General features: G+C 41.6%; 3 protein-coding genes across 5 annotated transcripts; 1 reads left to right on the top strand and 2 right to left on the bottom strand.

The window, feature by feature from the left end:
• Positions 1-8,495: 8,495 nt before the first annotated feature.
• FEZF2 (FEZ family zinc finger 2) lies at positions 8,496-10,889 on the top strand (the record flags this gene model as incomplete). The annotated part of the gene is made up of 4 exons (XM_083869850.1): positions 8,496-9,763; positions 9,852-9,986; positions 10,078-10,210; positions 10,633-10,889. The coding sequence occupies exons 1-4, from the start codon at positions 8,978-8,980 to the stop codon at positions 10,887-10,889; spliced, it is 1,311 nt and encodes a 436-aa protein (XP_083725976.1). The 5' UTR covers positions 8,496-8,977.
• A 7,401-nt stretch (positions 10,890-18,290) lies between these two features.
• On the bottom strand, positions 18,291-32,000 carry CEP15 (centrosomal protein 15). 3 transcript variants are annotated; one of them, XM_083869256.1, is made up of 5 exons: positions 31,908-32,000; positions 30,498-30,578; positions 29,653-29,776; positions 24,828-24,902; positions 18,291-22,344 (listed from the first exon to the last, which is right to left on the bottom strand). In XM_083869256.1, the coding sequence occupies exons 2-5, from the start codon at positions 30,548-30,550 to the stop codon at positions 22,201-22,203; spliced, it is 396 nt and encodes a 131-aa protein (XP_083725382.1). In that variant the 5' UTR covers positions 30,551-30,578; positions 31,908-32,000; the 3' UTR covers positions 18,291-22,200. The 3 variants fall into 3 exon arrangements, with proteins under 3 accessions (XP_083725382.1, XP_083725383.1, XP_083725384.1); XM_083869257.1 differs by lacking the exon at positions 31,908-32,000 and adding an exon at positions 31,465-31,747; XM_083869258.1 differs by lacking the exon at positions 31,908-32,000 and adding an exon at positions 31,364-31,470.
• Positions 32,001-50,765: 18,765 nt separating this feature from the next.
• Positions 50,766-446,036, bottom strand: PTPRG (protein tyrosine phosphatase receptor type G). The gene is made up of 29 exons (XM_083869612.1): positions 445,409-446,036; positions 358,554-358,658; positions 237,061-237,240; positions 231,495-231,643; positions 188,397-188,492; positions 163,328-163,394; positions 151,957-152,114; positions 147,613-147,805; positions 134,069-134,253; positions 132,046-132,154; positions 130,240-130,289; positions 127,115-127,910; positions 120,310-120,442; positions 94,825-94,916; positions 82,738-82,829; positions 72,868-72,964; positions 71,163-71,245; positions 70,801-70,935; positions 70,436-70,570; positions 68,684-68,856; positions 67,391-67,526; positions 66,912-67,058; positions 64,990-65,083; positions 63,660-63,736; positions 63,115-63,243; positions 60,724-60,870; positions 59,869-60,011; positions 56,660-56,795; positions 50,766-55,958 (listed from the first exon to the last, which is right to left on the bottom strand). Exons 1-29 carry the CDS (start codon positions 445,491-445,493, stop codon positions 55,812-55,814), a joined length of 4,269 nt encoding a protein of 1,422 aa, XP_083725738.1. The 5' UTR covers positions 445,494-446,036; the 3' UTR covers positions 50,766-55,811.
• Between the last annotated feature and the right edge of the window lie 4,698 nt (positions 446,037-450,734).

The following is a 450,734-nucleotide window of genomic DNA, read 5'->3' as shown; positions in this document are numbered from 1 at the left end:
TCCAAAATGGTTTGGTTTTGCCTAAAAAATATCAGTCTGAGTTCAAATCCCTACTGGCCGCAGAGTACAGTCTGGACAGGGCTCAGCTCCTGCAGAGCAAAGCTACACCTTGGGCAGCACCTATAAGGGCTGGTGGATAGATGAGAGCACTGGCAAAGGTGGCTGAGGAATGCAAAGATCTGCTGCTGGTTCACTTCAGCCCATTGCTGTGATGGAACAAGCTCCAACAGTCAAAGGACTTTCTGCCAGTACAACTGCACCTAGATGAAGAATCTGCCTGTACAGTTATGTCAATCAGTTTTGGGAAAAGAGGAAAATTTCATTCTTCTGCCAACAAAATTTTAAATGATAGATCAGGCCAAAACTTCTCTCATATTTACAGGGAAGTCCAGCGAAAATATCCTCTTTTTGACAGACTTACTTAAAGCATGTGGCATGGAGACTGAAAATGCTATCAACTATTTGACTGACAAGTGTCAGCAGCTGTTCATCCAATTTGTTTTATATTTCACCAACTAACAGATTCTTTCCCCTCTGCTGTAATGCATGTCTTCTGGCCCATAGGCATCTTAGAAATTGCTTTTCTGCCTTTCTAGTGACCAAAACGTCAAAAATATTAGAAGACAATTTGTGTGCAGAAGCATAAACAGGCACGCAACAAAGCAAAGATGATTTTGCCAATATTCAGGCTGTGTTATTTTTTAAAAAGTCACAGCAAACCTAAGGCAAAAATTATTTCTCTATGCTTTAAAAGAAAAAGCCAATGCAAACAAAGCACATGATAAATCAGGACAGGTTAAAGCATCAGCTACCAAGGGGAAAAGCTGCTGTCTGATGGCCAACCAAAATGCAGCTGAGCTGTATGTCAGCCTCTGCACTTTGCCTCTGAAGTTCTCAACTCTGCACTTCCATCACCAATATTTGTTCAAAACCCTGCTCCGTGTTGCCAGGATTCAACAAAGCCACTGTTGTATCAAACCAAGCTCGGCTAGGAGAGTCCTTTGAGCCATTCACAAAACCCAGCCCTCTTCATCTTAGGTCTAGCACTGCTTTCAGAACTCTTCAATCCTGACTGCATATAATATAATGTAATTATTGCAGCTTTCACCCATCATGAACTTGCAGGTCTAAAAAAAGTCTGTGTGACACCTCTCTGTGGTGAGCTGTATTCCATGATATTTCCTTTAATCAAACACGTTTAGGCTTTCAAGCTAAACCTGAAGTGATATTTTTCTCAGCCTTTCTAAAAGATACATATTCCATTTCAAGTCGTAAATCCGCATTTGTTGTAACTATGCAAAATATGGGAGAAAAAAAGTGCAGAGATTATATGCAATCTGCCAGCAGAGTTGTGTGCCATGAGGAAAATGCCTCACAGGTCAAAACAAAGAAAAACACTGAGCAACAAATTAGTTGCAGGCAGTAGCTAATATGGAGATCAAAAGATTAAAATCAACATACAACGATGAAATCACTGGAATAATAGGAGCACTTAAGAAGATTAAGTCAATAACAGAGTCCAGTGCTACGAAAATAAGGTTTTGATTATACTGTAAAATTTTATATTGGGAGAGCAAAAGCAATTACAACCATGACATGCTTCACTATCCCCGCCTTAGACCATCTTGGCTCATTTCTTATGCAAGGAATACAGTTGTTGAAATAAACAGAAATGTTATGACTCAAGTGCTCGATTCAAAAACAAACCAGGTGGTCAGATCAGATTGGGGACTGTCAAGATGGGGTCTGTAAAATCAGGACTTGTTGCAGATCCTGGAGGATATGACAGCTGGGGGGAGCAAAGGCCACACCGTTTAGGACTGGCTTTCTGCACAGAGAGCTCCACAAGCAGCTGATGTCAGGGCTGTCCCAGGCTGTCAGCTGGAGAGGAGAAGCATGCACTGGAAGGGAGGTAGGAGGAGATAAATTGCTCAAAGACTGGTAGTGAACGTGGTGATGAACTCTGATAACAGGGAATGTATTTTTCTATCCAGCTGAACAGGCAAAGATTGCGGGTTTGGTTTTACATCAGGGGCAAAGCATGTGGTGCCTCCAAGCCCATCCAGACCCTCAGGTCAAGGGCAGGAACATCTCCCATAGCCATGTTCAGCAGTTCTGGGAGTCAACCAGTGGCACAGCCCAATGGGGATGGGCAGGATGACCCAGCAGGGGCAGCTAATGCTCACCATGACAGATCTACCCTTGATAAGTGCTGGGTGTATAAGCAGGAATTGATGAGCCAGTCTCTCCAGCACAAACTCCCATCCATGGACTGTGGGACTAAAGGCCTAGAGTTCCCCATGGAGAAACACCCTGGTGAGGTCCTCCACACCCAAGAAGTCTCAGAGCTCTTGGTGGGTTCTGCAGTGCTCTGTGTTTTATGAGGAAGAGCTGAAGCAGCTCCTCTGTGCCCCAGGGCTGATGACTTGCCTGGCTTTTCTCACAACTGTTTTTTCAATAACGCTATCTCCAGCCCCACCCCCACCCCAAAACCACAATCTAGGCTCATAATTAAATAAATAAATTATCATCTATTTTTTACATAATTTGTGGGTGTTCTTGAACATTCAGGAAATACTTGGGTTGTGCATTGAAGTTTCTTCCTCCAGTAACAAAGTCTGGATTTTTAGTTTGGGCTCTCATTGTCGGAGGGGGTGGAATTGTGGTTTTTCTAGACCATGTCTTCTGGGATGAAATGAATCCATTTCTTGTGCCCAAGCAGCACAGCAGCACTTTCACTTGTCAGTCTGGGAGTCTTGCCAGGCTCTCTCTGACTTAGCCACTATGAGGGACAGGGATGCTGCAGTCCAGCAGGTCCCACACACCCCAGAGGAAGGGCACAAGGTGCTGCCATCCACCTCCACACCACGCAGCCCATGGAGTCCAGCTCTGCAGAAATGGGGACACCAGTGACAACAGCTCATACAGTGGCAAACACAAATCTCAAACAATCTAGTGTGTCATAGCCAGAAAGACTGGACAACACTGAGTGAGGAGTGAGTGGCAAAATGACAGTGGAAAGATTGGTTTTGGAAAGATTCTTTCTCTGTTTGGTTTTCTTCATTGAAAAAGCAAGTAATTTCAAAAATGAGATGTTTTTCTACCTCATTAAGGGAAGAATAATTCAAAACACGTGGAGTTTGTCCCACTTACTTTTTTGGCCTTCCTTCTTTCAAGCAAAAAAAAAAAAAAAAGGAATAGGAACATGAAACTGAAGTGGGCTTCTACCCATTTTCACTGTTTTTTGTTCCTTTTCCTGAAACGTTTCAGTAGGAAAGTGAGAACAAGGCCATCCCCCCATTATATTCTCCTTCTCTACTTCCTCCCACCTTTTCTCCTAAATAGAAAATAAGGGGAAAAAACCCCTACAAACCCAGAAAAACTTAAAAGCTCCCACTCTTTAAACAAAAAAACAAAAAACAAGTACAACGTTTCAAAACATTAGGAAGGAACATCTATCTTTCAGTTTCAGTGTTCAGAAATGAAAGGCAGCATTGCTCCATTACTGCAATGCGAAGGGTGGCTATTTCTGACAATGAAGATGGAGAATAGCAGCTCAGCCTTCCAACAATTTTTTCCTTGCATTACTGGACAGGTTGGCTTTGGACGTGGTGTGGATTCCAACGACTCCTCACCTGCCTCCTGGGCTAGACCAGTCTGGCGCCAGGAACAAGATTTCCCTCAGGATGTCTCTCTCTGCTCCTCACAGGCAGGCAGGCAGCGTTTTTGGGGCAGAAAGCCTGGCTGGGATCGAGCCGTTAGTTACCATTCCTGTTGACAGGCAAACTAGAATAGGCTCTGGCTCACTTTCTCCGAGCTGCGGAAGGAGGAATGAGCCGGGAAAAGAGTTCATTCAATTGCTTCTGTTTGGCAGCTCTGCAGGACTCTCCGCACAGACAGAAAGAGATGTGGCAAGTAAGGAGTTGCCATTTTTAGAATTACATAAGCCCATTTGATTGCCATCGAGGCACTCTGTGCAGCTCCTGCCACGGTGCCCTGCCGCTTGCTTTGCAGCGGGACTAGATTTCAAACAGTTTTAGAAGCAGGTCAGATACCAGCTTTTAAAATTGGATTCAGGTTGAAAATGTCGATGATACTCCTGCCATCATTGACAATATAGACCAGTACAGCCATGCAAGGACCCTGAGCCAGTTTGCTTCCAAAATCCCACTAACCACACTTCTTCTGAGACCTGTACAATGCTCCAAAAACTTCGCTCCCCAATTAAAAAATAATATATATATATATATATAATAAAATTATCTGTCTATAGATAGGCAGTAATGTACATAACTCAATAAAAGGGATGAAAAAAAATACTCTGGAGGGTCTCAAAGCCACTGCTCCACCCAAGGCGGCCTTGCCAGGCACCACCCCCGCCCCAGTGTGGCAGTGTCCATTGGGTGACAGGGCAGCAGGGTCACCCCCCAGTGCTGGGGGCCCTGCAGGAGGAGATGGACAGCCCGTGGGGACTGAGGCACCCAGCCCTGCAGGGGTACTGCTCCCGTTGGACAAAGTATTGCCATAGGAATAGCTGGAGAAATTCCCATGGGTAACGACCCTCGCTTCACCTCTAACGCCCCAAACTTTGCTATCCTGACTTCTCTGTTCGTTGCTCATTAATTTGTCCAAACAGTGTCTGCCTCGGACCGCTGCAAATTGACTTGTGGCCAAACACCTTGAGAGCATCCCTGGGCTGACCCTTCGAGGTCGAAATTGCTGCCTTGCACGGAGACAGACCCAAACCCAGCTCGGTGAGAGCAGGGCCGGGCAGCACCGCAGCCCAACCCGGGCCCCTCCAGCGCACCTTTGCACAAAGCTGCAGAGCCATAGAAAAAGCTGCTCCCCCAGCCTGGCTCACAAAGACAGCCCCATCCTGATTGCCTAGGCCGGTGGCTCACCCGGCAGTCCATCACCTTCTAATAAAAAATAATAGGAAAAAAAGAATTGCGGGGAAAAAAAGTATTTATAAAAACACCTATAAAAAGCAAAGCAGCACGGAAATCAAAGCCACCATTTCGGGGGAGATTGAAGCATAATGCTAATAACTTTCGGCAGCTTCCACTGCGGAGTTTAAGCAGCTGCCAAGTTAAATAACTAGGAGGATCCTAAGTTATCTTGCAGCGGAGCAGAAATGCCCAGTGCCCGGGCGGGGGCGGCCCGAGGGGCGCGGGGAGCGGGGCCGAGCCCGGGGGTCCCTGAGTTCCTGCCCGCCCGGCTCCCCCCCGGGACGCGGCCCCGGGAGCCCCGCACCGAGCTGGTCTGGCTGCCGAGAGGGGAAAGGGGATGCCCCGCCGGGTTTCGATGTCAGCGGCCGGGGAGCCTTTGGGGCAGGGGCTGCCGGGCGCCTGCGGGACCCCCGAGGGCAGCGGGCGCTGGAGAAGCCCCGGGTGACCCGGCCCGGCCCGCCCGGGCACCGCACTCGTTTTCCTGGGGAGGCGGCGGCGTAAAAATAACCCTGGAAGCGATCGCGTCCGCAATGGGAACGTCTTTGCGGCGTGCTCCTTCTTGGGAAAAATCCGCAAACCATTTCTCCCTCCAGAAGTCGGGGGTGAAGGATTAACACCCCACGGGAGAGGCGGAACGCGGGGCCGAGCCCGGAGCTCCCTGCGCGCCCGACGTGCAGACTCTGCTGCCTCCCCAAGCCGGGCTGGGCCCCCCAGAGCCTCCCCATCCCCTCCCCATCCCCTCCCCATCCCCTCCCCTCCCGCTGGAGCTCCGGGAGCACCGAGGGGCTCGGGGCTGGGTGGGCAGGCGGCAGGGCTGGGGCAGCTGTCTCAAAGTCACTCAGTTGTAATATGCTCGCCGGAACAGCACAAGTCGAATCGATAGAGACGGCCTCCAGCTGTGCCTAAACCTGCGATTTCAATTAAAATACTGAGCTCCGATGGCCGGCTCTTAGCTGGGATCTCAACGCCCCGATGCGTAGGGCGCGCTGTAGCCGGGTTGGAGCCGGCCGGGAGGCAGCGGCACGGCCCGAGCCGCTCCCCGGCCTGGGGATGCTCGGGAGACTCTCCGGGCTGCTGGAAAGAGGGCTCCGCAAGGGTCCCCCCGCCTCTCCTCGCCCCCAGGAGCCCCGAGGCCTGCGGGACCCGCTGCCCGGGCAGGCGGGGGGTGCCCAGCAGCGGGCGGGCAGCCGGCCCTCGGCCGGGGAGGGAGGGGAACGGGGAGAGACCCGGCTCAGCGAACACCCCGGCAAGGACCAGGGCGGCTCGGGGAAGCTGGCAGCGAGCTCCCGGTCCCGGCTCCACAGCCCTTCTTTTATCCTGCCCGAAATCATCTCGTTTACAGAAAATATTTGTTTGCACTATTAGTTGGTACTGGAGTTAATTACTCAACGTGTGAGCGGGGAGTAATATGGATAAAAGCAGCCCCAGTGTTTATTGTGTGGGTGAGCTGTTTGAGCGGTGCTTGAATAAACTGCAATTAGGGTTAGATAGAGATTAATTAACATGTGAGTGGCAAGGTGTAAAATAGTTCCCAACCCTCCACTCAGTATAATCTGCAGGCGAGGAAAAGAAGTTTGTGGAGGCTAATTAAATACTTCGCCAAAGCCGGCGAGCCCCGGCAGTGAGCGGAGCCCAGCCCAGCCCGGGCTGGGCGGGCAGCGCGGTTCAAGCGCCTCCCCGGGGCTCAGCCGGGCTCTCCCGCAGACAGACACCGGGCACGGCTTCTCTGGTTCTCTGCAGTCCCATCCCAGCCTCTCCCCCAGCAGCGGGACGGTTCTGGCGCTCCCTGGCCCGCTGACCCGTCGGATCCGGGCGGGCAGGGCAGGGCAGGGCAGGGCAGGGCAGGGCAGGGCTGGGCTGGGCTGGGCTGGGCGCACGCCAACACCTGATGCTCCAGGCGGGGTGTCCCCCCGGGCTGGGCTCTCCCCTCTCCCCTCCGCCCGCGGGCAGCCCGGGACGGCCGCCGCTTTTAAAGTTTGTTTCTGGAGCGTGTTGTGGTTCGCAGGTGAAAAAGCCTGTCTGCAAACAGCCGCCGGCGAGCTGTCCCGGCGGGGAGAGGAGGCGCGGCTTTGTCAGCGCCGCACAAAACCCCCGAATTCCTCTAAACTTTCTTAGACGCGCGAGGGAGGGGGAAATATATATATATATATATATATATATATAGGGGCCTTTTCATTGCTTGCTTTACCTCTGGCCAGGCTCAATCTAAACCCTTCGCTCCCCCCGCCTCTCCCCCGGATAATCCTCCCCTTTATTTTAGAAACACACAAAACCAGGTTCCACGCAGCGCTATAGTGGCTACAAGTGAAAGAGAATTGAGCGCCCTGAATCGCCGGGGGAAAATTGGTTGGGCTGAATAGCCCCGGCGAGGGACGGGGCGGCTAATCAGAGCCCGGGGGGTGCTGCCCTGCAGCCGGGCCCCCCCAAAACAGGTGGACGCGGGACTCTCTCAATTACCGCGTCCTCGCATCTGAGGGTTCTGCAAATCCTCCCCTCCCGCATCACGGCGTTTTAATTGGAGAGAGGAAGGAAAGAAACCCCGGCATCCAGGCGCTATAATGTAGCGGCGCCTGTTTTGGTGGGTGGGGGGGGAGCGGGGGGGGAAAGGGGAAAGAAGAAAGTGCTGGAGAGAGTTGGGGGGGGCGAGGGGGGAGGCGGTGCAGGACAAGGGCTGCAAGGGCAAGGGAGAGTCGCCGGGTGCCCCCCGGGGCAAGCGGGCACCTTTAGGGGTAACAACTTGCAGAACTTCCCCTCGCTGAACACGGGTATTTTTTATTTTTTAATTATTTTTTTTTCAGCAGCGAAATCGAGTCCTGGACACGACTCCATCCGCACTTATTTAAGGCTAATCACCAGCTACCCTGAGAGGGGAGAGGGCTGGAATTAAACTTAGTTTAATTAACATTAATACACTGTCCTAATTAATGGGTTGGCTATTAATTTATACATGCTGGAGAGGCTCGCAGATAAGTGACAATTTATTAATTATCTTCCAGCTCGGTTGCAACGGAGCTGATTGCAGATGGGTTGCCAAAATAACTCGAGCATGGTTGCGTGGTAGTTGCTTTAGAAAAAAAAAAAAATCATTCTCCCCCTTCTTCAAAAAAAAAAAAAAAAAAAAAAAAAAAAAAAAAAAAGGAAGAAGAAGAAGAAAAAAAAATCCTCACGCTCATTCGGAGTGGCTCTTCTAACCCCAGCAAGAACTGGAGCACTCTTTTCCACCCAACTTGTGAATCGCACTTGCCTTCTAATTTGCCACATGCAAAACGATTCCTCTGCTTTGCAAGTTGCTTTTTAAGAAGGGAGAGAGAGAGGAAAAACCCAGCTCGCACACGAGCGATTTGTGCGTCTTAAACTGGAAGGAAATTGTGCGTGGAGAGGGGGGGCTCGTCTTCCTCTCTCAGCCCCAACCCACCGCGCTCCAGCCCGGCGCCTCGGCTTGGGGAAGATCCATGGTGGCATCCCCATGTCATTCTGCTCGAAGTGACTTCATATGATGTCAGCTTTAAATGTTCGAGACCGTGATCTGACGCTCAGGAAGTTGTTTGCTATCAAAATGTGACTGTGGCCACACGGCGCTGCTTGGATGAGTCTCGCCGGCGCTGGGCAAAGGTAAGTGGTCCCAAGGCGAGCCCCGCCGCCCCTCGCCTTGCCCCCCGCCCCTGGCTCCCGCATTTCCCGGACCGTGGCCATCGGTGGGGCTCGGCTGGGTGGCATCGGGCTGGGGGAGGTTTTTTTTTTCTTTCCTTTTTTTTTTTTTTTTTTTTTTTTTTTTAATACTAACAAGGTCTAGCCTGCGTGTTACTTTAGCGTGTTCCGCTTAATGAGCAGTAATCTGGTACCCTACGTGCCATTGTTCTTGAATATGTTCATTTGAATGTAAATAGGGAGGGGGTGCCGGTGGGGGGTGGGGTGGGGGGAGAACAAGGTGCTTATTAAATTGATTTGTCTCCTGGCTTTTCTGGAATGCAGAGCCGAGCGCGGGAGCGAGTCGCTGCTCACACCAAGTTCCCGCACGGCGGAGCGACATGGCGAGCCCGGGGTCGCTGGAGACGGTCATGCCTTCCTCCTGCCCCCGGCACGACGGCAGAGCCGCCACCGCTAACCCCTCCAAGACCCTGGCCTTCTCCATCGAGCGGATCATGGCAAAGACGTCGGAGCCCAAGCCGGCCTTCGAGGAGCGGCACGGCGGGCCGGGGCCGGAGCCAGGCAAGAAGCCGCTGAGCCTGTGCTCGCCCCTGCCCTGCGTGATCCCCATCCCGCCGCTGGGCTACGAGCTGCCCTCCAAGACTCTCAACTACTCGGAGCTGTGGAAGAGCAGCCTGCGGGGCGGCGCGGGGCTCTGCAAAGCCAACTGCGGCGTGTGCTGCAAGGCAGAGCTCGCCCTGGGCCAGCCCAGCGGCCGCCTCATCAAGCCGCAGGTCATCCACCAGGCGGGGGCCGTTCCTGCCGCCCCCCGCTCCCTCTACTACTTCAACTACCTGGACGCCGCGTACCACCCGGCCGACCTCCTGCACGGACAGCTCTTCCCGGCCGGCCTGCTGGGCGCCCCGCCGCCCGGGGGGCTCTCGGCCCACCAGAAGCTTTTCCTGCTGGAGAACGCCAAGCTGGCGGGGCTGGCGGCCGAGAAGCTGCCGCCGCCGCCTCCCTTCGCCCACAAGGAGCGGCTGCCGGGACACCTGGACCAGGTGATGAAGGAGGCGGCGGCGGCGGAGCGCGGCGGCCCCCCCAAGGGCCACGCCAAGATGGGGGGCGGCGGCGGCGGCCCGGCGGAGGGCAAGCCCAAAAACTTCACCTGCGAGGTCTGCGGCAAGGTAAGGGGGACGCCGGCACCGGGCGGGGGGAGCCGGGGGCGGCGGCGGGGCCGTGCCTGACCTCGCCTTCCCGGCGCTTCCCCCGCAGGTGTTCAACGCGCACTACAACCTCACCCGCCACATGCCGGTGCACACGGGGGCCCGGCCTTTCGTCTGCAAGGTCTGCGGGAAGGGCTTCCGCCAGGCCAGCACCCTGTGCCGGCACAAAATCATCCACACGCAGGTAGGTGGGGGGCGGCCGGGTGGCGGGGGGCGGTGGCCGCCCCTGCTCCCCGCGCAGCCCCCGCTGACCGGCCTCTCGCACCCCGGTGCAGGAGAAACCCCACAAGTGCAACCAGTGCGGAAAGGCGTTCAACAGGAGCTCCACGCTCAACACCCACATCCGCATCCACGCCGGCTACAAGCCCTTCGTCTGCGAGTTCTGCGGCAAGGGCTTCCACCAGAAAGGTGAGCCGAGCGGGGCGCGCCGGGGCCCTGGCCCATCATTAGCGGGGATTAAACGTGCCGGCCCTGCCCGGCCGGGGGAAGCGAGGGGCGCGGGCAGATCCGCCGCCGCTCCCAATTACTTTCCCTCTAAGCTGGGCCGCATCGCCGGGCAGCGCTGACGGTTCCCCCTAAATGCTTTTTAAATGAAAGGTGCCGGGCCTCGGTCCTAATCCAGAGCCCTCCGTTTGCCGCGGGTCAGCGGGCTGACCCTGCTCTCATTTGTGCCGAGCCAGTTGCGCGCTCTCCGCGCTGACGAGCACCGAGTTTGACAAGGGGGACGGGGGTGCGGGTGGAGACACTTCCTAAGGCCCCCCTTACCTGTGCACCGTGCGGCCCCAGCACCCTCCGCTGACCCCCTTTCCCGTCTCCTTCCTCCCCGGCAGGCAACTACAAGAACCACAAGCTGACCCACAGCGGGGAGAAGCAGTACAAGTGCACCATTTGCAACAAAGCCTTCCACCAGATCTATAACTTGACTTTCCACATGCACACCCACAACGACAAGAAGCCCTTTACGTGTGTCACTTGCGGGAAAGGATTTTGCAGAAACTTTGATTTAAAGAAGCACGTCCGAAAGTTGCACGACAGCGTCTCCAGCGCTGCTCCGCCGCGGGACCCTGGGCGCAGCGGGCAGAGCTAAGGGCCCGGCGCCGCCACACTCGGACCTGCCCCACCAGGCCAGCACTATTTATCCGAACCAGCCTTCGCTTCTCTGTCCTTTTCCCAGCGAGCTCAGCCGCCGGTAGCAAGCGACCCCGAGGCGCAGTTGTACATAAGAGGAATCTTATTTAACGGAGCGGGCCAGGACGGGCCGGGCTGGGCTGGCCGCCCCCCGCCAGGACAGCGCTCTTTATACGTGTCTGTAAATCTCCATTTTAAATGTACGCTCCAATAAGTGAGGAATATATCTATATCTATATCTATCACGGGACAATAAACCGGCCCTTCGCAGGTGTCTCATTTCCCAGCTGGGCCCCGGCCCGAGCAGGGCCCGGGCTGTCCCCGCTGTCACCGAGCGCGGCTGGCGGGAGCCGGGCCCGGCGCTTTCCCCGGCCCGCCGAGCGCCGCGAGCAGCGGAGGAGCAAAACCAGGGCGGGAGGGAGAGCCGGGCGGCTTCGGAGGGCTGTGCCGCCCCCCGGATCGGGGTCAGAGCCCTGGCAGGACCCCCGGCGGGGCTGAGCGGCCCCGAGCGGCAGCGCCAAGGGGCGGCTCGGAGTTTCCCAGCGCCGCTTTTCGGGGTCGGTTCGTTACGGCGCGTTTAAACCGCTCCTGAATGACTATCTTTCCTTGCATGCAGATAAAATGATCTCACGCTTGCTTTCCGAGTAATGACCCAAATTAAGAGAGAAAACACAGACCCTTCAAACCGCATTACATTAATCTAATCACTCCCAGCAGGCCTCAGAAACTCTTTGTGATCAGAATATGGATAATCAAGCACTTGGATTACACTAAATATTCCCTTCTCATCTCCCCCCCCTCCCTCACTTTTAATACGCGAGTGTCTATTCCGGCCACGTCGTTAGGAACAATATTATTCTAGCGGAGAAAGGAGATTGGGGAGGCCGGGCGTGTGCGTGCTGCTCGGGCCGGGCTCGCCAATGAACGGGGCAACGAGAGAGGCACCGAAATGCCTGGGGACGGCCTAATGGGGAGCTCACCTTTCTCCGCTTAATTGAGTGGTTAAACAGAGGGAGGCGAGGACGAGCACAGCTCGCCGCCGAGCGCAGGAACGGGAGCCGACCCCTCGCTCCGGGTTTCTGGATTCATGATTAAATAGCCCGCGATGCTCCGCGTTCTCCAAGGAGCGGGCTGGGGGCTGGGGCCGCTCTAGGGACGGGCCGATTCTAGAGTTTCTCGGGGTTTGCATTTACTAATGTCTGAAATAGCGTTTTGACGGTTTGAGGAGCGAAAAAGGATGTCCAGTGATCCTGGCAGCGGGGAAAGATCGTGGACGAATTTGTTAAAAAAAATTGGGAGAGTTTTATGTTAAAAGGGAATTTTTAAAAAGGAAAAAAAAAAAAATGCAAACCCCGTCACCGGTAAGTCAGCGGTCCGGAAACCCTGACAGGGGAAACGGTCCCGCGAGGGAAGGGGCTGCGGCTGAACCCCCGGGGGAACCGAGCCCGGCTCTGCCGCCGCCGCCACAGACGGGGCGGGACAACCCCCGGGCCGGGGACACGGCAGGGACCCCTCTCTCCGTGGGGACACCGTGCCGGGGGAGGCAGCGGGGCGGGGGCATCCCGAGGGGCGCCCACGGAGCCGGTCCCGCTGCCAGGAACGGGGGAAGCGCCGCTCTCTCCGCACCTCGGGCGCCGGGAGAGCTCTGGGCTGCCAGCCGGGAGCCCAAAGCGGAGGCAGGCGCGGCTGCGGGCCCCACAGACAGCGCGCAGGCTGCTCCCTCAGCTCTCCCGATGGGCGAGAGCAGCGCGAAACACACTCCCGGGAAGGGAATTAAGGAAGCGCGTTCTTATCGCATTTTTATAAAAAGCGGGGTTGTTTACAGAGCCGTCTGGGGGGGAGGGCGGCATCCCCGTCACTGCTAAGGGCATCTCCGGGGCACCTGGAGTGCCGTGTCCGCCACCGCCGGTGGCCTCGGTCACCTGGCCCGTCCTGGGGGGCGGTGGGGAGCCCTCCCCGGGCCGGCCGCTCCTCCGGCTCCCCCCGGTCCCGGACGCACCGGGAAGGGGCCGCGGCAGCGCTGGGGCCACCGGCCGGCCCCGGCCCCCCCGGCCCCCGCCCGGATCCGGCACACACAGATCGCGGGGGAGGGGTGGCTCTGTCAGACACACACACGCCAGAGACTCCAATTATCTTCTCCCTCACAAGATGTTTCTGCTGTCCACGACTGCTCACACTTCGGCACTCTTGCCAGCAAGCCTCAATAACACAAAACCCGCACAAAAAAAAAAAAAAAAAAAAAAAAAAAAAACAACCCTTTTCCCGGCGCCGCAGCCGCGCACACAACAGATTGAGCGGTGCCGGTGCCTCGGGGGGAGGGTTAGAGGTGCCTCTGAGCAGAGAACGACGTGCCAGAGCCGCCGTGCTTCCCCCTCGGCCCGCCCGGCCCGGCCCAGCCTTCCCCCGGCCCCGGGCGGCTCCAGGTGTGTCCCGGCACCGGGAAGGGACCGACCCGCGGGCAGCTGCGTTGCCCTTTTCCCTGCACTCCGCTCTCCAAACGTCTGAGCAACCGGTTTGCTGCTAGAAACATGTTAATTGCCAACGGAGCTCATTAAGGCATGCACATGCAAAACACAGCGAGGGAGATTAAATGGACAAAAGCGCAATAATGAACTGTCAAAAATCGGACCCATCTACACGACCAGGAGCACTCAAGAATGAGGCATTTAGAGGCAACAAAGGATTGTCTGGGACAGGAAGAAAGGACGACCTAGACTTTTGTTTAGTCAACACAATTGATTACAAATGAGAGATTAACAGGATAGCTTCAGAGTTTTTTTGAAGGAGGCAGAAGAGAAAAGTCCAATTAAGTGCACCGAATGTTAACTACATTGATTTCCACGGCCAGCGCTGGAGAAATTCTCATTAAACCATCCCTGGCGATCCCTTTTGGAAAGTAATTTGTCTCCCTGATGGAGCAGAGAAAGGGAGCCATGTAAAGAGAAAGAAGCGCTAGTTCTTGGCACAATGAGCTTAGGAGACACACTGGAAAGAGCCAAAGGGGGAGTTAATGAGCATCTGACAAGCCGCTTGGACCCGGGCCTGGAGAGCAGCGATGAAAAGATGGAATTGGCCAACAACTATTCTTTATATCAAACATAAAAAGGCCAATCTGAAACAGCGCTGCTCAAAGCTGGTGGGGAATAAAAGAAAGGCCCCCAGTGAGGGGTGGAGTGGAGGGCTCAACTGCCCCTTTGGGACAGGGGAAGAAATGCACTGGCATGTCCCGCTCGGAGCGAGCGGAGCCGGCCCCCGGCACTATCCGGGTACGGCACAGGGGACCCGGCCCGGAGGCGCTCGCACAGACCCGAATGGCCCCGGGGCAGCCGAGATGGGGACAGTTTATGAAGTTATCCCGCGGAGAGAGATGACCGGCCAGCGCAAATCACGGCGGGCCGGCTCTCCCCGGAACCCGCAGCATTCCTCCTCCCCGGAACCCGCAGCATTCCTCCTCCCCGGGGCTGCACTGCCCGTCCCTCCCGCTGCCCCCCGGGCCGCGCACCGCGGAGCGCAGCGCAAGGCAACGCGCGTCCTGCAGACACGGCTCTTAAATCAGATTAGAGCTCGTTAATAACAATTTTGGCTTAAGTCTGTATTGACTTAGGTTTAGGAATGGCTTAGCACTTTCGCTTAAGTCAACACCAGGGCTAAATTGACGCATGCCTTTCCCAAACCGCCGTGTCCCCCAGGCCGCCCGGGTGCCCGCAGGACTTGTCCTTCTGCCGCTTTAAGCCGTTTGACGGAAGTGTTTGCATGATTTTTAAGTAAACCTGCTGGACCTCGACTGTGCCAGCCCATCCCTGCGTGTCATCACGGGGGTCCCCTCCAGGGACGGGTTCCGCGGGCCTCGCCCTCCCGGGGCTGCGATCAGGGCACTCCTGGTGTTCCAGGCTCTCGCTGCCAGCCCTTGCCGTCCTTCCCCGGCCCTCACAGTGCGGCTCCTGCCCACCCTCCTAACGCCTCCTGCCTCTCTCCTCAGGTCCCCTCTAGCCCCTTCAGTCTGTACCCCGGATACCCGCAGAGAGCCGGCGCTGCATTGCCATCCTCGGCCGAGTCCTGTGGGGAGACTGAGGCCCAGAGCAGCTGCCCCTGCCCCCGAGGGAACAGACGGCACGGCGGGGCCCAGCGGAGCCATTCCCCTCATCCGGCACCGACAGCGGCCACAGCGAGGGCCACCGGCTCCTGCCCGGCTGCTTTAGACCCACTGGGAGCCACAGGGGAGCAGATGGGAGGGCAAGGGACAGGTAGAGCCCGGGGCTGTGCAGGCTGAGGGGGCAGGAAAGGCACCCACCCCTTGGGCCGCGCTCCGGGGCGGGGGTTATTGCCTGGTGGTGGTCACCCCATGGCCCTCCTCTCCTGAAGATTCCGCACACACAGACCTCACACCACGGCCAGCTTTGCCCTAACCAGCCGCCCTCGCACCTCTCCCCTGCTGCCATCCTTCCCCCTCTCACCAGCCGCCTCACGGGTCCGGGGCTGTTCTGACCAACATCATCCCCACGGGGCCTCAGAGAACGGGGAGGGGGAAATGCTCTTCCCAACTGGTTCTACCACACATCCCGATTCTCCAGGTGACGCTGTCCCAACTTTTCGCTCCATTCCAAGCCTACTCCCATTGCTAACCCTGCCTAGCCCAAAGCCGTAGCCAGCCTCGTGTTATTTGTATTTACCTCATTGATTTACTGCAATTGCTTAATTGATTGAATGGCGGGCAACACGTGCCCTCAATTAAAAATTAAAAAAAAAAAAAAAAAAAGAAAAAGAAAAAAAAAAGAAAAAAAGAGAAAAGGGTACATTTAGATTCCTGTGCTCTCTGTTTTACGGGCCGTCTGTCCTGGGAAGGTGTCGAAGGTGCAGCTGGGCCCTGTGCTCAGCCCTCAGGGAGCACAAACAGCCCTTCAGTGTGGGCTCTTCAGGTCACCCGTGATCCTAAACTGCTCTAAAGTGACTCCGGGAAGAGCACGTTTAGTCGCCGAAGCACATTTTTGTCCCCAAAGGGGACAAAATGCTGTCAGACCACAGAAAAGGTCCGCTCCCAGAAATCTGGGTGTGTAATCCCGAAACAACACAAAACTTGACTTCTACAAATATTTACATCTTTGCCGTCTTCTGCGTTGGCAGAAGAAGCAGGCCGATGACATAACTTTTAAAAAGATCTGATCCGGGGGCAGAAGTACTCCCGGGCGATGGGACAAGGAGTGGGGACCTGGCTGGAGCCGCTCCGCCTCTCCCGGCTCCTGGCCGAGCCCCTCGGAGCATCCCCGGCCCCTCCGGGCCGCCCCAGCCCGCGGGCAATGCGCACAGGCGGGGCACAGCAGCGCTGGGGGGGCAGCGGTACCCCCGGCCCAGCCCCGCGGGGCGGCTCTGCCAGAGGCGGCCGGGACCCCAAACACAGCGGGGATGGGACTTTGAACCACTTGGGAGACCGAGGCCACGGGAGGCAGGTATTTCCCCTCATCAGCGCCGCTGCGATGGACACGATTGTCCCGGGAAGGGCTCGGGCGCTCACACGGCACAGAGAGAGCAGAGAAATGCACCTGGGACCGCCCGCAGCCGCCTTCCCCAGGTCCCGTTCACTGTCTGATACTCCTTCCACCGTCTTCCTTCACTGCTGCCAGTTGCCAAGATATCTCACATAAATAGAAGCTTTCTGATTTATTATCAGCCTCTTCCTTCTGATTCATTATGGTAATGAATTGAGATATTACCAACACTGGATTATCCTATCTATCAATGAATCCAGCAGAAGTAAGCTAATTATAGAGGAAAAAGCCAAGTGTACCCGGAAACTTAATACAAAGAAACGTCCGAGAAATAGAGCAAAGAGGCTGCAGTAGTTTAAGCACCCTCTAAACACAGCTCCCAGTTGTCTGGGGACACTTTGGGTCACACAGACAAACCCTTTTCCTAGGGATTTACAGATACGGTTTTTACCGTTAACATCACTGTTACGAGCGTTTCCAAGGAATCAAACCCGCTGCCCAGAGCTTTCCTGGGAATCTCGGCGCCGCGGAGCGAGGGAGGACACACACACAATGCGCTCCCCGTTCCTCTCCCAGCGCACCGCTCCCGGGGACGCGCAATCCCCGCGCACCGCTCCCGGGGACGCGCAATCCCCGCGCCCCGACCGCGACCGGCCGGACCCGCCTGTCCTCCCCCGCGCCCCGGCGGGCTCATTTCACACCGGGCAACCACCGAGAACGGGGTTTGGTTTGGGGTTTTTTTTCGTCCCCTCCTTTCTCCCTCTCCCACAGCCGCTGGTCTCGGCGTTTCCCCGGGTGGAAGCAGCGCTGCCCCTCGGGCAGAGCCCGCTCCGGGGGCGCGGGGCGAGGTTCCCCGGCGCTGAACAAAGCTGCCGGCAGGAGCTTCACTTGGAGCGCATTACCCTCCGCAAGCTTTTACTGAGCAACACTCACAGCTCCGTGAATGAAGCTACTGGAACTAAATGGGTAAAGAAAGGCAAGTCTGGTTACCAAAATTGCATTTCTCATTTCCCATTCAGCGCAGTGAGGCAGGTAGTTATTTACTGCGGCTTCAAGCTACGGTAATTAGTAAAGGAGACTGTAATTTACCTAAAGGAAGGCAATTTTTTCCTTTTATTAATTCACAATAGATTTGTAAAATAATCTTACAGCAGCTGGCTCTGCTTGAATCTGTTTCAAAAGTGTGATGTAAATACTGTCTCACACTATTTTGTTGCTTATTAGGCTTTCTGGTAGGTGATACGACTGAGAGTGAGGGGAAAGAACACCACACATTTATTTTTAAGATCATCATCACAGCGATAAAACTTACGAGAAGAAGTGAGCTTACTTTCTATCTGTTTGCGTTAAAAACAGACCTGCTCAAAGTAAGTCAAATGTAAAAGCTACAACTGGAAGGCTACAAACACAGCGGGTACAGCTTAGCGCGTTTTCAAGAGCTGTTTTAACTGTGTTTAAAAGGAGTAGCAAATTCCCAAATTAAATCACCCTATTTATAGCAAAGACAAAGAGTTTCACACAGCAGGAGGATGTACTAAAGAACTGTTTTCCCCCACCTGTTTCCTTAGCAAGGGTTTAAGTATCTATATCTACATCATGCTAGTAATTGTATATCTGAAGTAATTTAGCTTACACATTACGAAACAATAGGGAGAGTGCAAATAATCGATCCGGGATTCATTACATTTGGATTTTTCATCGGTAAACTTCTGAGATTTTAATCTTCACCCAGCAGATTAATATTTCATATCAGATTCAGAGGAAAATAAACACCATACCTAAGCAAAGCATTTATCACTGGCCTATTTGCTGTTCACACTTGGCTGCAGCAGGCACCAACTTACATCCAACTCATACATACAACACAACACTGAGATCCAAGAGGATCAAAGCTTTATTTCAGCTATAACACAGTATATCCATGGATTATAATCCTTCAGCAAACAGAATATCACAGTAATGAAGACCTTAGCATTACAAATATGTTAAAACAGCTTGCATTTGGGGTGATATTTAAGGTCAAGTTGTATCTGAACACAACTATTAAAATATTATGAAAATTACCATTATGGAGTAAATAATGTTTTCTTTCAGATATAACCTCTAAAAGTACATTCAATTTTAAATTTGGTTTTCTTATTTTTCAGTACCAACAAGCTCAAACTGAGCATCCCCAACCTGCTCTATGAGAATAAAAAAGACAGAAATAAAAACCTATAAACTCAGCCTAAAAATTAGCTCCCAACTTCTATGAAAACGTGACCCTGAATAAATACAATCAAGAGGTCATAGTGTCAGATATGCATCTAAACCAACTATTTCAAACATACCCTCAAATTGAATTAATAGGCTTGTGAAAGATTCTGCAGAGTAAGAAATTTCTTATGCTAGGGAAAAGTAACATGCCTTGCCTTCTGCTTCTGCCCCCACAGCCAGAATTACTGAGAAAATAAAAAGCTTGGGAATGTGATGGTAGAGGTGACAAGATGGGCGAACAGGCTGTGCTCCTGGGGTAGTATTGGGGTTACTCATCTGTGCATTAACCTAGAAAAGTATGAGTAATTAATTCTTCTTGCAAGATAACTCCAAGATTAACTTTCAATCAGGAAAAACCTTTGGGTTTTCCCACTGCTTTTTACTCAATTGCTGTCTCCCACCTTTCAGAAAAGCACAAGAAGCAACAGCCCCATAGGACCACTGCACCTTATGTATACATAAATTGTAACACAAAAGGGCAAGCAACAAGTCAAAACTATAGAGTAAGAAGTTTGAGGTGGTTTTTTGTTGTTGTTGTTTGTGCTTGGTTTTTTGTTGTGGGTTTTTTTTTTTTTTTTTTTTTTTTTTCCTTTGGTTTTTTTGGGGGGTGTGGTGAAGTTTTTGAGAAAAAAATTACAATGAGTAGAAAATTACAGAAAATATATATGATGTAATTTCTATATTTTATATTTATATATATAAGCTTGGGATAAGATGAGGTATAACTACATAGAATCAATGTGTTTGAGGTGAATGCCTTGACTTGGTGAAGAATACCCATTCAAGATCTCATAGAAGACCAATATTAAATCATATCAGTATAAATCACTTTGAGAGATTCTTAAATTTTTTTTAAAGCACACTAAAATTTGCTTTCTCAAATCTGTCTATAAAAAGGCAAGTATCAAGCTAGCCCAGCCATTGTAAAGTAAACTCAACAAATCTAAGCAGAACAGGAGATACCATATAATTATAGTCCCTGCCACTGCATGCCCCAACTCAGCAGACACTTGCTCCTGTACCTTAGTGGCCCTGCTCTGTTGCCCCTGCCTCTATTACTGTGCTATTTTAAAGTCACAGGCAATTGCATTTATTTGCTCCATACCACAGGCCAACACGAAGGCCCTTGCCTCTGAGAACAGTCACCTACACACATTCCTGCTTTAAATGTTTCTCTTCATTCAGTTTTTCCTTTTCTGGACATGTTCCTACATAGTTTTCCTTGAACTAGTTGTCCTATTGCTTCTAAAGTTATGCTGCAGGAAATAAAATTATATTCCCTCCTTGAAGATAATTTCATTTTACCATCAGGCATGCTACGTGAGCACCTAACTGCAGCACAGTAACTACTCCAAGCCTGCTTGCAGGTTGCCAAATTCTCACCCATCCAGCTGCCATGCAGTGTCCACACACCTAGATCTCCTTCCAGGGGAAATCACCAGGGCAAGGAGATAGTGAGCATCTGCATTGTGTCCCGGTGGTGAGGCGGAGTCGGAAGAGATAAGGACCCAGATTATTTGCATGCATAAAGTACTTAGGGGCCCAGATTTTTGTTGAAGTGATTTCCCTTTGGATGCAAAGAACAGAATGAATCTCATTCTTTGTTAGTAACTAACTGCTCATCCATCCCTTCGTTCTGAGCATCATGTAATAGGTTTTCCCTTCTTGTGTGCTCAACCGGTTCCAATTATTTGCTTTTTAAATGTAGCTCTACAACTGTAAGATCCATATACATTCCCACTAAATCAGATTGAAAATCACATTGTGAGTTTACAGAAGAAAATATTACCAAGTTGTCTTTGTGACAGAACACTGAGTAGGTATAAAATTGCAATGGTCTCTATGCCAAGTTTTTTTTAAGCTCTCAGCTTGTAAGATGAAAGCCTAATTTGATATTTTTGTAGTTATATAACAGTTCTAATATTTTGTGACATTTTGTATTGTGACACTATAGATGAAATTGTCATCGGACTGACACCCTTTACTGTTTATTCCTTAATTACAACTGTTAACAACACTGCAGAGAAGCGTGCTAATCTGCCATCACATATTATGAAAACAACGTTATTGTTACAAACACCAACACCCACTCAACAGGATAATTCTAAGATGGCAGTTTCTGCAAAAAGTTATCAGTTTAATGGACACTTCAATAGAAAAAGTTTAAAATGAACTCTTAATATTTCTGTGGAAAATATATAACAATTTTATACTGCACCTCAAGTTTTGATTTTATCGTGTCAGTCATTCTTCATGATGCATAGGGATATGTTTTTTGAATAGTGGAGTCTCTCTATAGGATGAAGACGCATAGCAGAGATAACTATTAGCCTAGTAATATTTGCAATCATTACATTTTCATACCCTCAGACACTGGCAGAGGTACTTTTTTTTTTTTTCTCCTTACTACTTCCAGGTTGAGGGTGGAATGATGTTGTTGCAGGAGAAAACATTTTAAAAAGTATATTCACTCAATTCCAGGTTCTTAATAATAAAAGAAATTAATATTTTCTAGGCTTCTTTTGCTTAGGGAAGATTAATTTTCTGCAAGCCATGTCACACACCAGGAAGGATCTTCTACTGAACTGGCACTTTTAGAAGTTCTGTACCAGTGCATTTTTCATACCTAGTTAGCTCAGTACAATTAAAACTCACTGATACTGCACCTCTGTAGGAGGAAGCTGAGAAGCTGTTCAATGCTGAAAATTTAAATATTATATCCTCAACTTCTGTACATGCTTTGTTCTTGGACAGCCACTGCCAGTTACCTTTCAGTTTGCCTCTTTCAAACTTTTCATGCCTCAGAAAAAGTTCACTTGTAGATTATATCAGCAGAAAGAAAATAGCATGAAGAGCAGCCTAGAAGTAGCAAAAAGCCCTAGAGATTTGTTTGCCCACCCGTTAGACAAGAAATACAATGTAGGCAGAAGGAGGTTGGGAAAAGCTGCCTGGAGTGAGGTGTATGAGTGATGAAAGTGGCAATGACAAAAAAATCAGGGAAAACAAGACGGAGAAATTCAAGTTTGTTCCTTCTACAACTGCTCTCGTGAAGGTTCTTGCACAGATTCCTGGTGCTAAACCAAGGCTACTCTGATGCACAGTCTGCCTTTTCTGCTAACAGTAAATTCTTCCTTTTCCCTCATCCACGAGCAGGCATGCAGCACAGATGACTAAAGTGAAGAAAGATAATGCAAGAATCTGTCTTTACTTATCGCACTTATATGTAGAAGCAGAGCATTAAAAATAACATAAAACTCTTCTCACAATGAAAACCCAATTGCCTTGGTGGAAATCTATAGACCAATGTTGCTCATTCTTTATCCTAAAAGCCCGTTTGAGGATTGCTTCCCTAGTACAGGATAAAAATAAGGATTTGTACACAGTGCAACAATGGAATGAAATTATTCTATATAATTGATTTTAATTTAAATTATTTACATTGCAGTTTAATGGCATGATATTCTGTTGCCCAATCTGGATGATCTTCTCTGCTTAAGTGATAAATCACAAACCAAAATGAAACTAAAATGTTTATTTTTGTGAATCTTCTTCAGGGTAGTTTATGCTCTGCTTTGTAGCTTTCGTTTTCTTAAAGCCAATAGGAACTTCTGCTCTTCCTAAAAGAAACTCTTCCCACTTGGGAAGAGATTCTTTTATTGATGCCCAATAGAGAGTCTGAGAAAGATATAAGAAAAAATAAACAATTTCAAAATATGTGTCAGCCAGTTTAGTCAATATAGAAATCCAATGCATTATTAACTCTTACTTTAAAAGTAAAGCAATTCAGAAAAGAACAACGTACTTAACATATGAAATTTTTAATCTCTTGTATGATACAAAATATCAGCTTGGAAATATTTCATTCTGCAGGACAAACTGTGAAGTGACTGAATGTGCCCTCTTGTGGTAAGCAACACATCAGTTTAGACCTTACAGTACCTTTAAAAAACTATTTTCCATGATTATATACTTTTCCAAGAGCAGCTTTTATGTTTAAGTACGTTACTGGAATTTCACTTTGCAGTGGAAAAAAATATTAGGGATGAAAGCTGCACATTTACCAATGTATGTTTACAGTTCTATACAGAACTATAGCTCAAAATATTTGAGTAAAATTTTAGACTTGAGAACTCACTGATGAAGTAATCATCTCCAGTATTTGGATCACAAATTAAAATAATAATAAAAAGGTGATGTATATTTAGTGTGTGGTCTAGGACAATCATTGTGGATCATCTAATCCTTCCTCTTGCTTTACACTGTGCCTCTGAGTAATAAATTTAACACATTATTCATCTGGTTATTTTGATCATTTATCCTTTTTGTGTTGGTATCCTAAGGATAACTTGTTTGTAGGATTTTGAGGAAAATTTTAAGTGCCAGGTATCATTTTTCCCCACAAAATAACATGAAATAGGAACTGTGCTAAGACAACACCATAATCCATCCACATATGTAAATATTTATTGCCATTGATGTCCATTCAGAAAAATGTAATTCTGCAGTAGAAAACAGTTATGATACATATGTAGTGAGCCTTTTTCTTTTACTTAAGTATATAATGAAGGAGAAGTGCAGCATAAAACTGAAGATCTCCCTGCAAAGTATTAGATTCCTGGCTAATCATTTTGATCCTTACATGTAACTCAGATATAACTATGGCTCTTGCAGGTTTACAAAAATATTTTCTTCAACAGATTTACTCAAAGAATCTTTTCTGACAAGCATATGTGCTGTCACACAAAACTACTCCGACTCAGCAAGCTGGGGATCCATTATAGCCATAACTTTCAGAGTATATTAATACAGACACATATATGGCTGAGTGAAATATGCTCAGAAGTGTTTTGGAACAAAGCATGCACAAGAATTTTGTACCATGAAAGAAAGTTTTCTTTTCCCACTATTTATAGCACACTTCTCTAGAAGCATAAAAAAAAAAAAAGCTGAAATAGGATCTTCTCCTTCAAATAGTAACTCTGTTCTCTCCAAAATTCCACCACTGCTGCAGAGTGCAGACATTCTGCAGCCACCAGCAATCGCTCTGCAGCCTCCAATTTGTGCAGCTTCACACCTACCACGGGACTAACTGACCCAAACAACTCTAGTGCTGTCTCCAAAGCCACTGAAGAGTCTAAAACTTCTAAAACTACAGCCAAAATAGGTTGAATGTTTAATATTAGAAGGTTGGCATCTTCCCTAGCATCATTCAAAACGTACAGGTATGCAGGAAAGAATGTACCCTTTTGCCTGAAAATGTCTAAAAATCCTGAAAAAGCCACTGAAGGGGCACACCCAGCGTGCACCCTGTCACAGTCACAGTCGGCTATTTACAAGATGCAATGACAGATGAAAACTTTGAACAGTAACCAGAACAAGAAGTGATGCCTCTCCTTTAAGTAATAGCCTAAGCATGCCAACACATGCCCAGCAGGTGTGAAGCTGAGGTACAGTGCACCTCTCTTCACAGCTGACAGCGCTGACACCTGGCCCTGTGCCCTGCTCTGACAGAGCCCGGCGCCCAAACCAGCATGGGACACTCTGCTCCTGTGCCTTTGGGAGCCAAGTCACCACAAACCACTGGGGCAAGAAACAGATGGGAGTCTGCTCAAAATTTTTATCTTGAAGTAATGCTGTAGGGACTGCAGGTTGAGAAGGAAAAAAAAAAAAGAACTGAATGTTCCTGCTGCAGTACTTTTCATAAGCTTCCATACAACTCTAAAATAATTGATGTGAAATTTTCTCTGTTCGTGCTGATAAACTGTTGACCCTGAAATGTAAAGATGACAGTCTGTGGTAAACTGAGAATGGGATAACCATATAAAACAAACTAAATAGCTCTGACATAGTAAACACAGTAATTTTCTGCTATTCACAATATTAATTTTTTATATTTGACTTTATTTTTAAATAGAATTTGTATAGATCTGAAAGCTGATAAATGTTTCCACCAGAATGCTCCAGAATCTAGGGACCTTGTCCCAGAGTTTAGGTTCAGCTTGCTACACAGTACACAGGCCTTTGGCTATACCAGTCACTGGATTTTAAAATCAATTATTTTCACTTTAAGAGCATGCTTCAGGGGAAAAAAAAAAAAGCGCAAAATTTGGTAAACAGCAAATGAAAACAAATGAAAAGACAAGAGTTCGAGGACTTACTTCTAACTTAACAGTATCAGGATGTGGAAGTAAACACATTCTTTCTTGCAGCCTTTTTTCTGCTGCTTCTATATCCTAAAACACAAGCAAAGTACATTTTAAAAACAAGCACTTAGAATTTTAAAAGGAAAATACACATATAAAGACATTTAAAATAACTAAATAAACCCATTACAGCTAAACAGCATTTAAAAATTAACACTGAAGTTCAAATATAAGTTTAGTCATTCTGAAATACAACTTGTACTACTTAGACTAATACCCTACAGCTGCAAAATATGTTTGCTGCACCTTTTTCATACATTTCACAACCAAATAAGACTTCTGCTGTAAACACTGCTATTCTCTCTGGACACCAGGGTAAATTAGCTACATTCTGTGGTATAAAATTTAAGGAAATAGAGGGGAATTGAACATCTTTTCCTGGGCTGCATAAGACTGAAGTATGTATTCTAGCTACTGTAACTGTAAAGTAACTAGGCAAATTATGTGCAAGATCTTTACTTCTCAAGACAAAGATGACTTGCTAATATGCATGCATAACATGTGCACATAAATGTAGAGCTGCAGCAAGCTGTTCACCAGACAAGCTTGGATGACAATGCACCTCACATAGTTTTCTTACAAAAAAAAAATCAGTATTTGGGTTTCTGCTGGTCCAGTGGATGCATGCTGGATTCACAGAGGCCCAAATAAATCTTTTAAAAAAGAAACAATCAAAAAAAAAAAAAAATCAACAGCAACAAACAAGTCAAAGCATGCCCCCAAACTAACCACCCTCCCCCTTTAAAGTTCTGACCTGTTCTTGTGGGCTTAGTTCCATACCCAAACATTGAGGAGATTGAGTGGTGGGCAGATGAAGAGAGACAGAAAGGGACGTGGGAGTGGGGTGTGAAGAAGCCAAAGCTGAACAGAGTGGAGGGGGAAAGAAAGTATAGCAGATGGCAGAGTTGGGAGCAGAGAGCGGGTGTGAAGAGTACAACAGAAAAACTAAATGAGAGAGGAAATTCCCCAAAGGGACTTCCCAAATATTCACCACCACTGCTGCTGAAAAGAAGAGTGAGATTCTGGAGGAGCATATCCACAAGAGAGACCAAACATGATTACTTGTATTGAATAATAGCCAGTCTGAATACATCAATAAGTAAACAGTGTTCAACTCAAGTTTAGTTCAGTAGAGTATGATTAATAAAAGCAAAAAACCAGCCTTGCTGAAGTTCAACTTAGTGACACGCATACAGTCAGATTGTTCAATTTAGTGCTCATTTTAATTTCATTATTTCCTTTTACAATGTTCTCTTGTATATAATTACAAACCTAATCCAAGCAAAATTGTTCCTCCCTTTTCTACAGCAAAATCCATACCACTGCAGGAAGCTAAAGGAGTCTGAGAAAGAGTAAACTAATTTTCAGATTTATCCAAATTCTCAAATGGCTGCCTCTTCTCAGGTAAGAAAAAACTGATGGGATAAACATATAGAGGAAACAGGAAAAGGGACATAGGCCATTTGAAATCACAGTGCCAAAATAACAGAGGCCAACACAGATTTAAGTGACTTAAGCAAGGAATTTCTTTGAGATACACACAAACAGCACCAAAAGAAGCTTGCACCAGCATGGTTCAGGCCAGGTCTGGAGAAGTTACCACCATAACAAACCATACTGAATAAAGGATCATTCAGTAATGTTCACCTCTTATTCTTCCATTGGATTCTCCTCCTTTCTGATTCCTTCTTCCTAATTACTGTAGGAATTTTAACAGGAAGGAAGAAGAATATCAATCATTATTTCTTTATGGACTCAGCCAAGTAACTGGAATGTTTATGGTGATAGGAAATGAATGTCTTTCAGGCAAGAAAGGAGACAGCAGTTGTGCATATATGCTTAGTAGAGAAGGTCACTTTGGCATAGCCTAGATATTGGATGTGTCTTTTCATTGCTCACTCCAGTTTGTGTTGTGCAGTCTATTGTCATTCAGAATACTGATTTAATGACAGACAGTGAAGGAAATTTTTGCTGGAAGGTGTAGTATGCTTTAGAAAATAACTGTAACTACAAAAAGATTAGATGGCACTTCTTGTGTGTCTCCACAACTGGTTAGCTTTGTAGGAAAAATAAATCCCTGTCATCAATATAAAAATAAATACATCAGCACTATAAAATTCCTTGGAAAAAAACCAGCTAATCTAATATGTCACAGTACTGAAAAAAAAGAGAGCATCTTACAGTACTTCCCCTAAAACCACAAGGACTGGAACAAAAACAATTCAAGACCCTTCCCCAGAGGTAAAATGGAATGCATGACACATGCATTGCTTTTAGGGGACCAAATTCAGCTGTCACTTATATTGATATCAGTCTGGCACAATCACACTTAAATAATTCTGGAATTGCATGCCCGGGAAGGAAAGCAAATTTGTTTTAAATTACCTTTCCAGTACTAATTACTATATAGCATACTCTTTCTTTTCTATTTCATGTTACAAGCTGTTGCACAGTAATACATATTTCTAAACACGAGAAATATCACTGAGAAACAAATGTCATAAATTAGATTACAAATACTAGTCTAATTTCTGCTTTTATTACGACAACATTATATAAGCACCAAATGATACAGATTTCCCTAATCTGCAGTCTCCCTCTAAAGACATTGAGGGAAATACTCTGATAATTATGCTAAAATGCTGAACAAATGCTTGTAATGTCAAAATTTCAATTAAAGAACAAAAAAAAGAAGGTTAGTTCCTTGCTTCCTACTGATTAGAATTTAAATTAATTTTGAAATCTTTCCTGTGCATAAATTCCAACTTTAGCACAGAGAAAGAAAAATGGCTTTTGCTATGATCTATTACTGAAAACAACTGATTTTGCTTACATGCAGAAAAACAGAAATGCAAATAAAAAAATAACACTTCGTCATGTCCATGTATTTTTGAGTAGGCCAAATCAACAACTCTCCACATGGTAACTGTGAAATGTACAGTGCCTGGTATCAGGAACAATATTCTGAAGCTGGCACATTAATCAGTCTTGTTTTCAAGCTTCTCATATATTATGCTGCATAGATTTTTTTTTTCCTGTTTTCTTCTGTTATCAAAAAGCATCTGCAGGAGTGCATGCTTGTTAAAACTAGGGTAAAATTAATAGATTTAAATTGATTTATGCTATTTTATCCTGCAACAGAATTTGTTTTGGTACATATGTTTTTGCTTTTTTTCTGTACAAACACCAACATTTTTGACACTTGAAAGGAACAATTTTGAGGATGTGACAGAAGATAGCAAATATCTGTTTAACTGCAGAAATATTTACACTCTGTATATGTCTGAGCTATTGTTACCATTTCCAATATAATAAAGCTTTCAGGATGGAGAAATATACTCCGCAATTATTTTTGTTTGCCTGCGTATGTAACCTGAGAATGCATTCATAAACATGTAATTTATAAAACCCTATATTTACAAAGTAAAAATCTAACCTAAAATGCCTGTGGAAATTGGGAGTCATAATGGCTGAAACTGCTAAACCAACAGAGTAAGAGCTATGGAAAAAACATCCAAACCATCTATTTGTCCTCAGCCTCTCACTGAAGCATCTACACTTATACCAAATAAAAAGGAGCTTGATTGCCCCTGTCCAGAATGCACCAGTTCACCAGCCCAAGTTGAAAAATCTGAAAAATCTTCTTTGTCACAGAATAGTTAAGAAGGCATTCCTGGCTAACTGTTCCCCTTGTCTGCCCCTCTCTAAAATAAACCTCCCGTTTAAATACAAACTCTAACGCAACAGAATTATACCCACTCAAAATGTGAAATGTCAAATTTAAAATGTTCACATTTTAAATCTGAACCAGGCTCTGCCAGAGAAAAAAAAAAAAAAACCCAAAGAAATTCTGGTGACACAAATTCATCTTGTAATTTTCTAGAGTAAAACTTACTTTTTCAAGAAACACAATACAAGCATTATTAGCCCTTAATAACTAGGAGCTTAAAGAAAAGGCACAGGAGGTTCAGTTTTCTTAAAGGAAAGGCAGAGGAGGTTCAGTTTTCAGCCTCCTGAAAAACCTACACACATTTTTCAAATGCATCATGTCAGTGGTCAAGTGCATTTATTCAAACTCAGATGCCTGAACCAGGGGTTCCAGAGGAGCCTTTCCAGACCCTGCCATCAAACTTAGATCTTTTTAATTGCCTAGGAAACAAATCTTCCTTAAATATGACAACAGGTATGTAGAACAGCTATGAGCATTATTAATGGTGTCACCCCTGTGAAGAGCCAGAAACACCAAACACTGCTTTTACAGACTTGCATGTAAAATGCCTGAAGTCACTCTACACCTCTTCAGAGAAAAATATTAAACTGAGAACCTCTTCCACAACTTAACACAACCACAGCAGGAGAAGTTCCTACCCTTGGCCCAAAGCACTCTAGCCTGGTCAGCCCATTTCCAAACATACACCCATGTCTTGAATCAAAGCATAGAGGGCTGTGAGTCCTGACAGACCCCTGAGTTCTCTCAGGCAGACATGTACTAGCATGTGTTACATCTCTCCGTGTGCTTAAAAAAAAAATAAAAATACATAGTAGCAGCTGCCACCTCGAGGTTTTTATAAGAAGGGCACGGGAAATAGGTAGTGATGCCATCGGATAATAAAGACTTGTCATTTAATACTTTTTGGGCAAGTTCCAGGAAAGGGAACCATACAGAAGAGAATTCAAATGACAACTATAGAGCAAACACTTTTTTTTTTTTTTTTTTTAATTATCTAAGCTACATAACCGTGACATTTTGATGTGGTTCCTGGTAGTTGCAGAAACTTACATTTAAAAGTGCTGCATTCCTTTTACGAGCTGCATCAGCTGCTTGAGTTTGCCATGTCTTTTTAGTCTTTTTGTCTCTTAGATAAGTCTCCATCTGCTGTAGCAGCTCTGATCTCTGAGACAGTCTACAAAGGAAAACATTTTGCTAAGTGGGTAGAACATTTTGCTCAGGAGCTAGAAAATAACCTTTTTACCTTACCCAGTTTTCTCAAAACTATGGGGCTAATTAAGCCGGCTGCGGGGTGGGTGTGCTGGGGGAGAGAAAAGGTACAAGGCAGGCATCACCTGCTGTGCTTGTACCAAGCTATAATGTTGCAACCAGCACTCCTCAAATGCTGAGGTGTTTAGAAACACTGAATCTCCCACAAGAAGTAAAGACAGGGTGGGTTGGGGTGACTCGATCATTACTACACTTGCTCATTGGCACCTACTGTTGTTACAAGAAAAGCAAGTTTTCCTGAATCACTACTGTACTTGCCTCACAATTTGAGTTTAGAGGGCAACAAAGAAGCAATTCTATAATTGAGGCATTGAGTGAGAGAATCCAATTACCTTCCCCAAATTGGACTTAAACGGTGACAGGTTAACAATGGAGATCTTAAACCAGTACCACACCATTGGAAGTCAAAAACCTCATCAACCTAAATACCCTTTAACGGCAGGCAAGGATGCTAATTCCCATGGTTCCTGAAGGAAGAGTGCCACCTCCTGGAACTCCAGCCCATTGCTAGAACAGCACTGTGCTGAGCAGAGCTCAGATTCACCGGCACCGAGGGTCGTGGGCAGGGAGGGAGAATATCACAAGACCCAACACAAACTGCTGCGAGGCAGAGCACAAATACTCACATCTCCTCATGTCTTCTAGCAAGGTGAACCTCCTGAGCCAAACAGGATGACATCTTCAGTTGTTTGCCCCCATTTTGTACTCTATAAAAGGAAAACCAAGTGAAATTAAAATCTTCTGAAGATGTACATTAACATACACTTTCCAGTATAAAACAATTCTGGTTAAAAAGCTGCCCACGTTATATCTATATGTCAGCTATCTACACAAAACTTGTCACAAGGCATTGCTACAATATGCTTCGAATACATTCACACTACTAATGTTCACAATATGTTTTAGAAGAATGCTACTGTATTCTAATAATTTATGAAAACCAAATATTTTTCAGTTCCAGATTCAGCACTGAGTTTTCTCGAGTTTCAGATGCTCACAAACACACTCTGTGCTTACATAAATTGTCTATTACTGTTTACATTACTGATTTCTGGCTTTTATCACGTTACACTGAACACAGTTACCCTTGTAAACTACTTCTTACAGATACAGTGACCTGCTCATAGGAAACTATGTTTATATTATCTAAAACTTACTAGTTTCTTTTCTGAGCTATTAAGGACATCAAGTGCCCACTGATGCAAATAAAGATCCTATAGCACTTCTCAGAAGACTGAAAATGTTTTGGCTATTTTTTTTTTCACTTCAGAGGTGACTGCATTATCGTTCATGTTCATGTCTAAGGGTGGGAGAACTAAAAAAACTCATCGAGATAACATTAGTTAAGGCCTCCTCACTACCACATGTCACACCTATCTCTGAAAGCAGCGATTTACACGTGGTCTCTGCTGACGCTGGGGGAAATCTTCTAGGGATGTATGTTCTACTACACTCTGAAAACACTTCTGTCCACCTGTTGCTAATGCTTCACCTTGTTTAACACGGAGCACACCGCAATGGGCTCCTTCCTTCCGTCGGGGCACCTCGTGCTCTTTGTGACACACCTTTACCAGGAGAAGCCAGAGCACGTACCTCCTGTCTTTAAGGGCGCCTATAGCTTACAACCGGAGCAATAAACCAGCACCACAGTGAGTGACAAACCGGCACCAGCCTGAGCATCCTCCGCCCGCTGCACCGCAGGGCAACCGCTGCCCTGGGGGGACGCCAAGGCCTAAGGCAGCCCGGGATGAACCTCCGCGGGCAGTCCCCGGATCTGTACCGCCTCAGAGAAGCCCCTCGGGGCGAGGACAGTATCCCCACTCCAGGACTCGCGGCCGCCCCGCCTCAGGCCGCGGCCCGAACAGCGCGGGAACGCCGCGGCCGCAGCGGGGCCGCGCACCGCCTGCGCCCTACCATTGGGAAAGAGAGGGGGAAGGGATGGATTTACGATCTCGTTGAAAGGTACCATCCCGCATGTTTACGGGAGAATAAGTCAGGAAATAACAATAAAATACCAAATACACTAGCTAGTTTACCTTTAGCCTCTCCGGCTTCGAAAAGGAAAGCAACCACCCGCACCGGTCTCCGGGACGTCTTAAAACACCCCCCGCCCCCGCTGCCATGGAGACGGCCGGAAAGGTGGAGCCGAGCCGTCGCTTCGGTGGGCGGGATCAGGCGGGGGCGGGAACGGGCTCCGCCCTGGGATTGGAGGAGCGAGAGGGCGCGGGGCCAATCAGAACCCGGGGCGGGAGCGCGGGAGCGCTGAGGGACGGGCGCGGGGAGAGGCGACAGGGGTTAGTGGGCGGTGCGTGCCCGCGCTCACCCTCAGAGCTCCCAGCCCGGAGACCTGGGAGCTCCTGTCAGGGTCTGCGTTTAAAATAAGTGTTCCTCCCTCCATGTCCGAGCGGCAGAGCGCCCGGCAGCACCAGCCCGGTTCTCCACATGGCTTCCAAACCTGGTGTGATCCTGCCCGTGTGTCAGAGCTGTGTTCCTTCCCGGCCTCAGAGCTGAGGAGTTGCTGAGGCGAATCCAGTCCTTTAAACGCAAACTTACATCAAAATATACTCTAAATAAAAAAGCACAATTAACCTACTTTTTTTTTTTTTTTTTTTTTTTTTTGTAAATGTTTTGTCTTTCACAGAAAACACCAAAAAATTCCAAGCTAGATAAAGCTGAAAAATATTTCTTTTATCAATTTCATTCGTGCCAATAGATTTATGCACATGTGCAGCTGCAGTTCTCTAAAAGCTGCTCTGAAAGTGCTTGTCTTTCTCTCTAAGCATTATTTCATCCTGGTTTAAGACGCCTCATCACAAGCCTTTCTTACTGCTGATCAGAAGTTTTCTTGTGTTTTTTCATCTCTTTATATTTTCTAATTTTTTCCTATTTTATATTTCTGCAACAAATTTGCATTAATTCGCTTCATGACATGAGTAGAAATTCTTTAATGTAGTTGTCAACTTACCCTTGCTTACTGTAGCAGTCAGGATAAACTGTACTTTAAAAGTTATTTTAATTTCTTTTTATCGTTGTTATTTAAAGATAAGACTTTCCAATAAAGGCCATGGAAGGGTAGGAGTCAGTCTTCATTTCTAACGGTGTGAAAAGAATTGTTATGGTCACACTAAATGTAACAGAAAGCCCAAGTGTTTTGCGTATTTTACTTTGAGCTCTGCCTGCTCTCTGTAATGCAATCTTTCTTTCTTTCTTCGTAGCATTTAATGAATTTCAGGAAGAAAAGAGACAAACTGAAGTTTGGTTTACATAGACCTTTATAGATGCCATTTGTGAGGAGAATGCCAAGAGCATTTCAGTTAAGTTACAGATACCATCACTTGTTCAGTGTTGTGGAAACAGAGACAGGATGGAAGCCGTAATTTTCTAATGGCTGGCTGGTGTGACAGTGGGTGAAGTTCATAGCTACTGAGCTATAAACTCTTATTTTAACCTAGATTGGGTCTGAAGTTGCCAAGAATATAAGATTTAAACTTATTGGGAAAAAAAATAAATTGTGCTGGCAATATCCAGAAGTCCCCATGTGCTGGTTTGGGCTGGGGTGGGATTAATTTTCTTCACAGTATCTGATCTTGGGGCTGTGTTTGGAATTTGTGCTGGAAACAGAGCTGATAACTCAGGGATGTTTTTATTTCTGCTGGTCAGGGTTTATACAGAGTCAAGGCCTTTTCTGCTTCTACCCCATCTTGTGGGATGATGGGAGGTGATGGGAGTGGTACAGCCAGGACAGCTGATCCCAGCCGATCCAGGTGACATTCCAGACTGATCCAGGTGACATTCCAGACCGGATGGTGTCATAGTCAGCGAATAGAGCTGGGGGAGGAAGTCGTGTATGTGGGAAAAGGCTTTCTCCTGTGTATCTGATTGCACTGGCACCTCACTGTGGTGTGTCCTACATGTGTGTTATGTCATGTGTGCCCCTGCCTGAGCTTCCAGTTATGTTATGGATTTTTCAGGAAAAAAACACCATTAATAATTTTTATAAAAAGCCTTTTTTTTCCCACCCAGATTCTGTCTCCATTAGATACTTCTATCTTTATGTGAGTTTACTGTTGGATCACTGCTATAAAAATTTGAAAAACTAGGTATCTGCCAGTGGGATCCTGAGATCTGTATTTACTGTCCATATGGATTAAGGACTTAATGTTAGCACTGAAATGGGAACATTGTGACCTTTACTCTTTTTTAATCCTGCAACTTGATTTTGCGCTGAAAACTTTGAGGGTTTTCTGAGTGAAATTGGTGGATAGGGACACTAGGTGGCACTTAAATACAGCGAACGGAGATTTTTGTCTCTCAACACACAAAAACAGTCTAACACATCCTGTTCTAACATGCAGTTAATTATATCCTCAAAATGATGTCTTGGATTGATATTACTAAACAAACATATAAAAAATGTAATTACAGACAACTGAAAAAAAATATTGTGGGCTTATAATTGCAAGATATGTTTTTTGCTTGTAATATGCCACACACCTGTGCGTAGTTTATATAGATAGTATTTTATTTTGTCATTTTTACTAACATTTAGGATGGCATGATTTAGCTTTATGTGCGTTTATTTACTGCAACCAATTTTTGCCATATGTCAGTTTTTAAAAAAGGAAATGTTTTTATATATTGGGATTGCAAGACACCAGTATTTCAAAGGGAAAACTGTAAGAAAGGAGTTTTCTTATATGAAACCATTTCAAAACTTTTTAAAAGAAATGAAGAATATTTTAGAGGTTTTTTTTCCTTTGCTTTCCACTTCTTCCTTTCCTTACCTTTTGGAGGTACTGAATATCCACTTTGAGATCTATCTGCTCATAAACATTTGTTGAGTGATATCATTGGTAAAATGCAGCAGGCCTACGGGACATTCTGAGAGCTGTGAAATCGCATCAGAGAGAGCAGCTTGTGGCCATCACCTTGGCTTATGGCAGTTTTCCTATCAGCTGCAGGGGCTGTCGGCAGCATTTCAATCAACTGCACCAGTCCTCTGCAAAGCTGCTTTAAGTTACTACAGGCTAAAAGGCAAAGGCTTGCAAAGAAATGCCCTCCCAGAGCAGGAGTGAGTTAATAAAATGTCAAACTTAGGAGGGTAAAAAATAGGCTTCTAATTCCTCTTTCACATTCCAATATTTAGAGACTAGCTCTCAATCTTTCTGTTGGCAGGTCCCCTACTCTTCTCTGTCCTGTGTTACAGATTGTTGTCTTCTCTGCAGTAGTGATATTAGGGCTGAGATGAAGCTCATAAATGATAGGACAACTCAGCAACTCATTCCTGTATTTCTGTTTTGGGTTTTTTTGGTAGCTAAAGGTGTGTGTTTGGTGTGGGAAACACTGGTGCACATGTGGAAGTCACGTGTTGTTGAAAAAAAATGCCCAACACGTTACTCTATGCTTAGACAAACTAATGTCATATGTGTATGTTGTTGGACCTGTTTAAGGTAAACCAGAACCCAAACAGCACACCAGGATGGGCTCAGCAACCATCAGCTGGTGTAAAAATAGTCCAATCTAGAGACGACTGGGCCAAATTTAGAAGAGTTGGAAGACCTGTGTGAAGAGGAAGAACCAAGAGCTGTGTGTGTATGAGGGCACAGAAGCGGTGGAACTCCAGCTGCCTTGTGTGCCTGTCAAAATGTGGTATAAAACCGTGCATCAGGCCAGGCCAGACTCTGTCCAGTGTCAAAGAAAAAAATACTGTTCTTGATAAAAAGACGTTAACAAGACAATATTTTCTCCATGCTTCAAGAAGGGATAGAAACCTGATAAATAGAACAAATATAAGAAAATCAGTATTCAGCTGCAAAATTTTTTTTTTTCCTTTTTCTTTTTTTTTTTTTTCTTTTGAGGAAAGTCCTTTAAGGTTCTGTAAATATGAACTAGACTAGACAATTCTTCAGACAGTTTGCTGATACACCCACTCAGTCTTGTCAAGGGGATACATGCCCCTACAGGTGCTCTCTATCAGCAGTGTCTATGGTATAGCTACTTCTTTTTGAAGAGTTAATAAAAATAGTTTGACCCTTAAGTTATAACATTAAGCCTTCTCTTAAAAAAATAAAAAAGTACAGGTCTCGACTGACTTTAACAGATGTACAGGTAGTTGAGTGTTTACAGGGAGTTATAATAACTATTTACAGTAATTAACTTGAATCTAATTGCTACTCAGCATGTTAGGATAGTAAATTAAAACTTTATTTCAAACAACTCCTGTTGTCTCTTTTCCCTAAACAGCTCAAAGGAAATACAATAAAAAAATCCTCTTGGAGAACCACCATTCTCTGTTTAGAGTACTTTGAATGGAGGTGATTAGCTTTGATCTTACAACCAGCACTTCACTTACCTCTGTAGACTGGATATTTCTTCCCCAGCATGGAGAGCTAGCTCCTCTTGAGAGCAAAAAAGGTGCATGTGAACAAGAGGGACAGAAATACACTTTTTGGCTCCTTAGTGAGAGTCATGTCAGATGGTTTATACAAGGGAAGGCTGATTTTCCCTGGCTCCCTCCCTAATCAGTGCAGAGAGCTCAGCTCTCCTTGGCCACAGTGTAGACCTGAGACTGAGCATTTGGAGCTGCTCTGAGGGACCAGAGGTATCGTTCTTTACAGGCTGTGTAGGGAGTTTGAGAAACTGCTTTCCTCAGATTGGTGCCTGTAATTATGTACCTGATCAGTGTCTGACCATCTGCTTCAAAACCATTCACAGCTTATGTCTTTCACACCCTAGTGGAGGTTCATTGGAGTTCCTCAAGACTGACATTGCCTGCTGCACAGACAGAAAGTCTGTCAGCTTTGGCCTGCTTTGAGATTCCCGTTTGAAACCATAGCAAGTTTACTGAGGGGCAGGTCAGTGCCTGCTAATTTCATGTGAATTCAATCACATGCAGGTACTGCTGGTTATTTAAACACTTTTCCAACTGCATTCACACAATGCTCCAAACAAACTGGACTATTCAGCTTTGTGCTCTGGGATGATGATGGACACCATCTTCAGTTTCAGGCCATTTACATTGGGTGTACAAGTCACCCTACAGCTTTTAGCCACTCTAAGTAATGCTGTTGCCATCTGGTCGTACATTAAAATTGTCTTATTCTGTAATGATGATACATCTACAGCAGCAAAAAGTACTTTGAATTTTAATACATGCATTTATACGACTGTCAAGATGCCTGATATTAATAGCTTGACTTTTACTGTAAGCAGAGGTAGAAGAAATAACACCACCTTCACAGTTCTGGCACAGTTTCCTTATGAGCTGAATTCTCAGCCCATTGTTTCTGGATTTTGCCATACAAATCTGAGCAGCAGTGTTCTATTTTTTTAATTTCAGTTTAGATTTTGACTGCTTTTATTATAAATTTCTTTGGTTCCAGAGAGAAATTAGAGAGGCAACAGTGCTTCTCTTACTGCATAACACCAACATTTACTGACAATAAAAATAACTGAACTTGCACCAGAAGCCAGTTTCTAATAAATCCTTTTACTGGGTTGTTGTTATGAAGCTTGAGCTTTTCATTTTTGACAAAAAAGCCCTACTTTTTAAAGAAAGGTCAGTCAATCTTTTTAGAAAGATTTAATAAATGACTTTTCCCACCTTACAGAATTTAGTTCTTTGTTGAATTGTTTCTGTTCCTATTAAAGCCTCACAAAAACGTACCTTCTATTATATTTCTTCTAATAGGTTTCTCAGCCTTATAACTATAATAAATTTGTCAGTCTAGATTTGCTGAACACTGGAGTTGGAAATCCTACCACAACAGATTAGAAATATAACCATTTCTAAACCCTTTCAAGAAGTTTTACCCGTTCTTTCAACACATTTTATGTACTCAGAATTCAATGAAAATAACCTTTCAGAGTCATCCTTTAAAGTCTCTTTCTTGGTGATAGCACAGTCAAGCCATTTGATCAATCAGTCAAAAAACCCGAGTTCTGTTCCCATCTCTGCCAGAGTGGATTCATAGTCTGAACCAACTTGCTGAAAGCCAACATTTTCTTAAGTGTTCATTCAGAGGAAATGACCAACTTGACCTCCACAGGACCTGATTTTTTAGAGCAGCTGAGTGCTCAGACCTGCAATTTCAATAATTTTGAGCAGTACCCTTAGCACTGCTAAAATGGTTAAAAAAAAGTCTAATAGTATCTTGTTTGAAAGCCTCAGAAGAAGCTTTTATAGCAGATTTTAAAAGATATTCAATTTTCTTTTTGGCCTAATCTCTTTCCTCTGTTTTCTTTCTATGAAATTTGGTTGTTGGTTATGGTTTTCTTTTTTTCTTTTAGGAGAGAAGTTACATTTCTGACAAACACAAAATACTGGTTTGATAAACAATTCTCTCCAGGAAATGTCTTAAAGTGTGAGAGAATGTAACAAAACCTTTAGAATATTAACAACCATCCTAAAAGCAGAGAAGCAAAATCACAGATCACATAAATCTGAGAAAAGCAAACAGAATCTATGTAGCTCAAGCCTCGTGTTATAAAAAGAATCAACTTTGCTTTATAACAGTGTGTGAAGTATAAATATCAATGTATCATATTTCCTTTGTATGAATGTATTTGAAGGAGAGAGAGGCAAGACATATCTAAGTAATATAAAAGCATAATGAATGAATACTTCCAAGGGACACAAATTGCAGCTCATATTCTACTCTTCAATTTAACCCCCCTCCCCTCAGTCTTACCTATAATCAGGAAATGGAGGAAAAGATGTATTGTCTTACCCTTATTTACTTTTAAGAGAATTGTCCAGCTGAGCCCCTTGGAAGCCTTATGGATCATTCTACTTATTTGACCAGCTGTGATGGTTCTGGTGTGTTTTTGGTCACCTGAGTTCAAGAGAAAGGAGAAGGTGTAGAAGAAGCTTTCAGGATGAGCAAGAGAGTGAAGCAAACTTGTTTTGTGAGAAAAGATTAAAAAATTGGCTTATTTATCAACACAGAAGCAGGAAGAGTATCTGGTTGTTTTCTACTAACTATAGAATGATTATATCAATATTGGTGAAAAAGAGCTTTTAAAACAAAATTATAGTGCCACCAGAAGAAAAAAAAATGGGTGTGATCCATTTGTGTCTCTGCCCATGGCCAGAAGGGTGGAACTAGATGATCTTTGAGGTTCCTTCCAACACAAATCCCTCTAAGATTCTGTAATGAATAAACCTTCTATTGAACAGAGAAGTTTGAGGGAAGTGCTTAAGCATCAGATAGGTGAACTTCTAGACAGAATAGAGACAGAGGGAGAGTGGGGTCATTTTAATATGGACATTCTTCACCCATCTGTGACTGGGAGTCTGAGCCGGCACTTTCTGGTGACCTTCAGAGGGAAGCCTGACTTGCAGAGCCTTTCCAATGGCAAGTTTTTCACAGCAGACCTGTTCAGATGAGCCATGCTGGTGAAATACCAGAATCTTGTAATCAGCTGCTGGTCTTCACTGAGAGAAAACTTGGAAATTTAAGCTCTGAGCCACCTGCTGCTCTGTGCCTCTGGCTAAGGATGGTATTGCTGAGGGAAAACCACACAATGCCCAACTGGTGCAGTTGGCTTGGCTCTGCCTGCCAAGCCAGGCTGCTTTTGTTGATACCAGTGTATGTAGGTGTGTAGGGCATTGCTACTCCATTCAGGCTTTGGGAGAAGAATGTTTTGAACACAGCATCTCTGTTGTGAAGATCCTGTATGCATAGGTTTCCTCATGTAACCTTCTATTTGCTGTGATCTCCCTATGAGCTTTACATTACAAAGTCCTACATGACATTATTTGTGGTTGGCTGTTTGTCTGAACTGATTTCATAGCCTAAGGCACAGAAAGGCAGGTGAATTTAAATTTTAGCTTTCAAGTTGGTTTTCAAATGCTGTCAGTTTAAAATATTTAAATAACAGCAAGTTCAAACAGCATTCACAGATTTTCTTGCACAGTTGACTGTCTTTGGCCTTACTGAACCAGACTCTATTTATGATGTGAGTTATGGACAGCACTGTGGAGTCCAGGCTTTGAATCGCTGGGTAAAAATGTCAGTGCTGCCATTGACATGAAAAGGGTCAATGCTTGCTTTTCTGTCATTTATGTTTCAGCTTAGCAATAATGTAGTAAAGGAGGCTTTTTTTGGAAAGATGAAGCAGAAAGAGATATAAGAGGGAAAAAATACATTCCAAAGAATGAGAAAATTACTTTTCTTATGGAGTACCATCTATTTTCTTCATTAAACTTTATCAAAGAATTATATCAGTTGATAGTTGGTGGTTTAGTTTCTGAAAATGGATATGATGGGCAAAAGCTGTAGTTACAGCAGTTTATATCAATTTCTTAAAGGGTATGATTTTCTATTTAAATGCAGCCTATGTGTTTATACTCCGTGTGTGTGAGTGTATGTGGCTGTGCACATCTGCATGCAGATGTTTCTCTTTCCAGTAATTTTTGAAGCTAACCACTTGCAGCCAAATTTAATACCAAGTTAAATACTTTACTAGTCCCAAAAGACATCAAAGTTCTAAAAGTTTTTCTGAAGATAGATGGCTATAAAGCAAAAAAAGAAACGTAGTAAGGAGAGTTTAAATTTCATAAAATGTTGACGGTTCATATAGGTTTTTTTCCTACCAACTCAAATCTCTAGAAAACCAGGCTTCTTGGTTTTGTTGTTCATAGAGCTGCGGGTCTACTTAGTATTTTTCTGTATTTAAAGCAAGTGGAACAAAACCAGTTCATATAAGCAATCAAATGATCTGTTGCTAAAATATGACTGGTGTATTAATCAAGCCATTACTGAGATGCTCTAAATTTCCTCTTTGGAAATGTCTTTCTGTAATTGGGTAATCTCTCAAAATAATTTGTGATACCTTTTTACACATTGTGCCAACTGGAATAATCAAATAGAGATGATTAAAATTATGCTTTCCAAGTTATATTTGAAAAACATGCTGTGTAAGTTTTATATACTTTGAATTGTCTTAGACTGTTACAGATTCTGAGGAGGACTATTGTCTCTGCACTAAAAGACATGTAAGCAAGTGTAGAAATGGTTATTAATGTCTGTTCATGTCTGTCTATTAATGTCTGTGTGAGAAAATGTGAGTGTTGCTTGTAGGAAAGATCATGAAGGCATGATGGATCCATGGCTAAATCCCACAAAGTATGCTGAAGGTAACAAGGTACATCACCACAAGATAGGAAAGGATCATTTCCAATTATTTGCTCGTGTTTAGAATAGAGTGGAAAAGAAATACATATCTAAGGAAAAGGGGGCTTTTTTCCCCCCTTATAGTTTGTTCAGAGTTTTTCTTTCTTTGTGTTGTCTCACAGCATATGCTTGCAGGACTATAAGGAAATACAACTCTGGCAAGGCTGGAAAGTTATGATTACATATGTCTTCTTCTCATAATCTACCTGGTGTAGTCTATGTTTAGATTTCATTCACTTTAAATTTCATTCATGGCTCATAGAAAAGCAACTGGATTAGTTTTAGAGAATGACTCAGCATGATATGGGGGTGAGGAGGAAGATAGACAGTGAAAGATCTCACAGCCTACAAGACTGAGATTTATTGTAAATATGGCTTAGGAAAATTGTTTACTTTGAGTAAGATTTTTAAAAGGCAGTTACATTACTGGCTACTTTATGGGCCAATATATATATATAGAAAATCAGATTAATCTCGGTGGAAACACTAAGTTAGAAATGGCATCGTTCACTGTGAACTGTAAAAATGTTCTGCAAAGCCCCATTTATGGAAAAACAAGGCAACATAATAGGAGTTCTTCAGAAAGAATCATCCATTTACTGTCCCCGTGCAGGATTGTGATCTGTTTGCCACTACACCAGTGATGTTCCAGACAGATTTTCCCAACATAATACAGGCTAAAAAATTCCTATTACTGAGAGTATAGGAAAATTCAGACTGTGTCTTGTTTTTAAGAAGGGACAATAGAGGATACCCAGGGAGGGTGACAAAGAGCAGCAGACATCAATTCTTACCAGGCTTTGGCAGTCTGTAGACCAGGCACATCCTGAACCAGAGATTCTATCCTATCAAACACCTTTGTGTTTAACATCCCCAGTTTAAACTTCTTATGTCAATGTCTGAGGATAAGGTAAAGAGCGCCATACATAAATAAAGATCCAAACTGTCTCTTTATTATGCATCCACACACTGCTGTTGTGGATGCACGTGGGTCCACAGCTAAGGTCCCAGGGTACTACTACAACATAATAATTACTGTTCATCATGAATATCTTTGTCAGAAGACTGAAATAGGTTTGCCTAAAATTGCTCAGAAAAATATGCAGTAATGTTGAAAGCCAAGAAATGTAGTGATAAGGTGACAGCAAAGTCTTGGCTCTGCTGAAGTCAAAATGAACTTTCCCCTTGGCTTCAGTAAAGCCCAGATTTTTGCCTTGAGAGTCTGCCCAGACCAGCTGCTCTTCCTGGATGTCCTGAGAGTGTTTCTTGCCCAAAGGGGCTCCAAGAAAAGGTGTGCTGTCATGTATTCAGAACAATGGATTTTAACAAGCATGTGTGCACTGTGGATGACTGTACTGTTCTTTTTGTGAAGAACCCACTCTTCCCAGCTTAGCTATTAATTTTCACAAAGCCAAATACTGCAGCTGAGCACTTGTGGCTGTCAGTGTTCTCATGCCACTTTGTGAGGGAGGACTGGCAGAAAACATTCAAGTGCAGAGGATTTTGTAAAAAAAGAGGTTGACTTGCTATTTAGATAGCACTGGAAAGTGACTGTTGTGAAAAATTGAAGACTTGAGCATATACCACTTTTTTTTTTTTTTTCTCTAAGCTTTTCCCTCTTCTGTACACACAAATCAGGAAAAGAACCACTCCCTGTCCTTTGAGAAATTCTTCATCCATTTTACAGCAAGTGCTTCTGCTTGTAGGTTTAGTACTTAGTGAGATAAATCTATGAAGAGCATGGCCCAGAAGGGAAGCACAGTTTAGTGCACTGGTGAAGCTGTATCCTCAGACACTAGACAGGTCTCTTGTGAAGGGAAGATTGAAGGCAACAACCCAGGGATGGGCACTTCCATGGCCTCACTGCTGCACTCAGACCCATGAGCCTGTGTAGAGCTCTGCTCACTCTGAGGATTGTTAGTGAACTCTTGGTCCTGTTCCCAAACCTGTCTGTACCAACACAATGGCAAGAGCTCAGCTTCTGCTGAAGGCATCAATTGCCATGTGGGAAAATGCAGCCCACAGATTATTGATAACCACACCCTAGGAAGAAATGGACCTCCCCAGAATATCAAGAGTTTACGATAAAATTCAATGCGGAACCTGTAATGAAGGCAGGATTAGCTGCACAGAGAAACTTTTTAGTGCCTGAGTCCTGCCTGGTTTTTGCTGTAATCTGTTGCAGTTGATACTGCAGCCTCATAATGAGGTTAGTTTATAAATTATTAATAGATAACATGAACATCTAGCAGATAAGGATAACATGGGTTACAAGCTCATCAGCAGATAATGCTCTATTGAAATAATAATCAAACTGCAGAACTCTGCAATTGCCTATAACATTTGAGACCTATTTGTGAAAATATCTATTAATTCCTATTAAATATAAAAGGAAGTTTAATACAAAACAGGGTCATAATGGGTATATGTATAATATGAGATCCCTTTTTCAATAGTTTTTTGTCTTTAGGCACTTGCTTATGCCCACCAAGATCCTTCTGTAAGTAGGAAATGTGTACACTAGAACTCACCTGTGAGGAGAGGGAGATGTGTTTCTCCTCCACTGCTGCATTATTGGGAAGCTCAGGTTTTGAACTGGGCAGAGGCAATGATGGTTTCAGAAATGATTTGGTACAACAGAGCATGGAACAGCTGTGAAAGCCAGATAAGTGATGTGAAGTGATGTCCTCTGAAGTCACCCCTGGCAGCAGCTATTCCATGTCAGTCAAGTACAGAGCTGGACATCTAAGGGGGACAATGTCCTCCTGTGCCAGCTTGGTCACTAAGTACCTCGTACCCACCTTGGGTTTCATGTTCATGTGGTGTCTGAAAAAGACTTTAAAGTTTGTGTTCTTAACACAAATGTCATAATTGCAGGAAGGCTAAAATTCCATTCTCCTGAATCTTGTTACTTTTTAAAATGCCTCAAGTCTGGGACTCAAAACATGCTTTTGGGCCACAGTGTGAGCTGTAATAGTTGTAATTACATGTTGTGAAACCAATCCACATCCTGCTTTACACAAGGTGAAAAGAACTTTTAAAAATCCAGTAACTAGTTAAGAGTGAAAATAAAAGATCTGAGGATCCTTTATTTGGAGGTCTGATGTCATTCAGGTCAGGAAGACTGTGATGTCCCCAGTGCTGCAGAGCGGCCACCCTAGAGGGGATGTGAATTTAGAGACACAATTTTCCAAATCTAGCGTGGAAGACCTGACTATATATATATATATATATTCCTCTCCTATGAGAAGCTGAACTACAAACATACTTCCTGCTCTCTACCATGGCTGGGACAGACCCTTAGTTGTGTGGATGCAGCCTACTTGGAATAATGGTAGATCTTTCTCCATATTGCTTTGCAAAAGTACCTGTATCCTTCTCAGGAAACTGAAGTCAACAAAGCAATGGATAGGAAGGATTTTAGTGATTGGCTTATCTTCTGATATTATAGCAGTAAATAAAATGAAACAAATCCCCAAACCCACAAGACCCAGAACAAACCCATTCCCCAAATGATAGCTTATTCAGTCATTAAGTGGGAATAACATGCACCAATAGGATAATGATGCCTGCAAATGCACCATACTAAAATAGAATTAGTTTAATAGGCAGGGACAATATCATCATCAGGTAGCTTTCTTGCAGAGTGGAAAATAGCTTTAATAACTTCATTGTTGGAACTAGTATAAAAATATAAAAGCTCTCCTCCCCCCCAGTACAGCAGTGATTGTGTTAAAAGCATGACCTCTGGGTCTTGAGGGCTCTTTTGGTGTCCCCAGCCTATGAAAAATGAGGGCTATGGCACACAGCTAGAAATCAGCAATGCAGAGTGTTGAAATCTCATTTAGAGGTGGGTGTATTTCAGAGTACAGAACCAAATGGGAAAATTCATTATATGGGAAGTTAATGCATCATGCTGCCTAGGAAGGATGCTGAGAGGTGGCAAAGGAAAATCAATAAAAATTGAAGTGCAGAAAAAATGTGGAATAAGAGCTCCAAAAGGCAAAGTTAGTATTAACCTTTTTGGGACATGTTTTTTTGACTTACTTAGAAGGAAGTGACATAATGGGACTTTATTCTGTATTTTGGGTAGGGACTACTGTATAGTCTGGGGAAGGAGAGTGAGACATGATTCAAGCAGAAAATTTGGGCAGGAATAGCTGTGTGCTAGAAGTCACCAGCCCTGCTCAGGGCTGTTCATTCTGAGGTTCTCATTAAATACCTGGCAATTACAAATATCTGCTCAAAGCACCCAAAGTGGTGAGTTCTAAACCATTTGTGAGAGAATGAACTCTTCTGATCTGGCTCAAAGTCTATGGGGATGCAGCTGCCCCAAAACAATTCTGTGAACATACTGGAAACCACCAAGAAAGCACTGGACTGGGTCAGCATTTTGTGCCATGTGTCTGTGACTTTGTGGTTGTTTGCAAAATTGGCTTTATCATCTTTTGCATTGTTTTTTTCACGCAGCTACGTGCACTGACAGGGGCATAAAACGAGAAAGAAATAAGGGCATAAAAAGTGGGGGTGTAATAGTATTCCTTGTTTAAGAACTTTGATGTAATTTGAGCTACTTTATGCAATTTATATTAAATTACCATGTTCTTTTTGCTTGTAATTTTGGAGCTTGTTATATTTCTTTTTGTCTTATCTTTTATGTGACAAAATTCCAGCTTAATATCTTTTTTTGGCAGTTACATACCTTATCTTCATGGTAGATACCAGCACAAGGTGTTTCAGAAACTATTGAGGCTGATGAATCAAAGACCAGTCATTGATCTTCAGTGGGGACTGGAAGCTGCTGAGTCCTGGCTGATCAGGGAGGAGAAACTGGAGGAGAATTTTGACAAATAGAGAAAACTCTTTTCATCTGACCATATTAGCTTGAATCAGTTATTCTTCCTAATTCACACTGCTAGGAGGTCAATAGTGCTTCTGAGGTCCACATAGGATCTATAGCCTGAGAGTAAACAAGCCACCTGTATCTTTTTTATTTCAGAAAACAGAGGAGGGGAAAAAAAGGTGCAAAATTTACTTATGGCCAATTTCACAGGCTGCAATCAATTTACAGGTCACTGGGAAACTTTCAGGCAAAGGCATAACATATGTCTAAGAGGCTCAAAGTAAGAGGCTATCTAGAAAATTGGATTTAAGTTATAAGGAGGCTTATTTAAAGCACTAAAATTCAAGAGGCAGAACCTTTCATAACCTAAGGGACTGAACCTTTAGGAGTTTTTACGATTCCACCCCAGTCCAATAATGGTGTTTTTCAGCTTGAAGTTTAGCATTAAGCAACACTAAGGGCTTTCCTTGCTAGTTGCAAAGTGTGATAACCTTTCTATACCTAGATAAATAAAGTGTCACCTTTTATTCTGTGTCACCATTTTTATACAGCTACATATATTACAACTGCAAGCCAACAGTACCTTTTGGTCACACTCACACTGTATTCAGATTCATGATGAAATGATATTTAATTTAAATTACATTAAATGATACTTTAAATTAAAATATCCATCTGATAATTGGACTCAGAGTTTGTCTAACAGTTCTGACACTGGGCCAATACCATTGAAGGTAATGGTTTGAACCTGTTGGAAGAATGAAGCTGTGTGGTTCTGATGGTCTCATCAGGCTGCATGTAATGAAGGCCTCAATTTATTGTTTTTCTATGGTTTTCTGTTCTTCTTGATTGTGTGCTGATGAAACACGATAAGCACCTTGTTACAGAAAAATTCTCATTTATGTAGTACATGCAGAACTCTTCCATTCCATCCCTCTTGTGCATCCCATAGCAACCCCACAGAAAAAACAGCCGGATTTTCCTTAAGAGATCGTAATTTCCCTCCCATGCATTGACTGAGAGAAGAACAAAGATCTCATTCTATCCTGCAATCAAGCTCATCAGCTCTCCCTTTGCTTTTCCTTCTCAGCAAGGAACTGGAAAGGATCACAGCCTTCCCTCTCATGGAAGGGACCTGCAGCATCTCAGCACTCTGGACTGACTGACAGAACCTCCCATTAGGAGACTCTAGGGGTCTTTGGCTGAGAAGCCACTTGTCACTAGACAGACACAAAATGAAGGACACTCACACACTCAGTTGTCAGAGCAAATAGAGAGGGCAGTTTATTTTAGACTTTGATACATATATATTCTGGACAATGACTCTGGATTGGACAAACAAGGTTGACACCTCTCCAACTATACTGGTTACACTAGAAGTCCATCAAGAGGGGAATGATAAACAATCACTTTGTTTATGTTACAATCCGTGAGAAACTCCACTACAAAAATGCAAACATTAGAAGGCTGAAAAAGATCAGGGCGACAGCCACTGTTCCTCTGTTATTATGTAAAATATTTTTAAAGAGTCTGTACTAGATTTATTATTTGGGCTTTATTTGGAGGTTCCCACTGTTGCCTCAGTGTCTCATTCCCTGCCTGAGCAGTCAGAGCCTGCTGCTCTCATCTTGCAGACAGGGCATCATTTTAGAACAAAACCCCAGTGAAACAGATGATGGGGGGCTGTGCCATGTTCCATATATTGAGCCTTGGGCCTACAGCCAGTAATGCCTCCTCCCAAGACAGAAGACACATACTTTCTGCCTCTCTTCTGATGTTGACCCAAAAATTCTCTCTTTCAGCAACTCCTTAGACAAAGGAACAAAGTATTTATGATTAGTGCAAGGATATCCTTTGATATGGGACACAGGACCAACAGGGTTTGAATTGAGGAGTGACAGAAATGATGAGCTGTGCAGAAAGAATGGCTCACAGACACAGAGAAAGGGAAATGTGAAGTATTTGAAACAGCTCCCGTAAGAGACATGGAACTGAAATGCAAAATCGTTTCAAAATTCAAAACCATAGCGTAAAACACAAATGGAGCAGGCATTGACTCCTAAACAAGGATTTCAAGCCATAAGGAAGATAACAACTTTAGAAAAGAAAAGCAAGCCCAGTGACTGTCAGATTGATTGAACACAGTGTCAGGAAAGATTGCTTTGTGAGTGTTGCTTCTTAAAGCATTACAAAGTCAGAAAGACATCAAAAACATTGACTGGCAGCAAAGGGGAACAGAAATCACCAGTGATCAATAAGGTGGCTGCCAGCAGGTGGGGATGACATGTCAGTGCAGGAAGTACTTAGTGGGGCTTCAAGTGGCTAAGTAATAGGACTGGGACAAAGCCATTGATCAAAATTATTTTTATGTTGTAAAAGGTCTTGAAAATAAACCTTCTGGCATTTGAATCCATTTAATAAAAATGCTGCTATTATTTGTGCCTGCTTAAGAAGACTCCCAGCAGCCTCTAGAAGCCTTAAAGGCTAAACTTGTTAGCTATTTATTACAGAAGATGTTGAGATCTCCTGATACCACCAATTAATTCAGGCTTATAGTTAGTAGTGGGAAGTGCTGGTAAATCATATCTCTGTTGCCAAAGTATTAATGAAGTACTTACTACATCTTTCCACCTGGTACAGGTCTCAGCCAGGCCTCTTCCCTGAGGATTCCCAAGCATGGAATACAAGTGCTTTCTCCAAGGCTTTGCCTTTTCTCTTGTCCTCCCTTCCTGCCTGTGTTGCTCACCAGGATGTCTCAGGAGGAGCAAGGGCCTCCTGGAGCAAATGCTGGATTACCTTGGCAGTGCAGGGACCTCTGCTCCCTTTGTTGTCTGTGCAACAGTGACCTGGCTGGCAGCAGCTGGGGGCTCACCTCAGAGGTGCTGCTGTCCAGTCAAAATGTTGTTTTTTTCATTTAAGGAGATGCTTTGGAGTGTTCTGATTTCTGTAGCTGTTACAGAGCTGTTTTTCTTTTTCCATGACTGCCCCAGGTCATGTTCCCACTGCCTGACCCCTACCTTCCTTGTGGCTTGTCAAACTCCAGTTTTTGTCATATCTATCAAAGATGTAGGAACAGTTATACCCTTTCTTCAGGAGTGGTAATTTAGGTACCAGGAGACAAACCCCATAGCCTCTCTGCTCCTGCCTCTTCCAGGTCTTCTCTCTCCACATTTCACTAGGCAATGCCCCACTTCATCCTGTCTTTGCTCAGAATATTTCCTGCTCACTGACCAGTCCTGTTACTCTCCTTTTGTCTGTCTTCAGTGGGGCTACATTTTTGTTTGTGTGGTTCTCCCTTCCCAAAATGAGATGCTGTGAGCAGACTGGGAGGTGTCCTTACCTGGTCCCAGTGTAGACCTGCCAGACCTGCATGTGTCTGCTTTGCAGCCAGTGGGGTTGGCTCATGTTCAGCTTGCCATCCTCTGCATCCTTCAGGCACTTCCCAGGATTTACAGAACTTTTCCCCATATTGTGCTGTGAAGTGTCGTGTACCACCTACCTGTACATCCAGGGGCTGCCATCTCCTCTGTGGAGGTGAGGCAGCCAAGCTGGGCAGAGAAACCTTCCCCTGGGTGCCTGCTTCTGGCCTGGAAAAGTTATAGAGGACACTGGAGGTGCTGGAGCATCCCCTAGAGCAGATGTGGCAGGCTGGGGAGCAGCTCCCTGCTGCTCATCCATGAGGTAGCAGGACCTGTTGGTGGGCTGGTGTCAGGCTGCTCCTGGGGTGCAACATGAGGCAGCACCATGGAGCAGGGGCTGGAGGGAGCACCCTGGGAGGTCGGGGGCTTGGCAAGAGTCATCAGGCTGCTGTGCAGTGTCCCAGTGATCACAGCCCCCATCCAGTGCTCCAGGATCCCTCTTCCTCCCAGTCAACCAGAACACAGACCTTACAGGTGAGAATGCAGCAACACAAAAGGCAGCAGATGTATTGATTTTAATCAGCAATTTTACACCACCAAGCAGTTTGAGTTATTGATGGTTTTGTCCCTGTGCAGGTGCTGCTCTGGAGGCTGAGTGCTGCTGTGTTTCTGAAGGCACTGCCAGCCTGGGCAGCTGCTGTGCCAGCAGCACACTGCAACAAAAATCTGTCCACAAACCCGAGTGGCTTCCCCCCAAGAACAACAAAATAGGTAACACAGCCCTGAGCACAGAACCAGAATGAGAAGATGGGGTGTGCAGCTGCCAAGGTTTTGTTGCAAAGCACTGAGAGCATCGATGGCACCACATGTGCCCACCTCAGTGACAGCTCCTGGCTGGAGCAGCAAGGAGCTGTGACTACTAACACACTCCATGGGGGATATTTGCTGCATTGTCTCTAGGATTTGGAACATCTGTACCCCCCAGTCTGTCTGAGGTGGGAATGAGTACTTTTGCTTTTCCTGCCCACAGTGCTGGGGTTAGTGAGCAATGCCATCCATCACAGTAAATTGGGTGATGGTGCCTTGGTGGAAGCCCCTGCTCCTCCAGGCTGGAGAGACAGAAATAGATTGAAGGAAGGGGATGTCAAAGGAGCTGGCAAGAAAGCTCAGAATCTGAAGTCCTATTCAGAATGGAGACAGTTCCCCTTCCAAAAGGGATTTTGATGGGTCACAACTGTCTGGGGAGGAGCCTTGGTGGAAAGGGATGGGGTTATTTACTGGCAGCTCTCTAATAGCTGGAGACAATTAGGAAGGGAACAGTGAACTCCACTGTCACTGGCAGTTCCCAGCTGAGTACTGCTTGGAAATTTGAGATCTAATTAAAGCAGGCCTTGGATCTCATAATTCTTCCTGCATGCCTTGGACAATGAAATACTGACTCCTGCATCTGTTCCTTATGTGTACCCAATGCAAATAAATAAGAAGTCTGTAAATACATCAAAAACCATACTTTATTTTATGTATAGCAATACAATTTACATATTAAATAACACTATAATAGAATGATTTGATATAGTTTAACATAACAAAAAGAAGATTCTTCAAGTTACAAAAAACCCCCAAACAAAAACCAAAAATGAACAAAAAGTCTCCCTCAAAATACTCCCTCCCACCCTCTCCCCAAACCAAACACCACATTTTTATTTTTCTTCTGAATGGATCAATGAGACAAACGTATCTAGTGACTGGCTAAGTCTAAATCCTGTTGCACACACTGACAATGGAATAAAAAAAAAAATAATTCCAACTTTCACAATCACTGCCCCAAAGAAATGACATTGTGGAAATTATTTTTGGAGTGTGATGATGGCATCTCACTACCTTGAAACACAGAAGGTTTGTATTCACATAACCACCACAGAACTAGGAAGGAGGTGAAACTAGAAAAAAATTAGCTTTATATGAAAATATAAAATTCTATGATTATATACCATAGATACAAAGTTCCCAGAAGATGCTTATCTAAGCAACAAAATATTTACAGTTTTAATGACTTTGCTATTTTAAAAATGAAGGAAAAGAAAATAGGAGTACACATGAATGCTTCGGTCTTTAGAAACAATGGCTGCGTGCTAGTCTCAAGTGTTCTAACAAAACAAAAAAGTCACTACCCCAAATGTTGGAGAGTTGTGACATTGTATAAAATTGACTATCTCCTCTTTTGGAGACGTTTATTCTTAAAACTCAAGACATTTTTCTTGAAATTAATTATCCTCTGTAGAAAATGCTTCCCTTTGCAAATAGTTAACAAAAACACTAAAAACAGTTTAACAGCTAAGACAAAGTAGAGGCCAAATCTCTTTATTACAGTTCCTCTCTTTCCTTATTTTTGCATTCCTTCTCCTTTGATAAGTGAAGCCAATGTAGTTCACATTGTTAGAATGGCAACAAGGAGAAGAAGAGCAAAGGGGTAACAGTGAATTACATCTGAAAAAAAAAAAAAAAAGAGAAAAAGAAAAAGAAGAAAAGCAATGCAGTAGATTAACAAATAGGCATTTTCCCTTCATATAAAAATTCACTGGCACCATTTGAACATAAACTTTGGAACAAAAGATCTGATGTCAAAAGACATGAATTTGAGAAAGACTGCTAAATTTTCAAGACAACTACATTTTTTTTTAAATTAAGTTGGTTTTGTTTTGCTGAGAATTAGTAGCATGTATCTTTGGTAGAATCCCTATCTATACTTTTTAGCTTTTAAATAAAATACATCGGCTTTAAAACAGATTAATGAGAAGGCAGTTGTGCTGTATCATAAAGATTCTTCTCCTAATGTACTAATGTATCTCTCTGTGTTCAAGCAATTTGAGCAGTCAGAAACTGGAAAAACAACTGAAATTTTGCAGATCCTGTAAATGACTCCACTAACCTAGAGTAGACCCACAGTACAGAAACAGTCACTTACAAGGACAAGTTTAAGGGGTTTGGAGTTTTCTCTTTCCCTGTTAGTGTTTGGAAACAGACACTGAAATACTGACAGATGCTGTTTAAAATGAATTCTTAAAAAAAAATGAATTATTTAAAATTCTTTAGACATTGATCCTGCAGAAGACTTGGTGCTTACTCTGCACAGCTGAGCAGTCCCACCAACTCCCCCAGACCTTCCTGCCAAAGCCAAGTTCTCACACAGGAGTTTGGAGGGTGGGTTATTCTGAGCCTGTCACCTATTTCAGATGTTCAGACCACACAGAAACTTTCCAAGCATTCCCACTTGGAAAGCTTGGCTGCTTTTATGGTCTCAAGACACAGTTCACATCTTTCACATGGTCTGTGGGCACAGGACACGTGCAAGACATGGAGAAATGGTATTTTCTAAATGTAGACACATGTGTGCTTCAGTCCTTCTGTTCCTTATTTCTCAGGGCTCACACTCTGCAGTGATATAGGAATGTTCTCAGGTTCTCTTAATTTGCAGACCTACACATTGCTTGGGAACTTTTGATTCTTGAAAGACATCCTGACTGAATGGCAGGAGCTGGGTACAGCAGAGGGGTTGGGGTCCCAAAGCAAGGTGGTGATTTGCAGAGCAGGACTTTGGCTGGACACTTGTGGGAGCATCAGGAGTTTTTCAGTGCCCATCTCTGAGCAGACATTACTCCTTCTGCCACTCACTCAGTCCCAAGGAAAGGGTGCAAACCTGTGTAATGGGCAGAACTGCAGCTGCTTACAGGAGGATAGATTTGGCTCTTCTGTGTGCTTAATCCTGACCTTCACAAGCAATTTCTAGCTTCACCCCTTCAAGCCTCATGCATCACTACCATCTATTGGCTACCTGGCTGTCAGCACAGCACTTAACATACAGCAGGAGCTCTCTTACAAAACAATCCATGGAGAACTCAGAGAACATCAGAGAACTCAGTGAACATTACTTCACCATGGCTTAAACCCCAAGAAAGTATTTCAGGTGTTGGAAAATGCCAATGCATATATTTCCAAAGCATCCACCGAAGTTCAACCCCCGCAGCCTTCATTCATTGATGTTTAAAACTTGTGAAAAGGTAAGGGATTAAACTAGGGGTATTCAGGCAGTGTGTCACAAACCACAGTTATCTTCCATCATGCCAGTGAAATGAAAAGTAATCACCTGAAAGTACTGAACAAATCCAACCTCTTGATGCCTGCAGTAATCTTTGTGTCACTTAGTTGTCAAGGTTTGAATTTCTAACTTCTCCCTACATCTCCCCGGGAACTTAAAATACTTCTGAATTGAAGTGATCCAACTCATGAGTCCCTTTGTGCTACCAGCTGGTATTGGCTGGGTCCAGGTTCAGACTGGGGGCACAGGGGGGCTCAGCAGCCTCTGAGGCTGATGCAGGCTGGTCAGAAAACCACTCAGCAAGACCTTCCAACCCTTGCAGGGAACAGCACTTGAGAACTTACTTAAACCATTCTGTTACTGGGGTGAAGTGACTGGAGGGCCAGCCCTAACTCCTACTGACTCCCGTCTCCATGCAGTGCAAAGGGGATGCAAACTACAATATTTTGAAACATTCTGCATATATTTTATTTGGATTAGCTATTGCTGAAGAGCTTATTAAATTGTGATTTCCTTACTGAAACCATGGGCTTATTCAATTGTTCTGTTTTAGCAATTATTGGGACCGCTTGGATGGAGGGATTCAACAAACTGAGAAGTAAAAGGTGACTGTGTAAAAGGTTGCTGATGAATCCTTGAATACTTTGAATTGTTCTCTTACTAAGATAAAAGGTCAGATGTTAGCACATCCCAGTTTGCACAGCCCCTCTGCTCTCAGTGAGGCCGTATCAGTTTGCAACTTACATGGTTCTGAACCAACATCTCTCCTCTCAATATCCTTTTAAGCAGTTTGCATTCAGCTTCCTTGTGAGTGAAAATATACAGAACCTTGCCAAATGTCTGTATTTCAGCAAGACTAGACTGGCAGAAATTAATAGGTTTGCATTTAAATAATAATAATAAAAAAGCTGTAATATTTTGACAAGTCCTGAAAAAATCACAATGAATGCTTTCTGTAGTTCAGAAGTGAAGGAATTCATGCCACATATAAGGGATAGTGCCTTTAACTGTACACCAAGGGTCAGGATGGCTGAAATCACATATTTCCTTTTCCAGGCAGATTCAATAACCCCTCCCTACTCAGTCAAGCTATGAAGGGCACAACTAATTTTAATTTTCAGGAGAATTAAGCATGTGCTTACTTATTTTGTTAAACAGGGACTGACCTTGTTGAATTGCAAACAAATACAAAGGAAGAGGGAGCCAGTGAGGATGTAAACTTAAATGCTCCAAACAATAATTATTTATATAATCTAGGGGAAACCATTCTATTGCTGTGGGAGGGAAAACACAATAAGCTAGGTTTGTGCTAAAGAATTAGTCTGGCAAAAAAAAAAGAGGGAGAATGTAACTTTATAGGTAGTTTTTTTATTAGTTTGCTTCACCAGTAAATATGGATCAGTACTTTATGTTTTAGCACTAAAGTATGAAAATTACACACCTGTAAAAATGGCATCTAACAGTTATGAAATTAAGAAACGCCTGTCATCATGTAACATACCATTAGGTGTGAGGTCATGTTCAAGAAATAGTAAGGAAATTAGATGTGTTTAAAATATTGAATAGCTTAGTAATGTAAAATATTGCTACCTTTAATATATCTGAAAACTGGTCTGATTTTGGGTCGTCATAGATTTCTCACTGTATTGGCTCTGATGAAAATAAAACCAAAATACTTTCCCGTCACAGGGCTGGTTAAAAACAAAAATCAACATTTTCCTGAATACATGGGGAAACTTTGAAATTGTAAATTCAAAACTTATCACTGCATCCCACATATGAATTGCATCTAATTTATAATTAATGTAGGTAATTTATATATTCCATGTGAAGCAAGTCTCGGGCCTGTAAGTGTACAACGCAGCAATTTGAAACAATACAGAAATAATTGTTTCAGCTCCACAGGGCTGTTAGACCTTCACTGTAGCTAATAATCACCTGCCACATTTTGTCAAGAAAGGATGAGCACTGCTCAGCCACTCCACTGGAATGCAGAACACCGTTACCAAAACTTTGACAAGATCACTAAATAATAAATATGGTACGAAGGGGTACAGTATCTGTTGTAGAAAGAATCCATCTGGCCTAAGCATTCAAGATTTAAGATTTGAGGGTCACTGTAGTTAGCAAAACTTCACTGCATTTAAACAAAACAGAAAAAGCGTATGTTTGTTGTCATGGAATGTCACATCAGGGCTTGTCTTGTATTAGGATATTATAGGCAGTAACACTGATCATATAGTGCAAACTAGATAAAATTGCGTTTCACTGTGTGAAATAAACAGAGGTGCAAATGCTCAGTAGGATACCATTAAGACATAAAATGGCAAAAAATAAATATCAAAACTTTTATCAGTGTAAAAAAGTAATTGGGTTATTGTATAACCTAGAGTCTGGCAAAAAAGGCCTCAAAAAAGTTCAGTCTTCAGAAGTTCTACAAATTAAGTGCCTTTTCAGGTTTCCAATTAGACAAGAGACTCCATGCTTTCTGCGGGATCAGATTCATCACTGGCCATCACAGCACCGTTTTTGTCCAGTGTCATGGGACCATTTCCATTCTCCTTAGTGCTGACCAAGCTTAGCATCGCCTTATAAAGAAACTGGTACTGTTCCTGGAAAATAAAGAACAAGTTGTTTCAATCCTTTAAGTGTACATAAATGATTGGCACTTTAATTTGGCATTTTCAGGGAAGGTCATGGGTATTCATTACCAGCAGTGTACATATAGCAAAGAAATAGAGCATCTGTTCATCCAGTTTAACCTTGTCAACCCAAACTCCAGTTTTGGGTAGATTATATTATTTCTGATATATTACTAAACACTTCAGGAGGGCAGGACAAAATCTGAGGCCACAGCTCAGCCCCAGGTCATTCCCTGGGTGGCAGAACCTTGTACCACACACACTGAGGCAAGGGGGCTGCTCTTGCTGGACACTCAGGGAAGAGCCTCACCTCCCTGCACCTTCATCTGCCCTGAGCATCCCTTCAGACCATAATGTGCCAGATTTAAAGAGCACAGCTTAGCTCAAAGGGCTGGCAAGCAGATGGTGACAAGCTGAAAGGTCCTTCTCTGCTAGGACTTGCCTGTATGATGCTCCCCTCCAAAGTATGAGAAATAAGTTTAAGGGAAATCAGAGACTTACAGTGTGGAGGTTAAGAAAAAATGACAACTACACAAAAAAAAGTTCAAATTCTGCTTGGTAGCAGATGCTGCAGGGCTTGATAACATACACAGTGCATGTTTTGGTTCATGCTTTTGGTCTCAGATGAAAACCTTGAAAACCATCTATTTATAGCCCATGTAAAGACTTACAATGTCTGTAAATACTCCAGGCCGCATAAGATTTATCATCTTTGCCACCTGGAAAACATCGACAGCATTTTCATTCTCCAGCTGCTGAGACAGAGTGGTAAGGGCACATAGAGTTCCTGCTGACACAGCTCCATACCTGGAAAACCACACCAACATGAAGAGTTAGTCAGAAACACAACCCGGGCACTGACACAGAGTCATGAAAGTGTTGTTATAGTCTTATCTGATTACTGTAATTCCTCTTTTATCTACCAAATGCTTGTTCTATAGTTGCTAATGTTTTGTAATTTTAATTTATAGAAGAAATCTGATGGTACACCAGTCATCTCAGATTATCTGCACTATTCAACACAAAGAACTGTATCAGCAGCAGAACATGAACCATTCCAAAATACCCAGCCTGGAGACTGTAACACTGAAATGAGTTCTCCCACACCACAGGAGAGAGCATCTGCATTACAGCGGAGTGTATTTTAAATTCATTAGTGGGAACTCAAGCAAAACATGAGTGATTAGAAAGAAATGAGACTTTGCCTCTTCCTCCACATTTGACAATTGCAGAAAACTAACACGGCTCTGTGGTGCTCACAAGTAAATGAGGCACATCTCAAATCTTGCCTAGGTCTGATTCATCGGTAAAGGCAACATCCCTGAGCCAGGCACCCAGGAGACATCACAGATTTTGAAGACTTGAGCTGTGTTGTCATGTAATAAAACCCCAAGCAGCAGTTATTCATCAGGAGCATGACTCAGTCCCTGAGATATCCTTGAGATACTGGTCAGGTAGAAACCTCACTGCTGCAAGCTGGGGGTGTGCTTAGGATATAGGTGCAGGTGTGAGGCACACCATGAAGGATCCTACACAACAGCTTTGGAGGAGCCTCCACTCTCCTCTGCTCTCCTGGTACTCAGGAGACTGGAATTCTGTCCTGGCTCTGCTCTGTGACTTTGAGAAAGTCTGTGTTTAAATGTTCCCACTGGTAAATGGGGTCATCAGTGATGACCTCCTCCCTAAGCCACTTGGAGAGCTTTATATGAAAACTGAAATAATCAGCAAGTGCTGCAATACCATCTTGTATTGCGAGATTACCACTAGGATTTGTACAGCATTGCCATGGAAATCCAGACATATGCTGACTTAATTTTACATGACTTTTGCAAACTCAAACTCAGTTTACCTAGAAATGGGAAACAGAACTCAGATCACAATAGATGTGCTCTATTGGATGTGAGGTCTAAAGGAGAAGCAGCAGCACCATACAGATGGCTGTGACTCATCTACAAGGGCAGTGGACAAAGTATGTACTTGACAGGACACAACTAAATCCTCCTGAGGGTGTAATGGCATAATTTTCATTTGGGCTGGTAATTTCCAGTTCCCAACAATCTGAAGATTTTTCTTGCAGAAAATTATGCAGCACATCTTTATGTAGTTGCCCACACTTGGGCAGTTACATTTAAAAATCTTGACAACTGTCTCAAGTTAAAATTTCTGAACTTTTAAAAATGTTATCAAGTTCATCCCACCATGTACTTCCTAAATACCACATGAATTTAGTTATCTGCAAATTCATATATTTGGAATTAATCTGCGGTTGTAATTATTAGTGGATTATGTGATATAGTTGCTGCATGTAGCAAAGGGAAATTTTCATTTTCAGCTACATTTCCTTAGACTCCAATGAAAAGCAGAATCCACATTATGTATTAGGCATAAAGATAAAATCATTGAATATGACAAATAAACCAAAAAAGCAATGTACAGAAAGAATGACTCAGCATTGCTTGGAATGCAATTTTGATTTTCTTTTTTTTTTTTTTTTTCATCTAGCAATGAAATGCCCAAATCAATAATGTTTCTAATTTTGTAAAACATAATCTTAAATACTGCAAGAGCAGCAAAACTTCACTTCAGACTACCCAAAGCATGAATATTAAAACCAGCCTGGAATTAATCAGTGCTGGTGAAAGGCAACAGAGCTTAAACTCTGCATGAGCAAGGCAGGAGGAGGTGGTGGGAGAAAAACTACTTGCTGCAAGCCCAAGGCACCATTTGCAGGAGTCAGTTGGGAAAAACCTGTTGCAGCAGCAACACATGGATGTGCAGGGAAAGCTCTGTGGATATGAATGGTGGATATGAATGTCCTCCTGGGACACCAGCACAGTGTCTGCTCTGAACCACTGACACACCAGAGCGTGGTAATGGGGCTTTTGCAAAGATTCACAGACCTTCCCAGTGATTCTGTTTTGTGGCAGTGACAAAGTCTAACAGGCTGCAGTGCAGGGGGGCTGCAGGTAGGGCAGGCACTTGTGCTGGCTCAGTGCTCACTCTTGGGACATAAGCACTGTCGGAAGCTGGGCCTCCTTGGGATTTTATGCACAGAATGGTCCCAGGAAGTGCTCTGCCCACCAAGAAATAGTCCCTCCAAGGAAATCAGGTCACATCCAGCCTCACTATAATGGTATTTTGGAGCTCCATAGTGTGTGCAAGTAATAATATGCAATGCGGTATTTAGCACCCTTTACAACTGGGTGTTCAAGCATAGCTGGTGGGACAATGCTCACCACTGTGCTAGAAACGAGGCAAGTGTTGGGGCATGCTTGTTAGTGGCCCCCTCCCTCCCACTAGTATGGGCCCCTTGGAATGGTTTTTGGGAAACAAAAGGAGGAAGAATAAACCTGCTTTTAGAAGACCTGAGCCCTTTGTCACAAGATACTTCTGCTGCTCATTGTGAGACACAGCTGAGCCAAGCTTGTTCTGTCTTACACGAAACCTGAGCAGTTGGACAGGAGCTTGGGCTGGTTTTGGAACTTGTTTCCATCAGCCTGTATTAGGCTGCCTAGAGCCTTATCTAAACCAAAGCTCTGCTGGGTTTTGAAACAGGTTGTAGGATTTGCTTGGGATACTTCCAGGAGCAGAAGAACCCAAAATGCTTCCAAAGCAAACAGCCTCACCTCCTGAGTCCACCTAAGGTTATAACAAACACAAAAACTACACGAAGCAAAATGTATTTGGCCTCAGATGCCAACTGAAAACTCATCCTTGGAAGTCTATATATTCTTAATCTGTCCCCTGGACTACTAAACCCCACCTACTCCTGGACTATTAAACCCCACCTACTCCATGCAGGAATGGACATCAGTCCTAACAAGTGTCTTTCAGCTGAGTGTACAATCTGCACATAAATGAGAGAAAAGTGATAACATACTCATCATGAACTATGGTGGGGCCATCCCTTGTTAAGGCCTCTTCCTTGATTACATTGATAAGTTCAAAGGTACTGCTTATGGGAGCGTCAGGGTTTGGCCATTTGGGACACTGAAAGTGGCGGACTTCCAGAACGTAGTCATCCTGCAAAGACAAACCAGCCTGGCATTAGCTCCCTCCACTTCACAGGCATTACTCCAGGGACAGAGAAGAGCCTCACTGCAAAATGAAGGGAAACTTTCTTCTTCCCGACAGTTTACATAGAAAGAAGACACAGTTTCAGCATGTCTGTAACACTGAACACCCTAAAATAACGCAAGTTTGACAAAAATGTTAATCAATGAAAGATTTTGTATTTGAATTCAGGACTCATATCAAACCTCCTTACAGCTCGAAAGTCAAACAAGAGCAACCAAGTCAAATTTAAATGGGCTTACAAACTAATGTCTTGCAGCAAAGTCCAGATAGCAAACTAGAAACAGGTTAATAGTTCAAAAGGATCATGCTTACATTTTTATGATTAGTTAAGACCCCAAACAATACAACTATAAATGCTGAATTTTGTAAGCAGAAATAAGACAATACACCTTGGTAAAATCACATATCTTCATTTTCCAGTGAGACAGACAGTTAATACTGGCCTTACTAGCTAGAGGAATCACCTGGAAGTAGAAGATGTGAGAGGGAGGAGGAGCCAATGAGAATACCTTTCCCCTGAGAGCAACATGCATCCACATGCATTTACAAGTAAATCCTTTCCAAAATTTTTCTGAACTCTTTTTCTTCTTCTGTATTTAAATGGCATCAACATAATTTTGGTGAAAAGCAAAGACCCACATTTGAAGATTTACTTTACCTGGGTAGCTTCAAGGATAAAGTCATGGATGATAATTTGCTCTTCGTTAGAGAGGCACAGTCTGTCTTTGCTGATAAGGGTCACAGTAAAGGCCTCACAGTTCATGGATTCCTCACGACTTGGCCAGTACACAAACTCATCTTCTGCCTGGAGAAATGAAAGAACACACTACTGCAGCCTTTCAGATATCTTGTGTGCAACAGAAAAATCCAGTGGATCAAAAAATTGCTTTGATAAATAGAGATGATCAGGAATTGACCTTTAAAAACACTTCTGTCTAAAACAAATTTACTATTACAGTAGTCAGTAAACCTGCCAGATCCTCCCTTTGTGTGTTCAAACAGGTAACATCTGCTTTTTAATTGGTTTCACAGGGAAATGGTTCTCTTAGCTCACTCACATTTAACCTTTGTATTATATCCCAGACTTTATGACCTTGTGCTACAGGTCTGTTTGAAAGTCAGATATTTGTTTAGAAAAAACTCATTGACCTTTAAAATTAATGACTTGTTGTTTTTAATTTGTGTTTATCATGGTCTAATCCAAAACTCAAGGTCTGTGGATCAGGCCTAGGTAGAAGATTGATGGATACTTCTGTAGGGTTTTTTTTTAGGCTGAATTTTTAGGAGTGAGTGAAATAGTGAAGAGGAAGAGAAAAACCCAAATATTCTTAGCCTTGAAAAAAACACTAATGGCTAAACTTAATGCAAGTTCTCCAACAAAATACCTCTGCCAAAGGGATACTGTAAAACCTCTGTGAGACTGGGAAGGCTGGAAGAAGTTCAGTGCTGATATAGCCTGACTGGCAGGGTGTAAGTCAAAGCTGTTCATTAAAACATAACTCAGAATTCCTAATTTGCTACAGAGAAAGGAAATTATGGTCTGTCACTACACACATGCAAAGTCCATTTCTTCTCCTGGCTTCAGAGATCTATGTCCCTGCAGCATGAGCAAAGAAGTTGCCCTGGCCACATACACAGAGCAAATCTGTGTCTCTGGACATCCCATCTTTCACTCATAAGCAAACATAAACTATCAGATGATGTCATCTTGCTGTGGCCATGCACATCCCTCTAAAACCAGGTGTACTTCTGTGGGTCTGCAGCTCTGATACTGTTGAGATTTGTGCTGTCAAGTGTTCATTCTGAAAATGTGACTTGTGGTTTTAAGTCCTTACAATTCTGCCCTAAATAAGCAGAAGCACTGGGAAGCAGAGTAATATTGCTGAGTGCCAGGCAAGGAACCTGTCCTTCCACCTGACAGATCCTCATGCAGCAGGTACCTTGCATTACTGTCTTGCCCTTTGCATTGCACATCCAGCACCTTGGTGCTGCCTGAATCCTGTGCCACCCCTTCTTGCCAGCCAACACATCCCACACTGACACTGAGCTGAGGCAGGATGCCACTGCCTTCCTGGCCAGAAGGTGAAACCACTATGGCTGAGACCAGCATTCCTCCTTTACCCTTTGATCACTCTGGTTCTGCAGAGCTATTTCATGTACATTTACAAGATCAGCCTCTTCGTTTCCACCTCATATACTTTCATTTCTTAAGCACTTTCTGATCCTATCGAATGTCTCTGAGCACTCCTTGCAGTGCTGCACTCCCTTTCATGCCCACACACAAGCAGCATATTGACTGCTGCCTCTTTAGTAGCCCCTCATCACTGCTATTTTCCTGCTGTAATGAAGGTGGTTTCTCTTCCACTTTCAGCTACAATTGTCTGTTCACCTCAGTGATGCGTGCACGAAAAAACGAACCGATTAGTTCCTAATCCTTTTCAACACGCCCTCTTGAGGCATGCTGGTAAATCTGGAAGTAGTGATTAGCACTTCACCTGTGTCTCCTTATTCTCTCTCTCTGTCTGACTCATTATTTCCACTTAAATTAACATACTTGTTTGCTTTTTACTTTCATTAAAATGGCATGTGCAGCTTTGCACAGTCACAATCTTGCATGGCCTGAGGCTTAAGCTCAGGGGCCAACAAGCAATTATCCTTCTGTCCCTATCTTGCATTTCTGCTCCTCTCAAAGTCCTTACCCATAACTCCAGCCTCTCCATACCCTCAGTGCTTGCATCCTGCCAGGCAGCCCTCAGGAGCCTTGCAGCTGTTGACAGCAGTGATGTGCTGTGCTGTCTGTGAGCACTGTGGACCCTCCAGCCCTGGATGTCCAGGGGTGACTGCAGAAGGTGACAGCAAAAGAACAGCCCCTACATCATGGAACTTCTTCTTTTTGTAACCAGCTTATGGCAAAGTTTGACTATGTGGCTCAAAAATTGGCTTTGCTTTCAGCCAGCAAATAGCCCCAGCAGGCAACTGAGTGACCCTGTGCTGTGCCCAGCTGGGCTGTGACAGTGGCACTGTGCAGGGAGGGACACAAGTGACTCACCAGGCTCTGGTTGTCCGGCAGCATGACAATGATCTGTGCATTGTGATCCCAGATCATTCTCCAGAAATCTTTAGTTGTATGTGGCAGTGGATGTTGGGTTATGATGAACTCGTTACTCCTGTAGTAGCCCTTTTGCAGCAAAACAAACACACAGTTACTTATTGCCTCCCATACTTTTAGAATATTAATTTAATTTCTGGGGACACATAATGACCCTATTTAATTTTACTCCACAATATTTTCACACAGGCTACTCCATTTCAATTCTACAGAGTGCCTACTGCATTAATTTATTTTAAATCCCAGTATCTATTTGACTGTATCTCACAGAAATACACATTCCATCTAAATGCATCTTGTAATTAATTTTTTTAGGCAAGAATCTTTAATAAAACACGGTTAATAGCTTTACATTATGGGGAAGGTGTTAAAATCTCATCTGTTAATACACAGCCATTACATACGGAATTAAGACAATTATAGGCATCTGGTATTTAGCACCTTAGAATTGATTTTACTTTGTAATTAGGTGTTGGCTTCCTCACCATGATATAAGAGGCATTAATATAATCTGTTCCCTTCATTCCAGGCAGTGGTGCCAAGCCCACTCTAGCACGCTCAGCTATAACATTAAGGAAAAAAAACACAGAGAAAAAAAAAGATCAAAGTCTGATCATGGCACAATGCAGAAAGTAAGAATTTCTCAGCTGTTAACAAAGCAAACAGTGTGCAGCTCCCATCTCCCACAGGAGCAGGCCAGCACTTTAACTGCGTTAAAGCACTGCCTGCTAACACAGGATATAAAAGAGAATGTTGCACAATATTCCCACAAGGACAAAGTAATTTCAGGAATCAAATTTTACTATAGCAAAGATTTTCACAGCAGGCTGAATTACCAAATAACAGTATATGCAGTGATAACAGGGGATTTCGAGTAATTCTTGTGTGTAGTGTTCCATTTGTCTCCAGCAGCACACAAACCCAGCTGATTTATTTTGTTTTCCCTACCACTCTATAGCACTGCCATCTCTCACAGGGTGAGACAACCTCCAGAGACAAACATCTCCCCTAATGGGGAACCTCCCAGAAGTGTGTGCTCTTCTGCATATCCACGCTTCTCTGTGTTTGAGGGCTGGGTTCAACATCATCCTCAGACCCTCTGACAGCCCCAAGACAAACTGAAATCTGTGCAGCTGCATGACACAAAGGGCCAAATCAAACAGCCTATTTCTAGCCTGTTCCCATCTGTTTTTAAGATGTATTCGGATAACTTCCCTTTTTATTAACAAACTTCATGATGGACTGTATCTATGCCACCATTTCTCTGTGCTAGCTTGGCTATCATCTGTCCTCTGTGTCCTGTTCTCTGGGTTATGTGATGGGGATGACATTGTGCTTGGTCTGGTGTAAGTTCATATTGCTTGACAGCCATGCACAGATTCCATTTTAATGACAGTGAAACTGTGTCCTCGGGCACTAAATACCCTGAAATCTGGGGCGGCTCACACAGAGGAACAGAGTGCAGCAGCTGAATTACAAACAACTGGTGCCAATCACTCTGGGAGATCTCACCAGAGCTAGGAGCTGGTATCAAAGTAATCTCTCAATATTCCATAGATTTATCCTGTACCTAATTATTCAAATTCTTAAGCACTTCAAATTAACATTTCACTTGGACAGTATATCTGGCTGACACTGCAACTATTTTCTTTTGTTCAGTTTCATCAGGGTAACACTGAAAGACAAGACAGCTTGGGCTGAACAAAAGATTACATTTCCCCTTCCTAGTGGCTATGTCTTTTCATGCCTAACACCGGGAGAATTAGGTACAAAAAGTTATGCTAGGCAGGAATCAAACCAAAGATATGATCTTACATGGCACAACTGATGAGTTCCTGTTCTTCTCTTTGTTGCAGTCTTTCTGAGCACTGAAGCATTCCACATATTTTGCATTACACTGCGTAACCAGCTGAAAGAGAATAAAGTAGTAAGTCAGCCCTCAGAGCGCTCTAAATGAAGAGAGAAGGTTTCTTTGCCAACTCCTGCAAAGATGCATTAGTAGGAGAATAAACTGCATTGTTAAACTTGTTTAAAGTACTCAAATTTCCAATGGAAATCATCCTTTTCATACATGTTTAATAGATAAAAAGATCTGTGCACCTCTCAGCTTTGAAACCTCCTGCATATGAACTTCCATCAAAATGTATTTTCATGGAACACGTTTTATTATCTTTGAGAATATATTTCACAAAATTTCAGATTTGTTTAATCAGAGGCAGTTCTCAAGGAATAAAAGCTAGCAAAATAGAACAACAAAACTTTAAGGTGGTTGTTTTTTTGTTTTGTTTTGTTTTGTTTTTAATTAATAGCCAGGTCATTCCTGCAGAATGTCTTTTTCTGCCAGACCTTTGGGGAATCCACCACACTGGCATCTGAAATCTGAGGCCATGGGCTACATTCTCTGGTCTGCCGTATTCATTCTGGGCTGCCTAGAGGCACAAAGAAAGGCAGATTTGTATTTGAACACTCTCCCAGTACATGGGGAAACTCTGCCAGAGCAAAGGTGGCTTTCACATCTCCTGCACTCACACCTCGTTACTCAGCGTCATTTCACTCTAAGGTGGTTGAATGTAAATTGCTGTACTGGGGCATGAGCACAAATTATTTTCTGCCAGCTCTGTGCCAGCAGCAGAAACAAGAGAAAGATCTAATAATTGTTGCTGGTCACATCCCAGTTTGAAATGCACTCTAAACAAGATAGCACTCAACTCATCTATGCACTGGCATAAGCCCCATTAGAAGTTATAGGGTTTCTAAGTAACTGTCCAATGTTGTCAGAGAAAGTAATTTCTGAAAATGGCACTCAGGGTTTTTAAACTTTGGCACGAGTCATCAGAAAACATATAATTTATACATATAATTTAGAACTGTTTATAAAAGTGCAACACTTTTTAAAATAACAAATCTTTGCCTCTTACTGCATTTTGTGTGGGTGTGCATGCACTTGCACTTGTTTCTTTAATTTAGTAATTAAGCATCTGGAATGTCTTGAGTGATGGAAAATACTGAGATTCCTACAAGTGAATTCAGATTAATTTTTTGAATAGCTTGGCACCTGGTGTAATTTAACAGCTTCAGTTCCTTGGGTAGTTCTTAACTGAGTTTAGCTGTGAAAACAGATGTCATGTATCTCCTTGTGATACAAACTCTCACAAAATATTTTACAATGTATTCAAATAAAGTGCAATCAGAAAAATCTTAGGTTTCAAATAAGAGATCTGGGAAAAAGAAATTACTTTGGCCAGGAAGGAAGCAGCTATGACATAGCAGAAAATGCAGCAAAACTCATGGTTTGCAATGAGAAAGGCATATTGTGTTTCCTGGCCCTAAAACATTTGTATTTCCTTATCTACACTGATGAAATAGTAGGTAGTGCAAACCTCATCTCTTGTCTTTCCCCATATCTATATGCATGAGAGCCAGAGTTTGGAGGAAGATTTCCAGCCAAGCTAACCACAGACTTGGGAACATCCAAGCCCCCTTGGGAACAGGGAGACCAGCAGCACAGTCCAAACCAGTGTCCATGTCCCTCTTCTCACCTCTCACTGAAGAGCATGAGCACTGATTTCCAGCAGTGAAGCTAACACTGTATAGGACTGAACTTCCCAAGATGTTGTGCTGTGCTGATCAAGTTTTCTGGTTTGGCTCCTTAGCCATGACAATAGATAGTGAAGACAGGCCATACAAAAGAGGGTAGAAGAACTAGGTCCCTCTGGATGGCAGTGATTAAGACTTACCTTGAACTGTTTTTCTAGCCGTGTCTTCCCCCCTATGCCAGGAATGAGGATGCTGTTAACATAACTATGCAGCTGGTTTGCAGACACTTCAGTCTCCTTCCCAAGGATGGCTTCCAACAAGGCATCATGAATAAAAATGTACTGCTCCTAGAGAAACAGCAGCATGTCAGGTAGACATTAGAAATATCCTAATTTCTGGCTTTGTCTGAGGAGCAGTGCACAGTAAAGGAAAGGGTGTGCAAAACAAGCCACTCATGCAAATACTGCCAAATTCAGAAAAAAATATTTATAAATGTAGCACATACAACTCTGAACAAGTCAAAACCAAAATCTGAAGTTTCTAGTCTAGAAAAAGAGAGATATTCTAGTGCAGAAAAATATCAGTTTTTACAGAAATGTAATTGGGAAAATCTATTCTCTTTATGATTATAAAGCAAAGATGAATAAGGCTTTAAATTCAACCCCACTGCAATTTTTACCTCTGTCTGGACGAGGTAGTTGCGCTGTGTCCTGATATGTTTCAGGAAACCCAGGACATTAACTGTGCTTTTGTCTTTTATCTGCTGCAGCATACTGTCTATCACAATGTAGGTACCAGTTCTGCCAACACCAGCACTACAGAGAACATAAGAGAAACCCATGAAATACAGCCAGATGAAAGCAAATGCAGAAGAAGTTTTTATTTGCAGAACTATGCAAATATTCACATATTCCAGTTCATGGGCTTTCATTTTCCTCCTAGCTTCAACCATTAAAGTTTCCCAGCAAAATAATTTGGGTTTCTGGAAATATTAACACATAATTCCTCTCTTCTGTGGGTATTTCTGTGCTTCAAGATGAGGCTGAAGACAATACAAGCCATCACACCTGTGCCAGCAGCATGAGGATGCAGCATGAGGATGAGGCTCCTGGGGTCCTGGACCTCACACTCTGGCTGATCACATTTGGCTCTGGTTTCCACTGCTGCAGTTAGTGGTGTTGGCTGGATGAAGCCATACAGAGGTCCACCCTTTGCCAAGCTGCTGCTATGTAATTGCCAAGGTCACTCCAGGCTGTGAGACTGCTCTGGCTGGCTCCAGCCTTGAGGTAAACTTAAGCTGCACAGTGGAGCTGGAAATGAAAGTGGTACCAGCACCATGGGAAGGTATAAAAAGGGGCTAATACTGTGGAGCCAGAACTCCTTACAGTGAATGGGTGCAATCCTGGGCCCAAGAGAGAAGGCAGTTCTTCAGAGATTCTCAGTTTCTGCTGAGGAAGAAGTTGTAACCCCCATCATCCTCTCCTCTTTGATATAGTGCTGTGCAGCCCCCTCATACACAGTGATGAAGACCACATCCCTGAACTAGTATACTGACTGATCTACTGCTGTGACTGCAAGTGCTGGTGAGTGTGAGCATGTTTCAGTGGCAATTGCATTCCCAGCTGTCCCCATATCCACACTTTTGGCTCCCAGCAGAGGTGATCCTGCTCTGTCCATACACTGACCTGGCAGGCTACAAACAAGCTTTGACCAAGGAGCTTCTCAACTACATTAGTGCAATGTTCAGCAGCTCAGTATCTGGCAATAGCAAAACCCTGAATCAGCAGGGAAACTTTTGCATTGGAGCTGTTTTAAGATGTTGGCAAAGTAGAGCTTGTGTCTACCTTTACTGCATGGGGCTGACACACTCCTCCCGTGTTAATAACCTACAGTGTTTGTCTGAGGTGGCACAAAGAGCCCACACTGTGCTCTGGCTGTGCTTGCCATGGGTGTTTTGTCCCAGCCATTGTACCTGCAGTGCACCACCACTGGTCCCATGTCCGGGGTTCTGGCTGCTGAGGATCTCCTGACGAAGGTGAGCACGGGCAGGGCGTACTCGGGCACGCCCATGTCCGGCCACTGCGTGTAGTGGTACTGGATGACCGTCCTCTCGTTCTGCCGCCCCTTGGGGTTCCCCTTCTGGCCCTGGGGATGAACAGTGCACAGAGACAAGAGAGAGAGGAGGGAAAAGAAGCATAAAAATATCGTCAGTTCTTCTGGCTTGCTCAGCTGAGAAAGTGCTGAACTCTGACAGAAGAAACCGGCAGCTCTGCCTCCTGATGGGTGGAGACAGAGTTTGAGGAAAAATACAGGTGGGAACAGCAATTACAAGGACACCAAAGCAGCAGTGCACTTGAGAAAAAGAAATACAGGCTAAACCTCAGCAACAGGTTCCTTGTAATCCTGTCTTTACTTACTTATTTCCCACCCACCCCCCTCTCCAGGTTGCCTGTGCAAACACTGAGTTTTGCTCTTCTGTAGGGATGCATTTCTTGCACTGAGCAAGTGTTTCTATATTAGGGAACAAGTTTCAGCTTACCTAAACATATAAAGAAAACAAACTAAAAAGTTCTGTGCCTTTTTCATTTGTATTGGCTCAGTGCCAACACAGAAGACCTGATTGGGTTTTAGAAGTGTAATTCAAAGCCTGTTGCCAATTTTACTGGGCAAGGTGCCAAACAGCCCACCTAAAACATTAAGTACTTAAGAAAAGGCACAAAGAACTCAAGGGCTTTTTAGGGTGTCTTAGCAGGGTGTCAGGGGCTTCTTTGACACCTGTACCCAGGTTTCTCTTTTGTTTCTTATAATATATTATATATATAGTATATATATATATATATAATATATATATACACAATTATAATGATGTTTATTATTTTTCATTTATTGAACCTTTTACTTTTGCAAAACACACCAGATTCTTGCTAATTACTTTAAGCCAATCTGAAAGCGCAGGACATCCTCAGAGACTGATACATTTTCAAGAGGCTCACAACACTCTGGCCACATGTTAAATTCTATCACTCTCGTGTCCTATACAAGCCAGAAGTCACTGGGGTGGGGGCAGAGAAGGCCTGACTCACTGTAGAAGCATCCGTGGATGGCAGGGAGAAAGAACTCTGCAGACCTGAGATATTCTAGAAACACGTGGTTTTATTGCAAGGGTCGTGTGTAAAAAGGGCTTTGCCTTCAGCCACCAGCCTTGGCTGAAGGGAAGCCCCAAAAGAGAGAAAAGGGAGAGAGAGAGTATGAGGTAAGGGAGGTAAAAAAAGCTAAGAGGGGTAAAAGGAGTAAGAGAGGTAAGAGCAAGAGAGCAGTAAGAGAGCGAAGACCTTGCTACAATACATTATATCTCCTTTTGTGTTGAATATTCTAATTTACAGTGACCAACTGGCACGAGATACAAAACCTACAAACTTTACATGCAGCCTATGAGAACTACTATATTACCATATCATCCTATATTCTAAACTCTAAAGACTACTTTTCTTACCTACCTTTTCCCTGATGCCTTGGTAGGATGGAGAGGGGCTACATCCTTGGGTCCTTTTGTTTTCTGTCCTTCAACCTAACTCCAGCTAATCACCATCTTCCTGCCTGCCATGATCACATCTCAAAGCTGCCCTTCATTTCTATTTCACTCAGAAGTTTTACACCTCCAGTATTTCTTACCAGGCAATCATATTTGCAAGCCCTTCCTGTCCCATCTTTCCCAACAGCTCACCTTTTTCATCTTGGTGTTCCTGATGGTGAAGCGGCGCACGGTGTAGCAGGCGTGGACGTTTGTGCTCTTGAGCGTGACAATGATGTTGCCGTACTCCTCGCTGTTCTCTGTTGGCCAGTACTGGTCACATTTCCTCTGCACACAGACACAGTTGGGTCAGTTGGGCAAGGGCCTGAGCTGCTGCTTTGTGTTTGTGTCTAGAGCTCTTTAAAAAAAGTCATGGCTTGGTATGTATCCCTCTGTTCTGTTGGTTATGTATTATGCATCGATACATATCACCCATGGAGCCATTTAAAACAAATTCTGCCCAGGTGATTTGGGGAAGTGTTAAGAAGCAACTGCCAACAAACAAGAAAATCTCTTACTCTTCCTTTTTCAACAAGGTTCGTGATCATGACAATGATTCCTGTGTTTTGTTCCCAAATCATCCTCCAGAAATCTTCAAAGGTAGACTTTAAAGGTCCCTGGGTGGCAATGTAGGCTTTTGCTTTGTTGTAACCCTTCAAAGAAAACCATAATGCCAAGTGAGATGAAAGCAGTATCATGGCAGAAAAATTAATATTTTAGAGGTAACAAGAAAGGTGCTTTTCTCATTCAGAATAGTGAGGAATTTGTACCAAAATTATCAGACGAAGTTGGAAAATACAATCACATCACAAGTGACAATACTTCCTCCTTGTGGAAGGATTCAAAGGTAGAGCAGACAAAAAACATTAAAACAACTTACATCAACATAATTAGCATTAATGTAGTCACTGTGCTTGGAATCTTTCCCCGGTAAAGGCCTTAGCTTCACCCTGCTGTGATCATCTGCAGGATAAAAAACAGAGCAGAGAAACATTAGGGAAAAGCAGTGCAGAACTGCAAACATCCCATTTCCTGGCTATCAGGGCTGCTCTTACTAATACACAGAAGAGATTGGCCTTGGACTGGAGTCAAGAGGGAGATGGGAGTATCTGTTCTTGGTCATCTGCTCATGTGCAGGTTGTCAGTCTTCACATCCCTTAAAGTACGTGGCTCATGCTGAGACAGCTTCTCTTTAAAGGGCACTAGAGCCTCAGGAGCGCAGTTTCTAGATTCATCTACATCACTTGGGGTAGTGAGATTCAAAGAGTCAGGGCACCCCACAGGGCTGTGAAATGCTGCCTGTGCTTGGCTCAGCTCATTATCCTTCCCCCAGTGCTGGGCTCAGACAACTCTGCTGGCTCTGGGAGCTGAGTGAATATCCTCACTCCTTCCCTACCACCATCACACTGTGAGGACAGACTTGAGGCTGTGATCTTTAGCTCCTGTTTTTGTTTCACCCAAATGCTTGACTCCACCTTAAATCAGGAAGAAATCAGTCCTGCTTCTAGGCAGAAGCACTAGGCTGAGTGGTGCTTCCAACTCATGTAGAGATGAGGTATGTGAACCAACTTTAAGCATAAAGACTGGTTTCATTTGCCTTCCTTGAGGACCAATGGAAAGAAAGTTTCCTCCAGTGATAACCTGGAGGACTAAAGTGCCTGCTTCAATCCTCCTTCAATGTCACATCTCTGTAACTAGAGACACCAGACATCTATGTCTAAAATCACAGCTGGGACAAGCTCAATGAAAGCCTTTGCCCAAGGCCACACTGCAAGTCTTTCATAGGTCTGGGAATTGGTCCTCAGTCAGTAGCTCAATTACTTCTGAAAATCTGTTAGAAACATGCATTTCCTTCCCATGCCATCAAAAGCATTCAAGATTTATTGGAATGTTTATGAACATTGAGAACTTTTTACCATGGACTCTTCATGGCTGTCCCTAAACCACAATGACTGTTGCATCTGTCATCCATTCCACATAAGAGAACAGCAGGGAAAAAGTTCCTGCAGATCCATCCCAGACAATTTGCATTCTAGAGCAGAGTCCAGATTTGCAGTTCTCAGAGGGATACAGGCAAAGCCTGCTCTGTGCTACAAAGATCACTATTTGTCCAAATCCTACACAGAGCTAAAGCAGCTTGAAATACAGCAGATACACTCTGTAAGATTTAGCACCTTTGGGATTGTAGGGTAATCCCAGGAATCATCAGTAAAACTCTTTGCTCCTCCATGCACTTCCCTTAGGCCAGTTTTCAGGCATTAGCAGGCAGGAGAGCTCTGATCATCAGTTTATCTCAGTTATTCCTCTGCAAAATTTCATACCAAACTTTCACTTCTAAAACTATGCTTGGACTGTCAAACTGTGAAACATTTCAAAACAAAAGCTGGAGTGAAATCCTGGCCCTGGAGAAGTCAAAACATTCACTGCCTTTAATGAGGAAAGGATATCCCAGCCACACTTTTACATGTTTATTACATCCTGTGTAATAATGTAACCTGGGGCCACCAGTCACACACACACACACACTGCAAGAGGAGAGCGCTTTTTTGGGTTGATTCATTGTGCTCAGGCCAGTGCTTACTTACAGGCCAGGATGTTGATGTATCTGTTCTTGTGCTTGTTGTCGGGATGGTTGGAATGCTCTGCAGTGATGTTCATGTCAGCCGTACAGCGCTGCACTTCCTAGGCAGAAAGATTATTCAAATGGAAGATCTGTCAGTCCGAAAAAACACCTGAGTTTTCTCTGCTTTTACAACAGCTCATGGAAACCATGTTCAGAGTATCAGGATTTTAACTGCTGGGTTAAACACAGAGTCTTTCAGTGTTGTCCTGTATGTTGTGGTCTCTCACCCCGAGCTGTGTCAGCTCTCCCTGCAGCATGGTCACGCTCCTCTCCGCAAGCTTGGGGACAGATGAGCACCAACTGTTCAACTGTCCCCTCTGACCACCAGTCCATCACCTTCTGCACTGCACCTCCTGCCGTGCCCCACTCTGTCCCTTCTTGGGCAGCTAAGATAGGGTCCCTCAGATGCAAGAGTGGCCAGTGCAGTGTAACAAACTAAGCACAAAAAACATTTCAACAGAAGACTTTTGACCACTGGACAACTTATCTGCCTATAACCTCTCAAAATGGGGTTTCTGACATTTAAGTTTGGCACTGACCTTTTGCTAGTTCTCTGCAGAGAGATGCCTTTTGTAAAATAAAAATAAAATAGATCTCTGAAGATAACAGAGAGAATTCTAAATACCACTGCTGGGATGCTGATTAACAGCCCTGATGCTGTGAAGAGAATGTTGCATCTGTGTATTTGCAAAGCAGAGAGAGACCAAGGGTCTGATGAAGCCAGAGATGCAGATGTCTATCTAGCTGGGGCTGTAAGGTTAGATACCTAATTCCCTTGGAATTTTTAAGTTCTTAACCCACCCCTTACTCTGTTCAACAACAGAATACAGAGCTATTGAAATGGAAGGTCTTTTTTTTGACTCTGAAGAGAAGGAGCCATTCCCCGAGAGAGTTACACCCTTCAGAGACTGCCCTACAAACTGCATCACTCAGGAGTTTTTCCATCTCCAAGATACACCTTTTTAGTATCTGTTTAACCATAATCTTCATGAAAATGAGAGCCCTCTTTTTATCACATTAATATTCTTCATTTAAGGACATATTTTTGTAAAAAACAGATTAAAATTTGGAGTTTACAAAGCTGTGGAAGAAATGATATTTATTCAAATCTTTTGTGACTCCCAGAAATTGCACCAAAGAGAACCAATTTCCCCCCAGGATATGTGAGGAAGTGCCAAATTACTTTGTACTTCAGACTTTAAAAATAACAGTATAGAACCTAAGAGGCAAAGTCATTAGGAGCTCACAGCTGCTACAAAGATCATGAGCTAAGTGACAGAGAAAAATTATCACAAGAAATGCTATACAAACAGCAGATGTAGGAGTTCAGCATTATGCAGACATTTCACCAAGGACTTGCATAGCAATTTTGATATCTTCCCCAACATTTACATTTTAAAAGTGCAAAGTATACTAAAACCTTGTACATTTTATAGCTTTTATATCCATGTGACACTCTCAAATAACAATTGCTTTTCTCTCCCTTCCCAGCCCTCCACTGGGAGAAACATACTGTGCTCGAGGAGATGAGCTGAGCAAAGACAAAGACGAATCAAGCAAAACTCTCAGCTGGCCCTAATGGAATTTTCATAGTTCCACTTCTATCAAATAAAAAAGCCCATATTAAAGTGCGCTCTTCCCTTAATTCTGCCTGTCAGCTCCAGTAAGCAAGGGATTTCAGATTACACAATAGGCAGGATCAGTTCAGCCTAAGTCATGGTTGGAAAATATTTACATGCAATATTTACAATGTTAGGTTGATTTAATATAATTTTGTTTTACCTATTTTTGCATTTAGAAATCATACAACATCACTGATGTACTGTTACAGGCCACTCCCAAAAAATACCCTGCCGCTTTCTGAAAAGCCTCACAACAAACTCTTCATCCCTGCATCACTATAAAATTCTTTTTAGAAGATAGTGGCATTGAAAAATTTATGCCAAATGCTGTAGAATTTAATACAGATTAATCCAATAAGGTTCTGTGGAGAATACTCTGAGAAGTTATACAATTTACTAGGGAATTACCTCCCTGCTAAGGAATTTTCTCTGACAGTTTAAATACTACATAGTAAATGTATCATTTTCTATTAAATTCCATAGGATTTTTCCATAAGGGAATTGTTGGTGAGGTTAATCATTTTAATTAACCTTTTTATGTTGATGGTGACTGTTTCCTCAACTGTACATGTTCCCAGCTGGCCAATATAAAGTTAATAGAAGAGGAAGATTAAGCTGAGATGGTGAAAAACACAGCAATGGAAAAGGAGGTCTGATGCTGTGAGAGCTGATGATCTGAAAATGGCTTTTCTTAACACATAAGATTCCAAATGGTTTTTTAATACTCTGGAAAGCTGTTGTAATGGTGGATTACTATATCTGCACAAAGCAAAAGCACAGCAAAAGGAGACTCTTACAGAAAAACTTCCCCCTTGCCAATATGCTTCAGCTATTTTTGTCTTTTTAAAGTCTCCAGCCCTCCCCTCCAGTCCAGGACACAGGTAAGGCTTTGGGACACTGAAGCTGTCAATGAGAAGGGGACTGAGGACACCCTCCAGCTCTGCCCCAACCTGGGTTTGGCTGTGCCAAAACCCAGATGGGGTTGAGAGCAGAGGGTGGGTATCCATGGTCTCCAAACCTCATCTCTCCAAATTCTAACAGCAAATTACTAAACCACAGACTCCCCCCACCAGCCAGGAAGGCATAAATTAACATTTCTCTGTTATTAAAGCCAAGGTGGTTGCCCTTCATCCATGCACAAATGGCTTCAAGGAGACAAGACTAGTTGTAGTCTGTTATCTGTGTCTCTGTTCAGAGTATTATTTGCCCCTTGGCAGAAGAGGTCACCTTGGAGTTAATAAATAACACCCTGGAGAAAGTCCCCTAAAGTCCCCATCTTAATTATCCTATTTTACCACATTTATGTATATCACATATTTACTTTCCCAGCATTTTCTGTTGCTTATGCAATGAACACTTGGAATTTCTAAACCTTATTGGCTACCAAGTATTTTGGTTGCACTTAAAACATCACCATGATTGCATTACTGTTACAACCTACGTTAGCAGGCAGGTCAGCAGGTCAGGGCTGGCCCCAGGCTGGTCACTGCAGCTCAGCCTAAACAAAGTCCTCTCCCTGCAGGCACAAAACTGTTACTGGCACCTTGGAGTAGGACAGACACTGTTTGCATCACCACGTTCGTAATTCATCCATAAACTTTTCATCTCTAGAATATTTCCTTTGGCTTTCCTTAATCCTGTTTAGTCTCCTCCACTGATTTTAATGATGGCTGGCTTGCACACTGCTGCTCCTCATGTTTAACTTCCCAGAACACATTACCATCCCAGGATGAATGGATACAGGCTTTATTCTGTCCTTTCAACTTAATCATTGACAACCCCAGAAACCAAAGTACATGGTTTCAATTGACTGTTAGTTACTGTAAGAAGTGTTCTAGTCTATGCTATTATGGCTAATTTACCTTTTAATTATATTGTCCATGCTAATGCTAATTGGAATTTGATACACCCAGGTTTAACGACCCATTTTAATTGCGTTTCTGAAACAAGTTACAGATTAGTTTCTTCTAAACTTCAAAGAATTTCCATTTAAGTGTAAAATCAAACTGCTCCAGTGTCTTGCTGGCAGTATAAGGTTCTGAGCAAGAATTTTTGCTACAGTGGCTGAGCAGGAACTCGGTCTCTTGATTTGGCCTAACAAAGTGCTGCTGCTGTTGTTTGCCATTACTTCAGGCTGATGTCCTGGCAGGGGCTGAACTGTGAAACCCTATGAATAGCAATGAGGAGTCACAACAAAGAAAGGATCCTAATCTGAGTGACTAAACCTGAGAAGATCCATAGCTGTGTTTTGATATTAAGGTTGATATTTTTCAGGGTGGAAGCAGGTAGTTCATCCATCCCCAATATCAGTTTTGATCTATTATTTTAATCCCAAATTACAAGAATTCTGTGGTAATGCTCTTGCTGTTTGTTTTATCACAGCAAACATGAAGACAGCATACCGACAGAGACTGCAGATAGCATTTGAAGATATCCCCCAGGAACAGTGTAGATTTCTGTAATGATTTAGCACTGGTATAAACTCTCCAACAGCACTCGAGAGAGAGGTGAGTTGGGGACAGCCTAGAAAGAGGTGAAAATAAACAAACCAAAAGGACTCAACACAGGAAAAACATCAATAGACAGCTAAAAGCTCCTGTAAAATGCATGAGAGAGGAAAGGATGGTGGGGCGGAGGTATCAGTCTGAACCAAACCTTGCATTGCCCAGCCAATGGCTCATCCAAGTGGGGCTTCCAGGCACAAACCTTGGGAATGGCTGTGGTCCTGTGGTTAGTAACAGAAACCCCAGATATCTGAACTTCTTTTACTGCTTCTCTTCATCTCTTAATTCAAAACATGTTTCTCAAGGTAGGTGAAGCACTGAGATAAGAACTGAGAACTCCAGGAAGGCCCTGTTCTGCAGCAATCCTTCCTCCTCCAGCTTCCCAGTGCTGCTTTCCCCTCTGGTTTCAGTACAGCAATGCATAGGCTGAGAACACCTCTAATTAAGGCAATTTTGGGCCAGGGCTATAAAACATTCCCAATGCAGCACTGCCTGCTAGCAGCATGCTTTTGAAATGGCATCTTTCTGCTGCCAAATTCCTTGGTGTAGATGCAGCTAAAAGCATGTGTCTGGAACAAGCTGTGTCTAATCAGTAAGGGATGTCAGTATATCTACACCGGGTTTTTAGTATCTCAAGAAGTGTGCAAAGTACAGCATTATCTGTTTTCAATGCAACCCTTTGCTAGAAAATAACATTCTGAGGTCCCCAGTTGAAAAGAGCCAGTGACCCCTGCCCTGAGCAGCAGCAACCATGAGAATAACATTAGCAAATCCCTGCCACATCGCTGGAAATATAGATTTATGTTATTTTCTTACATTTCAGGACATTTAGAAAAAGGTGCCACTGGAGTATAAAGATATTTTCAATTGATGTGATGAGGGAGCTAGACAGCCAGCCTCTGAGTTCAGCGAGCCTGTTCAGACTCCAAATTGGCAATGAATCATTACACTCACACGGCCACAGGCAGGAGAGGTCTGCAGAGATTGCATTTCCCTTCTCCAACTGCTCCTGCAGCAGCACTGACCAGCCCACTCCAGAATTACAGAGGAGGGAAATAAAACTCCCTGATCTCAAAAATCCAAACGCAGCATTAAACTGTAAAAATTCACAGATAGCTTTGGGGATGGAAGGTGATTTCTTGGCTTAGTGTTCCTTTCTTAGAGCAAAAGGACACGATTACTCAAAAAAACTTACTGTGTTATTCCAGTAACTGGCCAGGGGGAGGGAGTGAAAAGCTCTGCTGTGGGAGGTGGCACTTCACACTCTTTTTGATACAGGAATTTGGAGGGCACATGTCCTATATAGTCAGGCTATCAGGGGAATAGAGGATGACAAATATGACATCAGTTTTTAAATTGAGATTCAGAAGGGGTTTTAGGCACTGCAGCCCACTATATCTGACTTCTCTGTGGGGCTAACTGCAACACTCTGCAATAGAGGAGCAGAGCTAGTGAATGCCTTGAACACACTGGAGAAAGGTCCCTGAAGAAATCTACAGGCTGCCCAGAAGAGAGCAGCATATCAGTTTTCAAGATGTGTGAAATGGCCCCTCATAAAATATTACTAAAAAAACCTGTTCTGGTTTTGGAGCAAAAAGAAACCTTGTCTTGTGCACTACCAGATTAGAGGAGGGACTCACTGCCCAGAATTGTCAGTGTTCAACTTTCACTGGTGAGACCTTACAGAGACCTAACCTATTCATAAATGGACTGCAGAGGAGACAAAGTGTGTTTACAATACGAAATTGTTCAGGATAATTAGAACCAAAGCTATTTGTGAAGGGAAGCTGAACAATCTCACAGCACTGAGTGACCGAGTGACAAAATGGCAAATGAAATTCAATGTTGATAAATGCAAAGTGATGTACTTAGGGGAAAAACAACCCTAACTATACATATATACTGACAGGTTCCCAATTTGCTATTGCCATGCAGTGATAAGACCTTGGGGTCACACTCAATAGTTTTCTGGAGGTGTCAGATGAGTGCTCAGTAGTTGTTAAAAACCAAATACTCTGTTAGGAAGGAGGAAAGTAATAGAAAACTGAAAACATCATTGAACTCTGCAGTAAAACAACCTGCCATATACTGTGCACAGCTGTGGTCTTCCATCTTGACAAAGTTATGGTAAATGAAAAAAAAAGGTACAGAGGGGACAACTCATCGCAAGTCTGGAGTGGCTTTCTCCAAAAGATGAGGTGAATAATTTAGATTTCTTTGGATTTGAAAATGGATTATTAAGGGGGAATATAAAGGCAGATAGAATCATGTGAGTAAACAGGGATGCACTTTGTAATGCAGAAAGTGGAAGACACCAAGAGAAGTTATTCAATATGAAATAAAAGCAAAAGGAAGTCTGTTCTTGTGGAACAAATTGTAGAATTCATTGCCATGGGATGCTTTGGACACCAGAAGCATAAAAGGGTTCAATAGACAATTAGGAATTTATGGAAGAAAGGTCTATTAAAGACTGTTAAATGTAATGATGTCAAGAAAATCTCTGGCTAGACAAGGAATAGATATAATCTCTGGCTCAGGAAGCCTTTCAATCTCTGTTCAGTCTTGCCCTCAAACCCTGCCCCAGTGCCCTCATAAAAGTGTGCTACCTCATCCTGTACACCACAGCAAGACAGTGCTGGAGCTGCCTCAGAGCAAGCCAAAAACCTTCCCTGAACTTTCCTTAGTCTACTACTGACCAAACTCCAGGGCTGAATACAAAGAGTTATGTCAGAGACCAGCACTACTGATGCAGGTTCTTTATTTTAAAAAGCTATTTGTTGTTCAGTATTAAATTGGGTTCTGTATTTCCAATTTATATCAAAAATTGAAAATTCACAGGACTCAAAGGAAATCTTTAAAATTCTGTATATACAAGATAGCCCAGCTATCACCAGACAATAAAGCTGGCTACTAGCACTATGATTACCCAAAGGGAATAAGGATTCATTTTAGATGTACTTTCCAAGGGAAGATTTGTGAGTTCAAAGTCCTTTTTTCCTCAGCACATAAAATGCTTCCTAAGCACATTCACAAAATATTTAGCTGTAATTACAGCTCAATTTAAGAGGAGGAGGGAGTATTCACACAATTCACTTTTAAAGGAATCTTCCTGTAAAAAACAACTCAACACAGTCCTAAATATGCTGCCAAAACCACAGGAAGTGACACCAAAATTTAGCAACAAACAAATGGGGGAGGTTCACCTTCCACATTGGGCAGTGGATGTTTGTGCTTAGCTTAGTCTTTCCTCTTGCAGCTTCTACCTTAAATCACCTGCTACAGAAATTTCTGAAGAGATTTTTGATCCATTTTTTTAAAACAAAATCTCGTGCACTGGCTACCTTTGGGAGGATTTACTTATTCTGCAGTATTGATCATTGTTTCAGCACCTCCTTGCCATCCTCTTTTCTTCCCTCTTTAGATGTAAAAAGGTGTATTTTTTTGTATGACTACAGAATCCATTACCTCTTTTGAAAAGTTCCACAGGCATGAAGGCACGATATGGCTGTGGTACTTTCCACCCAAGGCTAGCAGCCCTGGATTTTCTGTTTTAGCTGGAATCCTATTATTTCTCCATAAAGCATTGGCTAAGTCTTCCGCATAGGTGGCAGATGCAACTCCAGCACATGGACCACGGCAGGATCTGGCTGGATGTGAGAAGCTGCACTGCAGCCACTCCAACAGCCACTGTATAAATGTAACCTCGGGTTCCACTATCCCCCTCAGCCACCCTCCAAACTGGGGCTCTGACCTTGGGCACTTGAGAAACATTTTACCTATGGCCTCTGTGAAAAATCCTGGGTTTCAAATCAGGCCCACGAGGCCTCAGCAGGGCAGAGCACCAGCAATGAAGGGGAGCTGGCCGGTTTATCCCAGACAGAGATCACCTTGTTCCTCTTCCTGCTCCGTACTCTAGCAGGAGATTTCATTTACATTTAGGAGGCTGAGACCTTAGCTATGGAGAAATACAACTGGAGTAGCTATCCTGACTTCAAAGCAGATGCTCCAAGTTTTAAGGCAGCGCAGAGAATAGAATTTGGTGCACGCAGTGCAGTCGGAGGAGTTTAACTTCTCTTTGGAGAGGACCCTGTGCTCCCTAGAATGGGACTAATTGGCCAAAGCTCTCTCCAACTAGCTGCCACAGCACAGCTCTCACAGCAGGGAACTCCAGGAGGAAGGGAAAAAAAAATAAGGCTATTAGAGCAGTGTTTTTCTTTGCTAAAACACAGGCGGAAGGTGTCCAACATTTCTTAATAGCACTGATTTAGTGACAACTGAAGCAAAGCCTGCTTAAAGCCAGACCAAGTTTACAGATGTGTTGTTGATTATTTTGAATAATTAAATGGTGTAAAACCCAGCTGTGATGAATAGCACTGGGGTCGCAATTCATAAATAATTGAGAAGAGTGAGTCGCATTTGATCATCCTGATCAAATTCTACTCTCTGGAGAATAAATGTTTGTCCTGAATACCATCAACATTGTTAAATGCCTCAATATTCCTGCTCAGCCATCCAGCCAGCAGTCAATTGAACTAAATCACTTTAACACCTTACACATTTGCCTTCCTCATGAATACAAAATGTTTCTAACTTACACAACCGCTTTTGGGCATCAGACAAAGCAGACACTCTTTATAGACAGTAACCAAACAGCAACAATAAACGTTTTAAATGATCCCATTAAAAACAATTCCTGCATACAATCTTGTCTTTACAGTGCAGTAAGCAAAGAAGCTGTAGATATAAGGCTACCTATTTTGGTTCAGTGCCTTGTTTGTAAGCAGAGCTGCTGCTCTGACTCACAGGCAGCAGGAAAACACTTTCTTTTGCTCTTGGGGAAGCCAGAAGTGATTTCCTGGGGCTTCTCCTGTTTCTCAGTACTTCCAAAAGTTCAGCAGGGACTGTGATTTGACTGAATGGAGGAAAAGCCTGACTCTGCTGTCTTATGCTGTATTATGTTTACCATGCTTACATAATATGGGTTTGGTAACCCAGAGGTAGAAAACTACTTTCACTCCATTGGAATTATCTCCAGATGACAGCACATTTATAGGCCAGAATCTGTTCTACACAGGTAACAAGATGCAAATTTAAAAATAGTCACATTAGGTAAATACCACCAACTAAACCTCAAATCCTTTCTTCTTGGTTTTACTTGAACAAAATAAATCTATGACTTCAATAGCAACCTCTCCTGCTGAATAGGGCATGACAAAGGACTCGAGGAACTAACTCACAGTTTGGGTTTTCATCAAAGACCAAATGTGCTTTTACTCATTGCAAGCACTATTTCACTACTTTTGCACTACTCAGGGGATATGGGGCTTTTCAGATGACTAAGAGGAGAAAATTCCAGAGCAAGAAGAGTAAAATAATTGTAAGAAAATCCTCTAGTTAAAAACTATTGTTTTTATCTTCATGTTGTTCCTGGGGGCTTGCAGGCAGCTTTTCCTTTTTAATAAAAACCTAGGAGAGTTCCCCCTTAAAGACACCAAATCTGTGGTGGTTAGAAAGCATCTGTAAATGTCCAGTCCCACATTGCTCATAGCTGGTAGCAAATTGATATCATCCTGTTTCTTCTGATACATTTGAGCACTGCATTTACCTGACACGACAGCCTCACACAGATGTCACATGGTCCCCAATTATTGATACACAATTAACTTTAGGAAAACAACATTTTATTGGTGGGTCATTAAATCGTACCTCAAAGTCTTCTGAGAACCCATGCTGGTTATTAGAATACAGCTCACTGATGTGTTTAACAAACTGCTTGACTGGAATTGCTTCCATATCATCTGTAGGAAAAAAAGAAAAAAGATACTCAGAGTTGCTCTTTGTTTCATACATAAAACTTGAGGAGAGGAAGCCTTCACTTGATACCATTTAGGTCTGAGTTCCCAGGGGCAGAGCTAGTTCAATATGCAGTAATAAGAAATCTTGGTAAATCTGGCCAGTTTTGAGGTAAACATTTTATTGTATTTCCAATTCCAAGCACTACAATTATAAATACTGAGAGCCTGTTCCCTGGGATGCTGGTTTACAAAATCCAGTTTCAGCTCAAGGATAAACAGCTATTGCTCAGTTTGAAGATGGTTGTGGATGGGCTGAAGAAGCCTCCTCTCCTTTCATTATATAAAAAGAACATAAAAGACTCCAAATGTGAAAATACAGTTGGCAATTACTCACAGTACCTTTTACCAGACTGAGCAGACACACAGGCCTTTCTTATTAAAGTTATTAACTTTTTCACTTTCACACAATGATGTAGAATCCAAATGGACTTATGAAACTGCTTCTGATCAAAAGAGCAAGCAAACACAACAGCCACACTAATTTGAGTTCTCTCTCATGCCAGACATTATTCATAACATTGAATATTATAGAGTATTCCACTGGACCATTTGCTCTTGCACAGCACAGTGCAAGTGCCACCAAATATATAAATAAATCACTCTTATATGTCTTCTTACAGGAAAAAAATTAAAGAGTCAAACTGAAGACAAACACGACAGTTTTGAGTACCTGGGGCTCCAGGAAGATTCTAATAAAGCTGGGCTGTAGGATGGCTGCCTTATTCCTCTATTTAGCTCTCAAAAAAGGCCTGGATATTGTTATGACCATCACTGCAGTTGGTAGAAAAACTGTGCTTGCCAAGATTCACCAGATAATATTTTCAGTCTGGCATTTAGAAAATGCAAATTGCTATACAACTGTGATTACTTTCAGCATGTGAAAAAATCTATTGCCTGATGGCTACTATTGTCTGATTGCATGATTTTATGGCAATACCCTGTATTTATATAATCCATTTAATATTCTTCTGAAGATAGTATCTAGGTTATGTTTACTCCCAGTAATTCAGTGGTGTATTTTTGCTCCCATTTAGCAGACATATGGTTTGGTGCTACAGCTGCATTATAATCTGGATTCTTTTCCTTTTAAACATCTACATTATGATAGAAAAAATCCAAATATTTCTACAGATACTTAGCAAAATTTAACGATAAATAAATAGATGTGACATTTACTGTATTCAGAGTGAAAGATCTTTGGCAGCTAAAACCTCTAAGCTGTCACATACGCTTTTCTTAGCAAAGGGTATGAAGATCTGTATGTGTAAATGAGGTTCTACTTTGGCAAGAATTTTATAGATCCCTGACAATCTGATTTCTTTCCAGCTGATGGCAGTTAATATTGACCATGTCATTACTTCTCTCCTTTTATTTTATAAGGTAATGCTCTAAGGTGGCTTTTTGCATCTATTGACATTTTCAGATCTCAATCAGCTCCCTTCTATTTTATTTACAAGGGCCAATTGTTAAAGATATGTTTGCAATCTGGTCACCTCACAGTATAGTAATGCTACTTTAATTAACCACATGCTCATTTACTGAATAATACAGAATTCAAAACATTTGACAAGTGTATGCTCTTCTTAGCAAAAAGCTGCAGCCTGCAGGAATGCTGGCATTTAAAAATATTTAAGTGATAACATTTATTCTATATAATATTGGGAATATCAACATCTCATAAGAACATTTATTTCAATATCTTCAGCCAAGACATTTGAATGGAATGATTTATAGAAACAGCAAGAACTTGTACAACAGTATTTCCTCTTCTGAAAAGTAACCCATACATCCTAAATTTCCTTGAAAATAGCTTCTGCTATGGTAGCAATTGCATATAATCCCACAAGAGAAGTTCCACAGTTACAATTTGGGTTTTTTCCTTGCATAGTTTTAGCACAACTGAGACCAACCAAGATGAAGTATTGGCTGCAGCAGACCAGTGTGTCCAAGCTAATTTTGTAGAAGGCAGAATTTAACTTTAATTGTGATCTGTGAGCCAGAAAATACATTAGAGATAACATGCTCTCCAGTCCATTGAATTCCCACCAATTTCAAGGATGGGTCTGCACCAGAAATCCACGGCAAAGCGTGGATAGTTTTCTTTTTATCATCATCACTGCATGGTGGCAGTATGTCTCCACCTTTATAGCCACTGCTACTTCACTTCTCTCTTGCTAACTGTTCTTTAGTGTTTCTCCTCCCTTTTTCCTCTTCTGCATTTTCATTCTAACTCCCTCCAGAAGCCTTAGCCCAATGCAGTTTCTTACCATATTTGATGACATGGGTAACAACTACACATTAAATAATTAAATAGGAAGTATTGTTGACATATGAGCTCACTGGGTCAGAGGGAAATTAAGTTGCCCATCAACTCAGGAAAACCATGCTGGAGTAAATATAATTATTACAGATCAGAAAGACTAAAATCAGAACCATGAACATTAGAAATTTTAAAACCAGTTTAAGGTTTCCAGCTCTCAAACTGGTGGGATAACATGGTCCAGCATGGTCTGTGACTGGGACAGGCACAGCCCTGAGGGGATGGGCAACCTACAGTGTGATAGGATGTGGCTGGTCCTCCCTGCACACCCACCTTGCCCCAGCTGATGGCCACAGGAAAGCAGCTGCACAGGAGATGGAGCCTATCACATTAACCAGTGAAACAGGGCAGTAATCTGGGCTGGAATTTTTTTATTCATAACCTCCAACTCTGAACTCCCACCCAGGAACACAAATTACTTTAGCTGGATACAGGCAGGCTGAGCCATGGGCAGCTTGCCAGGCCTCTGGTAGAGTGTGTGCTCACATGCTCAGCACTCTGGAATGCTCTGTGCTGACGTTATCTGGAGATGGCTGTGACCTTCTCCAGGAAAACCAAGAGATGTAGCTAGATGCACAGCATCTGATTTTCCTTTAGCTATCGTCAGCCCAAAGGCTTTGGTTAAGCCTTCTTTCCATCTTAAAGCAAACAGACTTAAATGACTGTAATTCTTTTAGTCGATTGAAGAGATTAATAGAATCCTATAATGGCTAATTAGCAGCTCTCCATCATTCTGTGCATATTCACTTTTGCACTATATACTTTTTCCCATCAAGAAGCTGGAGTGACATTTGATATTGTCAGTGCGATCCTTACATTTTGTAAGACCTACACATTATTCAAAGAGAAGAGGGAGGTGTTTTAATAACATACCTTCACCTCTAACACTGCAGATATAATTACATTTCTGTCTAGCTTGGGTTTAGCCATCTGTTTTATCAGTGTCAATAAAGTGATTCTGGATTTACTTCACTGTGAAATATGAGCTGAATCTGGCACCATAATAACGTACTAACCCTTTGTGTTACACAGAGAAAGAAATATATTTAGATGGACAATATTTTAGTAATATTTTTTATAATCTACCAAAGCTGACACATGGCAGGGTAGGTTTAATTTCTGTTCTAAATATTTAACATACTGGTGGAGTTCCCATCTTGTCTTGCTGGCCCAAGCTAAGCATCTAAGAGGAATATCAAATAAACCCAAAGGGAAGCACAAGGCAGCTCATTTCCTGCCATATGGAGACAATGCCAAGAAGAAAATCATGTTTGTTTAAAAAAATGACTGTAGAGGAAAACCTTCACTAACACCTCCTTTTTAAAGAAATGCAATTGCAAATGTAGAATACTTAACACATTCCTTCATAAGACAGACACCTTCAAAAGAAGCCCAAAGCGTATAGAAGCAATAAAGTTCAAACAGGGTTACATTTTAAGTTCGGATAATTAGTAATCCTACCAGGAAGGATTTTCCCACAGCTCCCACTTAATAAGCTGCCTTTGTAATGTTAAAGCAATAGGGGCCAATTTCCAAAGAAAAATAGGATATCCTATCAGAAATGACATTTCCACATAATAGGGTCTCAGATTCATTTTGATTCATTTATAGTCTGAGAGCTCACCGGATAGTTTAGTGGCATTGTATTGGAATAGATGGGTTTGGGTCAGGAATTAATGAAGAAGGTCAAAACCAAAGTGCTTCCTCATATTACCTTTACTTAGATGGAGTTTTGGTGTTTCTGAAGACCAGATGTTTGACACATGAAACAGTCTTAGTAAGAAAATTCTCCATATCTTTTGCTCCTTCTGTAGAGCTTTCTGTTTTTCAGCTATTACCTTACTCAGCCTCCTAAATCCTATCTACTCCCTGCATCTTATGCCTTATTCTTAATGTGAAAGCTTATTTGGTTGGTTTGTGAGTTCCTGCACTTGAGTCTCTCATTTACTGAGCCACCTGGATTCATGTGCCATGGCTGTCACGTGCTGTGGCCCATCTGCTCTGTGCCATCCCTGCATGTCGGGAGCACCTCCATCAATTCTCAGAGTGCTTTTCACAGCTGGCTTCAGCCAAAGAATGAAGGGATTCTCCCACTGAGCAGTGACCTGAATCCTGCTGATCTAGCTGATGACTGTAAGAAAGGATTGATTGATCTGTGGAGAGGGGGAAGGGGAAGTTATTAGTGGGGTAGATGGGTTGATCCTACTTGTTAGGCTGATGAATAGTGAAGTGACAGGGAAACTTCTCTTTCTGAAGGCAGCACAAACCTAACTTGGCTTATGATGACCATTAAACCAGTGACATGGTCAGGGACATTGATGCTTAAGAATTCACTTTCGACAGTGTATCCTTGCAGTTCTCATTTTCTGCAAAAGTCTTCCCAAAATATGTAACTGTAGGATTGTAACAGGACTGGATTTGACCTCTCAACTCACTGAAAAATAAGATATATGAAAAATGCTTTCCCATATCCATAGCAAACAAGCACCTTTCTGTTCCCAGCAACACTCAACCCTGGGATGTCATTTCATCTTTCACTCTCTTATTCCTAGGAAGAGCATTGAATGCAATCACAGGATTTTTAAAAAGATATTTATTTATTGTTAATCACTTTCAGTGAAGTTTCATGGGTTTTTTACTTTTTATAAGGAGGGATGGAAAAATTCTGCAAGCAGCTGCAATACCTAACATCAATATTTAGGATGCATTTCACTTAAAATGGAATCTAACAGCCATTGCATAAGCTACAATACATACCAGAGTGAAGGCTGCCATGGCTATGGCAGCAGGAGTAACCACGCGGAGTGTGATATTCTATCTCTACAAGGCTGAGCATACACAATACTGCAAGGATGAACAGCACACCCTTGGGCAAAATTCTGCCCCAGCAGAGATGATTAAAAATTCCCATCAATTCAATTGTCCATCTCTAGAGAAAAGCTTAGACAAAACTAAACCTAAAGACTGAGCATCCACTCCAAAGTGCACATACTTAAAAGGGCTCAAAACTTCACATGCTGCTCAGATTTTGGCACACACTGAATTTGAAATGTCTGAGCAGACAGAAATAGCCAGCCCTTGCCCTAAGTCACACAAATACTGGACTCTACGAGTCATTCCACACGTTAAACAGGGCGGTGCCCGGCTTTCTTCAAACCATTTGAGATTTAATGCAGTTGAATTATACACATTTATATTGTCAGAGCCTTTAATTCTGCAGTACACTGGCTTTCCTTGCATAACTATTTAAAATAAGAATGCAATTGAAGCCGTTGTATTTCAACTGAAATAATTAATCTTTCTGACTGATTGCATTTCCTTGCTGTATTAAAAAATGCCAGAAATATAATAACTGTTTTATTTGTATAACATTAGTATCAATTAATTTATGATAAAACAAAGTCATTAAAAAGTCTTAGTATTGAGAGGATGTCTGCCTTCTGTGGAGATCACATCTCCATAAATACTATAAAGACTATCCAAAAGTTTTAATTCTAGGACATTGAAATACCTGAAGATGAAGATCTCTTAAGGGTGGCATCCTCCTGAAGTCACTGACCTCAGTAATTAAGACAAATTACAAATTAAAATGAATTAAGATGAGTGAGAAATCATTAAGAGTTGATTACTGGGGACACGATTCCTCATTAATGCTCATTTTTTTGTAACCATGTGTTTATGAAGTATTATTTTTAATAAAAACCAGCTTTCAAAGTGAAAAGGCACAGAAAACACTTTGAACACATTTAAAAGTCCTGGAAAGATGGGCATGCTGAAAGAAAAACAGAAGTCCTTTCAGGAAAATAATTGCTATCTATTTGTTATAATCAAATCAAATGAACACAAGGGCAGGTTTCTGATAAAGGGAAGACATATGAAAAAGCATAATATGAAAAAACACCTGTGTAATTCTGCTACATTCATCTCTCTTGCTTCAAGACTTAATCTACTACAATGCTATTAGCCATGTGTCAGTCAGGAATATAAAGATGTTAATGATAAAATTTTATATGTGTCAAAATAAGAGCTCACTTTAAATCTGCTTGTACAAAGATTAGGTTATCATTAATTATAAATGTAATAGCAATACACTTCTTCCCTTTAAGCAAAAAGCCAATTTCAGTCCAAGAGAATGAAATAATGTGAATTTTCCTTTACCCCAGACATTAAACGTGATCTTATTTGGTATTGCCATCTAAGGAGCATAATTTTAATCTCACACATTTCCATCCTCAGGTCCCAGTCCTGCCATCAATTACACACAAGCCTTACATTCTAGCACATGAAGATCCAACTCCAGGGCTCTGCCTCCCAGTGTAATAGCTCTCAGAAAAGGATCTATCTGCATTTCACAGGGCCACCATAAAAACACATTCTTTTGTGTGGTAGCCAACCCCTGAAGCCTCCACTAGAAGAACCACAACTAGATATGATACCATAAATTCTACAGTGTACTACTGCAAGGGCAGGGTTGGTACCAGAGTAAAAGCAAAGTGGATGTTCCCTAAAATACCTTGATATTTTCTTGGCTTCAGAGGACGGCTGTGTTTGCCATATTGTGTTCATGAATTTAATTGAAGCTGAAGATAGGTACAATTCACAATATGGTGCTGGAACATAAATCCACAGGGAGCAGAGAGCAGAAATAAAGTCTTAAACAGCTGAAGAGCACCACCTCTGTGCTCAGTGAAGAGCTTCATGCCCTTGAGAAAGAAGCCCTCGGCTGCAGTTAGTGCAGTTCCTGTACCTCACAAGGCTCACTGTGCTCACTGCACTGTCACTGTCACAGCCACAGACATATCCTGGGCTCTGCTCTTTAGCTCTGGGAATGCAACTTGAGACAGACACACCTTAGCAGAAAACAGTAAGATACCAAGTCTGTGCTGGGAACCTGCAGTTTCCTTGTCAAATGAGATATCATTACTGTCTCTTAATAGAAATCGTTTGTCAAAGGGTGGATGCTGCCCAAACACAGCAGCTGAGCCTGTAAAAAACACATCAAGTCTGACCACTGACATTTGTCAGGAAAGGTTCAAGGCAATATTCAAATTATTGAAGAACTAAGAATTAATAAGATGGACTCATGATGGGAGTCCTTGTAACCATGAAGAGACAGAGGGAAATCAAAGAGGGTCATGGGTGCCCTGGCCTTCACACCCTGGGGGGTGTGAGGTGGTCAAAGCACCTTTTTATTGCTATTCCTAAATTTCCTGGCCTTGCACACCCATACTGAGACGTTCTTGAAGAACCATGAGTGTTTCTCCATCAGATTCTGCCACTAGTTTTTTAAAATACATTATTAATAAAGTCCATGATTAGTTAAAAATTAATTTACTGTCATTTAAACCTAAAACTGAACATACTGTGATCTAAAAACTGTTTCTTAAGTCTTTTCATCTAGACACAGCTGAAATGATTGGCATCACCTCTGAGAAATTTTACTTACACTGAAAATATAAGATATTAAATGCTTCTGGAAAATATGGTAAACGAATCAGCTGCATTGGCCAGCTGTTTTGTTCTTTATGATCTCTGCTTCTCTGGACTGTGGTCAAAACTATACAGAGTTCTGAGCTTTCCATCAGGTCAAGCCTCAAGCACCTCTGTACTGATCTCACCTCAAGTCCTGCCATCAGTGCCACAGCATCCATTGTGCCCATCAGCTGAGCAAGGAACCAACAAAGTCACAGCAAGATCCACAGCAAGAACAATGCTCCACCCAAAAGCAGGAAAACTCCGACACAACAGAGAGGAGGAGGTTAGAAGTGGAATTTTTATGCATTTCACTGTTTGATATCATCTAACAGAACTGCACAGAACTGCACTTCTGCACTGCTGTCAGGGAGCAGCTCTGGCTAGGAGAAGAAAGGAGAACTGCTTAAGGGATGCATTTTGGCTTCATGGTTGCAAAATGCACAGGTCTGCAGCTGTGATGCTGCTGTTATTGTTAACTTTCCCAGCCTACTGAAGAGGATCAAGTCCAGAAAGATCCAGAAAGTCAGTCAGTTACTGACCCAGCAATAGAGAAGACCAAACAAACAGAAGCAGGAGCAGCTTTGCTGAGTGAGATGCTGCCAAGAGCAAATTGAGAAGAGATCCAGGCAAAGATGGTGTATATGTGGCTAAAATTACCTGAGCATGGAGACAAAGAGAGAAGATACAGAGAAATAATTTTGTTGGGTGGAATGGCAGGGAAGTTTTCAGAAATCTGCCACTGACTACAGATGTATAACTGTTAGGTGCAAGGCTTATGTGAGTTGAGATTCATACCTCAGCCATAATATCCAGTGGGTGACTCAGATAATGATAACTCCTTTGTCCTGTGTTCCTCTAGATCAAGCAGTGCAGATAATTATGAACAATGATAATGATTTGGATCTCAGAGAGAATTTGCACATAGGCACGCACCTATGGGTGATGTGGCTTCCTGCACAATAATTAAGGATGTAGCCAAGGGAAGTGAAATAGAAAATGGATAAAATAATTCCTCTGGAAGAAGATATTTTAGATTTCACACCTGAAAAGTTCCACTGTGTGCCTATAGCAGGTAGCTGGCAGTCTGATTTAGAGCTTGTAGACCTGAGAAAACAGAGGGTTTGCATAAACAAGAGCAGGACATTGAGCAGAAATAAACACAAAGGCTACCTCTGATGGTGCCAACACATCACGGAGCAGAGCAGTGGCACAGAGAAACACCAGTGCTCTTCTGAAACCTCAAGCTGTGTCAGGACCTCGCTGTGCCTGGCTCCCTGGCACGTGGCAGAGCCACCCTGTACCTGGGCCAGGACCAGCCAACCCAGACCCATTCAGTTCCCTGTGCCCAGAAGCTCACTGTGTGCTGAGATGGGTCTTGGCAAACCTGCTGAACATCTTCAGCCACTCTGCTGCTCTGAACTGCCATCAGTGTGGCTGCTTCCACCAAGAGTGGGAGTTGGTCCACTGAACTGTAGGAGGTAGAGGCACAGTCTCACAGGGACATAGTCAAATTCCTCCTGTAAGGATGGAGTTTCACAGTCTAACAAGGTTACTTTAAAAAACTTGTTTCTGTGAAAATGCCACTTGTATTTTGCTTCTAGTATCAACATAGCAAGTAAGACTTTCTCACACCCTGCGGCAGCTTCCAGAGGAAAAGTTCAGAGACTTATCATTTCATCAGTTACCATCAATTTAAAGGAGAATTTTGTCATTTCATGTTCTTAAGGCATTTCAGTGGGCTGCCTATGTGGGAGCAGCAGCTGACGTCAGGGAAGACTGTCATCTAGCGACAGGTATATGGGGGAAAACAGCCTACTTCTACATCTCCAAACAAGGAAAATACCTCGGAGAGCTTCAAGATCTTTCAAGGCAGTATCTCCATATTTGGAAAAAGCCAACATAGCTGGAATTTTTCTCTACTAACTTGAGCCTCATGGCTGAAAGTATCCATGTGTTAACTGTTATACCTGTACAGGTAAGAGATAATACACACAGAGTGAGGTCCTTACAGAGGGTGATTTAGCTTTTGGTGGCTTTAATGCCAGTGTCAAGATCTTCAAATTCACCAGTTTATTCTCTTTTATGATTTTTCTGGGCATGATTCAGCTTCAGATTAAGGCCCCTCCATTTGGATGTCTGCATTTTTAACTACAAAGCTGCTCAAGGTGTCCTGAAGCATTTGCTCAGGGGATGCCTTAATCTGCAGTGCCCCCTTATCAGGGGCGAGCAGCTCTTAGCAGTACTGAGTCTGAGCACACCACAGGGAGCACTGCAGTGACAGTAGCATCCTGTTCCTCACAAAGCTGCTGTGGTATCACAGTCTGGCTTACTCTAGTCATGGGAAACGTCCCCAAAAGACAGTGTTCTGTTCCCAGTCACTTTCTGCTATGTGCCAGAATGGCTGCTGGAGAAGCACTGGTGCACATGCTGCCCTGACAGTACCTGCTGCCTGCAGGGTTTTAATGGAACTTCTTCAGCCTACACTATATTTCATATAAATGCACTCCAGTCTTAATGGATTGACCATCAAAACATCTCTGTGCAACAGGGAAGAACCACTGTCTCAACAGCACACAGTGCAGCGTGGAAGATGGAGCTTTCTGCTGGTTTCTTTTATCTGAGAAAAAAAATTGTCTCAATTACAATAAAAATACTACACATTGGCCAAAGAGGTTTCTGTCTGAAGGGAGAATTTGTCTCCCCCCAGTGCCTTGTAGACATAATCCTCTGGGTTTATGCTGTGTCAGAGTCAGCTTAGCCCAGCCTCCCCTTCCCCACAAGGAGGTACCACAGCAGGCATGGTGGGACCATTGAACTGACTGCCACAAGCAGTCCCAACGGGCATTTGTTCCTCTTGGTTTCAGAGTAGGAAGAATGGAGTTCAGCTATTTAAGTATTTCTGTGAAAACTAATCACTGGTAGTCTAAGATTAAAATCTGTCACCTCCTTTACCCTAAAGGAGAAGGATGACTTTTTGCTGAGGAAGTGAGGTGACCAGGACATGCATTTTAGTCTCTAACAGAAGGGACAGGAGACAATAGCACGTTTTCTTTATTTTCAGTGGTACAGCATCAGACTGCAAGGCAAACTGCCTAATGCTTTCTGCAGGAATGTAATAGCTGACCTTTTCTACTAGTTCCCATGGGTACTTTGAAAGACTCTTTCTAGAAATAAGTCACACATGTCTACTGAATAAAATCAAGGAAAATATAACTGGAAGCACTTTTTCCTAGCACTTCACTTTGCTAGGAAGCAAGTTTCTTCAGTGTCTCAGAAAAGGCTCTGAATGTTCTTTTTGTAAAATGAACCTAATTAGGTACAAGATTGAATCCCAGACCAAAGATGCAGATACAGAATATGAGAAGGAAACTTAAAACACCTTCAAGAAACAAGTACAAGCCTTTGACAGGCTGAGGTCAATATAACATTTTTGGTATCTTAATCCTGCCTGTGAGACTGACCATCATCAAACAAGGCAGCGGCTGCAAAGGCCACAGCAACACCAAGCTGCTCTCTGTCATCACAGCTTCAAGGCAGCTGCATCCTGCACTTAATAATTCCCAGAGGAAAATGCCTCATGAAGAGAGAATAGCACTGTACTCTGCTTCCAGCATTAGTCTCAGTATAGCTGAAAAATTTGACCTTTGGTAACTTTATTAATACCAAATTAACAGATGGCTTTGGACTTTACTTTGAGATTGTTTGCTTATCACTGTGTCTCACTGTCCTTTCTGAAAACCCCAGATTTCACCTCTACACACAATGAAAGTGGGAGCAAGGCCCCCAGTCTCGAGAGAGCAGTGGAGCTGAATATCCCTCCTCTGCAACCTGCCCTGATGGAGCAGCTGGTTTCACCCTGGATGCAATGTCTCAGTGTTTTCAAGACTTGTTACTCATGTTTTTGACATTTTGCAAAGGTTATTCTGAAATTTCTATTAAAACAAAGTGGGAGAGGTGCCTACGGAAAAATACAGCATTGGCACTTGGAGCCCCATTACAAAGCACATTAAATTAAATGAAGCAGCACCATACAACAAATTTCTACCAAAACCCCATGATTTATCACAAGCACAACCTTCTCTTCTTTATGGAATTAAACTAGACTCCAAGTAGTACAAACACAGGAGATTAAGCCCTTCTTACCTGGAATAGGTATAATGGGAATACTTTCATTGGGGACCACACGGGGGGAGCTGCTGTCCTCCACATAGAAATGAGCAGTCTGAAAACACTTTCTGTTAAAGAAAAAAAATAAGATAGATTCAGGGTGTGAAAAACTGCTCTCTGAAAAAAACTTTTGCACATGTTCTGTTTCTCCATTTCTGTTCCATACTTTCAGATGTTATAATTTTAAAACATTGATACACAAAAACATATGTTTGTTTTCTACAATTACCATCCTAATTTCAGATTCTGGTGTGCTCTAATTCACTAACATCTGACATCCACCCATCATAAATGCCTATATACATTATTGCTAAAGTACTATTGAATATGAAATTATAATCATAAAAGTTAGTGGCTGCAAAACAGGTTTCAAATACGAAAGAAACTCAGCACACAAGAAACATTCAGCATACAATTCAAGTCCAAATCCACCTAAGACACTCAATTTGCAGGGAAAATACACTTACTGTAAAAGTTTCTGCTGTGTAACAACCAGCAGTAATACAGCATCTGTACCTGCTGCATATCATGATGTTCTTCTATGAAAGTTATCCTTCAAACATTAAGGTCTTTTGTTTGCTTGCTTTTTAACACTAATGCCATATAACCTTCATCCCATCCTCCTCCTGCAAACTTGTATTACATATGCTGGTACACAAAAATCCAATAGACACTTCCCTTGGGCCCCAGGACTCCTCTCTGAAAAGGCCTACAATGAAGAGCACAACTTAAATCCACCTGACTCTTTTTTACCTGTATTTAATGCAAAGCAGAGAGCACAAGCTGGTCATCACAGAAAAGGTACTGAGCAGAATAACATCAAGAGATCCAGGGAGACTCTGCATGGTGATGTTAACTGAGGCAGGGTTTTCCAACGCCAGCGTCACTGCTCATTGCTGACTTAATGAGCTGCTTGAGGCTGGAACTGAATATTTAATGAGTCTTGCTTGGTGTGAGCAGCTATTGTGGCAGGAGAAGGGTCTGGTCTCATCTGTCGAGGCGCTAAACAATAGCTCCCCAGTGCAGAAAGATCCCCCTCGCTGTCACCCTTCAACTGCTCCTCAACACCTGGGCAAAGTTTGTGGGGGCCTGGTGAACTGTGACTTTGCCAAGTTGCAGGATCCCTTGCTCAAACATATTTGCACATGTGGCATCCAAGCTGCTGCCCTGCAGTTCCTGCAGTTTGCTGCTCTGCAACTCGGGCTTTGTGCTCTCCGTGCAGAGCAAAGTCATTTGTGCTCGCTTTGTTTCCAACATCCATACATGCCAGGGAGAAAAAAAGTCCCTGAAAACCAAACCACTGTCTGAGGTGAAACCAGGATTGAAAATTATCACAGGTGCTTGCTTTCCATGTACTTTCTAGTGCACAGGCACAGTGCTTTGTAACACAAACACAAGCTATGTACAAGTACAACTTAAGACAATCCAGAAGCAGGAGAGAGTGGATTTCACAGCATGGAGTCACTGTCTGGGAGCAGCTTTCTATTTTCAGGCATGATGGCTTGCATTCTGCTGAAGTCATATATTTAGTGAGTATGCTTTTGTTAAGAAACACCATAAGGTGAATTCACACATGAGGATGCAAGATGTGCAATAGTCTCACAGCATTTAAAGACATGGGCTGAACTCCCCCCGCCTCATCACTTGCTCCCTGTTCTCATTTTTTTTTGGCAGCCTTTATTTTGGACAATGCACACCCTGGGGGCACACAGCAGAATAAATCAGTCACACATAAAGAAGAAACTATGAATATGAAACAGGCAAAATGTTCCTGATTTTGATGTATTTGGGGCTCTTTCCCCTGAGTCAATACTACAGAAATCCTTGAATGGCTTCTCCTAGTAATGAAGGCCTTAAAAATGTGTTTGATAAAACCCCAGACCTTTAATGCAGGGATTTACAGGATTTTTTAAAGCTGATGATATTGAAGAAAAGCAATTTTTTTTTGTTAATTTGTTATTTTATACTCTCAGAGGCTCTGAAAGGCTGGCATTATGGTTTTTATACACAGTCATAAGATGGCTTTTTCTTGATAGCCTCAAAACATGTAAATGCGTCAGATAATCTCACTGTGGCAATATTTTAAGGCCCATGATGGCAATAGTTGAATACCCAGTCCAGTGCAACTCTGCTGAGCACAATGTTGGATTAACAATGTATTAAATTAATATTTCACATAGTAACATTTGCTACAATCATTAATGTAATTAGAATTTCTGCATTGTAGTCCTGGAAGACATTCTGCAGCTGTTTTGCAAAGGCAGACACCTCAGACTTTGACTAAAGGTTTTCTCAAGTCACAAACATCATACTCTTGTCTATTGTACATATGTAATGCAGCACTTTGATTACTTTACAATAATGGATACTGGCATGTTACGTGAAGACATGTCTCTCAAACTCTTTTTTTTCCTACTTGTTTATAATAGCTGTAAATATTCTAAGTGCAGCCTCTACAGCTGAACTTAGTGCACATAGGTCATTGCATCCCTGTCTCATCACCTTCTGTGCCCTCAGATCTTTAAAAGGTCTTTTATGGATTTAATGAATTTGCAGGATGAATTCTCCAGGAAATTCTGCTTCCTGGGTCTATTTCCCACTCTGGCATCTTTCCTCTGTGCAGCTCCAGGAGGGAACACATCTCAGGGTGCCAAGCAGACAACTCCAGTTTGGATAATGTCCATTCTTCCTGAGTAAGGAAACACCTGGCCCCAAGCAGAGCCTCCTGGAAACTCAAGTCTGGTTTGTAGTAATAAATACTGATAGCTGCCATCAAGGCTACTGAGAGGCATTTCAGACAATTCAGTATCTGCCTCCTCCTCCAGTTTAGGATGCTCCTTTCTATCCCTTGGCATTTCCCCTCCCCATTACCTTTTCCTCCAGATACAAACCTTAAGTGGCAGCAGTTGCTAAGGCTACAAGAGGCTGCAGTAAATCTGAGTGTGTGTATGGGGAGGGCTGGATAAAGGAAAAGGATGAGAGCAGGAAATTGCTTGTTTTGAGCCACCGGAGAGGGGAGTGAATGCAGGGCTAGACAAGGTTCAAATCTACACTTATTTTCACATGAGCACTTCAGTCTGTAACTTTTAACCCCAGTGTGTATACATGGGCAGGTGCTTGCATATCTGTGCCCATTTACTCAGGAAACCACCACTATCAGCAGGAAAAAGTAACAGGCCTTTTTCCCTAATAGAAACAGTCCATAGTGAATGCACAACTGGGATTTGTCTTGGCATAAATGATTATTAAAATCTTAACAACTGAAACACTAATTTTAGAATAATTGTATTTTTTTTATGCAGCAGTGGTTGAGAAAAACAAATCACAACCTTGATTCACTTCTAAAAGATTTTGGAGTGCTGTATCTTTTCTGTGAAATACCAAAGAGTCTGTTGTCTCTGAAATATGCCCGTGAGCAGTGAAGCACACCATTTTCTCTAGCCCCATATGTTTTTGTGGCTCTCTTTCCCTGGGGTACAATAACTGTGTGAGATTGTGGTGATCAGACACACAGTTGTCACATATGGACCCAAATGCAGAAGTAAAACATTGCAAGATTAGCATCTCCCCAGAGAAGCAGCACGGGCAGGGTCTGGAATGCAAAGACAATGTGAGGGAGAACATCCCCCTGCCCAGAATCTTTTTGCAGAAATACTGTCTATGAGTTACTAAAGCAAACTAACAGGATGCAAAGTCCAGAGCAGCAGAACTTTATTACTAAGATAAAAACATAAAAATATGCCAAAAGATGGTCCTGATTAGCTGGGTTAAATGCTTGTTCCACCTCTGTGGAGCAAAATACTACATTAACTTCTGTATAAGAGATGCCTTGTGAGATTTTGACACTCCAAACAGGTTTCCTTGGTTATTAGTTACTAAAGCTCAAGCAGCTTCTCCTTCACACTCCTCTAAAAGCAAGAGGGAAAACCAGCTCATGTAAAGGCCTGAAAGTATGGATGCATTTTATTTTCATGTAGAAGGTAGAGCCTCAGTGTTAATCCTGCCTCTAATGCAAACACAGCTCAGCTGCAGACAATGGGAGTGCTGGGAATTGCTTCGAGGGCACTGCCTGCCCTTTACTCCTCTGTACTGGGTCTAGCACAGGCAGCATCCCCTGATCTGTGATGACAGGCAGGATCTGTGTGCTCTGGAGCAGCCAAGACAGGGAGAGGAGGAGCCAGGATTATGGTGAGGGACAAGTGATTTCCTCTGCACTGGCTGGCTGGAACCAGAGCAATGGCTGAACACAGGAAAAACCAAAGGGGAATGTTTCACGTTCTGGGGACACCCAAGAGCCATGCCCTGCCTCATGCTGAAGCAACCAGCACATTCATTGCTCCTTGTTCTCTTGTCCTTCTTCCAGGTGTTGATGTTGGCTGGAGCAGGGTGTATTCCCTCTCCAAGGCCAGCCAGATTTATATTACTTTATTTCTGTACCAGCATCTAGGAGCTCTAGGCTCTCTTCCTGGGTCATTACCTGCTAAAGAATGACCAATTCATGGGCAGATGGCTTGAAAGGGTCCTGCAGGTCTGTTCACTACTGTCAGAGCAGGGCAAATCTTGTCCTTCAGGCACCCTTCCTCCAGAAACAGCCTCCCACAGACAGAACCTCTGCAGAATGTATATTTGTTAACCAAGAGGCCAATAGTCCCTGTAGCCATTCTACTTTTACACACAGTTTTTAGCTGGTGGGAAGAACAGGAAAGATGGAATAAGAGTCAGATTAGGATCTGTATGGGACCTCTAAACCAGACTGCACAGGACATGGCTTAGTCTTTACCAAATGCAACCTGGATACAGGCATTCATTCCCCATGCTCCTCCATCATGGGGGTGTCTGCAACTAACTCCTAAACAAGGATGTAAAGACAGGAAACAATCCCCTTTCACTACCTCTGTACATTCATCCTCACTTTCAATAGAAGAAAAGCTGCTTCAGATTCCCATTGAACTGTTTTGCATGTTTTTCAGGAGACACAATTAAGATTGGTTTCTGCTGGCACCAAAACCAGAGTATGTATGCAGTCAAGTGTACTAGTAACACATGGCTCTGCACTTTAAACTAGCTTCACTATTCCTTGGCAAGCATTTGTCACTGTCAGAATTGGCAATGACTCCTCAGAAAAGAGCACAGACTTCAGAACAACAGAAGTGCTGCAAATCATGACCATGTCACCAGCAGAGCAGTGGATGGGAGCCTGGACAACAGCTGTCTGCAGTCTGCACTGCTCTAGCTGGGGTCATCAGTCACTGATTTTTATGAGCAATAAAACTGACTCAAGCGTTAAGAAGAAAAAGAGGAGAGAAAACCACATGAAAAAAGCTGATCTTATGAATATGAATAAGTGACCAGCATGGAGCAGTGATATTACATTCATTTTATCAGGGAGGCATCTGCATTTGCTATTTTTGGCCAGAAAATGGCTTATATTACCCTAATTTTCTACAGTTATTTTCCATCACAGGTCTTAATGACCAGAATTCAAAAGCCAAGTTATAATAGAACCTGTGCCATGCTGGAGCAGTAAGGCACTGAATGCTGACCGAACTGGAGCTGCTGGAGGATGTACAAAGCAGGAATGCATAAAACCAGGAGAATAAAGGAAAGCTGATAAAGGAGGAAAATTTCCCTACAGTAATGCTGATTTTCCAGCAGATCCCTCCTGAAGACCATTTGCCTTTTCCCCACAAAGCAGTTTCTGCCTGAAATATTCTTTAGTTCTTCATAGCAGTGTTAAGCATCACACAGATCTGGTACCTGGACAGGTCTGCATGGTAATGGGTAATTTCAGAAGTGTATGGCATGCCAAGCCCTTGGCATGTTATCCTAGACAGAACAATGAAAAGTAGACTGTCTCTTTCAGAGGACTTCCTCTGGGCAAGGAGAAGTACTTTTTCACATTAGGGAGTTGACCCACACAGATCCACAGAAGACTCCAAATGCTGATCACCTGTCCATCCACAATATTCTCTAGTATCACAGGGAAATAAATAAAGGAAAAAGGCTGGGAAATGGCAGATGGACAGTAAAAAAAGAAGGTGGACAAGACTTCAAGACAGTATTTGTGCTGAAGAATGCATCACTAGTAAAATTGTCCAGTTGAAAAACTAATTTGTGAACAAGACTAGGGATTTCTGACACGAAATGACAGCTCATTTAATATTTATGGCCTAAATTTGCCAGCTGACTACACAGCTCTCCACAAAATTAAAAATCCTCTTCTCCCAATCCTCTCCTGCACCAGGGCCCAGCACCCATTTATATCCCATACAGTATTGAACTCAGGCCTTACGTGAGACATCATGATTTTCAGAAGGGTATTCAAATAATTAAACAGTTAAGAGATGACAACACCCCCAGATGGGCTTGCCTTCATGTCCTCCCCCTTCATCAGCTCTGCAACCAGAGAGCACCCAGGTGGCCAGTGCAGAAATGCACTTAGAAAGCTCTTTAATTGCAAATCATGTGGATAAGTCTTAGTTTAACTCAGCACAAACGTTTTCCACGCTTCCTTGTCCCATCACCCTGGTGTCCCTGGAGAACAGTGAAGGCAATGGTGAAACCTTATTTGTGATGACACTTGGCCCTGTGACACTTGGTAGCTAATTACTCTCCTGGTGACCTCTGACAGGGCCAGAGGCATCAAACCTTCCGCTCCTGCTTTAATCAATACTCACAACAGCTGCCTTGGATACACTCAGCAATTTTACAGATGACTGGATGGGTTTACTCATCAGTATTTTCTACTGCAGGAGAACAAGCTCCTTGGTTATATGTAGTACCACTCAGAACTTTAATGTCTTCAGGCAAAAATAGAGTAGACATACCTCTAGGTGGTATCTTAAAATGGTTTAAAATTATGCACAGCTTTAAAAACCAAAGGAAAGCCTGACCATATTCATTTTCTTCTCCCTGAGCCAACTATTTATGTAATGCAACATTCATAACAAAGACTAGAAAATTACAGAGGAAAACAAAGACATGACTTTTCCAATCAAATAATACCTCAGGCACTTCCTATAAAATGTGTGCTTCCAATGCCCAAAACATCATGTAATATTAAAAAGGAGACCTAAAACTTTTTCACAAAAGAAAGCTGGATTTAAGCAAGTGAAGAGCTGTTCCATAATCACAAGAGCCACAGCAATCAATGAAGATTGTCTCTTACTAGAGAGGAGTTTTCAGCACCTCCAAGAACTCAAAATTTGGTATATTTGATATTATCATTGCAGAACATGAATTCCTTTTGGGATGACGAATCTTAGGTAAAAAAATGAATACAACCAAGGTAACACAGTGGGAAGTTGAAATGCAGGTAATTTTAAACACAAAGTGTAATTCCTCTGGATTGGACACAGTGTTATAAGAAAACTAAAATGTAGATGATCCAACCTAGGAGAAGACAACAGAAACAGAGAGACATCAGTCTCTCTTTCGAATATTCTCATAAATGCCCCTAATTACTCCCACCTAATTACTCTCAGAACAGGAGAGCTCTGCTATTTCCTTTACAAAAAATCTTCTTCCTCCAAATGGGACATCACGACATTCAACTGACAGATATTTTAGGTATCCCAAGGCTGGAATCCAACATAAAAGTCTCGCAAAAATTTAAGCACAGCTTGTTCCTCAGTTTTGACGTCCCTGCCCATCTTCAGGCAGAAATGCCAGTTTGTTAAATACAATGAAATACTCAGTGGGAAGCTTCATCTTTCCAACACATGTGTCCATGTGCACCTGGACTAAAGCTGCATGGGAGAACTAGGAAGAATTCCCAACACTGCTGGACGTAATTCATGTTTAGCTTATCTGGGGCCAAGATAAATATTAAAAGAGTGATTATTTTCTTTCTGTCTTAATCACTGAGTATTTGGAGAGTGGGCTTTTTTCACTGGCCACTTCAGCAAGAAATAGCTACTTAAAAAATGTCATGGTCTCTCTGTTAACTCTGTTTAAAACACAATCAGAAATGGCATTACACCTTTGGAAGCACAGCACAAAGGAGAAGAAAAGAGCAGCTGGCACAAAGAGCAGAGGAGCAAATTATTTAGTACCTGGTAGATAATAGGAACACTGAAAATACACTACTTAGTGCTGGTGCTTTAACAGGGCTACGTCCATCACCTCATCATGCTAATATAGACAGACTGGGTGGCAGCCAGCTGGTCCTTCCTCCCCACCCATCTCGCTGAAAGCAAAGATTTGTAAGCCTCCCAATAATAAACCTGGACAGAAATCTTGAGGATCATTAATCTCGCTATCAATCAACCCATTTGGAGATTTGCTTCTTGCAGTCGCTGATGCTAATCAGGGCCTGAGTCGAGAGCTCTGGGGAAGCCTGGAGTGTGTGTCTCAGGAATTGCTTTAATGAGTTTCTTGCATTCAAAGGTTAACAAATGTGACAAGGAAACACAAATATCAGGGCAATACACTGCCAACCACTGAGCCAGACCACTGAGAGCTGCCATGCTGTGTATTGTGCTGCAGTATGAGGAATACATCCCCACCTCACTCTGGAGAGACACCCGAGTGAGACCCAGGGACCTGTCTCTGATGCCAGGGAGACACACAGGTACCGAACGCTTGGACTGCTCCAGCACTCCCTGTCTGCTGGGTTTCCTACCTTGGGCACAGCTCTGCACTAACAAAGCTGTGCTGCACAATAGCATTTGCTGAAGTGGTTTCTGGTTAAATCAGGCAGCCAGCATGGTGTGAACATCCCCACTGGGCTCCCTTCACTAGCCACTGCAGACCCACATCAATTAACATATCACAATTAAAAGTCCTCCCATCAGCAGGACCCCTCCAGTAGCATCTGCCTTGAACTACTGTATTTTCTGTGAGAATGTTTCTACAAAATAAATAGCATCATCAACAACAATAACATTAACAAATCCCAAGATAATTAAACTACAAGAAAAATCTCATTAACATCAAAAAATCAGACAGCAGCATTAAGCATTGTCTTAGGTTACAATATAAGATGTAATCAAAAGTATATATTCTATCACCATCTCCATAAGCTGCTAAAACCAGGTGGGGCAGTGTTCTTTATCTCTTCCATGACTCATCCCTGACAACCCCCTCCAAGGGATATCTTCTATTAATGGGCCATCGAGACCTTACTGAATGACTCAAAAAATTTACATCATCCTGTTGTGAGATGCTCTGCCCAGGCGGAGGAACCAAGCATTCCTACCTGGATACAATCTGGGATTTGGAACAGCATGAGCAGGACAACCTACTGGACTCCCAAAGGATAAAAGCTAAATAACCACCACTGGACTAGAGGAAGAGCAGGGCCTTCTACAGGATCACCACTTCAACAGAACCACACCTATCACTCCAATAGGACTGCAGCCACCATTTAATCAGACTGCCACCACCACCCTGACCAACAGGGTGTCAGCTTGCATCCTGATTCTGTCAGTTTAAGCCAGTGCTTTCTGCCTTTATTTTAATTTTCCTATGAAATTGTAGTTCTGACTTGGAAGCTCTCACTGGTTTGTTTTCAAACAAGTATAACTATACACAGGCATAATAAAGATGCACAGGAAACAAAAATAATGGATGTTTTAAACTACCATTTCCACAGACCAAATAAGCCGTAAGAAAAATTCTAGAAATATTATAAGCAAGTAACAGAGGTAGAATCCACTACACCATGAGGCAGAGGGGACTGGAGGCAAGATCCTGGCAGTGCATGAAATAAAGAGAGGAAGAGTTCCCTTTTCTAAATGTTTATTAAGAAAAGGACATCTTGGAAATTTCTAAAACTCATTCAAAGCTTCTTGAATTTCAGTACCAAGGACATACACATTGATTACACAAAAAGGATTCAAAGTATGAGGCATATCAGAAAAGTTACCACAATCTCTATTAGCAGGCTTCTAATTACACAGAAGAACCAAGAATTGAAAAATCACAAAGTAACAAGATGTAGAAGTGATTTTCCATTTAAAAAAAATGGAAAAAGGTTGAAATTATTTTGAAAATTAGAAACAGAGAAGTAGAAACTGGTTTCATCCTTATGACAAACTCTTTTGCACTAAGCACACACTCAGGCAAATTAAACATTGTTCTCCTGTTGTCTTGATCACTGTCTAGAAACAGCTGCTAATCACAGGAGCAGAACATTATGATTCAAGAGGAAAGTTCATTGCAGATAAGCAAAACAGGAGAAATTCAGTCAACCTGTGTTAATTATTAGAGCCCTTAACACCAGATACAATTTAATATATTTTCTATTTATGGACTGTTCTCTTTATTTGCACTACTTCTAAAGCTTAAACCTATCTTTTATTAAGTTCTTGGTAACCTTTCAGTGTTGTTAAATGTGGGACTGGGGAAAAGAAGAAAAAAAGTCCACAAGAAATGCAGTTCACATCTCAGGGAAAATCTGTTCCTTAACGTATGAAGAAATGTGCCTGGATGCACGAGGCACTTGCTCAGAAGCAGACATGTAATTAAACACATTTAAACTGCATTTCCTTTTCTTGAAGCTCATGAAGGGCCGTGGCTGCTCTGGCAGTGTCCTGAGGGAATGTAGTAGATGTCTGCTCCCAGGTGAGCTGTTCAGCCCTGATACCTCTAGCAATCCACATTCATTTTCCTCCTGCTGTATTCATGCATTTCATTTCCATGTTCTGATGTGATCCTTGGTGGTGCTTTGGCTGCCATCAGACTGTGAGCTTGGGAGAAGAAAAGACAGGAGCCATCACCATGGCCAGCCAGACACACCCAGGTGTGCAGCAAAGGGAGATTCCAGTGGGGACTGAGGTCCTGCTGTTAGACCCACCCCAAATATTTTCATCTCTGCTCATGTATTGGAAACGTAGTAACAAGTTCCTGCTTTATTCTAGTGCTTTAATTCAAGGACTTTTGTGAGCTAAAAATGTAATGCAGACTAAACAGCAGAATATTTTGCCACTATTTCTGGTAGTTTTGTCCCAGACATTTGGTTTCAGATCTGTGATTTCCTGTCGAGAACACACAAGTGTGAAATACTTGTTGATCCGTTTATTCATTTGCCTCCTGGCTGATCGTAGCCATTTTGACAGAATGGATAAATTGACTTGCTCCTTGTTGTTTTTTTTTTTTTTTTTATCCACACGCTTCTCTATCAGCCTGGGAGCACTGCCCTGGCTATCACTCCTACACCCTCACTTTACATTCTGCACCCTCCTTTTAGAGGCTTGCTAAGCCAATTTCACACAATACCCAGGTTGTCTGAAATGCCACAAATGCACTCTTGCTATAGCAGCTTCTGCAACTCCATCTGCCAGATGAAAACAATACATAATATTTAGAGAAATTATTTTTGAGCAATTCAAACTCAATGAATACATCACTCTTTATCACACAAGATGTATCTGAGAACTGCACTTGGTTTCTTGAGGCAGGACTTAGCCATTTGTCTACAACACATCTCAGCAAAACTATTTTTGCAAATCACGAACAAAGCCTGTAATTTGTAAAGGGGACAACTCTTGATCGTCCTCAGTGAGGAAATGACAAAGGTAACAGCTTCAAGTGATCAGGCAAAAGCCTGTAACATCAGCAGAAGATTTTCAGTACAGAGTAATTTCAGCAGGCTAACAAATGAGTGGCTTTTCTCTGACAGACGTGTAGCAGGACAGTGCATTAACTGATGTGTCCTTTATTGCAAAACATACTGTCTCCCTCCAGAGAGGGAGGGCTGGAGCAATGGGATGCAGCATTGTCAGGAAAAAGCAGAATAATGTGAACTTGGCACCACATAGTAGCTAAATGTTGATTCATGGAAATTATGAGTCCAGGTCCCAGGCTCCAAATTACGCTTCACTCTTGCATTGCCTCTGTGTGATTATAGCAAGTTTGCACAGAATTTGCTGCTCCCTCTTCTAATTGGATTCCTGGAAATGGCATTTTGCTGTGCCACGAGCTTGTCACTTTATATCCTGCTTTAACTCCAAACCCTTCAATTAATATTAAATTCCATTTATTATAAAAGCATTAGTTTTTACCCACACAATGCTATCAGCAGCCATCTCATTAATATTTATTTCCCAAAATAAATGGGAATGTTGATGTTAAGATCTCAGACACAGCTAGTAACTTTAAAAGGGGAAAATATGTGAAGCCAAGAAGGTCAAGACAGAACATGAGTTGTAATAGAAAGCATTCAACCCATACGTATTTAACTCATTCTTTGCAGAAAGCTCAGTAAAATACAATAATGCTGGTGGAGAGCAACCACAATATTAATGTTCATCCAGTCACCAGAACAAAATAATGAGTGAAGTTGCCAATATATCTCTCTCTGGGATGGGAAGTTGCTGTATTTGGCACAACAAGAGAGAAAATTCTGGAAAGAGGATGAAAGGGGAATGCTTATCCCCTGCCTCATTTCCCCAAAGAGATGAGCTCCCTGCTTTCCAGGTTTATAAAGACAAACAAAATCCAAACCAGAAAATTGAGAACTGTGGATAATCTTAAACCCTGGGCTAAGGTTAAAGTCCCTTTTCCTCAGAATCCTCTTCTGTGCTCATCACACAGGAAATTAACACAGCCTGTCCCAGCTTTACAGTGCAGAAGCCCCACTGGACTCAAGAGTCATTGTCCAGGGAGTGAACGAGGAGAGGGCTGAGTGAGTTGAAATGTTTCAAAAATGCTGGTGTAATGCTCAGGGACTCCCTTGCACAGTGTCAGCACCAGGAAATATTGGAAAAGAAAGAGAGGATCCAAGTGCAAGCTCAGACCCTACAGACAGCACTACAACTCACTAACACACAGATTTTTCATTGCCCCATGGGCCCAGCTGCAGCTTGGGTCATCCCAAAGGCTGGTGAAAGGGGATCATTTCTCCTGTGCTCAGTGGTGCCCAGCTGCTCCTCACAGAAAGATCCTGAGGGTGAGATTACACAGCCACACACAGGGAGATGAAGAATGTGTTTCAAATGCAGTGATCTCTTCTGCTCTCTTATTCTCTGCACTTCGAATAAAACTAAGCTGCAGGGACAACAGGTCTCTTTCTAGTAGTCTCCACCTGTACCTTTAAGCTATACAACAGGGAACTTGTTCTCTGTAGCTCTGTGGCTAACAAAACCACATGTTGAACTCTCAGCTTCTGCTATCAGAAAGACCTCAATTAATTCCCTGCAGCACATAAGCATTGCTTTTGAAAAGGTCCAAGCTCTGCAAAACACCAGATGGAAACTATACTTAAGGGCTTTTAAAGATGCCAAAGATTTCCTCACAGAGATGCCAATATATTTCTTTCTTCTTCCCACCAATTTTTTTATTAATCAGAGCACACATGGCAAATCCCTGTGTGGCACCACTAAGGGCTCACCCCATCAGCATAAAACCTTCCAAAATTATCACCTTGGGTTTGCCACTGGGATAACAATGCTTTTATTCCTAAAATTAAAGAGATGAATTGACACAGCCTTGGTGAATCAATATGCAACAGCAGACACCTAACTCAAATACTATTTCACTGTCCCTTTTCTTCCCACAGATTCTTCCCACATTCACAACAGGGTATGGCTCAGTAACCCAGATAATGGAGAAAGGACTCCTGTTGTACTGCTGTCACCTTTGTGCTTTGCTTTCAGGGCTCTCTTCTTGCAGATTTTGAAGTACAAGCATGTTTTGGAAGTACAGCAAAGCCAAAGCTGCAGGCTCCAGCTGTGACAGCCACATACACTTCAGACAGTACAGAGCCCATCTAGGTCAGGTCTCCCCATCCTGGTCTCCACCATCACATTATATGAAATGGGATATATAGAACAGAAAATTCCACACCACCCATTTTCTTGAGGCCGTTTGTGTAAGGACCTGAGTCAAATCATTCCCTCAAAGAACTGAGCTGGCATTTTTACCATCAAGACTGTGGAGCAGTTGTGAAGAGCCCAACCATTTCTGAAGAGCCACTGGGGACCTGGTGCCAGCTCCTTATCCACAGATGACAATCATCACCATAAGCAGAAGAAAAAGGCTTCTGCCCTCCTGACTGCAGCCAAGTGCTCCACAGGAGTTGGCTTTGCAGTGATAAATGTCACGTTTACAATGGGTTTTGCAACATGAAAGTCCATAATTTGCTTTCCAGGGACCTGTGCTTGATTATCAGGAGAGTCAGAAGCATCCACTGAAGTCTAATGAATAGAATTAACACATCATTTAAACAGGGAGTAATATGTATGCAAATGAGAAAAAGTTAAAAATAAGAGTTCAAGCCATAATTTCAGAAAACGTAGACTGCATCCTTATGAAATATGGATGTTTCAATTCACCTCATATCTTTACATCTATGTTAACTGCTTTGCATGTGAACAATAGGGTGCATCAAGCCCATTTTGATTTTTATATTTTAACTTGGACTTATAAAATGGATTATATTGAAACATGAATAATATATATGCTAATTAAAGACTGCATTTAATGATATAAATAAAAGACAAAGACCAACACAGGCTAATTTCCATTTGCAAATTTCCTAATTACTGTATTTTCCTTTAGAAAGCAGAAACTCTACTTCCATACTTTCAGGAAAAAGAAGACAATCTTTTCTTTGCTCAAATTATTAAAAAAAATTCCTTTCATCTCTTCTATTCTTTAGGATTGATCTCCACAGAGATACAATTGCTTTGCCTAGATGGATTCAGTATTAAATAGCACCCAAGTCAAACTATGGTGATTTGTGCATGCAAATGGTGTGCTTTAATTATTATTTTTTTTTCTAATAAGGAATTGCTGCTAATAAATATAAAGTTTATAAACCTCTCTATACCATAAATATGTTCAGAATAACTTTGGCAGATATAAACCAAGTAAATGTCCTTGGTGTGTGATAAGCTGTTCCTCATTCTCTCTCTTCCCCTCCAGGTCCCCAAAATTAGAACAAGGACAAAGGGCAATTGTACAGTTGTAGAGAGACAAGGTATAAGCAAAAAACATGACTTCAGCTTCTGTCATGTGAGACCTACCAAAAAGCTTGCTGAAAAATGAACAGGTTGCAAGAAAAGCCCTTTTAAGTTAAGTCTTGTCTCTACCTAAAAGCAAGGAAAGTGGTGAAAACTAGTTCATTCATGTGAGTATGAAGCCTGCAGTAATAGCTAGGCCAGGAGATTTTTTTTTTTTTTTGCTGTTGAATAAATGATGGTTCTGTGGATAAAGTCTAGATTCAGCCTTGACTGACTAAACCAGAATTTGCAATTTGCTCTTCTGAGCCTGCAAAGCAAACCCATTTATTCCCTGATTGAAACAGCACACTGAATGCTTAAAAAAATAAGGAGCTGCATGAGTGGGCAGAGACTTACCATTTTGGTACAATTATGTCCCAAGTTTTTATTAAAAAGGCAAAACAAAACCCAATAAAACAAATTGAAATAGTAAGGCAGGTATGAGGACTGCCTCTTCCCAGCTTTCACTTCATGTCTGCACTGCCAGTCGCTGTTACTGATGAACACTGAAATTTAGGAAACTTTTAAGACTCTGGAGAGTAAATGATCATCATTTTGAATGATGATGTGGTTCCTACAAAATGTGAGGAATTTTACCAGCATTCACTGGAAACTTTCTGATGGTGGTTAAAAAATGGCTCTGGAGAGTGAATCACTGTGCAGAAATTCATCCATTTAACTGATAATTTGATCAGAACCATAAAACAATTTTGAACTCTCAGGGAATAGAACATTTGCCATTAATAAGAACTGATTTGGCTTTTATTTATTTTTTTAACATTATTTTTACAATTCAAATTTGGCTTATTTCTACTACCTTATAAATGTCAATTTGTAGGGCATTTCAAAAAGGTTTTGTTCTTTCTTGGAAAAGACAAGGTTTCCAAAACATGAAACAACCCACCAATCAAGACCCAGGCACGCTGCCTACGCCTGTTTCAGCTTAAAAGTTTGAACTCAATTGAATTTTAACCTGTAAGTCAATAGAGTAAAACACATGCTGTTTATAGCAATAGAGGAACTGTTTTCTTTTAAACCAACCAACTCAGCATTCTACAATAACCTGAATGAATTTGTGTACTTGCAACATTCGTAATAGCAGCACAATGTGTTGTGCATTCCAAGGCCTTGTTTTTCCCCAAATTGCACAGGTTTTAAGAACAGTAAAATGAAGTTCACCCCTGCTTGTTATTGTTTTACTAGTTTGCTGATTCCCAGTATTTATCCAAGCAGCTAAGGCTGCTGAATTGATTTAATATTCTTACCCTATAATTTTACACTCAGACTACATCCTGCTGTGAAATAGCTGGTGCTAATGTTAGTCCAAATGCTGCCATGGGACTTAGGACAGGATAGGGCCTTTCAATAGCTATATTTTATGGTTACAAGGAGAGAGAAAAAATATAATTTATCTGGTTGCTGTGGTTAATTCACAGTTTCACAGCAGAGGTATACTGTTCCCTCAGGGTACATCTAGCTGTATTACAGGATATTTCATTCACAGTATGTCTGAGACATTGCTCTGGCTCTGAACCTACCAGTTTATGAGAGTGAATCTACTCCAGAGATACCTGTACACACTTTAACTCATACTCTTACCTACTAAGAATATTATAGAAAAGAAATTAACTAGCAACAGACTAATTGACAATGAGTATGCGAATTGGTTATTTGAGGTGGGAAGGAGAATTGAAAAATAGTGCATCAATTTCTTCATAGAGACTTCTTTTCATAAAGTAATATAATTTCACAAAATGCATTTGTGAAATTGGCTCCTCTTTTAAAATATCTCACAGCTTTAAAAGTCAGAGTTCAAAAAATTTAAAGCTGTATAAGAGTTTTCTCTACAGTAACTTACAACAGACCCAGCAGATGAGTAGGAGATGTCAGTGGTACCTGGCATCCTCTGCCACTGTAGTTAGGAGAAAACCCACACTCCTCATGGCATATTATTTCTGTGCCCTCAAAAACCTGTTCCTAATAGAGATTAATAAGAATATTTTGATATTTAAAAATATTTGTTCAAACTTATGCATTGCAAACTATTAAGCCAGTAACTGCACAGATAAAATCTTGCTCTTTTTTTCCCCAGACCTCACTGTTACAACAGCACTGGGGAAAGCATTTCCAGAGAAAAAAATATGTCTGCAATTAATCCATTTAATTAGTTCCATGGAGACAAAACTGTGAGATTGACTGCAGCTGTGCAGATCCCTTCTTGCCTGACCTCGGTTGCCCTTGCCCATTTTCCTTTGCTCCCTCTGCAGAAGAAGGTATTTTTGGAAATGTTGGGAAATTCTGCTACACATCTAAACAAAGAACTGAGGAGGGGTGTCAACAGCAGTTTTCCAACTTGCTGCCAAGCTTTTTGCATAAGCTTCAACCCCCTCAGGATGACCTGGGGGCAAAGTACAGCATCAATGTCTCAGCTCTTATGGGGCACATTATATAGCAAATTAAAAATAAAAATTGTACTTTTTGCGTTTGGGTGTTTTCAAGGTCACCAACGTGATATTTTGAATTCTAGTCTTCCACACCCGAAGCACATATTGTCCTGTTGTGTGACTCATGATTGCATGCTTGACATTATCTTTCAAAGTAAAGGTGATGCACATCTAGGCTCCCACTGAGTTCAGTGGCCACCTCCATAAAAGTGCCTGCAGAAAGATGCTCACGCAACTGACCCACATGCTACAGTGTAAGAGTGACAGGCAGGCCTCTAGCCTGTGACTTACACAATTTATCACACTGTACCATCCCTCCTCTTTTCTCATGCCTTCACGTGTGCTTTAAAGCTGGCAGTGCAGAACTGGAGAACAGGCCTGGAAGGTTCCTGTGAAGGATCAGACTCCTGTGGTGCTCCTCACTGGAGCTGCTTAACCTTGTCTGAAACCTAGAAATGATGGAAATTCTATAGACCACCACTTTATTGTCTGTCCTATCATGAGGTTGTTTCTAATGTCCAACCGAAATTTCCCTCTTGCTGTAATTTAAGCCAATCTCTCACATCCACAGCACAATGGGGGCAGAAGATCACAGATTCCTTGCAGACCCCTTTTCATGTAGTCAAGCATTTGCTTCCCCTGTCTGCTCTGCCTGTCCTACCTAATGCAACAATCTTCCTTTCAGAAGAGGTGAATCACATCAAAACCCCAGAGTCCTCTCTTATTTACACCTGGAGATACATCAGCCTGCTATAAATCTGTATTTGCTTTTTATTTACAGGACAGCTGAGAGCAGAACACTGATTCATGAAATTGAGATGAAGGTTGGCCGTGTGGGGCACAGGAAGAAGCTGGCTTCAAATACTGGGCAAGAAGAAATTTGATGCTGCAATTACATCACTGCTGAGAACCCATTTAAGATGATACAGGTTCCTCAGTGATGTGGACTCAAATTTACAATGGCAAAGTCTGCTGTAGCTGGTAGAAGTTATTCAGAAATCACTCTGTTAACACCAGTGGGATGGCTCAGGTCTCAACCTGAGGCAAAATCTAGACAGTTCTATTTCCTTGAAATGAGACATTCCTGGGTTGGAATGTACTTATTGATTTTGGTCCTGATGCTCTATAATTAGAATTAAAAGTAGTATTTTCTGAGCTTTGTCAATATCCTGATAGCTCTGGAAATCACCACTGATCTGCATTTAAGCTTAGCAAATACCTGTTTCCTTTCTCAAGACAAAATATGTTGGTTTGTAAAGCAGCAGGTCACTATTGGCCTCACCAGAAAGGAAATGGGATCTTGTAGAATTCTGTTTCGTGACAAAAAAATTAAACCTAGTGTTAATTAAAGAAGAGTAAAAGTAACAGGCATATAATGAGAGACCATGCCCCTTTTCCACAGTCAAGCTCTTAACAGATCATCCAGCATGCTTAAAAAGCAACTTTCCATCTGCAAATCTGTCTCTCTCTCTTTTTTGTCTAATGAGCCTGAGTTAGTCTGTTCAAAAGCCCAAATGGGCATCTCGGGGCCAATTCAACAGCAGGGGGTCTGTTACTATAACAACTGACAACTCCCAGGATTTCTGAAAAGCCTCAAAGCAGCCATGTGGGGAATGGGTATGGAACAAGAAGCTGGGTAGGGATGGTTGCAGGTGCAGCTCCTGGGCTCCTCAGCCTCAGCCCTTCCCACACGGAGCCAGCCCTGTGTCCCACCAGCCTTGGGACCAGCTGGGCTCAGCTCCCCTGCAGGAGGAGATGATAAAACCCCCTGAGCCAACACTGTGAAGGGCAGCAGCGGCACCAAACTCTGGTTTGGTCTTGGGCTCTACCTGTGGGCTCTGCCCCTTGCACCAGGCTGTGTGTCCTGCTGGATGAATAAGCAGAGATGCTGCCAGAGGATTTTAGATATTGATTTTCCTCATAAAGGAAGAATGATGAGCACTGAAAGTATGGTACCAACAGCCAGAACAAGCAACCAGAGGCTGCCCTGAACATCTGGCTTGAAAGTGAGGGCCTGATGTTGGCAGAGAGGACAAGGTCGGTCCTAGAGTGGGAGAAGAGGGAGATGATCACAGGCCATTCAACCAAGCCATTCTGAGATACTGAAAACAGAAGGGCCTAAGATTCAGTACCTTTACCTCTGGCATTGGCAAAATCACACACAACCTGGATCTTCTGCAATATAAGAGCTGAAGTGCTTTTCCTGCATTGCCTGGATTGAGGGCAGGAGATCAGAGGACTCTAAATCAGGCTTGGCTGCATCCCATTTACCAGGCAGTGATCTGCCCCGTCCCCATCTCTCATCATATGAGACTAGATGTGGCCATTCCCAGAGGAAAACAAAGGCATGCCTTGTTCAGTATGAGCACAGCACAGCTGGGCACTAAAAAAGGAGATGGAACTACAAGAAGTTTCAGGTATGCCACACTCACCTCCACGTTTTCCCTTGTCTCCCTGGGGAGTTGGCTGTCTCCAGTGAGAAGGGAAGTCTCTTGCCCTTGTCAATTCTCCTCAGTGCCTGAGGTGACACAAGCTCTGGGGCACTGCCATCCCCAAGATGAGCACAAGCACCTGGATGTGGTCCTCAGGCATCACTGAGGACACTGTTGGAGTGACCATCCCCATCCATCCTTTTCATTCCTGCCCCATGCTGCTCCTTCAGTTACACTGGAACAGCTCTGTCCTGTTACTACATGAACGAAACTAAGAGCTAATCTGGTTTAAATCAGGACATGAAAACTCCTCTCATTTTTTTTAAGTTTTTTTTTTTTTTTTTTTTTTTTAAACATGGATTATTTTGCAACCCATCTCCTCACATGGTTGTACAAACATTTGCAATGGGATCATAGAGGGCAGAACAAGGGCAGGAACAGAGGACCCTGCCTGAACTGCTGTGCTGAAATAAATACTCATGCAACTGCATCTGAGGCATCCTTAAAATTAACACCCAGGGTCTCAGAAAGTGTTACCACTCAACATCCTCCATGGGTGAGAAAATGAGAAGAATCACAAACATTTTAGAGTAAGCTGAAAGAAGCTTTTATCATTGTAAGCAAACAATTTTACAATGGTCTGTAAATTTGCAATGTTCCTTTTTCAATCAGTACAGTAGATGAACAACACATTGTGTACTCATAAAATAAAACCTAGAAATAGGTTCAGATAACAATTTCAGCACTTTTTACAACCTGGTACAGACAGAAATTATTTTTTTCTCCTCCCAATTAAGTTTTAATGCTCTCTTAGCTAAGCAGCTGTGCACGCTTCCCTGGAATTTAACACCAAAAGTAGTTTTCTGAGGCATGATTATTAGACATGGTAAATATGAGGTTTCTTTATGTTTCAGCTTTTGTTGCTATAATACAAGTTGATATACAAATACAGCTGACCAACCTTCTTCAGTGCTATTTCACCAGTGTCAGAACTCAGATGCTGAAATATTGAACACCTGAGCTTGCTCCCAGTGAGATCTTTGCCACTGAGTTCAACAACAATACTCTCAACCCGTAAGTGACTTGGCCTGAGGTCCCACAGAAATCAATGACCGAGTCAGAAAAAAAAGAACACATCTCCTGGTGTTCAGTGTAATTTCTCCTGTACAGAAAGGCACTGCCAGAGAAGGATAAGGCTCTGTCACAGGACTTATCCCAATGATTCTGTTCAATTTGATAGGATACTTAACAAAAACCTAAGAAAACTCTCTCTACTAAATTCTATAGGGTTTTGCCTAAGGAAAATTAAAGACATCTTTTTCCCAAGCTGTCTCATATACACACACAGCTATAAAACAAGCAAGGCAAGCTTGCTTGCTCTTTGAAAGGCAGCAGCTGCGTTGTTCCAAAAATCCCCCCTGAAAGTAAACATATTAGCACTGTATAAACAGCTTGATTTAATAAGAAATGCAGTACAATATTCCCACTTTGTCTTTGGGATCACGATGTTGTTGGTGGCAATAATTCAAGGTGAATTATGGTATCTGTTCAAAAGAAAGAAAAAGAAAACTCTCCAGCTATACTCGTGAATGAATTTCTTCCTCTTAGCTGAAAATGAGAAATGGCTATAATTTAGTTCTCATTTAAAAGTTGCTGTTGGCTAAACTCTAAAATCTTAATTGCTTCTTAATATTCTCTGCTTATTTTTTCCCTTTGAAATCACAGTCTATAGGACTGTAGTGTTTAGATTAAAAATCAGAATGAAAAACAAACAGTGGAAGGTTACCACACTCTCCTGAAATATGTTATTTTCCCCTCAAATGACAGAACTTACTGTGTATGAAAATATTTCAGTTGATTTCCTGACTCTGGTCACCCTCCTGCACCTGTGTGAAGATGAAAGTGACACTGACCCCAGGGTTTACCCCTAACTGTCAATACTCAGGACTAGTTCAATTTGCTACAGAATATAGTGGAAGTTCTAGAAAAGACATGTTTCAAGCCATATTACAGCTCAGCATACTATAGGAACTCATCTTGTTGCAAAAAAACTGAAGTCACACTCAATCCCTAAATAGTTTGGAGGTCACTACCAAACACACCCTGCAGCTCTCGGAGCTCGTGGCAAAGGCTGTGAGAGTAACAGTGGCAAAGACTGCAGACAATCCAAGTCAGATTTTAAACTGACCTTGAAGATCTGCAGATGGATCTCATGATACTAAGTCTGGGTATAAAATCACAGATGCAAAACAAATGCCCAGAAATGCAAAAATAATGTGTTTGGGAAACAGCACCTCACAACACCCACGTTTTAATGGGCTCTAGACGAGCTAGCAGTGCTCCAGTGAAGGTCCTAAAATCCCAGTGTGCAGTTTTCAGAAATACTCAGTTGTTGTCCCCACAGCACACAATTTCAGGAACCAGTATGAAAGAAAAGAAAGCAGAAAAAGTCACACCATTGTGCCACTGCCAAAGTGAATGGTGAATCCATATGGTGAGTAAAACAAGGATCTGGTCTCCTCACCTTTTCTGTCTGCTAAGACTCAAATTCTCAACTTGATGCTAAAAGAAATCAATTTAAGCACCGGAGGTCCTGGGAGCAACAGTCCCCTTCATCATGCCCATGACAGCTCAAGGATCAGCCAGGCCAGCTTTTCCCCAAGAGGAATCAAAGATGCTCAGAAGCAAACTGAAACTACAGTATCATTGTCCCTCCTGCCCAGGGAGCCCAACTACCAACAGGTCCCAGCGGATGTCGTGGCTCGTGGTCACCCTGTGATTGTGCTCTCCTCATTTTTCTGGGATAAAAGGCAGCACAATTTTTGCAGCTTCATTATGCTGACCTAGTTTATCTTCCACTCTATCAATGTAAAATCACACAGGCCTCTTTGTGCAGCAGTGCCATTTAAAGTACTGAATCCAGGAAACTTTAGTAGAAAGGTAATTCAGAGCTCTGCCTGCCTGCAAGTTCCCATCCCTTTTCATTACTGAGATGGCCACCACACAAAAAAGGTGGAAGTGACCCTTTCTCTTCAATATTAGTCATATTCTTTCACCATTTGTCCAGGATCCACATGAAAAAGGAACTGAGAACAGCAAATTACCTCTGCAAATAAGCGAGTCTTGTTCAGAAATGGCACAGATCATTTCCAAATATATTCAGTTACGAGGAGTCTCTAAAACACAGTATGGAAGCTCAACAGATGGAAAAAGGAAATCTTCATCAAACAATGACAGTCTCCTTTTCAAATAAAGGGAACAGAAAATGAAGCTTCCTTACAACAAGTCTTCTTCACAAAACTTATTGCTTTGCTGGATTGTGGAATGAGCCACAAGGTGACCAAACAAAGTTAATGCTTTGCCAAACCTTCCCAAGCAACTTCCCTAACTCCTTATTTTGGTCCCTGGATAATAGGGCACCGATGAGATGGAAACAAGCAGAAGGCTTCTCTCTGCTTCATTGTTCCACTTATGTCACCTCCAGTCTCAAATCATCTAATTCCACAATGCTCAAAATTGCAAAAGCAAAAATAAAATTTGTTTTATACTGGATTGCCAAGGGCAACTATGCCTCTTCTGCTTCCTCTAGTTATCTGGGTTTTGTTTTATAATTTTTTTTTTCTAACATCAAAACGAAGTACTTCTGTGCAAGGAAAGTCCTCTTGGTCCAGCACGCGTGTCCCCTTGAGGGTTATCCTTTCATCACAAGTGTTTCTCTGCTGTGCACTTCAATACCATGTTTCCTCTTCTGAAATATCCGTCTCAAACTTGTTTTCATGCCATTTGCTTTGATGGTGTTACTCAGTAAATTATTCCATATGTTGCCCATTACATCTTAAGCTAAGTATTTTTTCCTGAAAATCCACATTACTGCTCCTTTCAAACTTCTGAATTAGAGTCTGCAGTGCTTCAGAATCTCTTTTTTCCTTACTTGAAAACACTCACAGAGATAAACATTTTATTTTTTCCCTGAGGAAAGGCAAACACGCTGCAAATGAAATGCTGTGCTGCTACTTCAGTGACATGGTCTGCACAATGTGAAATGTTACTGGGATGATTTTTGTTCTAGTTGCTTGTTGATTTGTCCTAAAGCACATGTGTATTTTTAATACACTCTCTGCAATTGTTAAAAATCCTCAGAACTAGACACAGATTATCTGAAGGTAGTACATATGTCGTCTCAAGTTTGTTCCTTTATTTCTTGCTTCATATTTATTAAAAAACTTTGACTGTTATATGACATGATTTCCATGTCTATATTAATTTTTAATCTCCACCAATATTTTTAGTATCTTTTCATGGATGGTATTGTTACTCTTTGAGCAAATTAAACACAAATTTTATAATTTTTCTCTCACTCCACTAGTAAAATTGCAAAGAAATGGAAATGTTTTGCAAACAATGATAGGTACCAACATTCTTCTAGATAATAGCTGTTAGCATTGTATTTTAAAACCTTTCTGCCTTAGAAGAGCATTTTGTATCAACAGTAGATAAATACTACTAATCCTTCATCCCAGTGTTTTTAGATATACCATATCTTTCCAGGACTTGCCTGAATATGACCAAGTTTAGTAGTTCAAATAAAGACAATATATATTGAAAAACAGGACAACACAATGGGATCTTTAGAACATTTCCTAGTCCAGCTTTTGTGCATATATCACTGCAATTTCGTTCACCATCTGACTGCAATGATGTTAATTATTTACAAATGTTAATAGAAATTCTTTTTGCAAGACTATTGCCATCTACTTGCTAATTCTTTCTAATGTTCTCAGCCTCCACAATTGGGCCAACTAATTGTTAGCAAAATGGGTGTACTGAAAAATAGCTTGGTACTGCAAATATAATGATCAATGGGCTGATATTTCTCATCAAAGCTACTTTCTTCTATCTCATCTAATCAGATTTTTAAATAATTCCTAAATACCTTGTATGTGGCTTATCCCTGGTTAATGTTAACTTCCAAACAGAAGGTGCCTCTGACATAAGGAGGTGCTGCAGGCTTTAGTTTACTCTAAATCAAATGGAGAGGGGTTTGCTGATGATAATCCTGGTCTGCCACCACTGAACCAATATCTGCTGGTGTGAATGACAGTGTCTCTTTGTAAGAGGCAAATGTTCACTTTCAAGACCTTGCAGGCTGCACTTCTGAACTCTTCACCAATGCTAAAGAGCATTGCTGTGGAATGTGAAAGAAGCTTATCCCACTTTCTTAAAGTACAGTCAAGGAAGGAAAGAACTGCATAAGATTACACAGGAGGTTTGTGGCAAAGACACCCATGAAACCAAGGCCAGTCCAGCTGGGATTTTCTCTCACAACCACCTTTCCTGAAGGGCAAGACAAAGAGAATTTTTTATAGCTACTTCAGAGGGACTAATTGTGAAAATATTTGTCACCATTACAGCTGGCTCTACCATTGGTAGACCTCTACCAAGCTCATTTTCATGACACAAAAAACAGTATTTAAGACAGCTGAATAGTTAACCAACAAAGCTGTTCTAGCACCCAGAGAACTATCTAATGCATCTATCATTGTAACTCCTATTAAAATAAAAAAACACAGGACCTAAAACCACTACCTGAAATATGTTTCAAATCCTAATTAGTTTCCACTGATAAGGAAACAGGCTCACCTCCAGTAGACAAGCACAGCGATGAGAAGAATGAGGCACACGAAGGTCAGTGCTGAGACCACAATGAGTGGGATGATCCATTCCATTTTACCAGGAGAGGGTCTCGTGGCCATGCTGGAGCTGTTCTTGCCAGCTGTGTGTTAAACACATAACAAAACCAATCACTGCATGGAAAAAAGAATTACTGTATGGAAAAATGTGTAAACAAAACAAATAGCTCATCCCTTTTACATGCTATGAGTAAACAGAGCAGAGATCCTCTAACTGCAGGGTGGGACTCCATTTGTCTTCAGTCTGAGACATGAGAGCACAGAAGTATGGTGTTTATTGCCACATATGGCTAGGATTTTACTACTGCCTGTAATTACGGTCTCAGAGACACTTTTAGGACTCTTTCCTGCAAGCACCTATTATCAGATGTGGAGTACCCCACTGAGCCAGTGCTGTGCTCCATCATCAGTGTTTGCAGATAAATGTACTCTGTTTCTCAACAGTGCAGGACAGGCCTGTTTGCAAAGCTCCGTGTAATACTTTGCTTTAGAAATAAATTTCTTGGTAACTATCTTAAAATAAAAAAAATCCTCAACATGTTGGGTGCCATGTCACATCATTTGCAGAATTGTCACAATCTGGTGGGTTACTGCATACGAAAGCACTTTTTAGCATATGGATTGTCAAGATGGGTGGATGAATGAATGGATAGGATGTGTTGTAACTGACAGAAGAAATCATTATGCCACAGCTTTTGAACAAAATTAAAGTTCGTCAATACCCTGAGATCTGGCTGAGTTAACTCCACTTCACTTTTTGCATGACATCTCACTAAAATTATTGTATCATATTTAAGATGAATATCTAGAAGTTCTGCAAGTACTGAAGCCAATGAGCATAGACATTGCACCAATGTGTTTCAAAAGAAATCTAATTTGTGATTAGAAACTCATGTGGACTTGATGAATAAATTTGCTTAGACAGAATGATAAAAGAAAAATGCAGAAGCAGATTCCATATCTTATTCATGTTTCCTAACAAACAGGCAGTGGTTGATCAATACCTGTCAACAGGACATAATGGGAGAGGATTAGTACAAACAGTTTCAGATTTCAAGGATTGAAACATGCACACTTGACTTCTACTTTTAAGCCTGTTTGAGTCTTTCCTTACCAACATGCTTCCTTGCCCTCATTCAGTATTGTATTATCGTATCTTCGGAAACTGCTGCAAATCCTACCAGAAGAACATAATTGCCTTTTCACCATAGGCAGGCAAAACACAGATAATTGGAAGTCACCAGATGTCACATAATATGAAGTCATACTCTATTTTAATAGCATGTAGATTATACTCCTCTGTAGGCAGGAGTAAAATTCAACTAACGTGGAAGTAAAGGTTAATTGTAAATGCTTTTGCCTGACTGCTGAAAACAGAGCAAGGCTGCAGGCTGCTGCAAGCCCAGCAAGAAATCTTCCTAGTTTTGAGAACTAGGCTGATAGAGGTAATGCCCTTTAGCTAGCAGCCTAAATGACATGCTAATCAGAAGGATGTTTGGGGAAAGTGAATGTGCACTTTGATTGAACATCTTTGAATTCCTTGACTAGCAAAGAATAAGGAAAAGAGCAACCTTCAAATTAGAGCAAAGGCTTATTCTCTGTATTTGCCAAACTTATGAAATGTTAAGTCCTGAGGCATCAGTTATTATCAGTGCATTTCAAATCATTTAAGAGCATGAAAAAAGTAAGCCTGAGAGGTGTTACTAATCAGAATAGTAAAAGCAAAAACACTATGTGATGTAATAAAACTTTGTAGGAGAGCCAAATAGTCCCACCACCTTATATCCATTAGGGTGTTGCTTCAGTTCTCTCCAATGACAGTATTCTGTTTAGTTTCACCTCCACATCTTTCAACACAAAACCCTATGTTTCTGTTTGTATGGGAAGAAAATTCAATTCCATTGTAACCACAGCATGGGCTGGAGTCCCAATGCAAACTACTAAATTCTGCAGTGCTCACGATGCTCCTCTTAGTCAGTCTAGTGTGGAGAACACACTTATCTGCCCCTGCCAACTCCCTGTGCCACAGGCTGAGGACAAGAAAGTGCTCAGTATGCTGAGTGCCAGAATAGCAATTGCAATTCCCTAATACTGATGGCTGGCCCTGAAATTCCAGTTGGGAATGCTCAAGCAGTGATGTGCTTCAGAAGAAAAGACATAGCTCCTGTGCTGGCTTTGAAGAAAAAGTCTGAGGTTTTTTCCACTGTTTAAGTAACGTGTTGTGAGAGCTTAAATAAACCAGTGCCAATAAATATTGTACAAGAATAGCAGCTGGAGCCAGAGGTAGATCAGTGCAATTGGAGAGTCCGTCTTGAGTGCCATGGCAGAACAGCCTAAGAAAAGCCAGATAACTGTACTGGATAACTTGGAAAAAGATGAAATAAAAACACACACATAGAAAGACAGGTCTGGGCCTCTACAGTTTCCTGTTCTCCCATATAACAAAATAGTATGAAATAAAAATAGTCACCATTTCATTCTTTTCCAAAGCAAGAATGTCAAGCCCTGGTAGTGCCAACAGCATATCCTTGTAACAGTGCCCACCATAAGCTGTACTTGGCAGGGGATGGGGGAAGCTTAAAAAACGGACTAGGAAACTCCATTTTTGCTAAGAAATGTAAACAGTTTCCAGTGGCATATGCCTTCGTTGAATTAATTCAGTTTGCCTTTTACTGGCTTGGAATTCATCCCAGTAGGAAGGAATAAAAATTATTACAGCATATCTGTTTCAGGAGGTCCCACATGATACAAGCCCTGGCACTACTAAATCTACTCCTGTGTCTGGAAAAGTCCCTAACTTCTGTGAACCACCCATTCAGCAGTTCCACCCAGGCACTGGATGGATGAGCCCTGGCACAGGGAGTATTGGATGGCATCAGGCAGCCAGGGAGGCTCTGGCAGTGCAGTTCTTGTGCAAAGGTCAAGGTAAGAAAGAGGCATTCTACAGTTTGTGAAACGTGCTTTTTTTCCTGTGTATTCTTGGAAATTGGTTCCTGAGAAAAGAAACATGTTTATTTCCCTTAAGTAACACTGCTTGCTATAATAAGCAACCATAGCTGTACTATATAACCTATCTACTTTTATCATTCCTTGCCATTGCACAAACTGCCAGGACAAAGTTCTGTTTGTTGTACCATTTCAGATGCCATTAACCAAAGACAAGCCCTGCTGCTGAACTGCCTCAGACCACATGGTCTCCTAAGAGAAAGTCAGCTTGCTCATCTTTCCCTTGAGTAAATAAATTAATGAACTTACACAAAGGTATTAATTATCTCTGGACAATAATATTGGCCATATTATTAAATGACAAAAAGGCAAACCCATTTTTCTTAAAGAAGTATTACCTTTGATTCAGGCTTGTATCATGGTGCAGCTGTTACTCCCTATTTCTTCAAGGCACTTCTGCAGTAGTCACAGGCTGTGCACTACTAAGCATGACTTTTCACTGCTTTGTAACAGATGCCAATCATATTTAATCCTATATCTGAAATTCATAGTTTGCAGGCATTAAATAATTCAATTCTTTTCTTTTCAAGCCATTCTGCTGTTTGCTCCTGTAAGGTGCCACATACATCTCTGAAGATATTTAAAAGCTCTCTGGACAAAAGCCTGATTAAAGGGCTATAGGGAACCCTTCTAGAGGAAGGAGACTGGACTCGCTGACTCCAGTGGTCCTTCCCAACTTTATACACTCAGTGATTCTGTGTGAAAATGGCTGAAGTGCCACACGAAAACGCAGCTTAATAATCCTTGCTGCAGATGGAGAAGTATTACACAGATGTTTAATTATGCTAATGAGGTTATCCCTAAAAGGTTTTTGTAACCTCAAACCTGGCAAAGACTGCTCTAAAATCCAATATTCAGTCTTTGTTAAATGCATATATCAGGCTTGAAATTTAACCCTGCACATCATGATCTCTCTGTGTCTACAAAGCCCTCTCATGGGAGGAACTCAGCAGAGGTGGGTGAACACTGAGGGATGGGAGGACCTTGCTGAAATCTGGATGAGTTGTCAAACCCTCCTCAGTCCCAGCTGACCACTCAGGCTTCTGCCCCAACCCCACAGCTATTACTTTGCTACAACAGCCCAGTTGTTAACTCCAGTAAAAAACAAAGGATCTGTTTAATTGTCTGGCACAATCAACCAAAATTCTGTGGGATAGTATCTGCTTTGGCCTGATTAAACTGAATCGTCCTGGGTTTCATCTTTTTCCCTTGCTTCTTTTATTTTTTTTCCTCCCTCTTCTGTGAGAGTATAATTTTAATTGCTGTTTTTCTGATTTTCAGGTTTCAGTGTCACAGACAATGCTGAGCAGCTGTGTGTGTTAACAGTTGCAGATCAAAAGTACAATTAGTCTAATGTGGGCACCAAAACAGAGAAAAGGATGATCAGGAAAATGAAAGAGGAGAATGCAAGCAAGCACTCAGTGACAGAAGACAATCATTAGCATTGGCCAATACCAAAGGCAAAAAGAGGCCAATGCCATTTGGAAAGTAATGACATGGCCTCAGGAGAGGTGTGTGTGTGTGTACATGAGAAATAAGCACTAAAAGAAAATGAGCCTTGCTGTACTAATTGGCCTCGCACTTTCCCTGTAATTTCTCATGAGTTCCCTGCTCTCCTGTAATCATGCACACTCATGAGTACTTCCCCATTCAGTTATCTCCTTACAACTGCTAATTCGATGCTACATAATTAATTTTACAAATGCACATTGTTATGAAACAATTTTCTACTCTTTAAAATGACTAAACTTTCTACTCACAAAAACATTTTTGAAACCTTGACAGCTTTTCAAAACCTGCTTTTAAAAGATACAGAAGAGAAAAGATGCCAGGAGAAAAGATGCATCCAAAAATTTTTCTGCCCTGACATTGGGACAGAGTAAACTGCAGAGATGCTTTCTGCTCACTTTGGAAGTGGCCTTAACAATCTTAGCTGCCCTGATGCTCAGGAATCCTTTCAGACACTTCTGGGAATGCCCTCTTGGCTTTACTTGTCTTGATTTCAGGCTTACCTTGTTAAGGAAAACCTTTAAGGCCCTTTCTCACAGGAAGAGGTCTTGCTATGGCTGGAGTTTCACTGAACTCAACTCCTGGCATGACTTAGGTCAGGTCTGTCTGTATGAATTGCAAATTTCCGTGTTATTGGGGGAAACAATGAAGCTGAAGCAAGTAGTCTCAGGCTTTGTGCTAGTCTAATTCACCAGCCTGTGTCTTTAGTAACTTAGATCCAGCCTGGAGAAAAGCTCCTTCTGCATTCCCAAGTGTCTTCTCACAGGGGTAGCTGTCCCAAGAGGCCTCCTTCCTAAAACAAAGGTGTTTAGGGCAAGTGGAATGTTGAAAGCTGCCTGAGAGGCACCTCAGAACACATTCAGTGGGAGCACTGGCCTTTGAGCATTTCCAGCTGGGGAGTAAGAAAAACAGCAGTGTATTTAAAAAAAAAAAAAAAATCAGCACAACCTGTTGCAAGTTTCTCAGCTTCTGCATTGTTAATCTGATCTCTAACACAACAGTTATGATTCACAGTATTACAGACTGGTCAGCACTTCTGTAACAAATGTTATTAAAGATTGGATTTAGCTTTGTTTTTTAAATTGGTTCTGAGCTATAACTGAATGCACAATATCTGCATTTTTGTGTTTATCAATGTAGGGAAAAAATATGTAAGGCTTTTTCACATTACTCTAGAGCAGCATTGATGGAAAAAGAAAATTATAAAACACTCTACAGATTAGCAAAACAAACAACAGTAGTAAAAAACCCCCAAAAACAACAAACAAAAAAAGTGCACTATCTCATAAATGCTGTGGTAATACACATAATCACTCAAATAATCTTGTCTAATAAATCAACCAATCTAAAGCTAAATAAATAAAGCCTAAAATAAATCCACATGCATGTACTCCATTTGATTCCTGCAGTTTTCCTCACCAGTGCCTGGAGCTCCCCAAGCAGGAACAGGTGTGGACATTCCTCATTGGGAGCACCATGAGGGACCAGCGTGCAGAGGCCAGAGCAGCAAACCCTGACGACACCAGCCTTGCTGCACAGGCACATCACCTGGGCAGGCTTCCAGGAGCTTGCATTTGCTGTGCACACACTGTGGAGCTCGTGCACACATGCAGAGTTGGAGTGTACAGAAGCACTGGCAATTTGCACCAGGACAAATAGAAAATATGTTAACTCTGCCTGGTTAAGGTTTGTTTTTTTTTTTTTTTCCCACAGAAAAACCAGAAGGTAATCCCAGTGCAGAAGGTGCCTTGTTTTTGGAAGATCAGAGCATGTAGGTTTTGTGTTGAGAAATAAACCAGCAATTATCCTTGATTCAAGAGACTATCTCAAAGCCCAGTCAGGGAGAATCCTGCAGATAAACTAAATTAGCTAGAAGCACATATACCAAGCTTCCTATGAAATGCCAGTTCAGCACAGCAGCCGCTCTTCCAAATTAATTTCACAGCTATAGTTCATTGAATTCTCCTCCCTTTTTCTTTTCAACAAAGTCCTTGATGTAACATGTTGGGAGTTCAAATTTTTCCAGATTTTCTCTTCCAATAAGCTACAAGGATCATGAATCTGTCCCAATAAAAGGCTATTCCTTTCCATGCTGCTCTCCCCAGCAACAACAACCTGCCAATGAGATGTAGCCAGACACCACAAAATGCTGTATCTACTGGAAATCAGTAAAGGAGTTTGGACTGTGCGGTTTTCCAACACTTATTCTGGTAAAATTGGTTTCCCTGCAGATCACTCACCTGGGTTAATGGTGATGAATTTGTTATCTGAGGGATGTTCCTCTGGAAACCTGTCCACCTTTGGAGGAGGTTTTCTTGTTGTCTCTGGTCGTCTTGGGATCTTGCCCAGGTACAGTTCGTCGGTGAACGCTGGTGGCACTTGGGTGGAAGGGAGCAGCTGGGGCTGAGTATCGGCTTCGGCAAAGCTCTCTTCCTCGGCTCCTCCAGCCGTGGGGGCAACGTTTTGGTTTGGCACTTCTCCCGATAGGGTTTGATTTCCTTCTTCCTCAGCAGTCCTGTTGGGGGAAGCCACGGCCACGCCAGGCTCTGTGCTATTGCGTGCCTCTGAGGCTGCCGTCGCCCTGCTCTTCTCCTTCTTCTCAGCATCCTTTTCTTCCTCTTCCTCGTGCTCCCGCTCCCCGTCCTCGCTTTCGCTCTTCTCATCCTTGTCCCCCTCCTCGGCTCCCTCGCCATCCTTGGTCAGCGCCGAGTCCCGCTCGGGCCCCGGGGAGGCGGCAGCGGCCTCGGTGGTGGCCACCACGGCCCGTCCAGCCTGTTTGCTGGGGGCAGCGGCCGCGGGCAGCCGCGTGGGCCACACGCTGCTGGGGAAGGAGGAGATGCCCCCGCCGCTGAAGCCCAGCCCTGCCAGCAAGGTGCTGGTCACCACGGAGGCCACGGTGGCCTGGCTGCCGCTGGAGGAAGGGCCCATGCCTGTGGCCATGGACACGAAGGAGAAGGGGAGCCCCGAGGAGGTCCAGGTGGAGGAGCCGGAGCTGATGGGAGCCATGTCTGCTGAGGAGGCAGGAGATGCTGTGGGCTTGAGGAGATCACCGGCAGCAGAGGGGAAGAAAACACAGCAGAGAGCATCAGCAGGGGCCCAGCATACCACATCTTACTTTTCCCTCCCTGTTCACACACATGCTATTCTCCTAAAACCAGAGACTCAACAGCAGCTGGATGAAAGGCTGAGCCAGGACAGAACATGCCACAGAGTCACCAGCAAACCACAAGGAGAGGAAACCTCCCTGCCTTCATCATACCATCATTAAAACCCTCTTTATCCTTATCTTTATTTTACATCGGGACCTTCTCCACCCACATCACTACTGACTTGTGAGTAACGTTTCCTCTTGGGGTGAGAAGAATGTAAAGGAGTTTAATGAATTCAGCTGCATTACTCACAGTGCTTTCATCCTCAGAATACAGGAGTTTAAAAATACAGTGTTACATAAGGGCTGTCCCAAAATAATGTCTGCCAACGTGAGCATCCCTGGCTGGTGGGTCTGCTCTGACAAGGAACTCTGGCTCTTCCCACGCACACTGTGAGGGCCACAAAGGATGCTATTTTTATTTCCTTAATTTATCCATCAGGATTATTCTCCTAAGAACTGGTGTTGCTATGAGGCATTGCTCTTGTTACAAAAGAACTACAGCATGGCCAGCTGGACACTCCTGAAGGACTTTGAGAGCATCAGGAGCCCTTCAGCAAGCCACCACCACGTCTGCCAGGACCTCCAGGCTGTGACACCTATGTATATTGGTTTTCCACATCCACAGGACTCTCCCTGGCCACCACCAGCAAATGAAAGGCAGGACTGGCACCTGCCTGCTTCACTGAGAGAATGAGGTAATGAACTATGGACTTTGCATCCCCTGCACCCTGCCAATATTATTCTAATGTCAACCCACTGCACACATGCGGGTCTCTGCACACGTGTGTGTGCTCTGCTGTAAATAAAACCCCTCAGTACACACATAAAGAACTAAACCTTGGTCTGTTCATAAAGAACTAGTCCTGAATTACACGTGAAAAAGAGACTGAAGTGAATTGTCTAAAGACAAGGAACAATTTTGTGGAAGAGCAGAGTCAGTGGTTCCTCTGGACAACCTGACCATTTTCCCTCTCTGAATTACTGAAAAATGTCTCACATTGCTGAATTCATCAGCATGAGGACCATTAGCTGGAAAGGTATGCACCAGATAAGAAAAAAAAAAAGGGTTAAATAGGTGCTGCTGAACATTGGAAAAAATGAAAAATGTTTATTTTGCAAACTGAAATTTATAATTTAACAGAATTTCTGCATCTCTGCAGTTCCTGGGTTCAGTCAAGCCGTGTGGTTGAAATGCTGCAGCAAACCAAGAAAGGCTGCTTTCTCACGTTATTTTTGACCAGCTGCAATCACAGAGAACCTGAGATCTCAGATGAAAACGTGTGCTTTAAAGATTTTGAGCCAAAACTTTAAATAAGCATCTAAACTTTCAGATACTTATCAATCTGAATCCCTAAGGCACTGTGAGATTTGCTCTTTGCTGGCATGAACAGTCTCAAAGCTGGACTGAGTATTAAAATTTGACAGCAGATTTCATATATCTAGAATACATCTATACATCATTAAATAAACATTAATCACTCAAATGCATGCTTTGTATATGTTATTTGCTTACTAGAGAATATATCAAACTGGATCAGAATAAAACCAGAAGCAATGTACTTAGAGTAAATTCAATAGAATGAATCCAGCCCATAAATTTGACTCTACAACACAATACACTGGGTGCCAAGAAATTTAGGTTATGGATTGTTAATATTAAATAAACGAATAAAATGCTTTCAAAACTGAAACAGTGTATTCCACTTTTGCTGTAAATGTACCAACATTTCTGATTCTGGAATAAAAAAGTTGGCTTCAGTGACTTGTTACAGTCTCACCTGAATTAAAATAAAACAGACATTGTTCAGACTTTGTTCACACAGTAACAGGTATCCTTAAAGCACTGGATAAGCAAAGATGCTGTGTATGAGGCCTTATTTCTGTTGCATGTACTTCTTCTCATACAGTTAATAAAAGAAATTAAAATTTATTTCCACAGTCATCATTACGATTTTACAAATCCCCTCTAAATAGATTGAATACAGATTGACAAAAACTTTTTAACATTTGATTCTCCAGTGGTCAAAGCCTCTCTGAGCATGAAGCTAGAAAACCATTTGATACTGGAACTGTATTTTATGCTATAAACCCTTCTGTGACAGGTCTGGACACCCCTTCCCCAGGAAAGCTGGGTCCTGGTGCAGATTTCCAACATCGTGCTGCCACCTGGTGGGAAATGTCCCCAAATCCCTGCTCCCTAAATCCATGACTTACCACTCCTGTCTTCACAATTCGGGTCCCCTCGAAAATTCGAGTGGTGTTAGCTGGGGAGGGAAGAAGAGCAGCACGTCAGGGCAGGGCAGGAGGCAGAGGAACAACTGCTAAACTACTGCTCAACATGTGCCTACAGAATACAGGTACAGGTCTCAGTCTGGAGCATTCAACTCAGCTCTTGGGGCGTTACTTGCCTCACTCTGCATTTGAGTCTGAACAGACTTGCTTGTCTTTAATAACTCAGGCCTGGCAATGATGGCTTGCTGACATAAAAAAAAACTCTCCCCTTCAACTCCAAGCTGGATGTAACATTCTGACAGGAAGCTTGATGATTATAGTTTCTTTTTGTCCTTATAATATTTTTGCCATATATTTATTATTGCTATTATTTATAATAGCAATTTATAAATTATTTATTGCTATATATCTCAACTACAACCACAATCAACCACTGAATAATGGTTTGAAAGCTAAAGTGGATTAATTTTCTAGGTTAGATGTTGGGAACAGCCAGAGATTAGAACAGCAGCTCCTTTTTGGGGACATGTGAAAGGAATCACATCATCTACTCCCACTGCAGATGTATCACTTCCACTGCATTGAATACTGGGCTAGAACTGGGCTAGAGTACCCAAAGGATCTCCCACAGAGCTGTCAGTAATGATTTACTCCTAACTGTGATTTAACAGTTATTGTAGTCAAACTTCAAAGAATTTTCCATTCCATCATCTAGTAAAAGAGGTCATAATAAGCAATACACCAGTTTCTAACTTCTGCCCGGCACTTAGAAGTGAAGTATAAACCACTGTGCTGAGGTACCAAGAACAGAGCTACACATGAGTTGTGACTTAGACAGGACACTTGTCTGATCCCTGCTCTCTCTGCAATGCTGCCAACACTGTGGCATGACACCACAACAGAATAAACCAGCTCTGTAGCTTGACATCCCTCAGACAATAAGTGCTGGCAAAGCAGGATCAAAACCCCTATACTTTCTGAAAATGACACTGAAAAATGCCCCTATTATTTTGTCCCATACACAGCATCAGATCCAAGTAACAACTCTTTGCTTCATCCTAAAGGATTTAAACTTTTAACTTTCTGCTTGTTTTATTCTTCCATTGCCCTTTTTGAGGTTTATGCATCTATAAGCTGGAGTGGGAGGGAATGCTCTCGTCAGAGGCAAAATTTGTCCTACTTAATAAAAAATGTCATAATGAATTCCCAGGAAGGAGCAAAACTTTAGCACTTAAAAAACCTCTAAAATCATTAAGTTCTTCTACCAAATCTCAGCTTTACTAGATTTCTCCAATAAACTTAAAAGAAAATCCATGACAAAGGACAGCTTATCATCTAGTTATTTTGATTTTCTTTAAATATGTATGTTTTGGAAATCACTGAGGTTGCGTGCATGGTAAAACCTGAATGTCTCCACATGTGGTTGTCAAGGTAGGACTGATCTCCTTTCCTCTTTACATAAAACAGACACCGATCAGACTCACATTCTGTTATAGCTGTGCCTCTGCTGCATAAGCAGTCTCTGATGAATTTGTTTCAGAAAACTAGTACCAAGAAAACCCCTAAATTCTCCTAAAACCTGACAAACCCTGACAGTGAGAGGGGTAGGCAATCCCTCCTTACTGGAAATGAGATTCAGATCAAGTCTGGCCACAATATGAAATTAGCATTGTCTACATGCATTCAAATATCTTCTGAAATAACTTCACACCATATTGCACTCTGCAAAGAAAATATTAAACAAACAAAGAATAGTTCAATGTAAAAATATGTACGTGGCTTTTTTACCTTGAAAGAGCATAGTCTGGCTAAAGTCACTACGCATTTCATTTCGGCAAACTGCTTGAACTCTGAACAGATAAAGGATGTCAGGTGAGACATGGCTAATGATGGCCTTCTGTTTAAAAAAAATAGATATTATTCAGTTTTTTACCCCCACAGTACTGTCCAAGATCAATTTGAAATATATAAAGCATTGTGCTAACAAAGAACATTTATGCCATGTAAGACAAGCTATATTTCTACACAGAAATATTCAGCGGTTCCCTGGAGAGAGCAAGGCTGAAGGTTGAAGGGATGCACCCAGACACTGCTGACTCTGCCCATGAGAAAGAAATTGACACGTCTCACATCTGTTCTCATGACAGTCTCCATGCCTCAATGTCTCTGCTGTCCTCAGAAAAACTTAAATTTAAGTCATTTGCCTTTACAGCAATTATAGTAAGATTTTTTAGGTAGAGATCCATATCTCAAACACAGGAGAAGCCCAGAAAAGTTACTGCATATTCAAACTGACTATTTTGCAACAAACTGGCTAAGGCAATTTGACTATGCAACATGATGGCTGAGCATCCTGGGCTGGGATATCCCTGCTTACTCCTGGACCTGAGAGTTGCCTTAGTCCACAATCACATCAGGTCACAGGAGTAGCTATATGAGTCACTTGAAATATTTATGATCTCCATAGCAAAACACTGTTTAGCTCTGATTCAAGATGGGACAGCCCAACTGTATCTGCCAGAGCACTGAAAACAATCTGCACTTTCCAATGAAAATGGGTTTCCTTCTTTTCTTGCCCTAAAATAGACTAAGATGTCATTGCTGTCTTAACCCAAAGCTCTGCTGAACAGCACAAGGTCTCACTGCAATTTATTTCCAAGCTATCCCCTGCACTTGTAATTATTTCTTTTACAAAACCAGGATGCTTTCATGGTGCCCACCTCATTTTTGCTGATTAAGGCTCTCCTCCTCATACCTGATTAAAAAAAATCTCCCTTAAGAGTGCGACATTATGACAAGAGAGAGGTTACAATACATCATAACCTTGGGTGCCTTTCAATGGATTCCTTTCTGATTTCATGAGGCAGATCATTCCCTAATGTGACCCAGATAACAATGTCTAGTGGGGAAATTGGAAATATAAATGGAAATGAAGTAAAAGAAGCTTCATCTAAGGGAATAAGAGAAGTATTATTGTATAACTGATTGAATGGGCCCAGAGGATTGTGTATTTGAAAAAAAATATGGTAACAGTCATTAGGAATAACACTGTGCTGCTGCATTTTTCATGTGCATATACAATTACTGATTTCATTATTCTAGAGGCTTTCTTTGATTAACAATAAATGGAGGCCTTTCAAACCTGAATATGTCACTCTGGTTTTATATGCAGAGAATGTTAAGGACCAGTACAATACTTGCTTCCACTTAGACAAGAATGACAAGCAGATGAAATCCTAAATGGAGGAGATAGAGCAGTGTTTCCATCTGTGCTGGAACAGTCTTGCTCTTCTCTCTTTTTCTCACACTGCCAGATGTAGGCAGTGCTTGTACAGGGCCACTCCAAAATAATCTTCAAGCCCTGACTATGCAACTCCTGCCTCTGGCAGCACTTACTGCCAGAAACTGCTCCAAAGTCTGCAAGGGGCTATGCACAGTGAAAAGCCTGAGCCCAGAAACAGATTTGGGGGATCGGACTTTTAATGTGAAAATCTGTAAGTTGAACACAAGCCAAAAGGTATTCAGAGCCTCACCATTTCCCGAGCCAGCTGCTTCTCAGCAACACTACATGAAAAAGTGTCTGCAGATTCAGTCCTTTATGCACTCACATAACTATAAATTCACACTCCAGTGTTTGGGTAGCCTGTTAGGCAACGTTCAACTAATGCTGAACATTTAAATAGCAATTCACTGTGGGCCAAACATCAGCCTGCCTATAAGGTAACAACTGCTTTCCTCCCCTACCCCCTCCTACCAAAAAAACATAAGGATAGCTTGATACATATGTCTGGGGTTGATGCTGTGCTTTTACCAGGTCCTTGTCACTGTCCTTGGTGAAAGTCTTCTCCTTTTCATCTTCATTTTTAGTCCAGCTATATGAGATCATGTAGTTCATGATTGGAGGGTGGTAAATGGTTTCTGGTTGGTTCCAGGTTACCAGTAGCGCTGTCCTGTTCACAGGCTGCACTTTCATGTTCACTGGAGGAGTGCTACAAGCTGAAAAACAGAAGGGGAAAAGATGAAGCTCTTCTAAACAACTGAGAGAAAACAAACAGGAAGAACAGTGTCTCACTCTAAGAACCAGGTTTTTTTCTTTAATGCCCTGGCCTACAGTAACAGCTTAGACTGCAATCCACTGAGACCAATGGGATTTAATACCACCTGCAGCTGCTTTCTGCTCTTCTGAGTAAAGTGAATGAGAGAATCCATTCTCTGCAGGCAGGTTGCTTAGTCCTTGACTTAATTCTCAGTCCTGACATTTGCACCTACATTTTAACTTGGTGACTTAAGAGCTCTGCACTGGAGCATTAAGTAATACAGTGCACCTGATCCACAGCTTCCCTCATCCCCACCCTCCTGCTGTTAAGGGGTAAACACCCCAAAGTGCTCTGCTGGCCCTGGAAAGAGTTGAAACCTCCGAAAATGTGGCATTATTGGGTCAGTAAATGTTCTCCTGTTAACTTAGTACATTTTTACAGTTATTTTATACTCCCCTTTCTATATATCTTTCTTTAAAGATGCTCAACAGTTTTTCAGTAATGTATCACAGCACAGGGAAGAGTGGCTGGGAAGAGTGGCTCTTTGAGGGCCTTGGCCATCTCCTCTGAGCAGAGGAACCCCCAGGCAGCCCTGCCTTTCTAACCCTGCCTGCAGCGTGGAGGCACAAGTCACTTCTCAGCCATGGTAAGTCAGTGGGGACATCACTGTAGGGACAGCTTAACCTCTGGGAAAAACACAGCTTCTGCTTCCAGCAGTACCAAACCCAAAATTCTGCAGGGCAGATGGAGCCCAGGCACAAATGCAGCCTGGCCCCTGGAGGAGTGGGGTGTGCACAGTCCCCTCGCAGCACTGAAGAAACACTTTTCAAGGAGTTGCCATGGAAAGGTCCGAGTGGGGATGCACAACACTAGATGGCACTCACATGCTGTGGGAAAGCTGCATCATCCCCTTCCCAGCTATAAAGAGTTTAGATTTTTTTACCAAGCTTTAAAAATCATGTTTAAAATACCCAATTCAGGGCAGATTCGCACATTCTCTTTCTCAGTATAAACCCTGAACCAAGGAAAATCACTTGCAATGATACCTAAACACATGTGCTGTGGCAAAGGAGCTGGTCTCCTCTGCCAGGGAAAGGCAAAGTGTCACCCAGCCCATCAGGCTGACACTGTTTGCAGAATTACTTTTCCCAGTACGACTTTTCCTTTTAAAGCCAACACACTGAGCTTGTTTGCACTCTGCAGGTATGTGACTGCGTGTGTATTTGGCCATTATTTCACTTCTAAAGAGTCCTAGCAGCACTGAAAGGGAAATATGTCTATTCCTATGCCTGGACTTCCAGGTTAGCCATGCAGCACTGCTGTTACATCACTGAAATAGCTACAGTTCTTAAATAAAAATGATTAAATGCTTTAAACACCAGTATTACCAGTACAATAGAAAAATACCTGTCAAGTGCATTTGTGCAGTTATAACTCACATTTTGTAGTTAGCAGAACAAGACAACATGAATTGCAGAAATATGCTTGGGCAGGAAAGATCTTTGATGTTTGCTCTTGCCATGAGGGGTAACAATCCTGCAGTTTTGCAGTAGACCCTTCTACTCATCTCAGAAGGATGATCCAGCAAAACAAACAAACCCTACAGTACTCAAAAGCAATGGATAAATGTATGTGAGTTTCTATTTACACTGAGCTGAAGGAATCAAAACAGCATTCTGCTGTCAGTGCCACAAAGGCAGAAGTCACACCATGGCTTTCCTCTGGCTCCCCCCTGGTCCCCCAAAGCACAGCATGAAGGTGGCCAGGACCTGGACAAGATGAGATAGTTGAAAACCATCTCTGTTATCACTATTTACAGAGCTTCCCGATCCTTGGTATGCCTCTCCATGCTCACCTCTTTCCGCTGAGATGGTCAGATCAATTCTCCCTGACATCACTGTTTATTGATAACTGCACCAATAAATCATAACTGCCCTCTTTGACGCCCTTTGTCATCACAGAATTACACTTCAAAATGCCAGGCCAGCCTTTATCGCTCCACCTAATCAAATCCCATCAGAGACAGGAGCCCAGGGTGAAGCACTACCCAGACCTAAAACTCTTACCCAGTCCTTGTCCTCCAGGAGGACATGCAGAGGTTTATGTATTTAAAGTAATCATGCATCAAATTGTTTTAGAAATAATTCAAGCAGGTAACCTTCCTGAGAGACAGAGAGATCTACCTTAATTGCACCAGCCCTCTGAACGGTGTCTGCCCAGCTGCTTTTCACACAGGGACTCCAAGTCACCCCAGGGAGAGGGGCCTGCCATGTCCCCATTCTGTGGCACTCTCTGTAGCCAGCCTGGATGCCATTAGGAACAGCTCATGCCAGCCAGAGAAGTGGGGATTTCCCAAGGATAAACAGGAGATTCACAGGCTCAGAGTCAGGAGACCTTCCCCACACCCTGGTTCAAGAAGGTCATGAGCACTTCTTATCATCTGAGTGCTCCAGTGAATTCACTGAGGACAAGCCTCATTAACAGCAGCTAAAATGAGGCTGAATTTACAATACTGTGATTTCTCAGTAAATATTACAATATTTTCATGAGTTAGTGTGACTTGGTTCAATTTACTCCAAGGCACAGAGCAGTATCTGAAAAACCTGAAGTAATTTAGTATTAACCAACCTCTTCTGCTCAATCACAATTTTTAAAAAAACATCTTATGAATGAGCAAAAAAGAATTTATTTTTTTTTTATAAAATGAAACATATGGTTTTATTAATTTAACTAAACCTGCTTAGGACACAATGGAATAAAGAAACATTTGATCCAATAATTCAATTTGATGATTTAATTAAAGTGATACATAATAACATTGTGAATGTCTGAAAGGCAAGGAAAAAGAGTGCAATGATTTGACCATCTATAAAACAACTGGCATTTCACAGAGATCTAATTTTTCTTTCAATACTCTCTGTGCCTTGGATTTTTCAAAGAAGATTAAAAGAATCACAGGCTAAAGGACCTCTACTGATTTTGCAAAATGTGCAGCTGAAGAAGAGATAGAAATTCAGGAAGAGGCTGGGACAGGGAAGGGAAGTATAATCAGGACATACTAAAGAGAACCACAAGCTTTTATTTTTCTTTTTTTTTTTTTTTTTTTTAAACAAAATCAGGCTTAATAAGAAAAAAAAAAAAAATAAAAAATCCAGTGAATTCATGATTTCTTGAGAAAAAAAAGACCCAAAACCAACAACCAGCATTATTCTACACTGAAATAGCATCTCGGCTAATTTTAGAAGAAACTATTACTAATGCTCTGTTTAAAATTCAGATCCTGAGGGATATTAAAATATTGTGGGGGCTTTCAGGGTGTCTTTCTGTGGTGTGTGCAATCCTGAGCAGGTACCTGCACAGGTCTGGCAGGACACCAAAGCCACTGTGTCCTGGGCTAGCAGGGCCATGCCAACACTTGTGGAGACAGAAACCCCCAGCTGGGGCAACAAGGGCACATCTCAGAGACACTGAACAGGCAAGAGCCTTTGCAGTACCATGGCCATGCTCCACTGCAGGCAAAGACATGCCCTGGACTTCTTGGAGGGAAAAAACACCCTCACCTCCCTGTCAGGGGTGACCTGAATTGGGAGAACCTGGCAAACAAGCCAGCTCCTGCCTTCTGGAAAAGTCCTGCAGAGGCAGAAGCATTGTGCAGGTGCATCTGGAGGATGCCCCTCTGACCCAACTCAGGCAGCCTCAGTGGCTCTCCCAGCTGCTGGCCATGTGTGGGGCTTGATCCAGGCTTTTCTCTGCAGATTAGACCACTGGGGAAGGCAGGGGGAATCCAGCATCTTGGCCAGCCTCATCTTCCAGGGCTCACTCAAGCCTGGACAAAACCTGTTTGCCACTGGCAGACGAATGCAGCATGCTGATACAATCATAAGCACTGGGCAGGCCAGCCACACAGCAGAGAATTATTTTCTTCATGTTAAAAACATTCCAGTGGGCTGGAACAAACAAAATTAATTTAACAACTCTGCATTCATCTCTCCCTTAATTTGATTTGTATGTTGTATTTGGCTACGTAACCTCCACGAGGCTTTCCTAACTGAAAGCCTGATAAAGCTTAATCCAAAAGCTCCTGGCAGCTCCATTTCAGCAAGCTGAAAGACAAAAAAAGGGGTTTGTTGCTTTGCAAAAAATAATTGCTGATATTAAGACACACCCATGAATGCAGAAATGGCATGTAATAGAATATTGCAGCTTTTAAAATTAATGTTGTTCCTTAAAATTGTTCCTCTGTATTTCTCTTCTAAAGACAGAAATGCAACACCAGCCAGACTTTCTGGGTTTCATCATGCTTATTGCATATGCTACCTGTGGTTATGAAAAGACCTATTTAGGGAAACTTTGTGAGAGTGCAAGAACTGTATATTCAGTTATGGCTTGTATACTTTCTCCCTGTAAAACAGGTCTTCATATGATGAATCTAGTTGCACTGGGCTCAGCGGGATTTATAAAATCCTCTAAAAATGTTCTAAGTTAGCTTGTCCATGCATAAAAATGTCACCACTTTAAAGGCAGTTATTTCTAGCTGTGCTATGCCCTCCTTTGAAAAATCCCACTCTCTACCTCCTGCTGAATGTCTCAGCAATGCAAAACTGCTGTTCCTCTCCTTGGTGCCGTGGGATACACGTTGTGTGCTGAAGCCTCGACAATTTTCAGCACAGAAAAGCAACGTGACAGTGAGTTCCTGAATCCCTCATGGTGACATGGGCAGAGATCTTCTAAGGCAATTTGTACATGGAAGGGGAAACATCAGCATCAGGATGTGCCCACAGTACGTTACTGGCTTGGAGCTGCTCAGTGGTAATTGAAAGACAGGGACAAGGGTCTTGTCTTGCTCTAGGAGGCAGCTCCTGGCTGTAAAGTGAGGGAGGCCTCACTTCTTTTTCTTACTAGTCTGGATATGCAGGATGATTCATTCAACAGGACGAGTGGCAGGGAACAGTGTCTCTTCCATAGAAAGCAGGAGCACATAGGAAGGTAGCTGGGGCATTTCTTCCCCCATGCTCAGTAGAAGAGAAACTGAGAGGTCAGTATGGGGGATTCATGTCTTTCTTTGCCAAAGGGGCAAAGAAGTTGGTGGCCAAGTTCTTGGGAAGAGAGGGTGTTTCCTTCCCCTTTGCCCCAGCCCTGGGAAGGAGCTGGAAGGGCCAGTCCTGCAGAACAGATGCACCACTTGCTGCTGTAGTGACACCCAACTCAGCCACAGTCATTCGAGATGATTTCAGAGATCCTGAAAGCTGTGATCAGTGCCTGTGCTATTGCCAAAACACTGCACTGAGCTAATTCAGCCCTGTCACCCCCAGGAACCTGACTGCAGACAAGAGAAAAGCAGTGCCACCAACAGAAAAGGCAAGAAAAATACCTTCATCTACATCCATACTTATACACATATATATTCCTTCTCATTATTAGATCCTCAAAACTTCAAATAAACCCTGAAATGCAAAAATATGGGTTATGCTTCAAATAAACCCTGAAATGCAAAAATATGGGTTATTCTGCAATGAGAAAACTCGCACTTGCTTTCAGTGCCATGGTAAGGGAAGTGATTCAGGGGCAGGTTCAGCTACATTGAACTGGTGTGACTCAGTGGAGGTGCTCAGGAAGAGACTCTGATCCATAATAAACAAGAGCATGCTTTGGGCTGTCAGATTCAATCCCAGAGTTCAGCAAGGGCTGCGCTCCCAAAGGATAACAAATAAACTACAAAGATCATATGCAGAGACAACACAGGCTTTAATATATCAGAAAGTGCTAAGAGGCATACTTGAAACATTTTCCCCCTCCTTTTACTAATGTTTGCAGTTTTTTGGCTTTGCTTTAGTGTACATTGTTGACTTCTCAGAGCGCTTATAAATGACATTATTAATACATAAGGATAATTGCTTTAAAGAGTAGCACACATTTTTCCTTTACCTTTGCCTGCACTTTGCCAGCAGGCATTGGCAGGCTCCGGAGCATGCTGTACACACAAATATTTGTGTTGATCTACTTCAATCCACAGGCAGAATGTAGCTAGGAGACAGACTATTTATCTTCCTTCCTCTTACCTTCCACTGTGCTTCAAACAGACAGGCTTGTTTCTTGAGGTGTGAGGGACAGACCCCACACTTGTTTCATGAGCCCTGTGAAATAACTGCAGGAGCAAATGGGCACATGGGTCCCTCTGACAGAGGATGTCTGGACAAACTGGGGTCTGCCCCTCTGCTGCTGACCCATTCCCCAAAGTGTACACACAACCAACATTTGGATTAATACCTGCATGGCTTTGTAGCACCTAAATTTCCATGGCATCACAGATCCTGTTTTACTGAAAGGCACGGACTGAGTGTTTGCACCAAAGTATTTCACATAATTCCACAAATCCTGTTTCTACAGCTGTGCTCTGAGTCATCAGCAGTGCAGGTCAGCCTGGCACCATCAGATGCCATGCTGGGCTAAACTGATGTCTGACAAGGATCTGCCCTGCAAGTTTTGTGTTTGTATTGCACACATCCACGTGTGCACACAGAGGGTGACTTGTGTTTCAAATGTACACCTGTGCCCTTATTTACACAGTGTGTTTGTGCCACATGTGTGATCACATTCAGTGATCACAAATAGTATCAATGGGGAGAAAGAAGGATTTCCTGCCAGAAGGACACATATTTGCTATGTTAAGCCAAGCTGACATTTCTAGTGTTCTGGTGAGGGCTGTTTGGCCTGGGGAGCATAGGAAGGATAGGCCAGTAGGGCTGGTAGAGCCTCCCAACACATGCCTGTGGGATGCCCAAAATCGGATTAGGAAAGCAGCTTTCCTTTCTTAGTTTCTGGAGGCTTTTTCCAACACAAAGGATGAGCTGCAGGCACTCATGGTTCAAACTAAAATTAGTACTTCTGTGGGCTGAACAGCTGGGCCAGCAGGTAGGCAGTGCAGAAAGGAATTCCCTCCAGGTGTAAATGGAATAAATCATCAGGCTCAGCTCTTCCAGCTTTAGAGGCAGCTGTGAACCCAAACCATACCTACACTTTCACACTGACTTCCTCTTGCCCTGTTGGTTTGGACCCTTTATAATCTCTGAAGAAGTGTAAGCAGTGACTTAGTGCTTATTAAAAGATCTACTGATGAGTTGTTTACTACATTCAGGCACAGACTCATGCACTCCTCACATTACAACCACACAGAAGTTACTACAGGTGTAAAACAGAACCCCACAGAACAGACCCACTGCAAGGGGAGCATGAGCTCTGTGTCAGGTATAAGTATCACATCTTTTTGCATCTGATTCCCCCTTAAAATGGGTCAGGTTTTTTAATGAAAAGCTTTGTGTTCCATCTGACCTGAAACCCTCTGGAAGGCAGAACCCTGTCCTTTCTTGCTTTTGCAGGACACTCTCCAAGACAACTGCACACAGGAGGAACCAGCCAGTGCTGCAGAGCAAGACAGGGCTGGGGTGGAAGGGATGGAATATGCAGAGGGAAGACGCTGATTTCTGCCTAAAATGTGCATTCAGCAGCCACTTGAGGCTCAAAAAGAGACTCCTGCAGCTGCAGGTGAATGTCTTGAAGCACAAAGGCAGTGGCAGACGGGCAGGTCTGTAGTGCAAAGATGCAGGGCAAGCAATGGCAGGACAGAGTCACCACCCTCAAGTGTGACCTCTTGCTCCAAGCCAGGCTGCAACACCAACTGAAGTCCTAATGATGAGACATGAATTCATTTGCACCACACCTCATAGGGTGCTGACCTGATTAAAGAGGAATAGAATGGGGAAATTATAACTTCCTTAACAAAATTAAATCAAAAAACAAATAGGAAAAGCTCAGTTGTCCAAGGAAATGAGGAAGTTGTTAATCCATACAGAAATCTTCCAAGATTCTTCCAAAAGACAAAACCAATCAATGCTAATGGTAAACATACTGTAAATTAACTTTAAAAGGTTCTTGTTTATTTCCATTTCCCCTGAGATATTTAAAGAAAATAAATAGCTAAATTTTGTTTTAGCCATACTGAGTTAAATTTTCAATAATGAATCATTTTAAATTTACCTTCACTTCGTTGTTGTTTTGGATATGTTCCATATTACTATGGAGTATTTTTACTAATTTAGGTTTGACTAAAACATAAAAATTACATTCTGCAAGAGTAGAACTTCTCTGCCTGAGACTCCTTCTGGACCCCCAGAGAAAACCTGAAGGCACGAAGAGACTGCGAAGTTGTTTTGAGGCAGTTTTCATAAAACACGGGCATTTAGAAAGCAAAACCAAATTACTGGGAGTAATAACAGAGGCTATAAACGAGACAAATAACTTGTTCTCATTCAGAAACACTGCTGCCAAAGCTCTAGACTATCTGCCTCCAAGTGTTGATGTCAGTGCACTGAATGTCTGGACCTTTGGATGCTCCTGCATGGGAGGTGCACTCCAATGCTGTGCAGAAAGGCAACCCCTTTACAGAAGGCTGTAGGCTCATTTCTGACATCAGAAGCCATGAAATGGTGAAGAACTAAACTGCTCTGTTTGAGCAGTGCAGTACTTTTGGCTGGAGGCCTCTGGCCTGAGCCATGCCTCCAGCACAAGGCATGCAGGGAGGAAAATTCAAGTATTTTTTATCCATGTTTTAGTGGTATTAAGTCAAAAGGACTTCCAAACTCTGAATTACCACCACATAACAAAAAGCAGTAAGGAAAATGATCATCTGTATAGTACCAGAGAAATGTCCCAGCTGCTAATTTAGAGTCCAAAGCTAAGTTTTACTGGAGTGAATTTATGACTGCTTATTATTTAACTTAGTGTAGGATCATAATTACAGATGGTACTCTGAGGCGAAATCCCACTGATGGGAAACAGCATCATTTGAGACTCCAGCAAAGAGTAATCAGACACCTTTGGGAAAGTAATCAGGCATCTGTGAAAGAAAACTCTGATGTCAAGAGCCCCTCACATGGGATGCTTGTTTAAGTGTTGTAAGGCATGCAGCACATTTAATGAGATAGAAAGGTTAAAGGGTTTTTCTGAGTGTTAAAAAAAAATAAAGAAACAACATTTGATGTAATCAGCAGCAAAATAAAATGGGCAAGTATTGCTGCACATGGGGTACCTCCTGAAACAAGGAAATGAAACACCTTTTCCTCCTGAGTTTCCATGCCTACACCTTTACTAAAGCAGGTAATGTTTTGTAAATACAGCTCTGCTTGATGGGACAACATGTGAAAGTAGTAAGGATCCCCTGCAGACCCAGATCCTTGAACTGTATGGACTTTTATTTAAGAATTCTGTTTGGCCCTGAAGAGCAATGTACACTATTAAAGCAATAAATAATTAGCAATCCCTCTACCAGAGTTGCTTGAAAGCAGCCCAGGAGCTGCAGGAGCACAATATATGACATGACAGAGCAACACAGTCCTGAGCCACAAAGGACAGCCCAGAGAAGAAAGGAGGCAATTTTGTCTTGTCCAAAAAGTCAGACACTGCCACAGTCACTGATAATTACAGTATCTGACTAATGCTTTACAAATGCATTCTTGGCTTAGAATGTCTGTACATTCTAGAGAACCTCTAACTTTTCAAAACTATACATAAATTAGTATTGCAACATGGGTGAGTCCTCTTGTTAAATGATGATCTGCCTGATTTAACAGTATGATCCACTGTATAGCTTGGATCTCTGAGTTTCATCTTAAAAAAGTATCACTGTACAAGGGTTTATTATCAACCCACCAGTTGCTACAATTACATAGCTGAACAATATTTAACCTGGATAGTGCATTTCAGAAATAAGATCTTTAAACATCATCTGTATGGTTTTTTGAAATAGCTCCAGGGTCAACTTAAAAATTAAGCTCAGCTCATGGGCTCTGATTCAGCAAAGGTCTTATGCATATGCTTTATTCCAGGCATCAAGCAGTCCTCAAGAGAACTGTTTTAAATCAGCTTTTGCCAATAGGAGGAAGCAATGAGATAATGGAATAAAGGAAAACTCTTCTTGTTAAACACTGACACAAAAGAAAATCTGGAGTTTTCACTTGTAAGTGAAAAATTAGTCCTATGTCAAATTAGCTGAAGTATTTCACCATCTTGTATTCTGATGATTGAAAACAATGCCCCTCTCTTCATTGCCTCTTTCAAATAAAAACAAGAGAAGGGAGAGGAGAGTAACTGCAAAGCAAAAGGCTGGTAACATTCACACTGGTTAACAAACTGGATCCAAATGCACTGACCTAAAACAGCCTTTCCCAGAAGACGTTTTGTTTACCAAATGCCAGCACTTTTGGGGCTTTGCTAAGGAAATACTCAGAGGACTGGTATAGAGTGAGAAAGTTTTCCTCCAGTGTATGTGCAGGTTATGCTACTAGTCACAGTTCTGTGACCTGAGATAGCTTTGATAACTGAGAGAAAAGACATTCCTCTCTGGTCCCAAACTGTTCAGGATGGCACATTTGCCAATGGACCACTTTGTGTTGATCTGAAATTCCCTATTCACCAGGGAATTCTGAAAATTATTCTGAACATTATGCAAATTGTTCTGGGCACATTTTCCTCCAAAATAAGAAAGGCTTACATAATGAATGCTACACTGTTTTCCAGATTAGCAATACTGCCCACAGACTTAATAGAGTGTGACAGAAGAAACAAATTGCAAAAATTCACACCGACAAACATACCCAAACTTACCCTGCAGAGCTGAAGACCATCACAAACCATATCACCTTGCAGCAAGTAAAAGACACATTTTCGTGACCATGCCTTTTTCTACAACACACAAATCAGGAATAGGGAGGGCACACAAGAGTCAACATGTGACAGCCATTGGTCACACTGCCTAATGCAATGTGGAAAGCACTGAGGTGCAACCAGGAGGTATGCAGAAGAATCTGCATAAAAGAAATTTGTTATGCTAACCTTGCACTCTTCTATACTTGTATGCAAGACTGTCTGGCTGGAAAGCACTCCATGCACTTGGTTCCTCAGTACTTTTGCATGAATGACACTATATGAAGTGGTACTATATTTACTAGCTGAATAAACAACAGGTTTTGCTTTCACTCAAGTATTATGACTTCAACTCATTTTATTTATATGTCAGTAGTTCAGAACGTGCAGTGGACCAGGCACATCATCACTGTTCACCTTTGTCAAAAAAGGGGCCAGAAACATCCATGTTGTTATATTTCTGGGACAGTTATATGTCATCCCTGTAACCTTTGGAGGATATACTACAATCCATTTTGTGTTAGCAACACTGCACCAACCTATTTATCTTAAGTTCATGGAAAAAAAAAGCACCTATTTTCATTGTCCCTTGGTGTGCACACAACCCAGAAAGTGACAAGCTAACAGAGCTGGTACAAAACCACCAGCTGCTCAGCCATTAGCCTCCTACAGCAAAAACTGAGGGGAGGAAGAAATCATCAAGTCCAGCCTCACCCCTGTCATTAGATGGCACACTGAATATTGTCAGACCATGGGAAATGCATGTCCTCTACCTGAGCATCTCTCTTATCACAAATTCAAATTCCCAGACACCACAAACACAGAGAATTACAGTACCTGACCATGATGGCAGAGGACCCATAGAGAACCTGCTCAGAAAACCAGTCCCCTACAACCAAATCACATAAACGTGGACTAATGGTTGTGCTGGTCCCTTGCTCCTGAAGACTGGCTCACCTCAAGATAACTAAGCCACATGTGTTTGGTTCTTAAAGATCAAAGTCATGGTGAATCTTTCTGGTTATTCAAGGTGCTCCTTTGGTCTCAACAGTTCCAAATTCAGGATCAGCCCATTAACTACAGACCTCAGTGTTTGTAATGCTCTGACAAAATTGTGGGTTTCAGTTATTTACTGTGCTGGTGAAAATCAACCCAAGATTCTTTATAATCTTAAAAACAATCCAGCAAGGTGAGGAATATGCAGGCGTGTGGCCAAAACAGTTAAATCTCCTTGAATGTTATATCAGAGGTACCTTGGCTGCACTCAAAATAAAAACTAGTCAGTTTTGTCACTTTTAACATTATGTAAATCATTAACTTTCATCGCTGTTCTGGGTAAATAATATGTACAGAGGATATAACTGAAGAAATTACTGACACATGTTGCTGTTGCAACACTGATTGAAAACTACGGGCCAGAGCATCCGAGCGTAGCAGGTTTCTTCATTCCCAAGATCTCCTTCTCACTTCTGATGTAAATTCTCTGTCCCGAGGCTGCCTTGTACATGAAGTTTGTGTACGTGTATATTATATATATATAAATAAGCACGCTCAGAGAATAATGAGCCCCGAGAAATACACTCTCCAAGCACTCTCTTGGGAAGGTGAGGTTGCTGAACGCAGCTGTTTTCATGATTCACATTCTCTAAAATCTGCACTTTCTGTGCCTGGCCAGGTGAAAATGCCAGGTAAAAAAGGGAAGCTTGTAAATCTGCTTAGCTGTTTCCTTCTGGCAAACTGCCCCCCCTCTTCTTTACCTCTACTGGTTAAGCACCAAGCACTTCGCAAGACTGAAGACTGGAAAGTACATGTGATTTCTTCTACCTATAAATAACACCAGCCAATAAAATGAAGGCAAATAAAAGTAGTAAATGATATTTATTTCTAGTCTTATTTTATCCAGAACACATTTCTCTCAGAATTTCTGATGTGCTCCTCTAGCCAGAGCTGCCTGTGCCAGTGCAACTGGAACCTCCCTCCACCCCCCTCCCTCCAGCTCATTATCCGGTGTCTGACAGAAGCAAGTGCCAGCTGCTCTACAAAAAGGCACATGAAACACTTCAGCAAGACACTAGAAAATCACCTGCCTAAAAGGAAGAGATTATTTTCCTCCTGTCACCATTACCAACAGACTGATACAAACGTTGAATTAAAAGGTCGACAGTTCTTCAGAAGTCTTGTTACCGGAGAAATGAAACCCATAACCACATGTGGATACTCTATTTCCATTCAAACACCCAATGCCTCAGTGCTAATGGGGATGAATTTTTACCTCTGACCTTGGCCCTTCGGTTTTTCCTTTTTGTCTGGCATCTCCACAGCCCTATGGCCAGTGGGCAGAAACGGGGACACTGCCAGTTTGAGATTCATATTTTGTGCCTTTGAGACCCACATATTCTAAGGCTGTATTGTCATAGCATCTTGTGACTGTGAGTTCTACAGGTATTTGCAGCATAAGCAGAATTACTTAATTTATTGACATGTACCAACAAGGAATGCCTGCACAACCTGCATTATTTCTTTGGTAGCTCACAGCTGTTCTTGACACAATTTGATGACAAAGTAGACAGGAAAAAAAATCTCCTATTAGTCAAGTGTAAAATTCTGAAGTGTTATCTACCTTTGGAAGCTTCTGTCCCAAGTGGATTTTCCAAGATGTCTGTCATATCTTGGTTCCAAGCATCCTTCACAGCAGACTTGGATACCTTCCTGTTGTTCAGTCTTTGCTGTGGTCGGAAGTTATTCCTCAGGTACTCCACAGACTTGACGTGGTCTTGCTGCTCAGTGGTGAAGATGGAGTAAAATGCCTCCAGCTGATGGTAGCCATCATGGCAAGGGGAGAGAAGGGACATTAATTAGAAAAACAATGTGGTGAAATCCGGGTGGCTGATAAGACAGCAAAATGGAAGGAAGTAAAACGTTGATGCCAAGACTGATAAAACCACAGGGGAAGTCAGACTGCCCACTGAAATTACTGCCAACCACCTTATCTCGGCACAGGGCTTATCCTGCCCAACATGGGAGAAGGCCTTCTAGAACCTGTGGACATCTGTCATTGGCAAAGAAACATTTGCCCTTAAGATCCCTTTTGTGTGTGATACAGCCTTGCCAATCCCTCCTCACCGCTGGCACCGTTTTGTTTCACGGTATTGCGTCAAAAAGTGCTTCCAGGTCACTCCACACCAAGAGCTTTCTCCTGGATAAGGCAATACTTCCTTATCTCTGAATACCTTACGAAGTTTAGCTGCCAGGCTAAGCTTCACAGACAGCTCGTGCAGCACTTTTAGGCACAGCTAGCATATACTCCTCTGGGAGTAAGTTTCTGCTGTTGGATTCTGATGTGAGCTATTTATAAGAAAACGTATTAACCTGTAAGAAAGAACTGTAATTGGAAAACTTTTCTGTTACTTCGTATCTTAGTGTTTCTTAGAAAAAAAAAATTCTAGCAAGCTAAGGTGAAAATATTTTCAGCTAATGTTTTTCTCCCAGCTATCAAGGTAGGTACAGCATTTACTGTTACCTTGTTATCATTCAGGACAAAAACTAGAATTATTTATGTTGCTGCTGGAAAGACTGACCAAGACAGAGCAGAGAAGAAATCAGTCCTGATATTGTTTGCATCACATCAGTTATACATATTGATAGTATGGATTTTGGGAGCACAAAACCTGGCCCAGAACTTCAAAAAGGGACTTGAGTAACATTCATAGCTTAATGACAGGTCTCTGGAACTTACACACTTTCCATTAAGTGTATCTGCTCTAAATGCTCTGGAGAAGCATGTGAGGCCCAAACCTTAAAACTGGAAGAATTACCATGGAGCCTCAACTGATAAAGCTGATAAATATAACCAAAGAAGTGTGCAACAGAGCAGTTAAGCACCCTCCACTGATTCATGAGGCACCCACCACCATTATTTAATTTCCCTTCAAACCAGTAACCTGAGCAGGGGATGAGCTGGGAGGGGTGAACACCAATGACCAGTTCTCACTGCAGGCAGGGAGCTCAGGTGGCACTTCCAGAGTTCAGGCACTGCTTCCAAGCTTGCAGGTGTGGATGCTGGGATCTGAATTGTACTTTTTTTCCTGCATCTTATATGAATGCCTTATTCCCAGGTTTTCAACACTAATCTGTTTCTTTCAAAGAAACATCTTGAAAAATTATAAAAAATGTTTCCTAATTATTAGCAGGATGCCCTCAAAAGCACAGGAGGATGGATTAAAAAAGAGGCAAAAGGACTTACACTTTTGTCTTAAAAAATCCTCCCACAACAGATGATCCTGCTACACCCTTCTATAAAAGCACGGATCAAAACTCTTGTGCTTATTTACACACCTTCTGCACTTCATGCACTGGAAGCAGTTTTGATGAAGCCAGCTAACAGGGCTTAAGGTGATTTTATAAAAGCACAAGAACTTGGGTACTAACTCCTCCTCTGAAGTCAAGTCTCTAGGCTTAGACATTTGTGACATTAATTGAATTTTTAAACTTTCAGAGAGAACTTTTAAAATATTTTCTTCTGCCATGCTACCTTGGGGAGGTATAATTGCATTTTAACAACTGCCAATTCAAACATGATTTTTAACCTTCCACTTTTCATGTGTTGAAGTATATATAAGCCATTTCAACCTCACTTTCACTATAAAAATATCATCTACGACAAATGAGAAATTAATTTATCTACAGCAGCCAGAAAAAAATAATATTCTAAGATCTGTAGTCAAGGAGCTACATTCATGCTCTTCAAGGAGTACAAGAGCTCCTGTTCAGAAGAAAAAATTAAAAGCTCTTGTAAGACTATTGTAGATACAGGGAAACCTGATCTAAAACTCTGAGTCATGCAATTACAAACCATTAAAGCCTGATGTGTAGTTTTCTAAGGGTTGGCTATACAAATGGCAATTAAAAATACTGAAACTGTTACAAGCACAATGAGCTACTCTGAGGTATGCATTACGAGAGATAATGCCATGCTCTGGGTCATTGAATGCACTTAGCTTTACAATGCATCCGCAGGGTGACACAGCTTGTCCTGGTTTGTTGTCTAATTATCAGGGAAGATGATGATGATGGAGGACTGCAAATAAAATAGAGAAGCCTCCACAAATGGACCACTTCACTACTGTCCTTTTTCCAGCAAGGTATTTTGCACAAAAGCAAGAATTTAATTGAAGCAGCAACACAGCCTAAACAATATCACTGTCGTCCCCTGGGATTACAGGCTGCTTCATGAGGTTTGTGATAAAGAAGGTTAAACTATGGCAATGGATTATATTACACTGTTTCTGTTAGAGGAACAAATAATAATCATAGCAGTGGCAGGGTGGCAGGCTCTTGAAACACACACATCTAGAGCTACCAGGGAGGGGGGAATACTATTATTTATTCCACATGTGTTGTAGTATCAATGAAAGTCTGTCTACACACAGAATTCCCAGCCCTTCAACCACACAGACATGCACAGAGCAGCACAATGCCAAATTTGAAAGGCTTGTTTTGGAACAGTTACTTCTGTGCAACACAGAAAACGAGATATGCCAGGATAAAGCACCTTTATACCAATAGCTGAAATTGATATTTACCGTTTTATTTGCATTTGTTAAACAAGAAAAAAGAAGTCGTGACGCACCTGATGTGCACACAGGGTATAAAACTGAGCATGGGCCAGGCCTTGCAGCCACCAAATAATAAACAGTAAACTTATTGATGTAGTGAAAAGCTACAAGGGATTGCAAGTATCCTGCAGGCAAGGACAGAATTCAAAATGATCTTGACAATCCGAGAAATAGCCTGAAAAAAACAAGGGGTCTGATTCAAACGGGACCATGTGCACAGTCCCAGGCTCCAGCCAGAACCGGGAGCTGCCTGGGGGCACAATGTGCTCAGCACTGCCAGAGGGCTCCAGGGAAAGCCTCCAGCAAAAGGGTTCCTGCTGACCAGGAGCTGAACACAGCCAGTGCCGTCACACTTCTGTGAAACAGGCAAAATAACACCAGGAATGGTGGCTGGAGACATGATTCCTGCCATGTCCCTCAGCCTCTGGAGGGTCTCAGCTGAAACATTGCAACTGACTTTGAACACAGACTGTCAAAAAAAGATGAAAGAATCTGTGGGAGAAACAATGAGATCTAGAAAACAGGAAAAAAAGCCTGGAGCAGGGGTATGGGAAGTTATATTACCATGGTATCCCTTTACATACTTCTGAAACCTTTGAGCACAACATCTGTCAGTCAGGATCACCCAGTGAAGTGCTCACATGCACTTTACAGAATTAGTAATGTATAAAGTTTGTTTTCAGTGGCTTATGACAGATGAATAGGAGGCAAGACTAAGTCCAGCAGGTTGGCTTTCTAAAGACCACAGTTTTACAATGTCAAAATATACTGAACTGGCAAACATTTGACTTCATCTAGACATTGCTTTATCAGGATAATTCTTTAAACTCCAGACATTGTGTCTATTTGCATTAAAAGCTGCGATGTGCTAATTTTAAAGATTTGTGCACCAGCTCGCTGAGCACATAATGGCAGCTTCACTGTATTATAAAAACAGTTAAGCATGGAGAATTAATGGAAAGATGTCTTTTCTAATGTAATTAGTTCAAATTACTAAATCTGAGCAGAACTGAAATCACTCACTTTACTTTGAAAAGAAAGTTTCAATTAAAAAGAATAAAAGGGAACTCTATGTAACTATTTACACCAAAGCTTAATTTAATCTTAACAAAAACAATAAGAAATAAATCACTGAAAGGAAACTGGGTCTCATGTTGTACTGTCTTCTCAAGACTGATGGCTCCGGTTCAGAAACAATGTTACTTAGGAGAATAATAAAAAAATCACCGACGCTTCCTTTTTTGTCAACAGAAATGTTTGTGTTCTCCAAATTAAACAGGCAGGTTTTGAAAACACTGTCTTGAGGAGGGCAAATTAAGAGATGGGCTTCACTGACCAAACAAACACACCTGATGGTAAGAAATGGGCACAGGCTTCCGAAAAACGATCCACTCCACGATCTCGCTGCAGGGAGGAGTAGTCAGGGAACCTGTGTAGCGGTAGTAGCTCCCCAGAGATGTTGGCAGAAGTTCCCTCAGCACAAAAGGATCCAGAAAGGTCTCCTTCTCTGCGGGGAAGATTGACAAGCAGGATTACACTTTTTTTTTAACGTGTCTTTAAAACAGACAGCACATTGCTAGGCAGCCTAACAAGGTGTAATGGCAACAACATATCATATATGTAATGAAGAATGGAAACCCTCTGTTAGAGCTGACGTGGTTTCTTAAAAGAGCAGCCAAAATGCTAGTCAGCTCCATCCCAAACACACACCCTCTTAATCTGAACATGTGCAGGTGTGAAATGCACTTGCTACCCCACTGGTTTATGTCAGTACAGAAATAGTCAATGTTCAGCACTCTGTACATGAAGTCAATGGTGCCAGCACTCAGTACATGGCTCTCCAGCTCGATGGCAGCAAGACAGAACCCAGTGGGTCACAGCCAAGGCACAGTGGTCCTGTTTGCTGCTGCCTGACCAAAGAACATCAGGCAGTGTATCTGTCCCATCTCTGCCAGGGGCGGAAAGGGATGCAGGAGCAGAGTCAAACCATCAGTGGATTGCTGAGATGGAGGAGGGAGAGCCATGCTGCTCAGCCAAACTTCTCTGGGAGCTGCCAGGCAGCTGGGATGAGGAGCAGGGACACAGGACACTGCTGAAGCTCAGTGTGGTGCTCAAAGCAACATCCAAGCAGTGCTCGCTCAGGCCTGCACCCATCCATGGTGGCACTGCCAGACACAGCCAGCACTGACCACAAATAGGTTTCACAGGTAAAACTGCTGCCCCTTCTCCCAAATCCAAGAAAGTCCTTCCCAGGGTCCAACAGTCTGTGGACAAACCTTTTTTTTCTCTGACAATCTCCTTAGCCTGAAATGCAGACCTAAGCTCTGGAAGCATTCACCCACAAGTAACAGTGACAAGCTGGTAATATTTAACACCATGAAGAAAAAATAAATAAACAAAAGGAAGGAACAGCTGCAGGCAAGGCAATTTCCCTGCCATCCCTGAGCATTTATCCTGTGCAATTCATGTTGACTCAGAGGCTGAAGTGCCCTCTCAGCCTGTGCAGAGGTGCTCACTGCCTCGGGCAGGCTGACACATGGGGCTCTCCCAAACATCTCTATTCCTCACTTTCAATATCCTACATGCCTCATACAGGAGTCCACACTTGGGCAGAGGGACCTCATTCTTCTGTCTCACCAGAGCTGCTCAGCAAACCCATCACCACCCCCTCCCCACCCCAACAAAAGGGAGAAGCAGGTGGGCTGGTGATTGACACGCATCTTCCAAATAGGATGAAGCCTGCAGAATTCACTTCCACAGCATCCCACAGTCTTCTAGAAGCCTTGATCAAATCAGGAGTTGTCTAAACCTCTTAGCAGCAGTCTGATAATCAGGGGATTTTTTTTTAACTCCATTGCTGCTGCACGATGCCAATGATATATACACTTCAGGTATCTTCTATTTTCTGCGCAACATCAACAGGTCTGTGATGTTTTCATAGCTTTTAGCATTACAAAATATGAGTACTTCTATTAAAGTCAAGGCAATACTGCAACCACTTGGTGAACAATTCCTTTCCTTCTAATCCAAGTAGATTTTGACCACATCTGCATCTCCAAAAAGGAAATAAACAAATATTAATCCACTTTTTTTTCCTCTTCATACCATACCTGTGATAAAAAGTGTGCTTACATAATAAATATTGAAATATATGTGATTGGCCAAAGTTCAAAGAGATTCTAATCAAGAAGTCATAATCACAGCAAAAGGTCGCATTTAATTTGATTGGCTCATTTTTATGCAGAAAAACTTGGTTAGAAAAACTAGAAACTCAGTCACAGGACTTGATTTCCAAATGCAGTACACAAACCTTGACACTGGGTTTCTATTTCAGAGCTGTCTCTCTCTATCAGCACTCAGCACACTGTGGGCCACAATGAATCCCAAAGAGTGTTTCAATACACCAACATCCCCTGCATCAACAGCCAATGACTACACATGAAGGAGCTGGGAGGCAGAGGCACATTTTGAAAAGTGCTTTCCTCTCGAATTTAAGAAAAAATGTTGCAGTTAAAATTAAATATTTAACTATTTCTAACTTTTGTAACCTTTTAGTTACAACAATGGAATCACTTTAGATGCTGGGTGGTAAAGGCTCAGTGCAAAACCACAAATACGGTATCCCTTTATCAAAGGATGGCAGGAGAAGGAAGCTCATTTTACACTTTCAAGGATTTTTGTGCCATATGCTGACAATATTATATTTTAATAATTAATTGTTCATCAAAGGAAAAGATGAAGAACAGGGATGCTAAATTCAAAGTTATTCAAATTGCAAAAATGAATAATGCATAACTTTTATATTAAATACACACTGTATTAAGTAGTCTACATTTCATCCAACTCTGTCTTTCATTTTTAAACATTTTGAACTACAATATGAATAATCAAGTAAAGGAAGCTTATTTAGACAGAGAAATACCTTATTTGAATGCAAACTGGAAATATCCGACTGTGATTAATTTTTGGTTATCAATTAGGGAGGGTTTTTTCCTAAGCACTTGGGAAGTCATAGTCAGCTGTGAAAAAGAGTATTTCTCAAAGAAAAAGTAGCTTTGCTAATACACAGTTTAAGTAGGGCAGGGTGTACTCGATCTAATTTTTCATGGCTACAAGCAACGCTCTAAGTTTTCATTAATGAATGCCAAAGATTAAAATGAAAAAATACATATAATTGGATTAAAATGACTACTAAAATAGATGATAATCAATTGATTATGCTTTAATAATGCAACACTTTTGAAAACATATCATTCTTTTGTATCGCTTGCCATCTAGATGCATGGTGCAGAGGTTTAGAAATCGGAGTCACAAAGATCTTCACATGAAGCTTAAAGAAAAAGGGACTTTGAAACTCCAGTGCCTGCCTGCCATATCCTTCAAGAACATATTGAAACAGTAAATGCCATGAAATTAAAGTTCCTAAGAGCTCGAGACAGTTTTGAAAATGGCATTTTGAAGTCATATAATTTTAAAGATTTCAACGTTAAGTCAGTTATTATTGTTGGCAAAACTGTAAGGAGAATAATTTCCAGGCTAAGCAAGAGCATTCACTGATTATCATAGAAATATTTTTTTATATATACATATATATACACACATGCTTGTGCTTCTATATAGTTCCTACTAAATGAAAAAGAACAAGGTTGGAAATAATAACAAACCTTTCTTCACTGCCTTTTATTACCAGCTCCTGTTTCCCATTTACAGTGCCTGGGATGGGCACAAACTGTCCAGGAGACTGGGAACAGACTGAGTGGAGTGAGGAGTTTCTAGGAGGAAGAAAGTGGAAAAGGCTGGAAACTACATGATTGATGAGACAGTGTTTGCTGACAGGTACTAGGAAATAACTGGCAGACAAAACCAATAAAATACAGCAAAGCAAATGTCTTCACCTGCAAACACCCGTGAATCACTGCAATCAATGCTGCAAAACTGACCCGTGAGCCACCTACTCGCTCTCACACATAAACCAGAGCCCTGCAATGCTCACTTCTGCTGCTCCTTGTCCTCCTCCCATCTCAGCACCTGAACACCCAAATAGAAATATAAACAACCAGGAAAGCAGAGCCCCGGAGATCCTGCCCCTGAAGACAGAAATACAGAGCATTCCCCTGGGAAAGAACAAAAACCTGCTGCTGCCACCAGTGCTCCCAGGTGATGCAGCAAAGAGCAGGATCAAAACATTGCCCCACTAATGCAGTTGATGCACAGGTAACAAACAGCAATGCTTTCATTACAGCACCAAGGCTTGCAAAAATATATTCACTCTAACACCTCAAAGGTAAAAATAGCAAGCACCACAGATTCATTGTTGACCATTAAGACAATGAATGTGGCATTTAAAATACTAAGTGTTCCACGGTATGAAAGGACAATATTGTATTTCAGCTCTTACATTCACAAAAAACAATTAACTGAGCCAGCTGGTAACATATTTGACCTTCTGATACAACATTCACATCTGCCTCTTGGTCTGTGTCTCACAACACAAACATGAAAAGTCACACCCAGCATATTCTTTGTTTGGGCTGAGAAATCTCCCCAGCATTTTGCATGGGACAAAGGGCCATTTTCTGTACAACCTGACCCAAAGGCAGAGCAACTGCAGACATGCTTTTAAAGCCTGACCTATTTCCACTCTTTGTAAAGTCATCACCACTAGGTCTAAACTAATACTAAATTGTGCACAATAGTTTATTGAGTAGAGGAAAAAAATCATATGTTAAACCAGACAACAGGAGTGGGTCTCCACCAACTACTGCAGTTTTCACAACCTGGTGCCAACAAATATTGTATTGAAACAGTCATCAGTTGAACATTTTGCCTTCAAGGACTGACTTGCTAAAATACAGTCTGTAAATCACTGGATAAACCTGAATTTTAACCAAATCACTAGAGCAAGAGGCTTCTTGAGATATGCAGGTAAACAACACACAACTATCTGTGATCAAAACTCTTTTAAATCTAACAGGAGCTTGGACTGGACATCACAAGAAAATAACTATATGCCAAGTCCATTTATATCTCATGGAATGCTTTGGGACTTTCATCATGATTTTCTGTAAGAAAACAGGAACTTGGCTGCATTGAAAACAGTATCTTAAAATGAGCTTATCTCCATAATTAACGTATGTGCAGTGCCTGATAGGTACCCAGCTACACTTTGAATAACTGAAGTCTGCAATACCAATACGAAGAGCTTTGAAAGACTCCCAAATTTCTTAAACAATGTTATTGCCAATTTCATTTTCACAATGAGCCAAGACAGTCTAAAGCTTCTGCATTCAAACTTATAAAAAGCAAACACACAAAAATAATCAAAAGGACATCATGTTGCACACTCACTGAGCCAGAACTTCCCAGATAAAGCAGGCAGCAAAGCACAGCCAAGGACCAGACTCAGGGGGGTGATTTTAAAGATGAGATTACAAATGTTATATATTACTTTAAGTGAAAGGATCATCAGATGAGTGCTTGCTGTGTAAATCCTGCAGGAAGAGCAGTATTTGACAGTCCTCTGTACTCAGGGTAATTCTTGTCATTTATTGTGCAATTATTTTTCTCACTTTTATTTAGGATTTTTTTTTTTTTTTAAGAGCCTCTGCTGAGCAATGTAAGGAGCTGTAAGGACACAGAAAGCACAGCATGGCAGAGAGGAGGGGAGTGAGATAATAACACAGTCCTGCAGACTAATTTAATCTCAGACAATCAGTGAGGGGTACAAAAAAAAAACAGGAGGAAGGAATAAAAAAGGCAAGTCTCTTATTCACAAAAAACCATTTCCATGCCATGTGTTGGTCTCAGGCTTAATTTTTCTCACTCCCTTTCTTAAAACAGCTTAGGAGGAAAAGGTTTAGCTGCAGAGAAGAGGTCTTAACTCTTTAAAGAAGAAAAATGTTATTCTGAACCTGTCAGGCTTAAGCATTGCTGATGCAGAGCAGCAGTTGGCATTCTGGACTGGGATGAGACTTCTCCAGGTTTAACAAAACCTAACCTGAGGCAGAGGTACATGAGGCTGGACAGGCGAGGAAATGAAGAAATACAGAATAAGCACCAGCAACAGGAGGAAAAAGAAACTATGACAAAGCTCAGAGGAGAGGAGGATCCCTGGAAAAAGCTAGACCCTGGCAGATGCTAAAGTGAAGCAAAAGTGCCCAGGGGAGCATGGATTGCTCACATCTGCTGCAGCACAGCCAGAGAAAACCCACATGTTCTCAGACTTCTCTACCCCTTATTTCACAGTGAACATCCCCAAAACCCACCAGCATAGTACCCAACTCCTACTCCCTGCAGATGATTTTCTCACATTCAGCATCAGCTTTAATTCTTAACTTTTATAAGTGCAACCTTTTTTGTTAGTTTGAATTAGTTCTTCTGTGCAATCTATTAATTCTCTGTCAGCTTGCTGGTCTTTTCTCAGCCGTGACCAGCACTGCTTTCTGCAGAGCAGACAGGTGAAGGACCAGAGATTTCCAACACTTCCACCATCTATTCCCTTAAATGATGCAGACCCCTGCAGCTATGCACAGAGCTGCCCTATATAAAGGTGTGAACTTATCACCTCTGCTCTCATCTTCATTTCCCACTTCCCTCCTCTTCCCCTTTGCTCCACAGCAATCGTGTCCTGGCCCCTTTCACAGACCTACTCTGACTGTGAACACAAGAACAGATCAGAAAACAAAAGAATATATCCAGCCCATCCCTGAGGAAAAAGAAATGCTCCTCCACGTTTCCCTCTCAGCTCAGTGTATGGTGCTGTTCTCCCTTTGATGGCCCTTCTTTGTTCCAAATTGAGCTGCTGCTTTCTTCAAAGTTTTACCTTCAAAGATGAGGTCCCAGGGTATCACATCTCACCCTCACCCCTCTCCCCCAGCCTTCTCTATAACCCCACGATATTTGGTGCAGGATGCAAACAGCTTGTCAGGCGGTGTTGTGGTTGAAGTTCAAAACAAAAGAAAAAACGTGTCATGGTGCTAATGGTGTTTTCTTGTTATTGTGCCTTCTGGTGTGATAGATCCACAGGGTAACTAACACCACCTAGATTGCTTCTTTTTAGTGCTGATTTATTTTAACAGGTTATTCACTGATTTTTCACCTAGGACAACTGGAGAGATGTGCAACATATTTATTCTCTATCCTTTTTCATTATTAAAACAGTTGTTTCCACTGTATTTTGGTAAGTTCTTCCCCAGAAAGACCAGAAATTTTAGTAATCACTTGCCTGACCACTTCTGGCCCATCTCAAGGGAGATCCAAGACTAAAGTTGGCTCCATGCTGGGTTCCAATTACAGCTTTTTAAGACTTTTTTCCAACCTCCCTTTTAAATAAACAAAGGTTCCTTTCCTCCCCTCACCCCACCTCATGTTCACAAACAAGCAACAGATGCCATTGATTCACTTTGTACCTAAGCTTTTGATCTGGTAGCACTTTGATTTTCAGAGCTCTCTTTTGACAAGGAAGGGAATAAGAGTCCCATTTTTGTGACATTGAGATTTTTCTGCTGTGGTAATTTATTTGTGCTCTAATAATTTTCTGCTGATCAGTGTAGATTCTTGATGACAGCCACAAAGAACAGGACAGAGGGACAAAAACATGGTTTCCATCACCCTGAAATCTTTTCCAGGGGCCTGGGGTAGTGTGGGCTGCTGTCCACTCTGACAAGACTTTGTCTGCACAGTAAAACAGGACTGTGGTCCTGTGCAGAGCACCCGTGCCAGGCTGGGGAAAGGTGAATGTCACACAGCCTCCAGCACTGGGTGCTGCCTCAGGACTGACATCAGGGAAAAAGGCTCATTTTAATGCTTTCCAAGCAGCTGGTGAAAACAAAGAAAAGGCTTCTCTAAGATGCTTACATACAGAACAGTACCAAAAAGGGCAAACCAAAGACAGCAAAGGTGGGAAAAGCAATGTTCCTGTGCAATAGCTCTATCCTGCCAGGTGCCCCTCTGAGACCTTGCTGGAACGTGTGGCAGGCAAAAGCTTTCATAGCTATTTTAATGCAAATCAACTGTATAACACATAACCTGGTATTTCAGTCCCCTATTGCCACAAGGGCACAATCATACTCTCTGAGGCCTCACCAGCCTCCTCAGCCCTTTCACAAGAGCAGCTCCTTCCTGCCCTGAGATCCTCAGCATCATGAAGGAGGATGAATAGCAGAGAGGGGCTCAGGGCAGGGCACCCAGCTGAGCACATCAGCAGCAAAACAGGCAGAAGAGTCAGATGTGCAGCACTAGGACTGCCCCAGGTGTGGTGCAATCACAGCCAGGCACCAGTGACTTTTCTACCTCTGATCCAAGTTCAATGAACAACAGGTATCATCTGTCCTGCCAGGACCAGCATTGCTGAAAGACCCTTCCCACCAGCTTTCATGATGAGAAGAGCATTTTTAGAGGAGAAGACCCCCAGCGACCAGAGCTGAACAACACTGGCATGTCAGCACCAGAAAATCCAAATCCCACCTGCTTGTACCCCATCCCTTCTCCAGGAGGTGCCCACTCCCAGCTGTCAGTCCTGGCTGGGCTCCGTGGCAGACATGCTCCCCATGTGCCCTGGGGCAGGGAAAGCAGGAGTGAAAAGAGCAGGCACCTGGCTGCCAGGAGGTGTGACAAATCTTTGGCAGAGCACAAAACCAAAAGCAATTTTAAAATCAGCATCAAGCATTTGACAGCTCCTGTAAGAGCCTCCTCGGTGTTCCTGTGCTGCTCTTTAGGGCAGATTCAGGAGAAGGGGAGAGGTGTGGGAACATCCTGTTCAGCAGGAAGAACATGGGACAAACCCCAAAGCATTATCATAGATTCAGACATCACTTGGCAATTTGGTAAACTATGGCTTCCCCTCCAGCTAAGAAACTTTATATGGTTGCTCATGTAAAATTAAGTTTAATGTGGCCATTAAGATGCTACAAAATTATGCCTGGAGATGAGGAAACAAAATCAACTAAGTAGCAACTAAGCCTGTATTGATTTTTATGTGTATGTTTCTCTATCATTGTTACTAAGCTGGTGACACTGTGAAGGGCACAATTATTTATGTTCCATCAAATTAGTAAGTAATTCAAATCCCTGATGAAATATCAAGCAAAAATTGCTTTCGCTTCTATAGAAAGTACTTCTGACTTTGGAAATGTTTGCATACCCCTGGAAGGGCAATACAAGAATATAAGAACTTCACAGGAAAAAAAGCAAAAGCATACAAAAAAGATTTTAAAAGCCTCAGCTCATCATTCATGAGTACCATCTCATGATCCACCTGAGTGTTACCACATCTGTCACCACTATAGGGCCAGGCCAGTGTGGGAGCCCTGTACAGTGTGAGGCAGAGTGGAGGCCCCACACAGGACTAGGCCTTCCAGTAAATGACCAAATGAGGATTATGAGGGTTCGTGTGGCTGTGCCATTCCCATGCTGAATGAGTGCTCTGCCAGATGGAGGGAGAGGGACAAGAAAATCTCAACATTTACATGTATTCTTAATTTTTACTTTATATGTATGTGCCTTTGTATTGCGACAACCACCTAAAACCAACATGGTAATGGAAATGTTATAAATGCAAAGAAACTTAAGGTTTCAATTTTGCCTTCTTTTGTTGGATTCCCGCTTATCCAACCACTTTATTCAAAAGCCACAAGAGTTTTCCACTGTATTTGAGCCAAAAAGTCCATGTTGCCTTAGGGTCCCAGTTGAATGCAGACAAATGGAAGGCAGGAAGAAGCTTTTCAGATAAATTCATGAAACTGTGCTCATGTAAGATGTAAGTAAATCACATCAAGAAAAGAAATGCGAGAATCTGGAATAAAACCCTCACATCTTTACTATTATTCTATATAATAACATTAAAAGAGAGATATGATATGAGAATTCTTCACTGAAGCGTTCTATCAATATTTAAGTTAAAGAGAATGATCTCTTTCAACAACTGCTTTGCAGAAGGAAATTCCTTTACTCTAACCACCAAAAGAGCCTTAGAAAAGGCCTTTAATCAGGGCCTTTGAAACAGGAAGGAAAGCATGATTTTCCTCTTTTTCTTCCTTAATGTTTTGAAAAGGAAACAAGCTATTGAAATATATCAAGCGATTTCCTTTACTTGAAACACTAGCAGACTTCTGTGCATTGTGTGCAAAACAAAAATAAACGCCTTTTATCCACCCAGATTTTGCCGTGGGTAAGACAGCACAGAGATGGAGTGATCATTATGTGGTCAGGGAATCACAGCCTCGGGACCAGTCACATCCTACCCAAACAATTAATTTTGGGAACGGAATAATCCTCTTAGGAGACACTGGTGTGATTATCCATGAGTGGCTGTTTTGTCTGTGAGGAGCAAGACAAGGAGCAGAAAAACCCGATGAGGTGGCTAAAACACACCAAGTGTGTGCTTGCAGGGGGTTGGGAGTCTTGGAATAGAAAGCAGGTAAAGAGAAAAACTAAAAAGAGATCACAGTCCAGTTCAATGGCAGCTTGGCTGCAGTGTCAAATTACACAGACATTGAGAAAAACCTCACAGCCTAACGCATCCCAGCTTTGCTTTTGCTGGCCTGTTTTGTTACCCAGCAGCAGCGAGGTAATAACTTCTATTTTTGTGGAAAACCACACCAGTTTTTCAGCTCAGTGTGTTGTTTTTATTTCATGGCAGAATGCTGCAATTTATAAGCAGCAAAACCGATGGAAAATTCTCTAAATGAAGGACTTTATGGCATGTTATCATTTAACCCGTTTTTCACTGTGGTTGGATTTATTTGCCTTCCCAGTTGCAAAGTTAAATGATTCTGAAAGGAGAACAATTAATCCAAAATCCTATTTGTTTTAATCTAACACTGTCAACTAGTTTTAGGTTTGCAGTCAAGAGAAAAAAAGTGTCTGCTAAGCTCTACGGCACTGGCTAATGTCTAAAGACAATCCTCAGAAAAGGTGCAAAGATGTTTTATCACAGCACTATAGATGGAACAGAGATTTATTATTGCACTGAGCACCATTCCAGCAGATGCCTTTTGAATTACAATGAGATTATTAAAACTTTACAAATCATTATTTTAAAACCTGACAAGAGTACTTTGGGAACCGGAGCATCTTGATGTCATTGCTGATGATGCATTACCTATGGTAAGGCTTCAGGAAAATTCCCAAGTAAAAGATTAGTTATAAAAGTATAAAATATATTAATATTTATTTTAGTATCTGCTGTAAGTTCAAGGATAATAGGTATATGCATCAGAACAGCTGAATGATCGTATTTATGCCAGCACTAGAAAGATGTTCATCTGCTGCAAAGTTTAATTAATTTTCATAGATAGTTAATTTTCTGTTTCATTATCAGTTCCCTAAATTTGAAAGACAAATAATTTATTAACAAATAGAAACTTCAGAGAGGTGTATTTTTAGAGCAAACAGAAGATAAATAACAGAGTGAAGTATCCAGGCTGCCTTCGAAGTTCTAATACAAATGATAGATTGCAGCAGGTTGTGATTGATAACTTATGCATTCTGGAGCACTGACTGAAAAGAAACAAATTGTTTACTGTTCACCCCAAACCATTCTCAAGTAACAAATGACTCTGATCTTTACCAATCAAATAATGGCTGTGATGACCTTAAACATCGGTGAATGAGGAATGTGTAGGTTCACTGTGTCCTTCCAGGGGTGACCTGATCCCTTAAGGACAATATTTCTGCCCCTCTCCCCTTCCCAACAAGTAGAAAGTTTAAGCAGCTACTTACCATGATGTACAACGCCCTTCAACCCATGGATAATGGGATCCAGTGCTGAATTGTCCCTCTGACTGACCTACATGCAAAGGATACAGGATTGGTTACATCTCCTCTGGCATTAGGCAGAACAGTTTCAGTTTACTCTTCTAACGAGAAAAAAAAAGATGTTACCTAACAACCTGCTTAGTTCTCACATTTACAATGAATCTTCATCAAATGCCAAAGGTACGTGATGTCACAAAATAAAGCGAGGAAGGTTAAATTTAAAAAAAAGGTGTCCTCTGCATTCTTTAAAACATTAACCACATTATCAGCACTGCAAAGCCTAAGAGCACAGAGCTGATTTTTCTCCATCTACTCCTCCTTTCATAGAGGAGAACTGCTGTGATAAACAGAAGCCATCTCAGACCAGTTCATTCCTTACCAACACGGCCATAAATCTGATGCTGCCAATGCAGTCAGTGAAGTTGGACCCCTTTCAGCCCTAATGGAGTTGGGCCTTGGCATCTCATTGCTATTCATATTTTTAAGTTTATTTAATTTAGTGTCAGTTGGTCAAAGGAAAGGCAAAAAACTCTGTAAGAAGATCTAGAAAAAAATCATCAATTTTTGACAGTGTAATTGCCTGCACTGCCAGACCAAAACCTGCAACATTCCTTCTATTGCTCAGAAATTACCCATGTCCTCCACAACAGTGAGATCCAGCACCAGAGAGAGGGAGGAAAGGCAGCAGGAAGGATTAACCCGGTTGAGCTCCACAACTTCCAAATTAAACCCATCATTTCAGTCATTTACTTGCACACAGACAAGGAATCTACAACCAATAATGTAATTTTTTTTAACCTTTTGCCTCTTCAGAGTTATTGTAAGAATAACTCACAATTTCTGTGAACATGTTCCATTATTTAAGATACTTGCCAATTTACTTTTGGGATATAAATACTGACATATATCTTATTCATGGGGTACATTCTTCCTTTTTTTCCTCACCAGTCAGCTTCAGAACCTGAGCGGTGTTGATAATTTCTGGATGGAGAGCTCCTAATGGGAAACACATCAGATGCAAAAGAGCTGCTCTGTATTTTACTGCCTGCTGATGACCTCAATGTCATGAGGAAAAACAGAGTTTAATCACATTATGGCTGTGTATTAATGTATTTGGAAAGGAGTGGAGACAAAAGAAGAAAATCCTGAGAAAGGACCTTGTGCCCAGCAGGGAACACACTGATCTATGAAGGGCAGAACCAACTTGGAGCTGTTCCTAGGAGGAGGACATCATTGACCACAGCACATCCAAAAAATGTGCTGTAAAAATATCACAAATTTTCATAGCCTGACAAGAAAATTGGAATCCACTGCCCGTTTCACAAGCACAAGCACCTCTCCTCCTGTCCTTCCTCCCCATAACTAATTAAGAATCTTAAAAACCTCATTATCTTCTCAGCCAACTGCATTCAGATAAACCACAACAAACCATTTTTCTGTTTTCCGTTTATTTGCCCTATGAACTGCTCTGCTGTGTTCAGGACACATTCTCATGCACTTCTCTAGAGACAAAATGGTTTAGTGCTGTAAATGGAAATTGAAAATCCTCTCCTCATCACAGTACTCCAGAACTTGCAATGATCATCTAGGGCAAGAAATGCAATAAAATTATCAAAGCAGCAAAAGCAGCTTTGAAATATATACAGCTCAGATGTTACTGGACATAACACCATTACCCTGAAGGCTGCAAGCTCTTTGAAGCGTGAACTTTTATATGCCCAAAGGGGTGCTCTGTACACTTTGAATCCTGTATAAATAATAATCACAGGACAGTGGACCCAATTACCCACTTTGTAGGTTCTGTCTGACATCTTACAAATCAAAAAGAAACACTAAAAATACAGAGCCTATTGTGAGACACATTCCTGCATCTTTTCCATTTGTCCAGGTTTCTCCAACCATAGGCACCATTGAAAAAAAAATCATTAAAATGCTACCAGCATTTAAGTACAAGAACATAAGAAAATCTTGCTCTGGACTTAAACAATGTTTTATTTATTGCTGCCTAACCATAAGTGGTAAAGAGTTTTATTTTGTTTACTTTGGTTTTATTTCTTGTGACAGCTGCAATCAGTTTGAAGAAAGCAAATAGACAGAAAGGATCATAAAGGTTAGAACTCTTCCTTTTGGGATTTTGTGTCAAAGTAGATCAATCCTTAACCTCAGCCCTGGCAGCGCCCCTTTAATCTGAGGTGGTGTGGCTGTATAGATCCAGCCATGCAGCCTCTTTGATAGTACATTCTGCAGATGTGCTGTGCTCTCCAACAGCACAAAACCAACAGGCACAGGATTTCTATGGAGGCTGGAAGACAAATGCTCCATGCATCTGAAATCTTGTTTTCTCCAGGGGTATGGGGAGAGGGATCTCATGTTTCTTTAAAAATCATATTCAAACAAGTTTCACTTGCAGAGATGTGAGTTCAGACCTGCATGGGATGTAGCTTTTTTCCCCTTCCAGATGCTTTCCTTCTTCTTACCTTACATTCACACACAGTTCTCTCACACTTCAGTACAACTGTTTCAGATCTTGGCAAGACCATTAGAAAAGTGACCAAAAGTTTTCTCATTTTGTGGAGGGGTTCACACTTCAGAACAAAAGTTTTCTTACATCTTTTTTTTCTTCAAATTCTTAAACAACCCAAAAACCCACCTTGAATTTCATCTCTCTCTCTTTTTTTCCCCCACTTCTTTGTATCCTTTTTCTGCCTGTGTTCACAGAGGAAATCAAGTTTCTGAAATCCAAAATGTCAAGTTCTATCCCCATTGCTGCACATCTCTGGTTTAACTGGCCTGCAGCTACCACGCTGGTTGAGATCAGAGATTCACCCATACAAGAATCCTGTCTCTGATAACAGCTGATACTTAAAAGAAAGGAAGGGAGGGGGGGAAAAAAAGGCAGAAGGAAAAAAAATCTCTAGAATAAGAAGTGTCCTTCTGACCTGCTTTATGATTCCATGTCATGAAGCTTGAGCTTATATCCTCCTGCAAACTGTTTTTAACTTTCTTTGTTATATGTGTTCCAACCATATATTTTTTTAATATCTTATGAACAAATCCTGAAGGAAAACAGAAATGAATTATTCAGATTGACCTTACATTCCACATTTCTGCTGATACCTTGGAGAATGAGAGAAAGATCTCATATCTTATAACTGGGTCTGGGCACTTTGGTTTCACCCACCACACATCTGCCTAAGTTAGGGAAAAGTTTTTCTTTCCCTGTGAGTGAACAGTCATGAGTTTCCCCCCTACTCCTTCAAGACCATATCAAAAGAAACACCAAGAATGACAAATTTCTTAAGCCATAGGGATTCCAGGCACAAACACAAGCCTACAGTGCTGCAGAGTGGGTATTAAGACAGATGGAAAAGCATCCTGAAATTGCCCTAAAATATCCACAGTACCACTACTACAAATGTTGTTTCCTGTACAAGATGTTTTTGCTCAAAACTGACTAACACTCTATAGGTCTGCCATAAACAGATTAAATAATGCTTGTGTGCATCATTTATAATTGAAAAATGCCTGTAATCCTCTTCAGCAGAAATAAATAGGTAACTATCATGCTAAGCACAATGGAAAAACAAATACAGAGATATCATTAGGCAGTTTCCTGTGCTAACAGAGCTCTCACCACAGGGTAAATATGGGATGAACATGACATAAAGAAGCAAAATCTCTTGTTTATTGTACCCCTTGAGTGACTTCAATACCTGGTGCACATGCCATTCTGAATAGAAAGAATGGCTTGATGTTAATGCAATGAAACAAGACAAATATTTGCAATATGGGAAAAGGCAAGGCACAAGTGACCCCACTCTACAGTCATAAACCAGATATGTACTTCACATGAAGTCATGGTGGAAATCATACTCTAGACAGGATTGATTTACTTACAGCTCCTGAATCTGATGCAGGACTGAGAAATTATTCCTTCTTCAGTGAACAAGGCTGACCAACCATGAGCTCTATTGACAGCAGTGTTAATGCCTCTCTGCAGCACAATGTGCTGTCCCTTTGCCTGAAAGTGGTGTTTCTCCTGCTGTACCCTTGGAGGTAGGCCAGGGAGCTCAGCCCCTTCTCAGGATGACATCCATACTCCAAAGAGAACAGTTTCAGTGACTGAGCAGAGCAGGAATGTGACCAGAGGACAGATCAGAGCACCTCAGCCAGGCTGACCATGCTGTCCAGCCACCAAGCCACAGCACATAAAAACAGACTCTGCTGGGCAAGCACCAGCCCTGTGTGGCAGCTGTACTGAGCTCAGCATGTTAAAAAACACCAACCCACTCTCATTCTCCATCACTCATTGTAGAGCAGCCAAAACTCTCTGTTCTTTGGATTATTTTATAGGACAAACTCAGAACCTCCTGAAGACCCTGATTTATCAAAACTCAGAAGACTCATAAAATGTTAAAATTTATACCACATGCTGTATAATTAAAGCCATATGCTAAAGCCATGTAAGAAATCCATGACCTGTCTTTCTGCTGGAAACAGTCGTATAAAGCTGAAAAAAAGATCTCAGACAAAAATACTGATCTTACAATGCTTATTTTAGAAACAGTAACAAATAAAAACAGGGAAACTCCCAAATACACACTGAGGCAGTTAGAGAGGCCACACGGCAGCATCAGACCTTAACTCTAAGACCCCTGTCCAAAGGACCAGACACTCCCCATTGCCCCAGACACTCCCCATTGCTCAAAGCTCCAGACAGCCTCTCTGAAACCCAGATTATCCCCTCACCAATCAAGGAGGTCTGGAGGGAGCACCACAAAGCTCTCTAATGATCACTGGTACCAGCTACCTTGTGAGAAATAGGTGCATATTAATCATTTGAATAGATCAGGAGTAAGGAATGCACTTTCCTTTTAAAAATATGTTTAAATAGATGTTGTGTGGAACAAAAGGGTGTGGGGAAAAAAAGAACTGAAGAGAACTCATCTATTTGGGTTGATACAAAATATAAATTTCTCTTTCATTTCCACCTTAAAAAATATCTGGCATTTAGACATTAAACTGTCATAAATTTGCAGCAACTGCTTTCAAGCTCATTAAATGGGCTCACAGACAGTATTGCAAAGCATCTCAAAGTGAAGGAGAATGCCACAGTCGGCTATATTGAAAGGTGAAATGACATGCATTTTTGTGAAAGGCAGAGGAAAATGAATGGCAACAATTTTGTGATACAGTACCTGAGCCTTTCCCCTCTGAATAGTGATATAATTTACTTTTCTCTCCCACTGCAACATTTGGCCCTTGACTTGGAAACTAAATCTTCAATCTATCAAGCCTTACCCATCTGCTAAGTAAAATGGCCAAGAAAATCTGCATGCCTTGAATTCGATATAGCCAGCTGCTCCCAGAGTGCTGAGCATTAACATCCAGAGACCATCCTCTCATGCTGCAAAGGACGGTGTCTGCCAAGGATGAATGACTACATACTTAACCGTGGCAGCTGAAGCCAGTGACAATGGCTGACACAGAAAGATGCCAATGTGTCAAACTCTACTTTCAATTACAACAGTGAAAGTCAGGGGTAATATTCCCCCAACCGTGTGCCTTCAGCTCCCATACAGCCTGCAGTTAAGATACACAACTCGCCAGCCAAAAAACGAAGCTCCAAGCACTCTGCACAAACAACTAAGATGAAAAAGAAAACTATTATGAATTAACTAGGTTGCAGGGATTAAATTGCCCTGTAGGGTTTCAGGACAATCAACATCGTTAAACAATTTATTCTTCTAGCAGCTCAGTGATGTTGGACAGGTGCCAGTCCCCAATCTCTATGGGAAAAGACCTGATTTTCAGTGGTTTAGAACAGAAATTAGAAGAATCCCATTAATGTGAACACTGTGCCACACAACATGTATTTTAACATCACAGCAACAGGATTGAAAGAATCCAAGATAATCACCATCAAAAGAAACATTATTTTCTCACTAAAGAGAAAGCACTATGGATATTGCTTTTGAAACTCTTCAAACCCATGTCTTCAGGGCCAAATAATTTCAGGGCTAGCTATCAGCTTGGGCAGGCCCTGCTCCTAATCCTTCTAAACAATGATGCTTCAACCTGCATCAGTCTGCAGCACTTGGAAAGGATTCTGGCTTTGTGGTCCACACCCTTCTGCTCTGTACTAATTCCATTGTCCCACCTCTTCTCACCCTTTTGAAGTCCACATTGTAAAATCTGATTGTGGATAAATATCTAGCTTCTTAAACATTACTGAATAAAAGGAAGCGAAATATTTCAGCCGGATCCGGAATGTGGATGAACAGATATGAAAAGTTTACATGTGCTTTGCTTTGAAATAAAATAGGAAATATTTATCTAGAGCTCTCCAGGAGAACTGACGGGTGAGAAGGGATACTGGTTGACACAATAGCACACTGAGCTATCTGTGAAGCCAAGAAAATGCCTACAGAGCTCCCGACATAATGATAAGCTAGATTTGGTGCTCTAAGTTTTTCACCTTCACAAGCACTAAATGATCCAAGAATGATATATTCCTGCTCCTCCACAGATGATATTTTCTTCCATCTCCCCCATATAAGCTATAATTGCACATCTCCCATATGAGCTGATGCAAAAGGACAAATCTGGCCAAAAGCCTGCAGCCTGACAGAGGTGAGCAGGGAGGCAGAAGGCATTTGCTGTGTAATGAATGGACTGCCCAAAGTAAGTATCCTGCAGGATATAAGGGAAAACAAGAAATGGAAACAGCCGCCTTAATACTTCAATTTTCTACTCATGTGTAAAATCAGAGCGAATAACAGGTACCCAGGCAAGATGTGACACTAAACCTTATGGTGGCACATGCACTATTTCACACAGATACTACCATGACCTTTGATTTTTTTTAAACAAATGTGCATTAGAGCTGATTTAGTCTTTGCCTACAGCAACTGGTTTCAGGTTTAGGGATTTGAAGGCAAGCTCTGTTGAGCTAAATTTGGGTTTTGGCCTTCAGGTATTAATAATCCTGCTATGAATGATAATATACTGAAGTCATAGATATGGTGGAGGAGGGGGTGTTCCTAAATGTCTCATTCACTATTTAATTTTAAGAGAAGAGAAAAAAAAATTAGTGAGTCTTCCAATGATTATTTTAAACAGAGTAATGGGTGTGCATTGATCCTTCTAGCTAATTCCACTTTGAATAACACATCATTCTGACTGAAAGCTTGCTAGTGATGTATGAACTTCATATTTCACTACAGCTTTGGAGGGTATCTACTAGCAGGGTATATTAACTAGCTGTGCCAAAGAGGAAGCTGCACTTTTTTTTCCTTTACTTTTTTGAAGTCCACAATGGTTTTAAAAGCTATTGAACTGACTTTGAGATCAGCTGTTCTGGCTGTCCCTCATCTTTGGTTAAGTGCAATGAAGCTGTTTGCAACCACTGCCCCTCACAGCCTTTAACTCAGCCTCTGCATCATTTTGTACCTGCTGCCTCTGCACCTGAGTTAGTTGCAGATATGCTGGGACTAGGATGGGACTAAGTAAGTTATAGATCAGCAGCTTCCCCTTTCATTATGTCCAGTAGGGATGCTTGAAAACATGAGGAGCATAAATAGTCACTTTTACACCACAGGTTGGCTGAAATACCAGTGTCATAAAAACAGCAAAGCACTGGCTAGCACAGGGCATTGAGCAGAATCTGTGTGTTGGTGCAATGTCCTGACACAAGAGACTGTACTGAGAAAAAGAAGCAAGACCATGAAACTCCGAGGTAGAGTTAAGTCTGCTTAATAACTCAGCTCAGAGTGCTCTGTTTGTGCACGAGTTCCTTTGTTAGCAGAGGGGAACATTGATCGTGCATTGGAACCTGCTGGCAATGGCTGATTGGAGCACAAGGCTGAGGAAGACTCTGCAGCTCCCCCTCCACAGCATCTCCTCCATTCACTACCACAAGATTTGCAACCAGCAGCACAGTAAGAAACAACAGACAATTTATTTTCCTTTCTTTTTGTAAGGCAATCTTTTGCCCAAACTTTGACTGACTCCATTGCTAAATTAATTAATTTCCCCAAAGCATTCTTGAACAAATGCAGCTAATTTACTGCAAGTGAATAGCACATTTAATTAACAAATCACTGGAAGATCTTAATACATATATATCTAAGGAAAAACAGAAGATATGTTCACATATCTATCACAACAGAAGATGTGTTCACAAAAGCACAATCTGATTAGAGCAATAGAGTATCTCAGATACAAAGTTCTGGAAAAGACAAAAATATAATTGCAACACAGAGGAGAGGCAGCTTCAGTGGCAGCTTCTCAAAGCTGGGAAAGCTTGATTGATAGACTTTACCATCTGCAGCTGCGCAAAAAAGGGCTACAGTAGCTGCAAGTTTATTTAAAGCAATTTCAGTACACTGAGCCTACTTGTTCTCCTTTGAGAAAATAATATGATTTCTTCATAGAGCATGTAGTCTATTTATTTAAGCAGCAGTGTGCAAGATCTCTCAATCCTACCAGCAGTTCAGCTGGAAAAATGACACACCAGGGGGTAACATTTTATCAGGATGGAGGCTATTTTATAAAAACTGCCATCAGGTGTAAACGGTTCTCATCCTCCGAGTTAAAAAAAAAAAAAAAAAGAGTTTGGCCTCTTTTAGTTTTCTCAATTTGCTCAATTTACAGTTTTTAGGTAAAAATAACCATTTTGACCTAAGTAGGGAGGAAAATGAAACGGTGTAATGAAAAAATGTAACAAGCATTACAGCCAGATCATCCTACAACACCCACTCCTTGATGTACAGCTTCACACATTTGGGGAGGCTAAACTCAAAACTGCGAAACCACAAATGGAAGTTAGCTCTCATTTTTTTTCTGCTCCTGGCTTGAATTTGGTACAGAATAGTGCAAGTGAGAAAAAAATATCTCCAGCCTTTTTTTTTTTTTTTTTTTTTTTTTTTTTAAATGAAAATAAAGCAATGATATCTGATGGCTAAACAGGAAAATTTCTTGGGGAAAATGAAAAGGCTGAAAAGGAACAGCTCAGACGGACATTTGGAACTCCAGCATTTTGCAGGGGTTTAATTTAATTGCTCCAGCTAAGCTTGCCTAGGATGCAGCAGAGATTTCCAGCCTTTTCCTCTTTTCTAGCCAACACAAAGTATTCTGGTGAGAGAGGTCACATCAATCTCTCCCTTAGAATAAAAAAAAGGAATCGTCTCAGCTTCCCAACATCTTTCATTCATTCTACAAGAAAAGTCCTGTCTTTTTCTCTCCCAGCACAGCCTTGGGCTCCCTCCAGCCAGGCAGCACAGATGACTCAAGCCAGCATCTATGAGTCACAAACACAGAGGATGCAGAAATGTCAATTAAGTTACACAGTCACTTCCCTAATGACAACCACACCTCAGTTCACAATTAAATTAGAATTCCAGTGAAAACAAATTCTTGTAGGGCAGATTCCTTTTTCTTCTTAATCTTACCCTTTGAAAAATCAAATTCCAACACAGTTTGTTTGCCATTCCTTTTACCTCATTTCTAAGGAAACTAGTGTAAACTGGCCTCCCAAATCTGCAGCAGGAATTTTTGCTACACCAAATTCCCCATTTCTGAGGCAGCAGCCATGGGCTTGGAGGGCTTTCGAGCTTTTAGGCATCTTTGTGGTACAAGGACCCGATGTTAAAACAGAGCTTTTCATTAACACCTTCCAGCACAAAAGGACAACTGCAATACAGTCTTGTATTTGTAATTTTCTTAAGAGCAAGTTCTTCCATCTTTACTTACCTTTCTGTAAATTTTCAGTGTCATATAGTTCTTGCAGGTGGTGTGTGCAGCTTTGCAAAATGCTATGAACTTGCACAGTTTGGTGCTGATAGTACCTAAGGCAGAAAGCACCTACTAATCCTCAGTTTCCTCACTTCTGTCTCCACTTTCATGTCTGAGTCGCCTCCCTGTTCCCTCACACACCTGCCATATCCTCCTCACCGCCTCTTTCCACCCAGTGAGATGTTTCTGTCTCCTCAAATGTTACAGCATCTACCCTTCCCAAATTGTTCCACACATCCCCTTGCATCCTTCCACAACCCTCCCACCTTTTCCTCTCCACCTCCTGCCTCTCCAAGGAAGCTCCTTTGCTCTTCCAGCCCCTGAGATGTTCTTCACGGAGAGAGGAGAAAGAAGTAGTTTTGGCTGCTGAGGATGGTGAGTGGGTTTGTCCAGGGGCAGCCTGGATCCCAGCAGACAGGGTGCCAAGGGTACCAGCTGCAGGACTGCCAGGGCTCCAGAGCCAGTGGGAATCAAGTGTGGGTGCATCAAGAGCCAGGCACAGGGCTGTCCCTGGGCAGTCACAGCAGTAGAACTCCAAGAAGTAGGTGAGAGAAATGAGGCAATCCATCCCTATCTTCTTCAAGCCACTGAATTAAGAGTGGCAGGATGTGGCCTGCATTGTTTTTTTCTCAGCTGCTTCCAAACTGCTCAAGTTCCTGCAGCAACACAAAAACAGCTCAACCCCCCTGTCTCACCTGGTGTAACACTAGACAAAAACAGTGAGGATCATGTGTCAAGATGTTTATTTTTCTACTGGTTAGCATGACCCAACAACTCACTCAGTTCCTTAAAAAAATATTTCAACAAGTATCAGGGTTCATGTTTAGAACAAATAGGGAAATTTTGTGCAGAAAAACAGCACTTAGAACACAAGTGCATTAAAAGCCTGGCAAACATTCAGTTTGTGGCAGCAGTTTCTTCCTCTTGAAATACAAAGAAATACAAAAACTAACATGACATGTGTGCTCGTTTCAAGATGTTCTACATTTCTGCAGTGGCAAAGTGATTGCTATTCAATCAGTAGGTGATAGCCTTAAAGCCACAGAACTCCTCAGGATTCTCTAGCCTTCATGCCTCTGCTCCATGGGCTTCTTACAGCTTTCCTGTGCTCCTGTGGAGCATGACCCATCTATGGAGGGCATTTTCAAGCTCTGTCTCTGGTCAGGGAGCCCTCCTCCTACACAGGGTATAACTTCAAAATTGCCAAAATCTAAAAATCTCAGAGAAAGTTCTGAGAGAAGAAGTAAAATATAACTGAACAAGATTTAAAACAAAACTTGAAACAGGGTTAGAACAAAAGGTGCTCTTTGAACAAGTCTAGCCTGACCCAGAAGAGTGAAGATGCTTCCTGCAGACCAATGTACACAGGAATGCTCTCAGGAAGATTCTTCCATCTCGTCTCCTCCTCTGTGAATCTGCCTACCAGAAAACCTGGCTATTAATTTGAGATATTTCCTTATTATTTTTTTCTTTTTTCTTGCAGCCAGCACCGTAACCCCTGGGTGTCCCACAGCTCATGAACAGTGGTTGTGATCCCATCACCAACACTGTGGCAGGTCAGCTGGACCATCCAGGCTCCTGGCACATGCTTTGCCACAGCCCCAGTCTTGGTGTCAACCGGTAGAAAAGTCTCTTATCTCTCTTCTTAAAACCTGCCAGGCTGCATGGTCTGTTAATGTCACCACCCTCATACAAACAACCACCTGCAACTGACACCACAACCAGCACTAGGCTTTTCCCTGCCAAAAGCATGATTGTTATGGAGGGAGCTGAAAAGCCAGGGCTCTGTGAAGGCAATCCACAGAGGGCTGGCACCGAGGGCCATCTCCACTGCCAGGCTGCACAGGCAATTGTGCCCAAAGTGCCTGAGACCCAACACAGTTGGACTTCCAGCCCAGCTGTAACAAGCACATGAGGAGCACTGCACTGCTGGGAGGATGAGAGGCTTTCCAGAGAAGCACCACAGCCCAAAAGCTTCATGCTGGAGCATCCCAGGTTCCCTGGAGTCTGCTCTGTGCCCCCAGCACACTGGTAGGATGCACCTGCACTTGCAGCTCTCTTTACACTCAGATTTTAAGGGGGAGAGCAAATACATATGGCGTGACAATGAAGGCATAAAAATATCTCCTATTTTTAGGGGCAAGACACTATATGTCTCAGTTATATGTCTCAGATGCAATGCTAGCAGTAATGAAGGAAGGAAGAGGGCACTTTCTAAAAGGCAGACATAGGCTGGGCACTTAGGACACAAATGCAGCATTTAAAAAAATTGCTTCTGACACAAGAACAGCTGACAGAGATAATCTCCACAGCTCAGCATGAATTCATACAGTCTTTCAACAACTCTATTAGACAGGTGTGGTAGCAGCCAGCTGTACCGCATGCACAGACCAAGTTTCTCTAAAAGCTGAGTGCCCATATGGCCCTGCAGCACACTCAGGTGGTGCCACCCGCCCAGGCATCACCCTACTCTTCCACCACCATCTGTCCACAGAGAGGGATCAGCACCAGCCTGAGGGGCAGTGCAGAGCTGGTCTAGATAATGAGTGAGTTCAGACTCCAAAATGATGGATGTTCCCATCCACAACACAGGGACCCCCAAACAGCTCTACCCAGACAGGTTTAAAAGCCAGCTTCACTTCTGGCCTTTAATTCTCTGCTGAAGTTATGAGCAGAGACAAGTCAAGCCATAAGGCAGGGTGGGCTGCATGCTATTAGGAAGGTAAGCTTATTAGCTGAAATGTAATAAATCTCTGTAAATATCTGGAATAGCAGAAGGCAATAGTTTGCTTTGCCATATCACTAGTAATGAGTTGGCAAGAGGAGAGCATTCCAAAACGTTAACCTAAAGCTTAATTTGACTGGTATGCACTTTGGGAGAGTACTTAATAAGACTGGTTCACCCAAGATGGGGAACTATCTGTCTGTTCATGCCTCCCATGAAATGCAGGAGGATATAAAAGAGTGTGATTTTAGCAGTTGAGAATACAAAATGATGAGGAAAAAAAAATTTGAAAAGTGATTGATGCAGTCTAATCATGTTTCACACAAGAGTATTTCAAATTATGTTAAGATATTTTTATGGGATCTATATATGATAAAGTAGGTTTGCAAGGTAGCAAGGTAGGCAGGAGGGAGGAAGGAGTAAAAAAATAATAAAATTATTTTCTTACTTTTTACACAGGTGTATGGATAATGCCAAACAAACCACAGATAAAATGCACCAAAAAAATTGCTAGCTTAGCTGTTAAGGTTATGGAGCTTTGCTTTCTAATCAACACTTACCCATAAAGCTGTTTTTAAATATTGATCTGATAACATGATCCCAAGGGAAAATAAATATCAAAAGGGGTGATTTAATTCAATCTTCCTGGTTCCTGCATAACCATGATCCTATTTCTTCAAAAACCCAGAAAGCAGTTACTTAAGTGAAGCTTACAGATCAGCTAATATATTTACAGCCTTAAAATAACATGAGACACACTATAAAATACACTGAGATCCAAAGTTAATCTCTTTTAGCAATATTCTTGCAGCAAGTAAAGATGAATTTTACGGTGAAAAAATCCATTTTATCAGGAACAAGACTGAGCTTTCTAATAACCAAGCTCCTTTCTAATGTGGTACATCATTTGACTTTATTCATAAAGAACACTTTGCCAAATCTCCAGCTAGGCTTCATTTGATACAGCAGAGATGTTGCAAAACCAATACCCTCTTTCAGAAAGTCTCTTTAGACTTGATAATGACCACGTTTCAATGCATTTTTGATGCACAGGAATGGTACAGTTACAATCAGCAGTTAAATACTGTTCTGATGGTGTCAGCCAGACAGCTTTTCCTTGGCTCCTCAGAGCTGTGAAACAGTTGCAAACACCATAAGCTCATAGGAAAAAATCCTGCTCTGTGAAAACTCACTATTCAGAGGTGCTGAACAGATTTAAGCAATCTTTATTTAACAAGTTTCATTTTTCTGCATAGAATAAGATGGTGATTGGCATTCTTGACTCTCACCTATCTCCAGCAGAGCATAAGAGCACAACCCAGCTTCTGTGCTGGTTCTGTTCTGGAAACTCTGATACCAGCACACCTGAACTTCAAACAAAGGGAGGTTTAAATTACTCGAACTGGGACCTCTGAGCTCATTTGGAACTCATCACCTCAGTCAAATTAGTGTGCTTTTCAGTGAATCCCAGATGTAGAAGATACATCTGAAAGCTACAATAAAATTACGCTGTAAAAGGGTTCCCAGGTTTACACACCCTCAACTCCACCCCATAAACCTGAAGATTTCTGATTTACATTCATAGAAGGTAAAACATCAGGTACCAGAATTGCTCTGGGCAAGCTGCCATCTTGCTGCAGTATTATTTTGGGGGTGATCTGCCATCAGCATTATCAGCTAACCATCAGTTATACGTATAAATGTCTACATCTGTACAAAGACATCAAGAAGAGACCAGACTAGATTATGATTTACTTTCATTGCCTTTTTTCTTTGACCTCTGGAATGAAAACCATGGGCTCGGAATGCCCTCAATAATCATCTCTCCCACAGTCATTCTGCAGCACAGAAACTACAGATGACAAAACCCAGCAACAACTCAATCCTCTGGCACTAAGCTGTAACACTGGATTTCTAGTAATTTAGGACAGATGATAAATAAATTACTGAGGGATATTTTCCTGCATGCTTGCTCTGAATCACATGTAACGTTTAGGAATTGCACAAGAAACCACATATATCTTTGGTGCTTACATGGACATGTCAACCTGACACCAATTTGGGTGACCCTGAAAGCTCCCAACTATCCTCTCCTCTCCCTTGCATGCCTTCATGCTTTCCCATCACTTCTGATCTGGGAAAAAACTGACATTTCAGCCAGGCCTGCACTGTGACTTGACTAAGGGCTGAACAGCGTGGGCAGCACAAAGACACAGTCAGGATGACTGTGTAACCACCTCACTGACTGTACGAAAAAAATGACACGTTCCATTTATTTGTACAAAGAGAGCCCTAAGTGATTCTTACATCTCACGGCAACCTATTAACAAAAGGAGACTTTGTGAATGGAGTATCCGGGTAAACACTTCAAACAAATACATCAATTATGCATAGTCCGTATACTTTTTCCACCTTAGGGATCAAATTGGAACGAGACTAAAGAATTATGTTTTATTTGTATTAAAAATGTATCAGCTGCTGTCCGAGAAGGTTTTCCAGAACATTTGGTATGCTACCCAGGAAATTCTGTCTGAAGCTTGTATTGTTTATTCTTGCCAATACAAGGAGAAACGTGCCACTGTTATAGCTGAGAACTAAAGTAATAATTCTTCAGGCAGAACAGCTTGTATTTAATAACTTTTTCATCTGAGCCAGAAGATCTAAAGGGAAAGGAAGCCCAATTTTACCTATCTATTTTATATATTCAGACTTTACAACCAATCTTTCTTTTATGGCACAAAGTGAAACTCGGCAATCATTTATGAATAGATCCTGTGCTCACCTTGGCTTAAAATGTGCCATAACACTCACCGGTAACCAGAGACATGGGAAGACTTTGCAGTTTCATGGAAGATACAGAGAGCAAAAACACGTGTGACTTTTCTAAGGGTTACACAAATCCTGTTCAAAATCCTGCTACATGTGCACTGGAGAACTGGAGTTTCCTGGTTGAAATGTTAGATTTCTCCATCTATGTCCCATGAATGTAAACCACATGTAATACATTTGATTAAACCTCTGAGAGACAAATGCGTCAGAGAGCTAGATGAATACAGAGCCTGTTTAAAAAAATAAATAAAAACAAATAAAATTAAATTTTAAAATGAGATGGGCAGACAGGCATAAAAAACCATCTCCCTGGAATCCAGGCTAGATGTCTAAAAACTGGGAGAAAACAGGGACTTCTCAGAGTTCTGTTTAGGAGAGAGGAGAGGAAAGGAGATGAATACATATCTTTATATCTCCTGTGATTCTGTAACTAAGATTAATTTTAGCAAAACTCTCCAAAAACTTAGACAGCAAAAAATAGATTCTTTATTTACAGCCTCTCTCTCTCTCTTTCTTAAAGAAAAGGTCAAGTCAAAATGCACCAGATTTAGAACATGTAAGAAGGACAGGGATGAAGCAACCATTGCTATCACAAATTACAAACAAGCCACATTTGACACTTGTCAATGCTCAGAGACACAAAGAGGGGCTGTTGTCCCTTTCCTAAAGCAGAGATGGAGCCTGCAGGAAGCCTGGAGGTCCCTCCACACTGCCCAAGCTCTGGGTTTGCTTTGTGATGTTTGACAAAGTGACCAAGGGATCCATCAACAATGCACAACAGAGACCAAAATGCAAAAACTACTACTACAGTTAGGGAACTAGTTTGTTTTTTAGTCTAATGATTATAATCAGTAGACTCCCTGAGTCTCAATCTTCCTGAACCACAGAAGGGGTGAGATTATAGGCTGACAACTGTAATTTTTACATATTACATATCTAAGTGTCATTTTCAGGAACCTAGTAATGAAAACGCCACAAGACATTTTTTATAAATTTAATAATTTTTTTAGCATGGCTACAAAATGTTTTGTTTTGTTGTTTTTGGTTTGTTTTTTGTTTTTTTTTTTTTTTTTAAACAGGATATTTTCGAATCACAGAAAAGTAAATTACTGTGTTTAAGAAGCTGACATTAGACACTATAAATATTCCTAAAGTGATTTCAGTTCTGAACATCAAGGTGAGAGAAAGCAAAGAGAAGAAAAGAATACTCAAATGCATGCTGATAAGTTCTTGAGGCAAGTAATTGAAATAAAAACACTAAAATGTAAGGGGACAGTTATGAGAATTGATGCTAAAAGGTTGGTATGTAATTTAATGAAGCAAGTTAATAATGGCATCCTGCTTGGGATTAATTTCAATACATTAATCAATTAAGAATCATTCAGAAAGCAAAAAACTGCAAGTCAAAAGCATTTACAATGCTGTAAACTGAAAGACGGTGACCCTAACATTCAAATGAACATTAAACCAGAAGAGCACAGAGATCTACTCCCATGCAATGCATCCAACCAGCTCTCATTAGTGGTTATGACTGACAACTCAAGACATTGAGGACAGACCCCATTAAATGTGTAGAATGTTTTTTCCTATTTGCAGCATTTCAGAACTTTGGAGTCCAAAGCTCCTTAACAACAAGAAAGTTTGCAGTTCCCTCCTAACATCAATAATTGTGATTTTTCTGTTAAATAAATTGGAGTAAAGGACTGTGATTTATCACAAAAAGCAGAAATCACTTGGTAACCCATCCCCACTGTTATCCTCCCTCCTTGCTGCTGCATCCAAATCTGAGACAGCACAAGTTTTGCCTTGTGGTCTCAAACATCACAGTTAATAAAGCATTGACAGAGCATTTGGGAAAAAAAGGGATCTAATTCTAATTTTTACCTGCAATTAGATTTTTTTAGATGCTTTGGAAATTCATCTCCCTAGATATGTCTGAGATTAAAAACAAAATAAAAGCCAAAGACTCTCTATGCATTCTGCTACTTTGCTCTGTACTGTAAAAAGAACTGCATGGCACTGCTCTCAGTACAGCCCATATCTTTTAAAAGTCAATCTAACAAAAATGCTTTAATTGAAAGTATTGCATTTTGGAGGTCATCTGACTTTTTGCCTTAGTGGAAAATACCATGAGCAAGTTCATAGAGTGAAGAGAAGAAGGGAAAGGAAGATGATTGCTTGGGCACTGAAGAAGATAAGTGCACATAAGGTAAATTACCCTTCTACACTGCACAGTCAGCCTGTGGATAGAAAAGTTTCAACACAGCAGGTTGCAGCCATCATGATCTAGAGACTGCAAATGCCTCTTGGCAGAACACAGGCAAGCAGAAGTGGAACGATGTGTTTGCTTCCAAGAACGATCTGTTTCAGCCGCCCTGTCAGTCTGTGCCTCCAAATCCAGCCCCCCTTTCGCTCACACATTTGTACCTCGTTCCTCCAAGCAGCCTTGCTCAGGATGTTCAGGCTGCTATGTGAACACCTCTGCTCTTCACAGGCACAGATTTAGCCACATGAGCTCCTTCTCATGACAAGCCATGACGAGTGTGCAGCCATGTGAGGAGAGCCCACAGCTCCCTGCACGCAGACAGAGACTCTGCTCGTGTTTGCAGGGGATGTGGTGACATGAGGGAATCCCAGCAGCCTGGGCTCTGCTGCTAACCCAGCAGCAAAGGTGTGTCCCAGTGCTGCTGCCAATGCACTGCAAGTTTGGAGAACTGAAGCATATCTGGTACAAAAACCCCCCACAGGTGAAAGGGCCACTGTTTCTTCAGTGCAATTCAGTTCACTGATAAAGCGAGTTTCTTGAGTCCAGCAGCATTGAGTGATGAGCACTGCTGGGCTCACAGATCCCTTCTGAGCTCCCTGTGCTCCCCAAATTGCTCACAGAAAGGTCCCAGGGCTCACCCCTGCAGTCTGCCCCTTCCTTACCCTCTCATCTGCCCTCCTTTTTGAGAAACGGATGCAACTCTGCCCTTCCCACAACTGCATTGACCCCACAACTAAAAACCTTTTGGAGCTTCTCTACTAAACTCAAGAGTTCATCACGGATTGTTTGCCTAGTGCTCTCAGGATTAGCCTGCTCATTAATGTACCAAAATAAAGGATGAAGAATATTACAAGAAACCTTAATTAAAACAAACAAACAAACCCAAACTGTCTTAAACAGTAGTTTTACTACTAAACATCACTTGAAACATGACTAATCTGGGCAGAGGTATGGACCAGAATAAAGTTCAAGTCTTATTGTTAAGCACTGGAAATTTAATAAGCACTAAAATTGGATATATATATATATATTACTCTCAGAGTTATTCTCCATCTGTTCTCCCTTTTCTTTCTTATTTTACATAAAATATTCAGAAAATATTCATATTTCCCTAAGAAACTTTCAACATAAGTTGAAATAAAAATCAGAATTTTGGGCTTAGTTTAAAAACATATTTTTGTTTTCTTTAATGGAAAGGGTAGAATAGATTTTTTTAGAAACAGTTTCCACAAATTTTTTATCTTCTACCCAAACCCTCCTCCAATCAAAAAAGTTTCAGAGGAAGTTGTTTGATCAGCATGAGCACTTGTTATTAGGCAGCCAAACTTGCATGCTTTGGCTTAAAAAAACCTCTCTGGAGCTTTTTGTGTCATTGACAAACTGAACTCTACTCAAATGTATCAGACCTTAAGAAACTTAAAAAATTTTGTATTTAAATTCTCCATGCCACAAAATCACTTTTGACAATTTTATCTCCACTTATTTGCTGGAAAATTAGAAGAATCTTTTTCATCTCCAGAGATGCTTCACATGTCACTATCCCCCATGGCATGTGTTGTACAAGATGTTCCTCAGAAAAATCTACTCTGGGTGCTGTAGTGGCCACATCTGCCTACTCTGGCTGTGCCTTTATGTGTCAGGGGAGCTACTTTGTACCTCTATACTATTTTTCAACCATTTAAAGGCTCTAGTATTGCTTTTATTAGTAACAACTAATGTTTTCAAACAACTGCAACATTTCAAAACACTGCAAAACTGGACTTAGTAAAGAAGAATTCATTTCAAATAGTTTTGTTCGTCTTCACTTACATGGAGTGTTATTGGTATACAGCTACTGAATAAGGAGATGTACATACCTTCATAGCATGAAGATAATAAAAATATACCTGTACTGATACTAAATAACACTGCTAATCAATAATAACAGTTTAATTATTCATGAGCTACTATTAATAAAACCCCATGGGTTCTAATGTAACTATTAAAAGAATTAATACTGTAATTCAATTTTAAGTTCTTTACATCTATCTGAAGTCTATTACAATAAATGAAAAGTCTCTCAATGACTCAGGATGATGCTCTGCATGTTAATGACACCATGTGTTATTTTCACTATTGCAAATCACCTTTAAGATATTGCCTAAACACTGGAGTAGTGATTATGCCTCATGTAGGTGGATATAATGTTCCAAGAGAAGTGCACACCTCTCTCTCCATTCTCATTGTCAAAATCAACCTAGTTTTGCTCAGACTTTCAAAAAGCATCAGAATAAGGGAGAGGCAGAATCAGGGAATTTCCAGGAACTGAGATGGGGACGTGGGACCCTGTCTCCTACTGGATGTGGTTTTCCCAACAGTCACTGTATTTAAATCACTTATTCACTGAATCTATTTTGTTATGGTGGCAAACACATGAAACAGTTAATGAAAGGGAAGAACCAGGAAGAAAAAGGCTGCCAAGGGAAGTTAAAAGCTGAATTCTGTTATTTGAGAAATATACATTTAAAAAGCATATTTTTTGAAAATATTGAATAGCTTTAAAGGTGTTCCAACAATTTATTCTGTGTTCAGCTCATTTAGGTCCCTGTGAAAAGTGAGTGATTGATCATATTGATGAAGCAAACCAAGAACTACTATCAAAAAAATCTCAAAAAAAGGAAGGCTACAAACATGCATTTTACTGAAGAACAAATCTCTGGTTACATGACTAACTAGTCAATATAAAGACATTTATATGCAAAAAATACACACATAGCTCTGAAACTTAAAAGGGCCAGAGATTAGTTTTTTCAATAAATTTACAAAGACACGTCAGCATTGGAAGGCAACTCAGCTTAAGACATGTAAACCCCTTGATTTTTATCCCATGTACTTTTAAAAGTATTGCGAGTTGCACATTTGCTGCCAAGTACCTAATTACCTTTAAAAATCTAGCTCTGCACTGCTGAAGCTCTTGAGTGATCGAGGTATCAACATCACTCATCATTATGGAGCTAATTTTAATGATGAAAGCATTGCTAAAAGTTATTTTAAAATTCATTTTTACTTAATTTCTTTAGAGATGATTTGTTTGAGTACCTGAGACACAGTAACTAATCACTGACGGTTTTCTCTGCAAATATAAAATAGATTTATATGCCCTCCCGGTAGGAACAAGAATTCCATCACCTCCTCCTGAATTTCTGAGCTATCGAATATTTGATGAGTGCTTAGGGAATCAGTATTGTGCCTTTTCACAGCAGTAATCAAGGAATGAAGTATTCTCTGCCATAATGAATCTACTGCAGGACTAAAAGATGAATATTTCAAATGCAAAAGCAATATGTTTGTTTTGAACACTTTCAAGTTTGGCTTTAATAAAGCAAGTAGTGAAGTATGCAATGAATTATATTGTTAGATGGTTAAAATAGAGCGGTGCAATATGTCTGAATGCATTTAATCCAAATAACTACTCATTTTAAATGTGACTTATAAATATGTATTACATGTATGATGAACGGATGACTCAGGAACCATGAGAGACCTGGGCCTTGTCTGGTTTGCTTCAAAGCTCAGCCTGACAATTAACCAAGGCCCAGAGCCAGAGCATCATTAACTACAAGCTGAATCTTACGTGGGCTGAAATTAAACCTGCGCACAAACTATTCAAGTTGGGATCATTTAAATCAAGCCTGAGGTGCCCGGCTGGACTGGGACCTGCTACATGTGTTCCAGCAGCTGCTGGGTCCCAGAGTGCAGCCAGAGGCTCATTTAGGATTCCCACAAAACAGAGCACCTCAGCAGGGTCCATCTCTACCCTTCCTGTAGTTCCAGAAGCCTTTCCTGCCAGCCAAGAGGGGGCTGTCAGCAGGAGGTGATGGGCTCGTCAAATTGAACATCTCCCACCAGTAGCAGCTTCACCCTGAGAAACACCAAATCACTGCAACATCGAAAGGAATGGACATCATGTGTTCCCCTGAAAAACCTGTCAGAAGGCAAGGTCTCATTTGTCATGGCATTATCTCCTTTGTATCCAGGGGATTTTGATTTTTGCTAAAATAACAAGTGAGTTCTCTTTAACAACAAAAAAAAATCCAGCTAGAGATTTCAGGCCAGCTCGTCTCATTTGCAAATTGACAATACTTGCTATAGAGTCCCCAGTACAAAATAGTGCTATTTTGTGTGAGACCCTCTCAGTGTCTATCCACAATGAGGTACAGAGATGAGCAGTTACAGCAGTTTGTATTTGCAAGAACTGTTTCTTAGTTTAGTAATTTTTTTGTCAGATCAACTAACTGCAGCACACAAACAGAAATAGCATTTATCAACAGAGCTCAAAATGAAAGTAATGAGAAAAACACAGCTTTAATTACAACAAAATTCCAAGTGCTTCAATTATCCAAGTTCAGAACCAATGTACTTTACCTGGAAATTGCCTCTGAAATAATGAATTCAATAAGGAAAATTCTTGTATAGTCCAAGTTAAATTATTTAAAAAGGAAGAAAGAGGGTACTTAATTATTTAATGTTTCACCAATAATTATATAGTTCAGTATAATGTTCACTCACTGGAGAATCTGATTTTCAAAGGAACATTTATGAACATCAGTCAAACAAAAAAACACCTGCCAGACTATAAACTCAGCCAGTGTTGTGCACATTCAATCCAACACAACATTACCACATTAGCAAAATTCCAAGTCTTAATGGAAAAAGTATCCAATAATTTATGTTAAAATATTTACATAGAAAAGCATGCATGACACAGTTTTCTAATGCATTTGTAAAAAACAGTATGACCTCTCTTGCTACAATTTTTAAAAGCTGTATTCTAGGTAAATGAGTTCAAGATGGGACCAAAGCTCTGGAAAATAGAAAGCTGTAGTACTTAAACAACCTATGCTGCCAATCAAAATGTGACCATGGACATCCTAGGGACATTTCATTCAAAAGTTACTAGGAATCAATTTTAAAAGACAGCTTTAAATTAGCTGCATGAAAGCCATGGCAAGTTTATCTGCATGGAGTCCTGGGGAGCAAGGCTCAGGGAATACTAAGTACTTCTCAAGAAAAAGGTTTTCCCAAGTCACAGATCAACAAGCCCAGTACATCATTCTCAGCTGAGGGGGCTGAAACATCACCTTGGTCAAACACAGTAGGGATCTGCAAAGGATTACCATCATCCATTAATTACCCTATGTTAACCCTATGTACAACAATTCAAGCCCTATGGGACTAGTTCTGGAAAATCCTCATGATGACCAAAAGAGCAGCTGTCACTCTGGTGCCCCTAAAGTTTATTTACAGGTGCCAGAATTCAACATGTGCCCTTTTAGATTGGGAACTCTGGGCTATACAAATCTTCCTCACTTGTTCTCTGTCTTGGAGCAAAGCTTTCCAGAAGGAAAACCTGATACAAGTTTAACAACTCAGCACTGATATTTCAAACCAAAGGAAAAGGAAAATATGCCAAAACCCCCTCAAACATTTCCTTGCAACTGCAGAAAAGGTCATAGCTGGGTCACTTTGCCAAAGAATTACCTTGACCCCACTCTCTGGAAAAGATCAGAGTGTTCATCAGAAATGGCCTCATATTTCACAGCTCCTAGAGCAGAGGAGCCCAACTGCACCATCATCCAGACTTTACAGCCTCATGTCCTGCAGCTGGCAGGACTGGAAACAATGAAAAGTGTAGATTTCTGCTTCCCTGAGGGGACTACGATACTCAGTTGGGGTCTTGAAAAGCCTGAGGTCTCTGACAATCAAGATGGGGTTTTTAACAGCATAACACACTATTTTAAGTTATTTTAATGGCCTTGGAATCGTGCAAAGAGAGACTCACAGTAAGTGCAGCACTTGGCTTTGCAGGTGGGGAGTACCGAACACAGTCCTACCACAATTTTAAGATCCTGTAAAAAACCAAGGATTTAGGGAATACATGTCACATACAGACTAGGAAGTGATGTGACATGGGACAGTGCTTCACATGGCTGATGTGAAGCACACCAGGGTAATTTAGCAGTTAAATTCCAGGCAGATGATGCCACAACATGTGGTGCACGCCATGGCACAAACCCACGCTCCAACACAGCACACACACCAAATCCACAATGTTGTACTGTGGTATAAACAAGCCTTTGGTTGTTCTGCTCCTAAACTTCCCTCTTGTATGGCCAAATTCAACTTGCCCAAAGCTTTCCACAGCATGCTGAGATTAAGAAGCCTGGAGAATCATCATCATGCCATGCCACTGTAGATTATCACAACTCCACCATCTTTGCCCTAATATGAAATGCCACAGAAGTGCTCAGAACCCAACAGTGATGAATTTAACATGCCTCCTTCCACTATCCTGATGTCAGCAGAGTTACAGCAATTTATGCAATACAAGGATCTGTCCTTTTCTCCTTATCAAAGCATTTGATCAAAATCAGTGACATGCAAAAAGACAACCTTACTTAATTTGAGCAGCAGAGTCAGGCATGTCACTCTAACATCATAAGAAAAAGGGAGGTATTTACATATGGGTACTTGCATATTCCTTTTAATCTGGCTTCACAAAGATAACAGCAAGATCGCTTTCTTCCTCAGTAAAAACTAGTGTGAAACCTCACAAAGGATCAGCATTTCCCCTTGCTCTTCCCTCCCTCTTTTCCTCTCTTATGAAAAGCAAGACCTCAAGACATTTCAAATCTTCATTAGCTACTTCTCTGCCCGTGACAGCCTGGTGGTGTGGAGCAGCTCCAGCTCCCTCTCTTCGATTCACCCTCGAGTCAGAAAGGTAAGACTGTCTCTGATGTGAGGTGACAAGGAGGTCACACTGCTGAATGCCACTGCCACAGGTGACACTCCCATCATCAGTGGTGGTCCCTGCCCCATGCCCAGATTTGGAGCGTGGGGAACCACAAATGAGCTCACCCAGCAGCCCCAGATCTGCACCCCTCAGGATGCATTTCAAACAAGTGGATGCATAAATTCACTCATTCCAAAACCTGGTATGTTCAAGAACTTGTTACTATGACAATTTAGAAGAAGCTGCTACAGATAAGATTGATGAAATGTATTGATTAATTTTCTCTCAAGCTACATTTGAATTTTAAGTTTTCCCTAAACAAAACCAGTTGGTGTTGGTTTGTTAGTATTCCAGGGACTGCAGCAATGTGCTTCAGCAGCAAAGGAAGTTCCATGATAAATGTGTTCTCCAATCTGCATCTGTAAAGTAGCTATAAAGTCAGAACAATCCAGGCAAAATTTTTCATTATGTTTTTAAATATACTTATTTACATTTTAAATCACACATAGACAATATGAAATATCTTTCACTTAGACAGGTGGGAACAAGAAAACAGATGCATCCATTAAGCTTGAAACAATTCAATGAATTAAATAGTACTTGGTAAACACTTTGGTTTATGGATATAGTCTTTGTTTTAACTTACTTGAAAAAACACGGCCATGGCTCCTACCACCCTGTTTTCTAGAACTGCTGTTCCAAAACTGTCAAAGTCATCAGGATTGTAGAAGTAAATCTGCATCTGCAAAAATTAAAAACAACAACAGAATCACATTAGTGTTGATTCATACAGCTTTCACATGATGTAATGCATGCACATTGTATGTAAACCCAGCGTTATGAACCTGAGAAAAAGGAATTCTGCTGAACAATATTGTTTAACCAGCATCTTGATTAATAGCATGACTGCCCTGCTGGGACAGTAAGCAGGGAAGAGAGTTGATGCAATGCATTTTAATACCAAATCCAAGGGTAAACAGTATGGCCAGTCTGTTCAGATGTTAAACTTTGTGCTTTCTGCCAGCATCTCTTCATTTCTTTGCACATTGAAGGCTCATCTCCCGCTCTGTTAAATGTGCTAAACATATTTATCTCAAAATCCATAGAGAATTTTGAAAAGGATTTCAATGTTTAGAGTTATTCCTTTACTCCTAAAGTAATTTGTAAGATAAAAGTCTGTCTCCATAGCAATGCATTTTTATGAGCCTGATATGCAGGTCTATCAGTTAAGGTCACACTTCTCCCTGTCTTCAGTTAAATTTCATGACTTTTATTTCCAAAGCGTTAGTACTCTGCCAAAAGTATGAGACCAAACCAGATATATTGATGTAATTTTTTAATGAATAATAAATATTAATAATCACACAAACCCCAAGTAAGAGCAGGTGAGAACAACGATTACCCCAAACTAACAAGTGTTGGAGTTACACAAATAGAAGAGGACCAAGAACAGAATCCTCTATACACTCTGCTGGTCAACAGCCCCACTGCACTACACACTTGCCATGAATAAGGGCAGCCTACAGAGGCTGTGGGTGCTCGTGCTCTTAGTTTCCTGTATGGTTCTTGTTCCACATCCCACAGTAGCTGAGCTCCCACTTTCTGCCAGCTGTCTGAACACACTGTTGCTTCTCCAGTAGTTGTTCAACCCCTCCATCCCAAAGAAGGCCCCAGTGTTAGTCCATCTCCATCAGTCGTGATTTGCTCTGAAGGATCTGGTTTAAAGCGTGCAATGCTCCCTTCTCAACACCACACCATACAGGTGTGTACATGGCCACAGAATAAACCCAGTGTTGCCAACATTTGTTGTATGTTTACCCTACACAACACAAATTAAAACCACGTGCCTGAGGGTGACAGTCAAGCACAAGGACTGGACTTCACAGCAGCTGCTCCTGCGGCCATTCAGGGAACCTTCCAGATAGATTTTACAACCCAAACCAGCACTGGCTGGCTGATATCTATCCTCACATGTGCTCATTAACACCAGAACAACAACAACAACAAAATCTATTCCTGGCTATGAAATGGGAATGGACCCCTTGGCTTCTCTGCCAGTAGCCTCCTGCTGAACCTGTGCCTTCACTCTGCTGCCCCATCACCAGCATCTGCCCTTTTCACAGCATTACAATGATGGTAAGAGACAGGCACACAGCTCATAGTTTGAGGGAGAAATAAAGTCTGGCTGAGACTGTCCACGCCTCCCAACACACTGCTGGTCTGACCATGGCTCCCTCCAGCAAGTCTGTCTGCAGGACCCAAACACTTGTTTGGGTTTTGCCAAAATAGTGCTGCACGACACATCTTGCTGTATTCACAAATGCATTATTTTCCCCATATTTTGTATATGCCAAGAGAGATTATATCCTTTTATCTTGCACAGATACATTTCGACACACATTTCCTGATTCCCAGGCTTCTGACTGTATATACTGGCTGTAGTGGATAGGTGCTTTGCCAGTATTATACAGTTTAAAACAATCACTGCACAGGGAAAAGGCCAACATGAAGACCAGAGCATTCAGAGGTAGAGGTACTTTTTTCAGCAGAAGGAAGACCACACTCCAAATAGGCCACAAAGAAATTAAAAAAATTGGCACTCACACTAGCTTCATAAAATTTGAAAGCAATTTTCTTCCCCTTCTTTGGCCTTCCTATTCCCAGTATACTCAGAGCACACACACAGATGTGACAATATCGCACAGAGGTGGCAGTGCCTCCAGATTCTGACAACTCGTGCATTGGACAAATGCAGAGCAAGGTACAGCCATTCATTGATGCAGAAATTAGAAACAGTTTGTTTCAGGTAGAATTGCTTAAACCTCAGTTAAGTCAGCACAGATCAAACCTGGGAAAACATTCACAAATTATATTTTGCTCCTCTGTAAAATAAAGTCTAAAATTATCTATACCTTACATAAAACATTTCACAATATATTCCTCATAGGAGTTTATGAAGAAAAGCATCACTGAGTGAGTTCAGCATATGCCAGAATCATTTTGGATCAATTTTGCTTACAGCGTTTTAAGGAAATTAATTTTCACAATGTACTCCTGTGTACCAGTGCAAAGGGCTTTGGTAAAAGAGATTTTCTCTCAGATCCCTCATCTTCGCAGTGCAATCTCATAGCCTAATCAAGAACCACACTCTGCCTTGATTACCATACACATTGGAGCATTTTACCACTGCTCCCTGGTGTTTTTCCAGAGAGTGTGGTTGCTCCCTCTGCATCCATCACGTCAAGGGGAACTGTCCTGTATGAAAAATTATTGTCATCTGTCATACAGTAGCTTCCTTATGTGCTCATACAGCTAGAATGAACATTTTAGGAACACAATATCAGAGGAATTGCTATTATATAATTTACAGATGCATACCCTGCAAAAACAATGTTAAAAAGACAGTAAAGTTCTACCCTCAAAGCCTCATGGTTCAGGCTGCTCATAAAACCACACCTGGACACCGCTGAGCATTAGTATCATGGCAATTTTGTAATTATGTGATCACATATTGTTCTCTTCCATAATACAGCCTCATCAGTTTTCCCCAATTTACAATAAAATGCAAATGTATCCAATGTATTTTTGTTCTTTTATTCATAATATACATAATATTGAATGCATTTATCAGTAGATAGTTAATTTAATATTTTCTATGGGTGGGATAAGGTTCTTTATGTACAAAGTGGGAATAAGACAGTTAACTGTAAAATTAATTTCACCGCATACTTAAGTGGCCTAAACATGCTAGAAAATTTTCATTATTACTCCTTATTATATAATTAGTATATACAATATATGGGGCACTTTGCATATAAATGACTTCTACTGTCTCTGCCCGGGATGCAAAAAGCAGCAGCACAGAATGCAGCAAAGAGGCTTTTAAGCTAAAGAAAAATTGGATCTTATTATAATACTCTATTTGTGAAATGCAGAATGGAGAATCACATATCCAACCTAAACTGTGACACTGACTGATTTCAGCCCCATACAACAGCATTTCTGTACATTTTTGCATGTGATTCCACGACAGCTTCTATTTTCCAAAATTAAAACATTTAAAGGCTGAGAATCCTGCAGCAAAGCCTGCAATGCCCTGTGTAGTGTGGCAATAGCTGCATGCAGTCAGGATGCTCTGTTCCACACATCCCTGCTGACTGTGCTCCAAAGAGCCTTTCTAATGGCACAGGTCCAGGAGGGCATCAGTGTCCTGTTCTCTATGGCACAATATATGAGATTTACAAGGCTTTCACATCTAGCCCCATTACAACTAACAAGGCTGGGAAAGGCTTACATGGCCTTCCTTAATCTCAGACGTGCAACACGACAGTGAACTGCCATTTACCTTGGAAAGAGGTATCATAAAAGTCACATGTGTCCAAGCAACTTGAAATTTTCAGTATTTTGTAAAGCCAAGCTGAGACAAACCATCCCTAGTGAAACAAAGGTACTTTTCCTGCAGGAAGAACTCTCTATCCTAAAATGCTTCCACTACTACTGCTACAGCTACAGAGCTTTACCAAAGCAGGGAGAGGGCAAAAGTTTGATTTTAATGGGAAAACTTCATGCTTTGACACTCTTCATGCTGTAAAAGAATTGTTTTTAAACTTGAGAGAGATTTTCTGAACAGCACAGATTTAAGCCTGAAAAAATATCAATGTGGGCAAAATCTTCAGACTGTTACAAGTGCCTTAAAACAGAGGATTAGGCAGAAAGCCCTCACTCTGCCATAACCCAGGAGATAATCACCAGTCACCCTGAGAAAATGTCATGTTTTCTAGTCTCTGCTGTCCAGGAAAATCCAGTGTCCAACCATTACAGTTTCCAAGCAATCCAGGTCTGTCTATTCCCAGCCTACAACACTTAGACAAGTGAATAGACCATGTACATCCAACGTGTGGGTGATTCTCCAGCCTGGAGAGGCTTTGCCTCCAAGCTCCTACCCCTCCACCATGCCCTGGGGGCAGGAAATCACCTCCTCAGGACAACCTACTCTCTGCAGAAACACCTTTCTTCAACCATCTTCTTCCGACCTCTGCAGAAATCTGGTGTTACCCAGACCTGCCAAAATGTCAGGCCCTGCTCTGTGCTTAGATTTTGATGCCAAACTGGGCTGCTACCATGCTGATGTTGTAAGGACAGGCCGTCCAAAATGTGTGTATTACTGAGAAATACTGCCCACCAGAGACCAGTTCTGATTTTATTAAGTGCAATTGCCTCTGAATGACTAAACCCTCATTATGAAATGTCATTGGCTTGCAAGAACTGAGCTCGCTTCCAATGAATGGCTTCTCCTCGCCACCCATCCACAAAAAAAAAGGCTCTGTCTCTCTGTTTGGCATGTCAGGCACCCAGACAGAAATCACCATTCCCATGCATGACATCTCTTCACTGTCATTACCCCACTGCTAAGACAGAAAGTTTACATCCAATACAGACTGTCATGGCCAAACTCATTCAGCACTTACAAGAGAAAAGCCACAACGAGCCATTTGATAGATCCCAGAAGATGTGAGTGAGTTCAAAGCAATTCTAAGAGACTGGAAACTAAGCAAGTACATTTTCCATAGACAGATGCCAAGCATTTTAAAAATAAATAATTGAGACTTTTAAATTGGGCTGCTATCACCCTGTGCAACCTCCTACAGCAGATTTCTCTTTAGATTAAAAAATGAACAAAGGCTCATTGTGCTGTCACAGATGCAGAGTACAGAATATTCAATAGAATCAGGAATTCTGGTGCAAGGGAAAAGATCATCAGAATTATCTTTCTGCTCATTTCCTTCCAGTAATCCAAGGACTATCATGCAATTTAAAGCATGGTAAAAAAGCATTAAAAAATAAAAGGTCTTATAGACCAGCCCATTTTTTATGAATTAGGCAGCAAGACGCAGAGGGAGCAGTGATGTGGATTATTATGTACTGCTTTAGAGACTGAGAGTATTTTCAGAAGTGCATAGCACTGAGGCAGTGCAGGTAGATTGCAACTCTTTGCAGAGTGGTGAAACAAAAATTTTGAAATGTTTGCTTTAGATGATGGAGTCAAGCACTGAATATACTAATTCTTAATTAGTGTCTTTACTGCTTACATTGTAAGAATAAATTATTCTCAGTGACTTTTACAACTGGATTTAAAACCTTTTGCACAAAAATAAATTCTCTGCTAAGATTATGAATCATACATGATTTTTCTTAATTGAAAGCTCACATGTAACTTACTTTTGCTTTAAATATGTGCATAGATTTCCAGTGAACTGGATGATGTGATCCATTTGGCTGGAATAAAAATTTTCTACAGACATAATGTAATCTTCACTGCAGCACTAAAAATTCAGAATAACTGTCCTGCAGTCTGTGTGTTTACTGGAGTGTGAGATGTACACTGGGGCAATAAAGTCTAATGTTTGACTTCTCGTTATATTCTCTTTAAAAAATCCATGAAACTTATCATTTATAACATATTCAAAATCTGCTTAGGAAAGGCAGGGGGAAGAGTGAATCGTGATGTTTTCCAGTTCTCCTACCAGAGCTTGATGTAATAACACAGAGTATATTGCATTCTTTTGAAAAGATAAAGTTGAACAGGAGCAGATAATGGCATGTTTTTCCTGCCTAGTCTATTATTCATCAGTGAATTTTTAACTATAGTTAGGCAGGTAGAGAGATGTATTTTGAATGGCATAACTTGGTACTCGACAGTGCCTAAAAGTGTGCTGGGTAAAACTGCAAAACAAAGAGTCAGACAGGGACTTTGTCCTCATGTAATTGCAACTTGATAATGAATACAATGCTAGGCAGAAAAAAATGAAAGGAGCTGAAACAACAGGAAGAGCAAGATCATGCAAGTGAAATACCAGAATTCAACTCAATTTAGACGTTCGTATCCCTCAGAAGTAAGGTAAATTTCCCTTTCATCTTCTTTAACAGTAAGCATGAATTCTTGCTTTGTTGTCTCCAAACAACGCAGTAGGTGTACCTATGCAATAAATTGAGACAAAGCAATTTCAAAGTCTTTTTCAACCTGAAGGGTGGTAGCTGTTGCACCTTCTGCCCATAAGTCTGAACAGCATTTAAAGCTGTGAGTGGTCCAGTGACAGTTCAGTAGAACAGGGAGGAAACCCAGCACTCATGGGTTCTCCCTGTGCTCCCATACATTGTTGGACCACGGCCCCATCACTCTGTATCTTGAGCATTAAGTCCTGAACGTTAAGAGAAAAGGACCTTGCCAAGCCAGAAACTCCTCTGATTTCTACTGCCAGAAATAAATACCCCTTGGGCCTGCTCCCATCCCTAACATGCAAATCCATCTCGTGTGTACGCAGTCATTACACCAGGAAGGCCCATTTGATGCTAAAAAGCTGCATGTTGCATTCATTTGTATTACCGTAATATGAAAATAACGGTGTCAGTGTTTATGCTTTACGTAACGTGAAACTTTCTTGCAATTGCTTTGTACTCCGAGTAACAGCCATATGATTCACCATGAAATGAAGTCTGGAAAATCGTTTTGGATAAATGGAACTATAAATTCAATAGAATTTCCATGACAACATAGATTGCAACACTCCACCACAAGTGAAATGTTATAAATCATTCAAAACCAACAAAAAATCAGCAGTAAGTCTTCTCTTTCACAATGCACAAGACCCTTGAATTATAGAGCTGTGGTTATTACCTCCCAGTGCAATGCCTCTTGTTTCTGATCCTCCTTCCTCTGTGTTACAAGTGTTGTTTCATATTTGACCTCCTTCCAAACACAGGAGATTATAATACTAACACTTTAATACTAAGACATAAGCAAGAACTGAAGCATAACGAGCAGGAGGCGTTTTTGAACCTTTCCCTCTCATCTCCCAAAAATGTTTAAAATATCTTCATCCTGTGGTAATTATACCTGTGTATCCAGATACGTCGCAGCATCTTGTTAGACACACAAATTTAGGAGGCTCTTTTTCTGGAAATGTGGGTGGCAACTGGTGCAAAAGGGTGCTCAGTCAGCTTGTGAAAGGGATGCGAACCACATGTCCAAGGGATGGAACAGATCCAAGTAGAGGAAGTAAAAATAAAAAAAAGGCTAAAAAACTGCCCCACACAGTATTGCTCATTTGTACCCTTCCATCAGAGGATTCCTGACAAACTTCAAGTCCAAAGAACCAGAATTATGTGATTCCAGGAGAACCTTCACTGCAATTTTAAAATCACTGTGGCTCTTGACTTCATGCCTGGAAGAAAAACCTTGAAAATGCAAACCTTGAAAATGAAAATATTAAGAAGCCCAAAAACAAAGGAGAGAGGAATAGTTCAGTATTCTGGTTTTTTTTGTGTAATAGTAGGAGCATTTCTTAAATATCAAGTCCTTTGGTAACATGACAAGTGCCAACCTATTACTCCTTGGACTGCAAAGGCTACTAGAGCTTTCTGCTATCTTGCATTGATCACTGCCCATTTCTGGGCCTCAGCTCCTCATGTGGTCATTGCCTATCCCTTCTTTGAGCAGAAGTTTTATGAAAAAACATTTGAAAAAATTGAAATTAATGGGAAGAATGACACACAGTTGAAAACCATGTGAAATTTAGTACCATATGGAGTGGTGTTGGAGGAAAAAAAGTTTGAGGTTGCTTCATTTGCTTGATATTGCAATAAGGAAGAGCCACGCAGGTACCTCACAGAGAGAGTCTATTGCTTCCTTAATACTGGTACCAACTTCAACCAGCTCATAACTGACAGGAGAAGATGTCATGAGATGTTTGTGCTCCATCCCTGAGGTGTTCAAGGCCAGGCTGATCTAGTGGAAGGTGTCCCTGCCCATGGCAGGGAGTTGGTATCAGGTGATATTTAAGGTTCCTTCCAACCCAAACTGTTCCGTGCCATGTGGTTCACATCCCTTTTATGAGAAGATGTCACAGAAATTCAGTGCACACAACTGCTGCAGGGCAGTGACCCAAATACCCAAGGGCAGCTTCCCAGGCTCTGGGAGGCCAAACTGGTGCCTTTCATTGGGCTTTACCCCCTCTACCAGAGACCTTTTCGTGTATTTATTGAGTAGTTCTGAGTCTCACTCACAGAGGCTTTGTCTAATGGTGGCATATTCCAAGTAAGACAGCAGGAACACACAACACTGGGGTAAATGTGGCTTCCTAAAAATGTACAAATGGAAAACTTGGAGGCAATAAATACTTAGCTGCTGTCATGGCTGAAAAAACTGAAACAGATGATTTAGAAAGTGGCTAAGCACCAAATGACACAGCAACTAAAAACAAACTGGATGGACTAACTGCACAAACAGAATAGCTCTGAACTCCACCCAAAAGTGGCTGTTTTAGATCTCTTCTTCATCTGCTTCCCATGGCCCTCCTAAAAGAAAAAACAACCCTACTGAAGAGTTTTAAACTTCAAGATACCTGAACTGTCCATACTTCAGCTCATCTTTCAGGAATCCATTTATTTTCTTAAACACCAAGAAATGCTGCCAGAATGGAGTGAACTGGGATTTCCTTCCAAAAATACTCCAGTACTCTTCAGGAAAAACAAAGAAACTGCATTTGAAGAACAAACCCCATAAAAAATACTTTTCCTAGCATGTGTGATTAATACAATTTCATATCCCATTCACTTTAAAGATGCACTAGCAGAAGTATTCATTCCTCTGAAAGCACATATCTTAGCCCAAATTCCTCTTTTTGCACTGTGGAATTCAAAATGTCCTCTCTGTGTGTGGTCTTTTTTCTTGTCTTCTTTTCTTCTTTTTTCTTTTTTCCAGCGGAAGAAGGCAAGGTCTTCCAAGAGGTTTAATGAACTTCCAAATGCCTCAGAACAAATTTTGAGGTATTTATAGTTTCACTCTGGATTCAAAGCTATGCAGCAGATGGGGCACGTTTTCAGCAGCATTTTGCTGGGCGAAAGGCCATTCCTATCTCTGAGGGGATGTGAAATCCTCCAGGCTGTACACTTGCAGAGTTATTTTTATTTATGAACTGTGAAGTAGATGGACAGTTACAGCAGAACCAGGCCAGGACAAGAGCTTACTTGGAGGGTAAAAATAATAATGAGTTTTCTCATATTTTGCAGAATACACCTCTATCTAGATGCTCATCATAATGCCAAAGGCAGAGCAAACAGAGTGCTCAGCACTGTTCTCAGTAGCTACTTGCAGATTACTGGAGGGACGTGTGACAGCCTGTGCTGCAAGGACAGCACCAGTTCTGTCACAGCTGTCCCATTGGAACATGGGGGATTTTTCCAATGGAGCTGCTTAATGTGGGTGTTTTACTTCAAGATTCTCAAAAGGGTTTAATATGCAAGGAGTGAATACACTATATCCTTTCTAAAACTCAGGATCTCCTAAAAATACCTTAAATTGAAATCCTTCCCCACTATGGGCTGCCTATCCAAATTCCCCAGTGTTGGAAAATCTTACATGTAATATCTCTGTAGTCTGTCTCTAATTTTCTAGGTTTCTCTACCCTTACCCTCTGACTGTTTTACTAAGCAGAACGTGAAGTCTACACACATCTGGAATGTAGTATTAAGAATTTGTAAGTGTACAGACACACACACACAGAGTAACTGAGTACACCATCTTAATGGAGCCAGTGTGTTATGACATGATTCTGGATTTACACTAACAAATAAAAAAGAACAATACTTCAGCACAGCAAGAAGCAAAATACTGACAGAAGAGAAAAGTGCTGGAAATTGTGTAACCTTTTAAAGTTAAACCCTTGTCCACTGTCACAGCTGCAAACCCATTTGCAAACACAATCTGTAATGGTCCTTTGCTAAATGTCAAAGTTATTCTTCCATGCCTATGAAACAGAAACACAGCTCCAATTCTCACCCCCTCCCTTGCTCATACCTGTCTGCAGACGACATGTTGAGACTCCCCTGGTGCATCTGACGCTGCTACTCACTTATAAAATGTGACTAAAACAACCTCTCAGCTTTAACACTTCCAATTTCTTACAGGCCCATTGCTGTTGAAAGAATGTGGAGCTTCTTTGGAGTCCCAAAGAACACAACAGCACCACCAGACTGGCATTTGAGTTCAAATTTCACAGGCTTTGGTTCAGTACAGCCTTCAGAACACACTCCTGGTGGGAGATGTGCCCAACTGCATCCCTGTTCAACCAGGATTTGTGCCAGTTGCATCCCTTCCCTCGACTGTATTTTAATCATAGAAATGATTTGCATGCCCAAGACTCACATTTCCAGTCTGACTTACACCTGTGTATTTCTGAAAGCATCTCTTCTGCCTCAGCATCTCACACTCAAACAATTCATCTGTGTAATGGACACCAGAGAAGTTCTGGTTCTCAGTGTGACAGCTGCTGGCTTCTCTCCAGACTCTTGGTGTCTCTGGCTCTAGAGGTGCCCAACCAACTTAATTCTTGCTCATGCCATTCCTCTCACCACCACACCAGATATTTGGATGGCACTGGCAAACACAAATGGGAACTGGGAATATTCCAAAGTGGTGCACCCTTTCCCATCACACAGCAGTGAGAGTTGCCCCAAGCTGCCCAGGGCCAGGGCAGGACAGATACCACCTGCCACATAAATCCCCACCAGTGTGTGCTACTGGTGTATTCACATCTCCTGGTGGTGTTCTGCCACAGCACAAATACCTCAGCGGAACTTCTGAAATATGGGAGTTGCACAAGTAAAGTCTTTATCATAAATCTCATAATTAACCTGCACAACTGATTTCCCTCCTGGCAGCAGGCAGGTTGGAATAAATTGTCTATTCAATACCTACTGAAGGAAGACTTCTATATTTCATGTTTACTTTAGACAAGTACAAAAACCTTTGGACAAAGGGCCTCAAAGAGTCAAATTCCTTGCAGTTTCAACAGAGCGCCCTGAATAATACATAAAGCAGCTATGCTCTTATCCCTAAAACCACAGGTGTGAACCAGATGTCATGCTTATCTTCTCTAGAGATTACAGCAATCGCACACCCTCAGAATATAAAGTAAGCTTTGGATCAAGGAACCTGAAATATATTAAAAGTGTGACACTGAAGTTAAAAATTCAAATATTAACCTAGAAATAACTGTTTCATTGAAGAGTCTGTTTATAGTCGATGTTCTGTAAAAGTTGTATTTCTTTTACTTAACCTTTTTATAACAAGATGTATTATGAGTCACAAATCTGAGATAAAACTATTTGCATAAATCTCAGTATTGGTAGGCAAGATCTTGCCAAACAGATCTTTCAAATATACCACCATCAATTAAACATGCATCATGGCTCAAGAAACAGAATTAAAGTTAAAACCCTAATTTAAAATTTAAACTTTCCTGTTATTGTAGTGAAGGTTTAGAAAACGGTGAGCATATGCAGCACTCAAATATTGAAAGGAGATTCGATCCAGAAAGGTATCTCAAAGAGAATTTTAAAGTTAACAATACACAGTAACAAGAAATGTTACAGGGTGCAATGTGCAACTGTGCTCTCACCATACAGCCTTGATGATAATCAGTCACCTAAGAGTGCATAGCCAGAGAATTATTCAAAAATATTCAGTTTTAAGAAAAATAACCATTTCCTCACTCAACAAGCGAACATCACTAATATGTGTGTTTGTTACTGGGGGCGTTTCAGGGAAAGAACTACATGGTCCTCCTCACCAGAAGCACAAAACATCTTGTCCCAGCAGATTTTAAAGGCCATACTCCCACTGCAGTATTTCTTCTCTTAAACCAGGTCCAGGCACCACCTCCTGACTCCTGTGTCAATGCCTCAGGGGCAGCAGTGACTGCTGCAAGGGTGAGGGTCTGCTGTCCCTGAGAGAGGGTTCATGTCCTAGTTCAGTTTTTGCTCAGCTTTCCTCCTCCACCTCGGCTAGCTTCATTCTTTAATCCAACATTCTCGTTTCCTTCCACAGCATCCCCTGTCAAACACACACACACACTCCAAAGGCTGTCAGCAGCTAATGCTAACACTTCACTAGGAGAAGTCTGCTAGGTCAACTTTTGACAGAAATATTGCAGGTTTGTAATTAAAGCCCTACATAAGAAAGCCTGTGTTTACTCAATAATCCCCACATTCACTTAACTGATGCATGCATCTCCTCTCTAGCTGTAGAGAAAAGGTGGTGAATGTGACCTGAATCCAGGAGCTGTCATGTCACCTGCTTGATCTTGAGAGAGTTGAACTACCTTGTTCACCAACCAGAATTCACCAGTGACCCAGAGCCTCAGCCTGCCCTCCAGCAGCAGGGCCTGTGACTCTTGAGGAAAAAGCACCCAACATGTTGGCTCATTCGTGTCAATAAAAGAGAGTATGAAGAGTCGTAGGTTAAGGTGTTAACATGACCCTGTCTGTAAGGCTGAACAGTCAAACTTGGTTTGAGTTGAGAGCACAGACCCGGCTGCTCAGCTCCATGGCAACACTAATGATTTAAACATCTTTATAACTTCTAATTGAAGATATAGGAGAAAAGTTGAGAACAGTAAAGAAAAAAAAGAAGAATTTCAAATATAAACAATTGAGTCTTCTAGTGTCACCTATGCCTTATCCCCATCCCTGTTAGCAAATGGGTTTTTCTTACAAGACAATCCATGGATGATATTAAATGCAGTGAAAAACATTCTCCTTCAGAAAAACAGGTGAGATAAGCTACATTTAGTTCTGAAGTCCAGTCCTAATTTCTGCAGAAGAAAAAACATGTAACAGCAAAAAGAAAAGAAGTGCACAGCCAGATAACTCAGCTCCTGCAACTGATACTTGCAACTTCATTACTGTGGAAAGCAGGCAATAAAAATGGCTGTTATCAGCCACTTCAACACCTGGTAACTCCTGCCAGGTGGCACAGGACGCACCTTTTTCCTGCCTTGCCAGGCATGGGATCACAGGCAGTGCTGTGAAAGGGAGTGTGTCTGGGCTCACTGTGCTAGCCCAGTATTGAACAGACGGAGGAAAGAGATAGGAAGGAGAACAACAGGGATGGCGGAAAGAAAAGCACAAAGAAAGAAAAGACAGCATCCCTATCTCTCACACTAAAGGACTGCTAAGACTGCTGAAATTGGTGGCAGCTCTGGTAGCTTCTGGTAGCCCTGCTACTCTGAGCAGTTCAAAACACCATTCAGGATCATGACTGGCTTCCTTGAACACCCAGTGGTTGCTGGGTTGGCATTACAGGGTCCTGACAGTCCAGGAGACTGTAAAATTCAAGTATTTCAGTTGATCCCCCTCCCTTCACCAATTATCATCTGGCCCTTTCACCCTCCCATCACTGCCTGCCAGCCAAGGGCTACAGGGTTAGGGCATATAGCGTATCTATCAATTATCTGCACGAATCTTTTACACAACACCAGCCTGATCTGCTTATTTCTAGCTCCATTCCCTTCTCATTTAAGCACATAGCTTGGAAGGTATTTTGATGGGTTTTAGATTATTTCAAGCTGCCCTCTTTCTGTTGAGTTTCTTAACAACGCTCCCCACGGATCTTGCGTAGAGCAGTGTGGCCATGGATATTGTCTAATACTCCAGGCTGCAGCAATATAGCTCTGGAGAGCCCTCATAAAACACTTGATTATGGCTACAGGTGCATCAGGCTCTGTATCCTGTCTCAGGCACCAGGCACTAATGGAAAGTAAATCAACACATGGACAAAGAACAACTGTTCCCTCTTCTATATCCCCGCAGCTTCCAGCAAGTCTCAGAGGCCTTTCTGACCTGGAAGCTGCACAAGGACCATCCTTGACTGGTGTGCCTCTTTCCAACCTGTATTTACTGCTGACCACTAGAAATTCATCACCCAAGGGGTTCCACAATCCATGCACTTCCATACACTGCTGGAAAAGTGTTCCTTTCTGCGGAATGTGCAACTTCTGTCTCTCTGGACTCAGAACCTTTGCTATACTGGGAAGCATAACAAGTAACATTTATTTAACTTTGTTGAAATTTCACAGTCCTGTGTAATCACGCACCCAGAGTCACCTTATCCAATCCGAGATGTCACAACAACTATTTATCTTTTTTTCTTGTCACTGAAGATCCTCTATTTCTTTGGACATACCCAGCATTTTTTAGGATGAGCAGTCAGAACCACTCAAATTTATATGTACCATGGAGTAAAGATTTTTCCATGCACTAATTTCCTAATAATTTCAAAACTTCTTCTTTGTCTTTTTGCTACTGCTGAGCACTGAGCTCCCATGCTCAGACAGCTCTCTGTAAGGACTTCAGGAACACTTCCTTGAGTGGCAATAACTAATTTAATGTTCATTACTCTATGTGCAAAAGTCAGAGTCTTCTAACCTAGTTACATTAGAAAATGAGATTTATATGATCCTGCTTTGTGTGTGTGTCTGCAAGTGACATCAGACGTTCATAATAATTTTAGAGCGCATTGACCAGGTTGATCAAAACCCAACTGCTCACTTGGGTTCTCAAAGACACACATTCAAGTGCCTTTGCAGTTAAGTAGTAAAATTAAAGAGAGACAGAATTAGTTTCACAAGTATGGATCAAATATTGAAGACACTGAAGACACTCCCTGTCCTCCTTCACAAAGCACTTCATCATCATGCCCAGCATGGGCAGCAGACACTTCAGTGGCTGTCACGTCCCCTCCAAACTCAGCAATGCTGCACAAAGATAACCTGGAGCTTTTCTGACTTGAGAGCACTCATTTCTGCACTTGGGGATGTTATAGGTCAGATAATGTACCCACTTTCTTTTGCTCAGTGGGAATGCTATCAGTAGGTGTAGATTCCCCTGAGTCAGGGAGGGAACATCAGCATTTTAATCTAAGCACACATAATATTAATAGAAATCCACCACTCTGTTAAATATTGTAATATGGTAACTTTAATCATAAAGCCTCTCAGTATTTAAATACTGCAGGCACTGTAGACATTTATACAACTAGCAGTAGATGAATTTTCAAATAGATACTTCTGAGTAATTATCCTCTTGAGACAGCACCAATTGCTAAATAATGCCTCAGTTTAATAGCACGTAGCTATTATTCTGGGCACTATTAAATATCTCAGAAACGAAACAAAGATGGTGATAAATATCTGACACTCCATTTCAGTCTTCATGTGGATGAGGAATAGGACATTTTTTTCTCACCTGTTAGTTGGACTTCAAAGAGAATTCCTTAGAAAATTAGGAGGTAGCCCCTCCTGCTTGCTCTAATAAAGCAGGGTATGCAAATTTGTTCTAGACATCAGCAAAGACTCCTTATGAGCAAAATTAGCTCTCAGACTAACAAGGAAAGCTGTCTTAGCAAAACATATCAGAGGAAGAATAGCTGGATTGGATAGCTGAGTGGGAACTCCTAAGAATGCCAAAATCCTTACAGATCAGCTGGCAAGAAACAATTGTTCTGTACCCCCAGAACATCCCTCTGTCATTCCAAGGAAGAAATGTTGAGCAAAAAACCCAGAGAGAATAGAAAGAGTATTCACTCCAAACTTCAGTGAATCAAGGCATTGACTACAGAGAGTTTTCAGACGAACCTGCTTTTATAAAACACATAAAGCTCTAGAATATCAGGAAAAAGCAGGCCTCATGTTCATAAAAAACACTGGCCTTTATTCATGCTCCCTTAAGATGCTTTTCCTAAAACTCCTCCCACTTACATATTACTTACCACTAATAAAAGAGCCTGAGGAAAGAAATTTGCATTCTCTGGTCACCAGAGGTCTATGAATAGGGCGACTCAGCATGCTGCTCCATAGAAAAGGTTGTCTTTTCATTGTAAAAACATGGAAGAAAAGTGCACAAAAACACTTGTATCCTCATCCTGACATCCTTTCATGTCTCAGGGGGGTTCCAAAGCCATAGAGATGATGAGCTCTCCAAAGCAAACCATGTCAGGTTGTGTTTACCTTTATGCTAGTGCACAACATCTTGATTTAATTTCAAAAGCAGCCATCAACAATAGAGGCCACCTCCTTAAACACAGAAAGCAAAAGTTAAAATTACTGCAATAAAGTGAATTTGTAGCTACCAACTATCAAGTAATTTCATCATCATTTATCAGTGTGTCATGAAATGCTCCTTTTCTTAAATCCACTTTGAATAATGACTGAAAACAAGATGAAAGATTTGATAACTTGCTGGCAAAAAAATTTCAGTGCATGTGTGCAATAACCCACAGGATTTTAACACATACACACACACACATATATATACATCTATATCTATCTATATCTATGTCACTTTGGGTTCAGTATCTGATAAATTTCCATTAGTATCTCACTGACAATTGAAGCACAGCTGAATACTAAATAAAGCCACAAAAGTTCTGCTAAACCCTTTTGCAAAAAAGAAGGAAAACCCATAATTTGGGAAAAAAAAGCATATGTGTGAGGTCCAATCACAAACATTTTTGTGGCCACTACAGGGAGAGAATTGGAAGGATGTGGTCACTTCAGAGCACATGGTCACCACATGATGGAATCATGTGTCCTGGACCTGATCGTGGCCACCACCTTGACCTGTGAAAGGTCTACCTCCGAACTGCTTTATTACACCTTGTTTCAGTTTCTGTGGGTCAGTAAGTCATAAAGAGAAACAGAAGCAGCAACTTCCTCAAACTAATTGAGATTTAATAAATGCATGAGATAATTTTCAGAATCTTACATGCAAGAGGCATCTAGACCTGCTGGGACAGAGCTCTGGTATATTCTGCTGTGAGTTTATACAGATGAAGCCCTCCTTTGATGCTATCTCAGGATTCAGTTAGTGATGGTTCAGTGAGAGAGGATATGAAGGAAGTCCAGGTCCTTAATAAATATATTGACTTTATTATTCTGAATTCAGGACCCCTTGAGAAGTTTCAGATCCAGGATTTCTGTATCTACACATCATTCCTCAAGAAGGCATGCTCCTATCTGTAGATGTTCAAAAACTGGTAACACTAATGGTCTCCAGACCAAAAAAAATCAGGAAATCTGTAATCTTCTAGACAAATTCAGGAGTATTCATGGACACATACACTGAATTCTGTCTCTATTAAATTACTTTTTCAGAACGTAAAGCATTTGACCAGTGAACCTGACAAGTGTCAGATGAGTTACAAGCAGAGCAACACAGCCCAATCAGGAAGTTTAGGTACATGTTCTTAATTGTATCAGGTAGATACTCCTTTTTACCCCCCCCCGCCCCCCCCCCTCCCCCCACACACACACAGACAAAACAAGTAAAAACAGGGGAAAATCTCAGAAGGGGGATGCTGAGAATAAAATCAAAGGCCAGTGAGAGGGAGGGCTTGCTGCAGGAGGCTCACTTTGAAGCCACCATGTGTACACTGCTCAGACCTGGAGCAGCCTCTTGCTCAGTGTTTGTACAGGATCCAACCTGACAAACATCAAGCCTGGTTCAAAAGATGCTACAATCACAGAAGCCAGCAAACCACAGGACTTCTGCGCAGTATTTTGAGCTCAAAGAACCTTAACAAAGAGGCAAGAGTTCCTTGGATTGTCTCTGGCCTATCTAAGCATGCAAACGTTTCTGGGGGAAGCTGGTTTAAAGATCTAACTTTAAACCATAGTTTAAAGTTAAAAACTTTAAACCATATAGCATAACATAAACATACTGGAGCCAAGTTAGGGGAGATTTCCTTCTCCTTTCTTCCATATCACAGTCTGATTACAGTCACATACAAATCTGAGTTTGTAATCGCTATTATCTTACTCTTTTCCATGTTAACAGCAGCAAGGCATAAATAAGGATGAACTTGTCTCCATGGCAATAATGTCAGGCATTTTACAAAATCCATAATATAAAGAAATTTCCTCCATTGTTAGATGGCCTTTATCACATGCACATCACATCTCACCAGAAACAGTTATATGCACATGTTTTAAAAAGATGCAAGGCTTCCACATAAATAAACACACACATACACCCACAAGCTTAGGGAAGCAAAAGATTCATTTTCAGCAGGATGCTGCAAAAACCAAAGTTTATTTCCCCTAAAATGCATAAAATTGCACTAACTGATTGTCAGAGCACTACAGTCTACTTACAAAACTCTAAGAAATTTTAGCTGTTCACAAACTAGTCTTGAATGACTTCCAAAGACCTCTGTTAATGCCTGTCCCCAGAGAGGATGAAGATTATGCAGGAATCCCACCTGCCACAAGAAAAAAAATCAGTATTTTAACATTCTTACTTAGTGTTAGTTAGTTAGTGATAGTGTTGATCCAGACCTCACAAGGAGCTACCAGGAAAGTCAGCCACAGCATTTTCTGTAATTTTGAACTCATCACACCCCCAGATAAAGCTCTATACCTGTATTTTCCTAGCATATTTCACAGATTGGCCTCCTTGTCTGTCTAGGCTTTTAAAAGAGCAGTGATTTGTTTGACGAGACCTTAACTCCCCGGGTTCCACAATTTGGCTTTCCTAGGAGTTATAATTATTGAGGGCAAGGACTGAAATGAAGTTGTCAAGTGACAGTAATGGGCTCTCTTTCTCCCTGCCCCAAGACTGATGCTATTCATTTGGAGCAGGTCTATACACAAGCCCTTCTAATCTGATCTGCAGAAACCTTGGTGAGACCTGGCTGTACCTCAACTGGAAAACAGTTCTAAAATTAATAATAAGCTGACCTTTCAGTTTAATGCCTTGGCTATCACAGCTATCTATTGGTGCACTTTGCCCACGTCTCACACGGACTCTGGCAGCAGGACAGGAACAAAGACAAGAATTACAGCAAATTCTTCACTGCCACACAAATACAACCACTTTAAATGCAGAGTTACAGACCAAGCATACAATTTTATTTCATAATATATTCTTTTCCTGTAAGGCTTGATCTCAATCTTTGCTTATTCAAGAAAAGTCTTAACACAATTGTGTGGGAGCAAAGGCTTCTCCTCTGTTCTAGGTATACAGATTAAAATGGGCTGAGGCTTGTCCAGTAACTGCAACACTGAAGTGATAGGGGACTACTGAATGCCATTGTTTCCTACCCAGTAGGAAGAAAAACATGAATATAATATCTTAATTTCTTAAATTTCAATTAATTATAATTCAATTTGGCAAGGCCTAACATAGGAAAATATCTTTACTTTCCCATCTTGTACATTTTTAAATGAATTTGAGACTATATGATTGATGGAAGCTTTCAAGCTTTTAAGCAGTGGATACTATATATAAGCTTTCCTTAGATAAATGATTTCCCCAATGTGAAAACGTTAGTTTTAATGAAATGAAATAGCCTTAATTGGTTGTGATGGGAAGTAAACCCTGAGATAAACATTGCATAAATAATTCACATCCTTCCATCTGGGGAACTTTTTCCTGAACTGCAAAGTGTCTCCAATCTGAAATGCAATACACATTATTTTAGCAGCAACCAAAAAAATGCAGACTTCTTCCCATACACTGCATCTGGAGCGTAGAGCATCTGCTATTCCGGAGCTGAGTGCATATTTTAAGACACAGTTTCAGAAAGATTTTTGATTCTGGACGAGAACACTTTCTCCTAACACATGGTCCTCCACAGAACTGGTGTCCGCTGTAACCGGATCCAACTTTCACTGGATCTGTGGAAATTCACAGTTACTATGATGAAGCAACTGGAATATGTAAAACCTTCTCCACTATTTTCATTTATAACATACTGTGGCCAAGGCAGCACCAAAAAGATATTTGGAGATAGAGCTGTAGCATGTTTCATACTGGTTTATGTTATATGACCCTAATGTTCCTTTTCTGAAATTATTTGTCCTGCTTATTTATTTTAAGAGTTGGTCTCCTGTTCAAGAACAACCTTTCCCCTAAGGACTTGCTACCAACACTTACTGCTGGCAAACAGTAGAGGTGAGTCCCCTTGTTACAACAGAAAATACAGCTGATCACAAATTCTCTGCAGAATTTATAGCAATTACTGCACTCTGTGCAAAAATCAGGGGGAGAATATGGAATACGTGAAACCACAAAACCTACATTTACACTATTTGATGTGATCCTGTACAATTCACCATGGAAAACGTAAGCAACCATAGCTTTTATGTGCTGGTCTTTTGGGTGTTGTGCAAATGAAACTTAATAGCACATCACAAATTATTCTCTTCTGATCACATCTCTTGTTCAGCACAGCCACTGACTTTTCCTGGGTGCCTGAAGGAAACTCAGAGAAGTAAAGGTACTTTTCAATGGTATTATTCAGAAAATATCACAACCTTTGATGAAAATAATGTCTATTTAAAACACGAATACATAAAACAAAAGCCTCTGAAGTAAAAATGCACTCTCTACATACAGCTTTTAAAAAGTTTCAATCAACAATAATGTTGATTCAAAATGTTGTTCAAAATGTTTCAATCAACAATAATATTCCTAAAAAGGGCAACTGCTAGTGACATACTTATTTTTCTGCCTATTACACAAAATAAATATAGAAGCATAATGAAAGAATATATTATGCTTGCTTATGCTCATTGTCACGATTTTTATAGGATCAAATCAAACAGACAATGGAAATGAGTTTTGCAGTTTCACTATGCCTTCTGGTTATCAAGTGATAAGTTCCTGGCTGTTGACCGTTTTTATTCCCTTTCAATGCAGACTCCAAAATAAACAATTCCAACACACAGAATGAAACTTTCAGGAGCAATTTCCTTCTCTCTCTGCAAAAGCTTACAGAAGTCCTCACAGAACAGGGCTGGATATAATTTTTCAGAGGATTCAGTCAGAGCATTTCCTTTTTTTTCCAGCAAAGCACAAGGCACCCTGGGACTGGACTCAAATGACACAGCCTACTGAGGCTGCCTCTACTCACTCTGAAGTTTGCTACGCTTAAAAGGTTTCTCCTGGCTTGGGTAGCTCTTAAATACGGGGAAGTGCTACTGGATGAGTCACAAATCATTTAACAGGATTCTGCTCTGCTTCCAGAGAGGCACGAGCAGTGCTTGCAGCTTTTTATACCTATCAAAGAGCATCAGAAAGGTGCTGAGATTTTCCACCCATGCAAAAACTAAGAAAGGAAACAGGGATTTGACAGTCCAGGATTTTTGTTGCTTCCTCTTGCTAGAAAAAAGCATCTAAAAAATCCTGAACCTTTCATATGTCACTCCATGTAATTAGCAGCTTGAATTAACTGGTTTTCTCTATTTTTTTCACGCAACATGGGAAAGGGGGAAAGACAGGGGAAAAATGAGATTTTCAAACCACAACAGCGAGTCAGGGTGACTCAGAACAGGTACCAATTAGGAACGGAGAGTAAATGTTTTGAAACTGCCTCGATTCCACTTGGTGACATCTGCGTTAGAACAGCTTGCTCAGAGAGGATGTGCACAAAGCCTCCTTTAAGTTTCTTCATTCTCAAAATCTAGATCTTTAACACTCAGAGCAGTTCAACAGTTTCAAAATATAAGAAAAAAGAAAAGGGAAAAAAAATAGGAAGCCTTATGCTCAGAGTAGTTTTGCAGAAAATCCCCAAACCACAGAAAAACAATTGCTTAGAACTTACATTTAATATCGAGGGCTATTCAGGAAATACAAAATGGTTCTTTTAAATGTTTAAACATATAAACAGTGACTGAGAAAGCATTTCTTATTAAGTATTTTTACGGTTACAGCTACTTTGCTGCTGAAAAAGCAACTACTTATAAAAATAAAGCTAATATTTATGGGCACTATAGCTCAGGAAGGGACCTCTTTTATAAGACATTTACTGCAGCAGCCATCACAGCTGAATCATGTTATTGCACAAAAATGAGGGTTTTTTAAAACTCAGGCTAGCATTTAACAACTTTAAGTAAATGATAGCATATGAAATTAACTTTCAACAGTAGTAAAAAACAGAATAGCAAAGACCAAATCTGTGAGTTGTTGATCATTCTCCCACCATGTAGGCGCCTGCAATGGGCCAAGAAATGGGGAACACTGTGACCACCACAAAATAAGATGATTTACAGAGCTGTGCAGGCAATTAACCAAGTACTGTGCACAGACCACCTCTTCCTGAGTGGCTGCAACCCCTGAAAGTTCAAAACTCCCCTCTGCATTACTCTCCCCCAGCATCAAGAGCTGGATCCAACACATCGTCTTTGACAGTGCAGGGAAAAAACACCCCACCATCCCTGTTCTCTAGGAGTTATATCCCGATGTTTTTCTCCTCTCCTTGGTAACTGCTGGCAGCCTCATTTGTGAAAACTTCTGTTCTACAGCACCCATTACCAAAAGACCTAATTACAGCAGTAGAGAGTTCCCCTTACAGACCTGGATGGCATGACCTTTAAAGTACAAGCTCAAGGTCATACTTCCATTCACCCAAAGTCCCCAAGACTATTATTTTACAATGTATGCAATAATCAAAGCCATGCTTTAGGGTTTGGCAGACAAGCTGTTCTGTCTATCAGAATAACTCACAGATGGTATGTATGTGACACAACATATTCATCATGTTATATTCTTAGTATATGCAATTTTCCTCCTTGCTAAATTTTCCAGCATTCAGCAAGGGCTCTAAGAAACTGCTGGTGCCTTGGAAGAGATACCCTTCCAGCCTTGTTGTCTTTAAATTAACTGAATAAAGAAAGAATCTAAAGGTTGAAGAAACTCATTCTCCTGTGTAATTGTAAAACATATTGAATTTGATTTTTTTTTACCTTAGGTACTATTTTTTAACTTCTATTTTGTAGCTCATGTTTATTTTCTGCACTTCACATATTGTACTTTCCTTTTACTTGATGTGTGCCATATTGTTTTAGATTTTGCTCTTACTTCTGCTTATTTATGATCCTTTTTTGACCAGAATCTCAGTAAGATTTGCTTTAGGGGCATTTTTTTATCTTTTTTTCCAGGTAGTTGCATGCATAAGTGAACCATTAAAATTGAATCAGTTCAGTGAATCAAACTGAATGACAACAAACTAAAATGAGCAGAAACATACCTAAAGCAACAATCAGATTACTTATTTTACTTATTTGTAATGCTGTTTTTTTCCTCTCCTTGAGTTCCTTTGGTGAAAAAAACCCTTACTTTAAAAAAAAAAATGCTGGATGAGTTTCCCCATCCTGAATACCACGTAGTTTTAATGAAGGAAAATGTACAGAGGGAAAATGCACCCACACAAGGTCAAGTTTCGGATGCTGGCCCAGCAGCCTATTTTAAAGCTCATCATTTGGAGGAGTGAGCCACCAGGCACAGCCAAGAGTTCATGAAAATAAACTTCCTGCTCCCAGTTTCTCTTGCTACTGTTACATCTGTCTGTCATTTACTCCCACTTTGCTGATGTTTTAGAGCCCTCAAGAACACAGTCACCTCTACCACTGATCTTTGCTTTGCACAGTGTGCTGGCTTGGGTTAGTCCTTGTGAAATGAGGACAGAGAGGAAAAAAACTGAAAATTGGGTTCTCTGCTCTGGAAAGAACAAACCAACACAGCCAGCAAATAACCCACCATGTTTTTTGTTATAGAATGATAAATTGCCATGATCAGAATTTTACAGTGGTTTTCAGAGTTTTAGGTTTTATGCTGAAAGCCAAAACATTAATAAAGCAATTGGAGTAGTAGGCATGTAACTCCACGAGTGTCAGTAGCAAGGCTTCATGTATGTCGCTGTGCAGTAATAAATAACTTCATATATCGTGCTAGCACTGGATGTTACTATTTTTATTTTTTTATATGAGGAACTAAGGACAGGAATCAAGCAAATGGAGGAGAAAAACGAAGGCGATTCCAATTAATCATTTCCCCTAGTGACATTTTAATGCATTATTACAATTATTCTAGAATGTCCTCAAAGGATCATCACACCAGCTTTTTCAGACTTCATTTTTCACCAAGTAAAAATTTAACAAGCAATCTTTTTGAAAAGTTGGGATCTCTGAAGGGGCAATACCTGTTCATCTCGATGACTTTGTGGAAACAAGGCTACTACACACACTGCCATATCAGGTGTGCTATGTTACAAGGGCCTCTTTTAATTTACTTGTACCTTCACTGGTTTGAGCTTTTCCCTGCTTTAGTTTCTTTCTTATTCCCTCCCCAATGACCTTCAATTCTGCATTTTTTGAAACTGACTGAAAATATGCCAAGAAAAAAAACATAACAGCCAGGCTGTGGTGGGGGGGATGAAGGAGAAGTGCTGGGTTGTTTTTTTTAAGCTATAAAGTTACTTTAATATTTTTTCCATTTTACAGCATATGAGTAAAATAACCTCTTCTGTCTAAGCATAATTAGTTCCCCAGTCCTGGCATGCCTAAAAGCCTCGTGTTGTTTGGGGTGCTGTTTGCCAGGGAACACTTAATATTCTCATCTATCACATGAATCAATAAAATGCAACCCTGTTTTTCACAAGGTGGCAGTGTATTAGGAAGAGTCATATGGGCTGAGTTAATTTAAAAGTAATAGACTGAAATTGTCCACATTACTTTTATTGAACTGACAGAGCAGGTCCACTGCTGCTAAGAAATTAATCCCATTTCATGGAATCACAGAGCAAGGCCACAAAAGTTACTGGTTTATCTTAAAAAAATAGTAAAAAAAATTATTAAGCTCTGGATTTTACTTCCAGAATATGGAGATTTTTAAAAGACATTACTCAGGAAATGAATAGGAGAATTAGAGCTCTGCCAGACTGATCATATGGCCATTGGGCTAAGTTTATGTTCGTCAGGGAATAAGCATCTCTCTTCTGATTGCCAAAAGGTCAAAGCCTGAAAATAAACTTCAAGCACCTCTGACACGTATGAAAGTGAGGAGTGGAGTAACACCATTAATTCCCTTCATTATTTGAGTGGAAGGGCAGGGTCCCTTCAGAGGGCAAATGATCCCAAGAGTTTGGTGATCCTCGGGATGCTGCAAACCATTACTGAACAGAGTGGAAAACCATGGTGCAGAGTCCAAAGCAGGTACATCAAGCCTTGGTACATCAAACCAAGCCAGTCCTAAGGGGATAAAATCCCAGCAATGAATTCCCCCCAAACTGAGAGCAGGCAGGATGTTCAATGCTGGATTGTGCTGGGGGCTTTTTCCCTGCAACACTAACTCAGTCCTGCACCCCGGCTATGTTTGGGGTTGTTAACACCTTGTACTTTAAAATGTTATAGTGTTTTGTCCTGGGCAGGACAGGAGACAGGGCAGGCACAGTGCCAGAGAGAAGCATAGTGAGCATGGCAGGACAGGAGCATTAGCAGGATCTGTGTCAGCAAAGCAGATTTCACCTTCCATAATACCTGTTTTATCATTACTGGACCCACTACAGGAAGTTACCAGGCAGGAAACCTTCACTGCAGGAGACAGTGATGAACTTGTCATGGCATCCCCACACCATGTCTGGAAATTCTGACCTTTGTTTTCCTAGAAGTTTCATCCTCAAACGGATAAATTTCCTCAGACGTGAAATTAAAATCTTCAACACCAAAAATATATTTACATCCAAGGATACGTGTCATTTCTCATATTCTGCTATTTAAATCATTTGACTTTGAGTGAGATATGGGAGAAATTTAAGTTTCAGTACATTTTAGTCTCCATCATGTCAAATTTACAACCCTGGAGTAAATCACACTGCCAAGACAAATGTCTTCTCTTAAATCAGATTTGTTGCTTCCTTCCATACTTCAGAACATTAATAAAATTGGAGTTCTAGTTCATAATAATAGTTCCATCGTCACTGTGCCAGGAAAACCACAAAAAGTTCACAGGAACCTTAATTCACCCTCCCCATGGCTCACTTCTCTAGGTTGAGTAATTCTAGGCCCTGTTTTTTTATTAGCTGTGTGAATGTGTGTGCATGTGACTCACATTGTTACCAGCACACACACAGTCAATGCAGGTATACCAAAATTTGCTTTAAATGCCTTCTCTAAAAGCTGTTCTTATCTTCAGACTTCCTGAAGATTGGAGTCATTAAAATCAACAAAACAGCTCCCCGGGAAAGGGGGCAAAAGCACCTGAAAGCAAGCAAAAATGGCAGGGATGTTTACAGCTCACTGAAATTACTTGACATTTCTCCCATAGGTAAAAGAAATTTCTAACAATTGTTTTTCTCTTGTCGTCTTTCCAACACCCCTTATATCTGCTCTCAAGAGAACCACAATGCTCTTTCACTTGTGGATCTGATGCCCAATTACTGCTGAAGGGCATTACAGATCCAGGCCCTCCAGCAGATGCAAAGGAGATGATTACTTTATGTTCTCCCATTGCAGCACCACCCTTGACCCCAGTCAGAGGCCAAGGTGCATTGCTTTAGTCTTTATGCAAAGTTGAAAAGCACATCCCCACCAAGGCACAAGGGTATAAAGTGCACTCCTGTAACAGCAGGTCACAGAGCAGACACCTCAGCATCTTAAAAAAGGGCATCTCTTGAAGTTGTTTTTTCCACCTACTGCTTGACTAATCATCATTCCTAAACCTAGACACTAACATAGATGGGACAAGTGACACAGACCTGGATTCCTGGCACAGACCAAGGAACATGAATGCATCTTTCTAAGCACCACCCATGGAAACCCCTGTGACTGATGTGGCTCCAGCATCACATGTGGCTTATCAGGAGTCCTGTGTAATGGGAGGCACATGTCAGTGGAATGTTGCTGGGAACTCTGTGTGATTCAAAGCCCTTACTGCAGCATTATTACGGTAATCTTTCAGCAGGCTTTTACTCCCCAACCTCTCCCCATTTTAACAAAACAATCCTAAGCCTTTATTAACAACGGGGTTTAATGAAAACCATACATTTCATGATGAGTGTTTGGTCATGCATGGGAGATTTGTTTGGAATCAGGATCACTTCTCTCTAGGAATATGACAGGAGATTAAATCATTAAAAATGTATAGTCTGTAATTAGTTTATCATTGCCAGAATTGCGGGAATATTTTCCAACATAAAACTGATGCCACCAGCAAGAGATCATTTTGAAAGATCAATGTTGCTGAGATATCAAAAAACAAAGTAATTAGGAGACAGCAGGCACGCTGTTCTCCTCTGTACTTCTTTTTTACTTTTTTTTTTTTTTTTTTTTTTTTTGATACACAGACGCATGCATATATAGACATAGATAAAAACTATGTAACTCGCTCCTTATAAATCCAGCCAGTGATGGGACAGACTCTATGAGCCACAGAAACACTATTAGTGATTGTCTTAACTGACATGGTGATGTAAGATTATTCTGAAGCCATCTTCTAAGCCTTGAGGATTTATACTAACTGCGTAATTCTGGGGAAAGCAGAGAAAGCGACACAAACAGGATCTTGGTATTAGTTAATTATAGCACTGCAATATTTTCACCGGAGGCATTTTAGAAATAAACTGCAGTACAGTGATGCTGTTTGTATTGCAATAGTTAAGGTGGTTTCAGATCATAAATTATAAACCTCATTTTTCAGAGTTTATGACAGGGCTATAAAAAAGGAACCAGCCTTAGCCAGTTTTCTTTTATGACATAAAAAATTAGCTATTTGAAAGCTATACATTTATGCATGAGTTCAATGGCTTCAAATAGTTTTTCCCCTCCCACACTCTCCTGTTTCCATCATGGACAAAGCCATGGTCACATCTGATGGTCACTTTCCTCTTCCTCCATACTGTGTCCCAGTCCCTCAGATGTATTGCCACTTAAAATCAGATTCTTTTGTTTTCCAGAGGGAATTAACAATCTTATGTGAGTCAGCATCCCTGGACAACTTTTTGTATGTATTTAGTAAGGAAATATTAAAGCTGTCATTTTCAATATGAGGTTCACAGACCCCTGGTGGACTAATTTAAAGGGGTCTGGAAAAGATAATTAAGAAAAGTCAGTCTACTGTCAGTAGGTTTAAACTCATTGAAAAAGGGCTGACACTTCATCAGGAAACTGACTAGGAGACTCACAAATAAAAAAATAAAAAAAAAATATTAAAAAAATCAAACCTTCACTGAAATACTAGATTTTTTTTTTCCAAGGAGAATATGAATTTAAAGCAGCATAGAGAGCTGATGTCAGCTTCCAGTGTAGAATTTCACTGCAAAGCAGATGTCAGCCCTATAGGCTCAGAACTCACACACAACACTTAAAGCAGCAAATGCTTTGAATGGAGCAGGGAATTCCTACCACAGCCAGGGCTCTGCAGTGAGGCCATCACCTCCCTGAGCTGCCACTGAGCCCCCCCCTCCTGCCTGTGTGCACTGACAAGTGGAGGCAAACACATCAGCTCAATGCCCTTTGGTATTGAAATGGATTACTTCGTGGATCTTGCTTTCTTTGGAATTAGAGGAAGAAAATGTCCACCATTTTTAACAGAAAAAACAGATTGTCCTTGTCTCAACTGGCCAGTCCTTTGTCACTTGTGACTGTGGTGGGACAGGCTGCCTAGGAGGCATCTTTCTCTTTTTAGAGACCTCTTTCTACAGGGCAGCAGGGTATTTACACAGACACATACCAACGGGCCACGAGCAGAGATCAAGCTCCTCCTGCACTAACAATTACTTTGACACTTGTGGGCTTGACTTTTGGGAACTGAGGAAGCCACCATGTACTGACCTGAAACTATCCAGAGCCATGTGCCAGGTCCCTTTCCAAATGGCACACAACATCCCAAGTCACTTAGTACACAATGTTTTTAATATACATCCTTCTGCTCATTATAATTGCCAAAGAGCTTTATGCAAGCCTTTCAGCACACAGTTTGGTTTTACACGTGCTTTTCAGGCAACAGGGAAAATACAATCATTTTACAGGACCATTCATTCATTCACATGGCACCAACACCTTCTAGGTGTGCAGACATCCTTATTTTATGAATTATCTATATGTATGTATCTATAAATGAGAGAGAATGCAGAGGAAAATCACTTATCACATATTAGTCACAACTTCTTGAAAGGGATATGATATTTCTGTTGAAGCGCACTTTAAGTACTTTAAATTGAGATACTGAAACCTCTTCATCATTAACCTGGATTGAAAATAATCAATAAATAATCATTTTGCGTGTAAGTAGGAAAGACAAATGTCTGATACATTAATTGTGAAACCCCTTCTGTACTAATGGTTGCCATAACCTGGGGGATCGATTCCATTATGGATATTTACACAGTGACCTATTAGGAATACACGGAAGTATAATTTTTTACATTGATTATCCATCCTTAAAACAGATAGTAATGTATACTTAAATGCTTGGATTGCAAAAATAATTTTTAACCTTTGTTACATACTCTTTGTTGAAGAGGAAATCGTTCAAGCATCACGGTATGAAGAACACAAATTCAATTTTTGTCTTAAGAAGAGAGGACAACTATGAATGCATATAAGAAAAAAAAAAAATCTCTGATTTGTAATAGTTACCTAGACCACAAATGTTTTTTTTATCTGAACCCAAGCAAACTATACAGACATTGTTGGGGAATCACAAAATAAATCCATATTGAACTTTCACAAATTCTATCACCTTTTGAAAATGCCTGAAGCAAAACTCCCCTTCTGAATAGCTCCAGTACAAACCAACACAAACTCTAATTCATATGCCTCATGCTGGAGGCAGAACATCTTAATTTGACAAACTGTCCTGTGTCAAGCTTCCACAATAAATAGCAGAACTAATGGGGAGGCAACTGCAAGTCCAGCCATGAGCTCACAAAAGCCCAAAGGTTACACCTGAGGGAGATCCCTTCCAGCAACTGCTGTCTGCACCCCAGGTCATGGCACCTGCCTGCCCTTCTGCTGTGGGGCAGGGCCACTGTGCCACTAAGGAAAAAAGTAACCTCCTCTTTGTGCTCCAAAGGAGAAAAAGTACATGGGTTACCAGTCTAGCTGGGAATGGACAGTTGGAAAAGGGAGCAAGGCTTGTTACCAAGGCTCTGAGCAAGTCAAAGGCTGCTGCAAAGCTGACACCCTCTGTCTAGGGAAGGCAATGGAGGAGAAATGCTTTGGCACATCAAGAAGACAAGCATTTGCGGCTGATGATGGTCACTACTATCTGGAGAAAATGGAGATAGCTTAACCTGGGACAGCAGCTTCTTTATAAAAGCGAGGTCTGGTCATCTTCAGGTTGGTTTTACAGCCAGGGGAGAAGAGGCTTCTTTGATTTGGCTCCATGTGGGGTTCTTCCCAGAAAAGAAAGGAAAAATTAACTATGGCCTCCTAGTACATTCAAAACAAGCTGTCACTAAGTTAACCAAGCCCCAAAGAAGGCACGTAGTACCTGCTCTCAGCAAATTCACTTACTGATTATCAAATCAATTTAGTGATTCAGTGAAGTGCCTGTCATCCCTCAAAGCTTTCACCACACCTGTCAACAAAACCAGGCACCGACTCCTCTCTTAAGGACATAACACGTGTCAAATTGAAGGTCCTATTCAAATCACAGCTTCCTGCCAGTTCTGATCTCCTCCTCCATCTTTCATGCCATAATCTTCTTAAAATGAATGAAACCCACTGGTTATGGAAGTGCTGAATTTTCCACCTGCCAGTGAGGCCGGAGGTGGCACAGCGGGGACAGCAACAGCCCCGCAATGAAGGGCCTGTCAATAATAAGAGGCAGAGGTACAAATAATTCCTCTCAGGCACTCAGAGGGCAGCCACTGATCTTTACAGTCTTTACCATAAAAATGATTTTTTGTTGATGTTGTTAGATAAACAGGTTGTTTTCAACAAGAGTTTCTCCCTTGCTAGAGGTGCCACATATATATGGTGCAGTCAGGGAGGTGATATTTTCCTGTTGAATGTCTCCTTGTCCTTGACAATTTCCACTCCATATCAATTCAATCAACACACATGCAGTTGAGGAAATCTGGTGAGTATACTCAGGGGAACACAACTAAATCTCCTGCCATACTTATCTACAGGTTACTTATTTGCATGGGTATTATTTCAATCATGTACACGCTATTTCTGGGTCCTGGGATGGGCATCACAATCCCACAAATAGTTCTTCATAATAAGAAGAGATGTGGACCAGCAGGTAACATTAACAGAAAGAAGCAGCATCATGTTTAACCCAGCAATGATTTGGCATTATTAGAGCCTGGGCACAAGCTCAATCTACAAAAGCAAAATCTCAGCTGTGCCCAGCTCCTGCTCCTCCCCTCTCCATGAGGTCAGCAGAGCCAGAATCAGGGAAGCTCTAAATTCAAAATAACTCTTGCAGAAAACTCCCTGCCATTGTGAGCACTGCAAACTCTTGAACCTGTTCAGTATGAGGCCCCATTTTAATCTTCTCAGCATCCTTTCTTTTTAAAGCATAAGCAGATTAAGCTCACTAGGCGTCTTTCTTCCGCAATCACCACAGATGCATTAAAATACAGCAAATGAAGAAGGTCCAGTCAGGCTGTAATGAATGCATTATCTCAAATCCCAGATTGCTATAACTTTACAGAAGTCAAGAAATGAATCTAAGTACAGATTTTAAATACTGCTTCAAGGATAAAGTATCGATGTATTGATCTTATGAGTGCCATTATCAGATGGCTATCTCTGGGTGTTAGGTGAATCCATTCACTGCTAGAAAGACACACCAGGTTGTCAAGGCCTGACAATTATCCCTACTAATTATTTCTCTCCTTTTCCTCTTTCTCAGTTCCAGTTTCTGACTGCTGCCAAATTATTCCTTGTAGTGTTACCAGAAGGATTTCCACTTCTGCCTCACTTAAGTATGATGGGAAAACATCTGAACTAACTCTGCTAATAATGCAGCAATATTATGTCAGAGATCATGTGGGGCAGTGTTAAGCAAACCAAAACGGTTTGCTAGGAAGTTTTCTTTGAAATGAGAGCTTGCTCTTTTTCTATAGAAAACATTAATTTCCTCTGACATGGTCTCACGTTCAAACTCTTCAGAGTTGAGAGCTGCATCTTAGCAGAAATATTTCATATTTCTTTTCTTTAAAAGGGACTAACACAACAGCCATTTGAGCTGCAAGAATCCAGAAACTAATGGTTTTGTTTTCTTGAAAGACTAACTTGTAACACTGTAATCCCACACCCTGGAAATACAGCAATTCCCTTCCAGGGGACACACAGTTCAATGCACACATTCACAGTGCTACAAAAGGAACATATTATCAGAAGCAACATAAGGAAAATGCATTTTCAGACTTGACCAACTTGGGTCTTGGTCTTGCTACTGCTAAACCGTCTGATAAATCACCATATGGTTCAGTGGGAGGGCTACCAGGCTTTCAGAAATGGTATTCCAGCAACAACAGCCTGTAGCCTCCAGCAGCACTGAGTAAAGAGCTCATGCTTTAACATCAGTGACTGGTACGTACAAAGATCTCTACTTCAGCTATTTGCATTTTTTCTAGTGAAACAGGGAGCAAGGGGAATATTAGATGAGGCTGAAGAGGAAATAACTATGGATTTGAGGATGGGTGACTCAATTTATGTTCAGGAAATACTGGCTTTTACTTTTACTCTCTTGAAATTTCATCTTTTGAATGTAGCTCATTAAGTGAGTGCTCACATTCCTGGCTCCCAAACAGAATGAGAGCTCTCAAGCAAAGAATTTCAAATGAATCTTTTTCAAAAACATCCTTTTATTGCCCATCTCCTATTTTGAACTGGATGTAATGACAATTCTTTGTCTTAAGAGATATTATTGTCCTGTCTGGAATTTGCCACCTTGGGATCAAACCTGTCACTCAAATCCCAGCAAGCCACCCCCTCCCTCAAGAGCATTAACCTGCCGTGGGAGGACACAGACCACAGAGAAAGGAGCAGGGAATTCCCCAGTCAGCCAAAGTTGATGAGAAATGAAGCAGAAGAGGCTTTCCTCTTTTTTTCAAATGAATTTTGTAATTTTAACTACTCATCTGAGGGTAGTTTTGCATTTTAAAAAGCTAAACCTTCTATTTTTTGAAAACCCCTTGAGCACTGCAGGCAGGCATTGAGTATTGAATCTGTTATCTTATTTGTAGGCACTACAACCATGAAGGAATGGAAGGGCTTTATGTAGGTATAAAAATCACCCTAAAATAATACATAATTATAAAAAAACTAATCTGGTTAAGGTAAAGAGCAAACACAAGCACTATTGCAGTTCTGAACTTCAGAACACAGAATGTATTAAATATGTATATAAGGGCAAAAATGACAAAATTAAAGAAATGTCATCCATTTATGACATGATAAAACCCTAAGATCTCTCTCTCCCTTTCATAACAAATGGGTGATAGATGTTGCACTAATGCATGTTTTTATTTCTCAAATGACATTCACCACTTGGGGTGAGCAAGTTTGCTTCTCCACCCTGCATTTGGTCCCCAAGAGTGTGTAAAAAAAGTCAAATCTGCCCCCAGTCCCAGAGAAGAATGATTCATTTCTAATTTATTAGGGAAACACTCCAAATCTTCTTTTCCTGGACAATTAACAATCCCCTCTGGAGAAACTAATGCTCTTTTGGCAGACCAGGTGCCATTTTCTGAAGAAACCATTAACAAACTGTTAGCCCACAGTAGGGGGAACAGCTCTTTCCCACCAGGTAATGGTGTTTCTAGCTCTGGTGGGAAACCTAAATTTGTATTTCTTACCTATATGTAGATCAGAGCTATGCTTAATAAAAAAACCTACTGAATGGTCAAGGGCCAGCAATAGCCAAGTGTCTTCGTGGAATATGCTAACAAAGGCAGCTGCAGGCATTTCCTGGAAATACCAGCCCACTTTGCCTCCTCTGAAGCCAGAGGAAAAAGGAAAGCCCCTTCTACAGACAGCCAGCCTAGATGGGACAGTGATAGAAAAGGGCATTATTGGCCTTTCATGGAATGTGCTGAAAAGCCCAAGTATTTAGGGAAAAATGAATTTTTCTTATTAAGCCACATAGAGAAACACAAAGCAAGAGGACACATATTCAGGGATACAACTACTTCCACCAAATTGTTTTTTCTTTACAGAAAGACGAGAGTCTCAAAGCATGAGCAAACACATATATTTTTTTTCTTGTTTCCAGCTACTTGATTTTTATTTCATTTCCACCAGACAGTAAACTCTAGCTGTATTTTAGATCTTTTTTCAACTTTAGTTGACCTTCCCATCCTGTCTGGAAATACAATGCATTTGAACTGGGGAAATAACAAGGACTGTGCTTATATTGCTGCATCCCAGAGCAGGAATTCCTATGAGGTAGGTACTCCAAAAAACCAGCAGAGATATTCTTTATCCCAAAGAGCTTTTAGATTCAATATAAGAAACTGCAAAGGGATTCAGGTGGAAGGGCAAGAAGGTGAATATGATGCTACTGATCAGCACAGTCCACAATGAATATATTTCACAGCCTGTTCCCCCTTAGAATTAAAAAGCCTTTTTGGATACCTGCATTGGAAAATCAGTTCTAATGAAAAGCTTTCTTGGATACACAAACAATCAGACAAGAAGATGTGTCTTCCTTTCTGGTTTATGCAAGCTTTTGATAGTCATCCCTTACAATGCAGTCCTTAAACACATAATAAAGTGACAAAGAAAAAGTGTCTGAATAAATGTACTGAATTTTCTCACAGCAAAAAACATGTCTGATGTAATTTATTCTCTTGGCACAAAATTATAGCAACTGTTTAGAATTCTTCAGGAAAAAAAACCCCAAACAAAACCCAAAAGAAGTAAAATGCAATCAGTAAAGCACCAGTATAATAGATAATGCAAATGCTGCCTTAAATCATGATTAACATTAGTGAAATCTATTCTGATTGTCTGAGTCCCAGTGAAATGGCTTCCATGGGAAATACTTTCTGACAGCTACCAACCAGCCCATTAACCACATTAAGGTTTTGTTTTGATCTTTTTGTATGCCAAGGAAACATTATCACTTCTCAACATATTTGTGCAACGTTTCTTTTTTCCCTCACACCCCTAAATATTATCCCTCTTTGTTTTTTCCAGAGAGCCTATTGGGATAATCAGGAAGGGTCACACATCTCCAGGGGAAGACATCCCAAAGACTGTTGGACTTGCCCCATGGAAAGGGGCTGTGCTGAGCCCCTTATCAAGCCTCACCTGTTTCTAACCAACATGCCAAGACCCTCATGTGCAGCCAGCCTGGCACAGCATGGAGTGTGCACCTGTCCCAGTGCTCAGAGCACAGCTCAGACACACTTCAGGGACCTGCAGCTCCCCTCCCTGTAAGCCTCACACGCTTCATGGCTGTGCACTGGAACCTGAAAAAATTGCCTCCTGGCATTTAAGTTCCCAAACTTCAAAAGCTATGAGCAATTATGGAAAACTTGACTCCCTTTTTAAGACTGAAGTGGCCAATTCTATTGAGAGTAATCAAAAAGGCAAGAGCAAGTTTCTTTTGCAGCATTGCTGAAGCTCCCTTTTCAATCCACACCAAGTGCTTCTGTCTAAGATGTTTTTGATGCTAAGGTTCTGCTGACTCCTCACCTCAACTCTAACCCAAGCCTCAGTGCACAGTCCTCCTACCTGCACTCACCTCTCACCATCACTGCTGGGGAAAGGAAGCTGACATGAATGTGTAAGAGAACTTCATGCTAAACAGCCTTTCGAGTCTACCAGTCCTGGTCTGTTCATTACAGTCAGGGCAGGATGCAGCCACCTCCTCATAATGAACCACTTCTCCTTGCAGGAGACTCCTAGACACTCTCACATGGCAGTTACCTAATATGCTGAAGAAGCAAAACCAGCTATCACCTGCTGTCCTCTTCCTTCTCCTCCCATAATCAAGTAACTTTTCCAGAAGAACAGGATTTAGTAAGCTACACTACATATCTTTCCCCTGTTTTTTGTCACACGGAGTGCCCAGAGCAAATGCCAGTAAATCCAGTGGACTAAGTTCACAGGAAGCTCAGCATGCAGAGCTCACCTTTACAGCTGGGGAGAGACAGTCCCATTTTTCTAACTCAGACAATCCTACATTTCAAGTAACAATCCCATTGAATCTGCTACCTTTCATTAAAGTAGCTCTTACAACTCCGTAAAATTCTCCAACCTTTGTATTGATTTTTTTCTCCTATTCAAAATAACTCTCCTTTACAACAAGAGCTGGCTGTCAGCCTCTTATCTCTTATTTTCGCCCCATCTGATCCTCCTTCTCCTTGTCAGTCTTTCCAGATTCCAATTAATCATGTAGAAAATCAGGGACTTATGTTAAGAAGAATGTTCAACTCTTAGCTCATCATTAACATACTGTAATTGCAGTGTAGTGCTGCTGCCTCTGACCTTTTCAACAAGTCAGTCGAAATCCTTTGGGGAAAGCAGGACATTCTCAGCCACAATGAAAAGGGTTATCTCTGATTCATGCTACTGGATAGTTATTTCAAAATAAAACTCTGGATGCATTGTAACATTTGTAATTCAGTCTAGAAATTACTGGGGCCTGGCAGACAGCAGGAAGATGCAGCCATAAAACCAAACTGCTGTTCCATTCCTGAATTTTGTCTGGGTCTCTACACGAATGGTCCCAGGATACACTAACCCCTCCACTAAACATATTTAATTTCAGACCATCCTCTCCTGTTTCTTCTTAATTATCATGGGACATTCACAGAAAAGATCAGCCAGATGGAGACTAAATATTTCACTACTACAAGATGGAGCATTCTGCACTAAAATGGAACCTTGATTACAATAAAGTCATTAATTAAAGTCTCAACTGACTCTCCTGTCAGTATATGGGAGACACTAAAGACAACTGAGAGGAGGCAGTGTACAGCTACACTAAGGAAAATAAAACAGTAAAGCAGGCAGTGATAAGATGATGTTTAATTTGCACTACTCACAGTGAAACAAGACGGAAACTCAGCCATGTGTTCAGTATATCCATCCATTTTATGTTTTTAAAATGATGACACACTGCTTTCCTGACAATGAGAAACTTGAACAAGATTTAAAAGCAGTGAAGAGCAAAAAGGAGTAAAGCCTAGAGACTCTGGGAATGAAATCTTACTTTACTGGAGATAAGACAGAGACGTAGATTTAGCTTTTTAGATAAGACAGAGACACAGATGTGGCTTTTTAGCATATTGCATGTTTAGAGTATTTTATGGCTATCTGGACCCTTGAATACTGTAGGGAAAGGGGAGAGAGAAGACTGTAAGAAAACAAGAAAAACACCCCATGCTAAGTGTCATTTTGAAGAAAAAGAAATTAAATGTGAAAATCCCCAAGCCATTTCCTTGTCTGAATTATTAAGTCAGAGGTGCTGTAAGAAATGCAGATGGAACAAGCACAGCATGCTAAATTCCCTGGACACTCTACAGCACAGACAGCACTCAGAGTTTCACCAGCACATCTCCCATCAAAGTCACTGGGAGCTCTAAGTATCCCTTCTTAAGTATGGATTTGGTCCTTGGAGAGAATATTACACTAAAATTACTTCAGACAGTCATAGTCTCTCACTGTGATATATTCCCAATGGTCCTCTTTAGGTCCCCTATAAGTTTTTTGACTTCTGCTTTGCTACATCCTGCCAGATGGAGGTATGAAAATATGAAGAGCAACAAGTGAACAAAATATAAGGAAATAAACCCAACACTGGCTCCCTGTTTCACAATTAATCTTTACTTGTGCTTGAAATCAGCACCAGAGATCTTTGCAAAATTACAATTACCAGATATGCTGCTGGATGCCAGAAATAAATAAATTCAGCTTCAATACAGGGTGTTAGTTCTCTGCTGTATACCAAGAGAACATGCAGTGGTGTGTTCATCATTTAATGTCATAAAATGTGTGCAAATCTAAACAGACTCACAACTGCACCAAGAGTAAAAATTACAGAACAGAAATGCTTCCATTTCTAACATTAAGAAGTAAATATTCCCTGTCATTCACAGGTGGACAGAAGGCTGGATGTATACTGTAGGTGATACCAGGAGTGCTAGAAAGTCTTAATATTTAGGATAAAACAAAACAAAAACCTAGTAAACTGAGTTTCCCTGTAGTACAGTTTTTTGTGCACTGAATACCACTCATTTCTTTTGCATTTATGACTCTGATTGTCATCTGCCTGTGATAATAGAAACCATCAGAATTTAAGTAATATAATGAGAGGTAGAACAGCACAGAATGATAAACTTTGGCAAGGTTATCTGAGCATTCAATTTAGAGCAACTAATTGTAGATCTAGACCACACATGTCAGTATGTAGATTCAAAGAGAAAAGGAAGAAAATCAAAGAAGCAGCAAGAACAAAGACACCATTAGAACCTGGAAAGTCTTCTAAGAAACACACTTAAAGAGCAGCAAGAATTGTTAATGCAAATTATTGTTTTGTAATAATAATAATAATTTAATAAAGTGAATACATAAACATAATGTAAAGGCTTGTTAATTGACATAAGAGGGGGTCAGCTCTTTATTTTCTGCTGGGATGGTTTGTGAGGGTGGTGTTGTTAGTGTTGTTTTGGTTATTTTATTTTATTTTTTTTGTGTGTGTGTGTGTGTGTGTGAATGGAAAAGAACTTGAGTTTTCCAAAAACACACATGTTGGTACTTGTGGATGTGAAATCATATTGCTCTTTCAGAAGCATTTTAGCCTAAACAGTGCAAGTTTGTTCATGTAAGAGTAAAAGGATGAGGTCTCTATGGCATGTTGCAGTATGGTCCTTGGAATAAGATTCTCATTTACCAAATAAATTACTGTATAGTACTGTATAATGGTGTTCACATTATAACTGACAATTAGCACCATTAAAGGGAACGCTCATAAACAGCCAAAGCTCACATCAAATTAACACAGCCATGATTAAAATCACTCCTCTGATTTCTGCTCTTCACAAGAAGTAAGCAGCATTTTGCATAAAAATTACTACAAGACAGCTAAGAGAAAATTAAAAAAATAACCCCATGGTATTGCTCTGATGGTGGTACCTCATTCCAGCAGCACACAGAGCACTGCCACGTCAGCTCCTCACTTGCTATGAAATATTAAGCATTGGGCTCCCCTTGAACAAGCCAGGCAGCACAGTGAGCCCTGCCTGCTGCTGGGAACCAGTTTGGTGGCACAGGAGATTAAAGTGCTGCAATTACTTCTCTCAGCTCTAATGAGGGGAACCAGGGTTCTCTCCTGGCCTGAGGGAAGCTCATCTTCTTTATTTTAATTTTGCCACTTTTCCACTTAAGTGGTTTCTAGCGTTTGCATGTCCACTTATATTGCTGTGGCTTCAGAAAGAAAAAAATAACCTGAGGAATTACAGTGGAGAAGAACAATAACAAAATACAAAGGAGTCAGCAATTCATTAAAATTTAGAAAATGCAACATTAAAAACTTTTCTTAACTCTAAAAAAAAAAAGAAAAAAGAAAAAAAAAAAAAGAAGAAAAAAAGAGTCTTTTTCTAAACTGGCACAGAGCCCATGTCCTCATTAGGATTCACACTCCACTCACACAGCAATGCACTAATGGTATCACTTTAATCTTCAGCATCACAGCACTACTTCCTGGCCTCACCCAGATATTGCTGCTAAAGTGGCAAGAAAGAGGGGAAAAAGAAGTTTCTAGTGAATGCTGACCAGGCCTGGTATCAATCTGGATGTACGTGGAAGTTTGAAGCACATGGACATCTCTGCTCATGAATTCTGCTTCAGAGACACCCAAACTCATAATGGCTTCATAAAGATCAAGTATCACTAAGGAAAATCTAATCAATAAATAAGCAATCAAGACCACATAATGAAAGAATACCATTACATGTGCCATAGTTTAAAAAGAAGTCCCAATATGCTACATTAAAGTACTGCAAGATAATACGCCTTTGATCCAACAAGCCTTTAAAGCAGGAAACAAAAGGATGTTCTCATATATCTTACTAACTAATTTAACATAAAATCATAAAAAAATACGATCCAGATGGGCTTCAATGAAGGAAACCAATTAACGTAGACAGCCTTACCATCTGACACATTAGTTGTAATAATATAAACCAAACAACATGGTCAAACAATAATGCTCTGTATTATATCTGACATTTCTAATTAGTTTCTGTATCCTCTTTCAAGAAAAAAATACTACCAGCAAGCACTTTGTTTCCCAGAGGAGAAAACTTCTAAACTTAATGTGCACAGACCTCGTTCTGTGGATGAAGCCGATCTGTGTTCCCTTGGGATCTGCTTTGAAACTAATGGGTTTTGCATAGTCCACATCTGGTTGCAAAATAAAGACTTAGGAAACATTTCCTTTCAGCTGCATTGCCACTGTAACTGCTGCAGTCCTGGAATGCCAATACCTACACACTCCTGTAAGCTTTCCCTGTATCCATGGACTCGGAATAATCAGAATGATTTAGGCTTTGCTTTCTGTAGGACAGAATTTTGGTTTATCCTTTCTACAGCCTCCCTAGAACTGCTACTTCTCAAATGAAGTAGTGTGTTTTTGGCACAGACCTCCCAGCATCAGGCAACTGGGGTTGCATCAGACAGTTGCAAGCTGCACTAGAATTAGCATTACAAATTAAAACCCCCACTGAGAATACATGTACAGTTACTGTTTGAGAAGTCTAATCTCAACTATTTAGACTAGTTTTACATCTATCAGCAATAAAGACTCAATTTTATCACCTTAGACCTATTGGACCCTCCAAAATCCACCCATAGAAATCCTTTGCAGCACATGATTTTAAGTCAGAATTCTTGTGTAGGAGGTAGATAGCATCACAACAGGGAAAGACTTGATTTGGAAATGGTTCTTCCTTTTTTTAAAAAAAGGAAAAAAGCAAAGGAATGGCTGTGGGAATTCTGCTAATGTCATCATACCAAGGAAGGCCAGAGGCCAGAGGTCCATGTTATTGCAACAAACACAAATAATTTGGAAATTATTAGAATTAACACTAAACCTATCTGATCCAGCAATTTATTTTGCTCAGCACTCATAAACAAGCAATATAAATTCCTAAAGGCAGTCGAGGCAGTATGGCCTCAATTTTGAAGTTAATATTCAAAAAAACTGAAATGAAGAATATTTAAACCATAGAAAACGATTTCTTAGGAACTTGTTTATTTCCAAAGTACAAGAGCTCCCATTCAACAAGCCACCATCAAATAGCCTTGGAATCATAAAAAAGGGTTTCTGAACTGGAAACACTATTTTTGACACAAACAAGAAGGCCCAGGCTTTTTCACCTGCTCCACTCCCTCAAATTTTAGAGAAGGAGCTGACTGGCTCTGTAGATTTCCTGAGGTTTAAAAATGCCAGTATTTCCAACTGAGACAGACAGGGCACCATGACAATGTTTGAGCCTTTGCTCCATCTGCTCAGGGGGGGCCCCTTGTGAGAAATCACAACCATATCAAGGAGATGATAATGGAAAAGCTAATTAAAAAGAAGACAAAATTAAAATCTCTGCCTCTCAGAAAATCCAACATACAGGTACACAACTGGAAGAAAAAAACGGCTTCTAATTCTTGTGTGATGGGGCAGTTTGAACTGGCAGGTGAAAATTGGAGGTTTTGATAATGCACCAGAGTCTATTACAACCTCCCTTTGAGCTTTGGAAGCCTCTTCCCACCTCCTGATAAACAAGACTTGTCTAAAGCCACATGTGATGAATTATGGTAAGCTGGGAGGTGAATCAAGTCCCAAGACCATCACTTCTGCTCACCCATGAACTTTCTGAGAAAGCAAGTGCAGCTCCCTGCAACCTGCTCAGGAACCACATACCACACTTGGGGACTGCCTAGCTGCTCACCCACAGGCAAAGGTAATCCCAGATAACCTTTTGTTTATCTCACCATGCAAAACTGTGACTATCAAGGTTTCATAGTGAAAACTATCAACAAACTCTGTTGACACAGTAAAGCTGCAGTGAGGCAGTGAGGACAGAATGACCTGGGGCTACTGGTCACAAGCCAAGACCCAAATGCACCCAGCTCCTGACACTGCCTGCACTCAGGGCACCCAGCTCCTGAGAGTGCCTGCACTCAGGGCACCCAGCTTCCGACACTGCCTGCACTCAGGGCACCCAGCTCCTGACACTGCCTGCACTCAGGGCACCCAGCTCCTGACACTGCCTGCACTCAGAGCACCCAGCTCCTGACACTGCCTGCACTCAGGGCACCCAGCTCCTGAGAGTGCCTGCACTCAGGGCACCCAGCTCCTGACACTGCCTGCACTCAGGGCACCCAGCTTCCGACACTGCCTGCACTCAGGGCACCCAGCTCCTGACACTGCCTGCACTCAGGGCACCCAGCTCCTGACACTGCCTGCACTCAGGGCACCCAGCTCCTGACACTGCCTGCACTCAGAGCACCCAGCTCCTGACACTGCCTGCACTCAGGGCACCCAGCTCCTTGAGAGTGCCCACACTCAGGACACCCAGCTCCTGAGAGTGCCTGCACTCAGAGCCCTGCAAAGGCACATCCCCACAGTCAGCTTCACTCAGGTGCCTGGCCCTGTGCTCTGACCTCGGCCATCTGAAGCCATGTCCCCTCATTTAGCTGCACACAAGTGCCTGGCCCTGTCCCCACAGTCAGCTACACCCAGGTGCCAGGAAGCAATTCTGATGACAGACAGTGGCCTCAGCACGATGGCTCCCAAACTGCTGCTATTTGTTTGTCAGCGTCATGGGAAAGGAAAGGTTTGGAGGACAACGAGGTCACTCGGCGGATATTTGTAAACAGATCCTCCCACACATGCAAAGCTTATGGGAGAAAAGAGAAAAGTGGCTGTTTGCAACTTAACCCATGGGACATGAGGCTTGGCAAGGCCAGCAAAGCAGAGCTCGGAGCTGACATTGCAGAGGCACATGAGACATGATGGATAGAGCGCCGTGAGGGCCGGAAGGGCTGCAAAGTGATATGTGCACTGAAAGAAACATTGCCCTGTTTCACAGTTGCCTCGGACTACAGCAATACATTCTGATTTTGTTTTCTCTGAGAACACGAGCACATGTCTTTCCACTCACCTCAACGGGGAACCTCTTGCCGTTGATGCTGTGTTCAGAGCCAGCTGAGCCATTGCTTTGGCCCCAGTGAAACTCCACTTTCTCTGCCTTGAATCTGCCTGGTAACCCGGCACCACTGACAAAATAATCGTCCTTCAACAGGATGGCAACTGCACACACAGAACAAGGAGAAAGAAACTCTTAGCACAGTTCTGAAAGTTACAGCCTTTGCTCATTAGATCAGAATACTCCTCCTAATGCAAGTAAAATGTTGGGTCATCATTTTTCTCTTTACAGGGATTGGTTAAAAAACAGGTCTGCAAGTAATGTTGGCTAATTCTGGAAGTGATTATGAAGTTACACAGACTACAGAAAATCCCAAAGTCCAAATTTCTCAAGGACATTTTGCCCTCCTTATTGGACTTTGATTAAAATTTAAATGGAAACTACATCAAAACCTGTTTAATGTGGTTCCAGAGAGTAATGGCTGACCATGGTCCCTGCCCTTATAAACCCCTCAAGGACTGTAAATCACAAGTTAAGAAAAGAATGGGTCTCCTTTTTCTCAGATTTCCTCTTTTTTGTTGGTGGAGATCCCTGTGCCCTGTCCCACCTCTACTGTTGGACATGCTGGGGACTTGCCTTAGCCTCCCTGCTCTTCCCCTATGTAAAATGGGGAGAGTCACAATAACATTTTTGAGACCCACTCATGAGACATCCTCCATAGGAACTGAGTTTTATAACAGTAACTCTGATATTATTATTACGTGATTCAATGAGGGTCAGAAAGATCTTCTTTGTATCCTCTTTTCACTTCCTAAAGTCTTTGTATTTTATGTAACAATAAAAGCTCTAGGTCCAAACAGAGGGCAGAATTGTATGGTGGAAGCTGGTAGATGTTACAGGGGAGGCCTGCGGTCCAACCAAAAACTGATTCCAGCTTTCAAAAAATTCCTTTCTGCTACTCTCACTACAAGATCCCCTTCCTTTCCAGCATGTCCTGATTTTAATACACACCATTCCTAAAAATTACTCCCCACAAAATAATTTCTTCTTATTCCTCGCAGAACCATTGCTTAAAAACAGAACTAAATTTTAAATTTTGTTTCTGTAAAAGTCATTGCAGACCAGTGCTTGCTGTGCCTAGAATCCTGTGATTTAAGTTGTGGGGTTGGTTTTGGAGATTTTTTTCTTTTTTAATGGAAATAGCAAACTCACAAGGATATCTCTGTGTTCTTAAGCCAACTGTGTCATCACAACAGGAACATTAATGTAAATCAGTTTTATTATGTAAGGGGGATTTTATTCACTGCTAAAAAAAACCCAAACAAACAAAAACAAAAACCAAACAACCAAAAAAAAGCTACTTGTGAAATAAAAGTTATTTCTCTTTTGGTGACTCAGTGCAGGCTCTCCTGCAGGCCAGGCTTTGTGCCCTCCCTGACAATGAGCTACAGCAGCACCATCTCAAGTGCAATTTTTTCCACACAGCTCAACTTTAAACAGTTTATATCAAAAACATCTAAATGTTAAATTGCATGAGATGTTCAGATGTTTCTAACCTGCGCCAGCAAAATCATGGGGCTGTTTTCTTCCACGATTTCTGCTTCTTTTGGCACTCCCTTTGCTTCCAAGTGTTTTGTGTAGGAGGATGGGTGGTGCAGAACTGGCTATAGGACACTGTCCGTGCCAGCCAAGGTACTGCTGGTAGTCACTGTCTGCTTACACCACATCTGTATCTCTACCTCCCTTAAAAAACTCTCAATGAGCTCAGCAGCATTTTTAACTGGTGAAAAAATCTCATTCAATTAGTTACAAATTCCATAGATGAAATTGTAGGAGATGAGGAACACAGCAAAGCAGATTCGCATTGCATCTGTTAAAAACCTCTGTGGAGATTCAGTTGCATCTAATAAATATTTGATAGTTCCCAAATAATTTATGGCTCTGTCAGGGGTCATTTTACTTGTTTTAGATGAATAATTAAAAGGATAATTAGGAGGATGTACAATCTGAAATGTTCATCTAATTGTTCATTTTACAGTATTTCTTACACTGCTGAGCTGCGTGACACATGTTCCCATCACCTTCCCAGCTAAGCAGCATCCCCTTACTGCCGGGAGCTTCCCTCTTTTTTCTGTGACTCCAGGTACTCAGGACTGATATAACCAAACATCACTTTACTAGGCCTTGGGAGCCACTGCTTTTATCCCAGGATTTCTGTAGAGGGCAAGGAATCAACGCCCAAAGCCCACTAAATTAAAATACTATATAATTGAGATTACAAACCCAAAGAAAATGGTGTGCAGCCACCAGGACCACAATCATATGATGCCACTTTCAGGTTGAGGGCTGGTGTTGGATGCCCATCACCCCTGTGAGAGCAGGAATAAACCTGGACTCAAAGCAGCTCTTCCCCTGCCCCAGCAGAGTGGCTCTGATGGTCAGGACCAGGCAGAGTGATGCACATCACATAGGAAAGATACTTAACAAAACCACACTTCTGGTAGGAATTTTAGTAAGTTTCTCTAAGCAGAATCCTCCTGATTTTACAAGTTTTTGGTATGAACACAGTTAATGCAAATACAACCATGAAATGTGTATATCCTCCAAGTGATCTCTAGCACTTAATACTATGGCCAGCTACTCTAGTGATAAAAATGAGCCCACATTAGTACCTTTGCCAATGTAATTGTGCACAAAAGCACTTCTAGTCAAGACAGAGACCTAAAAAAAATCCATTGACATTTTCTGAATGAAACGGTGTTTTCTGTACATTGTCTGGCCTTTACCTGATAGAGAGGGGAATACAAACAAGAAAGAGTAGAATGAGTCTAAACAGAATTACCTTTCAGAGCCTAAAAATAATTCATTGTTCTGCTGTAAAAAAAATATAAAATTACTAGGTCCTACAGCAATAACAATAACCCCAGCAACATATCTCCTGCCACTTAATGAGCATTAAGGTTAAGGGCCTTTAGCTTTCCCAGGGACCCCTGTCTCTTTAAACCAGTCATTAATTGCTGAGAAATGCCCTCTACATCCATCACCATTTCTTAAACAGTTATTTAGTTGACTGTCTCTGTCAGTCTGCAGTAGGAAGGTCTTGTGTGGCCATCTGCTCCAGGACTCTGCTGCCAAAATGCATCGCGATTTATGGCACAGGCGGCCTCTATCCTCTACCCACAAGCCAAAACAACCTACTTGGTTTGCTGCTCTACCATTCACCACCTTAAAAATTAATGCTAGGCAAGTTTCTTGGAAAGGTCAGAAAACCAAGAAAAGGAATGGGACTTGATAAAACAAGGGAGGAGTCAGGAGCTCAGCAGAAATCAGGGCTGACAGCAAGGCAAAAAGAGTCTTCACGTTACCAGTAAAAGGCCGTAAGTTACCAAGGAAAGTGACAGTTACTGTTGCTCTGAGAAGCAATAACTTGTCAGCAAAAATCCATACCCCAATGGGTGAGGAAATCAAATATAGCAGCAGTGCTAAAATCACCCAGCAGAGAAGACTGAAGCTTCAGCTTCCATTGCCAACTGTGCCAAGACCAGAAAATCTGCTGACACTGTGCAGTTCAACAGAACAAGGTTGTGGCTTGTACCAGCAACAGTGTGGCCAGCAGGACATGGGCAGTGACTGTCCCCTTGTACTCTGCACTGGGCTCAGCTTGGGCCCCTCACTACAAGAAGGACACTGAGGGGCTGGAGTGTGTCCAGAGAAGGCACCAGGGAATGAATCTGGAGCACAGGTTTGATGAGAAACCACTGAGGGAGCTGGGGGGCTCAGCCTGGACAAAAGGGGGCTAAGGGGTAACCTTCTTGCTCTCTAAAACTCCCTGAAAGGAGATTGCAGCCAGGTGGAGGTCAGTCCCTTCTCCCAGGTAACAAGTGAAAGGACAAGAAGATATGCCTCCAGTGTTGCCAGGGGAGGTTTAGATTGAGTATTAGAAAGAATTTCCAAGGGGTTGCCTAGCAGTGAAGAGGCTGCCCAAGGAAGTGCTGGAGTCACCATCCCTGTAGGTATTGAAGAGAAATGCAGATGTGGCACTTGGTGACATGGTTTAGTGGTGTCCTTGGCAGTGCTGGGTTAATGGTTGGAATCAATGTTCTTAAAGGTCTTTTCCAACCTAAATGATTCTATGGTTCTTACATGGTTTCCTATTATATGTGCAGCAATGTTACTGTTACATGTATGGATTGCATTAACATCCTTCTTAGAAGAATAGCACCATCACTTTTTCATGGTCTTTCTAATTATATTTATTGCTGATTACCACAAACAGCCTCTCTGACCATAAAGGGCAGGGTGAATAACATGAGTAGATTAATTAAACACCAAATTTCCATAGCATTCAACCTTGCCTGAACCTCATGCTGCTACCAAGGGCAACCAAGTCAGGATTTCAAAGCAAACAGGAGCACTTTTCAGTGAAGCTGGGAAAAAAAAATCGAAGTAATGCAGCAAAACCCCCAGCTATGCTTGGTGGTGGTTTATGTTAACTGGATTTGCTTTGCAGTGAAAGAAAACAGGCTCACAGTCTGCCACTCCATTTCATCTGAGGGGCAATAACTCCTGCTAAGATCCTGAACTGCTGGAGCTGGATCTGAGGCACTTGCTGGACTCCAGGCCATGGCTCAGATGTGAAGTGCCCTGGAGTTGATGGGTGTATCTGAGGTCACACTGTGTGCACAGCTGAGCCACCAACTCCTGAGTAGGTACATGCCCTGGGTCCAGCTAGCCAACCTGTGACAGGGGATGTGGTACAGAGAGCACTATAGAGATGCATGTCAGATGTTAATGAAGATAAAAATATACTTTCAATAAATAAAATTGAATTAATTAGTGGTTTAATCCAATTCCCTAAAAATACTTGACCTTGTCAAATGAAGAGGGTGGCCTTATAATTTCTGCTTTTTACGTTTTTAGAATTAAAGAGTAATCAAATGCATGAGGCTTTGCATATAAATCAACCTTGACCTTTCGTTGAACTGTTTTGGTAAAAATAAGCAGTACTCATGCCTGCTCTTTTTTCTCTAAAAGCCAGAACAGACAGAGCAGAAAAGGATTCAGTTCAGTGAAGAACACTGTGCTATAATCATATCAGAAACACATTAATAAGCCCCCACTACTCTGAGCAGTTATTGCTCTTTCTTCTCTAAAATCTTCCAATTTCTAAGACTTCCCCTCTCCTTCCCCCTGAGCTCTGCATCTCAGCATTCTTTTGGATTAGGTGTTACAGCCTCCCAAAGCTGATAATTCAAGGTTACACCTTGAAACTCTTACACTGCCTTTTATTCTGAGGAATAACTGACTACCAAGAGAATTAGTTTAGACTGAGAACAAAAAAAAAACCACACCACCAAAAAAAAAAGCAGCCCTCAAAAAAAACCCTTTAAAATCAATCTGCAGAACTAGCTCTGCACAGACTGCAGAGGCAGAGGTAGGTGGCTTCTACTGAAAATTACATTATTAAAAAAATGACAAAAAACCCAAACAACAGAACAATGAAAAAGGAGGAGGGTGGAACATGGCATGAATTTTTAATTGACTGTAGTCAGGCTATGGAGACAAGCAGAAGAGAACATACCTGTTTTTCCTGTGTTTTTCATCCAAGTCTTGTTTGAAGACTCATTGTCGAAACCATCCAGCTGCAGCTCTTGATACTCATCTCCAACGTGGGCCAGGTGGTCACTGATGTCTATGGGAGACTGGTGAGACCCCCCACACTTCTCACTGGAAGTCACCCAGTGCTCGGGACCATAGGTACCTGTGAAAATACACCAGTGTCAACGTCCCAGTGCCTCAACAGTGCTGGATAACTCTTAACTGCGAGGATGAAGCACTTAACCTCCCCAGGTAACTCCACCACAGTGACAATTCCCATGTTTGAAGGAGCTTAAGACTTGCAAAGTTAGGAGGAGACTGAAATCCTTTGGCTTTGTGCTGTGTTCCAGCTTCGCCTCTGGCAGTAATGAACAATGGCCTTTTTTAAAAAACAACTATTCTATAAAACTTTTTGCAGTTCCCAAGCTCCTCTGGTGCATATGTTATCAATTACCATGTTGCTCCAGGAACTTCCCTAAAGCTCCAGCCTTAATATATTACTGTATAGTTTATGCATTCATAATGGACATACAATGTAACAGACACACATTAACTTGTGTTCTTGTAATACTGTGCTTAGATAATATGATCTTTATTAATGATCTCATTTCTTTTGGAGGTTTTGAAGCCAGAAAAGATTAAAAGAAAGAATTAAACTAAATGTATGTTAGTAAATTTGAAGAAAACAACAATGGAAAACAAATTACTCTGGAAGAATTAAACAGGACAATGACCTGACCTGCCAGGAATACACAGCAAATTTCTTTTGTTGCTATTCTTACATGAGTTTTCTGTTTTTGATGAACAATTAAAATAATATGGAAAAATAAAAGGTCTGAGACAAAGACCTTGTCATCCACACCACATACCAGCCTGAGATGTACCAGAACACCAGGGACCCTCAGCACCACACTTAAAAGGATCTAAAATGAATTTCACATTTTTCTTACTAACTCCCTCTCCAACCCTTAAGTTGTATTAACAGAGACTGGGAACTTATCTTCCTATGACTGCAAACAATGGTTTAAGCTCCTGAAATAACAGCACAGATTTCTTGTAAAGCACTTGTTGCTCACAGTTCTTGAAGGGCTTTAGAGCAGGAATCAGCTATGTTATTCTCACATAAAGACAGGGAAATTGATGGCTGAGAAGGGAAGCAATTTGCCCAAGCTCAAATACTAAAACCAAGTTACAACCCAGAGCTGAACTCTGCTCTCCTGAGAGTCCTGGTGTGACACCTGTGTCACACCTCTGAACTACACAACCAGCAGCTCTGCTCACTGGGCAGCCAGCAGGAAATGATGCACCCATGTGCAGTTCTTTCCTGTGCATCTGAGAAGCATATGTATATTCAATTAGTGCCATCCAAACCCAACAGTTGGGAAGGCCAATTTCTTTGGCCCCTGGGTTTTAATCTGTCTAGCTGCAAAGTGCATTTGTGCTCTCTTCTCGTGAGCTGATGCAGGACACTTAATCAATAGCAAGATTTTGCTACACTCACCACACACAAATGCTGTCTGGTACCCAAACAACAATAAGAAAATTTTACTTTTAAGTACAATTAGATAAAATTGCAACCTTGTTTAAAAATAATTTACATCATCTGCCCAAGTTTTAAATCAGTTTTGTTTATCTTGGGGTTCAACTTATATTGTCAGCAAGAGCTGCTTTGAAGTTATTTCCCAACGTACCACAACCAAGGAGAACAGAATTATTAAAATCCCTATATGGGGGAAACCAAATGTCTTCCACTCAAGCACAGTTTTTTTTTTCCCCAATCAGGATGCTCTTAGTAATTGGTTTGTAGTGAGTTAATTGGAAATTCAGATTTACTTTACATATAACCTTGCATCTACCCCATGAAATTTGGGAATTTGCTTTAAATATTTAACACTACACATAATCAAACCCGCCAGCTCTCGTTTTTTGGCTTTATTATAAACAAGGGGTGAGCTTTTCAAAAGCACTCTGCCCACAGAGGCTATCACAGCAGTTTCAGCTGTGCATTCAAAAGGAGCTGTGCACTCCAGTTTTTCTTTTTTAAGTATTCTGGTGTCAATGAGGAATTTTTCCCTTTTTTTAAGTAGACAGATTTATTTTAACAGGGACTGTAGGGTTTCTTCCATGCATCTTGTCACATTTATTTATTTATTTATTTGCTTATTTTAAATATAGCCAGCTCTTAACCTATTTGCAGTGAAAACTGCCTTGTCAAAATGAATAAAATAAGCCATAAGGGTAAACAAACAAACCACCATGTTGAATTAAAACCTCAAGTGACTTAGGTACCTGAACTGACTCTGGCTGAAATGTAGTGTTCACAGACCTTTGAAAGCTTTGTTTCATGGTAAAAAACAAGTCTGCTTTTTTTTTTTTCCTTAGATTAATTTAACTTGCTTGAATTAATTTAATAGCAATAAATCTCTTCCGATAAACACAGTTGCTTCACTTGCTTGTAAATCTATAATCTAACAAAACAAAACCTAGCAGTATCTGCTTTCTTCAGGTGACATTTTAAGCTCCTATGCAGAAAATGTTTCCATACTCGTGCTGAACTATTAAAGAAAAAAAAAATCTAATGCGATGAAACTCTCTCAGCAATTCAAAACCTCTACTTAGTCCTGGTGCTGTGACTCCAAGTCCTGACATCACAAATTACAGTCGTAAGGCTAAGCTCCGATTTAGAGGTTCAAGACCTGCTAGTTCGAATCAGCCCAGGATTTTATAAATGGTTAGGCTTGCCATTAATTTCTTTTGCAAGTTTTTGATATGTAAATGACTACATGGAACGTGACCTGCACCATTATGGCTGCAGCTTGAGACAGATACAGAGGCCATGACCCCAACATCTCCATCCCCAGCAGTGTAGAACTGGGGCTGCCCCAGCTTTAACAATGACCATAGAAAGGGGTGGTCAGGGAGGAGACAGGAAAGCCTTTGAGTTTCAAACCAAACTAAATAAATTACAGCCCTTACCCAAGCAGAAAAAAAAAAAAAAAAAAAAAAAAAAAAAAAAAAAAAAAAAAAAAAAAAAAGGGGGGGGGGGGCGGGGAGGGCTCAACAACCTATAAAATGTAATTAAGAATAGTGCAGTGGGATTCACAAATTCCCAGTGGCCATCAGAAGGGTTCAGGCCCAACTGCCTGTTTTTTTCCATGGACATTCAAGTGCAGTTTCAATTAAAACTGATCTTCCACTACAGATTTCAAATTAATTCTTCTTCCAAGTGTCTCATGCTCCAGACATCCTTGCTTTGCAAAAAAAGCCCTATATCATTAGAGGAGGAAATAGAACACTTTTTCCAAGCTTGCAGATATTGATTACCTATTCCTTCCATCAAAGCACAATTGCCATTCTGCACTGTATAAATCTCTTCAGCGTTAGACACTTTATAAAGTACTGAGAATTATATCATTAATCATTTGCAGTTACACCTGTCTTGCTTTATTGAATTCTTTGTTTTTTAGAACTTTAAATAAATGCTTTTAAATAAAAACATGACACTAAATAAAGACTCTGTTTCACTTAAACCTAGTTAAAAAAAGAAATCCTGTAATTCTGTGTGTGACATTTACCCATCTGAAACACAGGAACTTATGGCTATTTGTATTTCATTTTTCCAACAGTAAGCATGGTGACTTAAATCAAATAAAATTTCAAATGAATTCAAGTTGGCCTTTTAAGGCTGATAGATAATTCGGTTTTCAGAAACCAAGTTAAGAACCCACACCTGTGTTAATAAATAATACACATTTCCACTGAGATGGTGGGACAACCTGCAGGCCAAGGTAAACATCAGATGGGCCCATCCTAGAGCTGGAATATTTGATGCAGAGGCAGCACAGAGAGAATGACAACTGACAATGTTTGGCATTTTCAGGAGCTGAGGTCAGAGTCCTGCCTCCAGGTAACCATGGGCTTGGCTGCAACAGCTGCAGGTCCACACTGGGGCAGGAGGGCTGGATCCACCCCATCAGCCAAGGGCAGCAGGAGCAGGGTGTGCTGGGCTGGCAGCCAGGTCTGGGGGCTTCAACTCTCCTCTGCTGACATCAGGGACAAAAGAGCCTCTGGCTCCAAGGCTGGGAGGAGAGCTGGGGTCAGGGAGCTCAGCAACACTGGGATCTCACACACATTTCAACCCACACTTCAGGACAGAGATGTTATCACCCATCCTTGTCTGAGATTATCTGACACTTCCTAGATTCTTTTCTCGTGCAAAATCATCCTGCCAATGACTGCAGTAACTTTAATAGTTTTTTAATAAACTGTCTGCTCCTTAAATATAGTCCAAGATTACTTTTTTCTTCTTTTTTACTGCACAAAGAAATGAGCAGTCTTCATTAATGAAAAACCATTAAAGTAATGTATTTTGCCAAAATCTAATTAAAGCTTGTATAAAAACTTCCACTTCAGAAAAAAATCAAATATATTTGTTTTTCTCCCACAGGTTTTTTTTTAAAAAAAGTCTGTTATTAAAAACATTGGCATTTCCTTGATTTTACATAACTTTTTAATTAATGGATCAGCTACTCTGATATAAACTGGTGCATAACACATATACCTTTTACAGAGATATAGTTTAACAGAAATTAGCAATTTTTGAGTAATGTGGTTTTCATAATTCATTTGTAAAGAGGTAGAAATACCAACTTTTTTTTTGTTTTTTTCTCATTTTCTAAACATTTTTACAAAAATGTGATTTTAAGTCTCTCTCACACTTTTCATGTCAGTCCTGATATGGAAAGAACTAGTTTAGGGGTTTTAATTTTGGAGAGTTTTAGTATTTGTTCTTTGTTCTTTTTTGAACAGAATTACCTCTGACAAATCTTTCTCTGTACTCAATGCTTCTTTACTTTTCATTTTTGAATGAAAATGGTAATAATGATTGCAAAGCAATCAAATCCCCTCATTCCTGCAATTAGCTTGGTCATTTCATGAAAACATCCTATCCCATCATCTTAATAAGGTAGAAAATTCCATGTTTCTCTTGGGGCAAAATCCAACCAGTTATTAGGGACTGATGAAATGAGTTAGTATTTCCTCTTCAAATAAAAACAGAGGTCCCAAGCTTTTGCTTGCACAGCTCTATAGGGGCAGCCTACAGACTTCAAGGACCACAGCAGGTAAGAACCTCTGTAAGTTTTACAGGCTCTGGATAAACGGAGATGCTTCCCCTTTCCATGGACTGGCAGCTGTGACCTGCCCAACCACTCCAGCATTTAGCTACAGATCTGAATCTCTGTCTCCAATCTCTGTCCTGCTTGAACTGCTCCATCACCAGCCAAATCTCAAGAAACACTGAAATATCACCAGCAGTAAACCAGATCAGTTCTTTTCTTCCACAAGGAGAAAGAACAAGGAAGAAGTGCCCTTGCTCAGCTACAAAGTAAAGAACTTCAATTGCATGTTGGATTTTCAAACAGGAAAAAATTGTTTTAAACAAACAAATATCAGTGAAATTCACTACAGAAGGGAAGCATTTTAAGATTCTTCAGAAATTTCAGTCCTGGGGCTCTTCTCTGTTATCTGGGACCAAAAATCCTGAAGTTGTTACTTGATGGCAGAAGATCTCATCATCACTGTTTGCCATGTAAAAGGAGCTGTATCAGTAAGTCCAAGAAGGCACTGAAGAAGGTGCTTAAGCCACGTAAATAGTGACAGGAGGTAATGCATGTACTGCAGATTCAGACTGGCTGAAAAATCAGCCTCACTTTACCCTCTCCTCTCACTTGCAGTCCCCTCCTGGGAAGCAGAAATAAAGTGAAACCTGTAGGATGAAGCCTAAAGACTGCATTTAGATACAAGGCCGAAAAGAATGATTTGAATGACATATCTCTGGCTGATTGATTTAGCATGAGGCTGCAGAGCTAAAGGTTTAAAAATCCCTAAAGCCTTGATAAAAATCAGTAGCATCTTTCAGAGGTCTTCCTGTTGCAGAGAAAGCAACCAGGTTGTTAAATCATTATATTAGGGGGAAAAGTTGCTGAAATTATACCGTCTTGCTCTAAAGTGATGGCATACCAAAATCAAAGGGATGGAGAAGGAGAGCCTGTAGTTAAGAGTTCACAGTGCTGCTTTGAACAAAGATTTCCTGCCCTGGGGGAAAAGGGCTTTTCATTTTATTATTCTCTGTCATCACTCTGTTTAACATGAGACACTCGTGCTTGCAGAAAATTCCAATTACTGCTTGAAAAATGAGACCGAATACCAAGAGCAAGATCCTGAAGAGCTTGCTGAGACAAACAAGTCTGAGCAATCTGCAAGCTCAGTACAGGGAAGGTGTGCAAAGGCATGGCAGAGGTGTAAACAAGCAGGGACAGTTTTCTGAGAAGTCAAAAAATCTGAAAGAAACTTTGCCCAGGAACAATCTCTAATAAGGCACATTTTAACCAGCACTTGTTGGAACAAAGGCAGAATTCAGGAAGATGGAACAAAAAGAAGTTGGATTTAGATAACCTCTGAGGCACCTGCAGCAGCAGCACAGAAGCACCTATGCCACCACAGCTACAGCTACAGCACTGCCCAGCCATGGGGCTGTGGAAGGAAAGCTGATCTTCAAAAACTGATGGTGTCAGTGATACTGTCACACTGCCAGAATGTGGCAGATGCAAAAAAAGGCTTTAAATCACTCTCCTAAATATAAACTATCCTATAATGTCTGCAGCTTTTAAACTGAAAGACAGAGTGACGTTCATGTTCTCCTTAAATTTTCATATCCACAGATGCTACAGTTATTGCTAGATTTTTAATTAAACTTCCTAACCTTCAATTACCTTTGGTGAAGTTTTTAATGTATGTTTTCAACCTTTGTATTCCTTAGTGAACTATTCTCAATTATGCAGCCACAAATGTAGTGACTTTTTATTATACATCCCACCCCCCACTCATATACAGACTTTGTGCATCCCAATTTTGTTCCTCTAAAAAGTCTGAAGCTGCCATGAATCTTGTATGAAGCTCCCACTGTACCTATCAACCTGCCAGTGGCACAAATGTATGATAAATATCCAACATTAGGAAACACCAGGACCTTAGGACTAACAGTGCAGGAAGCTCACAAGAAAGTGGAGTAAGTGTAATTACTAAAACAAGCTTTTTCCATAAACATTTCAAGTTTTAGCATTTGTGAGCTGAATAATTTACCACCACACAAAAGTGAAAATGGTACTAAGTTTAGCTAGGCTGGCAAAATAGTTTGAAGCTTTTTCAGGGGTGTCTCACACAATAAACTCTAGATAGACTTGCCTAATGACCTGTTGAATTTTACAACTAATATTTCAAAATTATTTATATTGAGCACAGAGCACAACAATATCAATGAAATTATTATGCTGAACTCACTGAGTGGGAGGATAAATTGTGGTATTGAAAGTGCCTGCTGGTGGCAAGTGACTGAGACAATGTATATCTACATCCTCTGTTTTTTATAATTTTCTACATTTTTAATAAATGTATCTGACATCTCACACCATTCATTTCATAACTGTCAGAGGCCTTTTAAAAACTGCTCACCCTGAGCTGCATATAATAAACGAGGTGATAACTTACAATATAAGGAAAAAACAGGAGATTAATTTATATGAAGGCATCGTAAATTACTTTTCTTCTATTCCTATACTAGTTCAGTAAAGCTTTATGAAGACTAGGGACAGACATAAAAATAGATTTTTTTCCTAAATATAATTTTAAAAAGTATAAATCCTAATGGAAATTACAGAATGAAGATGTATTATGAATCAATGCAGTGGCTCAGTGAGAGCACTTTATGTTGTTGGGAGGAAGACACAGATTTCAGTAATGGGTGCATTGGAGAGGTCACATCCAGGCCAAGTTTCTTGCAGAAGGGTCTCCTTTTTCAACTATCCTTTTTTTTCATTTACAGGGCAATATCTGGATAATGATGGACCTTGACAGGAGGGACATTTATATTGCTGCAGTGCCCCAATGCAAGAGAAGGAAGAGGGGCTCCATTCTTACAAAACCTCACTAGCTAACAGCTGCTGCCTCAAAAAGCTTAAGGTGAACAATGTAAGACAAACACAATATAAAACATCTCAAAGTTGAACAGATGCATCCCCCTGGGCTAACCTCCCCTTCCCTGTAACACCTTGCTTCATGCTTTCTTCTCCAAGGCCATCTTCCAGAGCTGGCACTAACACACCAGAAAGGTGATCAACCTTCCCACGAGAAAGAAAAGAAATACAATTTCTTCCAGAGAAGAAAGATAAAAGAAGAAATTAGTCTGGTGTTTCACAGAATTAAACATATGAAAAAGCATAAGCTCATACAATGTTGATGTAAAACATGGTTCCATCTGTGCTACTCTAAGGAGAAGGCATTGTGTGAACAAAGCACTCAGAAAATAAATCAGAGCAAACAAGAGGAAGAAACTGGGTGAGAAGCTTTCCCACCCAAGAGTTGTTGGATGCAGATGGAGGCTTTGGGGGCTTCAGTGAGACTTTGTTGAAAGAAAAGGAAGCAAGAGGACCTGAATTTGGCTCAGTGCTAATTACAGCCACCGTTGCCAATAACCAGAGAAGGCAAAAGCCAGGAAGACAAGCAGCCAGTTTGCCACTTCTGTGCCTGTGATCTTACCCTGCACTGCAGGTGAAAGTCTCACAGGACAGGATCTGGAGCTGAAACTGGGGAGCTGCCTGGGAGCATTTGCTGAGCTGAAACTGTGGGAAACAGACCTCAGGCTGCAGGAGCACCCAGGTAAGAAGGAGCAAGAACAGACATGATGGGCTCAGGAACCCTTTTGTGGTTTTTGAACCAGAGATCATGGATTGTTTGAGGGCTTGACTGAGACCCTGCTGAAGCATCAATGCTCCCGTGCTGCTGAACCTGCCAAGGGGCTCAGACATGAACACTGAATGACAGTGACAGTAACAAACCATGACATTTACGTCAGGAAATCTAAAATTCCCATCTTGCTTCTCTGTCTCCTTCCGACCACCAGGAGCTACATGCTCCATTTCACTCCCTTCCTTTACAAAGGCAGAAATTCACCTGTCTCATCAGAGCAGCTGCAAGGATTGCTCAGATCCTTGAAGAGAGCTACAGAGATAAAAAGCTGTGCAAAACTCAACTGTCCCACTACAGATCTTTGTGCCAGGGTACCTGCAAACACATTTAGAAAAAACCCAGTTCTAGTTATTTCTCAAAGCACCACAGACTTGAGTCCTATTACTTCTCATATGTACCCTTAATAGGCTTGATCTCACCAAAGAAACTGCTAACGTAAATGATGCATCACTGTAACTTAATTACCTCCAATTTGGGTGGGTACAGGAACAGAAAGTACCTTCTCTTGATTCCCATCTGTTCCTTGTAACTAACCAAAGAAGCCCTCCCCAGAGCTCTGTCTCTGAGAGCCAGCATGACAGAAAAAAAAGAAAAGGAGGAGGAAAGACAGGAAAAAGCTCTATATTTTTATTGAATTTTTGCAGGATGCAAGTTAATAAAAGACCCACAGAGAGCACAGAGCAATATAGAAAAGGAATAAAGGGAGGGAGGGCTGATATCAATAAAGCCTATCCAGAGGCACTGCTGAAAGTACTCATCATTTCAAAGGAAACCTACTACAGAAATAATTTTCACTTGTTGCTTTGGCTCAGGTTTACAAAAAATAGAAGTATCCTAAGCAGAGGGTGGATTTAAAAAATAAAGCCAGGAAGGCAAAATTATCTGTTGTTGAAACATGTCACCCTCAGCTTTTGAAAACCCCTTGTTGATTCCTAACCTGAGCAGAGACAGCCACCAGATTAAGACCTCACAGTTCAATCACAGAAAACATTACAGTCCCCAAAATCACTCATCAAAACTCGACTAATACTGGCTTTGCCATGATATTGCCTTTTTAGGTGAAAATCAACTTTTGCCCAGCTAAGTTCTTAATGGCATCTCTGTTCCAAGAGCCTTCTCAATCCAGCTGTCCCTTTCACTAATATTCACCAGTAAAACAGTTCCCAGGAGAGTTGCTGGGAGATTGCTAGCTTTTACTTAATGACACACAGTGAACCCTGCCCTCAGTTCCTATTAACATTCAGTCTATGTTTCTATCATTAATTTAAGAGGAATGAATAGGAGGACAATAAGCAGCCACAGTGTCCAGCCTGAGGTACTCCATCAGAAGGCACTGCTTCTGTGGCTGACAGAGAACATTTACAACTGGTTTTCTCATTTTTGTTCTGTATCTGTCATTTCCAGTATGTTACACTACCTGGCTTAAACTGTTCCCAACCAGCTTTAGTTTTCCAACAGGAAAGTCTACAATTAGGAAAAAATAAATAACCCACCAAAAAAACCCAAAACCACACAAAGCCAAAAAACCCAACAAATGGAAGTCGTGAAAGGGACCTAATGTTCTTAATGTGGATTTTATTTGGTTGTACCCCTTCTCTCCAGATGAGTTTTAGATGGCAACCTGTCAGTGCTGGAGGAGGGCACTGGCAGCAGCCCCTCTCCTGCCCCAGACCCCTTCCCTTTTGCAGCACTACCCTTGGGCAGGGAAATGCATCTCCTGCTCAAATGCACAGGAACACCTGAGCAGCCGCTCTGGGGGAAAAGCAGCTGCTGCAGAGAGCTGGCAGCAAAGAACTGCTGTGATGGATGGAGTCAGGGTGAGCGCTGCAGGAGATTCACTCCTACTTTACCTGTGGTGCACATTCAAACACCATGTTAAATACAAAAAACCCACAAAAGATCCCTCAGCTGGGATGAAAGTTCTTTCCTCCAGCAGCTCATGAACGGTTCATTTAGGGATGCTCACCCCGGAGCGCAGCTTGCAGGCTTTGGGATGCAGCTGCTCCCAGGATGAATTTTCCCTGAGGGCAATGTAAAGGGCAACACCTGCTCCTCCACCCCACTGCCTGCAGCTCCCACAGCTCCCACGGGAGCATCTTCATTGTTGCCACCACCAAGGATGCTCAGAAGCCAGGCAGGTATTCCCACCCCACTTGCTGTTGGGCGTGGGGAGGGCAGCAGCCAGCTCTGGACATGCCTCCCTGTGCTCTGCAGTCACAGCAGTGTTTGGGCAGCCCACGGTGACACACACCAGCAACTGGCATCTGGAGTGTATCCCTTCACTGTGAAATCTGTAAGATATGGGATTTATATGGTGTCTGCAGAGCGTATTAGAAGATCATCAGCGTCATCATGTCTTTTCGAGACAGCCATAATTATTCAGGCTGTTACTTTATCTCACCGGTGCTTTTGAAAAACTATTCAATATTAGCAAACTCTCACTAAAAACAATGTTTTGGTTGAGGGACTAATCTTCCTATCAGTACACAGCCATACCTGGGCTTATCTACACTACCAATTCCCTGCTGACTGAGTGGATTCATTAACAACACAATCTCTGGTGACTGAAATGAAGTCTCATTCTTCGTATCACCGGTGCCTTGCTGTTTGCTTTTCCTTCACAGTGTGCACACAAGTAATTAACTTACTATGCTCCGCTAGCTCCTGACACATTACTTGGCATAGAAAAATTCACCAGCAGGTAGTTAAGCATGCAAAATATTTTCAGTCAAATGAACTTCATAACAAAGCTCTACTTAGGAAAAATGCAGCTCTTTCTGATACAATGCTAACAGACAGCACACTGCCCATCCCAGCAGCAGCTTTTTGAGAGGTAACAAAAAAATATATATAATTTTTACCATTTTTGCTCAACATGTAGGAAATTCCTTTAGGAGGGAAACCTGGTAAGCAGTAGATGCTCACTGAAAGGATGACCTTGGAGACCAACCTGATTGTCCCTTGTAGAAATCTGATGTAACAAGGACAGACATAGGATTCACATGGAATGAAACAAAATGGGGGAAAAAAACCAAGCAATGCAAATAGGAAATTCCAATGCAGCATGGCTGAGATTACAGGTGTCTGGAGTACGGAAAAACAGCGCATTTCAACTTTTACAGAAAATTTTAAAAAAGGGTAAATTGCTATTTAAAGCCTGAATGCTTTCAAGCCTAGAGAAACGGCAGTGAAAACTCCCTAAATAAAAAAATGAAATTTACTGTATGCTTCACCTAATGAGTCCACTGAGGAACATGACTTGAAATATTTAAGTTTTCTCAGTAATGTCAAGAAGTAAAACTGGAGTAAAGTTACTGCTGTACTTAAGGTTAAGGTACAAAGAGAAGGTGACTTAGGAGGAAGCAGTGTGGGGATGCTGGGCTGACCCCAGTACAGACTGGTGTCACTGATGTGACAACACTGGCACTGAGTTTGGTGTCACAGGACTTTCCTCTGAGAATATAAAGATACCACAGCCTTGTAGGGCTCTCCTCTGATTTGAACACACCCTAAACTATCATTTTAATCACCACAATATTTTTCTAGTACCAGAGGCTGGGAAGCATGGGATCCTCACACCATGCTGCTGCAGTCCAGACAGTGCTGTACAAAAGATCACTTGCTCTACACTCTCCTGGTCCTTCCTTTAAGCCAAAACTAGCTGAAACTCAAAAATTTATGCAAAAAATACTTGACAAAACACCGGAAACTTGGTTGTATAAAGACCCATTCACAATATTTTTCATTCCAGCTTTGACCTTTCAGAAATTCAATGACTGTATTGACCTAAAACACTGGAAATTGTTATCTTGAAGTTTCCTTCTGCATAAGGAAAAAAAAAAATCCTTAGAAGTCCTTCTGAAGTCTGGGAAAATGAAACTGTTCTTTTCAGTTTTTTTCCAGAAGATATTTGTTCCTTTCCCCTCCACAGGGCATGTACCTTTGCCAAACCCAGACTGTTGTTTCGACTCATTCGGTCACAAAAGTTGGTTCCTCGTGTTCCATCACAGCAATTTTTGCTTGGGACAAAAGAAATAGATCTGCAGAGGACAGAATTCACTGTGATTTGTGTATATCATTTTCCTCTATTCTTGCACTGCTTTCAACTCGGCTCATTTAAATATAGCTCCTGTCATACCCATCATTTTCAGTTCACCTGTTATGCAAAACCACACATTCCAACAGAGCAGCCTTTGCTGCATAGTTTGTACAGATTCTCTACTCCAGGCCTGAAATCCTTATTCATTTACAAACTAGATGTTCCTTGAACAGTATTTCCAGTTGCTTAACTGGCATATTAATGCACAGAATAGAAACCAGATTTTGTTTTTTCTGATTTTCGTCAAAAATAAATTATCTCACTTAACCCCTGGCATCCTTGATAGTTACCCAGGTCTGTAAACAGTTACTTAATCAAGGAAACCCTTGTTATATTTCCAAAAGACTGCTGAAGCTTGCTCTGTTCCAGAGGAAGGAATCTCAGGTTTTGTTTGGTTTTCCACTCCTACAGTATCAGTAAAAACTAACAGGTTTTCATGCCAGAAGAAACAGTTGGATAACACATACTGACATGACAAGCGTGAGTTACTACACTTCACACAGCCACCTCTCCGAGCCTTGAAAACAGTTTTCACCTTGTTATTGAGGTATTGAGTATTGAAGAACTCAAATCTTGAGTAGTCATTGTGTGAGGCTTTTTGGTTTTGTTTTTTTAAAGGTTGTTCCCATGTTTAATTGCTCTCCAAGTTTCAATCTGCAGCTTACTTCTTACACCAGCTCACCAGGCGTCCAGCCCAGTCCTTATTTGCCTTCCAGTGGCAGACTGCAGGTGATCTTCAGGACACAGCATCTTCCCTTGATGGAGATGCAGACTTCTCAATCCAGGCAGTTGTGCCAGACAATTTTTCTCCAGAACTATTGTTCAGAGTAGTCAGCCAGGCTGGAAATTCAATGAGAATGCTGAATAGACCCAAATAGAGCCTTCCACTGCCTTAATCAGAGGATATTTCTTGGATCAGAGATGTGTAAAGGAATCCTGTCTCTCCTCCCACAGATATCCTCCAAGAGCCTAGAATCCTTCTTTCAGCTCTGATGGAATTTGTCAATGGACTTGCAGCATCCAAAAAGCAATGGAGGGGGGAGAAAGAGATCAACAGAGCCAGCCTAAGTACCACACACAAATATACAAAAAAGTTTTTTTCCTTCAGGTCAACTCTTATTAGTTTCACCTACAAAAATCCAGATTCTGACTGGCTCACTGTGGGGCCAAGATCAATTCCTACTCTGCTGAGCAATGCACTGTTGCACTTGTTTGTATTCCTGTGGTATCCATGACCTTACACTGAATCCAGGAGGAGCCTTTTGAGGAGCAGACAGACTTTCTGGTTTTGTTTTGCTCAAAGTAAAATACAAAATAGATTTCAATCCATGACTGGAATTTATTTCCGGTACAAATATATGGGAATAAATTAGGAGTATTCAAAAAGCAGTATTTGGGAACAAGGACCAAAATACATAATTAAACACAACCTTCCTGATTATAGAGCATGTCTTAAGCAATTTCATGACTTCATTAAGGCTATAGTTGGTGGGCTCAAGAGACTGAAGTCTTGGTCTCTTGAGTATGAATTATGTCCAGCATTTTAAACTAGAAACTTTCCTGGCTCTGTGGTTTCAAAGGAAAATCTGGAAACACACACAAAAAATGCCCAGGACCCAGAAGGCAAATGAGATCCTTAAAATTACTCTCTCTTTTCAATCTCCCTTGATTTGTTTTGGTTGGCCTCACTACCTTTGAGCACCTGATCCTGGCAGTACTCCAGAGTGCCTGACTTTATTGACAAAACCAAGAATCTAATCCAGGGAAAAAAACCAAAAGAAACCAAATCCATCAATAGCAGGAGCTGGGCTAATACACCTGGATCCACTTGGGTGTTCAAGGCCCAAACACCTTTCAGTGCTTGGCTTGGAGCCGCTTCCACTGTCTTTATAAGCAAATGAAAATCCATGGATTGCTATTTATCTCAGAATGATACACTCTAGGTGACAACTACAACCTTCATACTATCTAACAATAAAAAAGGTGGTTTTTGTGGGTTTTTTTGTTTGTTTGGGGTTTTTTTTTCTGGTAAAATAAGATCTATTTGTATCTTTTCCAGGCCTTTTTCAACAACTGCTTTAAAAGCACATACAGCACTCTTGTTTCTCCCTCAGTTGTGATGTCCTGCACAAGCTCCTGCTCTCAGAAACACAACCTGGTGCACACCTTTGGGAAGAGATTATTTTCTAAGGGACAGAAGCTCATGCAAATAGCTAAACTTTGTGAGAGTGGTTGCACCAATACTTTTATGTCTCTTTAGCTATCAGTGACTGATACCAGCTGTCTTTTACTTCTGGTCTCACTGGTCTGTTCAGGTTTTCACAGCAGCAAAAAAAGCAAGCAGGGCTTATTCTGAAGTAAATTCTGGATGTAACCACTTATAACTCCGCTAACAGAGAGAAGCTAGTAAATCAGTAGTAGGAGTTTATTAATTTAAGAGTTATTGAGACACATCTTATTGATCTTTACTCACACTCAGCCTCCAGAGTTTACCTCACAGCTCCAGTTTATGCCTCGATTAAGTGGTTCAGAGAAGCCTTGCATTTTATAGCACGCATATCATGTAGCATAATGCTCCTGCTATGATGACTTGCAAACTAAGCAGTGGATTTATTGCCCTAGAATAGACTTCAGTTTTACTCACACCAGGCAGCCAGCACAAACAGTCCTGAGTAAAGCTCACAGCTTGGATGTGAGATGCCCAGAGCTAACCCAGCCAACAGTGGTCTACCCAGCTTTAGCTCACTTGTGTAGCCACACAATATCAGCTAACTAGACATTAGTTTCCATTTTCAGCATTCACATGTTTTTGTGAACATTTCTTTTTATAGGCTCTGATTCAGCAGAGTACTTAAGCACATGCTTTACTTTAAATAGCTGAATAATCCAATGTCTTTTCAGCAAATGTTTAACTTTAATTGTGTGAATAGTTCCAGTTCAAGGGCTCCTTATATCTTGGACACTGAGCACTCACTTGTGTGCTCCATCCATTCACAGATATAATATAATTCATGGGCTTCACATTATGTATTTACTAAAGTGCTTTGCTAAATAAGGTCCTAAAGCAAACATGCCCCAGCCAGAGTTTATTTAATAACGCTTCTACAAATTCAGTTCTAAACTGTTAAGAATTTTTAAAAAGAAAACTAAGTAACCATAGGATTTACTTCAATTTCTGTCATATCTCTACCTTGATTTAGCCCTGACTATGATTGTGGCAACATGGTTCAACAAAGTAATAGGATTAATTTTTCTCAACCCATATGAAAAGTTGTGCTTGCTTTTAAAATAATAATTAAAAAACCAACAAAGTAACAAACCAACCTAAAAAACAAAGCCTCTGCAGGGGCTTTTCCTGTCAGCCCATATGTCACACAGAGCCATCCTGCACAGGGGCTGTAGCAACATTGGGAAAAAAAAGGGATCACCTTGGATGGAGAACTGGTCTCTTTGTTTACAGCATTTCTAATCCTACAATGTATTTAATCTGCAAAATATGATATTTAATTACAAAAACATGACCAAAGTGTGACTTTTTTCCCCCCAAGTCTGCAATATCCAAAATAGATATTCAAGTTCCTCTCCCATAACCACTGCTGCCTTTTTACACAGAAGCTGATGAATTTTCCTCTCATTAGAAGACTCCAGCAGCTGTGGCTTAAAGAAGAACACCAAATACTGTGAGGGCAACAATAAAACTCCCAGACCTGGCAGTGCTGCCTCATCCCTCTGGGCCATTTCTATTCCAAGCTGCTCCCCACTGAACCACACAGGGCAGGGCCCCTTTCTGCTTTGGTAGCTACTGCTTAGATGCTTCAAAATATGGTAGTTTAAATTATTAGAAAAAGCAATGCATAAACTCCCAGCCTACCAAAAGCCAGTTCTCAATAAATGGTAGATTAAAAGGCAAAGAAGAAAATTCACACTTTACAGGCATCTGCCCTCAGAGCAGGACATTTCCCTTGCCTGGCATTAACTCATTATTTCAGATGAAAGTCCCAGCTCCAGCCCTGCAGGTAAAGCAAGTTTATGTTCTAAGGTGGCCAGAGAAGACAAATTAAAGAGGGTAAAAAAATGTAAACAGAGCCAGATGCACCTGAGAACAGAAAGAAACTAAAATTGCCTTAAAAGATAAAAGGATTAATCTCTTCTGACCAGTAGCTGTAAAACGTGTAATGAATTTAGACACTTCTTTTCCAAAGGAACAAAGCTATTTGATGAGATAAGTATTATTAAGATAGAGCATAATAACTATAGTGTAGAAAACTGCTCATTAGTTGGGGCTTAATTGCTCTTACAGTTGGCGAAGAAGCAGTAATTATTATACCCAAAAAAGATCTATATTTCGAGATTACTTGCTTTTATGCATGGAACAAGAATACTACCTTGATATTAAACAGAAATTTAGCCAGAATATATCCAGTGTCATCCCACTGGAACTGAACACTGACAACTGTATAACTCTCTGTGAAAGTAAAAAAGGAACTATTGATTATAGTGAAGAATGCAATTGTACATTATTCTGAAACAAGACTTTGATATTATAGTTATTTACTCACTGAGGTCTCACTGTTTGCCTGTTTTGTTTATAAATATTTACCATGTACTATCTCATAAAATAATTGCTATTCAATGTGCACAGTTAAAGCCATTAGAAATCTGGCTGTGTGTCTCTCCATTCTAATCTGTATGAAAATATATTAATTCAGTTTTTAACATGTGAGTCCTTACAGCTGAATGTCCTGAGCTTTCTTTGCCAGGTTAACACATGCAAACATTTGCAGAGAAGCAACATCTCTGTTCCTGTGGCTGACCATCAAACACAGACCCCACAGGGACTCCCACTGTCTGTAGGACTTCCAGGACATTTTGGTGATATTAGAGAGGATTACCAAAGACTGCAACATTTTCAGCCCTCATAAGCAGTCAGCACTTCTTCACAGGGATATTAAACAGTCTCTTAAAAAATAGCTTTTTAATTGATGCACAAATAAAATCTGAATGAAAGTGCTGAGCTAGGAAAGGCTTCACCCCAAAATGCTCCCATGAGAAGCTCCACCAAAGTTCAGTATGAAGAGGTTCCCATGCTAACAGGGCTTTTTTGCCAGATTCACGGGGCACAACAGATCTCTGAGTGGTAAACAGCCTCATACTCTGGACTCTGCAAGGCACAAGTCAGGCCCAGGTCAGTTCTGCCTTGCAGATTTCAAGGATGTGGGTAACCACTGCAGCCCCATCTCAGAGCCAAGAGCTTCCTTCCCCAATGTCACAAGGACATAAAGCTTTAACAGGGTGCCCCAACCACCCCTGTCCCAAACAGTACCCAGGTTCACTAATGCTAAAAAAGATAAAAGGAAAAATTTTTTGGATTTGTCATCAGCATCTGGCTGGGATCTGCAGCACCCACATGAAGTACAACCAATTTGGTGATATCACCTCATTCTCTCATAAATCATGGCTGTAAAACAAATAATGGTAGGGCAGCCAAGGCTAGAGACAATAAAAGACTTTCAGGCCAGTTTTTATTTAATTTGATTGTATTTCAAAATAATGATATCCCTTTAACTATGGGAAACATGCTCCAGCTGTTCTCCAGAGCCTCTATGGGCTTGCAATTTCCTTCCCTGTGCACTTCCAGATGTTAAGGGGCACCCTGGAAGGCCCCCACGACCCAGGTTTCTTGTTCTTGCTCCCTCACCAGCACCAGGGAATCTACAACAGCAGTGAAAGCTGCATCCAGCCCCGAGCAGCACACAAAAAGATTTACATGGGATTTCAGCACAGAGGGTCTTTTGCAAATCCTCGCGTTGTGGGAGAGGTGAGATTCACAGCATCCTGACATTCTGAGCCCAAGGGATCAGGGAGGGTCTTTTAAGTGCAGAGCACCAAGCCCAGATCTACAGCACTCTTGTTTTTCTGCAGCATCTGTAACCAGAGTAACCTCACAGGCATGGCCCAAGGCTCTGTCCTACATGGAAGTACATAAATATGTTTTTTGGAACTCTGAAACTCATGTGAACAAGATGTCTCTGAGCAGCTTTTGGGAACTGACACCACACAAGTAGTTGGTTTTTCTGCTTTATAAACCTCACATATATTTTTATCAATTAAAAACAAATTTCAAGAAAAATGAAATGTTGGAGATTTCCTCTGTGATGATAAGGCATACATATATACACCTTAAACATCATTAAAATATTTTTGATGTAGGTTTTGAAATCTCTTCAATGAAAAAACCCCAAATCTCTGATGTACAAAATGATGAATTTTAAATCCTGGAAGATCATTCTGTGATAATTACTAATCCCTTTCTATCACCCAGATAAACTTAAGAGAAGAATATTCCAAAGGAAGAGATAAATGTAGGGTAATGTGCTATTCTGCTTTTACAAACTAGGAAGCTTTTCTAGCTAGATTCAGCACCTAAACTTGCACAGAAGTAAATTGCAGTCCAAACAGATTATATCACTTTCAACTTCATATTGTTTGCATTAATCACACTTACTCTTTTATATTTATGGAGGGATTTTTTTTTTTTTTACAGGATCAACATTAATCGCGTAGCAGATCAAATATTCCAGATTTAAATAAAATCTGTTCATCATTATGATCATTAGGTAATGGTTTTGCCTACCTTTGGGACCATAGTAAACATTAAAATTCAATTTATTTAACATTTACTGCTCATAATAATAAAAAAAGAGCACCATTTCCTTGCAACAACAGCAAACTGTCAGAAAACTCTTGAGAACCAGATTTAAAAACAAAATAAAACAAAACAAACAAAACCCACCACAGTTTGAAGACTAATGACGAACTGAAGAAAGGATGTAAACACACAGGATCTCCTGTATGGACTGTGTGCCTCATCCTGCAGCTTCTAACTCTCCTGCTGCTGCAGAGCCTGTAAGGCTGGGGCATTGCTGTCCTTTTGAGCTGCAAACACCTCCGAGGGTGGCTGCACAGCCCAGGAATTGCAGATTTAAACTGATAGATAACTGGTTTTCTTTTCTTAGATACCACTCATGGACTCCTTATGCAAACCCTTGGATGCCCAAGGGGGCACAACCCCAAGCCTGGGCAGGTGACTGAGGATGTGCTCTGTGTGTCCCCTGCTGCAGGACAGAGCAGCACACACAGCTGTCCTGGGGACAGCCAGCACTCTGCAACAGCTGGGTGAAAACCTTTGTTTTCCCAGTGATATATCTGCATCATTAATCAAGCTCTGATAAATGCGTTCTTTTACCTAAATTGATTTTCTTTTCAAAGCTCCCTTTGTCAGCTGATTTGCTAAGTGCTAGAGGACTGCACATCTCGCTGACTGGAGCTCCCCTGTGTATTCATTTTCCTCACAGGTTCCCCTGCAGAACTACCAGAATTTCACTGATTATTTTTCAGTAGGCACTTTGTTAGACTACTTATAAACATACTGACCTAATTGCTTTTAATTATTCCAGTGAAGTCCTGCTTTTACAGCGGCTATTTCCTCCCACACAAAAGGAGAAATACTACTGTGAGAAGCATTGAAAAATCCATAGCCTGGGCTTCTCTCTGAAGCCTAAATCAATCTGAAGTTTAATGCACACTGTAAATGTTTATGTGCATGTGTTGCTATTGTACATGTATGCATGCATTATACAGGCTTCTTTTACATCTATATACATCCATTTATCACACAAACCAAAGGGGGCTCAGAAGACTGCAAACCTATTTAATTCCCAGTTTTGGAGACAAGGCTGTTTTCTTAACAGCTCTCTAAAGGATCCAGGCAAATTTGGTGTTTTCACATTCATTCCTGGTGTTTTGAAAATTGTTTAAATTTTAGCTATCCACCGAGCCTGTTCATAGCCACATATATATTTCTGCAGGATGAGTTGGACTGTTAATCCAAGTGAAAGTCCTTAGGAGACACAGTTCACCAGCAAAGTGAAAAAGATGTGCAGTTCAATAGGAAACCCATGAGGGACAAAACTAGGAATAGGTGATACATGGAAATCTGTCCCAAACACACTCCAGAGTTAACAGCAAGGAGAACTCTTGGTATATTTGTAAATACCCATTAAAATGTCTTTTTCTCTTAGCTGACATTTTTAAACCAAAATGAAGAGAGAAGAGAAGAGAAGAGAAGAGAAGAGAAGAGAAGAGAAGAGAAGAGAAGAGAAGAGAAGCAAAAATTAGAGCAGATGGCGGAGGCACCAAACAACTCTGCTAACTCCTCATTTTTCTCTCCAAGGACTGTGCAACACACGCAAGACCATAGGATCTAAAGAGAAAATACCTATGCTGATAACAGCTTGCTGCCCAGAAGACAGCAATATGCTGAAAGCAAGACTTAAACTTCCTTCAGATTTGATATTCAAATACCAAAGGAAAATTGGTATTTCCCACAAATAGAAATAAGCTCACTTTTGAGAATCTTTTTCAGCCACAGAGTTTTGTGAAATGAGCAGCTTGTGTGTTACTCTTAACATTCAGTTTAATATTTTTCGGCAAGGAAAACATAAAAAAAAAAAGAGGCAGTATGTAGCACTTCAATTAAAACAAACAAATCAAAACAAAATAACACCCACGAGATGTCTGTGAAACTGTCCCTCTTAGTATGGAATAAGATTAGGTTGAAACAACCTACTAGCTAAGGTGTTCAAAATCCTTTTGAAAAATGGTTTACAAAATCATTTGCTTGCGACAAAGCAAATTCTTATCTTGACAGTTATTTAAACATTTTCATAGCGTTTTAAAATAATTTTCTTCTGGTAAGAATTTTCTCTTAAAGTTGCAAATAAATATCTCAGCACAAGACAGCATTCAAAACCTGACTATTCCATAAGTTTCTGTGCCACTGCCAGTGGCTGGATTAGCCCTGGCACACAACTTGACATCTTGGAAGAAATTTCCCAAAATTCAACCAAATAATTTGAAAAGTTCACATGTTCTTTAACCAGCCTTAAAATAAATATTTTATTTTTTCTGTTCTGAGGAAAAACTAAATTTTTACAGTGGAGTTACATTTTGAAAAAAAATTAAGAACATGCTTCAAAGGAATGCTTTGTTTAGCTGAGAAATTTTTGGCCTGTTTGCATTTCAGCATGAATAAATGCTATTCTTCTTTTGGGGCTGATCCAATGCTTTTCCCATCTCCAACCTCCTCTCCCTTATTTTGCTGCTTGGCCACTGTCTCAAAAATGAACTATGACACAACTACCCAGGGAGGAGATAATCCCAGCTATAAAAATTTATTCTAAAGACAGAGACGGATAACAGATTAGGGATTTTCATTCAAAAAACAACCCAACAGGCATTATGAGGAACTTGTAAAGCTTTGCTACATGGATTACAACGGATTCATTTTAAACAGCCTTAATGTTTAAAAAAAGAAGGAAACAAAAATCCCACAGAAAACATCCAATAAAGTCAGGGATTATGGAAGGAAAGCAGAGTAGGAGACCACACGTGTTACACTCTGAGCATGCTGCACTCCTTGTTCCCATTGACCCGACCATAGACTTCTCCAACCAGCTATAAAACAGCCAGAGCCTTTCCCTTCATCCCAAAACATGAGTCCCAGCACCAAAAATGCACAGATTTCTACTGTGATAACTCAGTATCAATAAGGGCATCCAAGCAATACACAAATTATAAGATCTAAAATAAGTAACAAGTGCAAAATTATCACTAGCTGCAAATTTCCCTGCATGCTTCACAGTGAAATATATATAATTGTGATTTCCAATAAAAACCAAATTACTCTGGCACACTCTCTTTATGCTGCTCAACAACATTACTAATAGTTTGATCTCCTTTCCTTAGAAATAATCACCAAGCTACTTAAATATTAACTAGATGAAAATATTAACACACTGTTGGGGAATCAAGATGAAACTGACCCCATACCTGGTCAAGCTTCCTGTTCTTAAACAGTCCTAAATTCTGTTACACCCAAATCTGGGTTCTGAATTCTCAGAAATATACTCAGAGGGTAGTAAAGTAACCCAGGAGTTGATTTGATGTCTGGGTACAATAAAGAAGGTGGCCCCCTTTCTCCCTCCCTGCACTCCTGGATATCAATGACAGAAGCCCTGTCCACGTCTCCTGCCCTTCCAAGTTCACACAGGCACCTACATTCTTTAGTAACAGGCAGGATTTCTGACATTTTATTGTGTCAAGAATCTCATCATGTGAAATCCTTTTACAACATCAGATTCTGATTCTCACATAAGCTCCTAAAGGTATTTTTGCAGATTAATTGAACCTGAATAAATTTCCTTAACATTTTGAGCCCAGGTAATTCAAGTGGCAGTGTGCCATCACAGCTGAGCCAGCAGAGCCCCACTAAAGCTCCCTGCCAGTGGTCAGCTAAGGTCTGCAGCCTGGCTGAAGACTCCTATTTAAGATTCCCCAAACAGGGAGAAGCTGCAGGAGCGGTGCTGCTCTTAGGGCAGCAATGATGTCCTTCTCTTTAAAGGAAAAAGAAGGAAAATCTCTGGGGTGCAGGACCAGCAAGGGCAGACTGCATAGCTGGTAGACAACTAGGACCAGAGCCAGAAGATTGTGGCAAAAGGGAGTCTTTGAAAGCTGGGAAGGAACACCTGGAAATATGACTCAGGAATGCAGAAGATGATGGGTAATTCCAGAAGAGCGGTCTGAAGGGATGGAGTCTGTTTTGGTGGGGAAAGAGACACCATCGAGAACGGGGGACATGCTGAAGTTCAGGAGGAATGAACCTGTGACCCTGTGGAGACTCTTCTCTGTTCTCCTGAGTTACACAGGGTAAAACACCACGCCCCAAGTCCTGCTTTTACCTCCCTGCTGTACCCCCAAAACAGCTGCCCCTGACAAGGAGCCAAGGAGGTTTTGTCATTCCTTTGGGAGCTGCATTTTCATCTCAGTGTTCCAATCTTCCTGCTTATTCTTCAGTGATGACTGTCTCACTCATACTAGTGTTCATATTTTTCAGTCTCACAAGGTAGCACAATACTGTCAGGTGACTCTGAAGATGGGCAGTAAGGCCCTTTTTCACAACATAAATGTCATGAGGAATTCTCCCCAAGAAGCTCCTGAAATGAATTCTCTGTGTTCCCAAGAAAAAAAATAAATAAGGTTGCCTAAAAACAATACACCTCGTGCTTGCACATGTTGGTAGGAAAAGAGGAAGAAATCCTCATCTGGAAACAAGTGATAGCTATTTTTAGCCTACACTTTTCCAAACAATACCTGCTCATACCCACAAGCCCAGTACATCCTGGTATGAACAACTGACACCTCCACCAGCAGCAGGTTCACAGCAGAGAAAAAGCACACAGTCCAGTGTGTCAGGATGGGTTTTAGTAGGTTCAGGGGCTCAAATTAAGTAGTCCCATAAATTCACACTAGCATACCTAGGATTTTTTTTTTCTTGTTGAAGATAATTTTTAACTAACTTTCTTTGTCCTAGAAGAACAAAAAATGCACTATCATGTACTATTGAACATTAGATCTTCAGAAAATCTCATTGCCTCAGAGCTGGAAAGAAAACACACCCCAAGCTTGTACATGTAAACATTTGTGTGCTTGGAGGAGTTTTTACTAAAACAACTACAGCACCTCCCAAAAAGGCTCAAGATGCAAGGCAGGAGGGAGAGATGGGGACAGGAGTGCTGGGTTTTGTGTTGGTGACTCCACCTTGTTCATCAGACATATTCAAACCAGCACATCTTTCTCTCCCAAGTGAAATCTGTTTCTACAATTTTGCCAAAACTTTTATATATGGCAGTGGCCAGCTGGCTGCTTGGAGAGCCATGTGTCAGCGGTCCTGGCGAATGCTTAATGTGTGAGATGGATCTGCGCAAACTGCAAGCGCTTGGTTTGCAAACATTCCTGTTTTATGCATTTAGAAAGCAAGTAGAAAAAGGAGAAGCTTCTGAAACAAAGTCACACAACATGGCAGAGATGATATATTGAGACAGTTCCTCAGTATACAAATACATTGTGGTAACTCATCCCTTCTCCTTGGCATTCTCTGTCCCCATGGGCTGTCATGAACCTGTTGTCTCTTCCTACAAAACACCATCAACTCCACTGCCACCTTTGTTTCTACAGAGGCAGGAATTCACCAAGGTTTCCCCAACAGGACAAGATGTGGGAAACCTGTGCATCCTCCCTCCAGCCCCGCTGTCTGACTGTGTCCCAAGAGGGGCAGTGCCAGCAGATGTGACCACAGGGGAGGCTCCTCTCACACCTCAGCTGATGACAGGGGGGCTCCTGGGCTGCTGGCAGAGATCCCTCTGATGCAGCCACCATCCACCCAGCGAGTCAGCCCACACAACTCTGGGAATCCAAGGGGGAGGCAGCAAAGCAGGACTGAGGCACACTGAGTCAGTGTATTTTTGGGCGACTGACTGTACCATCCAAGAGCAGACGTGAGAAGTGAATCCTGTGGGTTTCACAGAAAGAGCAGCAGAAACTGACTACATTGAAAGATGTCCATGGCTACATCCTCCATGTATATAAAAAGTGCTCGTGAAGTTTAAGGCCATCAGTTTAGGGATTTGTAAATGCACTATCCCATGTGGTCTGCAGGCCTGGGTACAAGAATATATATGGCTTCTTGAGCAATGTCAGGGAAAATAGACTTCCCATTCCAGATTAAGTTTATCCAAATCTCTGCAATCAGCCCAGTGAGCAACAGCAGAGGTGATAGATGAGCCTGCCATGGTCTCCCAAATGCCAGCAGACACCAGGTGACAGGGCACCAGGGGAAGGTAATTCCAAGCTTTGGCTGCCTGAGAGAACAGACTCCCCCTCCTAATGTACAACAAACAAGCTTCACATCCATCTCCTCCAGCCTGGCAGCTCTTGGACCCCTAAACAGTCTCATCAGCCATGCCCCAAACTACAAAGAACACCACCACATATCAATATCAGCACCATGACTTGTCCCTAGAAATGAGGAGAAAGCAGGGCTGGCCTCCCCCCATTGCCAGGACAGGCTCTGTACAGCTGCAAACAGCTGGCTCTTGCACGTCTGCCCAGACATCATGTCGGGGGGCTAAATGTTCACCATCTGAGATGAATTTGGCAGATGTCTTCACTGGAAGCAGTCAAGGGGAGGCTGGAGAGGAATAAAGCTTTTCTCTCTCTGCACAAGTAGAATCAATTGATTTTAACGTTTTGATCCAAGGCATTTCAACCCTTCAGATCAAAATTATGTATCAATTACAAAAGCAAAAGAAAATCACAATGCAAAACTGAGGTCAGAAGTTTGTTCCAAACACTGCAGCTCCAAATCAAAGATTTGACAGTCTGTGCATTACAGTGGTTCTCATTTCTTCTCCTGAATATTTGGAAAATAAGAATGATGATGACACTCCCCGTGAAATTCACAGTTGTTTCCAAATCCACCATAAAAACCAAGCCAAATCTAAACCATAAAACCCTAACAGTACCTGTAAGGACATGGATAAGTAGTTCATGTAAACTTAACTGTCCAGAGAAGGAAACAGAGCACTGTAATAGACATTGCATCAAAATTAATCTTGATTTAAACAGGAAACCAACACAGGACAGTGAGCAGGACAAAATGCTGGTATCCTCCGGGTTATCATTAAGTACTTGCTGCAAAGAATCTGCTCTTCCTCAAACTGCAATAAAGGATTCTTTTTTCTTTCATTACACTGCCTGAAAGCTTCGTAGGAGCACCAGCAGTTTGTAAAGATGAAAAACGTGTTTAATCAGTAATTGCAGTGGGTTTAGGAACTGCTAATAAATATACAAGGAGGCTCTGAGGGGGAACACTCACTCACTCAAAGCCACTAGTGCCACAGAAGTCAATTCCACACACAGTTGTCAGCCACATGACCAAGTTCATTTCAAATCAGTTATTAAACAGAAAATGCTAGCAGTTATTATTATTTTTTTTTAATCAAGCTACAAATGCAGACTTGCAAGGTAAAAGTGTCTAGTACAATGTGGGATTTAAGTCTCAAATATAAATATTTAATTGTTCCTACACAAAATTTTGGCCAATACTGCTACAAAAGCCAACCTGATAAACACATCCAGCACTAAATCCAGCTGCAGTCTTATGGGGAGATGTAATTCACAATGAGTTGTATCTATTATATGTCGTTCTCAGTGGAAATAAATACAGGAAACCCAAAAGGCAACTCTTCCAGATTAAAAATGACATTCAGCAACACAGAAGATGGGTCATTAGAACTGTGAAAAGTGCAAGAATGAGCTACATAAGAAAATGGATCAGCAGTGGTGACAGGGGCAGTGGGGATTACAGCTCTCTGCCCAGCCTCTGCTGCTGCATCTGGTTATGGTTATGTGCCCCATGGAAGGAGAAGGAAAGAAAAAAGGCTACATCTGCTATGACTGCTTTGCCTGTTTAAGATTCAAAAGCTCCACTGAAAGCTTTCACAGAGCTGAAGGGAACATGATTTATACAAAAAGCTACAAGCCTTTTACAGTCCATTTTGAGCAGAATGGACATCAGTGCTACCTGCCCTTGGAGAACAGTGTTTCCTATTTTATTTACCATTGCTCTTCATTATGCTTTTAGAGTAACTTACCAATCCAACCAATCAATTCAAACTATTTTGCAAGCATTTCAAGTCATTTCTTAGCATCACCCCGTAGGCACTTGCTTGTATGTAATTACAATCATTTTTCTGCAGAGATTTGCCTCATTCAAGTGGCTTTGCCAAGCAACAAGAAACAAAAGAATAACCACGTCTAAAAATAAGTAGAAAAAAATTGTAGGAATCCCACAACTATATTGAATAGGGTCATCAGGAAGAGGACAGGATAAATGTGTGCCCCCATGCCCTTCATGTCTTTGCTGACAGCCAAAAAATGGTGCTGTTTAATGTTGATAGTTATGTCTCCATATTACAGCTTAAAATTTTTTTTTAAAAAAATCTGTCTTAAAATACAGCATTTTCAGTCCTTCTGGGGAGACCAGAAATAATCTAGCTAGTTGGTGCTTTTTATCATCTTTCCGTTGCAGAAGCAAATTTAACTATTTCTTTTAAGAATAAAAGAACACGTCAGCACAAAAAGTGCCTCACATAGAAAAGTACTATAACTGTTCTGATCAAGTATCAGAAAAGCGTGAGCTCTTTCCTTCATTTCAGCAGATAAGGTGGCATTTGACTTGAATTAACCTGCCTGTTGAGAGGGACACTGCTCCAGACCTGCTGCTCTCACACCTGACCAAGACACTGAAGTACAAATCCAGGGATTTTAACAATGTAAGCCCAGAAAAAAAGGTCTTGGAAAAAAGGTACAAGCCTTGAATGTCAGCTGTCTCCCAATGGAAACAAAAGATACAAATGTGACTGCCCAGCTGTCCCAGCAAGTCCATTTTTCTAAAAAGTAAGAGGTACCATGTCCTCACCGGCAGCTCCCCTCTTTTTACTATTTCCACAATAGTAAATAGTTTTTTGAGACCAAGTCAAGACCTTGTCAGCGACTGGCAGCACCAAGTATCACACAGCATCAGCCTTGTCACTAGTTTTAGGGCTGCCTTAAAATAAAAGCAATCAGAAAACTTCTTAAAACTAAATATCCTCCCCCTACCCTACATGTTGACGTGGCCACTAAATCCCACTGGGTAATCTCCAGAATCCATCTGTTCCTTTTCATTCTCATCCCGAGAAGCCTCCCATAGCCCCTGATTATTTCTCAACTTGTCTGAAGAAATATCCTGTCTTCTGGCTTCCCAGACGTTTCCTTCACCCCCTTCTCCCCAGAGGTTTTGCTGAAAAAGGCAGCTGCAAAGATTATCCACTCCAGTGTCATGCCCAGGCTCTCTTTAAATCCCTTGAGGGAGGAAACATTTTAAAAGGGAAAATGTTTAACAGAGGAGAACAAGCATCTTTCAGAACTGAGTTTCTTCTCAGTTAAATCCTGGAAGCAAGATCCACCTACAGATATCTTTTAGGCAAGCATCTCTTAAAGCACAGCTGGTCAAGAGAAGTAAAGATTAGAGTCCTACACTGGCCACATGCAGACTCTCCACCAACAGCAGGAAGATGAACTGTGCCTGGGCCAGGTTGCAGTAAAGCCCTGCCTTACCCAGCAACACAAATTAATGGCATGAGGGGGACTGGGAGCATTCACCAAAGGTCATCTCCAAATAGCAGCTGTAAGCATAAAAACGATGACATTTTCCTAATGACCACAAAGCAGCTAAAATTACAGGAATGCATATCTTCTCCTTTTTCAGGTCAATACAGCCAGCATGTCTGTGCATTTAATGTACCAAACACAGCTGCACAAAACACTCTAAACACTTTTCATTTAACTCAAGGGCTGTTAAAAGTGGTGGAGGAAAAACACACCTCTGTATTACTTGTGTCGTTGCATAAAATCAAAACACAAGAACTAAAGCCACAGAGGCCCTGAGATTTAATTGTTTAGTTGTATTCTGTTATTGCTTTATTTGTAACTTGAAGCCCCTCCAGGATTACAGCTCTCATGTTCTTTATAGGTCCCCACCAGCCCTTTACGTGCTCCAGCACCAATCAAAAGTACCAAAAATCCAAACAGCAAACAGTATTTCACCTCAGGGCTTTTGTTTTCCTACAATTCCAACATTACTGCTGCTCAAGTTTAATTCTAAAATTTATGGGGATGCCAAAGGGTTAAGTTTGCTTGAAATTTTCCTATTTATCGTCATTCACATCAAAGAAAGCAAGTACTGCAGGAATTTATGATGCCCCAACCTGACAGTCACTGACTGCCTAACAAATCTTTCCTTCTGTTTTCAAAACAGTTTTGTGTTAATCTCTCAGGTCACTATCAAAGACAGCTAAGCATCTAATTTATCACCTTTTGGGCAGGGATCCATGCTGAAAAATTCACATCCAAACTGTAATTTAGTTCAGTTAATGGCCTTTTCTCAGAGGAACTGGACAATTAAAAACATATGGAAATGGAATAAGCTACTCACTTTTCAACTAAATGTTTGCTCTATGTCTTGGGAAATAAATTCAGGATGAACAAGCTGAATTCAATGAATGGATTAAAAAAAAGGAACGGACTGTTGTTATAAATCAGTTGCCCTCCTTTCACAAGCCACATAGCAGTATTTCTTTTTTTTTTTTTTTTCCCCGTTTTAACAGAGCATTGGCTCACAATGGAGAAAAACCTTCAAGAAACTGCAGGTTCAGAGAGAATTAGTGCTATTAAAAGAAAGGGTGGGGGGAATCTCTTTATGCACTATAAACACCTGACATATTTAGGCACCTAGATAAAGTAATCGGAAATGTCAGGTTAAACAAGAAAAGCGTAAAGGCAAAAATAGTTTAAAATGTGTACATGGATGTACACTGGCTTTCATTATAGTGGCAATCAATCAAAGGTTTTTGGTGTAACTATGACATTCCATTATGTCTGGAAAATACCATGGTGCAGTTGACACCTTTACGGAAACACAAAGCCTGGAAACATATACATGGCATTTTAGCAATGTTTCTTTCTCTTTTTCTTTCCTCCCTGGGAAGTGCCAATGCCTGTGTAACAATTCACAAGTGTCAGAAGCCCCTGCTGCATGTCCCGCTGAATATCTTCCATGGGATTCAGTGGATGAGACAGAAAGAGAATATCAATGCCACTGACACTCCTTCGGCAGGCAGCCCCTTTGCTGTGTCCCATGACCTGGGGAGCTGTATCCAGCCATAGTGTGGATTTGCTCGTACACTATGGACCTCAAAGTGAGGTTACAGATTAATCCTACTCTCCTTCCCAATCTTAGGAGCATTCCAAAGTGGGAACATCTTCCACTATATTCCAAGGCTGTGCTGGGTCACACACCTGCCCACAGTCACCATTGCCTGTTTTTTTGCCAGCCTCATTAGCAACTAAACCTCCAGAGCACAGCTGTCTCCACCAGCTGTAGGAGACAGACCTGAGGACCTCTCCCAGGTGAGGACACACTGACAGTGACAACCCTGAGGTTACACCCTGTTACAAATTATCACAGTCACCATTACAACAAAAAGAAACCAGATCTTTTAAAAAAATGGCATGATGATACTATTCTGCTTCTGACACTGCTTCCGACAAAACAAGGGACCAAACTGGTGACTTGCAGGACTAAAATGACAGGTTTGTATCCTGACCCAAAGCCCCGGCACTTCTGGAGCACAGCTATGGCAGGCTGATGATCTCCAGGGGCATGGCAATGGGAGCACAACCGTGCACGAGCTGCACTGAATTTTTCAATTAAAAAAGGAAAATGTAGTCCCTAGCAACAAAGGATAAAAATAAATAATAAAAGAAAGCCCACACAGGAAGACAGAGGAAGCTACACCCTTGAAATGCCTTTTGATGTTAATGCTATGAGTCTTAGCCTAATTTGCTTCAGGAAAAACTGAAAGTAAATAAAAAAAGGACATAAGTTATCAACCTCTCCACCTTACAAAACTACCTAATGCCTTCAGTCTTCCTTACCATGACTTTTTTTTTTTTAAATTTTAGCCATTGCAAAAAGGCCCTCAAAATACCCTTTTCAATTCTTCTCTTTAATGAAGAGTTGCTCTAAGATCAATTAGCTGAGATGAAAAACAAAACCGAAGCTGTTGGTTCAGGACGTCCTTTCATAAAAGACCAAACATTTGATGTTAATTTTCTGTGATGCATTTTCCAATAATCCATGAATATGAGCCTGAGCACTGACAGAAAGAAGCGTTGTATTTCACAGCCACACAGGGGCAGACAGTTTTAAGATCATTTATTTAATTATGCAAATGCTCCTCTTGTGACAACAAGAGACAGACTCAAGCTGAAGCCATACATTGGATAATAAAGTTCATATCCAATTGAAGATTCACTACCTGCTGAGTCAACTTCAACTACTACCACATCATTATGGCTTACACTACTGTTTAGGTAAAGTTGAGATAACATTTCCAATCTAAACCTCTATTTTTAGGACAGTTAAAAAATAAGTGTTCATTTTTAATGTTTTCTTTAATTGGCTATTCTACGAGAGAGTCTGCACGTACAAATTACAAACAAAACCCCACCACTGCTCTGAAGCTAATCACCGTTGAATAAACAAAGAGGCTTTTTAATCAACCCAAACTTCACTTCTTTCCTGCATTTTACAGCAATGTATACCCAGAAGACATGCAGTGTTTTCTCAGCAATAGGTGTATTAAAAGCAGCCACAAAGCCCCAGCTCAGAAGAAGCCCCTGAACCCCCAGGACAGCCAGATGGAACCAGGGCTGACCAACCACACTCTGCTTGGCCAACACTGGTGAGCACGGAAAGACAGCAGCATGTGCTAAATTTATTTTGAAACTGCTGTTCATCCAATCCAACAAAGCTTTCTCCAGCTCTCCTGGAGCTGTGCTACAGTCAGGAGAGCAGAAATGGCTGTGTTACAGAAATGCTGCTCCTTGGTCCTGCCTGAACACAAACTCAACTCCACAGGGTTCCCAGCACAGTGGTGAAGCATCAGCCATGACAAAATACCCAGATATGGGGCAGTAATGCCAGAGGGTGGGACACAGCCCTGTGGTGGAGCCATCCTAATCAGGGACAGCTGCTCAAAGGATGGGACCTTTCTCCCTTCTGCACCTCAATTGCTCTGGCTGCTGGGCTGATCTCAAAGGGGCCTGAAGCTACTCCTTTTCTTCCTGGGGTGAATTCTTCCTAAAGAGACTACAAATGGGTCAGATGAGCACAGCCCCAGGAGAGGCAGCAGCACTTGGTGGTGACCAAGGACAGAACTTGTGCTTGCCAGGGGTAATGCAATCTTGAGTCGGCTCAGGTGCACCACAAAACTGTGACTCTTAGGTAATTATATTTTAAAATCTTCCCACTGAACAAAAAAGCTTTTGCATGTAATGGACCACTCCTTTGCAACTGATGGACCTACAGGGGATAGGAGGCATGTTTCAGCTACACTCAGGCAGGTAGTGTAAGGTTTAAAATTTGAGGTTTAAAAGCTAACACATTTCATCTCAGGTACCACATACACCATGAGACTGGGCAAGAAAATAAGTCCAACTTCTGCAGCAAAATCGGTTTGTCCGTATCAACCAGCCATCTCTGGCCACAAATCTTGACCTTCTTAAATTATAAGGTTCAGAGGTACTCTAACATGTTGAGTTGGCATATTTTTAATTAGTATATTAAAACACTCCTTTTCAATATGTCGCAGTATATAAGTCCTGCATAAACACTTGCACTGGTCTTTCCCTTTTTTTTTTTCTCTTTAATAGGAGAATTTTATTATCAAAGTGGTTTTGGTAATATGCAGCTACTGCATGCCAAATAGTGTGCATGAAATACCTTCTTGGATAGAAGATTAATGTGCTTACTGTTATTCTGTGGACAAATTAATGACACTGAGGAATAAGGCAAGGACCTAAATACAAAGCACCACAAAAATCTATCCCAGTCTACATCTTCCAGGGCTGAGAAAATGTTATATGCATGTATGTTTACACACACAGTCAGATCTAAGGTACATAAATAAAAACCTTTCAACAAGATGAACAATACACAGAACACACATCTGATCTCCCAGCTTGAAAAATGTTCTCAGTGCCAATTTCCCTGCTCTGCTTCCCCGTGTGCTCGTGGCCCTGCACAGCTGTATTCAACCCGGCACAGCGGCTGCTCGGGATGTAAGCACCCGATTTCATGAAATCCAAAGGTAAGCAGATCCAAATCTCACCAGAGCTAATGGATTTGGCCCTTATCTCCCCTTGCTAAAGCATCCTGAGTGCTGAGAGACTTATCTAAGCATTAGGAACCAATATTAGTATTAAAATGCAATATCCATGTATTATTCTCTTGTCAGTCTTTTAGCTTATACACAACACTTCAGCGTAGACACTTGCTCATATTCGGTTTTCCATCTACCTTATTACAGTTTTTATACTGAGTACAAGCAAAAACATCTGAATGTGGTAGCTACATCAGCTTCTGATGAAATTTAATGAAGAAAAGAGTTATTTTTAACCTGGGACAGCTCCCAGATCAGCTCACTGCATAGCTCAAAAACTGGCACAAGAGGAATGCATATAGCTGGGCACAAGCTGGGGAGAGGAAGGGGGAAAAAACATCAGTACCCAATTTTTCACCAATAAATACAACCAAAACCCCATGTCCTAAAGCAGAGAGACACTAAAGGCCCAACACACAACACAAAAGTACAAACATAACTAGCTGGGACATGAAGTGCACCTCTGCAGCTCAGGTGCTGTTTTCAACTATTCCATGGGATTTAAATGCCTAAATAATTTTGGGTGCTTTCGTGAGTTTCCATACACACCTTACTACATCTCTTCCAAACTTGGCCTCTGCTGAGCAAAAGATCAACAGCAGAATATGTGGCTTCCTGAGCCTGGGATGGGAAACTCAGCCCAGGCCAGCAGCCCCACCAAATTTCACCATCTGTACAGGCTCATATCACAGCATCAGCGTTTTAATTTGTCTGCCTTGACAAGAAGAAAAACGCTTAGAAAGTTTTATGTGTGAACAGACAAAAAGATGAAGCACCTCAAATCCTTTTTCAGGCTGCAGGTTTCTAATACATCTTTAGATGAAAGCTAGCTTGCAAGCAAAGGCTGAGCAGGAGCATCCCTCCATCAGTGCCAGGCACCCCCTCAGCACAGCACACAGCCCTGCGAGGCTGAGCAACTACAGGAAGCGCAGGCGGCTCATCGCTTAAACACTATTTCATCCCAAGGTTCCAAAATGATAATAGACTTTATTCTAATTGGATTGTCTGCAATGAGCCAATTTAAGTGCTAAATGCTGCAAATTATTCAGCATGACATAGCAATGCAATGATCTGAGCCACTGCAGGGCAGAAGGCTTCCTGAAAGCTACAGTTCCTGAAGCATAATAAGGAGACACAAGTCTTGCCTGGCATGTCTCCACCAACCAAATTCACATTGTTTCAACAGCTGCAGTGTGCCCACTGAGCATTAACTAATGCTCTGACCTAGAAGCAACCACTGCCAGCCAGCACACCTGATTAGATGATGATTTTTCTGAACACACCTTTAAAGTCCGTATCACTCTAATTGCTGCCTTTCAAAGAGACTAAGTACGGCTGACATACTACTGCACAGTGCTGTGAAATACTGATCTAACCACAAGCTTTAAAATATTTAACCAACTTGAGTCTGTACTTTTGTCATCAGGGTAAGAATGTCACATCTATTCACCAAGATTTAAGGGACAGGAAGAGACAGACATTTAAAGCTTTAGATTTTATTCTGGTGCAACTAAAGCAGCATGAATTACAAATGCAAATGAAGGACTCCTGTGTTAACACTTAGCCCCGTACACAGTGCACAGTTCAAAAGACAATTATTTTTAGTAGTTATGTATAAAGTGGTTTTCTACATACATTTCACGGTTAAATGTATTAAAATATATCATTGTATTAGCAAGGAAGAGAAAGTAAAGCTCTTCTGAATTTAAGTCTCAGACTACAACAGCAACTTGCAAAGTGGAAAGAAAGAAAAAATAAGTAATCCATGACTCATGTTCATAACTTTTAATATAACATTATTATTCTCCTACAGTCATCAGAAGAGGCTATCCAGAATTCTCTTGGGACTATAGAATTTTAGAGGACTTGAGGTTATTTGCACTTAAAGTCCAGAATCAAACAGCAATGCCTGTTGTGGCACTTTGTTTTGATTTTGCATAGCCTGGTTTTTGGTACCAGGGAGGCCACAGGGGTGGCTTCTGTGAGAAGCTGCTGGAAGCTTCCACCATGTCCAGCAGAGACAGTCCCTGATGGCTCTGAAGATGGAAATGCTGCTGGCCAAAACTGACCCAATGAGAGAGGTTGGTAACACCTCTGTGATAGCAGAGTTAAGAAGAAAATCAAAATGAAGGGCACACACTAGTTTTTCCTAGCCAGAGAAGAGGAGGAGGCGAGAACATGTGAGGAAAATAATATGGAGACACCAAGGTCAGTGGAGAAGGAAGGAAGGAGGTCATCCAAGAGCTGAGGTTCCTCTGCAGGCCCTGATGACACCAGGGTGAAGCAGCTTTGCCTCTGCAGCCCCTGGGGATCCACAGGGATGCAGAGATCCACCCACAGCCCCTGGGGATCCACAGGGATGCAGAGATCCATGCACAGCCCCTGGGGGAGGTGCCCAGGCTGGAGCTGGTGGATGCCTGGAGGAGGCTGTGATCCAGTGGGAGACCCAGTGGAGAGAGGGGGCCTTTGCTTCCAGGCTGGAGCAGCCTGTCCTTGGAGGATGCACCCCTTGGAAGAGTGACCCATGCCACGGCAGTTTTGGGGAGGACTGCGCCCATGGGGGGAATTCATGTTGCAGCACGTGTGGTAGGACTGCTGCTCATGAGAATGGAACCATGCTGAAGTTCACAGAGAACTGTCTCCCATGGGAGGGACCCCACAGGCTCACAGGGGAAGGGCTCCTCTCCCTGAGCAGAGGAAGAAAACCTCAGTGATGAACTGACCAGAGCCCCCTTGGCCTGTCTCCCTGCGCTGTTGCTGAGAAGGTGAGAAGAGTTGGGGGAAGAAAAAATTCACTTCTCATTATCCTCCTCTGACTTTGTTAGTAATAAATTCACTTTGTACCTCTAAGTTGAGCCTGTTTTGCCCTTGGAGTGTTCTCGCCTGGTCCTTACATCTCAACTCATGAGGCCTTCATTACATTTTTCTCTCCTCTGCCCAGCTGTGGCAGGAGAGAGTGAGTGAGCAAATGTCATGGCCAGTGCCATTTGGCCAGTGCCAAACCTTGACACACTTACAAGGTAAGAAATTTTACACCTTCATTCTGGTCACCAAACTCTGTGCCTGAAACACTGGACCTCCAGTCCCACAGAGCTGGAGAGAGAAAAGCCTCAGCATAGAAGATAAGTGCCTTACATCTTGGCTCTCAGCTGGGTCTGCATCTCCTTCAAAACAGTTTAGCAGCATTCATCCTTAGTGGAAATCAACTCCTCAGCTCTGCAAGAGTGCTTGTATCCAAGTTATCTGCCCCCGCTGATATAAAAATGATGGATTTTAATACCTTCTGTCCAATATCATGCCTACTTGTCAGTGTGATGGTACATAGTTAAATCACCAACATCTCATATGAATACATCATCTGATTTACTGAACAGAAGTATTTATTAAAAACTTCTGCCTTAACTTGACTTTGCTATTTGGCTTCTGGATTTATTAGAATTAACTCCACTAGATGAGCAGTTTACTGTATTTTATTTTCCCACATATTTTCTAATCCAGAGAGGCACAGGAACATTAATTCAGGAATTGGCTGCAATTATTTTTTGCTATTCAGCTAGGGGCAGTAAATGCAAACAGAATTGGCTGCAGTTCAATGTCATTGCATAAGATTTCCTCTATTGTTCCCTTAGATGCAGATGTTAGGGTATAGAATGCTAAATTAAAATAGTGACAGTGTCATCCCATGCACTTCCTAATGGGTTCCCAGTAGGTTCAGTTTTCTTGCTGAAAATTAATATCCTTTTACCTCAAAACAATCATAGAATTTGAGAATTAAGACCACTTCTTCGTTCAACAAAATATAAAATGGAAAGAATGCCTCAGCTGCTCATTTTTCACATAAAGCTCAGAGTACACGGCAAATCGAGGACTGCAAGCTTCGAGCATTCACCTGAATCATGAAGGCAGTGAAAATAAGATAAGTACAAAATTTGACATTGCTATTTAAACAATGATTCTTTCTCTTGCAAATGCCATTTCCTTTCACACTGAAAGCACTAGAGAGGCTTGAAAAACTTGTGCATTAATCAGGATTTCAGCACAATTCTCCAGGTTCTCAAACCAATCATCAAGAAATTCTCTTGCTCTTTAGAAACGCTGAGGGCAACAGAAAAATAAGGGGAGGCAGCCTTTTCTGCTGTGTTTGTTCAAGATCACTGTTTTGTCTTTTAAAAGAAATGTAGATGACATGCAGCTACGGCTGCCTTTTTTTTTTCCTCAAGGGGAACGGAGCAAAGGGGGCTAGATTATCTACAGATTGATATTATTGCTGTTTATCACACAAAAGCCTCTTCTCCAAGGAGCAAGCTGCATGGGACAGCACAGGGATTATAGGTCCTCATTGCTGTATATGTAACCACAACTGAAAATACTAATTATCTTCCCAAACAGAGCTCCTCTGTAGCTGCAGTAGCCCAATGAGGGACATAAACACAATACCCCTGAGGGCAGCCAGCCATCTTTTACTTATTTCTGTTTGCTCGTTTTAAATGCTGGGGGAAAATTAAAGGAAGAAATGATGGCATTAAAAAAAAGCTTTCACTGCTTGGCCCTCCCCACAGAAATAAAGATACAAACAAACAGAATCCATCTCTCTTCCCTCTGCTGGGATGCTCCTGACAACAGTTATTACAGCTCCCAGCTGGGAGCTCACTCTTCACTGCTGTCTGAAGACTGTCACAGCCACAGGTTCCTGTAAGATGAGCAGGAGTAAGAGAAGATGCTGCCAAAACTGTGTGCAGTCCGTGCAACCCTTCACAGGCTGGCTGAGCACTGAGAGGCAATAGCCCCAGATCCAGCCCCAGTGTCAAAAAGCAGCCCCTGTAAAGATGAGCACACTCAAGAGATAATGAGTTCCTCAGGGAGGAATCAAACATCCTGCCTTGAAAGAAGTCCGCCAAGAATACATTTTTATTTACACTCATTTTAAATGTCCACAGCTTTGCTGCAGGAAGCTGTAATCTCAACTTTCTCAGATATCAGCTCCCAACCTCCCAAGCCTTTTACCACTGACCTTCAGTGGCTCTTTAATTGCAAATAGCACTCTTGGTAAAATTAAAATGTACATTTTAATGGATCAATCTACCTTTTTTAAATGAAGATGAAAAGCCAAACATTGCAGTTAAGAATCACGGCCTGGCTGCCTGGTCTGATCTTCTTGGTAGCTATTTTCCACTGCAGTAATGCAAAAAAGCAAACACTTTCAATAACATTTCATTGCTCCTCTTTACTTAAACTCAAAAAGAAAAAATGTCCAAGAATGAGGAAAGGTGACTACAGGCTGAGCAGAGGGGAAGGCACCAAGCTCCCTGCTCTGTGTCAGGCTCTGGAGCTGCTCTCTGCACACAGGATCCTAGGACAAGCACAAGGCACCACCATGAATTTGGCTATAAGGACTAGACACCTCCGCTGAAAAAAAAAAAAAAAAAAAAAAAAAAAAAAAAAAAAATTCTTATTCTGCATGTCATTAGAAGGTGACAGGGCAGAGCCCGTTTCAGGAATGCAGAATTCCTTCTGCAGAATTTTGCACCTCTGAATTGTGCAGAAAGGGACTACAGCTGTTCAGAATCCTCCAGCTTCAGCTTAAGCACAGGAGAGGGTATTGCAGTATTGCAGACCATGCACAGAACAGGAGGAAGAAGAGGATCCAAGAGGAAATGATCAAATTCAGTGATTATGAAGGTAGATAAAACTCACACTAACAAGATTAACTTGTTACACGATATGAACAAGCTACTGCTAGGACTCTGCTTTTCATCAGACCATTAGAGGACAGTTCATTTTTTGCATGCAACATATTCCATTCCAAAAGTACATTCAGCAGGTCATAACACAAAGCTGCTGGGTAGAAACTGCCTTGTGCCCTTCCACATACTCCTCTTCCCTCTATGCTACAAGGGGGGGTTTTCTTTGTTTACTCAATTATTAAGTCTCCAAAATAAAGTATATTCCCCAAGTAACAGCAAAAACATCCAGCAAAGCAGGAGCAGTGCTTCAAGTGGGCAATTACTCTACAATATGTGCCCGAATTAGCTATGGCAGAACCAAGGGATTGCAGCAGGCAGCAACAGGTCAGACAGCAGCTCACCCAAAGGGCATCTTGGGCAGGGACACACAAAGTGAAGAAGCTGTGGCTGCCCCATCCCTGGAATTATCCAAGGCCAGGTTGGACAGGCCTTGGAGCAACCTCATCTAAGTAGGAGGCGTCCCTGCCCACGGGAGGGGGTTGGAAGGAGATGAGCTTTGAGGTCCCTTCCAATCCAGGCCGTTGGATGATTTGATGCTATGAAAACACTAACAGAGGGAGTCAGAGATGAAAACATCAGCTGCCAGTCTTACAGTCTTTTCAGAGGGCAAGGGAGAAGCAAAGAGGTTCTCCTTAACTCCGTTACTCTAAGGGCAGTAAATAAAGCCACAGAGATGATTTTACCTGAGCATTTCCTTGTGTACTCACGTTCTGAAGAAGCCCTTCTGTTATATATTGGTGGGGATCAAATGTGCTAAGAGTCTCTTTTATGAAGATGATTATCTACGTACTAAGAAAAAATTAACAGCAGGAAAAACTGGAACAGCATACAGAGATAGAGTAACTGAAAAACCAATGCTAATAAACAATGTTCATTGAATAAATGATAAAGTGACTGAGAGCTTAGCTAAACATAACTCTAAGAAAAATCAGATCAACGTGTGACTCCCACATCTTTATGCATTTTGTTTAAGAACCTCTGTTATGTTCTGCATTGCAGAAATCATTCTGACTGTATGCTCTACTGGCTTCTGATTCAGAACGTCACAGATCCAGGATGATTTGTTAAGCAGAAAAAAAGAATGTTTATTTGTCTTTAAAGCTTCTAGTCTTGATTTAATGTTAAGCGTATGAACAAAACAATGAAAATTATCTTTACTGTTCCATGCACAGTTTTAAAAGAAAATAAAAACATCCAAGTGTCTTCATATTTCGTATATATTCAAATATTGTATATTCAAGTCAATCATAATCAAAAAAATCCATAATCTGAAATTACAGGGCAATCGTTTTGTTCTTATGTGACATTTGTGGTTACAGTTTAATAAAGAAAAACCAATGCTAAAAGATGACAGACTCCTAAAAGTGAATTGGTAATTACATTTTAATTAAAAAATGGAAGCAAGAAAAAGACATCTATAGAGTATCAATTTGCTTTACAGACAAATAATTTTAAAAAACCTAAACCCCCCCAAATTAAACATTTTTTTTGTTAGTCAAAAAATAGCACCAATAAATATGGTCACTAGCTGGTAGGTAGTCAGAAGCAGCATGAAATTCTGCAGTAAACATTTATTCTCACTTAAGATGAAAACATCTACAGATTCATCCCCTGAACACATCGCTTTCCCATACTGAAGGAAACCTCTCGAAGAACATTAATACATAAATATTGGAGAGTTAAATGCCCCTGGGTCAAAGGGTTAGTGTAATACAATATTTCTGTTACATTTTGCATTATTATCATTATGCTTGGTTTGCATTTTTACAGCACACAGAATCAAATTAGTTTGCTCTTCTGCTAAGTGCACGGTTCCTGCTGGCCATTAGTGTGACTCCCAGGTCAGGAGGAACCTGGAATTTGGCAAACACGTGTCTTCCTTCCAGAGACTCCTATCACCTATAAATCTTATTGAAAAGAGTGAAGGCGAGAATAGCAGAGCATATTTTAAAATTAAGATACTGCTACCTAAGAAACTTGGAACCATAAAGTTACTTGAAGATGTTGGATGAAAAATAAAATGTATTCAAAGCATCTGAACTCTTACAGAACGAGTGACTCTTACTTACCAGAGCAATTAAATTATCTGGCACATTTCCTTGTGAGCTTTCTCTACACATCATCTTGAGGATTGAAATGATGCAGAAATCACAGAAACCTTACTACAAAAATTCTGGGCAGTTCCTGCTGAGTTCCCTAATGAACAACCCCACAAATACAAAAATCCTTATGAGACCTTGTGAATACACACACAACTATTCCATCACTGCCCGAGATGACCTCAACAGGAATTTAGTATTCCAGTCACACTGACATTGCTACAATTATTTTTATATCCGTATCATTCATTTTTAGGTAGATTAATTATAATAAATATATGCTATATCAACAGACTTTTCATTACGGTCCATTTAACCTCATAAAACATAATTGATTCCTATTTGCTCTATGTGATCGATGCTTAGCACTCAGTGCTGAGCTGTGTGAATAAAGGGGAAGTCAGAGAAGGGCCATCTCTCTGTAGGATAAATAGCAAGGCTGATATCCCACATAGCTCTGTCTGCATAAATATATGTCTGTGCACTTATGGAGAACACAAAAATTAATACTGATGCTTGACTACCTCAAAAATCACACCTGAGAAACCTATAATTTATAAATCTGTAGTATTTACTAGCTTGTGTTTCCAGGCACATGCACTACAAGAACTAGACCTCCTATGCTACATAAACAAAAGGAATATTGGTACAGTATGCAGCTTAAAAAGCTCCCATTTTTAGCTCACAGTTTCCCTGGTGCTTTGGAAGATTGGTCTACAAGTAGTTATGACCTTCTGGACTTTAGAATATGTCACAAAATACAAGGCAGGAAAGGGAAAGGAAGGGAGTTGTGTCTGTGCTGTGTTTCTTGAGACAACCTGCTGTGTTCCCAGTAACTGGAAAGCTCCAAATTTAATTTATGAATGAAAGAATAGTGAGCACTGCTTTACACAGACCTTCCATGCACAGACCCACACACCAGGAGGATCCCATGAATGGAAAAACTGTGGGACGAGACCCACCCAGATGGATTAATGATTTCCTTCCTTCCTTCTTTCTTTCTTTCCTTCCTTGGGTATTTCTGACAGATCCTTACACTCTTTTTGTGTAAGTAAAAATCAGCTGAAATCAACTCAGTGCCACAAGATGAGCAATGTAGGAGCTGGTAAATCTGAAGCTACTCTGATTCAGACAAGGCTGAAAGACGTTATTTGCATTTCTGGGATCACAGTCTCACTTTGATCTGTCATAACAAGATATATGGAAACGTATAAAATTTATGTGCTTTTACTGAAGGAAAATAACAATGGCACATGCCTTGATACCTCAATTACTCAAAACCATGCATAGAATTCATCACTTTTATAACTCTTAGCAAATAGGATAATTGTAATGTATATTAATGCAATCTATTGAAAATAGAACTTTCGAAAAATTTCACCTCTAAGAAATGAAGTATTAACATCACTGAAGCTAACTGGATGTTCAGCTCACCTCTTTAAAAAAAGAAAGCATCTTTGAGATGAAAACCAACTTAAACCCCAAAGATGTTAGTACAGTGCTGGTAATAGTGGGCAAATAGTTCACAGCCAAGTGCTTAACATTCAAATTTAACTACAGAAGAAGCTTATTCAGTATTTAGAGAAAGAAATAACCTCAGAAACAGCTAATCTACTAATTGTTGTATTGAGTTTCAGTGTGATGGATAGGAACAAAATGGCAAATAGACATATAACAGGAAAATTTCAGCAGTCTATTTCTAGAATTTCTTTCCAGAATTTCTTAACTATGAAAGAGAGGAGGATGCATATTCTTTGAGCAAACATTCAGCATGTAGCTTTGCCCTTTGGGCCAGTTAAAAGCCACTTAATTAAAATCTGAAATAATTTTTAACTTCAGTTCCCATGAAGATGTATTACTAACAGAGAATTACAGTTAAACAGGTACATCAACCAAATAATTCACCGTTCTACTATATGAAAAACACAGTCTCCACTATATATAAAATTATATTTCATGTTTCTGAGAAACCATTACTTGAAAGCTCACCTGCCCTGCATTTCTCTTAACGAGTTTATCAATTTTTAGAACACTAGGGTATAGTAATATTTAATACTACACACTAAATTTAACCAGGATTTTGAAGCATTAAAAAAATGCCAAGAGACAGTTTCAGATTTCAAGATGCCAAGCTTGTCCAGGCAACTAATCATCTCCCAGCACAAGAAAAAACAACAGGAGAGCAGCTACAGCACAAGGACTTGGTGATTAATTTAACTCTTCGAGGTAAGCGCTTCAGGAGGAAACTCTAAAGGCTCAATTAAGGGATGCTGAAGCAGGATTTCTGAATTCTTGCTGTGAGATGATGCTAGACCCAAAAGCTTTTACTTTCCTCTCCACTAAGGCAGAAGCAATTTCCTTTCATTAAGGACTCTGCCAGCCCCTTAGGTCAAGATGAAAGATCTAATTTTTTTTTTTTCCTATGTGAATCTGACATGCCAATCACCCAGTCAACCTCAGTGGAATAACATTTGGCAACGCAGGGACAAATAACCGGGCACAGCTGGCCAACAGCTCCTCAAGGAGCAGCCTGGGCAGAGTCTCCAGCCAATTCACTCCAACCATAACACTCTGCATGCCTCCTCAGCAAACCCTCACTGCATTTCACAGGGGTTATGGGCAGAGAATCAGCCACAAACCCTGCTCTTTGGAAGACCTGGGCAGGATTAACTCTCCTAAATTGGGAAGTTAGTATTACTCTAGCAGGATGTGAACATCTTCTGGTGTCTAGACACCAGAAGAAGACAAATAATAATTGAATATCTGCTTTAATAGCACATTGGCTCTCTATGAATGAGAAACAGCCATCCACGGTGCCCTTCTAATGAGGTATTCACATCTCCTACAGGGGCTGCAGGGCTGAGGGCTCACTCCATTCTGGACACCGAATTACTCTCACATGTGAGAGAGGCCAAGAACACACGTTCACGTCCTGCTGCCTCAGACAGCTGCATGAACTCTGCAGGAATGTACTACACATCTGCACGTACACTCTGCCCTTAACAACTGAAACACAGATTTTACTGTTTCACTGGAAAATTTGCAGCCTGAGAAGAATGGTGTTTCATCAGCATAACATGGGTTCTGAAAGGCAACCTCAAAGGTTATAAAGGGTTAGAAATTGAAGGTGTTAGAAAAGTGGAAAAAAAGGAATGACTCCTCCTGTCCTCATTGCTCATCTTGTCCTACAAAAAAGTATTTCCTGCCAGGTTCTCAAATCACAGCCAGAAAAAATTCAGTAGTGTTATTGCTGAAATTACACCCCCTGCTTCCCCACCTCTGATTTCTTGGGCGCAAAAGAATGTAAGGCACACTGGACCTCATCATCAAAAGAAAAGGAGACCAAAGCTACTGGTAATTTGGGCAATTTTTTCCATTTCCCTCTCTCCTCACTGTCACCTTCCATTATTTATCCCAACAAAGACACCCAGCTGAAGCACTTGGATCCATGGCATAAAAGCACTCACACCCCTCTGAGCCCAGCCCCAGTCCCTGCCTGGGCTCACAGGAGCTCAGCCCAGCCCCAGGCACAGCTCAGCACCTGCCTGGCTTTGCACAGCCTCAAGTGTCCCATGTCCCATATCCAGGGGGTGTGGGAATTAAAGCCAGGGCAGCAGAATTCATCTTCTGGTGTCATTTTTCATCTGTGTGAGGTCAGAAAGTTGCACACCAGTATATGGGGCCATAAAATTGGATTTTATCTGGATGTGCAAGGATTCACGTCTCTTTCCACACAGTCTATTTGCCCTAATTGCTGCTTTGACTCGGAGATATTCCAGCATCTATCAGTTTAAACAAAACTTTAGACATTGTTTGAATGTATCTAAACACATTCAGAAATGTAATGAAGTCCCACTTCCCCCAACAGGCCGTGTCTATTGCCCCTAAATAGTTCAGCTGAGGATTTATTTGAATTTATAGGCATCAACCCAGTCATATATTGCTCTCTTAAATGCCTTATCCAAGCAAAAACACATAACTAAGACATGAGGAGTTCAGCATAATAGCAAACCAATGCTTCATAAACCACAATAATTTTATAAAGCTCCTTTTTAAAAGAAGTTTTAAAACTAAAATACACTTTTTTCTTCAATAACTGAAGATGATCAAAACCAACCTAACGAATTCCCTGAGCTACAGCATTTCTCATGGAGCACTCCTTGGCTACTCCCTTTACTTTGCTGCAATATCCCAACATCCATTACAGATCCCACATTAGCAAGAACTGTAAATGTCCAAAACTCAAATTGTAGCAAAGTGCTGTGTGTGATTTGCTATCAACAAAGGCAACATGTTAATGCTCTACCAAAGCCAAGTCAGCTCCTGAAATACAGTCGAGGTTTTCTAGGCCAAAGGCTTTCATTGAGAAAATGCAAGGTTGTGTGCTGTGCTTCAATTTACAAATTAGTCACTGATCATTATTTATTTGCACTGCGTCAAAATTAGGAAAATAGGTGATGAGTCACATCCCTGCATCAGAAATCAACAAAAAGCCATTTGAAATACGTTAAAGTTAACATCTACAAAAAGGAACAAAATACACAACAAAATTCTGATTATTTTCCAAGTTTACATGATAACTTGCAAGTATAAAAGACTGAGGAGGGATGATGTGGGAAGTTGAATGGAACATTTCATTTTACCAAACATGCCAAGATCAGCTGGCTGTGTAATATTTTCCAGGGCTGGTAATTCATCCAAATGAACACACAGGCTTTTTCTGGGAAGAAAAATTAAAAAAGGGGGGAAAGGGGGAGAGAAAGGAAGAAAAGAAGGAGAAAAAAAAAGAAAGAAAACAGTCCTAATAACTCAGATGATAGCTTTGAAATTTTAAGCACACACAGAAGTGTGTTCCAGTGAAGACTTCTTCACCTCTACATCATCATATCCCTATAGAATTCAATGCTCTTAATCAACAGTTGCTGATAATGATTTGTCACCTATCAAGATTAAAGTCTGAATGGGAAAACATCTGTTACACTCCTGTGTTGGGAAACAGGCAACATAGTTTTTGAACACTAAAATTTGACTTTTAATTACCCTCTTACACCTTCTGTTCAGCTATTAACCAGCATTAACCATAAATCCATTTAACACATTATGAACTATAAATCCTATAATGTTTCTGTATGAACAAAAGAGAGAAATTTTAACACAGAATGGATGTCATCTATTTTTCTAGTTTTTGAGTCGAGTTATGAACTCTGTCTTTAGGTTGGAGAAAAGTAAATTGTACTACCTTAGACAAAACAGCTAAGAACACTGGATACAGATATTGTAATAAACTTTGACATAGGTTAAGCAGCAGCACAGCCCAATAACTTAAACAGCAGAAGATAATTTGTCATAGTTTTCTTTTACAATAATGAAACCATTTAGAATCATATTCAGTAAGCAGGAAACTAAACCACTACGTACACAAATTAAGAAGTGTTGTGTGCTATAATCATGGCCCATGTTATTCTCTTTCTCTTTAATTGGGCTGAGTTCTCTGTTGATAATTACAGTGATAACAGACAGATAACCACACAAAATACTTCTCTTCCCAGCACCTGCTTGCACAGAGTAATGTTTCATAGAAAGGTCAGGAAAGTGCAACACCTTAAAAAATAAATTTAAAAACACAAATGTGTATTATAACAACATGAGGTCTTAGTACAAGAAAAATTATTTGCTTTGCCATTTGTTTCACATGCCTGACAGGACAGAACCACTCATGTCCCAAACAATATCACTTTTCCAAAGACTCACGACTTGGGTTTACTGTCTCATGATTGGGTCTGTGTGTGGTAAGCAGAACCTGGCACAGCATAACACTTTTCCATCACATCGCCATATGCAACAGTCTTTTTGAAACAAATACACCAATGGACACAAAACTACCTGTTTGCACCACAGAGGCACAATAATGATTAGAATTAAGGGATAAAAATGTTTAAAAAAAGAAAAAAAAACCTACAAAAACAAACAAACAAAAAGCCCACTTGCAACAACAAATACCTCACACAAATATAGTATTTTCCATGTTGAAGTGGCAGCTATTCCCAGGGGAACAATGCTCACTGGGACCCAACCTCCACCTGTCCTGCCCAGGCAGGGAGGATGCTCACAGCCAGCTGTGATCAAACTGCCTCAGCCTCACTTCCCACAGAGGAAACTGGGTTCAGCCTCACCCAAGTTACCAAGACACATCTATGTTAGTCATCAAGGCTGCTTCCAAAACCAAGGGATTGAAACCAGAACCTACAAAGAGCATCTAAATCTATACCTTAGAAAAAAAAAAGGTGCTTGAAGAATTAATTTATTTTTTTTTTCCTGGTAACATTCAACCAAAATGCAGTCAGCTGCAGTTACTGTACCTGGCTCTGTAGTTACAGTTTCTAACTCTGATTTGTTCAAGACAGTGCCTGGAAGAGATTTAACCTTGATCTGTCCTAAGCCTGTAGACACGTAAGAAGAATAGAAATAAAAATTTTATGTCATTGACAAGGGCATTAATCAGCTCAGCTCTATCTACTGGCAGCTCCTTGCTGCTTGACACAAAACACAGCACATGGCAGTTTCCAAACTTACTCCAAGCACCCAATTCCCCAGTGATTTCACTAGAGAAAAACGGCCACATTCCACCATGACTATGTGTCATCCAGGGAATGCACAAAGGAATTGTCTTGGCAAAAGTTGCTCTGGAAGGATTGTGATATTGCAGGGAACTTACTGGCCACAACAACCCAAAGGATCTGCCATGACCTGTGCAGCAAGAAAATCTGCAGCATTAGTGTTAAATTTCTTCCCACTACATGCAGCAACAGTGATGCCTGTGGAACTATACAGACTTTCCATCAAAGCTAAAACAAGAAATAATATTATTGTGAGTCTACCAAGACATATAATTTAAATTACACTGCATTTATATTTCCAAGCCAAAGGCCAGGAAACTACTTTTGTATTAAAAAGGAAAGATATGTTCCATGTACAGCCACTTGGCTATTCAGAAGTGAGAGGTTGCAAAACACAGGGATCAAGATCTTCACATAAGGGCACTGCTCCTAGTGAAAGAGATGAAAATACTTATCCAATAAATCCAGACAAGGGGCAGGAGTCAGGTGCTGGACTTCCAGATACAGAACAAAACAAACAAAACCATGCCACCAAAAAACTCTAAACCCAAAACCTTCCAAAAGATTTACTGTTAAGAATTTGGACATAACTAAGCAGAAAACAAAGTTAAAGGAATTTTTAAATGTTTGTGGTTTTTTTTTTTTTTTTTTTTTTTTTTTTTTTCCTTATTTTAGTACTATTTGGCATAATCAGTAAGAAGATAAAAAGTCTTTGCATTTAACACCACATTAGTTCTTACAGGACACATCTCTAGCCCGGCAGCCTGTGGCTCTTCCCCATATTTCTCCAAGACTCCAACCTTAAGAATTAAGTTTTTTTTTGCCGGAAACAAAATGATTAAAAAGTGTCAGAAAAGAGCAGCAAAGAGGTCTCCAATTTCTGCTGTACCTTCTCTGTCAACCTCTTTTCAGAGTCCAATTCCTCTATAAATCTCAACCCTACACAATCCCTTGTGGAGTTCAGTGGCTCATGGCCAACACAGTCCCCATTACCCAGAGAACACAACAGAGACATTCTTCACCCTCACAATGCACTTAAACTTGGGCGCCCAGTAATTTGGCCAAAGGCAGCCTTTCCATTCATCCAACTTCTCAAGCAACTCCTTGTCGTTTTGGCACAAGCACTTTACAACTCAATTTACAAGAAAAGTGGCAGTTTAGTTCCAGCTGCAAAGCTCCAAGAGTAATATTAGGAAAATACGAACCATATTTCACCTTTTATTGGCAGGGCACACACAGCACTTCATTAGTTTACTTAGCACCCAGGAACTGCATGTGTGGATGGATCAGTTCTTTGATCCAGCTTTCACTAATTTAAAAGAGGCCAGACCTTCTGTAGATCAGTCTTCTAGCACAGACCAAAGGCAGACATGGAAATAAAGAAATAAAAGTCCATAAAACTCAGGGAAAAAAAAAAAAAAAGGAAAGAAACAGGCAATCACTTACTTACACTTAATTAAGCATAAACTAACTCCCCTCCTCCTTTGGGAAGGATATAGATAAAATATGAAAGGAAATAAAGGAGTGGTAAATAATCACTGCAGTTTCAACAATATTTCACAAGCAAAACAAGTATAAGATTCAGTAGCCTGTGGCTGACATTTGTTCGAGTGAACAAGATCTTATTTTCATACTTTTGGCCATCTCTGTAGTCCGAGGCAAACTGCCAATTCCTACTCTACTGTCAACCCCCAGACCTAATGGAGATGAAAGGCAAAATATAGCTCTGTTCCAACTGCATTATTAATTCCTGCAGGGCCACATTCGGGCTGACAGGGCTGAGGTCATAATTTAGCCATTAGCACTAGGAACAGCAGGATTTGTCTGCCCAGAACTGCAGGACTATGGCCATGCTTTCCCTTTTATGTCCAATCAATATTATATTTTGTGTTGTCTCGCTGGGCTAATGGAGGAACAGTCACAGCACTGGTTTGAAGAACACTTCTAGCAAAAGACAAAATTCTCCTCACAGACTATCAGTAGTCTCCCACTTCAGTTTTTCTGCTGGAATACCCTGGTCACATTAAGGCTCTGTTTACTTTCTACAAAGATGCAAAAGGAACATAGAACATGATTGAAAAAAACTGTGCTGGCAAGAGCAGCTGTGCCTACACCTTGGGGTTTTCATACCTCTGCAATGCTGAAGGCAGCCTCTCCTAACTAAACATGAAAAACCTTAAATATAAAATCCAAAATAAGCCCTACTGCAATATAATACACCAACATTTATGGCACCAGTACAATTTATAGCGTGATCCTGCCATTTTTTATTTGCCTGTAGGCAGCCAGAAGTGTTTCCCACAAGGAGCTGTGGAGCAAAAGGCCTGCAAATCCAACCTCTTTGATTTCCTCCTGGAGTTACATTCACCTTCTCATGTTTTCCAACAACTCTGTGGTGGCAATTAAAAATGTGTCTAAATCCAAACTACTTTCAAAAGAATTTCCTTCTCTGCTTAAATGAGTCTTCCTTGCCAGGATGTCCCCTGGAGGTGGGGACATGGGACAATCTGTTCTTGCATCGCTCTTTGCCCCCCACCCTTGGGCATCTCTTCTAAAGACTGCCACATGGACTGAATTAAGGAAAGTCAGTTTTACACTTCTGCAGGCTGCAGGATGATAGCTGGAAGGATGAAAGCTGTATCTTCTTCACACTCAAATCACAAAGACTTCAGACTTTGCAATTTTCTCCTGTGATTTCTCTGAGGACTTTTCATTTCCCTCCCCAGCATTTTTAGATCCAGTCAGATTTCACTTTACAGTCAGCTCTTAGTCAGAGGCTGTGAGCAGGAAGAGCTGAAGATTTTAAGCATCTCTGTATCATTGGTTATTTTAATTTGGTTTTGTTTTTAAAATAACAATATAGAACAACAATCATTCTCCTGACTTTAAATTGGCTGCTGTAGTTCATTGATTCTAATTATTTGATGAAGAGAAAGAGATCCCTAAATGACAGCTTCTGATCTGTGGTAGGGCTTTATTAAATGTTGAAATATTTATCTGAATTCAGTGACTCAGAAAATTTCAAAGGATATAAATTCAGAATGGTAATTTTATAGATTAAATAGCAGCCTTAAGGCCCCAATTTATTTTAAAACAAATTTTATCGACTTTTTTTGAACATTTTGAATTTAAATGTTACTGTCAGCTCCACATAAGCTCATTTCTGCAAAATTTTCTCACGTACCATGGTACCAATTTAAATTCTAATCCATTTGCATTAAACTGTTTATACCCTGATAGGTTATAAACAAGGGTGAACTTAAATGTGCTCCCACTTTACTTAATTTGCAACAATACAACCTACTTTTACATAAAACAGGTGGGGGAGCACTAACATATCATAATAAAAACATGTTCACCTAGCATGTTAAGTAGATGCAAACCTGTTTTAAAAAAGGAAAGAAACAGTTGTAATAATTGGACAAGTTTTCCATAGAAGGAAATTGACACTAAGGAATTCCCACTCCAGACAGATACTCAAATCCTAATTTATTGAGGAAAAAAATGTTTAAAATCTATCTGCGATTAAGTTAAAAATAAAAAAAGTCTGTTAACCAGCAGCTCTTGACTCCTGTCATGCACCAAAAATGACTTCAAAGAGGTATACAAGGATCTCGCAGCACTGCTCAATAAATAGCAGATGAAATTCAATGACAATCAATGCGGAATCAAAGCTAATTATATATACAATGATGACTTGAAATTAGCTGTTAATATTCAGGGAAGACTTCAGAGCAATCACTTAGACTGGCAGTTCTCTCTGTGTCACCTCCATGCTCCACAAGGGTCTGAAGGCAAACAGAACCCAAGGAATTGCCATTAAAGAATTAGAGAAGAGTGAAACACCATCACAGCCATCTTATGAACTCACCTTCAGAACACTGAGAGCATTTCTGCTTGCTCCTTTCCAAAAGGATGGAAAAGTGATCAGGAAAGGCATGAAGGATGAGCATGCAATGGCTTCTGTTACAAAAAGGGAAAACAAAAAATCCAAGCCTGAAAAAGAGCTGATTCAGGGTAGACAGAGAGGAGTCTCCCAGCAATCTGATGAGTGATGAACACAGAACCAGCGTTCACACCTTGTGCTGACACAAGAGCTCCAGAGCAATAGGTGGATGCTCCTTCCTTGGGCTAATGCATGAGTTACCACATTGCAGAGGACATTGCAGAGGCCAAAAAAAACTTAAATGGTGCAAGAAATCCATCAGGAAAAGGCACTGGAGAAAATCCAGTCAAGGGCTACTAAAAGCAATTGCACAGATACAAGCTTGGGCTGAAGAGGCCCCTCAGCCCAGACCTTCACCGCCTGGCAGGGCAGGTCCCAATCATTTTGCCTTCCCCTCTTGCTCTCAGCAGCCCAGATTACTGAGCCACCAAAACCCACAAAATGCTGGGCTAGACAGACCTCTGTGGCCCTTTCAGTATTTTCCTATGGAAAGCTGTGAAGCTGAGCCACATTTAATTTTGGTGCAATGGGATCACGCACTAAAAATAGTGATATCCAAATCTCTATCACCTGCACAGGAATGAGCAGAAAATTTAAAGTGCCATTCCGAGGCAATGTATAATTCATGCAAATTTTGCCATCTAAGCTCTTTAGGCTTATCTTAAATAAACAAATAATTCATCCTCCACATCCTCTGCAGTCTGAAGCTTGTACTGATTATGTTGATACCCTGCTAGAATTTAGAACCCAGCTGAGCACAGAGTCCCATCGTGTCCTCTGCAAACTAGAGGAAGAGAAAGTTCTTGTCTCACAGAGCCAGCAATATTAAAAAAACATAACACAGGGATCACAGAAGACTAGAAACAGAGATGAGGCAGCTCCAAACCAGAGCCTCAAGAACAGAATTCAGATTTTTTAAGTTAATGTCTGTGTACTTCTCCCAGACTGTCTCAAAAAGAAACAAGAGTGGATCCTTCCAGATGGGCAAACTAAGTACTGTGAAAAAGAATTTGAGAAATCTCATGCAGATTTCACACCACAACTGAAGAAACATAATCCACAAAAAACATTTTTAATTATTTCACATATGCATAAACCATGGTGGATCCCAAGAGGAACCTTACTGTATCTCTCAGGTAATTTAAATGGAAACCATGTCCACTAGTCTTAGGCTTGTGCTGTGAAACCTCAGGGGATAGGAAGCACAAGTCACTACCAAGAAATACAAGATAAGAACATAAAGACATCTGGTACAGCTTTCTCAAATTCCAGACTTTGGCACTGTCAGTAATGAACACAGTTAAAGAAATCCTTTCTTGAGGGGTCTGATTCTTCACTGTGTTTTTTTATCATAGAATTTCTACTGTCTCAAGTCTATCACAAAGCACATAATAAAGAAACACACTGCCTGCTCTGTCACTCAAAAAAAATCAGACTTCTGAAAGAACAAAATATCCAAACCCAGAGGAAAATAATAGGGTCCACAGACATGTCAGTTAGTTTTTGAGAGGCTTTTTTCCTTCACATCAGCTTCTATTTACACAGCTATCTTACTCCTCAAGCAACAGGCACCACAGGCAAGGTCCCAAAGGTGTAAACTAGGGTGTGAGTGCACAGAATCCCCTCCAGCTCCACAAACACACCAGCTGGCTTTTGATATCTTTCACAAAGTTCTGGTACAGCCTTTGACATTCAGTTTCAAACAGTCACCAGAGGTGACATGAAGTAGCACTGTCAGTATTCTAATCTGAAAAAAACCCAGAAATATGAGATGCATCACAATCGTGCAGTCTGGCAGTGCTATAATTTGGGTGACTGTATGGATGAGTCACAGGTAATTGTCAGGTAACAGGAGGAACACAACTGCCTTCAGTCAGCACCAGAGTCCCACTGCAGGCATTGGAAATCGTTCTTTTGCAGTGGGAAAACAACTCAGGGCAGCAGAACAGATAACCAGAGTCAAGGAAAAGGTGATCGAAAATATTTAATGAAAGGATTTCATTCTTACAAATAAATCACAGTCACATTCACTGTAAGGATTCCTATTCTCCAAATTAAGATGAATCTTTATTTTGCATTTAACACAAGCAACAATGGATATATACTCCTCTTTAGAAAAATATTCTCTTTCTCTGCTGAAGGCAGTGCTGATTACACACTGGTTTTGTCCCAGTTTGCTCTGAAAAATATGCTAGAATACAGATCCATTTCTGAGTAAGGTGTGAAGTCCAACTTGTGGCATCTGGTAGAAAGATGCAGCAATATCTCTTTAAATATTTAGTTTCCTGCCTAAAATTATTACTGGAATATCAAAAAGAACCCTGTGACACCTCCAGTGAAAATTCTCTCATATGAGAATCCCAATTTTAACAACAGAGATCTCAGGAACTACTTCTCTCACTTAATGAGCCTTGGCAGCCATTCAAATTAAACACTCTATTGTGCAAGGAGCTAATTATGCCGAGATTAAACCCAGAGAATGATAGGGACATTTACTGTACTTCTGGCAATTATAAGAGCTCTCAGTATTGGAGAATACAGCTTGTATTTCATAATTTTGAAAGATGTCCCTGCTAATCCAATAAAAAAGTGCATGTGCATGCTCAGACATACAAGATTAATTAAATTTTTAAAACATTTTTCAAGTATTTCTGACACACATTCACAAATTATTATTATTATTTGTTTTGCCTTATTTCTCCTGTATCTGAATGTTCATCCTGTCTCCCATATATCCATTTGTCATAATCCTCCACCATTTCTCTGATAGGCAATTAATGTTATCTCTTTCCCTAGAACGCTGAAGTAATGACAGTAAAATATTTGCTCATTTAGTATTCTAATTAATTTTTCCAGCATCTTCCCTGATAGTGCCCTTTTCTTTCCCAGAAAACCCAGTGGTCAGTTATCTCTGTCACTGCTACCCATAGACATTGCATGTAAAATGGGGAGGGAGTTTTCCTTACTTGGCACATGCAGGCAGAAGCACTTCTGAAATTTGATGAGTAAAACTTGTCAGAGGATGATTTCCCACTTCCTCTCCGCTAAGGTCTACTTGGAAGAGGTTTGATTATGCAACATAAAACTCCCTAAATCCCCATAAGGGCCTGGGGAGACCAAACACAAGGGATCAGACTTCTCTGCAGGAAAACGTGTTCAACATCTCACAGGAACACACTCTTGCACGCATGGTGGGAAGCTGGGTAGCAAAGTCACAAAACTTGGATTTGAGATGGATTTTGCACCTTGTGCTTATCTCCACCAACATCTATCAGTGTGTGTAAAGTGATTTAAGATTCCCCCATTCCACAGGCACTCACAACAGCAGCTGCTTCACTGGGGGATTTGCTGGTGTCTAATGCAAGCACAGTCCCTGCAGCTTCACTCCTCTGAGGGAGAGGCACCAACAGAGCTCTGCTTCTCTACCCTGCCTTTGGTTTTAATGAAATTTGCCAAACTGCAATGTAGTGAACCCTCCTAACTCTGCTTTTCCCATCCCATGACATTCAGGAGTCACGCCAGCAAGTGCAAAGATTTTTCTGAGGATACACAGGTGGACACAGTGATCAGCCTGAGCAATTAAGCAACCTGATCCCTGCTTCAGGTTGTAAAGCTTTTCAAGTTTTCAGCCAAACTGAGTTACCTAGCAGAAGGGAAGTAGTCTCTATCATCCTGTGGCAGCAGTGTTCCCTTGAGGAAAACTCTCCAGAAGCTGTGAGGCAAAGCCCTTGTTCCCATGGGCAGCCTTCACACACAAACTCTGCAGTGTTTTATTTTCATATTCTCTATCAACCTTTTGTTTTGCTTAAAATGGAAGAAAAAAAAAAACCACAAACACCCCCCCCACCCCCCCCCAAAAAAAAAAAAAAAAAAAAAAAAAAAAAAAAAAAAAAAAAAAAAAAAAAAACCCAAATGTGAAAAGTCTGACCTCTCTGGGGCTGATGGGTGTGAATCAGGGCACGAATGAGCTGTATCTGCAAGTAATGATTACTGAAACAAGTCTCTAGAGGACTGACTGGAGGCAAAGCAGGGTTGGTATTATTAAATGTAGCTCACCGTAAAACAAGATAAATCAGAAAGAGTTACAGGTAATCATCCCTATGTTGTCATTGGTCAATCAACAAACTGCATTTCAGAATCTGTGATAAAGTGATTTCCTAATTAACTGCTCATCACAAGCACCCTTGGAGAGAACAGAGGGGCTGAGCTCATTGTTGTAGCAAAACCAGATGATAAACAAATTATAAGTTTCTTTAAACAAATAAAAGAAAGAGGTGCCAGAGCAATGCACTTCCTAAGCTTGCCCTTTGCTCTGTTATTTCCATATTTTCACTTCTGCTGCAAAGCAGGCACACACAATGCACACAGAATGCAGCCAGTAAATGTCACCCCATTTATGAGCTCCATCCACCCTCAGCAGCACTCTGAAAGCTTTCTGCATTCCCCCACGGTGCTATTCTAACATTTCACATTACCTTTTCCTTTCCCTCACCCCCCTCCTGCCAGCCCCCCAGTTCCCGCATTTCTGATAACACCAGGTGCCGGGAGCAGGGCAGGAAGAGCTGACCCCAGGCAGCACAACCTCGAGTGTGGTCCTGCCTCTCCCTCCAGGCTGCCTCTGCCACAAGAGCATCAGTAATTACAGACCCACCATTCACCTATTACACTGTGGGACAATCTCCTATTTTAAACTTCTACCTTTTAAATCCTTGAACAGCCACATCCAAGCAGGCACAAAACTTTTGCAGAGACCCCTCCTGATCCAGCAGCCTTCCCAGAATGTGTATTTCAGACCCCTCAGCTCCTCTTCTAAACCTGATCTTATCAATATCACCAGAAAAATTCTGGCCACAAATCTCTCAGCTGAATACACAGATTTTGCTAGTTTCTCCTCACTAAGGTTTTAAATTATTGCTTTTAAAATAAATGTAAATGAAAACGTAACTTGATGAAGACAAGTATCTTAATGTGTTGGTTTCCTAAAATCTTTGTTATATTTTTAAAAAGCAAAGATTACATAACACCACCACTCTGGAAAACTTTCAATTATGTAGTCAAAAGCCTTCAAAAAAAGTAATGAACTTAGTGAATTAAAAATTTATCTACATCATTTACATCTTCACATGTCACCATTCCCAACAGTTGTTTTTCCTGCCAGGATGCAATATCTGTGTTTGAAAACCCTTATGTAACTTCTGAAATTTTCCATCTTGCTCCAGCAAGCTGACATAATCTAGCAATAGAGTCTTGTGTGTCCCTGTGCACATACTGGCAGTGAAGTGTGAATGCTGCATGGGAATAGCTTAAAATATTTCTTTAATATTTTATCATAACTTTAGTCGATGTTCATTTGTGTTCCCTCCAATCTCAGGTGCTGGCAGATAGAGTTTTTTCCTTTTTAACTAGCAGGAGATGGAGTTTTCTGGTTTGTTTTCCCCTACTGCAGATGTATTCATATCTCAATATATTTCAGTAATTTTTCTATTCCTCACCCTTTCCTTGGAGATTGACTGCTTACTTGCACAGTTTTTAAAATAATGTTTTATTTTTTTCTCCTTGACAGGAGAGACAGGTTCTAATATTTTTTATTTAACTACTACATGTAATTTGATAATTCCTAGTAAGAGACATGCAATTCTCCTTATAAGTATGTGGACTGCAAAATTTTATTTTTTAAAAAGTCAAATACATTAGGGAAAACCCCCCAAATTTAGGTAAAGAACCAATATTCTATCAAGGCCATACACCAGTAAAACTCATCTTCATTTATTCCCCAGTCTGCTGCAATTGAAGCACAGTGTCTCAGATTAATAGATCCAGTATCACTATTTAATCCTCTCCTCAGTGACAGGATATAATGATCTGATGAACATGCTACTTAATGGACTACCTGAAAGTGTTCAAAAACCATAGTGATGAGCACAGGCTGGAAAACTATAGAAATTATCCTAGAATAGAATGAGAACTGAGAAATAAATCAGCCTGTAAGGGACAAGATTTATTCAGGGATGTATGGGGCCTCTTCTTTCCCATAAGCATTTCCATTTTTACTTCCTTTATTAATTTTTTTATTGTTTCCCCAGCTCCATGTGAATGCACTGGAATCATAAGAGGTCTAATCTAAATTATCTTGCAGACCAAGGTTGATAACCTCCCACAAATTACCATTAGCACAGTAACTTGGCAGTTTGTGTACATAAATTACCAAAGATACATGGCGCCTCCCTGCTTCTGTATAAATATAATTTCCCAGGGATTTATTACCAATATTACAATACACAGTCACCCTGAGGCAATTATTTATTTGTTTTTAATTTCAATAGGGCAGAAGTCAATTTGTCAGCCACACAGGCTCCTTGCTCAGTAGCTGGCCAGGAGACTCTGGGAGCTCCTGGAACACATCCAGGACATGCCAGCCCAGAGAGGCTGGGCAGGAACCAGCTTCACCTGCAGCCAGGGGAATTGCCAACCTGCTGTCAGGTCAGACTGTGTTCATGCCAAGGACAAACATTAGCAAGGACTCCTTGACATTGCAAATACTGGAGAGATTTCCATGCCTATCCACACAGGGACTCAGGACTATACAACACTTGCAATATCCCTGGGATTTATATGAAGATACTGGCATCCAGTCCCTTGTAACAACCCAGTTCTGTAGAATTCACTATACAACCACCATAACCATCTAGTCCAGAATGTCAAGACTCTCCCCTCAAAAGCTTTAAAAAGTTACATAGCCTCCTGCATATCTCACAGTAAACACAGTCAGATCTATGTGGATCGTGTCACCTATATGCAAAAATCAAAATCAGTTTATCCAAAGGAAAAAAAAAATAAAAAAGCCCTCACAGACATAAGATTCAATGTCTTGGAATGACTGTGAAATGACAACATAAACCCAACCTCCAAAACTTTACTGTTCTGGAGAGGGAAACATTGAATTACCAACATCTTTACATCTCAATCAAGTACCAAGTTAACTTTGTTTTTAATTACTGATCAAATTAAGACCATCAGGACTGTTTTATTATACAAACAGTGCACAATCTTTTTAGGTTTTGGTTGTTTCTATACAAAATTGTAAAAGGACGTATAAAATGAGGTCTTTACATCCACACACTAATCAAAATCAGAAGAGAATTTATGTAATATACATTTTGTCAACAGCAGCTCACATAAAAAGACATTTTTTAACACATTCCTAATTAGATTGTCAGTATACATGCACACACTCTACCATGCAGAACTCCTATCCAAGGACTGTTGTGTGTCTTTGCTTCCAATTCAACCCCTTTTAAACCAGATCTGCCTGCTCTCTTAATTTTAACCTCATCCTTTCTTGCTTAGTAGATTGCATTTAAAGACTCAGCATTTTAGCAGAGTTCATTAATAGAATAAAAACATTCTTTGCAATTTGTCTTTTTATTTTAGTGATAAAAACATATAATTATACCAATTCACTTGCAAAATAAAAGGAAACTATAGTACTTTTAAAATATTTTGCTTATTAAAAGTACCATAATCACTTCACTGCTTTGCTTAAAAAGTGATTTTGTTATAAATATCTGTACCTAACAGCCAATGATAAGCCACTCAAACACAGCCTTAGGTATAAGGTTATAAGAAAGCTACTGTCAATAAAATATCCATAATATGACTCAATATGCACAGTCATGCTATTTGCAAACAGACAGAGGGCAGAAATTAAACTGTACAGCTGACCTGGCACACAATTCACCTGTGATTAACAGCAAATGCATAGATTTTGAACAGGGGTGTGACTACACATGATTCCTCACGTGTTCAGTGTCTGTGTTAGAGCTGAAGCTGCAGCAACAGAGACGTGTCCTAATGCAGAAACAGCAGATACATTATCATGGAAATGTTAGAGACACCAGCATTGCTTTTTCTCAGCTCATACATTTTGACAAGTGACAATAATGATAACCCCAAGTTTTATTTCCAATAACAGATGCAGCCTGAGGGCAGCAGTACAAGCTGTGTCTTAGGTCTTTCTATGCCCTTCACCAGTCTCCACACCAACCTCCATCTGCTTGGCTCTCCTTTAAGGCTCTCTTTAGATTTTAATTTCTGCCTTTCAGTCAAGCTTTTGACCAGCTGGCAAACAGAGAAGGAAAATTCCAGACACTACCACTGGTTCAGGACCTAAGCATTCATTCCCATCAGGTAGACAGGCTGATGTGTCCAGGATGGATTACACTGCTTCACAAGGATTCTCCTGAGCTCAGGGGATTCAAAAATGATCCTTAACAGCAACTCACTCCCTGAGCCTGAATGGTGCTGGGAAGGGACACTCAGCTCTGTTGCACCTGAATTAGCTCATGTTGAACATGAAAGGTGGCTCTGCAAACTGCTCCCAAGTTCCTCCATGGTGGGTTCTCTTGGCACACAGCCATCCTTCAGTGCATCCGTCAGCAAAAGGAGCATCCAGAACCCTGACACAGCTGCTTCTGGAGAGATGACATCAGAACTTGGGAACGTGAGGAATGTTCAGGCCAATGGTCCATGATTTCGCATATTTTTTATCTGTGAGACTTTAACATGTTAGTTTTCCTTCCTCCTCTTGTGGATCAAAAGGCCTGAGGTTTTCCAGCCTTTGTTCATGAGGAGTTACTACCTGTTCCTTTGGAAAGGGGGCTAAAACATCACCCTGTTTCACACAAGTCACTGAAAACATCAGAATGGCGTAGCTAATGCCAAGGCTAAAATTAAACCAGTGACAAAAAGACAAGAAATAAGTGACTCCCTTACAAAGGAAACAAAAATCCAAACAGCCCTAACATTATACCCTACTGGGTGATCATGTTTCATTCTGAAAAGTTTGAAAACATTGATACATAACAAATGACATTAAGGTAACACATTTCATACAACTCATATTTCCCATCTCATAAAAAACAACAATCTCTGCCACAAACTCCTTTTGATCAAAGAACAATGGTTCCAACAGAAACAGCTTCCAGGGATGTTTGTCCATTCAATTAGAAGACCTATCTCAATTTTCAGTCAGCTGCATTTAATAACAGAAGTTGTGTCCCTGTTCAGCCATTTAGTAACTCACATTATCTTCACAAAAATATTCTGAACAAAGGTTGCTAATACATTAATCCACTCAGCAATATTTTATCTAATTGGTAACCCTGGTGGCTTTAGGTATAGCATGAGACCATCCTTTGAAATCAGTTGCAGAGACATGGAGATAATTGGGATTGATTACAGGACTCAAAGCAGCAGGAACAAAGACTGATAAATTATAGTCTAAGAGACAGAATGGGAGCTTTTCTAGACTAAACCATCAAGTCACAGAGAAATGGGAAAAACATATTCTAAATTGTCAAAAATCATGATTTTGTTTAAGAAGCATTTTCTGTTGTACTGCATGGCTGAGGTACAGCAGTATCATTTTGTACCTGTATTAGGGATGCTATTTATTACATTTTATTAACTTGAATTTTATTTCTCTTAACTCACACTGACTTTAAACACAGCCAAGTCACTGCAATAAGAAAATAAAAGTATATGCTGCTCTAGGTGATTCTGCAGGGGATGGAGCTGGTCACTCTGAGCCAGACAGGCCATGCTCAATGGCCAAAGGTCATGAAATTCTGAGCAATTCAGAATTTAACCAATTTTGAAGAAAGGGTGGGCCAAGACAGACGCCTGTATCTACTCTTTCATTTCAGTAGCATTTTTAGAATAAGAATCTACTCTGGAACATCAACCAGAGGATTTGTTCCACTGCATTAGGATTTATCTACATGCACAGACTTTCTTCATCTCTTGAGAGTGAGCTAAGCTCAGTTTGACCTATGTTTGGTGAGGTGAAGAGCGTACCTTGTCTGCCTTGATGTAAGGCAAGGATAATTATTTCTTACAGACACTGTTCTATCCATATTCCCAAGTACGTGCTCTTTTGTTAAGCATTCCTGACCCCTTCTCAAGTTCTTACAGGAGCAGGTTCCACTGTAGAGCAAGCATACAAACCAAGGCACAAATAAGCAGAACAAAGAATAAATCCATTTCTAGCCAGCTTCAACAGTCATCCTCCAGAGCAACTCTGCAAAACTCTCAGTGGGAGGCCAACACTTCTTCCACACAGGTACAATCTTCTCCTGCCAAACTCAATTCTTGAGTAGTAACACTTCAGCCAAGCTGTAAAAAGGAGGATATTCTGAATTACAGGAGATTTTGCAGCAGTTGAACTACAGCAGGATGATTAAGACCAATAAACCTTCTGGCATTTTCTTAAATTTGCTTGGCAGCTCCTGTTGTGTCAGCCATGCTACAGGAGTAACACACGATCAGAGCATTGCACCAACAACCCAAAGACTAACAGAGAAACTAGTTCCCAGGTTCCACCAGCAAACCTGGGATAAATTCCTGCTTCAGCAGAAACACGGCAGAAATTTCAAGAAGGCACATAATCAGCTTGAGGATTTCTTGAGTGGAATAAGTCTATCAGCAGATATCATCCCTCCTGCCCCCCTCTCAGGCTGCTGAACTGAGTACTTTCCCTTCAAGAATCAAACCTCAGTGACCTACTCATGACTTTAGAGATCAAAGGCACCAGACACAGTCCATCCACACTCCATTGCATTGAACATGGCCTGAAATGAGAGAGTCTGGGAGAGGAAAAGTAACTTGAGTTTCTCCTGCTGGATCAAACCAATGAACTTTCTCCAGATTTACAGCAGCACAACTACAAATGGATTGTTACCTCTGGTTTCACAGACAGAAGAATGGTGTAGCAGGTATCAGGCCAGCTGCCATAGACAATATTTGTTAGAGAGAGCTCCTTTTCTTCATAAACCCTATGAACCAATTTCACTAGTCAGGAAATAATTATATGGTTTTGCATACTTCAAAAGCCTGCAGAAAAATTATACGTTGGCTGTCAATTCAGAATTTGGGTCTATTGTTTTACTTTATTTTGCTCAGAGTATAAAGTCATTACATGACTAAAATTAAACTGTTTCCTTGAGAGCTGTTTAAAATATTCTGATGTATTTGTCTTAGAACTTCATTAATCCATTTCTAATTCATTCTGCAGGTTTGCTCAACAGCTGTGCCTGATGTAAACTACAAATCTGGATAAAATTAAAGCTGCTATGCCACTAAATCAGTTTATTTTCAAAGACTTAACAAAAATCTTCTGCTGCTTCAGGTCACAATGGCTTACAGGTTTTTCTACCTATAGGGAAAAAAAGTACCTTTGCTGTAACATAAGAACAAACAAATACAAATACTAGAGGTTAAGAGTGAAATTCATTTAGCACAGAAAGTATTCTGTCTTACAAGCTACACTTTTTTTACGTTAGAGATAAATTTTCATTTTTAAGCTTCCATGTGCAGTATTGAAACAAATCTGGAACTACCACTTTATTGTTATTTATAGCATTGTAGCAGCTCTCACAACCTGCAGTTTTTCTTAAAAGAGACTGAATTTCAAAGAACAGTGAAAAACAGCCGTCACTAAGTATTGTTTATGTCAAAGATGATTTACTGTAACAAACACCCAGTCCTCTTTCTGTTTGAGCAAAAACATAATTAAGGAGCCTAGTTATATAACATCGTCTAAATAAAAGGAAATGCTGCCTTTCCAGCATTTTTGGCCATTCCCAGCACTGCAGCACCTACCACAGAAAATCTCTCTGGGCTCAGCACTCAGTGGTGTCTCAGGGTGCAAGTGTTCCAGTAAAGAGTTCAGGTGGTTCATTATGAATTGTATCCCTGCACCCTTCAGGCTTTGCTCTGGTATTACTGTATGGCAGAGCTCTGTTCCAATTTAGGAAATGTTACACTAATTGAGTATGCAGGCACACGCTCTCCCCATCTCTGATTAATTAGCACCACTCTAGCTCTTCACATCAATCTTGTGAAAACCACTGTGACTGATCTTGTCTCACTTGGAGCTGAAAATTACTTTGCCAATAGTACAACATAATACTTTGGTATAAACAACAACAAAAAATGGGACTCTTTGGCGGCCTCAGGATCATTCCTTTCATACTGCACATCTCTCTGGTGCTTTTGAAGACAAAGCAGAGGACTTTATTACCAGCAGACAAATGCAAGTCAGAAAAAGGAAGACAGCACACTGGAAGCTCTGTATTTTTACAACGGTGTCTCTGATCAACCGCAATGTATTTTTTGCAACCCCTGCACCACTTCAAAGGTCACTTTTGTCTCCACACCCTTCCTTGTGATGAGGAAAAGGCGCATTAGGAAAACATTCAGGAGCTTCAGGCATTCCAGAGCAACTCCTGGAGGATCACTGCTAAGGCTGAACACAGCCAGACTACACAGCATGACCCAGGGCCACACTCTGCTGTGCTTCCCCTTCTTAAACTTTGGAAAAAGACTTTTCTCTCCTTTGCCCAGCAGCCATTTCGAATGAACGCAAAGGAACAACATGAGTCGCAAGATGTTTTTTTCTCACATTGTCTTTTGCTACTGACAAGTCAAATAGTTAAGCCAAGAAATGTCAGCAATATAGAGATGAAGGCTGATGATTTCAGGGCAGAAGTGAAGTTTTCAGACAGAATTTCCCTGCTGGACCAGGCTGCTTTCATCGTGTGTAGCTCAACTCCCAGGCTCGCCCAAGGCTGCGCAGCTGGCTCTGAGCTCCCACCCCATTGTTTTACACATTCTGCTTCCTCACAGTGATCAGCCCAGATTTCACAGGCCATATTGTCTGCCTCTGAATTCACTCATCAGTTTTTACACCCAGAATTTACTAAGCTTCTCAAGCTTTAAGTTCTAGATAAAACGTAGGGAAGGTTTTTGCAGCAAATCCCAGCCTTTTTTCCTGAGAGCTGCAGCCTTCCAGCTGAGGGTCCTTCTGTTAGGGGCTTGTGCTCCAGCATCCATAACATAACATAACATAACATAACATAACATAACATAACATAACATAACATAACATAACATAACATACATAACATGTCAAGGGAACTGAGATCTACCCCTCTTCTTCCACCACCACATTTTAGCAACCTCACCAGGAATTTCTACATGCCTCCCTGCATGGAGAGGTGCAGCACAGCAAAGGGAACCACAGCAGCCCTTGCTGGGTGACTTTGTGCCCCTAAAAAAACTCTCCCTCCTCCTCTCAGTCCCACTGGGGAGCAGCTCGTGTTGAAGAGAGAATGTGCACTCTGCCCAAAGGGCTGTGAAAGCAAACACAGCTCCCTCCCAGAGAGGCATCAGGATTTCAGTGAGGTTTGTCACTGTGATCCTATTTCTGCTTGTTTTGGCTGCCTCTCCTGCCCAGTGATCCAAGAAAAAGCCCCACCTTCCATTTATAGCTGTAGAAACTGGGTGAGAAACAGATTTGCCACTAAGTTGAAACTGAAAAGGTTTTAAAATCAGCCATTTCCTGAAGGTTTACAAAGGCTGAGATTTTGAAAGTGTCCCGAGGGAAGCAAAGAACCTCTCTGAAATTAATGGGAATTAAATGTCCAAAACCCACAGGCAATTCTGAAAATCCTATCAAAGTATCTAATACTTCTATCTGTCAAAGGCACTAACATTTAAAACAAAAGTGATTTTATCACCAGCTAAGAATCAGTTTTCAAGTGAAAGAATTGCAAAATATTAAACCAATTAGTCTGTTTGACAACTTGACATGATTCTTCCCAGATGATGAGAAAGCTGCAGCATGGCAGGAAATTGTAACACCATGACATAAAATAAGAAGTAACTTCCAAGAACTCTCAGAAATCTATAAGTCAGACCTATGCATGAAGAAACAAGCATTTCTTTGTATCTGATGAGTATAATGTGGGTATTTACTACCTGGGCATAAGATTCATGATCCCCTTAACTATCTGTTAACCTGCTTTGAAGTGCTTATGGTTTATAAATTCCTGATAGCTAATCACTTTTCCTGTGGTTCTATCTTCTTGCTTTGTCACCTAAACCAAAGGTCTTGTACATGCAATCTGGATATTTGAATGTAGCATGTACTAACCTTTTTCAGAGCCTTTTCTCATATCACTACCTCCAGCAGATTACTCATTCGAGGCAGGGATACTTGTTCAGCTTGTGTAAGACAAAGCCATGCCAATGTGAACGGTAAAGGAAATTTAAATTTAAGCTTCATTTTACGTGGGGGAAAAAAACCCCACCACATTTGAATGCTATAAAAGGTCACATCAGTAAACAACAGGGATTCAGAGACACAACTGCTAAATGTTCCCTGTGCAATGTAACAGTTCCTAAAAGAAAAGGAAAAATGGTGACATTAAGAAACACATTTCCCACTACTTCAGACAGTATGGTTAAATTCAACCTCACATCCTTATTTGACCTATGAAATTAAGCTATGTGCCTCCCAACTCATACACACACATTTTCATACCATAAAGGTTTGTATGAAAATGCCTCATTTACTGTTAGGAGTGACTTGTATTCAGCTGGTTTCGTGGGGACAGGAAACAGAACCACCATCAGCCCAGCTCACCAATGAGGAAATGCCAAAGCAGCATTTAACCACAATTCCCCAGACCTCTATTTTCAACTACTCTGACATTGTAAAAAAGAAGATTCAATTAAACAGATTCTTTAGGCTTACTCATCCAGCATTTTATGAACCATCTCACCTCTTATCAGGCTAAACCAGATATTTATTATAACAATAAGAGATTTCATACTAATGTTTCACATTCACTGAAGCTAGAGATATTAAACAAGATCATTTACCGCTGTCTGCTGCCATTTAAAAAACCGCATTCAGACAACGTGAGGTGTTCAAAGGTTAATTTGGATTAATATCAATGGATTTGGCTAACTTCTCCCAGTCCTTGATTCCTGTGCTCCCCTGAGGACACAGGGCCCCTTCCAGTTGATGTGGAACAGCTCGGATGCTCAGGGATAGGAATGGCTCTGTCCTCAGTCCATGCCCTGATGCTCTCATCCAACCCAGCCCACCCAGTCCCAGCCCACAAGCAGATTCCAAAAAGCACTTGAGTTTTCAAGACATTCAGGTACAATAAAGCAGAGTAGACTTCTGGATTTCTTGATAAGCCCTTATCACCTGGATCAACCCAGAGGGCTCAGTCCAGGACCCATCTCACCTGCCCTGAGGGTTCAAACCACAGTCATTTCTCCCCCTTCCCTGCACTAAGGGAGGGACACACAGCCTTCAGCACAGGCACTTGCTGTTGCTGCTTTGTCCCTGCAGAGGGGAGTCATAAGGAAAGTTTCTGGGCACTTCCTTCACAGCTCCTGGAAATGAACAGGGGCTGCACACAGAGACCAACCCCAAGGCTGGCTCATCTGCAGCTGCTGAACCTGAGCACAACCCATGTGTCCCGACTGCACAAAGGGTTAAAAAGCCCCAGGTCTAGCCAGCAAGCAAAAACCAACAGCCCAGACTTTCCCCCAGACTTAGCCAGCAACCATCCCCAGGCATTAACACAGTACAATCAGGCAGGACCAAGAAACACATAAAGAAACACAAATGAAACTAAATTGAATTAAAATCTAACTCCAAATAGGGAATGAATAACTACACTAAATTTAATAATGAATTTCTTTGTCTCCCCTTCTGTAGAGAAGAGTAGACTAACAATGTACAATGGGCCAGATAATGAGAAAGCCAGATGGCTGGATCTTGTGGAATTTGGGAAACAAGATATAGGAGAAGCACACAGAGATTGAAAAGCAATAAATACTATTTTAAAACCCTCATGCTGCCGAAGACACATTTTAATATATTAAAAGCATATGCCTTTCCTTCCTAAAACAGTACCAGTTGCTAGGCCCCTGCATATAAATCATGCTATCTATCCATGTTTTAAGTACTAGCTTGGCATCTATTGCTATAAAATAGCAAATACCATACAATAAGAAGGCACTATTGCCATGTAAACCAATGTTACCTTTACATTGATTTTCCTTTTGCTAAATCTACTTTTCTCCCATCAAATAAATCAGACACTATCATTTGCCCCACTGTCTCTTGGTCCCTGGCAGTGCTCCTGTTGGCACTGCAGTCACTCATGGGAAACACCACATTCTTTTTTCCTCCGGCTGCTCAGCCAGAGCTCTACAAACAGGCTGATGTAAGAAGGATGTTCTTCACCAAAGTCAGCTTCAGGTTAAAAATAAGCTGCACTTCAGTCCCAAAACACAGAACAAGTTTACAGTGGCATTAGCTATGTATTTAGTAACAAAGAGATGGTGGGTTTTTACGATGACACTTGAAATTAAGTACAATTTATTCCGTGGGAAACGTTCTGGGTCAGGCTGCCTATGTGGGAGTGCAAGGTCATCACCAGCACCATTTCATAGCTCCCAGTGTGCACTAAACTAATCATGACAGAGAGGGACAAACACTCTCCCTGCTCCCCACATCCCCACACTCCCCAGCTGCTACCCTGAGCAGGGAGACTGCTCCAGGAACAAAGGGCACTTCTGCACACAGCTCTGGGCTGGAAGCTGTTTGCAGAGACAGCAAGTGTAGCTGGGGAGGAGGCTGAAGGAGAAAGGTGGGGCAGTACACGGGGTTTCTGTTTTGCAGAGAGATCTGCACAGCAGGGTACAGGAAAGAGCATACTTGGCTGCCCAGAGCATAAATTGCTTTGGTGGCTCCTGAAGTGCTTAAAGCGTGGAAGTGTCCTCAGACAGCAATGCAAATTACACTGGTATGCAAGGGCTGTCCCACTGTGGCAATTGCAGGAGAAATTCATGTTCAAAGCCTCTCTCTGAGCTAGTGAGCAGTGAAACGAATCTCACTTTTGCAGGGAATGGAAAGTGGAAAGCAGGCACTTATCTGGCTAAGAGGGTAATTCCACAGCACAGGAAACATAACGCAGATGTGGTAGCTTGGCATTAATATTATTAATGTACTGTGGCCTATATGGCTCCATTAGCATTGGGCTTTTGTGGGCCAGACACTCTCCAAACATACAAGAGGAAAGCTCTGGTACAGCAGTGAACTCTGCAGAAGGAAGTGCCATGCAAGGCATCACTCCTTCATTCAGTGGTGCTGTCTTTGAGAAGGCAAAAAATGAATGATGATTTCAGAAAGCCTCTAAAATCCAAAGCAAAACCAGCTTCTCTTTTTTCAAAGTCTCTCCCTTCCCCATTTACAAAGAGTATTTTCTTCTCCCTTCTGCAGAAATGCCACATTATAAATCTATGGCAACAAGACACGTCTGGCCATCCAGGAAGGTGCCCAGCCAGCAGAGCAGCTCAACCACCACATATTCCAGCCCCACATTTTTCATTCTTAACTTAACCATCAAATACTTTCCACTGCCAGAGAGCATTTACTGCCAGAAAGCTATTTTCTGCTTTGCACTCATCATTCAAATAAGCAAGAAAAGAAAAGGAAAGGAAAGAAAAGGGAGAGGAGGTTAGCATTAGGTTCTGGAAATCCAGAAATCAGGAAAAAAAAATTCTATGCTCTTTTTAAAAAGATGCGTATCTGGACATCATGTAACAGATTTTACTGGTGGTGATGTTGGGATGTTTAATTTTCTTTTTTAAACTAACTGAAAGCAGGAACTGTCCTTGATGAATCATCCATGGAATACGATGAACCAAGAACATGCTGGAGGCGAAGCTCACTTCCCCCAGAACTCGTTCTTAGTAAGAGTTTTCTGGCTGCCTTGGGCCCATTTTGCTAACAGTCCCTGTTTAATAAAACAAAACAAATTCTTCTAAATCTGAAATCCTGAAAATTTTCAGTTAGAGAGAGCACTTTTATCTTGAAATCATTCTCTACATGTCTTGCAATCTTGACCTCATGCTTCATCACTGTGATTAAAATTGCCAAACTGGCAGATACTGGGAATTTGGTCAAGCGCTGAATCCTATTATTCTACTATAGACTATGAAAAAAGTGTCACAAAATTATTTATCATCCTCTTGGGGCAAAGATGGAAGTTCTAGTCTCTGTCCTTGTCTAGTCATCCACAGCTCTGGAGACCCAGAACAGCAAGAAGAAATACAGATCCTCTGCCTTTGCAATACCATGTGGATGTCCCCCTATATCAATGTGCCCTACATGTACTTAATACTTATTGTTCCTCAAACTAAAGGGTTTAGAAATTAGCTAGGCATTTATATCCTTTCCCAGACCACACTGCATGATTCCACATGCAAAAATGCTTTGATATTTTGTAAAGTTGTGGTCACGTTTAGTTTGTAAAGTTGTGGTTATGTTTAGTTTGCATTCCTGAAATAGTTTTATGACCTACACTCATCAGCAGATACAAAATGAAAAGATTTGTGAGAAAGTTCAAAACATTTTTCTGCAGCAGAACTAAATATTTGTCCCTTTAATTCCATCATTTCTTTCCTTAAGGGCCCAGACAAACATCTCTAAGAAGATCTGGCCTTCTTTTAACCTATGCTTAAATCCATTATTCTCAACACTGACGTAACACTGGGCCTATTCTTGGGCCCATTCCTTTAAATGTTTTTACATGAGGAGTTGGTGTCTTTGCCCTCCTTTGTTACAAAAAATCTTTCAAGTTCGAATTCCATAAGTTCAATAGTGAACTTCAAGTGGCACAGTGCACTAAACTCATTCATATAAAAAGGGTAAAAGAATAAAATAACTTACACATTACTATCATCATCTCAAACCATTAATTGTGGGAGTAATTTAAAACAGGAAGGTTATCTGTCTCCACCTTGAAGAAATTTAGTACAATCCATGCTTTCCTGTTAACGGGTGGTGTCCAAAACTGCTCAACAGAAGTCTGCAAAAATAATCTTTCTCCTCCTGTTTAAAAAGCAGTGCTTGGAGCTTTTCCCATTAAAAAAGGAAATGGGCTTGTCTGAAGTGCAAAACCTCCGTATTCTTCAAAGAATACAAACAACCAAACAACCTAAACCTTTTCTGGGGGAGTTGAGGGAAGAGAAAGGAAGAGCTTATAATGTGGGATGACTGGATTTTTATCTTGATGCCACAAGGAGACTGAAATACGCAGTCTGACTAATAATTGTTTAACTTAGCCTCACTAAAGTAATTAGTTTAATATATAAAACAGTTAGATGACAAAGAGACAGGAATGTTCTGGGTTTAATACAACAATGAAATGAAACTTTCCCAAATAACTCCTAATCTTTATAGATAAATCTGCTATCTAGGTTTACACTAGCAGAATACAAAATGGTTTCCTGAGATATTCTAGACAGTAACTATGTGTTATAAAGGAGCTGCTAGACAAGAGCCATTTTTTATTTTAAATTACCTCAGCCAGTCACCTCTCTGCATTCTGAGGTTTCTGTTGTTGCTATTCATTCTCTGGTTTTTAAATGCCCTGGGTGGTTTCCATCATCCTGGTCCTGCTCCCAGAAAACATAAGATGCTGCAGCCAGGAATGGAAGATGACCCCCAGCTGGGAAAGGGGCCAGGACCCAGATGGTCCCAGAGAAATCTGCTGCTCAAGCAGGAAAGGCTGGGTTTGCCTACATGAGTGTCTGAGGCACAGGGTGACACAGTCCTGGGTGGCACAGTCCTGACTCCCACAGCAGCAGAGCTGAGGCTGCACGTCGTGCAAAGGAAGACTCCTGAGACACGACAGATTTCTCCTGAGCTGTTCCCCCCCAGCTCATACATCCCATCTTTGCTAAGAATAAATGTACTTGTTTTCTGCCAGCCACCCTTTCAGCCAAAGGGAACCCCAACACATTCCCACCACTACACAGGAGAGATCATATCTTCTGCATTAAAAAAAAAAAAATAAGCCAACAGTAAAATCTCAGCAGAAGGAGACCACCTCTGTTGGGTGTAAAATGACTAAAAGAAAAGCTAATGAGTGCCCAGGAAGAGGGCCAGCCATAGCTGAGAAGTGTAATCTGGAACGTGGAATCAGGGGTGCTTTTGCTGCCAAACATATGTCACGAGCTGTTCCAGAGACTGTCTGTCTGTTCTTCTCTAGGAGCCAGCTAAAGAAGGCAGTCAGGGCCCTGCAAGCAGTCTTCCAGTTCTGACCTAGAGACTTTGCAAAGCAAAGGGATTATTCCATTTGCATGAAGATTGTGCTTGAGGCAGTTAGGAAAAACTGCAGCAATGAAATTCTAATCTGCCGATGTATTTATAGCTGAAACACGGCTTGCAAATAAGAATTCCAAAACATTTTAAAAGAGTCTTGCAAACAAGGACAATTTCATACATTTCATATGATTTCATAAAGACAGAGCACCGTAAAAAATGAATCATAAAACTGGTGACAAAGACAACTGATTAGTTCATCATCTTCATTGCCTGCCATGGCAAAATTTTTCTCCAGAGTACATTTAAAAGCACATTCTAGATCTTAACAAAATTAGTTAACCCTACAACTATAACTATATGCAATGTAGCAAGAATAAGTGGTTTCTTACATTGAAATGGTCTAAAAATTAAAAAAAAAAAAGAAAAAAAAATTAAGATCGTTCTTGCCATGGATCTCTTTTTGCTACAAAATCCCAAAATTGGGGGACTGCAGCTGCCAGGAAATCTGTTTAGGTTGCAGAGCCAGCCCATTTCACAAGGTTATGAGAAGCATGACAGAGGACACCAAAACAGCAAAGGACTTTAAAGGATTCCAGTGAATGGGAAGTCTAAAATTTTTAGAGAGCAAAGTATTGATAATTATTTGGTTTAATCAACCGGTCTGACTTCTGCACTTAACTAACCACTTCCACTACTCACCAAAACAGCTCTTTGAACAACCTATAAAAATCCCAGCATTGTGTAGTGGTTCTTCCTGACCCCCTGGTCCACAGACATTACAGGTTAAAAGTCCACCTCTTCCACCCTTTGTATGTCACTGTCTTCCTTTTGGGAACAAGAGAAGGATCTAATATTTGGTGTATTTAATCACTTCACCAGCAAGCATTTTACTCATATTCCTTGATTTGTTTCAACCTCCTCTGCACTGCTGCGCAAGAAAGCCTCATCTGAACAAATGGGCTGAGCAAGGTCTCTGCTCACAGGGGCCATGCAGGGCAGGTCTCCCCACCTCACCCTCCAAAGACACCCCTGGGTGCTCCTGCCCTTTCAGCAGGACCCATCAGACCAGTGAAACACAGCCTGTACTCCATGGCTCCTTCCTTGGGCAAAAGCTGTAAAGGAAAGGCCAAGGTTCTGCCTGATTTCAAGTCAATGGCAGTGCAATTCTGCTTCACTCAGAGGGAAAAACCCACAATGCCAGATCTCTTCTCCTTGGTGCATATTTGACAGTGCTCTCGCATCCCTTTATTGAGTTTTCACCAGGCACAGAAATTATTTGGAGTACCCTAGAAATCCTGTAAACAAACTAGTTCTAAGATTTTGGCTTTTGTTGTGACAAAGCAAAGCCAGAAGACAGGCAGCTAAAAGAAGTTGAAGGTATTTTAAAAAGAGGTATGTCTAGGATATTTCTGTTGTCAGCTTTCCTTTAAATCCCTAGACACTGCTAAATGGCAGGCATTCCAGTATGTGAAAAATACATACAGGATAGGAATGTTTTTCCTAAGCATGTAAGGGGTTCACACTCTCTTTCTTAAAAAGAACATTCTTGCTGTCTTTGATGTTGTAAATCTTATTATGTAAAACAGACTGTTGTGTAAAATAAATGATGGCACATGATCCTGCAAGAGGCTTAGTACCCATAAGTCGTTTTAAAGCCAACAGGAGGAAAGGGTACTCAGCATCAAGCAAATTTCTACTGTGAACTTGTGCTAGACAGTTGCTGAATGAAAAAACCTCCTGAGAGAATGAAATTTTATGTAAACACAACTCACCCAAATCACTAGTTGGCATGCTTGAGGGAAAGCATGAGTGCAGGAAAAATTGCACAGATCTTTCAGTTGTTCAGGAAAGGGCTGAGCTATGAGAAAGACTATTCCTCTTCAAAACCAATGCAGTAAGAAAATAGCTCATCATCAGAACTGTAATCCTTACAGACCCAAGAAGAAGACAGGGATCTCACAAACAAGGGAAATATACAAAATCATTTTTATGAGGACCAATATCAGCAGCTGTGTGATGACTAAAATTAAAGCTCTTTAACTCCAGAACCATGGATGCCAGTGGCAAAACTTCCACCGGTGTATGGAGGACCAGGTTTAAGGAGAATGCTGTACTGCCTGTGAAAACTGGGACTGATTTCTCTCTCAGCTGATGCTGAGCTCAGAAGACAAGCCATTGCATGACTGCCTTGCCTCGAACGTCCTCCTCATGCTCTCCTCAGAGTCAGGGATTTTCAGTGGCATAATAGTAGCTAATCCTCTGTGTTCTGCCAAACATTTCTCCTCTGTAAAGTCTACAAAGAGGCACAATTAGAACAAGTTGCTCTATTAAGAACTGGAGTAGAGCCATCAATTCATTTTTACTGTCCTCACAGGGCCAGCACTGATAACGGTTGTCTCTCTTCTGCTGCAGTTGGCCCAATGTGGGAAGATGACTTGAACAACCTACCAAATTGTCCATCTTTTTCTCTTTCCTCTAACAGGACCCCAGACATTTTCTGAGAGGATAAATATTGTGAATCTTCACCTTTCAATCTGGGCCACAGCAGGAGATCACGACCCTGCCACAAGCAGTGAACTGGTATTTATCCTGCTCCATGGAAACAACTTATGCCAAGCAGGTATTTATTTTTAGCTGGTCACTTGGCATAAAAATGGCCACATCATGTTTATTTGCATTTTTAGCTTAATTACCTCTACCCTCCCGTTATACTTGAGGGAGTTCTAATAAGATGTTAAGAGAGAAGCTGTTCCCTACGTACATTGCCTCAGGTTAGTTCAAAGCCCTATTAGCCCATTTAATGGCTTCTCATCTGAAAGCTGAGTGTGGGCGTCCTGAAGTCAATGTAAAGAAAAGCACAGAGGCTGAGGGAACAGAACTTGTCTTCCTGGACCTTACGTATTCAGTCAGGCATTTTTAGCTAGTAACAATATCATTGATTAGAGTCAAAACCTCACCCCAATTAAAATATTGATAGATACCACCTACTCAGAAAGATAAAAAAAAATTTAAATTGTAGTTGATTTAGAAGAAAGTAGAAAACCAAAACATAACACATTACTTATCTTAGGAGACTGCCTTTTTCCATGTTTTTTTTACTAGGTGGTAGAAATGATCATGTTTTGTTATTTGAATTTTTACACAGCAGCTTCATTGCATTGCTGTCAGATACAACAAAGGTACTTTTTTTTCTCCCCTCTGCTTTCAGTAATGGAATCATTTCTGGTTCTACCATTCACTGGTGCTTAGGACCAAGACTAAGCTGCTTATAACTGATATTTCCCACAGAGAACCACAGCAGGAAGTGACTTTGTTCCTCATCCATTCTCCTGGCTCTGTGAAATAACTAACCATCCCCACCACCTTCCCACAATTCACTGTACGGACCAAGTGGGAATAGCAAAAAACATGACATGTTTAATGTTCACTGTCCTATTGTTCAGCAAGGAGTAACTGAACTCTTGAGCTCAGCTCAGGAAGGAGAAAGGAGGAGGAGGAGGAGGTTCTTTGATCTGCAGCAGGCAGAGGACTGGAATATCCTCACTGCCAACCACCACAGCACCAAGAATTCAGAGCTGTGCTCTGACTCTTGTCCTTCTGCAAGGCTTAGGATGTCATTGCACTGTCCCTCAGCTTGGTGCAGGAGGAAATGGCAAGATGGGCCAGCAGCCCAGAGCTCTGGCTTGTGACTTGGCTTGTGGACACAGCCAGGAATTACTGCTGCAGTCAGAGCCGCTCACCACGGAGCAGCCAAGGAGCAGCCAAGGAACAGCCCTGCTCCTTCCTCCAGCTCTGGGGCAGCACTGGCAGCCTCCAAGAGAGCACAAAGGGCTGCCCTGCCTTCAGCTGGCACCTCCACTTCTAGAGAGGGTATCTGGGCAATATTCCACAAGCCACAACAGTGGGAGCTGTGGTTTCCTCCCTCTGCAATCGCTCCAAAGCTTCTACTCCACCACCCGGCTGTGAGAAAGGAGAGAGAGGAATGTGGCAGTGAGCAGGGGACAACTTTCTGAGGACAAGATCCAGTGGTATATGCGTTCTCTGTATTCTGACAAGGCTGGTAACACCACCCTGCCTCCTAAATTATGCCACATAATTAGAACTTCTATTCTATTCTAATGAATAGAAGTTCATTTCCTTAGTTAAAAGCTCCCTTGATTTCAAACTATTTTTAAAATAACTGTGATCAAGAATGTGAAAGTACAGTTCTCAATCTACTGAGGTGCTTGCCCTACTTATAATGCACATGTCTTTCCAGAGAATTCAGTTTATTTACTAATGTATTATGAAGAAAATAAAAAAAAAAAAAAAAAACCCAACAACAAGCAGGAATGTGGCAGCCCCATTTTCTTTAATTCATTTGAAACAAACCCACTTCCACACCCACTTACATATTCAAGCATCACTTGTAGGACAACCCAATTCATCCACATAAAACACTTATTAACTGCTGTTAAGTCAACAAATTTATAGATTACCAGTCCATTATTTATGCCAGTAGGAGAAAAATAACAATCAAGATGCATTTAACAATCAAGATACATTATTCTAAGTATAATTGCACACATAGGGTGTGACCTTCACAATAAGAAGCACCCCTAGCACTGAGTGGTTTGGGTGTGAACAGGCAACAGAATCACTAAACCCCAAACATTCCAATAAGCCAAACCACCAGCAGCATGGCTCCCTCCTGGCAAGTAAGTATTTTTTCCTGTTACAATTACTTATGGAGAAAGAAATAAAGCACTCATTCCAATCATACTGAGGTTTGAAAATAAATTTTTCATCTTTATCTCTCCAAATTACCTCTCCATCCTCCCACGCCCCCAGATCCATCAATATAATGCTTTATGTTCTCCCACAAATCTTGCACGTTACTTTCTCTTGAGTAATTTCTGATGGGATCTAAAAAACATGTCAAATATTTTGCTTCATGCAAACCACCTCACATACCCTGAAAAATGTTTTGATATACTGCAATATGCACAACATTTCCAAGACAAAACCCAGTAACACCAATATATTCCTGTTTCTTCTTAATTCCTTATTTCTTTTGACTCACAATTAAATGAAATGGTGTAATAAGAGAAACACTTCCTAGACATCAATTCAAAATATCATTGAACTGTTTTGCAGTGGTTTTGAAAACACAAACAAAGCAATGTTGAAAATAGAGACTAGTAACATTATACAATGCTTTTACTGAAAAACAAGGCAGAAATTATTGTCAAATAACAGTTACTCAAAGGAAAATTAGGATAAACATTTAAAATACACTCCAAAAAACAAATAATTTTCTCTTTCTAGCTTTCCTGGACATTTGTGCAGTGTTAGCAGTAATACAATTTAACTTTAAATAGTGTAAATGGAAAATAATCAGGATTTTTTTTTTTTTTTTTTGACAGATGAATGAAAAAGGGCTCACTGGTAGATAGATGAGACAAAAATTCAGGTGGAGACATTATAATGCTATGATCTTCTGCAATATGTAGCACAGGGTAGCTCGAAGTATAACACAAAAATCACCAGTTTAAATGGATGAATATAAAGCAGCAGTCATGTTGAGATTGGCAGAAATATCCATAAATGTAATGAGAGGCAAAATCTCCCTGTTTAGTTTCTGGGAGGTGGTCAGATATTTATGCTAATACAGAACAACCTTGGGTATGTGAATGTCACAGAGACACAGGATGTGTGTGGAGAGTTGAGGTTTTGGATAACCGAGGTAATTTTCAGAGTAATTAACCAATGTCAGGGGACACGACCACGTTCCAAATAACAGGGAAGGTTAAATAATCGAATGCTGCTGGTCTTACCACTTATCTTACTGAATACTGTAAAGGTTTTTATTGAAAAGCTTTTACTGAAAAGGAGTTCAAGATCAAATGAGAAGAGAGACCATTAATTTCACATGCAAAAAGCACTGCTACAAGGGATTTTGTGCCAAACCACAGAGTGCTCATCTGCCAGACAACAGAAAAGTGGTTTGTACCTTGAAAAGTGAATTCCTCCCTCTGGAGAATCTACCATACACATCCTCCCTCCAGAAGCAGGAGCTATTGCAGCACCTACCCAGCTCTCCAAATCCCAGAACAAGGTCCAAGGGTTAGAGCCCACCAGCTTTTCCTTTGCATCCCCAAAACCAAAGCTCCCTGCGGCACCTCAAGTGCTGAATTTGCTGGACTCAACCTCATATTGTCCTTCAGAAACACCCTGCAGAGTCTGGAATCTGCTGGATCATGGCTGTAAATGTTATTTAGAATGACAAAAGCTGATCAGGAACAAGCTGGGTGATAGAGCTTTGCCAATAGGCAGGTAGGACAAAGTCAGTATCTGCTCTAACCGTGCACAAATTCAGCCCAGACCAAACATGATGCTGCAACTGCAAGCCTGGCCTCGAGGCCAAAATTCTCTCAATCTCCCTCCCATCCAATGGTTTGTGTTAAAAGAAGTGTGAGTGACTTCTGGGCCATGTTCCTGCACTGGGGAAGATATTCCCAATCAGGGTTTTTTACACATGTGAATGTATTCTGTAGTTTTCAGCTCACATCACAGGGTGAGTGCTGCATTCTTCCATCTCTCTCCACTTTTGTTCAGCTGCCTCTCTTGTTCAGTATTCCTGAAACATTTGCAGTAATAGCAGCAGAACAGCACCTACACCATTGTGCCTGTTTTATAAGGCAATAATCCACTTCCCTCCTTGAGATAAACTACAAGGGGGAACAAGAGCTGGGTTATTGGCTTGTAAAGCAATGTGATGATAGTATTATTGTCTAAATTAATGTCATTTAACGCTTTACACCACAGTTGCAGAGGTCCCACCTCAAGCATTAATAATGCATTTTGCTTTTTAACATGCCACATGGGAAAAGACTGACTTCTGACATCCAAGGATTGCATCAGTAAAATATACCTAATTGGGGCAATCTGCAAGAACAAAACAGGAGACCTTGATTGTTCCTAAGAATGGTTCAGTCACTTCATCCTCCCACCCATCTTAACCCCTCCCCTGCCCTCCACAAATACATTCTTTTTTTGTTCTTTACATTATTAACTTCTGAACAGTACAAGGAGCTAAAAATGTAACTTCCTCATGTATCTTTTCTGCACTAAAATATGTATGCATTACCTCTCCTGAGTTACCTTCTTCTCATGCATATATCCTATCCCATTTATCAATGTAAGAAACTGAAGCTTTACAAAGGAATCACACAAACTCTTCACCCAAAAAACCAAACCAAACCAAAAAACCCCCCAAAAAACTAAACTAAACTAAACTAAACTAAACTAAACTAAACTAAACTAAACCAAACCAGAAAGAAAGAAAGAAAGAAAGAAAGAAAGAAAGAAAGAAAGAAAGAAAGAAAGAAAGAAAGAGAAAGAAAGCCAACAAAACCAAATCACACACACACAAAAAAACCCAACAAACAAACAAACAAAAAAAACATCAAATCAGGCCCTGCATTGCTAAGACACAGAACACAAGTCCTTGGCTGAAAATATGCTTAGACAATATTGGCAGTAATTTCATTCAAATTCCAGCAAAGTCAATTTTGAATTATAGCAGTCAGGGACACAAAGTAGCTGCTTTCCTTAAGTGTTAACCCCATAAAAGCTACTTTTTTTGAACCATAATGTAAGTCCAACACATTTCCCTGGTGGTACAGCTTAAACCAGTGATCAGTATAAGTGAAGCATGATAAATAGCTACTGCACTACACCCCCATCAGCTGAAGTCTACACAGGTCTAGCTGTGGAAACAGAAAGGTCATTCATTACTCTGTGTGAACAAACAGACGGCACATTTGTGATAAATAATAGCTATTACAGAGCTACAATACACACTGAGCCTTTCTGCTCTGTGGCTGTGCATGACTTCCCTGGTGTTACTCTTTAAATATAATTATTTAAAATTGGCTTCTGTGATAAAGACCCCCCTACCTCTTCTGGATTAAACCTATAAACCCAAGTATGGATATATGTGTGTGTGTGTATCTACCCACAATGTATTTTTAAAACCATTTGTTTGATTATGGCAAGCAGAGCACAAAGTCATTTGTCTCATCCACAGAAAACAAATAGGATCCAAGTGGCATATTTGCTTTGATTTTTGCTTCTCTCATCGCTCACAATGTGGATCTCAGGATTGTAATAGAAACAGTAATTAGTCAGCCAACCTCTGGTCAGGAAACTCCTAAGATGTCAGTTCTCAGTGATTGCCATAAAAATCATTTCAAACAAGCAAACGACATCCACATACCGTTTTCTTTCCCTCCCACCCCTTCCAGGAGGACAGGTCACGCCAGTACACTTTTCACTGTTTGATCTTTGAAATAAAATATAATTTGTTTTGAGTATGAAAGGCTTTGGTGTTAGTTCAAAGCTGGTAAGCAGTGCTGAGTTGTTCTGACATGGGGGACGGACAGATCGTCCTAACTCTCACAACATGAACAACTGCAAAAGCCACACAAGACTGTGACTTCTCATCACACTGAGAAGCATTCTACTTCCCAAGTGTTCCTAGAAAAATAAAGGGACTTTTGAGACCTTGTTTGTGAAGTAAATCACAGCCACAGAAAGTTAATATACTAAAATATGTTCTCTACTTATCAACCTTTGTCCAGCATCGAGCACAGGGAAGCATCTGCAGTGCCTTCTGCCTTCTCTCTTGCAGGGGCACAAAGAGGGACACTCCCCTGTAATTATACCAATTTAATTTACAAATCTGCTAGCTGTACTGACCTCCAAACACCTCACTTTGCTGAGCTTCTGCTACTGTGCCACAATCTGAGCCTTTTGTGGCAATGCAGGAGCCAAAGGTTCAGTGGGCAGTAACTTTTTCTAAACCATACTAAAAACCTGACGAGATGTTTAGAAGTGTTTGGGATAAAATTGCTTTCTCTCACCAACATCCCTAGCTGCATGTGTCCAGCTTCACAATCCTGGGTGTACTTTAAGCAGCCCTGAGTCTGATGTCCTGCTGTTCGCTCCCAGGGACAGCTCACCCTGCTCAGGAGGAGCAGCTCCAGCCACACACACACGGGAAATTAACCGGTCACCCCATGAATGCAAGGACATGAACGCTGGAGTGCATGAATCTGATCACAGGAAGAGAGTCCAAGCAGGGACGTGCTCCCATATTCAGCAGGAAATTAACTCTCTTGCATTTCCATCCCAGCTCCCTGCTGAATATGCAGCAGCGGCAGCAATTAACTTTTACGGAGGTGGGGAGGGAGGGGAAAGGGGTGAAAGTTCTGAACTTTCACCAAACTTGGACCATTAATCACAATCTGTAAATTCAGGTGAAGAGACCACAGAAGCAAATGACTCCCTGTAAATTTCAATTCTTCATTTACATGGCGAACAGAAAACACAAGACGTAACTCACAGCAACTGGAATGCAAACTATCAAATTAGCCCAATAGAGTATGTCATTGTGCAGCTTCAGAAACAAACAACAGCCAGCCAGGAAGCCTCCTGAAAGTCAGAGATATTCAACTGAGCACACTACACAGTGTGCTGGGATGAGTGTGGTGATTAGGGGGAGTAATGACATGAATAGCAAAATGATACAGAGCATTTATTTCAACCATGGAAATCAAGGAAGCCTGCAGCAATTTAAATTTCAGGCTTTGCAGCTAAAGGCAAAGCAAGCTCTATAAAAAAATTCCTAACACAAAGAAAACCAGAGCTGCTTACTTTCTGATAGGTTTATATTTTTCTAGTCCTACGTGCAAATGATACAGAAATTTGAAAAACAATGTACAACTGCAAAACCTTCTGGTAGCTGTATCATTTTCTGTTTATATGCAGAACATACATGTTAGATATAGTGCTACAGCATCTGTGTATGTGTGTATGTACACAAGTGAACAAAACTGGTTTGATCTCATAAATATGTTTTGGTGTTTCTTTTAAGCAAAGCACATATTTTTGATGTGTAATAGGTAGAAAGACTTTCAATTATATTTTTTCTCCCAGGTTCCCTTCTGCACCTCTCTGAAAATGGTGCTGTTTGAACATGAGGTTCAAAGGAACAGGAGCATTTACCCAAAATATGGGGGCTTCCAGCTCCATTTTCAGCCCTGAAAGCTGGACCTTACTGCCAAGAAGGGAGTGATTGCAAGATTCAGCTTTAAAGCACCAGACTTTCAGGAGTCTGAGAGTCTATACCCAGTGTGACTTGTCCTGCACAAAGGGATGGCTGCATTGGGAACAGCTCCTGTGGCAGCTTCCCAGGCCAGGCAAGAGCACAGATGCTGTCAACCTGTCCCAGCTCCCTGCTTGTGATGCTGACAGCAGAGTCAAACCACAAAACCCACCCAGTTCCACACTTGGCTGGGACCTCTCACCTGACCCCTTTTCCCCAGCATGTTTCTTTGCTTTTCTGAAGCAATGTGGATGCACCACAGAGCATCAGTCAGATAAACTGGAAGGCCAAAGGAAAACGTGGGTCCAGCTGCAAGAGGAGCTGCTGTGGCCAATGCAGCCATCCCTTCGCAAGGGTCAAACAAACCACACCAGCAAGAAGCCAGAAGTAGCTCCACATATTTGAAATGTAACAAGAACGAATATATCACAGTGACAAACTCATTACTTTCTGCTCCCCCCAAAAAACCCCCAAACCAGTAGGCTCTGGGTAGCTGACAGGGAGGTACATTAAAAATTCTCCAATTGAAACTGATTTCTTCATCAAGAACTGAATTTCAGGAACCTCTGTTTTTCCACAAGGTCTGCCTGCTTAGTCCAGGTACTGGTAGCAGGATATTGCTCACTCCAGTTCAGGTCCTCAGCTGAGAAACCTGGCTCTGCTTCCACTGGTAAGAAAAGTCAAAACATGGCATTTTCTAGGACATACATATTACTGCAAGTAAGAGCACAAATTATTTCTTGTTCTAGGAATGCCTCTTGCCTCCTGCCTTTCTTAAATCAAGCTGTACAAACCTCAGGGGAAAAGCAACAAGCAAAGGGGCTAAATTATTTTTGATGTGACTGGTCAGCCAGAAAAGGTTTTACCTGTCAGGAGATTTGAAGACTCCAAAAAAAGACCATCAAATCTCCTTGACACCTGAAAGCTACAGACAAGTTAAACAAAATAAAACAAAAAACTTCTAAAGTGTGAAAAACTCCTACTCATTATTTAAGAGAAACAAATCTCTGGGCCCAGCCCTAAAGGCACTCACAATGCAGAGCAGCTTTCAGGGTCTCTCACCTGAACTGTCTCCTTTCTCATAAATACTTTTCTATTTCTTGTCTGATTGGACCCTGGAAAGATCCCTTGGAGGCTACAACGGATCTTCCTTTCACTTGCTTAAAAAAATTACTTGCAGAAGTAATGAGCTACTGCTCTTTCTTTTTGGGAAGCTCTCAGAGGTGCAGTTTGGGGGGTCAGAGCTGCAGCCCTGATCCACACTCTGCAATCACACTGATTGCAGTAACTGCAGTAACCTCAGGCAGGAAGATGCAGGGAGCAGCCTGGACCTCAGGGTAGGGCTCTCATTTACATTAAGATCATTTTAAACCACTCCCAAAGGGCAAGGAGCAGCAGTAAATGGCTTCTGTGTGGGAGTAAATTACATAGGTACAAAAGACCAAACAATGCCAACAGCAGGCATAGAAAGCGACACACTTATGCAGAATTTAAAATTACTCTAACCTGTACCTTGCTTAAAATTCCTCTGAACAAGCCTCTTTTTAACCCCCCAAAGTAACTGTAGGCATACTCCTGCACAAACCCTTCTTTAATGAGTGTATTTACTTGGTTTTCTTTGCTAAATAGAAGGAAGTTGAAATAACCATATGAATTTTGATGATTTTCTGGATCAAAAGAATAGTGTTCTAGAAAAGTGCAGTTCAATCATCTTTCAGGATATTGCTGGGCAGCACAGCCAGAGGATGTTTATACACTCCAAAATACTAATTTCATACCCAATTTCTGCACACTCAGAGTCTTGCAAAGTTTCCAAGCTTTCACACTTTTACAAATCTGTATTTTTAAGAGCTGGAACATCTTGGTCACATTCTGCTTTAAAATAAACTGTTAAACACAAATCCTAATTGAATTATATTTATTAATTTTATTCAGTTTTTAGTTCTCAACATAGGCAAAGCTGAGAGGACTGATTCCTTCGTGCCCCAAAGCAGAGAAATCCTTTCAAATATGTGCTTTGACTTAGCAACCCCCTTATTTCAATGGGATTTACAATCACCACAAATACTCTTTTATTCACACCACTGAGGGTGAGCCACTTTATCCACTTGACAAGCCATGGCCAGAATGCCCAGGTGAGGCACAGATAATACACTGGGATCAGGTTCTGGGCTATTACTCTGATCTGAATGACACAGTTACAGCAACACGAGCAGAGTGGAGAAGTTAAAGGAGAGACACAAAAAAATCCCGGGTGAAGGTGCATGCCATGAAATTTAAGTGGGTTAGGTTTGCTTAGTCCAAAATCCTTTCATTCAACAATCAAAACCTGGAAGAAAGAGGCATTTTTTGTTTGCCATTAGTGGGGCTGGTTTGTTTTAGGAGTAAAATAAATTACACTGAAGAACAGTGCTGGACCACAAGTTGGCATAACACCAGCTTTTAATGGTACTCTGAATGGATCACACACTTTCCTTTCAGCCCAGGCCTCTTGATACTCCTTTGGAGTTTGTTCACAGATTTCTTTCCTTTTTTTTTTCTCTTTTCTTTTTTTTTTTTTTAGAAAAGAGGCCTGAGGATTTAAAAAGTTTGCTATCTGAGTCATCTCTACATGATTTGGGTGAGTGAGTCTTTCATTTTCAGTCCTTTTTAGAAATAAAAACTACCTAACAGAAGTTGAATCTGGAGTGAAATGTGCTGTTTGATGAAGTAAGGTGCAGAAGTGTGGTTAGAGCACGGGCTGGGGAGACAGGACTGCAACACTCAATTCCCAGCCTTGCCCATGACTCACTAAACCTGATTCTACAAAGCACTTGCAAATGCTCAGCCTGTGGATAAAAATTATTGCACTCCCTGAAGAACCTCAGCGGCTCCAAGCCTGGATGATTTGTATTTGATTTAACTTCTCTGTACCTCAACCTGTGGTGTATGCAGTAATTCATTTAATCTGTAATACAATTTGAGATCCCTGAATAAATATGCAATCCCCATAAATATTAATACTTTATTATTAAGTAAGTGCTTCTTGCTTGTAACTGACCTAGTAAGTTCTGAAATATCAGTTGCTGACATCAGTGAGGGAATTTTTAAATTTATATGAAAACCTGTTAGCAAGTTCAAAAGGCATGAAAAATCCACCACTTTGCTCCTTTTACAGCAAATTTTACTATACTGGTGCAAACTCCTGAAACATCCATTTTCCATGCTGCACTTTTTCTCAAATGTAATTCTAAAAAGCCAAGGCACAGGAGCAGTTCTGGCCCTCCAGACCACTGACAAGTCTGATGAACAGCCAAATCTGTTGTGGCTCCTTGCTCTGTCCAACACCCCAGGATGTCCCAGGAATAAAAGGGCAGATGAAACACACTGACAGTGTCTTTCATTCCCCTCGCTTCACGCAGATTTCCAGAGCAGCACAACACATTGGAGCAGCAGCTGGAGGGTTGCTGGACACATAACTGCACTTCATAAAATAGCATCTGACCTCCTGCACTCCTCGCACTAGAATACTCTTAATGAGCTGTAGCCTGGGAATGGCTGGAGATTCCTAAAATAGTCAGTTAATGAAGACTGACAGGCACCAAACTGTGACAGCAAGGGGAGCAATGGATGTGGCAGCCAGCTTGGGATTAATGCAGCACACATGGCCAGGGCTGCTGCCAAAGCTCCAAAGCTCTTCCTGAGCTCTAAGGCCTCCAGAAAACTAAAACAAACAAATACAAACCCCCTCCCACAATAAAGTTTATTTCCTAAGATACTTTTGTGACATTAACAGTTCGTGTCTAATTACTCAGTGAGTACAATGAAATCACTTACAGCATCCATGTGTTTACATAACAGCCACTCTCAAAGCATGCTTATTGCCAGAGGTTACCAAGAACCTTTATTTCAGTATCTCTTACAAGAGCCAATGGATTTAAACAGTATCAACGTGATCCTCAATCATAAAGGCAAAATTAAATAAATAAATGAAAAATTTTACAAAAAATAAAAATCAAGGGAAGGATCACATAGACATATGCTGCTCCAACCTTCCTACTGAGATTATTACAATTCAAGACATGATAGTGCATAAAGAGAAATACATAATTTCAAAGTACTGCAGCTGCAAAGTGTGTTAGTTACAGGCACAGTAGACGAGAGAAAAAGATCTCTGTTATTAATCAGAATTCATATTTAAGAAACAGTGGTTGTTAAGTAACTCCCCTGAATCCTAATCACAACCAGGAGGGTACCAATTATTCTGACTCTGTTACTATTCATTAATATCACGCTGAAATCTTATTTGTTTCCACAAGCTGGGGTGGGAGATGAAGGAAATCAACTTTGAGGGGGTTGCTCTTCTGTTGTTTTTGAAGTGCATCTGTACCTGAACCAGCTGAACCCACAGAGATCAGGCAGTCAGGATACAAACAAGAATCCACATTTGACTAATTGGAAGGTCAGGTAAACAAAGTTCCATTATCATAACAAGAAGATATGTTCTTCCTGGCTGTCTTGTGATTAGTTTTATGCATCTCTTGCCCTGACAACAAATGAAACCTCTGCTGAAATAAAAAAAATACTATTATACCATTCCCTACATATTACTTTCTGAAAGGCTGTGCCCCCTCCAAGATTGACCTAATGCTTAATTAAAGTTACACAGACAAGCAGAGAAAGATCTAAAGCTCCAAGCCAGCAATGACTAGAAACTGTTCGATCTGATTTTCTGTATAATGATATTCTTTTATCAGCACAAGCAAAAAAACAGCAAATGTGAGCAGTAATAATGGTCAAAATGTGTTAATACATTGTGGGGAAGGCTTTTTAGTTTTGCTTTTAAGCCTCTGCCATTTTGAAAAGTAACCAAAGTAGAATTCTGCTTCTCTTGATTGACAAAGCTTGCTATACCTTTAATTAAATCTGTGACTGTGTGCCACCTTTTCAGTCAGAATAAGGAATTAAAAATTGATTTTCTAGAGGAAGAACCCCTTCTCCCTACTGACAAACAGCATAACTTTTTTATAAATATATATATATAGCATGATTAGCTGAGATCATGTGTATGGCATTTCCAGAATAAAACTAATCAGTGTTACATGCGCTCCATCACTACTCTATTTGCATTTTCTCCTGGAAGGCTTCCAAAGAAAGATCAAAATCTGCTTAGAAAGAGGCAGAAGGGTCTGAATATCTACCCCAGAGCAGGACATCCAGCAGAAAACCACATAGCCAGAGCCTGCTAGACCTGACTGTTTTCACTGGAGCACACTGGACACCATGAGCGGGAGAGCACACGCAGTGATGGGAGCTCCAGCCAGACTCCTGCAGCCATGGAGGGGGAAATGGAGCAGAGTGACAGCTCAGCCCAGCCCTCAGCTCACACAACACTGACCCTCTCCCTCCTGGGGCTGGAGGAGTTCACCAGGAGCATTGATTGCACAGTGGAGCTTCCCCACAAGGTTTGCTCTGAGGTGCAGGACAGCAGCTACAGCTAAGCACTGATTGCTTTAGAAGGGATGTGGAATTTTGGTAACTTCTCTTCAAGCTTGTGACAGTCAAATGGAACTTCAGAAGGTAATGCCTCCCGCATTTTGGAAATTCAGTTGCCATGTATGTCCCTACATCTGGGATGGTTACAGAAGGATCTTATCAATTTCCAGTCAGAAAATGGGGCAGGGGAAATAAAGTCAATCCTTCCAGGCTTCACAGAAAAGCTAAATAATAAATGCCACCCAAAAAGAATTAGAGAACAACTCAATAGAAGAAAGCAGAGGATTATTTTTCTTCCTTCCTCTCAATAGTATGAGTTTTAATACCAATCTCCTGACTGGGTTTTTCAAGGATTAGGGCTGAGGGAAGTGCCTGAATCTGAATACTTCAGCCTCACTGGAGAGATGAGCAAGATACCAGAAGGAGGAGGGAAAGTTTCCCAGCATCTTTCATCTTCATTATGGGATTATCAGGTCTGCAAAGATCCCTCTATTTCCATGAGTACCTAAGGGAACAGACAAGCTAAGGACATGGCAGGAGACTCCAGTGCTGTCTAAATTGTCTCAGAAGAGGAGAGCACAAGAGATTTCATCCCAAGCAGCAGTGAAGGTCACAGGAAACAGAGTGAGGGCTCATTGTGTTTCTGCTTTGGTCCTCTAGAAGACCACACTGCAGCCTCATGGTGAGCATCTCTGAGGGCAGAATTCCAAGGTTTAGGGAAAAACACTGACCTGCAGGCCCATCACAAAGGGGAATGGGACAAAGCTTGGTGCTTCAGCCATGTCCTGACAGAAAACATTTCCTCCTACAAGCAATGACAAGCAGTTGTCAAGTGACAAATATGCCATGAGTATCAAATGTCAGATTGAAAGGGTGTGAAACAACCCTGACATCAGCTTTAAGTATGAAGCTCCCTAAGGCATGTTCAGGGGGTGATCTTGTAAGCATTATTTGCTGAATTTTGAACAAACAAAATGCTTTGGGAAGCTTTAGAGGGTGCATAGAATGCAACTTGTACATACAAAAAAACTATTCTCACTGAACAGCAACTACATTTCTGCATAATACAGAAGGCAGGATTCAAAATCAAGCTCATACAAAGTGAACCTTTGTGATTTAAACATTAAGTGCCATTCCTCTCTGTGAAAAGGGGCAGAATAAAGTAACATTTATTAACCTATCCCAGCCATGAGCTTTGCTATTGCATCTCATCCCTGAAGGAACTGTGAGCTTTTCCCCAGAATCAAACTGCAGCAGGAAAGTGGACAGGAGACTTCAAAAGCTTTTCCCCTGTTCAAGTCTCAGCTCTGTCTGAAGTAGAATTATCTTGACCAGGGAAGAAGGAAACGTCTGATGTAACTGCTCTCTTGCTAATGGCAAAAATATTTGAAAAAAGAGCTTTAAAGATGTTGAGCATGGCTGGACTTGAGGTTTTCCAACCTCCTCAAATTTATAAATAACAAGGTACATATTGAGCTGCTATAACCATAACTCTCTTGATAACTGCAGGGAGCTAAACACATCAAGCTCTAGACTAGTTAAATAAAAATACAGTTTCTCTGAAAAACTTAGTACTTGGGAGCTGAACAGAAAAAGCATGCTCACACCATTTTTGAGGTAGACAAGGAAAGGGGCTAGATCAGAGGGAGGAGGACCACACACTGTATATATTATAATACATGAGTCATGATCAAAAAATATGAAAAGAGTTGAATTCTTCCTAATTTTAAGATCTTGATAATCTTAAAAAAACTTTACTCATGAACTACAATGACCCTGAAAACTCAGCATAATATAATCCTTTATATTACTTTTATTCCTCTTTAACAGATTGTCAAACTCCTTATTTCTAGATATTATGCTAAATTATTCTTTTAATTCCTTGAGACAGTTTTATTTTTATCTTCAGTGTAAAGCAAAGTCAATATTTGTACTACATTAAAAGTGATAAAAACACACACGAATGAAGAAGCTAAAAAGAGGTAACCAAAATGAAAATTTAATCTGCACCAAGAATGCTCTCTTACACATATTTATATCCACTGACTCTCCCCTTTTCATCAAGCTGAGCATAGCTATGCTGATCCCACTGAATTTCACAGCATCCCTTTGCCTCAGCTCACCAGTGAATCCTAAACATGGCTTATTTGCATCCCAGCAAGGCCAATTACCTGGCCCCCTACAAGCCCCACTTGTGGAAGGGTTCTGCACTAAAGATCTGTCACCTACACAAGGTACACAGAGGTAAGAGATGGCCCCAGTTTACACAGGCCCCTGACTGTGTCAGCAGAGCCCTCTGGCATCCAGAACAGTCTCAAAGCAGCAGGAAACTTTATTCACATAATCCTCAAGTCAAAAAGTATATCAGATGTTGCCTAAAAACTAATAATCTGGATTTGCACATCTGCCTTCCTCAAGGAACCAGCCACCACATTTTCCAAACAATCCGACAGTCCACTTTAATATTCAATCCAATGTGCATAACATAATTAAATTCCCAATCTACCCTCTGGGGTGTCTGAGCTCATCTACTGAAGCCTGCAATGATTTACAAACAGGACATACTGAATGCAGAAAGGCTACCAACAGAGTGGCTCTGGCAAGTGCTTTTTCCTGAAGATAAAAGAGGTTGAGACCCCAGTTTCCACCCCTTCCCTGTGCTGGCAGCTGTCATCTTCAAGCATTGCCTCCAAAAGATGCAGGTTACTGTCTAGATAGATAATACATCAATCTAATAAGCAGCAATGACAAATACTAACTTGCTTTATTACCAAATTAATATGCACATTTGTGCAGCTTAGCACACGTCCTGTCACCATGTCAAAGCTATTTCTGTCAAGCTCAAAATAGTCAGAGCAGAGGCTCCAGTGGGCAGAAGGACATAAAGGAGAGAGACAACCAGCCCCAACCAGCCCCAACACTCAGACTCCCCTATGACCACTGAACTAATGAAGTTAATGTCAGGGTAATAAAGGAAATGGGTTCAGCTTTCCTCTGTCTCGTTTTTCAAACACGTGTGCACATGAGTAATGCTCCCAACACAACTGACACCAAGAAGTTGTACAGACACTTGAGCAACTCCAGGATCAAGCTCTTAGTTAGCAACCTGACAAGATGAGATTTTATGTACTGGTTTTCAACACTTCCCCCTTCGTTCTACTTCTCTTCTGCAAGCTACGAAATTTAATGAACAAAAGTATCTCTTCTTTCACTCTGCAGCTCATCACTACAATGACCTGTTAAAAGCAGTGAGATTCTTCAAACAGCTAAAACTGCCTTTTTTTTCAAGGGGCTGGCAGGTTTTGATTTTTGAAATCAAACAATTAGGTTTCTACCAGAAGTTCTCTGCATGCAGGAAGGCAGCCAGCAGGTCGTTTAATTATTTATCTGCCAGAGGTCTTTTAAGGTGACTCTTGAAATATCTGAGCATCTCCATTTGAGAAAGTATTGATTAAGACAAAGTCATTAACAAGTGAATGTGTAACTGCAGGAAAAACCTTGGCAGGTCTGTAACACACACTCAGGAACTCAAAAGAGCTCTAAAGAGTATTTTAAAAGAAGCAAACAAATCTATTTTTTAAAGTATTAGACACCTAAAATACAACAAAGTGGTGGGTTTTTATGCCTAAAATTTGTGACATAGAACTCCTTAAAGCCATTCTAGACTAATTGCCAAGTATTACACATTATATGATTAATCACAGTGAAAGCTCTGAAATTTTCCTATGTGTATATGATTAGGTAATGATATTTTTTTCTGTAATTAACTGACAGCAGCCTCCTTTCTATTTCCTTAAAGGTATTGATGAATTACATCAAGGGTATCTTCAAAGATAGATCTGAAATACAAGCTAGGATACTGGTTTTCAGACTGGAAGATGTGGTTTCTCTAAAGCTGAAAAATTTCTTTAATGAAAGAGCTGAACCATGGAAAAGGAAAATGCTCCAAAACAGGATAAAAACCAATTACATTTATGACAGTGTTTAAACACTTAATTCTTATTTACATATTAGTTGTTCAAATATGAAATGGACTTAGATTTCAGAGCCTGGGAAGGAGCTACCAGCTGCTATCAAAAAATACAACATTTTCTTAAACGTTCAAGAAAATGTTGCCTTGAGTTCTGTACAACTATTGGGCTGCTTTCTATAAATCATAAGCCTATTCTCATTTCTCAAGCTATCAAGTAAATGGTGTAACAGTGCTCTTTCACTGGGGACAACATAGCCTTGACCACGAAAAACCAAGAGAAAATGCAGGATTTCTAAAAAATGTTATGGAAACTTGACAACAGGCCAGGTTGAGGCAGAAGGCGAGGTCATGTGGAGGAGAAGCAACTTTTCTGCCCAGATTTCCATCTGCATGTGAAGATGGAAGATGAAGACGTGCTCAAAAGCACAAATGCTTTGGGAAAATAATGGCCCTGCTTCTCGCAAAGACTTTGGAGGGTATTGCAAAGGTGGAAACTCAGAGTTTACTGAGGCAAAACAAATATTTAATATGATGTTGTCTCTATCTTTCACATCTCAGACTTCGCTTTTTCGCTTCTTTCGTGCCAAGTTCACCTCATCTGGCATCTGACCTCCACCAGAAGAAACCTGCTAAACTCCCCTCCAGCCTGCCCCAGCAGCATCCAGACGAAGGGCTGCATTCTGTGCTGTGACCTGTAACTCTCTGCAGCTCAGATCAGGAAGGGAGGCCTGTTTGTAACAGAATTTTCTTCTGCTGTTCCTTCATTTTGTGCTGCAATTTCCTGGCAATCAGTGCTCTTCCCTTCTTTGTTTTAAGCCTTTCCTATTTTGAAACAGGGACAGGTAGTGGGTGTGCTGTGCATAGGAACCATGCAGGGTACCCACCCAGCAGTGGATGGAGAGTCTTTTCATCAAGAACAAATCATAATTACTGTCATATTTTGAAAGATCCTCCCTTTCCACCCTAACAGCTTCCTTTGCAGACAAAGGACATTTTTGAAAAGAAGCTACATCTCTGAAATTCACTGAAAATTGCTGGAGTCTTAACTGCCCATATGAAGATGCTCCAGGACAGGGTGAGGGACACTGGTCACAACCATGTATCTCTGGATGATTTTGCTCATGTTGTCTGTCAACCTATTTACCATTTAGCACATCCTGCAGCCATCTATTTTAGGAAGATGTATTACTGTCTCTTGACACACAGAGGCAGCACACATAAAGGTTAGGAGTGGAGACAGAAAGTCACCACTGCTGGGCTCCACTGGCAGCTTTCTGCTCTTTCTGCCTTTTTAGTGGTGGCTGGGTCATGTATTTAAAACTGTGGTTTTAAGTTCTGGGCGGTGGAACACCAACTGCAGAAGGAACATTTGCTGGTTGATGTCCTGAGAAATTGGCTGGCCAAGCACTGCTGGCTCTCCTTGTTCCCACACATGTATGTGGGATTTACTGCCAAGGCAAAGGCAAAAAGGCATCAGATATTTTCTTAATTATATTCTGCATGAAGAGATACAGTGTTGTTTGAAAGTGCCGTGATATGGCAAATGGCTAACGCCTGAAATATGGGAATTGTGAACTAATACATTCAGTCATTGGGGAAAAGATTACACAATTCTTCCTCTTAAATATTTCAAGCTTCAATTTATTTGTACAGAAAAGAGAGTACATTTCTGACACACCTAATGGAAAGCTATCATTCTTAATTGAGTTCTGTTTGCTCTCTGCTTTGAAAACCCCAGGATTTGCAGAAAGAAAATAAGTGTTTTATGACCATAAATGCCTTCCAAGAGCTGAACTAGGAAATAAAAGGAAAGGTTTGAGTGGGATTCTGCTGAGCTGATGTTAGACAAGGGCCCATCTGTGCTGATGTGCATCAGCAGTGCTCTATTGATTACATTGATTTTACCCAGCTAAGGGTTTGACCCACAGTCTCCGAGGAGGACCTAAAGCTAAACAACCTCTAACTAACACCAAACAATAACTATCAAATCAATAACTATCTTTAAGAAAATAAGAGGGATCAAAACCAATGACCATTCAATAACAGCAGCACAGGAATAAACAATACACATGCTAAGGCACACAGACAGGGCCAAATCAGAGTAGCTGCAGCTGGGAAGAAAATACAATATACTGAGAAAACATCAAAACTCTGGGGGATTAGGGGAGGCAAGAAAAACAGTAAGAATAAGTAAATGGCTAACCCTGATCCTGAACCAACACATTTCCATCAAATACTGAAGTGTAACATACATCTTCATTATGTTTCTCATTCAAACCAGGAAATGAAGACTAAGGACCACAGTCTTCAAAATCCCTTTCCTATACATATTTTAAGTCCCCAAATTACTTTCCATGCTATCAAACCTTCTGTCAATAGGAGTACCAGCCCTCCTGCCCCACACAGCCCAGTGCTCCAGGGGCTCACCCAGCCCTGCCAATGCTCAGCACTTGTCCAAGGCAGGTTCTACACTTCCAGTACTCAACTTGCAACAACAGCTTTGAGCTTTGCTGTTACTCCACTACCAGTGACTAACTGTGGCCTGAGGAGTTGTTGAATATGCAGCAATTCAGAAACATTTCCTTATACATGCACAGGCCAGTTTACATACACACAGATATAATGCAATTGAAGCTTCACATTTGCATGTAAGTGATTCTCCTTGTTCCTGCTAACACATAAATGCTAAAATGTGTGGTGCTATCCAGGAAAAATAGTCACACACAGAGAACCCCCCCCAAATAACCCTCCTCAAAACATATATATACTCACATTTAATCTCTCTGTAATATAATGGAATTCCATACAACACATCTCTCCACAGAAGCATTTACTGATATATATATATATATATATATATTTGTTCTGAGCTGAATAACTGATTGTACCCATGTTCTGTCACATCTCTTCCCCCAAAAAGGCCTCTCAATAAAATCAGCCTGTATTCCATGCTCTGTCAGCATGAAATGACACTGCCAGTCACATTTGCTGACCATACAACAATATCTTCAAAAATACTGAGATGACATAGATGATCAAAGCAGCCTAATGATCAAATACAAGTTACTGCCTGCTGTTTGGTCTCATTTGGCTTTGGTCAAATTTTACTGTGCCTGGGTTCCAACACTGTTTAATGGGCTGTAGGGACAGAGGGGTGTCCTGGTGGGTCAGAGAGATGCCCAGCCAGCCTGCTCTTCTCTCTCCTGCAGCAGCAGCTGAAGGAGCTATTTAGGAAGTGGACAAAAGTGAGTGAGGAATGTTATAAGGTGCATTCCCTTTACCACTTGTTCACAGGCAGGTTCTTTTAGTAAGTGCCATGCCTTTCTTGAGGTTCAAATTACTAGAACCACACAGAGCACTCAAGATTCAGGAAAACCAAGGTTCTGTGTAGCAGCAATATAAAGTAAACATACAGGTAAGCCCTTCAGAGAACTCCTAGTTTGGTCATTAGGAGATCATAATTATGTATACAGCATTACTCTGCTACAATAACACCTATCAGCTCATGGCTCTATTGCCATCTGATGATTATTTCTGGTAAAAAGATCATTAACCAACTTAAACCCATTGTATCAATCATCTTTTTCTTAAAGGGGCTGTGAGAGCAGTGTTGAGCAGCCCCACAGGGCAGCAGAGCTGCAGATGGTGCCTGTGAGACAGACCTCGAGGCATTTCCATTAAGGATGGCAGGAGCTCCAAAGGTGCTGTTCCGGTCCATGGTCTCAGGGATCTGGCATTAGAGAGTTCCCAGACAGGCCTTAATATGAGCCTTTAATGAGCAAGTCACAGGTTGTTGTGTCATATCCTACTTGGGGACACTTTAGTTCACGGATCACTAAAGTGAAAGGCAGTAAAGGCAAACTCTTCAGAACTTCTATTAACCAGCCATCCATGCCCAAATGTCAGCTCCTTTAACCCTTACAGAACAATTTAAACCCCTCTCTGTTCTCACTATCCTTTTCCTGCTGCTAGAAAGGGGAACCTGTATTACAAATGTAGCACCTCTTCCCCCCATCCTCCTTTAGCCACCAATAGATGACAAGAATGTAAAAATACCATTAATAACTAGTTTGCTCACTGTAATTAACACCTTTGCAATCTCGTTTCCAGAGAGAAACTGGCGTACTTAAAGACGGCTCAGCAAGGTGTTATTTACTTTAGGAAAAAGAAAACATTAAAGCTTTATGTGAAAGAAAATTATCTGTTCTATCTCATGGCCCTCAAATACATTCTGCAGCAGTGACTTTCCAGCCTGCAGTTAAAAAGCCAGAAAGAACTTTTCTAAAAATCCATTAGGAGCTTAAAAGTATTATCTACCACTTTGCTACACTCTCTCTAATGCAACTGCCAACAATAAATTCACAAAATTGTTTTCGAGTTGCTTATTTAGTTATTTATTTATTTATGCATACCTGTGTTGGTGACAGAGAGGAAAAGCATCAGCCATGCAGGATGTTTTTAGTATGTCACACACTCTGACAGCCTGGGGGGGTTCACAGCTGTCCCCCAGGTGGAGCAGCCCAGTTCCAGGGCCAGGACACTCCAGTGCAGGAAGAGGATGGCATTTGGGATGTGGGGAGAGCCGTGGTGGGTGGGACATGGTCCTCTGCCAGTGGGACAATGAGTCTCCAGCACTGTGAGGATCCCCTCTGGACCACCAGAAAGGCTCAGTGAAAGCACCCCCAGGCTGGACACACAGGGAGGACACTGCTGAACTCCTTCCAACATGGCCACATCACACAATCCCACTGGAAGATGGACCTTGAACTCTCATTCCTCACAGCAAGCAGGAAAATAAATGTCCTTATTCTAAGGGTTTCCTTCTTCCAGGGAATTTTCCCTGTTGGGCTGGAATGAGCATCTCCTGTTGTCACAGGGCAGACAGCTGCTCTCTATGGGACCCATCTTTCCTTGCCTTGGGTATGATGAACTTCACATTTTAGTTATTTGTACAACTTCCCAAGCCCTGGCTGGACATCTGTGAACCATTCAAGACCAAGTGAACAAACAGGGAGATGACAGCAGCTTCAGCCTGAGCTTCCAGCCAAGGCAAACAGAACACCAAGCCACCCAAAATCACATACATGGCTTTCCCCTGGCTTGGAGCAAAAGGGTGGACAGGATGCCCTGGCAAACCAGAGAACCTGGGGAAAAGTGTCTGATTTCTTCCTTCTCTGTTGGCCACCAGAATTTACAAAGTACACTTTAATAAATTGGCTGATTTTATTTGAATTCTGTCTTTGTTGTATAAGAAACAAGCTTTTAAGACAGACAGGTCTTTTTCTATAAATCCAGAAGATAACCCCCCAGAGATTATTACAAATTCAAATGCTGTTTTTAAAGTACCTGACTATAACCTTTTCGAATAGAAAGGACCATCTTACTCTAGTTGTACCTAAAATACAGGACATTGAAATATTTTTTTCCAAAATATTCATACAAATAATCCACAGTAGTCTCAGTAATGGCATGAAAGCACACCTACTCCCCTTAACTGCTGCACAATCACAAGTGACAGACATTTGATCATTACTGCAACCACCTGTCACATATCACAATGAGTTTTCTCCCATTTTATGAGTTAAAAGGGCTTATAAACTGGAAAACTGTGCAAAATACAAAGTGCATTAAAAAAATATCTATATCTATTTAAATATCCTCTTAAGGCTGCTTACTTTTGATTAATTTTCTTGACTCTTGAGAAATCTAGTAACAGGAACAGAGGAAGAACGCTTGTATTTATAAATTGGTTTGTCTAACATGTTTGAAGACTTCTTTTTTTTTCAGTTCTCATTTTGAATATAACTGCATCTTCTCCTTTGCAGAAGATCCTCTGTCATATGTTCATGTAAAAAGCGTTCTTTTGAAAGCCAGGAAAAAGAAATCATCCCCTATTCAGGCAGTGGATTAGCTCTTACTGACTATCCTTTTTTGTCAAGATAGCAGAGAGGTGTCATGTTTCCAGCCAGGCAATGACCTCACTAATGTGGTTGGCAATATACCTGTAAGAATGGTACATAGAGACATGGGACTTTAAAGAAGCCTCAAGTCATCTCAAGTTCACTAAAAACAAACAGAAACCCAAAGATCCAATAAAGAAAACCTTTAGCACAAATTCAACTTTTACCCTGAATATTTAGAAGAACACCAAGAGAGGGGTATCAAATCCTGATCCCACCATATCCAACTCAGCAAACACTACATTTCTCTCCCAAGAGATTTCAACTCTGCAGATCAGACCCTTGTTTGTGACACCAAGTAAAGGACCAGGCACTTGTTTTGGAGCAGGGCAGTATAAATGCACACAGAAGGTTCATTTGGGCAGCTGCAGGCTCAGTGGTCATAATTAATTCGGGCTTAGATCTACTCAGTCAGCAATTCACTGGGGTTTGTAAATAAATGCTGATTTTCTGATATTCCTCCCCAAGTAAATGCAGTTCCTCCTCATTCTTTGTCTGGAAATCATGGGATCCAAACTGACCCTGTCCTGTAGTCTCATCTTATGCCTCTTTAGGGCAAGACATGCTCTTTTTCTTAAAACCAAGGAGGCCAATTGTTCTCATTTAAGCAATGGATAACAATTCATTAAACATATCACCTCTTTTAGTTTGGGATGACAAAGGATAACCAAGATTTCGAACACATTGAAGAATTCTCCAGCCAGGCAATACAGCTCTGAGATGACAGTGAGAGACAGCAGCCAATGAAGCGGTGTCCAAGAAATCCTTGCCAACATAAGCCTTGTAACCTTGAAAATGTCAAAAATTAAGAAAGACATCCCTGCATGAACTTTTGTTTCTCATACCTGAGACAGATTGAATGCTGACCCATATTAGGCTGGTGTTTGATGTTAGTGTATCCATATCTCATGCATCCTGTTTGATTTTTTCCATCCCTATTGGAGAGGCAGGAATAATCTTCAGTTCTTAAGCCACATTGTTGATTTGAGAACTAAGCCTGCTAGAATGACATCAGGTATTTTCCCCCTTCCCAGTTTAGTGCTTTTTTAAAAAACAAGTCATTAATCTGGAGCATAGAACCAGCTGAAGGATGGTCCAGGTAATTCTACTGTGGCAAGTATTGACAGTGGTTAATGCTTACACAATACAGTTTGCTTTAGTCAGAAGAGACAAATGGTTTGTGATCTATGAATTCTTCCAGGTGCCTCACTCTCTCCTCAATTTTCCTGCACACTGTTAGTATAACACCCTATCTCTTTCTTCCTTAGATATTTGTCAGTACACAAATGTCTTTCTACCCTAGATAATCATGGCAGACAGGGACAACATATTGATATACAGCACTATTTTAGACCAAGGTATGAATATTACATTAGCTGAGTTATCACTGTAAGTTCTGACCTTCAACTATCCAATTTTGAATTAATTCATTTTCCAACTATTAAACTCCTCCCTGTCACATCACAGAAATAGGCACTATGATGGTAAATTTTCCTGACAATGCTTTACTCAAAACAAACTATGATGTATTAGTAGAATTTGCAAAAACGTGTTTGTGCTATTAAAAATCTGGAAGGACTCTCCAGCCTATGGTCACAGGCTGACCCTGAGCAGTCAGGCAGAGAGAAGTGTCAGGTGAGGGATTGGTTCCTGTACTTCCTTCCTCCTTCTGATCCCTGATTGTGGGTCAGAAAGCTCAGCTGTGCTGCCAAACACACAAATATGGGCTCTGTTACCATTTCACTCCTCCTCACTGAAAAACCTCCAATGTGTGGATGTTCCCATTCTCAGGAGCAAGTCCCAAACAAAAGAACAAACTCGATTAAGAAGAGCACAAAAAAGGAAGGTTAAATGAAACTTTTTCCTAACACGTTACTGGCAATCTGAGGGAAGAGCAGGGAGCTGAGAAAAGCCTTCTCCTTCAGTTTGCTTCCCTCAAATCTTCTAGCAAGTCCCCAGCCTGGGAACGTATCTCAACATTCTCACTTCTCACCTAGGGCAAATTAAAAGGTAGACAAGTGATTCCTTACAGAAAGTGATATACTCTTTTGGCAGTTAGCTTGAACTGGGTATTTTATCTTTCGAACTACAACTCATGAATTTAAAATGAAAAAGCCAAACCAACGTTGGAGTCCCCCTGAAGCAATACCAACTGCTTGCACAGAGCAGCAGGGAAGTGTTCAGCTCCACTGCCTGCAATGGGAGGGTTAAAGGGGAAAGGAGCAGCAGCATCACCACTTAATACAGGGGATGTGACAATAGAGCACTTAAATACAGATACACACCTCCCCCCTTGGCTTCCCAAGCCCTCCTACCTGTGCAGGCCACTGCAGATAATTGTATAATAACAGCAGGCTGTCACAGCAGCCTGGAGACAGCCCTAACAGGCGATGCAGGAGGTGTGCACGAACATTTAGATGTCAATTAGAGACACTTTTTGCACAGGTTTTAAAACATGCTGAATACAGCCAGCACCTACATCTGTCAAGAGTTTAAACAGTGAAACCTTAGTTAAAAAATAAAATCAAATTGTATGCTCTTGTACTGAATTGAAACATGTGGTATAGAATGCTCTAAGGAGCATCTGAACAGTACTGAGAGATTTATACAAAATTTTTGCTTCTGTTTCACTTCCAGAATGAAAAGTATTCAAAGATGCAAACTACAGGGAACAAGCCACAATTACTTTCAGCATCTTCTACTGGCCATAGATCTGATGATCATTTCCCTCCATTCAACAAACAGTGCCTGAAAAGACTGAAATATCTCCACATGGGAACAGAAGCCATTATTTTATCAAATCGATTACTGCTGAAACCTTTGAGCTCTAAACAAGCCTTTGCTAAAGTCCTATTGGCATTCAGGTTAACAATTATCTTTTTACAAGTTCTGAAGATGTGCTGAAAGTAACAGCACCCCCTTAGTTAACAGAGAGCTAATTGATGCCAGAAGGACAGGGGATGGGATTCTGGGATGTTACTGCTAAAAACAAATCACTCAATCAGTCTAACTTTGCTCTGAATGACAGCCTAAGAAAAGAGATTTTGAGGATTGTCTTGTAAAGAAGGTGCTGCCTATGACAGCAGTGGGAAACCTCTTGAAATCCTAGACAGCCCAGTGAAGTGGGGAACCAAAACCAATGGAAACATCAGTCTATTATTCCTACAAAAATAGAGAACGTGAACTCAAGAAAGGGATTCCCTTTTAAAAATTCAGGCTGTAGGCACAACACAGCTCTGACTGTCACGTTTATGTGGGCAGCCACTTTAATCAACCTTTTTAGCATATATTTTGTGTGTCTGTATTAGAAATATGAATTCTTCCTTCCTACTTTCTGAAAAGCTCTTTCAACTGAGGCACTGCCTCCTCTGCAGTGTCTTCTCTCAGAAGTCAATGCCCTAGAACTACAGGAATCTAGACTAGAAAATCCTCCTATGCTTCTCCATAAACAGAGGAACTACATCTCAACTGAGAAAACAGCAATTCTTGAAATTCAGTGTATGGCAACATAAATTTCTTACTCAGCTGAAGGTTAATCAGCTCTTACAAGCCAAAAAAACTATCTTCCTCAATCCACTCCTTTGTTTCATCATCCTCAGACAACACAGCTTCTCTCAATTTTTATAAACTTTTCCTGAGGGGTCTTAACTTATGCCAAGAAAAACACTGTCTGTTAAATGGCATCATTAGACTCACATGATTTCTTGTGGTGCATGTGAAGTTTTTGGTCTCCTGCATACTAAATGGTCCTTACAGTGTAAAAGAAATCGGTATAAACAGCTGCTTTATTTTGTGCTCTGATAACTGAGGAAAAACAACTCTCAATGAAGAAGTCATCCTTCGCTTGGGGGAAAGAAAATGGGCAAATAAGTACACAAATAAAATTTGCAGATCAGGCACTGATTTCCTCACCAAGGCACGTGTGGGCTGGAACAAAATTTTCATAAGCCTTTTCTCACGGGTTAATGAAAGATAAGGCTCTTTATTTGCTTAATTTCATTGCCACAATGATAAAGAAGAAGGCAGCAGCATAAGGAAACAAGATTCAGATTTCTTTTTCGTTTCAGAATTCACATGTAGGATGTATTGATAGCAAGCCCAAAACTTCCATCCAGCCAGAAAGTCACAGAAAATGGGACAAGAGCCAGGTATCAACCATTTAGCAAACAGCTTGGTGATGGCATCCATTTGCAGCCTGATAAATAGATTTGTAAAGACCTGCAAGAAGTTTTCAGGCTTTAAATAAAAATATTGGGGAATCACTTCCATGCCTTGCTCCATTATCTATCTAGTGCCAGTGAGCAAACTGGAAAAAAAAAAGTGAAAGGAAAAAAAGTGAAAAGTGGGAGCACAAAAGAAGAAGTCAAACCATTACTTTATTAGGAGACCAAGGGTGACAGCCAAGGGAGAAAAAGTAGTGTTCTCTTTCCATCTCTTTTGAGCTGAGGGGCACACAAGAAATTAGGGGAATAGACCCAAACTTACCTGAGCACACATAAGAAACACAAGAAATTAGGAGGATACAGCCAAACATAGCTCAAATACCCTGCTGTGACAGAAGAATGTTTCTCATACACATCTAAATCTCTCTTTTTTTGGGTCTGATCCAAAAGCCTGACACAGCCACTAGAAATGGTTATAGGATTAAATTCTTAGACAGCACAGAAAATAGCAGGCTAAAGAATCTTAGCAGACTTTCCAAGAGTATTCATTCATCTCTGGCTTGGGAAAAGCTTGTGAAGTGTTAGACTGAAAGAGAATTTTGCCAGGAAAGTCTGCGTTTGCGCCACAAGAGCAGCTGCCTATAATAGTATTGCCCAGAGAGGTATTGAACAGGTGCTAGAACCAAAAAAAATGACAAGTAAACAAAACAATAAACCAAAATTGCCTAGTGCCCTCTAAGTAAGTTTCTTCATCGTGTATAACAAAGCAACAACTCAGAGAAACTTCTGAAAGACATAAATGTCAACCCTGCACCCTGCTCAGGCTGACCTTTTACAAAAGAGTTTTTCATTTTCACATTTTCCTATTTCTATAGCAATAGAGAACTCCTTTGAAAACCTCCTCCTGGAGACTGCTGGAGAAGCACAAGCCCTGGGAGAAGAACAAGATTGCCCAACAACCCCCGGCACTCATGAATTTCCAAATCTGCCCTGTGTTACTTGTGAGCTCTGATAGTGTTTTGGGCAGGGAAAAGCAAACCTCCCCCTCCTGTCCACCTCTGCAGCTGTCCCAGCCTCCACATCTGCCAGGCATCTCTGCACGGCTGAGCAGTTACACCCCAGGAAGAATTTGCTCCAGTGAGTCCTGTTTCTCCACAATTGCTGGCAGAGGGGGAAACAATGAGAGCTTTCAAATTTCCCATGGCAACAGCTCCTTCTCTCTGCAAGCTCCACTGGCAGCCCCAGCACTGCACAAAGCAGCAGCACACAGAGGGGATTTGCAGCCAGGTAGCAACTGCTGCTATTTCATAAAAAATTCACAAGCTCAAACCACTGGCCACAGCTGGGCAGGAACACTGAACTCAGGCACCTAATTGTTGCTCCAGTATGGATCCTTCTGTCTTCCTAGCTTTGCAATAATGGGCTTACCTAAAACGTTGGAAATTAGGTTTTTAAGGTCAATGGGAGACCTTTAAAAGCTCTGCAAATAGAACCAAGGTCATGACTACTTGTGGTCATTGACATTACAGCAATTTTTGTAAGTACAGAGGTATTAATCCCAGGAGCCTGACAATTTCAATTTTAGTAATGACATTCCAAACACCTAAAACTTTTAGTGAAGTTTAATATTCTACACTCCATGTACCGATCTGTTCTGTGCTGTTCTTAAGCATTGTTAAATGGTTCTTTCATTTCACTGTGGAATTGGCTGACCACATTTCAGCTGTGCATGGAGTGAACTCTGTATATTGTAACGTAATTACTCTCAGAGGATCCTAGGTAGCTGGAAAATGTTCTAATTTGATTTTGGATTATATTTTTTTTCTTTAAAGCAGCTACGTCTTGCAAAAACAGCCAATTATTTCTCTCCCTGGAATGAATAGAATAAAAAAAAAAATTACAACATACCATGATTAATTGAATTTTAAAATGGAAAAGATCCACTATAAAAACACCTACTGTATCAGTAATGATGTTACTTGGGTTGAATCAGTAATATTTAAACAAGCTTTAAGAAGATTCCAACAGCATTTATACTTATTTATTTCATGCACAGTTGGACATCAGTGCCCTGACATTATTAAGAGCATATATGCAGTGTAATTTACAATCACCAGGTACAGTTTTACAGAATTACTGATAGGAATCAAATTTCATGATTGTTTCAGTGACTGCAAAAATTGAGCTCTGGAATTTATTCCCTGTAAGTGGGATTGGAACCAAAATCCATATAAATTTTTCCAAATTTTAATGCTTCTGATGGGTAGCAAGAAATGTCTCCTCTGGGACACGCATTTGGCTGAAAAAAGGTGTCCTCAGCACAGTTAACAGCATCAGCATGGGCATCTAATCTCTATATCATGCTAAATATTTTCTTCTTTGAAGTGATAAAAATCCAACTGTCAGGCATTGCTTGATCTGACCCAGCGCCGGAGGAAAGCTCATCAAAAGTAAACCTTATAGGTTCCCCCTGCTTAAATCCACCCACCCAAATAGGCACCAGCACGAATTTTTATGAGGTAAAAGAGACTCTGCTGTCACAGCCCAGTGTTAATTGGCACAAAGGTTTGAGAATACCTTCGTTTTACTGAACTGCTTTGATTTCAAGACTTCTGAGCTGAATTTTCTTGCTCCTTTATAATCCTGTCTTAACTATCACTGAGTTTGAAGTGAGAAAAGAGCTTAGACAGATCTATATCGGTGTTCATTCATGCCAGACTGTTGCATTTTCGTCTGAAACACGGTTTGAAAAGAATTCCAATTGAGGGCAGGAGTAGCAGGGGGAGCAGAGGGAATGCTAATCCCCTGTTCAGCTCTTGGGGGAGCAACAGGTGATAATTAGTCATTGGCCATCATGTCAGTAGCCTCTTATTTTCTTCTCTGACTAGGAAAAAAGAACCCTAAAAATAATTCTCACCTCTTTCCAGTCCATCTCTAGGTTTGTACAGCTGATGCAATGATTTAGGCAGCGACCTAAAACCTTTGCAGGGGCACCTCCCAGGATACTCGCCTCCCAGCTACTGTGGGAAGTGGGCACACGCAAAATTCATCAGGGAAATAAACCTCAGATGGCAAAAGAAGGTGCAGCTTGGGTTTACTTCCACCCCCCAGTTTTAATCCACATAAGTTCAAAGGGTGTCCTCCTTTTTCACCAGGTGAAAACATTACCATCAAGACAGAATGGAAGCCACCATGGGGTTCCACCTCTACTGAGAAACAAAACCCAAGATGCAGAAACACACAAAACCCCACATTAATATTGCTCTACAATATGGACAGGAGGAAATGTTGCTGAAAACGAACACATGATTTACAGATTACCTGGAAAACTGTCAGAGATGGACAAAGCAGCACACTTCACATGGAACACTCAGTTTCAAGTGTTACCTTGTTTTTCTCTTCTACATTTTCCATCTCATATAGACATTTTACGTTATAAAATTCCCTCTGCAATTAAAAACAAGCTAATGACACTTCACCTGATCCTCACACCTATGACTAATCAATGCAAGATTGAAACTACCTCTAGGAAAGTAAAATATTATTAAAATATTCTGCAAATGAAAGGACTAAGAATAGGATTTCTAATTTTCATAAAATTACTTCCAGTGGGATTTCAATATTTTTTTTTTTTCAACTTGAAGTATTTGATGAAAGGAGTTTAGGGTTCAGACTTCACACCATTTACCATCTAGCTTTCAGTTAGTTCCATTTTTTATTTATGTGCTGAAAGGGATAGATTTTCTTCCTTCTTATTTTATAGAACTGCCTTTACTGACAAAAATATGAGATCCTCATTCTGCTGGCCTAGCTTATCAAATTAGAGCCAAGTGGAATAAAATGGCTGTTTGACAAAGATTTTTAACAAGGTACCCAAACACAGCCATTTTCATAATCTTACACTCCACTAATACGTTTCTCCCAATGTTTTCTCAAAAACTTATTTAAGCCATAAAGCCTTGCAAAGATCACCCACATTTAACAACACACAGTACACAAACTTGAATATTATTTTACATTTTTCTTTGTAAGCATACATGCAGCTTGCAATATCTAGTAAATATTATGTCTTGTCACAGATAACCAGCCATTCAACTAATTGGAGATTTCTATTAAGATTTCTCCCAAATTCTCCCTTCCAGTAGCATTTTTTCATCCTAATTCATCTCCCTGAAAATGAAGTCCATTTTCTCTGTGTTATCAATTCCTGTAGGAGATATTGGTATCATTTTGAATTAAACAAGCCAAAAAAAAAAAAAAAAAAAAGTTTTAGGTCTGCAGAATTTATTTATACTGCAAGGTCTTTAAAGTGCCTTCTTAAGCCATTGAAGACAAAACTCTCATTCTATTTTAATGCTGTGGAATATATGTTCCTCTTTTCCATCAATTGGCTTTGCTTTAAGATACAAATTCAGTTAAAAAAAACACCCAAAACAACAGGAATGACTGAATATGAGGAGAGAAACTATCAAAGGAAGAACTTCATTTAAATTAACTGATAATGTATTTCCTAGCTATATTTAAAAAAATAGGTATTTAGTTCTTTATCAGAGCATTAAACACAGAAAAAGCCATCTCACACTCACACAGGTTTGTTCATCTGTCAAACTTCAGTCACCTGTACCACAGGAGATAATGTGAGCACACAACTGACCCAATGTGCTTCCACTGGTGCCTTCCATCGACGGCAGCAATTCTACATTACACCTCTGTCAATTCTACCAACACCAATTAATCTAACAGCAACCTTCTCCTGAATCCAACTTTCACTATTTTAAAGGTAACCATTATCTCATGAATCAAAATCCTTGTCTGATTGTCCTGGAGGTACAAAATTCCACCCATGGAAGTTGCCAGCGGGAGGTGTTTTTTCCTTTTCCTCTCCTTTTTTTTAAGAGAAGATGGATCCAGTTTCTGACAGTTCAGTCTCTCTGCCATTGAAGTCTACAGCCTTAACAGCTTCATAGGAACCACGTGGAGTTTCAAGTCAGGGCTTTGTTTTTTTGCCCACCTCCATGTAGAGGAGGCAGTGAAATGCTTCTAGAGCACATCCCGACACGGTAGAGCAGCCCAGCCTGCTGTAAAGCAATCTCTATCAGCATACACTGGCAGATTGCACAGGTTTAAATCACACCAGGAAGCAGTCAGGACAGGTGGCTGCAAAAATATAGGCTTCCAGGGAGCCAAAATCTGACTTTTAGAAACTGGTTTATTTTAAGAAGCAAGCTTTCCCTGTCAGCCCCTGGGCATGCAGCTTGCTTGAGAAACACCTCTCAGAGGCACTGGCTGGCAGGACATGGTCAGATTGTTTCCAGCACTCTGGGCTTAAAACCATACAGGAATGGCAGTTATATTTTCATTGATGAAAAATAATTTCCCTTTCATTTAGGGAGACAACGTGTATGCATCAAGATAATGTAATCTAGAGTCTAAAAAAGTCAGCAATAGATCCTTTTGTGAAAGCAAGACTTGTGGAGACAGGGCACAATTATTCAAAATGTGTCTGAGAAACTGAACAGTGTAACTGACTGGAGGTCTCTGCCTTGCTATGGATGTTCAAGGAAAAAAAATGTGTGAAGGCAAGAAAATTGAGAACTGATGAGAAGAGATAATGAGACCAAAGTCTATCACCTCCAGCTTCAGCTGGACTGACCTGGGCTGAAGAGAATCAGGAAGCAGAACTGCCACAGTTGGGAAACACAAGTGATTCCCACAAATACTGTTTCCCTTCTTCCAGATTTGGCAAAAAATGCTTATTTTACCAAGTACAAGAGTCTGAATGGGTGCTCCCTGCTCCACACCATCCCTGCTCCCCCAGTATGGGTAAGTTCTGCCAACAGCACATTATCATAGGATTTATTCAGGCAAATACTCCACCAGCAAGAGGTCACAGAAGTCACAATCCCACAGAAATAATACAAGGCTGTGTCCTTACATGGCCATTGGAATGAGGGGGTGTATTTGCTTTCCCCAGCCAAGCCAGAGGATGTTGATAAGGGTACAAGGCTTTTTCCAGGGACAATAGAATATTGTTATTTTTATTTTTTGAAACCCTGAAGTATAAAAGACCTGAAGAGTGATTTTAGAAACCTGATAAACAGCAGATTTCTAAGAGCCAAGCACTGCCCCAAAAATGCTTTTAGATAAAGGTATTAAAGTTCAGTGATTTGCAAAATATGGATAGATTATTTAACCTGCACTACTACAGTGGAGCCACAAAGTATTTTTGAGCTTAAAATTGCAAACATATAAAATCAACAAGCACACCCCAAAGATACTGAAACATCTTATTAAAAAAGCTGAGAGAATTGTGAAGCAAATTTTGCAAAGCATCCTGCCTTGCCTGCAGAACTACCCCAAGTCTTCGGCTCACACAGACCCAACACTCACAGGCAGGTAGCATCCACCTGCACTGCAGGAATAACCTGCTCCAGAAAGCTGGAGCCCTCTCAGTCAGAGAATAACACACCTGGGTGGCTCAGACAGCTGTGCTACCACACACTGAGTGGGCTGTGTCTTGAAAGGGATGAAGCACATCTACAAACCCTAGTTTGGACCCCCCTAGTCTCTGCTTCCTGAGTCTCCTGGATGGCTCAGGACAGAAAATGTTGGGTTTTTTTCTCCCTTACAGTGGTGGAGGGAGCAATAACCTCTGGCCTTACAAAGGTGCTACAAATAAGGACATCTTGGACATTGCCTCAATGAAAACAACTCTAAACGTAACAAGCCACTGTCAGCTCAGTGTGATTTTTATGGCCCAGACCCTATTTCAAAATTCAATGGTAAGAAACAATGGGGGTTTTTTCTAGTGAAAAAGCAGACTGGAAACAGAAGTAATGGATGCACTAAAGATCTTTAAAACAGCATTATTGCAGTGTTCTGGGTTAATCAGGCCCGTACGGTTTGGTACAGAATTAATCATCTACAACGGAAGTAATAAAGACTCACTTGGAGGCTGCATCTCTGCTTGGCATGGGCCCAGGAATGCACACTATGTCAGACTGCTGAAAACCATGGGGAAGGAACAGAAATAGTCATCTTCCCTACCCCAGTGCCTCAGGCGTTCTCTCCATCACACCAAACAAGGAGGTTCAAGATCTCCCATCAAGATTTCACTGGATTTACTGCAGGGACAAGACAGAGCCCTGTGCCCCTTCAGGCATGTGGCAAACAAGAGTTTCATTACAATAATATATATACCATTGATAATAATATATGAATTTTTTTAACCACAATTAGCTTTATTTGCTCTAAATTCTTTTCTCCAAAGACACATTAGATACTAAAACACATGACTGGTCTAAAAGAAAATGCTTAACTCTAAATGACTGGATAATTTTCTCGTTGACAGTGAAACAGATGCAAACTACAGAAAGTTAAACAGTAATGACTCTTCTATAAAACTTCTAGTAGATGAATATAGATGCTGTTAATTGCTATTAATTCCAGCTCAGTTTTAATTTGTGGTGTAGGCAGTTGCAGTATTTTTTTCACCAAAAGTGCATCAAACTCAAGACATGCTCTGTTTTCTATTAACGTCATCTCTGGCAGAGCTGGGGGCACACACAGACTGGAGGCATCTGTTACACACTGAACAGGGCACTGTGTGGTCCTCCCTTCAGAAGCCAGGGCACAGGGGTAGGCTGCTGAGGGAGAAAAAACAGGTTTCAATCTCACTGTGCCTCTTATTCCCTTTCAGCTCCACTGAGGATGCTGGAACACCTTTATTTTGCCTGTTGGGAACGTCAGGAGGACACAGCTGCTCTTGGATTTTCATACTGGTAACAAAATATTTGGAAGCAGAGGAAAGAGTATTCATGGCCTTTTTCTTTTCTTCTTCTCATCATGAGCAGGACCAGACACAGGCTAGTCCCAGCTCCACACAGTAATTTAAAATCAATATAATCACAGTGAACTTTGTCACCTCTGCTTCAGCTGAGTAGGTTTTTCATTCGGGTCTCTTGCCATTTTTCTCCCTGAAAATAAGTTCTTCAGTTTCTAGTCTGCCTTGAAATGAAATAAAGCCACCCTTGGCTTCAACAAAGCACATGAGCAGTCTCTCAAGACATGCAAGACACAGAGCAAACTTCCATCATCTGCACATCCCTACATTCAAACACAATGATTTCCATTAAATATTTAGGACTCAAATATTTATATCCAGTCAATTACATTGAACATTACTTATACTCCAGGGAATTCTTGCTCTCCTTCAGCACAAAAGGGAGGACCAAAGTGCATTTCCTGTACTTAATAGCAACACAGTAACACCTATAAAGAAAATAATTCCCATTAGATGCAAAGACCTTGAGAAAGCAAATACACACGTTTAGTATAAAAGAAAATGGAAAGATCTTTTTGGGAGCCAATATTAACAAATGCTCATCTCTGCCCCAAAAAGCTGAAAATGTCAGCTCCAAAAGAGAATAAAATGTGTGTGGTGGGGAAAAGGTCAATGATGTTGGAGATCTTTTCTACAGCTGTACCTTCACTCTGGAATACAGGCAGCTGCCAAGTGTGCCAGGCTGCAGAGTAATCCCCAGGAATGAAGCAGCCATCAGTACCAGAAGTTCTCACCAGCAGATCAGTGCTGTAGGTCCTGCTGGGAAGATTTACAGCTCGCATTTTGTACCAAAGAAATCATCAGCTAGACTTGGCTAATCGTGTTATCATGCTCAGTAATTCATACAGCTCTCCCACAGCAAAACCTTTTTATTACAGAATTTCAAAAACCAATACTTGAATTTTAAACTTTAATATGAACTTACATTTTAAAACATTAAATTATCCAGTGAAGCGGACGTGAATGTGAAAAAAGGCCATTTCCTCCATCATTTCATTAAATTTGAAAGTACTTATTTATTTTAATAAGTAGAGATGTCCATATGCCAGGAAATTAACATCAAAGAATGTTAAATATGCCCAGTATCACTTAAGAGCCTATGGAGCATTATGGGTTTTCAGAAATAGCATAACTCAGCAAAACTACTTTCCCAGCAGTTACTTTTTATTACAGTTTCCAGTAGTACTTTGGGGGAAAAAAAGCTGAAAATGTTTACCACACTCTGCACTCCTGTTCACACTGAAATCCTAAGATGTGATGTTGAAAGATGTGTTCAGGTGCCACACCACAACTCCTTCCCTCATTTGAGGTCTTCTGCTAATGCCAAACAGATGGTTGCCTACAAATCCCTCTTCCAAGGGCTCCTGTGCAGACCTCCTCCATTGGCACGTGTGATCAGGGCATCAAATGGAAAGGCTGGTCTTGGACTATTTCCTATAAACAGCTATACTTCACTTAGCACAACAGGACAGAATTATGACTAATATTTTGATCACTTGAACCACCCAGACATTTTTCAGCCTTCAGAACCCATCTGCCGAACTCGCAGGGGTCTCCTCACAGAAGCACAACTTTACTGGCACATGTTCTGAAAAGCTACTTGTGAGCACTTGCCATTTTGAATAGGGGCCCATCATGGATTAGCCTAATTTCCTAAAGAAATAGGCTCACATATATGAGCCTTCTTCTGCATCTGGGCTACCAACTCCTCTCCCACCACAACTTTCAAACTTGCTAGGTAACTCTGACCCAATCTGAGAGAAAGGGGTGACCTTACAGATAGAGCACAGCCACTGGTTTAGTGATGCACAAGCATCAACACAGGGAACAGGGGCACACAGCACAACTGGAGGCCATGAAATAAGCTCAGAGCTTCTTAGGCACTGGAGACTTTTCACAGGAATATGAAGCACTTAACTGTTCACAGAGCTGCAGGCTCTGGTGTTTTAACAGCAGAGAAAAGGAAGCTCTTAGTACCTTCTCCAGTTCATAGTCTTCACCTCATTACACTCTGCTTCAGCCATTGATGCACTTAACACCAAGCCACATCTCGGATGACTTGCACAAATTTAAGGTAGAGGTAACTCTTCTATGTTTGCACTGAGAGCAATTATGTCCTGCAGGCATCTGGGGAGCCCTTGTGCAACATAAGCAGTAACTGAACTACAGGCACTGAGCCCTTCTTTACAAAAGTCACATCCAATTCTCTGCAAACACCTTCACAGAGCAAATCCCCTTCCTCAGAGATCAGCATATGCTAATAGTGAATCATGAAGGTAAGTGTCTCAATTTCATGTCTCCAGCAACAGAAATATAAATTAAAAACACAATCTGAAGTGCCACAGAAACTTCCAAGGTGGAATCTATCTGAAAAGTTCATGTCATCTCTGGGTAGGGGCAGACTAGCATCTGGCATGTAAAATGGCTTTTCATACCCCAAGGGGCCAGAAGGCTCTGGCAGCAGACACACCACCACACCTCGGGAGCAAAAGACAGCATGTAAAACTGAACATGAAGTGATCTAAACTCTCCATGACTTCACTGCTGTGCTACCTCTGGGTAAATCTTATTTCTGTACTTGGGAAATGCAGTCACACAAACACAAAGCAAATAATTTAACTTTCACTTCTTCATTCTGAGTGTGTCCACTCAGTGGTTTGTTCATCCAGGAGCTTGACACGGGGATGGGCCCCAGTGCTCAAGGAGCAGATGATGTGAAACACACCAGAGTGGCCCTGGGAGGCCCCAACCCAGTACAGTGCAAAAGCAAATGATCAACATTTAAGGGACTTCTGTCACCTCAGCTCTAGCTGTGAGTGTATTATGGGGAGTTGGGACACACAGGAAACATTTGTTTCATTATTCCACAAGGAAAGCAACAGGAACTGCAGTCACATGCCAATACTCATCACCTTCAGGCATTCAACTGCAGGGACTATTCCTCTTTTGCTCATTTTGGAGGAAATTTATACACCAAGAGAGTTCAGAAAATCTCACAAGAGAGTCAGAAATCAAGAACCCCATGTGGAACAGCTCCTCCTGAACTTTCTGCCAGCTGCACAACTTAGATGTTGGCCTGAATGCTTTAATTTGCATCAAGCTGAAAAAAGCAGCATGGGCCATCATCAGAGACCTCAGTTGAGCCACACTGGGGTGACATGAGACATGGCACCCAGCCTCCTTGTGCCCTCCTGGTCTTTACAGCTAAGGAGAGATGCGTAGCTGTACATGCCTGCAGAGCTGTAATCCACAGCAGCATGAAGAAAACATGGAGTGAGACTGCATCCAAACAGGAATGTAGGGGACAGGGTTTACTTCAGCCATGGCCAGAACAGACTGGCTTAGCTTAAACTCAGGAAAAAAGCAGGAGGATGGAGATGGAGTGAGATGGAAGGCCTAATACTCATGGCAGCAGACTCCTTCAATGGAAGAGTTACTTGCTGGTCGAGTCTCAGATATTTTTAAAGGAGTTTTGTGCTTCCAAACTATCTAACCCTACTGAGGGTTCAGCTACAAGGGCTCCATGAGTAAGCAACACCCACCAGCCCTTAATATGGCAGGTCAAGTGCCAATCTTTGTATCTCTGCAACAGGGACAAAAGGTTCCTAATTCTTAACAAATGAAACCACTCATCTCACTAATTATCCTGAAAATATTATCAACCCACAGTCCCACTTATCTCACGACTGGGCAGTGTAAAGAAATGGGAATGGGAGAGAGCACACACTTAGGAAACATTCATTCAGGGTTCAGTTGAATTAAACCCACTTGCTTTCCCAGCTTTACAAAACCTGAAGCTTGGTACTCAGGTTCTCAGTAAGGCTTGACATTATTTTTACACTGCAGAGCAATATACCTCTTGAATAAATCATTCCAGTGCCAATAGCCTCCCTCAGATAGAAAATCTACAGAGATGACCCTTAAAAGTTCAGAGGAGAGTTGAAAACATTTCCAGAAAATCACTCAAGTGCTGTTTAAAGATGTAATTTATATGCACAGCTCTGCACTCCATTGCAAGATTTCATATTTATTTAATTTGACAAGTTAAAAGTGTGCCCATCCAACTTTTCAGGCACATGCAGTCTTTAAAAAAAAAACTTTGTAACTTAAAGCCAAATGTTCTCTGTATTGAATAGGAAAAGAATTTGATCTTCCTCAAATCCACTGGAAAAAACTGAAAGCATCAAACAGACCAAGAGCTTCGACAAAGCACCAGCACAGGGAGAAATCGAGTTTGCTGACGGAGGAAGAATTAAGCTCCACAGCCTGATCACCTCCAGTAGACCTTCTGTGAGCTCAGGAGCTTCACAACAGCTGTGCTACCACCATGGTCTCCCCCAAAGGAGGCAGTCTCCAAGGCAACCAAGGCCTCTCCAATTAGCATCTGATGAGGGGGGACGTGTGGCCTCAGAGAGAGCTCAGCACTGGGACTCACACTGAATTTCCCACTCTGCTGTGCACAGGATGTATCCAGGAGTTACTTACACTGCCCTGTCCCTCAGACCCCACCATGCAAACACATTCACCTCAGAGACATTGTAAGAATCAAAACTTCAACTGCAAAGCACTCATTCTGCAGTATCAAAGGATCTAGATAAGACTCTCTTTGATTCTTCCTATCTCCAGCAGAGCTATGAGTCTGACACAGAATAAACACATGGCACCCCAATCCTGAGGCAGAGCTGTCCCTGGTGGATGCCCAGCCCTGCCCCACTCACTCTCAGAGCCCAGCCTGGCAGATCTGCTCCTTGTGCAGGCAGGAGCTGCTTGGCAAGGATCGTAAGGATTAAAAACTGTAAATCTGCAATACCACATTCTGTAAAATGGGGCAGAAAGGGGAGAGATGGGACAATTCCTGGGGCAGAGATACTGAAAAAAAAGATTATCTTCTGAGCAGTGATTGGAAAGATACAAAGAAGCCATCTGACATAACAAAAATAATGGAAATAATTCTACATCTACTGCATCAACTGCAGCACTGGTCTGGCTCAGTCATTTCATACAAAGACTATGCTTATATCCTGCAACTAGAATTCCAATTCATTCCTTGATTATTTCATGCTTGGACTATTGCAATAATGTTTGTGCCAAGCTGCTTTTTTTTTTTTTTTTTTTTTTCCAAATCCACACACTACAAGACTATTGAGAGCTTCCGTGCTTTCTTTGTTTCACACTGAAGTATCCTTGCTGTTCACATGCTTCTTTCCTCACTGTTATTCTCCTATATGTGTTCAGTTACATATGAAATCAAGATTGGAACTTCAATGTATCACTGCAATCATTCAAGGATCTCAAAATCAGCAGACTCCAACTTTTTGAGTATTCTCCAGTCCATTTGCTGAGCTCGTATCACAGCTGCTACCCAAATATTCCGTCTTTCTTTTGCATGCTTAAAATATATGCATTTTCACATGTTCTTATGTCAAAAGAAGTTCAAATATTTTATCCTGTTGCTTATTTCAGTGCCTAGAGATCAACTAAATTGACAACTTTTTGCTGCCCTTCAGCACATTCTCAGTCCTTTGAAACAGTGCACTGGTTGTTGTAATTCCAGAGGTTTTCCACAAATGTCCCAGTGTTCACACTGAAAGAAAATGCAACAAAAAGCACAGTACATTTACAGAAGTGAGAGGTCTCCCCTCCCCAGCTAAAGCAGCTCTTTGTGCTCCCTCATGTGAGGGGAGATTGCCACAGCCAGGATTGCAGCAGGGCAAAATAAAAATACTTGTGATGCACTATCGGAACAACTGGATCTGAAGCTCTGAAGATTTTATCTAGCATCTGTTGCTGTTATTTTATACCTCTGTGCTGTGCCAGGGAAAAAAAATTCATGAAAGAGTGAAAGTTGAGGGGACTGGTTCTTTGCATGTCTCATATTTCAGCCTCTCAAGGCTGTTCATCTGCCAATGGCCTGTCTGGTAAGAAACAGTAAAGAAAAATTTCATAACACCCAAAAATCAGAGATTCGTTTTAATGCACTTATGCATGAAAACCAATCAAATTCTAGTGAGAACCTTGCCAAAAAAAAGAAAAAAGAAGAAGAAAAAAAAAAAAAAAAAAAAAAAAAAAAAAAAAAAAAGGGAATTTCACCACATCTGTATCCAACTTTTAAAAATCCAGTCAAGCATTTCAATGTAGATTGTATATATATACCAGGATAGACTATGACAGTACTTGGAATAAACTGTTAGCATGGCACGTAAGAAAAGGTGGCAAGAGAGAGAGTAAACAGTATTAATGGTATTCAATAATGTGTGTGTCTAAGTAGAAACTAAATTACTATCTGAGGTTTCCTTAGCAGATTATTTAGAAACTTGCCAATAGACAAACAAAGTAAATGACAAGACTCTCAATCAGGGCTGTGTTCCCCTGCAATATGGCTTAGTAAAAATGATACAGACTACTTAGGCTGCTCCTGGCAAGGCTGGCTCTCCTCAGGGAACTGCTAATGGTAAATACTCAACACAAGTGTGATTGTGAATTCCTTATTCATGCTATGGTTAGGAAGATATATCCTGTTCTCTGGGATAGGAACGTGACAACTCATTTTTTCATTCTCAGAACAGAAATAAAAGGTAGTTTTGTACTGGCTCCTTCACAGGGGCAGAATAGCTAAGGAAAGGTACAAGGCATTCTCCTTGACATGCCCTGAGTATGTGCACACTGAGATGCAGATTCTGCAGACACAGATGTGTCTCATGCACATCTGCACAGAGCCGTGGACGTGAAGACTCATGAACCAGAACCGTCAGAATAGAAACAATCAAAATATACAGATGGTAATTCCTGTTCATTTGAGAAAACACACAGCAGTTGCTTTAGCCATGCACATTCAAAATCAGGGTTCATGCTCAGACAGTAGCAGCAAACTCTCGAGCTATGGTTTCCTGTGTTCCCCTTATGAAAGAGTGTAGCATTGATTTCTGGAACAACTGTTCCACTAATAAGATGCATATGGAAACGAATGCCTTGCAGCTGGTTCCAGCAGGGTTCACTGAAGACTACTATTCATCTCTGATGAATGCAGATAAAAATATTCAAAGCTCAGTTTACTGATCAGATCAGATATTAATGGGCATGTTTTTTCCCTACTTCTCTCAGCTCAGCTCCTCTTTAGAAAGTCAGCTTAAAAGAGTGAGAAAGCAAGAAAGCCAGAACTTCCTCATTTTTGACTATCCTGCATTTAAGGGAGATGAGTACTTTTACAGAGGAATGATAACTGAACACATGGTGTGCCAGAGTTTTGGTCAATATCAAGATTTATTATTCTGAAGGACTGAAGGAGTGAAATACTGACCACAGCAAATAGCCCATTAGTTACCTCTCGGTTCAATAAGTCTTGATGCTTTCCTTACTATGTGCTGATTATTTCCTGTCCAATTCACATTAGCAGCTTATTTAATGAGAACAATCTAAGCAAAGAGAGAAATTCACACATTTACAAAGGATATCGCCAAGTTACATTCCATCACAGTTAACACCATTTGCTGTTCTTTCAGGAAATAACCATTACCCATCATTCCTGTTTTAATGCCAGCAATTGCTTTTGAGCAGAACATTCAATTCTTACAATCACCACCGGTTATATTTTAAATAATAGCATCTTAAAGGACAGCAATAACTGCCTAAGTGTTGTAGGACAAAGCATTCACACACTGATAGTGTCCACTAGCTTGACAGCATGGCCAAAGTTCCTGTTCTTAATGGACACCTTTCCCCACTCACAGGGTCATCTCTACTCTTGTAAAGCCTATTTTTCTTCTATTAACTTCTAATGTTCACGGCAGTTGCACAGAATCTTGGAGAGAAAGGATGCAGCATTTTAGGCAGAAAAAACATCAGTAAGGACATGCACAAATAACAGAAGCATCATAAGCAGCACTAGTAATTTCACATAGAATATGAGAGACTAAAGGTACAAAGAGGAAAGAGATGCCTTGAATGCATCATAAGATTAAAGGGAAAAAACAACTGTATAAGTTTTTTACACAGGATTCTCTTTACAAAGCCACAGTTAGACAAACATCTAAAAAGAACACATCTACATCCTCAGCCAACGTCTGTTTTTTTGTTCTCTGAGAAGCCCAAATGGTTTTGATTACTCAAAAGAGTATTTCTTTAATGAGTCAGCTCACAATATCGAAGCTGATCAGCAGAAGAGTCATCAAGGCAGGAGGGCACACACCAGCCCTGGCAGTGCCAGCACCCCAGCTCAGCTGGGAAACTCCAGTGACAAAAGCACCATCGCCTACAACATCTCACCCCAGAACAGTGCAGACCCACTCCATACCATTAATCACAAAAAGTAACGCTGGGAATAATTACACATCACACCTTTTACCTGAAGACTCAAAAAGGAGCGTCCTGATTTGGGTAAGCCCTTTGCTACTTCTGGTTTTCCACAATCTCATGCAATGATTGTCACGTGAATTTTACACAACAGCTTTTCAAAAGAACAAGTATAAGTAGATACAGGTCCTCCAGAGCTACCATCACTTAAACAAGCATCTTCATCAGCATTTCACACTGAAATCTCCTCCTAAGGCCCTGATCCTGAAGCCACTCATTTTTTGGGCTACTGCAAGGCAAACCAGGGTCTGCACAGATTAGGAACAAAGTGTTCTGAGCACTGACAGATGCAACACTTGACACTGAGAGGCCATTTTAAATGTCTGGGATATTGTGCTCTGTGAAGAAGCATACATTACACAAGGGAGGGTCAGTCAGAAAGCCCTGGATCTAAGAGATGTTTCAGTTGTACATTTCTGTGGGGTTTTGTTTCAAGTATTGTTTTGGTTTTTTGTTTAAAAATCACTTTACGTATTTACAAAAATATGTCCACACGGATGAAAAAGCACCTGAACTGCTCCTGTCTGTCACTATGATGGGTACTAGGAACATATTGAGTTCTGTGGCAATTATAAAGATGCTAAAAATCATTTCAAACCTGTCCATTCAGTAGTCAGTGTAATGGAAAAGATGACTTGGGAAAGCAAAGATTGCAGTGAAACACATTCAGGATCCACATCTATTTCTTGTGACTATACTGTGCCTATTCCACATTTCTGTTGCAATAAAAGTAATTTGGCCAGTCTCAGCTTAGGAAGTCTTTGGCAAACTGTAAGACACAATAATGGAATAAATACTTTGCCAAAACATACACGAAGACACATGCGCAGAGAATTCCCCCTAGAAATGTCATTTGAGCTTCTTAAAATCCTAAAAAGAACATCTAGGAGATCTCAGTCTCTGCTCAGTCTTGCTGTTCCTATTTAAAGACAAGCTAGTCTTCTGTTTTCAGCATTTGCTCACTTCTGAATTTGGTTTAAAGAGTTGTTAGCAGAGACTTAACGAAGTTTCTTCTAAAGGGCTGATTGTGTTTCCTGCTGTCTTTTTGACAGAACCCATTCAAAACGGGCCTTCTTCATTTAATTATCCAGTCTTTACTTTTGCAAGTTTTATTTCTGAACTAGAATAAATGTTACAGTCAGAATTGTGTTTGTAGAACACAGGGTTATTTTACAAGGCTTAGAATCCTTTCCTTTCCAACCAGTGGAAGGAGAAGTATGGTGCAGCTTTGTGCTCCAGGTACTGGAGTTCACAGGTTCCTGTGGCAGGCACCTTCAGGGATGTGGGTACCTCACACAGATGTTCCAGGTCTGAGGTTGTTCAACACCTGATCAATGACTGAAGTTTCTCCTATCTAAACTCTGAGAGGATCACTATGACCAGGCAGCACAGGGTAATGCTATAGTCACTCATAAAACCAGGCAAATTCCTGATCTCCAGAGTTTAAACCAGCTCCTAGACCATTCACCCTCCACAAGAGCTCAGAGCAGCAGGAGGGTTTCCCACAGGCTACTGAGGAATTAATCTAAAAGCCCAGTATAGGACAGATATATCCTGCGGAAGATGGATATCTGAGGGCTCTCTGCAACGCAGCTGTGCCCTTTGTCCACCCCCAAGCAGGAAAACCACAACTGGCCTCCTCCTTTTGGACCTCTCCACCCCCACCTCAGGATTTATTACACAAATCTTAAGCCCAAAAATACAAAAGCTCTGCAAGCAGGCGGGCACAGCCATAAAAAGAGAGAGGCCTGTGCTGCTGTAAATCAGTTGTGCTCAGCTGAGATCAGTATAAAGCCAGAGCTCAGCCTAACACACGTGGTCTATGCTGGGGCCCAGCAGAAGCTGCCCACTGACGGCTGTCAGGAGCTATCCTGGTCTTGTTTATTCCCCTTGGCAAAGTCCCTTAGAAGAAACTCCAGACTTACCAGCTCTCAGCCCAGCAGAGCCTCCTTCCCTGCCCATAATTGCTGGGGTTGGGCCAGCAGCTGTTGTAGAAATAACTGGAGGGGAGCTGGCCTGACCATCTGAGGATAGGGAAGGGAAGCAGCCTACCAGATAATGTCTGTAAAAGAGCTTGGAAACCACTGACACAGGCTAATTGCTTACTGCAGAGTGAAGTTTCCCCTCTCTGTAGGCTCATTTGATGTAAACTTCCTAGGCATGTCCAAAACCCTACCCACAGGACAAGCATTAGACATGAACTGCTTAGCCAAGCCCTGCTCAGGGTTCCTGGGAAATATTCTGGGGAATGAGGAAGCAAGGAGAAAGAAACAAGATAACATGATCATCCTCCTCACTGTGCTCAGCTAGAAACAAACATCTGTCTGGCATCTGGGCTCTGCCACCCACCATTTATTCCCACTTTCAACCTAAACACAGAAGCTCAGCATTTTCATTACCTCTGGTCCCCTCAGTGAGCAAATATGGACAAAATGGCATCAGATAAGAGAGGCTGAACTGGCTGAAAATCAAAAGTCGTCATTTGTCCTACATTACTAAAAATGTTTAGATTTATTTTATTTGCCTGGCCCCATTTGCAAATGAGATAGATTGTATTTTGAGATCTAATGGAGATAACTTGTGTATATTGATGGAAAAAAACCTCTACACTTACCTATAATCATTCATTCCCAATGAAATAAATGGGCTGGATAAAAGAGGGGTGTTGGCAGTCAAAAAGTAACTGTTGCATATTTATCTGCTGTCAGCGTTCAGACCTCTAAGAAAGTAATATTTTTCCTTCAGCTAAAACTAGCCCTGCACAACAACCCTCTTGAACCAGCAACAAACATCTGAAACGTATCTCAGGTCTTCCAGAAAAGCACACACAAGTTCAATATAATGCTTGAAATCTTTATAAAAATTTTTTAGATCTTGGGTATATTCTGCAGAGTCAATACAGCTCTTAACATCATTTCTAGAACACAGCAACCAGCAAATCAAAGACATCATTCTGAAGTGTATTTTTATTTGGGGTTTATAATTCAAAATTGTGCAGGTACATGAGTTCATCCATAAGACTTTATGGACAAATAATAAAACATCCTTCCAGTTTTTTTTCAGCACCACACATCCTGGCTTGATGCACTGACAAGTCTCACTGTCATTATACATTATCACAAAAATACATGTACAGAAGCAAATAATTGTAAAACTCCTGGGGTGTTGGAGTTTTTTTCCCTTTTTTTTAAAAATCTGTATGGATGCTTACAGTCTCCCTAGAAGGCCCAAAATGGTAAGCAAATGGTGAGCTTGGGAATGTACTGATTGGACTAGAAGAGTAAAGAGGAGTTTAGGAGTATGCCTGCCCAAGGGTATGTCAAGACACTAAATACTGAGAGAAGGAGGAGAATAATAAAGCAAATCCTGCAGGTAAATGGCAGAAATGCAAGAAAGGCAGGGTTCTGTACAGGGGGAATTTGCAAGGAAGGAAGAAGAAAATACCCTGCAAAACTGATTTAAACTGAGCACAGTAGTAATAAAAAGCAAGCAAACAATTTGATTCTGGAGACATTTCATGTTTTAGTGCTCTGAAGAAGACTCACTCACCCGAGTATGCCCAGTAAGGATCCCCTGAAGCCTTTCTCCTCCGGATCTGCACAGAACTCCCATGTCTGTTCTCATGCAGAGAGCCCACATAACCTTCAGTCAGAGCTGGGAAGAAAAGAAGCAGGAATTGTTAAGAAAGTGGTATTGGCTCCCTGGAGTTTACAGAGTGAACTTTGCTGAGCAGAGACCACAAACTGGGTATTGCTTAAAAGAACTTAACAGGCATGTTCCTGAAACCTCCCCCCATGCAAAGGAGAAGCCAGGACTCACTAATGCCTTTATTCTGGTCTGGATGCCTGTGCACCTCCAGTAATTTCCACAAGGAAATTCAGATATACACAAACAAGCAATATGAGCCTTGATATGTGACCAAACTTTTTCTTCTTAAACCCAGAAGATAAGTTTGCTTTGCCAGTGTCTACCAAACCATGTCTGTCAGAACACCCAGTGTGCCATACCAATGACTTACAGCGTGAAAGGGAGAGGACAGGAATGGAGAAATCTTTGTAAAACTCCACAAGCTAGAAGGTGTTAAATTCAAATAAAGCAGAAAAAAAAGCCCACATCCTACATTCCATCCCAGAATTTTTTCTTTTATACCTCCAGTAATTTTTATTTTTTCTTTTGTAAAGGAATGAATTGCTTCCATGAGGGTGTGGGGTATTTGGGCTTTTTATATGCACATTTGGCTTATTGTTTCTATGCATCTGATTGAACTGGAGGTGTGTAAATTCACAAATGTCAGTAGAAAGTCTGTAATAAATTCAACTACATTTCTCAGAGCACCATAATAAATGCACACAAACAAAAACCACCTTAGATCCATAGACATGGACTGTGAGGAACAAGTATGCACCAAATGGCTTTATGGAAATTTATGCCCAACTTCTCTCAAACCACTTATTTGATCAGTAAGAAACTAGCTGAATAATTCAAATTAAAGCTTCAGAAAAGCCCATAAAGCACTGCTACCATGCAGTCACCAAGTGCTGCATTCCCTTCTATTCCCAGGCCAATTACAGCTGGGCTGGAGAGAAGCCTGTACCAGGACTTTATTGAACATCATGCACCAGTAACTCAGAATTTGCCTTTCTTTCCCTTTGGAAAAGCTTCTGGGAGGCTCCACACTTGCACCACAGTAACAGAGAGCCTGCTGTGCCCAGGGTTATCCATGAGTACTACACAGCTCTGTGGACAACCTTCCCTCTGCAATGTGGATTTCTGCACGTTTTGGAATCCTGAAGTGGTAGGAAAAGTTGTGCAGTTTCAGGAAAGGCAAGTACAGGTTTGCCCCTGCCAAATCTTCTCTTGTGAGAGCAAAGGTAATAATTGTGTCATTTGAATGAGTTTTCCAGATTCCTTGGCAACTTTCTAAACGTTAATTCACCCTAGGCTGCGAACTAGAAACACTGGAACACACCATGCTACCAGGATTTGTAGGCAACATGACCTCACACACCTTGTTTTCCTCTCTAAAATACTAAATTAAACATTTTCAATCTTTTTTTTTTTTTCTTTTTATTTACTTTTATATGTCTACGTGGTTGGGAAGCAACAGGCATTCATTTCAACAGGAAAGAACGGGTGTGGGATGTGGAGACCCAAAAATTCTTGGCAAAAAACCCCCACAAAACTGAACAAAGATAAGAGACCATGAAAATCCTGAGGAAGAGAACAATGAAATAGCCTGGGCAGATGGCTGGAAAGGCTATCAGAAAAAAATGGCCCATTTATTCACTTAAAAATCACATGTGCTGACAAATACACCTAAAGCCTCTCCTTGTTACAAAATGAAAGACAGCAGCTTTCTCCTTTCTCTACAGAAAAGGCAAGTAATTGTGGGATTTTTGTGGCTGAAAAAGTCTGAACCCTTCAGGCAGCAGGAAGACTGGACACTGCCTCCTCCAAAGAACAAGGTGCTCCTGCAGGTGCTTAGCAAGCCCTCCTGTGTGCCTCCACATCCAGAGAAAGGCACTGACTCTAAATAATCTATATTTATTGAAGGCACAGGGGCTCCAAGTCAGTGCAAAACATCTCGTGTTGTAAACACCTTTGTACTTCTAGCTGGAACCACCAAAAAGCCTCATGGCAACCATGGTGTGGCCATGAATCATACCACTGATTTTCAGTGTCTTCTGTGCAGAAAATTAAATTATGCAAATCCAAGCCTTTATAAATGCCTAACTTTAATGTGAAATTGAACATTTGCTTCAGTCAGCATCTTATTCATGCAATTAAAAACCCGACATTCTTATGAAAATATGCAGTTTTAGTTTTCTGCATAGATACTTAATAGATTTGTGCACTTATCTGTATTTATAAAAGGTGAAGAGACATGCTGTACACAAATTTATTTCCACCATAAAAGATGTTACAAACCAGGAGGGAGCTCAAGTACTTTGCAAGAGAACTATGGGAAGAGTTGGTTGCTAAATAGCTTTTGCAGGACTGAAAAAGAAACAAATTGGCACATCCTGTTCTAAATAAAATCCTGCACCAGTGCTAGATAGCCCAGCATTACTGTCAATAAGCCCCTTAGAAACATGCAGTAATTCAGTAGTCATCAGCAATTTAGAGAAGACTCATTGGGTAGCTGCAGAAACTCTGAGAAAAGGATGATAGCTCAGGATCTCTGGCCATGCTGTGAACTGGAAATGGTCTGGCTCATGCAAAAGTCATTCCACAACACCACCTTGCTCCCCTCAGCCTGTTCACAATACAGCCAGGCATCTTCTCATGAGGCCACAGAAAACACAAGTATCATTGTGTCAGTGAACAAACAGATATTGCTGGCCATATCTCATACTGGGAAAGTCATCAGAAAACCAGACTCAATCTGGTGATTCTGTTCTTTGGTGTTATCTGTTACACTGGACTGTCTCATCATGGAGATGTGCCATACAGAGCATACAGTGGCTTTTCAGATAAAAGTCTGGAAGAGCCAAAGCATTCAAATCAAGTTATTTCAAAAAAGGAAGTGCTTCATACATCAGAACAACCTTATGTTTCAGGTAGAATCTACTTTTTCCAGATTTAAGTGGTGAGGAGGTGGGGATATACCTTCTGACCAAAACAACACCAATGAAAGCTTAAGTTTTCAAGAAATACTTAGGTTATATTAGCACCAATCACTACAGGATTCCAGAAGGTTTTTTTTCAGCTGGGAGACAGTTAACAGCTCCAGAACAGGGAGCAGCCAAGTGGTTTCCTGCTCCACTCCTGCAGAGCTGGATGCTGGAGAAAAGCCAGCAATTAAACAGGCTGGTCTGACAGGGAGCAAACAGGAGAGGCTCCTCTCTTCTGGAAACCCTGCAAAAGTTGGGGAAGTGGAAATGGGGACAATAGGAGGGGCAGGAACATGCTCCAGGAAGGCTCAACATGGAGCAGCCAAATTAGAGGGGTGGAATAGAGACCCAGAGAGCAGGAGAGAGAGATGAAGAGAAGGCACAGCAGAAGCCCTTGCCTTGCAAGGTTTCCTTTGATCCATCATGCCAGTGCTGGTGGCAGAGGGGAAATGAACACCATAATCTATGGTCTGAGGCTTGCAGATACATGATGAAAAGAGAAAGGGAGCGATTGCACACTCAGATACACAAGCGTGAAATTAAATCCTGAGCAACTCCCCTGGCTGCCAGTGCAGTGCTGGCGTCTGCCGAGCAGAACAGCCGCAGCCCGTGGAGCTGGGCTGGGCCCTGCAGACCTGCTTCCTCCTGCAAGGAGCAGAGGATCCCTCAAAGCCAGCACAAGGAGAAATCTCTTTCACACAATTTCATATAATTTTAAGCGGCACTGAACACTACATGATTTTCGATGATGTGCTAAATGAATCAGCCCGGGCTGCAGATCTGCAGACGGCAAAGGCAATGCAGTGCTGGCTACACTCAGCATCTTGAGCAGCTTTCCATTCACTCTGTCTCAACATATTAACTTTCCAATAAAAATTATTTGATAAGTGCCCTCAAAGGTACGATAAGGTAATTCCTGCCTGAGTACCTTACTGGTATTCATAGCTCACATGAAAACACAAAATTTTATCCCCAATCTACCTTAAATATAAAGCTATTGCACTATTCAGAGAGATTATACCCTCGGCATTAGTGTTTAAAAGGTATCAAGCCATCAGCTATAAAAGAAAAATCCTTTAAGATCGATATGTTATGTATGAATGGTGAAATCATTAGTTATAATGGTAGATTAACTAGATTGTGTGCCACACTCACATTCTTTTAAGCTTTCTTTGAAGACAAGAGTTGCACACGAATCTGTTTTCGGCTGTTGCGATTAAAAGGGTACAAAGTCAATGGTACACCAATTGCCCACCTCATAATCATTCTGACTTGCCACTGTGGACTATAGCAGCAGCTGAATCACAGTTTTATTCCTAGTCCCTGATGTGTATGAACTTCTTAACTGCATAGTTCAACATGGAGCCACCAGCCAGCCTTTGGAGACAGAGCCGTGACTGTGGGAGTCTGGAGCAGTGTCACACTATGAGAACACTTAAAGCAGGAGAGTTAAAGAAAAGATTTTGTTTGTGTAACAAAAAAAAAACCTCAAAACCACTAAATCATAAGGAATTCTAGCAATTAGTTCTGTATCAAATCAATGCAGAAAAGCAACTTTTCAAAACGAGGAAAACCATTCTTTTCTTGAAGACTGAACAGCACTGCGTTTTAAAAAGGCATGAAAGCACAGAGACATTACTTGAAGGGCTTTTATACCATCTCTTAAATGGAGATAAAGAGATGAATGATCCAAGACACCCATCTGCAAGCCTAAGGCTTCATGCAAGCCTCACCAGAAAAAAGCAGCACCTTTATCTAGGTGCCTTCACTGTATTTTAATTGGACTGCGCTAAAGAGAAGCAGGTAAGCTGGAGACATTGCAATGCTATGCACTGTAACACACACTCTGCTGAAACAAGTTCAGGCTTCCAGACAATTTCTTAGAATAAATGTTGCCAAATGAGCCAGAAGGAAAGAAGAAAGGAGGGGGGAGGAAACTGATAAATTTATAATATTGGACAATTAAAATATTTTGCACAATTTGTATAAATAATGCTTAAATTCATCTCCCTAGGCTCTTTCATGGTCAAATTCCTAAACACAACTAAGCTATTTGCCTTAAATATTTTACCACCCTTTGACAGCAAATAAATCTAGAAATATTTCAGGCACAGCTAATCCATTTCGATAGTGCATTACTTTTAAACAGACTTTTCAGACACGGATCTCCATATTTTGCAGATTATTTTATATCTTGCCAAAGAAGGATAGAAGTTACAACAACATATAGTGGTCAGACAGCATCAACAAATTATATTCTGAATGAGACTTCATCCCTTGATAATGCTACAGAGATTTCTTCCAATTACCAGATAAAAGCCAGAGTCTGTTCTCCTATAAACACACAGGCTATTTTCACAGCTTTCCATTAATGAAATATGGGAGTTAAAAATGACGAGTTTTTCACAACTTAAGCGAAATAACAGACACCCAGATGTTACATCTGCCAAGAGACATATGTCCCTTTCCCAGATGACAGTCACTCAGACAGCCCCTTAATTCCTGTGCGAGTGGAATCCACAGGTCTGTTCATAAAACTGACACAGAGACTTTTCACACCATCCATCCTCTGTTGTTCACGTGCCTGATAGATGATGTGGTAACAGCACAAATCCTAAGAACAAGAACATAAATGCAGAGCACAGCAGGCCTCTACAGGAACTAACCAGCAGAATGCAATTTGAAGATGAAAAACAGCCCAAGGAACACGCTGTCAAACTAAAGGGATTAAATTAACTAGCAGAATTAAAAGCCCTTATGCCAAACATGAATACAGCAGTCACTAGGTGTGACCCTTGCTAACCTGTTGTGTTCAATGCCATGAATTAAATGCAGTGCAATTTTGTAATAATCCAAGGTATCAACATAATGCAAGTCCCAGAGTGGCAGAGCTGGTGTGGACAAGCAATGGAAAAGGGATTTGCAGCACAATCTTTTCCTTGTATTATAAGGGATGGAGTTAAGGGCGACAAGAAAGTCTCCTCCATCAAAGCCAGCCTGATGGCAAACCAGCCCTTGGGCACACATCACTGCGCTGTGCTGCCCAGTGCCATCAGCCACTCTCCCCCAGAGGAGATGCCCTCCCAAGGAGAAGCAAACCAGTCTCTTCAGCCACAAGTTCCCACAGCTCCTGCTCTCAGCCTGCCTGGCTTTATAAGAGAGATGAGCAAAGCTCATTAGCAAGACAGCGAGGCAACTTCAAGTTGCATTAATGATGCTCCATTAAGGGGACTCAGAAAAAAGAAGCAGGGGAGGCCAGGAAGAGACAGATGCTGCTGGATGATTAGAAAGGGCTTGATTTTGCATTTTTGTGGCTTACACTTTGCTGGCATCAGCTGTGCAAGATATGACATAGCTGGTAAATTTGGACCACTGATGTCAACCAGCATCACCTGCAGCACTTGTGCTCAGAATAAGCAGTCAGCCAGATAACAAACAGTGCCAACAACTTCCACCCCAAGATAAAAAACACACAATATAAACCAACTGCAACATCTCCCCTTTCAAGAGGACAGTGCCCTGCAGCAAAGCTTCTGCCAGACAACTTGCAGAATACCCTGAGACTAAGGATTCTCAGTCTGTGAAACATGAGGTCCCATCTACCCATCTGTGAGCTACATGAAATGAAAAAGGAACCAAACAAACCAGTCTGGTATTTTTCCTCCTGAAGAAAGTGCAGAAAAAATAGCCCAGACAACTGCAGTGCTCCTCCAGGAAGGAGGGTCTGCTGTTCACGTCACACTGCAACAGCTGAAGAAATGAAGTCTGAGCATCCCAGGAACACTCATCTCCCAACTCTGGGAAATGCAGACACATCAAAACCAGCTGTTTGTAAAACCCCTATTCCACCAAACTGTTCTCTGACAGTTCCCAGAGAATACAGAATGCAGAAATACACTCCATTTACCTTTAAGATAAAGTTTTGTAACAGAGGGTACTCTAGGCTTCTAAGCTGAGATACCTTAAAGAAGACTAAAGCACATTATATTCTAAAACCTGGAGTTCTTTCTGACACTTCTGATTTTGGTAGTCAGACAAAAATAATTGGGAGCACCTGAAAACTCTGTAACCTTGAAAACTCTTGGTCTGTGCATTCTTCACAGTACCTCAGACTCCTGTTAACCATTATTATCTGCATTTCTTAAAAGGAGGAATCCTCATCCTTGTTCACCTTGTCTTGCCCCACTGCACTTCACAAGGGTCCTGTCAACTCTGAATTTTACTTGTAGCAATGAGTGATGCAAGCACAGAAATAAAACTTCAGGGCAGAGGTTCCTATGCAAGGCTGACCTCCACAAGGAAGCTGATGCTCTCTCAGCCGGTACTGACAGAATCACAGGAGGTACTTGAGAGAAAAAAGATAAACTCCATTCCCCACTACTCTGGGTAGCCTGGTCAGAGTAAGCCAAGGCAATGAAAACCCAGGTATGGGGGAAAAGTCACTTCTCACAGAGCCAGCTCCAGCATCTCTGCACTGGTTCCCCAAGGACAAGCTTGAAGCCAAGCTTGGAACAAGCTGGAATCCAGTATATTTGTGCAGAAGAGACTTGAATCCAGCAGCCTAGGCACTGAGAAGGGGCTGCTTTGGTCTCTTTATTCATGGCACGGTTTATCTGGGAAATGTATAAACCACACATGTGTCATGGGGTTTGTACAATGCATTAACAATGGCAAAAGGCAGCTTTATTTCACTTCCTGCCTTATTGCAAGTACCCAAACTTTAAGGGTTTTGCAAAAGAAAAATGCCATGGCCAGAACCACCTGTCTCACTCTATTTCTCACATCATCAGGTGCTGCAGCATGCACGGTGTTAAAAGAGCATCCTCTGAATAGCAAATAAACGTGACCTTAATGGAGTATATTGTACTTCCAGCACCTTGCTTAATGCAGAATCATACCATTATCATTTCACTAAATCCAGCAGTACTCACAAAAACACACAAACTTACGCAAAATCAGCAGTTCCACCTCTCTGCTCTAGAAATAATTTGCTTCTGTCGACTGCCAGCATTTGTGGCAGCACAGCCTTATTACATTTTCAAAATGGATTCCCCTAAGTACATGAAGTGTCTTGGTAAAAAAAAATACCAGACTCATCCAAAGAAGCACAGCAAGGACCGTGGGACAGGGACCTGCTTTGTGCATGACTTCTGTCCACCCACTGCCATCTTTCCAGACATATTCCTGCCTCCCTGTAGGCAGCCTATAATTTCATTTCTCATCCCATCGTCCCATTAAAACCCTCTTTGCATTCCTTCAGTAGAGACAAACATCTGTCTACAAACCAGGGTGTTTGCTAAACTTACACAGAGTCCCCAGAGGACAACTGCTGTTGTGCAAGAGCTTCCCCTCTCCACTCCCTGCTCCAAGGGCTCATGGAGTCCTCACTCCAAGGCAGCCCTCCAAATTCACCCTCCTCCAACTCTGAAGGAGCAGCACACCCAGCATTCATGCAGGAGAAAATGCAGGGCACAGTGCTGATTTCAGTCCCATGGAGAACACAGAGGCTCTTTATGAAGCCAACAGAGTTGCTCCACTGCATGACATGAGATCAAACATGCCCCATTATCAAGTTTTCACAGACAGGGGCTCGTCATCTAATAAAAATCCCTCATTCTTTATACAAAATGATTTTTTTAACCTGTGTCCCTTGGCCCATTTAACAATTTATCGACTGTGGGAAATAAAGTGAGGCCACATCAATCTCTTCCTGGTTATTTGGTTCCGGCTCTCAAATTAATGCTGAAGGTGGAAAGCTCAATAAAGAACTATTTAAGAAAATAAAGGAGAAATGCTCTAGTCCCACTGTGAGATGTCTTCCTCTCAGTTTGCAGTCAGGTCTTGCCACCTGCAGCGGCACAATCTCCTGGAGGAAAGATAGAAGAGCATAAATGTGCATGCTCCCCTGGACTGAGCAGAAATAATTTGAGATTTGTACCATTCTGTGCTGAAACACCATCATCAGTGGTGCCCAGGTAGCCAGATTTAGTGCCCCCAGCATGTGACAGCAATTCTAGCCAGATCCATAAAAATTATTTTGGGATCAAACTTAAAAGCTGAGTAGAACCAAGCAAGCAAACATTCATTTTTATTTGTGTAAAAATGTATTTAATTTAGCTTATGATCCACAAAAGGAAGTTTTTCATCTTTTTTTTTTATGCTGACAGCTTGCATTTCATACAGATTTTGTAGCAAAGGATTTCATCCACACTTATTTCCCAAAATATAAATCTAAAGTGTAAACTGACATAAATAGAGATTTTTTTCGTGCAGACTGAACAACTTGTTAGTCTGGGATTTATGCCCCAAAAACACGACCCTAGCTGCTCTCTCCTTTCCTTCCAAATAAGCTGCACTGTTCAAAGGGAGAAGACACTAAATACTAAAGAGCTGATCTGTGTGAATCAAACTTCCCTCTTGGCTTTTCAGTTTCCCATTAGTTTTCTCACCAGGGCAAGACTTTTTTCTGGAAATTTCCCAGCAGGAAGGTCTGGTACTGTTTAGAATCCCAAACTAATACTTGGTTTGTTGGTCATTTGTCTCCAGAGAAACCAATAAAGATCTTGACACGGAACCTCATATGACTAAGAGCAAGAGCATTAAGGCCTTTGGAAGCAAGAATAAGAACAAAACAAAACAAACACCCAAAACCAAAAAACCCAAGCCAAAAAAAAAAACCAAACCGACCAACCAACCAAAAAAAACCACATCAAAAAAACCCACAAAAAACAAATACAAAACCTTCACAAAATCAAAAACAAACAAAAGCAGTACAGAGCTCAGATGAAGTAAGCAGACCAAAATTCCCAGCAGTGGTGCTCACTTTGCAATGATACAGTGGTAGTGTGCAGCACAGGCTGAAAGGGCACAGGGTCACTGCTCTTTCCTATCCAGCCAACTGAGGCACCTGGAGGACAAAGTTAACCCCACACTCCATAAATGTAAATGATGCTAAACCAAGAGGAGGAGAAGCAAGCAAGAATGTCTCAAAAATATTCAGCTGCCTGGCAAGCTCAGCGAAATGGGCTGATGTAAGTGAGACATTCCACTGAAGATAAATGTAAGGCTATGCAGTGGGAGAGAAATAATAATCAGTGCAGGAATGAAGTGAGAGAGTGCTGTTTAGAAAGCAGTAATGCAGAAAGACTTGAGTATTAGGGTGGATAATGAATTAGATTAAAGTTCATGCTGCAATACCACTGCAGAAAAAGACAATTGCTATCCTGGGCCACATGCACAGAGATACTGGAAGCAATAATTCAGTTTTAGACAGTTTTTGGCAAGCCTGTCACTGCAGTGCCACATGCTGTTTGAGGCCTATTACTCAAAAAAAAGTAAAATTCATTTTTAGCAAAAAATCTAAGACCTAGGGCAGGGGAGGGAGGGACACATGGGATGTGGAGATGACACAGGATATGAATCAAAGCACCTTTCACAACACCAGCCTTGTGCCCTCCTGTTCTGTGCTGGCTGGGGCAGCCTCAACCCAGATTGCTCAGCCCTGCTGGGCCCTGTGCTCATCATCACCCTCTCCAGTTCCCAATGCCCCACTCCACCTCCTTGTTTCATACATCAATTTTCATAACAAGCCTCATAAAGAGCTAGATTTTAGAGTGCTCAGAAATGGTGATCTTCAGGCAAGAAGTGCTCTTACAGCACAAGAGTGAAAGAGGAAGAGATGAAGAGCTCCGTAAGGAACAAAGGGATGCTTTCACCTTTTGCTGGCCCCGGGGGAGCTCAAATGAACACCAGGATTTAAGGTAAGGGGCAGGTTTGAGAGGAGGAGCTCAGTGCACACAAGTGCTGGGAACAACACACGCTTTGCTGGAGTGTCACTGCAGATCAGCTGTGGCTGAGAGCAGAGCCTGGAGTACATGGAATCAGCAGGAGAGGGGTACACAGCATTGCCCATCACCCTCAGCTTGTCCCAGGCCAGCAGGAGAGGGGTACACAGCATTCCCCACCACTCTCAGCAGGTCCCAGCCTGGCAGGACAGAGGCACACAGCATTCCCAACCCACCTCAGCAGGTCCCACACTGCCAGGCCAGCAGGACAGGGGCACACAGCATTCCCCACCAGCCTCAGACACCAGCAGGAGACACCTCAGTCCTGGCACAGGTGGAAAACAGCCAAGAGCTGCACACTCCATGTCCAAGCTTTGGCTTCCCCCAGAGCATCTCTTCCCAGGAAGGCACAGGAGGCTGCTCCCTTCCCACTGCAGCCTCAATAACTCTGCAACACTCCCATCTCCAGTGCTACACTAATCCTACAGTTGTTACAAGCACTTAAATTACTGAAAAACACAACAAAGGCACTGTGCCTTGAAAGGCTGGAGAACTCTGGTGTACAGCCAGCAGCCTGACAAAGAGAATTGTTTTTTGTAAGGATTGTAAGGATCCTCATGAAGACCTCAGCCCACCTGCAGGAAACAATGTTGTTGACTGCTGCAGGTTTCTCACTTCCCAAGCAGATTGCTTGCCTATTTAATTACAATACAGCTTTGTACTTAGTCCCCACTTGACTCAGAAAGCCCCAGAATGGTCCTCAATACCCACAGAAAGTTTAATTACTCAAGAAAATAACTCCCCCCGGGCGAGTTAATTCCAAAGAGTGCACATGTGTTCCACAGTTGTTATTTCTGTATTTTATGCTTCTTATATGCTTTCACTGTGAACTGTAGGAATATTCCATCTCCCAGATAGCCGGTGTCAGTGTTGGAAAGCAGATTCACCCTTTTATGCAATACTTAAAAAGATTTCTTTGTGGCCATCTTCTGTGTTCTAGTTTGTTAACAAAAAGGAGATATTCATATCAAAGCAGATATCCTCTCTCTTACTCTAAGCAATTTAAAAATACATGAAAATAATAAAATTACTTTTTAAATAACAAATGCATTAAATATTGACAACATATCAGTGTTTGCTCCGTGACAACATTCCTCCTTCTATCCATGACAGGGATCAGCAAAGCTGCATCTTACAACTACAAAGAACTTCCATCAATACTGCACAGACTATCAAAAATGTGTTTTCCTCAAAAAAGCTGCTCACCATTAAGTATGGTTTTATTGCTATTCTTTTTTACATTCTCCATACACACCACAGTCTTTGCTAGAGAAATCAGCAGTAAGTCTATTCATAAGAAAACCTCTTGTTGTCTTTCTTTTTTTAACCCCCAATTCATATTTTGTAAACAAGAAGCTCAAAGCAATCAGTTCCAGTCAGGCTTTTCAGCTTTGGATTTAAATCCTTTCATGACTTCTGCAAAACATGCATCAAAATTTCAGGGAGGGGGAGGAAGAGGACTCTTGACATTGTAATTTTCTCTGATGAACAAACTGATGTATTACAAAGAGGCATCCACATACCCAAGCTACTTGCCAACTGACAACCAAATCCGATTTGAACACAGGAAACAGCTATAAAAAAAAAGTAGCAATGATTAGAAAATATCATCTACTGTATGTGATCAGATGTAAAGGTGCAGGAATATAAAGACTGAGCACGCTTGGCAACTGATATGATCCATCTGAACACAGCACATACAAAGATCATCTTTGCTCACATGGACTGTATCCCTCTGTTTACTGCACTGCTCTGATGGGAAATAAAAGATACAAACACGATATAAGAATTTGGTTTAAGCAGATCTGCTGAAATACCAAGAAACTGCAAGAAGCTTAGCTTCCAACTGAGATGGCTCAAGTCACTATCCTATTAAGATGGACTTGCCAAGATTTTGGAAGGACAAAACAATCACCGAATACCCCCCAAAAAATAAAAAAAACCCAAAACAACCCAGCAAACAATCCTCATTTTCACCCCCAGAAAACACAGCACACACAGAAAAGAGGCACAGAGGCTGAGGCTTCCAAACAGAACAGCAGCAAGTGGCCAGAGCCAGCCTCAGAGAGAAGGAATCAGGGACAAGACTGAGCTATAGGGAAGGTGAAGGAGGTTGATGCAATAGAGAAAACCAGTCCCAGATTCAAAGAGGCAGCCTTGGAAACAACTCATCCCATCAGCTTTCTAAACAGATACAAGACCAGCAAAGACCCTGCTAAGGGCCAGAATCCTGGGAGCTGTGTGGTGGGGGAATGGAGCAGCAGGACCATTTCTGAGGGAGGCTACACAGAAAGAACACCAAATTCTCAGGCACAGTCTGCTGTGGCTTGCAGAGCACACTCAGCTGGCAGGTCTGGCAGGTCAGCAGGACCATGGCACTGCTCACAGCACTGCCCACAAAAAGAAAATGTTTGGAGACAGGAACACAAGAGCCTCCCCTGGCTCCAGACAGCTGGAGCAGAAGGGCAGTGACAGAGCCAGGACTGCAGAGCAGCTCTGCCAGGACACCTGGGGACAGGGCAAGGAGGAGAGCACCCAAACATGGGCCAAGGACCAGCTGTCACTTGCAATGGCACTGATCATTTTCTTACCAGGAACTCATTCTTTAAGTCTAAATACTACAATAACCAAAAAAAGCCATGGAGCAGGAGGCTGCTTTTGCAATTTTTAGCCACTCCACTGCAGCAGGGTGGTGTTGATGGAAGGGAACTAGGCCCTGATTTAGCTGGAAACACTCCACTGGAGAATTTTATTTTAAGTGTAAATTTATTAGAGCCCATTAAGCAACATGTAATCAATAACTATTCATTATTTTCAGTATAGGTAAGGAAAGGAAAAAGTTGCTTCTTAGGTCACAGTAAGAAATATATCAAGTCAGGAAAGGAGAAATCCTTGAAGGAGCTGCTGTTTCCTAATTGCCACTGAAGTCCAAGGCAGCTGAGATATTCAGCAGACTCTGCATTTCTGCCCCTTAGAATTAGGTGAGTGAGAAGGTGTTTCACACACTTTATGTCATTCACAGGCAAGGGCCTGGGTTGATGTAAGTTTGTACTTGTGACACTCAAATTGAGATTTAAGATAATTTTGTTTGTACTCCACTTACAGACAATGCAGAATACAGGGGGAAGAGGGGACAGAAAAACTATTTTAATTTTTTTTTAACTTTACATTTGAATAAATATTAGCACTTTAAGGAAAAAAAATTAAAAATATATCGTGGTGCCAGAATAAGCTAATAAAAAGATGTCACTATCGGAAATTTCACTTCTTGAAAATATATCTACTTTAATTTGCTTTTTAAAAGAATGACTATGCCCTAGTAAAAGTCTGCAATTTCCAGCCAGCTACATTAATATTTCAACTTGGTAAATGATTATTTTAAAAAAGTTTTCAATAAAGTAGCACTTGCTGCACGCCTTTTAATAAGATTACATTTCTATTTATGACGTTATAATACGTTGTATTAAAAACAAAAGAAAGATTACCATGGGAGGAACAGAGATGTCTTTCTTCATTTTAAATTTAATTTAAAATGGAGGAAAAGGATTTTTCTTTAAAATTAATATTTCCCTTGCAGTGTTATGAATCCCAGCTTGTGCTATTGAATGAGAAGCAGGAAAGGAAACTTCATCATTTTTATGCAAACTCGAAGAAAAGTCAAAACTAAAGTTCACTAAGCCTCATATATACCTGTAAAGCCAAAACTTGCATCTTTGCATAGTCTATGGGTAAGGGTCCTAAGCCAAGGTGCACATTCCCCCTGCTGAAGGGGAGGGTAACAAGGAGATGCTGCTGCTCTGTGTTATCACAGTCACCCCTAGGGCTGGTGAAGGGCAGAGCAAAGGAGCACAAATCATCCTCAAATGAGTTGTGCCAGCCAGAGAAGCATCAAAATATCTACAGCGCCTGTCCTTCTCACCCTTCCAGCTGGAAGGCAGGAAAGTCTTGCTTGCAGTGCCAATAGAGATAAACTTCCCATACCTGTTAGATATTTGTATTTTCTGATCCTGGGGAATGAGAGCAACAGGAACACATTAGAGTCTGCAGTGGAAAGTCCCATTCCTTTGCTCCCACCACATCATGAAGTTCTCACAGCTGGGTAAAACTGCTCTTACACAGTCCTGCAGAATGTGAGACACCACAGCATTTTGCAAAGACAGCACTGGAAAAACAGAGCTGCAGAGAAGACAATTCATTACCTGGTATCATCTGATGGCCATCAGTCAAGTCAGAATTAAAATGCAGGATCAGACCTGAGTGCCAGTGGAATATTCCACCCAGGCAGTTGCACCGATTTGTCCTTCAAAGTTAAACCCAAGGTGATAAAAGAATTTCACAGACTGCACTAGTCAGAAGGTGCACCCAGGCATTCAACCACAGAAGAGACCAACAGAAGATGTACATGACACAAAGGGATTTGGGTGGCAGAGGAGTAACATTATCCTGGAGAAACATGTCTATGTATATTTGCCATATTGCAAAAGATTATGCCTTTTGTTCACTTCTATTAGCTCCCACTATAGATGCAGGAATCTTCCTGCCCAGACTCAAATAAAAATCAACACTCATGATATACACCATTCCATGGAAATGACCTTTTAATAGCCAGCCATGGACAGCAACCCACAACCAGGCTTCAGAGGGGATGGGGAGGGTGAGAGAAGTACAAGACAAAAAAAGAATGTTCTTCAGATAGGCCTTTACTGATCCTTGACAGTCAACAAATTTATAACAGATGTGCCTCATTCTTGGTGTGGAGAAATGAGTGCTGGTAACTGTTATTGTCAGGACAAATCAATTGGAGCCATATGTCTGCAGCAGCTGACAGCATCATGAAAATCTCAAACAACACACAGACATTAGGATGTTGCAGAAAATGGGAGCTTTCCCATTGTGTAAAGGGCCTTTGGGAGATGCCCCTTTCTTTGAGATAGTTTGTGGAAATTAGCTTATCTATTTTGATTCTTTCAAATGCTTGATTCTATGTGAGACTTTGCCCTCTCTTACCTATTCCCCAGACAGCACGTTATAATTAACAGGAGGAAAAATGCTACAAATTAATCATAGGACACATCTCATTAGGATTCTTATTTTATCTAGATTAAACTGGAAACTGCCACAACTGAAAACAAGGAACTTTCCTAACCTTCTCCACCACCCTGTGCTCCCCAACAAAATGTCAGGCATTATTCCCAGTGATAAAACCCAAGGGGAATACACAACTCACAGCTGTTGTAAAATTTAACTGATAACAAAAAGGAAGAAAATGCTAGCAAGCCAATTCTAACAAACAGAAGTTATGGTTTGAGAGCATTTCCTCCTACAGTGCATCTCCTGGATTTTTCCAGGCATACAAACTAGTTAGTGGTTATCAAATACCTGTACTGTAAAATAGAGTGGTTATCAAGAAGCTGCACTGTAGAATAGGACTAGACACAGTGGAACAGATCCATGGCCTTCTTTTTGGCCACTGCACTAGACCAAAGCAGCATAACATCATTATAAGAAGAGGAAGTAACTAACTTTGTCAAGTCAGCAGGGTCTCATGTAGGTTCAAATGCAATGCAAGACAGTGCCATAATTATCCACACCAAGCAATTTTTTAGTTTATTGACTATGCTGCAGTTCCTGAATTTATGTCCTTGGGCTTAAATTACCAAATATTATTGCAACATGGCAGATATTAGAATGCAGATATTGGTAGCTGTGCCAGAATTGTTGGTATTTCTCTGAACAGCCAAGTTTCTCCAAAAAAGAGCCTTTTTTCTACCGATGCTAAGGAGGAGTCTGGCAGAACACAAGCATTTGTATTTCTGAGTAAAAGACAGAAAGCAAAATGATCAAGGTTTTCAAGGGAGCCCTTACTTTCCAAAGAACTGTATCTCACTCACTGGCATTCATCACTCTTGATCTGTTGCACAGTGAGGAGGCTCCAAGAGCTGCATGTTCTCACTTCCCCCAAGCCCCTTCCCCATCTCTTCTCTACACCACAACTCTGCAAGTCTTTCCCCATTTAGGTCACAATTTCCAACCCAGCCCAGGTCCCCCCTCTGCAGCCCAGAGTAAAGCTTAGTGAACTTTAACTAGTTTTACCCTCTTGGAAAAGGAGTACCTCATTTTCCTCAGGAGTAAAAGTGCAAGTAAGGCTGAGCAGGAGTGTCTGCTCCACCTCAAAACCTGAACATGTAATGATGACCCAAAAGCACCAAAGTGAAAGTGCCACAACATTCAGTAGATCATCTTGAAAGCAACTAAAAGGATTTTAAGAACAAAAATCAGCATTTTGTTCTTGACTGTTCCCTGCAAGCAGAACGCCTATGTTCACACATCCCCATGGAGGGCTGGCTACAGCCGTAGGATGAGGCTTGGTTTGAATCCTTAATGTTTTCTCAGCCTTCCAGACCTCCACCAGGCCAACTGCAACAAAATCTACTGCAGTTTTTCACCCTATTAAGAAGTGCAGGGTCACAGTACTGACTGATACAAGCTATAAAATAGTCCTGAAACTTGGGACACCTACAACACACATCTGCTCCAAATGTCAGCCTGATAACATGGGAGTGACAGGGCAGAATTCTGTGGTCTGTGCTTTGCAGGAGGTCAGATCATAATTTAAATAATCCCTCCAGCCATAACTTTTAGTTATGTTGTACTCAGGCAGGCATGTGGGAAAATATCATGTCTCAATCTTGTCAGGAATAAGAAGAGGGAGGAATAATCAGAACATACTCAAGACTTTTTGTGAAGAAGCCACAGAGATAAACATTTGGCATAGGGAAAAGACCATACTTGTATTGGGAAACTCATCCATACATCTGCTACAATCCAATTTTCCTTTCCTTGGATGTGGAAGTTTCCTTTACTTGTACTGGGGCTTGGGCTATTTAAAAAGTAATTTTTCCTCTGTGTTCTTTTGTTGACATATGATTTCAATGTTTTACTGCTGTATTAATCCTATTTTGTCTTTCAGATAATCAGGATATTGTTGTTACTAAGTACTATGCTAATTGTTTTTGTCTAATATTAAAAATACGTTGCATTGCCTTATTCTAATTAACTTGAGATTATTATTGAAATAATGGTTTTATTATTTTACCACTGGCATTTTACTGCCTTGGAGTCTTAGTTGTACTGAAGCTATTATGACTTTGTAGCAATTGACTAACTACAATTATTCCATTATCCAGCTTCTAACATTTAATTGGGTGAGTGCAGAAAATACTTTCCTATTACAAGATCTTTGCTTTCTGATTTATTAGAATTAACCTTCAACATACAAACTAGACTCAGTTTATTTTTCTCTCTTCTCAAGAAATATCCTGCGAGGATCACCATAAGCTTCATTTGCTTTAATTAGGAGGCGGAAATTCAAAATATATTACGATATTTATACTGATGCCCTCCAGCACACATTCTTCACTTCACACTCTATGTAAGACTTCAGTAGCCAACACACTGGCCTCCTCCCCAGATAATCACACACTGCAGGGCAGGGCTCTTAAACGTCATTAGCATGAACTATTTTTTATATTGATTTTTGTTGCTCTGCTTCTCCTCTGTCCATTCGATGTGTTGCAGAGTTCAGATTTAAGTTTTAATTGAAATACTTGGAAGCCTTAATACCTTACTCAGGCTGCATTTTTCCTGGCTTTCCAGCTACAGAAATCCATCAGGTTTCCCAGTGCTGTGGCAGCAAAGCTTGGCTCAGCAGCACCTGGGAAGAGTTTGCTGCTGCTTTTAACTGATGGTCAGCACATCAACAATCTCAGACAATCTGAGAGGCTCCAAACCAGACTGTCCCACTTGGTGTGCTCCTCCTCACACTGGCAGGCCTGTGTGCCAGGTGCCTTTTAAGTCAGGACTAAGTGACTGGCATGTCAGGAGAGAGCTCAGTCTCAGGTGCCAGGCAGGGCTGGGCAGGCAGCAGCTCTTGGCTCAGGCACTGCTGTGCACAGAAGGTGCCCAAGGAACTGCTCGAGTTGGCAAAGGAGGGCACAATATCAAAATATTCTGCACATATTTGTGCAGTGGCCAGTCTGAGGACACTTCTCATCCTCTGATGTGTGAAGAGCTAGTTTAGAATCTGGGCACAACCTGTGCTTTTGTGGACAGTCTGGTGGCAGCGCACGGGGGAAGGGAGAGATTTTAAAAAACTAATCAGTAAGCAAACAAATAAACCAACCAGAATGACTGAAGGCTAAAGAGTACTACACTTTGAACTCCTACACCCTCATTTCCAGCTTTTATTGGCATTAAGTTAGGTCATTAACATTTTATCAATATATTATGTGTATATAATGTTACTGAGATTAATGGACACAGGCAATGCTGCTCCCAAGGCAATCAGAGTTCTGTAATAAGTTATATGCTTGCTCTTCCAACAAGCTGCTCGGTGGTAGGGATGCATGGATTTTTAAACAGCTCAAAGTTTAATATGTTAGAATTAAAAGTGTGACTACACTGCAGAATTAACTTTAAGAGAACAGATAACTTAACCACGATTAGTATGCTGCTCCCGACAATCGAAGTTTTGAAACCCACGTAGTTCAGACTTCAGCATATGCTTTAAGTCAATATGTATTGAACTCCAAGCCTCTGCTGCAGCTGATTAAGGACAAAGAAAGGACATGATACAATACTACAGGAATCTTTTTTGTGTTCTTGAAGAAAGAACATTGCTCATTTTTATTAAGTCTTAAACTTTCTGTTATCTGGCGACCTAATACCAGGTATGTTTACTGCCCTCATTGCTGGTTTTGAGTTTGAAGTACACAGCCTCAATTGTCATTCTGCTCATCTACTCTCATTAGATGCTGCTCTCATTTAGTACATATTCAATTATACAAGTTCTATTAGAAGCCCAGCCAAAACCCCACTGCCTTCCTTTTTCTCCTCCTCCCCACTCTCCATCCTGCTGGTGTAGGTATGCTCTTATGAAATATTTTAAAAATTTATTATTAGGATAATTTGCATTTACCCAAGGGACACCCTGCAGCTTAGTAAGTTGACATGGAAGCAGTTAACTATTAAAAGCCCCCCAGCAGCATTTGGAATTTACATAACAGAAATTAAACATAAGCTCCTATCTCCTGGTTAACTTCCAAATGCCACTACAAAGGAAGGGAACACCTCTAGTCATGGTGATACAGCATAAAAGGAATCTCATGTCACACTCTAACAGCTGTCAGCACCATGTATCAGCCCTTTCTCAAAAGCCTTATAGATGTCTCTGCTTTGACCACCACACACGTTCATGGAGAAATTTTAATTCAAAACCCCAGGTGAGGAGACTCACTATGTTACCAGAAATACTTACTTTACACATTCTTATATGACTGCCTTAACAGCAGGAACATTCTCCTCATTCCCACAATACTTGGTGACAGAAATGCTGAGCAGACTGTGAAACCTCACAGAGAGCTGTTAATCAAAGCTTCCTAAATAACAGACCACAAATATATAGCTCATTTTATCCAAAAGTGCCTGCACACCCCACCTGCACTCCTCCTCACAACCCATCCGGGCACACTGGTTCATGCTGAAGGAACAGGCTGATCCCATTTTCTTATGCAACTTCACACAACCATTTCCAAAACTATCTCATCACTGTCCAACTTGCCTACAACTCTGCCAACGAGCTTTTTCATACTTCTCCTCCACTGCTATGTCCCATTATATTAGCAGGGAAGCAGAGAAAAGAACTAGCTCCCAAGTTAAAATTCTTCCTTGGGAGATAAAATAGGATACTTCCCCCCCTCTTTAACACCCTAGCCCCATTTCTGATTCACAAGCTGCATTCCCTAAAATGAATCACGTTGGATAACAAAGGTTCCCACACTGACTCAGATAACTTGGAAGAGGTAGTCTTCCCCCTCAATGTTTTTAAAGGCTGAGTTTTAAATTAGCAGTTCTGTTTAACTTATGTTTTTCCTAAAGGTTCAAGAAGAGTTTAATTAGTGAATTGACTGATTGTACCAAGTAAAGAACCTAAATCCCACCATCAGCACATCATGTTCTGAGAAGTTTTTCTCTGGAAAGCATTGTGAAAAATCAGATTAAGCTTCTGAAAATATTCTTTATATTTTAAGAAATTACCTCAAATATTTTGAGAAACTATCTCAAAACTCTATCCAGTATAACAGTGGATTTAAGGAGATCCACACAGGACTGAAATCAGCACTCAATAATTTTATCATCACAGTTAACTGCCAAGATAATGCACAGGTAACTTCGCCCTTCTCTCAAGGAATGAAACCCCATTACTTCTCACCATTCACTGTGCAGCTGAAATCCCAGTGGTGGAGAGAAGGTCACCAGGATCTGAAACCACAGCAAACAGCTACATAATTTTTTCTGCCTTGTCCATCATAATCCCTCGACTCCTCAGGATGAAAGAATGAGCAGAAGCAATCAGTCAATGACAATGCAAATGTCTCTCCCCTGTGATCATAATGACATAGTATCTAAATCTGTTCATCACAGCATAGGTGCATTAAAAATATGCACAGATGTGTCTTTCACACCACCACTAGAAAGATACTCCCCCTGTATTTGCCACATTATGAGATGATACCAATTTGCATTTATGTTTTGATTACATCTGACTGAATTTTAAAATGTTCAGCAATTTGTGATGGATAAAACCTGACACCATCAAAAGAAGCGTGAGCTTTGCCATTGGCTTCAACAAGGACATGATTTATCCTGAGTGCTCTGAAGAAATAGAGGAGCACACCACAGTTTTTTCTACAGTGCACTATTTTGAAACAGAATAACCCCAACTGAATCTAAAGATTTAGAGCAGTAAGAGCAGAACTCCCCAAACCATTGTTACACCTCAGTTAAAGTTTACTGCATTACAGTTGAATGGTGTTTCAGTGCTGGGCCTTATTATGTAAAATGTCACACCCTGCAAGTGCAGCTGGGGGTTCCTTCCAAACCTCCAGCCCTTCTGCCTTTCCACACACCAGAGTTCCCAGGCTCCTCTTCAAAGTCTTGATGGATTTTGCATTCAATGCCAGTTGAGGAAACAGCAGAAGGCAACAACAGAGTTTTTCATTAACAAAATCTTGAGTCCCTGAGGCCACCAAATCTATCACAGCCAAGGCCACTCTGCTATCCTGGCACCTGCTTGCAACGTTCCAGGTTAACTGTAACTCACTTCTAGAATGTGTTCAAAGCAAACTGCCCTGATACAGCATCAGGCACTTACCACCCTGTAGGTCCAGCACAGTTTTGATTAACTGCACACATCCTTTGGGAACATGAGCCCAAGGTCAGACAGACTAAGAGCACATTTGGAACATTTCTGTTTAACTAGGAATAAAAGAGATTAAGATGGATATGCAGCATGTCACATATCTTACATTTCAGCACAAGAGAAGAAGGCTGACCTGGGGGCTCACCTGATATCAATTTACCAGTTCAAGAGATGAGATGCCTTATGCGCTTCCAGGAGTTACAACCTTCCAAATTCCCTCTGCTGTACCCTCAATAAAAATATTTATATGTATTTTATACATACACACATGCATTCATACATATCTGAGACATTCCCTCATCTTCCTTTACTGTATTTTTCAGCGGTGCCTTTGGCAAGGGACAAAGACTTGAATGGTTTTAATTCTGACTTTTTTTTTCTTTTCTTTTCTAACCTCCAAAGAGTTTTTCCCTACTCAGACAAACACCTTCCAGAAGAGCACCACCCTAATTGCCCCAGCCAGTTAGATCCATTCAAATTTAATGTCTTGCAATTGCTGGTCTTATGACTGAATCCATTTGTCAGGGGGAGAGCCAAAACTGCTCCTCTCTGATAGCCCAACATATCACCCCTAAAATCCAATATATATGCCAGTTTCTGACACCTGAATCAATAATTGTCATCAAGAATTCACTGCCACATTGGGCTGAGCAGTCACCTTAATGTCCAAGTCTTGTGTCACCATGAGACTCCTGCTAAATCAGGAGTCAGTGAGGTTCAGCCTTGGGTCTAGTTTCTTCTGTGCTGTACTGCACCCACCACCCTCTGCCCTCCCTCCCAGGTATCCCTGACCCTCCTTCCACTGCTCCTCAATCCATCCTAAATAATTCTGCAAAGTTCCCTGTCCCCTTTTTCAGTTCACAAGTAAATATTAAATGCATTTTCCTAAGGAGCACAGGGAACCTTTTCCCAGATCTAAGTCTAATGTTCCATTGCTTGGCCAGGTTTCAGTCCTGATTTCTGAGGTAAAAAAAAAAAAAAAGATTCACATATCCTGGAATATTTAAAAAGGTGGGAGTTAGTTAATGAAGAAGAGTTTAAAAGGCAATTAGAGAGGCAGAAACTGGACATCTGCTGGCACAGCAGTGCCTAAGTAAAGGGGAAACAACTTTTCAACAGAGTTTGGCAACATCATAGGGGAATTATCTTCATTAATAAAAACAAAGTCAGAGATTATGAGCAGCTTTTAGCAATGTTCATACTGAAGACACAGAAAGTAGGCAGGACCCTCCTCCAAGTCACAGCATTGATCCCATTCCTATGAGACTCTACCAGGCAGAAGGGCTACCCTGTACCAGACCAAAAGCTCAGCATCTTCCCAAGAAGCTGCACTGAATTCATTTCTGTTACAGCAGCTCCTGGAATAGCTACTGCAATTGCTGTTACATCCAAGGTGGATTCTTGTTCTGGAATAAGACCATTTAAATGGGATACTGGTACAACAGCAGCAACATAAATAAATCACTACAACTGTATTGTTTCATTTCCTTGAGTGGCCTTTAAAATGATAAAAACCTTCTTGTCCTCCAGAAGACAAGAAGCTGGTGTCATTTTTTAATACATTATGTACACAGAATATATCTATTTGGACACTCAGACATGCAGAGAATGCCTTCTTAAGCAAAGCTTCACCAGCTCAGACTCAATACACAGAACAGCTGTATTCTATTAAGTATGGAATACAAATATGTTTTTCTATTTACAAAAATACCATATCAAACACACTCCTCTTGCAGGTAACAAGCACATGGAAACCAAGGTACCTCACTGGGCTGGGACAGCTGTAAAAAGCCTGTCTGGAGAATAAGCTTATTTACGAGAATAAAACCTTCACAGAATATCTCAACTAAGTTGGTGAGAAAATTAGGACAGCAGAAAAAAAAAAAAAAAAAAACCCTGGGATTTTTTTTTTCCCCCTAAACAAATGGCTTCATATTTCAAGCAAGCACAGGAGATGCCGGGGGGGCTGGTGACAATCATCACTGATGCGAATGATGGGATATGTCAAGGAGAGAGAAATGTCATGTGGGAAATGTAATTAGCCACCATAGAAGGGGGCTGACACCTCCCCACCACTCACATGCCAAAAAGCCCAAAATAAAAGTACAGCTTGTATTCACTCATTTTCTGTTTGATATTCTTGCACCACATATAATTACAAAGACATCAACTTTTCTTGAAGTACCATAGCATTGCAGTGACTTCCAGCCCAGGTATTACCTGAAGATATTTAATGGGAAAGGATCAACCGATCAACTGCTCCAAATTCATTTGGGTTACTCCACAATAAATCACTTTTTTCTCTCATCAGGGTAGCTAAAAAGGGAAGATGTGTCCAGAACCATGAAATTTAATAAATTCTTCCTGTGCAATAGCTTTTTAGACTCAGTTGATGTTACCCACTCATCAACATTGTCAGATCATGTAAGCATCTTTAACAGCAACAACTGAGTGACATATGTATGTTTGATATGACAGTGATATATTATATTTACTGTAATAACATCCCTGGCCAAATTTTCTGATGTAGATTCAACAGGTTTGCAGAGAGAAATTTACCTGGCATCCTTTGCATCTGCTCAAAACTACCTGATGCTCACAGGGCACAGCTGAATGTGACACATTCTTGTTTCCATTCCAGGGTGCAGAGGCGGCAGAGGAAGAAGGGAAAAAATACAGATGCTGACCTTTCAGGGATAAGCTGGAGGTGTGGGGAGAACTTTTCCCCAAGGTGCTTAGGAGGTCTCCTGGAATCAAGGTTTGCACACAAAGCAGACACACTGCTCTGACCTTAAGCAGGAGTTGAGGCAAGACCCACTGGCAGTGCATTGCAGCTCCATATCTGATAGTCAGTTCAAGCTCTGTAATCCCTTGTCCTAAGCCAGTTTCCAGGCAGACCCACTGCAACCTAACAGGTTTAATAAACTCATCATCTCCAGCACCAAAAGAGGATTAGTTGCCATCATCCTCTCTTTGCCTCCCTTTCCTGATATACTGAAAAAAAAAAATGAGGTTTGAACTAACTCCTGAAGGCTGGGCAGGTAAGCAAGCCCTCAAATCATCATAATATTGGTGCACTAAAACACCTCCTGACTTCCTCAGAGTGTCAGCTTTGTTAATCCACAGTGTCTCCAATGCTGGACAGATTTCTGTGCAGAAGATGCAATACATCTTTCCCACATCCCACTTCCTCTGTCAGATCTAAGCTCCACCCAAAAAGATATCCTTAATATTATCTTAGAGACATGCAGAAAAAGGTTCCTTTTCACTAGGCACAGTGAAATATGCAGAAGGGGACATGCTCCACCTTCCACAAGTTTACAGTCTAAATAGTTCTAAAGCAAGAGGTTTATTCAGAGCTGTCCAAAAGCCATGAAAAAGCCCAGGTAGATTTCCATTAAAGCAACTGAGCCATATTTTCACCCCTGAGACACCTTCTCCCTCAAGAACAGCCCATGCTGCACAAGAACACAAGACTTCTCTCACTGAGCCTTTGTCAGCCTCACCTGTCAGGCACTTCCTGGATACCCCTACAAAACAAAATCCCAGTGAGTTGGGTGTTACAGCACTGGTGATGCTCCACCACAGAGCAGCTCCAGCCCCTGAACACTGTGGGGCTCTCAGAGCAGAACTGCTCCTGCTGTGACGCACAATGGGAGCCATGAGGAAGGGGAAATCATGCACAGCCACTTTCAAATGTCATATATGCAGGTTCCAGAAGCACAAGGAAGAGATAATTCAAAGATTGTTCTTAAAAGGTGCCTATAGTTTTCATCTCTGAAGAAAAACCTGTGTGGAAAGGATCTAAAATATTCTTCCAACGCTTCAGTGCTCATGTAGATGGGTTAAAGGTGCAACTTCAATACAATGGTATGCAATCTCTTTTTCCCTTTTTTAAATAGGGACTTTTGACTATTGTTTCCATAATCTTTCTCCTCCATCCCTTACTACATCTCTACAAATGTTAGTTGATTTCTTCAAGTTTACTTGTTTGGGGTCATATTAATTTTTAAATAATGCAGGGAAAAAATGACTGTAAACAATGTCCTTGTAAATACACTTGCCAAGAAACAGATTACATGCATCCATGCAACATGCATCCAGCCATAAAAACTAGTTCTTGAATGTGACCTGAGAAACTTGAAATGATACAGCGACTCTCGTTTGGTTTCTTGTTTTTCTTTTTTTATTGTATAAACCAAATTGCTCTGTTCAAGTTCTACTACGTTGGTTTTTGGGCAACTTGTTATTCAGTGGACATAAATGTGAGAAATTGCATTTCGAAATGCTGCATGTTCTGACAAGACCACAAGCAAATATCCAGTCCCCAAAGATTCAGAGGCCTTTGCAGTCCTATTAATTGCTAGGGGAAAGCAACCATATGGCAAGACAGTAAGTAGCATGCTCTATGAGTTGCACAGTGGGAAATATGTAGCTTACTGGGAACTTTTTATAAAGGACAAGGGGGGAAAAAAAAGACAGAAGCTGCTAAATCTATAGATTATTCATTAGAAATTCAGTTATAGACTAGTGCATTTCTAATTACGGAGGTTCATTAAAGAACAGGGCTTTTTCTAGATAAACTAGAAAACTTTCATCCTTCTCATTACAAGAATAATTGAAATCTTGTTTCTATTAAAGTTTAGATGGCTTTAAATACCTTCCTTTAAAACTCTAACAGCATGTAATTTAATGCTCACACAGGCAACAGAATTCAAATTACATGCTTGCTACTTGACAGACACTACACCTGCATGGCACACACAGCCTCTGGGGCACACCTGAAGTCCACGGATTCCAAAGCAGTTGGATTTGAGCCATTTGCTCTGGGTGTGGGAGCCTTTGGGCTGTAGCAAGGCATGCTTTCCTGGCACAAGTAAAAGTTCAGGCATTCTCCAAGCTCTCCCATTCCATTCATTCCTCTCCCTGCTCAAAAAACCCACTTGGGCTGGTGCAGCTGTCTGTGGGCTCCAGTGGGGAACCACATTTCAGCCAAAAAAAGCCTTGAGCAAAATAACAGTTTTCTTTAATGGTTGTGTTTTAGTTGAGCTCATTTCATTGACTGTGGGGTCACTGAGGGGGCCTGTAAACATGCTGCAGTGCCAGCACAGGGGAAGAGGAGGCAGCAGCAGCAGCAGCAGGAGCTGCCTCCATATCAGAAAGGCTGCAAACCATGCTCTGAGCAGGGACGTGACAGACTCCTGTCTGCATTTCCTGCACAAAGAGCCCCCTACAGCTCCATAGCACCAATCCCAGCCATGACAAGTTCACAAGACAAAAGCTGACCCTCACAGAAACCACAGGTGTAAATACAACCCCCAGCACAGAGGTACAGACTCACCCTGGATATGCAACAGCAGGAGCAGACAGGAGGATTTTATAAAGCCTTTCCACACAACCGTTTGTATTGGGGCTGCACAGATGTATGGATAGAGATAAATAGAGCACATTCCCCCTTATCTCAGTTTGCCTCATGATTGCAGCATCCTCCTTGAGCTCCCACAGCCTTTCCTTCACAGAAAGGCCAGGACTCGGCACGGCTGGAACAGCCACTGCAATCCACAGGAAACAAGGCACCGAAGCTCTCCATAAACCTCACACACCCCACCTGCCTCTTGCTAAAGGCTGTCAGACACCACAGCCTCTCAGACTATCATCCCAAATCCTCCCAGCCTTACTGTTTAGCTTTGCCACTTGATTAAATTTAAGTTTCTTGCACCAGGAATAGAGAGAACAGATTTCTCTCTTGCAGCCTATTATTGCACCTCCTGGCAACCTTCTTCAGGGTAACCAGCCTCAAGTCAAGTCCACTCATCTTTTCCCTTGAAGCTCAGTGCCCTAAACCAGACACAGAGAGTTCCCAAGGGTTCCCAGTGCCCTAAACCAGACACAGAGGGTTCCCAAGGGTTCCCAGTGCCCTAAACCAGACACAGAGAGTTCCCAAGGGTCTCAGGAACAGCATGAAGCAGCAGGATGAGACCAGGTGCCCTGCAGGCCAACATGATGTGATGGCTGCTTCTCACAACAAGGAGTTTTGATTTCTGTGGAAAGTGCTCTTGCAGCAATGACATTGCTGACTCATGTTCAGCTTGTGACACACCACAGCTCCAGATCTTTTCCTGCAAGCCTCCTGCACAAATCCAAGCCATTGTTCTACATTTCTCTTCAATGAATCACATCCATTTTTAAAAAAAAGATAATTTTATGTGATGTATTTGCAGCCCAGCCCAGCTTCACATCATCTGCAAGCTTAATAAGGACACTCCCTTCTGCATCATCTGAGTCATTATGAAAACAGGAATCTTAAACTGAACTGGTGCCAGGACAGATCTTTTCCAAGCCATGCTCAGTACATTATCCCATACATTCTTGAACCTCTCATCACTCTCATGCCCACTATCTAGCCAGGTTTGCATCCAACACCCAAGCAAGACACTGATGTCAACATAACTGTAAGAACTCCTCTCCTTTATCTCCAAAGGCTATTAGCCTACTGTAGAGCAAATTTGATGTTTACCTGTCAAATTACTGCAAGGCATGGTAACTGCAGTACAGGTATCAGCTGGTTATTAAGTTACTCTGAAAATGCACAAGAATGACAAATAGCTGAAGTAAAGCTGCTCACACAAGTCTCCCAAAAGCAGCCTGGGCCACTCAGGCCCTGCAGCTCTTTCCTGCCGCCTCTGCATTGAGGAGCCCTTTTACCTCTGTCCTTCACACAGGCAATGGCAAAGGGAAGAATCAGCAGGATTGCTAAGCATGACTGCTCTGGTGCATGTTAGGGATCCATTTCACGGGAAGAGATAAATTAATTATACAAATCTAAATCATCCAATCCCCCTACCTGCAGCATCACCACTGACTCCATGGGGTGAGAGAGCTCGGGGTGAAAATCTGTCACACACTTGCCATTCTGCTAGTAGTTACTTTCAATATATAGTTTGCAAATGTAAAAATAAAACAACAACAACGAAAAAAAACCCACAACCCCACCATAAACACAGTATTTAAAAAGAAGTAGCATGATCAAGCTTTTTTTAGGCTTTTAAGGCTTTGTACCATATATTCTTTTCCATTTTCATAGGGAAAGTGAAGCTCCCAGGGTGTTTCATGAAGAATTGCAGTACAGTCCTGGCAAGTCTTTCCATATTTCAGCATAACAGTGCAACACACAGATTCATGTCCTATGTTTAAGTCTAGACACACCAATACTCACTACAGAAATGTCTTATGCTAAATGCTAAATGTCTTAGCATATGCAGGATCAGAGCTGAATTTCTGGGAACTGAGATAGCTTGCCACATCCCAACAGACAGTGTGTCTTACAGGCTAGGAACTGCTCACCTGGTTGATATTCACCCCTTCATTTCACATTCAATAATGAATATTTATAAACAATTTTAGGAATGCAAGCAAAATAGGAAGCCATAGAGACTGCAAGGGCTAGGCAGAAGCTATATGTGACATTTTAAGACTGATAGTGAGCTCTGGCTTCCTGACAGTGCCACTGCCTCATAACTGCTTAACTCAAAGGCAAATATTTCCCACTGCCTTACCCAGGCACCATCTCTTAAATCATCTTTTGGCCTAAGTCATGCCTTTAGTACAACTGAAAACAGGAGAAGGGCAAGATCATCCAAGTGTTCCACCAGAGGAACAAGGATGGCAAGAAATTGTCAGCAATTGTCTTGGGCCATATCCTCATCACTTCATGATTCCTCCTCCCATTTGGGAATTTCTTTCCTCCTGTGCCCAACAAAACTTCTGGATGGGCATGTGGCCTTAGATGATGCTCCTTCAGAGCCCCTCCCTGGAGAACAGGAGGGTGGCTTTGCTCTGGAGCCCACAAACCTGTTTGCCCACAGTTGTTACTGCACTATCTCAGCCCCATTACAGCCTCTGCAGCTGTTCAGTGTATTAACCTAATTTTAGGAGCCCCTTTTGAGTTGTTACTTGCAGGGAAATCACTGTGCTCTCCTGTCATCAGCGAGGCTCTTTGTTGTTCTCCCTCCTTTGTTCTCTTTTGTTTCACTGAGTTAAGCTTATCTTTTGCTTTTGTTTTCCTACAGTAGTAAAACTCCATTAGGATGCTTGGCAGACAATTTAAGCTACTGTGACAATCATCTTTGCAAAGGGAATCTGCTTTCATAAACCCTTTCTACACGACTAAATATTAGTTCCTGAGCTAGAATTAGGCAAAAATGCCACCCTCTCCACTATCGAGCTCCTGATTTTAAAGCTACTTAAAAATTAAGAGGAGCAGCAGCTGTTTGCAGAGGATTGTTCATTTTAAGATATCCACAATACCCTCCTCGAGAACAACTCCCCCTCAAAGGCTTCTTTGTTATTTCTCCCTCATCCTGTTTCTTTTCAGAAAAGGGGTAAAGCAATACAAGATACAAATCTGCAAGTTCTTCTCCACACTCAGGTCCCAGAGTGCCCCATAGCCCAGACTGCTCAAAAACAGCTTAAGAGCTGCAGAGGGACTTCTTTCCTTGTTGTGTGTTTTGTACAGAAATACTACATTGGTTTTTTAATCTTCCCTTCGGGTTTAGAACCTTATTGGGTGACATTTTTGAAGTTTTTCTCTAAGGACCAAGGATTCTGCCTCCACTAACAGGCAAACAACTCACATATGAATGGAAAAAACCCAGACAGGCTTCTCATATAATCCTGTGTCCCCAGGAACTGGGGAAGCTGTACCATCAATTTCTGACTAAATATCACAAAAATTGTCAATAACCAGTACAAAGGAGTCAAACCACAGTATGTCATTAAGCCCTGAAACAGCCTCCTTCCTCCACCTCCCTCTGTCCTGTTCATCTCCCCTGAATCTCTCTGCTGTAACACATGGGAAGAGCATGGGGTGGAATCATAAACACCACACCAGGGGCTTCCCAGGAGGATGAGCAACAATTCCTCACCAAGGGTGGCCCAAACTTGTCTCCGTGACTAGAAAGAAGCAGCAGCAGCAGCACCATGTGGGAAATAAAACCGAACAAAGAACCAGCAGAAAATTAGTTGTAGGTAGGGGGTGCAGGGAGAAGAGGAGTGTGTGGGATCCCCACTGGTGGCTCATACCAAGGAAGATGGAAAGCTTTGCTTTGCTCTCTGCTGCTCACAACTGGCTGCTGGAACTCCAGACCTTCCCTCAGACTGGCAGAGAGGAGCACTGATTGAATGGACAACAGAAGAGAAGCAAAACCAACTCTGGCTTTTACTACACCAGAGACCTAAGGCAGTAATAGACAAGGATGTGCCAGTGATGAGAAGGGAGGGGAAGGTTCTTTATATTTCAGACTTACTCATAGCATAAGTTAGGTTGCAGATGAATTAGAAAAAAACCCACCAACACACAACAAACAGCCAAAGAGGCTAACCCTACATTAAAATTAAAAAAAAAAATCACACAAAAAAACACTATTAAAAATTGACACTTTGTTATATGGCTGCCAAGAATTTCGTTATGGGGAAAAAACCCTAAACTGTCTACCATGAAATATTAAATTGGCAAGGAAAAGCACAGAAGGATCATCTGTTGCTCTCCTAGCAGTATTTTTTAAATTCTTTGCCACTTGCTTTCATTCCATCAGGGTTTTGGGTTGTTTTTTTCCCCTATTATTTCATTAGTGAATAAAGCACGTTCTTAAAAAATAAATGACAGCTCACAGGCCCCGACCATGGCCAGAAATCCACCAGGCCCAGTCCTGCACAGGCACAGAGACACTCTGGTGCCCTCTCAAGGAGCTGCTACCCTACTTTAGAAGCAAAGGCAATAGGTGAAGATGCCAGAGGGAGAAGGCACAGAACATCATATCACGCACTTATATAAGTGCTCAGTTTAGGTCATCCAAGCAGTGGAGAAGGTAAAGACTTGAGGGACTCGCTGAAAATATTTGGCAATACTTTGTGGGGGGTTTAAGGCTGATGACTTGGAAAGGGCAGAGTCACGGGTCACTGGAAAAAAACCCAACAACACAGGCTCAACAAACTTTGATACAAACCTGTCAGAGGCAACTCTGCAAAACCCTGTAATCACAGGGTAGGTTAAATTCCACTGGCTAAATTCACAGAGCTGTTTTAGTAAATTTCAGGAGACATCACTGGACACTGCACACAGATTGCTCCAAACCTCAGTACCTTTTAAGTTTCTACATGTTTATTTAGCTGCTCTTTCTCCCTGGAGTGAATATTATCCTGTCTTAAAGGTTTGATGTAAAATCAAACAGCATGTTGTCTGGCAAGGCTTTGCTCTTCCTTTTAAGACTGCTACTTCTCAAAAAGACATTTCAAAACACAAATATAACAGGGCATCTAAATAGAACTGACCTTACTTGGACATAAGTTCGCCATACGTCTGCCATCTCTCCCTCAGATCTTTTTAAATTGCACCTACTGGGTAATAAACTATGCTCTCCTACAAAGGCACTTCTGCTTCATCCCCCAGTTTGGAGAGAGGATCAGCCACGGGCTGCACAAAGACTGCTGAGTGCATCCCATGTAACCGCTCCAGCAATCGCTTGCCTCGCTCAAACATAAATTTAAGTTTAATGTTATATTTATATTGAAATTCCCTTCAAAAACTCCCCTCAGCTCCATGGTTTCCTGGGCTAATTTAACCAGCAGCACAGAGCACTTGCAATCATGGCACAAAGCTCCTGAAGCTTCTGGCTCAGGGAGAAATTAGAAACTGGAAGAAGCTTTGCCCTGGGAGCTGCCTGTGCAAAGCCTCCCCTCTGAAGTGTCACATTTAGCTCAGGATCCTGCCTGCTGCACCAGCTGAATCTTCACCTCCAAGGTGCCCCAGGATGCTCAGGAAGCAGCTTTCCCCCTCCTTGAAGCACACTGAAATCCAAAGCCCTGAGACAAAGCACAAACCCAGGTGCCTTCAGCCGTCGGGTGGAGGGCTCTCAGAATAGTAATGCATGAATTTAAAAAAGCCAAACCTGGGAGCTTCAGAACTCACTGCTACTCTAGAAAGGTATTTCTGATGTACCTGGCTATGAAATGGTGATACAAATACAGGGTATTTCTAGGTATTTCAGAATATTTCTATAAACTAGGAGCTGCAGTATAAAATACCCTGCTCTTGCTCTGTGTCACTGTTCATAGTCCAGTTCCCACACTGACATGGATTTCAGGCAACAACAGCTTCGAGGCTTTTAGCAGAGATGGGAAAATTAAGCTTTCCTATTTGCAGAGCCACTTTATCAATTACTTTGTGAGATTATACATATACTGCTGAATATTAATACATCGCAAAACTGTGTCTATAATAGTGTTGTATAAGAGTGCTAAAGGCATTCTAAAGCAGTCTCAGTGAACTGTTCTTAAAATGCACTAGTAAAACTGTGCAAAACAAGTTTTCCTAAAAGCACTGACCTAAAAATTCTTCAGACTTTTATTAATTAACTAATTAATTAATTAAATATCATGGTTTATCAACACATAATTGACTACTTATTGGAGAATCTTGCTTCTTAATGGGTTTGAATGTTCTGGGTTACCCTTCTAGAGGATGATCAGAAGAGAAAATGAAGGAAAAAAATCCCCAGTCCTTGACCATGGCAGCTGCTCCAGCTCCATACAAGTGTGTTATTGGAATTCTGGTTTTGATTGAAGGTGAGGTTTAACTTGGGATTGGGGAATAATTAGCTTTAAAAGAAAATGCTTCATTAGGCTGGAAAAGACAGTGTTTCAAAACTTGCCAGCTCTGATGTCTCTTTCAGCTTAAACAAATCTACTAAATTAGACACTTGTTTTGGGAAGAGGGTTTTTTGTGTCCTTTTTTTCCCACCCCCATCTTGGCAGAACAAATCAGAACTGCTGTTAGGTTCAGCCAAGATAAATAACTGGTCTTCAGGAGAACGAGTTTTCTTCAGGTCTCTTTTACACAACAGGAGATGTACACAAACTGTATCAGCACCTTCCTTCAGTGAGTGATGAGTCTGAGCACTCAGCTGAATTCCATGGTATGGAGTAAGAGTAATATTCCTGCTGGTATGTTTTATTGTTTCCTGCAGCATTGCTAGCAAGGTGATTGCCAGACTTGTGTGTTCATGGAGATAATGGGCTTTAATTGCTGAAAAAAAGTCTGTATTGCTTACCATTAACAGCAAGAATTAGTGGACAGTAAAATAAGGGGTTTCAATTCTGCAAGTCCAAGCCTAAAGTGAAAAATATCAGAAGGCTCTACCCTATCATTCAGTGAAGAGTAACTGTGATTATTTTGAGAGACAAGCAACCTGTGAGACAAGCAACCTTCTTATATAACCAAGATATTTTCTGAGACACAGAGCCCTTGGCAGTGTGCTCTGCCATGCACTCTCTCTCTCACCAGGTTTCTTAGAGTTCTGTGAAGGAACAAGGTAAACAAAATCCCCCCCACACGAGAACTTTGCTCTGCTACCTTTCCCTCAGAAGCCTTTTTGTTCACTCTGAGTTAACAGTTCAGTAATAGCCAGAGGTGGTTAAATGACAGGAGACTGACATTTAAGCACACCTACATACTGGAACACAGAGCAGTAACGTTAATTAATTATTACTTTCTCATCAGCTGTAACAGAAAAAAAGATTAGCCGCTCCCTTTTCATTTAGATGCTTGTATTTCCTATTGCCACTTTTACTTCAGAGAGAAGGAGGTTATGGCAAAGAAATCAATGGCTGAAATAGTGTATGACTCTCTACAGGTTGCTCTAGCATTTCAGAGATGCTGAGTCATGAAATAAGCAATGTAATTTAAATTATCATATATGGTCCATTCTAATTTTCATATTCTTAAAAATGAGTACTTGGAGTGTACTGGAGCATTTCAATCTTATGGGGATTTGTGTTAGCACTTCCCTGCTCTTCAAGGCTTCTGTAGAAGTAAGGACAGCCTCCTCAGAATTGCAGGCAACTGTTGTAGCATAAGCTGAGATCCAAAATGGTCCTTTTCAGCACAAAAAAAAAATTCACTCCTCCTCTTCCCTCCAAGAATCTAAAAAAACCCAAAAATATAGTTTTAAGGAACAAAAATTGTGCATGAACTTAAATTTAGGTAAGTAATTACAACATTCACCTGCAGACAAGCAGGTTGAAACCTCCTTTCTGGCAGATCTGGATCTCCTACTCACCAAATGTCCTTACACTACAGAGCTGCAGGGTATTCTAAGGGCAGCCCCACATCAAAGCTACTCATTCTGCCTAACAGCTACTTGTGAAAGCATGTGCTGGAGCTCCTGTTCCTCCACTACCAGTAAACTGCACTAGGCATCAGCATATGGAGATATTCTTGTTTGCTCACTTGTTCTCAAATAATATATCGCAAATATTTGCATAAAATATTTAAATATTCATTGGATCAGAAAAGGGCTCAATTGTCTGGTGCTTGGATAATTTGCCACGGGCAGAAAACTGGGAAGAGGAAAGAACTCAATTTCCAGGTTCGGCTAAAATGAGTATCTAAACTAAGCAGAATAGAAGAGCTTCAGTGGAAAGTAACCAACAAAAGACCTAACCTGGAAAGGCAGAAAACATATTTGATAGGCTTGAAATATTCCGTGTCCCTGGAACACTACTGTGGCAATCTGTGGATATGCTGACTATTGCCACCTTCACCCAGACAAGCTGATGACTTCATCCCAGTAAGTAAATTAAAACACAAACAACAGACAGCTGTCAAAACACAAAACACATCTTGTCCCTCTGACATAAAGAGACCTGGAAATCATGCATAACACAGATGGAAATTGTGCCAAATCATCACAACCAGTGAAACCCTGCTGATGCTAAAATGCTATTCCATGCAGTCTTGCCACAGTGGGATCAGAGAGCACACATCTGAATGGGGTTTTGCAATGACAACACAGAGGAAATAAAGATGAGTGAAAGGGTGAGTTTTGGTGCCCAAACTGATTTGCAGTGCCCTCTTCAGTAAGTGAAGAGATACCCTTCAAAGTTCCCAATTTTGAAAGTTATGAAAAGAGAGCAAGGTCAAAGAGAAAGATGACTAGATAAGTGGTGAAATATTTTGGAAAAAAGAGGTCAAGTATTTGACTAACCATATGGGGCAAGAGGGAAACTTCCTTTGGGAAAGAGAGAGGAAATACACATCACTCTTCAAAATATGGCCATGGTTGCATTTGCTTTTCACTTCCATCACTGCAATAACTCCTGGGAGCCATGAGGCCGCTGCAGCATGGAGCAGAACTGATCCAGTGGACAGGACCTGTGGGTTCCAGAACTGCATTCATGTACAGGCTCTTTAGCATCTTTCCATGAGCCATGATCAGGAGACTTTCCATCCCCAGCTGCTGGGATGTACATCTCCTGATTCCAATCAGTGGGAGCAGCTGCTCTTCCTGCTCCAGTTACTCCAGTCTCCCAAATGTACCCAGGAGAAGTCCTGCTGGAAGAGGTCACTGGCACTGCAGACATGAGGGTGGATTTTCCCTTGCTATGAGACAGCAAGTTCTCAGTCCAAGTACATATTTAGAGGAACAACAGAGTTGTGCAAAATCTGGCAGGAATCAAGTTTAGTGTCTCTTTCAGTCTCCAAATCCTTGTTATTCTATCAGGAGAATGCATCCATTAATGTTGCATTGAACAGTCACTGGTGCCCTCAGGAAGACTTTGAAAAAAAATTCTATTTAAAGACAAGCCTGTTAATGTGTCATCTACAATATGCCTCTCTTACTCCTGGGAAATTTGCATGAAAACAGGATTGTTATTGCTGTGACATTCTTGTGTTCCTACTGTTTATTCTCACTGGAAGAGGCATGTTAACTACCCTGCCATCCCTGCACACCCAGGCTCCCATCAGAAAAAAAAAAAAAAAAAAATTAAAGGGAGTTTTAAATGCAACCTCACTGCAGTTTCAGCTCACGTTCTTGAAATCCCTGTTTTAGTAGCAGGGAAGCTCACATGCCAAAGGAAACAGATGCTATAAAAGCCAATAAAAAACAAATAAACATAAATAAATAACATTTTGTCACCATTAGTGAAGGTTTGTGATTATGTGAGTATTCAATAGGAGCAAACACAACTCCAAAAAGAAAAAGAAGTACCAATACAAAATAGATACGACAAAATTGAATGGAAAAGGCAGATCAGAGCACTGAAACAGGCTGCCCAGAGACGTTGTGCTGCTTCTTCTCTGGATATGCAAAATCCTGGATGAGATCCTCTACAACCTGCTCTAGGGTGGACCTGCTTTAGCAGAGGATTTGGGCTACATCATCTCCAGAGGTCCCCTCCGACCCCAAACCATTATGTGATTAGCCAGCTAAAACAAGAAGAGACTAATTTTAAGCTAATATTTCCCAAGTACATGACTTTTTTACAACTGTGTGCTGCCACACATAAATAAAGTCCCCCTCTTCAAGGAGGTAAAAGCAGAAAAGACTGAGAGGATTTAAGGGGAGTTAGGTTACAGGGACAATTTACTTGAAAGTTCAACCTAAGTGGGAAGTTTCCTCGTTTTTTTATTACATTCTTCATTTTCACTGTTACACATGAATTTCTCTGCATTTCTGAAGACAGACATTCACAGCAAAAAGGTTCACAGAAGGGTTTATTGTTTAAGACTCCATTTGAAACAGATTGATCTGCAGCGTCAGTGCAGCTGCCTCATATGAAGCATTGCATTCTAAAAATCCTTCATGACATTTCTCTTTAGACATGAATCAGCAGACTAGCAGATGTCTCATTCACACCATGTTTGAGTTTCAGCTTTACTAATGAAATTAATTTAGGGCCAAATTGTATCTTGAGTCGCACACAGAACTCTTGGTGACTTGTGTATCAGCCAAATACATGCATGGGAGAAAGGAAATTTGACCTTCGTTTTAATTTCATCTTTGTAACAGATTGCTAATTTAAGGCGACAGATTGTGATGTCCCTTTACTTGTGTTACACACTATCTTACATCACAAATAATCCCAACTGAAGACAGCAAGATTTCTGGAGTTCCACATACTCCTGGAAGGGTCAAGATCTCACAACCTGCCTGTTCCTTAGTGCAGACTGACTCTGAATCTTAAGAAGTGCCAGGATGCAGCTCTTTCTGAGCTTTCTCTCTCTGTACAGCCACGTGTGCTGTCCTGGCAGGACCTGCTGTGTTGTTGCTGAGTTTTGTCACGCTGCGCTCGGCACAGGCAGTAGTTGTCAGAGAAGGAGATGAGGAAGCAGCAGGGAAGTCTGCTCTTCCCCACGGGTTGTTCACAGTCTTCTGCAGGCAGATCCAAGCTTGCCTGGACCAGAGCCTGTGCAGCCAAAGTGGATTTCCTCACTTTAGTCAATAATCCTCATGGCCACAGCTACCTGTTAGAGCTCAGAGCAGCCACAGCTGCTGGAAGAGGAGACTGAGAGTTCACATTCATCTGCAAACACACCCCAGTCCCCAGTTCACCCCCTGACTGAGGCAATTTTGAAAAACAGTGCTGTTCCATGAGAAGCAAGCCATTTTACTGAGGAGTCTTTCTAACCTCCCAGTTTTCTCAAAGGAATGTCTGAGCCATGCCCTGAGCAGATCTTCCAGTGAGTAATTTTTTTTTAAAAAAGTTATAATCAGTGTGCTACAGCACTGGTGTAGCATCCAGTCTGACATTCCCTCATTCCCTTTGCCTCAAATACCTTCTGTAACTTGGAGAAGCAACTTCTGTGCAAGTGACATTATGTTAAAAAATCCAAGCTACTGTTGGCAGAGTATTCGAGAGTTTCCACTTGCATGACTTCAGTCCCCAATCACATTCTGCTTCCCACTGCTCCAGGAGCACACCCACATTTCCAAGTCCCATACTGTCTCTAGCAGTGACTGATGTTTATTTGGAACCAAGATGAGTTTTTATTATTTTATTTATGAAATTTTTGACTTCACAGTTAACTCTAAGGACCCAGACATACAACAAGCATCACATGTTCCAACAAAGTGAAAACAAGGCTCCTTAAGACATAGGATTTAACAAGAGCTGAGGATAACTTCCTACTTGAACAATAACTACCTGGAGGGCAGCTGGCTGTACCCACTGATAGGGCTAAAGGTAGTCAGTAGCTAAAGCACAAAGTCACTGAACTCTGTGCATCTGAAGTCTGTAACTTTCTCAGGAATATCAGTGGGTTTTTTCACTTAAGCCTGTCAACCAAACATCATTTCTATACTTCCATGGTAGGTCTACTCTTCCCATGTTTGCTTCTCATTTAGTTATGGCCAATGTTTACTCAGAGAAGAGATATCCACCCCCTGTTCTGATAAACTAAATAAAAACCTGTACCAAAAAACTGACACTGCTATTAACAACATTCAGAGTGTGATTCTTCCTTCACTTATTCAGCAGCTTAGGCTGGTTCACTAGCATTTCTCTGGTTACTTTCAGTTATTCTCCCCACCTGCAGAGATCACTGAACCATATTACTGCTCCCTTTTCCGTAATAGTCTGAGGCTGAATTCAACTATGACTTTAAAATAAATACCAAAAAAACAATGGCTCCTTGAATTTGTTGCTGGGATATCTGTTTTACAAGCAGACCCATTTCTGCTATGATTACATAGTTAAAGATGCAGAACATATTGTATGGCTTTCACCTTCCAGTTACTTGTGATAGGCTACTCCTGTAAGCATATGGTTTTCAGCATTTTACAAAAATCTTCTTGATGGTTCATTGCAGGATGTGAGGCTCTGCTTTAGTAGCCTGTAAGCTGAACCACCGCAGTGTGAAATTCAAGAATATCAAACCAAAGGAAGAAAAATACATGAGAAATCCCAGGAACAAAATGTTCAAACAAGCTGGCACAAAACCTGCTACAGGCTCTCCCATGTGTCCAGTTTTCCTGGTGTTTTTGCTGCGCCCTTTCTACCCCAAACTGCCCTCCATGTATTATAACCTTCACTTGGGTTTCATATCCTATTTCCCACTGCATTTTGAACTGTTACATTTATATTTAAAATCAGTCTCAAATACGTCCAACACATATTAATGGCCTCTAAATAATTTAGAGGACATTCAGAGCATAAGGTGAGCCTCTACCAGATATTCCAGAGCTCTCTGACAGAAGGTCAAGGCTTTGGATGGTCTGAGCAGGTACTACCTCAGTTTCTTCTTTTCCTTGGCCTGTGTTAGTTCCTAAGTGGGTCAAGAGCTGTCTTTGATTTATGTACTTTTAAATACCCTGAAAGAGCTTTCATTTAATTTTGTACAGAGGTAGCTGAGAGTATTGCTATTTTCTCAGCAAAACCTGGACAGGTTCAAAGACAAAACATCCCACTGCAAGACGGTTGCTGGTACCATGTACCTGTAACTTGCTTGGACCTCACACCACCTCAGGCATTATGTGCACGTCACAGATATGAGAAGTGCAAATCTTCATGAAAAAATACATGGAGCTGCACACATGTGACATGCCTAGATAAAATAGAACCCTTTGAGTTTTCACACTGCAGCCTGAGGTCTGTCCAGATTACTGAAAAAATTTCCTTTTTCAGAACTTCAGTAGTAGCGAAGTGTCTATTTCAGATTTTATCCATTTTTAAAAACACCATAAGCAAATAAATTAATAAATTGGGGAAAATATTAACAAGTAATCTATCTCAAACACAACTCCTCACATAAGCTGCACCAAACCTCCACCCAAGCTCATTTCACCATGAATGAGTAACATTCCCAATGCACTGTTTGGGATTTGGCACATTTAGGGCTAAAAGCTCCTACTTGGGTGAAAGGGAGCTGCAAGCAGAGAGCAAAGAGCTCTGAGTCCTAAGCACAGCCCTGTCAGGGCACAAGTAGCTCAGTACAACACCACTGTGTAAGATGTGCAACATCAAAATTTTGCCATTTTATGTAACTTATCAATGAACTACTTCTCTCACCTATTTTTAAACATGTGCTGCACATAACTACAGCTGACTCTGCCCAGTAATTGCTGTTCATTACTGCTGATTTCCAGCATGGAAGTTTGATCCTTATCATCAGCAAGAGAGCAGAGCTGACTGGAAGATGGCTTTCTCTGGAAATACACTCACAGTAGTGCTGCTGCAGAGGAGGAGACAAGTGGCTGTGATGGCAGAGAGCTGGGAAAGCCCCCATGGAAGCAGCCAGGGTCGTGTGCTGCAGGATCTGCTCAAGGATCACAAGCATAACTTCATGGCCAAAGAGAGAGCTAACAGGTTGGCTTGTGTTTATTAAATATTTGAGACACAGCTTTGGTTCTTGACATTGTTCCATATGCACAAAACCCAAGAGTTTATAAAAAGGCACTGGGATTTCTAGCCACGCTTCCCCAAGCCAACAGCAGGGAACATGTCCCCATTTTCCAATGTATCCATAATGCATGAAAAGCTGTAAAAGCAGAATAGACGTCGCTGCGTTGTAAGCTCTGAGCTATAACACACCAGATTTGTCTGTGGAGTTCCATACATATCCTGAAAACTGTTTCAAAATGTGCACCATAAAAGTTAAGTTTTCATTTACAGTTTAATTTTTGTCAACAAATCATGATTTACTATACCTATCTGTCAAACACTACACTACTCCCTTTCAAATATTACAGGAACTAAAATGTAAGCTTCTAATTAACTTTGTCATATGAATAGGAGTTGTTCTAAAACTTCTCTCTTCAAAGCACTGAGATTTAAAGTAATAAATATTCCTTCAGAAGTAGGTCAGTTTGAATTTAATATGCACCAAATAAATATTCCCTCAATTAGATGTGAGCAAGTAAAAAGCTTTATGTTATGGCTTATAGCAATTTCAGATAAAGAGCTTGTGTGATGGAGTGAATCCAGCTACAAAATGATTGCAGCAGCATGACGTATTTTTAGCACAGGATAGCACTTGTCTCAAAAATAATTCTGAGAATTTTTGTGATTTTCAGATCACACTGTTTTCATCAGGGCTAGCATGCTTAATAGATTTCACAAATTACTCCTAAAAAATTAATAAGGAAAATTAAGGATCCTTGTAATGAGTCATGTAGCTACTTATTTGGCAGAACTACACTCTTTTTCTATTTGTGCAGGAACAAGCATCCAAGCTGTACCAAAGAGAAAAAAATAATAAAATTACCCATTCCTGTCATAAATCTTGTACGTTATCACTACTTTAACAAAATTATCACTGCTAAACAAAATTTCTACTCAGTTTGACTGAAATCTGTCTGTCTTCACAACTGAACTGCTGTTTCTATTGTAGAGCAGCCTTACCACTGATTATTTTTTAAATTAAAAAAGTTTAAGTTCAAAGAATATTTATGAAACAATCTAAAAAAAAAGAAAAGTGTATATTCCACAACTGAATCTCAGACTTTTCACGTATCAATCACCATAAAACTCCCTTCTGTGATGACATCTCAGAGCTAAACACTGACTACAGTATGTCAGATACCATTTGGACTACGTTTGCTCCTAGCAAACATTACCAGCTATTTTTTCTCTGCAGTGCTGTGGCTGGGTAAATAAGAAAGCACTTGTTCAAGGGGTTACACCCCCCCTATTTTACATACACCACAAAGTCTGCAAATCATTCAGGGCAGCTGCAGGTATTGACACAAAGCAGGGCTAGACTTGGCAGGCTGAGCTATGAGCCACTGATAAAGCAATGCCTCCACTGAGACATGTCAACAAATCCATAGGCATTGCCAAAAATCAGATCTTTGCTGGAAAAAGAGTCTATGTCAGGAGAAGAGCAGTGGCAGAATCCTCCAAAGGTCAGTCATGGTCTCTTCTAGAATAGGGAATTATTCAAGGGAATAGCGACTACTTCAAGCCATAAAAGCCAATATTCAGGTTGCTGACTTCACCAATGATACACTCATTTTTATATAGAGGAGATCAGGCATCCTGAGCCAACAACCCCTCTGACAGGCAGTTGCTGCAGGGAGAACTGGGCAGCTCTTGCCAGCCAATAGCTTAACTGCTGTGGGAGACACAGAACATCTGGACAGACTTGACTGATCAAACAGACAGGAGAAAACAGACTGTACATTGCTTTCCTTTATTCTCCTCCAAGATCTGTTCTGCTGGCTCAGAACACCTTCTCCCTGGTGGAGTTGGTGCCAGTTCTGCACACTGGAAATAGGGCAGTGAGACAATGCAACTTTCAATCCACAAACGTGGACTGCTGACTGCCAGGGCAGCCTTTCATTTTTATCTTGGTTCTGCTTTCAAAACAATCACGTGAGGACTGTGCTCTACCTACTGACCTACTGTATGACATCAAATGTGTGATATCAAACGGGTCATACTCTGTGTTTCCCCTAAAACAGTTTAGAGAGAATCAGTGTTATGTAAACTGGGGGGATGGAGGGGTTGTACACACCACACACCAAACAAAAACACATGTCTACAAGTTTACCTGTAATAAACTCAGGAATAGCATCATTCAGTACTTTCAGTCCCTTATTACAACCAGGAAGAGGTTTGTAATTTACAGCCTGCATAGCCCTGCACTCATCTCTTGAAGCAGATGCTGTGATCCTGGACAGTGGGGGTATTATTACAGTCACCTCATGTTCACAGAGGTAACACACAGTTACAAACATGGTCCCTTACTTCTACAATTCTGAATTCATTCCTCCTGCAGTATCTTCCTGAATTCACAGTTAATGCTGTTTTTTCAAACATGAAGAAACTTTGTGACACAGTGCTGGGTTTGAACATGTCAGTGGAACAGCTGAAGTGAAAATGACAAGTGTCTTCAGCATTACTTAGACCAGGGTTTGTGGGTAGAGGCAGAAGATGAATTTCTGGCAATGCTTTTCAGTCCCTTCACAGTTCTTTGTTCTGGGGGATCATTGCCTGTTATTAGCCTAAATCAAGAAATCCAGCTTTGTCTCATTTACTCTTGAATGATTTAAAATTCATCTTATAAATGGAGTATAGTCTGCAGTGATTCAGAGCTGCAAGCCCACATCTCTGACAGTAAGAAAGATATGACACAAAGTTCAATCTCAGGCCTGCTCATAGCTCCACTTTTCGTAAATTATTTACCATCTGTTCACAGTACTGTCTATTTAGACGAAGATGATTCAGCCATCCATGCCAGGAGTTACAAGTGGAGAGGTTGTACCAAGAAGTCAGACTGATTTCCACTTCAAGTATTATTGCTTTGTAGGTGCTGCCAGCAAATATAGATGCCAAGCATTTTCCAAACACTTTCCTGAACCTCGATTCAGGGAATAGTGAGCAGTTTGTGTGTCTGTCAGCTCAGTTCACTGAGCACCATGGCACACACAGGTCCTCAGGAGGGACACAGCAACACAGGACAGAGACCTGTGCAGATGAAAGCAGGGAGGTCACAAATTAACACATAGGGAGTCACAGAGAAGGTGGCACAAAGATGCATCAGGAAATCTCTGACAAGCAAGGAGCACAGCAGAAGTGACAAGGGACCTCACAAGCCCAGCAAGTGATGCTAACCAGAGAGGGTCACAGCTGTGTATAGCTTTCAAGGCTGACAAAAAGTATCCATCAGATACAGTAACTGGATGTGAAGTTTACAGCGGATTTCTAGAGAGGAATTTCATGAACAAGTGTGTTAGAACAAGTGTTTTGGCTGGACCAACAGGAGTGATGAGTACAACTGAGAAGACAGATTTACTTAATATACATTAATCAGAACAGGTTAGCAGAAAAATGCCTGAACAAGAAAACACCCTGGAGAGATGGAGAAAATTCAGAATAACCTGTCTGGTGTGCTCCAGAGCCAAATGAGATGCTGACGTTTCTGTAACACTCTGCTTGCTCTGAGAAGACATTTGTAAGGCATTTTAGAGAAACAAGCCAATATGCAAGATCAAAAAGCAGAAGTTTAGCAGTGAAGAGACACTTTTACAAATCATCAGCACAGAGATGATGGCCTGAGCTGCCATTGATTTAGCTGTGAATCGAAGAAATTGCCTGAAGGTCAAGGTGAAGAACAAAGGGGACAAGAGCAAAGCCTTAAGAAAGGACCTCTTCCCTCCCCACTAGTGAAGGCAGAAATTGAAAATAAAGCATCTTATAGAAGAGGAGAAGGGTGAAGCACCAAACACTTGGCCATTAAAAATGAGCCTATTATGATTTTTATTACAACTGTCAATGGCAACAGCTGTCCTTTCTCTCCTCAATCAAATCCCCACACCAAACACAGCCTGAACAGCTGAGCTCTTCCCAACCAGAGCACCTCCTGGAGGCACTCTGCAGCCTCAGAATGTGGCATCTCCCCTCCCTCTGCCTAGTTAGAGTATGTTATTAGTAATCCCACTATTACTAATCCCATGTAGAGAGCACAACAACAGCAGCTCAGAGGCTGATAAAAGGAGATAACACACATCCCCTCAAACACAGCATCATTTTCTCAGGGATTTGTGCTTATTTACTGTATCCTCGTGCTGCTCAGGAGTCAGCTGCATCTGCTGGGGACTGCAGATCTGACCTCTGTGCTGAAGCCTGTCTATCGATCCCTGCAAGCTTTTACATTTAAATAAACACGGTGTAGAAGTGTTCTTCTATCTACTAATTACTGGTCACAGACAGAGAGCTGTGCTGAAAAAAAGGCACATTATCCTGTCCACACAGGATGGCAGTTGTCACCACCACTCCAGGTTTTCTACAGATAACAAATTGTACTAATGCAAGGGATCATTCCAATTCCAGACATGCAAACCAGCCTCTTACAGATCTCTTAAATTCCTACAGTCAAATGGAAATACACACACACACACCTCCCTCTCAAAATACCAACAAAAAAAAAAAAGTATATTGGGAATCTACACGCACAAAAAATTTTTGACAAGCTGCAAATTTATAATTGCATAGAAAAATAGGACATGATTAACTGCTGCCTATTATAAATTCCTTTGGGACACTGAAATAAAACCAATGAGATATATACAAGAACAAGGAACTTTACCATGGCAGAGAAAAATGAACTCCCTACCAGCAAAAAATTAAGCTCACATTTCAACAATCCTGCCAGAAATAAAGTACAAAGAATATTCCTTCCATATAGTAAAAAAACCCCAAGCAAACAAAAAAGTTGAAAGAAACACTGAAAGTACAGATAGTGAAGAAAACTCTTAGAGCAGGCTGCCACAGGCAAGAAACAAGTGCCTGTGTAAACAGAAAAGGCCAGTAAAAATGTGTATATTGACAATACTTCCTGAATTAGGGAAAATTATGCCTTGAGTTAGTGGCCTGCTGCCACCCAGATCCCATCAACTTAGCAGCAAAAAAGAAAGCTGGCTTGATATGAGATGCTGCTCTCATTTATGATATGCTGCTATCAGTACCAAAGTTAATAAAAATGAGCTATGGATGATGAGATTCAATTTTGCTTATGTGGTACCCAAGCTGTGCCAAGTTCATTCTAATGTACAGATGAAGATATTTCCTGTCTCCATCAGCACACAATCCAGAAATTTCACATCCAGTGAGGGCAAAACCCACATGGAGCCATGTGATTTCTCCTGCATGTACCATCGAGATGCTCCAGGGTAACCCAGCAGGGCTTTAGGGGCTGCAGCAGAAGGACCTGGGTGAGCCACAGCTCCTGTGTCAGGTTTGCTGACCCTCAGGGCTTGTCTCAAATACCCTACAAGGTGTCAAGAAGCACCACGTGCACACCTGTGCTGACGCAGCAGAATTCTGCTCAGAACACTGATTAAACTGTGTACACATGGGGTAAGTTTAAATTTCTAGAGTGGAGTAAAATAAAATTTTGACAGCAGCCACTCTCCTTTTCCCTTCCAACCAAAATAAATTGGGAATCAAATTCCCGTTCTGGTAACAGCACCCAAGGAAGCCCAGGAATGAGAAGGTTTTCAGAAGTGACAACAAAGATTCCCAGCTGAGATTGCCCCCTCCCCAGCCCTTGGGATGCTGAAGCCAGAGTTAACTATGGCCTTGCTCCACAGGAAGTTTCCCAACTGAACCAACTCAGTCAGTGCTCAACAAGGATGGGGAGGCAGGGGCTATATCTAATTTTTAGTGTATGGAGCTGCTCCTGGGGGCTATTTTGTTTGGTTTTGTTTTTAACTTGGAATCATGTTGAGAAGATGAGAAGCACATGAGAAGAGCTGTGAAGAATCTTTACCACTGCACCAGAGCAATGCCTCTGAGTGCACTCCCCAGCTCAGGGCCCTGCAAGGTGCAGGAGGAACAGCAAGAGACACCACTTCCCTTCCAGGAATTCACTGGTTCCTGGCCAAGACAAGTCATAACCCACAAGGAAGACAGGACAAGCTGGAGACTAAACATGCAGAAGGGGTAAGAGGCACTGGGAGGAAGAGGAAATATTAAGGTGAACAGCACATAATAGAAGAATAAGATAAATACCAAGAAACACTCATAGTAGTAAGCACTCAAATCTATTTCTGATCCTATTCAAAGAATGACAAATATTCTCAAGGGAAATAACAGTTCCTGGCACCACACCCACACATCATTATGCTAAAGCTTTTGCATTTTCTCACTGCTCATATTAGTTCAAGTTCTAAAGAAACACAATCTGGAAAATTCAAAACACAAGTTGGAAGATTCTGGCCCTATTTGTGCTCCTGCAGCCCCAGCCAGTTCTCAAATGCCAAAAGACAGGGCAGCAGGGAAGACCACCAGCCTGGCTGAACAGAGAGCTCTGGCTGGAATCCAGGATAAAAAGGAAAGCTTATGACCTTTGGAAGTTAGGGCAGGCAACTCAGGATGTATGCAAGGATATCAAGAGGTTATGCAGGGAGAAAATTAGAAGGGCCAAAGCCCAACTCAATCAGGCTACTGTCACATCATAATAGACAGTAAAAAAAGTTTCTATAAATACATTCTACAGATGTATGGCAGCCTACAAATACCACTCTAAATGCACACACTATAAAAAACATTAAATAAAGCAGAGTACCTCAACTGTAAATAAATATTGGACTGTTACACATAAATATAACAGCATTTTGTAGTACTGTTTTAAACTACAGCATTGACAATAACAATAAAACATTTTGTGGCTAAGGACCCATCTAATATCAGTGGCATCCTTTGGTAGCAAGCCAGACAGGTTTCAAAAGTTCAATCCAAATCTCCCAAGCTTAGCTTTGTTTGCAATAATCTGGCAGCAACCACTTGTACTACAAATTGACCCAGGAGCCCAGCCTATTTCACAGATCACAGAACAGCAGGACTTTTCTGGTTGTCACATTCACATCAGCCTGAAGTACAGCCCTTCCTAAAGCAGTGACTGAGGACTGACCCAGCTCTGTCCACAGCACCTAAACCTCCCCTGCATCAAAGCCTCCTTTCCACACAACAATTGAGCACTGCACCTTTAACCAGTGCCTCCCTTATGCACCACTTTGATCAGTGCTGTGCCCTCTTTACATAGGGATATGAGAAGAAAAATGAAAGCCAAGAAAGCACTCAGATCCTTGACCTGCCATGGACACCCTCTGCTGAGCAGAATGAGGCCCATGAGTCCCAAGGCAGAGCAGAGCATCTTCCCCAGCCCAACTCCACCAGTCACCCCTCTAAACACAGCAGTGTAATCTACAACACCAGGGTACACACCATTTGTTAAGTATTTACCATTGCATTTCACTCAGATGAAAGCATTTCCAGTGAGAAGTGTGTAAGAGAACAGCCAAGGGAAAATTCAGAGTGGATATAGCAAAAGCCATTGCTCCAAAAACCAAAACTACTGACATAACCAGAAAGGTCTATAGCACTGTTTCAGCAGATCTCCATCTGCACAGATGAAGCAGTGCTTGTCTCTAGTTCCATCTATTCTTTACATCTGAAAGACAGAAGTAAATTTCCAGTCTAAAGAAAGAAAAATATTCTTGCTTCATAAAGAGGATAGAAAGAAGTTAATGCAGCAAAAGAGTATGAATTAACTGGAATCTTACACCCTGGCACTTGCATGTAAATAAATCTAACTTTATTATGGCTCTTGTGTTAGCACCCAGTCTCTGAATACTTCATCATGGATGAAAATGGAACCAACTTAAAAACCCCATGCACATGGATAATAAGGCTTTGCAATCTACCCAAAGAATACATACTCACAGATTTACACTCCTTGTTGAAAAACTGGATACAAAGCTGGAACAACTTAGAATTAAGGCTCAAGTTCGAAGAAGGAAATTAAAATCCTCATTCTTCTTGGGCTTTTCAGTTTAGCTTTTTTGTTTGTTTAAAGATAGAACTACATTCAGGAATCTGAATTCTTAATACAGCCAATTACTGATCTAAATTCCTCTATCATCCCTTTCCTCCAAAATCATGTTGAAGTCGTCTGTTGAGATCCAAAAGTACAATTACAGTAATTGCACTTTGGATGGGACAGAATTTCCTTGCTTTCCCTCTCTTGCCAGGCAGAGTTTCTTCTCAGGTGGGTCAGTTTTTCTCCACTGATCTACAAAATAAAGCTTCCCATTTTACTTCATGTTAAAAATAAGAGCAAAACATGCAGAAAGAAATTCAAAACTAGGTCCTATATGCCTTTTTGCAGAAACTAACTATAATGAAACTATTTATTTTTAAAAATAATTAAAAAGTCAAGGCATGCTTTTTCTTCTTCCTATCACACAGGCAGAGTCCAAGATAAAGACAATATCTAGTCTCCATGCAAGATATTGGGGGACGATTTTTTTGTTTGGTTTTCCCCTACATTCTTCTTCCCATGCAGACAGTGCTTATTTTATCACCTCAAAAATCTGTGCTTGTGCTGTCAGTAACTTGGGAAGCAGAAAGATATTTCCAGCTCCATTCTGAAACAGCTGCTTCTATAGCTAAATGGTCAGACTTTTCAAGCATACTCCCCCTCACTTTTAATCATTTTTGCTTTGGGGAAGCCACCCAAAGTTGTAAGCACATTCCCAGCTGTGCTAATATATTCCATGTGGAAGCCCACACTATTCAAGTTCATTCTCAGTGGTACCAGCACTCACTACACCAGAGCTCAGTACAAATTCCTGCACATTCTGCAATCCAGATTTCAGTGCAGCACAACTGCAGCCTCTTCAAAAAGCTGCAGGATTTGCAACACATTTGCTGTAGAGCAGCCCCTGAACTTCTCACAAAGCATCTCTATTAACATTGCAATGCTTTTGTATTTTTGGACCTAGCACAGCTTTTGATTCCAGCTTAAGCAGCAGCTCAAGAACTGAAAGAAAATGACGCCTTTTTTTTTTTTTTTTTTTTTTTTTTTTTTTTTTTAAGTGAGAAATGTGTTGCTGCTGGCACTTATCTGGAATCTCTGCTCAGTGCTGGCTTTGGCCAATGCCAACCGAGATTCCAGATGGGCTGCTGAGTGTTTTTGGTTTTTAAAAAACATGGCAGCCAATGCACCCATCTGGCTGCATATAGAAGTGATGTAGGAAAAGAGATCAAGCTCTACCACTGTAATCGAGGCTGATAAATCAGGCGCTGAAATTGTGCACAGCAGGGAAGAAATATAAATGTATATATAGAGAGAAGAGCAAGCACAATTTGTCTGCATCATTAGAGTAAATGTTACCATTGAGTGACTGCCACCATGCTCCACACACAAAGAAACTTTTAGACTCCTGAATCCCTGTGAACTTTTAAAATGCTGGTTCTGGTATTTCAATATAGTTTACAGCAAAGAAGCTTAGATGTGCAAACCTGCCACACAAATAAAAAGCAAAGAGCAAATAACAAAGAGCAAAGCAGCAAGAGGCACAGGTTCCAACATTTGTGCTCCAAGGGAAGTCAGAGGTCAAACTACCTTGGCATCTTGCATTATTTTCAATGGTAAGAAGTTAATAAAAGGTTATATATTTTAGTTTTGAGACAGCTTACATTTACTTGCAGCAATAAGTACTTTAAAAATCACACAACAGTAGAAAGCCCAGCAAGGCTAGCCAAAAGTGTGTGAACTGAATGGCACAACAGATGAAAGCAAAGACTTCAAACTGTTTAGCTTTGCACTGCAGCAATTCTCATGTGTGGCCAAGTACTTCTCACACATGGCCACAAAAACAAAAAAGGATGGAGCATATTTTGTCGTTAATATAGGCTCTATGTATTCTCTATTGCAAATGTCACTGACCTCTGACCTTCAGTTTTGACACTTGATATCTGAGGGAGGTGAAGTTAAGCCTGTTGTTAGGTTTAACAGCAAAACTTCTATTCTCAGTTGCAAATGCCAGAACTGTTATTTTTTCAAAGAACTGTGTTAAAAAAAAAAAACAAAACCCAAAGCACACTTCAGGTTTTGTTATTTTTATTAGTTTAACATCAAGAGGCACAATTTTAAATCTCTTCTCACTTAACACTGATTTAGTTACTTTAACTTCAGCGGAGTAATTCCTAATTTACAGTGGCAGAGGCAGGAGGGAAGTGAGAATGACAGAACTCTGGGGATGAGCACTGACTGAGCACACTCTTGGAGAGGTCTCTGGGCCCCAGTTCACCGTCAAGGAACGTGAACACTCGAGTGTCACATTCCCCCAGCTGCCATGCAGGATGACTGCCGGGTGACAGCCTAAATTATGTGGGGTTTGCTTGCTTTCTCCTTCCCTTCAACAGCTCACTGCAGCATCGACAGAATAAAAAGAAGTCATGGCAACCAAGACATGGAAGGGAAAAAGCCCAGGCATATAGAAAGCAGTGGGCATTGTGCCATCCAGGATGCTGGAGCCAGGATTTCATGCATTGTCTCATTCTATTAATATTAAAGTAATAATGAGCACAGATTTACCCAAAAGGACATCCCATTCAAGCTCTTGGATCACCGGCATCTTCTAAACAGTCAGCCAGATGTTCCCAGAAGCACATCCTTTGCATCATGAAGAACAGAACCATTTGAAGCAGCACCCGCTGAAGCATTAACATAGGAAGGTTCTGGCCACATTTCTAACCAGGATCAGATGGGTTTGGCTCACTAAAAAGGCAGCAGCTTCCTTGGAGGCTTCATGTGCAGCAACACTGGGGAGATTGGTGTCTGTTAGTGGAGACTCCTCCTTCTTTATAGACTTCAACAAGGCACAAAGAAATAAAGCAAATTTTGTGTTCATTGAGGGCAATAACAAAAACTCCTCTTTATGTCATAGCTTCCACATCACACTTAATGACTAAAAATAATATACTACTTTTCTAGAACCACTGAAATTAGAAAATAACCAAAACTTGAGAGAGAAGAAAAGGTGACAGTATGATCAACCCCAGCTGGGATTCCTGTTTCATCACTCATTAAGGGGCTTTTGTTTGTTGTTTCATATATTGAAACAACAATTATCAGTCCTGACCCTGCTCAGCTGTACCTGCCTCACTCTAGAGCTCAGGAAAGCACTGAGAGGCCAGGACCTATCTTAGTTGTTGAACAGAGCTTTTGTCTTTTTTTTTTTTCCTTTTTTTTAAACATTATTGCTTGCTAACTAGGGTTCAAGATCACTAAATATAGACTGTAGCTGTATAAAAAAAGACAAAGCAATGTTGAGTCTACTGTCATTCTACAACTACAAACATCCTGCTCAGCTCGGACTGTCAGACCCAGAGCTGTGGCAGCAGCAGAATTTCAGTCACATTAGCAGCCTTTGCAGGGCTCCAGGCAAAGAGACAACATGGGAATCTGCTGTACCCAGCCAGCTAATTTTTTCTATGTAAATAATATGTTAATAATACTTTATCTTCTGCTAGGTCAGGGCACTAACAATCTATTGTAGGTAGACATTATCTCTAGGAATTTCACCAGATCTTTATAAAACATATTTCAGTATCAATATTTATCCAAGAAGAAAATTGAATCAATCTGGCATCTGCCTGCCTTCTCCACTTGGAGGTCACAAATGGAGATGCAGGATTTGTTTTAATTGATTTTTAAGTTGCAGTGAGCCTTAACTGCTCCTTTGTAATGCCGCCAGGCAATGGACAGCAGGTCAAAGGTGAACAAGTAGCTTTAAATGAAACTGGTCCAGAAATAATGGACTTCTGCCCCAAATAATTCCTTTTACTGCAAGAGTATAGAATTGTTAATGGAACATAGCTAAAGGTTTCTTCTCCACAGAGCTCACCCAAGAAATCTGCTGGCATCAGGAACTCCCTGCAGTGGCTGCAAACAGCTTTGCTGGTTCCACATGAAACCAAACCAATGTGTGGGGCAGGAGACTTCATGAAGGAAAAAAAACACTTATTTTCTGTGATCACCTTGTACCACTCAAAACACTAGACTCACAGAGTGACATTGCTAGTATTTTGTATCACATGAAAAGTGCAATTATCTTTGAAAATATGTCTTAAAAGCCCAAGAACTGAAAACAAACAAAAAACCCAATATATTTTAGGCCTTTAAGTCTATGTAGGCTTAAATGTTATTAATGCACAGAGTCTGATTCAATTTTGAAAACCAAAGTCCTGGATTTTCCTTGGAAGAAGAACCCAGTTTTCACCTGATCTGAATGTATAAGCCATATACACACATGCAAAACTTAATTGAGTCTTGGTTTTAAGTATATTAATAAGGTTAATTTCTAAGGCTCAGACATAGGGGCATTGATTTAATTTTCACTGCACAGCACTGCTACTAAAACCTAAAATTAAAGACTAGAGAAGAAGAATATATTTCTCCACAATATCCTGCAAACTTTAGAGGCAAATACAAACAAATACATGAAAGATGATCAAATGTATGAGAAGTTGGTGGACGACTCTACTTTCAATAGAGCTCAATTTAACAGTACTCATACTGACTGAAGGCTGAAGAGCCAGAGGCAAAACAGGCACATATTAGATCTAGGTCAACATTAGCCTGATAGCAGGCCATTTCACTGTGAGAGTAAATAGAAATAAGGAGAACTGTTTCAAAGGCAAGATCTAGTAGTATCTAGTTCCTGCATTTAAAAAGAACAAAATCTAGCTGAAATCTGTGAATGTGTGAGTGCAAAAAACTCATCCACCAGATATATCTAAAAGACAAGACTTAACACACATCAAGTCCTTTATGTGATTTCTCTCCATCTGAGCCTACTTAAGTCATGTATTAAACTATTCACTCACAATTATCAGGACACTCCCATGAAGGGGACTTATGGACATGTTATATACAATTACAAGCCAGAGAAAACCATCAGTTTTGCAGCTTTTGCTCACAGGAAACAAGTTTATTCATGCACACACACACACACAAAACCTGAACAATTAGAGCTACCAAAATCACTTATAAATTCTGCTATTCATCATCCCAAATGTTACATTTGGGAGCTGGGGGAGGAAGGAGCCTACAACCAGTCAGATTTAATCATAACATCTGCCAAGAACTCCCAACCTTCGATTTCATTCCAACAAGAAGTAACCTTTAAGAAGAACACGCAAAAAAAAGCTGCACTCCGTTCAACAAAACCCACTTGAAATATTTAATGTCAAAGCACGGATAAGTTTAAGAGAAAACGTTGGGATGTTTCAGGAGCTGCATAAGGCAGCTGAAGCAAGTTGGGAGATTTACAGTGGCTGCCCAGAGCTGAGGGATGCAGCATTAAAGAGGCTCAATCCAATGTGCTACTTAAATCCAAAGCAAGCTTTGATTTATATTAATTCCTTCTGATTTTAAAGACTCTGTGTCCATCCAACACCTCCTCAGTTCAGTGGGGAGACACGAGCAGCTTGGAGGATGCCGTGGTGGGGACAGCTATCCTCAGCCTGTGCAGAACCTGTCAATAACTCAGCCCATAGGTTGGGTACCATGAGGTCAATGAAGGAAGGGGCAGAAAGGGCTGATTCCAGCAGCAGCACAGGACACAGTGACGCAGGTGGCTCTGGCCCCTGGCTGCACCCCTTGTGCTGACGCTTATCACCGTGTTCCCATCCCCACCCTGCAGCCAAGGGGAAAATAAAAAATAAAACAAACCAAAATAAAAAAAGTTCTGCACTTTGGATTGTTCATGGAGAAAAGGGGAGGAAATGGGTTTAAAATCACAGAGGAAGGAAAGGTCTGCAGACCGAGAGGAACATTTCTTTTTCACTTCCAAAAGCCACACAAAGCTGAAAGCACACAGTTCAAAAGAGTTGTAACAGCTTGAGCCCCTCAAGCTTCCTTGCACCCCACTGCAAAAGGACATTCCTTTAACCAAAGCATTTAACAACAAAGCACTTCCACCAAGCAGTCAAATTTCTATTGGCAATATATCAGAACACACTGCAAATATGAATGAACAGAATAAGAAAACCCAGTAGAGTAACTCAGATGGCAATACAAAGTTAGTGCACAACAGACAAGGTGTCCTGCAGCCACCTGCAGGTTAAAGGTCAAACATTCATGGAAATGTGATGCCACCTCCAATTGGAGGCTGATGGAGAACAGCTAACAAAGCTAATCCAGATTCATCTCCAAACGATTTCACAAGGTTTTTTTTTCCTCCCACCATCATCACATTATATTTCCAGTTTAATTCTGTTTCAGCAATATGCTTCACAGACTAAGATATTACACTTAACATTTGACACTAATGTGTTCTAACAAAGTTGACGCATTAAAAAGATTACACATTTACAGATTACTGAACAGGTTCCTCCTGGATGCCTGCCGAAAAAAAATCCTGCAAATGTTCTGGCTCCAGGCTCTCTGGGTTACACCCAGCATTCATCCTGCTGGGTTGGTGTAATCGGTTTGCAAGCCACCAAAGGATCTGAAGCAACTGGGCTGCTTTCCCTAGAGCCAGGCAGAGCAAAAAAGAACCTGAATAAATTAAAAAGAAGGTTTAAACATCAGCTAATTCTTCTTGCAACACATTGCTGTTTATTCTGGTGCTTTGTCAATTTAGCAATCCAGCAAAACCATATATATGGCTGTTATCTTGTATGTGCAAGCGAGAGATTATTAGGAGGGAAAGGAATTTAAATTGTCTGTAGTAACAAACCTGGAACATTCAGAAAGAAGAGAGAAAGGGAAAAAAGGAGAAAGTTACCAGATAAATTGGGGATGCAAAACTGAAATAAGCGTTTTATGTTTGTTTAGTTTATTTTCAAGCAGCAGAAATTCACATGTTCTGAAAACGATTTAACTTCCAGGGATTTAAGTATTGGAAATGCAATGACAGAAAAGCCATCCACAGCAGGAGAGTTGGCACATTTGCCTCCCAGGCTGCTAAAGGAAAGCACTCAGAGGCCAGGCCAGGAATGCAATTCTGAAACAGGTTAATTTTACATACATATAAAGAACTTTGCTGAGGGCTTTCCGCATTTCTGTATTTGCCAAACTTTCATTAAATTGAACTTCTACTTCCTTGGGCAGAAAACAGGAATTTTGAACTTAGTCTTTAATCACTTCACAATACAAGCACGTGTTCCACCAACAAGTGTTTCTTTCAACTCCTGTACAGGGCAGGGGGGAAGTACTGCTTTGTGTCACTAACTCATCTGAGAAAGAATTATGAAATAGTTAAACTCACACACACCCTTCCTGCCTCTCTGGGAAAGGAAGAGTGCATTTATTTATGAATTCCATTCAGAGAGCTATACTTGAAAGCTATTTTAAGGCTGCAGACTGAAAGGTTCAAGAGGCAACATAAAAGCAATCTGGACAAAAGGGGCTTTTGAGTCTGCTGTATCTACATAGCACCATAGTCTTTAGATGAATTCTACAGATATTTAAAAGATTCATGCCAAAATTAGTGCAAAAGTGGAACAGGAGCAGTGAAGAATGCACTACTCAAACCTAAACTACCTATGAGTTTTACACCTTTAAAAAAATGTTCTAGCAGGGCAATCCAATGCTGTTTCAAGTTGTGCTGCAATTTAGAAAGCTGTTCTTGACAGACCTCATGTTACTGCTTCTTTTCAATTAATTTTTCTGACCTTTTCAGTTGAATTTTGACACACATACAGACTGCTTGAAAAGAAGAAATTTCTAACGGCACTATCAGGAGGCACAAAGCAGGAACTTAAATCGTTGGTGTTTGATGAGAATGTCATCAATGGGATAATGATTCCTTTATACAATCTGCTGCAATGAATCGCCTTCTTCCAACAGGGAATATTTCTTTTAATGGCACATTGACTGGTCTTGACAAATCCAATGATCCTCAGTAACCAAGTGATTTTGTTTTGGTTATAAAAACGCAACAAGTTCCAATCTGACAATTTACATGCCTTTGGTGCTACTTTCAGTTCACAAAAAAACTCCAAATCTTGCTTTCCCCCCCTTCCCTCATTCATTCCACCACTACCCTTGTCCTGCATCCTTCTTTTTCCAGCACACTGCATCAACCAAATTAAAGGAGGTGTAGAGAGCTAAAACTGCTAATCACCTGCTTGTACTATTGATCAGCAGCTTTTATAACCTCTTAGAGCAGAGTGAGAAACAACCACAGAAATTTAACTGCATGCTACATTTAGACTTTTGGAAGTAGACATCCTCCCACACCTTTCCATTAGTTAATCCCTCCACACTTTTGGCACAGCAGTTTGAACAACTGTGCTCTATACCAGACTAGAACAGAAACATCTGGGGAAAAAAAAGTTTCATTTCTTAAAATACACACCTTTTTTTAATAGTGTCAAAAAGCAGCAAATGTATTTTTACCCTGATTCTCAAAAATTCTATTCTACACTAACCAGAGATTTTCCAATTTGGTACCCAAAAGAAGATATAATGCCCTAGGAGGGGACATTCAAAAAGAAACTATTTACAGAGCCTTAACTGCAGAAGTCACATTGTACCTCAGCTATCATGCAGTTGAAAGCAAATGTTTTATCAATGAGGAACAGACTACATGCATTTGTTTCCTCAAACTCATTGCTGTGCCTGAGAAAGAATGCAACAAAATTCAACCAGTTAATTTAAAAAAAAATAATAACCCCTCCCCCCACGTTTGCTGTATCTCACCTCTCTCTCTCCCCTCCAGCAATGACAAAAAAATGTTGTTTTACATAAAGCAGCTACAGCACCACCACATAACACCAACATCAAACAAAGCAGTGACCTGACAACAAGAGGCAGAAGTCATTTCACAAACCATTAAATAATTAAAGCTGTGTCCAAAGGATTCTTGTAGCCACATGGTTTGATAGGTTTCAGGAAGCAGGACTTGATATTTCACTGCATATTCAAAAACAAGCTCGTGTGCTTTACAAGGTCTCTGCACTCCTGTGAACCTTGTCCATTATAAATATAGGCTCAAAATATATTCTCACTTTGAGATAACTTACACAGTTGACTATTTGCAGGGCAAACGAATGCAATCAAACACCAAAGCTTCAAGGAGATTAGAGAGCTGCCAAGGTCTGAACTATATCAACAGCTTGAAGTCAGCTCATTCAATAAAGCTTTGACAGTATTATGCTGGCAAAACAAACAAACCCACAGTGCTCACACTGGCCCTGGCTTTCCTCTTGCACTCACTCTACTCATGGACAGGGAAAAGGCACCTGTTAATCCCCATTTCTAGGGAAAGAATCTGATCCTGCTGCCCCAGGAACATCACAATAGGACTGCTGGGCCAGCACCCAAATGTTACAGCCCTGCAGGGATACATGGACTAATTGTTCTTGCTTTATTTCAAACTGAATTTGCCCCATTTTAACTATTGCTCCCCTCCTACCCCGCCTTCTTTGCCAAATTGTCACATGGAAATAAATCAAATGTCTCACAGAAATCAGAGAGTATCACATCACTGTGTTTCAGTCAAATGTGCAGCTCCATAGCAGGAGCCTGACTGTGTCCCATAGAACAGCAATGGTCTGCAGGAATTACATTACTGTCTTCTATTCACACTATTTATTGCTGACCACATCCACTTTTCCTTATTTTGCCTGGGATGGATCTCAGGCCATCACTATCATCCCTATTTCAGCCCCCTGAAATCAGCAAGGATTGTTCTCTAAACACCTTCTGTTTCTCAGTGTCTTAAAATGTACTGCAGAAAAGTCCTGTCATTATTTTTTGCAATATGGAAACACAGCAGCTGCTTCCCCTCTTACTACACAACAGACATTCATTTAGGATCATATAGATGAATGAATATTGGCAAATTTACCGCTCTCACTCATAATATTTCATATTTGGTTTGTCTCAATGAATTCAAAGTATTTCTTGTCATTAAGTGTAAATCAGTTGTCCAGCTCCTAACAGTTAACTTCTTAACTGACAATTACCTTCCCCTTATGAGTAGTTTTACTGCTGCTGCCTTGTTTGTATTTTCTTCCTATAAGTTTCCCTTTTTTATTTATGCTTTCTATTCCCTCTAACCAGGAATTTTCTTTAAAAAAAAAACACATACATTCATGTTCCTCTGGAAAGAATGCTTGGTTTTGAAGGGGGTACAACAAGGCATTTGAAATGTTTTCCATCTATTTCTGTTTGCATTTAGTTTCTTCCCAGTCACCAAATACTTCATGGCTCTTTGAGTATAGAAATAACAATCCTTCCAAAGCCTTTGTGTATTACTGTATGCATGTGTGTATACAAACACACACTCCACATCTTTAAGGTGGGTTAACATTTTATTTGTACATAAACTTAACTGGCTTCAAGCTCACGAGACTCGAAATTCATACACACAAGTGGAGGTGCTCTTGCCTAATCTCTTTTCAAAGCTGAGAGTTTCATCTCCAGCCGATTTGCAAGTGGCTGGAAAAATCTGCATTTGACCTGCTCCTACAAACTTCATAGGTCTTGTCTCCCTAATTTTGGTGCTCAAGCAGTGAAGGAAAGAAACCAAACATTGGAGTACCTGTGTTCTCCAATGTTACACAGCACACAAGGATTGATGTACAGCAGTCAGTGTTTAGAAATGCAGCATTTCCGATCAAACCTAAATTGCCCAGGTTCCATTTTGATTCACTATCTCTTGCCTTATTATTTCTATTTGCCAGACTCTGCTTACTGAAGTGCTGAGGATTTATGCATTGATGGTGAAGAAACTTTTCAGAGTTATTAGAAGAAAACTGCAGGCAGAGACAGCAAAGTTGGGAGCTGGTGGTGTTTTGACCCTCTAGAACATAAAAGCAATATATTGAACAGCTTGTATTCTGCACAGCCTGTAACAAGTCATTTTACCTACTGTGTGGAGAACACTTTCATTCTTGGGAGAAGGCAGAATCTCCATTTCTATAGCTCATTAGTAACCAATTTCCATAGTTCATTAGTAAGCAAAAGGAATGTAAACCGACACCTTGAAAAATTGTCCTGTGCTTAGTAATAAACTGCTATTCCTTTCCAGGTTAAGGCAAATATGCACAGTACGTACACTTCAGATTTGCATTTCATGAATTTAACACCAGTGCGGCAGAACAAAAATAGAATAGCTTTATTCATCCTTGGAAGATAATAGACTAAGTTCTATCCTTGCCTAGAAAACCATCCACTTCCCTATCAGATTTTGGACATTTTAAGCACTTGGGAACTCACAAAATTGAAATTATTTCCTCTGGAAACTATAGAGCCTAGGAAAAACACATAACCTACTTAGTACATCACACTTTAAAAAAAAACTTTCATTAGAGTTCTCTGAGCAATTGCAAGGACAAGTAGATTAAACCTCTGAGCCTTCCTGTAAAAAACAGAAGTGCAGGAAAGAGATTTTGGGGTAATAATAGTGCTGGGCATGGCTATTACATTATTTCCTATGGACCATACATCCATAAGAAATTCAAACCAAAACAAACTGAAAACACTGTTTCTAAAAATCCCCCATGTTTATTTAATTCTTACAAACTTCCCTTCTCCATGTAACTATTTCAGGGTGTATGGGGTCACAGAAACCCACGGTGCAATTCCATGGTATTTCAGCATCAGAGAACACCAAGAATGTCCCCACCCAGTAGAGCCAATACCTGCACGCCCAGAGCACCCCCCTGCCAGTGACTGAAGCAGTGAAACCAGGCACAACTACCCTGACCTCAGCAGAAAAGTGCCTGTTTAGGCTGAAGGTAAATTAGATCAGGGCTCTGTACTCAAAGAGCTCCTTATCTCAGCCTATATCACCATGTCCATCCAGCAGCCACAGAGTCAGTTCCCTCCACTGTAGAAAAGCATATATAAATACACTTGTCCCTTTGTTCTCTGGAAAGTACCCAAGCCAACAGGATCATCACTGGTAGCAACACACCAGGCAATTCTGTCACTTTAAGGAAGTGATTCACAGCATATTGTGGTTTTAAAGCTGCTCATCTGTACCAGCTGAACCAGACAGTTTCTCTTCTACCACTTCCTAGCAGTATTAATTATTATTTTAACATTTAAATAATAAATACTCATCTCCCCTTCACTTAGAAAAAAATATTTCCGCTTTTAATGCTCCTCTGCATCCTTAATCTTGTCTCCAAGAACATTATCTCTTCTATTAGGATGATGTGTGTGTGTATAAGCACAAATAGGCATTCAATCATTCATTGCAGTTTAGCTGACTGTTCCAGAGGCATTCCAGAAAGGCCCAGAAATTGCTGAAATTTTCAGGTAAAACTGTTTCTTGACACCATGATACAACAGGATCCATCTGATGAAGCAGCCAAAATACTGGAGTCGTTTACTCCTGTACCACTGGTTAACACTGGAAGTCTCACCGAGATCAATTTCAATCTGCCATTTATTACTCCTTCAAGAACTCCACACGCCTTCAAGAGAATCCACAGTAAACCCTTGCCCTTTCTATCTCCTTCATACCTGAGATCACAAAACTAATATGTCACGAGCTTTAAGAGGACACTGCTTTCCTGTTGACTCAGATTGCTTCCAAGCAGCTTTTCACACAAAGCTATCATTGCATTACATCACAGGGACCTTCCAAACCTGCAGTCTGAGGCAGCAATAATGCATACAAAACAGCTGGCAAACAGGGCTCATTTCAGCAAGACATGCTGCAGATTCTCTTCAGAGGAAAACCTTTGTCTTCCTCTTAATGGATTGCTACCATAAATGTTTCATGAATATAGTGTTTTATGTGGGTGCTAAGTCAGGAAAAGACAAAAAATACTTGCTGCTTCCAGTAAAGCAACTGAAACCCTGGGCCAGTGAATGAAAGTATTCAAAGCAAACATCTGCACATACAGAGATACACTATAAAAAATACTCCCATTGATCAACCAACTGGGCTACATTTGGCAATTCCATCTCATTAATACCATGTCAGCAAAAGATTTCATAATAGAGCTGCAGCAGGGTGAACCTCTACAGAACTGGAGGAGACAGGAGAGAAACCAACCTCACTCAGAACAAACCAGAGACTTCACAGGACTTGGACCCAAGGAAATTTGGATGTACTAATGCATCAATTTCCTTGCCTTTGCAGTGTGTGAAAGGACATCTGAGCTGTACATGCAGCAAATTGTACGACCAACAGATAAGCATTTTGTAAATTAAAAGAGAAACACCAAGCAATAAATCACCTACTCTGCTTCAGAAAAAAATTACTTATAGTTTTTGAAGAAAAAAACCCCAACGAACCAACAATAAAAAACCAGTAATTTACTTGTTTAGTGAAAAACTTCTCACTTTCACCATTTTGGCTCCAATTCAATAGCACATTTAAAGAACTCAAGAGTTAAGTTCATGTTTAAGCATGTTCCTGAGTTAAAGCCAAGAAATAAAAATGAGCTGTTGAGTCAACATAAAAAGAACATAGCATTAAACCAAAAGAACTGATGACTGCAACTCACTCACCCAGTTGGGCACAGAGTATGAAACTTAACAGTATGAAGTAGGAGTCTCTCCTACATTAGCTAAGAGATCCTGATCCAAAGTCAACAGCACAATGGTTCTATCCACATTTACTTGTCTGTGTCTTGAGCACAAAGTCAAAATGTCACAGGCTGGTTTTACCTGTGAGTTCTTATGGCATCCATCAATGTCTGTGACTCTGCTGCTGCTGAAGGGACCCACAAACCCTCTGCAAACTCCCCTGCACAGCTGCTGGCACCTGGCCTTTCACAGCACCCACTGCACCAGGGTGAAATTGCAAAATTACTTTTTAGGAGGCCACCGCCCTCTGAGATTAATTTTATCAAAGGTGCAAACTGGTGCCGATCTTTCAACCTCATCCATTCTGTGGTATCACAGTCCAGGAAGGTTCAGACCTCTGCTTCAGAAACATGAATTACTGTATCAGGGGAAGAAATCAGCCTGTTTAGCAGCCAATGCTAAATTATGAAAAACAAGAAAAAAGCTGCTGTCATTCACAAAGGAAGGAGACAGGGAGAAGTGCTGTCCCTTAATGCTATTTATAGTGCTGCAGTAGTCCAGGCTCTGGAATGGTCTGCAGATGCTCACAGGGGAGCAGCCCAAACTGTTCACCCAAATGGGATGTTCAACCAAACCAGCCTGCTTGGTTCTAAAACAAACCAGCAGCTTCCAAATACTGATATTTAAACAAACCAAACCTCACTCACAGCCCTCTGAGCCACCTGGGTCTTTGTGCCCTAAGCTTCTCAGGACAGCAAAGCCAATTAAAATAAACAGATTTATGATGCTCACAGCCTTTTCTGCAATGGGACCATTCATGGAGTGCTTACAAAAAAAAAAAAAAAATTTAAAAAGTATAAAGGCAGTAAGGCCTGTAGCCAAAACAGCTGAAGTTACACTGCAGGAAATACTTGAGGGATGCTGCTCACAATGGGTGATTTCCTGTAGCCCCAGCCAGCCCAGCTCTACCCCAGGACAGCCCCACAAAGGCTCCCAAGCATTAGAGCCAAGCTCGTGTTCAGAAAGCTCCAGCTTTAATCAGCGGCACGATGGAAACAGGGGCAATATTAAACTACAGGTAAATCAGAGCCCTGTTTTCCCCACGTGCCCCATTCTTGTCTTCTGCAGCTGGAGAGCAGATCCACAGAATGCTCTGTGCTGGAATGAACCCACAGGGATCAGCAGAGTCCATCACATGGGCATGTACAATGGGCCCTTGCATCCCAACCACTGGCTGTAATGATTTTAAATGGAAAAAATTTATAAAAAGGGATATATTTATAAAGCCAGAAGCACTTTTTCCCATACTCCATAATTACTTCTATTCATACTTTTAAATTATACAACATTTAACAAGGACTATACTCTGGTTAAAATGGAAGGCAGTTTACAAGTGTGACGTTCACTGGTCTATAAAAAGAAGGAAAAAATAGAAACAAGATGAAAACAAAGCCAAAAATCCATCCACACCATTAAATTATCATTTTCCTGTCACCACCAGTTTATTCTGACCATATGAACGCTGCCATGTCATTCTTTTGCTTTCACACGAGGGAAGACAGAGCTACACTGAAATCAGAACAATACAGATGTTATCACAAGGCACATAAAACTGCACCCAGGATACAAACCAAAAATTCTGCAGTCCACTGGCAGCCCCAAATTCAGACTACAGGCTGGTGGGGATTGTCACACAGGTACAGCTTACAGGAACACAGGAGCAAACCCAACAGCTCCATGTAATGCACAGTTTAATCATAGTTGGATTGGAAATTCTCCAGGGCCAGGTCTGTGATTATCCAGACACGGTGCAAAGTCAGGTATTTGTTGTGCTAAAAAAGCACTCACTAAAGGTTGATACTTCAAGTCCATACATTTCTAAGTATTATGTCAAGGTACATTTTGCCTTCATTATTTCTTAGATCTCAAAGAAGCACTATCCCCAACCACTTTTCCCCTCTTAGTAAAATAAATCACAGGATCCCATCCTTCCCCAGTTGAAGTCTGTGGGCACAGGCTAAAGCTCAGACTTTGCATACTTGTATTTGCCATTAGCTAGTTACTCCCACACAGAGTGAACCCGGACTACTTTCATAGTCACCTGCATAAATGTTTTGTCAAACCACAAAATTGCAGAAAAAAATGAATGAATGACCATTACAAATCCATTTGGGCTACATCATTATCATTTCAGACTACAACCAAATCCCATTTTCCCTTTGCAAATTCAATTTCCATCAATAGCCCCATACATCAGTGGCTGCTCCTGTTTGTGGACTCATTTTTTATATTAAAAAAATTGAAAGATTACTGCCAGTGTAAAATAGGCAAACTGTATTTTCAATTCCCTACACATGTGCTTCAGGGGAAAAATAAGAAACACAAGGTAAGGGGAAGAAATGCAAATGACTGCACTGCTATCAGCTGTGTATTACTCTAGTGACATTAACATACTTCATATCTCTGGTTGCACACTTCAGATGGGGGGAAAAAGCCCACTACATTGCCATTCAAGTAAATTCTTTTATCACTTTACTGAATATTAGTTTACTCTTTAGGTTTCTTGCTTTTTATTATATTTTCCCAAAACCAAGCAGGGATGTGTCTTTCTCCATATGTAGTTTCTATCTAATTTGGCAAATTTTCTCCCATGACTGACATGGATAAGAAGCTAGATTTCAGGTGCAACACTGCTTTCCAAGTGACAAGGCAAAAAATCCAAAATTAAAAAGACATCCCCACATACTGAAAAGGTTAGACCACTGCTTGGTCTGCCAAATCTCTTCCACCCATTCTGTAGAGCATCACAGAGCAATGAACTCTGCAGGAGTCAAAACTCTAGACTTCTCACAAAAAAAAAAATACTCCTCCATTATTACAGCCACCAGTACCCAGCACATGAAGTAACTGGCACTGAATTTCAGCATCTGTGCTGCATGGATAATTCAGGCACGTTAGCTGACCGCTCCTGGTAAACACTCATTTCATTTGTGATGTGCTGCAATGCAACAGAACAGCTCTTGAGGGAATTAGAGCAGGCAGGTAGTTCCTGCCAATCATTTCAAGGGTCCATTCTCACACCAACAGACAGAAGATTCAGACACAACGCCAATTAGTGCTAATTGTAGTTTTCTCCAAGTCCCTCTGCAACCAAAGATGACAGAGGCTTTATACGTGATTCTTAACATAAGTGGCAACACTAATTTTGTTCACTTCAAAATCCTTTTTCAACGTAGAACTCTAAGCTCGATAAGTAAGTTTACCAAGTTTTCAAATGGCACAAGTACCTCTCTTCTAAGGAATCCACTCAAGTATTTTTCTTTACCTCAGTGTCACAGCTATCTGAATAGGAAATGGTTGTTCTGGAGGTTTTCATGCTGCATTTCCCTAAACAGAAGGCTGTAAATCTTCAGGGACAAGAAGAAATGATGAAGTGCCGTAACTCTGGTGCTACACATGGGGCCAAAGGACCTTCTCCAGCAGTGGGAGCATCCAGGGCTGCCCAGAGCAGGCTGTGTGTGAAACACCCTCGGGACACAGCAGAGCAGCAGGGCTGCTCTGACACACACCTGGAGTTTCTCTGCTTCCAGCAGCATCTTCCTTCTTCCCCTGCCTGTACATAGGAGCTCCCTGGAGCTGCAGGAACCCTCCCACACACATGGAGGAGTTTTGATGTCAGGATCTGCTCACTCAGGTTCTCCTTCCCCCCCTGGCAGGCAGAGGGATCTGCTCAGCTCCAGCAGGAGCTGCCCACAGTTTCCTCAAGGGCCATGTCAGGTAATCACACTGAGCACAACAGAGCAACAAAATCTTGGGGAGTTCAATTCAGGTCAGTGCTGTCATATTCAATAGGGAGCTTTAAAGGCAAAGGTTGCTGGGGACAAACACAACCTCAGTTTATCCAGTGAAGTATCTGTATCATCTGTGAAATCCACAGTGAAGGATAATTATGTCTCAAAAAGGACATTTTGGAAATAGTTTTTATACCTCAGTTTCATACCAACCCTACAAACACCAAAATCAGTCTGACAAGATACCCCAATTTCCATCCACCCAGAGCCTTTCAAGCAACACATACAACTTAAGACCAAAACTGTGTTTGCTCCCAACATTTCATGCCTTAATCACTGTATGTTTAAATACACACATCTACAAAACAAATGTCATGTCCACAGACCACAAGCCTTAAAAAAAATCCAAAATAGAAAAATGTTAACAATTAATTAAACCAGTTCTCATTACCTCAATTTCCATCTGCAATTATAATCATTTCCCATTTAAAATATCTACCACATTTTATTCTTAATTAAAAATTACATCCTTGCAATGAAGTGCAATATGAATTAACAATTCAAATGTTATATATGCAAATTCGTTAGTCCTTTGATTTTCTCCCCATTTATGCAAAGTCATGTATAGGTTTATTTTTATTAAGCTTGTATAACTTCACTCAACGTCTTCTGCTGTGAACTCTACACATATTTCAATCCAAGGACGCAGAAATAAGTTGTAAATTACACAATTTCTTTTCAAGTCTCATACCATTCATTTAAGAATCAATACATATGTGAAGAGGTGTCTTTCCTAAATAATTACGGAAAAAAGCCCTGTAATTTTAAGATTCAAAGACATGTTAAGTTTCCAATGGTTTTGACAACAGCCATTTCTTCAGGCCCTGCTGTGTAAAGCCATTGGAGAAATTACTGTAAGACAACAAAACCCCATCTCTAAATTAGCTTTGCCTGCACTCAGAGTTCAGTGACTCAACTCCTCAACATGACTCTCTGCCCTCAACTCTCCCACAGGCATCTCTTATCCAATTTGGTTTTATCTCCCTCAGCAGTGTTTTGAACTTTTACCCCAGATTTAAAATTTATTCCTGCTTCATCAGTCAAGAGCAAACTCAGGCTCTCCAAGTGAACAAACCCAACACAAAGCACCAATGCCTTAGAACGTGAATTGTTTGCCTACAGTAAAGCAGCACCAAAATGGTAACTTTTTTCAAAGTCTACACCTTTCAGCACCTACTTTGTATGGAGAAAACCCAAGAGTTTAAAACCCACTTAATAAGAGCATCATTGGAATAAAACATTCAGAATTACACACACATCCTACCAACACCTTGCCCAAAGCTGCACACAGCCCATTCCAGCAGAGAGCACAGGACCAGCTGAAACTGTGCCACACACACAAGGAAGGGGATTTCTCAGCAAGGACCAGCCAGCTCCAAGAAGATGCCTGTGACTGTGTATTCTGGCTCCCCTGCCAGGAGAAGGCATTCTGCAGCTGGGAGAAATTAAAGCATCATCCAGTGAGCCCCCCTCAGCTGTGTGGTGGTAAACCCAGGTTATTGAGAATGGCAATTAGCTGTGCAGGCTCACTCAAGGAGCAAGCAAAGGTGGCCAGATGCTGCACAGACAAGATCCACACGCAGATTATCATTACAGACCAGAAGATGAATTTTTCAAGGTCCAGAGGGCAGTGCAATGGCTTTAAACAGAGTATATACTTATGAGGCAATTAGATGTGTCAATGTGAGGCACAAGAAAAATGCAGCAGATTGCAGCAAGATCTGCAGTTTACCAAATTACAAGGACAGATCTTGAAGTCAAATTATACAAACACAATTACACAAATTACACTGTAACCTTCAAAGGAAGAGGTCTTCATTGTATTCCAAAAGCCTCATTGTGTTTTATTAATAAATTCTGGCAGGACAAAGTTTGAAGTCATGCATTTATTTCAGTGGCTAGTTTAAAACCTCCTTTATTCAATGATCTTTTTCTGTCATAATCTCCTTATCTAATTTAAACAGAGTGCATTCTCTTGCTATGAGTGTAATTTTCATTTAAGTTGTTATAACTTGTGCACAAAGGAATATGTCAGTTCAGCTCACCAGCTAATACATTCTCCTGTGCTATATGCGAAAATTAGACTATTTATATATCCCAATATGAGAATCACTTTTTTTACAAAAAAGGCCAGATAGCATCAAGCCCCACATAGCACACCTGGGAGAAGTCACAGGACATTTTTACACAAATACTTACTCTTTTTTCTTTCTTTCCCAACCTGCAAAGAGCGCTTGAGATAAAAGCAACCAGAAAGGACTAAGATCTGAAGGCAGGTCCCTGGCATTGTCTTCTCCCTCTCACTGTTTTAGAAGAAAGCACGTATGAAGTCTCTGTCTCCCCCTCCAATTATGTCATTTGTCCTCTGCTCACTCTTATCCATGTTAAAGAAAAAAAAAAAAAACACCTTCTATCCAAGATTGTAATTGGAGGAGCTTTAAATAGCTAATTTAACCTTGGGAGGATGTTCATTTTCACTGAGCATATCTCTCCAATCTATGAAACAGACAAACCCTTTCACCTGAGCATGCCATTCTTTAATTGTGGCAGCACTGTGAGATAATGCATTTCAAACAGTTGATCAACCCAGGGAGAATACAAATGCCCAAATATTTAACAGACAATGATGCCTTTTAAAATGAAAATTCAGGCTTGTGAAGATGGTTATTGCATGATCAACAGCATCCCAATACCATCACACAGAGACAATTTATTTTACACACCACAAAGAACTACTTTTTCAGAAACTAATCAGTAATTCTCAGCTGTATCATTTTTGATCTGTCTCAGCCACTGCATATCAGTTTACCAGCTCACAGCCTCTCTCAGAAGAGGTTATCTGATTAAAGAGAAATGGAAAGACTACTGCTATTTGTCCTCTTTGAAAAATTCCACCAGCTCAGTATCAATGCTGATTTCATGATTACGAAGCTCCAGAGTGAACCAGATTTATCCTGCAGCCAACCTTAGAGAAGCTGAAAGGATGAAGGTGTAGCTGCAGCATCCCCTAGGTCAGAGAACCTCAGACAACAGTGAGGAAAGGCTCTGGTCTGATAAGACAGATATGTCCAAAAGGAACTCAAGACATTAAAGGAAAAAAAAAAAAAAAAAAAAAAAAAAAGAAGATTCCCTGGAGAATACACACCCTCTCTTCTTCATTGTCAGTGTACTCATTCTCAGCACTGCAAGACACTGGGAACCCTCAGGACATCTGGCACAATAAAGGTTGTCCCCCCAAAGATAGCAGAGTCCTCCCAAGCACCTTGGATCCACTCAGCTCAATCTGTTGCTGTGCAGCACAAACCTCTCCTTGTCTTCCTTCCCAAGCAGAGAAATCAGGCAGGCTGATACCTTCATGTACAACTCCCAGGTCATGAAGGCCTGGCTGCTCTCTCACTCAGTCTTTACACAGATTAAAGCAGGAGGAAATCTGGCTATTTGATACCTAACCTGAGCTAAGCACAACAAGCTGCAGCACAGAAGTTGAGCTCATCCCTTGCCACAAGAGTGAGAAGCCATCCTGGGTCAGTCAGCCTGGGCTGCATTTACCTGGGCATACACACCTGCTCATCCTTGTACTGCAAGCATTGAAAGCACCACCAAATACTCTGCCAGCACCCTGCTGAGCCAGAGTGAGGGAGGGAGAAAGCACAGCCACCTACTCAGAGCTTCTCATCCAAACACACAAGACACAGGAACACAAAGAGCCAGAACAGGCTGTGTTTCATGAGTATACTGTGAAGAACATGGTCCAAATAGTTCAAGTCTAATTAAATTTAAATGCTTCAAAACAGGAGTGACTTTGGTCAATGGAGAGCAGAGGAGTTCAGTTTGCCATTCACAGGTGTGGCCTTCACTGCAAGGGTGGGGCATCACACTCAGCTGGTCTGCAGCTGCCAGATCCAACCCCAGAAATAAAAGCTAGAGCAGTTCAACCAGGTTCAACATACAGGAACCGATGGAAATGCAGACTGTCCTCTGAGAAGAGCTGGTTACACACAAGATAACTTAAGAAGGTATTTTTAGCATGTTTGTTCAGCATCTTCATCTCAAAAAACAGCTACAGCCAGTCCATTGGAGTCCTTCTTAGGGATATGGGAACATCAGGAGACACTGAGGTCTCTGGGGGAAACACAGCCCATCACTCTTTGAGGTCTGTGTCTCTTCACAGCAAGATTCAAACCACAACACCAGAAACTATCCTGTTTAAGATCCTCCAACTCAAAGTCTCCCATAATCATGGTAGGCTTCAGTCTTTTTTCCTCAAAATTATCATCAGGTCCTTTCAACTTGTTTATGCTTGAGCAAATCACTTGTGATCTGGTGTATTATGCCATGCAATTTCCATATAATTGTCACTTGCAGAATTCTCCCACGTTCCACAGTGAGAATTCTGGGCCTTACAAACACTTCTGGAATGGCAGCAAACAGAGAAAAACTAGGGAAGGAGTTGCAAAGAAAAATACAGCTGAAGTTTAGATTAAAATACATGTTAAACTGATTTTAGAATACCAATATATATTTTACTTAGACTCTGCTGCCATTGTTTCTACTGCTTTTCCTTGAAACACTGAAGAAAATATATAGTTGGCAAAATAGAGCCTAGACAGAAAAAGGGAGAAATCTGGCTGTGAACGTGATTGTCCAAATAGCTTGTTTCTTCACTGCTTTTCCTCATTGCAAAAAATGCATCCATAGGCATTAGTGTTTGAAAACAAGCAATCTCCACACATTTCCCTTCCATGACACGAGCTGCCCAAACTGATGAAGCAATATATAAACTATAAAACATCAATGCCACTCTAGCTTTTCAGGGAAGAAACTGCAATGAAATATCATTGTCCTCTATCAACGTAGCCTGTGGTAGATAAGTTTTTCCTTGTCAACATTGCAATAAATCATTCACCAGTCAGATTTCATCTGGTGTTGCACCATCATACTCAAGGTAGAAATCTCCACTGCCTGGAGGGGGACTTTTTTCAAGACCAAAACCAGTAGTCATGTGTAATCAACAACCTGTTTCTTTGTAATGTGGCCTTTCTCCACCACTTCAACCCTGGTGCAAAATAAACACATGTTATCAGTTTTTATTTGGACACTTACAGTTTTGGCTTCAAAGTCAACAGAAAAGCAATAGCAAAAGACACTTCAGCCAAAGGAATCACAAGGCATCTGCCTCCAGTATCACCCACCAAAGAGGGTTCCTGCCCTACAGAGCAGCCTTGTTACCCGGTTGCACAGGACTGTTCTTAAAAAAGGCAAACTGATTTTGTGATGGTGTCTCTAATCATGGATTCAGACACATAATGAATCCCCAGGGAAAAGTCAGTTTTACTCTACTACTACAGTATCTGCAGAATATTTGTTCTCTTCCACCTACTGCTTTACTAATGGGAGAAACCTATTCTGGTATTTAATTCCTAAGCTTAATTATTATTATGCCACTATTTAAAAGCAGTTTTATATAATAAATAAATACATATCTAGCAACACATAGGAACTTAGGACCTTAGGAGTGCCCAACAGACTAGACAGTGATCCAAGAGCACCAGAGCATCCTCCTCATCAGAGACAATAATATCTGAGAAATCAGGTCCAGGTGTCTGGAAAACTGCTCCAGCTGCTCATCCAGGGGGATGGATGACCCAGCTCCCCACAGCCATGCATCCAAGAACCCAAACTAAGGCCTGGACAGCAAACACTGCCTGAGTGAAAAGGCCCAGCTACACCAGAGAGGGACAGGGCAAAGGAAGGAGCCCCCAGCCCCAGTGGGAGCTGCAGATGAGAGGCAGATCCCCACAGCAAGGACAGCACAGTGCTCAGGAAGGCAGCACTGCACCTCGTGCTGGGTTTTGGGTTTGCAGCCAAGGAGAATAACTCAGGAACCCACACAGCAAAGACAATCAAGAACCACACAGAGAAGTGACCATCAGAACAAGTCATTAGTGGAAGACAGACAAGAATGAAAGGACAAAGGCTAAATGAAAGAGCAAAGCATCTCTCTGAAGTTATTGATATTATGTATTGATATATAATTCAATACATTGATATTGAAGTTATTGATAGTTCTGAATAATATACAATTCTTCAGTCTAAGGTATTGCTATGAGATACTGCAAATACTAAAGACACTGATACTGCATAATCCTTAAAAGTCCAGCTGAAAGGTCTCTGGAGCTCTTTTTTGTTTTATACCCAAACCCACAGCAGCAGCTCCTTCACAGCCACCTTGGCACCACTGCAGTGTCATCCTGGAAGGCAGGACAGCAGAGTCACACCATAAACCAGAGGTGAGCAGGCCTCTCACAGAGCACATGTCTGAAGACAGCAAGGGCAGGCACAAAGGTCCCATTTTTGCTGATGCTGCTTGTATCAATCACAGCAAAAGTCAGTGAAAGGTTCCAAGGAAAGCACTGGATAGCTCATCAGCTTTCCAGAGCAGACAGGACACCACCCCTGGCTTTGATCCTTTATTTCACTCAGTATTGCATGCCCCAGCCAGCCAGTGGAAATGGTGTTCACCAAAGCCATCCATGTCTTTCATGTCCACGTCACCAAGAAACACCTTCAGTAAGGCCTACATGCTTCAATATAATTTCCAATGAACACAACTGAAAGTGGCAAACTCCAGGATGGCCTTTACTACATAAATAGAAGCAAAAAGGCAAATCAGAAGCACAGAGACTGTAAAAATCAAAATGTAAGGCCTAAGTCATACTCGGCATACATAGTTTAGAAACATCTTTTGCAAAGAAAGCACTGCCTCATTAAATAAACAAAGTGCTCATAGCCTCAGTTCAACTGAAAGCACAACTGTCAGGCACATTAATAATTCTGTCCTGATCCTCAGCTTTTTAGCAAGTGAACTTGTTACTGATAGGGTGCAAATGAGACAAGTTGGAGCTGTTACTCATTGACAGTGTGCATCTTACAAACCTCATCTGTCTCTGCACGCAAAATGCCTGATCACATCTCACAAATACAGGAGTGAGCAAGGAAATGGAATCTCAAACTACAGGAATGAAGAGTCATTGATCAAGACAGAAGTCAAAACTGTGCAGTGTGAAGGTGTAGCCAAGACTATTGTGAAACTGTAAGACTCCTCAGAGCCAATGAAAAAAGTTAATTTTCTTCCTAAGTTGGTTTTCACCTTGGAAACTAATCGTTGAAAGAGAAAAGGTCACACTGCTTAATAGCATGAAATAGGGAAAACAGTACATGTAGATAGTGTTTGACATGAAGTATTAATTACCTTTTTGGCAGAGCATCTGTTTGTGCTGTGATGTATTACTCCTTACACTGAACCATGGCTTGGGATTCACTCAAGATAAGTGTCACTAGCACATGGACAAACCCCTTTTACCTTACATCCCGGGATCACAGTATCCCAGGTGTGCTGATATATTTTTAAACACAGCTGGTTTCTTGGCACATAAACATGAACTGCTGTGTGGTTTTAAGTTATAGTTAAAAAGTAGTGGCTTGCTGTTTTGTTACCAAATTCAAGAAACTTGCACACAACTCCTATACTGCCTCCAAGGGTGAAGTAAATCTGCTCTTCATCATGTCATCTAGTTACTAAATATGTTTTGTTCCTACAAAACACTACTTTAGCTGTTAACTTAAGAGAACAGTCTCTTCCTTTGATTACCAGGGCAGCCAGATCTGCCTTTTCTTGCCCTTGGTTTGCCCTGTTCCTTAACTCATAAACATATCTGAATGAAAGTAAGCGGAAGGAAAAGAAAAGGTGAGAGAAAAACGAACCCAAGAAATTAAAGTAACAGGTATCTCATAACACTTAGGCACTTCAAAGGGGGGGTCAAAAAGGAAATGAGATTTAGACCAAGCAAAAGGTCCCTGTATTCAGTATTAAGCATTCCAGGAATTCTTCAACATTTCTTAAATTACAAGAAGCATTGAGCAAGATCACAACAACCCAAAGAACCACATGATGAAAATACGGGCATTTATTTTTCCAGCAAACCAGCAAGGACGATTTTCTGCACCCTGTGATCAACCTACAAGAGCAGCAACACTTCCTCCTCTGGACATTTCATCAGAGCACTGCCTTCAGATATTTTCTCTCATATTACATGATGCCTCACCATTGCCTTACCTGGGAATCCCCAGCATTCTGCAGTGTGAATTCCATGTTGAATTTGACTCAGGGTAATTGTTATTGCTGGCAATCTGCTGGCTGTGGGGTAAAAGCCAGCTGACAACACAACAGCTTCTTACATGAATTGGCATAATGCAGAAATATCCTAGCCAAAGACTGAGAGCACAGAGACCCAGACTCTGCTTTTTCCACTGGAAGTCATCCCTGCAGATCACTGCCCAAATGTGTCAGGGAAAGCCTGAGCTACCTTGCCAGTGCAGGACTCCAGGGTCTCAGCATTCACTGCAGCCCCCAAGATATTTTTAAATTACTTCTAACTGCCAAGTATTTTTTTACTGCATTTATTTCTCAGTGATGACTTAGAGTAAGTGCTTATTTTTAAATCATATTTGACATTTTGTTAGGTACATCGGAAAATAAACCAATTCCTACATATGCAAAAATTAGGAATTAATGAGGCCTGGCAATTATCTTGATGGAAAGAACCAAGTGACTTAGTTGAACATAGAGAGACTCACTAAAAAAAAAAAAAAAAAAAAAAAGAGTCTGCTCTAGTAGTTAAAAAACAAACGAAATTGCTTCTTATTGATTTTAATTTAGGTTGAAACACTAGCTGTCTCTCCAACAAAGCCAGAAATGGAAACAACTATAAATGAGTACAAGATGTGATAAGATAGACAGATTCTTAAGCAATCTAGTGCAGAGATGACCTCCAGTTTAGACAGTAGTTAAAATATGATATTATATGTATGGATCAATAAGTAAGTTTGCATTTGTCTCAGCTCCAAAAGCTGGAGAGCTACGTTCTCCTTTCTTTAGCTACTCTAAAATGTTGTCCAATTAAGCTCTGGGTTTGTTGGGTTTTTTTTCCCTTCCAGATCCTCTAGATTCTAATTTACAAATAAAATCAGGAGAAGCAATTAAATGTTTAGTACTATCAGCATGTTTCCCCAAGTGATGCACATGTGGAACAGAACAGAAGTAGTCCAATCTTGATACAGGAGAATGGGTTACAAATTGAAATACATTCCCATTACCACAGCTCGCAGGCTGCACGCTCCAGCAGGTCCCAGCAGCACGCTGCCCATCCCTGCACAGGAGCCTGTACCTCCAGCCTGCCAGGCTGCTGCAGCTCTGACCCACTGCACTGCAGCCTCCAGAGCCAGCAGGAGCTCAGGGTGCACAGAACAGTGCGTGCAGCACACACCACCACCAGAAGGGACTTTTGGTGATGGCCATCCAGCCCATCACGTTAAAGGCTAATTAAAACCTTCCTGGCAAACTGCCTGGTCACTCTTCTCTGCTCTCCAGACAGCATGCATTGCCAGGGCCCTCCTGAAGCACATCAGAATATCAGGATCCATCAAGCATGATTTATGATCCTGCCAGCACGCCAGGACAACATTGAGCCAACATTACCTGGTATCGCCCTGATTTTCAGCCCTCTGATGATCTTGTTTACACACCTTCTAGTGGAGACTTTCATGCATGTACCATAAACAAAACAGATTGTTTTCATTCCTTTCTGTGATGGACTTCTGAATTGATCACTGGGGTCAGAGAGGTGTTCCTCCTGTCCTCCAATCCTTGATCAAATTCCGAATCCTATTTAAACTCAAAATCATAATACACTGCCCTTCTTTCCTCACTTCAGCCTGACGGGTGAGTGTGGTTTCTTTCGTGTCCCTAACAGTGACAACCTGGTAGGTACAGATCAGGTCTTCTCAGTGGTTTTTGTGAAGGCTCCTGTATTAGCATACCCCAGGCTCTTCCCAGATAACGCCAGCTGAGGGAGAAGGGACTGTTCCTCATTTGATACATGATGCTAATCAGACTCAATCAAGGTAAAAAGCTGAAAGCATCCAAGGGAGGCCACCATAATGGAAGCAAGGTCACAGTAACTGAGAAAATCTAAATTCTGGCAAATAACTCAATATCCATACCCCACACCCACTTCCAGCAGAGGAGGAAAAGAACAGTAACAGGGTGAGGGTATATCCGGCAAACTCTCCCCCACATTCCTAGGAAACTCTTTCTTCCTAGGAAGCTCATTCCTAGGAAACTCATTCCCAGGAAATTGCCTCCTTGCACCTACACTGTCACAGCCACTCCAAGTGTCTGATGGAGCTCATCCCTTATCCACACCCAGATCATCACATCAGGGTGGGAAGTGTGGCCAGAAGGTCACCAGCAGATTCTGGAGCTGTGAGAAACAATCAGTGTCAATGCCTGGCAGAAGTGAAAGCCTGAGCCACCCTCTTTAGACCACTCCACATCACCTGGGCTGGTAGAGGATGCACAGATTGCTTCTTACTTAAAAACTGTTAAACTGTTGTGCTTAGGGAAAAAAAAAAAAAAAAAAAAAAAAAAAAAACAAACCAGAAGAAATTATCTGAGACACCAAAACTGCAGAGGACTTAAGCCTTTTTTGCTCTTTCTAAAATTGCCATTATAGCAGCATTCAAGCCACATTAAAAAAAAAAAAAAAAAAAAAAAAGGGGGGGGGGGGGGGAAGAGAAGATAAATTCAAAGAGTTTATGAAAATAAAGTTAAAAATCCTAAGAATCAGTGATCCAGGCCACATCCACTGAATAGCAGAGTATTTTGTTCAGCACTGACTCCAATAATGATCTAGAAGTCATACTAGGCAAACAATCAACATGAGCTTCCTTGCTGTGGCAGAAAAACAGGCCACTGAAAATCCCTGGACAAACAGAAAGGGCAATAGCACAGCACACACATAATATGAACAAGGCCAGTGTTCAGTTCTGGTATGAACATTTCTAAAGAAAAAAAAGAAAAAAAAAAAATTGGAGAAAAGAAAAAAAAACTGACAAATTTTCCAAGGACTGGCTAAAATCTCATGGCAAAAGGCTTGGGGGGTTCACATCAGTGGGTTAATCAGGACATTGGAACATGGTTTGATCCTAATGTGCAAATATTCTTATGGTAACAAAATAACAGAGGGCTCTTTAAGCTAGTAGAGAAAAGTGAAACAAATAAAGAGACAGTTGTTAAAGTAGTTGTATATTTGTAGTTTGATCTTCAGTAATTCAAGCAAGACTTTTTTTGGTGGCTTATTTATTTTGGTAACTACTTTGTTCATAGAAAGAAGTTTGGTATTATTTCAAAATGGGTACCAAAAAACCAATTGATTTAAAAGAGACAACTGACAACAATTCCAAGGACTGATATATATAATAAAGCATCCTCCAGAAAGCCAAAATTTTAATGGACAGACTGGACACCTCTGCTTCACCACAGGCAGACGCATACTAGGAGGTGGTTTTCCACTTCACCAAACAGTAGAAGAAAAACTTTCAGATAAATATAAAGACGGTATTAAAACAGCACCCTTTTGACACAAGGCCACACAATGGGAATATTGACAACAAGCATGATCATGTTTCAGAATAATGTCATGATGAGAGTTATGGGACAAATCCTCACCTGGTGAAAGCTGCCACAGCAACAGCAGCATCAGTCGTGCCATGACTGTGCAGCAGCTGAGGATCTGCCATTGCACCAGGAGAAGAAATTACAGAACTTGCACATTTTGCACCCCCAGTTTGCGAATATAACAATGAATTAATTCACAGTAAACAGGAGGGAAGTGTTTTGCATAAACAATGTAGTAAGAAACAATTTAAAAAGTCACAGTTTCTGAAACTGCTGTCACTGAGCACAAACTTTTAACACTTACTTAAATAACTAAAACTGTACAAAGGTGTCACTTCAGAACACAAACAGTTATACAGAAACCATATAATCTGATGCAAAACCCTTGGGCAAAGAAGGAAAAATAAACAACTAATTTTAGAACCTGAACACTCCATTAGCACTTCTCACCAATTAAAATATGATGCAACTGCTGTCAACAGGCAAATTTCAGTTGCATCTTAAGCATGGATTTAAATACAAAATACACAAGCTACTGCACTGTAACAATAATAAGCCAACTACCTACAAGTAGAAGGGAGGCCAACAAGAACAGACATTCAACTGGTCCCCTCTGCCTCTCCAGTGAATGGATGCAATGTTTAAGAGACAGAAATGCTGCACAATCCCTCATTTCTACTTTGACTGCAGTAAATCTATACCATAATCTCCAGAAGTCTAAAAGCACCTTAGTAATCTAAATGCCAGTGAAAGTCTACAGCAAATTTAATCTTTAAACTCAGCTTTGATAGCAATGTAGATCTGCAGTTAATTATGTGAAAGCTACTAGGTATCCTTATTGTTTCCAGGGAGTTGGGAATGGGGAGGGATGGCTGGACACGAGCCTCACACTGAGGCCACCAAATAGAGGTTTAATATAAACATGCCTATTAAAAAAAAAAAAAAAAAAATCACTAAATTTGCCCTGAAGAACTCTTTGTCAAAACTTATTTATTTTGAAATATGTATCACAAACTTCACTACCTCCTAAGACACAAACCAAATTCTTGCACAATCCAGAAGGGGAGAAGCGAGGTGGGAAAAGATTATTCAGGGAAGCATTTCTAAGCACACCAAACTGACACAAAGGCAGAGAATGGTCCTCAGTGATGGGAGTTACTTCAGGGAGATTCTTGTTTTAAAGAAATGGAGAGACCAAAAGAAAGTTATTTGCTTCCAGCTGAGGACCATCAACACAGGTCAGGACAAAACTGTCTCTTATTTACCTCTGCAGTAGAAAAATCACTTGTGCAGTGCCTTGGCACAACATTACCATCATATCCTGCTTTTTTCAATGTTCACTTCTTTTTACACTGAAGTTCTCTTCCCCTCTGGGACAACCAGCACTGGTCATCAACCAGCCTGACAACCTCTCCAAGGAACTCCAGGTCTAAGACTTCGGACTAGTGTTGGATTTCCAACAATAACCCAAATAGCAAATACTTTTATAGTAGCAAGAACAGGGCAAGGTGCTGCTTTGGTAAAAGCAAGTATTATAGCATTTCCTGTGTCTCTTACAAGCCTCCTACAAGGCCAGAAGATGGAAAGAAGGAGGTGTGGGAAAACTGAACAACTCTTCACTTTGCCTGTGAGAAGTTACCAGATAGCTTTCCTTTCCTGTCAGCAGAATAAACTGATTCCCAACAGAACTTCTAACAACACTCTGTCAGGGAGACAGGCACATTTTATTTCAAGAAAAGAGAATAAAGCAGCTGCCACAAGACCAAATAACATCCTGCATTTTGCTCCTAAATATCACTGCAGCTCTTCAGGGCTCAAGGTTTCATTCATTACATTGCTGCAAGCAGAGAAAAGGATTTTTCAAAGGAGCTTTCCTAAGCTAAGCATCCAAGTCTCAAAACACCTAGATTTGCTTTAGAAAGCCCCCACACTATGAATGGCAAGTCCCTCAAAGCAGGCACTGGACAGGATAAACATCTATCAGGCATCCCTGCAGCATTTATGCATAGAAAAACTGCAACACCCATGTCAATTGAGATTTTATGTGCCAGTACTGCTGGCAGGTGCATGATGCAGTCATGTTTTAAGTTCTAGAAAATGGTTCATCATTATTCAAATGACTTGATAATTAAGAGCACTAGTATACTTCAACTCCCAAGCAAACTTGGAGATGCAAAATAAAACCACATAAAAAAAAAAAAAAAGGCCCATACACTAACTGATTTTACTTTAACCATAGTTCATTTGAATACTAATTCAAATTGCTGTAAAGTGAGCCATTCAGTGTAGCAAAACACATCTTACAGTGACTGCATGAACTTCTGAGCTTCCTTACTGCCTGTTGGGTCTGATTTCCAAATAACAGCATGGGACTGCTGGGAGACCTTCCTGGAGCTTCACTGTAACATCAGCCTCAGTACAGGGTGAGACAGGAAAGGTGGCAACAGCTCCCCTCTTGCCAACAGCAGCCAGAATTCTCTGTGTTACAAGGCCTTTCAGAAGTTTTTTAACTAATAGCAAATTGTTAAGAGCTTACAGGCATCTGCATAAACCAATCATTAAACCTACACATATACCTTACATCAAACAATAGGTACTTGTTTCATATTTCTTGCTACTTAGGAACTTTTTATCCTCTTCTATAAACAAAGCACAGAGCCTTGTTATCAAACTTTTCTATTATCTTGCTTAGATTTTTTTTCTACTTTCCGAAGCCTAACTCCACACAGCACAAAAACACAATCTTATTACTCTGTGTCCTCATTCTTGTATCTTTTTAACTCTAGACCTCAATCCACACTGCTATGAGAGTTTCCTACTTTTTCTATTTCCCCACACTGCCCTGTGCCTTCACTCCTCCTCCTCCTCCAAAGTGGGGAGTTTATTCCCACCAGGGTTTCCTCCAGCTTCCCAGCAGTAATACCAGGGGAAAGGAAAAATGAGACAAGAACAGCAATATCCATGGAGTATCTCAGCAGCATCATTGCTGTGCTTGCAATCTGCTCCCTAATTCATCTGTTCACTTTCAGGGCGGGAAGAGATTCTGCTTAGGCCACAAATATGTGACAGCTCGAGGCATAAAGCTGGAATCTGCTGTGTCCTGGCAGCTGTGCCTCAGGAAGATGAGTGCACATTGAAAAGCAAGAATTTGGAGACACAACCAGTGCAGCCCAGATTCATTCAAGAGGACTCTTGTCCTCACTGAGGGGAGCTGAGATCACTTGGGAGCACTGGAGGACCTGTCAGCACCACTGAAAGGAAGACACCAATCTGACTTGCCCTGGGGCAAGTAATCTGTACCCTGCAATACAGATAACACAATCATCAGCACAAGATACTGAGTAATGGAAAAATTAACAGCACTCAAGGATCATTTTTCTGTGCTTTTTTTCTCTCTCTAAAGGTTTATGGACACACAAATGTGAAAACTAGCTGCTTTCATCAAAAATTACTCTCTACTCTCTGGGCACCTCCAGTTGGGCACCTCCTCAGGTTCTTCTGCTTAAGATGAAAAGGTGCATTAATGTCCATCTTCCTTCTCTGCTTTGCTTCCAGCCCATGGATGTGCTCACAAAACTGCTACTCCCTGGTGGAACTGGGCTGTATCTGGCAATCTGGGAAGTTACATTCCCATCAACCTGGGCAAGGAGATGCAGATCCACAATGTTCACTTGGAGGAAACACTGACATGAGTTTACCTCATGAAGAAGGGAAAACAAAGATATTTTGACACCTAAAGCAGCAAGCAGTCTCCAGAAGAAATATACAAACCATAATTTAACCCATGTGGTGCATATCTAAATCCTCAGATGACTCCATATTTTTAAAAACATTTGTCTGATAAGATTCCACTTCCTAAAATACTTAAGAACTGTTGTTTAGAATAAACTTAAAGCAGCATGGCACATAAACATAAATAATTACAATTTCATCAACACACAGGAACAACTCAAAAAATGGAAGCACAATAACTTGGACAAGCAGAAATTGGGTTCATTTTTTAATAATTTCTCAGATTAAAGTTATATATTAGCTAAAGTACAGTGTTATTACTACACCCTTAGGCTTCAGAGCACATCATGCCACATGTTCATTTGGCTGCTAAAAAGCAGCAACCCAATGATTAGTACTTTTTTCCAAGGACAGTTGAGATTAATAGTTTGAAGTCATTCCTTAATTTAACCATGAAACTTGAACATTTAAATTAGAGTCAACTTTAATAACATTTATTTCAGAAAACTGTAAGTATGTTAGTCCTTAAGCACTGATTGTAAGATGGATAGAGCTGTTAGCTGTCTTTTCTGTAATTGAAAACAAATTCCAACTATTAAATTTACAGAGCTGATAACAGTACTGCCAACACTTGTCCCTGCAAAGACCCAGAAACTGGGAGTGAAACCATCACCCTACTGAAATCAGTAGGTGATTTCCAGTGATTTTTTTATGGTACCAAGCAGGATCTATTTGTTCCACAAAGATTTCCAGTGTGGATGCAGGTGGGGCAGGTGAAGGACATGACATCTCTGCTTGACTCACAGAAGCTCATCACTCTTCTAAGACATCCCTTTTCTAAACAGGATCAGAAACCCTTACCTTCTTCTCTAGACAAAAAAGAGAGGGTATACAGGATAAGAGAGCAATAAAAGAAATCCTAACTCATAGACACAGGCAAAAAATCCTCCTTGTTCTTCCAAGCAGAGCAACATCCCCGCCTGGACACAGGCTTTGTAGATATTGCAGTATGGCTGAGGGAATTCCAGTTACCCTCAAATTGTGTTCCTTTCTTGTTCTGAATGTACCAAAATCCTTTCCTTCTGTGATGCCTCTTCCTCCCTCCCAGCTTCAGGAAGCCTCTTCCTCTGGGACTAGGGGCTGCTGGCACAAACAGCTCCTGTCACTACCTGAGGACTTTTGAAAGCCAGGTCCAGGTCCTGTTACCCACAACCTGCTAAGGGATAGCAAAGCCCTCCCTGGAGTTGCCCCACAAGAAGCAAATCACAATCTCAGCTCCTGCAGCCTGGCTCACTGGACTGTCTTTATCTGCAAGGACTCCATTAGCAACTTCCCGTAACGTGGAGCGTATTTTGAAACAGCATTGAAAATAAGGAATAATTAAAATGTACGAAGTGTCATCTTCATAAAAGCCACAGGACTAAATAAAGTCTTGGAGGGCCCTCTCCTGTACATTCCGTATTTCTCTACGTGCACAATGCACCTTCCCCTGTAAAATCTTTACTAGACAAAGCCAGTCTTCTCTGTACCTTTAAAAATATCTGAGGTAGTATTTACTTAGTTCACAAGGCATAGCTCCCAGTGTAATTTTTCCTCCAAGCAGAAGACAGTTACATGCAAAATTAACTCTCAGCTCAGATCTACAAAGATTCAAAACCCAAAACCCATTTTGGCAGTTACCAGGTTAGCAACAATTTGATTCATTACCAAAGAGCTAATCTAGACTCAGGAAAATTATTTTCTTTTATGCATCTAGCCTAAGAAAATGGTAGCAATTGTCAATCCTTAGACGACAGGATTGTCAAAGCAAAAGCTAGGAACTGCATAAATGCGTACTTTTTCCTTTACAAAAAAAAATATTTACTTTCTCTTGGCAAAGCACCAAGAAATCAGATAGTAAGGATATCACTGTAATGCTAATATTTATGTCTTACTGATTTTTGGTACTGTGAATTTAGATTAATGAGCAAACAGACCCCATGGAAACAACCTCTCTTACCTTGTCTTGGTTTGATTTATTAACCAATGCAATTACCAGTGACAAGCCCACAGAGAAATGCACTAAACAGTTCAGAAAGTGGAAAACCTTACCCATATATATATATATATATTTTTTTTTTTTTTTTTTGCCAGAGTGACTCCTTTCTCTTACTGCAACCAAAGAAACAACAACAAAAATACCTACTTAAACAGGGAAACACTACTACAACACTATTAACAAAGAAATATTGCAAAGACTTATTTTCTACATGGTTCATTTATTGTTATTGGACAAAAAAAAGAACAGCCTTTATGTTTCCTCACAAAGTAAAGTGATTTGCAGGGGAGAAAACAAGTAGTGACCTCTCTTCCATTTAAAGGGAGCTAAATATGAAGCAGAGGGAAGAAAGATGCTTACAAATTAAAACCAAGCTGACAAATACCTTACTTCTTTAATCCTCCCTAGAAAATGCCATAAAAAGGTACAGAATCATTTGTGGCAGATACTAAATGGTTAATATGTGGCCGGGATTCCCTGCCAACACAAATTCCGATGATTTGCCATTGGATGTTGTCAGCAGCAATGTCCTGTTAGAGCCCACAGAGATCCTCCCTGCAGCTCTCCTGCCTCGGGCATCTCTGATGTGCGGGATCAGAGTCGGCGGCGGCGTCTCCGCTGATGGGGATGGATGTTTCACTCGCGGCCGCGCGATGCTGCACACACAGCCCGGGTACCACTGCACACACACACAGAGTCCGGGTACCACTGCACACACACACAGAGCCCGGGTACCACTGCACACACACACACAGCCCGGGTACCACTGCACACACACAGCCCGGGTACCACTGCACACACACAGCCCGGTACCACTGCACACACACACAGCCCGGGTACCACTGCACACACACACAGAGCCCGGGTACCACTGCACACACACACAGCCCGGGTACCACTGCACACACACACAGCCCGGGTACCACTGCACACACACACAGAGCCCGGGTACCACTGCACACACACAGCCCGGGTACCACTGCACACACACACAGAGCCCGGGTACCACTCCGGGTATCACTGCACACACAGAGCCCGGGTACTACTGCACACACACACAGCCTGGGTACCACTGCACACACACACACAGCCAGGGTATCACTGCACACACACACAGCCCGGATACCACTCCGGGTATCACTGCACACACACACACAGCCTGGGTATCACTGCACACACACACAGCCTGGGTACCAGCCCGGGTACCAGCCCGGGTACCGCCGCTCTCAGAGCGGAGCTCAGGGCAGCAAGGGAGGCTCAGAGGTCTGACACTAAACCTAAAGGCATAAAAGCCTTTCTGGAAAATAGTTTGCTTTCCAGGCAAACCTTTAGCAAGGAACAGCCCCTGAAACGTTCCCGAGTATTACACAGCTGTTTTATGGCTTCTGGAATTAAAGAGTTTACCAACACTCCGCAAGAGTCCTGCTACCCCCTCTGCCTGCATCCATCTTCATATTGGAACCGTAATGCAAATATTATCTGGTTCAAACGCCGCTGATCTAAATCAGCAAGTCATACAATACTGTCATATTAAACCAACATCAGGGCTTGTTTTCCTGCAGCATTCCTGGAGCCTGCCTTCTCGATGTAATTACTATACAATATATATCAGAACCAGCGAGAAAGGCATCACTCCCAGGGCTGAAATTGAGAAGAAATCAATACAAAGAAGATAAATGTTTCGTCAAAAGCTGCAGAGGTATTAACCCTATCCCCAACTTAGTTTTCTTTTTGCTTCAAATCATTCTACCATGTGAGAAGCTGCTGGAAGGGAAGGGATGGGATGGGTCTATCTGCTGAGCTCTGAATTCGGTGTTAGGGAAAAAAAGGGTATTCCAGGAAGAAAAATATAAAGAAGGGAAAAAAAAGGAAAACATAAGTGGAAGTTCCTATAGAAGCTCTAGAATGTCATTAGTTCTTGGGTCTGGCAGACCCGGCCGCGGCGAACAGCAAAGGAAAGGGCGGGAGGAGCGGCGGCGGGGCCGTTCCCGGGGAAGAGGGCCCGGCGCTGCCCCAGGCGCCTCGCACCGGGCAGACCCCGCCGGGAGCCCCGGCCCGTCCCCGCCGGGCGGGAGGAGCCCTGGGGGCGCGCCCGGAGCGGAGCGCAGGGAGCGCGCGCGGGCCGGGAGCGCGCCGGGCGGGGCTCGCGCTGCGCGCCGGCGGAGGGGCGCGCGCCCCGCGGGGGAGCCGGCGGCCCCACAGCGCCCCTGGCGGGCGGCCCGGGCACTGCGCAGGCGGCGGGAGCCCCGCGAGTTCCCCCGGGCCGGGGGGAGCGGAGCGGCCGCGGGTCCCAGCGCGGGGCGGGCCGGCCCCACCCGGCCCCGCTGCGCACCAGCCCTCGGGCCGGTGCGGGGCGAGAACCGATACACGGGCACCGGCACCGGCCGGGGGGTTCGAAGGGAAGCGGGGAGAAGTGCACGGTGCTCGCCCTCCGCCCGCGGAGCGCCTCTCCCACGGGCACAGCTCCATTCCCGGTGCGGAGCGGGCGCGCAGCCCCGCGGGGCTCCCCCACAACCCCGCCAAGGTCAGCAGTGGGCACGGCGAGACCCCACCGCGGGCACGAGTGGGGTGGGGAGGGCAGGGACCGCCAAGTTCCTGCCGGGGAGCGACCGCGGGGATGCGGCGCGGGGTCGGGGCGCGGAGTCACGCTGCCCTTCGGGGCGGCGAGCGGCGGTCCCGCGGCACAAAGAGCGCTCCGGGCAGCCCCACCAGAGAAGAGCAGAGCACAGGGAGCCCCCCTGCAATGCACCGGAGACAGGGCAGCGCGGAGCCGAGCCCCTGCTCCGCTCACGGCCCCACTCGCTCCCGCAGCCGGGAGGGTGCTCGGGGTGCTCCGGACCCGACGCTGCGGCCGCCCCAGCAAAGGGGCCCCCGCCATCCCCGGCGCATCCTCCGCGCTCCCGGGGCGCCCCGCGGGGGTCGCGGACACGTGTGGAGGAGGCTCCGGGAGCCCCCCCAGCCCGCCGCGCTCACTCACCGGGGAAGCACACCACATCATGGAGCACGGAGCTGGTGATTTTCAAGAAAAAGATCCACCAACACGGTTGCAGTAGGCTCCGCATGTCCAAAGCCGCACATCGAAAGGGGAAAGGGGCTAAAATAATTAACACACAGGGGGAGGAAAAAAAAAAAAAAAAAAAGGGGGGGGGGGGGAAGGGGGCAAAAAAAAATTAAAAAAAAAACTTGTTGAAAATAAGTTTCTCCCCGCACCCCTGTTCCTGCGGGAGAAAGCGGGGGGCTCCTGCTCGCCTCTTGTACAGGAGAAAAAATAAAAAAAAATCCCTGGAAGCGCGGGGCAGGGGGAGCACGGGGAGCCCCCCGCGCGGCTCGGCGGGCGCGGGGACCCGGCGGCGCGGCTCAGGCGGGCAGGGGCGGCGGGGCGCGCATGCCGCGGACGGACGGGGCGCTCACAGCCGCCTCCGCGCACGGGCGGGCGGGCGGCGGTCAGCCGGGGCCCCGGCGCGCTCCATCCTGCCGTACAGGAAGTGGCGGGCGAGCCCGGATCCTGGCGGAGACTTTAAAGCGGGGCGAGGGAGAGAGAGAGAGAGAGAGAGGGAGAGGAGAGAGAGCGCGGCGCGGCGGCGAGGAGAGGCGAGGAGAGCACAGGAGAGGCGGCGGCGCGCCGGGCGCCCCGGCGGCGCGCCCCCGCCGCCCTTAAAGCGGCCGCGGCGGCGGGGCGGGGGCGCGCTCGTGTGCGCGCTCCCGGCTCTGGTGCACGCTCCCGCCTCGCCGCCTCTGTGCGTGTATTTGTGTGTCACCGAGCGGCGGAAATTTCGCCGCTTGCGATTTGGGGTTCCGCGCTCTCGCCCCGGCTGTGCCTGTTTGGAGTTACTTGTCTCATTGTGCCGCCCCCCCGGTGCCTGCTAAGGGGGGGGTCCGCGGATTGGTGATGGGTGGATGGCCCTTCGGGGTCCCCCCCCGCCCCACACTTGAGTGCATCACTCGAGGTACTGTCAGAGGGGTCTGACCCCCCTGCCTGCCCCAAAACCAGCAGTTTTCCATCCCCTTTGATACCCTGGATGACTCTGTGGTCCCCCACAGAATCACGCAGCTCAGTGCTGTGCTGGGTATTTCCAGAAATCCTCATCGAAATCATACAGATTTTTTTTCTCCTCCAGTGGTATGTGTCTTTTTGGGTACTGCAAGAGACACCTCCACCCCCACTACCCCTAGAACCACGTAGATCTTCCTCCCCCAGTAATACTCATCATTCTGGCTTTTGCTGGAAGCATCCCACAAAATTGCTATTTTCCCCCCAATATTCTGCATTGTACTACGTATTTCCAGAGAGCCACCTCAAAATGAGATAATTGTTCGGTGTTCCTGCAAAGTCAGATGAAGGCTGTCCCGAGCCACTCTGCATCCACACCCCCCCTCCACACACACTCCCCCCGGCAGCAGTTTCTGAATGAGTGATAATTTTGCACAGGAAACAGAAGCAGAAAATGGTGTGAATTCAGGATGAAGGGCTGGTTGCTTGTACTTGGCAGTTCCTGGTTGTGCTGTGGTCTGCTGATACTTAAATTCATTTAGAGGTAGTTTTTGTCTGTTTCTTTGTTAATTACATCCATTCCAAGGATTCTGTTTCAGAAAGGAAAGGGTTTGGCCAGGTTTATCAGTGAGTAGAGTGCTCAGCTCTGACTCTGTCATTTGCTATTCTCCTCTTTGCTTACCTTCCACGTTTGTGGTGTTTCCAGAGGAGAGGAGATGGTCGGCAGGAGGAGGAACAGAGTAGGAAAATTCAGAAGTCATTTGTGGAGTGTTGGTGATTTTCTCTCCCCCTTCCTCAGCTTAGGGGTCACCAGAGCAGCACCCTCAGGTACATAGCAGTGTCTGCAAGTGGTTTTGTGTCCATCCAGGTTTGCCCTGCAGTGGATTATGCTGCATCCAAAGGGCCCCTCATCAGGAGGCATTTGTAGGCTTTCCTTTGACTTTCCACATACCAGGTCATGACTGCCAAAAATCCCAGTTGGAAATTAAAAGTGGAGTCCTTATTGGCCAAAACTGTTCATCTCAGTAGGGATTTTTCAAGTGTAAGGATTTAAGGACCTGATTAGATGTTTTCTGCCCTTGAGGACACCACCCATTGGGGTGTGCAAAAATTAGGTAATTGTGTAAGAATTTGTCTAAAGCAAAGCAAAAATTTATAGGCCCTGGAGAAACATCTCATCCAACCTGTTCATTAAATCATTTCCCAGAACAGGTAGCTTTTGAAGATTGGTTTAAACTCATAAAAACAAAGATACAATTTGAAGAGCTAAATTTTCCTGATGTTTTTATTCCTATGAAAATCAAAACCAAATCCCCACCTGCCTTGACCTTTTGGATTCTGCCATGACATCTGGGCTCAGTTACTTATTGGGCTGTTCAGAAAAACCTGCAAAATATTCCCCTTTCAGCAATTGATTCCAACTTTGCTGATCTATTTCAGCAGATAGGGAGGCAGGTTCTGCACCAATACTGAGACTTGCCTCTTCAAATGATGTCTCCCAGGTATCATAAGAGGCAATCTTAAAGTGTTTCAATCTAAAAGTGGGTTTCAACAGGTCTCATTGCATGAGAAAAGTTATTACACACTATTGCAATATCACAAAAGAAGAGTAAAAGCAGTGGATTTTTTTTTTCAAAAAGCAGTTTGAATTAGTATTTTTCTCACTAATTCAAAATCCTTTGCAAATTCCTTTGCACCATTTTATATTTAAAATATATTTTTGAATTAGTTTAGGGTTTTTCTCTCCTGGAAAATGGCAAACCTGAAACTGAACCCATATCTTGGAACTGGAGGAATTTTGCATTTTCCATTCTTGATGCAAACATGAAAGTAAGATATAAAATGCATAATCAGAGTACTGTCTCCTGAGGAGCACAGATGACTTCAGATCTCTCTAAGCTGCTAAGGAAGATTTTAGAATGGCAGTACTCCCATCAAAAAGCAGAGGTGTTCGGGCTGGATATTCACAGTAGTCGCCTCAGGTCTGAACTTCTTAAAACAAATCTGTAAAAGCCCAATGTCAGCACGACCAGCTTGGTTCAGCCTGCTGTGGTACAACATGTACAATGACCCACTTTTCCTGGAGTGGGAAATCAATCATTGCATCGTCACACATCAGTTTAGGAGCTGTGGTGGCAGAAGTAGCTTTGTTTCGCATTAGCAATTTGGGTGGGCAGAGAAATGGAGAGATGGATGACGGAGATGCAGAGAACAAAATTAAACACGGTTAAATGAGAATCCATTTCCTGCATGCAGTATCTCTGTGCCCGAGGCATGCTGTCTATCAACAATACACAGGTACAAATTGGCCTGCAGACGGATCTTTAACTACCCAAACACGGCAAAGTGCATTAGCAGGATGCTGGTCTGGGGCTGCCTGGCTGTGGGGCGGCCACATTAGATAGGACTGCTGATTCCTCCCAGTGACTGTGGTGTGATTAAAATAACTGCTGCTGTATTGAAGGGATTGGAAGGGGACATTATAACCCAGTGCAGCTCAACCAGACCAATGGGTGCTCTGCAAATCTTGCAATATTTATGGTTAGCAAAGCAGGTGATGTCAAGGTGAGAGGAATGGGACCAGCAGCCCTGGTTTGCTTGGAACAGTGAATAAAAGATAACTTCTATCCTTCTTTTTTCCCCTCTTGTTTGAACAAGTAATATTTTTATGCTGCCTTCATCAACATACGGGCATGACTCCTGGGAAAGAAATGAAAGTCTGTTAATTTATTTGATCAGACATGAGAAATAATAGAAAACTGAAACGAGGAGTTGTATTTGTCGTATGTTTGAATTAGTGAAAAGCTGAAGAAAGCAGAAAAATATTGCAAGGAGTTCAAAGATGAGAGGTTTTATTGAATTAGAAAATTATTAATAGCATTAATCATTTCCAAAACAGGTTTCTTAACATCTATAATGACTATGTAAAGGATTGGAGAAATAAAAATCAAAGAAAAAAGTCAGATACAGAAAGTTACACTTCTTTTAGTGTCTAGAAAGAAAAGGATGAATTTTCCTTGATTTACAGCCAGCCTCACTGGAATGGTTAACCTGTGGGGAAAAGACCAGGTGAGGATCTAGCCCTGAAAGGATAATTCAACATGAAGTACGAAGAAGCAGCTACAGTTCAGATTATAACTAATGTGACGTATAAACTTCCAGGTTAATTCAGCAGTCCTAGTTCCTGTTCAGCTTTGCATGGAAAGGAAAAAAAGGATGCTGAACTTGTAGTTTCATAAATTATACTATTGCAGAATTAGTTTCCGGTAGCCTCAGGACAGATACATTCTTCTCAGATTATGCTGTGAGGCTTTGAAGGTCTTAACAAGGCATCTGAGAACCTGCTGAGAACCAGAGGTGGAGGGCAAGCAAAGTGCTGTGATAAAAGAGAGGGGTTTATTTCAATATACTCATAGCAATGAGCTGTGTTGTTTGATTTATGAAGACATAAAAATAAATGAACTCAGAGGTGCAGGTAAAGTAAAAGGTATGAAAAATGTTAATGGGCAATGCAAACTCTGGCTAAGACAGGCTGTGGGTCAGAGATTGCTGCAAGTATTACAGGCTGCACATCTACAGCTCAGCCAGCACGACAGGAGTGAGCACTGACTTGAGAGATACTCCAAGATGTCCTGGCTGGGAACTGTCCCGCAGGGCTTGCACAAGGCTTTTTTGGAAGACCAATACATTTATTTTCCTGTGATCTAAAAAAGGAGCCAGCACCTTAGGGTAGCCTTAGGCTAAATCACTCAGAACAGACACTTGGTCACACGCTAAAATGCCTACTTGAAAACTTCGAATTAACCTTGAAGTCAAACACTTCTTTTGTCTCCCGAAATGGCCTCAAAATGGCTGTGTTTGTACAAGTGTGTGTGGAGGGTTGGAGTGATCAGCAACGAGTTTCTCTTTCAAAAGCAGCTGTAGTTCAGAGTCCTGTGGTACAACCTCGGTAGGGCCGTGAGTGTGTGTTTAATTCACAAATCCTCTCCTGTTAAAAGAAGAGTATAAAAATCTATCATCAATGTGGCAGCCAGCAGAGCAAGCATGTTCATGACTTGAGCTGAGGGATGAGATGAAAGACCCAGTTTTCTGTCCTGCTTGTCTGTGACCCTGTCTGTGACTCATTGGGAATTACTGTCTTGGCAGAATTTAAGGTGGAAGCTGATGAGACATCAGACTTAGAGTCTTTCATTATTGGCGCAAATATTGTTTATAGGTTTTGATACTGTTTGGTTTCAATGAAAGTCTTGGGTTCCTCAGTTGCAGGAAAGCAGAAATGCTTTGAGTGAGAAGGCTCTATCCATGCTTGATG

Source organism: Zosterops lateralis, assembly GCF_965231275.1.
Source record: "Zosterops lateralis genome assembly, chromosome: 11".
NCBI classification, from domain to species: domain Eukaryota; kingdom Metazoa; phylum Chordata; class Aves; order Passeriformes; family Zosteropidae; genus Zosterops; species Zosterops lateralis.
Note: the sequence above shows the minus strand (reverse complement) of the source record. Positions and strands in the feature narration are given on the sequence as shown.

Bases quoted from the DNA above. Each gene is read 5' to 3' on its own strand.
- PTPRG (XM_083869612.1), bottom strand. From the start codon at position 445,493: ATGCGGAGCCTACTGCAACCGTGTTGGTGGATCTTTTTCTTGAAAATC. The intron at 188,493-231,494 runs GTGAGTGGAAAG...TAATTTTTGCAG, and splicing joins GCAAGAGGTTCCCCGTTGAG to ATGCAGATTTACTTCTACAA. The intron at 152,115-163,327 runs GTAAGTAGCTGC...TCTTCCCCGCAG, and splicing joins GAAGGGCGTTGTACATCATG to AGAAGGAGACCTTTCTGGAT.
- CEP15 (XM_083869256.1), bottom strand. From the start codon at position 30,550: ATGTCATCCTGTTTGGCTCAGGAGGTTCACCTTGCTAGAAGACATGAG. The intron at 29,777-30,497 runs GTGAGTATTTGT...TTTCCTTTGTAG, and splicing joins GCTAGAAGACATGAGGAGAT to ACTGTCTCAGAGATCAGAGC. The intron at 24,903-29,652 runs GTAAGTTTCTGC...CTTGTGTTTTAG, and splicing joins GGAATGCAGCACTTTTAAAT to GATATAGAAGCAGCAGAAAA.